We start from the raw sequence: 565,842 nt of genomic DNA on the forward strand, positions 1-565,842 counted from the left end.
TTTTTGAGACGGAGTGTCGCTCTGTCGCCCAGGCTGGAGTGCAGTGGCTCAATCTTGGCTCACTGCAAGCTCCACCTCCCGGGTTCTCGTCATTCTCCTGCCTCAGCCTCCAGAGTAGCTGGGACTACAGGCGCCCTCCACAATGCCCGGCTAATTTTTTGTGTTTTTAGTAGAGATGGGGTTTCGCTGTTTTAGCCAGGCTGGTCTCACTCTCCTGACTTTGTGATCCTCCTGCCTCAGTCTCCCAAAGTGCTGGGATTACAGGCGTGAACCACCGCCCAGCCTCTAATGACCATTCTTGATGAGACTTTAAATTGAATATTGCCCTTTTGGAAGCATCCATTAAAAGTTAGTGTGTGAGTAAATATATATATGTTTGACCTAGCAATAAAAATAGTTGATAATTTGTATTATTGTTATGTTATGTTATGATGTCATTATATCCTTTACCTTAGAAAAAAGAAACAGAAAAAATCATATTTCTTTATATTCACACACGTAATATTAAAGCATATTTTTTTAAAGTGTGGAAGCAGACTTAACCTCTGGTGTGAGGGCTAGTGTTGAAGAGAGGATCAAAGAGAACCTTTACTTGTTTGTATCTGAATGTTTATAATGAGCACATTAATGGCTACTCGTGTAATTAGAAAAAAAATAGAAGAAACTACAAACAACAGCAATGAAACTTGAGAGGCTTCTGATGTAGCCAGGTTGTACTAGCCCTTGCACTGTCACTTAAAAACTGGCAGAGTCAACCTTGAAGGCTTCTAATAGCACTGATCTTCAGTGACTGGTTTGCATGTCAAGGATAGCTGAAGGTGGATAAAAGCTTCTCAGGCAGACACATAATTACCTGAATTCAGGGACCTGCGTTAGAATTATGTATGTCACTTTGCAAGCATAATCACAGGCCCCAGGCTTTGAGCTGCTGAGAATCTCCCACAAGCTCTGCATTAGGCTGACACTCCCCAGGAGGATATAAGAACTGCCAGTTATACAGAGAGCTACGTTCTGTAGTATCTTGACAGTCTCCACTCTTTCTCTTTCCTCCTCCTGCTATGAGGCTCCAGGTTTATTCCCCAGTAATTGGGGGCCACTCCTGGGTCCCTCTGCCTCAGGAGTCTTCTCTCCTGGCTGTGGCCCAATTAAGCCACAGTTGAGCTGCTCAGAAGTGAGAATTCCTGGGAGGCTTGTTAAGTTCAGTGCTTCCGAAAATGGAAGGAACATCATTAAGAACTTCAGCTTAATAGGCAGCTGGGCCAACACCAGCTGCAAAGCAGAAAAAGTGTAAGTGACTCAGTATCCCTCAGAGGCATCCGAAAAAACTTGTTTTAACTTTTACCTAATTCTAGGCCAAGTGTGTACACTAGCTACGAAGCACATACCCAAGACACCTCCATTTTCACCACCACTATCACTCTGTTATTTTCATCATACATCATTACAACCTCATCACCCATCAGTATTCTCATCATCGCTTTGCTTCACCGTCATCCCAGAACTATTGTCCTTTTCCTATTACATTATCATTCTCAGTATTATCACCAACTCATCATTTAACCATTATTATCACCATCATCAATATTATCATCACCCCATTATCATTGCAAACACCATCATTCAGCTGCACCATTTTACCACTCCCATGGCCACAACCATAATATACATCTGTAGTTCATGAGAACAAAAAAATGTCCTGAAGATTCTAAGAAAAAGCTCTTATTTGAAAGGCAGACAATAAAAGTATTTTTAAATAGGTTTTCTCTTATTTCAATCAGGTGCAAGAGTAAGAAGGTAATAGACTGAGATAAGAAATTAAATGAAGAAATACAATGAAATAAAATTTGACACAATGGTCAAAATATAACCTAAACTGGAGAGAATAAACAGAAAAATGGACCTTGCATAAACATTAAAATCTTCTCAGAATGGAAGGGAAAAGAAGGAAAATTCTGATAATTACAGAATGGAGGATGAGTTACATATATCCAACCTGTAAGCATTGAAGAACGTCTAAAGAAGAAAACAGTAAATGGATCACAGAGTCAGAATAAGTATATCCAAAGGTATAATATATAGGAAAACACTTTCTGAATTTCCAAAGAAATACTCTGAAGATTGAAACATCCCACTATATTCCAGGCAAAATTAGTAAAAAGATCTACACCTGCATGCATTCTCTTCTGATAATCTCTTCTCCACACTTCAGCTAGAATGATCCATTCAAATCACAAGTCTTAGAACATCATCCCCAGGTTCAAATGCTTTAATCCCTTTCCAGAGCTGTTCAGATAAAGGACTAAATTCCTATGTGGCCCACAAGGCCCATGGTTGGCCTTGCACTTCTGCACCTGCTCTCCCTTGCTTTCTGCCCGACTGGACCTTCTTTCTGTTCCTTGCACAGGCAAGCTCCTTCTAGTAACAGGAACTTGGCATATGTTGTTGCCTTCCCCCCAGGAATGCTCTCATCCTCCCCCACAAATTTCCTCTGGCCAACTCTTATTTTAGGATCTCATACAACACTTCCACAAGGAAACCCTCCCAGACCTTCCTAATGAGGCTAAGCGTACCTACTATATGCTCATGTAGCACCATGCACCTTTCTATTTAATACTTCCAACAAGTAGGTTTATGTTTTTTATAGGACTCTTTGACTACTATCTGCCTCCCACTCAGAGTATAACCTCCACAAGCGTAGGGACCAAGGAGCCAAGTTAAGTTTCCAAGCAGGATGCACACTGCCAAATCCCATATTGAACACACACATCCTTGCAACACCAAATCAGGAAGTCCCACTGTTGGCTGTCCCTCAGTTGTCCTTTCTCCTCTTTCTTCTTTCATGAGCCTCTCCAGTCAGCCTTTGCCTTTAGAATTCTCCAGGTGTGCAGGAGACATCAGACTCATTTATCTCCAAAATTCCAAGGGACACACCAAAACGTCCCAAGTCCTCCTGGTGCACCTGTCCAATGTCATCATGGGGCAAAAGTGGGGAGGAGACCTACAGGACAGCCCAGGAGGGAAAAAGCCACATTACTCTCCCCTACAATAAAGACTACATTTTCCTGTTTAATGAACTTCTCTTTCACATTTCATCTTTTCTTGTAGTCTATAGGTATGTGATAATGGAGTGATGGTCACAGGATTGGTTTGTGTCTAGCAACTTGCTGAGACTTTTTTAAAAAGTAAAGATGTAAAGATCTCAAGATCTTCTGAGATAACAGGAAAAGTCCCAGTCAACATCCTGTTGTGATAATATTCTTGAAAGACTGGAAGATAGGGAATATGAAAAGGGGATCAACCATGATTCCACTTCCCCAAAACCAATGGCTTTTTCTTTTCAGTGTATTTTCTTCCACTATTTTATACATATTTTTTGTATATATAAACTTGCACTTGTTGTATACTAGTCATTTGGTAGACTGCTTTTCTCCACTTCATATTATATCACATGCATTGCTCCAAGTTACTGCACATTGAATACATCTATCTTAAATGGATGCATAATACGATGCATGGTTTCACAAAACTTTATTTTGTAATCAATACTGAAATGAACTTCTTTGTAGATGTAGGATTCTCCATTTTTGTACTAATTCCTAAGGGATGATTTCTAAAATTGATGTTATAGACTATGTTGGGCAACTGATTTTGCTAGCCAACATCCATTCTTACTGCTTCTAGTAACAGGACTCTGAAGATTTCCTCCGCTGAAGCTTAGAAAAGCCCAGAAATTTCAACACATTATTTTGTGTGGTTAAAATAAAAGGATGATCAAAGTATGAAGCACATAGTTTATTGCCATACAAAAAGTTTCCTTTGATCATAATGCTTAAAGACGGGGAGAATAATTAGAGCAAATTTCACAGGGAATACACTTGACAGATGAAGTACATTAACCACATAGTGAATGAGTTCCAATTTTGTTACAGGCTAATTATTAAAGTCTAGTTAGGATGACAATGGGCTTCTATGGAAAGAAAAGTCTAATTGAAGTTTAGGGAGTACCTTTATATGGCTTGAGCAACACAGTAGAAATCTGTGACAACATTTATATTCCCTAGACATGAGAGGGCAGTGCCAGTGTTGACTGGTGAGGCTTCAGAGATTAACTCAAAGGCTAACATGGTTCAGCCCTGTTGCAGCCTGAGCTGTAGGTCTTTGGAGAAGCAGCCGACAGAGTGTAGCCCTGCCAAGGCCTAAATTCTCAAAGTGTCTGTCAAACTCTTAGGTTTATATGTACTTTAAAATACAGTAGTTGAAGTCTGTAACTCACCTATGAGGTCTCATAGGTGTGATGTGTGATGTAACATTCTCAGGGGGAAGGGAAGTACACTTCAAGTTCTTACCACAGTAAAACATGTATCACTCATGTAGCAAACTACGTAAGTGTTTGAAATCATTTCAAAGCTATGTAACACACATTGAATAGTTGTGTCAAATGTCCACATAGACAATCGTGTCATCAAATAATAGACTCCTTTTTTCCCCAACAGTTGCCTCTTCTTTCTTTTTCTTGCCTTATTACACTGGCTAGATTCTCCAGCACAACATTTAATAAAAATGGTGAATGCAGATGTTCTTGTCTTGTTCTTGATCTTAGGACACAATCATTCATGCCTTTCACCATTAAATGTAATTTTAGCTGTAGAGTTTTCATAGATACTCTTCATCAGATTCAGGAAGTTCCTTCTATTCCCTATTAGCTGAGAGATTTATCAGGAATGGTTGCTGGATTTTGTCAATGCTCCTCCTTCATCTATTGAGATGGATTGCATGGTTTTTAGTTTGTTAATATGGTCAAATACAGTAACTGATTTGGGGATGTCAAATGAACTTTGTGTTCCTGCAATAAACCCTACTTGGTCATGATGTTTTATTTTAAAAACATATTGTTAGATTTGATTTGCTAATTTTTAAAGAATTTGTCCATATATGTTCATAAGGGACATTGATCTATAATTTTCTCTTCTTTAGTTTCCAAATATTTGGAGATTTCTGTTAGTCTTTGTTACTATTCCCAATTTAATTTGCAGTCACAGAACATACTCTTCTGAAAGGAATATAAAATCTTGGCACCTCAAATTAACTATGCCAAAAGGGAAAAATTAACCTTGGAAGCTAAGTCATGAAATAAAGCAAAACGCTTGCTTTTTCTTTTGTTCCTAAACTGATAGCTACAGCTAGAAGGCCACATGTGGGGGCCTCCCTCACCCTGACAATACAAATTAACAGCTTATCTTCACAGGTAAGGGACAAAAAGAAATCATCTCCCACCCATCCCAGGAATGCATGTTTGACTGCTTCCTCTACTCTATGTTTATTTTATGTGAAGTGCAGATTTACTGAACAGAAGACAAATACGTAATTGACTGTTCCCTCTACCCTTCCTTTTGTTGTGTAACATTTGGATTCAGTGAGCCTAATCAAAGCCTTGGAAGAATGTGACCATACCCTCCCTCTTTTTTTTCTTTTTCCCCTTTCCCCTCCTGCCCACTTTTCCCCATTTAAACATTGAATCCTTCAAAATCCTATTTGGAAAAAAGTACAGGTCACAGATCCTACAGTCTTACTGTGGCTTGTGTCTCTTTTTCCCAGGCACATCCTCAGCCTTGGAAAAATAAACCTTTAAATTGATTGAGACTTGCCTCAGTGATTTTCTTTGGTGTACACTCTGTATCACTTGAATACTTTTCATTTGAAGACATGCTTTATAATCCAGAGTATGGACTATTTTGGCCCAATGTTTTCTATGTACTGGAAAGAAATGTTTATTCTGCTGTTGCTGAATGGCATTTCTATAAATCTCAATTCCATCAAGTTGGTTGATAGTGTTGACATCTTCTATATCTCTGTGGATTTTCCATTTGTTCTAGTGATTATTGAGAGGTATTGATGTATCTGCCTATAATTCTGGATTTATCTGTTTCTCTTTGGAGATTTCTCCGTTTTTGCTTTATGTATTTTGAAACCCCTACTCACCAGCATGGCCTTCCTGAGCCCCTCCAAGAGTGATCTCACCACCAGCCCATCCACCCCTACCCCAAGGTCAACAACAGTGTCAGTAGTTGGCCTACGGGGGACCCCATTGTGTGCATGTGATTGGGGAAACTCCGGGACCACCTGTCTAACTCCTTGCGCATTTCCAACCACCCTTACTCCGTGTCTCCCAGGCAACGAGACTGGGGCAAGTGTTGGGAAGATGGAGATACAGGTATGATCAGGGTGGGAAAGAGACTCCTCCCCCTACTCTAACAGGCACTGCTTCCAGCCCAGACTGGTGAGTGTGGTTGTACGGCAGGAGGGGATGTAGGGCCAGACCTGAATCCATCTATGAGGAAAAGTGAGCCTGTAGGCTCAGGTCTCCACTCCACCCTGAAGTTTGGCAGGGTAAGACAGATGGAACTCCTCTAGCTCCTCCAAATACTGGGAGCTGCCTCATTTCTGAAAGAGAGGTAGGACTTGTGAGTCAGTGCTTCAGGTGTCCCCATGTCACTACCAGACTGCTCATGGCCACCAGATTCTTCCAGCAGCCTTGGGCTGGGACAGGAGGCAGTCAAGGTGACTGTTGAAGGCATTAAGTGTTGGAGGGCTGTGCAGCTCCCTGCCCCTCTACCCACTCTCTTCTCTTTGGCTTTCCAAAAGAAAACTTCATTGTATCTCACCTTTTCTTACCTTCTGGTGAGGTAAGGTGAGGGAGAGTGGCCTCACGTTTCTTCTCACTGCCTCTCACAAGTTATCCAAGCCCAGAAGTGTTACCAGAAAGGGGACTGGATCCAGACCACAAGAGAGGGTTCTTGGATCTCATGCAAAAACAGAATTCAGGGCGAGTCCATAGAGTAAAGTGAAAGCAAGTCTATTATGAAAGTGAAGGCTGGATATTATCCAGGCCTGCCCGCAGTCATCAGGAGGTCTAAACCCCTCCCTGTGGCGCTGTGCTTCAGTGGTCACGCTCCTTGTCCACTTTCATGTTCCTCTCATACTCCTGCTTCCTCTTTGAATTTCTTAGGAGATAGCGATAGAAGAAATAGTGAAAGTCTTAAAGTCTTTGATCTTTCTTATAAGTGCACAGAAGAAAACGCTGACATATACTGCCTTCCCTCCCTGCTTCAGCGACCTAAAAGCGAAGGGCCCCCTGTCCCATGACACGTGACCTTATCAATCACCTGGATGACTCACCCTCCTTACCCTGCCCCCTCGTCTTGTATGCAATAAATATCAGTGCGCCCAGCTATTCGGGGCCACTACCGGTCACCACGTCTTGGTGGTAGTGGTCCCCTGGGCCCAGCTGTTTTCTCTTTATCTGTTTGCCTTGTGTCTTTATTTCTTACAATCTCTTATCTCCGCACATGGGGAGAACACTGCAAAGCCCCATAGGGCCGGACCCTACACCATAGATTAGTTTTGCTTAGCTTTAAATGTTTTATAAATGGAATTACACAGGATACATTATTGTGTCTGCATTCCTTCAACACTATGTATGCCAGATTTACCCATATTATTGTATATAGCTGTATTGTTCATACATTTGTATTCCTGTATAATATTCCAGTGTATGAATATGCCATAATTTATTTATCCATTACATTGTCATTGAGTTGTTTTGAGTTTGGATTTATTACAACTAATGCTGCCATGAACCTCTTTCATATCTTTAATTATACCTGTGTAACCATTTCTTTAATACATATAGATAGGCATGAAGTTACTGGATTATACAATACATGCATACTCTTCTTTAGTACATAATGTCAAACATTTTCCAAAGTGGTTCTACCAATTTAAATACCCAGCATCAGGGTATAAGAGCTCCAGTTGGTCCATAATCTTGCTAGTATTTGGTATTGACCATCTTTTTTATTTTAGCCATTCTGATGGGTCTGTAGTGTTAACTCATTGTGGTTTTAATGTGTATTTTCCTGAACATCTATGAGGCTGAGCTCCTTTTTGAATATTATTGGTCATTTTGCTCTCCTCTTTTGTGAAGTACCTTTTCAAGTCTCTTACTATTTTTCTACTGGAGTGTGTATTTTTTTATTTATTTATAGGAGTTCTTTTATATATTACTGAAAAGATACCTTTTTTATATTTGTGGATTTTCTTTTTACATTGTATGGTGTAGCTCTACCATAATTTACCTATTTTTATTTATAATTATTTAGATTGCTTTCAATTTTTTTATTCCAACCACTTCTACGAATTGAGTATTGTGGGTATTGTTTAGGATAGAGTACTTCAATCTCTTAGGTTTTATGAAATATTTTCTCAACAGCATTCAGCAACACAGGAAAGGCAAATGGCTGGGATCAGCCAGGTTGAGTTTTTCTCTCCAGAAAAGTGAGATAAAAAATAATAATACTGCAAGATAATTGATAATATTGATTTTTAAAAAGTCATTGAAATTATAAAATCATAGATTCTGAAGTATGTAAGGAGGGAAGTAAAGACAGCATGGGAATTAGAGTTACTAGATATAGAAAAAGAAAGGATGGTGGGCTGGAGGCCAAGTGAACTGGGAGGAATAGAGTGATTACACTGTAAGGACAGGAAGTCATAGTCAGAGAACAGGATATCTGAATATGTGGTTTCAGAAGTGCGACAATTCTTCAGTAATGAGAGGACCAGATATGTCCATAAGTGGCTGAAGTAGAAGGCAAGTGGTGAATTTTGGTGAAGATTTGCAAACCATGCATCTGACAGGGGATTATATCCAAAATATACAAGGAAATCAAACAACTCAATAGCAACAAAACAAAACAAACACCAAATAATTTATTTTAAAAGTGGGCAAAAGACCAAAATAGACATTTCTCAAAAGAACATATATATATGGCCAACAGGTATATGAAAAAAATTCTCAACATCACTAATCATCAGGGAAATGCGAATCAAAACTACAGTGTGATATCACATCACCCTAAATAGAATGAGTACTATTAAAAAGGCAAAAATGACAAATGCTCGTGTGGATATGGAGAAAACAGAACCCTTACACACTGTTCTGGTGGGAGTGTAAACTATTACAACCATTATGAAAGACAGTATAGAGTTTCCACAAATAAATTAAAAGTAGAAGTATCATGTGATTCAGAAATCTCACTACTGGGTATTGATCCAAAGAAAATGAATATCTCAAAGGGAAATCTGCACTCCCATGTTTCCTGGAGCATTATTCACAATAAGCAAGCTATGAAATTATCCTAAATGTCCATCAATGCATGACTGAATAAAGAAAAGGTAGTACATATGCACAATAGAATAAAATTTAGTCATAAAAAAGCATGACACCTTGTTATTTGCAGCAATGTGGATGAACCTACAGGACATTATGTTAAGTGAACCTAGAGGACATTATATTAAGTGAAAAAGCCAGGCACAGAAAGACAAATACCACATGATCTCACTCATTTGTGGGCTCTAAAAAAAGTCAATCTCATAAAAGTACAGAACAGAATAGTGTTTGCTAGAGGAGAAATGGGGAGAGATTGGTGAAACAGTACAAAATTACAGATAGGAGAAATAAGTTCTGGTGTTCTATTTCATGTTAGAGGGACTACTGTTATTTCAACACATATAAAAGAGTCTTTTCGATATTTGCGCCAAGAAGAAATAAGTGAGGTGATGTATTTGTTACATACACTGATTTGATCATTACATAATGTACACAAGTATCAAAACATCACACCACAAATATGTGCAATTCTTATGTGTCAAAAATCAAACTTTTACAAAATACAGAATGTGTTATAAGTAAAACACACACACACACAGACACACACACACACACACAGAATTGAATCAGGCCATCTAAATGGATACTGAAGTCACTCAGTGTGATGAACTCAAGAATAAGACTTTGAGACAACTGTAACAATGTTAATAGGAAAAGAGAGAAAGAGAGTGTCCAGGAGATGTTAGGGGATGATGCAGGGAAATGGTGATGTATAGCACAAACTTTAAGAAGCAAGAAGTTTTCTTTTTTTTTTTAAACATCCCTCCCCTGGGAGTCCAGACCCACTGCCCATCTCCCCAGCACCTGCTGCTCTGTGTTCCTCCACAGGCCCCTCAGGTCACTCAGCATCCTCAGCGTTGGGCGGGTCACTGCTTGGCTCAGCAGGGACACGGGGAAGGGTCCTGAGCTTTATGACCCTTGAGCACTGTAGTGGGGAAGCGGCCATGGGATGGGGCACTATTACTGGTTTTCAGTGTTCATGCTGAATTTATCAAAGTTTAACAACATACCTTATACCAGCAATTCAAGTCTATTTATATGTAAATATGCATATTATATTTATTAATCATATATAGTTGCATAGTTTATACAAATATCAATACAACTGACATCTAAAATATTATATATTTAATATATAAAGTCTATATTACGAATACATGTAACATATACACATAATATTGTGTGTATTTCTTTTTTTAACTTTTAGGCTCTGGAGTGCATGTGCAGGTTTATATAGGTAAACTGCATGTCACGGGAGTTTAGTGTACTGATTATTTGCCACCCAGCTAATAAGTATAGTACACCATAGGTAGCTTTTCAGTCCTCTGTCTCCTCTCACGACCCTCAAGTACACACGTAGGAGCAAGAGCTTTATAGTAGGAAGAGAGGAATAATGGTTTGAAAGGAATCAAAAGGAGCAAAGAGAACCTATACGCCACATTCCCACCCTGAAGTACTTAGAGTTTCAGAGAATAAGTAGTCTCTACCTGAAATACACAGGACGCAATGTCCTCAAGGGAAATCCAAGCTACATTTAAAGCTGGGAGAAGCAAGGAACTGTCCATACAGAAGCAGTCTAAGGAAATAGGGAAGTTTGCTAATCGTGCAGCTGAACCCATAGAGTACCACTGAAAGTAAGGCAGGAAAAGGGTGTTGGGTCAAGAAAAAACAATCAGAATATTATGGTGATAAATATTATGGTGATAAAAATACCAGAGAGAATAGGTGAGCAAATGGACTTATGATTTGGATGGTGATCAAAGAAAGGTGGAATGGTTAGCAGAAGGGATTGCTTCATCAGACTAAAGAAAGGGGGAGGGTGTACTCTCCTTAATTATCTGACATGGAGACAGGCATCTCAGGTAGTGAGCAATGAACTCCAGATCTAGTCGTCAGGCACTCAGGAGTGGGAAGTCATCCTACCAGTTTCAGCCCTATGTTTATGGTTCCAGTAAAGAGTAAGTCATCAAACCAAGGGAACACAGGAACCAAGATGGTACGCTCCAAAAAGTTCAGTTCTGCTCTGAAGCGCCCCCTACAGGATCCTGTTCAGAGACGCAGGAGGAGGCAAAGCTGCTGGTCTGCGCTTTGCACCATTCTGTGCTCCCTCATTCCTGCCCCCTTCTTTTGGCCCAAGTTCTAGTCCCATCTACTTTGTCACCCCTTTGCCACCTATGGGACTTCCTTCTCTGGTCTTCACCATCCTCATGGTAAAATGGACACGACATCTCTAATCACACATATCCATCCAGTGATGTAAATGCAGTGAAAAGGGCTTTGAACAGTGTTGTCAGGGAAGGATACTGGGGCACTGATGTCTTCCCATTTTCCCGATTCCTGCTTCAGCACTGCTCTCCTAGGCTCCAGCCCTCTAAATCTATCCTAGCCCTTTGGTCAGTCTTTGCCTACTGAGGGCAAAACTACATAGTATCCCAAGAACAAGGATTATTACTACAGCCCCATTTCTTCTCTTTGCCATTTCCGGTGACAACTCTTAAACCTAGAAACTAGTACCATTTCCCTGATTGGTGGGACCTGCTCACTAGACCAAAAGAGATGTGTATGTACATTTCATAATGGGCATTCAGTTATGGGATGATGTGAGGGCTGTGTGTGAGATAAATCCTGGAGTAGGTCTGGCCACATCCCAATGACTCATTTGGATTCATTTGGACAAGTAACGAGAGCTCCCATTTGAAAGAATGACAAGCAAGCTACCTCAAATTTCTCTTTCTCAACCCACGAGTTCACCTTTTCTGTTCGTTAATGCTCTCATTATCCAGCCCTCCTTTCTGCCATTTTTCCTCAGTGTCCAAGCCTGCACCCTAGTCTCCTGTGCCATCCCACATTTTCAGAGTTCTGCCCTATCTGAATAACGGGGTTCTGCCCTATCTGAATATCTGAATAACCCCTCTCTGAATAACGTCAGCCCTGCCCACTACCCTACTGTAAGGATCTGGCCAGCTCTTCCTCTGTTGGTTTTAAACCATGCATCTGCTGCTGCCACGTTCCTCAGGGTCCCAATTTCCATTACTCCCCTGCCTTTCCCTCTGCTCCTCCTCCTAGCCCTTGTTTCTAATCCCCTGTACTCTAGCTCCCACTCCCTATCGAGCCACCTCCAACCAGCCATGACAATTCACAGCTCTCATCCTGGAGAGATGGTTTCCCTCCTGCTGGAGCAGTTCTGGGGCGGTTCAGAATGGCCAGGACTGTGGATTCCCAGCAGCTTGGCCTGGTGGACACACAGAATGCAAGACAACAGCAAACCCACCTTCAGCCTTGGTAAGTGACAGGACCCCTTTTCCATGACCAGATCCTGGTTACTTTGCTACTATCTCTATTTTGTCTACATTCCCATCTGGGCAGTCCTCTTCAGATGCCAGAGATTTCCTTTTTTTCAACAGTTCCCTCCTTTCCTCTCATGCCTGGTCAGCCAACCTGCATGAGGCTCTCTGCGTTTGAGACTGGCTTCTCCATGGAACTTGGTCTGTAGCCACAGAGGAAATTGCGGGGCCAGTGACAGAGAATGAAGAGGAGAGTGAGGAGTGGAACACATCTAATGTGTTCTCTGGAGGGTAAGTCCTGTCGATCTGCCCTGCATTCAAGTGAGTGCAACCCCTGAGAATCACACAGGGCACAAGGTCCCGGCTATAGATAGATGGATACTCAGGTTTGTTTCTGTTTCCTTTGGTCTGGTTCCTCCCAGACTCCATTTTCTTCATCCTAGGATTCCAGGACCATTCCAAGGACTTTCTGCCCTTGAGAAATGTCTCCTGCAAAAAGGGGAGGGTCCCTCCATTGTGCTCTCATCAAAGCTCTGAGGGTTGAGCCTCTTGCTCAGTCAGCGCTGCTACTTCAGAATGGGAAAGGTAGCAGTCTAGAAGGCAAGAATGTGTCCAGATCCTGAGCAGATGATAGCATCAGATGAACACATGACATTAAGAAGTGCTCTCCTCAGGCCGGGCGCGGTGGCTCAAGCCTGTAATCCCAGCACTTTGGGAGGCTGAGACAGGCGGATCACGAGGTCAGGAGATCGAGACCATCCTGACTAACACAGTGAAACCCCGTCTCTACTAAAAAATACAAAAACTAGCCGGGCGAGGTGGCGGGTGCCTGTAGTCCCAGCTACTCGGGAGGCTGAGGCAGGAGAATGGCGTAAACCCGGGAGGCAGAGCTTGCAGTGAGCTGAGATCTGGCCACTGCACTCCATCCAGCCTGGGCGACAGAGCGAGACTCCATCTCAAAAAAAAAAAAAAAAAAATAGTGCTCTCCTCAAACTGAGGTCTGGATTCAATATAATCTCAATAAAAATTCCAAAGGATATTTTTAGGGAACTTGACAAGCTCGTTATCATTTATATGGACATACAAAGGGCCAAGAAGAGGCAAGACTCTCTTGAGAAGACATCCTTCCCTACCAGATGTTAGAATTTGTTACACAAATTATGATAATTAAGATAGTGCACTGCGATTGCTTAGACAAATAGACCAATGGCACAGAATAGAGTCCAGAAATGGACTTGCACATATGGGGACACTTTCTTTATGGCCGCAGTAGCACAGCAGACCAGTGAGGAAGGACTGTCTCTTCAATAAGTTGGTGGTGGGTCAACTGGATACTTGTTTGGAAAGAAAAAATGAAGCTGGATTCCTACCTCACACTGCACTCAAAAACCAGTTTCAGGTGGAATACAGATCTCACTGAGAAAGGGTAAAACAATAAATCCTCTTAAATATTAATAGCTCTGCCCACAAATGGCCATGGAGCTCTTGAGATGTACTATGAAGTATAAAATCTGCACTGGATTTTAAGCATTAGTAGGACAAAACAATGTAAAATATCTCAATAATTTTTATTTTCAAACATTGAATCATTGACAAATTGGATATACTGAGTTAAATATCACATTATTAAAATTAGTTTTATCTAATTCTTGCCCTCTTAATGCAGATACTAGAATGTTTTAAATTACATGAGTGGCTCAGCTCATACTTTCATTGAACAGCACTGCTCTGAAAAGTAAAATAAAAATAACCTCAGGTCATCAAATTAGAAAAAGATGTCTTAAATGAAAATCAAGAAGCAATAATCATAAAGGAAAAGACTAATATATTTGACTACGTCTAACTTTTGGTGTCCAAAAGACACCATTAAGAGACTAAAATGGCAAGCCACACAGAGGGAAAGTAAATTTGCAGCATGTACAGCCCTCAAAATAATACATTAAGAACTCCAACAAATTGATAAAGATAAATGATCCAATTAAAAATTGTGTTCGACACTGTGTCCCAGACTAAACCCATTCTGCAAATCACATTGTGTTCTGAGTGAATGAATGAATGGATGAATGAATGAAGTACTGAGTGGGGAAGAGCACAGTCTTCAGTCAGTATTTAGGTGCTTACTAAAACTAGGGGTGGCTTCTTTCTTTTTGCTAGACCTACTTTTGATTCTTTTTTAAAAAAATCTTGTTAGACGGAGTCTCTGTCACCCAGGCTGGAATGCAATGGCGTGGTCTCAGCTCACTGCAACCTCCACCTCCCAGGTTCAAGCGATTCTCCTGCCTCAGCCTCTCGAGTAGCTGGGATTATAGGCATGTGCCATCACGCCTGGCTAATTTTGTATTTTTAGTCGAGATAGGGTTTCACCATGTTGGTCAGGCTGGTCTCGAACTCCTGACCTCAGGTGCTCCACCTGCCTCGGCCTCCCAAAGTGCTGGGATTACAGGCGTGAGCCACTGTGCCCAGCGATTCTTTTAAAATAAACTACATTATTTAAGGTAGCTGGCAGACTCAAATTCATAGAAACAAAAAGTGAAATGACAGGGGCTGGAGAGAAGGGAAAACGGAAACGTTGTTTAATGGGTGTGAAAAAGTTCTGGAGATTGGTTTCACATAGTTTGAATATACTTAATACTACTGTACTGTAATACTTAAAAATGGCTAAGATGGTAAAATTATAGTATGTGCATTTTAAACACAAACATTAAAAATAAACTATAAAGTCAGCAAGTTCCTTAATTAGGAAAGGTTTACTCTGTCAATATTATCACGTTGGTAATCTTGGCCACACTGGCCAGAACGTTTTCTCAGAGAAGAAACCTCCGATTTTTTTGTGAGGTTTTGATTCTGGGCATCTGCTTTAACGTGGAAGAGATTTCTGACTCCTTCCAAAAGCTTTTTTAGGAAATGATTGGCCAACGTGAGGTCCAATCATCTGTCCCTTACCTCCTGGGTCTGCCCCCTTGCCGGGAAGCCCTTTCCTGGCGGTATCCAGGGGACCTTATAGTAACCAGCCGGGGCCTGAGAAGCTGGGGCAGGTGAGTGCGGCGCCAGAAAAGGGCGGGGCGCGAAATAAGATCCCGACAGGCGGGCGCGGGGCGGGGCGATGCAGGCAGGGGAATGGGTTGGCCGAGTGAGACCCGCCCCGACCGGGCAGCACTACCAGAGCGCTGTTGCCTGGAGACCGCGGGACGCCGTTGCCTGGAGACAGCGGGGACGCGCTGCCTGGAAACTGTGGAAGGCCCAGGCAAGAGGGCACGGGGCAGCCCAAGGCCATGGCGGGACACCCAAGAGAGAAGGTGATTCCAGATGAGGTCCATCAGAACCAGATCTTGCGGGAACTGTACCACAAGGAGCTACGAACCCAGAAACTCTACACGCAGTATCACGTGAATCCCCTCCGCAAGAGTGAGAGGCACTGTGGGGCGGGGGAGAGGCGACAGCGGGAGGGCGTCGGGGAAGGAGCCCTCCTGGCTGCGGGATGGGAACGCGGTCCCAGCAAAAACGCTTTCCCCAGCATCCACCCCCTTTCCTAGATTTCAGGAACCATGACTTTGGAGAGGCCACATCATATCAGATGTATTCGCTGTATTAAAGTTCATGCGCAACACGATTAAACCTTTTCGTTGTAGAAGAAAAAAAAGGTTGTATAGCTTTTTATGATTTTATTTTTGAAATAATTATATTTTGCGGGCTGTTTGTGTTTAGTTTTTGTTTGTATTTTCGGTTTTTAACAAGTGAAAGGTTTTCCTTCAGGCTTCTTATATTGTCCTTCGGAAAGTTCCGGGGTGCCCCCTGATAAAACAGCCCTACCCTCCACTCTTGTCTCTGTGCACCCTCCTTGGGCAGTTTGATCTGTCCTGTCACACCAGTTTCCCCTGAATGCCACTGGGTCTCAAATGGAGCTTCAGATGCACACGCCCAACCACCTCCCAGCTCCCCTCCCTGGACCACCCACAGGCACCTCACACCCAGCAGGAGGAAAGCCAGGCTCATCCCCACCTTTCCCACTCTCTGCTGCTCCAGAATACCCTGTCACTGCAAAAGGATCCCCGGATGATTCACTCTCATGATCAGGATCATTCACTCTCATCTAATGATCTCGTGATCATTAGAAGCCTCGGAGTCCTCCTCAAGGTCTCTCTCCCTCCCTCCACACACTTAAAAAAGGCACAAGTCCTGTTTATTAACATTCCTCTCCCCTCACCTACCTGTTCCTGCTTCAGTGAAAGACACTATCATGCATATGGATTCCTCTCTGCCTCTGCTCAGGTACTTTCATGCTCTAAGTAGCACCTCAAACGGCCTCTGCCTGCATCCTCATTCCTGAAGCCTCTTCAGGGCCCTAGTCCTTACCGCCTGGATTGGTCTGATGGGCTCCCAATTCCTTATTCTCTTTCCCTCCAAGCTGGCCCCTCCGACCAAACGCCTACACCCTTGATAGCTTAGTGCTATGCTAGGAGGACAATTAGATCACATCAATCCCACCTAAAATCCTTCTTATAGCTTCTGAGGTAAAGCTTAAATCAATCCGGACATAAGGCGCATTGGAACTGGCTCTGGTTCCTGCCAGCTTCATCCCATACTCCTCTCCCCGACTTTGCCCTGCTCCTTTAAGAAATGCTTTGGTGGCTACTCTGCACCAGCCATTGCTGATGAATCCCACACACACTCCTTTCCCCCTGCTGTTTCTAAATAAATGGATTTCCCAAATGCATCATGTCATTTCCCACTTTACCTGCATAAACATTGTTGCTTCTTCCTGAATGCCTTTCCCAACTCTGTGCCTAGTAAGTAAAGTACACTTTGTTGCCCGGCTCTATAGAGAAAATGTACTGTCTTCACTTTCCTTCTAACTAACTTGGTTTTCTTCTGGAGCCCCCAACCACTAGTTTCAGGAAAGCAAATTAGCGTGGAAAGCCATTCAAACTGGGTCCATTCCAACAATGGAAATAACCTCTTCAGGCAACCTTCATGCTTTCTAGGGAAAACGCTGTCTCCCAGCTCATGTCCCTCGAGCATGTGAGCCATTGGAATAAAGTGAGAAAATATTACAACTTGTATTGATTACTTTTATTTATAAAGATAGAAATTTTCATCGCTAATATACTGATAATAGTACATAAAAACTATATAATTATACATATTTTAAGGGCGCATGCTCTAAAGTCCTTTTACTGATAGGAGTTTGAGACAAGCAGCTTGGAGACCACTGGTTTCTACTGGTGTCTGCTCATTTCCCACTACTCTCCATCTGGCTCACTCCACTGGAGCCACTCTGGCTTTCTTGACGTTTCTCGAACTCCCCAGGCTCACGCTTACACGCTTCCCACATACACAGCACATTCCCTCATTTCATTCAAAGCTCTGCTAATATGTATCTCCCTAGAGATACATCACCAACACCCCAGCCCCAATGCCAACTCTCCATCCACATAACCTGCTTTACTGTTCTCCATCACACTTACATTTGCCCACTTACATATAGATAGATAGATAGATAGATAGATAGATAGATGTTTATTGCCTGTCACCACAAATAGAGTAAAAGCTCAGAGGGCACAAGAGCCAGCTCTGTCTTGTTTACAGCCTGTTCTTCAGTGCACAGTAATTATGAGCTGAGTGGATGAATGTGGGTGCTGCTCCTCTGTTACCATGCACCCTCCTGGGCATAGATCACTGCCTGGCAAACCTTTTTGGCCTTCCCCATAGGCCAGCATTGTTCAAGAGAATTCATCAGTGATGAAAATGTTCTCTGTCTTGGCTGTAGTCAAAACTGTAGCCATTAACCACATGTGGCTATTGAGCACTTGAAGTGTGACTAACGTGACTAAGGAACTGAACATCGTATTTAATTTTAGTTATTCAAATTCAAGGAGCCACACGTGGCTGATGACCACCATTCTGGGCAGTGCCACTCTAGACTGTCAGGTTCTTGAGGGCCTTATCCAATCGCGTATTATCCTAGCACCCAGGATAATGCCTGGCATGTACCAGTGCCAGATGGGTGCCCTGTTTAAGGTGGGTCTTAGAGAGGGCAGGGAATTCATGTTTTAATCTGAACCTGTGATGCCATTTCTTTTTTCTTTTTTTCTAGTTCACACAATCACCAGGAAGCCCATGTCTTGGCATGATAACCTGGAGGAACCTGCAGATGGTAAGTCCTGGGGTTTGAAATGCCATTGAGATACAGCCCAGAGAGGCAGACCGGCTGGAGAGACCCCTCAGGGTACTGATACCCGGGAGCACGCATCAGAGTCCTCTGCTTTGATCCTGAAAATGGGACTCATGCTAACCAAGCTCAAAAAAGATGGCTACTCAGACAGTCTGTGGCAGATAGAATAAAAAATAATTTAAAAAAAAATTTAGTATAATTTTTAAAAGATGGACATATGCAACTATAACTGTCAAGTCAACTAGTGTTCCTACTGGCTTAACATTGCCTTCATTCATTCATCAGATATGTAAATGTTACAAGCACAAGTTCTGAAGCTGTACTCACTCAGTTCAAATCCTGGTTCTGCTACTCATTAACTGTAATATTGGGCAGGTTTTTCACCTCTCTTAGCCTATTTCTCAGGATTGATGTGAGGATTAGACAAAAGAATGCCAGTGCATAGAATAGTAGCTGGTACATGGTCCTCAGGAAATATTAGTCCCATTGTTATTTTCATTATTAGGTAATCTCTATGCTGGGTCTGGGTTGGGGAGATCTCATAGCATAATGAAGAAGAAGAGAAGTAGACTTGGAAATAAGTAGACAAGTAAAGAGGGACTATGACTGGTGTGAGAACAGCATAGGAAACAGGTGCCTCCGTCAGGCAGTGGAGTTCTGGGAAGACCTCTTGGAGGAGGTGACCACAGGGTGAGGTGGAGAAGATTGTGGAAGGACATTCCAAGTTCTATGGAAAATTACAGAAAGAGAAACATGACTACAAGTAGTTTGGCATGGCCACAACATACAGGTGGAGAAAGGGCCCTATTTGGGAGTGAGGAAGGAGAGATATTTGGTGGAAAACCGCATCCCTCTTGGAAAGCTTTCCTTCTTCCCCTCTACCTTCTATGAGCAAACTTTGGTGAAGGACAGATGACCGTGGCTGGGATGGGAAGTAGGGGAGCAGAGGATCTCAGAGCATTATGAAGGAGGCAGACAAGTCAATAGACTAATAGAGAGGGCATCATCACAGGCAGTAAGGTGTTATCCATAGTGTTCTCTCCTGACTAGGGCAAAGGTTGCAATCTGAGAACCTGTAGCAGTAAGGAATACAACAGGAAATGAGGGTCCTGAAAGTCAGGCAGGAGTTAGCTGCCCTCTCCCTTACATTAAGGATGTGCCAGCCCAGTGTCAGTCCCTTGAATCACCTTCCTTCATTTCATTCCCAGCCATCTTGCTGAGATAGACATTTTCCTCCCATTTCACAGATGAGTGAAGTGTTGCCCAGAGAAGTGATGCCACCCAACAAGCCGGTACTAGCACTGACTCCAAAGCCCAGGTTCATTCCATTGTCCGCCTGCCTCTCTCTGGCGGAGACTTGATAGGGCAGAAGAACTACGGAGCTGCAAATCCATCTGGTGTCGGCAGCCATACTTATTTCAATACACAAAGATTTGACCTCACTTCTTACAAGCTGGCTTCTCACTCCCTGCTGTGCTACACTGGCCAAACTTGCTCATGCCTCGGGGCCTTTGCTCTTGCTGCCTGCGGTGTGCTCTTCCTCTGCCTCTTCCAGGGCTGGCTCCTGCTTGTCAACCAGAGAGGCCTTCTCTCGCTGCCCCCTCTACAGCAGCTGCCCTTGCCTGCACATGATCCTTCACCTATTCCTTTCTTCACAGCGCATATCCCCGTCTGCCACCATCACGTCATTTTGTAAACCTGCATACTGTGTCCTCTGCCCCGTCTAGACCATGAGCTCTAGGAAAGCAGGGACCACGCTGTCACTCAGCACTCTATGCCCAGCGCCCAGAACCATGCCTGGCATAGAGTTTGAGCTCACTACCATCTTTGTTGAAAAATGAGTGGAGAGACCAGACACCCTGGTCTCAAGGCTGAGGCAAACCTCCGAGGCCCAGATGCTCTGCCTGAAAGGAACAACGTGGACACAGGAAAGGGCACAGGACCAACCTCTGGTCCCAAAGCCTGACTCCTTCATAACTCATACCTCATCTCCCAGCCAGGTTTCTGAATCTTATTCACCATACTGCCCAGGGACCAAAGAAGAAGTACCCAGAGACACAGACTGAAAACCAGGAAGTTGGATGGGACTTAGAGCCCTTGGTAAGCGTGGCTCCTTCCTCAGGAAACACGAGGAAACACAGCAGCAATGTAGGTGGTGACTGTAGAATAGAGCAGGGGGCCAGACATGCCTGGGCTTGAACCTGGCTACCTCTTACCAGCTGGGTAAGTTACTAAGCTCTCTTATGACTCAGTTTAATTGTTGTAAAATGGAGCTAATACAGCTAATACCTATCTCAAAAGCTTGTTATGAGGATGAAACTAGGTGATATTTGTGCAGTTCCTGGAACAGGGCCTGGCACATGGTAAACACTGTGTGTTTAAATAAACGTACTGACGACAGATACCTAAGTCAGCTCCATCAGCTATCAGCAAGGTGGTCTTGGGTGTGCCACTCAATATCTCTGAGTTCTGCTTCCTTATTCATAAAAAATGGACATGTGACTGGGCGTAGTGACTCACGCCTGTAATCTCAGCACTTTGGGAAGCCAAGGCAGGCGGATCACCTGAGGTCAGGAGTTCGAGACCAGCCTGGCCAACATGGCGAAACCCCATCTCTACTAAAAATACAAAAATTGGCTGGGCGTGGTGTCGCATGCTTGTAGTCTCATCTACTGGGGAGGCTGAAGCAGGCGAATCACTTGAACCCAGGAGGTGGAGGCTGCAGTGAGCCAAGATCATGCCACTGCACTCCAGCCTGGGTGACAGAGTGAGACTCTTTCTAAAAAATATATATATATATATATTAATTTTAAAAATATATAAATAAATAACATTTTTAAAAATTAAAAAATTTCAAAAATTAAAACAAAAATACATAGAAAATGGAACTGTGAGTAAGGATCCTCTCCTTGTTTGATAGGAAAGGCACAATTAGCCACTTTGGCACACAATCACCCTAAGGAATACAGTGCTTCTGTTTTTAAGGGAGAAATGTGCAATATGGAATAGACAAGTCAAAGAAATTTCTGCCACACAAGTCTTTAAATCTGCTTATATCTTTGATCATGCAGAAGGTTTTCATTTTTAAGTCATCAAATATACAACCAATTTTCATTATGGTTTCTGGGTTTTGTGCCTTGCTTAGGAAAACCTTCAACACCTACATTATCAAGCAACTATTCTGTATTTTTCCCTAACTTTTTTTTATTCTTCTTCTCTCTGTTTTTTTTTTTGTGTATATATATATATACACACACACAAAATATGTACATATATATGTACATATACACACATATGTATACATATATACGTACATATACACACATATGTATACATATATACACACCTACAAGGAGGGACTTGGTACAAAAGGATAGATATGGTTAGAGAGCTGGAGAAGATAATCCAAGAGAAAGAGGAGGTGGGGAGGTCTAACATCATGAATAAGAGAAAAGTGTTAAAATATGTATTCAGTGACAGTTATTGAATATAAATATGAATAATAGGCCAATATTCAATGACTGTTAAAAACCAGAAGGAATGGTACTGGAAGTGCTAGTGGAAAAAAATGAATTTTAAATTTAAAAACCAGAAAGAAGACTTTTCAAGTGGGGAAACTACTGTGAAAGGCGTAGGCACCTCTATGGGGTTTTGCGGTGAGGGAGGGAGAGAGACTGGCCTCAACTCTGATTATAGCATGGGCAAGTGCGACTGTGTAGCCAAGGAACAAGGCGGGGGTCAGTGATGGAAAAATACTAGGAGGAAACATCAGGGGTAGGGGTAGATTCTGGCTAACTTCCACCTAACAGGGAGCTTGCTGAAGGCAGGCTAGCAGGATCAGACATCCCCTGGAGAGTGGTGGAGGATGAGGAACCCAATCGGATATCAAGGGTGATCAGATATGAAAGGTGGGGGGGTTCTGGTTAAATCACCTTAGCAGGATTTTTGCTAGAATTGAACAATGCAGAGGAAATGGAAATCCCAACCTCAGACCTGGTTGAAAAGTAGTTCAGGGAGCCTGAATAAAGTTTGCTCAAGGAAAAAATCTTTGCTAGGGAGAAGAAAGGTTGTGAAGGAAGGAGTGTTGGCATGAAGATAGAAATCAGCCAAGATAGATCACGAAGCAACTTAGAAAAATAGTACAACGCACAAGTAAATTAATTCACCACTCTTCACTTTGTTAAAGAGTAAAGACAGGCCAGGCGCAGTGGCTCACACCTGTAATCCCAGCACTTTGGGAGGTCGAGGCAGGCAGATCACAAGGTCAGGAGATCAAGACCATCCTGGCTAATACGGTGAAACCCCGCCTCTACTAAAAATACAAAAAATTAGTCAGGTGCAGTGATGGGCACCTGTAGTCCCAGCTACTGAGGAGGCTGAGGCAGGCGAATGACGTGAACCCGGGAGGTGGAGCTTGCAGTGAGCTGAGATAATGCCACTGCAGTCCTGCCTGGGATAAAGAGCAAGACTCTGTCTCAAAAAAAAAAAAAAAGAGTAAAGACCTGGCTCACACAAGTACAAAGTGTGCATGTGGAGATGTTGCATCTTTGACCCTCCAGGACATCTCATGCAGGCTTACGATGACAGGAAGGACAAGTGTGGCCTGCCCTGCTCAGACCTTCGTAGGCTCTGCAGATCACAGATGGCAGGTGTCTCCAGATCAGTGAGCACTCTGGAGTTGCAAAGGGTCTGCAAATATTCCATGCTGTTCATTATCATAAACCTGAGGACAATGCCATCAGAGGCCACTGTTAGCATAGTAAGAAAGTGTACCTTAAAAACCATTAGATGCAGGTGCTGTGCAACCAGAAGAGGTAACTAAGTTGGAGCTTCAGAGTGAAGTAGTTGGGGCTTGATCAGCAGCAACTGGAAGCTCCCTGCCCCCTGGCAGGGCCTCACCTTGGATAGACAAGATACCTCCAACCTCAGTATTGGGACACTGGCAAAGCCAGACTCAAGGACCATCACTCAGCCTCTCATCTCCTGGTAATATTTTCTGGAAATACATTTTTAAAATTATTTGCACGGTGTAACTTCTATAAGATCGATGTGTCGGAGTGCTGACTATTACTCAGGTTCTATGTGACTCTTTCAACAAATTCATTCTTTCAGCAAATATGCATTGAATACCTAGTGTGCACTGGGTCTTGCTCTAGGTGCTGAGGATACTGTGGCATCCAAGTCAGGCAGTGGGACAGGGAAGACCACAACCGTGCATAGGTTATTCTCCTCCGATCTCACAACCTTTTTGATGTGCATGTGGTCATCTCCATTCCACAATGCAGCCACAGGTCAGGAGGGTGAAGCCTGATATAAGCCAAGTCCATTGACTCCAAACCCAGGTCCTCCTGCATCCTCACAGACTTCTTCCTGATTCTGCATCCTCCTTTCTAGGTCAACCCAGAACGCCATGACCACAGGCTGAATCACTTCAGGGTCTGCAGTGACATCACTCTGTACAAGGCTAAAACATGGGGCTTAGGAGATGATCGCCACAAGTAGCATCCCAGCAGAGGATCCCATCTGTGGATCTAATGCCCTAAGTGTGCACAGCCCAGAGAAATAAAATATAACTTTAAAGTCAAGTCTCACTTTTCTCATTTCTGGCTGAGTCCACTGGTTGAAATCCTTGTGTGGTAAAGTAAAGTGAGAAATCAGATAAAGATGGTGGGCTAATTGCACACAATCATCTGCTCTGCCTTCCTAATACTAATAAAGGATCACAAAGGGATACAAAACCCACCACTGAGAGAATGGAAGGAAAATGTTACCAACAGAAAAAAACTGGAAGTGTGTTCAGGAGATAGAAAGCTGATGGAGGAGGATGGCAGGAACCACAAAATGCAAGCTGATGGAACGCCTCTGAGCACAGGCCTTCCAGAACTCTAGACAGAGGTTCAGGACTCTGAGACAGAGTGGGATGTGAAGCAGAGAACTGAAATTGGATGTGGGTAGGGGTAATCCCACCCCCACACACACCAGGAGCCAGGTTTATAACATCTCCCCCGCGCTGGAGGCTGGGGGGTTATTCTTGGGGGAAGAGGAGAAGCCCAGGGCTCAGGGATACTAAAACACAAGGCATGAGTCAGGCATGGAGCTGAAAACAATCTGTGAAAATCTACAAAAAGAAGGCTGAACCCTAGCCCAGGTGCCCACCCACACATATACTACATTTTTACCCTAGGTTTGAAGATGGAGTGTTCCCCTCTGGAAAAATAATGAAACTTCTCTAGAGACCCCCACAAAGTACCATTTGAGAGACCTTTAAGGAAAGAAGCAGGGAAGTCAGTTTCCTTTTCCCCTTCCTGCTACGAACCGTTCCTCCTGGACCTCATCCTGTTGAGCTACCACATGCATCAGAGTTGCAGCCACCTCAGCTTCTGCTCAGCCTCTGCAGCCAGTGTGCCACCTCTGCAGGGCCATGTGGGCCACAGATCTCTCCAGAGTGACCAAATGACTGGGTGGGGCTGTGTTAGCAGAAATCTGGTCTCCTGCATCCCCAGCTGCTGCACGTCCCTGAGGAAAGTGTGGAGGGCCCAAGGGATCCAATACCATCTCTTCCTCAAGGAGGCTTAGCTTCTTAAAGAGGATGCCAAGGAGAGGAGGGGGCAGAAGGAAGTCCAAGGAATCTTTACAGAAGGGCCAGCAGGTAAGGAAAGTAATCTAGGAACTGATCATAAAGATGTCATTGAGCCAGGCACTGAGGTTCAAAAAAAAAAAAAAGAGCTGGGGTGGAAATGAAATCAAAGAGGCAACTCACGAGATAATGGAGCAGGCCAATGAAAAGAAGTGTGCTGCCACTGAAGCCTCAACTGATGAGTTCCAGAAAGTTAGACTTGTTCCCAGCTGCCAGCAGGCTAGATCCTTTGTTGGCCATTACGCCAAGGGAGTTGTCTTTGTAAAACCGCAGAAGCCAATGTTGCCATCCTAAGTTGCTATTTAAACCATAGAAAACCAGAACATGAACATTTTGGCATTTTTTTTAAAACTAGGAAGTATAAAAACTTAGAGAAAATAAAATTAATATCTAAATTTTAATATATAGTGATCACTTTGGCTTTTTCTTTGGCCTAAGCGGATAAAGAAGAAACCGTTAAAGATCTCTTATTCCTGAGTGAGGGGGAATGCATCTAATGACAAGAAATCATTGCTCATTATTTAAAAAGAGTTAGGTATGTTTTGTCTTAGGATCTCGATTTTTATTTTAATTCTTTGTTTTGAGAAGAAGGCCATGGACCCTGCAATATGTAATAGGGTTTGGTTAAGGAAGGAAACCCTGAGGGCAAGTCTCAGCAGATTTGCTCCATTTTATATCACAGAAGCCCATATTAAATTCAGAGTACATTGATGGGGAGCAGTGGAATCCTGCACTGTGATTCAAGGTAAGATACTTGTAAATGCTGCACATAATCTTGGTTCTGTTTTTTAAAATGCAAATGAAATACTGTGCATTGTTTTTATATCAGAATAGAATAGGTTCATTTTCCTTTACATGTGTTTGAAATTGCTTTTCCATGAGCACATGCATAATTCTTATTTATCCACTCTGCTTGTTTTCAATGTTCTTTTAAAATTTTTGTTGGGCTAAAAAGAGCCTTTTCTTTGGTATCATCATAGCTACCATCATCTATAGCAAAACTGCATATCTAGTACTGGAAGTAGTCCAACCAGCAATGTAGTAGGTAATATACAGGATAATGATCAGATATAATTTCTGATTGCCCAGAAGAGTTAGTTTACATGTATGCAGTTGAGGTCCAATGACTTCCAATTAAAGATCATAGGCCTGGCGTGGTGCGGTGGCTTACACCTGTAATCCCAGAATTTTGGGAGGCCGAGGCGGGCAGATCACCTGAGGTCAGGAGTTCAAGACCAGCCTGGCCACCATGGTGAAACCCCATCTCTACTAAAACTACAAAAATTAGCTGGGCTTGGTGGTGGGTGCCTGTAATCCCAGCTACTTGGGAGGCTGAGACAGGAGAATCACTTGAACCCAGAAGGCAGAGGTCGCAGTGAGCCAAGATCATGCCATTACACTCCAGCCTGGGTGACAGAGCGAAACTCTGTCTCAAAAAATAAAAAACAAACAAACAACAACAAAAAAATCTTGTACCAAAAGGTTCTGGAACATTATTTGACATCTAGTCTTCAATGTGAAAAAGGTACCTCTTATAATTACACTTGAATTCATCTTCATGAATATTTAAATTTTCAGAACAGCATAAAAAGTGGATTCGTTGATATGCAGAAAGGTGAGTCTAGTTTTATGATCCAGTGTAAATTATAAAATAGATTAAATGCCTGAATGTTTTCATCACAAGGCTGTGCTCTGAAAGCAATCAATATGCTTCTGTAGCTCTGTTCCTGCAAAGAGAGCAACCACATTTTCTGCTTTCATCTCCTTCCCAACTCTGCCCAAAAAACAGAAAGCTGTTACTTTGTATACTCATCTAAAAAAGCATATATAGTCAGTCTTCACTTTGCACAATAGTGCAGGACTACAAAAATGTCCTGCTTGCTGAAACTATGCAAAGCGATCTTAATCATCATTGGGGGAAAATTACAATTGTTCTGTGACCTTTAAAGAAAAATTGTCCAAAAGTCCTTTTAAAAAGTATGAATCTGGCCGGGTGCAGTGGCTCATGCCTGCAATCCTAGCACTTTGAGAGACCAAGGCGGGCAGATCACAAGGTCAGGAGATCGAGACCATCTTGGCTAACACGGTGAAACCCTGTCTCTACTAAAAACACAAAAAATTAGCCAGGCGTGGTGGCAGGAGCCTGTAGTCCCAGCTACTCAGGAGGCTGAGGCAGGAGAATGGCGAGAACCCAGGAGGCGGAGCTTGCAGTGAGCCGAGATCGCACCACTGCATTCCAGCCTGGGCGACAGAGCGAGACTCTGTCTCAAAAAATAAAAAAAAAAAAAGAAAAAGAAAAAGAAAAGAAAAAGTATGAATCTTTAAGCCTTAGAAACGAAAACTAAACAATGAAAAAAAATTGTGTGAAAGTATTAAAAACTCTGTTCAATGCGTAACAAAATTAAAATAGTAATATTTAGTAGACTAAAACAATAGAAACATTGAGAATCAAGTGTTTTATTTCTGTATGAAAAACCATGCTTGTCTACTTTTTTCCCTTCTATAACTTACAATATAGAACAAGCATCTTTTCCATGCCTTGGCAAATTGTCTTTACTCCTTTCTAAGTTTGGATTTAGTTCCAACATTTTATCACTTGATCTTCCAGTGTCATTACATATCTCCAAGAGTCACTTTAATGTGAAGTTTTTCACTAGTGTCACTCCCTGGAGACATCTTCATCCTTTTCATCTCTTTCCTCATTTGTTAAGTTTGCCTTCACAAGGTTTCTCTGGCTGTATATCTAGTCTCTAGAACGGCAACAGCATTCACAGACCAGTATCAGCTATTTCATCTACAATTCCATTTGCGTTGCACTCAAATTTTACTTCCAGTCTCACCATTAAAAAAAAAAAAAAAATTTTTTTTTTTTTTTGAGTTTTTTGAGACAGGTTCTCACTCTATCACCCAAACTGGAGTGCAGTGGCACAAACATGGCTCACTGCAGCCTCAAACTCCCAAGCACAAGATATTCTCCCACTTCAGCCTCCTCAGTAGCTGGGACAAGTGCACACCACCAATGCCTGGCCAATTAAAAAAAAAATTTTTTTTTTTTTGAGATGGAGTCTCACTCTGTCGCCCAGGCTGGAGTGCAGTGGTGCCATCTCAGCTCACTGCAAGCTCCGCCTCCCGGGTTCACGCCATTCTCCTGCCTCAGCCTCCTGAATAGCTGGGACTACAGGTACCCGCCACCACGCCGAGCTAATTTTTTGTATTTTTAGTAGAGACGGGGTTTCACTGTGTTAGCCTGAATGGTCTCGATCTCCTGACCTCGTGATCTGCCCGCCTCGGCCTCCCAAAGTGCTGGGATTACAGGCATGAGCCACCGCGCCCGGCCAAAAATTTTTTGTAGAGAGGTCTCACTGTGTTGCCCAGGCTGGTCTCAAACTCCTGGGCTCAGATGGCCTCCCAAAGTGCTGGGATTACAGGCATGAGTCACTGTGCCCTATCATTTTTTGTTTCTTTGGTGTTCATTAATCCTTGGTGGTCAATTCCCTTTCAACTCTATAAAATGCATGAGTTTATTGCTAAAGACAGAGGCAACACAACTACACACTTTGCTGTGTGTGTGTGTGAAATGAATAACAGATGCAGTGGCTGATTTTGGACAGACTTTGAAAGAAGTGATGGTCATTAGTTTTCATGCATCTGTCATGTATGGAGTGATTTGTGGACTAAAGGGCTAGCGGCGACTATTTCTACTTTATGCAATTACTCAGTTATTACTTCGGTAACTGAAATGTGAACATTGTTGGTGAGAAACTTATTTAATTACATCCTGATAACTGAATTCATGCATATTAGAATCTGTACTGGGGACTCCTAAGTTCCTACTTATTTTTCAATGAATGGGATTGTATTTATTTTAAAGCAATATGAAGGAGGCTGAGTGCAGTGGCTCATACCTGTATTCCCAGCACTTTGTGACGCCGAGGCAGGATTGCCTAAGCCCAGGAGTTTGAGACCAGCCTAGGCAGTAGAGCAAGACCCTGTCCCTACAAAAAATTAAAAAGAAAAAAAAAAACCTAGCCAGGCATAGTGGCATGCACCTGTAGACCCAGCTAGTTGGGAGGCTGAGGCAGGAGGATTGCTTGAACCCACGAGTTTGAGGCTACAGTGAGCTATGATCATATCACTGTAATCCAGCATGGGCAACAGAGTGAGACCTTGTTTTTACAAAAGAAAAAGAAGACATAATGCTACCTGCACCTTGAACATCCTTTATTTTGAAGGTCAGAATGGTAGAAGTGATGTAAATAAGTTCTACAAAGGATATTTCTAAAATTAAGGAAAGTGATTCCATATGTAAATCTTTGCTCTATAATAAAAAAGAAAAACACCAAGGAAGTAAAAGGGGGTGGGGGCATAGTTTTCAAAGCCTGTAAAAGTATGTTGCATTAGTAACTTACTTTTGGCTTTGGCTTTATCAGTGTGAAATGTTGTTAACCTGTGTTCTCCTTTTGTGAAACTCTGTGTTACTTGCATAATTCAGTCTCTAACTGCTTCTGAGCCTGTTATACATTATCCCCATGCAATAATATGGCATGAATTATGAAAGAGGACAGAGTAAATATTTTTGTCTTCTTGACATGCGACCTGTGTGACCAGTTTTGTTAGTTGAAATTAGTTTATAAAAACTAAATTATCTTTGTTCTACATTACAATCTTAGTATTATATGAATCCAGAAATATCCTTTTCATGTGCCAATAATGCTACAAGAAAATGTGAAAATAAGTTATTCTTTCTGCCAAAGATACTATATAGCTCTCAGGCATTTCTAACTTCCTTAAAAATAAAATATGGTTTCTAAACTGGAATGGAGAGAGAAGGGGCAGGTAAAATGGCTTACCACTCTATCAACACAGAGTAAAGCCCAACAATTAATGTGGCCTGCCTACTCAACGTACCACCTACACAGAGCTTCCGCCTATGCTAGTACTTCTCAAATATGAACAACCAAGGCTTGCCAGATATTAAGGAAAGAAACCCCAGCAAAATAATCCTAATCAAAGGGGATTATCAGATTATCGTGTTATATTAGGATAATGTTTTAATTATATGGCAGGCAATGTTCTAAGTGTTTTACGTTGATTAACCCAATGCTGACGGGAACCCAATGAGGTAGATACATCTATATTATGCCAGAGATGACACAGGAAATACAAATTAAATTCCCTATGGTCAAACAGCAACTAAGCAACAGAGCCAGGCCCCAGAGTCCACGCTTCTTAGCTTCTACAATACTCTACTGCTCAAACATGGGAAAGGGGAGATCAAAATGCACGGACTGCAGAAACAGAATGAAGGGAACAGAAGGAAACTTTATCAAAAAATTAGAATTATAATCATATCCTGAGAGATATAAGATACTGCATCTAGAGAATAAAATGATATGAAAAATGACCAATTTGAGAATAAGGAACTCTTGGGGGGTAAATGAAATGAAAGCTAAAATACATATTCAATAAAATGATTTTAGATCGGGCACAGTGGCTCACACCTGTAATCCCAGCACTTTGGGAGGCAGAGGCAGGTGGTTCACCTGAGGTCAGGAGTTCAAGACCAGCCTGACCAACATGGTGAAACCCTGTCTCTACTAAAAATACAAAAATTAGCTGGGTGTGGTAGCGCATGCCCGTAATCCAAGCTACTTAGGAAGCTGAGGCAGAATCGCTGGAACCCGGGAAGTGGAGGTTGCAGTGAGCCGAGATTGTGTCACTGCACTCCAGCCTGAGCGATGGAGCGAGACTGTGTTTCAAAAAAAAAATAAAAATAAAAATAAATTTAAAAATCAAAGAACTCTCTCTCCCAAAAATAGAACTGAAATACAACTTAGAAACAGTGCCTGTGAAATTCTAAAATTCTAAGGAGGAAATTCCTATCAGCCCAAATTAAAGGCAATTTCAGAAATGTAAGGAGATAAAAAGTTTACCTCTTATTTTCCCTTAGTAAGGTACCAAAAAATGGTACACAGCAAAAGAAGGCATATGCTAAGATGGGAAAATATGGGATTCTGGAAATAATGGCACCAACTTAGAAGGTCTAGAAAAAAAGAGACAGTTGTGTGGCGTAACTAGGTTGTAGGAGAAAAAGTATAAAGTGGGTAAGATGATAAAGCATCTGGAAAGAACTAAGAATACAGAAGGAAAATTAGGCAAGCAGAAGAATGTAAGGTGAAAGTTAACTGGAGGAAAAACCAAAAGCTGTACCACAAAGAAAATCACGGTGGCTCACGCCTGTAAAATATGGGCATTGAGCTTTACGGGGATTGATTGTAATATAACTACTTAGAAGGATGAGGCATAAGAAATGAGGGAGGTGTCAGTTAAACCATTTATCACAAAATGAAGGCAATTTGAACTCAATGTCTAAATTATCAATAGATAGCAATGCAAAGTAACTTCTCAATCTTTTAGTCTGGACTATTTAACCAAAGGTATGTGTTCTTTAATAATTTTTATTTAGTTTATTAAAAGAAATGTTTACAACATGACACCAACAGAAGGGATCAAAGTGTGTTGTGAAATTGTGAGTCTGCATTCCTTTTTCTTGGTTCTTTGTATTCAAAGATGCTGTTTAGTGCGTTCTGTTCTTCATCTTCTCTCTCGTTCGTTTTCCAGGTCTCTTCTACAGAAAAAGATATACCACATCTGGTCACATAGCAGCTTGCCTTCTGCCCCAGGTGAGGACGAACATAACTGAAGGGAGAGGGCAGGGTTGGGAGTGGGAGGGGAGGCTGAGCCTGCTCCTCACCCGGACACCTGGGCTCACTTACATTTGATCCTTTCTTGCCAGGCCTCTTGAGGCCTCTGCCATGAGCTGTCTTGGCTCGGAAGCTAGATACATCATCATAGCTCTCCCGAGTGTTCCACTTTGAGCCTTTCTTCTTTCCACCAAAACCAAACTTCTGGTTTTTATACCGTCGTTTAGCACTGGGCCTGGAAAAGAATGGTCCTAGACATCACCCACAGCACTGTAAACTCTCATGAATTTGATGGCCCAGCAATGCTCTCAGTTTCCTTTCTATAAGCAAAGCCCCTTAGGCACGTCTGTAACCCAGAATCTCATCCTTGGCCCCACAATCCTATGCTACAGCCTCTCTAGACAAACTCATCTAGCTCGTCTATTTACAGTTCTGACCACCAGGGCAGGAAAATAAAGCAACAAGCAGGGAAGGCTCTACATGTATCATGTGGCTTCCTGCTGTCCTTAGAAACCTTTTTATTTTAGGCCAGGTGCGGTGGCTCACGCCTGTAATCCCAGCACTTTGGGAGGCTGAGACGGGTGGATCATGAGGTCAGGAGATCAAGACTATCCTGGCTAACACGGTGAAACCCCGTCTCTACTAAAAAAATACAAAAAATTAGCCGGGCGTGGTGGCGGGTGCCTGTAGTCCCAGCTACTCAGGAGGCTGAGGCAGGAGAATGGCGTGAACCCGGGAGGCGGAGCTTACAGTGAGCAAGATCACGCCACTGCACTCCAGCCTGGGTGGCGGAGCAAGACTCTGTCTCAAAAAAAAAAAAAAAAAGCAAGCTTTCTATTTTAACCAAATCTTGTTAAATCACCCTCAGTTGTGTCTATTCCTCTCAAGGGTAAATACATGCAGTTCACATCCAAATCTAATGTTACATTTGTAACATTCAAATGTAATGAAATGAATACATTCAAATGTAAACATTCAAATGTAATTATAGGCATTCGAATAACATTCAAATGGAATAACATTCAAATGTAAAACTGGTCATCCAATAGGAATCTTGAATTCAGCATCTCCAAATTCATGTCATCTCCTGGACTGGCTCTACTTGCTGTACATATGCCCTCACTTGAAGCTGGCACTGCTCCCACCAACCCAGACACACAGGTCAAACATGTGAGAGTCAGCCTTGGTTCTTCTCTCACTCTTTATACCCAAGTCAATTACTAAGTCCTGCTCATTTCACCTCTTCAATGTTTCTTCAATCCATCTTCTCTTCTCCCTCAGTTGCCACTTTCAGATTATTATCATTTTCATCTGGACTTTTGCAATAGTCTCCTTGTCATTTTCTCAGCTTGCCTCAAGTCTGTCACCTATACAAAATCCACTGTAATCTTTTTAAAAACATGAATATAACCTGCTCATTATTATTAGTACAACCTACAACTTAGTCTCTCTACTGCCTTCTAGACAAAGCCCAAGCTCCTCAACAAGGCAAACCCACAGCCCAGGTCCCCCCAGCCACATCGCACCCCTCCTTGCTTTGCACTGTATTCCCAGTGACACCAAGGGCTTACTGTTCCTCACAAACCCCTGAGATTTCACATCTCGATGGCTTTGCTCTTTCAGGCTTTCACTTCTTCCCAAACCCAGCTTCTCTTCTATTCTCGTGGTTAATTCCTACTCATGCTTCAAGCAATGCTCAAGTCGAACCCTCCTCCAGAAACCCATCCCCAGACCCTGTCAGGTATTTATAAAAGCTGCCTCAGTACTAATCCCCAAATGCCTCTATCATAGCACTTACTATCTTACATGGAAATTATCATTTCCCCTAGGCCTGGTATCCAGGTATGCAAAAAAGTGGACTAGAAAGAACAATGAGAGCCCACATTCTCTCTTTTAATCTTCATACTATGAGGCAGACACTATTTCCTCAACTTAGCAGATGAGGCAATTAGCATTTAGAAAGGTATGGTAACTTGTTCAAAACTGCCCTCCTACTGAGTGGTAGAGTCGGGATCTGAACCCTAAGTCTGAACTCTCGACCATCACACTGTGTGATGAGGAATCAACTTTTACTCGGCATTCACTTAAAGGGTGCCACATCCTTAAAAGTACCTTCTTGGGATGGGTGCAGTGGTTCACACCTATAATCCCAGCACTTTGGGAGGCTGAGGTGGGTGAATCACTTGAGGCCAGGAGTTCAAGACCAGCCTGGCCAACATGGCGAAACCCCACCTCTACTAAATATACAAAAATTAGCTGGATGTGGTGGCGGACACCTGTAGTTCCAGTTACTCAGGAGGCTGAGGCACAAGAATCACTTGAACCCAGGTGGTGGAGGTTGCAGTGAGCCAAGACTGTACCACTGCACTGTAGCCTGGGTGACAGACTGAGACTCTGTCCAAAAACCACAAGTTTAAAAAGTGCCTTCTTTTACTCTTCAAAGACTGGCATGGCTAAAAGGGCCCATCACACAGTGCTAGGGGTCTCGGCCACAGGCAGCAGCTGCACTGTCTGGACTCTATGGCTGTGCTGGTGGAGGTGCTATGTCTGCCATCCTTGTGACCTGTGGCCCCATCACACCTCACGGGATCCAAAGACACCATGCCAAAACACTTCTCACCCCTTCTTCATCTGCTGGCCTTTGGCTCCTGCCTTCGTGCGCTGTGCCAGAGGCTTCTGATCTCCCTCAAGGAAATCCAGTTTATCGGAGAAGCCTGTAAGTGAAGAAGTAATTGTGATCAGCACCACTGTATTTTAAGAAGAAAAGTTTAAACCACCATATGAGGCTATTATTTGCTACACTGATTTTAACAGTCACATCCTGCTCTCCAACACCATTCCCAAAACCTAGGTCCACATCAACCAAGAAGGCTCCAAAGCACTAAGTGTCCAAATCAACTCTAAAGTACCTGCTACCCTTCTTCCCCTAGCAGAGAGATGTACCAACCTTTCTGATACTTCTTAATAGCATTCATCATATGTGCCTTCTCCTGCTGCCTCTTCTGAAGAACCTCCGTTTGCACCTGTGATATGAACACAAGGACTGTTAACAGCTATTCCATACCATTACTCCAGTATCTACATTGTCTTAAGAGCAACACCATGATTAATGCTGCTACCCTTTGACATTTACTATGTGCCAAAAACTGTGTTAGGGACTCTAAGTATATTCTCAGATCTAGGTATATTCTTCATAGATGAAGATATATCTGTCTCATAACAATGTAGTGAAGTTGAAATTTGTGTTATCCCCTAAACTGAAGCACAGAGAAGTTAACTTGCCCAAGTTGCATAGTGAAAAAGTGCACAGCTGAGATGACCCAGGCTGTTTGACTCCAAAGCCAGCACTCATCCTATTATACAATCCTGCCTACAAAACTGAAGCAAATCATGTTTAAGACTACATCAATTTTCACATCACATTTGGACAGATTATTTAACTCATTGTAACTAGGTATGAAAGTAACCAAAAAGAAGAGAAAAAAACAATGTCCCCAGGAAAAGAAAAGAAAAAAGTTTGAAGGATAAAAGGAGATACTTTATAATACTCTAACAGGGGTTTTCTCAATCTTGATACTGCTACAGTGTGGAGAGAATAATTCTTTGCTGGGGCGTAGGGGCCTGTCCTGCACTGTAGGATATTTAGCAGCACCCCTGCCCTCTACCTACTAGATGCCAGTAGTACCCTCCCTCCCAAATTTGACAACTAAAAATATCACCAGGCAGTCACAGAAAACTCCTAGGGAGCAAATTCACCCCAGTTGACAACCTCTTCCCCAATGTTTCCTTAAATTAGGAACAGTGAACTAAAAGGCCCAAGTGAGTTTGTCTTTGCTTTTGGTAATTTTCGTTATGTTAAATTACTTATTGGTGTCTTTGAGAGAATCTCAACCATCCACCTCCAGATCAAAGAAATAATAAATCCGCAGCAGGCCTTTTGTAGAGGACAGGATCCCAGCCTATTCTTACTCTGCTGAGAATGTATCAGTGAAACGACCCCAAATGTGGACAAGAGTCCTGCAACCCAGATCACAACTGCTTCTGTCCAAATGTTGACAAAGTCTTAACACCCACGCCAATCTTCCTCACATTCATGTCTTCCCACAATCCTAACTTTAAAACCCGTCATCTTCGTTCTTAGATGACCATGAAATAAAAAAGGAAAACCAAGAAAAGTTTCAGCGTATGCCTGATCTGGTGTTACATTAGAACTCAGACATTCACAGTTCAAACACACAGGCAATCTTTCAGATTGGACGACAATCATTAGGATAATTTCTTCAGGGACATGATTATCACATAGGCCAGTGAATCCCAAACCAGGATGCATTTCAGAATCACCTGGAAAGCTTTTGGGGAAGGGGGAAAACAGACACAGATTCCCGGGGATTCTGAAGTCTAGAATTCTGTTTTGAAAAACTTCCCCTGGTGATTTTGCTGAGGTCTGGTTTGGAAACCACTCATCTGGACCCAGTGTATAGATATGAAAACTGAAGACCAGAGAGGTGACTGGCTCGCCTGCAGTCACCATACTACTCCTGGGGAAGCATTCATGTCCAGGCAAGACTGTGCTCATGAATACCAGCACATACACTGAGAGATGGTAAACACACGATCAACACACAGCTCCATTCAGTTCAGGGGACCACATCAGACCACGGCAATCTCATCTAACACACACACTCCGCCTCTTCCTGTTCCCTGCACACTTTCCTTCTCACCTTCTTCCCGTATTTCCTAAGTGCTCGCAGTTGTTTAGCCTTTTCAGACCTCTCCATGGCAGCCTGTTTAGTCTGCAGCTTCTGTCGAATCTACAACACAAAACGCTGTCAGTTTATGTTATTTGAATCTGGAATGACCACTACTTAGGATGCACTAGAGCAGGGAACAGATATTCCCTGTTCTTTAAACTATGCAACTTGTAAATCATCAATTCCAACCCCTGAGGACAATGGGGCCCACAGGCTGAGCACTTTACCAAAAGTGTCAGAGTGAAGCCAGAGATTGAAAGTCACCTTCCCAATTCCAGTGTGCTGTCTGTTTCATTTTACAAACTGCCTGTCTGAAGCCCAGGAAAAAAGACAAACTTCTCCCCATTTCTACTGTCAGTAGACTGAGGCTGGAAACCAGTATGCGGCCTCAGTGTCCTTTTCTAGTATACCACATACACAATAAAAATCCACGCAGATATCAGGTGCCTAGCCTTTTCAGTCAAACATACACATTTTAGTTAAAGGACGAGAAGTTGTCAGTGAGAACTTGTACAGAGTTCACAGTGAGAAGGTGAACTACTACCATGACAAAAGCTCCCTAAAATCCAGTTTGAGACCCCAGGGTACTATTTAAATATACTCATCCCTCAGTATCCATAGAGGATAAGTTCTAGGACCCACTACAGACATCAAAATCCACAGATGCTCAAGTCCCTTATATAAAAATGGTGTAGCGTTTGCATATAACCTACACTCGCCTCCAGTATAAAGTCAGGGGACCTCAACTCCTGGGCCACAGACTGCCATGAACCTGCTATGAATCTGTGGCCTGTTAGGAACCAGGCCGCACAGCAGGAAGTGAGTGGCAGGCAAGCGAGCGTTACCACCTGAGCTCCACCTCCTGTCAGATCAGCGGCTGCATTACATTCTCATAGGAGCCCGAACTCTACTGTGAAAGCATGCAAAGGATTTAGGTTGTGTGCTCCTTATGAGAATCTAATGCCTGATGATCTGAGGTGGAACAGTTTCATCCCGGAACTATCCCCTCCCCCAGTTCATGAAAAAATTGTCATCCACGAAACCGGTCCCTGTTGCCAGACCACTGCTTTAAATAGTCTCTAGATTACTTATAATACTGAATTCAATGCTACGCATCATGTCATTCTCACAGATCCAATGTTCTCAGCACATGGCAAATTCAAGTTTTCTTTTTCCAACATTTTCAAATTTTTTTCTCAAATATTTTTGATCTGAGGTTGGCTGAATCCAGATGCTGAACCCATGGCTATGGAGGGCTGAGTATATTTTGGTTACATGCTGGCAATCCCCTCCTTCAAAGTTAAATGAGGTCCAAGTTCTACCCAACTCTAAATTGTACTGTATCTGAACCATCTAAGAATCCCTCATTTTATAGAGGAGAAAACTGAGGCCCAGAGAAAAGTAATTGTCTACAAGTTCTAGCACTACCAGTGGCAAGGGCACAAGAATGCTGTCTTCTCTGCACACCATGCCATGACCAAGCCAGCTAGGAAATGCAATGGGCCATCTTCACCTCAAGGACTACACTTCTCACAGCACTGTTCCTCTCCTTAATTGCTGATTTTAGAAAAAATGTCATATGCATCTAATTGGTGGTAACTGGCATGACTCTGAAGTAGTCAATCTATGGAAGAGGTAATAATTGTCCTCTGACAACTGGCTCCCCATTATTGGGCTCACAGCTATCTTTCTAAGCCAGCTGAATATGCTTAAGTACAAAATTTTGGCTTTCCAGAGGAATATTTCTATTTCTTACCTTCTGCATCTGCAGATCAGACTTGGCCATTTCTGCAAAATAATCAGCGGGTCGCTTGGTAGGGACTTTGAGCTGATGGAGGCGGGGTAAGACTGCAAGCACTGCGGCCTGGGCTTGGCGGTAGCTGAGAATTGTGGGACAAAATGTGTAATGAGGTGAAGGAGAGAGGCCTTACGTTCCTTTTCACTGCCTCTCATGAGTTATCCAAGCTCAGAAGGACTCTCAAAATCTGACCTCCATTAGCAAGAACAAACAAAAACTGTCACCAAACCTCACTGATTTAGTATCTAAAAGAAATGTAGACATATACCAGTTTTTAAAAAGGGGAGGGGTATTGCTAAAAATAGTTTTAAGAGAATGACTACTCTAAAGGTACCCATTAACACAAACTAATGTCGATTATGGATTCTTACGTAATTACTAAAGCAATTCCACACAAGAACATCCCATAAGCAAGGTTTTTTTTGTTGTTGTTTTTTTAACTGAAGCATGCACAAAAAGCTTTAACATGAATATTTCAAATTAGTCCCTAAACTGGACTTTGAATCGTGACTGTGGACCAAGGAGCTCTCCTCTCAAACAGCGAGAATCTCCTAGCTATTCTTAGTCAAAAGAAGCTGCTCTCCCTACCCCTAAGCTTATTCTGAGTGCAGGCTTACTAATTTCCCCTTTCCCACTCTCCTGCACAAGGATCCTCAACTTCTCCAACATTTGAAAACATACAAACTCATCTCTCGCTGGAAGTCGTCTTCTGGATCAACAGCTTTCTGGTCCTTGTTCTGAGGTGTTGGCGCCTCAGATCCACCGATTTCCGGCACCGGACCCAGTGTCACATCGAGTCTTTCAACCCATTCCAGATCCCGCTTGAATTCTGCCAAACATTGCTTCAGGCCATTCTAGGAAATCCAGACACTGAGCTCATAAGAAGGGGACTCTGAGTTTGTTCTTCCCAAGCACAGGCTGTTAGGCAAAGGGACAAAGCGCTAATCCCCAATACGCAGACAGGTAATAGACCCTCTTGGCAAGGCTCAGGGTGCATCTTTCCTGGGACAAGAATCGGTCTCCCAAGCCCAACAGCGGCTGGTGCGCATCCCAAGTCCGAGTACCCCCGACCCTGTGCCCGCGCTCACCGCGTCGTTCACGGCCTTCTTCGGCCCCTCTAGCACGACATTGAGGCCTGGCTTCAGAAGCCCTCGGGAAAACGCATCCTGCAACTGCAGGACACAATCACGGTCACTCCCAGGGGTGTAAGACCCCCTCTCCCATGCCCAGCCCCGCGAGCTCTGCTGAGACTTACCTCTCTGTCTGTGACAAGAGATTCATCGGATTCCGACTCCGAATCCGAGAGCGGAGGAGTGTCCATCTCGCCGCACGCACGTCCCACACCTACAAGAAGAAGCGGGGTATCCCGAGACCCAAGCGGCTAGCAGAGGGCGGCCCTGGCCGCCGCTGCCTGCCTTCAGCCCCCTAGTCCCAGGCCGTGGCTCCACGTGCCACAGAGTCGCACCAGGGCCAGCAACTCACAGCTACTGCTAAACTTTTGATTGGGCTTCCGCTTCCGGCGACAAACCATACTTCCGGTTTGTCGTTGCTATAGGAACCGCTACGGCGTTTGAAAGTGCCCGGGTTGCTTAGGATCCGCACAGGTAGTGCCTGTGGATACATGCGTGGTCTGCTGACCCAGAGAGAAGTGAAAGGTGGGAGCAGATACCTGGGGGTCGCCAGAAGGAGCTGGTAGCAGTGAGGGTACAAAGGAAAAGGCAGAAAAAGGAGACGCGGGGATGCGGTGGCGCGCAGGAGGACCCCGGGGGAGGGGGAAGGGGAGGGGGAAGGGGAGGGGCAAGGAGCGGGGAGGGCGTGTCCTAGATGCTGGGCGGGGCGTGTCTGGGCCGGGGGCGGGGTCGGGGCGGAGCAGGGCAACGCTCTCCACTCTGAAACGCCGCCTTGGTGGTTCAGCAGAACTCTTTGGCGGGAGATCATGTCGGCCGTGGTAGCTCAGACGCTGCATGTTTTTGGTCTTCGATCCCACGTGGCCAACAATATCTTCTACTTCGATGAACAGATCATTATATTTCCTTCAGGAAATCACTGTGTGAAGTACAATGTGGATCAGAAATGGCAAAAATTCATTCCAGGTAAAAACCCTTTCCATCCTGACATACAGGAATGGTATGTGCCACATATAACCCCATAATCCCAGCATGATGATTGGAAAGAAAGATTTTGGCCAATTTGAATATATATGCAGTATTATAAAGGTAGAGGAAATAAATGGCGACTTGTATTATGAAACTAGATTAATCAGTCATGCATACGTAGTTAAAATCACATATAAAATGTTAATTTAAAAGTGCTTTTTTCACTGTAATTTCAGGAAAATATGTTAAGAATCCCTCTTTTGGTATCTTCAATATCATTGCCTTTGTCATTACCAGAGCCCCTTTTTGAGTTGTCTGACACAGTTTTCCTGAGCACGCCACCTTCATTACATCACCTTTTGAATCCATGTATGATGAAGACACTGTAAACTTTATCCCAAGTTGCAAATAACCATTTGTATAACATTACAGCCCTTATTTTTGTTCACAGTGGTCCTGTTGATGATATTCATGATTTCAACAACCGAATCCATTTTCCCATTTTTTGTTGCATTGACACCTTTTATTGTGACATAGACACACGAAAGAATGTACCCTACATATATGTAATATTTAAAGAATTACAATAGGATGTAGATCTGTGAACCCAGCCACCAGCATAGGAAATAGAATATTACCAATTCTAGGGCTTCTCCCTGTATTCCGTATCCTGCTGCATCAGTTTAACATCATGCTTTTGAGATTCATGCATCTTGATACATATAACCAAGTTCATTGTATTGCTATGTAGTGTTCCATCATATGAATATAATGTCTCAAATATATGTATTCACTCTAGTGTTGAGGGACATTTGGGAAATAACAATCATATGCTATTACAAACTATACTACTATAAACATTCTTGCATGCGTATACATTCGTCTATTTGTGCAGATTCTCTAGGACACACGGCCAGGACTAAACTTACTGAGTAATATGATAGTACCAATTTACACTCCCACCAGGAGTGCATAAGAGTTCTCATTCCTCAACAACCCTGCCAACCCTTGGTATTGTCCAACTTCCTAATTTTTTGCTAATCTAGTAGTTGAGAAAAGGAATTGTGGTTTTCGTTTGCATTTTGCTGTCGTTAATGATGATGAGTATCTGTTTACATGTTTATGGGCTGTTCCTATTTAGTCGTATGTTAAATGCCTTGTTCAAGTCTTTTACTTGTTTTTTATAGTTTGTTGTGCAGGAAATTTTTCGCAATTTTATTGTTTTACATGCACAATTTATTCTGTATACCAATAATTTATCAGATATATATATGTCTTGCAAATAATTCCAGTTTGGGGCATTTTTCTCCCACCTTACAGTATCTTTTGATGAACAAAAATTATTAGTTTTAATAAAGTCAGATTTATCAACCACATAATATTCTGTTGGAATAAACTGTATTAAATACAGTTGACTTTTATTTATTAATGTTTATTTCCAGCATATTTGCTAAATTATTAATTCTAATGATTTGTCTATAGATTATGCAGGGATTTCTATATAGACTATCATATTATCTACAAATAACGATGGTTTTCTTCCTTTTTCTTGTGCTACCTGTGCTGGTAAGCACCTCCAGACAGTGTTGAATACGGGTGATAAAAATGGAAATCTGGCCGGGTGCGGTTGCTCACGCCTGTAATTCCAGCATTTTGGGAGGCCAAGGTGGGCAGATCACGAGGTCAAGAGATCGAGACCATCCTGGCCAATATAGTGAAACCCCATCTCTACTAAAAATACAAAAATCAGCTGGGCGTGGTGGCACGTGCCTATAGTCCCAGCTACTCGAGAGGCTGAAGCAGGAGAATTGCTTGAACCTGGGAGGCGGAGGTTGCAGGGAGCCGAGATCACGCCACTGTACTCCAGAGTGGGCAACCAAGCAAGACCTTGTCTCAAAACCAGAAATAAAAAAGATCATATGACTTTCCAATATTAATTAAATTATGGTTTTATACAGACAACATTAATTTATATTTGCTGTCATACTTACCAAACTCTTTGCCCACCGTCACTCTTTACAAATCAGATATTCCAGATGGGATCATTTTCCTTCTGCATTTACTGATAATGTGTTAATAAACTCTCCCAGTTTTTGTCTGAAAATGACTTTATTTTATCCTCACTTCTGAAAGATAGTTTCAACAGGTATGCAATTTTTATCAACACATTATAGATCGTATTCCATTGTGTTTTTTTGGCTTCTGTTTTGTTGCTGTGGTTAAGAAATTAGCTATCAGCATCGTCTTTCTGTAGATGATCTTTTTTTCTGGATGTTTAATGTCTGTCTGTGGTGTGTGTGTGTGTATATATATATATACACATACAGTATATACATATATATGTATAAAATACGCACCATGTATACACACACCATATACATATATGTACATGTATATACATCATATATACACGTATATATACGTATGTGTGTGTGTATATATATACACACACACATAGATACACACGCACAGACATACAGTATAGTTTATATTTTCATTTTTTATCCTCTTAGGGATTCTTTGAGATTCCTGGATCTAAGGGCAGGTATCTTTTTTGTTCTGTTATCTCCTTCTGGAACTCCAAACCATCTCAACTCCATCCTCCACAGTTTTTTTCTTTTCTTTTCTTTTCTTTTCTTTTCTTTTCTTTTCCTTTTTTTAAGAAACCAGGTCTCACTCTGTTGCCCAGGCTAGAGTGCACTGGCACAATCATAGCTCACAGCAGTCTCAAACTCCTGGGTTCAGGCCATCCTCCCCACTTTAACCTCCTGAATAACTGGGAATACAGGCATGCACCACCTTGACCAGCTAATTTTTTTTATGTGGATGGGGTCTGGCTATGTTGCCCAGGCTGGTCTTGAACTCCTGGACTCAACCCATCCTCCCACCTCAGCCTTCCAAGTAGCTGGGATTACAGGTACAAGCCACCATACCATGTATATATGTATGTGTGTGTGTGTGTGTATATATATATATATATTTTTTTTTTTTTTTTTTTTTTTGAGACAGAGTTTCGCTTTTGTTGCCCAAGCTGGAGTGCAATAGCTCAATTTCGGCTCACCACAACCTCCACCTCCCAGGTTCAAGTGATTCTGCCTCAGCCTCCCGAGTAGCTGGGATTACAGGCATGGGCCACCATGCCCAGCTAATTTTGTATTTTTAGTAGAGACAGGGTTTCTCTATGTTGGTTAGGCTGGTTTCGAGCTCCCAACTTCAGGTGATACGCCCACCTCGGCCTCCCAGAATGCTGGGATTACAGGCGTATAAGCCACCACGCCTGGCCTGTAAATATATTTTTAAACATTTTTTAATGAAGGAGGGGGCCATGAAATCAAAAGTACCTAGAGCCCTCAAAAACCGTAATGTGACCCTGATTGCATTTCCCAAATAAAGTATTTACACTTTAATCTTTGCCTAAGGCTCTGTTTTCTAGAGGATCACAGCCTTCATTTTCATTCTTATTACCTCATGGTTGTGAGATGAGAGCTCTATCTCCAGATATCACCTCTAGATTTCAGGAAAAAGGGGATAGAATGCATCTGTCTGGTTTTTAAGGAAGCACCAGCTTTATCATAAAGCCACTCTAGAAGACTTCTGCCTCCACTTCATGTCTAGAATGTCACACACGTCAGCTAACTGCAAGGGAGGCTAAGGAATCCAGTAGTTGGCATCCCAGCCTCTGGAGGAGAGGAGGAGTGATGAGCCAGCCACTCAGGGAATAAAGGCCTCTATGGTCTGACCCGATTCCACCCCTTTAGGCCCATCTTTGGTCACCCCATCTCACATGCAGTGCCCCAGCAAACCCACTGCTTGCAGTTCTCGCACTATGCCGTACACTTTGTCACATCCACCCCTTGTCTCAAGCTCTTACTGCCACCTGCCACCCAGCCCCCATCTCACCTCGCCCCTGCCCTCCTTCAGGAAACTTTCCCTGACTTCTCCTCCCACCTCATCCTCAGAGGTGCCTGCCCTAGTCAGTTTCTTTTGGGGACAGAGTCTCCCTGTCTCCCAGGCTGGAGTGCAGTGGCACCATCTCAGCTCACTGCAGTCTCCGCCTCCCAGGTTCAAGCAATTCTCCTGCCTCAGCCTCCTGAGTAGCTGGGATTACAGGTACCTGCCACCACACCCGGCTAATTTTTTTATTTTTAGTAGAGATGAGGTTTCACCATGTTGGGTTGGCTGGTCTCAAACTCTCCATCTCAAGTCATCTGCCTGCCTCGGCCCCCTGAAGTGCCAGGATTACAGGCGTGAGCCACCACGCCTGGCCCCTAGTCATTTTCATAATGCCCAAACACAGCTATGCCAAGGCCGCCTTTATTCTTTCTGTCCACTCCAGTGCCCACTACTGTGCCTGGTTCCTGTTGAATCCTGGTGAAAGTGTGATCTACCCTGATTATTTCCTTTTTCCTCTGTTTGCAGGCTCAGACAAGAGTCAGGGCATGTTGGCCTTGTCCATCAGTCCCAATCGGCGGTATCTCGCTATCTCTGAGACTGTGCAAGAAAAACCTGCCATCACCATTTATGAATTGTCATCCATCCCTTGCCGGAAGCGCAAAGTTCTTAATAATTTTGACTTCCAAGTTCAGAAATTTATTAGCATGGCTTTTTCTCCAGACTCCAAATACCTGTTGGCTCAGACATCACCTCCAGAGTCAAATCTTGTCTACTGGCTGTGGGAAAAACAGAAAGTAATGGCCATTGTTAGAATCGACACTCAGAACAACCCTGTCTACCAGGTACCTAGTAGTGTGACAAGTATCGTGAAAATTATAAAAAATAGAACTACTTTTTATTGAGTGCTGTGTGCCACAGTTCTGATTTCCTCCATGCATTTTTATATTTAGTCTTACAACAACCATATAAGGTATGCACAATCATTATCCCCATTTTACAGATGAGAGAACTGAGGCTCCAAGAGGTTAGGTAATTCACCCAAGATCACAGAGGTAGTGAGTAGCAGAGCTAGGAGTTCCCCAGCTCCAGCTCCTATCTTCTTTACTTTGGCCCAGAACTGCTTTCTGGTCACAGGTTTAGCCCAGAAGTGGATTAATAAAACTTGCTTTCTCTCCCTGGTCCTAGCCTCTTTTTCCAGCAGCGTTGCTGGGCAGTAGGAAGATTTCCGAAATGTGATGTAAAGTGGTAGGTCTTTAGGAAGCTGTTGCTGAAGTTGCAGTTATGTAAGGAGCAGAACCTTCTATTGTGTCTTGAGGGCAAAAGGAAGAAGACCCCTCAGGAACCTGATTGATGGCTTAGGCAAGGGGTCCCAAGGAGGTTTGATATTGGTTCACTCACCCTAGTCTGGGATCTAGCACTCAATTCCACAAGTTCCATGACTCAGTTCTGTTCATGTTCAGGGATTCTAGCTAATCGGCATAGACTCACTTATTCAACCCATAAGATGTTGATGTGTAAACCAGCATATTACAACCAGAACGCTCACATTATTTATCCAGTGTATTCTCTTCCTAGTAGTAGAGAAGTTGCGAGGTGAAATTATAATAGTAATCAGAAAGCTGCTGAGTGATTTTTCCAGAATCAGACCAAAGGCAGGTAGAACCAGAAGAGGATTTCAACCAGGCCACAGTGAGGCCTGATGAAGCACCTCCTGCTCTGACTAAGTAGATTCAGCAACCATTTATTGGATGCCCGTGATGAATCCAGCACTGGGAAAACAGAGATGAAAAAGTCACAGCCCTTCAAGTTGCTCACTCTCTAGCCAGGACAGCAGGTTGACTGCCTATTACTGTACAGGTAGTCCCCAACTTACTATGGTTAAACTTAAAATTTTCATCTTTACAATGGTACAAGAGTGATATGCACTCTGGAGAAAGAGGCCAAGTGATATACTTTCATGATGCTGGGCAGCAGCTGCAGCCACAGCCCCCAGTCAGCCACTCAATCACGAAGGTAACAACCAAGGTACTCTACAGTGTGGTGCTGTGTGGCCACATGGCTTTGCCCATTTTCAGCTTATGATGGGTTTATCAGGACATGATCCCATTGTAACTAGAGGAGCAGGTGTATATTGGGATAAGAGCTGTGGTTGAAGGATGTTCAGTTGGTAGGAGACCACATAGCATCCCCTGACATGTGATTTCTTTCCTCCTGGACAGGGCTATGTAAACCTATCAGACCCTCTTTTTCTGTGTTTCCAGCTGAGCTTTATTCCATTTTGTCGGCACTGGGTGTGGCTCTTGTCAAAAGCTGCTCATTCTGCTCTTTGGCCTTTGTAGATTTCCTAGTTTGACTCCTAGTTTGACTCATATCCCTATAAATATAATGGATAAATATAATGGATTATAGATGTGTCCCCTTATCAAATGCAGCATAAAATTACATGATTTTGTGATGTTTAGGAGATATTCTGAGCAGCCTGAAATAAATATTAACTTGTAAAATGAGAAATAATTCCATCAAGATTAGTTTCATAAATTTTTTTCTTCAATTCTCTCACATTTTACAGGTGAGCTTCAGTCCACAGGATAACACTCAGGTGTGTGTCACTGGAAATGGGATGTTTAAGCTTCTCCGTTTCACTGAGGGAACCCTGAAGCAAACCAATTTTCAGAGGGGAGAACCCCAAAACTATCTAGCCCACACCTGGGTGGCTGATGACAAGATTATTGTTGGCACTGACACAGGCAAACTCTTCCTCTTTGAATCTGGAGATCAGCGTTGGGAGACCAGCATAATGGTCAAAGAACCCACCCGTGACTCAAAGAACCTGGATGTCATCCAGGAATCAGAGAGGTAATGGTGCTTCCTGGGCTGGCACTCCCACATTCATTGTACTAACAGCGTTATATAGAAGACAGCACTCTTTAGAAACCACTCATAACCCCTCTGCCATAAAAGTCAACTATGCCCATTTTCCCTCTTCCTCTCGAAGAGTTTTCATCTATATTTAAGCACAAATTTAACAGTTATAACCATAGGCTAGCTACAGTTCTTTTTATTTTTTATACCTAACCTCATTTTATAAGCATTATAATATGGCTGGTCTTAAACTATAGTTTTAGAAACATATTTTACAGTGACTAATTTAATGAGTTGATTCATGTCCACCAAGCCCTTGCAGTATACAAAAGGCATCTCTTGCTAGATGCTGGGGACACAAGTCCTCACGGAACTTATAATTCAGCAGGAGGCGACAGACCAACAAATGCAAGGAAATGTTTTAGGTAAATCTGACAGAGGATGGGGTAAAGTGCAGTCTCAGGAAGGAGTGGTTATTGACCATGGTAAGAGAGATGCCACATTACCGCTGTGACAACCAGTAAAAATCATATCTCCTGTGGATTGGAATGTACCATTGCATGCACCAAACATTGCTTTAAACACTTCATAAATATTTGATTCTTACCCTATATAGTTCATACTATTATCATGCCCATTTTGTAGACAAGGAAACTGAGGATCAAAGAGGTAATTGGCCTATCCAAGATTATTGCTCTGAGAAGTGGCAGGCTCAGGATTCAAACCCAGATCTCTCGGATGCCAGAACCTGGACCCTCAACCCCAATGACATCCTGTAGATTCTTCTTCCTCAATAACCTTCAATCCACCCATTTTTACTACCATCCCCCCATGCCAATGGCATATCCTCCTTTTTTTTTTTTTTTTTTTTTTTTTTTTTTTTTTTTTGTAATTAGGAGCTTCCTAAAAAGTCCCCATAACCTTCTCCAGGAGCTGCGTTCACAGTCCTTAAGCTCTGGGGTCCAGGCCTCCCAGAAAAAAGCCCAGACTCGTTGGCTTGGCCCAAGCATACCTGCGGCTCTCTTCCTCTACAACCCTTGCCTCTGTCTACTCCATACGCCCCGAGTACTCGCTTGCTTCTGGGCTTGGCCATGTGCAGTTTGTGTACAGTTCCCAAGCCAAAGGGCAGTATTTGGCTATGGAAAAGGGGATCATTGGGTGGTTTCTGTCACACCCAATGACAGCCTTCTTTCTCCTCCCCAGCAGAATTCCATCTCCTCAAGATTGTCTCTGTAAATTGTATATGCTGTTTTTTTGTTTCCAGCCTGATCGAATTTCCACCAATCAGTTCTCCACTCCCTTCCTATGAACAGATGGTGGCGGCCAGTAGCCACAGTCAGCTGTCCATGCCCCAGGTGTTTGCCATTGCAGCCTATTCAAAGGGATTTGCCTGTTCTGCTGGGCCAGGGAGAGTTCTGCTGTTTGAGAAGATGGAAGAAAAGGATTTTTACCGTGAGAGCAGAGAAATCAGGGTAAGGAGGGAAAAAGAAAGAAGCAAAACGGGTCCTATTGGCATTTGTTCCCCAGCAGCAGTTTTCTGAGAAGGCATCTGATGGGGAGGGATAGGGCAGGATTGCTGAGCAGAAATGGTGAAATGGTGACTTGAGATATCTGTCCTGAGAGAGGTTTTAGGATGAGGTGAACAGAGTTAGTTTAAAAATAGGAAAATCGACCAGCATATTGGCTTATGTCTATAATCCCAGCACTTTGGGAGGCCAAGGCGGGTGGGTCTCTTGAACTCAGGAGTTCTAGAACAGCCTGGGCAACATGGTGAAACCCCACCTCTACAAAAAAAAAAAAAAAAAAAAAAAAAAAATGAGGTCGGGAGTTTGAGACCAGCCTGGACGACATGGTGAAACCCTATCTGTGCTAAAAATACAAAAATTAGCCAGGCGTGGCAGTGTGTGCCTATTGTCCCAGCTACTTGGGAGGCTGAGGCAAGAGAATAGCTTGAACCTGGGAGGCAGAGGTTGCAGTGAGCCAGGATCATGCCACTGCACTCTAGCCTGGGTGACAGATTGAAACTCTCTCTCAAAAAAAAAAAAAAAGGTAAACAGGCATGGTGGCATGTGTCTGTAATTCCAGCTAGAATTGCTTGAATCCAGGCAGCAGAGGTTGCAGAGAGCCAAGATTATACCACTGCACTCCAGCCTGGGCGACAGAGCAAGACTCTGTCTCAAAAAAAAAGAAAAAAAAAAAATTTGCCAGGTGTGGTGGTGTGCACCTGTAGTCCCAGTTACTTGGGAGGCTGAGGTGAGAGGATGGTTTGAGCCTGGCAGGTGGAAGTTGCATTGAGCCAAGATCAAGCCACTGTATTCCAGTCTGGGTGACAGAGCCAGACCCTCTCTCAAAAAAAACAAACAAAGAATAGGGGGATCCCAGGAAGCAGCCTGGTCTGGGAGTCTGTAAGCTAAAGTCATCCAAGAAAACTCTGAAAGCCTAAGGCCCACTGACAAGCTGGGGACATTACTGATAGCTGTTTTGCATCTTGAGCAGATTCCTGTGGAGCCGCAGAGCAATGATCCAAGTCAGTCTGACAAACAGGACGTTCTCTGCCTATGCTTCAGCCCCTCAGAGGAAACTCTGGTTGCCAGCACCAGTAAGAACCAACTCTACAGCATCACCATGTCCCTGACAGAAATCAGCAAGGTGAGTCTTCCCAGCAATGGTCCTTCCAGACCAGGACCCGTGTGCCTGGCTGGGGGACTGGTCACCATGTGGGCAAATTTTAATCCAAATAAGTTAGCATAAACTCATGCATCCCCTTCACACAGAGCAAAACAAAATTCTAATTTTAAGATGTTCACATAGAAGCATGCTGATAGACTCAGTGGGACTGTGATTGCTCCAGTAACTTTGGAAGACACATTGGCATTGTCTCAGATTTAAATCCCACATATCCTTTTACCCAGAAATTGCATTTTAAGGCATTTAATCTATTGCTATATTTGCTCGTGTACACAAATGTGTATATATAAAAATGTTTCTTTTTCCTTTTTACTGTTTTGGAATAACAAAGAAAGCTGGTATAAATACACTGCAGACATTACAATAAGAAAAGCACTATTAAAGACAGAGATCATATTGTACTTAAAATGGCTCAGTACCAATAAGATACTACAATTTTAAGTCTGTATGTACCTAATACCATAGATTCAAAATATATAAAGCGAAACTGGACAGAACAACAAGGAAAATAAACCATCTACAATCACAGTAGAAGATTTAACATATCTTTCTCAGTAATGGTGCTTTTTTTTATAACAGCTTAATTGAGTTATGATTCATATACAAATTGCCTATTCAAAGTATACAATTCAGTTGTTTTTAGTATATTCAAAGAGTTATGCAACCATTTATCATAGACAGCCTTCAGACATTTTTATCACCTCAAAAAACTAAAAAGCCATACCCTTTAGCTATTATTATTCCTCCATCCTCCCAATTATCACCCGTCCCCACCCCAGCCCTAGGCCACCGCTTACCTACTTTATGTCTCTATATATAGAATTGCCTGGACATTATTCTGGACATTTCATACAAATGGAATCATAAAACGTGGACTTTTATGACTGGCTTCTTTGACTTAGCATAATGGGTTTTGTTGTTGTTTTGACACAGGGTCTCGCTCTGTTGCCCAGGTGGGAGTACAGTAGTACAATTATGGCTCACTGCAGCCTTGACCTCCTGGGCTCAAGCAATCTTCCCACCTCAGCCTCCCAAGTAGTTAGGACTACAGGTACACACCACCACATCCAGCTAGCTTTTGTGTTTTTAGTAGAGACAGGGTTTTGCCACGTTGCCCAGGCTGGTCTTGAGCTCCTGAGCTTAAGCAGTCCACCCACCTTGTCCTCCCAAAGTGTTGGGATTACAGGAGTGAGCCTCCACACATGGCCAGTTTTCAGTGTTCATCCACGTTGTAGCATGTATCAGTACTTAATTCCTTTTTTATGGCCAAATAATATTTAATTATGTGGATATACTACATTTTATTCACCAAATTTGTATATTTGGATTGTTTCTACCTTTTGGCTTTTATGAATAATGCAACTAGTTTTTATATGGATGGGTTTTCATTTCTCTTCCTAGAAGTGGATTTGCTGAGTCATATGGTAACTTTATGTTCAATTATTTGAGGAACTGTCATACTGTTTTCCAAAGTGACTGGACCATTTTATATTCCCATAAGCAGTATATGAGCATTCTGATTTCTCTATATCCTTGCCAAAACTTGTTATTATCTTTTTTATTATAGCCATCTTAGTGGGTAAGAAGTGGTATCTCATTGTGGTTTTGATTTGCATTTACCTGATGATTAATGATGAACATCTTTTCATGAACATCTTTTCAAAAATTTGTAATTCTTCTTTGAAGAAATGTCTATTCAGATTTTTTGTCCATTTAAAAATTTGAGTCATATGTCTTTTTATTATTGAGTTGTAACAGTTATATATATATTCTAGATATAAGTCCTTTATCAGATATGTGATTTGCAAATACTATGTCCCATTCTGTGGGTTGTCTTTTCACTTTTTTGATGTTGTCCTTTGATGAACAGTTTTCAATTTTGATGAAATCGAAATCGAATTTATCTATTTTTCTTTTGTTGGTTGTGCTTTTCATGTTATATTTAAGAAGCCAATGCGTGAGGTCATGAAGATTTACCCCTATATTTCTTCTAAGAGTTTCATAGTGCTAGCTCTTGCATCCAGGTCTTTAATCCATTTTGAATTCATTTGTGTATATGGGATGGTATAGGGGTCCAACTTCATTCTTTGGCATGTAGATATCCAGTTGTCACAGCGTCATTTGTTGAAAAGGTTAGTCTTTCTCCATTGAGTAGTCTTGGCATCTTGTTGGAAATCAGTTGACACATGGGTTTGTTTCAGGACTCCCAATTCTGTTCCGTTGATCTAGCTGTCTGTCTTTATGCCAGTACCACACTGTCTTGATTACTGCTGCTTTGTAGCAAGTTTTAAAATTGGGAATTGTGAATCTTGCAACTTTAGTCTTCTTTATCAAGATTGTTTTGGGTAGTCTGTGTCCCTTGCAATTCTATATGGATTTTACAGTCAGCTTTTCAATTTCTACAAGAAGCCATCTGGGATCCTCATAGGGACTGCACTGAATTTATAGATCAATGTGAGTACTGTTGCCATCTTAACAGTATTAAGCCTTCCAATTCTTGAGCATTAGATATTTTCCATTTATTTAGGTTGTCTTTAATTTGTTTCAAAAATGTTTTATAGTTTTCAGAATATAACTTTTGCACTTCTTTTGTTAAATATTTCTGAAAAATTTTCTTCTTTTTGATGCTATTGTAAATTGAATTATTTTCTTAACTTCATTTTTGGATTGTTCATTCCAAGTGTATAGAAATACAATTAATTTTTGCATACTGATCTTGTCTCCTGCAACCTTGCCAAACTCACTTATTAGTTCCAATAGTTTTTGTATTGGGTTATTCTGGCATTGCTATAAACGAATACCTGAGACTGAGTAATTTATAAAGAAAGAAAGTTTAATTGGCTCATGGTTCTGCAGGGTGTACAGGAAGCGTGATGCTGGCATCTGCTTCTGGTAAGGGTTCAAAAAGCTTACAATCGTGGTGGAAGATGAAGGGGTAGTAGGCGCATCACATGGTGAGAGCAGGAGCAAGAGAGGGAGGTGAGAGATGCCACACACTGTTAAACAACCAGATCTCTCATGAACTCACTCATCACCAAGGGGATGTCACTAAACCATTCATGAGGGATATGCCCCAATGATCCAAGCACCTCCCACCAGGTCCCACCTTCAACACTGGGGATTACATTTCAACATGAGATTTGGAGGAGACAAATATCCAAATTTTATCAGTGTTTTTAGTGAATTCCTTAGGATTTTCTATATATAAGATCATGACATCTGCAATAGGGTAGTTTTAGCCTTCCTTTCCAAACTGTGAATGCCTGTAACTTATTTTCCTTGCCTAATTGCCATGGCTAGAACCTCTAGTCTCATGTCAAACATAAGGGATGGGAGCAGATCCTTGTCTTATTCCTAATCCTAGGGAGAAAGCATCCAGTCTTTTTTTTTTTTTTTTTTTTTTGTGAAGGAGTCTCACTCTGTCATCCAGGCTTGAGTGCAGTGGCGTGATCTCAGCTCACTGCAAGCTCCACCTCCCAGGTTCACGCCATTCTCTTGCCTCAGCCTCCCAAGTAGCTGGCATTACAGGCACCCACCACCATGCCCAGCTAATTTTTTGTATTTTTAGTAGAGAAGGGGTTTCACTGTGTTAGCCAGGATAGTCTCAATCTCCTGACCTCGTAATCCACCCACCTCAGCCTCCCAAAGTGCTGGGATTACAGGCGTGAGCCACCACGCCCGGCTGCATCCAGTCTTTAACGATTAAGTTTGATACTGTCTGTAGGTTTTTTTGAAGATACTGTTTATCAGGCTGAAAAAGTTCCCTTCTATTCCTAGTTTGTTGAATGTTTTTATCATGAATGGCTGTAGGATTTTGTCAGATTTTTTTCTCTGTATCTATTGAGATGATTGTGTGAGTTTTTGTTTTTACTCTATTAATATAGTATATTATACTAAGTGATTTTCAGATGTTAAACCGCCCTTGCATTCCTGGGATAAAATCCACTTGGCCATAGTATATAGTCATTTTCACGTTAGAATATTCAATTTACTAGTATTTTGTTGAGGATTTTTGTATCTATAAGAAATAGTGATCTATAGTTTTCTTGCAATGTCTTTGACTGCTATTGTATCAGGGCCTCAAAGAATGAGTTGGGAAGTGTTCCAGCCTCTTCTGATTTTTTGAAGTGTTTGTGAAGAATTGGTATTAATTCTTCTTTAAGTGTTTGGTAGAATTCACCAGTGAAGTCATCTGGGCCTGGGCTTTTCTTTGTGGGAAGTTTCTTTTTCTAATGAATCTCATTACCTATTTTCATCTATTTAGATTGTCTATTTCTTCTTGAGCCAGTTTCATTTTTTGTATCATTCTAGGGATTTGTATATTTAAGTTGTCTAATTTAGTCACATATAATTGTTCCTAGTATTCCTTTATGATCCTTTTTATTTCTGTAAGCTTAATAGTAATATTCCCTCTTTCATTTCTGATTACATTAATATGATTTTCCTTCCCTCTGTCCCCTCCCCTCCTTTTTTTTTTTTTTTTCTGGTCTCTTTAAAGAATCAGCTTTCTGTTTCATTGATTTTTCTCTATTGCTTTGCTATTCTCTATTTCATTAATGTTCACTCTAATCTTTACTGTTTCCTTCCTTTGGCTTGCTTTAGGTTTAGGTTGCTCTTTTTTTTTTTTTCCCAGTGCCTTAAGGTGGAAGATTAGGTTATTTATTTGAGATCTTTCTTTTTTGAAAGTGTAGGTATTTGCAGCCAGAAAAAAATTCCTCTTAATATTGCTTACCATAAATTTTGGTATGTTATGTCTTTATTTTCGTTCATCTTGAATATTTTGGAATTTCTCTTTTGATTTCTTTTTGATCCATTGGTTTTAGGAATGTGTTGTTAAATTTCTGCTTATTTGTGAGTTTCTCAGTTAATTTCTGTTTCTGTTATTATTAATTTAATTCCACTGTGCTTAGAGAATATATTTTGTATTATTTCTGTTCTTTTACATTTATTAAGGTTTGTTTGGCTGGGCGCGGTGGCTCAAGCCTGTAATCCCAGCACTTTGGGAGGCCGAGACGGGCGGATCACGAGGTCAGGAGATCAAGACCATCCTGGCTAACACGGTGAAACCCCATCTCTACTAAAAAATACAAAAAACTAGCCGGGCGAGGTGGCGGGTGCCTGTAGTCCCAGCTACTCAGGAGGCTGAGGCAGGAGAATGGCGTAAACCCGGGAGGCGGAGCTTGCAGTGAGCTGAGATCCAGCCACTGCACTCCAGCCTGGGCGACAGAGCGAGACTCCATCTCAAAAAAAAAAAAAAAGAAAAAAAAGGTTTGTTTTTGGTCTGGCGTATAATCTATTTTGGAGACTGCTCTTTATGCACTTGAGAAGAATGTACATTCTGTTATTATTGAGTTGGGTGTTCTATATACGTTTGTTAGGTCTGATTGGTTTTTAGTGTTGTTCAAGTCTTCTGTTTCTTGTTATCTTCTGCCTGTTTGTCTTGATTGTTTTTGAAAGTGGTGTATTGCATGGGCAGCTGCGATGGCTCATGCCTGTAATCCCAGCACTTTGGGAGGCCGAGGTCGGTGGAACACCTGCGGTCAGGAGTTCACAGCCAGCCTGACCAACATGGAGAAATCCCGTCTCTACTAAAAAAAATACAAAATTAGCCAGGCTTGGTGGTGCATGTCTGTAATTGGGAGGCTGAGGCAGGAGAATCACTTGAACCCGGGAGGCGGAGGTTGCAGTGAACCGAGATCATGCCATTGCACTCCATCCTGGGCAATGAGAGTGAAACTCCATCTCAAAAAAAAAAAAAAAAAAAAAAAAAAAAAAAAAAAAGGCCAGGTGTGGTGGCTCACACCTGTAATCCCAGCACTTTGGGAGGCTGAGGCAGGCGGATCATCTAAGGTCGGGAGATCGAGAACAGCCTGACCAACATGGTGAAACCCTGTCTCTACTAAAAATACAAAAAAATTAGCTGGGAGTGGTGGCACATGCCTGTAATCCCAGCTACTCGGGAGGCTAGGGCAGGAGAATTGCTGGAACACGGGAGGCAGAGGTTGTGGTGAGCCGAGATCGTGCCATTGCACTCCAGCCTGAGCAGCAAGAGCAAAACTCCATCTCAAAAAAAAAAAAAAAAAAAAAAAAAAAAAAACAAAGTGGTATATTGCAATCTTCAACTCTTATTGTTGAGCTATTTTCCTCTTCATTCTTGACAATTTTTACTTTATGCATTTGGGTGCTCTATTTTTATATACACATATCTTTACAATTAATATATTTTCCTGATGGGTTGACGATTTTTGCATTATAAAATATGTCTCTATTTCTAGTAACATTTTCTATTTAGAAGCCTATTTTGCCTGATCTTACTATAGCCACTCCAGCACTTTTGTTGTTGCTGTTTGTATGGTATATCTTTTTTCATCCTTTTACTCTCAATATATTTGTATCTTCGATTTCGAACTGTGTCTTATAAACATCATATAATTTAATCTTTTTTTATTCAGTCTGACAATCTCTGACTTTTGATTGGATTGTTTAATCAATTCACATTTAATGTTATTACTGGCATAGTTGAATTTATGTCTACCATTTTACCTTTTTTTGTGTGTGTATCATGGGATTTTTGTTCTTCTATTCTTCTCTATGCCTTCTTTCACATTAAGTAAAATTTTAATGTAGTATTTTAGTATCTTTATTTTTCCCTATATACTTTTAATTATTTCTTAGGGCTTACCATACACATTTTAACTCATTATAGTCAAATTCAATTTGATTCAATTTCATACTAACTTAATGCTAGTAACATATAGAAATGTTACTGCCATATAGCTACATTCCCTTTCCCCTTTTTAATAGTATTATTGTTATACATACTACATCTATGAGTGTTACAAACCCCAATAATATATTCTTATAATTATTACCTTATATAATTGTATATCTTTTAAAGAAGCTGAGGTCAGAATGGGGAGCAATTATATATTTATAGTCTTTTTATGTTAACCTTTACTATCATTTCTGGTTCTCTTCATTTGTTCCTTGAGCTTCAGTTACCATTGAAGTCATTTCTTTAATCCAATACACATTTGTTCCCACTCATCATTTGTGTGCCACTACTGGGAAATATATTACATTTCTATATGTTATAGGCACAACAGTATATTATATGCATATTGTTTCATATAATTGCTTTTTAAATCAGCTAAAAGATGATGAAATATATATTTATATTGTCTTTTATAATTACCTTTACCAGTGCTCTTTGTTTTGTGTGGATTTGAATTACTATCTGGAGTAACTTGCTGTCAACCTGAAGGATTTCCTTTAGTATTTCATGTAAGTCAAATCTGCTAGCAACATATTTTTTCAGTTTTTGTTGGCAATGTTTTTATTTCACCTTCAGTTCTAAAAGATAGCTTTGCTGAGTTTTTGTTTGACAGCTTTTTCTTTAAGCACTTTGAACATGTTATCCCATTCTCTTCTGGCTTCCATTGTCATTGCTGAGATATCTGCTATTAATCTTATTGGGACCCTTTTGTAAGTGATCAGTCATTTTTCTATCGATGCTTTCAAAATTTTCTTCTCATCTTCAGCTTTCATTATTTTTACCAAAATGTGTCTGTTTGTGGATCTCTTTGTGTTTTTCCTACTTGGAGTTCATTGAGCTTCCTATATGTGTACATTGATGTTTCCCAATAAATTTGTAATATTTTCAGCAATTATTTATGAAAATTTTTTTTCTGTTCCTTTCTCTTTCTCCTCTCCTTCTAGCATTCACCTTATGCATTAGTTGGTGTGCTTAATGGTGTCCCACATTTTTCTGAGGCTCTGTAAATTTGTAATTCTTTTTCCTCTCTGTTCTTCAAATTGCTTAATTTTTATTGATTTATAAAGTTCACTGATTCTTCTGCGAGTTCAGATCTATTATTGAGCACCTCTAGTGGATTTTTCACTTCAGTTATTGTACTTTTTAACTCTAGAATTTCTATTTTCTTACAGTCTATCCCTATATTGATGGGATCCTTTTATTCTTCTCTATTTGATGCATATCATTTCTATCTTTACTTCTTTAGTCATGGTTTCCTTTAGTTTTTTGGACACACTTGGAATGGCTAATTTCAAGCCTTTGGGTGCTGCCATAAGGAATTTTGTTGCCTGTGAACAGAAAAATGCAAATTAATACAACTCTGAGATGCTTCTTTATAAGAAGTTTCATTATTATATTGTCAAAAATTAAAAATCCAGTTATTACCAGAGATTTCTGAGGACAGGGGAGAATGATAATCCTAATATGGCAATGATGGGAGTGTAAACTGATACACCCATTCTAGCAAGGAATCTGATAGTTCTTGGTCAAATAGAGAATGGATGTACCTTGTTATCCAGTAGTCTGCACTGGATACATACCAGGAATCTGATCCTACAGAGCCATTAAAGAACATGCACAGGCCGGGCGTGGTGGCTCATGCCTGCAATCCCAGCACTTTGGGAGTCTGAGGCGGGTGGATCACGAGGTCAAGAGATCGAGACCATTCTGGCCAACATGGTAAAACCCCGTCTCTACTAAAAATACAAAAATTAACTGGGCATGGTGGTGCGTGCCTGTAGTCCCAGCTACTCGAGAGGCTGAGACAGGAGAATCACTTGAATCTGAGAGGCAGAGGTTGCAGTGAGCCGAGATCACGCCACTGCACTCCAGCCTGGCGGTCAGAGCGAGACTCCATCTCAAAAGAAAAAAAAAAAAAAAAAAGAACATGGACAAAGATATTCACCATAGTGTTTGTAGCAATGGAGAGTTGAAGACAATCCACATGTTCATCCCTAGTGGTAATGGAGAAGTAAAGTAGCTAGATGTATATTGTAGAATATCAAACATCAGTTAGAAGCAAATGATACACACTGCAACATAGATGATTCCTCAAAAATATCATGTTGAGAAAAAAGTAAAAGTACAGAGTGAGATCTGAAGCACAATGTCATTTATAGAAATATTAAACACATCTATATATAATCAATGACATACATAAAAATCATTTGTTGGTGCCTACTTATCATAGGGAGGAACAGAAGTAAAAATTGAGGAAGAAAGGAGTGAAATAAAATTTGTCTTACATGAATTTATGATGAATCTCTGCAAGTCTGCTTCTGAGATGCAAAACGAAAACAAAGATACAGAAATCAAGGAAATACAAGATAATGTCATCAGACGAGATTTAGAATTGGAAGAAAAAGGTTGGAATGTTTGAAAAGAGAGAATAAATAGTATGAAATACTTATCTTGGTTATTTAGAAAGTGAATGTATGGAAAAATATGGTAGAGTTACCAAGCAGGGTTAAATGCCCACTGAAGGTTTGTGATCATGCATTCACAGTGAAACCAGTAAGCCCACTAGTGTGATTCCCCATCATTACATGACTCCTCAGGCAGAGGAGGAAGCAAGAGCATTGCTTTTGTTTTTAAGACAAGAGAGATTTGAGTGTGTAAAAGCTAATAGGAATGTGCTCATAGAGACAGGCAGGTCGAAGATATTGGAGAAAGAAAGGGTAACAGATGGAGAAGAATAACAATAACCTGTGCCTGCCCACCCAGCATAGCATCTCTTTCTCTGAGATAGTAGGGTCTACAGCCATAACACCCTGAATGTACCTGATCTTGTCTGATCTCAGAAGCTAAGCAGGGTCGGGCCTGGTTAGTACTTGGATGGGACATACTAGGGTAGGATAGAGTGGATGCAGATAAATTTATAAGTGGCAGAGGGGCAGAATTTGCAAAAAAAAAAAAATCCATTTCAGCCTTTGTCTTAGCTTGTGAACAGACCTAAATATGTACATCTCATTAAATTTCCCAACGATCACTCCTCATTCAGGTGTTCCAGAAACAATGCCTCTGATGACAGACATCTGTAACCTACATAACCAGTGCAGTAGGATGCATTTCAATTTAAAATCATCCATCCAACTCTCATTTGCTACTGGTGATAATTAGTACAGTCTCTCCAGAGAGAAAATTACTTATCCAGATCCTTAAAAATCATTCATACAATTTTTCTCAGTATTCCACTTCTAGAAATGTATGCTAAGGAAATAATCAGAGAGATACACAAAGACTTGTACAAAGATATTTAGTCTAGTGTTATTCCTATAATAAATAACAAAAATTGGAAGCCACTTAAATGTTCCTACAGCAGAGGAAGGGTTAAATTAAATTCAAAGATATCCATTGAAGAAAATATTTTATTGCCATTAAAATAATGTTTAAAAATAATATTGGCTCGGCCGAGCGTGGTGGCTCATGCCTGTAAACCCAGCACTTTGGGAGGCCAAGGCAGGCAGATCACGAGGTCAGGCGATCGAGACCATCCTGGCTAACACAGTGAAGCCCTGTCTCTACTAAAAATACAAGAAATAAAAATAAAAATAAAGAAAATTAGCCGGGCACGGTGGCAGATGCCTGTAGTCCCAGCTGCTCGGAAGGCTGAGGCAGGAGAATGGCGTGAACCCAGGAGGCGGAGTTTGCAGTGAGCTGAGATTGCACCACTGTACTCCAGCCTGGGGGACAGAGCAAGACTCTGTCTCAAAAATAAAATAAAATAAAATAAAATAAAATAATAATATTGGCTCAGGAAAATATGCATAATATTCAAACAGTTTAGCCGCAGCCTAATTTCTGTGCACCCAGGCTAATTAATGTTCTTGGGAACTAATTAGAGCTGACATGTACAGCCAGCCTTTTGCTTACTCTGCGGGATCTTGTTCTGTATGATTTCTCTAGGGGGAGCCTGCTCACTTTGAGTATTTGATGTATCCATTGCACTCAGCACCCATCACCGGTCTAGCTACCTGCATCCGCAAACCCCTCATAGCCACCTGTTCTCTGGATCGATCCATCCGCATTTGGAATTATGAAACAAAGTAAGGAATGAAAGACTTGCCTACTTTAGTATGCAAGACTCCAGTTTTTAATTTGTTTATGTGTATTATTTTAATTACAGTGTTTCAAACTTTAATTACTTAGAAGCTTTCAGTTGGAAAAGATTTTTTAAAAATCAAGTCAGTCAGCCTACCTGTTTCTCACTCTTGCATGGGCTAGAAAACTACTTTGTGGTTTACTTAATGCTTACCACATGCCAGACACTGGGGACATGAAGATATGAAGATGACACCCCAGTCTCTCACCTTCTTACATAAACTCCTGTGTCCCTCCAGCTCTCCTATCCCCTTGTTTCCCACAGGAACTGCTCTTTGCTTCAGGGAGCTCTCCAGACCCTTTCTTCCTCCTCTTTCTCCCAGGACATCACTATCCCAACCCAGATTTTACCTTCTGGCACAGCTTCCCTGGGAAGCTCCGACCCTAGTTGGACTCCCACTCCCCACTGTTTTCTTTGTTCTTGTGTACAACTTCTGGGGCTTCTAGGGAAAAAATACTTGGACAATACTCATGAATTTTGGAATCTAAACAGCTATGTCTTCAGCATTGCTAGACCACACTTTGACCAATCTCCTTATCTACCATGCTCCATGCTGGACATTATACCCTCATAACCAAAATCTAGAAAAGAGAGGAACCAACAATTGCAAATAGTAGTATATCTCAAATACTATCATAACAACATATATCAGATACAGTGGATGACTGGAGGGATTTAGTGAGCTAGGCTTACAATTCAGTGATTGATCTTTTTCACAGCACTCTGGAACTATTCAAGGAATACCAAGAAGAGGCATATTCTATCAGCCTTCATCCATCTGGACACTTCATTGTAGTAGGGTTTGCTGACAAACTACGCCTCATGAATCTACTCATTGATGATATACGTTCTTTCAAAGAATACTCTGTTAGAGGATGCAGAGAGGTAAAAAACTGCTGAAGACAAAAGTCCAGTTTCTTAGAAAGCCACGGCTGAAATATCAGGAACTAACATGGTCTGGGGAGGTGGGACCAAAATCTGTCTTGGAGAACTATAGTGGCTTAAAAAAAGTGGGGAGGGGGAAATCCAGTTCTTTTCCCAGCAACCTTATTGAGTATATGCTTCCATCCCCATTTTCTTATGTCCACCAGACTATTTCATTGAACCTAAAACCTTGTGAGATCCCCGCTATGATAAGTCTTGTCTGTAATGGTGGAGTATTAGCAAATATTTTAAAAGAAAAGTAATCTCAGAATCAGAGTCATAGCTAGGAAGGTGAGGTTGGAGACAGGAGCCACGGAAAAATAAGCATCGATGGTGAGAGGCAGGAAAGAGCTCATCAGCTTTCCCCAAGGTGACTTGTACAAACAAGGCAATGATTTCAGGAATTACTTCCCCCGCTCTAAAACGTGCTTCTACAGGCAGAATGACTGCTTGTGGTCCCAACGGCTTCATGATTTGTGGGCCTGGCAGTGTCAGCATCTGGCCACTATGAGTCACAGGAATAGTGAAAGTGTCTGAAAATGTCAGCGACTCCTCAATCTCGTCTGCACCTTACCCCCACTCCCACCCTCACATGTAGTTTCAGTCCGAACTCTTGGGAAAATCACCTCTTGACTGTAACCTCTAATTAGACTGCTCGCTTCCTGCTTGCTTGCTCTCTTGCTGTCTTTCCCTGTAGTGTTCCTTTAGCAACGGAGGTCACCTGTTTGCTGCAGTCAATGGAAATGTGATTCACGTTTACACCACCACGAACCTAGAGAACATCTCAAGCCTGAAAGGACACACAGGGAAGGTGAGTGAGTGAACGGTCTCCAGGGAAACAAGGGGCACAGAGCCAAGCATGCCGCCAGCCAGTGGGATGCAGGTGAACAAAAGAGAGGTGGTTCCTTTCCTCATGGGTTCACTGTCTACTTGGGGAAAGACACAATAAAACAAATGCACAGACAAATGTAATTACTAATTGCAGTTCCACTGAAAGAAAAACATGGTGTTGTTATGAGAGAAATAATGAAGGGGGCGGCATAATTTAGGTGGCTGTATTTGCAAAGGCTTGGTCCTATAAAAGTGAGTAGGAATTAATCAGACAGAACTGGTGGGGATAATCATTGCGGATAGGGATCCAAAGGCCAGAGATGGGAGATTCATGGGGTGTCAGAGGACATGAAAGTCTGTGGACCTGGAATGTGGTGCCAGGATAAACCATGGGGTAAAGATGGGCTGAGATTGGAGAGGTCACAAGGGCCCAAATGCATGGAAACTTGTAGGCTTTGTAAGGATTTATCCTTCTTATTCCTTGAAATCATTGAAGACTTTCAGGGCAGAGAATAATATGACTAGATTTGCATTTTGAAGGATTACTTTGGCTGCAGAGTGAAGACTGTTGAAGGGGGCGAGGGTAGAAATGGTAAGGAGGCTACTGTGGATATCTACACCATAGATAATAGTGGTGGTGGTACAGTTAGGGAGAAGTGGATGGATTCAGATGATTTTAGAAAGTAAAGTCATGGGCTCATGCCTATAGTCTAAGCACTTTGGGAAACTGATGCAGGAGGATCGCTTGCACTCAGGAGTTCGAGACCAACCTGGGCAGCATAGGGAGACCCTGTGTCTACAAAAAGTAAAAAATATTTGCCAGGTGTGATGGCACACACCTGTGGTCCCAGTTACTTGGGAGGCTGAGGCGGGAGGATCACTTGGGCCCAGGAAGTCAAGGCTGCAGTGAGCCATGATCACACCACTGCACTCCAGCCTGGCTGACAGAGTAAGACCCTGTCTGAAAAAAAAAAAAAAAAAAAGAAGGAAGGAAGGAAGGAGAAAAAGAAAAAAGAAAGTAAAATCACTAGGTCCTAGAGTAGTAGATTAGATGTGAGACATGATTAAGAGGAAGAGGCATGGAGAGGGTAAGAAGAAGTCAGCAGATGAATTTGGAGAGAAGAGGCCATTGGAAAAGAGAGGCATTCTAGGCAGAAGGACTTGTTGGAGATGATGAAATGGAGGTATGAAATGGAGGTGCTCGTTGGTTCATATGGCTGGAACACTGGACACATTTGAGCGATGATAAAGAGGTAGTAGGAAAGGTTGGCTGCATCGTAGAAGGTAGTGTATGCCATGCCAAGGAATTGGACTTTAGTCTTTCAGTGACAAGAAACAAGGGAAAGGATTTAAGCAAGAAAGTAATGGGATCAGAAAGGTAACTCTCTAAACAGTGTTGAGGAAGGATTAGAGTGGAAGGAAATTGGAGTGATGGAGAGCAGCTAGGATGTGAAGGTGAAAGTTGGGTTAGGAACTAAACCATGACTTTAGTAGCGGAGGCAAAGAGAAGAAAGAGATGAAGTTCCATTTCGGCCATGTTATATTTCATGTGCCCAGAAGTGTGATGTATGTGTGTGGAGGTCAGGAAAGAAGTCAGGGCTGAATATGAAGATTCGGGGAATTAGAAAGTAGAGGAAGTCAGAGGCATAGATTAGATCACCAAGGGCCTATGTGGAATCTGAGAAGAATATTGGACAGGATAGGGGAGACCAACGTTTAAGAGACTGGTGAAAGAAGAGGAGCCAATGAAAGACTGAAAATAAAGATACGAAGAGAACTCGGAATCAATAATTGTCTCAAAGAAGCCAAGGAACCAAACAATTTCTGAAAGGTTGAAGTGGTCAGTGGTACTAGATGTCAGAGGGAGGTCATGTAAAGTCCAAAACTGACTATTGACTTTAGCAAATAACAGGTCATTGGAAGGAAAAGTAAAAATTTGTGGAAAGTGAAAGTGCTATGTAAACACAAGCATTTTTGTTTGTTTTTGAGACAGAGACTCACTCTGTCACCTAGGCTGGAATGCAGTGGCGCAATCTCGACTTACTGCAACCTCCACCTCCTGAGTTCAAGCGATTCTCCTGCCTTAGCCTCCTAAGTAACACAAGCTCTTTTTTTGAGACAGAGTTTCACTCTTGTTGCCCAGGCTGGAATGCAATGGCGCAATCTCAGTTCACTGCAACCTCCGCCTCCCGGGTTCAAGCGATTCTCCTGCCTCAGCCTCCTGAGTAGCTGAGATTACAGGCATGCACCACCACGCCCGGCTAATTTTGTATTTTTAGTAGAGACAGGGTTTCTCCATGTTGAACTACCAACCTCAGGTGGTCTGCCCACCTCGGCATGAAGGACTTTCTTTACTATTTCCTGGAAGGCAGATCTTCTAGTAAAAAAAAAAAAAATGTTTTTATTTATCTGAGAATATCTTTATGTTCATGTTTATCTTCATGTTTATCTTTATGTTCATGTTTATCTCACTTCCGTGAGTGACACTTGAGGTGTATGTGCGCACGTGCGTACGTGTGTGTATGTGCAGGTGTATAAGCCCCTGATCTTTTTGGCTTGCCCTTCATGGCTTGGATCTTTCATTCTATGAGCAAACTGGGTCAGGAATCATTGGGGCATAGTTATTCTCAGTATGCTGAGCTTGGAGTGGAGCTTCTTCCAACAAGTGAGAATGGGCTGGGGGGAAGAGAGTCTGAACCCTCTCGGCCACACCTGCTTGGAATAGAGTTTCTGCAACATGGGGCTGGGGTAAGAATAAGAAATCCCAGCAGTTTCCCTTTCTAGACTTAAATCATAGCCCAAGTACTGAAAGTAAGAAAAAAAACCTTACATCCAGCAAAACTGTATTTTTATATTTTAAACATGAAGATAAACTCCTACTGCTTCTGGCCTCCTTTGTTTCTGAGATAAGTTAGATACTATGTGATTAATCATTTTTCTCTTATGGCTTTCTATATACATATATATACATATATTAGATGGAGTCTTGCTCTGTCATCAGGCTGGAGTGTGCAGTGGCACCATCTCAGCTCACTGCAACCTCCGCCTCCCAGGTTCAAACGATTTTCCTGCCTCAGCCTCCCGAGTAGCTGAGACTACAGTTGTGCACCACCATGCCCAGCTAATTTTTGTATTTTTAGTAGAGACGGGGTTTCACCATATTGGCCAGGATGGTCTCGATCTCTTGACCTCATGATCCACCTGCCTTGGCCTCCCAAAGTGCTGGAATTACAGGTGTGAGCCACTGCACCCGACCAGCTTTCAAGATTTTCTTATCTTTGGCTTTCAACATTTTGTTTTTGATGTGTCTGGATCTAGATTTCTTTCCATTTGTCCTACTTGGAGTTTATTGTACTTCTTGGATGTGTAGGTTAATGTTTTTCAACAAATTTGAGATTTTTCAGCATTATTTATTTGAGTATTTGTTGTTTTTCTCTCTTCTCCTAGTGCTCTCATTACAGTACACATATGTGGGTGCATTTAGTGGCTGCCCACATTTCTCTGAAACTCTGCTAATGTTAATTTTTCTTAATTAGTATTTCTCTCTGTTCTTCCAATTGCACAATCTCTATTGAGCTATTTCAATTTTGCCAGCTTAAATCTACTGTTGAGCCCTTCTAGTGAATTTTTTGTTTTGGTTATTGTACTTTTTAACTCCAGAATTTCCATTTGATTTTTAAAATAATTTCTGTCTTCTTATTATATTCTCTATTTGATGAGGCTTGTCATCCTACCTTCCTTTAATTATTTAAGCATAGTTTCCTTTAGTTAATTGAACTTATTTGTATTAGCTGCTTTGAAGTCTTTGGCTGCAAAATCTACCATCTGGGCCCCTTCAAAGGCAATTTCTATTGCCTGAATGCTTGCTTGCTTGCTTTTTCTTATTGGTCACACTCTTTTTGTTTGTTTGTTTATGTTTCAATTTTTTGTTGGCTGAAGATTTTAGACAATATATTGTAGCAGTTCTGGATATGTGTCCCCCCAGGAGGTTGTTGTTGGTTGGCTGATTATCTGTTTCATGACTTGGCTGAGCTAATTCTGTAAAGTCTGTTTCCCCTGTAGTGTGCAGTGTCTCATATCACTACTCAGATATTTTTCATCTTTTCTTTTAGCCTGGCTACCTAGGGTTGCCCATGAGTTGCCTGAGCTGCTAATTAGTTATGGATTGTGCATAAACCCCCTTAGCCAGTTAGGTGTTTACCTTTTACTACCAGATTTATGTGTGGCTTGGAAAATGCTATCACAGTTCAGAGAGTCAATGGCTTTTGCATCATGTTCAGCCAGAGACTGGTAGTTTGGATGTCCTCTCTCTGATTGTACATAAGAGGGTACAGCCTTGGGCATGCACAGAGTCTTCCAGGCTGTGAGGGATGAATATGATTTTTTTTTTTTTTTTTTTTTTTTTTTTTTTTTTGAGATGGAGTCTCGCTCTGTCACCCAGACTGGAGTGCAGTGGCTCTACAAAATACAAAATATTAGCTGGGCGTGGTGGCGGGCGCCTGATTTCATTTTTAAGCCTGGCTTCCTAGGAGATGCCCCTGGGGTGGGAGAGCTTAATGTTCAGCGATTGGTGGACTGTTGTGTTTGGTAGGCCCATTGTGCCAGTGAGACTCTGCCCTATGTTAATGGGTCTTTGTGTAGCTTAGGAGATGCTTTCAAGTTTTCCCCATATCCCACTCTGACTGCACCTGAATCAGTACAGCCTAGCACATACATAAGACCTTCCAGCCCCTAGAGTTGTCTGTTATCCCTGAAGGGCTCTTCTTCCCTGTCCCTTTCCCTTGTTCTATCAAAATTCCACTCCTCTGTATCATTTTGCTTACATCCTGGAGTTATCAGCCTCCTTTGAATCACTTTCCACCAAGATCTCCATTGTTTTAGACAATGCCCACAGGCATGGACGTTTCCATGTTCTATTCCAAATAAAGTCAGTCCCCTCAAGCAGAGCTGAGAGCTCCCTGTCTTAGCACCTGACTTTCCCATGGTCAGAACCTTTGCTCCACTGCACCAGAGCTGGGGCGGGGACCTGCTTTTCCAGGAGTAACATCTCACTTCCGTGAGTGACACTTGAGGTGTATGTGCGTGCGTGCGTGTGTGTATGTGCACGTCTGTAAGCCCCTGGTCTTTTTGGCTTGCCCTTCATGGCTTGGATCTTTCACTCTACGAGCAAACTGGGTCAGGAATCATTGGGGCACAGTTATTCTCAGTATGCTGAGCTTGGAGTGGAGCTTCTTCCAACAAGTGAGAATGGGCTGGGGGGAAAGAGAGTCTGAGCCCTCTCGGCCACACCTGCTTGGAATAGAGCTTCTGCAACATGGGGCTGGGGTAAGAATAAGAAATCCCAGCACTTTCCCTTTCTAGACTGAAACCATAGCCCAAGACCGGGAGCTATGGGGAGAGGGAGTCGCTTGTCTTGGCCACACCTGCCCAGTGTGCACAGCAGTGAAGTTTCTTGAGCGAGTCATGGCTCAAATGCTGCAGACCCTGTTCTTACTGGGATTGAGCAGATTTTCTTGAATAAATGTTTTTCCATTTGCTGTATTCCCTGAGGACAATTTCCAGAGACATTTTATTTATTTTATTTTAGACAGGGTCTCACTCTGTCACTGAGGCCGGAGTACAGTGGTACACTCATAGCTTACTGCAGCCTCAACCTCCCCAGTCCAAGCCATCTTCCTGCCTCAGGCACATGCCACCATGCCCAGCTTACTATTTTTATGAAGACAGGGTTTCACTATGTTACCCAGGCTATTCTCAAACTGCTGGGCTGAAGTGATCCTCCCACCTCAGCCTCCCAAAGAGTTGGGCCTACAGATGTGATCCACTGCACCCAGCCTTCTAGAGACTTTAAATGATTATTTTTATCATATTTACCAGTTAACCTACATTGTCAGAGAGAAGGTCAAGTTGAGGTCCTTACCCTGCCATTCCAGAAGTCCACTCTCTCTGTCCTATTTTTGCAAGTTTCTGTGAATATATAATTATGTCAAAATGTTTTGAAAAAACAGCAATAATTGGTTGGTTCTAGCCTTAAGAAACCTGTATGATTCAGTCTTTACGATCATAACGTGAAAAAGAAATGGGAGTGTCTTTTTTTGCAAGTGTCATAGAAGTAATTTGCAAGTGTCATAGAAAACAGAATGTGTACGTTCACAAGAAGCTACGTTTTGTGCTGACAGAAGGGCCTACAGCAGGAAAGGATGTTCTGCTCAGTCTAGTGGAGCACCTGAGGAGTTTGCACCCTTTTCTGTGTTAGGATGTATGTGTGCATATGCTCTTCACTGGATATGTCTTCCTCTCCTGCAGATTCGCTCAATTGTGTGGAATGCAGATGATAGCAAACTGATTTCTGGTGGCACAGATGGTGCTGTGTATGAGTGGAATCTGTCCACAGGAAAAAGAGAGACAGAATGCGTGCTCAAGTCTTGCAGCTACAACTGTGTTACTGTCTCCCCCGATGCCAAAATTATCTTTGCTGTTGGATCAGACCACACCCTCAAGGAGATTGCGGATTCCTCGGTGAGTCTGCCCCTGCCCCGCCTCTGGGCTGCTGCACAGATCTGCAGGGACAGCCTCCTGTGCTTACAGCAGAAAGTATGCACGGAATGAGGGCCTCTGTGTACAGGGCCCCTTCTTCCCAAGATAACATCAGGCTCCTCATTCCTTTTGGATTAGCTCAGTTATCGTCACTTCCTGAATTTCCTGCTCAGTTTCCTTCCTGACTGGGTGAAATTGTAAATTGTGGCCTCTTTTTCATTTCTGTTTTACTTGCTGTCTGTAACTTCTCTCCTACCTTCCAGGCATGGAGGTCATGTCATCTCTAAACTGCGCTCTTACCCTTGGTCTGCACTTAACTTTCCTGGGGTAAAAACCTAACTACAGTATGCACTGAGTAACACCAATGATGCACCACATAGACTATAAGATTGTAATGCCATAAGATTATAATGCCAAATTTTCACTGTACTTTTTCTGTTTAGATATACAGATATTTTCCATTGTGTCACAGTTGCCTACAGTATTCAGCATAGTCACGTGCTGTTCAGGTTTGTAACCTAGGAGCAGTAGGCTGTACCACATAGCCTAGGTGTATAGTAGGCTGTCACAGCTAGGTTTGGGTAAATACACTCCATGATGTTTGTGTGACAAAATAGCCTAACCATGTATCCCATATCAAGCAATGCATGACTGTGCAGTTAGCTGCTATCACCTAGGCTTGCCACTGTATTCTTTTGAAATCCCCAAACTCTGAAACTGTACAGTTACACTAGGCTCCAAATAGTGAAGGGAAAAGAGAGGAGCTAAGCAAGGATGTGTCCTACAAACATGGCCTGTGCGCTCCTCCAGCTGGCTCCTCCCACTTTTCCTGTGACTGGTGCCTGGGAAAGTGTGTACATACCACGGCAGCAACCTGGCCCAAGGCAGGTCTCCCTGGGGCTGGAACACAGTTGACAGTACGGTGACTCTCCTGTGTACTCCCGAGTAGCCCGGTCCTAATTCAATGGCAGCTATCAGTGCTGTGCCAGAATAAAGCCCCTTTAGGGCAAGGCCATGTTTTGCTCCTCTTGGCAGCCCTGCTAGCTGGCACACTGTGTGGTGCACAGTGTTCAATAAATGTGTGTGTAGGTGGGTCGGTAGATGAGTGCGGGAATGAGTGAGGGAATGGAGGGGCGCTCTGATAGTATGGTAGTCCCGCCTTATCCACAGTTTCAGTTACCTGTGGTCAACCAAAGTCCAAAAACAGGTGAGTACCATACTGTGAGTAAGATATTTTGAGAGAGAGAAACCACATTCGCACAGCTTTTATACGGTATTCATATAACTGTTCTATTTTATTATTAGGTATTATTCATCTCTTACTGGGCCTAATTTATAAATTAAACCATATCATAGTTATGTATGTATAGGAAAAAAACATAGTATATATAGGGTTCAGTACTATCTGTGGTTTCAGGCATCCACTGGGGATCTTGGAACATATCCCTCGAGGATAAGGGGAGACTAATGTATAGTTTTGTTTATGTAATGAGCATTAATAAATGTTGCTGAATACATTTATGACCAATAGCCCATTCTCATTTTGAAATGCACCCAAGCATAGCAGTCAAAGCAGAGACTGGAGCCCACCTAGGTACATGAGTTGAAGCAAGTCCCTTGTCACACAGATGGTCCATCATCTGTAGACTAGGGATAACAGTAACTGCCTCAGAGGGTTTCATGAGGATTGAATGAGTTGCAACATGGAGAAGGCACAGAACAGTGCTTGGCACATAGTAGGTGCTATGTGAATATCTCTCTTTACTGGTATTATTCCTAACTCATGAAACTGGTTATTTACCAGCAACACAACAAGGAATATCCAGTTTGCACCTTTTTTTTTTTTTTTTTTTTTTTTTTTTTGTGCTAGGCACTATTCTGGATGCCAAAAGGGATAGAAAAAGCATTTTTTAAAGACAGGCCCCTAGGGATCTGTTAGAGGAGAGGGCGAGAGACAATGGCACCAGGACATGGAGGCCACAGCTCGACCCCTCACATTGAGCAGAGCTGCCTGTGTCCCAGATCCTTCGAGAGATATCGGCGTTTGACATCACCTACACCACCATTGTCATCTCGCATTCCGGACGCATGATGTTTGTGGGCACCTCAGTGGGAACCATTCGTGCCATGAAGTACCCTCTGCCTCTGCAGAAGGAATTCAATGAGTACCAGGCCCATGCCGGTCCTATCACCAAGGTGAGTAGGGCCCTCTCCCCAGGAACCCAGTCCCACACCTGCCTGCCACATGCCTTGTTCGTCCCTTCAACCTCCCAATGTCTTTTCTCTCTCCTTAGTCTCTCTTATTTATTCATCCATCATTCATTGAATCACTGTCTATTGACTATGAATATACTCTTTGTTTAAAACTACTTCCAGGAATTGAGCCTAGGAAATCATCAAAGATACACCTAAAAATGTATGTATGATGTTTTCACCATAATATTATGCATAATAAGGGGCCATTTGGTGGATGCCGTAGCTACTGTGAGTGTGGCCTGCGCTTGACCGCGGCTGCCTCCTTCTCCAGAGAATGGCCCGCACTGAAAGGAGCCATAGCCCTGAAGATTAGCCCCTGAGGGTACGAAAGGCCACCCCAGGGGCAATACCATGAGTACACATTTGTAAATTGTCCTTCCATTCACCCTTCTCATAAAGTAGTGTCTGTGTTCAACAGTCAAAACGTGGAAGCAACCAAGTGTCCACCGACAGACGAACGCATAAGCAAAAGATGGTATATCTGTACAATGGAACAGTATCCCGCCTAAAAAGGAAGGGAATTCTGCAAAGTGCTACCACATGGATGAACCTTGAGGATGTTATGCTAAATTAAATAAGGCCAACCACAAAAAGATAAATACAGTGTGATTCCACTTTTAGGAGATACTTAAGCAGTCAGAATCACAAAGACAGAGTGGTGGTTGGCAGGGGCTGCGGGACGGGGAATGGGGAGTGATGGTTTCATAGGTATAGAGTTTTGGTTTTACAAGACAAAAGGGTTATGGGGGTGGTTGGTGGCAATGGTTGCACAACATTACAAATGTATTTAATAACACGAACTGTACACTTGAAAATGGTTAAGATAGCAAATTTTACAGAATATGTATTTTACCACAATTTTAAAAATGAAATTAAAAAGAATTATCTTGCATGCGAAATGGTTGCCAAGAAATCATAGTCAATAGTAAATTCAAGGTTATTCATAGTGCAAAAAAAAAAAAAGCAATGTCTGTACCTACACCGACCCCCTGAAAAACAGGCACTGGGAAGGTGTGCGTTTCCTCTTCCTTACTCTCGCTTTCTGCAGATTGAATGACATAGACCTGAGGTTTTGAATTATGTCTCAAACTCCATAGTGGCTTACCTGCAACACTAGCTGTATTAAGAAAAGGTTTCTCATTATGAAACAGAACATTTCTGTACCAAGCCTGGGCCTTGGGTCTAAAGTAAATTACTACAACATATTCCCCATCTTCCCTTCAGATCTGCTAAGTTTTGTGGATAAGGAATTTATTTTTCTGATTATAGAAGCAATGCATGTTTATTTTTAAAATAAAAATCCTTGCCAGGCGCAGTGGCTCACGCCTGTAATCCTAGCACTTTGGAAGCCCAAGGCGGGCAGATGATGAGGTCAGGAGATCGAGACCATCCTGGCTGACACGGTGAAACCCCGTCTCTACTAAAAATACAAAAAATTAGCCGGGCATGGTGGCGGGCGCCTGTAGTCCCAGCTACTCAGGAGACTGAGGCAGGATAATCACTTGAACCTGGGAGACGGAGGTTGCAGTGAGCTGAGATGGCGCCACTGCACTCCAGCCTGGGCAATAGAGTGAGACTCTGTCTCAAAAAAACAATCAAAAAAATCCTCATAATAGCATCATCATTTCTTTCATGCATTTCCTTCTACATTTCCATGTGTGTGTGTTTTAAATAAAATTAAGATCATACTGTGAGGCCACTCTCGTGACCCGCTTGTTTTTAACTTCACACTACTGTAAGCGTTTGTCCATACAATTAAATATTTCTCAGAAGCATGACTTTAGTAGCTACACAAATATCCTATCCTATGATGGACTGTAACTTACTAAGTCTTCTCTTGCAATTAGGCATTTAAATTATCTTATGATCTATAGTGAATAGCGCAGTTTACAAATTTATATTTGCATCTCTGATTCTCTCCTAAGACTAAATTCCTGGAGAGAGAATTCCTGAATTCAAGAGTGTTGCCATTCTCAAGATTCTTGACACATACTGCTGATTGTGAGAAGACATTTTTCATAGTTAACTCTTTTGTTTTAACTGTTTATATTGAAATACTTATAGGTTTAGAGGAAATTTTAAAGATGGCACAGAGTTCCCATGTACCCCTCACTCAGTTTCCCCCAGTCATTACATCTCCTAGAACGGTAGCAAAATATCAAACCAGAAAATTGACACTGGTCCACACTGTATATGTATTTCTGAATTATTTCTCACATGCAGTTTGTGTAACCACCACTACAATCACAATATAGAACCGTTCCATCCCCACAGAGATCTCCATCTACCCTTTAGAGTCATACCACTCCTCTCAACTATCATCCCTAATCCCTGGCAACCACTAATTTGTTCTTATTTCCATAACTTTTGTCATTTTGAGAATTGCATATGCTATTATACTGTATGTGGCCTTCTCAAAATGGCTTTTTTATTGATACATAATATCTGTACATATTTATGAAGTACATGTGATATTTTGTTACAGGCATAGAGCGTGTAATGATCAGGTCAGGATATTTAGGGTTTCCATCCACCTCACGTATTTATGATTTCTGTGTGTTGAGGGCATTTCAAGTCCTCTCTTCTAGCAATTTAAAAATATACAATACATTGTTGTTAACTATAGTCACCTTACTCTGCTATCAAACATTAGAACTTATTTCTTCTTCAACCTGGCATGTGCGTCATGCCTGTAATCCCAACACTTTGGAAAGCCAAGGCAGCCAGATCACTTGAAGTCAGGAATTTGAGACCAGTCTGGCCAACATGGTGAAACCCCCATCTCTACTAAAAATACAAAAAATTAGCCAGGCATGGTGGTGCATGCCTGTAATCCCAGCTACACAAGAGGCTGAGGCAGGAGAATTGCTTGAACCTGAGAAGCAGAGGTTGCAGTGATCCGGGAGATCGTGCCACTGCACTCTTAGCCTGGGCAACACAGCAAGACTCTGTCTCAAAAAAAGAAAGAAAGAAAAAACTGATTTCTTCTATCTAATGTTTGTATCTGTTAACCAATCTTTATCACCCCACCCACCCATACACTCTTCCCTAGTATCCATCATGCCACTCTCTACCTCCATAAGGTCAACTTTTTTTTTTTTTTTTGAGACAGAGTCTCACTCTGTCGCCGAGGCTGGAGTGCGATGGCACGATCTCAGCTCACTGCAACCACTGCCTCCTGGGTTCAAGCGATTTTTCCACCTCAGCCTCCCAAGTAGCTGGGATTACAGGCACATGCCATCACGCCCAGCTAGGGTCAACATTTTTTAGCTCTCACATATGAATAAGAACATACAATATTTGTTTTTCTGTACCTGACATATTTCACTTAACTTCACGACCTCCAGTTCCATCCATGTTGCTGCAAAAACATGATTTCATTCATTTTTATGGCCAAATAGTATTTCAGTGGGTATATATACCACATTTTCTTTATTCATTTATCCACTGATGGACACTTAGGTTGATTCCATATCTTTACTATTGTAAATAGTGGTACAATAAATATTGGGGGTGGGGTGCAGGTATGCTTTCAATATACTGATTTCCTTTCCTTTAGGTAAATACCCAGTAATGAGATTGCAGGATTGTATGGTAGTTCTGTTTTTGGTTTTTTTGAGAAGTCTACATACTGTTTTCCATAGTGGTTGTACTAATTTACCTTCCCACCAACAGTGTATAAGAGTTCTCTTCTCTCCACATTCTTGCCAGAATCTGTTATTTGTTGTATTTGTTGTCTTTTAATAATACCTACTCTAACTGGGGTAAGATGGTATCTCATTGTGGTTTTGAGTTGCATTTCCCTGATGATTAGTGATGTTGAGCATTTTTTCATATGCTTGCTGGCCATTTGTATGTCTTCTTTTGAGAAATGTCTGTTCATGTCCTTAGCCCACTTTTTTTTCTTTTCTTTTTTTTTTTTTTTTTTTTTTTTTTGGACAGAGTCTCGCTCTTGTCGGCCAGGCGGGAATGCAATGGTGCGCTCTCAGCTCACTGCAACCTCCCACTCCTAGGTTCAAGAGATTCTCCTGCCTCAGCCTCCCGAGTAGCTGGGATTACAGGTGCCTGTCACCACGCCCAACTAATTTTTATATTTTTAGTAGGGATGAGGTTGTACCATGTTGGCCAGGCTGGTCTCAAACTTCTGACCTCAGGTGATCCACCCACCTAGGCCTCCCACCGTGCCGCGATAACAGGTGTGAACCACCGCGCCTGCCCCTTAGCTGACTTTTTAATGAGATTTTTAAATTTTTTTGTTTGTTTAACGTTGAGTTTTTTGAGTTCTTTGTGTATTCTGGATATTGGTCTTTTGTCAGAGTAATAGTTTGCAAATATTTTCTCCCATTTGACAGGTTGTCTCTTCACTCTGTTGATTATTTCCTTTGCTGTGCAGAAGCTTTCTAGCTTAATGTCCTGATTATGGCTTTTTCCACTCAGCTTAATCCCCTTCAAATCCATCCAAGTTGTGTTGTGTATCAGGCATAGTTTATTCCTTTTATTGCTGAGTAGTGTTCCACGAAAAGCAAATCATAGTTTGTGTAGCCATTCACCTATTGCAGGATATTTTTAATTTTTTCCAGTTTTCAGCTATTATAAATAAAGTTGCTGTGACCAGTCATATACAGGCTTTTGTGTGGAAATAAGTTTTCATTTCTCTGGGATAAATGCCCAGGAGTATAATTGCTGAATCATATGGTACGTGTATATTCAGGTTTTTTTTTTTTTAAACTGCCAAGCTATTTTCCAGATTGGCTGTACCATTTTCCATTTCCACCAAGAATGTATGAGACCCAGTTTCTCTGCATCATTGCCAGCACTTGGTGTTGTGACTGTTTTTTTATTTTAGCTGTTCTAATGGGTGTGTAGTGATATCTCATCATGGTCCTAATTTTGCATTTTCCTAAATGGCTAATAATGTGGAACATCTCTTCATGTGCTTACTTGCCATCTGTATATTTTCCCTGGTGAAATGTCTCTATATCTTTTGTCTGCTTTCTGATTGAATTGTTTGACTTTTTTACTGTTGAGTTTTTGAGAGTTCCTTATATATTCTAGATAATAGCTGACTCTTCAGATTCCAAATCCACAGGAAATGTAGACATAACCTTGCTTCTTCTATTCATTAACAGATGCCTGTGAGGGCTCCTGTCTCATTCTTACCTGGGATCTAGTTTACCCCACTGTGAGGCTGTGCCCAGGATTGCATGGGGGGAAGCCTTGTACAACAGCTGGCGCAGCCCTGGTCATCTGTGGCCTTGAAAGCTTCCTGGCCATGACCTTTTTCTCTTCAGATGTTGCTAACCTTTGATGATCAATTCCTGCTGACTGCTGCTGAGGATGGCTGCCTGTTCACCTGGAAGGTCTTTGATAAGGATGGCCGGGGAATCAAGCGAGAGAGGGAGGTGGGCTTTGCCGAAGAGGTGCTTGTGACTAAAACAGACATGGAAGAAAAGGTAAGAACTGGATCTAATGAAGAGGGACATGGAATTCCTTACCAGACTGCATTCAAATGCGGGTCCAGCACCAGGGCCCTCTACAGCCTGGCTACAACCTGTGTCCAGTGCAGGCCCCCACGGCTCCCTGCACATGCGCTGTCCACACAACCAAGCTCTCCTCCTCACTGCCACTGTCCACCCTACTCTGCCTGTCTTTCTGCCATGTGATCATCTTGACTTACACTGTGCTTTGCTTTTATTCTGTGATCTGATTTTCCTCTTCCTACTCTTTGAAACCAAGAACAATGAAACATACAGTTCTCTTATGACCAACAGTTTCTAGCACATGCTGGGCACATGGAAGATAATCAATAAATATTTACAAAAGTAAAGTATATTCTCATTTAAATGTCACAACATTTCTATGAAGAAGATACTGTCATTCTCCCCATGTTTCAAAAAACAAATTAGGAGAGCTTGAGGGATGTGTCCAAAGTCAGTGTGCTAATAACTAATAGGACCAGAGTTCTAATCCAGATTTGATCTAGAGCCCCCTCCTTTAATCACTACACCAAAGGAACATCCCTTCCTTCCTGTTGATGCAGTAAACATTTCACAAAGGTGCGTTTTGCAGAGATGTGAGTGCATAGCTCTGTGCTATGCTCCCTAAGGGAGAAGCTGAATGGATGATAAACACACAAGGCTCATGGAGGATCACAGAGCTACACAGTCATTGCTGTTTGTCCAGAATCTTAACTGTGTTTATTGAATACCTACCATTTGCTAGGCACTGGGGATGCATGTGTGAAAAAGACAGGTATGGGCCCTGTGACATGACCAGGAAGTTCAGTCAGGTAAAGGATAGAAACAAGTAAAGCCATCAGAGCAGCAATGCAACACTGCCACAAAGCAGAGTGACAAGCCTCTGGCATGTGCTGGAGATCCCTTCTAGAGCTCCCTAGAATTTTCCGCAGGAAAAGCAAAGAGGGAGAAGAGGATGAGGGAGGGCCCCGTGAGAGTGGGGGCCTGACCTGCTGCAGAAGGAACCCCTCCTTTTCTCTGTTATCTTTTCTGTTCTTCCCAGAGGGTAGGGGAAGAGGCCAAATAGGAGACAGCAGGCTAAACCAAAGGCCTGAAGGTGCCCATGCTGACTTTTGACTACAGCCCCTAGATGGACCTGACAGTACCACTGCCAGGCTGGAAATGACTCGTGCATGTACCGCTCCTTCTTGAAACTCCCTTCTGTCTTACCATCCATGTGACCACACTCTGTTCCCTGTAAACCTTTGTGACTCCTCCTCCCCACTCCTGTCCTGGCTCTTCCTCCGCCTGTCCCTTTAAAAGCATGTTCCTGGAATTCTCAGCTCTCTTTATATTCTATTATAGTCTACGTAACTCTCAGGCCATGATTTACCTTCTCTGCCTAGGATTTACAGAGGGGTCTGCTGTGTACCTGACACTATACTAAGGTCTGGGAATGTAGAGAGAAAACACACAGAGCATCCTTTAGCTGATAGCCTGGGAAGAGGGCAGAGTATCATAAAGAAGGGAATTAAACGTGCGGCGGAATGAAGTGTCATGAAAGAACGACGCTGTGGGAGCACAGGGGAAGGAACTTGGCTCAGGCCAGATGGTGCCAGAGGACATGAGCCTTGCTCAGAGCCTTCCAGAACAAATGGACAAGGGCCACTGAGCAATGAGCAGTGAGTGTGTGCAGAGGGATGAGGGAGCGGTGATCTGCAAAGCTGCTCCTAGTTAGGGTGTGCCAGAGAGAAGGGCTGAAGATGAAGCTGGAGAGAAACAGGTCAGGGGGGCCTTTTACACCATGCATTAGGCTGCACATTGTTCATAAGGACCGTTCATAAATTTAAGCTAGGGAATGACAATATGATTCGCATCTCAGAGAGATTACTCTGCAGCAACGTGGAGAAGAGATGAAGAAAGGACGCTGAACAAGGACCTCAAACACAACATGTCAAAGGCCGGGTCATTCCCATGGATAAATATATCCCACTAGCCAGGGCAGACCCCTGGGGTCATTGATAAGTATTCATTCAGTGCTGACCGTGTTGCTAGTTTTATGCTAGGTTCTGGGGATAAAGCAGTGAAGCAAGACAGGCCAAGCCCCACCCTCAGGTACCAGCCCTTCTACCTAGGAGACAGCCTTCATCCATGATCCTTACCTCTCCACCCCACACCCAATCAGGCACTACCCTCTCTAAACTCACTCTCTCCAACCTCTCCATTCCTCTCCAGTCCCCTCCCCTACCTCAGTCCAAACCCTGTCCGTCTCTCACCTAGTCTATGCAGTTGCGCCCCACCCACAGCAACTCATCATCCTGCTTTTGGTCCTTCCTTAATCTAGTCCGTGCTGCATACCGCCATGGGAGAAATCTTTATACCACCAAAGTCAGACTGATCAGCTTTGATGAGGACCTTTGGAAGCCCTCTAGGATAAAATCCAAACTTCCTAGCATGGCCTACCAGACCCCTGATGGTCTGACGCAGTCTTGGCTGCCCTTTCCTGTGCATCCCACCTGTGCCATGTCACATGCAGTGAGTGCCCTGGCCAGGCATTCCTGCTCCCTCTTCTCTGACTTTGCACGTGCAATTTGTGCTTATCCTTCATCTCAGTACTTCCTGTGCACCAGATCCTCACTAGTCTGCTGGCCAGAAATGCAGAAATGTGTGTAATTCAGTTCCTTGATATCAAGTCTTTCACAGGTGGTAGAGGAGACAGACCAGAAATGGTGAGATAGGGATGCATGGGGTCTCCCCGTAGGTAAGCAAGAAGAAAACACTGCATTCTGACCCACTCTTGTCATCGACATTATCTTTTTAAGGAAATGAAGGGTGTGTGTATTATAGTATTTTTAGAAAACTTTGGCATCAGTGAGTATGATGGGAGAAGACACTAGGCCGGGTGCAGTGGCTCAGGCCTATAATCCCAGCACTTTGGGAGGCTGAGGCAGAAGGATTGCTTGAGCCCAGGAGTTTGAGACCAGCCCGGGCAACATAGTGAGACCCCCATCTCTAGGCAAAATATAAAAATTAACCAGGTGTGGTGGGGCATCCTGCTACTTGGCAGGCTGAGGTGGGAGGATCACTTGAGCCCAGGAGGTCAAGGCTACAGTGAGCCGTGATCACACTGCTGCACTCCAGCCTGGGTGACAGAGTGAAACCAAGTCTTAAAAGAAAAAAAAAAAAGAAAGAAAAAAGGAAGTATAAGAAGATACTAGGCATAAAAACCAGCAAGACAGAAGAGTTAGGATTTAAAGTAATAAAAGTGAGTCTAAGAAGACATCAAGAGGGACCCAGCTTTGGGCACTTACCACGATTTGTCATAATGTGTTTATCTGACTGCCTCAGTAGACTCTAAGTTCTATGGGGACAGGAGTCATGCTTTAGTAAATATCTTCTGAGATCCTACTCTGTGTTAGACACTGTTCCAGTACTTGGGATATATCAGCAAACAAACCCTACAAAGATTCTGATCTATGTAGAGCAAGTTCTAACGGGGAAAGAAGAATAAAAATAATAAAATAATAAGTAAATTATAGAAAGTGCAAGATCTAAGGAAATAAGAAGAAGTAGAGCAGAGTAAGAAAGGTGATGGGTCCTGGGAATGGGAAGGGGTTGCAGAATTAAACAGTGTGGTCCAAGTCAGCCTCATCAAGCAGGAGACGTTTAGGCCGACTTGAAAGAGATGAGAGCATTACTAGCACAATGTAGTAAGGACTTTTTGAGGATAGAGGAGGAAGCTCATGTGTCTCCTCGTTTTTAGCCGGTGTGTCTTCTGGGGAAAAGATGACAGGTTCCAGTTGAGACACATTGAGTTTGAAGCTAGGCAGAGCTGCAGGTCTCAGGTCAAGGCCACAGGTTTAAATATTCTGATTCACCCTCACTGTCAGTGTTCTTGATTCTCTGTCCTTCTCCCAAAGGCTCAGGTTATGTTGGAGCTAAAGACTCGTGTGGAGGAATTAAAAATGGAGAATGAGTATCAACTCCGACTAAAGGACATGAACTATTCTGAGAAGATTAAGGAGCTAACAGACAAGTTCATCCAGGAAATGGAGTCCTTGAAAACAAAAAACCAGGTCTGTTTAAAAGACTGACCAACAAGCGCAAATAACAAGAAATTTCCACTTTCAAGACAGGACTGGCATATACTGCCCAAGCTATGCTCAAACAGTAAGATATGTGAAAATGTCCAATTTTAAAGCATAGTTGTTGATATCAGAAATGCCGGGCACAGTGGCTGACGCCTGCAATCCCAGCACTTTGGGAGGCCAAGGCGGGCGGATCACTTGAGGTCGGGAGTTCGAGACCAGCCTGGCCAACGTGGTCCAGCCTGGGCAACAGAGACTCTATCTAAAAACATAAATAAATAAATATGCTTACAATCAATTGCTAAGTGAAAAAAAAAAGCAGAATATAAACCACTTTATGGTGAATGGTATTAATCGGTATTAGTGGTATTAACAGATTAATTAATCTATAGTAGTAAAATACATACAGAAAATAGATAACAGTATAATTATCTCTGGAAGTTGAGATTACAGATAATTTAAATTTTGTTTTTTATCCTTTATGTAATTTCTAAATTATCTACAATGAGAATTATGATTAGGAGAAACTTATTTAAAAACAAAATGAAAAGAAAAGAAAAACAAAGCAAAAAGATAAGAAAATCAAAGCATAGATGGAGAATAACTAGCAGAATTCCTGGGTTGTCAGGAAGTTAAATAAAATTAGTCTACATGGCCTTTACATAGTTAGATTTGGTCCGGGACTCTCCCAGATTCTTTTCTTTGTTCTACACAAATCTGGACTCCTATCTAAAATCCCCGCTGGGCAAGGTGGCTTACCCCTATAATCCTGACACTTTGGAAGGCCTAGGCAGGAGGATTGCTTGCATCTGAGAGCTTGAGACCAGCATGGTTAACATAGTGAGACCCTGTCTCCAACATAAAATAAAAAATGAGTCTGCCATGCTGGCATGTGCCTGTAGTTCTAGCTACTTGGGAGGCTGAGATGGGAGGATTGCCTGAGCCTGAGAGGTGGAGGCTGCAGTGAGTCATGATCTCACCACTGCACTCCAGCCTGGATGACAGAGTGAGGCCCTGTCCCTCACCCCCTAAAAAAATTCCCAATTATGTGCTTGAGGGATATTTGTTTCTTTAATGTCTATGGGTCATAAAGTTTTGCTAAAAAAAAGAAAGAAAAACCTTGGCTATTAATTGTGTTAATTAATTCATTTTATAATTTTATTCTTTTAGCCAACAGTTATTTGGTCCTGTATATAAGCCAGGCGCAAAGTTAGGTCCTGAAGATGGCACACCACCTCCAACTCGCCCCCCAAGCCTGAAAGCTTTCCTGCTCAGTTAAAGAAAACACTTGCTCAGAAGCTTTACCCATGAACACACCCAAGGATTTCATTGACAGCAATGTGCCGGCAACAGAGGATTCAAATGAATCCCTACTTTTTCATCCAGAAGTCCTTTTGACACGTGTCCAAAACTGAACTCATCATTGACAAACCCATTTAGTAGCAAGAATAGAAATAGGAACAGTATAGAGCTTTTCCAGTAGAATATAACATAAATAAAAGGTGACAATGTGGTTGTTGCTTCATAGAACAGTGCTTGGTGCAAAATAAGGGCTTGAGAAATGTTTGTGAGTGAAGAAGGGTGTAACTTGTAAAGTCAGTTCTTGCCCTCATAGTGCTTTCAGCAGATGTGTGTAAATGAGGAAATGGGACTCTGTTTTAGGTCTTAAGAACAGAAAAAGAAAAGCAGGATGTTTATCACCGTGAGCACATAGAAGACCTCCTAGACAAGCAAAGCCGGGAACTGCAAGACCTGGGTGAGCCCACAAGTAGAGGCCTCGCTGGTTAGGGTGGGAAGAGCTAGGTTATGGGGAAACACTTGAGAGTCCCCCAGACACGGTAGAAGTCTCAGGGAATATAGCTCTGTCTAAAAACAGGCTACGTGTATCCCCTGGAACTCACGGTGGTTTTTACTCATTCACTCAGCACATTAAACACCTATTGCATGAAAGTAGGAGACATGGAAAAGTTCAAGTTTGGAACCTGACAGTCTTGCCTTGGGTCCCAGGCTCACCACGTACTTGCCAGGTGCTCTAGGGAGTCACCTCACCTTACCGAGCCTCACTTTACTCTTCTATAAAGTGGGGGTCCTAACACCTAGTTTTCACACTCAGGATATTCTTCTTGGCCCTGAGTCCCCAGATACCACTCTGTGCTTTCCTGGAAACTTTTCTTCCCAGAGCAGGCAGGCAGGGAGTTTGGCTACCGGATGAGATGACGGGATGAGGGGGTGGCGGTGAGGAAGCCAGGCAGGCATTTGAATCTTGGCTCTGGAGGCAGCTGCTCCAGCTGGTGCTGGAAGGAATGGGAAAGTGCCCAAGGCTCCTGGGTGTCCCTGAGGCAGGTGCTGCTCTGCCACCTTAAATACCTTCCTTGCTTCTCTCCAGAATGTTGCAACAACCAAAAGTTGCTTCTAGAATATGAGAAGTACCAGGAGCTGCAGCTCAAGTCCCAGAGGATGCAGGAAGAGTATGAAAAACAGCTCCGGGATAATGATGAGACCAAGAGCCAGGCCCTGGAGGAGCTGACTGAGTTTTACGAGGCCAAACTGCAGGAGAAAACCACCCTTCTGGAAGAGGTACTCACAGGAAGCCATGCTGTGCCTCCCTTTCCCAGAGAAAAGCCACCATTCACTCAGATCTCCATGGCATAGCCACTGTATGCCAGGATGTGTTGTACCTGGGGACAGACACGGTTTCTACCGCCAAGGAACTTGTATCTAATGGGGGAGAGAGCCAAATAACATCGCAAATAAATATAACATTACGATTGTCACAAGTTCTGTGAGAGAAAAATATGGGAAGCCTGGGTTTCCAGTGAACAAGACCAAAGGAGAACAGGGATGGGTGTTGGAAAGGTTGGGGTTGAAGTGATGGAGCATGAGGCCTGATTTGGTAGGAAAAGAGGGGAGGCAGGAAGAGAGGACAGACGGGAAGAAGGTGGACAGGTCAAGGGCCCTGTGGCCATGGTCTCCGTTTCTGGAATGGCGCTCACCTCCCACTCCTTGGGACAGGTCCCCATGCTCATCTCACCTCAAGCCCTGTGGGCACAAAGGTGCGGGAGTCCCTTCTCCCCTGACCACATGCCCACTCTCTCTGAGCCAGGCACAGGAAGATGTCAGGCAGCAGCTGCGGGAATTTGAAGAGACCAAGAAGCAGATTGAAGAAGATGAAGACCGAGAAATCCAAGATATCAAAACCAAGTATGAGAAAAAGCTTCGGGATGAAAAGGAATCAAACCTGCGGCTCAAGGGAGAAACAGGCATCATGAGGAAGAAGGTAGCAGGCTGTTCTCCCAGAGACCTGGGGTGGGCGAGGGTGTTGCAGAGAAAGCTGGGGTGGGTGGACTGACCAGCCTGGGGGGCCTGGCCAGGGTCCTGCCTGTCCCCATCTTCAGCAAGCAGGCCGGGAGAAGAGCACGAGCCAGCGCACACTCACGCAGACGGACCCTCCCCACCACGCCCTCGGAAAGGCAGCCACACGGGCTTCCCTGCTCTCCTTTTCACAGGATATTGGGGTTCCCTGTGTGCAGATAGAGGCTTTCTAGTTTTCACTTATTGGCAAGTAGGATTCAGTCAGTGTTTTCCGAGCTAGCCCTCCGATGGAAATGGAAATGGAAATAAGGTCTTCTGGGGATGACGTAGATGAAGTCTTGGCCTGGGGGCATCCTCAGGCTCTTGGTCCAGGGAGTCGTGGGCGTCTCCCGTTCAGCACTACGGGTGGAAGAGGGAACGGGGGTGTAGGATGCTTAGTTTACAAAGTGAGGAAGATGTTTTTAGTTCACTCACCATCGAGGGTGAGGGAGGATTCAACTCAGTTTCCCCAAAACATTTAGCCCTGGAGAAGCTAAGTTCAAAGCAAGCTCGAGTTTCTTCCTGTTAGAAAGCACACTAGTAAATCCAGGGGACAATCAGTCTTCCCTTCTTGGTCATGGCTAAGATGGCTCATCAGTTAGAGCCCACTTTCTGTGACCTTGATGCAGGGTGGATCCCAGCCTTTCAAGATGAGTGTGGTCACAGAAGTCTCTGGTCCACTTGGCGCACCGGTCTCCGGAACCTCTTGTGAAGACAGTCCTCTCACAGGGGAATGGGCCTGGATGTTATGGGACAAATACTACATCATCCATTTGGCCTGGGAAATTCCTGAACTGTCCCAAATTCTCCAAATATTCATTCCTAAAATCCCAGAAATGTTGAGTGCTAAGTGTTTTCAGGCCACAGAAGGTGGGGTGATTCAGATCACAGTTGGCCGGTGGTGGGGAACCCCTTACATTGAGGCAGTGGGAGGAATGGAGATGAGTTCTGACTTTAGTGGTCTTTGTTGTTGCCGTTCGCTTTTCTAGTTCAGCAGCCTGCAGAAGGAGATTGAAGAACGAACCAATGACATCGAGACCCTAAAAGGAGAGCAGGTGAAGCTGCAAGGAGTCATTAAGTCTCTGGAGAAGGACATCCAAGGCCTCAAGCGAGAGATCCAGGAAAGAGACGAGACTATTCAGGACAAGGTGACAGCTCTCCTTCTGTCCTCCCTCAGCTATGGCCAGATGGGCCAAGGCAAGGAAGGCAAAGCTCAGGGGAGAGAGGGTCTCTAGCTTCTCAGGACGCATTTCTTTAACTCGATGAGGGAACCAGCGGTCAATGAAGCGCCTCTTGTGTGTTTGGCGCTGGGCTAATCGCTATCAACACATCGCATTCAGTTCTGCCAACAACCCAGGGGGCCTGAGAACCCAGTGTTATGGTTCGGGAAGCTGAACTCCAAGAGGCTGGGTATCTCGCCCAGGGGTCACACACTTCAATAGGTGACGGGCTGCGAGCAGAACCTGAGTCAGCTGACTCCACTGCTCCAGGCATCCTCGGAGGCGCTCCCCCATGGACTGGGGGCAGCTCACTTGCCACACTGCCCACGTGGTCCCCGTGTCGCAGTGGGACTCTCCTGGGGTTGACCCTGTCCAGGAGGCTGCTTCTACTTTGGGGATGCCTTTCTTCCAAACACTCAGATGACAGAGACATCACATTCTGTGGGGCAGACCATGTAGTATCATCCTCCTGAGCACATCCAGATTCCGTGCCCTCCTTTCCATCGCCTCTGCCACTATGGCCCAAGGCAGGAGGAATTCTCCAAGGGCTGAGAACATGGGCTTCAGTGTTAGGGAACTAGGTCTGGCACAGGTTCCATTTACTGGCCATTGCACCTCGAGCAACTTCTCTCAGCCTTCATTTTCTCACCTATAAAATGGGGATGATCACCACCTCAAGGGGTCTTGTAAGGATGACATGGGATCATGCCTAGATGTCATTTCTGCATGTGAGTATCAGTGTATGAATCTGGGCTTTTTATTTTTATTTTATTTTATTTTATTTTATTTTTTAGGGAGGATCCAAAGTTCTGTTCAGATTCTCAAAGGGGGCTTTGACAAGAAAGAGATGAAGGCCTCCTCACCTAGAAAATGGCAACAGCCTCCTAAGCAGTCTAATGGCCTCATTTCCCACCTTCCATCACCATGGACTGGCAGGGTGCAGGTGCAATGCCGCCACTCTCCTGCTCAAAGCCCTTACAGCTCCCCATTGCTACAGCAGGGGTCAGCACGCTCTTTCTGTAAAGGCCTAGGTAGTAAATATTTTTGGCTTTGGAGGCAATGTGGTCTGTCTCAACGAATCAACATGAATCAACACCGCTGCTGTAGAGTGAAACCACCCATAAAAAAAAACATTAATGAATGAACTTGGCTGTGTTCCAATAAAGCTTTACAGAACTAGACGGCAGGCCAAATGTGGCCCATAGGCTGTAGTTTGCCAGCCCGTTGCCTAGGAGATAAATTCTGAATTCTTTCCCCCAACACGAAGACCCTCACCTCCCTCCTCTATTTCCCCAGCCTCACCTCTCACTTCCCCCATGAACCACCACTTGGCTCTCAAGCCAGTCATTCTCAGCACCCTCAATATATACTTTGCCTTCTGTGCTTTCCTCTTTTACAACATTTGTCACATTTTAGGCTTAGATTTGCTTCTGTATCTTCTTTCCCAGCTAGTGTTTTCTTTTAAGGGCAAGGGACTGTGCTGTATTTATATTTGGAAACCCAATACTTGGCAAAAGATCTTCATTCAGTAAATGTTTGAGAGATGGATATATTTATGTTCTGATTACTATCACCATGCAACGAATTAACCTTAAAACTTAGTGATTGAGGCCAGGCGTGGTGGCTCACGCCTGTAATCCCAACACTTTGGGAGGCAGAGGTAGGTGGATCATTGAGGTCAGGAGTTCAAGATCAGCCTGACCAACATGGTGAAACGCTGTCTCTACTAAAAGTACAAAAATTAGCCGGGAGTGGTGGCACATGCCTGTAATCCCAGCTACTCAGGAGGCTGAGGCAAGAGAATCGCATGAACTTGGAAGACAGAGTTTGCAGTGAGCCGAGATCTTGCCACTGCACTCCAGCCTGGGTGACAGAGTCAGACCCTGTCTCAAAAGGAAAAACTTAGTGATTGAAAGCAACTATTTTATTCTGCTCACAGGTTCCACAGGTCTGGAATCTGGACAGGGTACCACAGAGTGGCTTATCTCTGTCCCCGATGTCTGGGGCTTCAGCTGGGACTACTGGGGGTGACTCAAAACAGCTGGAGGCTGGAAGATCAACATCCAATGTGGCTTCTTCAATCACATGTCTGGCACCTTGGCAGGGATGTCTGGGAGGCTAGGCTCAGCTGGGTCTTTTGACCAGAGTCCCTAATGTGCCCACCAGCCTGGATGTCTCAGTGTAGTTGGACTTCTTACATAGCAGATGGCCTCCCCCAGAGCAGGTGTCCCAAGAGAGCCAGGTAAAAACTGCTTGGCCTTTTTCGGCCTAGCCTTGGAAGCCACACAGTCTCCCTTCTGTTGCATTATTTGGGTTATGAACAAGTCACTAGTCCAGGCAAATGCAAGGGAAGGGGATTTACTTCCACCTCCTGATGGAGAAGCAGCAAGGTCACGCTGGAGAACAGCTGGAGTGTGGGGTGGAAGACGCTGTGGGGGCCATCGTTGGAAAATACCATTGTTCACAACCTAATATGAATGAGTGAGTGAATGCATGAGAGTCCTGGTACAGAAGCTGAGGGGTCTGTGCTGTAGCCCCGTGGGGAGAGTGCCGGCCTCTGTACTGACGAAGAGAGGAGAGGAGTCTCCTGGTTGACCTCTTCAACCGGGAGAGTCACAGGCTTCGTGCTCTTTGCCCTAAAGGGCTGCAGTATACCAAAGCCTTACGATATCTCTCACTTCTGTCTCTTCTCACCCCCAGGAGAAGCGAATTTATGATCTGAAAAAGAAAAATCAAGAACTGGGGAAATTCAAGTTTGTGCTTGACTACAAAATAAAGGAGCTGAAGAAGCAAATAGAACCTCGAGAAAATGAGATCAGGGTGATGAAGGAACAGATTCAGGAGGTGAGAAGCCATTTGCAACACTCTGGCCTCTCAGACCCTCTGTCTCTTCTTCCACGATTGGCTAGCTGGCCTCAGGGACTGAGAGGAAGCTCTCCTCACAGTCCTCTCTGCTCCCAAGGTGTATGCAGCCTCCAGTCCACAGCGGTGCAACTGGGAAGGCCGTGGCCCTACTGCAGGCTCAGCTGTCCAAAAGCAAATCGCTTGGGAGTTAACTTGCTGCAGGACCTGGAGATGGGCTTTGGCCCTACCCGTGCCACCGTGTGCAGTGTTCTGTGCCCTCCTAAGGGAGACGCAGCTATTGGGCATTTGGCCACCAGAGGGCAGTGTGTACTCAGCCAACAGGCTAGCCTTCTGGTTCAACGTTTGTTCTCAAACTGGAAATGTTGGTTGAGACCCTAGGGGAGGCCATGGTGTTTGGACTTCATCTGATAAGGAATGAGAAGTCATCAGAGGCTCTTGAGCAGAAGAGTGACATAATTAAGAATGTGTTCTGGGAAGCAAACAGGATGAAGGTAGAGAGGCGAGATTAGAAGCAAGATCAACTGGACAAGGGTTTCTGAGAATCCTGTAAGGTCTCCCGTCCCCCTGCACATACCACCTTTCCCTGCAACATATGTTTCCCCATCAGCCTCCCCTGCTGGGCTGACGGTGGAGTCCATGTTGATCTAAAACTGAATTCTTGATTTTTCTCTCCCGCTTCCTCCAGTTTTCCCTCTCAGTTAGTGGTCCATGATCCACCCAGTTACTTAATGCAGAAATGCAGAAGTCTTCCTCGATTCTTCACTTCTCGTAACTCCTGTATCCAAATCATCAGCAACATCTATCTGATCAATTTCCAAAACATATCTCACATCAAACCCTCCTTTCCCGCTGCTGCTATCACCCCGCTCCAAGCAGCCACCATCTCTTATATGGACTGGACTCCAGCCTCCAGTCTGGTCTCCACATAGAGGCCTGAGTGAACTCCCCAATGGGGTCCCATCTCACCTACAGTAAAATCCAGAGTCCCAGTCAGGCCCATAAGGTCCTATGTGATCCAGCCTCTCCCTGCCTCTCCAGCCTCCTCTCGAAGCTCCCTTTCCCTGCTCCAGCCCACTGGCTTTCTGACAGTTCCTAAAGTCACGCTTTTCCATCTCAGAACCTCTGCTGCGCTGCTGCCTCTGCCTGGAAGGCTCTTCCCCCAGATCGCCACATGGCTGGTTTCTTTGCATCTTTCCGGTCTCAGTCTATATGCCTTCCCTGACCACCCTAGACAAAATAGGCTTCTGCTCCCCCTCCATCTCCTCTAATTGTTTATGCTGAGCCAGGATAACAGATACAAGGGTATCAGAGAGCACTGATGACCCAACTAGAAGTGCAAGAGCCGTGGTGGTGCCGGTTCTGCCCCATGGCGCCTTTGCTCTGGTAGGCCCAGTAAAGAAGCCCGGTGGAGATCAGTCCAGAGTCAGGGCGCCCAGAGAGGGTATGTCCTTGTGACACTGACTTTTTCCCTGGCTTCTGGGATGAGAAAGGATGTCCCCAGCTGACCACAGACCTGCCTCCACGGGGCCTCCTGCCATTCTTAATTTCCAGGCCCCAAAATGGCAGCTGTCAGTCCATTCGGGGTGCTATAACAAAATACCTTAGAAGGGGTAATTTATAGCCAACAGAATGTATTGCTGAAAGTACTGGAGGCTGGGAAGTCTAAGACCAAGACTCCAGCAGATCTGGTGTCCAGGCCTGTTCCTCACAGATGACACCTGCTATGTGTCCTCTTGTGATGGAAGGGTAAAAGGGGGCAGATAAGCTCCCTCCAGCCTCATAAAAGGGCACAAATCCCATTTGTGAGGGCTCTGCCCTTGTGACCCAATCACCTCCCAAAGAGCTGACCTCACTTTGGGGGTCAGGTTCCACTATAGGAATTTGGGGTGGACGGCACCAAGGTTCAGACCATAGCATCCTGAGAAGATGAGAGGAAGAACAGAGGCCCCACCCACCTGGAGGCCAGCACAGCACTGCCCCCTTTCTCCCTCCTCATTTGACACATTTGTCAGCTGTATTTCAGGTCAGGTCCATTGTTTGCTAATGGTTAGCTTACTTCCCCCACCAACACACCTGGGGGGACCATTCACCTTCTCTGGCAGTTACAGGGGCCAACCACGGCCTTAATGCTCAGCAGGGAATACACTCGCACTTTGGGAGTGATTCCAGCAGGATGCCTCCTACTTCCTTTTGCTGGTGCCAGTTGCTATCAGGACTGATATCTGGGCCTGGGTGCTTCCAGGAGCCTCTGACCTTGGGGCTTCCCTCTGGGGGTCATAGACGTCTTTGGCTCATGCACTGTGGATCTCCTGTAAAGGTCCTTTTCTCCCAGGAAGGAAGCCTCAAGCCCTCGGCTCATTTATAGAGCTGCAACCTCTTATAACACTTCCTGATTCAGGTACCTCCCCTCACATACTCTTTTTCCAACTTGGCTCTGATGATTCAAGGGTCCCTTTGCCCTGCCTAGGGGAGAGGTTTCCTGAGGCTTGTTGTTTTAGTTTACACTCATTTATTTACTCATCTAGGGCAGGGTTTTTCAAGCTCAGCACTATTACTATTTTGAGGTAGGTAATTCTCTGTCTTGGAGGGTCTGTCCTGTATATTGTAGAATGTTTAGCAGCATCTCTGGTCTCTACCTGCTAGATCCCAAAAGCACCCCCTATCCAGGGTGTTAAAACTAAAAAATGCCTTCAGACCTTGCCAGAGGTCCCCTGGGGGGCAAAATGCTTTCTATCTCCTGCCTGAGCCCCATTGAGAATCTCTGAGTGCGATGAAAAACACATGGAAAAGTAGATGGAATTTCCACACTGGGAAAGATGCTTGTTTCCACATAATGGGCTAGGCTTCTGGCTGTCCAGCCAGCTACTCAAATTTGACATATTTCCCAATTTTTCTATAAACAGATTATTTTTATTCTCAGAGTAGTATGAGTCTTTGCCTGGGGGAAAAAATGAACAGAAGTAAATAATATACTCCTGTACACCCTCCATGCTAACCTCATCTGTCACTGTTGGCCTGAGATTTAGAGAATGAGGCACTCAGACATGATCTTCGGGAGCCCCTCAGATAGAAGCCCCCTTTCTCTCTTCCAGCTGCCATTGCCTTGGCCTAGGACGCTCTCATCTGTCTCCTCAGCCACACTGGCAGCTCCCGACTGGTCTGCCTGGCCCCCATCTTGCTCTATTCAGTAGAACCTCTGCATCAGGCCCTCCAAGATGCAAATTACATCATTCCATTCAGCGGCTCTCTGAGCTTTCAGGGTAAAGGCAAACTTCTCACCATTTGAGCCTCTGCCCTTGGGTCCTGCATGACCTAGCTCAGCCAGCCTCTCCTGTCCCTCCCCTCTCCCCCTTCTTCAAATCCCCCCTCCTGCAGCCACCCTGAGCCACTTGTAGCCTGCAGAGATGCGCCAGGCTGCCCATGTCTCTGGTCCTCTCTGTGCAGGCTGTTCTCTCTGCCTAGAATTCTTTCCCCCTTTGTCCTCTAATACTTTTTCTTCCTCCCAAATCCAGGGGACACATCCCATCTTTTTGGGCGCTGCCTGCTCACCTCCTCTGTGTATACACAGTGCTTTCTGCCTTGACTGCAGTGTTTATCCTACTCCACCTGAATTTCTGACTTACTACTTATCCCTGCAGACCTGAGGCCTCTTGAAGGCAGAAACTACCTCTTAATCAGCTTTAGATCCCTAAGTCTACAACAAGCTGGGCGGCCCTTTCTAATGGGCACATTCTTTAGCTGTGCAAATACCCACACTCAATGGGTGTCCCCTACAAGGTGGTTCTACATAACTCTGCCAATTCTGCCTTCTTATCTTATCATTCCTCTTCCAGAAGCAGGTTGTTTCAGGCTCTTCTCGTGCCCCTCACTATTGCTCTCCTTTGCCCACCACACTTGCCATTTTTCGTTCATTCGTCAAATATTTGCATGCCACCTTTATGCCAGGCTTTGGGTCACAGGGCTATTCTGTCTATACAAAATGCTTCTAATAATGAGGAAAACGTTCTTCTAAAAGCTGCCCCTTTGTGTCTAGAACATGGATGTGGTTCATTAGGGCCTCCTGGTACCCCCCAGAAGGTTGCCAAGAGCCTTGAAATTTGATCAAAGGCCTGGGATAGACTAGAGAGGGAGGGACTACTCTACCCAGCCGTGAAAAAACCCAGTGAACTATCCCATTCTCCCAAAACAGTCAGCAAACCTCTCTTTTAACAGAAATACTAGTGTCCACCATATTTAGTCCATAAGTCATTAGGAATTAGGTCAATGAAAGCTCACGCACGGCTAGTCTCATCCTAATTGGACACTCCAGTTGTCATTCCCATGACTTTTGTTAATATAAATGCAACAGTGAATTTTAAAAAAATCTTTCAGCCCAGGCACAGTGGCTCATGCCTGTAATCCCAGCACTTTGAGAAGCCGAGGTGGGCAGATCACTTGAGGTCAGGAGTTCAAGACCAGCCTGGGCAACATGGTAAAACCCTGTCTCTCCTAAAAATACAAAAAAAAAAAAAAAAAAAAAAAAAAAAAAAAAGCTGGTCATGGTGGCAGTTACCTGTAATCCCAGCTACTTGGGAGGCTGAGGCTAGAGAATTGCTTGAACCCGGAAGCGGAGGTTGCAGTGAGCCAAGATAGAGATCACACGACTGCACTCCAGCCTGGGCAACAGAGCAAGACTCCATCTAAAAAATATGTATTTCAGAAGCTCACTGGTGGTTTCTTATTTTTCCTGTGAAGACAGGACACTTCTCAGTTGTACTTTTTAAGACCTTTCAACAGAATGATGAGGCTGAGGCTCCTTCTCAGCTTCTCCTTTCCTGTTTTATGCCTTAGATGGGTGGTGCCCACGTGTTGGTCCCTGCAAACTTTCTGCTTTAAATGACCCGTGGCCCCAGAGGGTCGAGATTCGCTCATACAACTTCACAAAGCAGGCGAGGAAGGCGCCTCTCTGGGGAGCCCTGCCTCAGGTTAGAGTTGAGGTTCTAGTATTTGGGTGGCACCACTTTATAAAGAATTCAAGAAAATAAAACAATCAGCATGGTTGAAGGAAAGGGAAAGTGACTCAGAGGGAAAACGTCCCAGCCTGGCCGTGGAAACACGTGATGCTGGTTTAGCATATCAGTCCAGGGGCGGGGAGCTGTTAGGAAAGCAAGTAGAGAAAGGTTTTGATCCAGAGGACACAGAAGGGGATGAGAAAAGAAATGCCCGGGTATCAGGGGCGGCGTCCCCACTGAAAGACTACGATTCTCAAATACAGTTTTCATTATCTCACTTTCTTCTTCTTGACTCGTTTCCCTTGTTCTCTACAGATGGAAGCCGAACTGGAGAATTTCCATAAGCAGAACACTCAACTGGAGCTGAACATCACAGAATTGTGGCAGAAACTGAGAGCCACCGATCAGGAGATGCGCAGAGAGAGACAGAAGGTGTGAGGGTTTCAGAGTCTGGCAGTTCTTGGATTCGGGATCTGGCACCTATCTGCAATGGGCAGCTGGCTTCCAAGAGACAGAGCCAGCCCACTGCGAGGACATGTTTCCCATTTTAACTCACATTCTTTACTTGCTCCCAGCCCTGCCTGCTTTCAGGCCCATGTAGATTTACATCACTGAACTCATCTGAGACTATAAAATCACTTTGGGTAAGTGATCAAGGAGGTGGCAAGTCAGCGTGGCAGGAATATTTGTAGCATTTGGCTTCTTTGGTGGAGGAAAGTACATGCTCAGAGAGGCAATTTTGTTGCCACTGGTTTAAGGCTTTGACAACCAAAAAATTGCAGAGGCCAGGGGAACTTCAAAGATCATTGATTCCCATTTCTCTGTGTTACAAATAAGAAAAAATAGGCCCCCAAAATTGGGAGATTAAGAAACTTCACCCAGCACCCACAGCTAGGTAGTACACACAGAGCTAGTAATGGAATCCAGGTTTTCTGGACATGGGCCTGGACACGGTTGTGCCCTCTTCCCTAGCACAGGCCACTCCTTAACATTTGTTGAATAAGATTGGAACTTTCCGTCCGGGCACAGTGGTTCATGCCTATAATCCTAGCACTTTGGGAGGCCGAGGTAGGCGGATCACAAGATCAAGAGTTCAAGACCAGCCTGGCCAACATAGTGAAACCCCGTCTCTACTAAAAATACAAAAATTAGCCAGGCGTGGTGGCACGTGCCTGTAGTCCTAGCTAACTGGGAGACTGAGGCGGGAGAATTGCTTGAACCTGGGAGGCAGAGGTTGCAGCGAGCCAAGATTGCACTACTACACTCCAGCCTGGGTGACAGAGCGAGACTCCGTCTAAAAAAAAAAAAAAAAGATTGGAACTTTCCATTCTCTGCAGTAAGCATTAATTAACTCTGCACTAGGTAACACTAGCAGCTGCAGAGCCATAAATGTGAACTGATACAGATCCTGCTCTTTCCAAGCTGAAGACGATGATCAGGAATTTGTGGCATGTGCATAATAGTTACATTGAGAGGTGGAAAACGGTGGAACATGTAGAAAGGGCCATGGATGGCAGCAAGAGAAAGGAGAGACTTTCTCCAGGTCAGGGCTGGGGAAGACAGGGAAAAGCACGATGAAGAGGGGACGCTAGCCCAAGTGTGTAGATAAACCAACCTGACCCCTTACATCGGCGCTCCTGACTATCGGGAAGGGTAAGCACTGGATGAGCTAATACGGGGGACGTGGAAGCCCCGGCCAGGAATCTGCAAGAGAGAAATGATGCCATCTGTGTTGGCTCTAAAGGGATATGGGTAACCACATGAGCTTCCTTTCATCTTTTAAGGCCTGTGGTCCTGAAGGAAATCAGAGCCAATAAAGAAGCCCATCTGTGTGGCCTCTTAAGGATGAAGCCCCATATAGGCTGTTCAGGCCAGGTGCCCAGCCGAGGGCAGGTGCACAAGACTTTTTGTGCCTCCACCTGTTGGCTCTGTGCCCATCTAAGTCTCTGTGCCCAGTGTGGCCCCTGGTGGTCAGCTGTGAGTCCCAGATGAGGCGTCTCTTCTCCCTTGCTGTGCCATTAACCTCTGCCTGCAGCCCCCGCCCCTCCACCTGGAGAGCACCCTACAGTGCCAGAAGGAAATGTCTCTGATTGCAGGAGCGAGACTTGGAAGCGCTCGTCAAAAGGTTCAAAACAGACCTCCACAACTGCGTAGCCTATATTCAGGAGCCGCGGCTGCTGAAGGAGAAGATTCGAGGTCTCTTTGAGAAGTACGTGCAGCGAGCAGACATGGTAAGTTCAGCCTCCCCTCCTGCCAGCCCTGCCCTCCGGGGTCTCGTCTCCCTCACTGAGAACCTCCTGGGCCCCATCAGGTGGAGATTGCAGGGCTGAACACAGACCTGCAGCAGGAGTACGCCCGGCAGCGGGAGCATCTGGAGAGGAACCTGGCCACTCTCAAGAAGAAGGTGGTCAAGGAGGGCGAGCTGCACCGCACAGACTACGTCCGCATCATGCAGGTACCTGCACACTCCCCTCGGCCCCTGGGGAGGCCAAGCCATCCAAGATGAGAGATCTCATCAAGGGTCCCTCTGAGACCACCTGTCTTCAGAGCTACCCAGGTGTCTGGGGGCCCAGTAGCTCCCCCTAAAGTCTTATTTTGGCTCCTCTCCTCTCCTCTGAGCTCATCTTGGCTGTGACTGTGGCTGAGAGCTCACCTAGGAGGTTTTCTAGGCACTTCCATGCTGCACCCTGCCCCCCACCCCACCAATGCCCACCTCCCTTCCCCAGGCACCCTGTTCTTCTTTTCTACCCCATCTTTATCCAGAGCACACCTATGTCCTGCCCCACTCCTCTCATCAGCCCCTGGGCCCTCTAGACCTTCATCCACATCATCTTAGCTCTCCTGAGCCTCTCCCTTCTCTCTTCTGTTCCCAACTCCCATTTCACCTGACTTTGTCTTGCTCCTTTTTATTCTGCTACCCATATCTCGTGGCCACGCCTCATCTGATTTTTCTGGTGCCTCAGGTCCCTACCCTTATCTCTTGTGTCCTGAGTTATCCACACCCTCCCAGAGCTGGCCTCACTCTGGTTTAATAAGCGCCTCACACCCACCTCCCCAGATCCTTCATAGGCTGTTCAGAGAGCCTGACCCCATTACTGCCGCCTCCACACAGGCACGTTATCAGGAATGCCAGTCGGGATTCTTCTGCCAGATTTCTGTTTGGGTATCAGTATCGTCTGAGGCAATTAATGTGAATTAGTATCAAAAGGGAACATCAGAATCACATTTATAAAGCACGTACCTTTTTATGTTCACATTTCTTTAATGCCATAATTAAAATACTGGAATGAGAACAGGTTGCAATTAGATTGAAACAAACCAGTTCCCAGCTTGGCCAGTTCATACACAGCTGGGCAGAGCACACTGTGATTCAGGCCAGATCCAGGCATGGCTGGTCTCATGCCATCTTACGACCAGTCCCCACTGAAAAGCAGCCCAGTCCATCTACCCATTGCCCTACTCCGTGGCCATGAAAGCTGTCAGAGGCCCAGAGATAGAAGTGCCTCCAGTTGGTGGAGCCCTCAGACACCAGCAGCCGTACACTGAACCACTACCTGGGGCTCTGGAGTGCAGCAAGCAGGGAAGGGGAACCAGGGTGACAGCAGGAGGCATTGTCAGCTGCTGACATCACCCAGCACCCTCTGTGCCCTATCACCAGAGCACAGGCCTGAGGAACTGGGTCCCTCTCTCCATGCCAAGCAGCCAAAGCAAACATCGGTGTAGGAGAAGGAAGACCACAGGCTAGCCAGAGGGTGTGAGCATCAGCATGAGGCTGCTGGGGCCGGCATCCTGTCCTCTTCTGCTTCCCCATGCCCTGGAGGGTGCTGGGCCAGGGTGGGGTGGAAAGCAGAGGAGACCCAAGCGGGGCCTCCCTGATGGCTAGCAGAGTGAAGTCCCTGGAAGAACATTTTCTCCAGGAGCATTGTAACCTGCATGTTGGGGAGTCCCATGGATCCAAATAAGTAACTCCAGCAACTGCAGGAAGTAAGAAGGGGCCCGGGGCGGGGGTGTGTGGCAGGGGGTGCAGGTCTCCGGGTCCGCACCCCTTCAACCAGAAAGAGACTGCTTGTTGATAACAGTGGGGCTCTTTTTGTTGGCAAAAAGCTTGGAAGATTTAAAAAAAAAAAAGTTTTCAAAACCACTGTGCCGACCCTGGTTTACCCTGCTCCGCCACTCTTCTGCCAGGAGACCTTGGGTAAATTCCTTAACTCAAGGAGCCACCCTCCCTATCTGTAAAACAAGGAAGAAAACAGCAACCTGAGGGCTGGGGGAGTTCCTGCAAGATCGAATGGGATAACCATATGAGGCACCAGGCACTGGCCTGGTACAGAATAAGTGCTCAAAAAAAAGCAATTTCCAGCTGGGTACAGTGGCTCACGCCTGTAATCCTAGCACTCTGGGAGGCCGAGGCAGGCGGATCACGAAGTCAGAAGATCGAGACCATCCTGGCTAACATGGTGAAACCCTGTCTCTACTAAAAATACAAAAAATTAGCCGGGTGTGGTGGCGGGCATCTGTAGTCCCAGCTACTCGGGAGGCTGAGGCAGGAGAATGGCGTGAACCCGGGAGCCGGAGCTTGCAGTGAGCCAAGATCACGCCACTGTGCTCCAGCCTGGGTAACAGAGCAAGACTCCGTCTCAAAAAAAAAAAAAAAGAAAGAAGAAAACGGCAATTTCCATCCTCGTCATCCAAGCAGAGGACCTATCCAAGAACCAAGGTAGAAATCCAGTGGGAAAGCCTAGAAGTCCATCACAGGATGGGCCACTGGTGCCTGTGGACTGCAGGTGGCAGGGGATGGAGGGTGGATGGCACAACTGATTCCAGACCCTCAGTTGGTGGCCTTGGTGTATGCTGGTCAGGAGCTAGCTGAACCTCATCTTCAGGTTGCCATGGCCCTGGCACTTCAATCCAAAAAGGCTGAGGAAGGCCGCGGCAAACATGGCATCTAAGAGTAACTCATTAGAAAATAACAGAAAATGAGGTCACTGTCTCATTTGCATATTCAGACAGGAGCTCAGCCTCCCCACTCCATTCCTTAGCACACTGGCAGATATGAAAATAAGAGTTGCTATGAGATACAAACATCTAGGACATGCATTTTATTCATTCAGTACACATTTTTTGAGGGCTTCCTGTACAGCAAGCTCTGTGTCAGTCACAGAGGATTCCAAGATGAATGTGATAGTGTTCCTACTCTCAAGGAGTTCATCACTGGGAACCTGGACCAGATAAAAATAATTACTGCTCAACTCATTGTATGCAGTGCTGTGGGCTCATCCTGGAAAAGGGGTTCAGTGATGCCTTCAGGACTTGTGGAAGGTTTCTGGGGCAAGGGGCATTTGAGCTGGGCCTTGAAGGGTGAGTAGAGGTTGATCATGGACAAGTCAGGGAAGAGCCTTCCAGGCTGTGGGAACAACCTGAGAAAAAGCAGAGAAGAATGAGGCCTGTGAGGTGCTTGGAGACCCAGGAGTCCAAAAGAAGAGCGTCCAAGTGGAGAAGAACCCACTGAAATGGTTGGTGGCTGAGGGTCATGTTGAAAAGGGCCTCCATGCCATGCCAAAAAGTACAGTTTGTCCTGTAAACAGGCTCCACCCAAGGTTTCTTAGGTAGGGGTGTCTTTGTTTTGAAAAGACAAAACACTCCATTGGCAAGGTGGGAAGACTGGTGGGGAAAGAGGCAGGTGGCAGAAAAACCCGTTAGCAAGTGACTGTCATGTTAAGGGTAGATGAGAAGGACTTGGAAAGGGGAAAGTTGTGGTGTCAAAAGGCATTTCGGAGTAGAAATGACAAATAGAAATGTCAGGTTAGACATGGGAGGAAGGCTGAAAGAACGGAGGATTCCAGGATGGCTCATTTGTGCAGTTAGGCAGATGGTGAGCCCACTAACTGTGGGTTCCAGAAAGATGTCACTGATGCAAGGATTCCAAGTCCATGGAATAAATCTGTTGCCTGCTTTTTCCGGGCTGTGAGGTATTGCCATATTCTAAAGGCATCGACTCAGGCCATGCCATTAGGGGGCGCTGTAGGCATTCCCTTCTCTTCCCTGCTCAAATCGGAGGTCTGGAAAGACCTGCCGGGGTCATCAGTCAGTTCCAAAGGCCAAAGGCAGTCCTGGACAGCTTGGCAGAGCCCCTTTGCTTAGAAAGCTTTTTACATAAACAGTTTCACATCCCCCAAGACTTGGCACCTTGGTGGACCCCAGGTCAGGTTTCCTCTGCAGCTATGTAGACCTGGGTGGGGGTCTGGAGGATTGGAGGGGATTTGGAGGTCAAACTGACCAGGGAGCGATCAGGAAGAGAAGGCTCAGCAAACCCATTGCATTCACATTTTTAATTCACAAAGCCATCCAAAGCATAAACAGTTGACCTCAATGTGACCTCAGGACCCCTCAGAACACAGGCCATCCCAGAAAACATTTTGCGGGTAGCCCAACTTATACATATTGGGAGTGTCCTTGGCCATGATACTATGTGAGATATTGGAATGGAGGTGACAGAAATGTGAGGGGGGACAGCAGAGCCTGGAAAGCAGTAGTCATGGAGGAACAGGGCACTCTGGATGGAGGCATGACAGGGTTCAGACCCCAGCTCTACCACTGAGGTACGGCCTCAGTTTCCTCACAAGGTTGGTGTAAGGAGGAACTGAGGGACTGTATGCACGCTGTTTGATACATTGCAGTGATCCAATCAACCCTTGCAATTGTGGTTACTCTTATTATTGTTATCATCAAGCTCTTCCTGCCTTAGGTTCTCCTTTCCAACCTCCTGGCTCTGGGCCTGGAACACTCTTCTCCTCTGTCTCCCCGGGAGCCCTCCTCACACTGGGTTGGGCCCCTGCTTCAGCCTCTCATGGCAGCTCTGCACTGGAGCCAAGCGGGACCTCCCACGTCTGGCACAGTGACCAGTGTAAGCTTTCAGGAACTGGTTCTTACTTATTTAAATGAATAAGTGAATGAATGAATGAATGAACAGAACAAGAGAGTCAGGCTGCACTGAGTGGTGGGCCTCAATCATACTCCAACAAGGATCAAGCCCTGGAGACCCATTTAGGTGAGGGAGCATCATGAAGATGTCAGAGGTTGGCAGGGGGGTCAGAAACTGGCATTCACACCAACAGGTACCAGGAGCCAGAAATCCCAATCACAGTGACAGGGCTGTAGAGGGTGGAGGGGGTGGGGAGAAACCAGGACAGGGCTCCACTTGCGGGGCGGGGCGCTTTACAGCAGAACAGGGGAGAGCGCTAAGAGCTGGTGACAAACCAGCAGGAAGGGTGAACATCAGAATCAGATCAGACACAAAAGCAATAGGACTCAGTGACAGAATGGAAGGAGATGACCAAAAAGAGGAAGCAACTAAAGATGCAAACTGTGAGAGAACTCGAATTGCGCTTTCAGTTTCTAGTGCTTATTCTGATGATTATTAATGAGTTATTTAATGAGGATCAGGAGAAGTGAAGCTTAGCAAAGCCTACTGAAAGGAGAAATGGAGAGAGACCTGGAGCGAGCAAGCTTGCCCCTGTGGCTCTAAGACCCTCCCTTCTGTTCTGATCTCTCACCTCTCCCTTATCCCTTGGTTTGTAACTTCCTTATTAGTAAGAATCTCATCTTACTCAGTTTGGTATCCACTGCATTAGTTATTCATTTTCTCATCCATTTCACACATATTTATTGAGCACCTCTAACATGCAAGGCAGGGTCCAAGGTCCATAACCCAATAAATATGTATTGAATTGATCATGTCATGATAGCAAGTCTATCAAGGAGAAAGTCCATGGGAGGATCTGGCAGAGTTTTACCAGCAGCATCTGGAAAGGAAATGTGGGAAACCTATCACTGTTATGAGAAAATCTGGAACTGTAATGTTCCCCACCCTCCCTCCCAAACTGGGGAGACCAAAGAATGACAAGTCCAGCTTGGTGAGTGGATGAGTTTATTTAGGTGTTCCATGCGGGGCACTCCTGGGCAGCCGCAGGACCGCTCTAGAGACCTGCATTGCCTCCCATCTCGAAGCTGCTTTTAAGCTAATTTTCTGGCTCTTCACCTCAGTGTATGTGCCATGGGACTGTTTTCCTTGGTAGGTTTTCAGGTATCTTCTAGGATGTTTGGATTCTCAGGGACACCTGCGCCTCAGCTGGACACCATGGCCTTGACTAACTGCCTGGCCTTGAGGGTTCAGACAGTGAGCATACACCCTTAAGTAACCTGGTGGGGGACCCATCACACCACAGTCACCAAGGCCTGGGTTGGTTAAAAGGGTAAAGCATTCAATGGAGAAAACATCTGACTCAGAAACACAAGTACAGATCCTAGCATCAAGAATGAAGGGTTGACAATGAGGACTAGGCATTTCATCTGAGAGAGAGAATTTCATGACTATAAAGGAATACCTGAGGCTGGGTAATTTATAAAGAAAAGAGATTTATTTGGCTCACAGTTCTGAGGGCTGTACAGGAAGCATGGCGCCAGCATTGCCTCTGGTCAAGACCTCAGGAAGCTTTTACTCATGATGGAAGGCAGAGGAGGAGCAAGCATGTCACATGGCAAAAGAGGGAGCAGGAGAGGAGAAGGGGCCAGGTTTTTTTTTTTTTTTTTTTTTTTTTTTTTTTTTTTTTTTTTTTTTTTTTTTTTGTGATGGAGTCTCACTCTGTCACCCAGGCTGGAGCACAGTGGCACCATCTTGGCTCACTGCAAGCTCTGCCTCCTGGGTTCATGCCATTCTCCTGCCTCAGCCTCCCGAGTAGCTGGGACTACAGGCACCCGCCACCATGCCCAGCTAATTGTTTGTATTTTTAGCAGAGACGGGATTTCACTGTGTTAGCCAAGATGGTCTCGATCTCCTGACCTCGTGATCTGCCTGTCTGAGCCTCCCAAAGTGCTGGGATTACAGGTGTAAGCCACCGCACCCAGCCGGGACCAGGTTCTTTTAAAACAACTAGTTCTTGCAGGAACGAATAGAACAAGCACTCACTCATTACCACGAGGATGGCACCAAGCCCTTCATGAGGAATCTGCTCCCATGACCCAAAGACCTCCCTCTAGGCCCCACCTCCAACACTGGAGATCAATTTTCAACAGGAGATTTCGAGGAGACAAACATCCAAACTATATTGTAAGGAATACTGAAATTAAGTAATATACTGGAAGTCTAAAGGTGTAGGTCTGTGCTTTAGATGAAGCATTTCTGGAGGAAAAGAATCTGTTGCGGTGTCTCTAGCCCGACCCCTGCTCCCTCCTGGGCTCCACAGGTACCTCCCCACAGCAGAGGACTGTTTGTCACAGCTCAGGGAGAACAGTGCTTAAGACCGTCCTGTTCACTGGGCTCTGACTCCGTAGCCCCCACTCGTGAGATAATGTCCCAAGTAGAAGCACAGTTTGTTCCTGGCACAGGTCCATTTTACGTAGATTTGGCCTGCAACTGCCTTTTCTGGTGTACGGACCCTCAGGTGCTTTGCAACTGAAAGTGTGGTCTGGCCTGCAGACCAGCAGCAGCATCTCTTGGAAGTCCAATGCAGGATTTCAGGGCCCATCCCAGACCTATGAGTCAGAGTGGCAGCTAACAAGGTGGTCAGGTGATGTATTTGTATGGTCATACATGAGGCACTGCTGTAGACAAGCCACTGTGGCTGTGGGATCTAAGAGCAAAGTGGCCAGTCTCTTTGGGCCCTTGGGGATGGGGCTCCTCCTCGGGGTACTTGTGCTGGGTGTGAAATGGAAGGCAGAGATTTGAGGTGTGGGAAAAGAGGAGAGAAGAGACTGTTTGGTCCCAGGGTGCAGAGGCCGCACCACCTTGCCCCCAGCAAGCTTCGTGCTCACTCCTGTTGACTCCCCTCCTTTCACTCTGCATTCCAGTGATGCAGGACTGCTGCAGGTCTCCCCCACCCCCATCAGCTGTGTCATATTCTGTGCCTTTGCTCCTGCTGTTCTAGTTGTCTGGGACACCTTTACCGTCTCCTTGGTGACTCCTTCAAGCCTCAGCCCGGGAGTCAATTCCTAGGAATCCACCCTTGTCATTCAGGCAGAAGTAAGCATCTTTCCTCTAGGCCCACTCCTCCATCACAGCAAGGTGGCCACCATGCTAAACTGTACCCACGCCCCCCACTAAACTGTAAACTCCTCAAGAGCAGAAGCTAAGATTTACTCTCTATACTCTAGGATTAGCATAGTATCTCTATAATGTTGCATGATTAAATTATGGGTACTCTATAAACATTTATTAGGTAGATAGTTGCATGGATGAATGGATGGATGGATATTTGTCAAACACAAATCAGAGAAGTGAGCTTCCAATGGATGCAGCAAACGTTAATTATCCATGTACTTTTCTGTTTTACTCACTAAATAGCATGCTGCTGAGGGCAGACCATGTCCTATTTCTGTTTGCATTTTATGCACTTCCCAGATAGCCTATAAATATGGGTTCAGCAAATGAATGAAAAATGAATGAAGTACAGCACAGTGCTTACGAACTCTGGAGCCAGACTGTTGGGGTTAGAATCCTGACTCTACCGATTGCTAGCTGTGTAATTGAGCAAGTCATATACCTCTCTGTGCCTCAGTTTTCTCTTCTGTAAAATTGTGATTGTAATAACAACCCAGCCATAGGGTTGTTATGATGCATTTAAACTCCTATAAAAAGTGCGTGGAAAAGCGTTGTTGCTGTTGACGTTGCAACAACAAGTGGATGGGGGAATGGTGCTGAGTCCACCTGAAGGTAAGTTAGCTGGTTCCTTAAGAGGCTGAGCAATAGGCTGGAATAAAGGCTCAGGCCCCAGTAGAGGATCCAGAGTTCTGGATCCAGAGTTCTGGATCCAGGCCTAACCCTGCCCATTCCCCATACACTCAGCCCAGGAGGGCGTGCCATGTGCCCACTGACCACGCATCTGTCCACACTCCCTCAATCTTCCCCCTTTGTCTGCAGGAAAATGTCTCTCTGATCAAGGAAATTAATGAGCTCCGCAGGGAGCTGAAGTTCACTCGGTCCCAAGTTTATGACCTCGAAGCAGCTCTGAAACTGACCAAGAAAGTCCGACCACAAGAAGTTTCAGAGACAGGTAATGTCACCAGTGGCCAGGGGAGATGGGCATTGGGACGAAGGGATTCATGCAGCCGCAGGCAGGTCTCCCTTTGGCTTCCTTCTGTATCAGGTCACATCTCCACATAGCCGTCTGGGATCCTGTCCGGGGCACATGCCTGCTCTCCGAGGAATCCGTGAGGGCCTTCCCACACTCAGACACACACAGGTCCACAGTCCCCTGGCTGACATCCGTGAGGTTAGCTACAGTTCAGAATACAGACTCTTTCAGATTTTGGAAAGCGAATACTTTATGTAACATTCCCAGAGGGGTCTGGGGCAATGCCCTGAAATCAAACACTTTAGTATTTCTGTAGTGACATATGAATATTCACACTAAGCTTCCTGAATTTAAAAAGGCACTCCGTTTTTAGATCTTCTTGCATTTTAGAATAGTGAATAAGGGATTGTGAACCTGTACAATTAAAATGAAGACAAAAAGCAAGATGAGAAGCTATTTAAAGGAAGAGGGGAAATAATTACATAAATATTAAATGAGTCAGTTACTGCAATTATATCCTAAAGTTCCTCTGAATTTCTGACGGCCAAGGCAAAAAGAGAAACAAAGAAATATGATCGTTTATATTATTCTTATTGTATGGCAAAAGGGAGCTTTTTTCTGGAGAAACAAACGTTTCCCTGGCAATAAATTCTCTGAGAAACTTAGCACATGGATCCTTAGGAAAAGAATGAGTGGCCGGGCGTGGTGGCTCACGCCTGTAATCCCAGCACTTTGGGAGACCGAGGCGGGCGGATCACAAGGTCGGGAAATCGAGACCACGGTGAAACCCCGTCTCTACTAAAAATACAAAAAATTAGCCGGGCGCGGTTGTGGGCGCCTGTAGTCCCAGCTACTCGGGAGGCTGAGGCAGGAGAATGGCGTGAACCCGGGAGGCGGAGCTTGCAGTGAGCCGAGATCGCGCCACTGCACTCCAGCCTGGGCGACAGAGCGAGACTCCGTCTCAAAAAAAAAAAAAAAAAAAAAAAAAAAGAATGAGTAACAATGAACAGCCTTTAATTACACATGCCGCTTTCAGGCCCCAAAGAAGCATTTTTTAAGTATCCATTCCTTATCTGGACAATCAATAAAACCAAGAGATTAAGGCATCTCTATGGCAAACTAAGCCAACACGGTTCAAGTTTTTGTTTTCTGGTGGTTTGCATTCAGGAATAAAGATTAGAGGCTTGAACTGAAACATCCCATAGCTATGGATTGGGTCTCTGAAGTGTCAGTTGTTTCTTGTACCATGATCACATAGGATTATGATGTGGAAAGGTGGCTGAAAGGTACACAGGAACCTTGTACTACTTTTGCAACTTCTTTTCGGTCTTCAACTATATAACTATATATATTTAATAACAAAATTAAATACATATATGTAAAATCTTATGTATGTATTTAATTTTGTCGTTTTGTGCACTTTTGGCTAGGGTTGAAGTTGAGACAAGTGTAAACCCTGAGTAGTACCTGAAGTGGCAATACCAGGCCTACGGAGTTGATGTGAGAGCACAGCATGTGTCATAAAGACTGAAATACTTGCGGCCGGGTGCGGTGGCTCACATCTGTAATCCCAGCACTTTGGGAGGCTGAGGCAGGCGGATCACAAGGTCAAGAGATCGAGACCATCCTGGCCAGCATGGTGAAACCCCGTCTCTACTAAAAATACAAAAATTAGCTGGGCATGGTGGCGCAGGCCTGTAGTCCCAGCTACTCGGGAGGCTGAGGCAGGAGAATTGCTTGAACCTGGGAAGCGGAGGTTGCAGTGAGCCGAGATTGTGCCATTGCACTCCAGCCTGGGCGACAGAGTGAGACTCCGTCTCAAAATAAAAAACAAGAAACAAAAAAACAAAAGAAAACTGACATACTTGACTTCTCAGAGGTGAAACCATCTTCTCTTCTCTTGAAAATAAAGCACAGATGTGAACAATTGCAAAACTTCTCTTAAAAAATGTTTCAGGCCAGGTGCCGTGGCTCACACCTGTAATCCCAGCACTTTGGGAGGCCAAGGCGAGCAGAACGCTTGTGCCCAGAAGTTCAAGACTAGCCTGGGCAACATGGTGAAACTACATCTCTACAAAAAATACAAAAATTAGCCAGGCATGATGGCACATGCCTGCAGTTCCAGCTACTTGGGAGGCTGAGGTGTGAGGATTTTAGAGTAAAATTGATCACCTGAGCCTCAGAGGTTCAAGGCTGCTGTGAGCCATGATCACACCACTGCATTCCAGTCCCGGTGACAGAGCAAGACCCTGTCTCAAAAAAAAAAAAAAAAAAAAAAAAAAAAAAAAAAAGTTTTAAATATGTCCAAGTATCCTAACAAAATATTCAGTTGAGACCTCCTCGGGATGCCATGTGATATAGCCAGATTCTTCATATTACTATCATGGAGATTTCCAGACATATACAAAAATTGAGAGAGAAGTCTAATGAATTCCTGTGACCCCAGTCCCCAACTTCAACAAATATCAACTCCTGTCACTTGTGTTTCATCAATATACCCCCACCCAGAAGCCAGAGTGGTGAACCTAGAAGAAATCTAATGTATGCCACAAAACCCTCAAAAGGCTCAGCAATGATCAGGAGCAGATATCTCTGGAGGTGGAAGTGAAGGTAGGGCTGAAAACAGAAAAAAATCTGTTTAAGAAGCTGTTAGATCCACCTACTATCCAACACAGTGGCTAAAAACAGACCCACATCAAGTCCATCATCTTGAAATTTCAGAACACCAGAGTATAAGGAAAAAAATCCTCCAGACTTCCAAAGGAGTTAAGGAAAATTTTTATACAAAGGATCAAAAATCACAATTATAGGATACAAAATCAAGGCACACAAAAAAGTTGCAATTTTTATATACTAACAGTGTACTATCCAAAAAGGAAATTAAGAAAACAATTGCATTACAATTGCATCAAAAAGAATAAAATACTTGGGAATCAATTTAACTGAAGAGGCAAAAGACTGAAAATTACAAAACATTGCTGAAAGAAATTAAATACCAGTAAGTGGTGGATTGGAAGACTTGTTGTTAAGATGTCAGTACTACCCAAAGTGATCTGAAGATTCATTGCAGTCCCCATAAAAACCTCAATGACATTTTTGCAGAAACAGAAAAATCCATTCTAAAATTCATATGGAATCTCAACGTACCCTGAATAGCCAAAACAATCTTGAAAAAGAAGAACAAGGTTGGAGGTCTCATACTTTCTGATTTCACAACCTACAACAAAGCTATAGCAATCAAAACAGTGTGATACTGGCATAAAAACAGACATACAGACCAATGGAATAGAATGTAGAGGCCAGATATAAACCCTCAAATATATGGTCAAGTGATTGTCAACAAGGGTACCAAGATCATTTAGTGGGGAAAGGACAGTCTTCTCAAGAAGTAGTGTTGGAAAAACTGGATATACACATACAAAAGAATTAAGGTAGATCCTTACCTTACACCATATACAACAGTTAAGTCAAAATGAATCAAAGATCTAAACAGAAGAGCTAAAACTATAAAACTCTTAGAAGAAAGCATAGAGGAAAAGCTTTGTAACATTGGATTTGGCAATATTTATTTGGTGAATGACACAAAAAGCACGGGCAACAAAATAAAAAATAGATAAGTTGTTTGTGAGATTTGCAGCAATGTAAGCAATGCAGGCATGTGTGTGAGATTTGACTCCATACTAAGTCTGGCATCATGCTTAATTGTATTAAAAACCTGAACATGTTTTGTTTTTGAGTACACACATGAAGGCCCATCAGTGATAAACAGCTTGAGATTAAAAATTACTAGAAAGTCTCACCTTTTTTTTATTACTACTTAATCCAAGTGAATGTCACTTTAAATTAGTTTGAGATAAATTCTAATCAATATAATTTCCTTAAGGACAAGGCCAATATTTCCTGAACATTAAAACTTTGTACCCATATCACAGTTCTTCTTCATTAAAGGAAAAGATCTAAAACCAACACAAACTATTGATTCAAGTGACTCACACTAGAAACAAACACCACTCAAAAGCAGTTCCACTTTCATCCACCTCTCCAAACAACAATATATAATATACTATTTCTGTTCAGAACTTATAAAAGCCTTCCACTAGAAACTAAAGAACATGGATGATTTTATACATATGCATACACAAGCAAAACACAAAGGAGAACAAACAGCAAACAAATAAAAATTAGAAGCAAAACAAACAGGAAACCAATGCCACCATTTTCCCCACTCAGTCTACCCTGGAGACTACCATTTACCCAGAGCCCAAAAAACCACATGATGAATATTTTATTCCTCATACACAATTCAATATCCTTAAGTCCACCAATATCACCGTACATCCTGTGCAATCAAGAAATTCACTCTAGGCACATGACCTACTAGTAAGTACTCCAGTGCCAGCATTATTCATGCAAAACAGCAAACACAGTGTGAAGCGATACAAGCATGTATGTGAGATTTGGCTTCACACTAAAGCTGGCTTCATGCTTCACTGTATTAAAAAAGAATTGCCAGCCAGGCACAGTGGCTCATGCCTGTAATCCCAGCACTTTGGGAGGCCGAGGCAGGTGGATCACGAGGTCAGGAGATCAAGACCATCCTGGCTAACACGGTGAAACCCTGTCTCTATTTAAAAAAAAAAATACAAAAAAATTAGCTGGGTGTGGCAGCAGGCACCTGTAGTCCCAGCTACTTGGGAAGCTGAGGCAGGAGAATGGTGTGAGCCCGGGAGGCAGAGCTTGCAGTGAGCAGAGATCACGACACTGCACTCCAGCCTGGGTGCCAGAGCTAGACTCCATCTCAAAAAAAAAAAAGAATTGCCAAACTGCCAATGCATGTCTTTAAAATATTTCTTATTTTACCTTCATCAAGACTAAGAATTTTAATTATAAAAATGTTAATTATCCAAATTTCTCCAATTCTCTATAAGGTTTTAAATAATATTTTATTATCTAAACTTTTTAATTTCTCTGTATGTGCAAAGAAACAAAAAAAACTACATGTGACTTACACAGACCATGCGCGACATGCCTGAGCTTTCCATCCAGTCCCAGATTTTCTTCTTCTTCATTTTTCTTTAAAGAACCAGTCATTTGGCTGGGCGCAGTAGCTCATGCCTGTAATTCCAGCACTTTGGGAGGCCAAGGTGGGCGGATATGAGGTCAGGAGATCGAGAACATCCTCGCTAATATGGTGAAACCCTGTCTCTACTAAAAGTACAAAAAATTAGCCAGGTGTGATGGCAGGCACCTGTAGTCCCAGCTACTCGGGAGGCTGAGGCAGGAGAATGGCATGAACCCGGGAGGCAGAGCTTGCAGTGAGCCGAGATTGCCCCGCTGCACTCCAGCCTGGGTGACAGAGCGAGACTCCGTCTCAAAAAAAAAAAAAAAAAAAAAAAAAACAGTCGTTTTGCTCCAGGACAAAAAATTCATCATACAAAATTCTTTCTCATACAAATATATTATCTTCTCTTTATAACCTTCCTTACCAAAAAATATATCTTCATATCCATAACTTTCTTCACATCTCTCTCCCCTACCTTGTTTCACAAAAAAGTTTTCTTTTTTTTTTTTTTTGAGATGGAATCTCACTCTATCGCCCAGACTGGAGTGCAGTGGCGGGATCTTGGCTCACTGCAAGCTCCACCTCCTGGGTTCACACCATTCTCCTGGCTCAGCCTCCCAGATAGCTGGGACTACAGGCGCCTGCCACCATGCCTGGCTTATTTTGTTTTTTTCTTGTATTTTTAGTAGAGATGAGGTTTCAACATGTTAGCCAGGATGGCCTCCATCTCCTGACCTCGTGATCCGCCTGCCTCAGCCTCCCAAAGTGCTGGGATTACAGTCTGAGCCACCACACCCAGCCCATAACCCTTTCTTAATTGGAAATGACCCAGATAGCCAATGAGCATCAAAAATAATTTTAAGATTTTAAATTACACAAAAAGTTTACCTAAAACATTTATCCCATTGACATGTATTCGGTTTCTTCGGGGTTTTTTTTTGTTTTTTTTGTTTTTTGAGACAGTCTCGCTCTGTCACCCAAACTGGAGTGTGGTGGCTGGATCTCAGCTCACTGCAAGCTCTGCCTCCCGGGTTCATGCCATTCTCCTGCCTCAGCCTCCCGAGTAGCTAGGACTACAGACGCCCACCACCTCGCCCAGCTAGTTTTTTGTATTTTTTAGTAGAGACGGGGTTTCACCGTGTTAGCCAAGATGGTCTCGATCTCCTGACCTCGTGATCCGCCCGTCTTGGCCTCCCAAAGTGCTAGGATTACAGGCTTGAGCCACTGCGCCTGGCCCAGTTTCTTCATTTTTAACAGTTTATGTAGATTACTTCTGAAAACAGGTATTAGACACAATCATACAAAGTTAGTTATTTCTTTGTTAACCATGTCCTTTTTTTTTTTTTTGAGACAGAGTCTTGCTTTGTTTCCCAGGCTGGAGTGCAGTGACGCAATCTTGGCTCACTATAACCTCTGCCTCCCAGGTACAAGCAATTCTCCTGCCTCAGCCTCCTGAGTAGCTGGGACTACAGGCGCAAGCCACTACACCCAGCTAATTTTTTTTTTTTTGTATTTTAGTAGAAACAGAGTTTCACCGTGTTGCCCAGGCTGGTCTCAAACTCCTGAGCTCAGCCAATCCACCTGCCTCGGCCTCCCAAAGTGCTGGGATTACAGGCATGAGCTACTGCACCCAGTCCAACCATTTTCTTAATAGCCAGTGAACATTAGGTGCTCACCAAAATAGCCTCAAAGTTAAATACATAGGTATTTTTGCCAATAACTCAGAATATTCACGTAACAACATTAAATTAGTCTTATCTGTCAAAGAAGGCATATAAACCAAGATCACTTTGTTTTGGTGAGATTAATAGCTTTATAACCTTCTGTGCCGAACACTGAAACCTCAGAATATCTAGCAGAGACGTATAAAAAACCCAAACAAAAATGTATGCTGACAATTCTGAAGACATTTCTATTTTCATTTTACAAATAATTTTAAAGCCAGTTTGTTTAGTAAAGATTTACGTAAGTCACATGAACTTGAAAATTGCTTGGACATTTTTACTTAATGTATGAGTGCTCTTTTACCTATAAGCCAACTTGGTAGACACAACATGTAACAATAAGTATACATACAAATAAACACATACAAATGGACATGTAGACACACACACAAACGAAAATCCAGTAACTTTTACCTTGGAACTCTAGCCATGAAATGCCAATACAAGCTCACTGGTTTTACATAGTTATACGTTGTTTGCCCCAATAGTTAATCCAATGAAGAATGTGAACTGAAATTTTGGGTAAAGCAGTTTCCATGGCAGTTTGATTTTTAAAGGTCAAACTTCCCTAGACTCCAAAGAACACTGGGGCTAACTAAACAGCACCGAAGGAAAACATTACACATTAACCAGGCCCGACTCTGCTTACAACAGCAGCACAAAAGCCTGGATACATGCACCTCCATCCCACTTTTCCATTCAATAGCAAACTCCAGATTCCAAACAAGACTGGGGCCAAACAGTATTGCAAAAGAATATCAAGTTGGCTACATTCTGATTTCCCATGACTCTATCAAACACACACAATCACCAAAACATTATCCAACTGCTGCAGCAACAAACAAGCCCCTAGTGTCCAAACTGAAACAGTCAGGGTGCTTCCTTTCTCTACTGGTTGGGCTTGATCGACCTGCAAATGGAAATCCCATAAGGAATTTCCCAAATTGAGAGGAGTTGATCCCACTGTCTGGTACCCAAGAGAGACACTCACTTGCTGGGATGCAACACACAATTACAAACAAGTCCCCAAGAGTGTCCGTATTGAAACAGTCAGGGTGCTTCCCTCTCAGTCCGTTGGGCTTGTTCCACCTACAAATGGAAATTCCTTTAAAAATTTCCCAAATTGACAGAAGCAGATCCTGCTATCTGGACCCACAAAGGACACTCACCTGTCTGGGTACAGATGTCAAATTTCAAAGGCAGTTCTTCCAAGGCAATCAGGGGCTGGCTATGGCAGGGCCAGAGAGAGATGGAAACTCACCTCCAGCCAAAATTAGATGGGCAGCTGCTTAGGAGGGCTTCTGAGACTCCCAGCCCACAGCAGCCAAGCTGCCACAAGCAAGACGTTCCTGATCAAGGAAACAAAATATATTACTGAAACACCAGGGGTTTGGTCAAGGTCCTGCTGCTCACAGCATAGAAAGCCAATCACTGGGAGGACAAGTATTGCCAAGGAAGAAGGCTTTAATCAGGTGCTGCAGCCAAGGAGATGGGAGCTGAGTCTCAGATCCATATCTCTTACTGACTAAAACTGGGGGTTTATGTAGCAGGGAAGAAATGTAACATGGGTAAGAAAACAAGAACTAGGGAGGAGCCAAGGGCCACCCAGTGCAGCGATCTGGTGAGTTTCAGTTCTTTGACATTCCCTTTTTAAGGAGCCTGAAGGTCCTTTCCTGAAGAGGGAACTCAGATAAAACAAATACACGTTTCAGGTTTTAATAGCAGAAGGGTCAATTTCTATGTTTATTCAAAAACAACTGTCTATGGGACTATTGAGACAGTTTCATTAGCAATATGGACATATAAAATTTTGCAAATGAAGCCGGCTGTAATCCCAGCACTTTGGGAGGCCAAAGTGGGTGGATCACAAGGTCAGGAGATCGAGACCATCCTGGCTAACATGATGAAACCCTGTCTCTACCAAAAATACAAAAAATTAGCCAGGCATGGTGGCAAGCGCCTGTAGTCCCAGCTACTCGGAAGGCTGAGGCAGGAGAATGGTGTGAACCTGGGAGGTGGAGGTTGCAGTGAGCCGAGATGGTGCCACTGCACTCCAGCCTGGGCAACAGAGCAAGACTCCATCTCAAAAATAAATTTAAAAAAATAAATAAATAAATAAAATTTTAAAAAATAAAAATAAAATTTTGCAAATGAAAACACAAAGCAATTATTAACTTTAGGGAACAGAAATTATTGTATGGAAAAGAGAAATGAATCATTGTACACTACATGGCTCAACTGTGACCAGCAGTTATATTAATCATAATTAAATTCTAACTATTGATCTACTCAAAATTGGGAGGATGAAAGGATGAGAAGTATGCAGGGGCAGGGGAGGGTGCTGAAGGAAAGCTAAATCCTCGTCTTTCAAGAGAGAAGTCAATAGATAATGCCTAAAAATGATAAATCAAAGAAGCAATGTAAGCACATTAATCAAAGAGTGTGGAAGTAGATATCAAAAGAATTAGCTAAAATAATTGAAATTGTTGCCTCTGAGGATTGAGAAATTGAGTGGAATGTAGAACAAGAGATACTGTTATTTGTAATAAGCCTTATAGGGTTATTTGACTACAAGCATATATAACTTTCATAAATAAATTAATAAAATATTAGGAAAACCATGCTTTCCTTCCAGTTTACTGTTGCAGGCACGTTTTTATTTTTCTCCCCTTATGCATATGGGAAAACTGACAAGGATCTCTGTTTCAAAAAGAAGGAAAAAAAAAGAAAGAGTCAAAGCAAAATAGAATGAATTAGGAAACTAAAGATTGACTAGAGGAGAAAACTTACCTTGCATAAGAAGATGGGTGAAAAAGTGTTTGTGTCAATCTTGGCTCTGGATGAAGGAAAGAAAAAACTTGAGACAAGGTCTCTGCATGACAACTTCTAACCAAAAGTCCCTACTCAGACAAGTTTTAGTCTAGAATTTGCATTCAATTTGTGTCTCAAGGCCATCTTAGCTGAAAATTTACCTTAAAAGGACCCCACAGTAGTAGTGTCCTTAGGCCCCAAGCAGAAGCAAATGCAAATTTTCTCTGGAGGAGTACATTTTAAATACAGGCTTCAAAGAATTCCCATAAATAATATTCTGAGGAACATGAGCTCACAATCAAAAGTCACTAAATACTTGAAAAAATAAACCACCAGGAGTGAAAATCAACAAAAAAATCAAACTACAGAATAAAACCAACAAAGACCCACAGCTCGTATGATTATTAAAATAAGAAAATTTCATGTCTGAAAAAATAAAAAAGGAATTTGAAAATAAGACAAAAAAGCAAAAGTCTTCCAAAATTGCATAGGCAGATTTGAAAAGGAACCAAATAATACTTCTAGAAATGAAAACTATTATAATTAGAAGCTCAATGGACAGATTGAACAGTAGATTAGACACATCTGAAGGGGGAATTTGTGAGCTAAAAGAATAAATTGCCCAGATTGCAGCCCAGAGAGATAAAGATATAGTAAAAGACAAAGAGGAGAGAGTGGGATAAAGCAATGTATGTCTAATTGAAGTTTGAGAAAGGAAGAATGAGGAGAGGCAACATTACAATAAGGCACAGCCGAGAGTTTTTCCAGAATTGATGAAAGATGCCTATCATCAAATCCAGGAAGCCCAGTGGATCCCAAGCAGGGCGCATAGGACAGGAGGACAAGGCAACTAGAACACTGAGGGCGCTGTTGGGAAGATGGAGGAAGAAACTCACTGGGGTCTAGCTGGCCAGAAAAGGGAGTAAATCTAAAAAGAGCCCATTTGGTAGGCAAGAAATTGAGTTGTCCAGGAAGAGGGGGGTCTCAGTTTAGTCCAGGATCATGTGTGACATGCATAGAGCAGTTACAGCAGTTGTGGTCAGAAAACAGAGAACAGTGCTAGAGTGAAAGACCTAAAGCATGGCATCCAGGTGACAAGGGAGGGGAAGCCACAGGAGTGGGTGCTGGCATGGCGTGGAGGCCAAGGTCACTAACGCTGCAAGTTCAGCCTTGTGGGGCAGCGGTGAGCCGTGGACCCTGGTGGACACTGCCATTGCCCAGGATGATGCCAGCACCTCAGACAGGGAGGATGACTCGGGGAGAAAGTCTTCAAGGAACAGGATACGAGTGGACACACCTGGAGAGGCAGGAAGGGGTCTGTCTCCAGGAGCAGGGGTTTTGCACAAGGAGAAAGACTGGCAGTTCAGAAGCCAACATAGGTCAGCAGAAGAGTGCCATCTTGCCTAGGATGTGGAGAATGGGAGAAGGGGTGGCCTCCGTGGGTGGGGGCCTCTGTGCAGGCAGATCTGGGGGCTTAGGAGAGGGGTTGGGCTGGGGTGGTTCTCAGTATTCACCTCATCACTCTAAAGTATGCTGCTTCACTTCTCCATCTCTCTGCGAGACGGCAAAATGGCTTGTCTCTGTACCTCTGGCATCTGGGATTGAGTGTCGGCTCCACAGTAGGTGCCCAATAAATGTTTGAGGAAGCAGGGAGGGAGGAGGGGAGGATCGGCTCTGCAGCAGTGCAATGGACAGGTCCACATGAGTCCTGCTGTCCCTCACAGAACCCAGCAGGGACATGCTCAGCACGGCTCCCACCGCAAGGTTGAACGAGCAAGAAGAAACTGGGAGGATCATCGAAATGCAGCGCCTAGAAATCCAGCGCCTCAGAGACCAGATCCAAGAGCAAGAGCAGATCACAGGGTTCCACACCCTTGCTGGAGTTCGGCTTCCTTCCCTCTCCAACTCTGAGGTAGACTTAGAGGTGAAGACCAACTGACCCCCTCTGGTGAGCCATCTCCAGCCACAACCAGAAGAAACACAGCGTGTCTGTCCCCAGGCCAGATTTGCGGTTGGAGTCTGTATGGTCCCTGCAGCACTGACCCCAGCAACCTCTTTCTCTTGCCCTGGGGAATCTGGGACACAGAATAAAGATGTTTGCCCACACCTTGTCTAACTTCTGCTTAGCTGGGAGGCCAAGGCCAGGAGAGGGAAAGAAGGGAGGCTGAGGACTGGGCGCTCCAGCTCATCTGAAGCCACCTATGCTTGTCCCTGTCTGGGCACAGGACTGCCTGGCACTGAGAGATCACACTGGACTTGGGGCTGGCTTTCCTGCCACCCTTTCTTCCGGGCCTTGCGGATGGGGCTGCCTGCTGCTCCTCGCCTGGCCTCTCCTCTGCCAGCTCAGTAAGGACCAAAGCCTGCTCATTCCTGTCTCCTTCATGAAATGCAGCGAGGCTTTCTAAGGACTGTTTTTTTTGAGACAGAGTCTCACTCTGTCACCCAGGCTGGAGTGCGGTGGCGCAATCTCGGCTCACTGCAAGCTCCGCCTTCCAGGTTCATGCCATTCTCCTGCCTTAGCCTCCTGAGTAGCTGGGACTACAGTTGCCCACCACCACACTTGGCTAATTTTTTGTATTTTTATTGGAGACAGTGTTTCACCGTGTTAGCCAGGATGATCTCCATCTCCTGACCTCGTGATCCACTGGGGATTACAGGTGTGAGCCACCGTGCCTGGCCGGATTTTTTTTTTTTTTTTTTTTTTTTTTTTTTGAGATGGAATCTCGCTGTGTCGCCCAGGCTGGAGTGCAGTGGCACGATCTTGGCTCACTGCAACCTCTGCCTCCCGAGTTCAAGTGATTCCCCTGCCTCAGCCTCCTGAGTAGCTGGGACTACAGGCGTGTGCCACCACACTCAGCTAATTTTTGTATTTTTAGTAGAGACAGGGTTTCACCATGTTGGTTAGATTAGTCTCGAACTCCTGACCTCAAGTGATCCACCTGCCTTGGCCTCCCAAAGTGCTGGCATTACAGGTGTAAGCCACTGTGCCTGGCCTCTGAGGGTTTTTTTTTTTTTTTTAATCTGTGTAAAGAAGAAGGAAAAGATGACGGTAAAATAGCAGACATGGAAGTGTTGCAAGAATTCCCCAAAGTCTTACATTATCTGCTGACCCTGTTCTTGGAACTCTTAAGTAGAGCCCTGCCCTCATTTCCTGTGCCTCCATGTCATTCTAGACTTGCTGTCTTTGTTCTGCAGGGTCCTGTGCTGCTCCTCCATTTCTGGGGTGGGAGGGATGCACTTCCCCTTTGGTTATTCCTCTCAGGCCCCATCCTGGGAGACCCAGCCACACACAGGTACCAGGAGAGATAGTTCTTTATGCATTAAAGAGCAAAAGAATATAATCCAATGTCCCTCTCTTCTCCCACCTGCAGAGACCAGACGCCCCTCTAATACCCAGATAAGAAATGTTTAAGCCCACAGTCCCTGCTGGTCCCTGCTGGTCACCTCTGGCTGTCTTAAACCTGGCATTGTCCCATCTTTCCGTAATCACTTTACTGAAACTCTCAGCACTGCTCATGGATTGACTTTCACAGAGAGCTGAGGCTTGGCAGTCACATTTGGCAAGGTCTCCCAAAGGCTGGGGTAGCAGAAGGAGCATGCAGGCAAAGGCCATGAGCAAAGGGCTCCACAGGGTCTGCAGGAGACTCTCTCTGCTGAGGAACAACCCCCACCCAGCCTGCACCCTGTCACAGCAGCCAGCTCATTCCCCCATGCTGTCATGTTCTTCACATGTCCTCGCCCTACGGGGAAGCCAGATCCAGAGAGCAGGGAAGGATCCAGGCACCCCCAGAGAACTTCAGCTGCAAAGATGACAGCCCATTGCATTATTATGATGGATAGGTGGGATCTTCCAGGACCCAAACTCCTCCACTTCAAACTGGCATGTTGGCTTCACCTTGGCAGAAGAAACGGACTTGAAATGAGACTGGGGATGAGGGGCCGGCAGGGGCAGATTGTGCAGGACCTTAAAGGCACACAGAAGCTATGGGCCACCCAGAAGCCAATGCTAAGCCGCTGGGAGTCAGTGCCGCTGCTCACCAAGCTCTTGCCACATTGGCGTCCTTTCAGTTCCTACAAGAGGCCAAGGTTTTTCCTGCCTTCAGCTCTTTCCACACAGTTTCTTCTGCCTGAAACGCTCTTGCCCCACACCTCACTTTGTGAACTTCTATTTATCCTTTAGATCTCAGCTTAAATGTCACTTCCTCAGAAAGGCAGTCCTTGACTCTCTCCCACCTAAACTGCACGCACCGCATCGTTTTTCTTCATAATCCTCACTGTAACGTGTGTTTAGTTGCTTAATATCTGTCTGTCCCGCTAGGAGAGTTCTACAGGGTAAGGGATGCAGTAGTGGATGCAGGGGATGTCGTGGTTGCCCAGGTGAAACAGGACAGTAGCTTGGACCAGGATGATGGCAGTGGGGAGGAAGAGATGTGAACTCTTTGGACTTAAGGACTGGTGAGAGTTAGCCAAACCAAGGGGCAAGGAGCACGGGCCTGGGAAAAAGAAAAATGCACTAGAAACTGGAGCTTTTCTGAAGACCAGAAGGAAATTCTTAATGGCTGACATATCAATATTCAAGCGATAGATTTTTCAGCTGCAAAATGTCTTCGAATCGAGATGTCACATTTCAAGTACAAGATGGACCTCGGTCCGCAGACAAGGAAATCAAAACCAAAGAGGAGTAAAGTGACTGGCACTTAGTCACACAGGCAGGGGTGGGGTTGCATCCCAGTCAGCCCAGTGACTCCAGAGGTACTCTTCTTATGCACTGCACTGGAGAGATGCCCAAACAAAACACTGTAGATCAAGTGAAGGTTACAGGAACTTGAAACCCTGAGAGTCTAAATCAGAAGTTAAAGGAGTGGAAACTCCCAGGCTAAGCTAATCTAAGCCTAATGTAAACCTGGCTGCTGTCCAGCTGGTGAGGAGGAAGTATGGGCCGAGGGAGGGCCCCACCCTAGCAGAACCTGGCACCTTGGCCAGCAGGTCAACAAGGTGTTTTCTTGGCTGCATAGAGGTGCACACAGCTTCTTGTTAGTAAATGTAGGGCCAGAGGTTCCATCTTGCTTATGTCTCCATGTTCTGTCTTCAGTGCTTGCTCCTAATCCACCCATCTGGAGACATTGGTTCTCTAGCGTCCAAGACCTCCCTCTACTTTGTCTATCCAGACTCCATGGAGAAACCGAAGGCACTCACCCCATTGGTGCCCCTTTTCCTTCATGAGTTTCTTCATCCAGTTGACTGCTTCGGCCCCCTCAGGGCTGGAGCAGACCTAGCAGTCACCTCCTCCTGTAAGCAGCCTTAGGGCCCCTGCTGGGCACTCAAGTGACTAGGCCTTGGCACACAGACTCCACTCTTGCTCTCCCGGTTGCAGTCCATCATTGAGCTCTAGATAGTCACTCAATTCTGATGTGATGGCTGGTGCCTTTGGGGAGTGCTGTGCCACTTTTGTGTAGTAACCTCCAGAATTCCTCACTGGGCCCCTCACCTTCTTCTAGAGTTTTGGCATCAGCTGTGGCCAGGCAGTGTGAGCTACTGGGGGGGGGGGAGGGGGGGGGGGGGGGGGGGGGGGGGGTGAGCGGGGGGGGGGGGGGGGGGGGGGGGGGGGGGGGGGGGGGGGTGGGGGGGGGGGGGGGGGGGGGGGGGGGGGGGGGGGGGGGGGGGGGGGGGGGGGGGGGGGGGGGGGGGGGGGGGGGGGTGTGGGGGGGGGGGGGGGGGGGGGGGGGGGGTGGGGGGTGGGTGTGGGGGGGGGGGGGGGGGGGGGGGGGGGGGGGGGGGGGGGGGGGGGGGGGGGGGGGGGGGGGGGGGGGGGGGGGGGGGGGGGGGGGGGGGGGTCTAGCTGAGACTTCCCCGGTATCCTGTTATCTCAACACTGAAAAGCCTGACCTACAGGAGATTCTAGCATCACTGTCCTGCTTCTTATACAAAATATGGCCAGCCATTGCTGTTCCCAGGAAGTACCTGAAGGCCTGGGAACATCTGTGTGCCCAGGTAGGATCCCCTTATAATCACTCCTCTGGATTCGGAGTGAGAAGTGAAAGGGAAGGCATCTTAGGGCCAGGAATGGGAGTTCACTCTTTCTGAACTCCATTGGGGTGAGCTCTCCTAGACCACTGGAGGTTCAAGGGCCTACTTAGGCTTCAAGCATGTCTAAGATGTGCCCAGACTGCCCTAAGCTGAGGTAGGCTGGGGAGCAGATTTCCAAAGAAATAAGCCTGCTCTGTGCACCTGGAAGCAGGAGGGACTAGCATTACTAATCACCTACTATGACCAGTAGCATACAAGAATTTATATATATTGCTCATCTACTATGTAGATTTATATTTATTGCTCATCTATGGGATTTGGCAGGGGCTACAAATAGGAATTAGTGCCAAACACCTACTGCATGTATTAACATATTAAATGTATTATAAGTGGAACTATGAGAATGTTAGGGAAACACCCGAGGTTTGGTCCAGGTCCTGCTGCTCACCACACAGAAAGCCAATCACTGAGAGGACAAGTATTGCCAATGAAGAAAGCTTTAATCAGGTGCTGCAGCCAAGGAGATGAGAGCTCAGCCTCAAATCCATCTCCCTGACTAAAACTAGGGGTTTATATACCAGGGAAGAAATGTAACAATGTGTAAGAAAACAAGGACTATGGAGGGGCAAGGAGGCATCTGGTGCAGTGATCTGGTGAGTTTCAGTTCTCTGATACTTTTTTTGAAGGTCCTTTCCTGAGGAAGGAATTCAGATAAAACTAATACAAGTTTCAAGCTTTAACAGCAGAAGGATCAATTTCTATGTTCCTCCAAAAGAACAGTCTTTGGGAGTCTTGGGCCAGTTTCAGTGCTCCCTTTCTATTTATCAGTTACTCAATCATGAGGAATCTGGCTGTCAATGTTTCTGGCTGCTTCATGCTGAGGAGGGGTGTCGTAGGCAGCTCCATACCATGAGTGACCATGTGGCCGCTGAGGAATCAAAGGTTAATCTAATACAGAGCTTTCTTCTGAAACAGCCTTTCTTTCTCTAGTCTGCCACTTCCACCAAAGATGAATCACAGCAGGACCAATCTACCTGCAAAATAGGCTTCAGTCTCATATACTTGACCTGATTGCCTACACAAAGTGCAGCAAGAATCATTGACAACATAAGCTCTCCTAAATTGGCTTTGCTGGAACCTATCACAAGGCCATTTCAAAGCACTGGGAAAGTAACCAGTTCCTCCAAGTGTGCCCCATTACAAAAGAAAACAGGTTCTTATTTAATGTATGAAAGCAAACACATTGCCATGAATTAAGAATATTTGGCCAGGCATGGTGGCTCATGCCTGTAATCCCAGCACTTTGGGAGGCTGAGGCAGGCGGATCACAAGGTCAGGAGATCGAGACCATCCTGGCTAACATGGTGAAACCCCGTCTCTACTAAAAATACACAAAATTAGCTGGGCATGGTGGCAGGTAGTCCACCTGTAGTCCCAGCTACTCAGGAGGCTGAGGCAGGAGAATGGCAGGAACTCAGGAGGCAGAGCTTGCAGTGAGCAGAGATCGCGCCACTGCAGTCCAGCCTGGGTGACAGAGCGAGACTCTATCTCAGGGGGAAAAAAAAAAAAAAAGAATATTCACAAATAGTTTCCAAATTCTGGAGAAATTAGGCAGAGAGAGAAACATGTTTCAAATTGTGTTTATAGGAGTATACTCTACTCAATACACTTAAAGTATATTTCAAGGATATAAATAGCTCAAAAGAAAAAAATTCTCCAGACTCTGAAAAACAAAAAGAATCAGCAATATTTCAAACAACAAAAGCCATTAAAAAATTCAGTCCCTTATTAGTTCAGTCCATGCAATCAACTCCTGCTCTGCTTTGTATTGGGATATGAGCACATCAGCCTTTCAATAAGTGCCCTGAAAGTTTTCTCTCTAATCCAATGGCACAATCTCCAAAGTTATCAGAAACCTGCATTCAAGAGTGCAGTGGGGTACCATCTTGGCTCACTGTAACCTCCACCTCCTGGGTTCAAGAGATTCTCGTGTCTCAGCCTCCCAAGTAGCTGGGAGGCATATGACACCACGCCCAGCTAATTTTTGTATTTTTAGTAGAGACAGGGTTTCGCCATGTTGGCCAGTGTGGTCCTGAACTCCTAGCCTCAAGTGATCCTCCACTTCGGTCTCCCAAAGTGCTGAGATTATAGGCATGAGCCACCATGCCTGGTCCCAATTTTCTATTAAAGAGCAGATCAATACTCCAAGAAAACCCTGTTATTCCAACACATGGGCCCAGAACTGGCCTTGCATCACTGTCCTGAGGATTTGACTGGTATCAATGCTCAAAATTTATCAGGTTGGTGCCTTCTTGAGGCTCAAGAATCAAAGCCCTGTAAATTAACAACACAAGCATTAGTTACTAGGATATTTATACTAAAGAAAGTCCTATCGTTTTCTCTAACATGTTACAAATAAAAACACTGTGATTTAGTGTTTAGGAATAACTGCCTGCAGTATTTCAAACCAGTGTATTAAAATAGGTTACTCATTGCATATGTCTAATTGCTAGTATTCTAGTGACAGAACTGTGACCCAAAGCATCAAAAATGTGATAAGCCCTATGCCAAACTTACCAAACTAAGACAACTTTTTCCTCCATCATCGAAATATGGTAAATGCAAGTATCAGTTTTGTAAATTCAATACGAGAAATAATCTTTCACTTAAATACTGAGAGGTGAAGCTGGCTGGGCTTCTGGATCAGGTGGGGATTTGGAGAACCTTTCTGTCTAGCTAAAGGATTGTAAACACACCAGTGAGTGCTCTGTGTCTAGCTAAAGGTTTGTAAACGCACCAACCAGCCCTCTGTAAAAACACACCAATGAGTGCTCTGTGTCTAGCTAAAGGTTTGTAAACGCACCAATCAGCACTCTGTAAAAATGGCCCAATCAGTGCTCTGTAAAATGGACCAATCATCAGGACATGGGTGGGGCCAAATAAGGGAATAAACGCCGGCCATCCGCACAGCCAGTGGCAATCTGCTTGGGTCCCATTCCAGGCTGTGGGAGCTTTGTTCTTTCACTCTTCGCAATAAATCTTGCTGCTGCTCACTCTGGGTCCGCACTGCCTTTAAGAGCTGTAGCACTCACTGCGAAGCTCTGTGGCTTCACTTCTGAAGTCAGCGAGACCATGACTCCACCGGGAGGAACGAACAACTCCATACACGCCACCTTTAAGAGCTGTAACACTCACTGCAAAGGTCTGCAGCTTCACTCCTGAAGTCAGGCGAGACCACGAACCCACCAGAAGGAAGAAACTCTGGACACATCTGAACATCGGAAGGAACAAACTCTGGACACACCATCTTTAAGAACTGTAACACTCACTGCGAGGGTCCGCGGCTTCATTGTTGAAGTCAGCGAGACCAAGAACCCACCGGAAGGAACCAATTCCGGACACAATACTATACAACAAAACAAGGACAAAGTAAGAACAAGTACAAAACAATTTCTTTTCAGCTATTTTAAAAGCACATCATCACACTTCCAAGACTGGTTTCTAGACACAGTACTGACAACTGATTAGGTAACTTTTACTGCCAAAATCTTCAAACCAGTGCAACACTTGCACATATTTTGTTTTCAAGTTATACACATGAAGGTCAATCAGTGATAAACTACTTCAGATTTTTAAAAATCACTAGAAAATATCACCTTTTTTATTACTACTTAATCCAAGTGAATGTCACTTTAAATTCATTTGAGAGAAATTCTAATCAATATAATTTCCTTAAGGACAAGGCTAATCTTTCCTGAACATTAAAACTTTGTATCCATATCACAGTTTTTCTTCATTAAAGGAACCAATCTGAAACCAACCCAAACTATTGATTCAGTTGACTCACCCTGGAAACAAACACCACTTAAAACAGTTCCACTCTCATCCACTTCTCCAAACAACAAAATATATAATGTACTATTTCTGTTCAGAACTTAAAAAAATAAGTCTTTTTACAACATGACTGGGTTTTCCATCCAGGCCCAGATTTTTTTCTTCTTGTTTTTTCTTTAAATAACCAGACATTTTACTCCAAGATAAAAAATTTCACCACACAAGATCCTTTCTCATACAAAATTATTATCTTTTCTTTACAATCTTCTTTGCCAAAATTACATCTTCACATCCATGACTTTCTTCACACCTCTCTCCCTTACTTACTGGTTCCTTACTACTTTGTTTCATAATCATTTTCAAGTCCATAATTTGAATTAATTTTACTTTTAAATAACTTCTGAATTAGATATAATTATTCTTTTTCTCACTAATAGCACATTTGTGGCACATTTTATAGGCATAATTATATATTAACTCTAATTCTTATCCTTGGTAACCTTAAGTTTTAGTGAAACCCTAGGAAACAATAAATCCTGAACTATCAGATGTGAGCATTTTATAGCTGAGAACAGTTTCACAGTTTCTAGAAACATATTTCCCCGTATCATAACCCTTTCTTAACTGGAAATGATGCAGACGTTAATGAGCATCAAAATAATTTTAAGATTTAAAATTACACAAAAAGTTTACCTAAAACATGCCATTTACATGTACTCAATTCTTTCATTTTTAACAGTTTATCTAGATTATTTCTGAAAACAGTTATTAGACACCATCATTTAAAGTTGGTTATTTCCTTGTTAACCAGTTTTTTTCTTTTTTCTTTTTCTTTTTTTTTTTTTTTTGTTTGTTTGTTTGTTTGAGACAGTGTCTCACCTTATCACCCAGGCTGGAGTGCAGTGGTGCAGTCTCAACTCACTGCAACCTCTGCCTCCTGGGTTTAAGCAATTCTCCTGCCTCAGCTTCCCAAGTAGCTGGGATTACAGGTGTGCACCAGCGTACCCAGCTAATTTGTATTTTTAGTAGAGATGGGGTTTCACCACGTTGGCCAGGCTGGTCTCAAACTCCTGACCTCAAGTGATCTGCCTGCTTGGGCCTCCCAAAGTGCTGGGATTACAGGCATAAGCCACCACACCCGGCCTAACCAGTTTTTTCATAGCCAGTGAACTTCAGGTGCTCTCTTTAGAGCCTCCAAGTTAAGGGCCAAGCACGGTGACAAATATAAAATCCAGACAGAAATGTATGCTGACAATTCTGAAGACATTTATATTTTCATTCTACCAATAATTTTAAAACCAGTTTGTTTAGTAAAGATTTACTTAAGTCATGTGAATTTGAAAACTGCTTCAACCGGGTGCGGTGGCTCACGCCTGTAATCCCAGCACTTTGGGAGGCCGAGACAGGAGGATCACAAAGTCAGGAGATCCAGACCATCCTGGCTAACATGGTGAAACCCCGTCTGTACTAAAAATACAAAAAATTAGCCAGGCGTGGTGGCGGGCGCCTGTAGTCCCAGCTACTCAGGAGGCTGAGGCAGGAGAATGGCGTGAACCCGGGAGGTGGAGCTTGCAGTGAGCCGAGATCACGTCACTGCACTCCAGCCTGGGCAACACAGCGAGACTCCATCTCAAAAAAAAAAAGAAAAGAAAAGAAAATTGCTTAGACTTATTTACTTAATTTATGAGCGCTCTTATAAGCCAACACAACATACAACAGCAAGTGTACATACAAATAAACACATCTAGGTATGTAGACACATATACAAGTGAAAATCCAATAGCTTTTACCTTGAAACTTCACCCATGCCATAGCAATACAAACTCACCAGCTTTACATGGTTACACTTTGTTTGCCCTGACAGGTAATCCAACAAAGACTATGAGCCAAAATTTTGGGTAAAGCAGTTTTCATGGCAGTTTGATTTTTAAGGGCCAAACCTCCCCAGACTCCAAAGAACACTGGGGCTAAACAGCACCAAAGGAAAACATCGCATATTAACCAGGCCCGACTGAGCTTACAACAGCACCGCAAAAGCCGGGATACATGCAACTCCATCCCACTTTCCCATTCAACAGCCAACTCCAGATTCCAAACAAGATTGGGGCCAAACAGTATTGCAAAAGAATATCAAATTGAATTCTAATTCCTCATGACTGTATCAAACACACACAGTCACCAGAACACTATCCAACTACTGCAGCAACACACAAGCCCCTAGAGCGTCCAAACTGAAACAGTCAGGGTGCTTCCTCTCTCTTCTGTGTTTGGGCTTGATCAACCAGCAAATGGGAATTCCTTAAGGAATTTCCCAAATTGAGAGGAGCTGACCCCGCCATCTGGTACCCAGAAAAGATGCTCACTTGCTGGGACATAACACACAAGTACAAACAAGTCCCCAAGAGTGTCCGTACTGAAACAGTCGCAGCGCTTCCCTCTCAGTCAGTTGGGCTTGTTCCACCTACAAATGGAAATTCCTTTTAAAATTTCCCAAATTGGGAGGAGCAGATCCTGCTGTCTGGACCCACAAAGGACACTCACCTATCTGGGTGCCTAGCTAGAGTCTGAGGCTCTATCTAATCAACTGTAGCTGCAGTGGTGGGTCACAAAACATAATCTGGTCGTTGGGATTCTTCCTTGCAGTGAGGATGGTCATGGTGAATGGGACCAATACTCCAAAAGATGTCTATTTCGGGGAACTATCACTCACTAAGAAGGGAGTGGGTGCCTGGAGACACTGGAAGCCTGTAGGTGCTATGCCTTACACCCATTGTCCCCTGAGACCGCCCTCAGGATGGCAAGAACAGTGCCTCTCCACTCACCACAGTATCTCCAGCACCTGCACAACACCTGGGCCACAGGAAGGATATGATCAATGGATGCTGAATGGATTCATTCTTTTTTTTCTTTTTTTGAGAAGGAGTCTTGCTCTGTTGCCCAGGCTGGAGTACAGTGGTGCAATCTCGGCTCACTGCAACCTCTATCTCCTGGGTTCAAGCAATTACCTGCCTCCGCCTCCCAAGTAGCTGGGACTACAGGCGCCTGCCACCACACCTAGCAAATTTTTTGCGTTTTTAGTAGAGACGGGGTTTCACCATGTTGCCCAGGCTGGTCTTGAACTCCTGACCTCAAGTTATCTGCCCACCTCAGCCTCCCAAAGTGCTGGGTTATAGGTGCCAGCCACCGTGCCCAGACGAATTATATTATTTAATCCCCCTACAACTATATAAAGTAAGTTATGTCATCTCCGTCTTACAAATGAATGAGACACATGGAGATTAAGCAGTTTTTCTCCGGTTACACAGCTAGAGCTGGAGCTTGAACCTTCAAGATCAATCTAGCTCCAAACCCAGTGTTCTTTCCACTATTCATTCATTCATTCAACAAATGTTTATTGAGCACCTACTCTATGCCAGTCCTGTTCCAGGAGGTAGGGATAGGACAGTAAACAGACACAAATCCTTTCCTTCAGGAAGCTTACTATCTAGGAGACAAAACTCCCATTTAATAAGAAAGATATATAGCATGTCAGAGTGATCATGCTAAGGAGAAACATAAGGAAATAAAAGACATAAGGACAGGGGATAGGAAGTACTGGGGAGGTTGCAATTTGAGACAAGGTGACCAAGAGGTCTCCCTGAGAAGATGCCATTTGAGAACATTCCTGAAGGAGGGAGGGAGGGAGTCATGTGGATCGGAAGCATTCCAGGCAGATGGAGCTGCTGTTGCAGAGGCTCTGAGGCAATAGGAATGAAGCCAGAGAGGGCCTTAAGGCGGCGGGAGGACTCTGCTCCTCTGAGGGAGGTGGGCCGCTGGAAGGACTCTGCACCTCCTAACTGGATCACTGGGGCCACTGAGTTAAGAACAGCCTGTGGTGGGAACATGGCAGAAGCTGGGAGACAGCCCCGCAGCCTCTGCGTTCTCCCCCAAGTACTCCCATTCGCCACCTTCTTGTGAATCTGCGGGTGGTTCGTCCGCACCTTCCGCTCTGTGCCCACAGCTGCCTCCTCCTGCTGACCTTCACCGTCACCAGTCTGAATTACCCCAACAACCTCTGTTTTGGGGACAGAGTTCAACAGCCCTGTGAGAAGCCTGCCTTTCCACTTGACTCCAAGTTACTTGATAAGACCCAGAACTAGAATAGAGCCTTGCCCAATCAATGTTTAAACCAACAAAGCTTTTAGGCTTTGTTTCTCCCATCCAAAAAGTTCCCTTCAAACCCCCAAGGGAAAGGGAAAAAGAAGGAAAATTTCATGGGTCCCCTGCTGCAGCTCTGCCTGGAACAGCTGGCCCATGGGTCTGGCTGGGACTGGACCCTCCTGGGGACCAGGGTGGGTAAATAAATGTCAGATGTGTACAAGAGGAATCTGCAGCCAGCAAGCCCTGTTGGGCCTCTGGCTCCCCTGCTCCTCTGAGTCAAGCCCCTTTATTATAAAGGGGATACCTTTATAATCCTTTGCAAAGTGACAGGATGAACACCTGCAATGCCACACCACTGTTTCCCCACCCATTCTGCCCAACCATCCTCCTGATCCAGCCTGCCCTGACCTTTCTCTGAGGGGAAGGACATCTAGAGCCATGCCATCCAGTAAGGACACAGCCACATGACAGATGTGGTGCCTGGGCATTTGCAATGTGGCTGGGATAAATGAGATGCACTGTAAGTGTAAAATAATACCCACCAGATTTTCAAGACTTTTTTCACGCCTGTAATCTCAGCACTTTGGGAAGCCGAGGCAGGAGGATCGCTTGAACCCAGGAGTTTGAGAACAGCCTGGACAACACAGCGAGACCCCCATCTCTATTTTTAAAAATAAAAATAAAATACCTTGTACAAAATAAAACTGTAAAATAGCTCATCAATAACATATATTAAAATGTGTTTTGCAATTAAAATATATTAATTTCAATGTATTAATCGTATGGGTTTCTTTTTCATTTTTGAATGCAGCTATTAGAAATGTTTAAATTATATCTGTGGCTCACACTATATTTCTTTTTTCTCCGCCCACCCCACCGAGATGGAGTCTTGCTCTGTCACCCAGGTTGGAGTGCAGTGTCGCAATCTCACCCCACTGCAACCTCTGCCTCCTGGGTTCAAGCGATTCTCCTGCCTCAGCCTCCTGAGTAGCTGGGACTACAGGCACCCACCACCATGCCTGGCTAATTTTTGTGTTTTTAGCAGAGACAGGGTTTCACCATGTTGGCCAGGCTGGTCTTGAACTCCTGACCTCGTGATCCACCCACCTCAGCCTACCAAAGTGCTGGGATTACAGGAGTGAGCCACCGTGCCCGGCAGCTCAGGCTATATTTCTAGTGGACAGGGCTGTTCTAGAATTATGACTGGCCTCCAGTCACCTCCACGGAACAAAGCAAAGAGATGGCAAAAGCAGGCTAAGTACAATTATTTTGTGAACTGATAATGACAAGACAAGTGTGATCTTGTTTTTCTTTTCTAGTTCACACACATGAGGAGGAGACAGCAAGAGATGTCACAGGGGCTGGTCCAGGAGATGACGGACAGCCTATACCAGCTCCAGCCAGCCTGCCTTTCACCAGTCCGGAGGGTGGTGTGTGTGTGTGTGGTGCCAGATTTGCCTATTAGAAGCTCCGACCGTGTCCCTGTTAAACTTCAGAACCCTTCATGGGCCCCTTACACGGTCCAAGTGCCTCACTATGGGCCTTCAAGACCCTGAACCACCTGAGCCAAACTTGTCTTTCCAGCTTCATCTCACATGCTTCCTGCTCAAAACCCCCACAGCTGTCAGTGCACGCTATCGTTTAGTCTGCTAATCAATTATTCAACAAATATGTGTTGATTATTTCCTACATACTAGCTACTGAGGTCATGATGATTAGTAAAAGACACACTGTCCCTGTACTTGCTGGGGACCACACATCTAGCAGAGGATGACAGGTAAATGCATAATAGGCAGTTAAGCACATTGCAGTAAGAGTAGTAGTTGGGGAAGAACAGGGACCATGGGTGCACGCAAGAGGCACCTAAACCAGCCTGCAAATCAGGGAGGGCTTCCTGGAGGAGGTGGCATCTCAGTTGAAGAATGCAAGTCGCTCAGACTGAGGCTGGGGAGTGGCGAATATCCCAGGCAAGAGAGAACTCTTGAGTTCAAAAACTAGAAGGGCAGAGAGGAGGGCAGGGTGCCAGTGGCAAATGACTGACCTGGTGCATGTGGCAGAGGCTTTATGAGCCTTGTGAAGGAGTGTGGAGTTTATTCTGAAGTGTTTATTCTGGGAGCTCCTGTCTCCCGCCTGAAAGGCCTTCACCCCTCCTCCCTGTTCACTCAAATCCTGCTTCCCCAGTAGGATCCAGTCTGTGGGGCAAGCCAGGCGTTGGAGGGAGAATGAGCGAAGGGCTTTTGGAGGCTCCAGCCTAGGGCCAAGGAATGGAGGTACTGGGGCTGTGTTTGCGGTCTGCTGGTGTTGGAATTTGGGGCTAAAGCTGGGTTTGAGGTTGGCGTTGGGTTTGGGGGCTGGATTCAGGAACAGGAGTCGAGGTTCGGGCTGAGCATGAGGTTGGGATCTAGGACCTTAGTCCAGAATTTGAGTTGGAGTTAGGAGTTGGGAGCTGAGATTTCTAGCCAGACTTGAGGTTGGATTTGGAGTTGGAACTGGAATTGAATTTGGAAATGGGGCTGGGAGTTGGGGCTGAGATGTGCGGCAGGAGCTGGGGCAGGGGTGGAAGCTGGGGGTTCTAGCTAGGGTTTGCAGCTGCAGCTGGAGTTAGGGGGTGGTTTTGAAGCTGGAGCTAAAGTTAAATCGGGTCGGAGCTGGGGAATGGGTTGGCGCCCAGACTCTGGGGCCGATAGACAACATTCCTCCTGCTGCCCAGGTCGGCGAATTGCGTTCCCAGCCCTAACAGCAGCAGACAGAAGCCCCTCCCTTCCCAGGAATGCCTCTGCCCAGCAGAAGGAGCAGTGCCACGTCAGCCAATCGGCTCAGGCCCTGCCCTGGAAACGACACCTGTTCATCCTCCTCCCCACAGGCTCACCTGAGTGCAGGTTAGGCAGGTGAAGTGTCTCCCCGGAAACCGAGCTAGAGTGCCCCACCTGCTCAGCCCTGCCTTCTCGGATGGGATCCAGCACGTCCAAGCTTCTCGTGAGTTACCCATTGTCCCCCCACACCCCACCACCCCTACGTTCTCCCACTCGCTTTTCCCCTGAGAACCTCCACCCTGCCCCCAGCCTGGCCCCCGCTATCTCAGCACACCTCTGCAAGCACTTTCAGACCAGTGAAGTCACAGCCCAGGGGAATGCTGGGACAGACTCCATGGCCACGCCCACCTCCCCCACTTCCTTGGAGGCATTGGCACCAGCCCCTGCCCACCTGGGGGGTAGGGGTCAGCCTCTGCAGAGGAGTCTCCGGGAGGACAGATACCTTGTCAGGATGTAACCTGTGTACGGCCACATAGTAATATTCCCAGAATGACCCAGGACCTACATCTTCTGCCCTGTCCTGCTTTGGAGGGGTAACATCATTTTCATGTATTCAAAAAGCACGCTTTGAGCATCTATGCAGGCTCTAGGCCCCGTTGGAATTCCGAAACGAAGATGTCAGGTGGCTCATCCCCACCCCTCAAGATAAATGTTATTGTCCTCACTTTTCAGATAAGGAGACTGAGGCTGTAAGAGATGAACCACTCAGGCTTCCTGGCGCCTCCCCTAGACCCCTCTCCTGGGCTCTGCAGGGCTCTGGACTGACGAACCCCCACCCACACGTAGCACAGGCATCAGCCTGCTTGCTTCTGTCTCTGTCTCCTGCTGCAGACTGGGGCTCCATGAGGGCAGGGACCTCATGTGCTTTATTTTTGCCCAGTGTGAGACATGCTGTCCTCTGGAAGACACGTTAAATCAGCAACCACTGTTAGGTGCCTGGCCATGCTCCTACCGGTGGGAAGGACTAGAGCCGGGGTTCAAATCCAGAGCCCTCTTTTTTGCTTTGCTCCACTTTAGAGAAATCGTGGAGGAGGATGGCATGAGGGAATGGCGAGTGTGGAGAAGAGCAAGGGGAGCAGAAAGACCAGTGAGGAGGTGGAGGCGGGAGCTGTGAATACAAGAGCCGGGAACTGGCTAAAGAAGTGTTTAGAGGTGGAGCCCTGGGGACAGGATGTGGATTAGATACTGCAGAGGGAGGAGGAGCTGGCCGAGAGGGCGGTGATGGCATGCCTGAAGTGAGGAACGCAGGAGGAGCAGGTTGGAGTAAGATAACAAGCTTGGGTTGGGACCTGTTGCATCACAGGGACATCAAAGTGACAAGTGACTCAGGAGGGAGATGTAGGTTGGAGAGAGGAATTTGGGAACCGGCAGCTTATAACACCAAACTCATGGCTGTGGGATTGGATGGGATGTTAGGGGAGGGAGGGTGTTAGGGGTCTGGTCCTAACCCACAGAGGAGGAGGAGACACAGCCCTAAAAGAGAAGTATCGGGCCGGGCGCGGTGGCTCAAGCCTGTAATCCCAGCACTTTGGGAGGCCGAGACGGGCGGATCACGAGGTCAGGAGATCGAGACCATCCTAGCTAACATGGTGAAACCCTGTCTCTACTAAAAAAAATACCAAAAAAACTAGCCAGGCGCGGTGGCGGGCGCCTGTAGTCCCAGCTACTCAGGAGGCTGAGGCAGGAGAATGGCGTAAACCCGGGAGGCAGAGCTTGCAGTGAGCTGAGATCCGGCCACTGCACTCCAGCCTGGGCGATAGAGCGAGACTCCATCTCAAAAAAAAAAAAAAAAAAGAGGGAGAAGTATCAAGGTCAGTCAGGTTTCAGAAGGGTTAAGTCATAAGCACCCCCTCCATCCCCACAGCTCCCCCCCAGGAACCAGTGGTGACAGCTGAGGCCATGTGAGTAGGATCCTGAATGAGGCTTTATCTCTGGCTGTTCGTCCCATCGTCCACCGTGGCACCAGCTCCCTCAGCCAGCCGGGATGGGACCAGCGACTGAGAGAGCCAGAGGCAGAGAGGTCAGGGCCTGGGTGAGGGGATTCCCTGGAGGGTTTTGGGGGGGTACTGTATGGGCAGGATACTCTTCTGGCTTCATTGGAGAGCCATTTCCAAGGGACAGTGCTGCAAAGGGGGCTTTCCCAGGGGAGATTCGGGGGGACACCGGGGTGGATTCTCAGGGGTCATCCCCAAGGCTCCCCAGGTGGGACCATGGGGGATAGGTGGGCTGGGAGGGTAAGACTGTGATTCTTCCCCTACAGATGAGGGTGACTATATCCTGGACTGTGAGAGGAATGGGACTCTGGGCCTGTAGCTGCCAAGCAGGTGGCGGGTGCTCCAGGCTGTGATCTGCACCCTCTGACCCCTGACGTTGACCTACCCTGACCCCTGCCTGACCAAGCCATGTCTGAACAGGAGGCTCAAGCCCCAAGGGGCCGGGGGCTGCCCCCAGACATGCTGGCAGAGCAGGTGGAGCTGTGGTGGTCCCAGCAGCCACGGCGCTCGGCGCTCTGCTTTGTCGTGGCAGTGGGCCTCGTGGCAGGCTGTGGCGCGGGCGGCGTGGCACTGCTGTCAACCACCAGCAGCCGCTCAGGTGAATGGCGGCTAGCAACAGGCACTGTGCTCTGTCTGCTGGCTCTGCTGGTTCTGGTGAAACAGCTGATGAGCTCGGCCGTGCAGGACATGAACTGCATCCGCCAGGCCCACCATGTGGCCCTCCTGCGCAGTGGTGGAGGGGCCGATGCCCTCGTGGTGCTGCTCAGTGGCCTCGTGCTGCTGGTGACCGGCCTGACCCTGGCCGGGCTGGCCGCCGCCCCTGCCCCTGCTAGGCCGCTGGCCGCCATGCTGTCTGTGGGCATTGCTCTGGCTGCCTTGGGCTCACTTTTGCTGCTGGGCCTGCTGCTGTATCAAGTGGGCGTGAGCGGACACTGCCCTTCCATCTGTATGCCCACCTCCTCCACCCACAGTGGCCATGGCGGCCATGGCAGCATCTTCAGCATCTCAGGACAGTTGTCTGCTGGCCGGCGTCATGAGACCACATCCAGCATCGCCAGCCTCATCTGATGGAGCCAGAGCCCTTCTTCCCACACCGGCCTCAGTGTCCCCAGAGCTGAGCCAGGGTGTGAGTGCATGTGGACGCTGAGTATACGTGAGTGCGTGTATGCCCCCAGGCTGGGTCAGCTCTTCTGTGGATTGCAGAAGAGTGGTGCAATGTGATGAACAGCCCATGTGTTCCCACACATCCACACCATGGGAAGGTTAATGCGTGCCTCCTTGGAACTGGGTGTTTGTGTCCATGGAACTTCCTGTCTGTATCTCAGGTCAGTAGACGCAGAAACACCTCATGATGAAGACTCTTGAGCCCCATTTCCAAAACCCCTCAAATCCAATCCTGTCCTATAACATCCATCAAAGATTTCCATAGGGGTGACTGGTGTCCACCCAAGACTGCACCAGTGCCTGCTCATTGAGGAGAGTAACTGCTGCCAGGCAGAAAGAATATGGGCTCTGCAATGAGACAGACCTGGCAGGGATTTCCCCGTTGAGCACTAGCAGCTGGAGGAGTTGGGAGTTCGTGGCTATCATGGTTGTGTTCATCGATTGTGGGGATGAAATGTCATTGTGCATGGAAGGCGCGGCTCATGGCTGATGTGCAATAAAATGGCGGCTGCCGTTGTCATTGTCTCCATCTCAGGATCTCACCTCAGAGACCCTTCCTCCCCTACCCCAAGCCCCGCCCCATCCAAAACGAACTCCTCACTCCTATCTCAGCCTCATAAACGGTGCCTTGAGGTTCTCCTCAGTCAGGCCTGTGGTTTCTCCTGTTAGGTAGGGAGAGGACGGACTGGATGCCAGCCTTGGGAAGGTGGTTGGTTTCCAGTCCCAGGGAGAGGTGAGGGACCTGAGTCCTTCGCATTTGCTCACATGCTGGGTCAGGATGAGGCCTTACGTGTTTGGTGTTATTAGCTGGTTTCTCTGGCAACTGCACCTGCCATCGGCTGTGCCTCAGCAGATTCCCTGAGGGCGACTGGGAGGCTACAGCTCCCTACCCCACCTCTGAAACCAGAACATCCCGCGTCTGGGCAGTGGCTGCGCCAGCTGGCCTGCTCTAGGTTCCTGGGCATGGGAGAGGTGTTTCAAACCCCCTAGGGTGGTGAGAGTCACTTCCTGCTTGGAGCCAGCCCTGGGAGGATCCCCCCTCTGTAGCATGCAGTGCCATTTCCTGGGTGATGGAGATCCACGGGAAGCAGCACTTAGGTGTTTCATCACTTCCTGCTTCTCGAGGTGCCGACTGCATGAAGCCCGTGGAAGATGCCCAGAGAGGCAGGGAAATGAGACCTGTCTTCAAAGAGATGTTACAGTACAGAGGCTCTGACAACAAAAAGTTGACTTTCAGCAGGCAACGTCAAGGATGTCTCCTGGAGAAAACACCGGGCTGACAGATGAGGGGAAGAGTGTTGCCAATGGAGGGAGGGAACAGGGTGAACAGACCCAGGAGAGAAAGACAAGGCGTGTCCCAGAACGCCAAGGACAACAGAAATGGCTCCCCTGGGTGCTCCAGGGGTGCCTCATATCCACCATATTCCAAACTGACCCTGCTCCTCTCATCTTGAACAAGCTCCTCTCTCTCACCCAGAAGTGCCATGCTCAGGGGGCATCTAGGTTAGAGACTCGGTGCAGTGCTAGATGGCACCGTCACTGTCTCCTCACCCAAGTCCAGTGACAAATCACCAACTCCTCTGCTTTCCCTCACACAGATTTGTCTGGCAAGCCATATCTTCATGCTCACTGCCCAGAAGGGACCCTCTTCATCCCTGCCTGAGTGGCACATCAGCCTCCTTCTCTCTCCCTGCTTCTGCTCTTTTCTCCTCTTCATTCCCCTTCCCCCGGCCACGCACACGCACATCCCTTGAGCCAGAGTGATCATCCTAAAGCTAAAACGAAAATGTGCCTCAGAGCCTGTCTGTGGCTGCCCACCCCTTCCAGGCTCCCTAACCTGGTTTGGTCCCACTCAGAAAACCCCATGAGCAGCCCTGCTGAGCTATTTCCACCAACTCCCCAGGCCCTCTCATTTGTGCCAGCCTTTACATGTTCTGTGCTCTTTGCCTTCTCGTCCTTCAAGATCCAGTTCTCCAGGGATCTTCCTTGGCCCTTAGACCAGTGAGTTTCCCTCTTTCTATGCCCACAGCACCCTCCATTGTAGACCCATCTGCAATTATTTCTTTTTGTGCCTGTCTCCTTGATCAGGTGAGCTCGTCCTAACCAGACTGGCATTGTGCTCATCTGCTCATATGCTCATCCCTTGCTCCCAGCATAGGCTTGACACAGAGTAGGTCCTTTTTTTTTTTTTTTTTTTTTTTGAGACACAGTCTCCCTCTGTTGCCCAGGCTGGAGTGCAGCGGCAAGATCTTGGCTCACTGCAACCTCTGCCTCCCGGGTTCAAGTGATTCTCCTGCCTCAGCCTCCTGAGTAACTGGGATTACAGGCGTGTGCCAGCACACCTGGCTAATTATTGTATTTTTAGTAGAGACGAGGTTTCACCATGTTGGTCAGGCTGGTCTTGAACTCCTGACCTCATGATCCGCCCACCTCGGCCTCCCCAAATGCTGGGATTATAGGCTTGAGTCACCGCGCCCAGCCGACACAGAGTAGGTTCTTTATTGGGTGGATGAAGGACTCCGGCATGGCCAGATGGCAATGTGCATGCAAGGAGCAAGGAGAGACCCACCTATAACTGGGAGGGGATAGGGAAAGTAGGCCACTGCCCCTGTTGTCCCTGAATCTGTCCCTCCCAAAGCCCCATGCTCTCTACCGCAGTTCTCACTCTTCCTGAGTGCCCAAGAGCAATCGATCGCTATGACCCACTCCTGGCCTGATATGGGAGTACAAAATGTCCTGCTTTCCTGTAATATGGGGAGAAATACCCTTTCCTTTCATCTGAGACAGAGTTAGACTCTTGCAATTCTCACATTATTTCTTTTTTTTTTTTTTTTCTTTGAGATCGAGTCTCCATGAGTCACCCAGGCTGGACTGCAGTGACGTGATCTCTGCTCACTGCAACCTCTGCCTTGCAGGTTCTTGTGCCTCACCCTCCGGGGTAGCTGGGATTACAGACGCATGCCACCTTGACCGGTTATTTACAATATTTCTTTTAAGAAACTAAAGAAAAAGCAGAAGCATAGAGGCTCAGAAAATGGGGAAAGAGGGGGTTACCTGGCATAAGCATCTGACTGAGCAGCTGCTGTGGGCGAGTCCAGCACCAGGCTCTCCCGGGAAGGACGGGAGATGGAGACTAGGGCTCATGGCCCCAGAGGACTGATCCCATAGGGTAATGGACAGCCAGCTATAACAGGAGACAGGTGATGGTACGGGCTACGTGAGGCACGGGCAGGGCAGAAATGTGTCTACCTCCTCAATCACTAACGTAGGCTTCCCACAACCTCTTGCCTTCAGCCTGCTCAAGTCATTTCGCTAAATACTTTCTCCGCCTCCATTGCAACCGGAAGCTCACTGGCATCTCCGTTCTCCCTTTGTAAAGCTGCTTCCTCCTGACTTCACTGCCTTCTCCTGTCCACCCCCTTACCACCTGGTTAAGGTTCTGTCGCCATCATTTCACCTGCTCTTTGACAGACTTGTCAAGTCCTTAGCCCCCTGCCTTTGGGTGCCACCCTCCCAGCCAAACCCCCTCCATGGACAAATCCACCCATCTGCCCTGGATGCACCTGCCCCACTGTGAGTGGCCATTAGAGAAATCTGCACAGCCAGACAGCCTGCTGTCACTGTGAACTCCTCTATCAACTTCTCAGCTGAGGCCAGGCACAGTGGCTCACGCCTGTAATCCCCGCACTTTGGGAAGCTGAGATGGGTGGATTGCTTGAGCCCAGGAGCTCAAAATCAGCCTGGGTAACATGGCAAAAACCCTGTCTCTACTGAAGATACAAAAAAAAAAAAAAAAGTTCTCATCTGAATCTGCACTGCGGTTCCTCAGTGACACTGCCTTTTCCTGGTTGGCTCCTGCTCAAACAGTGACTCTGAAGTTCTCTCCACCCTCTTCACCACCCCCAACCCCAACATCCCCTCCCTCTGCACTCACCTCCCACCCCCAGCACCACTGTCTGCAGAAGACTTAGCCTCCTCCCTTTGTGACAAGGCGAGAGCCCGTGACAGGAGCCCTTCACCATGGCTCCCACCAAATCTATCCTCCCTTACTCCTGCTTGGCCAGTGGCCTTGGCAACCCAGCAGAGGAATTTGGACTTTGTCCTCAGGACACTGGAAAACATGGAAAGACTTTCACCAGGGGAGTAGGATACTGTGGCCAGAATAGGATTTGGGACTTGCTGGCTGCTGTGTGGAGCCAGGGATTGGCCTTAGAAGAAAAAGAATGAGAAGAAATGGCCAAACAGCCCGTCTCGGCTGGCCACCGAGGGACAAGAAGCAGCTGGCCCAGCTAGAGAGTTTGGGAAGAGTATCCCAGAAAGAAGGAATAGCACAAAGAAGGGTCCAGACCTGGAAATCTAAACTGGCATTAGATGAAGGAAAAGGCCAAAACGGGGGCTGATGGAGAGATAGCGTAGCCTGGTCTGGACCTAGAGGCTCCCCTCGGATGGTGTGAGGTGGAGAGAGGGACTTGACACATGTTCCTCCTGGGTTTAACAGTCAAACTCTAGATTCTAAGCCATGTCTCTTCATATCTGAGACTGGAAGAATGTGCTCTAGAAACTGCCAAATCTAGGCTGGGCGCGGTGGCTCACACCTGTAATCCCAGCACTTTGGGAGGCTGAGGCGGGCAGATCACAAGGTCAGGAGTTCAAGACCAGCCTGGCCAACATGGTGAAATCCCATCTCTACTAAAAATACAAAAATTAACCGGGCATGGTAGTGGGCACCTGTAGTCCCAGCTACTTGGGAGGCTGAGGCAGGAGAATCGCTTGAACCCAGGAGGTGGAGGTTTCAGTGAGGCGAGACCATGCCACTGCACTCCAGCCTGGCAACAGAGCGAGACTCTGTCTCAAAAAAAAAAAAAAAAAAAAACTGCCAAATCTGGTCCAGTCCAGGTGGTCCTCACATCACATCCAGTCACATCTCACAGGAGACCTCGGGCCTCTGGACACTCAGGTCTCCTTGAAGGAGCTTCCTCCAGGCCCCAAGGGACCTGCACATGCCCCGTCACACTCAGCTCATGCAGGAGCACAAGGACAGGGGCTGCCTTTCTGCCTTCTGCAGGGGTCCTGTGAGACTCCCCTGGGCATAGCCCTGGCAGCCACCCCAGATACCTGGAGGGCAACAGAAGCTGAGGGCCAAGCTCAGCCAGGGACGGGACACACCAGCTCTACCCTCATGACCTGCTCTCCAAAAACTGGACCTTGTACCCTGAGACTTCTCAGCCCCTATTCACTGTAGAGGGTGAAGGTGGGAGGACCCAGCCCAGGCAAGATGAGAGTCCAACAGCCAAGAGGGTCCTTCTCTGAGTCTATTTCATTGTTACTTCAAGGTGAGATAACGGTGTTATTGTGGAGTGAGGTGAGCAAATTGCAGTGAACTTGTTTGAGCCTCATCTTCTCAATCTATAACATAGATTAAGCAGGGCTGTTGTAAGAAAATGTTAGAACAGCTGGGCGCGGTGGCCCACGCCTGTAATCCCAGCACTTTGGGAGGTCAAGGCAGGTGGATCACTTGAGGTCAGAAGTTCAAGACCAGACTGGCCACCATGGTGAAACCCCGTCTCTACTAAAGATATAAAAAACTTAGCTGGGCGTGATGGTGCATGCCTGTAATCCCAGCTACTCAGGAGGCTGAGGCAGGAAAATCACTTGAACCCAGGAGGGTGGAGGTTGCAGTGAGCTGAGATCGCACCATTGCACTCCAGCCTGGGTGACAGAGCAAGACTTCCGTCTCAAAAAAAAAAAAAAAGTGCTAGAACAACATCAGTACTATTATTCTACAGCATCAGAGATTCTAATTCAAATCCTTTGCTGTCCTGACCAGATCTTCCAACCTAAGTCCTGAGAAAGAGACAATCAAATCCCCAGCGGGAAGGGAATGAGGAGGAAGGAGATGAGCAACCCCCTCCCTCAGGACGAACACTGGTTACCTCTTATGAGGAGCTGTTGCCCTCAGGGTGCCCACAGGGATATCACTAACACTGCAGAGCACTTGCTCCGCTCGGTTCCACTTGACATAGACTCATTTCATCCTGCTAACAACCTTATGAGGTAAGCACTGTTTTAATCCCCATTTCACTGAGAAGTTGGGGCGCTGAGAGGCTAAGTAACTTGCCCAAGGCCTCCCATCATATACATGGCCGAGTCAGGATTTAAATTCAGGTAACATGTGCCCTCAACTCACTTTGCCAGTCTGCTAGGAAATTGCTGGAGTTTCCTTTTTTTTTTTTTTTCTGAGACGGAGTCTCTCTCTGTCACCTAGGCTGGAGTGCAGTGGCGCCATCTCAGCTCACTGCAGGCTCCACCTCCCAGGTTCACATCATTCTCCTGCCTCAGCCTCCTGAGTAGCTGGGACTACAGGCACTCGCCACCACACCCAGCTGATGTTTTGTATTTTCAGTAGAGACGGGTTTCACCGTGTTAGCCAGGATGGTCTTAATCTCCTGACCTCGTGATCTGCCCGCCTCAGCCTCCTGAAGTGCTGGGATTACAGGCGTGAGCCACCGCGCCCGGCCAACTGCTAGAGTTTCTTAATCGTCATGTTGGTGGCTTTGTGGGACTCCATCTTTGGCCTCCACACAGTGCAAGGGATGTTGCCTTGCCTTTGAGGCAGCAGGATGAGACAGTGGGTGGCTGGGTTGGGATTCCCAAGGCAGAGTAGGTAGTGGCAGCTGCCAAGGAGTGGAGGACAAGGTGAAGGACCAGGGGCAGAGGTAGGTGGGGCCAGGACCCGAAGCCAGAAGAGGCCAAACCAAAGAGGGCCTGGCCGCATCCCAAGCTCCCAGCAGCTCCAACACTCCCAGCCCTTTGCGCCTGTGGGCCCAGGTCATGCTCCCTCCTTGCACTTGAGGCCAGGCACGCAAACCACAGTGGGAAGAAATTCCTCCAAGGAATCAAGGCCTTGAAGAATAGGGTCCAAGGTTCTTTTGACTACAGGGCCCTGCTCAGGCAGGCTGGCCACCCACAGCAGGTTCTGAGGGGAAGCCCCGGCTCGGGCACCCTGCGGGGCATAGGCTCAGCAAAATCAACTGCGGGTCTGGGATCAGGCCATTACCTTCTTCTCCTGGGTCCCTCAGAGGTTCTGACTGATGCCCGAAAGAGTACAGGAGAACAGGGCCAGCCGAGCACAGAACTACACACAGGGCAGCTCCTCCGTGGTGGCAGTCGAAGGAGCCCAGGGGCAGGGGGCAGGCCCAGCTGCCTGGGCAGCAGGATTTCCTTGAAGGCCAGGACATGCCCCTTAGGTCAGTCTCTGGGGTCTTCCTCCAGGGTCTCAGGCTGGGGCAGCCTCTGCTCTCCCCAGGCCTGTGAGGGGCAGACCATCTCTGGACTCAGGAACCATGGCCAGGTTGGGGGTCATGTGAGCTGGGCTTCCCTCCTCTCTGCTTCCTCCAACTCCCTTGCCAGGCCTTGGTCCGCTGACAATCTTGAGATGTGTTTCCCACTCCGCTCCTCCCTGGTGATCTCATCCACTCCCGCTCTCAGTGACCCTGGTGCTAAGTGTTCCCAAGCCTGTGTCTGCAGACTAGACTTCTCCCTGCGAACCCAGCGGCCCCGAGGCATCTCCCCTGAAATCCTGCATCCAACACTGAATCCCCATTGCCCGACCTGCTCTTTGTCCATGCACCCAGCAACCAAGCCAGAAGCCAGGGCGGTTTTTTCTGATACCTACCTACTCCCCATATCCAAAGTCAACAGGTCCTATCAGCAATTCCTCCCTCCTGTCTCGGAGTCTGTTCCTATGTCACACCTTAGTCAGGTCTTATCACCTTCTCTCAGTGTCTCCCCCTAATCCATCTCTGCACAGCAGCCAGAATGACTTTTCTATCATGATTATGTCATGCCCTTGCACAAAAAAAGTCCACAGATGAGCCTCCGTTGTTCTCGGGTTGAAGTGTGAGCTTGGCATCCAAGACCCTAACAGATCCAGTCCACTCTTGGGCTTCCTCACTACCATGGGCACCTCTCAGACACTACACTCAAGTCCTCCTCAATCTCCCGCCAAGCACCTCACTACATTTGCCAATGCCTCACTTCCCTTCTGTACCAGCTCATTCCTCAAAGGCTGACACTGTACTTGGGGAACACATGGGGGCGGCTGCCTGGCTCATGAGAACTGCCTCTTGTCTGAGAATGATCTGGAACAAACAGATAGGTTCCCAAAACCATGTCCCTTGGACTCACAGCAGATTATGCTTTAAGCCCCTATATACTTGACCAAAGCTAGGCCAAACTGATTCTCTTGTCTGAGCACTTGAAACTTGGAATTGAGAGTTTGGAAGTCCTGGTTATAGAGAGTCCCATCAGTGCCCCTAAATAACAGGATGCTAGATGTGAAATGCCTGACCTCTGGCTGCTGGGACTGCCTGCTTCCTGCTGTCCCTTTGATTCTATGCAACAGCCAGGATTCTCCCCCAAACTCCTTTCTATTGCTTGCAATTAAAAATAGCTTAACTCAAGTCTTTTCCATCTTAAAACTAGCTCCCTTGTGCAAGAATCTGAGGATACAGAATAAGACACAGCCTGGGGCCTCAGGGAGCTCCCAGTTTAGCTATGGGGGCAGGCATAGTAAGGGGCAAGTACGAACTGTCATAGAGATTAAAATAAGCCTGTAAATCCCAGCACTTTGGGAGGCAGAGGCAGGAGGATTACTAAAGTCTAGGAGTTCAAGACAAGCCTGGGTGATACAGTGAGACGCCATCTCTACAGAAAATAGCCATGCACAGTGGCACATGCATGTATTCCCAGCTACTTGGGAGGCTGAGATGGGAGGATCACTTAAGCACAGGAGGTGGAGGCTACAGTGAGCTGTGATAGCCCCACCATACTGCAGCTTGGGTGATAGAGAAAGACCCTGTGGCAAAAAAAAAAAAAAAAAAAAAAAAAAAAAAAAAAAGATGGCCAGGTGCGGTGGCTCACACCTGTAATCCTACCACTTTGGGAGGCCGAGTCACCTTTTGGAGGGCAGATCACCTGAGGTCAGCAGTTTGAGACCAACCTGGCCAGTATGGAAAAACCCCATCTCTACTAAAAATACAAAAATTAGCTGGGTGTGGTGGTGGGTGCCTGTAATCCCAGCTACTTGGGAGGCTGAGGTGGGAGAATCGCTTGAACATGGGAGGTGGAGGTTGCAGTGAGCCAAGATTGCACCACTGCACTCCAGCCTGGGCAACAAGACCAAGACTCCGTCTCAAAACAAACAAACAAAAAGATGAAAACAAAATGTGAGGCCGGGCGCGGTGGCTCAAGCCTGTAATCCCAGCACTTTGGGAGGCCAAGACGGGCGGATCACGAGGTCAGGAGATCGAGACCATCCTGGCTAACACGGTGAAACCCCGTCTCTACTAAAAAATACAAAAAACTAGCCGGACGATGTGGCGGGCGCCTGTAGTCCCAGCTACTCGGGAGGCTGAGGCAGGAGAATGGCGTGAACCCCAGAGGCAGAGCTTGCAGTGAGCTGAGATCTGGCCACTGCACTCCAGCCTGGGCAACAGAGCGAGACTCCGTCTCAAAAAAAAAAAAAAAAAAAAATGTGGACAGGACAATACTAGAGAAGGGCTCATGGAAGGTGTTGTGGAGGGGGGAACATCTGAGCAGTGTCTTCTAGCTCTGAGAGATAAAGCCCAGCTCCAGAAAAATAAAAATGAGTGACAATTTTTTATTTTTATTCAAAATGAAAATAGATTTATTAATTCCTGTGAAAAACATATTATAACCAGATTACCCACTTTATTTATAGGAAAACAATTCATTAAGAAGCTGGCTGGGCACAGTGGCTCACGCCTGTAATCCCAGCACTTTGGGAAGCCAAGGCGGGCAGATTACCTGACATCAAGAGTTTGAGACCATCCTGGCCAACATGGCGAAACCCCGTCTCTACTAAAAATATAAAAATTAGTGGCCGGGTGCAGTGGCTTTTGCCTGTAATCCCAGCACTTTGGGAGGCCGAGGCAGGTGGATCATGAAATCAGGAGATCGAGACCATCCTGGCTAACACAGTGAAACCCTGACTCTACTAAAAATACAAAAAATTAGCCAGGCGTGGTAGCAGACACCTGCAATCCCAGCTACTTGGGAGGCTGAGGCAGGAGAATCACTTGAACCTGGGAGGCGGAGGTTGCAGTGAGCCAAGACGTGCCATTGCGCTCCAGCCTGGGCAACAGAGTGAGACTCCGTCTCAGGAGAAAAAAAAGAAAAATGAAAAAAGAAAAAATGAAGCTTGGCACTGGTTTTCACCTGCACAAATGTTACCATCTGGGCATATTTGAAATGCTGGCAGGTAGGCAGGCCATCACAGTCATAGAGGATTTAGGAGAAGAGTAGCATAGGCAGGGGGACCAATGTGAGCAAAGGTGCCTGGGGAAACTGCATGGCAAGTGGTGGGAGGGAGAATAACATTTAGTTCGAGAGTAAAGTAGGGGAAGGCAAGAAAAGAAACCAAGAGGCCCAGAGGCATGATCACAGAGGGCCTTATAGCCACACTCAAGCCTTTGTTTGGCTTTATCCTGAGAACAGCAGGGAACCATTGAGAGTTATTGAGCAAGGGAGGGTCATTGTCACTTTGCTGGCTAGTGTCAGGAAAGTGAGGTTTACTCCATCCCTGACCAACCTTTAAGCCCCAGCCACCTCTGTCCCTGAGGTTCGAGGAACCCCCGTGTCATAACCACTGTCCTTAAGCTGTCAGGCATGGAGGGAATGGGGAGAGTCCAAAGATGGGAGCTCAGAGGGAGAAGTTGTCCCTGCTACCCTCTGTCCCCAGCTCGCCAGTCCCAGGCTGAATGTAATTGTCCTCGATGAAGCCATCATCATCCTCATCTTCAGCCACCTGTGGGCGGCCCCCCCTTCCTGTCCCAGGCAGTGGGCGGTGCCGGTAGCTGGCATGGTATCGGCGGCAGAGGTGGCATTTGGCAGCCAGTGCGATGAGGAGCGAGAGGACCACAGCCCCCAGCACAAATCCTACCAGCACAGGCCACGCCCGAGCCCCAGTGCCTGGGCCAGGGGCCACAGCAGATGCTGTGGGGAGCTCCGAGGGCCCCACAAGTGCTGCAGAGAAAGGGATAGCATTATAGGTGGGCCCCAGAGGGGGCTCCCTGGAGAAACCAACAGGAGTGCGGGTAGGGTCCTTCCCCCAACCCCAGCCTCTAAGGGGAAGCCCCTCACCCCCATCATCCTCCCACTGTCACTCACTTTTGTTTGTCTCATTCATGGAGGGGCCTGATGACACCAGTGAGTCTCAGCCTCAACCAGAAAGAGCCCTGGCTCTGAGGACGCCCCCAGATGCCAGGCAGCCCCAGGGCACAAGTCCTAGAAAATAACGTAGGTATGGGTGTCAGGGACGGTCACAGGGTGCACTTTCCAGGTCACACTCACAGCCATGGTAGTGCTGCACAAACTCTGGGGACTGGACAACTGACCACACCAGTTGTCCACAGAAGAGAAACAAGCTGAGCCTACAGAAACTGGCTATTTGTAAGGGACCATCACAGGGTTTTGCTCTGGAAGATGCTAAAAAAAAAAAAATAACTAAATTGTAGAACTTACTGAGCATTCCTTGTAATTCAAGCACCAGGCATCATGCTCACAAAACCCAGTAAGGTAGGTATAAACATTATCCCCACTTTATAGATGAGGGCTCTGAGGCTGAAAAAGGTGAACTGACTCAACCAAAGTCCCCAGATTCGAACCCAGAGCCCAGTCTGTTGCACTGCTTGGTAAGCTAAGGATGGGAGACAGGGGCAGAGGTGGGTCCTGGCTCCCAAAGGTCAGAAAACAGCAATTGCTTGGCGCTACCCAGCCAAAGCGGAGACTACATATGGGGAGAGTGATGCAAGTCCCAGCTGAGGACAGGGGCCCTGGACACAGCCAGAGCAGCCCTGGCCCTTCTGCCTCTAAGTTGAAAGCAGCTGCTGCCCACCTCTACTCTCAGCCCTTCAAGCAAATCCCTGTCCATTCACCTCTACTTACAGGAGGCCCACACTCTGCCCCTAGAGGGAGGCTCAAGCCAGGGAGTATTCAAATGAGGATCACCTGAATCAGGAAATTACCACCCAGGGCTGGGGACACCTACAGGAGAAACACTTCAATTAGGGGAGTAGCTGGAGGAAGATCATCCAGGCTTGGAAACACCTGGAGTGTCTGGAGGAGGCACACCTGAATCGGGGGAGTATCTAGAGGAGGAGCATGAAAGTTAGAAGTACCTGGCAGACGAAGAGCTAGGGCAGGAGCGTATCTGCAGGTGGAGCACCTGAACCAAGGGAGTCCTTGGGGGCAGAGTAGCCTGGCTAGGAAAGTACTTAGGAGAGAAGCTGAGGGGAGTACCCCAGTATATTCTTTGATACAAGTGCCTTCAAAATTCCCCCCCACCTCCTCACGTCCAACCTGGCATCAAGCCCCATCATCTCTTCCACTAAACATCTCTGGAATGACAATACCCTTCTCTCCACCCCTCTGCCACAGCTGAGTCCAAGCCACCTTCCTCTTGTACTCTAGCCATAATCTCCTAACTGGTCTCCCCACCTCTGGTCTCTTCCCCGGAGTGATTGGCCTAGAACCCAACTCTGACCCCATCACTAGCCTGGTTAAAATTCCTTTAAACGCTCCCCATTCCCCACAGTGCCTTGCAATCCAGCACATGGCCCTCAAGCCAAACTCTTCTTCCTCTTCTCCACAGTTCCCTCCCCAGCACTCCAGACAGACACACACGCCACCCTCCCACTCACCCACCCTCCTGCTCCCTGGCCACACCCTCCTCAGTTTTTGGGGCCCCAGTCTGTCAAGGCCAAATCAGACCACACCTGCCTGTGAGGTTGTCCCTGGACCTACCCTGGGTGACCCGTCACCATCCTGCCCAGTCAACCATCAGTCAGAACCAGTCATTGCTAGGCGGGCAGCTCCCCGTGGTCAAGTGCTGGCTGATGGATCTGTACCCTCGTGCTGCAGGGAGCTGGGCACTCAGCCGCTCAGTGTGGTGCTTGTGACATTAACGAGGGGAGCAGGAGAGACGTCCTAGGAAGGAGAGGTCACCTGCTCATTCATTTCTCAGCCTGCTGTGGGCCTCATCCTAGCACTAGGTCCGCAAAACATGAGAATGTGTAACACTGGAATGAACTGAATTCAATCTGACGTTTCTAAGGTTGTACTCCTATTCCTTTCCTCCCTGCCCTGTGAATTCTTCCCAAGAAGACACACACACACTAACCTTCCAAGGCCACATATACACTCCCCAACAAGCCTCTGAACTCACAGCCCACACTGACCTGCCCATCCCCCATACACACATACGCATAGTCGCCCCTCCCCCCAGGTCACACTTTCCTCCACCAACAAACACACCCTCTGACATGCACAGACACCTACCCCCACTCTGATGTGTAGCTTCTTTCCCGCTGCCAGGAGCCCCTGAGGATCTGTGCAGAGCCTGGGTACCCCCTCCCCGGCCCCCCCCGAGCCTTCTGTTCCCACCTCAAGAACTGTGCACAGTCCGCGGAGTAAGCTTCCGGCTGGGGCCGGCAGAACCTGGACAGGTGGGCGGGTCAAGGCCAAGCTTGACTCACCTGCGGAGGCAGTGGGCGGGGCCGAAGTTGCAGGTCGGGCAGAGGGGCGGGCTGCGGCAGCGCCTCCAGTGGGGAGGGATCATTCTACGTCTCCTCCAGGCTTTTGCCAAGAACTTTATGGGTGTAGACCTCACCCTCACCCCCCAATGCTGGGGGTTTGTACAGCTGGGATCCAGAGAAGGGTCCAGCGGCCCCTAGAGAGGCAGACACCTCAGCGGGCAGATGCTCAGGCTGATAAACAACTGAATGTCCGGTGACTGGTACAAAGTCCAGAGTTGAAGCAGGAGCTTTGCAGGCCTGTAAGGGTGGTGGGCTGGAACCAGAGCGGGTGGGGAGGGCATTCTTTCCAGGCAAAGCCAGAAGGACCAAGAACTGTCCCAAATTGCCTGCAAATGGGTGTGTAACTGTGTAGGGGGTGAGTGGTGGATCTGGATGGGGGCTCAACCTTCATCTGGATCTCAGGATTCTGTGACCCCACAAGCCAGCCTCTGAAGCTCTCCCGGGTGCTCTCTGATTCCCTTTAGCTTTACTCCTCGTCTCTGGGCCTGGTGCCCCCTGTTCTTCAAGTTCCAGTTCAGGAATCACCTTCCCTGAGCCCTCCCTCTACCCTGCAAGCCCCTACTCTTCCACGCCCAGAGCACCCACAGCATTCCTCATTATCCTGTGATTATTCGCTTTCCCAGGGCGGGGCCAGGCTTTGACAGCCTGTGGCTCCCAGCACAGTACTGAATCAGGCCAGGCTCCCCGTAACTACCTAAGGGAAGAAGGACAGCACGTGCCAAGGCCTGGAGGCCCCGAATTCACAAGGAGAGACAGGGCACAGTGGGAACAAGGGCTGCAGAGAGGCCAGGCATGGTGGCTCACGCCTGTAATCCCAGCACTTTGGGAGGCCGAAGCGGGTTGATTGCTTGAGCCCGTGAGTTGGAGATCAGCCTGGGCAACATAGGGAGACCCCATCTCTACTACAAACACAAAAATTAGTTGGGTGTGATAATGCTCACCTGTAGTCCTAGCTACTGGGGAAGCTGAGGCGGGAGGACTGCCAGAGCCCAGAAGTTTTAGACTACAGTGAGCCATGATTGCGCCATTACACTCCAGCCTGGGCTACAGAGCAAGACCCTGTCTCAAAAAAATAAAAGGGGGGGTACAGAGAGGAGATGCAAACAAGGCATGGTAGAACTGTGGCTGGAAGGTGGAGGCCAGTTCACACTTGGCCTTGAAAATCTTAGATTGAAATCTGAACCTTCAGGGCATCCCTTCCCACCTATCCTGCCTCCTCTGCTGCAGCTATACCAAACTATTTTCTTTTTTCTATTTTCTTTTTTTTTTGAGTCTCTGTCACCCAGGTTAGAGTACAATGGTGCTATCTCAGTTCACTGCAACCTGCGGCCCTGGGGTTCAAGCAATTCTCCTGCCTCAGCCTCCGGAGTGGCTAGATTACAGGCATGCACCACCACACCCAGCTAATTTTTGTATTCCTAGGAGAGACAGGTTTTTGCCATGTTGGCCAGGCTGGTCTCGAACTCCTGACCTCAAGTGATCTGCCCGCCCCAGCCTTCCAAGTGCTGGGATTACAGGCATGAGCCACTGCGCCCTGCCACCAAACTCTCTTCTATTCCCTGAACCCACCATGCCCTCTCATCTCCCTGGCTCTGCTCCCTTCTCCTGGGACTCCTGCCTTCCCCACTCTCCACTGCACCCCTGCAGATGGTGGCCCTTCTCCCCTATATCCTGAACCATGTCGGGTGTGATTTTCTCTTTAGTTTCCCCCAACCTGTAAACCCTGGGAGTGGGCTCTGCATTGGTCTTGTTTCCATCATATCCCCCATATCTAAAATGGCAACAGTATACTCTTCTGAAACAAATTTGAGGAAAGAGAGGATTATCCTGGATGGGGCAATGAGGCACCAAGGAGGGCTTAGGGTTTTACTTTGTTTTTGAAGCAAGGAAATCATGAGATTCAACTGATATTCATTGAGCACCTACCACGTCCTAGACACTGTGCCAGGTTTTGTTAAATTGAGGTGTTCATATACCATAACCTAATTCATATAACATAAAATTCCCCATGTTAGCCATTTCCTGGTACACGGTTCAGTAGTGTGTAGTACATTCATAATGTCATGCAACCATCACTCTAGTTCTAAAACATTTTCATCACCCCAAAGGGATACCCCTGACCAATTAAGCAGTATTTCCCACGTCTCTTTCCCCCCAGTCTTTCACGACCATTAATTTGCTTTCAGTCTCTATGGATTTGCCTGTTCTGGATATTTCTTATAAATGGAATCACATTTATGCCAGCTTTTTAATGAACTGTTTCACTTAATCCTTGTAACCATGCTATGAGGTAGATGTTAACTGTCCCCTTAATGGAAAAGGAAAATGAGGCTGTGAGAAGGTAATTGGCATGAAGTCCTGCAGAGGAAAACAAGCAGAGGGTCTGCACATCCATCATTCAGTAATTTATTCAATGAATATTTTTTGAATGGCCACCAGAGTCACAGCCAGCCCATATGTCACACATTGCTGAAAAGCAGATGGCTAGCTGCTGGACGACCCCACATCGTGGAGAACAGAGGGCAAACTGGGTATCAGCACCCACGGCTCCTCAGCCAAGAGCTCTGATGTAGTGAACAACCTTTACAACCTTCTGTGGCAGCCCCGGCAACCATGTGGTAGGCTCTGTGCTAGCTTGTGGGACAATTTCTGCCGCCATAAAGCTTCCATTCTGGTGGATAAGACGAACAATACACAAAGAAATAAATAAGATTATTTCAGATAACAGTAAGTGTTGGGAAGAAAACAGCTTGGTGATAGCTCCATGTGAACATGAGGCAGCTGCTACTTTAGATAGTCGGAAGAGGGGACTCACTGAAGAGGGCACATTGGAGCTGAGATCTGCCTAAGAGTGAGACAGCGATTGTGCCAATATCTGGGGGCAGAGCATTCCAGCTAAAGGGAACCGCCAGCACAAATGCTGAGATGCAGGAGCACGGCTGGCTTGTTCAACTACAGCAAGGCAGCCGCTGGATGGAGTGCAGAAAGTTGGGGGCAAATCTGAGGGGCTACACCAGGTGATGTCAGGAGCTATTCCTGAGGGGCCTCATAGGATCTCTCCGGGAGACAGGAAGTCACTGGGCATGTGAGCAGAGGACTGCTCTTTGCATTGTAAAGGAACCGGTCTGTCTTCTGCATGAAGTATGGACCAGGGGAGGCCAGGGTAGAAGCAGGAGGCCAGTTAGAAGGCTGCTGCAATCATCGAGGGGAAAGGACATGTGGCAGCCGGGAAGTCTGGTGAAGGTGGGGACAAGTGCTCAGACTCCAGATATATCTGAAGGTAAAGTTGACATGATTGGCTGATTAAATGTGGGGCTTGAGAAAAAGAAAGGATTCAAGAATAACTCCAAAGTTTTGGCCTGAGCAACTGGAAGACTGGAGCTGTCGTTTAATGAAGTGGGAGGAGTCTGGGAGGGAAACTAGGACCTCAGTTTTGGACACATTGGATGCCTGTGAGCCATCCGGTAGCATCCTGAGTAGAGCGTAGCGTCAAGTGGCCTGGATGCAACGGGCGGTGGGGACTAGAAATATACACTTAGGAACCAACAAAACATAGATGATTGTCAAAGCCAGGCATCTGGATGAGATCCTCAAGGATAAGTGTAGAGAGAGAGGAGCCCTGGAATGTGCCAGGAGTAGAGGTGAGGGTGGGGAGGAAAAGCAGGAAAGGAGACCAGGGAGGGGCCCACAAAGTAGGAGGCAAATGTGGGAGAGTCCTGGCCAGGGAAGAAAGCGTTTCAAGGGCAAGGGCTCAGCTAGCTTGGTTAGTCAAATGCTGCAGGAAGGTTTTTGAAGATAAGGAGTGAGAATTGACCTTTGAAATTGGCAAAGTGGAGATCACCAGTGACCTTGACAAGAGCAGGGGTTTTTCGTTTTTTGGTTTGGTTTGGTTTGGTCTTTTTTTTTTTTTTTTTTTTTTTTTGGAGATGAAGTCTTGCTCTGTAGCCCAGGCTGGAGTGCAGTGGCATGATCTCAGTTCTCTGCAACCTCTGCCTCCCAGGTTCAAGCGATTCTCCTGCCTCAGCCTTCCAAGTAGCTGGGAATACAGGCGCACGCTGCCACACCTGGCTAATTTCTGTAGTAGAGATGGGGTTTCACCATGTTGGCCAGGCTGGTCTTGAACCCCTGACCTCAAGCAATCCGCCTGCCTCGGCCTCCCAAAGTGCTGGTATTATAGGCGCGAGCCACCGTGCCCAGCAATGAGAGCAGTTTTAAGAGACAAGAGAGTGTTCTGGGGACAACCGCCTGATTGGAGTGAAGCATAAGTATGGGACCAGAGGAAGTGGAGGCCACGCCTCCAAGGAACTTTGCTATAAAAGGAGCAGAGACATGGGACTGACCCTGGAGATGGGTGTGGGACTAAGGGAGGATTTTGCTTTAAGGGGAGGAGCTGTTAAACCATGTGTGTAATGCTGGCCAGAATAAGCCAGGAGAGACCGGAAACTGATGATGCAGAAGGAAGAGAAGGGACAAGGCAAGTGTGGAGTCCCTGAGGAATCGAGAGGGTGGGGTCAAGGGCATGGGGAGGGTTGGCAGCAGAGTCCCTCTGAGTCACAGGAGGAAGGTGGCTTAGACAGGTGACATGCACTGGGTCTGCGATGGGAACCTTAGGAAGCTTTCCCCTGATGGCTTCCATTTTTCCAGAGAAATAAGAAGCAGTGTCCTCAGCTGAGTGAAGAGCAAGAAGAGGGTGCTGAGGCTGAAGAGAAGAAAACGTGTGAATTCACCACCCCAGAGCATGGCAGAGATAATGGGCCCAGCCGTGTAATGGGTTTACCAGACAGCCTCAGGCCCCCTGTAAGGTAGATGGGCATGGTCAGTTAGGGTGTCTGAGTTTTTCCTTTTCTAGTCCCTCCAAGTGCAGGTGGGGAGAAGATGGAGAGAGGGGTTTTGCCAAGATTAGGGATTTGCTGGGCAAATATGAAAAAGCAAGAAGGGGGCGGGCAAGGGAGCTGAGCTGCGGGCAAGGGAGTGGTTGTAATGATGGCCCACAGTGTCTGGTCAGGGTAAAGGAGGAAGTGGGGACAGAGGAGTGCAGAGAACCCAAAAAGGTGGTAGGATCAATGGATTTCAGGATGGATTGCTGGTGTACTAGAGACAGTGAGTAGAAAAAATAGATAAACAGGAGGTGGTGGGCAGATGGTGGCAGAAGGAAATTGAAGTTACACTAGGGGATACAGTTTGTTTTTTTGTTTTTTTTCTTTTTTTTTAGACAGAGTCTCACTCTGTCACGAGGCTGGAGTGCAGTGGCGCGATCTCCGCTCACTGCAATCTCCGACTCCCTGGTTCAAGCAATTCTCCTGCCTCAAGCTCCCGAGTAGCTGGAATTACAGGCACGCACCACCACGCCCAGCTAATTTCTGTATTTTTAATAGAGTTGGGGTTTCACCATGTTGGCCAGGATAGTCTCGATCTCATGACCTCATGATCCTCCCGCCTCGGCCTCCAAAGTGCTGGGATTATAGGCGTGAGCCACTGTGCCTGGCCTGCAGGGTTTTTATTTTGTTTTGTTTTGTTTTTTTAAGAGACAGGGTCTCAGCCAGGCGCAGATATGCTCGCAGGCCAGATGCTAATAAGATGTTCCATAAAAACTTACTGGATGAATGAATGGTTAGAATTCCAGGCAGCTCACTTGCTCACTTCAGATTAAGAACTGGTGTTATGGGCTGGGCGCGGTGACACATGCCTGTAATCCCAGCACTTTGAGAAGTTGAGGCAGGCTGATCGCTTGAGCTCAGGAGCTGGAGATCAGCCTGGACAACATGGTGAAACCCCGTATCTACAAAAATAAAAAATTTTTAAAAAAATTAGCCAGACGTGGTGGTATGCACCTGTAGTCCTAGCTACTAAGGGGGCTGAGGTAGGAGGATCGCTTGAGCCCTGGATGTCAAGGCTGCAGTGAGCTGTGACTGCACCACACTGTACTCCAGCCTAGAAATGAGACTGTATCTAAAAAAAAAAAAAAAAAAAAAAAAAAAGGAACTGGTGTTAACACTTTCCACTCTTTGTACAGGGATCTCTATTCTGTTGTAAGCAGATGCCCCTTTTGAATCGGTAGAGGACACTTTCCTTCTCTTTGTAACCCTTTGGAGGAAGGCTGCCCATTTCCCAGGCTTCTGGCTTCTTCCAGCCCCAGCCTCCCAGAGAGGAATCAGCCCCTTCTTGGGACTTAGGACTGTCCTTAGGGACACCACACTCTTCCTCCTTCATTCAAGCTCCACCTTCCCAGAAGGCTGCCTTTCCCTATTCCTAGTCTGCCCTCCCTGACCTCCTAGACATGCCCTGGCATTGGAAGCATCCCTGCAGTCCCACTGAGGGCTGTGCTTGAAGGTTGGTGAAAACAAGCCCTCTGACGCAGTTATCCCTAAGAAGTCACAGTTCCCTGAGTCAGCTCAAAGGATCTATCCTCAGTGGAGCATCCCAGGAGACTGAGACTAGGGAATGTTTCGAGACACAACTTCTAGGGTTTCCTCACTTCTTCAGGAGGAGACCAGCCTATCCAGCCAGGCCCATGTATGCCATGAAATCCTGAGGGGGAGAGCTCACCAAGCCTCATGGATCACCAACCACACCACCCTGAAACTCCAGTGTGACTACCTCATGGAGTTGCCACATCAGATCTAACCTCGGGTTCATGGGACAATTTCTCCCAAAGCCACCAGCTCCACCTCACCACATCTGACCTAGGAAGATCATTAGATATCACATATGCACAGTGTAACAATGGCAGTCTATGAATCCCCTTGGTTATTATCTCTGGGGTAGCCAGGTCTCACAAGAACAGAGCTCAGCAGGCCTGCCAGGGACTCCCACACCCTCTCCTGAGGATGTCGTGTCCATGCAGCTGGCCAGAGGCCATAGACTCACTGGACAGAGCTGCCCCTCCCAGCCATGCCTCCCTGGGCCCCTGCAATACCAACAGTCATCTCTGAACAGTCATCTCTGCCACATTCTTGCTTTCTCATGGGGGCCCTGTTAGAAAGGGGAAAGGAGGAAAGCTGGTGCCCACCTGAGACCCCAGCTCTGAGACTCCAGGGCTGTTGGAGCAGTTCCCATAGAGAAATCCTCTGGGGGCAGGCACCACTTAAGCCTGTAGGAGAGGCCTCTCCCCCAGAGAGCAGGAAGCCCACACCTGTGTGCTGGTGCAGTAGTTCACTCCGACTCCCCAGTGGGAACAAGTGTCCCTTCCTTAGGGTGCCGGTAAGGGTGGAGCCGGCAAAGCACCAATATGCCTTCAGGGAGAAAGGGCTAGGGAAAGAGGAGTTGGGACACTGCCTTCAAGCCTTTCCTTGTCATCCCTGCGTCACCACGAAATAAATCATGCATCATGAGCACTAATGGACTTGTGTTGTCACTACCTCTTATCCTCAAAGTAAGACTGAAGCCAGGGGTGGTAGCACACACCTATAGTCCCAGCTACTCAGGAAGCTGAGGTGGGAGGATTGCTTGAGCCCAGGAGTTTGAGGCTGCAGCAAGCTATGATTGCACCACTGCACTCCAGCCTGGGCAATAGAGCGAGACTCTGTCTCTAAAGTAATAATAATAATAATAATAATAAAAAACAAAGTAAGACTGAATAACCAGAAAGCAACCCCCATGTGCAGCTCCTGCAAAGAATGCACGGCTGTGGCTGGGCCAGCTTTCCCTCATAGAATGTGTTTTGTATGCTAAGTAGGCTGCTGTTGTTTGAGGCAGAAAGACAATGAGTCACTTGTGTCTCGTGCTATTGGGTGAGCTATTCTTCTAGGATCTCCGAGTGACCTGGGGTGAAGCAAGGACCTGGTGGAACTTAAAGGCAAGACATCCTTAAAATTCATGCCTGCCCATCTTTACTGGTCGGCCCTTGTCTTTTAAAGGGCACCACTCCATCATCACACAGCACAGAGTTGACCTCATTGTTTTCCAGAATAAAATCTCAGATGCATGCTGGACACAAAAGCACTGGTTTTCTTAAATCATGTTTAAGAGTTTGAGGGATGACATGCAGATGATAGCAGCCTCCCTGGGTGTGCTGGCAGAGACTGTTAGCCTTCTTCCTGTCTAGGTAGTATAGTCTAACAGGCCTTGGGTATAGTTAAGCTCTCTGGCTGTGGATCAAACTGTCTGGGGTCAGAATTGAACACCACCACTTAACTAACCTGAGGATGCATAGGTTTCCTCATCTGCAAAATGGGGATAATAATAATGACACCCGGCCCGACGCGGTGGCTCACGCCTCTAATCCCAGCACTTAGGGAGGCCAAGGAGGGCAGATCACCTAAGGTCGGGAGTTCGAGACAAGCCTGAGCCCAACCAACACGGAGAAACCCAGCATCTACTAAAGAAAATACAAAATTAGCCTGTAATCCCAGCTACTCAGGAGGCTGACACAGGAGAATGGCTTGGACCCGGGAGGTGGTGGTTGCAGTGAGCCGAGATTGTGCCATTGCACTCCAGCCTGGGTGACAGAACAAGACTCCATCTCAAAATAATAATAGTGACACCCATCTCAAAAGGCTAAGAGTCCATGGGGTGTAGCCAACACCTTTTGCCAGCACCTGTAAATGTGTAGCAACTGTTAGTCATTATAATTGAGGTTTGTTGGTGTTCTAGCATAAGATTCTGCATTGCTGTGTAAATTCCATTCTGACCAAAGTGGGTGAAAGTCTGTTATGCTTTACTAAATATGCTCTGAGCTTCTAACTGCCTGAACCCTATGTGGGGGTTGATTTCAGTTTCTGACCTCACAGGACTCCTCTGGGCCAAATGGCCTCTGTCAAGCAGTTTCTATAAAAGGGACTTCTTTCAAAGCCTTGTTGAATTAACTGGGGCTTCCTTTAAATAAAGGCTTGTTTTTAGAAGCTTTCTTTTTCCAACAAGGAAAAGAACACAATGGATTCCAAGTAATCTCCAGTCCTCATCACAGCTTGTCACAAACACCTGGCATGTCTTTTCTGACCAGCGTGAAAATACACACGCATGCGCGCGCGCACACACACACACACACACACACACACACACACACACACACGCTTCAGGGACACAGACTCAGCCTGATGCTCCAAAAGCATTTACTGCAAACTTCCTCTCACTACAGAGTTATTTCCTGGAAGAACAACAAAAATTGTTTTGGAATTGACAGTATGGCTTTGGTTGCTGCTGAAGTTAAGTGAAAGTACCATTGTTACTATTAACCTAAACAAAATCTTAAACGAATTACTTTCTTTTCCTTTTCTTTTCTTTTTTTTTTTTTCTGTTTTTTGGACAACAACAACAAAAAAGAAATTTTCCTTTCTTTGCTGATCAATATGAAGAATGATTTATCAGTAAAGTCAATTTCAGGCAAAGGTAGAACTTAGGAATCGGGTTAAAGTGTTGCTTATTTCAACCAAAAGAAAACGTTCTAGTTTGTTTGGGCAGCATGTACGTGGTTCTTGGAAAAGCAATTGTGACAAACAGTACAGAGAGTTAAGGCACTTATGGCATATACAAAGATGCCAGCATTTGGAGCTGCACATAACAAAGAAATATCTTAAATGCTTTTCAAAATATTCTAGGAGCCAAGACACAAGGGCATGCTTTAGGAGAACATAGGAATGTAATTTGGGAGGAAAATTGGAACTACTCCTTCCCTTTAAAATCACTGAGCAAAACAAAGCAGCATTCTACTTCACATACTGACTTTACATAGCTTATATGTAATAGTTTGACTTTAAGAAGCAAAGATGGGACTCTTTTTGGTTTTTGTTTTTTTTTGAGACGGAGTCTCGCTCTGTCGCCCGGGCTGGAGTGCAGTGGCGCGATCTCAGCTCACTGCAAGCTCCGCCTCCGGGGTTTACGCCATTCTCCTGCCTCAGCCTCCCAAGTAACTGGGATTACAGGCGCCCGCCATCTCGCCCGGCTAGTTTTTTGTATTTTTTAGTACAGACGGGGTTTCACCGTGTTAGCCAGGATGGTCTCGATCTCCTGACCTCGTGATCCACCCGTCTCGGCCTCCCAAAGTGCTGGGATTACAGGCTTGAGCCACTGCGCCCGGCCAAAGATGGGACTCTTACTGTTTATGTTTTATTTATTGCTTTTTATTTTTTGAGACAAAGTCCCACTCTGTCACCCAGGCTGGAGTGCAGTGGCATGATCTCAGCTCACTGCAACCTCTGCCTCCTGGGTTCAAGCAATTCTTGTGCCTCAGCCTCCCAAGTAGCTGGGACTACAGGTGTGTGCCACCACATCCGGCTAATCTTTTTGTATTTTTAGTAGACATGGGGTTTCACTATGTTGGCCAGGGTGGTCTTGAACTCCTGGCCTCAGGCAATCTGCCTGCCTCGACCTCCCAAAGTGCTGGGATTACAGGCATGAGTCACTGTGCCGGGCCTCTCACTGTTTATTTTGAAAACTAACTGCATGGTCACCCATGTAACCCACCCCAGTCTGGCAAGTTCAATTGGAAGAGGTCTCTGTTACTTAGAATAGTACCAACTTGACTGTTTAATCCAGATAGCCCTGACTTCAGTTTTGGGGAGCAACTTGGAGAGGTTCATTCTTTCCCCCCGACTCATCCTCTGTTGATCCAGTCACAAATTTCACCAGCTTTTTTGTGCATAATTTGCACAACAATTTCACCCAAATGGATCTCAACTGAGCCATCATTTCTGCAAGAAGACTATGGAGTTTGTCTATAGAGAAAATTAAATCAAATTCATAGACATTTTTAAGAGTCTGTCAGCCGGGCGTGGTGGCTCAAGCCTGTAATCCCAGCACTTTGGGAGGCCGAGACGGGCGAATCACGAGGTCAGGAGATCAGGACCATCCTGGCTAACACGGTGAAACCCTGTCTCTACTAAAAAATACAAAAAACTAGCCGGGCGAGGTGGCGGGCGCCTGTAGTCCTAGCTACTCGGGAGGCTGAGGCAGGAGAATGGCGTAAACCCCGGAGGCGGAGCTTGCAGTGAGCTGAGATCCAGCCACTGCACTCCAGCCTGGGCGACAGAGCCAGACTCCGTCTCAAAAAAAAAAAAAAGAGTCTGTCAAATGTTTCCACATGTATTTACATGTGGTCTAAAACCCTAAGGACATTGTAAGAAGCCACACAAAAGACCCAAATGAATGTTCTAAGGGGCATAAATCAGTTGTCTGAGCCACCTGTTAAGGGAAATGAGTGGAACTTGGAGAGTCAGGCTTTCCTGTCCCTCTTGATCATGACAGTCACTTGGAGAACAGTGAGTCCAACTCGCTGGAGTGGCCACAGGGGATGGACCTTTACTTTCCTAACATAAAAGAAAAAATAAATCTTTGGTTTCCAAATGAGCACTGCCACCAAAGTGGAACTTAATACCACAACAGATATTCGCCCTGTGCAAACACAAGTTGAGCACCCCTAATCCGAAAATGTGAAATCCGAAATGCTCCCAAATTTGAAACTTTTTGAGCACTTTGTGATGCCACAAGTGGAAAATCCACATCTGACCTCATGTGATGGGTCATATATATCATATGAAATATTGTTTAAAATTACCTCCAGGCGGCCGGGCGCGGTGGCTCAAGCCTGTAATCCCAGCACTTTGGGAGGCCGAGACGGGCGGATCACGAGGTCGGGAGATCGAGACCATCCTGGCTAACACGGTGAAACCCCGTCTCTACTAAAAATACAAAAAAACTAGCCGGGCGAGGTGGCGGGCGCCTGTAGTCCCAGCTACTCGGGAGGCTGAGGCAGGAGAATGGCATAAACCTGGGAGACGGAGCTTGCAGTGAGCTGAGATCCGGCCACTGTACTCCAGCCTGGGTGACAGAGCGAGACTCCGTCTCAAAAAAAAAAAAAAAAAAAAAAAAAAATTACCTCCAGGCTATGTGTATAAGGTATGCATGAAACATAAATGGATTTCATATTTAGACTTGGGTCTTATCCCTAAAATATTTCATTATGTATATGCAAATATCCCAAAATTCAGAAAAGTCTGAAATCTGAACACTCCTTGTCCCTAGCATTTTGGATAAGGGATACTCAACGTGTACAAGCAGTATGAATATATATTCCTATTTTTTCTTTTTTAGGCAAACGCTAACATACAACATACACTTTTGTACCTTCTTTTTATCACTTACTAATTAGTATGTCTTGGAGAGCTTTTAAAAACCAGTATATAGACTTGGAGAGTTTCCTCAACAAATTTCACAGCTGTTATATTTTACTGTATAGCTACATCAAAATTTATTTAACCATTTCCCCATTGATTGACACATGAATTGTTCCTAATCTCCTGCCATTACATATAATGCTACAATGAATAACCATGACATTTGTTGTGCTATGGGAGTATATCTGCAGGATAAAGTCCCAAGAATGCAATTGTGAGTCAAGGATACATGTGCTCATGAATTTTTTTGTTTTTTTTTTTTTTTGTAGTCCTGGCTGGAGGGCAGTGGCGCGATCTCAGCTCACTGTAAGCTCCGCCTCCCGGGTTCACGCCATTCTCCTGCCTCAGCCTCATAAGTAGCTGGGACTACAGGCGCACGCCACCATGCCCGGCTAATTCTTTGTGTTTTTAGTAGAGACAGGGTTTCACCGTGTTAGCCAGGATGGTCTCGATTTCCTGACCTCGTGATCCGCCTGCCTTGGCCTCCCAAAGTGCTGGGATTACAGGCGTGAGCCACCGCCCCTGGCCTTGTTCATGAATTTGACAGATATTCCCAAGTTGCCCTCCATCAGAGTTACATCAACATGCCTATATAGCACATGCCTATTTCCCCACGACCTTGTCAAGAATGTGTGTTATAAAACTCCCAGACTTCTGCCAAACTGATAGGTGAGAACGGTAGTGAGGAAGAGTTTTGTTTTTATTTTTATTTTTGAGATGGAGTCTAGCTCTGTTACCCAGGCTGGAGTGCAGTGGCGCGATCTCAGTTCCACTGCAACCTCCACCTCCCGGGTCCAGGCGATTCTCCTACCTCAGCTTCCTGAGTAGCTGGGATTACAGGTATGTTCCACCACGCCCGGCTAATTTTTGTATTTTTGGTAGAGACGGGGTTTCACCATGTTGGCCAGGCTGGTCTCGAACTCCTGGCCTCAAGTGATCTGCCTGCCTTGGCCTCCCAAAGTGCTGGGATTACAGGTGTTAGCCACTGCGCCCGGCTGTTAAAAAATAAATTACCTTGAGTTGGCCGGGGGCCTTGAGTTTAACTCTATCATTATCAGTTGAGTTTGTTTTGGGTTTGGAGGTTAACCCTCCAATGTGTAGAACTTCATATTTGCATTATTTTTAGCCTATAATTTTCCAGTGACTGAGACTTCAAGATGTGCATTATGGCTTAAGTCTTCTTATACATCTGCAACAGCAGATGTATACACAACCCACTCAAAATTTGTCTGTGCAGTAATATTTCATTTGGGACATATTGTTTGTAAATTGATGCTATTTAAATTACTTGCAGCATAATCTCAACACATGTAAAAATACTTTTACACTTGTAGGGTATTGTTTTATAATACAAATTCTTGTGTACAAACTCCATTAACATTTTATTTATGTACAGATCATTATTACCAGTTTTTGTTTCCCAGTTGAGAGTGGGGAGGGCAGATGGGCTCGGAGTCTTTACATGTGCCAGGATCGTGCAGTCTCAAACTTTTCCATTCGAAGCAAATACCTGTGCCAATATCTGTGTCACTTCCAAGAAGAATGAATGCTGCCTAAGTGCTCTCCATATGTTTGCAAAATGACATCAGGCCCCCCAGGTCTTCCAAGAACCAGAGGAAAAGTTCCTTTTGTTTCACAAAAGTGAATCCTGTCACACAAACAGTCCCAGCACTTTCCAGCTCCTTTTTCTTTCCAGATTCAAAGGTCTGGCACCAGGATGAGCTGAAGTCTAAGGCATCCACCACTCTCCCCCTGCTCCTACTCGCATCCCACCCAAAGCCTTGTCCAGAGAACGCTCTTCCCAGCCTGAGGCCCAGGAATGGGAGTCTCTGTGGGCCACACATTGGTGGGGAGGTCTTTCCTGATCCTTTTCTATGCTACTCCAGGAGTCAAAACCTCTCCTGAGACTTTTCAGGGAGCTTCAGAAGAACCCTGGGCCTAAACCAGCTCAACAAAGCTGCAGGGACCCAGCCTCCTGAGGAAAGTGAATGTGAGTCTGGTGCACCCAGAGGAGAATGAAGCCTTCACCGAAAAGATTCTGGGAAGATGTCCCAGGCCCAGGGGGAGGGTTTGTACTTCCAGACCTAAGTCACCTAAGCTGACACCAGGTCTCATCCATCCCAGTCATTCCATTCCGGGTCAGAGGGGTCATCGATTCAACCAGCGAGGCTGCCCATCCGACGGTTGCTCCCTCTGCTCCCTGGAAGGGCCTCTTCGTGGGCATGCTGTACCTACAGGTCTTGTTCTGTTCTGGGAACTGCCAGTGGTGGCAAGAGGTGGAGCAACGGGTGCCAGGGCAGGGAGAGGTGAGTCTGGGAGGGAAGCAGAGGCAAGATCCACAGGCCTTTAGAGACTTTGCCAAGGCAGGGGGACTGCCCCCAGGTTGTTGTCAGCCGTCAAGAGTGAGTGCACCTCCCGGGGCAGACTTCTGCTGCCCCAGTGCCCAGGGATAGACATGGGTTTGCTGCAAAATGAATGACACCTGGCAGACAATAAGCTGAAGCTTTCATTAGCAGCTTAAGCTGAGGACTATCTAGGCAACTGACACTCCCTGTGTGTTCCCCTGGGTCTGCTTAATGTGTGCCCTTGTGGAGCGACTGGCACCAAGAAAGCAAGGACTAAGTCAGAAGTTCAAGTCCCAGCCCTGCCACAGCCTCAGGGTGCCCTCGAGCACAGCGAGCCTCAGTTTTCCCATTTGTAAAATGGGAGAGGTACACAAGGTAGACTCCAAGGCTCTGTGTTGCCTGAGCCCTGTGTTCTTTTGAGTGTACGTGTTCTCAGGCCCACAAAGGTCCTTTGTGTTTCCTGTATGAACTGCTCTCTAGGAAACCCAGGTAACCACCTGTGTCCCGGGCCACATACATGAGGACTCATGTGGGCCGTATTGTGTGTTTGCGCTGGGGGGAGGGGAGACCCCAGAACACTGTCCCCTACCCCACCCCCTTCCTCAATAGGCGGAAGCCACTGGCTTCCTCCCTTTCCTGCCTCCTGCCTCCTTTGTGCCAGCAAGACTGAGGATTGGAGGGAGGCAGGGGTTGGGAAAAATCAGTCCAACTGTCCCCAGGTCTGCCCTTACCATAACCTTCCCCCCACCTCAAGTGACTCCTTCCAGGCCACACCCATCCCCAGCCTTGTTGGGGCCAGACTGGGGGCCTAGAGGCTCAAAGGCAGAATAAGTCCTCCACCCCCTCCCCTGCCACCCCTCCCACCCAAGCCATCTCATTTCCTCTTCCTCCCCAGCACCGACACACACTGACAAGCACAGGCCGAGCAGTAAGGCCCACAGCATCTGACCCCAGGCCCAGCTCATCCTGGCTGGCCTGGGTCGGCCTCTGGAGTATGGTCTGGCGGGTGCCTCCTTTCTTGCTCTCCATCCTCTTCTTGGCTTCTTATGTGGGTAAGTCTCCCCTGAGTCCCTCACCCCATTTCTAGGCCCCGAGGCCCTGATTTCCACCCGAGAAACCCTATTTTATTGTAGAGACAGAAAGTAGGATGGTGGTTGCCATGGGCGGCAGGGAGGAAGAAATGGGGAGTTTTGTCTAAAGGGTACAGAGTTTTTTACAAGATTTTTACTCGGTTTTACAAGATTAAAAGAGTTACAAGGATGGGGCCGGGTACGGTGGCTCATACCTGTAATCCCAGCACTTCAGGTGGCCGAGATGGGAGGATCACTTGAGGCCAGGAGTTCAAGACCAGACTGGTCAACATAGTGAAACCCCATCTCCATTTTGTTTAAACTTTTTTTCTTTTTCAAAAAAAAAAAAAAAGGATGGATGGTGGTGATGGTGGGACAACATTAGGAATGTATTTAATCACATTGGGTTATATGCTGCTTACAGATGGTTAAGATGGTAAAATTTGCCAGGAGTGGTGGCTCATGCCTGTAATCCCAGCACTTTGGGAGGCCGAACGGGCGGATCACAGGGTCAGGAGATTGAGACCAGCCTGGCAAACATGGTGAAACCCCATCTCTACTAAAAATACAAAAATTAACTGGGCATGGTGGCAGGCACCTGTAATCCCAGCTACTCAGGAGGCTGAGGGAGGAGAATCGCTTGAATCTGGGAGGCAGAGGTTGCAGTGAGCCGAGATGGCACCACTGCACTCCAGCCTGGGCGACAGAGCGAGACTCATCCAAAAAAACAAAGATAGTAAAATGTATGTTATATGTATTTCACCACAATAAAAAACTTTGGAAAACAAACCCTATCATCACTGCCATCATTTTGATCCACTAGAAGGTGAGATCAAGGCCAGGAAAACCCAGGCAAGTGCCAGAAATCACTGCAACCTGGGATCAGGGGAGGAGTGAGGAGTAGCTGCTGACTGTGTTGGATCTGAGGATCTCTGGGGGGCCATTTTCAGGGGGTGTTCCTAGGATCATTGTGTTGGATTCATTCAATTATTCACTGGACAAACATTTATTGTGCACCAACAATATTCCAGGAGTTGTGTTAAGTGCTGGGCCATTAGTTGAGAGGCTGGCAACCCCCAAGTCTGTACAATGAGATTAAATGATGCCAGCGTCCTATGGTTGTTATGGGGTTTAAATGAGAAAATGATGCAGAGCAGTTGGCATAGTGCCCTGCGCTTGCTAAGGATTTCTGAATAAGTGGCAACTGATTCCTTCAGTCTGCTGGTCAGAGGATTAGCACACAGAGGCTGCCTTTGAGTGGTTCATGGTCTAGTGCAGAACACAGGACAGGGGGAGAGGGCTAACCAGGGACAGACACAGGAGCTCTAGAGGAGCACTGAGGAGGAGTCAGCTTACACTGCCTCGGGTAGGAGACAAAAAGGGAGTCAGGGAAGATTTCACTAAGAGGGGTGGTCTTCATTCCAGGCATCCAGAGCATAAAAAATGCAAGTCTCATAGGCATGGAGGTGCATAGGAGAGAAGGCGCCTGTTAGGAACACAACAGGAGGGACAGTGTGGGAGCAGCATGGGGGGCTCAGGAGCATGGACATTATCCTAAGGGCAACGGGGAGCCGTGGGAGGTCATAGGCAAGAAAGTCACAAGGTCAGATTTGGTGTTAGATCACTGTGGAGGATGAGTTGCAGAAGGAGGGGCTGTGGCTGTTGGGATGGTCCAGGTGAGTAAGGAGGGCTGAACAAAGGCAGGCTGGGGGTGTGGGATGAAGAAGAAGCGTTCAGAAAACAATGTGCAGACTTCTGTGACTGATGGGGCAGCCAGCACAGTGCTCAGAGGTGTGGACTTTAGAATCAGACAACCTGGGCCGGGCGCGGTGGCTCAAGCCTGTAATCCCAGCACTTTGGGAGGCCGAGACGGGCGGATCACGAGGTCAGGAGTTCGAGACCATCCTGGCTAACACAGTGAAACCCCGTCTCTACTAAAAAATACAAAAAACTAGCCGGGCGAGGTGGCGGGCGCCTGTAGTCCCGGCTACTCGGGAGGCTGAGGCAGGAGAATGGCGTAAAAACCCGGGAGGCAGAGCTTGCAGTGAGCTGAGATCCGGCCACTGCACTCCAGCCTGGGCGACACAGCGAGACTCCGTCTCAAAAAAAAAAAAAAAAAATCAGACAACCTGGCCCTGCCGCTTACTAATTGTATGACCTTGGGCAAGTTACTTAACTTCTCTGAGCCTCCCTTTCCTGGCTATAAAACAGGGATAATAACATCCACCTCCCAGGATAGCTGGGATGGTAAAATGAGACAACATCAGTAAAGTGCCTGGTGCATAACTGGCAGCCAATAAACATTCATTCTCATGACAATGGGAGTAGAGATGACTCCATAGTTTGTGTCTCAGGTGGCAGGTGCTGACCAGTGAGTCAGGGAGCACTGGAGAGGAGCAGGTTTGGGAAAAGCTGATGGAAATGCAGGTCCAAGCTGAAAGACGGTTCCCGAGTTATTGACTCAGAGGTGATGGTTAAAACCAGGGGAGTGGGCGAGCTTGCTCAAAGAAGACAGTAGAATAATTACCACGATCCTCCTTTATAAATGAAAGAATATCCACTTCACTGGTTGTGAGGATCCAGTGGAAAATGGGGGTTTGGTATGTGCTGGGCGTTGCTCATGGTAGCCTTTCAAACACTGATAAGCTAGGTGGTATTTAAACTAATTAACTGCTTGACAGTCAGCTAGCAGAGACAGAGAAGGAAGGGCTGGTGGAGGGGTGCTGGGTCCTGGAGCTGAGGCAGGCTCGCAGGCTCTCCACCATCCAGCCTGGACTCTGACTCCACCTGGTCTCTCCTGCCTCAGCCTCACATATTGTACTCCAGTCACACAAACCTGGAGTCTTCACCTGCCATAATATTGCCACTGCAGGCCTTTGCCCAGGCTGTTCCCTCTGTCTAGGATGCCCCCTCCTGCCCCTGACTTCTCTCCCTCCCCATTGTCCTCACACCAATGTGTCCTGCTCCAATTTTACCTCCCAGGAAACATCTCTTCATCTCCCTGTGCTCCCCCAGGCTGGATCAGGGGCCCCTTCTCTGTGCTCAAAAGCACAGCACCCTACATTTGGCAGCTATGTCCATGCCTGTTCCTCCAAGTAGGGCGTAAGCTCTTTGGAAGGCAAAGACCAAGACCCACCTCGTGTCTGAGTCTGCTGGGCTCCAGGCCTGCCCTGGGGCTGCCCTCCCTGGCTCTGGGCCCTGCCCCAAGCTTAGCTCCATTTCTTTTTGTTTTTCTTTTTCTGGAGAATGGGGTCTTGCTATGTTGCCCAGGCTGATCTCAAACTCCTGTGCTCAACGGATCCTCCCGCCTCTGCCTCCTTGAGTGCTGGGATTCCAGGCGTGAGCCACCGCACCCAGCCCTAGCTCCATTTCTGCGCCACAACCTTCTGGCTGCAAGACTCGGCCTCTCCCATCTCAAATCCCAGCCCAGCAGACATTTCTAGATCTCCATAGTGACAGAGAGGGGGACCCATGGGACACGTCTGTTCTGGCTGGCTCTCCTGGCCTGCACTCTCGTGGTGGGGGCAGGGAGAAGTGGCTCACAGAGACCTTTGCAGGGCTGTTTTAGAGACGAGTGGGGAAACAGGACTGATAGAAAATAAAGTGAGGAAACGGAGACAGGGAGCATAGATCATTCTTTCCGAAAGCTGGGGCGAAAGGGAAGCCATCTGGCAGGAGAAGGGAGGGGACGCGGCCAGAGGATTCGTGGTTTTTCGTTCTTTTAAAATGAAGAGACTTGCCGGGCGCGGTGGCTCAAGCCTGTAATCCCAGCACTTTGGGAGGCCGAGACGGGCGGATCACAAGGTCAGGAGATCGAGACCATCCTGGCTAACCCGGTGAAACCCCGTCTCTACTAAAAAATACAAAAAACTAGCCGGGCGAGGTGGCGGGCGCCTGTAGTCCCGGCTACTCTGGAGGCTGATGCAGGAGAATGGCGTGAACCCGGGAGGCGGAGCTTGCAGTGAGCTGAGATCCGGCCACTGCACTCCAGCCTGGGCGACAGAGGGAGACTCCGTCTCAAAAAAAAAAAAAAAAAAAAAAAAAAAAAATGAAGAGACTTGAGGGAAGAAGACAGTGCGCATGGAAGGGGAAAGCAGAGGGGGATGGGCATGCCTGATAAACTGAGGTGCCTGTGGAGTCCGAAGAACCGGGCAGGAGAAGGAAGAGGGGTGAAGGTTGGAGACCCTCTTCTAAGTGGACGGTGGTTCAGTAAGACTAGAGGACTGGGGCTGGGGGTTCTAGGGCACTAGGGTTGGCTGGGACTACAATAGGGTCACTGGTGTCCTGGCCCCAGGCGCGGCGGTGGACCTGACGCTGCTGGCCAACCTGCGGTTCACGGACCCCCAGCGCTTCTTCCTGACCTGCGTGTCTGGGGAGGCCGGGGCGGGGAGGGGCTCCGACGCCTGGGGCCCGCCCCTGCTGCTGGAGAAGGACGACCGCATCGTGCGCACCCCGCCCGGGCAGCCCCTGCGCCTGGCGCGCAACGGTTCGCACCACGTCACGCTTCAGGGCTTCTCAAAGCCCTCGGACCTCGTGGGCGTCTTCTCCTGCGTGGGCGGCTCCGGGACACGGCGCACGCGCGTCATCTACGTGCACAACAGTCCTGGAGGTGAGTCTGGCAGGCAAGGGGATGGCAAGGGGGAAACCAGGCCGCTGACCTACCTTCCATCCCACAGCCCACCTGCTTCCAGACAAGGTCACACACACTGTGAACAAAGGCGACACCGCTGTACTTTCTGCACGTGTGCACAAGGAGAAGCAGACAGATGTGATCTGGAAGAGCAACGGTGAGGGGGCATTTGAACTGGTGGGGTAGGTAGACCCATCGTTCTGAGGCCCCAACACTTTCATCGCCCGTGGAACCCTCAGCTTTGGTCCCTAACACACCCGACCTCCAGGGCCCCTCCTCTGTGGTGGACCAGGTCCCATGGGATGCACCTGCACCTATCTTATCTGCAGTTCTGAGCTGCCCTCCTACTGTACACAGAGGGCCAGGAACCTGTAGGTCAGCTGCCCCTTCCCTTTTAGCCCCAAATGAGCATGATGTTAAACCCTCATCTTCGACTCTCCCCTGGGAGTTAGCAGGTGCTGTCACATAGTCCACCTGGTGGACAGCAGCAGTCCCCCTGAGGAAGAAGAGAACTGGTAACATCATGCCCAACACAGGCAGGGCAGAGGCTAGCCTCTCCCAAAGATCTGTCCAGCCCAGATCCTTGATATCCAAGACAGCCTGATGCTGAGGCCTGGGTAGATCCCTGGGATCTCAGTCCCAGGCCTGACCCTTTGGCCACCCCATAGCAGGAAGCTGTTTTCCTATGTGGCCCCAAGATTCCTGCTTCAGTCCTCAGGTTCACAACCCCTTGGCTGACTCTTGAATCCCTGGGCTCCCGAGGGAGGAAGACCCTTTCCTTTGGCCATGGGGGCTGCCTCCTGAGCTCTGGACTCCCTGAATTGACAGGAGATGTGAAGAGGCACAGGCAGACCTGGGTCTCTAGGCTCTCTGTTCAGCCCTGAGCAAAGAGGCAAGAAACGGGTGGGGCAGGGACTGGGGCACTCTTCTAAAAGGGAGAGGCTCACGGGAGAGACCCCAGAGTAAGTGGCACTTGAATTGTGCTCAGAGGAAAAATGGGAAGACAAAGAAGGCAGAAAGGGAAGGAAGGGCATTCCAGGAGGAGGGACTGAGAAGAGCAGGGGGATCTGAAACACAAGGGTGTTTCTGGAAGATAAACAATCCATTCAGGAATTCAGAAATGTTAGGAGTCAAGAAGTGTGTGAAGAGGAATGGGGCTGGATGGCTTGGCCATGGCCAAATTGGTGAAAATGATGTCTAAGGAGCTGAATTTTTGTCCTGAGGTCACTGTAGAACCAGGAGAGTTTTAGCAGAGGAGTTAAAGAGAAGTCTGTTGTAAAAAATCACGCTGGCTGCTGGGTGGAGGAGGGACAAGAAAGGGTGACACTGGAGGCAGAGGAGCCTGCTTGCGAGGCCCTGGAGGCCAGGACCAGGGCGGTGGCAGTGGGTGTGGGGAGAAGTGAACTGGGTTAGGGGATGAGGAGGAGGTGGACTGAGCAGGACTTGGTGATTTACTGGGTGGTTGATGGAGCATGAAGAAGAGGGTGCTTCTGAGCTTTGTGGCATGGGCGTCGGCTCTCGTGGTGCCAGCCCCAGGTCTCATCATTGTGCATGGGACCCACTGGTGCGACCTGAGCAGAGGCGGACAGAGAGAGGTAACACAACCCTCATGGAGTGCTGAGGCCCCTGACCCATTCATGCTCCCCCAGGATCCTACTTCTACACTCTGGACTGGCATGAAGCCCAGGATGGGCAGTTCCTGCTGCAGCTCCCAAATGTGCAGCCACCATCAAGCGGCATCTACAGTGCCACTTACTTGGAAGCCAGCCCCCTGGGCAGCGCCTTCTTTCGGCTCATCGTGCGGGGTCAGAGGCAGAGGGCAGAGGTTGTGGGTAGGGTGGGAGGCTGAGAGCCCTGTGGGTACTTCCTGTGGGTCCCCTGAAGCCCCTGGATCTCCAGTCCTCAGCAGCAGTGGTCAGGTGGGCGAGGGGCCGCTGCTGAAGACACCTTCCTCCAGGTTGTGGGGCTGGGCGCTGGGGGCCAGGCTGTACCAAAGAGTGCCCAGGCTGCCTACATGGAGGTGTCTGCCATGACCATGACGGTGAATGTGTATGCCCCCCTGGCTTCACTGGCACCCGCTGTGAACAGGGTAAGGAGGAGGGGAGCTAGGACCCAGGCAGGAGAGGATCCCTTACTAGGAGGAGACCCTAGAACCATGTGGGTGGAGCTTGGGGGGTGAGGGCAACAGGCAGGTCCTGGGCCCAGGGACCCATAAAGGCCCATACACCCCACACACTCTTTTTCTAGCCTGTAGAGAGGGCCGTTTCGGGCAGAGCTGCCAGGAGCAGTGCCCAGGCATATCAGGCTGCCGGGGCCTCACCTTCTGCCTCCCAGACCCCTATGGCTGCTCTTGTGGATCTGGCTGGAGAGGAAGCCAGTGCCAGGAAGGTATGCTTAACCCACCCTCATGGTCCCTGACCAAGACAGCTGGCCACAAGCTTGACCCGGACCCTTCACTCTGCCTCTGACTTACACAGCAAGCCCCCCTGCTCACTTGACCAGTCCTTCTACCCCCAGCCTGTTGTATAACCTGTGCCCCATCTGTGCCCTAATTGCCCCCTGTCCCATGCCCCTCTAATCATACCTCCTCTATTCCCAGCCTGTACCCCTGGTCATTTTGGGGCTGATTGCCGACTCCAGTGCCAATGTCAGAATGGTGGCACTTGTGACCGGTTCAGTGGCTGCGTCTGCCCCTCTGGGTGGCATGGAGTGCACTGTGAGAAGTCAGGTATAAGCACTATTACCTTTGAGACTCCCCCAAGATAAGTCGGCCTTTACCAAACACTTCTCCCTGGTGGAAGAGACTGGTCCCTCCTTTCCCTGCAAGGGTCCAAGTCCTGCCCTCAGGGAGCTTAGAGTCTAGTGGGCAGGGAGCTCTGGCAGGGAGTCAGTCTCGTAGGGAGTCAGTCCAGCAGGGAGCTCACTGCCAACCAGCCATACTGGAAAGGGCAGCAACCCAGAGAATGTGGGAGCCCAGAGGATGCCCCTGGGCAGACAGCAGGTCAGGGAAGGGTCTGGAAGCAGGTGTGATCTGAGATTGGATATGAAAGACAAGAGAGAGATAGCTGAGGAAAGAACAAGAGCAAAGACCCAGGGATTGGGGACTCAGGTTTGGGTGCCAGGACAGTGGAGTAGGGGACCCAGGGATGGGGGACTCAGGCTTGGGTGCCGGGACAGTGGAGTAGGGGACCCAGGGATGGGGGACTCAGGCTTGGGTGCTGGGACAGTGGAGTAGGGGACCCAGGGATTGGGGACTCAGGCTTGGGTTCCGGGACAGTGGAATGGGGGACCCAGGGATTGGGGACTCAGGCTTGGGTTCCGGGACAGTGGAATGGGGGACCCAGGGATTGGGGACTCAGGCTTGGGTTCCGGGACAGTGGAATGGGGGACCCAGGGATTGGGGACTCAGGCTTGGGTTCCAGGACAGTGGAGTGGGGGATTGGGGAAATGGTCAAAAGAGGTCAAATCGTGGGGCCTTTGAATGAAGGCCAAAGAGTGCACTTCATATGATGGGGCAAGAGGGAATTGTTAAAGAGGAACAAAGGGGTCAGATCTGTGTTGGAGAAAGGACCTGTAGCTGTTGGCCGGGGAGCGGGAGTAGGAGACCCTGGAGGAGTCTGTACCTGGGGACCAGAAATGATGAGGCCTGAGCTAGTGTGCTGGCTGGGAGGATGGTGAGGGGCCTGCTGGCGGGTATTAGAGGGTATCAGGAAGTGGGGAGGTAGTTAGGAAGTAGACTTTGCAGCTGATGGGATGTGGGGCTGGGACGCTGGAGGAGTCATGCGGGCCTTTGCTGGAGGGACTGGGTAGATGGCAGTGCTTCCACTGAGAAACAGAACATGGATGAGGGTCGCTTTGGTGGTCATGTGTCTGCCCCTGTGGAAGCTCCAGGATGAGTGTCCTCTCTCCCCAGACCGGATCCCCCAAATCCTCAACATGGCCTCAGAACTGGAGTTCAACTTAGAGACGATGCCCCGGATCAACTGTGCAGCTGCAGGGAACCCCTTCCCAGTGCGGGGCAGCATAGAGCTACGCAAGCCAGATGGCACTGTGCTCCTGGTCAGCCCCAGTCACCCAACCCACCAGTACCACAAGCCGCCTGCTTCACAGCTGATCCCTAGACCCCTAGTCCCTCAGAACTTTCTATAGGGCCCACCCATTGGCCTGACCATTGCTCAGATGAGGTCAGGCTGATTGGTGAGGGGCTGCCACTGGGCCTCTGTCCTGCCATCAGTCCAGATGGACACCTGCGTGCCTGCCACAGGGGTGCTCATTCCCTGTGACCTGTCCCCCTCCCCCATCTCTTTTAGTCCACCAAGGCCATTGTGGAGCCAGATAAGACCACAGCTGAGTTCGAGGTGCCACGCTTGGTTCTTGCGGACAGTGGGTTCTGGGAGTGCCGTGTGTCCACATCTGGCGGCCAAGACAGCCGGCGCTTCAAGGTCAATGTGAAAGGTCAGTGATGTCCTAGGTCCACAGGGGATGGACGGTGACCACAGTAGGCTCTAGCTGATGCTGCTCAGGCTGGAGGTCCTAGCAGGAAGGACAAGGACATCTAAGATCATAGCCTAGCGCCAGGCAAAAAGAGGGGTTGTGGTCAACCAGAGGTCCGGACTGGGCAGTGTCAAGGCTGGAGTACAGCTTAGACCCATCTGGAAAGGACATCCTGTGCCCCAGAAACTGGGGACACTCTCCAGCCCTGCCCTTCCTCCTGCCCAGCCATGCTGTCCCCCACCAACCACCACACACACACAAGTGTACCTTTAACTCTGCTCAGGGATGCTGCCTCCCATCTCTGAGTCACCCCACAGACACTCAGTGCTAGCCCAGGGGGAGCACATGGGGCTGTGGAGCTCAGAGGGTGACCAGCTTGGCTTCCTAGAAGTGGTGCATGCCTAGGAATCTGCCAGGTAAATAAGGAGGGACCTCCCAGTGCCCAAGATTACTCAGACCAGAGCACCCCCCACCCCCAGTCCCTTCACCTTCTCCAGCTTCTCCAGCACCCTAAGCCTTAACCGTTTGCACCCCGGCCACCCTGTGACCCTGCTGTCCCTCTCCTCCTGCTTCCTGTTACCCCATGTAAGCCCCCTCTCTCACCTTCTGCTTTCTCATTGCCACACTCTGCCTCCCAGGTCCTCGCCATCTCCCCATCCTGTGACTGTGCATCCCTCTCTGCCATCATGCCCCACCTTCTGCCTTTCTCTTCTCACTCTGCCCAGGCTTAGGAGCCAGACAACCTGGGCTTGAACCCTCTCTCCACAAATTCATTGCCCCATCACCTTAAGCAAAGTACTTAACCTCTCTTACTTTGTTTCTCTCTCTGTGAAATGGGGATAGTTAGCACTTGATGGGGTTGTTAGGAAGATTAAATTAGATGATGCATTTAAGCATTTAGCACAGTGCCCAATACAGGGTGCATGCTCAATATATGTTGATAATTATTGTTCTTATTATTTAAAATGTCACCTAGTCCCTAGATTTTTATTGTTCTCTAGCAGCTCTCACATATGATCTGCAGCTGGGACCCCTCTTCTGACTCCAGATCATTTGGTGGGGCCTCCATGAGGTGGGGCATCTTCTCTGGAAGTCTGGTTTTGAAGTTAGTGTGGAAAGTGGCTGCTGTATGATTCAGAGGCCCATTTTATATCCAGCCACTCCCTGGACATCTAATCCCCTGCATGAGACAAAGGCACCAAGGGCTTCTCCGCACCCAAAATGGACCTTCATCTCCCCCCAAATCAGCACCGCCTCCTGACATGCTTATTGCTGCCTGACACTCCCTCAGCTTACAGCGCTGCATCCTTTTCCTCCCTTGCTCCCTCCCTCTTTCCTTCCTTCCTTTCCTCTCAAAAAGCCAGTCTCATAAACATTTGTAAGAGTCAAGGGAACCTGTTAAAAGCACTAATGCAATCATCTGGAGAGAAAAAGTTGAGTCCAGAATAGGAACAGCGATCATGGGGTGAGGAAGTGGGACAGGGACACGAAGGCTGTTTTGGAGTAGAATGGATAGATCCAGGCGGCCTGTGCAGACAGACCTAGTTCAACACATGGCTGTATCTTCTCCTAGTTGTGTGTCCTTAGGCAAGTTATTCGGTGTCTCTGAGTCTCAGTGTTTTCATAATGCAGGCTAATGAGCCCTGACGGAAAGGTGGCTGTGAGAATTAGAGGTCATACTATGAAGCATGTGGTGGGGAGCAGGTGCTTCAGTGCCGGTGCCATTTTTTTAAATTAAGAGAGTGGTGAATGAGAGCAGGGGCAGAGAGCAGGATGATGCCCAGGTTGTCTCCCTGCCCTGGGTTTCAGCCCCTTCTGTCTACCCCCACACTGCATGGGAAGAGTGCACCCCCAAACCATGTCTGGCCATGTCACTTCCTCATCTACTATCTTTTGGGACACCCTCATGCTTTTATTGCTGAATCCTTGTGCCCCAAGCTACCCAGGGGCCTGAACTCTGTCCTTCCTGGGCCCTGGCCACTATGGTAATCTGTTGAACTTGGTGTCCCTCAAGCCCAGAGGGTCCCCAGCTTGAAATAAGACACAGAAGTGGACTGGATAGGCTGTGTGCCCATGCCTTACCCTGAGTCTCCTGGCAGTGCCCCCCGTGCCCCTGGCTGCACCTCAGCTCCTGACCAAGCAGAGCCGCCAGCTTGTGGTCTCCCCGCTGGTCTCGTTCTCTGGTGATGGACCCATCTCCTCCGTCCGCCTGCACTACCGGCCCCAGGACAGTACCATGGACTGGTCGACCATTGTGGGTGAGTAGGGAGAGAGCTGGGGCAGGACAGGGGTGTTGGGTAATAGTGAAGGAATACGGTGAGCAGGAGAGGGAGGGCAAATGGTTCGAGGGGGCTGAAGGGAGCATGGCAGCTTCTAGAAGAGGTGGGGGCTGAATGATGTGTGCTGTACACCCCACCCCCAGTGGACCCCAGTGAGAACGTGACATTAATGAACCTAAGGCCAAAGACAGGATACAGTGTTCGTGTGCAGCTGAGCCGACCAGGGGAAGGAGGAGAGGGGGCCTGGGGGCCTCCCACCCTCATGACCACAGACTGTCCTGGTGAGAGGCCAAGAGTCATCTCTTCCTGTCCCCCCAGCAGTTACTGTCCTGTCCACCCCAGGGACCCCTGCCTTTCCCATTGGAGGTTGTTCTTCCTTGTTCACTGGGGATCACTGTCCTGTCCAGCCCCAAGTACCTACTGGACAGTTCTGACCCCTGACCTCTGGCCCCAGAGCCTTTGTTGCAGCCGTGGCTGGAGGGCTGGCATGTGGAAGGCCCTGACCGGCTGCGAGTAAGCTGGTCCTTGCCCTTGGTGCCCGGGCCACTGGTGGGCGACGGTTTCCTGCTGCGCCTGTGGGACGGGACACGGGGGCAGGAGCGGCGGGAGAACGTCTCATCCCCCCAGGCCCGCACTGCCCTCCTGACGGGACTTACGCCTGGCACTCACTACCAGCTGGATGTGCAGCTCTACCACTGCACCCTCCTGGGCCCAGCCTCGCCCCCTGCACACGTGCTTCTGCCCCCCAGTGGTATGCCCAGGGCGCAGGGATAGCTGGGGGTTGGGGGAGGACGTGGGACGCAGGGACACATGAGACCTAGGAGACACAGGAGGCTATAGATTAATGGACATGGAGAGGACATGGGACATGCCTAGGGTATTAGGCAGACGTGACCCCAGCGGGGACATGGGACTTGGGGAAGATCCAGGATACCAGGAGGACACAGATCACCAGGAGCATGTGGGGAGAGCATGGGGAGGTCAGGGTTCATGGCGAGAACCAGGGTCATGGGAGGGCAAGAGACTTGGGGAGCAGGGGGCATGGGAGGATGTGGAGAGGACTTGGGATACAAGTAGTACAAGGAGAAGCAGAAGCTTGGGGGTGAAGGTGGCCTGGGGGAATGGAGAGGAATTCAGGCTGGTGGGGAGGAGGAAGTTGGCAGGGTGGCTCCTGTGCGTGGACCCACAGAGCAGGGGGCACAGCTAGAGCAGATGTGTCCAGCGCCACAGCTACATAGCCCAGTCCCGTCTGAGCCTTGCCTTCCCACCCCCATCTCCTCAGGGCCTCCAGCCCCCCGACACCTCCACGCCCAGGCTCTCTCAGACTCCGAGATCCAGCTGACATGGCAGCACCCGGAGGCTCTGCCTGGGCCGATATCCAAGTACGTTGTGGAGGTGCAGGTGGCTGGGGGTGCAGGAGAGCCACTGTGGATAGACGTGGACAGGCCTGAGGAGACAAGCACCATCATCCGTGGCCTCAACGCCAGCACGCGCTACCTCTTCCGCGTGCGGGCCAGCATTCAGGGGCTCGGGGACTGGAGCAACACAGTAGAAGAGTCCACCCTGGGCAACGGTGAGAGGGGAAGGCCCACAGGACCCCCGGGCTCTGAGTGGGGAGAGCTCAGCGTGCTCTCCCTCCACATCACCCCCTGCTGTGGAACTAGGGCATCCCAGGCCCCTCCCAACAAAGACTCAGCCCCAGTCCGGGGGACTCAGCCTTCCCTTCTCATGATCCACTGTCCTAGGGCTGGGAAAATCATGTCACCCCTCTGACACCCCTCATCCCTTCCTTCATGTGGCCCAAGTGATTTCCTGACAGTCCTGGCACTGGGATCTGTCACCTCTCCCTCTGTGTAACCCCATGGTGGCCTCTGGGTTCCCTGACCCCGGTGTCCCCACAATCTGCCCCTCTCACTGTATCCAGGGCTGCAGGCTGAGGGCCCAGTCCAAGAGAGCCGGGCAGCAGAAGAGGGCCTGGATCAGCAGCTGATCCTGGCGGTGGTGGGCTCCGTGTCTGCCACCTGCCTCACCATCCTGGCAGCCCTTTTAACCCTGGTGTGCATCCGCAGAAGCTGCCTGCATCGGAGACGCACCTTCACCTACCAGTCAGGCTCGGTCAGTGACCCGCCCCGCCCCCGGGTGCATGCTCACAGCCCGTGTATGTGTTTCTACCTGAGTACACACAAGACCTTGTACACCTTGTGTGTGTGTGCGTGTGTTTGTGTAGCAGGTAAAAGATTACACTCAACAATGTTAAAGGGTACAAAATATAATTTTCTTTATTTCTCTAAAACTGAACTCAGCTCACGAGCCCATTTATATTAGTGGTGAAATATTTAATATTCCCAATTCAAAAGAATTCCGTGATGACCATATTTCATGAGGGACACTCCAGGTTTGGGCTCCGTCAATTGGAGATTTTCCTCTCCCCTCTTTTCCTTCTCCCTAGCGGTTATCTAGGCTTAAATAGCAAGGTGATCAAATGCAAGGACACTTGGGGTTCATGCTGGCCTCTGTCCTTGCAGGCCTTCCTGGACTTGAGAGCCAGCCTCTGTCTGCACACATCTTTGGCTGATGTCCTTAGCTCTACTGTGGTCACCTGCCAGTAGGCCAGTCATGCTGTGACCTCCTCATCCTAACCTCCATTCTTGCAAATCCCAGGGCCTCCTTTCGGAGACTTAAGAAAGGGGCTGGGCGCAGCAGCTCGCGCCTGTAATCCCAGCATTTTGGGAGGCTGAGGCGGGCAGATCGCCTGAAGTCAGGAGTTCGAGACCAGCCTGACCAACATGGTGAAAACCCGTCTCTACTAAAAATACAAAAATTAGCCAGGCATGGTGGCACACGCCTGTAATCCCAGCTACTCAGGAGGCTGAGGCAGGAGAATTTCTTGAACCCAGGAGGTGGAGGTTGCAGTGAGCTGAGATGTTGCCACTGCACTCCAGACTGGGCAATAGAGCAAGACCCTGTCTCAAAAAAATAAAAAAATAAAAAGAGAAAGAACTAAAGAACTGTAGGGGCTTCCTTATACCTTACAGAGGGAGGCATATTCTATGGCCCTCAGACCCACTGTCCCACTTAGACAACTGTTTCTACCATTGTAGAATTGTGCTGGCCTGCAACCTCACCCATTGCTCCTTGAAAGAGAAAGCACAAACCTCCACTCCTCCTGGCTTCCCTGTAATCCTGCCTGAGTTTTCTGTCCTCCTGTGGCCCACACCCTTCCATCTCTCAGGCCCCTGCTTAGAGGTGGGGCGTGGGAGCAGACCCACTATCCCTTCATCCTGTCACATTCTTCCTTCTAGCCACCCATCCGCAGGTCCTGTCTCCTCTGAGGGCTTCCTCATAGTTGTCACTTAGGATCCGAACTCTGTCCTTGGCCTTTCAGGCCTGGACTCTTAATATTGAGAGCTAAGCTTTGGCATTTCAAATAAAAAATAAAAAAAGAAAGAAAACCCTCTTCTCTCTCAAGGGCTGACCCTTGTGATAGAAAAGCTAGTGTCCCTGCTATGCCTTTAAAAAATCCATTCAGAGACCGGGAGGTGGTGGCTCACGCCTGTAATCCCAGCACTTTGGGAGGCTGAGGCGGGTGGATCACGAGGTCAGGAGTTCAAGACCAGCCTGCCCAATTGGTGAAACCCCATCTCTACTAAAACAACAAAAATTAGCCAGGCACAGTGGCAGGTGCCTGTAATCCCAGCTACTAGGGAGGCTGAGGCAGGAGAATCGCTTGAACCCAGATGGCAGAAGTTGCAGTGAGCCAAGATCATGCCACTGCTCTCCAGCCTGGGCGACAGAGTGAGTGAGACTCCATTTCCAAAAAAAAAAATCCATTCAGAGATTCAATTGGCTTCTTTGTTCCAAGCTGTGTTGGCCCTTCCTCTGAGGTCAGTGCACAGAAAGCCCTCACTGCTGTGGTGGGGGAGGGTAGTGGGTACAGATGTTGACGGCAGGAGGTGGGAAAGCAGTCTTTAACAGACATGGTGTCATAGTATATATCAAGCTATATCCCCCTAGCCTGGGCAACATGGCAAAACCCCATCTCTACAATAAAAGAAAATATGAAAATTAGATGGGCGTGGAGGTGTGCACCTGTGGGCCCACCTACTCGGGAGGCTGAGGTGGGAGGATTGCTTGCACTCAAAAGCTTGAGGCTGCAATGAGCTGACATCATGCCACTGCACTTTCGCCTAGGCAACAGACCGAGACCCTGTCTCAAAACAAACAAAAGGATATATCCCTGGTACATGTGCCTGCATATGGATAGGAAATGTGTGTGCACAAATGCGTGCGCCCCATGTATGAGTGCACACGTGCATCCCCTGTGAGTGCCCCATGTGTAAATGCATGTGTCCCAGATGCACGTGTCCCTATGCCTGTGCACCTTCAGGCCTGCGTGTGTATATGGACCTATACATGCATGCACCAAGAACATCACGTGCATTTGGTATGTGCCGTCAGCACCAGTGCTTCATGCAAATCCCTGTGCCCCAGGTCCTCAGCCCTTGCCCATCAAGCTGGGCTTCAGTGCACTTAGGAAGCCCCACCAGAAGGTCTATCTTAACCCTTCTTCCAGTTCTCATATTGGCAGCTTCTTTGGTCCTGTTCACTTATTTCCTTTTCCTGCCATCAGCCCTGCCCAGATGGCCTCCTCCTACTCAATTAGGGAATTGGACATTCCTCTTTGTTATGGTTTTGCTATTTGCAGGTCCTGGCCTGGTTTTAGAGCAATGGAGAGAAGCCAATGTGTGGACAGGGTAATCTCTGCCTCTGCTACTGTGGAGAAGAAAACCCCTCCACTGGCTCCCAGCAACTCAGGGCTGAGCATGTAGTAGGTGCTCCGGGAATATACCCTGGCCTACTCCCTAAGGCTGGAATCTTCTCCAGAGCTTCCCTGGTGACCCCACCAAAAAAAAAAAAAAAACCTGGTTGTGGGATTAGCGCAGTCATAGGAAGCTCATTCCAATCCTTTTCTGTTTTAAATGTTAGAAATATCCTCCTTCCATTGACCCACATTGTGGCTTCTAGCAACTTTACCCACAAGCCCTGGTTCTGCCTTCCGGAGTCCTGCACACCTGATCCCCCCGCTGCAGCCTCTGCATTTCTCTCCTTGGACATCTGCCCACCCAGCAGCCTACCTGTGGCTCTGTTACCTAAGATTCTGTCTCAGTTATGTCCTCTGTCTGCCTGTCCGTCCCTGGCTGATCACCAGGGTGCCCTCTGTCTGGGTCTCTGCCCACTTGTCTGACACTGAAACCTCCTCGTGTGCCTATCTGTGCCTCCTTCTGCCCCCTTTAACTCTCGCGTGGACTGTCTACCCTCTTGTCTCATCCTGTGAAGGGCGAGGAGACCATCCTGCAGTTCAGCTCAGGGACTTTGACGCTGACCCGGCGGCCAAAACCGCAGCCTGAGCCCCTGAGCTACCCAGTGCTGGAGTGGGAGGACATCACCTTTGAGGACCTCATCGGGGAGGGGAACTTCGGCCAGGTCATCCGGGCCATGATCAAGAAGGATGGGCTGAAGATGAATGCAGCCATCAAGATGCTGAAAGGTCCACTGGGGCGACCCCTGGCCCAGCCCCAATGCTCTCCTTTGTCCCACAAATCCCAGGCCCCACCTGGCTTCCTCCAGCAATTGACCCCAGCCCTTGCCAGCCCTTTCTCCAGAGTTATTTCTGGCAAAAGTAATACAGGATTCTTTACAGAGTATGCCTCCGAAAATGACCATCGTGACTTTGCGGGAGAACTGGAAGTTCTGTGCAAACTGGGGCATCACCCCAACATCATTAACCTCCTGGGGGCCTGTAAGAACCGAGGTGAGCCCCCTGCTCATCACCTACCCCTTCTTCCAAACCCCCATCCTCAGCCATCACCTCCACCACATGAGTAGCTTGCCAGGGGCTGCTGGCGACCTGTGCGTTGCCCTTGATCCTCCCTCATCCCTGTCTGTTGCCATCGGGTGCCTGCTCCCACCCTAGGTTCCCGGTGTCTAAATCACCACGGTCTGTCTCTTTGCCTCTCAGGTTACTTGTATATCGCTATTGAATATGCCCCCTACGGGAACCTGCTAGATTTTCTGCGGAAAAGCCGGGTCCTAGAGACTGACCCAGCTTTTGCTCGAGAGCATGGGACAGCCTCTACCCTCAGCTCCCGGCAGCTGCTGCGTTTCGCCAGTGATGCAGCCAATGGCATGCAGTACCTGAGTGAGAAGCAGGTGTGTGTGAGTGGGGGCGGGTGGAGGCCAGAGGGGGAAGCCACTGGGCCGATGTCAGGGGAAGAAGTCAGCTGGCCCTGATTGGATGTGGGGATTGAGGTTCCTGGCCCAAGTGGGTGTGTGGGTGCAAGCAGAGCGAGGAGGCAGGGCCAAGGGGCAGGTCTGGAGGAGGTGGGGACTTCCAGTATGGAGGGTGCAGGTGTTGAGTGAGCAGGTCTAGATGCTAGCCTGGAACTCAGGAGAGAGGCCCAGGCTGGAGACAGCATCTGCGTGTGAGCTGTCACCCCACAGATGGTGCCTAATGGCAATGGACCTGGTACGATCTGCCGGAGAGAGGGAAGAGCAGAGATCCGAGCCCAAGTCAGCTCAGGCCTGAATGAAAGGACAGGGGGATGACTGTCCAGGGGAATGTAAGACTGAGGGAAAGCATTTTATTCTTTTTTTTTTTCTTTTTTTTTTGAGACTGAGTCTCATTTTTTTGCCCAGGCTGGAGTGCAGTGGCACGATTTTGGCTCACTACAACCTCTGCCTCCCAGGTTCGAGCAATTCTCCTGCCTCAGTCTCCTGAGTAGCTGGGATTATAGGCATGCACCACCACGGCCAGCTAATTTTCGTATTTTTAGTAGAGACGGGGTTTCACCATGCTGGCCAGGCTGGTCTTGAACTCGCGACCTCAAGTGATCCACCCGCCTCAGCCTCCCAAAGTACTGGGATTACAGGCATGAGCCACGGCACCTGGCCAGCATTTTAAAGATAGTAAAGTTTTGAGTATGTTTGAAAGCAGAGGGGCAGGGGATAGGGCCAGTGCAGAGGGAGGGGCTGGTGGAGAGAGGTCTCTGGGGAAGCTGGGGAGAAGAAAGTTTCTCTAAGGGAGAGAAACTGGAACCCAGGGGATGGGAAGAGGGAGGGGGAGAAGCATGGAAAGAGGAGAAGGTGCAGTATGGCCACCACTGTCTCAGGAAAAGGGATCCAGCCTGAACTTGGCCATGGCCCAGGAAGGAGCGGGTGAGAACCAACACTGATCTTTCTCAGACATGAGTCAGCTGATGAGATTTCAGCCAGGCGGGGAGGAGAAAGAGTATGGGGTACTGAAGGCAACCAGGGTACCCACAAAGACTGACTCCTTACTGGCCTGACTGGCCTGGGCTCCCTCATCCCCAGTCTCTCCTGACTTCTGACCCTGCCTACAGTTCATCCACAGGGACCTGGCTGCCCGAAATGTGCTGGTCGGAGAGAACCTGGCCTCCAAGATTGCAGACTTCGGCCTTTCTCGAGGAGAGGAGGTTTATGTGAAGAAGACGATGGTGAGTCTCATTCAACCCTCACCCTTAGGGCTTGTGCCTGGCCCTGCCCCACAGGGGCCTCAAACAGGCCCTTCCTCCACACTCAGCCCCTTAAACCCATTCTCTCCTAGGGGCGTCTCCCCGTGCGCTGGATGGCCATTGAGTCCCTGAACTACAGTGTCTATACCACCAAGAGTGATGTGTGAGTGTAGGATGGGAGGGCACAGGAGGGCTTGGCCCCAAGAATCACACAGGCCTGACCTAGACACATCTCAGAAATGTCGTGGGTGGTCTAAGGCATGACCTGGGCTGTGTTCCAGGTGTGACACGGGTGTGTCTTTGGTATAAAGTACCCACCCAAGGTGGGGCTAGCTGGAAGGAGTCTCAGAAGGTGTTTCAGGGATGGGGTAGGACTGGGGTAAAGGTAGTTTCAGATTATGTTTGTGTAAGTGACAGGGGGATGCCTTGGAGAGGTTTGGGAATGCTGGTGGATGCTTCCTGAGGTAGATGGAGAGGCCACTCAGGAATTGCTCTCATCTTCCTCCCTGAAGGGCAATGTCATGCCCACCTGAGGATCTTACCAGAGCATGACCCCCAAGACTCCCTCTCTGTGCCCCTCCCCTGCAGACAGCCCTCTTGGCACACTCCTCCTGTCTCTCCAGGGATGTCCATCTTGGTCTGAACCTACCCCTTGCCCCAAGCCCTTTGGCCTTGCCCGCACGGCTCACTGCTTACCACACTGATCACCCCTCTGACCACTACATGCCTACTTCCTGCTTCTGCCCCAACACTCCCTAGATTCCCTCCACCTCCTTGAACTCTCTCCCCTGGTCTCAGGCCTGATGCACACTACACAGAGGCTGTTACAAAGTGAGATGCAGTCAAGAGCAAGAGCTTTGGAGCCAGACTGCCTGGGTTTGAACATTTGCTCTGCCACTAACTAGCTGTATGGCCTTGGGCAATCTAGCTAACCTCTCAGTGCCTCAGTGTCTTCATCTGTAAAATGGCAAGAATAATAGAACCTGTATCATAGGGTTGGTGTGAGGGTTAAATGAATTAACATATCTGTTAAATGACCAGTGCCTGGACTACAGTAAGTGCTCAATGAAAATGTTAGCTTGGCTGGCTGTGGTGGCCCATGTGTGTAATCCCAGCACTATGGGAGGCCAGGCAGGCAAATCACTGGAGACCCAGAGTTTGAGACCAGCCTGGGCAAGATGGCAAGACCCTGTCTTTACTAAAAATACAAAACATGGCCGGGTGTGGTGGCTCACATCTGTAATCCCAGCACTTTGGGAGGCCAAGGCGGGCGGATCACGAAGTCAGGAGATTGAGACCATCCTGGTTAACACAGTGAAACCCCGTCTCTACTAAAAATACAAAAAGAAATTAGCCAGGCGTGGTGGCGGGCGCCTGTAGTCCCAGCTACTGGGGAAGCTGAGGCAGGAGAATGGTGTGAACCCGGGAGGCAGAGCTTGCAGTGAGCTGAGATCTCGCCACTGCATTCCAGCCTGGGCGACAGAGCAAGACTCTGTCTCATAAATAAATAAATAAATAAATAAACAAACAAAACATTAGCTGAGCATGGTGGCACATGCCAGCTATAAGGGAGACTGAGGCGGGAGGACCACTTGTTCCTGGGAGGTTGAGGCTGCAGTAAGCCACTGCACTCCAGCCTGGATGACAGGGTCTGTTTCAAGAAAAAAAAAAAAATTAGCTCTAATGGTGTTGAGCCCAGGGATGGGGGCAGTATGAAGGAGCTTCACTGGAGCAGAGACAACAGCTGGCCAAGGCCAGATACTTACAGAGTAGACACATACAGGGGGGCTGGGAGGTACTGCACATCTTGGGTAGGTAGAAACTAAACTGCTAGGGGCCAGGGCCTAGAAGGTAACTAAGTGCATCCTTCTTATTTCAGCTGGTCCTTTGGGGTCCTTCTCTGGGAGATAGTGAGCCTTGGTGAGTTCCTAACCCCCATTGCCCAGAGTGCCCCACCTTACCCCACGTGGAGCCCTGGACCAAGAGCACTTTGTCCCCTCCTGCAGGAGGTACACCCTACTGTGGGATGACCTGTGCCGAGCTCTACGAAAAGCTGCCCCAGGGCTACCGCATGGAGCAGCCTCGAAACTGTGACGATGAAGTGTGAGTCACCCCATCCTTGAGCTCCATGACCCTATCTCTGTGATGAGTGACCTCAACTTTGATCCCTGTGACCCCATCACCCCAGCTGGACTGACTCCTCATCTCAGCAATGCCCCCTCGCAGGTACGAGCTGATGCGTCAGTGCTGGCGGGACCGTCCCTATGAGCGACCCCCCTTTGCCCAGATTGCGCTGCAGCTAGGCCGCATGCTGGAAGCCAGGAAGGTGAGGAGACTGGGGCTGAGGTGGCGGGTTGGGCTCACAGAGTGCTCCAGAGTGCCCTGTCAGAGGTGCCGTGACCCTGTCCCAACCACACTACCTGCCCAAACTCCCTCACTGGGGGCTGTCACCACAGCTAGGCTGGGCCCCAAGATGCAGCCTGCCTTTCCAGCCCTCACTGGGTTAGACACCAGGCCCTTCCAAAACTCTTTCAAGGCCACTGCTTAGCCCCAGCAGCAAATCCCTCCCTTGAGTCCCAAGTCCCAGACTGCTTGCCTGTCCTCTGCTGAGGCCATCAGCCCATTCTCATCTGGGACACCTCTCCCTACCTGCCAGAGCCAGAGCAGAGTGCATGAATGGTCACTAACCAAATGGATGGATGGGTAAATGAGTGATACAGTAACTGTATGAATGAATGAATGAATGAATGAATGAATGGAATTAGTGGATAGATGATACAATACTCATATAAACATGTAATTCAATAACTGAATCTACTAACCATGTGAATAAGTGAATTATCAAATAAATATAATGAAAAATATATCAAAATTAGTAAATATGAAGAGTTCTTCAAGTAAATTAATGATTAACCATCTTAAGAATGAGGGAATGATCAAATAACCATATAAATGGGTGAGTCATCTAAAATGGCTTTTGAACAGATAAGTTACTTAATGAATGAATGCATAGGCCAAGAATTCACTGAAAGAGTGCATGTAAAAACCGTCCTCTAACAGTGGCATTGAGGGCCTCTCACCTGAGGCCCCAGCTGTGGCCTGATGCCTTCACTGCCCTGGGCTGGTAAAGGCCACTCTTGGCCATGGGGCCATCTTGAGTCTCCAGAACAAATCAGTGTCAGTTCAAATGCCCCAACCACATGGAAGTCAAAGAGCTTGCGGCCAGATTCATCCCTATTCCTGGCCCCCACTAAAGCTTGCTCTGCCCCTAGGCCTATGTGAACATGTCGCTGTTTGAGAACTTCACTTACGCGGGCATTGATGCCACAGCTGAGGAGGCCTGAGCTGCCATCCAGCCAGAACCTGGCTCTGCTGGCCGGAGCAAACTCTGCTGTCTAACCTGTGACCAGTCTGACCCTTACAGCCTCTGACTTAAGCTGCCTCAATGAATTTTTTTAACTTAAGGGAGAAAAAAAGGGATCTGGGGATGGGGTGGGCTTAGGGGAACTGGGTCCTCATGCTTTGTAGGTGTCTCATAGCTATCCTGGGCATCCTTCCTTCTAGTTCAGCTGCCCCACAGGTGTGCTTCCCATCCCACTCCTTCCCCAACACAAACCCCCACTCCAGCTCCTCTGCTTAAGCCAGCACTCATACCACTAACATGCCCTGTTCAGCTACTCCCACTCCCGGCCTGTCATTCAGAAAAAAATAAATGTTCTAATAAGCTCCATTCAATGTGTGCCTTTTACTGCTGGTCAATCTTGGGGTGAGGGGTGTAGTTAAACCCAAGAGACAGAAATTGGCCGGGCACGGTGGCTCATGCCTGTAATCCCAGCACTTTGGGAGGCCGAGGCGGGCAGATCACGAGGTCAGAAGATGGAGACCATCCTGGCTAATATGGTGAAACCCCATCTCTACTAAAAATGCAAAAAATTAGTTGGGCGAGGTGGCGGGCACCTGTAGTCCCAGCTACTCGGGAGGCTGAGGCAGGAGAATGGCGTGAACCCAGGAGGTGGAGCTTGCATTGAGCCGAGATAGCGCCACTGCACTCCAGCCTGGGCCACAGAACGAGACTCTGTCTCAAAAAAAAAAAAAAAAGAAAAAAAGAAAAAAGAAACAATATATAGACATGGCCTCTACCTCGCTGGATCTTCAGACTTATACGGGGAACAAACATTAAAGTATACAAATTATTTTTTTTGGCAAACTTTTTTTTTTTTTTTGAGACAGTCTCGTTCTGTGGCCCAGGCTGGAGTGCAGCGTGATCTCGGCTCACTGCAAGCTTCGCCTCCCGGGTTCACTCTATTATCTTGCCTCAGCCTCCCCAGTAGCTGGGACTACAGGTGCCCGCCACCATGCCCGGCTAATTTTTGTATCTTTTTTTAGATACAAACATATGAGATCAATGGAACAGAATTGAGAGTGCAGAACTAAACCCATGTGTCTGTGGTCAACTGATTTTCTTTTTTTTTTTTTTTTTTTTTTTGAGACGGAGTCTGGCTCTGTCGCCCAGGCTGGAGTGCAGTGGCCGGATCTCAGCTCACTGCAAGCTCCGCCTCCCGGGTTCACGCCATTCTCCTGCCTCAGCCTCCCGAGTAGCTGGGACTACAGGCGCCCGCCACCTCGCCCGGCTAGTTTTTTTGGTATTTTTTAGTAGAGACGGGGTTTCACCATGTTAGCCAGGATGGTCTCGATCTCCCGACCTCGTGATCCGCCCATCTCGGCCTCCCAAAGTGCTGGGATTACAGGCTTGAGCCACCGCGCCCGGCCAGTCAACTGATTTTCAACAGAGGTGCCAAGGCCATTTAACGGGGAAAGAATAGTCTTCAACAAATGGTGCGGGGACAACTGGATAGCTACATGCAAAAGAATGAATTTGGACTCCTACCCAAACACCACATACAAAAATTAACTCAAAGTGGGTCAAAGACCTAAATATTAGAACCAAAATTATAAAGCCCTTGAAGAAAGCATAGAAGTAAATCATAATTACCTTAGATTTGGCAGTGGATTTTTAGATGTAACAGCAAAGGTACAGGTAACAAAATCAAAAATACTAAGTTAGAACTCATCAAAATTGAAAACTTTTGTGCATCAAAGGACACTATCAGGAAAGTAAAAACCACAGAATAGAAGAAAACATTTGCAAGTCACATATCCTATAAGAGACTTGTATCTAGAATATATTAATATAAAGAAGTCTTATAACTCAATAGTAAAGTGGCAGATAACCCAGTATCTTTTAATGGACAAAGGATCTGAATAGACCTTTCTCCAAAAAAGAAAAACAAATGGCCAATAAGCACATGAAAAAGATGTTCAACATGAGGAGTCATCAGGAAATGCAAATCAAAACCAATGTGAGATACTACTTCATACACACTAAGATGGCTATAATGAAAAACATAACAAGTGTTGGCAAGGAAGAAAATGGAACCATCATACACTGTTGGTGGGAATGTAAAATTGTGCAGCCTCTTTGGAAACCAGTCTGGCAGTTCCTTAAACATGTGGAAACTCTACACATAGAGTTCTCAGAAGACCCAGAAATTCCACTCCTAGGCATATATGCCCAAGAGAAATGAGAATGTATGTGCACACAAAAATATGTACACGGATGTTTATAGCAATATTATTCATAATAGCCAAAAAGTAGAAACAACTCAAATGTTCATCATCTGATGAATGGATAAATGGTATATGGTATATCCATACAGTGGAATATTATTCGGCCATTAAAAGGGAATGAAGGCTGGGCATGATGGCTTGTACCTGTAACCCCAGCATTTTAGGAGGCTGAGGCAGGTAGATCGCTTAAGCCCAGGAGGTCAAGACCAGCCTGAGCAACATGGCAAAACCCTGTCTCTACAAAAAATACAAAAATTTGCCAGGAGTAATGGTGCATGCCTGTAGTCCCAGCTACTCAGGAAGCTCAGGTGAGTGGATCACCTGAGCCTGGGAGGTCAAGGCTGCAGTGAGCTGTGATCGTGCCACTGTACTCCAGCCTAGGCGATGGAGTGAGATCCAGTCTCAGAAAAAAAGAGTGGGGGGCGGTGAATGGAATACTAATGCATGCTATATTGTAAATGAACATTGAAAATACCACGCTAAGTGAAAGAAGCCAGTCACAAAAGACAACATATGGTAGTCGTATTCCATTTATATGAAATTTCCATACTAGGCAAATCTATAGAGGTAGAAAGTAGATTAGTGGTTGCTTAGGACTAGAAGGAAGTTGGGGAGATAAAAGGATGAGTGTAAAAGGTACAAGATTTCTTTTTGAGGTGATAAAAATGATCTAAACTTGACTGTGGTTGCACATATCTGTGAATATACTAAAAACCACTGATCTGTACACTTTAAATGGGTGAGTTGTACGGTGTGTGAATTATATATCCCAATAAAGCTGGGTTGTTTTTTGTTTGTTCATTCATTTGTTTTTTTGAGATGGAGTCTTGCTCTGTCGCCCAGGCTGGAGTGCAGTGGTGTGATCTTGGCTCACTGCAAGCTCCACCTCCCGGGTTCACACCATTCTCCTGCCTCAGTCTCCCAAGTAGCTGGGACTACAGACACCCACCACCACGCCTGGCTAATTTTTTTTTTTTTTTTTTTTTTTTTTTTTTTTTTTTTTTTTTTAGTAGAGACAGGATTTTGCTGTGTTAGCTAGGATGGTCTCGATCTCCTGACCTTGTGATCTGCCCGCCTTGGCCTCCCAAAGTGCTGGGATTACAGGCAAGAGCCACCGCGCCTGGCCAAGCTGGGTTTATTTTTTAAGTGAAGGCAAGGAGATCAGTGAAGGACCACTATATATAGTAGTGTGAGTGAAACGATGGTGTGGTGGTAGCAAACTGGAAGAAATAACACGAAGAAAGAATGGACAGGGGTTGAATATGAGACTGAAAGGGGAAGAGTATAGAATTGCTGCCAAGCTTCTGTTTATATGATGGGTGGGTGGTGATACCAGTCACTAAAAGAATAAAAACAGCTAACAGTTACATAGTACTTAATTGCTGGGCACCATTCCAAGCATTTTGCCTGTATTAATTCATTCAGTCTTCAACAACCCTATTAGTAGGTACCATTATTATTCTCATTTTACAGAGAACAGGACCAGAGAGGCTAGTAACTTGGCTAAAATCTGATAGCTAGTAAGGGGCAGAGCGATTTTTTGTGGATGTTTTTGTTGTTCTTGTTTTAAGACAGGATCTCGCTTAGTCTCCCAGGCTGGAGTGCAGTGATTCAATCATAGTTCACTGCAGCCTCAACCTCCTGGGCTCAAGCAATCCTCTTGTCTCAGCCTCCCAAGTAGATGGGACTACAGGCATGCACCACCATGCTCAGCTATTTTTTTTTTTTTTAATATTTTTGTAGAGAGGGGTGTCTCCCTTTGTTACCCAGGCTGGTCTCAAACTCCTGGGCTCAAGTGATCCTCCTGCCTCAAGCCTCTCAAAGTGCTGGGATTACAGGCGTGAGCCACTGCACCTGGCCAAGAGCTGATATTTAAACCTGGATATTCTTGCTCCCTCTCTTAGCCACAGTACTATGCTGCTTCTCTGGCACAGTGAAAGGGCCAGATTTGGGTATAGTACACTTCCAAATTCACCACAAATATATCAATCACACACCAGGTTGTGGGCCCCAAAGATACCCTCCCCCAACAGAAGGTCTCCCCATTCCCACTGTAGCACTGAAGACCCAGAACCCCAATACACGCAAGTCACCAAACTGCAGGTCCAGAGCACAGTCCTAAATGCTCAGCCTCGCCTGCCCGCACCTGTTATAGCCTCAGTTCTCACTGCTTCACTCAACAGCCATATTCTCACAGGAGATGGCCTGGGTTGGGTGGGGCTTGGAGCAAAAGACCAGACCAGTAGCACAAACTTGTTTCCAGGTATAGAATGGAAAAGGTCAGAGGAAAAGCCTCATTAGGAGGCAGCTGGGAAAGGCGAACCCAGTGAGTACTTCATCCCAGGAACCTCCCTACAGCCCATCCTGACCACAAAAACAGAACTCCCACCAGTTGGCCCTGAGTCATTCATTCCCCTCCCGCCCCCAGGGAAGGGGTGATTTCCTGCAGGCAGCTCAGGCTCCTCCCAGGGGCTGTGCGTCGCACACTGCACTCCTGCCTGGGCGACAGAGTTAAGACTGTCAAAACAAAAACAAACAAACAAAAAAGTTGACAAAGATGTGGGGGAAATACAGCACCCTAACACGCTGCTAAGTGTATAAATGGAATCATCATTATTTGTTTATTTATTTATTTATTTATGTGTTTATTTTGAGATGGAGTTTCACTCTTGTTGCCCAGGCTGGAGTGCAATGGCACAAACTCAGCTCACCGCAACCTCCGCCTCTCGGGTTCAAGCGATTCTCCTGCCTCAGCCTCCTGAGTAGCTGGGATTACAGGCATGTGCCACCATGCCCGGCTAATTTTGTATTTTTAGTAGTGATGGGGTTTCTCCATGTTGGTCAGACTGGTCTTGAACTCCTGACCTCAGGTGATCCGCCCGCCTCGGCCTCCCAAAGTGCTGGGATTACAGGCGTGAGTCACCGTGCCCGGCCAGAATCATCGTTCTAGAGAGACAACTAGCAATGTTGAGAAAGAGATGAGGCGATAGAGAATCCTAGTGCCTAAAGCTACCTGTCCCTAATTTTCTAACTGGAAAAAAACCAGCAGGTGTTGGGAAATCTGAAAACATGGGGAGATAAAGGGCAAGTGCACAGGCACAGGCTCACGAGAGCCAAGAGCCAGTTATCTTCCCAGCTCACTGCTCAGTGACATCATGTTAGTAGCTTGAAACAGGCCATGACAGAAGTATTTACACCACGAAAAGCAGCAAATGTTACCAAACAGAACACCCTACCCCACCCCAGCCAGTTTGTCAGCACACTATAGCCTGAGCCAATCCTCATCCAGCAACCCCTTGAGTTCTCTGAACGATAGCTACCCAGAGATCAAGTGCCAGTTTTATAAGCCAGGTCTTTGGCCTTATATCCCAAAAGGAAAGCCTAGGCCTGCTGAGCAGCATTGGACTTTCAAGAGCCTGCAGAACTCCTTCACCAAAGCAGGCAGACCTATATGGCCTCCTTTCTCCTAGATATCCCAGTTCCTGCTTGATATTCTAAAGAAATCAAGGCCTGGGCCAGGCGTGGTGGCTCACGCCTGTAATCCCAGCACTTTGGGAGGCCAAGGCAGGTGGATCACGAGGTCAACAGTTCGAGACCAGCCTGGCCAGCATGGTGACACCCCATCTCTACTAAAAATACAAAAATTAGCCAGGCATGGTGGCAGGCGCCTGTAATCCCAGCTACTCAGGAGGCTGAGACAGGAGAATTGCTTGAACCTGGGAGGCGGAGGTTGCAGTGAGCCGAGACCGTGCTATTGCCCTCCAGTCTGGGCGAGAGAGCGAGACTCCATCAAAAAAAGAAAAGGAGGGGAGAAGGAAGGAAGGAAGGGAGGGAGGGAGGGAGGGAGGAAGGAAGGGAGGGAGGGAAGGAAGGAATCAAGGCCTGGAGAAGACTACTTTTTTCAGCTGTGTGGAAGCAAAAGAAAATGGGAAAATGACAGGGATAGAGAGTGGACCTCCTCCCATGCAGAAGCAGAGAGCCCCTTTCTCAACTCTCAGAAAGCCCCTTTCTGACAGTCATACACAAGCCCCTTGCAGTCTCTGCACCTTTAACTGCTATTATACCGCCTCCCTGTAGAAGACCCAGGACTTAGATGTAGGTGTAGAGGGAGAAGGAAGGTTTGAGGATAACTCTCAGGTTCCAGGCTTAGGAGCCTAGGTAGCCCATGAGAGATGCAGAACAGAGCTTGAAGAGAGGACCCAAAGGGTGTATGGGAGTTAGTTATATTTGGAGCTTGGGGAGTTTGAAGTGCCTATGGGACAACAAATAGAGATGTCCAATTGAGAATCTGAAGTTCGAGAGACTGATGAGATCTTGCAAGTTACCAGTATGTAGACAGAGTTGAAGCCATGCGATCACTCTGGCAATAGAAAGGGCTGAGCAGGGACACCTGGAGGCAGCAAGATTTAAGAGAAAGAGCAACCACAGAAGGAAACTGAGTGGGGATGTGATAGGAGGTAGCAGGAAACCAGGAGAATGTGACATTGGAAGGATGAAGATTATCAAGTGTTGCAGAAAGGTTGAATACGAAGAGGATTAAGATGAGAGACACAGTGAGATGATTGTGGCTGGCTGAGAGGGAAGAAAGAAAGTAGGAGATAAGATTCAAGTAGGCAGCGGCCAGGTCAGGCAGGGCCAGGCATGCCATCAGAAGGCATTTGAGTGGTATTCTAAGTGGGAAATCTTTGGAGGATTTTAAGAGGGGAGTGAAGAAATCCGATGTGCATTTTAAACATATCACAGTGTTGTGTGGAGGACAGCCTGGGGGGTGAGGGTGGGAATGGAGGTGGGACACCAGTTAGGAAGCTATTATAGTAACCCAGACTTGGACTAGGACAGTAAGGGTGGAGGTGGTTAAATGTGTTCAGATTCAGTATACATTTTGAAGGAAGGTCTGACAGGACTTGCTAATTAATTGGATGTAGAATGCAGAGTAAAAGAGAGACAGGGATCAACAAGTATGGAGGGTGTTGGTTCAAGCAACTAAGTAGGTGGTAATGCTATTTACAGGAGTAGGCAAGGCTAGAGGAAAACCAAATAAACAGGGTTAGAGGTGGGAATGAGAATCCAGAGTTTTATTTTGACCACCTTAAGTATAAGATGCTTGCCGGGCGTGGTGGCTCCCACCTGTAATCCCAGCACTTTGGGAGGCTAAGGCAGGTGGATCACCTGAGGTCAGGAGTTCGAGACCAGCCTGGTCAACATGGCGAAACCCTATCTCTACTAAAAATACAAAAATTAGCCAGGCGTGGTAGTGGGCGCCTGTAATCCCAGCTACTTGGGAGGCTGAGGCAAGAGAATTGCTTGAACCCGGGAGGCAGAGATTGCAGTGAGCTGAGATTGCACCATTGCACTCCAGCCTGGGCAACAAGAGCAAAACTCCGTCTACAAAAAATTTTTAAAAGTATAAGATGCTTTTAGATATGCAAGTGGGGAAGTCAAGTAGGCAGTTGGCGATCCAAATCTGGAGCCCAGGGAAGAAGTCACAGCTAGAGATATCATTTTGAAGTCATCAGCATATACAGAGCATCAAAGCCATGGGACTGCATGAACACTCAAGTTGTGTTTCCCCTCTCACTTGATCTCACAGAAGTTTGGGTAGCCCTTGCCTGGGGACTGGGGAAGGCATCCAATGTCATTACCATCAGTCCCCATAATGTGAGAGCCAGGTACAGCTAAAGACAAATCTGAGTCAGGGACTACTTGCAGAGAAATGGTGCCAGAGAAACTAAGACTTCACAGGAGGGCTGAAGGAGTTCCATCTCCTCCAGCACCTCCCACAATTCTGTTAGTAAAATTAATTAAGAAGGAAGAAGACAGGAAGGTGATATTGAGGATACTTAGTCTGTAAAGCCAGCAATGGGAGCCCCAGCTAAGGCCTGAGGGGCGAAAAATGGGAGTTAATGTGGCTATGCGCCCTCCCCGCAACTCATCTCCTGTCCCCACCCCCACCCACACAAGAGTCAAGGCTCCTAGAATTGGCATAAAATCCATATACAGAGCAGTCCCAGGAGAAGGCTTGGGGTTCAGTGACAGGAGATGAGCACAGGCTGAAGAGCTGAGACCAGCCATCCACTGAATTTTTCTTTCTTTCTTTTTTTTTTTTTTTTGAGACAGTCTTGCCCTGTCACCCAGGCTGGAGTGCAGTGGTGCAATCTTGGGTCACTGCAACCTCTGCCCCCTGAGTTTAAGAGATTCTCATGCCTCAGTCTTCTGAGTAGCTGGGACTACAGGCAAGCGCTACCACGCCTGGCTAATTTTTTTGTATTTTTAGTAGAGATGGGGTTTCACCATACTGGCCAGGCTGGTCTCAAACTCCTGACCTCAGAGGATCCACCCAGCTTGACCTTCCAAAGTGCTGGTATTACAAGTGTGAGCCACTGCACCCAGCCCGACCCACTGGTTCTGAGCAAACAGGATAAAAGTATTGAAGACTATTGCTTCTCCAACTTTAAGTTACATTCAAACCATCTGGGGATTTTGGTAAAATGCAGGTTCTATTTTAACAGGCCTGGGGCGGGACCTAATATTCTGCATTTCTAATAAGTGTCCACCTAATGCTGTTGCTCCTTTGAGTAGACCACACTTTGAGTAGCAAGGGATTACAGGCAGCCGTGGAGGCCGCCCATAACGGAGAGGGCATGTCCAGTTCCAGAGAGAATGTGTTTATTAATGCACAAAGTCACAGAACTATTAAAGTGGAAATACCCACCATTTGGCATGTTGTGGGGCAGACAGTCATTTCTCAGCACATTAGCCTCCTAAGAGCATAGCACAGCATGGTTGTTACTCACATGGGTTCTGAAGGTTGACCTCTTGAGCTTCATGTCTTAGTACATATGTAATCTTGGGCAAATCCTTAACTTCTTTACATCTCCGTTTCCTCATCTCTATAATGGAAATAACAAGACTATTGTGAGGACTGTCTAAGTGAATGGATATAAAGTGCTTAACACATGGCAGCATAGTTAGTACTCAGTAAAGGCTGCTATTCTGATGCTGTTATACCATTCTATAATCATTAACATAGATACAGAGGCTGACTTGCCTTTTGGTACACGGTCAAATATACAACCCCCATCTCCCTCCCACCAAAAGGCCTGTGTCCTCTCTTTCAAATTCCTCCTTCCCTCCTGCCCACTCTCCCTCCCCTGGCCCCTGGCCCCAGTGTGGTCTGGATGGGCCCCAGAGGGGCAGGGACAGGGACAGGACGTGGGGCTGTATCTGACAGGAACCTGAGGGGCTGGCCTGGGAGGGGATTGGGGCCCGGCTTCCTGAAGGGAGGATGGGCTAAGGCAGGCACACAGTGGCGGAGAAGATGCCCTCCTGGGCCCTCTTCATGGTCACCTCCTGCCTCCTCCTGGCCCCTCAAAACCTGGCCCAAGTCAGCAGCCAAGGTGAGGTGCACGGAGGGTGGAGATCACCTATGCCCAGGAAGAGGGAGCCCTGGGAGGTGATGCAGGGCCCTGGGAGGGGATGCAAGGCCCTGGGAGGGGACGTAGAGTAAGAGGCTCTCCTGTTGGTCCCCTCCTCTTCCATGTAAACATGCCTGGGAGGACCCAGGGCCAACTCACCAGCTGTTCCTTAGATGTCTCCTTGCTGGCCTCGGACTCAGAGCCCCTGAAGTGTTTCTCCCGAACATTTGAGGACCTCACTTGCTTCTGGGATGAGGAAGAGGCAGCACCCAGTGGGACATACCAGCTGCTGTATGCCTACCCGGGGTAGGTGCTGGACTGTGCCCCACTCCCCATATATCTATCTGTCCCTGCATTTAGCTGAGTCCCACTCCAGCAGCTTTCCTGCCCGTCCGAGGATCACTCTGAATACAAGCCCTAAGTACCCAGTTTTTGAACAGATGTGCTTTGGATGTATGTGGGCCCCAACTCCAGCCCTACATAACCCCTAATCCCACCTATCCCAGGCATTAAGAAGAAAAATGGCAGTACTAGAGACAAAAGTTGGGCATGAGCCCAGGTCTGGGTCCTCAGGGCTCTGCCTGGTGGCTGTGTAGGAGGGATCTCTGCTATGCCAACAGGGAGAAGCCCCGTGCCTGCCCCCTGAGTTCTCAGAGCGTGCCCCGCTTTGGAACCCGATACGTGTGCCAGTTTCCAGCCCAGGAAGAAGTGCGTCTCTTCTCTCCGCTGCACCTCTGGGTGAAGAATGTGTTCCTAAACCAGACTCAGATTCAGCGAGTCCTCTTTGTGGACAGTGTAGGTAAGAGCCATCCTCCTGTCACCCGGCCCCTCCACTTGCTGCCCCCAGTCCAGCTCCTGGAATCAGACTTATCTGTGCCCTTCCGGCTCAGCACGGATACCCCTATTAACAGACCCCCGAGGCACCCCAAGACTCCCTTGTCATTCCTCCCAGCCTTGGCATCTAGAGCTAGAACTGCCCCACATATCATTTCACACCAGGGACACCCTGGTCCTCCCATCATTAACAAATCATTTATTCATCCATTCAAGAGTTCCAGAATACCTACTGTGTGCCAGACACTGGGCTAGGTGATGGGATATGGAGAAAATGGGATCCCTGCTTCCAAGAAGCACTGAGTCTAGCTAGCCATCATACTGCAATGAAGTCACTGTTCTCATGAGGGAAGAACAGAATCAGGAGCCTCCCTAGCCTGCCCTCCAGGAGAATGACAGCCTACAATTTTTGAATCCAGAAGCTGCCCCAATTCAGCCCCCAGCACCCCTCTCTGCAGTCCAGAGGCTGAGCCATAGACTGTGGTACTCAGAGTTCTGATGTGCCCTGTCTTGCCCTCAGGCCTGCCGGCTCCCCCCAGTATCATCAAGGCCATGGGTGGGAGCCAGCCAGGGGAACTTCAGATCAGCTGGGAGGCCCCAGCTCCTGAAATCAGTGATTTCCTGAGGTACGAACTCCGCTATGGCCCCAAAGATCTCAAGAACTCCACTGGTCCCACGGTCATACAGTTGATCGCCACAGAAACCTGCTGCCCTGCTCTGCAGAGGCCACACTCAGCCTCTGCTCTGGACCAGTCTCCATGTGCTCAGCCCACAATGCCCTGGCAAGATGGACCAAAGCAGACCTCCCCAACTAGAGAAGTATGCTGACCTTCTTCTGCCTCACCTCCTATCTCCTACCTTCAATCTTGCCCCAGGAAAGGACAGACCATACTTTGGGGATTCCAGACCTGGGTTCATCCTTGGAGAGTTAGTATAGGCTCAGATATGAGCCATGTCTACTTAGGGGCTTCCTACTTTGGGTCATTCCCACTGATAAAAATGAAGTCTTTTAGGCCTCCAAATTAATGGAGATTTCCCAACAAAACCCTGAACACCACCTGAAACCCACCAACTTGGCCCCTGGACTGTGTGCATATCTATCCAGCAAGGAGCTGAGCTCCTCTCCACAGGGATGGTGTGCAAATATAAGGGTTGGAGGCTGTCTCAGCTGACAGGCAGACCTAGATTGTGAAGCTGGGATTTTCCTCCCAAGGCTTCAGCTCTGACAGCAGTGGGTGGAAGCTGCCTCATCTCAGGACTCCAGCCTGGCAACTCCTACTGGCTGCAGCTGCGCAGCGAACCTGATGGGATCTCCCTCGGTGGCTCCTGGGGATCCTGGTCCCTCCCTGTGACTGTGGACCTGCCTGGAGATGCAGGTGAGTCCACAAAGGAATAGGGAGATGGGGAGCAGATAAAAGAAGAGCTCTAGGGAAGCCTGGGCTGGATCTGAAGCTCTGGGAACCATGGTCCTCCCTGATGATCTCAAACTTGCCATTGGACAGGATGAACTATGTTCAGGGAAAGAAGAGAGAATAGGAGTCCATGTTCTAAGTTGTATGTGTAGAAATGATCCGAACACCCTATACAGTAGGGGCACACGGACCCTGATGGGACTTATTTCTTTGACTTTAGTGGCAATTGGACTGCAATGCTTTACCTTGGACCTGAAGAATGTTACCTGTCAATGGCAGCAAGAGGACCATGCTAGATCCCAAGGTTTCTTCTACCACAGCAGGGCACGGTGCTGCCCCAGAGACAGGTGAGAGCTGAACTGCTGATTGAGGTTGGTGTCATGGGAGTGAGCCACAGTCCTGCCGAAAAAAGGAAGAGAGTGTTCTTGGTCGTCTTCACTCTCCTCCCTTGTCCAAAATCCATACAGCTTTCAATGCTCTCTTATCTATTCTCTCATCCTCCAGTCGATATTTTATCTTCTCAACCCCTCTCTGTTCCCATTGGGAATGCTTTGGTTTAGTTCAGCCTTAGTCATGTCACTCGGACCACTGCAACAGCCTACAGTCTAATTCACCTCCAGTGTATTCCCCATGCTGCTAACAGAGTGATCTTTGTTAAGCTCAAACTGTGTATGACCTTTGTAAAGCTCTAACTTTGCATGGTCTCCCCCTACTCAAATATGTACTGCAATTTCTCATTATCAAAGCCATAAAAAATTTAGCCTGGCCTTCAAAGAGTTCCACCAAGCACCTCATTAATTCTTCATCATCCTCTCCATATCTAAATCTATAACCAAGTTGTATTGATTTTACCTATTAACTAACTCTAGAATCTGCCCACTTGTCTATCACTGCCATTATCCTACTACAACCCATCATCAATTCTCTCTTCAGCTACTGAAAAGATGTAGTAACTGACCACCCTGAGTCTTCCAAGTAATTCTTCACACAGGTGCTGAAGGGAACTTTTTGTTTTGTTTTGAGACGGAGTCTCACTCTGTTGCCCAGGCTGTAGTGCAATAGCACAATCTTGGCTCACTGCAACCTCCACCTCCTGGGATCAAGTGATTCTCCTGCCTCAGCCTCCCATGTAACTGGGATTACAGGCATGTGCCACCACACCCCATTAATTTTTTTTGTATTTAGTAGAGAGGGGGCTTCACCATGTTGGTCAGGCTGGTCTCGAACTCCTGACCTCAGGTGATCCACCTGCCTCGGCCTCCCAAAGTGCTGGGATTACAGGTGTGAGCCACCTGAAGGGATCTTTTAAAAGTGCAAAAATGAACATAACACTCTCTGCTTAAAAATCTTCAATAGCTTTCAACTAGTCTTAAGATAAAAAAAAACCTCTATCATGGACTTGAAAAGTTCTGAGACTCAGACCCTACCTACCTCTTCAGCTTCATCTTGTGCTATGCTGCCCTTTGATCCCCATGTTCCGGCACGGGCCTTCTGTGGTCCACTCATATCTGGCATATTCCCTCCTGCTCTAGGTCTTTACACTGCTGTTTACCCAGCCCTCCTGTCTTTACTTAACCTCTACTTATCCTCCAAATCTCAACTCAAGCGTCACTCTCTTAGGGACCCTCCTCTGGCCTTCCTTATTAAGTCCAATAGCACTATTATACATTCTTGTTGTACCATGTACCGCTCCTTCTTTTTTTTTTTTTTTTTTTTTGAGACGGAGTCTCGCTCTGTCGCCGAGGCTGGAGTGCAGTGGCGGGCGGGATCTCGGCTCACTGCAAGCCCCGCCTCCTGAGTTCGTGCCATTCTGCTGCCTCAGCCTCCCAAGTAGCTGGGACTACAGGCGCCTGCTACCATGCTTGGCTAATTTTTTGTATTTTTAGGAGAGATGCGGTTTCACCGTGTTAACCAGAATGGTCTCAATCTGACCTCGTGATCCACCCGCCTTGGCCTCCCAAAGTGCTGGGATTACAGGTGTGAGCCACTGCGCCCGGCCATACCTCTCCTTCTTGAGTACTTATCATAGTCACACTTTTATATTTACACTTTATATGATTATTTGGTTGACAATAAAAATCTCGCTAGGCCCAGTGGCTCACACCTGTAATCCCAGCACTTTGGGAGGCTAAGGTGTGAAGATCACTTGAGGCCAGGAGTTTGAGACCAGCCTAGACAACATAGTGAGACTTCGTCTCTACAAAATTTCTTTTTTTTAATTAGCCGGGCATGGTAGCATGTGCCTGTATTCCTAGCTACTTGGGAGGCTAAGGTGAGAGGACGGCATGAGCCTAGGAGTTTGAGGTTACCGTGAGCTATGATTATACCACTGCACTCCAGCCTGGGCAACAGAACAAGATTTTGTCTCCAAAAAAAAAATCTCTTAGAACTCCAATTGAGAAAGTCTGACCTTGACCAAATATGATCCATGAGGGCAAGATCAATGTCTGTTTTTATTCACCAATATATTCTCACCTACCAATAGTAGGTGCCCAGTAAAAAATTGTTGAACTAATGAATAATGAAAAAAAAAACACTATTAACTATTTAAATATATTCTTCCAGTTTTTTCTATGTATTTACATACATCTATATACAACATTTACATTTTATTATTTTTGAGATAGGGTCTTGCTCCATTGCCCAGGCTGGAGTGCAGTGGCGTGATTATGGCTCACTGCAACCTTGACCTCCCAGGCTCAAGCGATTCTCCCACCTGAGCCTCCTGATTAGCTAGGACTACAGGCATTTTCTATCTTTTTTTTTAAAGTAGAGACAACGTCTCCCTATGTTGCTGAAACTGGTCTCAAACTCCTGAGCTCAAGCAATCCTCCCATCTCAGCCCTGCTACCACGCCCAGCCTAATATTTATTTATTTATTTATTTATTTTTTTGAGACGGAGTCTCGCTCTGTTGCCCAGGCTGGAGTGCAGTGGTGCAATCTCAGCTCACTGCAACCTCCGCCTCCTGGGTTCAAGCGATTCTCCTGCCTCAGCCTCCCAAGTAGCTGGGATTACAGATGTGCGCCACCACGCCTGGCTAATTTTTTGTATTTTTAGTGGAGATGGGGTTTCATCATGTTAGCCAGGCTGGTCTTGAACTCTTGACCTCAAGTGATCCACCCACCTCAGCCTCCCAAAGTGCTGGGATTACAGGCATTAGCCACCACACCCAGCCTAATATTTTTTAAATATAAATTAGATTACATTATATATGTAGTTTGCCTTTTTGCTTAAAAACATGTCTCAGAGATCATTACAAAAAGATGTAACTCATTCTTTTTAATCACTGCATAGATATCCATAGGATAGAGATGCCTGAGTGGACTAAAGAGTAGCAAAACTGAAGTCATCATTTCCTCTATCAAAACTTGCTTTTCCTGCTGGGCACGGTGGCTCACACCTGTAATCCCAGCACTTTGGGAGGCCGAGGTGGGTGGATCATTTGAGGTCAGCAGTTGGAAATCAGCCTGGACAACATGGTGAAACCTCATCTCTACTAAAAATACAAAAATTAGCCGGGCGTGGTGGCACATGCCTGTAGTCCCAGCTTCTTGGGAGGCTGAGGCAGGAAAAATGCTTGAACCGGGGAAGTGGAGGTTGCAGTGAGCCAAGATCATGCCCCTGCACTCCAGCCTGGGCAACAGAGAAAAGACTCCTCAAAAAATAACATTAAATTTAAAAAATTGCTTTTTCTTTATTGTCCCCGATCCTACCACGAACTCAGTTTTCCTGGACTGAAAAACAGAAATCATCCTGGACTTCTCTCATTCCTATACCCTCCAGGCCTAACCAGAAATAGTCTCGTCATTTTCACCTTTTCAATATTTCTTCAGTCATCTCTTCCCCTCTATCTCACTGCCGCTATTCTATTTTCACATCCTCATCACTTAGCACATGAAAAACTACAAGAGTGTCATAATGGATTTCTCTGCTTCTAGTCGGCCCTCACAAATCCTTTCTACAGACTGCAGTTAGAATGATCTTCCTAAAGTACAAAGCTAGTTTAAGCACTTCCCTGCTGAAAATCCTTAAATGTCTACATAACTACTACAAAGTTAGCAGTAATTCAAGTTCAAGCTCCCCAGAAAGGCCATAAGGCCATCCATGACATGGTCTGCAGTCTTGCGTTTACCACTTACCACCAGGCCCTTTATGCGAAAACCATCTGCACCACTTAGAATCTCCCCCAAAGCACCACAGTCTCTTATCTATGCACAACCATGTGCCTGGGATGCCTGTTTGTCCCTTTTGCCTATCCTATTTTTAGTCCAAAACTCAGTCTAAACATTGCCTTATCCAGGAAGCATTCCCTGACCCTCCTAGTCTGGGTTGGATGCTCCCCTTTGATGCTCTCAAGCCAGTCTATGCACATCACAGAAAAATAGCATGTTTGTTTTTCTGTCTTTCCCACTGAAATTAGAGCTCTTTGAAGCTTATTCCTCTATGCACTCTTAGGGCCTGGCACAGTACCAGTTGGCACATAGTATAAATTATTTGTTGATTAAATGGGTAAACATACCCATTTTAGTGATGGTGAGCCACTTAGGGGTTATAATCAAGAGGGAGACATGATACAGTTGTTCAATAAAGAATTATTGAGGGTGACTTTGTACAAGGCACTGGGGATAAATAGTACAACAAATAAAATGGAAAAGGGGCCAGGCTCAGTGGCTCACACCTATAATCCCAGCACTTTGGGAGGCCAGGGTGGGCAGATCACTTGAGGTCAGGAGTTCGAGATGAGCCTGGCCAACATTGTGAAACCCCATCTCTACTAAAAATACAGAAATTAGCCAGGTGTGGTGGTAGGCGCCTGTAATCCCATCTACTCAGGAGGCTGAGGCAGGAGAATTGCCTGGACCCAGGAGGCAGAGGCTGCAGTGAGCTGAGATCGCACCACTGCACTCCAGCCTGGGCAACAAAGCAAGACTGTCTCAAAACATTTTTAAAAATAAATAAAATGGAAAAGGTTCCAGCATTGTTGGGGCTTACATTAGTAGAGGGGAGGGGAAAAGGAGGGGGAGACAAGTAAGTAAAGAAATAAAGGAACAAAGTTATAATAGAGACTAAAGGGGGGCGTGCGGTGGGTGGGCGGGGTGGGTACTGCTAATTTAGACTGAGTGGCCAGGAAAAGCCTCACCAGGGAGGTGATAGATAAGCCGAGATCTAAATGGCAAGAAAGAATGAGTCACATGAAGACCTGCAGTCAGAGCAATCCAGGGCAAAGGCAAAGTGCAAAGATAGCACATTTGGCATATCTGCGGCACAGAAAGAAGGCCTGTGTGGATAAAGGGTGATAAACTGGCATGAGAATCATAAGAGATGAGAATGGTGAGGCAAGGAGAAACCAAATCACAGACTCCCATAGGCCTGGTAAAGAGTTTGGGTTTTATTCAAAGTGGGATGAAGAGCCGCTAAAGGATTTTAAGCAGTAAACGATGACAATTTGATTTACATTTTTAAAAGATATGTTTCTCTGTGAATAAATAAATAAGAGTAGAAGCAGAATCACCAGTTAGAAATTTGCCTTAATCCAAGCAAGGAATAATAGTGGCTTCATCTAACATAGCAGTGGTAAAGATCAAAATCAATAGATTTGTGACATTATATTCTGGACATTATCACATCAACATTTGTGGAAACAAATTCTGGTAGCCATGTGGAGAACAACTTGAAGGTAGTGGCAAAAACAAAAGCAGAAAAGCCAGTTAGGAGACTATTGTAATAATCTAACAGCAAAATAACACATAGGGGAGAGTAGGAGGAATGACGTATGAGAACACGTTAAAAATATAGGATATTTTTCTCCAGAAAGATGAGGGTTCTTTAATCTTTGAAACAATCCTGTGAGGTTGGTATCATTAACCCATTTTACAAATAGAAGGAAACTGGAGCAGAAATAAACCAAGTAATTTGCCCAAAGTTATACAAAAGTAAGCCAAGACCTGAACTCTTGGTGAAAACCCATGCTGTTTTCACATATCATGCTAGGTCTTTCCTCAAAGGGAAGAGGCCAGACACCAAAGCTGACTTCAGAAAACATCATGGCAAAATAGCAAAAACAAACAAATGATCAAATGAACACAGGAAAAAAAAAAAAAAAAGAAAACATCATGGCATAAAGACAGAGGCAAAGCTCTAGAGGCCCCTTGAAGGAAGGAGTTAGATGATAATCCCTGCAGGCCATCGTTCTTGTGGGATGGGAAGCCTTGGGATTAGTCTCTGGGGCAGGCCTGATTCAATGACTCTGTGGGGCTGGGTCTTAGGTACCCCATCTGGGAGGACTGTGAAGAGGAAGAGAAAACAAATCCAGGATTACAGACCCCACAGTTCTCTCGCTGCCACTTCAAGTCACGAAATGACAGCATTATTCACATCCTTGTGGAGGTGACCACAGCCCTGGGTGCTGTTCACAGTTACCTGGGCTCCCCTTTCTGGATCCACCAGGCTGGTAAGAACTTTCTTCCCCATTCTTCCCACATAGTTCCCAGCCCCACTGAATCTGACCCTGTGCCCAGGATCCCCAACTCTGACCCTTCTGACCAATGGTTCTGGTGGCACGACGCCTCATACACAGAAGGACTTAAGCTGCTCCCTGCTGACATCCCTGTAGTGCGCCTCCCCACCCCAAACTTGCACTGGAGGGAGATCTCCAGCGGGCATCTGGAATTGGAGTGGCAGCACCCATCATCCTGGGCAGCCCAAGAGACCTGCTATCAACTCCGATACACAGGAGAAGGCCATGAGGACTGGAAGGTATGGTCAAGCAACAAACGCCCACAGACCTCACTACGCAGGGGATCCCTGGGGTTGGCCATGCCTGTTAGCAGGAGTGAAAGTGTCTATGTATCCAGTCTCTGCTAGTATATCTATGTTTATCAGATTCAACTGGTATCTTAGTCTCTCTTGAGCATCGATACTTCTGGCTACTCCTACTTAACATTTCTCTTCCCTTTGTCTTTGGGATATCAGTCTTCCCTGATTTTCCTCCTACCTCTCTGACTGAACTTTCTCACTCTCCTCTCCTGTCTCCTCCTTGCCAGCCTTCCACAAAATGCTGTGCTTCCTACAGTCTCATCCTAGGCTCTTTTCTCCTCTGATAAAAAAAAAAAACTTCTCCCCAGGTGAGTGCTTCAACTCCATGGTTTCAATGGCCATACATTACAATCGCAATTTTACCATTCTAATTCCCATATGGAAAGGAATTTACAAACCACAAATTACCAAAACGTTTGAAGTCTGTTTCCTCATTGGTGAAGTGGGATGAAGCTATCTACCTTATGGAGTTATAGTAAAAATTAAATACTATATCTAAATACTGGCATAAGGAAAGTGCCCAATATACGTTACTTAAATATTAGTTTGTCAACTTTTATTCTCATTTGCCACACATATATACAACTATGTGCAACATTTATGGTTCCACCAAAACCTCCTCCCCCTGGACATTTCAGACTCAGTCTATCCAGAATGGAACTCCTCTTCCTCCTGAAGCTTTACTTTTTTATTGTGATAAAACTTACATACAACAAAGTGTACAAATAGTCTGTACATGTGTATACATCCATGTAACCATAACCAGGATCAAGACATAAAATATTTCCAGCACCTCAGAAGCTCCCAATGCCCCGCCACATCCCCCGCCACCAAAGGTAATCACCATCCTGACATTACCATTGATTCATTTGGATTGTTGTTGAACTCTATAAAATGGAACCCTAAAGTATATCTTCCTCAAACTAACTTCTCTTCTGTTTCCTGTCTCTGACAATGGCACCACTACTTACCCAGTACCCAAGCCTGGAAGCACCCTTGACTCTTCTTGCTCTTCCCTTACCCCTTCCCCTTACTCATCAACAACTAAGTTGATGGCAATAACGTACTAACAGTCCTCAAATTCCTACCAGGATTGCCTTAGCCTCATCTGTGACCATCCAGCCTTGTCATCCAGGCTTTTAGCACACTAAACTACTCTGTGGCACAAAACCAAGCATTAAATGCTTCTCTGGACTTCCATGGTGCCTTGCACTAATTAATTGTTGTGATTATTTACCTGTTTGGGTCTCCCTCATTAGACATGTAAGAGACGGTGTTTTATTGCTTTCTCCCCAGTGCTTGCTTAACCCAATGTTTGGAGTATCACACAGTTCATAAATGTTTGCTGTCTTCCTGCTTGTACACGTGATGCTTGTACCCCAGCGCCTGACGCAAATCTGGCATCCTCCGCAGCATGAGTATTATTTGTGGCATGGTCTATGTGACTCTGAATATATCTGTTTCTGGGGGTGTCCATCGCCCGACCTGGAGTTGTGAGAGCACAGGGCAGGGTGCGTGTGTACCGGGATCCTTGCCGAGGGTGTACCTGGGTGTTGGTGTTAGGATACGTAGCTCTCTGAGGTGAGGTCTGGCGCCTTTCTCTCGGGCAGAGCGTGATCCTGTTGGGGAGAGGCTTTCGGTTAGGGCGCTCTATCCTGTTTCTGCCGGGAAGCGTGTTTTATGCCAGTGGGGCTCTTTGTGGGGATCTCCGACAGCCTGGGGATTCGGAGCTGTAGGATTTGGGTCAAACAGACGCCCGGCTGTCGAAGCCCCGACGCCGGGCCACCGCACACTTCTTTGTGCAGGTGCTGGAGCCGCCTCTCGGGGCCCGAGGAGGGACCCTGGAGCTGCGCCCGCGATCTCGCTACCGTTTACAGCTGCGCGCCAGGCTCAATGGCCCCACCTACCAAGGTCCCTGGAGCTCGTGGTCGGACCCAGCTAGGGTAGAGACCGCCACCGATACCGGTGAGGCAGGCCCCGGCCGCGCCAAAGCCGCACAGCGCCTGCGCCAGGGACGGGGCGCCGGGTGCGGGAGGGACCGGGAGTCGGAGGCGGGAGGGGCGGGGCTCGGAGAGGGGCGGGGCCCTGGCCGCGCGGGTCGACGGCTGCGCGGGTGACCGCAGTGCCCAGGGCGGCGAGGGGCGGGGCCAGAGTAGGGTCTGGCGGGCTGAGGGCGGGGCTCAGGCCCTGTGGGCCGAGGTCTGACCCTTTTTGTCTCCTAGCCTGGATTTCCTTGGTGACCGCTCTGCTGCTAGTGCTGGGCCTCAGCGCCGTCCTGGGCCTGCTGCTGCTGAGGTGGCAGTTTCCTGCACACTACAGGTACCACCCCCGCCAGGCAGGAGACTGGTGGTGGACCGGGCGGAGCCGGAGGCCTCTAAACAGGCATTCTCGGTTCGCTCTGTGACCCTAGATCTCCGGTCACCGCCCGTGCGCACCTACGGCTTCGCCGCTTCCTGCAGGTCTCCTCTGGGACTTGCCGCGACTCCTTACACTCTAACACGCCCACAATACCGCACACCTCGAACAGCCCCGCCTCCTGCTGCTCACCTTGGCGACTAGGCCACCGTCCACCCTTCAGCCAAACTGCCCAGTCCACCCCCATCCAATTGGCCATGAGGTCCCACCTCCTAAACCTAGTCCAAACAATGGCCCCCTTTCTCTAGCCCTGACTCACTGAAACAGAACCTCTTCCCGCTCCGATCTAGCCTCACACAGCCAACAGAATAATCTTTCTAAGATGCGCACATGAACCTATCAATTCCCTCCTTAAATCCCTTTAATAGCTCCCAGGATATAGTCCAGGCTCCCTATGATGACAAGCGAGGCTCTGCAAAATCGACCCCTGCCAGCAAGCACTTCAGCCTCTTCTACCCTGTGCATCAGCCTTTCCAAACTGGTTTTCTCCACAAGTCAGGTTTTACTTCTCAGTGCCTTTGCACATAATGTCCCCTCTGCCTGAAATAGCCTCCCTGTCTGACTAAACCCATTCATCTGTAAATAACTTTCTTCACCAACTCATAAGAAACCTTTCCTGACCCTCCCCCGTTTGGCCGCTGCTTTGTGCTCCAATACAGTACCAGTAGTGTTTTACTGTGTTTATTTCTTTATATATCTTCCCTATTATACCTTACTTGGTCATCTTTAAATCCTTAGCACAGTGCCTGCCAAAAAGCAGGCCCTTAAATAAATGTTATTAATGAGTGACTCATTTATGTGGGAAGACGAAGGCTGAGGAGAAATGCCATTGGAGGCTATAAACATGAAGGGTAGAATGCATCCCACCTCCGTCCTTCATCTGCTGCTTCTTGAAGACTTAGCTCAGAAGTCAGCTCCTCCAGATGGTATCTTTTGATGGTCCTGGGTTGGTTCAGGTGCCACTCTCGTGGGCTACCATCTCCCTCTGAACATACCTCTCTTTGAACTTTTAATCTGCCCATATGTATGAGCAGACTGAAAGGTAGCCTCCATGAAGGTAGCCAGATCCAACAAAAAAGTTGGAGAAGTAGGAGGAGGTGGTCTGCTGAGAAGGCATACTCAGTTCCTTTTCCCCAAATTACCAGGTAAGTCACACCTCGTCCTCTGGAGAGATATGAGTGAGGTCACTGAAGCAGCCTGAAATGTTCTGCTGACGTCCCTCCACATGGAAATATGAGGCTAAAGAATTGAGGTTCTGGCCGGGTGCAGTGGCTCACGCCTGTAATCCCAGCATTTTGGGAGGCCGAGGCAGGCGGATCACAAGGTCAGGAGATCGAGACCATCCTGGCTAACACGGTGAAACCCCGTCTCTACTAAAAATACAAAAAAACTACACGGGCGTGGTGGTGGGTGCCTGTAGTCCCAGCTACTAGAGAGGCTGAGGCAAGAGAATGATGTGAACCTAAGAGGCGGAGCTTGCAGTGAGCGGAGACGGTGCCACTACACTGCAGCCTAGGTGACAGAGCAAGACTCCGTCTCAAAAAAAAAAGAATTGAGGTTCCTCCAACACACCTTAATCCATATTCTTCCCAGATAACTTACTAATAAGCTCTACTGGTTTTATTCATTCATTCATTCATTCATTCATTCATTCATTCAGCTAATTTACTGAGCACATACTACGGGTCAGACACTATTCTACACCCTAGAAATATAGGAGTGAATAAATAGACAAACTCTCTGTTCTCAGGGACCATATGTTCTAGTGGGGTGAGATAGACAAAAAGAAATATATATAACAATACAATAAATGTACAAGTCACGTGCTATAAAGAAAAATGAAGTACAGCAGGAGATAGCCTGTCATGGGGAAAGGAAGTGGTACTACAGTGGTCCCCTCTTATCCACAGTTTCACTTTTTGTGGTTTCAGTTACACGCGGTCAATTAAGGTCCGAAAAAAATTAAATGGAAAATTCCAGAAATAAACAATTCACGTATTTTAAATTGTAAGTAACATGATGAAATCTCTTGCCATGCTGCTCTGTCTCACCTGGGATGTAAATCATCCCTTTGTCCAGCATCTCCACGCGTATATGCTCTCTGCCGCATAGTCACTTAGCAGCTGTCTTGCTTATCAAATTGACTCGTTGAGGTATTGCAGTGCTGTGTTCAAGTAACCCTTATTTTAGTTAATAATGGCCCCAAAGAACAAGAGTAGTGATATTGGCACATTATTATGCTTGTTCTATTTTATTATTAGTCATTGTTAATCTCTTACTGTGCCTAATTTATAAACTTTATCATAGGTATGTACGTACAGAAAAAACATCTGCTGGGAGTCTTGAAACATATCCCCTGCAGATAAAGGGGGACTACTGTGTTTCAGGCAGGGTAGTCAGGGATGACATTTGAACAGAGGCCCACAATGAGGTGAGGGAATGAATCCAGTGTTCCAGACAGAACAAACATTGGAATGTTTGAGGAAACTGCAGCACCCTTTGTTGAACCTGCCCACCACTGACTTCACTCCCCTACCTGAGGTTTTCTTCTTACTCTACTCCCCTGCCTGACTTTATTGCCTTGACCATGCTGTTATCTCTCCAAGTCTTACTCCCTGGCCTCACTGCTCCCCCACCCCAACTGCTCTCCTCCTCCACACCAATTCACTGCCATGGCTCAGTCTGCTTCTCTTCTCCCCCAGGAGACTGAGGCATGCCCTGTGGCCCTCACTTCCAGATCTGCACCGAGTCCTAGGCCAGTACCTTAGGGACACTGCAGCCCTGAGTCCGGTGAGTGAGGTTCCCTCCCCTGTGCCCACCACCAACCCTGCCTGGTACTGGATCTTTGCCCCAACAACACAACTTGTTCAAGGTCCTTGCCCTACCAGCGTGCCATCCCCAGGCACTACCCCAGCACTACCCCAGCCCTTCTCCTTCCTGTACAGTCCAGCCCCTCCTCCCACAGGATCTGCTCTAATCCAATGCCTCTCCTCATCTCTCCCAGCCCAAGGCCACAGTCTCAGATACCTGTGAAGAAGTGGAACCCAGCCTCCTTGAAATCCTCCCCAAGTCCTCAGAGAGGACTCCTTTGCCCCTGTGTTCCTCCCAGTCCCAGATGGACTACCGAAGATTGCAGCCTTCTTGCCTGGGGACCATGCCCCTGTCTGTGTGCCCACCCATGGCTGAGTCAGGGTCCTGCTGTACCACCCACATTGCCAACCATTCCTACCTACCACTAAGCTATTGGCAGCAGCCTTGAGGACAGCCTTGAGGCTCCTCACTCCCAGTTCCCTGGACGGAGCTAAACCCTCAAGACTTCTCTGTGAACTTCCCTACCCTACCCCCACAACACAAGTACCCCAGACCTCACCTTCATCCCCCTCTGTCTGCCCTCACAATTAGGCTTCATAGCACTGATCTTACTCTACTGCTGCTGACATAAAACCAGGACCCTTTCTCCACAAGCAGGCTCATTTCACTAAGCTCTTCTTTTACTTTCTCCTCCTTAATGCCAAACACCTTGAAAACAAGCCTTCACTTCCCCACACTCCCCATTTACTCTTCAGACTACTTCAATTAGTTCCCCTACTACACTTTGCTAGTAAAACTGCCCAGGCAAAGTGCACCTCAAATCTTCGAATTCCAAGATCCAAAGGATCTCGTTAATCATCAGTTCCTTTGATCTTTCTGTGAGATTTGTCATGGCTGACTACTCACTTTTCCTTTAAATTCTTTCCTACCTTGGTCCTGCCTCTTTGAGTAAACTAGTAGTTTTTTTTATTTGTTTGTTTGAGACAGGGTCTCACTCTGTCACCCAGGCTGGAGTGCAATGGCGCAATCTCAGCTCACTGCAACCTCCACCTCCCGGGTTCAAGTGATTCTTGGGTCTCAGCCTCCCTAGTAGTTGGGATTACAAGTGCACATCACCATACACAGCTAATTTTTTTTTTTTTTCGAGGCGGAGTCTCACTCTGTCACCAGACTGGAGTGCAGTGGCGCGATCTCGGCTCACTGCAACCTCCGCCTCCCAGATTCAAGCAGTTCTGCCTCAGCCTCCCAAGTAGCCGGGATACAGGTGCCTGCCACCACACCTAATTTTTTTGTATTTTTAGTAGAGATGGGGTTTTGCCACGTTGGCCAGGATGCTGTCAATATCCTGACCTCATGATCCGCCTGCCTTGGCCTCCCAAAGTGCTGGGATTACAGGTGTGACCCACTGCGCCCGGCCCCAGCTAATTTTCGTATTTTTAGTAGAGACAGGGTTTTGCCATGTTGCCCAGGCCGCTCTTGAACTCTAACCTCGGGTGATCCACCCACCTTGGCCTCCCAAAGTAATGGGATTACAGGCATGAGCCACTGCACCCAGCTGAGTGTACTAGTAGTTAAGAGAATAAAGTAGATCTAGAATCAGAGCTGGATTGAATTCCTGTCCTTCACATGTGCTAGCTGTGCAACCTTGGGCACATAACTTAATGTCTTTGAGCCTTAGTTTTTTCATCTATAAAACAGGGATAATAACAGCACCCCACAGAGTTGTGATGAGGATTGAGGTAATCTAAGTAAAGCACAGTACCTAGGACATAGTAAATGATTAATATATCTGAACTACTGTTGTAATTATTCCTTCTTACTCTCTTCTAGCATTTCTTCCAATTATTACAGTCCTTCAAGATTCCATTTCTTAAGAGTCTCCAATCCCATCTATTCTCTGCCTTTACTATATGTTGACCATTCTAAAGTTCTTATCTCTAGCTCAGACGTCTACTACAGCACTGTGATGCTTTATGCAACTAACTGTTTATATGTCTGTCCCCTGCTACTAGATTGTGAGCTCCTTGAAGGAAAGGACCATGATTTATTTGTCCTTTTCCCCCAGCACCTAGAGTAGTGCTTGGTGCATGATAGTAGGCCTTCAATAAATTTTCTCTAAATGAATGAAATCTTTCTGGGCAAGGTTACCTGAATCCCATGCCAGCTGTTCTCATCCTCTAAACCATTCACAGGCAGTAGTAAATGTGCTCAGACCGCTCTGGTTATGGACTCTCCTAACACATTCTAATTCTCAAATGGTTTTGTTGTCATTGTTGTTTTTTGTTGGCTCCAAACATACCCACTGTATCAGTCAGGGTCTTGGCAGAAATAGATGACACACTCAAATTGGGTAATATGATGAGAGTGTAATAAAGGGCAAACAGTATTTACAAAGATGAGGGCAAGATTTGGGAAAACCATCAAGGAACAGTGCAAGTGCCTCTGAGGCTAACAATAACAAGGTGCTGGCACTAGCCCTAGGCATCAAGGGGTAAGGGAGGGAGTGGTTCCCAGATCACCAGAGAGTAGCTGTAAGACAGGGCTGCCTGGAAGGAGTCATGGCCTTTCTTTGGTGGAGGGATGCAGCCAGCCTATGGGCAGGTGGCAATGAGAGAGCCAGGGGGATAGACAGCTCAATTTCATGCTCCTCCCGTTCCAGTCTTGGGTCCCTAGGAGTAAAGTCAGAGCCTTTCACATGGCTGGGGAGGAATTATGGAGATTGGGTATAATGGACGTCATCCATTTGTCCCACCCAGACCTATTCTCCATTGTTCTCCATCTTGTCCTATGCTTAGCAAGGCTGATTCATATGGCCTGCATCAAAATCAAAGCATTCTCTTGGGCTTTGGTTTCTGCTTGGGTTCCAACAATAGGAGGATATTATGGATTGAATGATATTCTTCTCCTCTCCCTCAAATTCACATGTTAAAGTCTTCTTTTTTTTTTTTTTTTTTTTTGGCTGGGCGCGGTGGCACACACCTGTAATCCCAGCTACTTGGGAGGCTGAGGCACAAAATCACTTGAAACTGGGAGGCAGAGATTACAGTGAGCCAAGACCACACCACAAAAAAAGACATGTCTTTATTTATTTTTTTTTTTGAGAAGGGTCTTCACTCTGTCTCTGCTGGAATGCACTGCTGGAATGCAGTGGTGTGGTCATGGCTCACTGCAGCCTCAAACTCCGGGTCTCAAGCAACCCTCCCACCTCAGCCTCCCAAGTAGCTGGGACTACTGGACTTACAGGTGTGCACCACCAACTTGGCTAATGTTTGCTTTTGTTGTTGTTGTTGTTGTTGTTTTTAGATGGAGTCTCGCTCTGTCACCCAGGCTGGAGTGCAGTGGCGTGATCTCAGCCTACTGCAAGCTCAGCCTCCTGGGTTCATGCCATTCTCCTGCCTCAGCCTCCCAAGTAGCTGGGACGACAGGCACCCGCCACCACGCCCGGCTAATTTTAAAAATATTTTTAGTAGGACGGGGTTTCACCGTGTTAGCTAGGATGGTCTCAATCTCCTGATCTGGTGATCTGCCCGCCTCAGCCTCCCAAAATGCTGGGATTACAGGCATGAGCCACCTCACAGGCCTGTTTTCTGTATTTTTTTAGAGACAGTTTGATACTATGTTGCCCAGACTGGTCCCTAACTCTTGGGCTCAAGCAGTCCTCCGGCCTTGGCCTTCCAAAGTGCTGGTATTACAAGTGTAAGCCACCACACCCAGCCAGATGTTGAAGTCTTAACTCCCAGTACGTCAAATATCACCTTATTAGGAAATAGGGTCATTGCAGATATAATTAGTTAAGATGAGGTCAGGGCCCTAATTCAATGTGATTGGTATTCTTATAAAAAGAGAAAATTAGACACATACACAAAGAAAGCCAAGTGAAGATGAAGGCAGAGAACAGGGTGATTCTTCTACAAGCCAAGGAATGACAAAGATTGCTGGCAAACCACCACCAGAAGCCAGGGGAGAGGCATGGAACAGATTCTTCCTCACAGTTCTCACACAACTCTCATGACACCTTGATCTGGAACTTCCAGCCTCCAGAATTGTGAGACAGCCAATTTCTGTCATTTAAGTCAGTTTGTGGTACATTTTAAGCCAGTTTGTGGTACTTTATTACAGTAACTTTAGCAAACGAATACAGAGGATATCAGGGGACGAGCTACACAAGTCACCTATGCTTGCCGGCTTCCTGTTCTCCCTATTTCATTCTTTCTGCAACTCCTCCAAAATGGATCTCAGGCCACCCACCTTCCTGATCCTGCTCTCTCCAAAGTCACCGGTGATTTGATTTTCAATGGACAAATCTGACCCCTTCTGTCATCATTTCACTTGACTACTTTACATCATATTAGAGTATCTCCCACTTCAAGATCCATGTCTGGATAATTTCCATTGCCTTCATTCATTCCTTTATTATTATTACTTTGAGACAAAATCTCCCTCTGTCACCCAGGCTAGAGTGCAGTGGCGTGATCTCGCTCACTACAACCTCCGCCTCCCAGGTTCAAGCGATTCCCCTGCCTCTGCCTCCCGAGTAGCTGGGATTACGGGCATGCACCACCGCACCTGGCTAATTTTGTACTTTTAGTAGACACAGGGTTTCGCCACATTGGCCAGACTGGTCTTGAACTACTGACCTCAAGTGATCTGCCCGCCTCAGCCTCCCAAAGTGCTGGGATTACAGGAGTGAACCACCACACCTGGCCCAAATCCTTTATTTTTAAATGTACAAATTCCCTGAGGTTATACCCTTTAGCCCTCTCTACAGCTACCATTAGTCCAGAAGTTGCAAATTATTGCCATATTCCCCCGCTCAGATATGTTTTATTTGGTCCTTTCCTACACAGAAACCCCACAGGTTCCACAATGCCTAGCAGATAAAGTCCAAAGTCCTTAGCTTGACATTTAAGACCCTGACCAACTTGACATGAGACAAACTTTTCTATGTTTTCTGGGAACTCCCCACCTCTAACCTAAGTATATCCAATTCCTCATTTTCCAAGGTAATTAGAAATAGAGAATGCAAAGTCTTCAAGTCAAAGATAATAACATTATCTGTCAGCATCAGAGTGGACTTTAGGCTAATGATTGAAAACTTGATTTTTCCAGCCTCTTTCTGGGACAGTATAGCGTATTGTTAGGATTGCAGGGATTAGTCAGATAGTTTGAATCCTGGGCTCTCCTACTTATTATTGGCTGCAAGCCTTTGGGCAAGTTTCTAATCTTTCTGACCCAGTTTCTTTTTTCTGTAAAGGGAAGATAGGGTATCTATCTGCCTTATTGGGATTAAGGATTGAACTCGATTATGTATGTAAACTTTTTTTTTTTTGGAGACAGAGTCTCCCTCTGTTGCCCACGCTAGAGTGCAGTGGTGCTATCTCGGCTCACTGCAAGCTCCGCCTCCCGGGTTCACGCCATTCTCCTGCCTCAGCCTCCGGAGTAGCTGGGACTACAGGCGCCCGCCACCACGCCCGGCTAATTTTTTGTATTTTTAGTAGAGACGGGGCTTCACCGTGTTAGCCAGGATGGTCTCGATCTTCTGACCTCGTGTTCCGCCCGCCTCAGCCTCTCAAAGTGCTGGGATTACAGGCGTGAGCCACCGCGCCCGGCCTGTAAACTGTTTTAACACAGCAGTAAGATGGTCCATAAATGGTACCATTATTATTTTTATGATTGCTGCTCCACCCCTGAGCACATTCATACAATTCACTCAAGTCATTATTAGAGCACTGGACTGAATGGAGTCAGACCTGGATTCCCACAAACTTCTTTGTATGACCTCGGGCACATCCCTTCCCTGGGCCTCGGTTCTCCATCTGTAAAATATGGATTTGTTGTTGGGGTGGGGAGGGTGCACCACGCACAGATTAGACTAATGGATCTCTAAGGTTCTCACATCTCTTTAAAGCCCCAAGGGGGTAAGCCACAGTGCCTCCTGTAGGGCAGTCTAAGCTTATCTTCCAGATAGGCAGGTTTGAATACCGATCCTTTTTCCTGACCTTAAGGAATTCATTCACCCTTTTCAAACTCATTTTCCCTGTTTGTAACAACAGCAGCAAACAAGACAAACACACGTTACTTCCTTTCTAGCAGGGTTCCTACCCGGCGCCAAGCAAAAGTGGAATGTACCCTAAGTAGCTCTGGCCTTCTTCCTGCTCCCTAGCTTCCCAATTCCGTCCCCTGTCCCGCTGCCGCCCGCGGCTCTCCTTTCCCTTCTAGGAACAGCTCAAGCGCCTTGGTCACCTCCATCGGGTTCTGCACCGAGTTCTGCATCATAAATATGACCTTCGTTTAGGATTTAAGTGTGAACTTCTGCAGGCTCTCGGACCCTGAAGCACGGGGGGCCAGACATTCCGAGCTCGCGGCGGTAGAGGGGACGCAGAGGAACAAATCGGGACAACTCGAGGACGCTGAGGCAGAGCAGGCCCACCCCGGGCCCGCCCCGCCCGCTTTTCAGCACCAGTTCTCTGGGGCCGGCTCCCAGCCCCTCTCTCACCCTTCAAATCGCGCTCCGCGGCTGGACTCTCGTGATAGCTGAGACTTGCCCCGGAAGGCCCGCCCCCTTCGCCGGAGAGGCCAATGGGCGAGGGCAACGGTTGCGACGGTTGGGTTTTGAAGGAGCCAATGGGCGCTCAGAGCGGAGAGTTTAAGAGGCGTAAGCGAGGCGTGTTAAAGCCGGTCGGAACTGCAACTTGCTCGGGAGGGCACGGTGAGAGGCGGCGGGGCTGAGCCTGGTTCGGGTCGTGGCCAGGGGGAGGGGGTGCTAGGCCAGAAGGGGCAGTAACCGAGGGTGGCCCTGATTGTGTGGCCGGCCAGGAGCGAAGGGGTCCTTTGCTGTCCCCTGAGCACCGTCGCCTCTTTTCCTCCAGGGCTCCGCAGGCACCAACTGCAAGGACCCCTCCCGCTGCGGGCGTTCCCATGGCACAATTCGCGTTCGAGAGTGACCTGCACTCGCTGCTTCAGCTGGATGCACCCATCCCCAATGCACCCCCTGCGCGCTGGCAGCGCAAAGCCAAGGAAGCCTCAGGCCCGGCCCCCTCACCCATGCGGGCCGCCAACCGATCCCACAGCGCCGGCAGAACTCCGGGCCGAACTCCTGGTCAGTGAGGTGCCAAAGGGACTGGGTGAGAGCAGCCTTCATACTTTCTCCCCCGGGAGCCTGGTCAGACTGTCTTCTCTTTCTCCGCCCCAGGCAAATCCAGTTCCAAGGTTCAGACCACTCCTAGCAAACCTGGCGGTGACCGCTATATCCCCCATCGCAGTGCTGCCCAGATGGAGGTGGCCAGCTTCCTCCTGAGCAAGGAGAACCAGCCTGAAAACAGCCAGACGCCCACCAAGAAGGTATGTGTCCCAGAGGGGCTTAAGGCACGGGACCCGACTGTTCTTTGGATAATACCATCTTGCTTCTCCACTACCCTTTATGCCAGGAACATCAGAAAGCCTGGGCTTTGAACCTGAACGGTTTTGATGTAGAGGAAGCCAAGATCCTTAGGCTCAGTGGAAAACCACAAAATGCGCCAGAGGGTAAGACCCGAAGTTCCTGGTTCCTGGAGGGAGGTGTCAGTTCATCTCCAGGGCTGAGCACAGATATCTGTCTGCTCTTCTTATCTAAGACTGAGGGCAAGGGAGGTGTTGATTTTCCCACCGTCTGGACCCACTCTGTTGCCACAGGTTACCAGAACAGACTGAAAGTACTCTACAGCCAAAAGGCCACTCCTGGCTCCAGCCGGAAGACCTGCCGTTACATTCCTTCCCTGCCAGACCGCATCCTGGATGCCCCTGAAATTCGAAATGACTACTGTAAGTGCATCCTTATCCTTGCCTCATGGATGGAGAAAGAGGGCCTGGGACCACACAAACAAGGAAGCTCATGCTCTTGCCTCCGCCTCTGACAGACCTGAACCTTGTGGATTGGAGCTCTGGGAATGTACTGGCCGTGGCACTGGACAACAGTGTGTACCTGTGGAGCGCAAGCTCTGGTGACATCCTGCAGCTTTTGCAAATGGAGCAGCCTGGGGAATATGTATCCTCTGTGGCCTGGATCAAAGAGGGCAACTACTTGGCTGTGGGCACCAGCAGTGCTGAGGTGCAGGTGAGACATGTCCTGTGCTGCCATTCACACCAGTCCCAATAGGCTTGCACAGCTGGAGGATATTAATGCCAAGTCCCAATCTCTGATCCTAGTGGGCTTCTCTCTCTAGCTATGGGATGTGCAGCAGCAGAAACGGCTTCGAAATATGACCAGTCACTCTGCCCGAGTGGGCTCCCTAAGCTGGAACAGCTATATCCTCTCCAGGTCAGTGGTTTTTGTTGGTCTATGGTAGTCTGATATTTGCCCACCCTACCCTTGACTGTACACCCGAATTGAACCACCTCTGGCTTGCTTGCATTTGGTGCTGCCACAGAACCTGATTCCCTTCTTTCCTCCTCCAGTGGTTCACGTTCTGGCCACATCCACCACCATGATGTTCGGGTAGCAGAACACCATGTGGCTACACTGAGTGGCCACAGCCAGGAAGTGTGTGGGCTGCGCTGGGCCCCAGATGGACGACATTTGGCCAGTGGTGGCAATGATAACTTGGTCAACGTGTGGCCTAGCGCTCCTGGAGAGGGTGGCTGGGTTCCTTTGCAGACATTCACCCAGCATCAAGGGGCTGTCAAGGTGAGTAGGGTTGGGCTGAAGCCTCTGCAGACCCTCACCTATAACCTGGGGACTGTTAAGGGGAGAAGGGATGGTAGGATTGGACTGGGTTAATCTGTGACCCCCAGAGCTCCTTGTCTAGCTCTAGTACCTGCTGACCCCACCTTTATCCCATCTAGGCCGTAGCATGGTGTCCCTGGCAGTCCAATGTCCTGGCAACAGGAGGGGGCACCAGTGATCGACACATTCGCATCTGGAACGTGTGCTCTGGGGCCTGTCTGAGTGCTGTGGATGCCCATTCCCAGGTAATCTTTTGCCTGTTCCTGCCTCTCCCACATGCATTCTTACTGGGCATCCACATCGAGAGTGCATCCATTCCAATGTCTTCACCAACTCTGTGCCTTGGTGATTCCCAAACTTCTAACTCATGAGCTTCATTTCCAGCAGTCTGTGGCTATCTCCAATCCCATGTCCTATAAGCACCACTACCTTGATCTGTCCCAAATTAACCTTTTCACTTCCCCTTGCCTCCCTGAAATGTTCCTTCCTCTGTCACATTGCTTTGGAATGGCAGAACCTGCTCAGAAATCTGAAAAACCTCCTAGAATTTTTCATCCTCCTCACCAGGATCTATCAGTTTTACCTTAAAATATCATTGACATCTGTCCCCTCCCCTCAGCCTCATCCTTCCCAGTGGAGGCCCACCACAATGCTTCCTCATTGGTGTCAAGCATTCTTTGTTATCTCCTGCAATGCATCCTCCATGCTGTGGTTTGTTACACTATACTGTCCTTAAACCTGTGATGGCTTCTCATCACCTATGGCATATAATTCAAATCCATTAGAAAGATGCTTGAGGCTCTCTCCTTCCACTCGCCTCACATTCAGCCTTCACTGTAGATATGGACTCTAGAGCCAGACTGCCCAAGTTAAAATTCTGGCTCCATCATCTGCTAAACTTGAATGTGACCTTTGGCAACCTATTGAACTTCCTTCTGATTGATTCCTCATCTGTACAATGGGTAATACACACGCTCCCCGATTTAAGTCCCAGTAAACCCATTGTAAAGTTAAAAAATGGTTACGTCAGGGAGTGTCTATAATTTGCCTCTCAAGGAACTTTTGTATGGACTGTGATCATTCAACTCTGAGTCTGGAGCACATGGCAGGGTGCCTAACACTAGAATGGGCTCAGTTCTGACTTAAGTAGCCTTGGCTATATGTCATGCCCACACCGGCTCCTCTCCACAGGTGTGCTCCATCCTCTGGTCTCCCCACTACAAGGAGCTCATCTCAGGCCATGGCTTTGCACAGAACCAGCTGGTTATTTGGAAGTACCCAACCATGGCCAAGGTGGCTGAACTCAAAGGTAAGTGGCTAGGTAAAAAGCCAGACATAAAAGGCCACATAATGTATGACTGAAATGTCCAGAATAGGCAAATCCGCAGAAAAAACACATTAATGGTTGCCAGGGGCTGAGGAGAGAGGGTAATGGGAAGTGTTGAAAATGTCTTAGAATTAGTTTTAACAGTTGTACAATTTCGTGAATATACTAAAAACCACTAAACCGTACACTTTAAAAGGATGCATTTTATGGTATGTGAATTATATCTCAGTAACACCATTGAAAAAAGAGAGGAGGCCGGGCGTGGTGGCTCACACCTGTAATCCCAGCACTTTGGGAGGCCAAGGCGGGCAGATCATGAGGTGAGGAGATAGAGGCCATCTTGGCTAACACAGTGAAACCCCGTCTCTATTAAAAATACAAAAAAGTAGCCGGGCATGGTGGCGGGCGCCTGTAGTCCCAGCTACTTATGAGGCTGAGGCAGGAGTGGGAGGCGGAGCTTGCAGTGAGCCCAGATTGCGCCACTGCACTCCAGCCTGGGCAACAGAGCAAGGCTCCGTCTTTAAAAAAAAAAAAAAAAAAAGAAAGAAAGAAAAAAAGGGAGGCATGTGCCTCCTTTATGGGAGGGCTATGGCTGCATCAACATTCGTATGTACTGTTCTCATTTGCTCCAGGTCACACATCCCGGGTCCTGAGTCTGACCATGAGCCCAGATGGGGCCACAGTGGCATCCGCAGCAGCAGATGAAACCCTGAGGTTATGGCGCTGCTTTGAATTGGACCCTGCGCGGCGGCGGGAGCGGGAGAAGGCCAGTGCAGCCAAAAGCAGCCTCATCCACCAAGGCATCCGCTGAAGACTAACCCATCACCTCAGTTGTTTTTTATTTTTCTAATAAAGTCATGTCTCCCTTCATGTTTTTTTTTTTAAATCTGTTTCAGCTAATCCCTCTTCTTTCATGATCCCAGCAGCCTTCCTAGGGGCTCTACTCTACTGGGATCAGAGAGCTAGATATGTCCTCTGGGAGCCTGGACCATCATCCATTGCTCCTGTTTGTGGACAGGGCTAAGCATGTTGTGTTCCCCCACCTCCTCCATTCACACATGTATACACACAGCCTCTGTGGTTTCCTCTGTCACTTTTAATTTAAGACACAAGTGAGTAAGCAGCCTCTACAGGCTGTATTCCCAGGCCCCCGCCCACCCTGACCTTTGGCCCAGAAGCTACTGCTTCAGCGTGTGGGGTGGAGGAGGGAGACTGGGTCCACAGTGACATTATTGCTGACCTCTTCTGTGAGAAAAAAAGCCACGAGACCCTTGTGGGGCCAGCCCTGAGTGCTCCTCTCCCAAGTTTAAGGCAGGGAGTGGGAAGTAACTGTACAGCCCTTTTAGCCCCCAGCTCTGGAGTGGCAGACAGCAATGAGGCCACATCCCTGGAGCTGGCTGGGGGAAGTGGGTGAGGAACCAAAGCCGTGGTCCCTGTAGAGCAGCTGTGGGGAGGGGAGGGCCAGTCCCCTGCTCAGTCCTGGCCACATAAGCCTTGGTCACAGGTGTAGGTGGAGAGGGCACTGACGGACGCTGCCCAATGTGCAGTTAGTCCTGAGGCACTTAGGTGGGCGCCTATCTAGGCCATGCTTCTCAGTTGGCCTTGACCTTGGCAATACCTGGAGCTCCATTTTGCTGAAGTGCACGGGGCAGCCGCTTGCCCTTGGTATAAGAGTGGTACCAGAAGTTGGAGAACAGCATGAAGAAGATGGTGCCATACATCCAGATGAGGTGAATAATGACTGGGTGCTGGTAGTTACAGCTGGACATAAAGTAGTACTGGGAGATGTGCAGTGAGACCAGGACAAATTGGATCTAGGATAGATAAAGGTCAGGGTCAGAGGGAATACTGAGAGAACTAGAGGGGAAGAGCATATAGAGAAAGAGAAATGTTGAGTAGGGAGAGATGGGGTCAAAGGTGAGACAGACTGGATAAAGGGAGGATCCAGGCTAGGAATGTGGGGGGATGGTTATAGGTAAGTCAGGCCAAGCCCCTCACCAGCTGAATGGCTGTCATGTGCTTTTTCCACCAAAGGTAGGGTTGAGCCACAGGGCCAATGGCAGACAATCCGTAGTACAGGTACATTATGACATGCACAGAAGAGTTTATCATGGCATGGAAAGAGCCCATTCCTCCTGTGAGTAGACAATAAGACAGGGTCAGCAGAGTCCAGCCTCTGGTGCCCACCCTTTCCCATAGTGGCCTTCACCACTCACCCGGGGCAATCTTTACCCCCCACCACCAGCTCCAGGGAAGCACAGAGTGATGGAAGACATGTAGGAAGGTCACCTGCCCATCTTTCTTTCGGAGAATAAAGATCACCTGAGAGAAGAGTGAGGGAAGGGGATTCAGAACCTGGGCCTCCCCACCTCATTCTCCCCACAAGTTCTCACATCTCATATAACTACTTACTGTGTCCATCAGCTCAATGAACTTGGAGAAGAGGAAGAGCCAGGCCACCCGAACCATCTGCAAGAAGTTGGGATAGCCTTAGGACCTCATACGCTGTTCTAAAAGCCTCCCTAAATTGGGCCTTGAGCACAGGCCCCAAACTGGTCATATCTACCAGGTTGCTTATGACCTAGCCCCAGCCTCTACTTACCCTAAGTGCCTCAGGGCTGTTGGAATAGTCCACAGGGTCACAGCGCCAGGTATAGGTGCTCAGCCAGCCTGACATCAGGAACTAGGAAGGGATGTGGATTAGACCACCAGAGTTCTCCCTCCCCAGCCATCCCTCCCCTTCACTAGCTGAGGACATGTATCTGAACCTCTCTGGAAAGGAGAAATGCCATGCTCTGGCTCTATGGCCTGCTCCTTATCCTGCTGACAGAAATTAAAGCCCAGCATCCCAGGGGCCCACCTCATAAACAATGTAGAGGGAGAATGCCACTAGTGAGAAGTTGTAGACAATCATGAAGCCACGGAGCTGGAAGGGCTTTCGATTAGCCATGATGCGAGGCCCAAGTGACAGAACGAAGTACACGTAGGTCAGGAGGATGGAGGTCATTAGCAAGGGGGACCCCATCAGAGGGTAGCCCTGGATCCGGGGATCTATGAATAAGGGTCAAAGAATCAGGAAGAGTCACAGGGTTTGAAGGGTCTTCATTAGGTCTACAGACATGACGTCAGGTCGCAAAGGGTCAAGGGGTTCATAGGAACTCTCCATTAGAAGACAGCCCTAGATCCAGGGATCCTGGGAAAGAAGAGAGGAAACGGCTGGTGGAGTGTCTTACCTGCGTGCTTCATCATCTCTTGGTACAAGTTCATAACAGCCTCCATCCTGGCTCAGGACTCTGGGGAGGTACACAGGGTGGATGTCAGACAGAGCCCACTGCACACCCCCATCCCACAGAGATAAGACACAGAACCAGACAAGAAAACTCCCAATGCCTCATTGCAGAAAGGACAGAACAGTGAAAGGAAGGAATTACTGGTAACTAGTGGGAGGAGGCAGTTTGGTTGAGGCATCTGCTCCCCACACGTCCTCCCTGCCTGGGAAGGGCTGTTCTACCCTTCCTCTCCACACGTTACTCTCCTCTCCTCTCCTCTCCACAGTTTTACTTCCTGGCCTCCCTTCCCCTCTTCCTCCACAAAAGGACTCTCAATTCCAGGTCTCTTATTGGAGAGTCTTACCTTCTCACCAACAGGGAGCTCTTGAAATCCGTCTCCCTTCCTCACCCGAGTCCCTCACCCCCCCAGCTCTGGGTCTTTCTTCTCTCTCAGGATTCTCCCCTTCAATCTCTCCTCTCCTGCCCTCTCTACTTCCCGTCCCTCTGGACCCTTCCAGGAACTCTCTTCTTCTCCCCAGGGTCCCTCCTGCCCCTGCCAGGACTCTCACCTCCCTGGGCCCTTCTTTTCCCTCCAGAACCTTATCCTGGGATTCCTCCTTGCCTGTGCTGGGACATTCATCTCCCTACGTTTCTCCTCTGCCTTCCCGGGGCTCTCACCTCCAGCCTCTCCTCTCCAGCGCTCTCCTCTCTCCTCTCGCAGAGCCCTTCCTCTCCTGGAGCCTGGCTCTTTGAGACTCCTGCCCCGGCGGCTCCACCTGTCTGACTAGATCTGGCAGCAGCCCCGCCCTCTGCCCGCCCCCGCTGTACTGCGCATGGGGTGGAGGGTGGGTCCAGGCCACAGGTCAGTGCCTGGGGAAGCAGGACCCACCAGGATTGGGAAAGCCAAGTAAAGCCCCAGGCTCACCACCCACCAACCCGGGACCAGCCTGATGAACTAAGGTCCTAGGTTCTGAGCCAGAAACCTCCTCCGACCCTAGTCCCAGCCCCAGCCCCGGCCCAAAGCACTGCTGAAAATCCACACCCAGCATCCTCTCCTAAGCTGGCCAGAACTTCTCAGTTTGTCCTACTTCAGAATGGGTACAGTCACTCTTCCCTTCCTGGGAAGGCAGGGAAGCCAGTGGCATGTGAGGGGGTTGGGGAGTGGGGGAGGTCGCAGGAATCTTCCCCTCCCTCAGGGAGGGGCCCTAATGGGCTAGGCCCCCTCCCCCTCAGGGCCTAAAGGAATGTCGGGGGAAGGCTTCCAGGGACATAAAAGCCTCTGGCCAGACCCAGGAGAGCATGGTACTGACAATCCCTGAGGGACAAGGCATTCTTGGAACAGAGCAGGGCCCAGGGGAGCAGGTGCCCCAGACTCCTTGCTTCCAGAGAAGCACCTGTGCAGGTGCGAAGTGAAGAGGCGCACCTCTGTCACCTCCCCGCCCCGCACACCCCTCACCTCCAGGAGGCCGGGCTTCTTTAGGCCCACCGTGGTCAGGCCCCAAGCCTGCGGTCCACATCCACCCCTCACCCAGCTCTCCACCCCCAACGGCGAAGGCGCCACGCCAAGGGCTGGCACACATGTTTCCTGCCTGACACACCACCCAGCACCTCCGTGGGCTGACACGCATGGCTCCCGGCCCTCACGCAGCTCGGCCGCCGCCCAGGCACACGCACGGGCTCACTCGCGGGGCCACTCACACACGTGTGCGCGCTGCTTGGCCACGCTCGGATCCCCTCCTCACTTGCTCCCCCACCATCGGGCTTGCTGGCCGCCCATCCCCGGCAGGGCCCAGGCCGGGGCGAGGGCGCCAACACAGGTTCCTCCCTGACACATGGGAGCCAGCCAGCCTGTTATCTCTCAACCACCAGCCCCCAAGATCAACCCACACACCCGGCAGACCAGGAGGGACCAAGGATCCTGGGAGGACCTCTCCCCAAGCTGCAGGAAAATCTGGGTGTGTCCCTCGTCGGGGAACTCAGCCCGTCCCTTCCTTCCTTTAAGATGGATCGAAGGGAAAAGGAGCCTGGCAAAGTTGGGGGAGCCGGGGGAGGGAAGGGAGAGGAGGAGGGAGAGGGGTAAAAGCACGGGTGGTGGAGGAAGGCCTGGGTGTAGGCAAATGGGGGCCAGAGACGGGGGTGTGGGGGAGGGAGGGTGCTGGCGAGGCCCGGCCCCAGGGAGCTGGGACCTCCCACCCACTGGCTCCGGGAACAGCCTCTCCCACAGCCTGGGCAGGGCAGGGCAGAGCTGGGCCGGGCTGGCAAGGCAGGGGGCGCCGGCACGTGGAGAGCCCGTGGAAGGTCCAGACTCACCCGTAGGGGCCAGGCGGGCAACGGCGGAGGGCTTGGAGGGAGCAGGGCCACAGAGAAGTCCCCGGGGCCAGCCTGCCTGCCTGCCACTTCCTCATCTGCTGGGCCGACTTTCTGTCACCAGAGGGGGAGGGGCGGGCCGCGCGGGGGGCGCCCGCTGATTGGGCGGCCAGCGGGGCCGGAGGCCGGCAGCGCAGGCTCGGCCGGGGCGGGGGCAGAGGCTGGGGCGGGCCGCCGGGTCCCGGCAGGAAGCGCCGCGGCCCGGGTTCCCCACCTCTTCCCTCGCCGCTCGGGCCCGCCCTGGCCGATTACAGCGGCCTGGCCACCTCGGGAGCACGCCGTCTCTTCCCGACGTGCAGCCTCGGACCCGGCCCTGTCCCCGGGTGACTGCTCCCCGGCAGGACCGCGCATCTGTGTGCGGCAGGCCCAGCTCAGGGCTCGGGGGAGGGTTCGGCCTTGCCCTCAAAGAGCTCCCTCTCCTGCAGGGTGAGCGCAGAGCGGCGGGCGGGAGCACACTGCGTGTGCTGAGGACGGACTGGTCTTTGCGGGAGGGAAGCCTCACGAGCCTGTACACTTGGAGGAGCCCTAAGCGTTAGGATCTGCTGCGAGGGCTGCCAGGAATGGAGGTGGGAGGATACAAGTGGCCCGGGGCAAGCATAGTGAATCACTGGCTAAACTGGCCTTCGAGGTAGTGAAAGGAAAAAAGGGAAATGAAGCTGACTGCGGCTGAATGTAGTAGGTCGTGAAGGCCAAATGAGCGATCTGATTTTTATTCTAGAAGCAGAGGAAAAACAGTAAAGATTTTTGAGGAGACTATAATCAGGCTTGTATCATAAATTCATCAGACGTTTATGGACCACCCAACGTCCCTGCACTCATGGGGCTTGCAGTCTCTCTGGCTTAATCACTTTACTCTGGCAGCCAGTGTGAGGAGGGCACAGGAAGGAGACCAGGTGACAAAGCCAGCCTGACCAAAGAATATGTGGCAACTGATGGGATTGGAAGAGGCGGACAATGTCGAGCTTTCCTCCAGACAGCTGGACTGGCTCTCTATATATTTATTTATCTATTCTACACCCCAGCCCCCACCTCCACACTCACTAACTGGACTCAACTAGTGGGTGCAAAGGACGGAGTAGATTTTAGTGAAATGGAATTTCTACCTCCAGCGGCCCCTGGAACAGAAGCACACAACCATCTAATAATTGCTTGCAGGATTGGATTGTGTAAGTGTGGACAGAATTTGGGAATCTGGGCTACTCTGGGCACACTGCCTATGGGGCAGCCCTGCTCCGCAAGGAAAATAAACACAGTTTTTTAAAAAAGGTCGGGCGCGGTGGCTCATCCCTGTAATCCCAGCACTTTGGGAGGCTGAGGCGGGCGGATCATGAAGTCAGAAGATTGAGACCATCCTGGTTAACACAGTGAAACCCCGTCTCTACTGAAAATACAAAAAGTTAGCCAGGCGTGGTGGCAGGCGCCTGTAGTCCCATCTACTCAGGAGGCTAAGGCAGGAGAATGGCTGACCTCGGGAGGTGGAGCTTGCAGTAAGCCCAGATCCAGCCACTGCACTCCAGCCTGGGCGACAGAGCGAGACTCCCTCTCAAAAAATAGAAAAAAGAATCGACCCGGTGCGGTGGCTCAAGCCTGTAATCCCAGTACTTTGGGAGGCTGAGGCGGAAAGATCACCTGAGGTCAGGACCAGCCTGGCCAACATGGTGAAAACCCATCTCTACTGAAAATACAAAAATTAGCCGGGCATGGTGGCGCATGCCTGTAATCCCAGCTACTCGGGAGGTTGAGGCAGGAGAATTGCTTGAACCTGGGAGGCGGAGGTTGCAGTGAGCCGAGATCGAGCCACTATACTCCACCCTGGCGAAAGAGCAAGACTCTGTCTCCAAAAAAAAAAAGAGGGAATTCGGAAGACGTGGTGGTTGGGAGAATAAGATATTCAGGCCAGGCACGGTGGCTCATGCCTGTAATACTAGCACTTTGGGAGGCCACGGCGGGAGGATTGCCTGAGCTCAGGAGTTCGAGACCAGCCTGGGCAACACAGTGAAACCCCATCTCTACTAAAACACACACACACACACACACACAAAAAATTACCCGTGTGTGGCGGCATACGCCTGTTGTCCCAGCTATTCGGGAGGTTGAGGCAAGAGAATTGTTTGAACCTGGGAGGTAGAGGTTGCAGTGAGCCGAGATTGGGCTACTGCACTCCAGCCTGGGCGACAAAAAAAAAGGTGTTCATAAATGGTAGGATAGGCTGGGGATGGTGGCTCACGCCTGTAATCCCAGCACTTTGTAAGGCCGCGGCAGGCAGATCACTTGAGCTCACAAGTTTGAGCCTGGGCAACATCGTGAGACCCTGGCTCTACAAAAAATACAAAAAATTAGCCAGGCATGGTGATGCATGCCTATCGTCCCAGCTACTCTGGAGGCTAAGGTGGGAGGATGACTTGAGCCCAGGAAGTGGAGGTTGCAGTGAGCCAAGATCACGTCACTGCACTCCAGTCTGAATGACAGAAACCTTGTCTCTAAATAAATGAATAAATAAATGACTCCACAAATGGTGGGATATAGCTATGTGAAAGTTTAGTCCTAGAGCTTAGGTAAGAGGTCTGAGCCAAAGTACAGATATGACCCAGCCCATTAGTACCCACCCTTGAAAGGAAATGGCAGAAGAATTCACTATTTAAAAAGCTCCAACACTAAGATCCTAACTGATCTGGTCCCTGCCTTGTCCTCTCATTCTACCTGTGACACTCTCCTGGGCCCCACCCAGTGCTTTAACCATTCCCCGAGGATGTCAGCATCTTTCATACCCCCCTCAACCCTCGCCCCCTGGCTCAGCACAAGGAACAGTCAGGTCTCCTAGGCAGTAAATCACTCCCTCCTCTTGCTCCCACAATTGTAATTATCTGCTTATCCGCATCGCAAAACTATAAGTTCCTCTCAGTATGGGCCATGTTTTGTCATCTCTGTATCTCCAGCATCTGGCCATTATCTGGTACTCAGTTGACCCTCTACGTTTGTTGAATGAATGTTAGTGTGAATGGGATGATGTGGGAAAGGAAGAGAGGCCAAGGGAACCAGAGTCAAGGGGAGAAGACAATAAGAATTTGAAAGCCTTTCCATTTCCCTTGGGAACAGTACCACTGAGTCCATAAATATTTATTGAAAGCCTGTGTTCCAGGTATACTCCAGTGATGTTGGGTGTGACCTTATGTAAGTTGCTGAACTTCTATAAAATTGGAGCAATAAGAGTACCTATCTCATAGGACTGCTGTGAAGACTGAAGGAGATAACACATGTAAAGTGCTTAGCACTGTTTCTGTCTCAACATTTAATGGAGAAGGTGGGAAAGTGCCCAAAATATCAGGAAGGTACATACTTATATGTAGATTCGTGAGCATTCTTTTAATAATATTTCCTAAACAGTTACTCTGTGCAAACCACTGTTGTGAGAGCACTATTGAGAGATTTTGGATTAAATGTCCATCATAAGAGTGCACTAGAGACAAAGAAAGCAGACTATTGTAGATGATGAAACCATCCCAGAGGCCAAACGCAGTAGTGATAGGAAACTTCAACTGTGTATTTATTTACCTGGACCATATTGGTAAATGACCATGGCAGGCCCTCAATAAATGCTGACTGATTACATGAATGAACATGCTCAAAGACAGTTGTTCAGCTCTTGTCCCAGGTTGTATCACACCCCTCTCCCCTTTCCTGAGTTTCTTTTGTTCAGTTTGGCAAACTGAACAAAAATGGATCGGAGCAAGCATCTTTAAATATCTGATATAGACCACTTAGCCCCAAATCCTACCAAATGGCATCTTCATGGCCCTGGGGTTCCTGCAAAACACTCAGTCTGATAGGAAAGAGAGACATATAGATGAGCAATTATATATGTGGTGAGTGTTCCCATAGAGATAAACCCAGAGGGTTATGAAAGCACTGGTGTGCGGGGGCACCTTAACTCAGTGTGGAAGCTAATTCTTGAAGATGACGCAAAAATGACACTTAATTGAGCATTAAAGGTCACTTTCTAGGCCGGGTGAGGTGGCTCATGCCTGTAATCCCAGCACTTTAGGAGGCTGAGGTGGGTGGATCACCAGAGGTCAGGAGTTTGAAACCAGACTGGCCAACATGGTGAAAACCCATCTCTACTAAAAAATACACAAAAATTAGCCAGGCCTGGTGGCAGGCACCTAAAATTCCAGCTACTCAGGAGGCTGAGGCAGGAGAACCACTTGAAGGCAGGAGGCAGAGGTTGCAGTGAGCCGAGGTTGCACCACTGCACTCTGACCTGGGCGCCAAGAGTGAGACTCCATCTCAAAAAAAAGAAAAAAAAAAGACACTTTCTAGAAAGCAGGGAAAGGCATTCTAAACAGAGTGAAGCATGTATGTGAAGGCATAGAAGAAAGAGATGTGGCGGATTTGGGAACGCTAAGTAGTTTGGTATGACTCCAGTTCAGAGGGCATATGGAAGGACAAGAAAGGCATGAGTCAGTTTATGAAGAGCCTTGCATGCCATAATAAGAAGACTGGATTTTATTCTGTTCGTTTTTCAGCCCTAGCTGCAACTAGAATCAACTGGGGAGCTTTTAAAATATCAGTGCCTGGCTCTCACCTCCAGATTGATGCTAGATGGTTGTTCTCAATGGGAAGAGGCCGAAGCATGTTTATATGCTGTGTGGAGAGAGACAATGGGATCCAGCATACACATTAAGAGAGCAGCCTCTGGCTAAGGAGAACGGAAATAGAGTAAGTTCGTCAGTGGAATGGGAGGAAATTGAGGGAGTTTTGTCTAAAGGAGTCTATTTTTTCCTTCAGTCAGATGTCAGGTATTTGCTGAACGTGGGGGATGGGTAGGTGGTAGGATAAGGAATTGTAGGGAAGTGGTACAGTCTAGAGTAGCTGATGATGGAATGCTGGGAAAGCTTGGTGAACAGAGTGGAAGGCCACGCTGGGTGGGAGACCATAAGGAGTGTACCAGTTTAGAAGGCTGTGATGTTCTCCAGCAGAGCTAAGTGAGTGGGAGTCAGTAAAGCGGAAATAGGGATCTGTAGGGAAGCCAGATGGAAGGCCTTGCTTGGGAGAGGGTTCAGTGAAGGCTGAGTAGACTAAACTAAACCAAGGGTACACTGATAAACTGGAGAAACTGAAGAGGTCAAGGAACTCATAGGTTTGATAAGGATGAAGGCCAGGTACAGTGGGGAAAGGAAACCCAGTCCAACAACTAAAATTCCATCCCTTTCATGGAGCCTTCCTGACTAATGGGAAATGAGGTGGCGACTTCCCCCAGGTCCCACCCTGTCTGACTCACTCCTCACTCACTGCTCTTCAAAGGGCCCGTCTCCATCCTCTTTCTCAAGAAGATAAACCATGGATGTCGTTTCTCCAGAAGTTCAGCCTGAAAATCACTATCTGTATGAACTCGATTCCCATGATTTTCTGAGGCTTTATATGTTTCAGCACAAATATTAAATGGAGGTAGGATCAGAGAAACAGAAATGGCAATGAGGAAAAAAATGGAAAAAGGTACGCCTGCATGTTCATGAGTGAGTGAGTGAGTGGAAGAGTGGAGGGAAAACACAATAAGAGATGGGGTATCAGTTATGAACAGGAACTGAAGGTCCAGATTGAGGGGCAACAGAACTGGCAGGTGGAGATGGAAGCAGCCTCCTGGGGGCTGTGTCAAGCTTCTCCATTTTCCGTCCTGTAAAGGACAAAGGACACTTCCTACACAGTACCCACGCAGAAGAGGTGATGGGAGGGTTAGCCTGTGAGGATGGGAGAGCGAAGATGAGGGCAAAGAGTTTGCCAGTTAATAATTCTGCATGTCCCTGGGCCCCAGCCAGCTAGTTGGTATCCTCTTCCAAAGCAGGCTGGGACCTTGGCTGAAGGAACCAGGGCTGGAAAGACATGGGGCTGGCAGAGGGGAGAGACGGCATGCAAACATTCTTTGGATCTTCTGGAATTTGAGGGTTGGCCTGGACCCCTGAAAGGTCAGGGCCAACGTCTGATCCATCAGTGGGTAACCAGTGCCTACATACTATGGGTATCATTCACTGTTCATTGAACTGAACAAAAGAAACTTAGAAAGGGGGAAAGGGATGTGACAGAACCTGCAGGAAAAGCTCTGCAGAGAAAAAAGGAGAGGCTTTTTGTTAGGGGGCAAACCAGGGGATGCTATCAAGATGGAGGAAAGGGAGTTGGTAAGATCCAGAAGACACGTGAGAAGGACCAAGAGGGGAATGAGAAACTTATTATTCTATTAGTACTTTTTCTGGCAAGGATGAAACCAGCTGCGTTCCATATGTTCGAATGTTTCCATCCTGTAAGGTAAGTTCTATGATCACCTCTTAACAGATAAACCGAAATCAGAGGTTGAAGGCAATTTTTCTAAGGATGGGGGCTTGTGGGGTGATGTGGGGGGCAAGGGGCAGGGGGATGGTTTCAGGAGGAAACTGTTCCACCTCAGATCATCAGGCATTCATTAGATTCTCATAAGGAGCGCACGACCTAGATCCCTTGCATGCACAGTTCACAATAAGGCTCCCGCGTCTATGAGAATCTAATGCTGCTGCTGATCTGACAGGAGGAGGAGTTCAGGCGTTAATGCTTGCTCACTTGCCCACCACTCACCTTCTGCTATGTGGCCTGGTTCCTAACAGGCCACAGACCGGTACTGGTCCATGGCCCAGGGGTTGGGGACCCTTGGGCTAAAGGATATGGCTAATGAAAGGCCTTCATATGATAGAAGGTTAATGAGTGGCCCCAGATCATGAAATGTTTTGAATTTTAAAAAATGAGTTTACTTTATATTGGGATGTCTCTGAAGATTTCTTTCTTTCTTTTTTTTTTTTTTTTTCTGAGATGGAGTCTCACTCTATCGCCCAGGCTGGAGTGTGGTGGCGCCATCTCGGCTCATTGCAAGCTCCACCTCCCGGGTTCACGCCATTCTCCTGCCTCAACCTCCCGAGTAGCTGGAACTACAGGCGCCCGCCACCACACCTGGCTAATTTTTTGTATTTTCAGTAGAGACGGGATTTCACTGTGTTAGCCAGGATGGTCTCGATCTCCTGACCTCGTGATGTGCCTGCCTCGGCCTCCCAAAGTGCTGGGATTACAGGTGTGAGCCACCGTGCCCAGCCCGTCTCTGAAGATTTTAAGTGGCAGGCTGATATGATCCCCACTGTGCTTTAAAAAGACAAATTTGGGGATGGGCACAGTGGTTCACACCTATAATCCTAGCACTTTGGGAGGCCAAGGTGGGTGGATCACTTGAGGTCAGGAGTTCGAGACAGCCTGGACCAACATGGTGAAACCCCATCTCTACTAAAAATACAAAATTAGGTGGGCGTGGTGGCATGTGCCTGTAGTCCCAGCTGCTTGGAAAGCTGAGGCAGGAGAATCGCTTGAACCTGGGAGGTGGCAGTTGCAGTGAGCCAAGATCGCACCACTGCACTCCAGCCTGGGTGACAGAGCAAGACTGTCTCAGAAAGAAAGAAAAAAAAGACAAACTTGGCAAGAGTAAGATATATTATCAAGAGGAAAGCAGAAGAAGGCAGGGATACCAGCTGGGAGCCAGCTCAGAGGTCTGGGTGTGACATAACAAAGGCCTGACCTAGAAGAATGGCAGTGAGAAGGAAGAAAAGGGGATACAGCAGAAAGAAGACCCAGAACTAACAGCAGATGTCCAGCTGGATAACTCAGGTGGGGCAGGATGGAGAAAATGAATGCAGTTTAGGACATCCTGAGTTTGAGGTGAGATGGCCCATTCAACAAGCAATCTAAAACATAATACTGTGCATTCAGGAGAAAGGACGGAACTTGAGAAAAAAAATCTGAGGATTCTCTATATAGAGGTGAAACCACACAAAGTGGACTGGAGTGTGGTAGCTCTAGTTTTGGCTGTATTCAGAAACTTTCCCATCCCCTGCTTTCATTTCCTTTGAGAAATTCCCTACCCCATTGGCTCATTAATGCTGGTATTCTTCCCTACTTCCTCCCAGGCCAAGCTCCTAACGGCACATAATCCAAGTGAAACCAGAGCTCTCCCATGAGATGAGTTCTAATAATGTAGAGTGGAGAAACACAGAGACAGAGAGTCCAGACAACATATGAGCCTCTGAGCCCACCTAGAGCCATCCACATAACCCAAATACAGCTGATTCTTTTTTTTTTGTTTTTTTATTAAGCCAGTTTAATTGTAATTTTTATTAGGCTAGTTTAATTATAATGTCTTGCAATCAAAACAGTCCACTAGACCATCACATAAAAATGAGATTGCTCAGGAGAAAGTAGAAGAGACTAACAGTTACCACTTGAGTGTTGACTATTTGCCTGAAGGGCCTTTTTAAGAAGCTTGGACTTTATCTGGTAGAAAATTAAGAGCTACTAACTTTAAATACGTTTTGTTGAAGGTGCTCTTTGAAGTTGGTACTATAATCCCATCCTATAGAGCTGGAAACTGAGGTTCTTGGAAGTGAAGTAACTTTCTAAGGCCACACAGTGGATAAGTGTCCAAAGCAGGATATGAACTTGAAAATAAATAAACTGCAATAGAACTATGGGTGCGAGAATGGAAGTGTGTACGGGGCACAGGAGAGGTACAGTTTAAGAATGGTCAAGTGTACAGGAGAGGAAGTAGGAAAGACTTTACAGGAGTAGGTGACATTTGAACTAGAAGGATGAATTATTTATCAGGTGAATAAGGGGGTTGGAGCAGGAAAAAGAGAGGGCGTTCTGCGTAGGGCAGAGCATGTGTAAGCCCCGGAGGTATAAGGCAACACCTGACTCCCAGCTATGTCCTTATGGCTACAGCTGAGAGCACTTATGGCAAAGTGGCAAGAATCGTGGAGTATGCCATGACAAAACAAAGTCTGAAGGACTGGTGGTCAATGTGGTGGGAAGAGAGGCAAGCATGGCACCAAACAGCTCTGGTTTTGATCTCCAGTGAATTATACACAGCCACCCACAAAGAACTGAGCCCGACCCAGCAAGCACAGACAAGCGAGGCAAGAATTCATCACAACTGCACAGAGAAAGCTATGAGTGGTGAAGGGCCCCCTTTAGGGACAGACTGTAGAAAGACTATGGAACTGAGTGGTTAGCTAGTTTAGACAGGGAAGAGATACAGTTCAGAAGGCATGAAAAACAATATTTCAGGTGAGAGGTCTTGTCATTTGGCCTTAAGTCAAAAGGATACAATTTCTTAATGAAAGAATGTAGGCAACAACTAGGTGGGAGAAATAAAATTCACAAAACTAGATTTGAAATTGACTTATGTCAGGTAATCCAATGTAAAACTGCTCCAGTGCCTACTCTGCACGTTACTAGGGAGATACCATGGGGGATGAAGTATGCACAAAAAGCGTCTCCTGAGGCTAAGTGCCTGAGACATGAGCACAGGGGAGCTGCAGAGGGAAGGAGAGGTTATGACCTCTTAGAGGAATTGGTCAATCATTTATTCAAGCAACAATCACTGACAGCAGAGATTTCCAGATGTTACCCTATGGATATATAATATGTATTGAGCTTCTACTGTTGTCAGCATTATCCTAAGCACTTCATATGTATTAATCCATTTAAACTTCGCAGCAACCCTATGAAATAGCCATTGTTATCAACCCCAGGAATAAGGAAACAAAGGCATAGAGAAGTGAACTAACTTGCTCAAGGCCACACAGCTGGTAAGTCGCACAGCTAGGATTTGAACTGGGGCAGTCTGGCACAAGAACCTGCTTTTTAAACCAAAATGTTATTTTATACTACTTCTCCAAAGACAAACAAATCATGATAGTAATAATAATAGTAGCACTACCATTAATGGTGTTTATGATGGGCTAGATGCTGTAGTATGCCAGGCACACACATTATCTTGTCTAAGATCACTCAGCTCTCAGGTGGAAGAGCTGGGATTCAAACTTCAGGATGCTTGAACCTGGGAGACAATAAAGTGCACCAGGAGCTAGAATAAGTTTGTACAAGGTACAAATGTGGAGCATAAAAGAGGACGTAATTAATCTTACCTTGGGAATAGTGTTGAGTTGTGGGTTACTAAAAAACTTCACATAGGGGTGACTTTTTTTTTTTTTTTTTTTTTTTTTTTTTGGAGACAGGTCTGGCTCTGTTGCCCAGGCTGGAGTGCAGTGGCACAATCACAGCTCACTGCAGCCTTGACCTCCCAGGCCCAAGCAATCCTCTCATCTCAGCCTCCCAAGTGGCTGGGACCACAGGTGTATGCCACCACACCTGGCTAATTTTTTAGTAGAGACAGGGTCTTCCTGTGCTGTCCAGGCTGGTCTTGAACTCTTGGGCTCACACAGTCCTCATGCCTCAGCTCCCAAAGTGCTGGGATGACAGGCGTAAGCCACTGCACCAGCGAGAGTGGGGTGACTTGTGAGCTGAATTTTGAAAGACTGGGTATTTGTCAGACAGAATGATAGGGCAAAGTGTTCCATGCAGAGGGAACGGTGGGAATAAAGGAATGGAGGTTTGAAAGAGCTGTCACATTCAGGAAACTGCAAGCAATGTGGACGGCCTGGGAATTGAGTGGGTGGCATGACACTAAGAAGAAGGAGGCAGGGGGCTGCATCACACAGAATCTTACTTGCCTTTCCAGAAAATCTGAGCTATTTTTTAAGCTTTTCCAATGAGGTAAATGTAATGGCCAACACGAGTAAGTAAATATCCCTAGGGAATCTGGTGGCTTAGTCTGAAGCTGTTCAGACTAGTAGGAATTCTTTGAAGACTATTTATCTTAATAATGCATGCATGCTGGCTGGGCATGGTGGCTCACGCCTATAATCCCAGCACTTTGGGAGGCTGAGGCAGGAGGATCACTTGAGCTCAGGAGTTTGAGACCAGCTTGGGCAACGTGGTGAAACCCCATCTCTACCAAAAATTAAAAAATTAGCCAGGTATGGTGGCATGCACCTGTAGTCACAGCTACTTGGGAGGCTGAGGTGGGAGGATCACTTGAGCCAGGAGGTGGAGGTTGCAGTGAGCCAAGATCACACCACTGCACTCTAACCTGTATGACACAGTGAGACAGAGTCTCAAAATAAAATAATAATAATAATGCATGCTAAATGTGTGGTCTCTGTTTTAAATTACTCTTAAGTAAAATGAACATTCCAGGATAATTTTACCTTGTGATTTTCAGTATGCCTGGCACACCCACCCCTACCAACCCACCCACCAGGTATGGTGGGTCCATATACCCCCACCTCTACCAAAAATACAAAAATTAGCCAGGTATAGTGGCACGTGCCTGCAGTCCCAGTACTTGGGAGGCTGAAGTGGGAGGATCACTTGAGCCTGGGAGGTGAAGGTTGCGGTGAGCCAAGATCACACCACTGCACTCTAGCCTGGGTGACAGTGAGACAGACCGTGTCTCAAAATAATAAAATAATAATAATACATGCTAAATGTGTATTGTTTTAAATTACCCTTAAAATGAACATTCCAGGATGATTTTATCTTGTGATTTTCAGTATGCCTGGCACACATGGGGAGTAAACTATCAAAAAGCTTTCAATCAAAGGAATAATGTGATCAGATCTGCAGTTCAGAAAGACCTATCTGGCAGCCTTTTGGAAGACAAGTTAAAGTGGGCAGGACTGAAGATAAAGGATTTTAATCAGGGGAGTAATTAGATCAGATCTGCAGTTTAGAAAGACCTAACAGCCTTTTGGAAGATGAGTTAGAGTGGGCACGGCTGGAGATATGGAGTCTGAACAATACTTTTAGTAAGAAAGGCCCAGAGCCTAAACTGTAGGACAGGGTGGAGACAGAATTGGTAGGATTTAGTATCTGATTAGGTATGAGGGGGTTGGGGACCCAGAGGGAGAATAGTTTAGAATGGTTTCCATATTCCTGGCTTAGAAGAAAAACAGGTATGTAGGCTAGAATAACTGGATTTGGACATTCAACCAGCTGTGGATCATATAGGTAGAGATATCCACTAGGAATCTGCAGCTCAGCAAAGAGGTCTGAGCTGAAAATAAAACTCACTTAAGTTATGCACATAAAAGTGGTGGTCACAGAGAAAGCAGGCAGAATAAGAAGAAAAGGGGGTTAAGGACAAGTGCTAAAGACTAACATTTAAGAAGCAGGCAGAAGTATAAAACTCCAAAAGCTGCAGAGAAGGAATGGCTAGAGAGGGGGATGAACAAGGAGAGCGTGTGCCATAGAAACCATGGGGGAGAAAGAGACTAAAGGAAATGGTCAGCATTAATGCTGCAGATACATTACTATGAGGATTGAAAAAACTCTGGGTTTAGTCATTAGGTCAACAGTGATCTCTGAGTTTCTGAGGAATGGTGGAAGTAGAAGCCCAAACACAGGGGTTAAAAAGTGAATGGGAGGTAAAAGAAACAGTGATTCTAAGCACTGTGTTTCAAGAGCATGGCTGTGAGTGAGTCAGTGAGAGGGGATGTAGGGTCAAGAAGGATCTTTTAAAATGGACGAGACACTAAAATGGCACTATCTAGGGCCATGAAATGTAGCCCAGAGAAATTGGCAAAAAGAACAAAGGATAGACTGGGTGTGGTGGCTCACGCCTACAATCCCAGCACTTTGGGAGGCTGAGGTGGGAGGATCGCTTGAGCTCAGGAGTTTGAGACCAGCCTGGGCAACACTAGAGACCCTGTCTCCATTACAAATAATAATTTAAAAAATTAGGTGGGCATGGAGGCACAGGCCTGTGGTCCCAGCTACTTGGGAGGCTGAGAGGTGGAAGGATCACTTGAGCCTGGAGGATCACCTGAGTTGCAGGATCACAGTGAGAGGTGGTCGTGCCACTGCACTCAAGCCTGGATGACAGAGTGAGACCTTGCCTCAAAAAAAAAAAAAAAAAAAAAAAAAAAAAAAGAACAAAGGATGTCTACATGGGGAATGTGGGCAAGAAAAGATGAAGCATCAAAATGACCACAAACAAGGGAAATTAGGGTTAGAATTAGGGAAGACATTGGAATGGTAGAGAAAACACAGGAAGACGAGCATCCCAAGGCACTTTATATTTGACTCACTAGGAAAGGTTATCTTCATGTGGAAAAAGTATAATTTATTGCCTCTACTGGAGGAGTGTCTTGGGTACATATATCTTGCCTGGGGAGAGAGCGATGTCTGAGAGTGGGAGGGTGACTTCTAACACACAAGGTATGTCAGAACTTGTAACTTGTGATAACTTTGTGGTAACTTACCATCTCTTTGATGAATCTTCACTTAGAGAAAGATGTTTAGAAAGCAGTTTCAATGTTGTGGTCTGAAGGATGTTGGTATGTTAAGGTGTAGGTGACAGCGAGGGAACATCAGGAACAGTTTATAGGAGTTTGAGGGACTTGGGGGCTCATCTAGGAAAATTTGGCTTATTTATGTAACAGTTATGCATCAAGGAAAACAAAAAACAAAACAAAACACCTGGGGATAAATGGGTTTGAAAATCACTGCCACAGACTTTAGACCTAAAAAGGATCACTGGGACCACCAAGTGAGAAAACTGAGGCTCAGGGAAGTGAGGTGCCTTGTCCATGATGTACTTAGGGAAGCTGCCGTGTCCAAATGGCACGTGACTCATTGAGAGACCACAACAGGAATCCAAGAGCTGCCTCAGTGACACATGGAGCTCAAAAACAAGAGATGGTAGTTAAAGGGAAGAAAGGAACTTTGTCTTGTGGGACAAAACACATGCTGAAGTGATGGGGCACCACGGTCTCGTCAGATGGGTTGGAGTTTGCCTTCTGTTCCAATTAGAAAGCCCCATCTACACAGTGGCAAGCCCTTTCCAAGGGTTAGTCCCCGTGTGTTCAAGGTTCCAGGCAAGAGTCACATCGAGCCTCCATAAGTAGGCACTGTGAACCCTCAAGACTGAGCAGAAAAAGACCACAGTCCCTGTTCCTACTTCTGGCCCAATGCTACACTTCAGTAGGCTATTCCCTAATTCTGGAGCAGATAGGAAAAGCAGATGGAAGAGAATGTGCACCCCTTCGTAGTTCATCTGGACTGTAATCAGGAGCTGACCCAGGGTGGGCGTTTGGAAGGACTCAGCCTCCGTCCTGCCTGGTGCTGGGATCAGCTTACACAGCTCCTGTGTCCACAGGGCACAGAGAATACATTGTCCATAAGGAGGATTATTCTGTACAAGAAGCTCAGACAAAGGGAGAGGTTGTTTCCAGCTGCCTGGGGGAGGTGAGAAGGGGGTGGGAAAAGGGACCAGCCTCGCACTGGGGCATTCCTGCAGAGTTCAGCTTCTTTTCTGCAGCAGCACAAGAGGAGGTGGGCAATTACACCCCCTCCAGCTCAATCCTAATGCTGGGACCCACTATGGAGTTGTAAGGAGCACTTGGCTACAACCTATCTATCTTGGCTGTTTCCCAAAAAACAACAGGGTTGAATGAGGTGGACCAGCTAAGTAGGGCAGCAATAAACACCAGAAGGGGAACAGAATGGGGTGACTGGCACAATGAGCAAAAGAGAGGTTCGGCAATGACTGAATCCCAGGCTCAGGGCAGGACTGGAGAGAGGTCCTAGGCAATGGGCCTTATGCTGACATTGATTGGATAAGCTTCCGCCTTCAGCAGGATGAACTCTGTCCTGTAGTAAGCTCTTGACGTTTCACAGCTGCTGCTTCTTTCTCCATCCTAGACACAAACCTAGGAGACAATGGCCTAATCTCTTTCTCCAGGGGACCCAAGAATAGGAGAAAGCACGATCTCCAAGCAAAACAGGGCAGTCAAAAACAGAGGCATGTTACCAGAGTAGGCCAATAGTCACCTTTTGCAAATCCTAAATCTGAGGCAGTAAATAGGTCATGTCCCCTTCTTCAAAGGAAATTCTGTATGTATTCCCTCCTGAGGGAATGAGTATGTTAGGGGTGGGAGATACATACTCTCTAGAGGCATTTACTAGACTGTATGGACCCCAAAGTGGGAGACACTCGTGAGATATGTGTACCCCAAATGATTGTTTTGAGGATGGGGGATAAAAATGAGAGCATGCACTCCTACAGTGCTGAATGTAGAGGAGTCCCTCTAGAGGAAGGAGTGTTTGCTTAGGGGAACAAGATGTAGGTGACATCCTGCATACGTTCCTGTCGGGGCAAGAGGACATTTCCATTCTTGGATGACAAGGAATCCATTTTAATAGTATGGCGGGGATGAAGTCAGTATTTGCCTGGGACACAAAAAAATCCTGCGGTTGGTGCTGTTCAGTAGGAGGAAACCTTTTGGTGGAGTAAAGGGCAACAGTCACCAATAGACGCTCCAGGGGTTTCAGAGAAGCACAGCTCAAACTCTACCCAATATGCCAGTTAGCTTTGACATTTCCAGTGGGAAGGGAAGAGGTGAGAAGATAGAGAACACCTCAGCAGGCTGATGAGTTGGAAGAGTTTAAGTAGGGGAAAGGTCTGTCTTTGCCTCAGAGCTGGTGACCAGACTCCCCTACTGCTATGTATTGTGGTCAGTGAGCTTTGTGGATACCATTCCTCGTCTTGATGGAATGGTAACAGATGTGACATCTGGGACCACTTTTCCAGTCCTTTGCTGCCACAGCCTGGCAGAACTTTGTTTGGCACTGAACAAATGCCAAAGCACCAGTGTGTGATAGAAGAGAACAGAAAAAAAGCAGCTGGAAGGTATGAGCAGGAGGGAAGTCGCAGGATTTTTAGATCAAAGCTAATTAAAGATATGAAAACTTTTTTATGGAGAGCAAATTAGAACTGCCTTGCAGCACTCTTGAAATTGCCTCTGATCCCTATGTAGTGCTCTCATAAATTACTGTCAGACAACCCTGAGCCAGTGAACATCAATTTAAATAACTTTATTCAGAGGAATCCTTTGGTCCACTTCTGCTGACTCAACCCCTGCCCATGCCGACAAACAAGTACTAAGAAAGGCAGATTAGCCTGAATGTCTAAATTCACTTTGTTCAACTTTATAAAAGCAGTGGGGGTTGCCCCCTCCCACCATCAATCTGGTTCACCATTTGGGCCACAGGCTTAGGGAAATGAAGGAAAGCCATCCTGGCCAGTCGAGAAACTGGGCACCATTATGAGGTCAACTAAACCCTGATGGCAGTGTGAAGTGCAATTCTCTTCTCCCTCCAAAATAAGAAACACGAGTCCAGGGGAAGGGGCTTTTTCATGTGCTAAGAAAAAACCCTTTCCCACATAGTCCTGCCTGGCAGAGCCACTTCCTGAGAAAGCCTCGTGTGATAAGGGTGGGGTAAAGAATAGGGGACTTTATGACTATTTGCCAGGTAAGAGCCAAGTTGGCTTTTCAGAGCATAGAAAGGACAGCAGGCCCAAGCTTCACCAGAGCTGTAGGCGGGCATTTTTTTTTTCTTCCTGACCCAGAAGCTTCTTCACCTTGCACCTTAGAGGGACAGCCAGAATGAAAACCGGGCAGGAGGGCCTGCAAAGACAGTGTGCCTCTAAGAACACAGAGGTTGCTACAGTTTTTGGCAGCATGAAATAAGCAAAGCCTTATTTGATCTTGTGTCCATCAGCTCACCATTGACATGAGGCAGTATCAGATCAGGGTAAGTTCTGGATCAAGGACTGTGGAGGGTGGTGGGGAGAAGGATCTGTAGAAACTATCATTTATTGAATACCCATTATTTCATATACTGTGCTAAGTGCTTTACATTCGTTTCCTCATTTTAATCCTCACAACAACTCTATAAGGTAGGTATTATCACCATTTACAAATGAGAAACAGGCTCAGAAAATTAGGTCACTTGTCCAAGGTCACACAGCTAGTCAGTGGTGGAAGTGGGATTTGTCTGTTGCTGAAAGCCCATGTTCTTTTTATTGTACCCATCTAGGTGAGCCTTGAGCAAAAGATAATTTCACTGCCCAACTCTGCAAAGAGCACCAGGGAGTCGAGGTTGCCAGCCACACTCACCGCTGGTAGGGATGCATTGAAGCCGACTTGATGTTGGTTTTTATTCCACTTGGCATTTTCCCTGAAAGGAACATGAAGAAAGACATCTCAAGCAAGGTGAGACTTTCACGACAAATCAGAAATGTGGTATCTCAGGTTCCCTCTGTCACCTCCTTTATCATCTCAGAACCTCTGTAGCATCTGACCTTGTTTGACAAAGGTCAGAAGTATGGTTCTTCACCCAGCTCTCTCCCTGAAGGTGTCCAGGAGGAAAGAAGTGATATGGGAGAATAGTCTGTTCATCCACTCCTAGAAAAGATAGCTAAACCTGTGTGACCCCCATTTAATATCACAGGTAAAAAGAGTACTTTCTCTCATTGTTTTTTTTTTTTAATATCATAAGAACTGCAGAATCTTTGTTTTAATTGTCCCTTCTCCTAGACAGCTTGGAGGAAATAACTCTTCTAGCTGCCTCCATCTAGACTATTCTAAAAATGAGTAGGAGAGAAAGCAGGAAGCCAAGAGCAAGAGAGGCATGATACAGAGAAAAGAATACATGTAGGACTGGAAAACTGGCCTGCGTGTCAATTCCTAATGCACCTACCAAACGGTCTTAAGATCTGACCGCTGATTTCTCTACCTAAGAAAAGACACTGACAACATATCTAATACCAGAATAAATGGGACCGAAGGATAGTTGACACAGAGATGTGAGATGGAGATGGGAAATGAGAGCAGTTTCTGTTACTCCTATGCAGAGTCTCAAATGAGATTTTTTTACTTCTGAAAATTATTTCCTGGGTCACAGTGCAAAGGAGAAATGGAGAAAATCTCTAGGTCTAGAGATGCTGGAGGCCCAGATAATCTAGCTTATTCCCTCCAACTCCCCTGCTCAAAGTCAACTTCCTTTCAACCCCTGCCACCTTACCTGGTTGACCTGCTTGAGCCATTTGTACCCCACTGAGCATTGGCTGCTGCTGGCTTGGAGCTCCTGCCATCTGCACCTGCTGTAATCCTGAGGTTCCTGCAAGGATCGTCCCAGCTCCTGGCTGGCCTGGCTGGCCAGGACCACTGCTGCCTGAAGGTCTCCAGTTAGACAGTCCTTTCCCAAAGGCAACAGCTGCCACCAAGGCATTAGTGTCTGTAGGGTTAAAGGTCTGCTTGTTTGGCCGGAGACCTGAAGAAAAAGTAAGTGGGGATCCTGAAGTATGTTTCTGATGCAGGACTGAACGTGGCAGCTGGAAGACCAGTATGAGTGCCAGGGTTTAGAGTTCTGAATTCAGCAGCATCTAGACTCCCTCACAGCCCATAAAAAGAGCCAGAGGACCCCCAAGCCTATCTCAGAATTCTCTCTTCTTACTTTGCCCATTTCCTCCACTGCTTCAGGGTTGGCCTTAAATACAAAAGGCTAACAGAATGGATGCAAACCCTAAAGCAGTTCACTCTTGTGTCCTAACTTCACTACTCTCGAAACAACCATTCCCATTCCAGTGATCTTATATACTTCTCCTTCTCTGTTTTGCCACCAGTCCACCATACCTCCACTCTCTGATTCTCGCTCCTCTTTGCTGATTTTCTCCAGAAGGTTTGAACACATTTTATTCAAGCTCTGGATCTGCTTCTGTAACACACAAATTTGTGCAGAGATTAGGGTAACTAGGAAACGATATGGACAAATTTATTCCTTGGGTTCTGCCAGAAGCAGCTTAGGTGCAACCAACTATGCATCCCTACTAGACAGGAATGGTAATGCCTAGCTTCTCATGATGGGATGGGGATGGGGCAGCAAGGCAGTGACTCAGTCCAACCTGGGCTGCATCTGCACCAATGCGGGCAGCATCTGTCGTCAGTTGCTTCTCCTGTTCTTCCACCTCAGGGTCAGGCTTGGTTCTCAGATGGTCAGGGACTACCTCATGGCTGAAAACGGGCACCCGTCCTTCAGTCTGCCGCTGCAACACACAGATTTTATTGATCCTACTATGCACTCCAAGAAGATTCTATCTGGCCTGATATACAGTCCCATCCACAGGCAAACAGTGCATTTTCAAGGAAAATACAACCTAAGACATAATATCTAGTTTCCTAGGACACAATCTCCTTTACTCCAGCCTTCATTTTTTGTGTCTTCTCACATCCCTATCTCTACCAGACCTAGAGGCAAATTAAACTATCACTGTCTGCCACGTTTCAAAGACTGAAACAGACAAAGTCACCAAAGGGCAGACTTTGTGGCTTGAGACAGATGTTGGAGAAGGAAGGTACCAGCCTTGGTGACATACCCCTCAGGTTATTACAACACTATTTGGGAGTGGCTCTCCCACCTTCAGAAGAACAAAAAGCAAGGCCTCTAAAATTATTTCTAAGTTCTCAGCTAAGAACTTAATTTCCCTAAATAGTAAAGAAGCCTAAAAAACTCCTTAATTTCCCAAGTTGTATTCTTTTTCTGCTCTTACCATGAGATCTTCATCTCGGTCTGGAGACAACACCAGAGGGATGATGACCTGGTTACGGAACAGCGGTGTTTTTTCATGCTTCAAGACCTTGTTCAGAGTGTTCAACTGTCCAGAAAGCAAGGCAAAGCTGTCCAGGACAGATGGCCTGTTGGCAGTAAGAAGGTGTCAGAATGTTCCACCCCTTCCTTGGGTGGTTCTTAGTAAAATAGTCCTAGTTCCTTCAGGCTAGGAACACTCGGATTTATCCCCAAAAGTCTCATAGCCCTATGACTAGCCTAAGTGGGAAGAAACTAACAAGGATGACAGGGTTATGAAAGAGGGACATAGTTTCAGTTTATGAAACAGATGTAGAAAAAACCCAGTTCATTGTTTGAATGAGGTGAGGAACAGTGGCAAAATAGGACTATACTGTTATAACTAAAACTTCAGAAACCCGGTAAAATCCTTCTTTCCAGCCTGGAAATAGGATCCACACTTCAGAGTAGGTTGCATCTAAAGGACTCAGCCATATTTGTGGCAAGAGATCCAGCACAAATAGAGCTGTAATAGGAGGACCTCCTCACCAGAGAAGTCAAAGGGTAAGAATTGAAAGCTATAACGAACTTGGGTTAGGAAACCGAGCATTTCTCTACTTCCTTGCCATGGAAGCCACTTGCTAAATGTTACGAAACCCAGCTCTTTCCAAATCAAAAGATGTTTGTAAACTGATAAATGGTTACATCATTAGAAGTGTCCTATTCATCAGAAGGCTAGGCCCCCCCACCCATAAGCCCTCCCTAGCTTGCCCTGGCAACCCTTACCAGGTCAGCCGGCCATACTCGTTCTCCAACTTGCAAATGAAACTTCCCAGTGAGTTCTTCAGATCAGCCACTTGACTCAGCAGTGCATCTAATGATGCCTCAAGCTGCTTCTCCTCTCTCTGCACCAATAGGAACAGGTTGGTTACCCAGATAAACGAGTATGACACATAGAAAGGAGGGCTGAAAAGCCAAGGAGATGGTGTGCAAACACCAGTCAGGTAACAGGATCTCATTGGCATAGGGTAACCAGGTTGTTTCCTATCTGTGGTATTTGGGTTATAGACAGCATCAACCCTGAGACCTTTCAACCGTTTGCCTGACCCAAGTACTTCCACCAACTGATTCCTTTTTCCCATCCGCTCCTAATCTATGCCTGGTTTTCCTCTGTATTAGGTACACCCTACACTCCCTCATTGAGACATTTTCGACAAACCTAATGCCAGATCATTATCTCATGCGCACCTCTGTAGCACATGCACTCCAGCTTCCTCCATCCTAGCATTTGTGAGCCTGGCTCTCTTGTCAGTCTCTGGGAAATCTGCCTACTCATGAAGACTTCTCTGAATACCAGCCCTGCTCTCCTCTTTCCCTCCCCCCACCAACCACTCCAGCTTTCCATCTGCTCTCATCATTTCATGTTTCAACCTTCTCCTCGCTGAATTAATATGCAACCATCTATCTCTGTGTCAATATTCCCGTGCCTCTTTCACAAGCTCGGTCAACCCAATAACATTTCTTGAGACTACCAGCTGCAGGAAACTAAGTGACAAATGAAAACCAAAACCGCACATGCTTCTAAGCACTGAACAAACAAATTAAAATGCCGGGGGTCTGCAAAGCATTTCCTTCCCATCGGTGGTATCCTGTTTTATTCCATTTCTTCACCCTTAACAACTATAGGGCACAGGCTGGGAAGAGTGATGCAAAACTGTCTTGCAAACCTGCTAAGGTGCCTGACAGGAACTTGATCCTGGGTTCCACCATGGCCTCACATTACAAGCTGCTTAGCTTTCGGACACCGCGGCCCACAATTCCCTCACTGCTTGGGCTTCTTTCCAATTAGATCCCCTGCTATATCGGCACCCAACAGCCTCCATCCAGCAGCTTAGGACAGGGCCTGAGCCAACCCACCACCTCCTGAGCCGTCTTCCTTGGACTGCATCTCGGCCTCCCCGTATTACAACCTAATCCTTTCCCACGCCAAGCAAGTCAGTGCTGCCTCCTCCCTCCGGATTTAGCCCGACCGCCTTCTGTCAGGCGAGCTCCACCCCCACCTCTCATCTGCGCCGCTCCCTCTCCAATTAACCTCGCCCCCCAACCCACGTTCCCTTATCAGCCGTGGGTTCTGCCCTCTCTTCTCAGTCCCAACTCTTCATTCTCCTTAGCCAGCCCACTCTGGCTCCCTGTAGCCGAAGCTGGCCAGCCGCTAGCACTCCCAACGCGGCTCTCACCTGCATTGCGGCGGCCGAGGCGACTGCAACGATTTGCACTTCCGGTTTTCCTGTCAGCAAACGCCTCTGAGAAGGCTTCGTCCACCAATCAGAAAACTGGAACTCGGCCCTCCCACCCACTTCCGGTTCCTTCCGGGTGCCGAGGTAGCCAGGTCAGGGGTCAAGAGTGGAACACACAGGCCCAGGCCGGCGCGGGAGGGCTTGTGTGATGGCCTCGGAGCGCCCCGAGCCGGAGGTGAGGGGCGGGCGGACGCAGCACTGGGCCCTGAGATCCGAGGGGGAGGGTCCGGCGGGCAGGCGTGGCGTTGGCCTCCTCTGGGTCTGGGGGTGGCCGGGCTGCGTAGCCTCGGCAGGGACCAGCCCAGCCCGGAAGGCCCGACTATGGTACCCCTGCGGACTATGGGACGCGGTCTGCAGTTTCCTCGGGGAGCTAAAGGAGTAACTCTTTTTGCTTTGTTTTGTTTACTGACGTGTCATCCGCGTCGTCAACTCTTTGACCTAATGATAGTGGTATTAACAAAATTTGTATTTTGACTTTCTGTTGCAGTTTCAATGGGCAACACGGCAGTAGATTTAGTTTGCCGGTTTTTGTATTTCTTTAGGCATTGGAATGCTGTAAACAGCATGAATTCATTTAGTTCTAGGGCCCATGCTTTTAGAAAAGCAGCTTTAATTTCATGAAAAAAACATTTGAGTCGGACTGAGACCTCGCTCCAATATTGGCGCTGTCATGTAGCTAATCTGTGGAAGCTCAGGCGAGTCTTCCCCGATCCTGTTTCCTTCTTTATAAAATATGTGTCTTACAGTGTGTTGTAAGGATCACATGTAATAAACCAGAAAGGGGATATGAGATATTCATTAGATGCTAAGGAACATGCAAGGAACCTTATATACATTGTGTCATTCAGACTTCTGCAAGGAAGATGGCGTTCTCACAGAGGAGAAAACTGAAAAATGAGAAAGATTTAGTACCTTACTCAAATGCCACTCATCCAGGAAGTAGCAATTTGGAGTTAGAAGATCTGAGCTTAAAATCTCAGATTTGGATAAAACACCACCACTAGGAAAGGTGCCAGTATATTAGTAGGTGGAAAGGGTGAGAGATGTGTATAATGATACAAATAGTATTCATTACTGCATACATACTGCATGCTTGGCACCATTCTAAGCCCTTTACCAGTATCAGTTTATTCTGTCAGCCCTATGAAGTGGACACTGTTATCTCCTTTTTTTTGGTTTAGGAACTGAGGCACAGAGATATTAAGAGTAACAAAGTAGGCTGGGCGCAGTGGCTCACACCTGTAATCCCAACACTTTGGGAGGCCAAGGGGCAGATCACCTAAGGTCAGGAGTTCGAGACCAGCCTGACCAATATGGAGACAGCCTGTCTATACCAAAAATACAAAATTAGCTGGGCATGGTGGCGCAGGCCTGTAATCCCAGCTACTCAAGAGGCTGAGGCAGAAGAATCGCTTGAACCGGGGAGGTAGAGGTTGCGATGAGCTGAGATCAGGCCATTGTACTCCAGCCTGGGCAACAAGAGTGAAACTCTGTCTCAAAAAAAAAAAAAAAAAAAAAAAGTAACAAAGTTACACAGCTGTTAAATATTATAATCAGGACTCCAAAACAGATGGCCAGGCTCCAGTCCTTGTGTTCTTAACCATATTGTTCATAGTGTAAATAATAAAGTAGCCACAGAATGGTAAATCTCCTGTTCACTGGGATTTGGTGTGATAAGACCCAATATTGAATATGGTGATGGGAAACCATGCCTTTTTTAAAATAGTCATGTTCACAGAGGTGGTAAAATAGCCCATGCATCAGAAATATCAGTCAAGATCAATCAGAAATATTAATACAAGAAAAACTATGAAACAGTTTAGAGGATGTTTCATTAGAAAGTGAAAGGACGTGGAGGGATGTTGTGGGGAAATACAACCTACCTTTTAGGCAGATAGTCTAGAACGACACCGTCCTGTAGAAATCTGAAGCAAGCCATGTGTGTAATATTAGGTTTTCTGATAGCCACATAAAAAAATAAATGAAACAAATTTTAAAGATATATTTAACCCAAACTCCCAACATTTTCAAAATGTAATAAAATACAAAATATTGTGAGATATTTAACATTTTTTTGGTACCAAGTCTTTAAAATCTAGTGTTGTATTTTACACTTATAGCACATCCATTTTGGTCTAGCAACATTGTAGGTGCTCAGTAGCCCCATATGGTAGTCTTTACCATATAGAGCAGTACAGATTTAAAGTAATTTCAAGTCAAGACACACAATCCTGGGAGTCTCAGCCAAAAGGTAAGCTTTTTTTTTTTTTTTTTTTTTGAGATGAAGTCTTGCTCTGCTGCCCAAGCTGTAGTGCAGTGGCGCCATCTTGGCTCACTGCAAGCTCCGCCTCCCGGGTTCACATCATTCTCCTGCCTAAGCATCCCGAGTAGCTGGGACTACAGGCGCCCACCACCATGCCCGGCTAATTTTTTGTATTTTTGGTAGAGACGGGGTTTCACCGTGTTAGCCAGGATGGTCTCGATCTCCTGACCTCGTCATCCTCCCACCTTGGCCTCCCAAAGTGCTCGATTACAGGCGGGGTGGGCCCGGCCTAAGTTGAGCATTTTTTAAGTTCCTGATTTGCATTTCTGAAAATTTTATCACATGGTAAAGAGACTGAAGAGTTCTGCCCTATGATAAAGTGATTGACTTTTAGAGGCTGTTAGGATCCCAAGAGAGAAAGATTAGGTATAGTCAGATTTAGGAAATCATTCATTCATCATGCACTTGAAATATTTTACAAGTGCTGGTATGAGTCAGAATTGTGCTAAGTATCAGGGTGGATACACAGCAGTGTAAGACAGACATGGTCCCTATCTTTATGGAGAAAACAGGATTGAATTAGGATAATAAGTGCTGTAAAGGAGTGAATTAGGGTGTTTAACAGTGGTTCTCAACCTACCTTGTTAAGAAGTGGTTGTGAATCAGGGAGACTCAGAAGAATGACATTTAAACTGAAGCCTGAATAGGTAGAAGTTGTCTGAAAGAAGAGGCAGAGAGCGTTGCAGGCAAAGGGAATAGTGAAGATCTTCAGGTGAGAAGGAGCCCATTGGAGCCTTCAGAGAACTAAGAGGAAGCAACTCCTAGTGTGGATGCAGTATGACAATGAGAATAGCTAGCACTTACTGAATGCTTCCTGAGTATCATCTGATACTCAAAAATTATCCGAAAATAAGCACTTTTATTATCCCAGTTTCACAGATGAGGAAACTAAGGCACAGAGAGTGTAAGTCTCTGCCAAAGCCATATAGTTAATAATCAGCGGAACAAGCATTTGATCCTAGGTGCTGTAACACTGGAATACATGCATTTAACTGAGTGGGAATTGATGAGAAATAAGGCTGGAGTAGATGCAGCTTGAGGCCATGCTAAAGGCTCAGGACTTTGATGTATAGTGGTAAGAAGAGTTTAACCAGTTCAAGAGGGGAAATAATCCGCATTATTTTGTGGGAATGTGTTAACAAAAGACAGCACAAGGGTTAGAAAAGGCTAAACAAATCAGACCTTAATCACAAAGGGACAGGTACAAAAAGACAAAGCAACAAATTAATGAGATGGACCATGCTTCATTCATCCTGGTATACATGGTATGCAGCACAGTGCCTGGTAATGTTTTATTCATCTTGGTATAAATGGTATGTAGGCCTCAATAAATGTTCCAAAGAATGATAGCCTTCCCCTCCTGTTTAATTGCAACAACATCCCTATGAAGATAATCTTATCCACATGCTATCAATAAAGAAACTGAGGCCTGGAAAAATTAAGTAACCTGTCCAAGGTCACCTAGATAGCAAATGATAGAACCAGATTTGAATCCAGGTCCCTGACTCCGAAACTATTTTGTCTACCTTGCGAGACTATTCCAAGAGTAATGAACTTTAGACTCAAGAGGGATTAATATGAGGACTTGAAGCTCCATGTGAGTGTGGATGCTCTGAGAACTAATCCAGGGATTCTCAAGTGTTAACGTGGAAGAATCACTTGGAGACCTTGTTAGAATGTAGATTCTGGAGCCCATCAACTCTGTTTTTTTTTTTTGGAGATGGAGTCTTGCACTGTCGCCCAGACTGGAGTGCAGTGGCGTGATCTTGGCTCACCGCAACCTCCGCCTCCCAGGTTCAAGCAATTCTTGTGCCTCAGCCTCCCGAGTAGCTGGGACTACAGGTGTGAGCTGCAGCACCCAGTCTGGAGCCCATCAACTGTTAATTCAGTTGGTCTGGGATGGTGCCTGGGACTCAACTCTGTATTTTCATAAGCACTTCAGGTGATTATTCATGCAGCTGGTCCTTGGATCGCACTTTGAAAAACACCATTCTAGCTGCTTAAATTATTAAGTCTTCTAGTTATGATAAATTACATCTTGAAGGTGAAGAGAACTTAGAAATTATGTTTTGAAAATATAGTTGTTGGGCTGGGCATGGTGGCTCATGCCTGTAACACCAACACTTTGGGAGGCCGAGGTGGGTGGATCACCTGAGGTCAGGAGTTCGAGACCAGCCTGACCAACATGGAGAAACCTCATCTCTACCAAAAATACAAAATTAGCCGGGCGTGGTGGTGCATGCCTGTAATCCCAGCTACTCTGAAGGCTGAGGCAGGAGAATCGCTTAAACCCAGGAGGCAAAGGTTGCAGTGAGCCAAGATGGCGCCATTATACTCTAGCCTGGGCAACAAGAGTGAAACTCTGTCTCAAAAAAAAAAAAAAAAAAATATAGTTGTTGGCTTTGAAGGATCATATGTGAAGGGGCATGTTGCAAGAAGGGTAGGCAAATGTTCAGCAAATGTTCCTGATTTCAGGAAGGTGGATTCTGTAAAAACTGATTGATGAACTAGACGTCATTGTGCCTTTGGAGAGTCAGTCCATCATTCAAAATAACGTTCAAGGAAAGGTGGGAAAAATGGAAGCTGTACAGTAGTAAAATTCAGTGGCCTACTAACTGGTAATCGAAAGAAAGCTGTCTAGTAGTCTGTGTCCTCCATCTCGTTTATCCCCATTCTCTCCTCACTTAACAAACACTGCTCAACCTTTAGCATCACTTTCTCTTAAGGTATTAGCCTGAATCAGGTTATTTTGTTACTTGCTTGCTTTTTTGTGGGGAGGGGGAGGTCAGGGAATGGGGCATGTGGTCTCGCTCTGTCACCCAGGCTGGAGTGCAGTGGTACAGTCATGGCTCACTGAAGCCTCAACCTCTCTGGGCTCAGGCGATCCTCCCACCTTAGTTTCCTAAGTAGCTGGGACTACAGCCACATGACACTACACCCAGCTAATTTTCATAATTTTTTTGTAAAGACAGGGTTTTGCCATGTTGCCCAGGCTGGTCTCAAACTCCTGAGGCTCAAGTGATCTGCCCACTTTGGTCTTCCAAAGTGCTGGGATTGCAGGCATGAGCCACTGCACCTGGCTGTTACTTGTTTTTGTAGAACCACATTCTTATCCTTCAGAGCACTTACTCAGTGTGTAATTATACAGTAGTTACAGTGATTATTTGTTCAATGTTTTTGTCCTTCATTATAGAGTAAGTTTTATGAGAGCAGGAAATGCATGTTTTTGCTTTTCATTGTATCATTAGTACCTAGCCCAGTGCCTAGCATGTACCAGGCTTTTCATAAATTTGTTGAGTGAATGCATGCATGCTTACCTTGCCTTTGTTCTTTTTGGAGTTCAGTGAGGGCACGATAGCACCCTGAACCAATTAGCATGGAAATCAAACTGGAGAGATTTAGTAGAAGAAGAAACAACACTCTAAGCTTCACTGTAAAATAATAGACTGAATTTATCCAATGTGACAGGACTAATTGAATAATTTTATGTGTCCAAAAAAGCCAGCTGCATGAGGATAAAATGGGAGATGTGTTTGGACAGCAGCACAAGTGAGAAAGTCATGGAGGTTTCCTGAGCAAGTATAATGTAGGAGAATCTGAATCTGTGATCTCACTTGAGTATTATGTTCCATTCTGGTCCCCACATTTTAAGTTGTAAAGTAGCCCAGCCAGAATTCATTCATGGGCACATAATCTAAGATATAAAATAGTGAGGAAACTTGAAACCATGCCATTTGAGAGATACTTAAATAACCCAAAAGATGTTTATTTTAGAAAAGCAAAGACTCGGGGCTGTCATCACGTGTTTAATAGACTCTCATTTGGCAGAGGGTCAGATTCTCCCTGTGTGGCCTTAGAAGGTAAAACAAAAAGTGGGTTAGATATTTTCAAGACAACAGATTTTAAGCTTTCAAGATATTATCAAAAAGACAGATTCTGGCTCTATGTGAAGACATTCCCAACTCTGCCAACTAAACAGGTATGGGGTAAAAAAAAACTGAAGTGAATGGCTGTGCAGGACTTCTGATTCAAAGAAGCGAGGTAAACAGCAACACTTTGTTATTACTAATTTGTGCATTTATACACATTACTTTTTACAAGGTGCTTTCACACATCATTGGGCTAGGTGGTATTTTTATACAGGAGGAAGCTCACCCAGAGTCTTAGCTATCAAATCACAACACTTTCTTTCTGTAACACTGTTCTTTCTAAAACAAAGCTAATGGAACGTAAAGCAAATCTGTTAGAACCCCCATTTGCACTCCCTCAGGGTTCCAGGAACAATAAAAAAGAAGATACTAGTGAAAACATGGTAAAAACAACATTTCTGGAAGCAAAGGAAAAACTCCAAAAATGGAATAGCTTACTTTTTCCATAAATGATTGGAAGATGAAGTGAATAAAGGACAGGAACTCTTCAGCAACAAAAACCATGTTCATAGAAGAGTGAAAAATTAGAAATTATTGGTAACAAATTAAAGATAGCTGGAAACAATAAATACAGCTTGTGAGATTAGTTTTCCTTGTTCATACATGTATTCAACAATTATTATTGGAACACTTAGTATGTCTTGGCACTGTGCTAGGCGCTAGAGTTACAGCAGGAAACAATGTATAGGCCAGGTGTGGTGGCTTACAGCTGTAATCCCAGCACTTTGGGAGGCTGAGGCTGGTGGATCACCTGAGGTAGAAGTTCGAGACCAGCCTGGCTAACATGGCAAAACCCTGCCTTTACTGAAAATACAAAAATTAAGTGAATGTGGTGGCACGTATTTATAGTCCCAGCTACTCAGGAGCCCGAAGCAGAAGAATCACTTGAACCCAAGAGGCAGAGGTTGCAGTGAGCCAAGGTGGCACCGCTGCACTCCATCCTGGGTAACAGAGCAAGACTCCATCTCAAAAAACAAAAAACAAGAAAAGGCCGGGCGTGGTGGCTCACTCCTGTAATCCCAGCACTTCGGGAGGCCTAGACAGGCAGATCACGAGGTCAGGAGATCGAGACCATCCTGGCTGACATAGTGAAACCCCATCTCTACTAAAAATACAAAAAATTAGCCGGGCGAGGTGGTAGGCACCTGTAGTCCCAGCTACTCGGGAGGCTGAGGCAGGAGAATGGTGTGAACCCAGGAGGTGGAGCTTGCAGTGAGCTGTATCACGCCACCACGCTCCAGCCTGGGCGACAGAGCGAGACTCCATCTAAAAAAAAAAAAAGAGAGAGAGAAATAATATATAGAGATGGCCTCTACCTCACTAGATCTTCAGACTTATACGGGAAACAAACATTAAAGTATACAAATTCTTTGCCCAGGCTGGAGTGCAGTGGCCGGATCTCAGCTCACTGCAAGCTCCGCCTCCCGGGTTCACGCCATTCTCCTGCCTCAGCCTCCGGAGTAGCTGGGACTACAGGCGCCCGCCACCTCGCCCGGCTAGTTTTTTGTATTTTTTAGTAGAGACGGGGTTTCACCGTGTTAGCCAGGATAGTCTTGATCTTGTGACCTCGTGATCCGCCTGTCTCGGCCTCCCAAAGTGCTGGGATTACAGGCTTGAGCCACCGCGCCCGGCCTTTTTTTTTTTTTTTTTTTTTTAAGATGGAGAGATGGATGGAGTTTTGCTCTGTTGCCCAGGCTGGAGTGCAGTGGTGCAATCTTGGTTCACTGTAGCCTCCACCTCCTGGGTTCAAGCCATTCTCCTGTCTCGGTCCCCTGAGTAGCTGGGACTACAGATGTGCTCCACTATGCCCAGCTAATTTTTTTATTTTTTAGTAGAGGTGGGGTTTTGCCACGTTAGCCAGGCTTGTCTCAAGCTCTTGGCCTCCCAAAGTGCTGGGATTACAGGTGTGAGCCACTACGGCCAGCCCCTACAAATTCTTAATTATAAACTCTGGCAGGTGTCATGAAGAAAAAATACAGAGTGCTGTGTGAATGCCCAACATAGGACCCTAACTTAGTGCAGACAGTCATGGAAAGGTTCATTTATTAAACCTAGATTTGCCATGATTTTAGTCCTAGAAGATGAGGTGACCACGTGCCCAACTCTGTCCTTATAGTGCTGACCCATGACCACGTGCTCTTCCCCTTTTAACCCTGGCCTTATGTGGCCGAAACGCTTTTCCTTGGTTTCTCCTTGCGTAGCTGAAACGGGCTGGCATCTGGAAAAAAAAAGTATTTAATACCAAAGAACAAAAGGAAAGTAGTATTGACACTAGTGTTAAGATGATCTCATCTTGAGAAAAGCTGTACTAATTATGATTAGTTTTAAAAGTCCAGTTTGCTTTGCTTAGAACATATAGTGAGAGGGGAGAAGGTGGTGGTGGGGAGAAAAAACCATAGCAAATTCACTTATTTAGCACAATTTTTTTGAACATCCTATGTGCCAGGCACTGCACTGGGCTCTGGAAATACAGTGATAAATGAATGGCTGCTGAATTAGGATAGCCTTCCTATTATGATAATGTTCGGAGCCCCAAACCATCCCTTAACAAAAATATTCTTTTTTAAAACTCCAGTAAGTCTCTTGTACATCCTTTTTTAGATAAGAACTTTGGCAGGATCCAGCATAGTCAACACATAATATCCCACCCACACTAGCTAACTGAAACCTGAAGGAGAGGTTGCCTGGTTTAGTATCCCACCTTAAAACCAAGGATCAGAGAAAGAAAGGGCAAGTAATTGCTGTGATTTCTTTCTTTGCCAATAAATAGACCTCTTTTCTGCTTTTAGGAGCATGGCAATAAGATATACAATTTGATGGAACTTTTCGATGGGGTGTGGTAGTCAGGAATAACTATCTAATTTTTGTAGCTAACTTAGAAATCATTTTGCAGTAGGTTGGGTGCGGTGGCTCACGCCTGTATTCCCAGCACTTTGGGAGGTGGAGGTGCGCGGATCACGAGGTCAGGAGTTCGAGACCAGCCTGGCCAATATGGTGAAACACCATCTCTACTAAAAGTGTAAAACATAGCCGGGCATGGTGGCACACGCCTGTAGTCCCAGCTGCTCAGGAGGGTGAGGTGGGAGAATCGCTTGAACTGGGAAGGCGGAAGTTGCAGTGAGCCAAGATCGCACCACTACACTCCAACCTGAGCAACAGAGCGAGACTCCGTCTCAAAAAAAAAAAAAACAATCATTTTGCAGCATACTGGTTTCCAATGCTACTTTAATCATCCTTGACACCTTCCTTTTTGTTACTTTCCTCCTGTGTCCTGACTTATAATGAATCACAAATTCTTTTCTGTCCTGTCCTAAAGATCCCTTGAAATGCAACTAAGTTCACTGTTCAGCTAACTTTCTGTTTTCCGTAATAAGACTTTCACAATGAAAGACGGGTGGTTTTGCATCCTGGCATTATCTCATCAAGACCCGGTCTCACACAGTTCACAGAATGGCTAGTTTGAGTAGCTCTTGTCAAAGCCACTGTCATCTCCCCTAGTTGTTAGCGGTGGGGTGCTTTCTGAATCACACAGTAGCCAGAGGGAATTTTTTTGTTTTATTTTATTTTATTTTGAGATGGAGTCTTGCTAGGCTGGAGTGCAGTGGCCGGATCTCAGCTCACTGCAAGCTCCACCTCCCGGGTTCATGCCATTCTCCTGCCTCAGCCTCCCGAGTAGCTGGGACTACAGGTGCCCACCACCACGCCCAGCTAATTTTTTGTGCTTTCAGTAGAGACGGAGTTTCACTGCATTAGCCAGGATGGTCTTGATCTCCTGACCTCGTGATCCGCCTGCCTCAGCCTCCCATAATGCTGGGATTACAGGCATGAGCCACAGTGCCCAGCCACCAGAGGTAATTTTTTAAATGCAGATATAATGTTACTGTCTTGTGGAATCCCTTTAGTAGCTTAAACTCACTCAAAGGATGAATCCAAAAACCTAGCCAGGGCCTGTCTCAACACAGTGTTGAGAGTAGTATCTCCCAAGGTGTAATTTCATTTTATTATTTTTTTAAATTTATTTTTTGAGACAGAATCTTGCTCTTTTGCCCAGGCTGGAGTGCAGTGGTATGATGATAGCTCACTGCAACCTCAACCTCCCAGACTTAAGCAATGCTCCTACCTCAATCTCCCGAGTAGCTAGGACTACAGGTGCTCACCACCATGCCCAGCTAATTTTTGTATTTTATTTTTTAGAGATGGACTTTCACCATGTGGCCCAGACTGTTCTCAAACTGCTGGGCTTAAGTGATTTGCCCGCTTTGGCCTCCCAAAGTGCTGAAATTACAAGCCTGAGCCACAGTGTCTGGCCCTAAGATGTGATTTTAGATGTTATTGAGAGATAATATAATACGCAATCACAACATGTTGATATTTAACTTCTCTTTTTATCTTTCTGATTATGTCAAAACATCCTTTTTGCTAATTACCCACATTGTGTTCCTTTTCGTGACTAAATCTTTTATGCTCATGAGACCTCAGTTTTATCGATTTGTCACTCTCAGTAGATGGTCTTTTGCAGCTCACCAGGCCTTGGTTTGACTTCTCAGCCTACACCTACTACTTATGTTAAATCACTTAACTTTTTGGACCTCTGTTTTCTCCTGTTAAATGTTTTGTTGTGAATACTGAATGAGCTTACTTATGTAAAAAACTTAGTATAGGCTGGGCGTGGTGGCTCACGCTTGTAATCCCAGCACTTCGGGAGGCCAAGGCTGGTGAATCACCCGAGGTCAGGAGATCGAGACCATCCTGGCCAACATGGTGAAACCCCGTCTCTACTAAAAATACAAAAATTAGCTGGGCTTGGTGGCAGGCGCTTGTAATCCCAGCTACTTAAGAGGCTGAGGCAGGAGAATCGCTTGAACCCAGGAGGCGGAGTTTGCAGTGAGCCGAGATCGTGCCACTCCAGCCTGGACAATAAGAACAAAACTGTGTCTTAAAAAAAAAAAAAAAAAAAAAAAAAAGAACCTGGTATAGTGTTGTAATAGTTAACTGTAATAGTTGACTCTTTTTTTTTTTTTTTTTTTGGACAGAGTCTCACTCTGTTGCTCAGGCTGGAGTGCAGTGGTGCCATCATGGCTCGCTACAGCCTCGACCTCCTGGGCTCATGTGATCTTCCCATCTCAGCCTCCAGAGCAGCTGGGACTATAGGCGCGAGCCACTACGCCCGGCTAATTTTTGTGTTTTTTGTAGTAGAGTTGAGGTTTCATTGTGTTGCCCAGGCTGGTCTTGAACTCCTAGGTGCAAACGGTCTGCCCACCTCAGTCTCCCAAAGTGTTGGGGTCATAGGCTTGAACCGTTATGCCTAGCTGTTATTGTTAACTTTTACCAGGCATTGTACTGAGCACTTCATATGCATGATTTTCCTTGCTCCATAGAACAGTACTTTAGATGGGTATTGTAATTATCTCTATTTTACAAAGGAGGACACTGAAGCTTAAAGAGGTGATACACCCTTCCCACTGTCTCACAGCTAATAAGAGGCTGAATTGGGATTCAAACCCAGACTTTCTGAACCTGAAATTCTTGAACTTGGCCTCTACAGAGTACTTTTTTTTCTTTCTTTTTATTTTATTTTATTTTTTTGAGATGGAGTCTCACTCTGTCGCCCAGACTGGAGGGCAGGGGTGTGATCTTGGCTCACTGCAACCTCCACCTCCTGGGTTCAAGCGATTCTCCTGCCTCAGCCTCTCAAGTAGCTGGGATTACAGGCACCCGCCACCACGCCTAGCTAATTTTTGTATTTTTAGTAGAGATGGGGTTTGTTTCACCATGTTGGCCAGACTGGTCTCGAACTCCTGACCTCAGGTGGTCTACCCGCCTCGGCCTCCCAAAGTTCTGGGATTATAGGCATGAGCCACTGTGCCTGGCCCTTTTTTTTTTTTTTTTTTTTTTTACGGAGTACTTTTGCATATATTTTAGGTGCTTAATAAATGTGAGTTCCTCTTTCTTGTCTTCTGCTATCATCCTTATCACTTTCCAGTACCTCTTTCTGTATCTTTTTACCCTTTTCTTCTGTCTTGGAGCAGAAGAAAGACTCTAGAACTTCACAGCCATTGTGTGTCTGTTCTCCACTCTTTTCTCTGACATCAAAAACTCTTCATTATTGTTTTCCAGGGCTTTTTCAGTCTTCTCTCCATGCATATTTCCCCATTTTGGAAAAAAAAAATTCTTCCTTTCTTTCAACATCATGGTTCTCAACAGGCAGTTATTAACTTCTGTTTGTTTCTCCTCTACTACCTGCTCTTCAGTTCTTGCCACCTGGTGCTCTTCCCCTCATTAATCAGGGACACAGGAGGAGAAATTTGCCATTTTGTGTAGGACAGACAAGAGAAAGGGAGTAAGGAATGTGACAGATAAGGATTAATCAGGAAGAGACATTGGGGAGTTCAGACCAGTTGACCTGTTTCCTTTGTGAACTTTGGGCAAGTTTATCTGCTGGGAGGGGATTGAGGGATTGGAAAACCTCCTGTGGGGAACAGGAAAGACTGCTGGCCAGGAGAATTCAGAGGACTGGCAAAGTCCTGCTAGAGTGGGCACTGCTGGCAAGGTGACAAGTTTCTTTCTGTCCAAGCACAGCTGCCATAGTATATGTATGGATAAGGGAAAATGTCAAATTCATCCCGAGATAAGATTTGACAGGACTTGTGTAGTGGAAGGACAAGGACATGGGCAAGGGCATTGTTGAAGTGGCCACCTGTGAGGCAATGGAGGCAAGAACTAGAGGGCTGACAACTGAAAGTGCAGAGATAGGGACTGTGACCCACACAGATTTGATTTTGAGGTATTCGGAAGGCTTGCTATTCCTTCGGTGAAAATGTCTTCAGTGCCTGCTGTTATCAAGATTTGTTAGGAGTAACTATCTGGCATTCATGTAATGTATTAGGGACTTGTCCTAGTATTTGCTCTGTTTGTAGCAATTTGCCAAGCACAGGGGCACAAAAATAGAATCAAGACGCAGCCCTTGCCCTCAAAATCTTATAGTTTATAGGTGAAACTCACATAAACTTTGTGGAAACAATATGGAAGGGTCACTTCATCTATATGGAGGTCTGTATCGAGCAAACAGGAACAGAGAGTTGAGAATTGACTCCCCAAGAAAACCTGGCATGGAGGTTGGGGTAACCTTTTCACCTCTGCTGCTTTCCCTCTCACAGATGGTGAGTTCCTTGGGCAAGTTACTTGTACAGTGATCTGTGTGTTCTAGGTACTTGGTGACATTTTTTGAAGATGTGTTAATGGCTCTTTGTTCCCAGGTGGAAGAAGCTGGGCAGGTGTTCCTGTTAATGAAAAAGGATTATCGAATCTCCCGAAATGTTCGCCTGGCTTGGTTCCTCAATCATCTGCATCAAACTGTGCAGGCCACATCCCAGGAGGTGCTGGTGAGCCCTAGACACACGAAAGATGTGAGACGCCAGCCCAAAAGGATCTGTTTTTTAGGAGAGTGCTGGAAACAGACAGGGAGGGAGACTAACTCTGAGGGCTCTAAGTCTGGTTAGGGCAAGGGACTGCCTACAAGATGATGGAAATTTTAAAAAATAATTTTTCCAGAGAGTGAGAGGAAGAGTATATGATTAGATTGAAGGAGGTGGAGCCATTGATGTGTCATTTGGGATATAGAAGGCAGGTCCTGGGAAGAAAGGGGTACTTCCCTGATCCTTTCCTTTTCTTACCATCCTAATTTTCAGCTTCAGTCTGAACAGGAATTGGAAGTCCTCAGTGTCCTGCCCCCTGGGTGGCAACCAGATGAACCAGTGGTCCCAAGGCCATTCCTCCTTGTACCTTCCACCCGAGTCACCTTCCTGGCTTGGCAGTATCGGTTTGTCATTGAGCTGGACCTTAGCCCATCTACTGGCATTGTGGTAAAGGATTGAAGGGAGACTGTGGGAAGAAAGGATAGGGTGGGGGGTGAGGAGAGGGAAAGGCCTGTGGGGAAGTGAAAAATGGTCCCAGCCTACCATTTTGGAGATAAGACAGGCTTATAAAGGAATGGTGGGTGTTTAAAAACAGAACTGGGCCAACCGTGCTGGTTCATGCCTGCAATCGCAGCACTTTGGGAAGCCGAGGTGGGCTGATTGCTCGAGCTCAGGAGTTCGAGACTAGCCTGGGCCACAAGGCAAAACTCCCTTTCTATAAAAACTACAAAAATGAGCCAGGCATCCTGGCATGCAACCTGTCCTAGCTACTCGGGAGACTAAGGTGGGTGGATTGCTTGAGCCCAGGAGGTCGAGGCTACAGTGAGCCAGGATCAGGCCGCTGCGCTCCAGCCTGGGCAAGAAAGCAAGACCCTGGTTTTGTTGTTTTTGTTTCCAAAAAACATCCCAGAAACTGTTCCATGTATGGCACTGTATTTGGGTGTATGATCAGCCATAAGATAAGGGTCCTACTGACCCATGGAAGCTGCATGTTTCTGCCCTCTGGTTAAGGCTGCCTTTGGACGCCCTTGAGCGCTCTTTCTCTGCCCTCAGGATGATTCCACAGGGGAGATCTTGTTTGATGAAGTTTTCCATGCCCTGTCCCGCTGCCTAGGCGGGCTGCTTCAGCCCTTCCGAGTGCCTGGATCTTGCATCGACTTCCAGCCTGAAATCTACATAACTATCCAGGCCTACTCCTCCATCATTGGACTGCAGTCCCACCAGGTATTGCATCATCTCTCCAAGTTTGTACCCTCAGACCAAATTTCTGTTAGTCCTCTGACCAAGTCCTTATCCTGTCTCTGCTGTTTGTCCCCAAAATCTCCAGCTCTGCTGGCTTCTTGAACCTGTTTTCTAGTCATTCTCATGAGTCTCTCTCCTCTTGAGAAGAACCAGTTCCTCTGGACTTAAAGGGCTTTCCCATAGACTTTGGGTCAGTTGGTGTTGATTGGACAACTGCCTTTTTCACCACTTCTATAAATCTCTGGTTCTGACCACTGGATGTCTGTTTTCTCTGTTCCCCCCTTCTCCTTTAGTTCTGTTGGATGGTTTGCTGATGTGCTGTACCCTCAGGAGATGGTCTTTTGGAAGAGTTTTGTGATTTTCAAAGACAGCAAATCACCCAGAAATATAATTGGTTTCAACAATAGAGGAGGGTCATTTTTTGGTTTTTTTGGTTTTTGTTTTTTTGAGACAGAGTTTTGCTCTTTTCGCCCAGGCTGGAGTGCAATGTCACAATCTCGGCTCACTGCAACCTCTGCCCTCCGGGTTCAAGTGGTTCTCCTGCCTCAGCCTCCCGAGTAGCTGGGATTATAGGTACTCACCACCAGGCCCAGCTTTTTTTTTTTTTTTTTTTTTTTTTTTTTATTAAAGACGGGGTTTTGCCATGTTGGCCAGGCTGGTCTTGAACTCCTGACCTCAGGTGATCTTCCTGCCTCGGCTTCCCAAAGTGCTGGGATTACAGGCGTGAGCCACCACGCCCAGCGTGGGTCATTTGTTTTTTTGAGGGCCATGTGAACTGTTGGGTATAATACTGACCACACAGATAATTACAGGGCTTATCCAGCACTCAAGGAGGCTATCACAAGACACTCCTTTTGGAGAATGGCCAAGTCTGTTACTGGAATATCTGTTTTTGACTTAGATAAGCATTGGCTCAGTTTCCCCTCATCTGCTTTTAACCACCCTTAACTCATTGGTAAAGGCTTTCCCTGAAACTGTCCCTGATGGCTGCATTGTCACCTTAGCTATCAAACTGGCTTTGAGAGAGAAGGTATTGGGAACAGGATCTAAGGGTCTGAAACATATATCTACAAAATTGGTGCATACCTGGATCTCAGGGCAGGGATTGCCAACCCTCTGCACTAGTTTAAAGTGCTTTCCTAGTATAGCTGTTAGGACTGTCAGTTGTGGGCTGCATCCCCAGATGGGGGCCAGGTTTTGCAGGCACTGATAGCCAAGGCAGGGAGAGCATGGATGTTAGATAATCACTCAAAACTTGGTTCAGGTTGGCAAACACTTAATGAAGCCTGATCTATACCAGGCCTGAGCAGGTCCTGAACACACAGATGAATCAGATCTTGTCTTTCTCCTGATGGGAAGAGTTGAGAGTTTAGTGGGAAAGACAGATATTAAAGGGAGGTAATTGCAGTTGAATGTGATAAGGGCACCGATAAGATGACTCAGGTGCTATTGGAGCACCAAGAGGGAGCACCCAACCAAGCATGGGGCCACAACAGAGAAATCTTTCAGACCAAGCAGCATTTGTTTTTTGTGTTTTTGAGACAGAGTCTTGCTCTGTTGCCCAGGCTAGAGTGCAGTGGTGCAACCTTGGCTCACTGCACCCTCCACCTTCTGGGTTCAAGCGATTCTCCTGCCTCAGCCTTTCAAGTAGCTGGGATTACAGGTGCCCACCAGCACGCCCAGCTAATTTTTTTTTTTTTTTCTTTAGTAGAGACGGGGTTTCACCATGTTGGCCAGGCTGGCCTCGAACTTCTGACCTCAAGTGATCCACCTGCCTCTGTCTCCCAAAGTGCTGGGATTACAGGCATGAGCTACTGTGTCTGGCCCAAAGCAGCATTTGAACTGAGTTTTGAAGAAAGAATTGAGGTTAACCATTCAAAGAAGGGGAAATGGACTTTTCTGACAGAGGGACCAGCAAAAACAAATACATGGTACTATGAACCTGTACTCTCAATCACAGGTATTTTAGGGAACTACATATTATTCAGTGTCAACAGAGTAAAATTTGAATGTGGAAAGGGATGGTAAAGAGACTGTAGACATAAGTGGAAGCTGGTTATGAAAGGCCATGAATGTGACGCTAAGGACTTTGTGCTTTATTCTATGGGGGAGTTCAGTGTGAAGAATAAGAGCACTGGATCTGGAATCACATTGCCTGTGTTTGCTTCCTGGTTGTACCACTTACTGGTCGTATGTCCTTCGCAAGTTACTTAACCTTTCTGTGCATCTGTGTCCTTTCTCCAAATGGGGATATTAACATTGCCTATATCATATGGTGATTGAATTAATTCATGTCAAGCACTTAGAACTGTGCTTGCCACATAGAAAATGTGCAAATGTTAGCTATCAAAATAATTAGTCATAGGTGGTGGAGAGCCATTGAAAGTTTTAAACGGACAGTAACAAGATCACATGTGTACACTGGGAAGATCACAGTATTTTGTGGCTAATATGGAGGATGGATTTGGGGACAAAGTCTGGATGGGAGAATAGGTGAAGATTATTGTAGCATGGGTGAGAGGAGGAGGCCTGAATAAGGACAGCAGCTATAGGGAAGGAGAGGATTTCGTCAGTTAAGCCCCAGGGCCACTTGGCCGCCCTGAGCCAGACTTTTCATTTTATCTGTAGCTCCCTCAAGATGTATCCTGGCTGGGCGCAGTGGCTCACGTCTGTAATCCTAACACTTTGGGAAGCCAAGGCAGGTGGATCACATGAGGCCAAGCATTTGAGACCAGCCTGGCCAATGCGGCGAAACCCTGTCTACTAAAAATACAATAACAACAACAAATTAGCTGGGTGTGGTGGTGCATATCTGTAATCCCCACTGCTTGGGAGGCCAACTCATGAGAATCGCTTGAACCTGGGAGGCAGAGGTTGCCATGAGCCAAGATCACGCCACTGCACTCCAACCTGAGCAACAGAGTGAGACTGTCTACAAAAAAAAAAAAAAAAAACAAGATGTATCCTGTTAAATCACAGCACAGCAGTGTATGCCTGTAATCCCAGCTACTTGGGAGGCTGAGGCGAAAGGATTATTTGAGGCCAGGAGTTTGAGACTAGCCTGGGCCACAGAGTGAGACCCAAAAGTCTCAAAAAAGTTAGTCTCAAAAAAGTCTCAAAAAAGTTAGTTCATGTATATAATACATGTTCATCAAAGAAGATTTGCAAAATACATTAAAATATAAAGAAAAAAACAAAACTCATCTATAATACAATACTCAGAAACAATAGCAGTTGTTTCTGGATATTGTATTAAATTCTAACCTTTTTGTTTTGTTTTGTTTTGTTTTTTTTGAGACAGAGTCTCACTCTGTTACCCAGGCTGGAGTGCAGTGGTGCAATCTGGGCTCACTGCAACCTCCACCTCCTGGGTTCAAGCGATTCTCCTGCCTCAGCCTTTCAAGTAGCTGGTACTACAGGCACGTGCCAGCACGCCTGGCTAATTTTTTGTATTTTTAGTAGACACGGGCTTTCACCGTGTTGGCCAGGATGGTCTCCATCTCCTGACCTTGTGATCTGCCCGCTTCAGCCTCCCAAAGTGCTGGGATTGCAGGCGTGAGCCACTGTGCCTTGCTTAAATTCAAACATTTTATGGAATTTTCCTCCCTCACCTCCATCTCTTTACCCAAAGAGAAAGGGAGAATCAAGAGACTCATTCTAGACACATGATTTTATGTCCTGTTTTTTGTTCTGTTTAAGACATAGGGTCTCACTCTGTCGCCCAGGCTGGAGTGCAGAGGCATGATCATAGCTCAATGTAATCTTGAACTTCTGGGCTTAAGTGATCTCCCACCTCAGCCTCCCAAATAGCTGGGACTGCAGGTGTGTGCCACCACACCCGACTAATTTTTAAAAATTTTTTTTGTAGAGACAGGATCTTGTTATGTTGTCCAGGCTGGTCTCAAACTCCTGGCTTCAAGTGATCCTCCCACCTCAGCCTCCCAAAGTACTGGGATTATAGGCATAAGCTGCTATGCCTAGCCTGTCCTGCTTTTTTTTTTTTTTTTTTTTAACATATAGTATGGGCGTTCTTCTATGTCACTAAATATTATTTGAAAACGTGATTTTTAATGACCTGTTAACTTACTGTTTCATCATATTTTATCATATGTTTAGCCAGCCCCTTCTTGGCCACTTGGGTTGTCCCAATTTTCATTATTCTAAACAATATGAATAGGAACGTCTTTCTCACCTTTTTATGGCTCCAGTTCTGCTCATTTTCCTTCCCATGGGCCTGTAGAGTGAGACAATGTCCCGCTTTCCCTCTTCTGGCTCACCCCACCCACTTTCCAATTGGGAACAGGGAGTAAAAAAGTAGTTGTTCCATAGGGTCAGGGTCCGGGAGAAGTGGGCATGTGGGGCAGGTTGTAGGAGTGTGATGGGGAAAGAGAGGTGAGATCCTGAGGGCCACCACAGGGACTGCTGGGTCTATATACAATTTTAGGATGGGAACACTTATTTATGTTTGAAGTAGAAGAAAAGGAGCCCATGGAGAAATAATGAAGATATTAGAGAGACAAAAGGCTCAAGATTTAGATGGACAGATTAGCTATAGGGAAAATGAGGAGGAAGAGGAATCCTTTCTTCAGCACCTTGAAGGAAGAACAAAGACACAGATGTAAACATTCAGTGGACTTTGGGGATGCTTTCAGAGAGTTGGAGAGTAGTGTACCCTCCAGGTTGGGGTAACCTGGGCATTTCTATTGACTGACTTCCTTTCTCTTTGAAGAGGGCACAGGGTGGGAGTTACCTGCTGAGGGTAAAGGGAAGGAAGGAGCATTCATTAGGGGGATAAGGAGAGGATTTTGAGCGTAAAAAAGAAGGGAAGTTCTACCTAGAATAGTCAGACAAGAGAAAGAAAGAAAGGGCATCCAAATTGGAAAAAAAGAAGTCAAATTATCCTTGTTTACAGATGATATGGTCTTTTATTTGGAAAAACCTAATGGCTCCACCAAAAAACTATCAGAACTGATAAATTCAATAAAGTTGCAAGATGCAAAATCAGCATACAAAAAATCAGTAGCATTTCTGTATGCCAGCAACAGACAATGTGAAGAAGAAATCAAGAAAGTAATCCCATTTACAATAGTTTAAAATAAAATACCTAGGAATTAACTTAACCAAAGAAGTGAAAGATCTCTACAACGAAAACTGTAAAACATTGATGAGAGAAATTGAAGTGGACTCCAAAAATTGGAACGATATTCCATGTTCATGGATTGGGAGAGTCGATATTGTTAAAATGCCCACACTACCTAAAGCAGTCTACAGATTCAGTACAATTCCTATCAAAATACCGATGACATTCTTCATAGAAATAGAGAAAACAATCTTAAAATTTATATGGAACCACAAAAGACCCAGAATAGCTGAAGCTATTCTGAGCAAAACAAACAAAACTAGAGGAATCACATTACCTGACTTCAAATTATACCACAAAGCTATAGTAATCAAAAACAGCGTGATGCTGGCATAAAAACAGACAACATAGACAAATAGAACAGAATAGAGAATGCAGAAGCCATGTATCTACAGTGAACTCATTTTTGACAAAGATGCCAAGAACATACATTGGGGAAAGAACAGTCTCTTCAATAAATAGTTCTGGGAAGACTGGATTTTCATATGCAGAAGGATGAAACTAGACTCTTATCTCACAAAAATAAAATCAAAATGGATTAAAAACTTAAATGTGGTCGGGCGCAGTGGCTTATGCTTGTAATCCCAGCACTTTGGGAGGCCAAGGCGGGTGGATCATGAGGTCAGGAGTTCAAGACCAGCCTGGCTAAGATGTGAAACCCCATCTCTACTAAAAAACTACAAAAAAAAAGATTAGCTGGGCGTGGTAGCAGGCACCTGTAATCCCAGCTACTCAGGAGGCTGAGGCAGGAGAATCGCTTGAACCTGGGCAGCAGAGGTTGCAGTGATCCAAGATCGTGCCACTGTACTCTGGCCTGGCCTACAGAGTAAGACTCCATCTCAAGAAAAAAAAAAAAAGACTTAAATCTAAGACCTCAAACTATGAAACTACTAAAAAAAAATTGGAGAAACGCTCATGACACTGGACTAGGCAAAGATTTCTTTTCTGTTTTTTTTTTAAACCTCAATCTAGCAGATAAACTCAACATCCTGCTCTATTTAATACTGTTCAGCAGAAGGAAATAACTAATTTCAATTTTAAACAAACTCATAAAACAAAGGAAACAAAACCATCTCACTACAGGCCTTTGACAAAGAACGTGAGCCATTTGCTATAGCTGCCAGGCGTCAGTGTATGGCAAGGAACAGGGGCTTCAGGATGCCCAGGCAAGGCCTCTGAGGTGGGGTATATTGGGGTTTTGGGGGGTCTTGATAGCACTGAGTTGCTGGATCCTGTGCTGCCCTGCCTGGGTGGGGAGCAGGGTGAGGGAGGCCATTCCTCTTCTGTAGAAAACACCAACCCCCAGTCCAGGGACTGGCAGCTGAACTGGTGACTGTAAAGCCTGATCTATATGAGATCAAAGGCACATGTGGAAATCCACTCCCGGCAAAGGGGGAGTCCTTAGGGGAAGCCAGCTGGGCTTCTGGAGGGTCCCCTTTGAAATGTCAGCAATTGAAAAATACAACCTAAAAGTGATAGAGGACCTGCAGGGAACTTTATTCTCTCACTTCTGTCTTCACGGGGGCGCTGCCCCTTGGAAAGACCAGGTTGGCTTCTGGCACAGGTATCCCCCATCTTCTTGGGCACCTGTGGCATTGCCAGCAGGCCAGAGGGGGTGGCTGACAGTGTTGGCTCTAGCCTGACCCAGGGGGCCCAGTTAGGATCCCCTCTACCCATGGTGATTGCTACTTCTCCATGGTTCATGCGTAAAGCTTCCAGCCCTTTCCAGCTCAGGGAACACATGCAGAATGACAGTCACCCAGCAGACTGGAAACTACCTCCTCTCCAAAAGTCTGGCTCCTGAACACCCTCCTCCCTGGGAAGGGCTTTTGCCCCTTTGTGATTGGGCAGGAACCAGAAGAACAGTTTCTCTGCTTTGCCATGTCTGCAACCCAGGGCTCAGCCAGCCCCACATCCTCTGTCAAGCACTGAGCTCCCGCACTGTCCACACAGTGGAAACCAAATGAAATGACTTTGGCTTGTGGAGGGGAAGAATGCAAAACAAAAACAAAAGCAAAATCACCTGCCCACAAGATACAGCAGAAAAGTTCATCCACTATCTTTTTTTTTTTTTTTTTTTTTTTTTTTTTTTTTTTTGAGACAGAGTCTCACTCTGTTGCCTGGGGTTAGAGTGCAGTGGTGTGATCTTGGTTCACTGCAACCTCCGCCTCCTGGGTTCAAGCAGTTCCCCTGCCTCAGCCTCCTGAGTAGCTGGGATTACAGGTGCCTGCCGCTAAGCCCAGCTAATTTTTTGTATTTTAAGTAGAGACGGGGTTTCACCATGTTGGCCAGGCTGGTCTAGAACTCTTGACCTGGTGATTTGCCCGCCTCGGCCTCCCAAAGTGCTGGGATTACAGGCGTGAGCCACTGCCCCGGCAACTTCATCCACTGTCTATCCGCCTCCCATGTAAGGTGGAACACCCAGCCCTCAAACAACCCCTAAAATGAGACCCAAACCAAAGATCTGACGTATAAGCCCCAAATCAGTAAACCTCTCCTGAAACAGGCAAAGGAACTGCCTGCCCAGAAATACCCACAATAGTCTGTGCAGATTATAAAGAGATCAACAGCTTCACCCACAGTCTGCATAAACTCTGGTACTGGCTGTGTTCTCCATGGAAGGTCTCGCTGTGTTTCCTAGGCTGGAGTGCAGTGGTGTGAACACAGTTCACTGCAGCTTTGATCTCTTGGGCTCAAGTGATTCTCCTTCCTCAGACTCCTGAGTAGCTGAGACCACAGGTGTATTTCACCACACTCAGCTAATTTTTAGGTTTTTTTTTTTGTTTTTTGGTTTTTGGTTTTTTTTTTTTATAGAGATGAGATCTCTACCGAGCTGGTCTCTAGCTCCTGGGCTCAAGCGATCTTCCCACCTTGGCCTCCCAAAGTGCTGGGATTACAGATGTGAACCACTGTGCTTAGCTCAAAGATTTCTTGATAATACCCTGCAAGCACAAGCATCCAAAGCAAAAATGGACAAACAGGATCATATCAAGTTACAAAGCTTCTGCACAGCAAAGGAAACAATCAACAAAGTGAGGAAACAACTCACAGAATGGGAGAAAATATTTGCAAACCACCCGTCTAACAAGGATTAAAACCAGAATATATAAGGAGCTCAAACAACTCTATAAGAAAAAAATATATAATAATCTGATTTTAAAGTGGGATTTTTTTCTTAAAAAATCTCAATAGACATTTCTCAAAAGAAGGCATACATATGACAAACAGGTATATGAAAAGGTGTTCAACATCATTGATCATCAAAGAAATGCAAATCAAAACTACAATGAGATATCATTTCACCCCAGTTAAAATGGTTTTTATCCAAAAGACAGGCAATAACAAATGCTGGTGAGGATGTGGAGAAAAGGTAACCTTGTGCACTGTTGGTAGAAATGTAAATTAGTACAATCACTATGAAGAACAGTTTGGAGGTTCCTCAAAAAACTGAAAATAGGCCGGGCGCAGTGGCTCACACCTGTAATCCCAGCACTTTGGGAGGCCGAGGTGGGTGGATCATGAGGTCGGGAGTTCAAGAACAGCCTGGCCAACATGGTGAAACCTCATCTCTACTGAAAATATAAAAATTAGTTGGGTGTGGTGGCAGATGCCTGTAATCCCAGCTACTTGGGAGCCTGAGGCAGAGAATTTGCTTAAATCTGGGAGGCAGAGATTACAGTGAGCCGAGATAGTGCCACTGCACTCCAGCTGGATGACAGAGTGAGACTCCATCTCAAACAAAAACAAAAACCTGAAAATAGAGCTACCATATGATCTAGCAATCCTCACTCCTAGGTGTATACCAAAAAGAAAGGCAATCAGTATATGGAAGAGATATCTGCACTCCCATGTTTATTACAGCACTATTCACAATAGACAAGATCTGGAAGCAGCCTAAGTGTTCATTGACAGATGAATGGATAAAGAAAATGTGGTACATATACACAATGGAATACTATTCAGCCATAAAAAAGAATGAGATCCTGTCATTTGCAACAACATGGATGGAACTGGAGGACATTGTGTTAAGTGAAATAAGCCAGGCACAGAAAGACAAACTTGGCATGTTGGTACTTACTTGTGAGAGCTAAAAATTAAAGCAGTTGAACTCATGGAGAGTAGAACGATGGTTACCAAAGGCTGGGAAAGATAGTTGGGGAGGTGGAAAGGGGAGATGGTTAATGGGTACAAAAATAGAGTTAGAAAGAATGAATAAGATCTAGTACTTGGTAGCACAGTAGACTGACTACAGTTAACAGTAATTTATTGTACATTTAAAAATAAAAGTAAAATTGGATTGTAACACAAAAAATAGGATAAATGCCCGAGCTGGGCTAGGCATGGTAGCTCATGCCTGTAATCCCAGCATTTTGGGAGGCCGAGATGTGTGGATCACTTGAGGCCAGGAGTTTGAGACCAACCTGGCCAACATGATGAAACCCCGTCTCTACTAAAAATACAAAAATTAGCTGGGTGTGGTGGCCCATGCCTGTAATCCCAGCTGAGGAAGGCTGAGGCACAAGAATCGCTTGAACCGGGAGGCGGAGGTTGCAGTGAGCCAAGATCACATCATTGCACTCGAGCCTGGGCGACAAAGCAAGGCTCTGTCTCAAAAAAAAAAAAAAAAGAATGGGCGATACCCCATTTACCATGATGTAATTGTTATTTGTATTCCTGTATCAAAATATCTCATGTGCCCCATAAATATATACACCTTCTATGTACCCACAAAAATTAAAAAAAAAAAAAAATTTTTTTTATACAGAAAATTATCTGTAGCCCAGGCTGGAGTGCAGTGGCGTGATCTCTGCTCACTGCAACCTCCACCTTCCAAGTCCCGGTTAAGCAATTCTCTTACCTCAGCCTCCCGAGTAGCTGGGATTACAGGTGCCCACCACCATGCCCAGTTAATTTTTGTAAAATTGAAAAGGTCCAGAATAGCCTCTGTGTATACAGAAGGTAGGCGTCTCCATGGTGACAGCTGATCTTGGGCTGGTCAGTATGCTTAGAAATAAAAAAGCATTAAAAAGTATGAGAATAAAAGAGACTTTGCCAGGCTGAGGAGGGCAGCTCATAAGACATCCTGTAGACCAAGGTAGAAGAAGCTATTAATAGAAGATCTTATGGTGCCCATGTGGGGGTTGGGGAAGCCCAGTGTGGAGGACCCTAATCAGAGGGAAGCTGTGACCCCAGATAAAGATGACTAATGACTGGGGACCTGGGCTGAGGACTGATGGAGATTGGATAAGGGGGAAATTGGTTGTGGAATCATAGACCCTAGTTGGGTAGGAAGTCAGGATCGTCTAGATGGAGCTATGGAGAATAAACAGAGCAGAAGTGTAGTGGTCTGTGCCCCCCTGACCGTCCTGTCTCAGTCTTTCCCTTGTGCTTCTTAGGTGCTGGTACAAGGCTGCCTCTTGGACCCGTCCCAGCAGGAGGTGTTCCTGCAGCAGATATATGAGCAGCTCTGCCTCTTTGAGGATAAGGTGGCCACCATGCTGCAGCAGCAGTATGATCCCCAGAGCCAGGTATGTAAGAGAGAAAGTGGGCAGAGGCAACTTAGAAAGAGGAGCAGCTAAGGACAGAGGGCAGAGAGGAGGGATAGTCCAAATAGGGCAGAAAAAGGCTAAGAGCTGGGACAAAGTCAGACAAGGATAAGCATGCTCATGACACGCTCCCTGTTGGAGCAGGACTCAGATATATTCCCCGAAACACAGATTCTTTCAGGGAGAAAATGTGAAATCCATTTGTTTGCATTTTTTTTTTAGCCCCAGATCTTCTCCTTCAGTGGATCTGAGAAGGTGTCATGTGTGGCTTTGACCTCTAGTTAGCATTTTGTACAACCGGGGATAAAGCTGCCTGGGCCCACTAGACTTCCCTGTCTCATCACTTTGGGTACCTCAGAAGTAGCCAGGCAAATGGCAGTTCTGTGTGCCTGATGACTGGTCATGTAATTTGATTGAGGTATAAAATATTTCGTAACAGTGATGGAAAAATATGGAAAGGGGCCCTTCTTGGCAAAAGATGGAGAAGCCTTACTTCAGTACAGTCTGAAGCTTCATCTGGTGCTGAACTCCCTTCGCCTCTGAAGTTCAGTATCTGAGCACACATGGGGAGGGAGCACAGTAAAGACTCAGTCGCATAGTAGAGGAATTGGGGTCCTCACAGGATTCGGCCTGTCTGGCCTGAGAGGTGCTGGACTGTAAATTCTGGCTTTGCTATGGATGGGGCAGCAATGCCATCTGCCCCATTCTGTCTTTTCTGTAACTTGGGGCAGGCAGAAGACCAGTCCCCAGACTCAGGGGACCTACTGGGCCGGAAGGTAGGCGTCTCCATGGTGACAGCTGATCTTGGACTGGTCAGTATGATTCGTCAGGGCATCTTGGCGCTGCAGTTACTACCGTCAAACTCTAGTGCAGGTCAGTAGAAGGAATATTGGTGGGACTGGGGAAGCGGGGAAGAAGAGTGGGGCTAACTGCTAACGAAGATAGCAGTTCCAGGGAATCAGTGGGCCCCAGAAAAGAGGATCTGTTTGCTTGTTTGCAAAACGTATGTCTGTATTAGTGTGTATCAGGAACCCTCGGCTCTGACAACTCCCTAGAAGGAGTAGAGCTCCAAGGATATCACTTAGGGGAGGTTATGATCTGGCACTCAAGAGGAAGAAGCAGGAGGGTAAGGGAGAAGGAAAGGTGTTTGAAGTTTATAAATCTTCATAGTTTATAAAACTGCCCACATTGGTGGGAAGACACTGAGCCCTTCAGGGCCCTGTCATTTGGGTGTCTTCCTGTGACTTTGGTCTGTCCAGTGTCTCCAGGTCTGATTTGGTGTTTCCTGCTCCAGGGATTATCGTGATCACGGATGGGGTGACCAGTGTTCCTGATGTTGCTGTCTGTGAGACGCTGCTGAACCAGCTTCGCAGTGGCACTGTGGCTTGTTCCTTTGTCCAGGTGAGGACTTTTTAGGAAGGATGAGAGATGGAATATCTCACACAAAGGTGGGATGGCTGGTTACTTTCTTACAGGCAGTGATTTCCCAGGTAAAGTCAATTACTTAGTTACATGGGGGGAAGGAGTCATGTCTGGAAGGTAGGTAGCATGGTAGGAGAGGACTCTCATTTTTTTCCTCTTTCCTTGGGATTTTAGAAATAGATGTTAAAGCAGAAAGAATGCAGAATTTGAAATCTGACAGTCATTTCCAGTCCCACCTCATCCCGCAGATTAGTCATTATTGTTTTGAGTGCAAGGGTCAGAAAACCCGCTCAAACTAGCTTAAGCAAAGGGGTGAAAGGCATAGTCAGGGACTGCAGCTAAATTGGATTGATGGACTATAGGGAAGGAGGTAAAAAGCTATGGGAAACAAGGCTGAAGGGGTAGGCACAGGCCAGAACATGAAAATCTGGTTCTGCTTTATTAATGAGATTAAGCATAACTCTGTGGGTGATGCAGATAGATAGAAGGAAAGTCATTAGTTGGGTTTATGTTTTATAAAGGTCACTTTTGCTGCTGGGTGAAGGACAGTGGGGAAGTCAGTGAGAGAGGATCAGGGCTTAAATTAGGGGTAAGAGGATTGAGAAAAATGAAGAGGCAGAGTCAGCTTGACTTCATGATTAGCAAGATGGGGGTAGGAGATGAAAAAGAAGAGGGCTTAAAGATGTCTCCAAGTCTCTGACTCCAGTGATGACTGGGTAGCAGCAGCGCAAAAGGAAGAGAAGCAGTTGTGGTAGAGTGAGGATAAGATGATGAATGCAAGTTTGTGTATGTTGTGTTTGAGGTGCCTGTGGTTCAACACAGCCAGTTAAGAACATCACCTTTGGAGTTAGGCATGCTGGTCTAAATCCTGACTGCAGTTATTAACTGGGTGACATTGGGCACATTGCTTCACCTCTAGGTCAGATTCATTTGTAAATGGAGGTTGTAAAAGTACATAACTCACTGGGAGGTGAGATGCATTTAAAGTATTTAGCATTGTACATAATCACTTAATAAATGGCTGCTGTTTGTAGCAGATAGCGGTTGAATACACAGATCCTGATATTCAGGAGACGAATACTGCTTGAGAGGTAGAGATTTAAGATTTGTCAGGGTACAGATGGTAATTGAGAACAGAAGAGGGTCCTGGAAGAACTTTGGGGAACACCAGTGTTCGAGGTCTTTCATAGGAAGAGGGCCCAGCAAAGAATAAAGAATCAGCCAGGAGCCAGAAGATTGTGGTGTCAGAGAAGTCAGAATTTTTGGAAGAAAATTTTACTTGATCTTTCTGCTGCGTCTCACAATGGTAACTACACTGTGAGAAGCAGCAAAAAGATCAAGTAAAAACTGAGGAATGAAAAGTGCCCTTTGGATTTGGTGATTAGGAGGTCACGGGGATCTTTTTCAGAGCCATTTTAGTGAAGAGGTGGTGAGGGGATTGAAGAGTGGATAGAAGGAAGGAAATAGGGACAAGTGTTGACACAAGAAATTTGGCTGTTGAGATCGAGAGCAGAGCAAGAGAGAGAATGGTAACCAGAGAGAAGTACAGGGTAAAGGAGTGTTTTGTTTTGTTTTTAAAGCTAGAGACTTAAGCATGTTTCTAAGGGTCTGTAGTGAAGAAGAGTTTGAAAATAAAGAAAGGAAAAGGGAGGCTGATGGAGTAAAGTCTCCGAATTGACAGGAGGGCATTGGCTTAAGAAACAGATTGAGGGATTCTTTTGGAGCAGGGAAGTGTCGTTTCTTTGAAACTAGAAAGTAGAAGTGAAGATGTAGATCAGCTCTGCGAAGGGCCTCTGATTTATCTCTGAAGTAAAAGGTGAAGCCGAGTACTGTAAGGAAGAGAGGCCAGAGTTGGGAGGAAGGAACAGTATTGAGGACTGCCCTGAAGGACTAGCTGAGTTGGGTGTCATATGTTTTGATGTGGTGCCAACCTACACAACTGTCAGTTTTTTCTGTTTGGGCACCACTGGCCAAGAACAGAGGCTGTGATCCTAGTTGGGGTTTTGAAGAAGCAGACGAGAGTGAAGAGGGCCAGGGATTTGAGAGCAATGCTTATGAAGTTGTCTGAATGTAGGGTCCAAGCTGGGTCAAGAAAGGAGGGTCAGGACAATGTGGATAGATTTGGAGAGAGCAGAGGTTCAAGGCCTGGCAGTCTCAGTGAGGTCAAAGAGCAGCAGCAGGAGGAGAGTGGGAGGAATCTAAGGGTATAGTGCTGTATGTAATCAGTGGGTTGTGGCATTTTGAAATGGCAGAGATGAATTTGTTCCAGGTGAAGCCAAGAGCCAGCATGTAGCCTACAGGCAGGTGAGCGGAATAGAGAGAGTTACTGGAGATGAGAGTTAAGGAACTGAGAGGGCAGGGACTTGAATGAGTCATCTGGAGCAGGTCTGCGAACACTGTCTGCAAAGGCCAGTTAACCTTTAAGCCTTGTGGACCAGCTCTGCTGTTGAAGCATGAAAGCAGCCATAGACAATACAAAATGAATGTGTGTGGCTGTGTTCCAGTAAAACTCAATTCACAAAAATAGGTGATGGACTAGATTTGCCCCTCAGGGTATATGTAGTTTGCTAATTTCTCATCTACAGCTATTGTATTCAAAATGTAGTCCACAGACTAGCAGAAAGCTTGTTTGAAATCCAGAATCTCAGGCCCCACCCCAGACCTACTGCATTTTAACAAAATTCCCAGGTGTTTTTATACACCCTGAAGTTTGAGAAGTGTTGATAAGCTGAAGCCTCTCAGGATGATGACAGGAAGTCAGTGAACCAGTTGCCAAAATCTTTAGTGAAGGAGGTGGTGGGCCTGGTGGGCCATTAGGTATCGAGGAGGAAGTGCAGAGGATGCTGTGGCCGGTTAGCATGGGCATCAGACAGAAGGGCTCAAAGAAGGAAAGACAGAGACAGTGGTCTGTCCTAGGAAAACACTGGCTGGCTTCCCACTCTGTGGTCCAGGGAATGGGAGCAGCCACCTAGCCCAGTCTCTTTCTCTCCTGTTCTTTCTTGCCTCTGTCAGAGCTAGGTCTTCAGTTGCTCACTTTTTCAGGTGGGAGGAGTTTACTCTTATGACTGCAGTTTTGGCCATGTGCCCAATGTGGAATTAATGAAGTTCATCGCAATGGCAACATTCGGCTCCTACCTGTCCACTTGTCCTGAGCCGGAGCCAGGCAACCTGGGTCTGACTGTCTACCACCGGGCGTTTCTCCTGTATTCCTTCCTGCGCAGTGGGGAAGCATTGAACCCTGAATATTACTGCGGTGAGAGGCACACTGAGGTGGATGTGGGAAGGAGGGAATATAGAATGGGCCCAGAGATTATGGTGCCCTGGAGTACTGAAAGTGTAACTGGAGCTGGCTCCACTGGCACTGTTACCTCACAGTGATTTCAGCATAGCTCCTTCGCCCTACAGAACTGTCAGTTAGTTGGCAGATAGCCAGTTTCTCCTTCCCCATCCCCACTGATCTTCCAGGCTCTCAGCACCGACTGTTTAATGAGCACCTGGTCTCTGCAAGCAGCAACCCTGCCCTAGCCTTGCGCCGGAAGAAGCACACTGAGAAGGAGGTGCCAGCCGACTTGGTCAGCACCGTGTCTGTGCGACTTCGAGAGGGCTACAGTGTCCGAGAGGTCACACTGGCCAAAGGTAAGGGTCATTAACCTGCTGTAATCCCACAGATGTCTCAGGAATTTGTGTGTGGGAAGACCCACATGTATCACACATGAAAGAGTGTCACCATGAAAACTTTATCGCTTGAGACAGTGGGTTTTGAATTGTCATCAGGGCTTAATTCTCTTAGCATGGAGCTTCCCAATGTCATCTCCTTTTGACCAAGGTGAACCAGCTGAGGGTGGTGTAGGGTCCTGAACTTGGCTTGGTTTTCAGATTGTTTCTACAAACTTGTGTTTGTGTCAGTTGGCCAGCTCTAGGCCTGAAACCTGTGGAATCATGCTTGGAACCTTTGGCAGGGCTAGATTCCATGAGATAGGTGGGGGTTTCAGATAGAACTCAATCCCAGGCGTAGAGTCCTATGCCTTCTCCTAACTGGCCCTCCCACTTCTCCCTAAGGAGGGTCCCAATTGGAGGTAAAGCTGGTGCTGCTGTGGAAACACAACATGCGCATTGAGTACGTGGCTATGGCACCCTGGCCTCTGGAGCCTGAGGGCCCTCGAGTAACACGGGTGGAAGTGACAATGGAGGGCGGCTACGACATTTTGCATGATGTGTCCTGTGCACTAAGGCAGCCCATCCGTTCATTGTATCGTACCCATGTTATCCGGCGTTTCTGGAACACGCTGCAGAGGTCAGTGAAGTCATCACTCAATGAGTGCTGCCCCATTTGTTGTGTGGAGGGACAGATTTGTGAAGGTGGGAGCTGGGGAGCATCACCCAGAGAACCAGGCTTATATCCAGGGTCCCAAATACCCCTAAGGCTCCCCTCATCTGCACCCAGCAGAGTCAGATATGGCTCAGGCCTGGCCCTTATTCTACAGCATCAACCAGACAGACCAGATGCTTGCCCACCTTCAGTCCTTCTCCTCAGTGCCTGAGCATTTCACACTTCCTGACAGCACCAAGAGCGGAGTGCCACTCTTCTACATCCCTCCAGGCTCCACCACCCCGGTGAGTAGCTCTGAAGTGTAGTAGCCCCATTTCATTTCAACTTGGGTTGTACAGTGTCTGGAGCCCAGGACCACCACCTTCTATTGCTTTCTCTCTCACGTCTAAGGCACCTAAACCAGAAGCCCAAGCTTTAACCTTGAGAGCTTCTCTTCTCCCTCACCCTAAGGCCCAGGGAAGAGGAGGATCTATAGAGACAGGCTGTCCTGAACAGAGCACAGGTGGCAGAGGCAAAGACTCACACAGTGTCTAGGTGGTGGTATCCCAGGCCCAGCAGACCATGAGCCCTTGCCCCATCTCCATGTGGCATACTTTGGGCTCCCCCAGTCACCTTTACCTGTGTGCATCCACCACCAGCCACCATGAACTGTGTACTTCCTGCAGACCACAGCTTCCTTGGTCCTGTGCTATCTTCACACGCAGTCCACGCTGTGAGCCTAACACTGATGGGCAGGTGGCTTATGCTAGTATACAGTGGCCACATCATGAGGTCCTGCCACCATTCGGTGGCTTTTCTCCCAAGTCAGTGACATAAGCTGGGCTCATGGTTCCATCCTTCTCCTGGATTCAGCTTTAAAGGGCTACACAGTCTGTCCCTGGACTCAGTCATCCAAATCTAGCCTTCACAGTGGAAGCAGTTTTTGTCTCCACTGTGCTTTGTCTCAGGCTGGGCTGTAGCCTCAAGCCACTGCTGTCTCTGACTCTGAACGGAGTTCACCCATGGTTTTGTTCACTCTTTGCAGTTTGTACCCTGGTCCTCTACAAATGCTCATATAGTGCTGTCCTTCCTGTCCCCAGGTGCTCTCCCTCCAGCCTAGTGGTTCTGACTCATCCCATGCCCAGTTTGCTGCCTACTGGAAGCCAGTGCTGTCCATGGATGCAAATTCCTGGCAGCGATGGCTGCACATGCATCGCCTGGTGCTAATCCTGGAGCACGACACGTGGGTGCCCTTAGGGCTGGGCCATAGTTGGGGTGGAGTATCGGGGTTGGGGGATAGGGAATGATGGGAAGGGGAGCAGCAGATGAGCTCTTACCAACTGTGGCCAAGGAAAAACTATAGCCTTTTCCTTGCCTCCCTGCTCATCAGTCCCCATAACCTCAGGCAAGGCCTAGAAGAGAGAGATAGTAGTCTATTCCTTTTCTCCAAGACTGGGGCCGGGAGGTCTAACCTCAATCCACACCCCTCTTCCTAGACCAATCCCCAAGCACTTGCACACCCCGGGCAGCAATGGGCGCTACAGCACTATCCAGTGCAGGATCTCCCACTCCTCCCTGACCTCTCTGCTTCGGGACTGGAGCAGCTTCGTACTAGTCGAGGGTTATTCTTATGTCAAGCTGCTCTCCAGGTGGGCAAAGTGATGTCCCCTCACCCCCGCCCCCTCATCCCATGTCTCCCTCTAACCTCTAACCCCAGACCTCACTCCTACTTCCTGCCAACCTCGGACTGCTCACTGACTCCCATTTCTCCCCAGTGCCCCAGACCAGCCCCCCTCCTCCTTCTACGTGGTCCGTATCATTTCCAAGGCCCCATGCATGGTTCTTCGCCTGGGTTTTCCCATTGGCACACCAGCACCGGCCCGACACAAGGTGAGCTGGGCCCTGACTGACTCTGACCAAGGAGCCCTGGGGTGTAGACTAGCTCCCTCTCCCCAAACCCCACAGGGCCAGGTCCAGTAGAGGGAGGAGTCCCCAGACCAAGGGAGACCTGGAGAAGAAGGCTGTGTCTCACCTTGTCTGTGGGCCCCTTCTCCCAGACCTGTAGGAGATGGGAGTAGGAGGATCTGACCACATTTTCCCCTCAGATTGTGTCAGGCTTGAGGGAAGAGATCCTGCAGCTGCGTTTCCCTCACCGGGTACAAAGCAAGGAGCCAACGCCCAAGGTGAAACGAAAAGGGCTAGGGGGCACTGGTGGGGGCAGCTCTCCCTCCAAGTCATCCCCCGTGCTGGGGCCACAGCAGGCCCTGTCTGACCGGCCCTGCCTTGTGGTCCTGCATAAGCCACTGGACAAACTGCTCATCAGGTTGGTACAGAGGTGTGGAAGGGTGTGGCTTAGTGGGGTATGAGTGGTACAGAGGTGTGGAATGGTCTGGCTTGGCAGGGTATGAGTGCTACCACACAAAGGAAGGGTGTGGCTTAGCGGGGTGTGAGTGGTATAGAGGTGTGGAGGGTGTGGCTTGGCAGGGTATGAGTGGTGCAGAGGTGTGAAAGGGCGTGGCTTAGCGGGGTATGAGTGGTACAGAGGTGTGGAGGGCGTGGCTTAGCAGGGTATGAGTGGTACAGAGGTGTGGAAGGGCATGGCTTAGTGATGTATGGGTAGGTCAGAGGTGTGGAAGGACGTGGCTTAGCGGGTACAAGTGGTAGAGGTGTGGAGGGCGTGGCTTAGCCTGGTATGAATCAGAGGTGTGGAGGGCGTGGCTTAGTTGGGTATGAGTGGTATAGGTGTGGAAGGGCGTGGCTTAGCGGGGTATGAGTAGGTCAGAGATGTGGAAGGGTGTGGCTTAGCGGGGTATGAGTGGTATAGAGGTGTGGAGGGTGTGGCTTAGCAGGGTATGAGTGGTACAGAGGTGTGGAAGGGCGTGGCTTAGTGGAGTATGAGTGGTACAGAGGTGTGAAGGGCGTGGCTTAGTGGGGTATGAGTAGGTCAGAGGTGTAGAAGGGCGTGGCTTAGCCTGGTATGAGTAGGTCAGAGGTGTGGAGGGCGTGCCTTAGCAGGGTATGAGTGGTACAGAGGTGTGGAAGGGCGTGGCTTAGGAGGGTATGAGTGGGACAGAGGTGTAGAAAGGTGTAGCTTAGCGAGGTATAAGTAGGTCAGAGGTGTGGAAGGGCGTGGCTTAGTGGGGTATGAGTTGGTCAGAGGTGTGGAAGGCTGTAGCTTAGCGGGGTATGAGTGGTAAGGGGTGTGGAAGGGCGTGGCTTAGCCTGGTATGAGTAGGTCAGAGGTGTGGAGGGTGTGGCTTAGCGTGGTAGTGGTACAGAGGTGTAGAAGGGTGTGGCTTAGCAGGGTATTAGTGGTATAGAGGTGTAGAAGGGCGTGGCTTAGTGGGGTATGAATGGTACAGAGGTGCGGAGGGCGTGGCTTAGCCTGGTATGAGTAGGTCGAGGTGTGGAGGGCGTGCCTTAGCAGGGTATGAGTGGTACAGAGGTGTGGAGGGCGTGGCTTAGCCTGGTATGAGTAGGTCGAGGTGTGGAGGGCGTGCCTTAGCAGGATATGAGTGGTACAGAGGTGTGGAAGGGTCTGGCTTAGCAGGATATGAGTGGTACAGAGGTGTGGAAGGGCGTGGCTAGGAGGGTATGAGTGGGACAGAGGTGTAGAAAGGCGTAGCTTAGCGAGGTATAAGTAGGTCAGAGGTGTGGAAGGGCGTGGCTTAGCGGAGTATGAGTTGGTCAGAGGTGTGGAAGGCTGTAGCTTAGCGGGGTATGAGTGGTAAGGGGTGTGGAAGGGCGTGGCTTAGCGGGGTATGAGTAGGTTAGAGGTGTGGAGGGTGTGGCTTAGCGTGGTATGAGTGGTACAGAGGTGTGGAAGGGCGTGGCTTAGCAGGGTATGAGTGGTACAGGTGTGGAAGGGCATGGCTTAGCCAGGTATGAGTGGTACAGGTGTGGAAGGGCATGGCTTAGCCGGGTATGAGTGGTACAGGTGTGGAAGGGCGTGGCTTAGTGGGATATGAGTAGTACAGAGGTGTGGAAGGGTGTGGCTTAGCTGGGGATGAGTAGAGATCACTGGGGAGTTGTCCCATTTCCTAGGTATGAGAAGCTACCTTTGGACTACCGGGCACCCTTCTTGCTGACACTGGAGCCACCAGGTCCACTGCCCTTGGTGTCAGGCCGCTCAGCCTCTTCTAGCCTGGCATCACTGTCCCGCTACCTCTACCATCAGCGCTGGCTTTGGAGTGTCCCGTCAGGACTGGCCCCTGCGCTGCCTCTCAGTGCCATTGCCCAGCTTCTCTCCATCCTCACTGAGTATGTCATCCAAGTCTGCCAGGCCACTCAGGGCAAGGAGAGAGCAAGTGTAGACTGGGACACTAGCAGAAAGCCTGTAGCACACACTTCCCCTCTAATTCCCAGTCTCAAGTATGGAGCACCATTTGCTACTGCCCTCCCTGTCTCCTCCCATCACCCGATTTATTTTGGCCTCTCTCATCCTCATTGGACTTGTTATACCCTGAGGGACCGCCAGTTTGAGCAGGGCCACCAGCAGACTTGGCTCCTTGAGGACTGCTGGGAGGTGGGTGTGTGTGGGGAAAGCTTGTAGTCTCAGTGTCTCTTCTCTTATCCTGGCCTTGCCTCGGCCTTTATGGGGCTTCAGAGTCCGACTTTCTGAAGGATTCCACTTTGCCTGCAGTGGAGAAGGAATCATCAACATGGTTCTGGAGCTTCCAATTCAGGTATGTGCCATCCCTCATGACACCTCCCTGCCAAGGTCTGTCATAATCCCAGGGACACTGGCCTCTGAGCTGGGTTGGGACTGCTGGAAACTCTGCCTCACAGGGACAGTGTGGCCAGAGGGTGCGAGGTTTGAGGCTGCAGTCAGGACAATGTGGTGAGGGAACTGAAATTCTGAGGGCCAGAGCTAAGCCAGGCCAGATCTCTGCCTTGGCTGGGATTTGCCCCAGATCTCCCATTTTGCCCACAGAATGAACCACCAGGGCAGGCTGCAGCTGAAGAGAAGCACACCTGTGTTGTCCAGTATATCCTCTTCCCCCCACACTCTACCTCCACCAAAGACAGGTGAGACAGGCCCTCTGTGAGGGCCACCTCCGCAGAGTCACCCTTCTCCCCACCATCCCCTAGAGGTCTGGCTCCCATATCCTGAGATGATCTTGATCCCAAAGTCAGGGAGTGGGTGCGGTGTTTAGATGCTTCATCAGGCAGATGCTGGTCTGGGAAGGTCTTGTGTGACTTGTGGCTGCCCTCTGTGCCTGCCTCCTTCCCTCCATGAGGTCCATTCCCTGCCATGAGGCTCTGCATTGGAGTCAGAGCCCTTCTTCCTTTAGCTTCTCGACAGATGATGACAATGATGTGGAAGTGGAGGCCCTGGAGGGAGACTCAGAGCTCAATCTGGTCACCGAGGTGTGGGTGGAGCCACAGTATGGGCGAGTGGGACCTGGCCCTGGAAGCTGGAAGCACCTCCAGGACCTGACATATTCTGAGATCCCACAAGCTGTGAGTGTCCTCAGAACAGTACCCCGACCTCTCTCACTGGATTGGGGTGCCATCTCCTTTGGAGTACTGCAGTCTGTGGGCTTCCTGGTGCCTCTGAATGGCTGGGACTGTTGAAGCTTCCTGAAGAGCTGGAACCCAGGGTATCCTGGGCTAAGAGATGTTGACTCCTGACCTCTGATGTTCTTCCTGTAGCTCCATCCACGGGATGCTGCCTGCATAGGTTCCATGCTGAGCTTTGAATACCTGATACAGCTGTGCCAAAGCAAGGAATGGGGTCCTGTGCCCCCAGAGCCGAGGGTCTATGACGGTGAGTGAGGCAGGCGGCCCACTGGTGGAGCAGGGGAGTGGGTAGAGTAATCAGTGTTTCACTGTGTCCTGCCTTTCCTCCCTTGTAGGATTGGATCAGGGAGGAGACACCTGTGTCCATGAGATCCCTTTCCATTTTGACCTAATGGGATTGCTGCCACAGTGCCAGCAGCTCCAGATGTTCTTCCTCTTGCTTGCCAGAGGTGGGTGAACCTGGTACCCTTACACCCCACACCTAAAGGGCCAGCAAGCCTGGAAGTATTAGAAAATAACAAACAGATGGGTCAGCAAGTGAGCAGATGAGTGGCGGGGACAGGAGGAGCCCATGAGGCTGAAGGAGGGGCCTTGCTGGTCAGGGCTGAGCCGGGGGCACCGGGCAGCAGGAGGCTCTTGGTGCTGAGCAGAGTGTGTGTCGGGCAGAGCCAGAGGGTGTCCCTTTCGCCGAGGGGTCCTGTCCCGCCAACGACATGGTGCTGTGCCTGCTGCACAGCTGCCTGGGGCAGGAGCTGAGTGACCGGGAGATCCCACTGACACCCGTTGACCAGGCTGCCTTCTTGAGTGAGGTGCTGCGGCGGACCTGCCACGTTCCAGGTGAGTTCCCCACATCCTCCTGACACCAGACCCTGGCCCAACCCTTTTCCCCCACCCTCACAGGGTGATTTCTGTCTTTGAGTTTTGGCCTTCCCCTTCCTCCCCCTTTCTTCAACCCAGAGTCCCACCTGTCTGCTGGCTCTGCCCTCTTTCACCTATCTCTACCCTGATTGTAGGTGCCGAGGGGCCAGTACTAGGGGTTCATGGGATCCTGAAGGAGCAAGCATTCGTCAGCACCCAGGCCACAGGAGACTCCACCGTTACTTCCCTGGTCAGCACCGATTCTTCTCCCTGAACCCTTGTCACACTGACCTCCTTCTAGCACCACATCTTCAGGCCCCAACCTTCTACCGCCATTGAGACTAAGTGGCATCTGCCAGTGACAGAATGCCATCATTTTCCATTGTCCTGGATCTTTCAAGCTGTACCTGAGTCAGCTCTAGGGTGGAGGAGGGGAACAGGGGTTGGACATTCCCTTATAGATTGCTCTAATTTCTGTTTTTCTCTTACAGAGAGTAGGTCTTCCTGAAACTCTCAAGCCTCTCATCTCTGCCCAGCCCCCTCAGTGGCGCTGCTATGCAAGGCTTGTGAACCCCCAGCATGTGTTTCTGACTTTTCTCCCAGCTACCTTCTCAGGTGCCAGCCACTGACCTCCTCACGAACCCCCTCAGATACAAACCCCTGAGCTCCCGCACCAGCCCACCAGGCAGCTCTGATTTATTGTCTCATCCTCTTCAGATGTCCAGCGTCTGGCTGCCTGTGGCCTGGAGGGACCCCCTCAAGAGGAGACAAAGCCTAAGTTTGGGGATTGGAGTGGGGCTCCCAGTCTGAAAGATCTAGAAGGAACTGGGGTCAAAGCTACAAAGTCCCAAGTCCCTGTCCTCAGTGTAACCCTGGCTGATGGTAAGGCTGCCGACTCAAGGTGGGCAGGAGTGGGAGTGGGAAACAGACAGGGCTGGAAGACCACATGACACGTTTTCTTCACAGACAATGTCCAGAATCAAGGAGAGCTAAGCCCACCCTTCCGTCGAGACTTACAGGCTTATGCTGGGCGTCAGGCTTCCCAGACTGAGAGTACAGATGGGCCCCGGACCCGGTGTCCTGTCTACATCTACAGCTGTTCACTGGAAGCGCTGAGGGAACAAATGATTGGCATGCAGCCCCCTCAGGCGCCCCGAGACCTCATCTTCCGGTGAGTGCCTTCAGTGTTGACCTATGTCCTCGCCGGGCCATGGCTCCCAGCCAAGAAGTAAGTACACACTAATGGGCATGGGCAGGTAAGTTGCCACATCCTGCTGGCTCCTTGCTTGATTTCCCCCAGCAAACCCTTGAACTTGTTAGGCCATGAATACACTTGATATGTGTCTGTAGATGATCCATTGGAGTGTGGATGGCTAATGAGTCTGAGGTATCACTTAAGGGAGTTAGTCAAGCTCCATTTTCCCTCCCCTTCCTAGGACTCAGTTCCTTGACCACCCCTCCCCATCCTCAGCCTGGATGGAGCCCCGGTACAAGGAGGCAGCTAACCATTGTGCCCTACTGCAGGAGCATGCACAGCGGTGCTATGTCCGTGGTGAGCAAGAGGGCGGTGGGAGGGAGGAGTGGGGCCCTGGGGGAGATACAGGGATTACAGGGTGGGGATTGGAGAGGCCATTCCAGAGCTTGAGCCTCATGGCCCCTTCCACTTCCATCAGGGCTATTCCGCAGCTTGCAGCAAGCACAGAGTGTGACCTCCCAGGATTTGCTGACAGCGGTAGATGCCTGTGAGGAGCTACTACAAGAAGTAGACATCACTCCATTTCTGCTTGCACTGTGTGGCCACACATGGGGTTTGCCTCATGCACCCCCAAGCCCTGGGCCTCTCAGCCCTGGGCCCTTCAGCAGCAGCATGGAGGAGGGTGCTGAGCCTCGGGAACGAGCTATCCTAGCTTCTGAATCCAGGTTAGGATTGTACTTGAATGATGGATAAGGAGGTACACAGACCAAGTCCCTATAAACAAGGACTTTCCAGTCCAGGGGAATGACTGTCCAAGGTAGTATCTAAGCACCTGAGAAGCAGTAGTGCTTTGTCGCCGGCTCCCTGACTGCCATGCAGCCTTCCTCCCGCATTTGGCACAAGCAGCAGTCTCCCTCCCGGGCTCTCCCCATCTCCCCTGCTTTGGTGTTGAGTGATGAGCTGAGTCAGGGGTAGGGAGTCCCCTGGTGCTAACCGTGAAAGTAGAGACTTGTTCTGAGGACATCCACACAATAGTAGGAATCTCCCCAACCAATCTGTGAATTTCCTGGGGGCCAAAACTGTATTTTGCTCACTGCTAAGTCCCCAGCTCACCTTAGGGGCTCAGTAGGTCGCCGTTGAAGGGAGGAAGGGGAGGAGAGAAGGAGAAAGGCAAGCAGGCAGACAGCTATGGGTCTAGCATCTGCAGTGTGTTAGCATTGGGGAAACAGAAGAACCAGAAGGACAGATACGCTGATGACTCCTAGATTGGAACTCCAGTCCAGTTCTCTCTTTGGAGCTCTAGATACCCACTTTTCATGCACCCCAAATGAATGCATTTTCTTCCCACTAACCCTTGATTCTCCACCTTTCTTCTTCATTCATGGTGAAAGATATCACCCTCGGCCGGGCGCGGTGGCTCAAGCCTGTAATCCCAGCACTTTGGGAGGCCGAGGCGGGTGGATCACGAGGTCAGGAGATCGAGACTATCCTGGCTAACATGGTGAAACCCCGTCTCTACTAAAAATACAAAAAACTAGCCGGGCGTGGTGGCAGGCGCCTGTAGTCTCAGCTACTTGGGAGGCTGAGGCGGGAGAATGGCGTGAACCCGGGAGGCGGAGCTTGCAGTGAGCCGAGATCACGCCACTGCACTCCAGCCTGGGAGACACAGCGAGACTCCGTCTCAAAAAAAAAAAAAAAGAAAGATATCACCCTCAACCTAGTGATCCAAGTCAGAAAACTGGGAGTTATCGCTACTCTGTTTCATAGAAATCCCCATCCATTAAGAAATGTGAAAGTTAAGGCCAGGTGCAGTGACTCACTCCTGTAATCCCAACACTTTGGGAGGCTGAGGCGGGAGGATCACTTGAGCCCAGGAGTTCAAGACCAGCCTGAGCAACCAAGGGAGACTTTGTTTCTACAAAATAATTCAAAAATTAGCTGGGCGTGGTGGCACGTGCCTGTGGTCCCAGTTACTCAGAAGGCAAGCAGTGATGGCACCACTGCACTCCTACCTCAGCAACAGAGTAAAAGCCTGTCTCAAAAAAAAAAAAGGAAAGAAAAAAGAAAAAGCAATATGGAGATTAGAGCCAAAATGTGTATGTTGGTTCTCCTCGCCTCTTTCACCACCCATGCCATTATGCTAAGCACTCTTCCTATGGACAAAAAGGCTTCCTGTGCTGCTCCCTAGTTGGGAGGCAGGCTGCTTCAGAACTTGGTGGTTCTTAACACTTCAACATCCTTACCCCAACCATTCAGCATAGAGACCGAGGACCTAAGCGAGCCTGAGTGTCAGAGCACCCGTGTCCCTGGCAATCCAGACCCTGGGCCAGAGATCTCTCTGACAGATGTCTGCCAGCTCAGAGGAGAGGCCCATGGTGCCCTTCATAGCGTCATCCAGGTGGGAAGCTTGGGCGAGGGTAGAAGAGGTGTAGAGTCCTGCCTGTGCAGAGGGACAGGATTCTCTCCTGGGTTGGTGGTATGCATGCGTCCTGCTCTAGGGTAGGGAGTAGTGTCCTGTTGAGGGGTGGCTGACATTCTAACCTCCTTCTAAACCCCATAACAGGAGAAGTTCCTAGAGATAAGTCGTCTCCACTTCCGCACAGTGCCTTCCAATCCCCACTACTTCTTCTATTGCCCTCCATCCAGCAGGCGAGAAGTGAGTGGCTCTCTTCCTTACCTCTCTTGTGCTCTCAACCCACAGTCCCAGAGGCCCACCCAGACCCTCTTGAGTCTTGGTTCCCTGAGACCTGGATGTTGCTCTTGTCTTGCCTTAGATCAAGCTGTCTCTTTCTTTTGCCTAGGATGAGGGGCCTCGGGACACAGTAGACAGAAAAATCAGTGACCTGGAGTTTTCAGAGGCTGAGCTTATGGGAGAAGAAGGTGTGTGGGCAAGTGAGTCAAGGTGGGGAAGGATGCTTCACATGGAGATTCAGGGGCCTCTACTGCCAGCCTCTCCCATTGACCACGTGACATGCACTACTAGGAGACACATCTGCCTGCTGTGTGGTCACTGAGAGTGACCCAGAGCTAGAGGTAGAATACCGGGAGAGCCGTGAATCAGACCTGGGACCTGCTGGGCTAGACTCTGCTTCGCTGTCAGATGTAGACACTGTGAATCCTGATGAAGACTCCTTCAGTATCTTGGGGGACGACTCACCCACTGGGCCTGAGAGCCTCCTGCATGACCTGCCCCCACTCTTCCTGCACCTCACGTGCTCCGTGCGGCTGCGTGGGCAGCACAGCTCAGTACCTGTGTGCAGCCTGCCTACCTGCCTGGGTGAGTTTGAGGCAGCCCAAGGGAAAGCCAAAGGTCCTAGAACAGCCTGCCTGTGTGGGCGTGGAGGGGAGCCTAGGGGTTGTGTTTTTTAACACTTAGAACTTGGAATCTGTGCTTATCTTAGAGCAGCCCTCAGCAACTGCTAACTTCCCTCCTCTCCCAGGCCAGGTGCTTTCCAGTCTGGAGGGCCCCCTAATTGGAGGCCGAGTTCCTTTGAGGGACCTCAGTGTGACTCTGGATGTCTTCGTTCTGACCTTGCCCCTGGAAGTGGAGCTCCCCACAGCCTCAGACCCTCAGCACCACCGGTGTGGCAGCAAATTTGGTGGGGGGTTTTGGAAGGGGGGTAGGGGGACCACTGAGGGAATCTAGAGCACTTGGGGACTAAGGAGACCTTGAGGAGTCCAAGAAAGGAGTGAGGAGGAGGCCCTGGTAGGATAGTAGCTCCTGACCTTTGACTTTTGTTCCCACCCTGTTCAGGTCAACATCTGAAAGCAGTGCTTCATTCCCACGATCCCCAGGGCAGCCATCGTCTTTAAGGTCAGATGATGGCCTTGGGCCCCCACTGCCACCCCCAGAAGAAGAGAGGTACTTCCTTATCTCCCTCTCAGAGTTCATTACTCCTTTTCAATTTCATTTGCTGGAAACCAATATCTTAACCTTTCTTCCAATTAGGCACCCAGGTCTATCCAGTTTGGCCACGCCCCACAGACTGGCTATTGAGACCACCATGAATGAGGTGAGCCCCTCACCCCCAACACTGTCACTGATTCCCTTTCCATCAGGTGAGTGAGATAAGGTGCCCTCTTTGTTCTGGGATAGAAGTGAGACTTCTCTCAGTCTGTGAGGCAAAGTATCTTCTAGTCTGGGTTGAGGGGATGCCCAAGGAAGCAAGGGAGGTGCCCTTGTCACTTGCTGTCTAACCGTAGATCCGCTGGTTGTTGGAAGATGAGATGGTGGGGGCACTCCGAAGAGGGGGCATCCCCCAGAGCCCTGCCCTGCACCGCGCAGCTGCCCATATCCATAGCTCTCCTGGACGCTCCACCTGCCTTCGCCAAACTCTGCCACTGAGTTTTGTATTTGGGCCAGAGCGTTCCCTCACACAATTCAAGGAGGTAAGTTGCCCTCAGAACACTGCAGGGTCATCTTGGGGCCCGTCCTTCCCTGGGTCCCAGGCACAGGACTGGAAGGCCCTCTGTTAGTTCGAGCTCATAGAGTTACCCCTCCTGTCTCCCTACTGACCACATCGTCTGCCCTCACCCCTGTGCTTGGCAGCCCAACTCAGTGGAAAGAAACCCAGCTCCCAACCTGGTCACTGCTCCTGTTGAACCTTAGGCAAGTCACTGAACCTTTTCTTACCTCAGCAGTGGGGATGCCAGCATCTGCTTTACCAGGTAGTTAGGAGCGTCTCATGAGGAAGTGTAGCTCACCACGTGTGGGGAGGGCTGCCCTGCCTAAACTGTGATCTTGGCTCCTGCTCTCTAGGAGTTCCGGCGCCTCCATCTCCCTGGCCATGTTCTTCTTGAAGACCCTGACAGTGGCTTCTTCTTTGTGGCAGCTGGCCAACAGCCAGGTGGGTCCCATGGGGAGCCTTCTTCAGCAGCCTGGGCTTGGCACAGTCACGAGGACAGGGCTGAAGGCATCGAAGGGGAGGTGAGTCTCACCTGGGAATGGAGGGGGGTGGTGGGTGTGTGGGGCCTATACCTCAGTCCTGACTTCCTATTTCTCAGACCCTGACAGCCAGCCCCCAAGCACCTGGGTCCCCAGAGGATTCTGAGGGTGTCCCCCTCATCAGCCTGCCCAGCGTGCCACAGGGAGGTAAGAGAGGACTTGGGCCGCAAAGTCTGGGGGCCAGGACCAGATCCCTGACCATGCTTCCATTTTTGGAGGGAGGCCCTAGACAGGATTGAGAGAGGCTCCAGGCATATTCTTTCTCTATCCAGGGAGTCAGCCTGGGCCCAGCCGGGGGCTAAGTCTCATGTCCAGTCAGGGCAGTGTGGACTCAGACCACTTAGGTAAGCTGGGGGGAGGGGGTGAAGGACTCTAAGCTGATGGGAGGTGGGCTTAGGGCTGCACTGGGAAAGGTCTGGGCAGGAGGCATCAGAAGGGACTAATCTGAAGTGCATCAAGCTGGATGCACCTGGAGGATCAGGTGAGTCGGGCCCAGCTTCGGATGGGATTGACCTTCAGTGCATCTGACACAGGTTATGATGGTGGCAGCAGTGGCTCAGACAGTGAGGGTCCCAATGACACCCTTGGTGAGAAGGCCCCCTTCACATTGCGGACTCCACCTGGGCCAGCACCTCCACAGCCTTCACTCTCAGGCCTCCCTGGGCCCTCCCTGCCTGACTTCTGGCTCATTGTCCGGGTCCTGCAGGACCGTGTGGAAGTGTATGCACATGCACGGTAAGTAGAAGCCAGGGCCTGCACCCTCACACTCCCATTAACCTCTTCTCTCTGCTCCCACAGTACCTCTCTCCAGTGTTAGAAGTAAGACTTGGGACTGAGAGCTTGGTAGAGAATATATATTCTTAGGTTGGTGGCTCCTGATCACTTTCCACATCTTACAGCTACGCACATCACATTCAACTGTCTTATAGGAGTCAAAAAGCTGATGGGGATTTTGGCTTCTAGATGAGCATTAACAACATCTAAGGTTCACAGCAGCTTCAGAAGTTCGTGTATAAAAATAAGGCATAATAAGGCTGGGCATGGTAGCTCATGCCTGTAATCCTAGGCTTTTGGGAGGCCGAGGCAGGTGGATCACTTGAGGTCAGGAGTTCGAGACCAGCCTGGCCAACATGGTGAAACCCCGTCTCCATTAAAAATACAAAAATTAGTTGGGCGTGGTGGCAGGCGCCTGTAGTCCCAGCTAATTGGGAGGCTGAGGCAGAAGAATCTTGAACCTGGGAGGTGGAGGTTGCAGTGAATGAGATTGTGCCACTCCACTCCAGCCAGGGCAACAGAGCAAGACACTGTCTCCAAAAAAAATAAATAAATAAGGCATAATAGCTAATATTTATCAAGTGCATACTGTGTGGTAGGCACTGTTCTGGTGCTTACATGAATCCACTCATTTATCTACATAACAACCCTACGGCGTATTAATATCCTTATCATTTGGGTGAAGAAACTGAAGCACAGGTCAGTTAAATACTTGCCCAGCCATAGTACGTGACAAAGCCAGGATTCCTGCATAGGCATTGGTTCACTACTGCTGTCATCTCAGGGGTGGGTGGGATGTGCAGGGTAAGGTGGGGTTGAGAAGAAAGGAAAACCACCATTCTGACAAACACTTGAGAAGAAAGAAGAGGCACACAGCATAAAGGAGCCTCAGTGTGGTGCCCGTATGGGAGCTGGTGAAGCAAGTGTGGAGCCTCGGCATCCAGAACTGCTCTTGAGAATTCCATCTCTTCCATTTCCCACCAAGTTTACCTCTGTCCAAGCCTGCTCCCTTTTCATGGTTTCCCTTGGCCCCACTTCCATGACTTTCCCTCCCCTTCGTGATACATATAACTGCAGTTATGTCATATATACATATCATGCCATTACATATAACTCCTCCTCACTGCAGTTCTGGTCAGATTATCCTTCCTTCCCAGGAGCCTGATTCGGGAGGATGGGGGGCCAGGCACTGAGTGTCGCCACCTGCAGCAGCTCCTGGTGAGGCGAGTTGGGGAAATCTGCAGGGAGGTCAACCAGGTAAGGGGCAGGACTCTCCAGGCCCTGAGACAGAACAGATGAGAACCAAATTTCTAAGAACTTGATTTTCAGAGGCTATTGGTCCATTTCAGAATCAATAATTATGGAAAGTCTTTGACTCCCTCAGTTAGTAGGATGCTGTTTCTCCCCCAGCTCCCTACAACCTTGGGAGTGCTCCACAACCCACCCCCAGTAACAGTGGGTTACTCTTTCAAACCATCCCAGTAACCATGAGATACTCCCTCTCATTGCACTGTGCTAGCATTAGTGATATACTAGTGACCCAGACAGAGGGACGCTGTAACTCTGTGGAGCTTGTGTAGAATGGGGGACAGTTGAACAACTGAATTACACAACTTATTTCAATTACAATTGTGAAGAATCCTAAAAGGAACAGTAGAAGCTGCTATGAAAGCACGTAACAGGAATCTGACCATCTGAAGTATCAGGGGAAGCTTCTTAGAGGAAGTGAGTTTTAAGCTGAGACCCAAAGGATGGTGAACAGATTCTGGCGCCAAAGGGACAAGTGTTCCTGACTAAGAATCCCTCTCAGAGGCCTGAGCTCTGACCTCTCAGTGATAACTGATACTCTTGTTAACCTCCAATCCCCAGTGATAGTGGTCATTCTCTCTGGCATTTGATCACCCCTGACCACCACCACCCACTTAGGAGGAGATATTTCTGTTCCCTGACCTCGTGCTCCTTCTCCCAGCGACTGCTTCTTCAAGACCTTCACGACAGCCACGTGTGTAACTCTCTTCTGGTGGCCGAGAGTGAAGAAGATCTGTGGCGCAGCGAGACTCCCTTCCACTCCCGTCAGCGGGCACCACTGCCCAGTGATGGTGAGATCCCACCCACGAGCCTCCCTCACAAGGCGGTGCTGCTGCCCTTTCTTTTACTGAATACTCTGGTGAAAGCTGAGGGCCGAGTCCTCATTACTTGGTCATCAGTGCCAGGTACTAGAGAGAGAGCAAGAAGGATGGGACAGGAAAGGATCACTGGACTTGGCTGCTGAACGTCATTGGCTGCTGAACATCAGTGATTTTCATGGAAGTACTTTCAGTAGAGAGATGGGAATAGAAAGCAGATGAAATTAAAAGTGAAAGAGGGTGATAGGTGGGGCCGAGAATAACTACTCTTACAAGTAGCTTGGCAGTGAAGACAGAGAAAATAGATACGGCAGTAACTAAAGGAAGATGGGGGCAAGGAAGGAGCTTTAAAATAAAGTAGAGACTTGAGCATGTTTATATTCTATAGGGAAAGAGCCAGTGGAGAGGGAGAGGTTGAAGAATACAGAAGAGGAGAGATCACTGAAGGGGCATCAGGCCATGATCCATCTTCCTAAGAGCCTGCCTCTGCCTGGCCCTGTCTCGTTACCCAGAATGACCATCTTTCCCTGGCAGGGAAATAGACAGGAATGAAGAGTTTGGGGGAGTGAGGACAAGCAGGCCAGTTCCCATGTAAGAGAAATCCAGAGGGGAGGAGCCTGAAGGCCAGTAGAATTGGCCGCCTAATCGGTTGTTCCTCCAGACAGGCAGCCACAGGACTGCTTTGGGATTTCCAGTCATGGTAAGGGAACAAGATAATCCACTCAAGATAGTAACTGAAGTTTCAACACTTCTCCCTTCTCTTACTCCTGATGACCTCTCACCCAAACGGATAGAGGAAAAGCTGAACCATAACATTCCTTTGCAGTTCTTCTCTGGTTTAAAAGTAAAATCAGACTACTGATTATTTTTAACATTCTCAGCAAGTCTGTAGACAAATGTTTCTGACATCTGCAGGAGAGTGCATCTCTCAGCATGTTCTGGGATCTCCTCCTTATCAAAGCAGAGTCCCCATAATTAGTGGACTCCCATGGTTTCAAAGGCATCTTCTGCAAATTGAACATGAGCTAGGACAGGCGAACACTTTTACTTCAGAATGACTTCCGGCAGCCTGAGATGTAAAGCCAGTCGGAACCCAGACATAGCCCTTCCTCATTTTAGTCTCTCCAGACTTTTTCCCTGAAACCCTTAGCAACCAGCATTCCATTCCAGAGCCTCTGCCTCTACACAGAAACTGCAGCCTCCTGGGTAGCCTGTGTGCTGTTCACACTTGACAGCAGCTTCTCTGAGAGCAAAACTGCCACTTTGATCCACCGCAAGGCTCCCTGGAAACCTGAAAAGGGTCAAAGGAGGCATTGTACTGTGGCCATGGGCTCCTGTGTACTGCCACACTACCCTTTGGGTTTGTTGGCGCTTCTGTCCTCCAAAGCCCAGGACACAGTTTATCCCTCCTCTGCAGCTGGTGTGCATAAGCAGCCATACCCTTTTGGTTTTAATGAGGTTACTGTTGGAACTCCCCGGAGGACATAGTGCTACAGTGCTACTGACATATATTATGACAGGGTCAGAATCTCTTGGCATGATCTTGAGGATTTCCTCATGCTTTGCCTGCCTTGTTACCTCTCCTTAGCTCCTTCTCTAAGTCTCCTTGAGATACCTGTAGAAACCTTTGTGCTATGACCTGTGTTCCTAAGGGCACGCGTCTGCCTGGCCCTGTCGTGTTACCCAAAATGATCATCGTTTCTCTGCAGTAATCAGGGACAGGTCTGGAGGAGTGAGGGCAAGTATGCCAGTTCCCAGGTGAGAAGTCTGTGGAGGGCAGAGGGTGGTGTGTCCCATTTCTAATCCCTGCTCCCCTTCCCCCAGATTATGCTGCTGATGAGAGCTGTGCGCCCCGAGGGTACCTGGCAGCCACAATGCAGTTTGTCCCTGGCCATTTCTCCTGTGACGTTGTGTGGGGAACTGTGATCCGAGTCCATTCACGCCTCAAAATGGGACCCAGCATGGGGGTCTCTCGGGGTATGTGATTGGCATGACAGGGCAGGTGAACATTGGAAGGATCTGGAAAAGGCAGTTTCCTGAGCCCACGTTACTTCCCCAGCCATCCAGGCCCTGCGCTCTGTGCTCAATGCCTTCTCTGTGGTGAACCGGAAAAACATGTTTGTTTATCAGGAACGAGCAACAAAGGCTGTGTACTATCTTCGGTACGTGGCCCTTGGAAGGTGGGTAGGGCATGAGTTAAGGATGGCATGGGAGGCATGTCCAAAGACATGCTGCTCTTTCCCAGGCTCCTGGAGACATCCTGCAGTGACCGACCATGGAAAGGGGATGCGCTGCCCCCTTCCCTCGCTCTGTCCCGAAGCCAAGAGCCCATCTACTCTGAGGAAGCCTTGGCATGTATCACTCCCACTGCCTGATGCCCCTGTGTGCCCCTTGCACTTTGCTCTCTGGAGCCAGGGCCCTGACCACAGTTTTCCCTGTAGGGTCCTCGTTCTCCCTTAGACATGGCCTCCAGCCGCAGTTCAGATGCTGCTCGTCCTGTGGGCCAAGTGGACAGACATATCCAGCTGCTGGTCCATGGTGTTGGGCAGGCAGGTAAGGTCTGAAGAGGGGGTAGGGGAGTGGCCACATGAGGCTCCAGAATCCTCCGGGACTTCTCTTAGAACCTTACAAGCATTACACTGAAGTTATGTAACAGTTGCAGCCCAAGACCTGGCACATATTAAGTGAGCCATAAATACTAGCTGGAGGCTCCAGACCCTCTGGGACTTCTCTTAGAACCTCGTATTACTCCGCCCTGGGCCCCTCCTCTAGTTCCTGCTGTGCTCAGGGCTTTCCGCAAGCAGGAGCTGCATGGGAAGGAACTGGCTTCTGCCATGTTCAGGGATAGGGCTGCAGTTGATTGAGGCGCAGCTTGGGGAAGGGGAGCTGGGGTGACTGGAGAACTGGTGGTGCCACCGGCCTGATACCAGACTGGGTTCGGGGTGAAGAGGATGGTTATTTGGGATATATTTTGCCCGAGGTGTCCAGTAGGCAACTGGATTTTCCAGCTAATATTTATAGCTCAGTTAACATGCTGGTCTTGGGCTGAGACTGTTACATAACTTCTAGTGTAATTCTTGCAACAAACTTATGAGGATGATGCTATTATAATTCTTATTTTATGGATGAAAGCCCTGAGGTTTTGAGAGTAAAACTCAAAAAGTATCCACAGTCACATAGCGAGTAGCTTGGCAGAATTGGAACCTAGTGCTGGCTACCTCCAGAGCCAGCACTCCTAACGCTGCTTCTAGTATACAGGGAATTGGGAATTGTTTGAGTTTGGTATCTTAGGGTTGCTATGGGGGTAGCTGGTTCCTCTACCAGTGTCCCCACCTTCCCACCATGGCTGTGTCAAGGTCCTGAGATCACGGATGAGCTCGTGCGAGTTCTGTGTCGACGCCTGGATGAGGCCACACTGGACGTCATCACAGTCATGCTTGTTCGGAACTGCAAGCTAACACCAGCTGATGTGGAGGTCAGCTCCCCTCCAGGCACCAGCATCCTTCCCAGACTCAGCCACAGGTGCTGGGACAGTCTAGGCTAGAACTTCCGCATTCAGCTCTGCCCGCTTCTTCCCACTCTGCAGTTCATCCAGCCCCCTGGAAGTCTCCCCTCAGAGGTGCTGCATCTGGCCCTACCCACGTCCTGCAGGCCCTGGCTTCCAACCTTGGCGTGGTACCTGCGGCAGAACTTGCTCATCTTCCTGCACTCTCCCAAGTACACAGATAGCAACAGCCGGAACCACTTCCAAGTGAGATTGCACTCATTTCTCTCCACACTCATGTGCACCCCTGCCGCCTGCCCCACGCACACCCTTACTGACTCTTTCCTACAGATACCACTATATGTACCTTTGTCCTTGGACCTGGGTATACCCGTGCCCCCTGGGGACCATTATTACCCACTTGTGTCTTCTCGTGCTCCCATGTCTACCTGCACCACGTTCCCCACTGTGGGCACCCATCCCTGAGGGTTTTGTCCATTTGCTTGGTCTTAGTGCTCTGTGGCTGTTCTTTCCCCAGCATCCACTCCCACCACAGGGTGGCCTCCCTGACTTGGACATCTACTTGTATAACAAGCCTGGTGGACAGGGCACTGGGGGCAAAGGTATGGTGCAGGGCACGGGCCTGTGGCACCACCAGGTGAGGGAAAGCCTTTTGCCATCCTGTTGCTGAGAGGACCTTTCCCAGGCTTGCAGCTGAGTGGAGGGTCTTGGGAGGGGTGGTCGGCAAGTCCCACAGCTGAATCTTCCTATGGATTTCTACCCAGGGGTTGCCTGCATCACTCTAGCCTTTGTGGATGAAGGAGGAGCCCCCTTGTCAGTGGCGCTGTGGCCCCCCTCCTCTCCGGGACCCCCAGACCCACTGCGAGAGGAGGAATTTGAGCAGCTGACCCAGGTCATCCGCTGCCCGGTTGTTGTGGACGGTTCTTCAGGTGGGACAGCTTGGTCAGAGGATGAGGTGTTCAGTTATTGCTGTGGGAGGTAAGGGTGGTGAGTAGAGGGGGATCTAGGGTCCCCTGTTCTCCTTCCAGCTCAGAATGGGGCCCCACGGCTTCGACTGGATGTGTGGGAAAAGGGGAACATCAGTATTGTGCAGCTGGAGGAGAAGTTCCGAGGAGCAGCTCGCCAGGCCCTGGCCGATGCCATCATCGAGCTTCAGCTGCTGCCAGCTTCACTATGTACAGAGGACACACCCTCAGGTATGCAAGTCAAGAGGTCCTTGGGGTCCAGAGAATGTCACAGATCCAGGCAGGACAGTGTGGCAGGTGAGGGTACAAAGATGGGGTTTAGGGGAAGCATGACAGAAAACTACTACATCAGAATCACTTACTTACAGTTGTCCATGAGCTTGTCTGTGCATCATCCAGGTGCTACATTGGCAGCAGTGAATGGCTGCAGCTGCTCACCCACTTAGACAGGGCTGTTGCATCAGAAGCTCACTTCATACTAACACATGCGGTTGCACACTATCAGTTGTATATACTGTCATTCACTGACAGGTAGAGTAGGAGGCAGGTCACTGTCATACCAGTCTTGAGATTCAGTTTTCTGGAATGGGGATTGATGATCAGTGATGGGTGTCTGTAATATCTGGTGTCCACAGGAAGTCTCAGGAACGGATCGTTGGAAACTAAGAGCTCTGCAGGCCGAGCTAGCACCTTTCCCCCTGCCCCTGTCCCTGGGGAGCCTGTGACTCCACCCAGCAAAGCTGGCCGGCGTAGCTTCTGGGATATGCTGGTAATGGGAGGAAGTGGTGAAGTGGGCATCTACCTTTCTGCCTGCCTCCTAGCTCCTCTTACACTCCCTCCTGCCTCCCAGTCCCCTATAGGCCTTGCCACAGTCTCCTTTCATATGAAACTGCTCTGTCCTGCCAGACACCATGGCATGTACCTTTAGTCCCAGCTCCTCAGGAGGATGAAGTAGGAGGATTTTGCTTCAGGCCAAGGTTCAAGGCTGTAGTACGTTGTGATCATGCCTGTTAATGGCCACTGCACTCCAGCCTGGGCAACATAGAAACACTCTCTTAAAAAAACAAAACAAAAACTGCTCTGTCTTTTGGACTGGATTTTGCAGAATGTGGCAGTTCTCACTGATGTAGAGGGAGCCTTAACTTACTATGTGCCTTCACTTCCATTTTTCTTGTCGGATCCTCACAACAGCTTGCAAGATAAGTAGAGCTTTTACAGTGAGGAAGGTGAGGCTCAGGAAAGTTAAGTAACCTGCCCTGGGCTCCTTAGCCTGCCCCTAGGGAAGCTAACTGAACCCAGACCTCTGAACCCTCCTAGCTCACTGCTGTTCCATAGTGCCTCCATCCCACACCTTTCCTCTTCCCAGTAGCCCTTCCTCATTCACTGCATTGCCCCCAGAGTAAAACAGAATGTGGGGATTTGGGTTCCCCCAAAACAACTGATGACATTGTCCTGGATCGGCCAGAAGACACTCGGGGCCGGAGGCGTCACAAAACTGAGAGTGTTCGGACTCCCGGTGGAGCTGAGCGGGCACCAGGCTCAGATTCTGGAGCCCAGAGACAAAGGTGTGTGTGTGGTGGTATTGTGCCCTGGGAGAGTATGGGCGTGAAGTCACAGATGGGCCGTGGTCTGTATAAACATACAAGTGTCATGTATGGACATGAGGCTCTTACTCCCACTGTCTTTCAGACGCCGGACCACACAGCTAGAAGAGGGTGAGGTGGGGACCCTTCATCCTGTGTTTGCCCGTGCTGCTCGGCGCTGGATGGAGTTTATGGTTCAGATTGGTGAGACCCCAGCCTCCCCTCCCATCCCTCAACCCCAGCCTGGTCTCCATCCTGCAGCTTCATAGTGACTCCTCTGCCTCCCAGGTTGTGCCTCAGTGTCTAGAAGCTCCACCCACATGGTGTCCCGGTTCCTCCTTCCATCCATCCTGTCTGAGTTCACCGCACTAGTCACCTCAATGGCTGGAGACACCAGTGTTCGCATCTTTGAGCAGCGTTTGTGAGTGTAGATCCTATAGAATTGAAGGGAACTCCCCTAGACTTGCTAAAAGCTGGGCCTATAGGAAGCCAAACCAGAGGAAACTGAGCTAGGAGAGGTGGAAACAAGGTCCAGGGAGGTGAAGACTAGGCCAGGGAGTGGTGTCATGGATGGCCTTTCTGTCTGCCCGCCCTTTCAATAGGGGTTCAGAGCCAGAGATCTTCAGCCCTTGTTCCCCTGGGCAACTGGGCCCCTCTCCCCGCCCTGCAGCTGAGCGGCGTCTGCTGCTTCTGGGAAGGAACTTCTTGCAGTGGAGGAGACCAACACAGCAGGGTGAGGGCATGGCCTGTGGGGGTAGGCTAAGAATAAGTGGTGGGGTCTCCAACCTTGCAAAGGGGAGGGTGGGATCAAGGGGGATCTGTTCCCAGGCCCCTGTTGTGCCCCTCCCCCATCCTGTAGCTGCCAAAGCCATGCAGCGCTTCGAGCCAGGAGGTGATGGGAGCTCAGGGCGAAATGCTCCCCGGCAGAGGCTCTTGCTACTGGAGGTCGTGGACAAGAAGGTACATATGGGCCAGGGACTGGGTGGGAAGAGGGGTTCCATAATCTCACTGACCCTGACCCCTGACCTCCAGCTACAGCTGCTGACCTACAACTGGGCTCCAGACCTGGGGGCAGCATTGGGCCGAGCACTGGTTCGCCTGGTGCAGTGGCAGAATGCACGAGCCCATCTCATCTTCTGCCTACTCAGCCAGAAGCTTGGACTCTTCCATCATTATGGCCAGTTGGACTTCCCTGTGCGAGACGAAAAGGTGCCTGCTGCTCTGGCTCTTCCTATAGTTTTGGCTACTGAGGGGTCAGTTAAAGGAAAAACCAGCTCAGAAGCTGGAAAGATGGGACAGACTGAGGGCAGAGGTAGTAGGGAGGGAGTCTGAGAGAGGAAGCCATGGGATGAGAGAGAGGGTCCGAGGGCAAAGGCTGTGAACCCATTGCAATGCTCCGTCTCTCAGGAGCCAAACCCATTCCTGCTGCCAACCATGGAAGTGGAGACCCTCATCCGGAGTGCAAGTCCCCCGCTGAGCCGTGAGCAGGGCCGGCTGAGTGGGTCCTCTCGTGGTGGGGGTCCCCTTCCCCTGGACACATTCCCCTTTGACGAGGCCCTAAGGGATATCACGGCTGCCCGCCCCAGCTCCATACTTGGTCCTGTGCCCAGACCTCCTGATCCTGTCACCTACCATGGACAACAGTTCCTAGAGATCAAGATGGCAGAGCGCAGAGGTGAGGGTACTGGGACAGGCAGCAGGGACAGGAAATCTGTGGAGTCTGGGAGGAAGCGGGTGACAATGCCTGGGGCTACTACCAATGCCTTCAACCCTCAGAGCTGGAGCGCCAGATGAAGATGGAAAACCTGTTTGTAACCTGGCAGCAGCGTTCTACTCCAGCCACCATGCCCATCAGTGTGAGTGACCCCAGCTTGCATCTTCCTCAAGGATCTCTGATCCTGCCCCGTCACTGCGTCATGCTCACTGCCCTGTTTCCCCAGGCTGGAGAGCTGGAGACCCTGAAGCAGTCATCTCGCCTGGTGCATTACTGTGCAACAGCCATGCTCTTCGACCCAGCTGCCTGGCTGCATGGGCCCCCAGAGACCTCTGGACTCCCTGAGGGGCAGGTGAGGCTGACTCCCAGACTTCTAGGAGACCTTTGCTTACCCCACAGTGACCCCCCTCTTCCATCCCCAGCAGGATGGTTGACAGTGGGGAGAATCTTCCTTGATCTTTACTCTCACAGCGGCGCCATCGCCCTGAGTCAGGGTCTGGGAGCCGAGAGGCCCCCACAAGCTGTGAATCCTTGGATGTGTCGCCCCCGGGAGCCCGTGAGGAGCCTTGGCTGAAGGAGCTGAGCTTGGCTTTCCTGCAGCAATATGTGCAGTATCTGCAGAGCATAGGTTTTGTGCTGGTACCACTGCGGCCCCCCTCACCTGCCCGCAGGTGAGCCCGTCCCTGCTTTCCCTTCTCTCTTCTCCTCCTGCACTGCAAGTGAGGCCCCACAGGCCCTTCCTCCTTTTACAAGGTCCTATGTTGACAAGTCGGGCTGGGCCCGTGCATGTTCATCCCACCAGGCTCGCACACGTGTGAGGGTTTTGGATACTTTCACACAGCCCTCGGACGTGTCCTGCAGAACTTGTATGCTTTGTGGAATTCATGATGACACTTGTACACAGAACTGTGTCCATTCTCACAAAGCTCATGCCCACACATATCTTGTACACTTACACGCTTGCATACATCTCCCTATGTGAATTTTTTTTGGAGATGGAATCTCGCTTCATCGCCTAGGCTGGAGTACAGTGGTGCGATCTCGGCTCACTGCAACCTCCACCTCCTGGGTTTGAGCAATTCTTGTGCCTCAGTCTGCCAAGTAGCTGGGATTACAGGTGCACACCACCCTGCCTGGCTAATTTTTTGTATTTTAGTAGAGATGGGGTATCACCATGTTGCCTAAGCTGGTCTTGAACTCCTCAACTCAGGCAGTCTACCCACCTCAGCCTCCCAAAGTGCTAGGATTATAGTTGTGAGCCATTACGTCCGGCCTGCACATGTAAATCTTGTACATACTCCTAAGCCTCTGGATCTAGGCCTTAATGATTCCTGTCCTGATCATCCCACTGACCTCTCCTGAGATTTGATGTGGTTCTTGGCCCAGGGAAGTCCTTTTCTCACCAAGGACCTCTATGCTAGGCCTACTTGCATCACTGTCCTCGGCCTGTTCTTGGTCATGTTCACCCACTGGCCAGTACTGACAGGTCTGAGTCTTGGGAAGTAGGCAGCCCCTCTTTCACCACCTCCATTTCCCCTGAGCGCAGGGACAACTCTGCAGCCACCTTTTCATCCACGATTAAAATCTCAGATTCCCATGGTTGTGGCCCGTGCTCTATGTTCCTCTCCAGATTCTGTGTTCCCTGCCCTTTCCCAGTAGCTGTATGCGAAAAATGAGCTGTTCACCTTACACACAGCTACTTTTGTGTCTCCAGATTTGTGAGTTTATCAAGGCATGTTCTCCCTCCTCTGTTTTCAGTTAGAACCTTTTCAAGCCAGTAGTCCAGAAAGCCAGTTCTAACTCTCCCATGTTTCTGTGCCCAGCTCTCCACTCCCCAGGTTTACCTCTCTTCCAGGCATTAAGAAGAGAAGGCGTGCCTGCCTCTCCTGTGATCCCATCTCAGGCCAGGCTGGCCCCTCCTACCCTGGGGAGGAGCTGCACAGCTTGCTGCCTTGACAGTTCCCAGTTCTAGGAGCTTGTCTAAAGGACTTTAATTTGCACACTTGCCATCAGTTATGCTCTTCCCCCCAAATCTGAATTCCTTTTTAAAACAAGACACTGAGTTAAAAAAAAAAAAAAAAAAAAAAAAAAAAAAAGTTTCTGCAGCAAAATTTAAAGCCAGGCCTTCCCTTCCCGCCAATCTTTAACAATCACTAAGTCTTGTCCCAGTTTCCTTGAGGTTTAAATGGGACACTTTTTCCACCAGAGGTTTTGACCCCCAGCAAGAATTCTGGCAGTTTATAGCCCCTTGGTGTGAGTGGGTCCCCCTGACCCCTTCTGTTCTGTCCCTTCTTCCCAGTCCTTCCCCTGCTTCCCTTCTCCCCTATCCTCTGCACTAAACTGTGATGAGCAATATGCCTCTTAAAGCCTGGAACTGCCATCCCACAATCAAAAGACAGCAGCTTTTCCCTCTCAGAGGAAGGTACCTAACCAGGCATCAAACATCTCCTTGAATTTTCCTAATCAAATCGTAGACATGCATCACCCTCCCCCTTCTCTCTCCTGCCCAGCACGCACCCTCTCAGTAGCAGAGAGGCTTAGACTCCACCTCCCCACTGAGCACTGTTTTTGCCTCCCTTGAAGCAGCAGCTGCTATGGAGAAAGCCCGGCCCTGCAGTCTAGACCTGGACTCCAGGCCCAGCCTTGCCACTCACAGTGGCACCTTTGTGGGCCTGTTTCCTCCCCTGCAAAATGATTCCATGTAAAACGGATTCTGGGTCTGATCACCGTGACTGCATGCCACTTGCCTGCCTCATCCTCTTATCCCTCCTCCTTTTCTACAGCACCAGCCGACCACGGGCCATGGCTATCCTTGGAACAGAGGGTCGAGGCTCCTTCTCCTGCCCTAAAACCAAGACTGATGGGAGCCCCAAGGTAACTTGTCATATAATGGTAAAGTTACTGATGCTGAATTACTTTCCCATGGCCTGAGGTCATTGACCCTGAGTGATGTACCAGGGTCACTGATCCCAGACTGACACCATTAAAGTCAGGATCTAAGGGACTTCCACCCTACTGATTCGAGGCTGGTGAGCCCCCAATCCTTGCCCCGTTTTTCCTTTCTTCAGAGTACTAGCTCTCCAGTAACCACCTACCACCTGCAGCGGGCACTGCCTGGGGGCATCATCCTCATGGAACTGGCATTCCAGGTAAGCAGGAGGAGCACTGAGTGGAGAGAGCCAGACCCACCTGTCTCTTGCCTTCCTGATCTCATCTTCACCTTCCCTCCAGGGCTGTTACTTCTGTGTCAAACAGTTTGCCCTGGAATGTTCCCGAATCCCAATGGGGCAGGCTGTCAACTCACAGGTATGTGGATGAGGTGTAGGCACAGTCAGTGCACCCCAGTGTCCTGTGGGCAGCATGGCTCCATGTCTCATTTGCTGGGCAGTAGAGTAATGCAGTGGGCAGGCTGGCTTAGTGACTGATGCAGTGCTGTGGCCTGGCTAGGTCAGTGCTCATTCTGGTGAGCTGCACTCACTACCAGGCTGACCCTGTCGGTCATCCAAAGTGTGTTCAGCTGTAGCCCTGAGGCAGTACAGTGCCTGGTCTGGCCTGTAGTCATCTAGGGTCTGTGGCAGACCCTAGTGGAATCTGGGATACAGCAGAATGGCCCAGTGTCTCAAAATGGCCCTAGTTTCATGGAAGTAGTTACAATACAGTATGAAAAAGGGAGGCTAGAATGAGGAGGCCTTCCCACAGAAACCATTCTGGCAGAGGGCATTCCACTGGGCCACAGCAGCAGGGGAAAAATTGCACTTCTTTCCACAGAAGGAGGGAAACATGTATTGGGCAGCCAGTGCAGCCACACCCTAACCCTGTCTCCTGCTGCTGCCTCCCCAGCTGTCCATGCTGTTCACAGAGGAGTGTGACAAGGTGCGAGACCTGATGCATGTGCATTCGTTCAGCTATGACTTCCATCTGCGCCTCGTGCACCAGCACGTACTAGGTGCCCACCTGGTGCTGCGGCACGGCTACCACCTCACCACCTTCCTGCGACACTTCCTGGCCCACCACCCCGACGGACCCCACTTCGGCCGCAATCACATTTACCAAGGTCAGTGCCCAAGGGCAAGCCAGTGAACCCAAAAAAGAACAGGCCACAGGTGCCTCCAGGTCAGGGCTGGTGGGACTACCTCCCTGGACAAGTGGTCCCATGTTGTTAATTACCTCATGTCACACATATCATGTCCCCATGTTTCTGTCCTGTGTCTTTCTTACCAGAGTTTGGACCCCATGTCACATGTTCCCTGCCCTCTGAGTTACTTTTGTCCCATCTCAGTGTTCCACAGGAATGCAGGAGCTCCTAAGGAAAGCAGACCCACTCTGCCTGCCAGTCAGAGCTTTAAAGACGCCCATCCCTGTGCCCCACCAGATCAGTGTGTCTGTCCTAGGCTTAGTGTCTGCTGTCTCCTGTTACTTACCCCTCAGGGACATTGGAGCTCCCCACACCACTCATCGCTGCCCACCAGCTGTACAACTACGTGGCTGACCATGCCAGCTCTTACCACATGAAGCCATTGCGAATGGCCCGGCCAGGGGGCCCAGAACACAATGAGTATGCCCTGGTGTCGGCATGGCACAGGTAAGGCTGGGAGGGGCATCCAGCATGCATGCTGCAGGAGCTGGGGCTGGGACATACTTGCAGTAGGGAGACCCGTGTTTTCTTGGGCAGGGTGAGGTTTGTTTCATTAGAACCCCAGAGTTGACATCTCCCCAACCTGTCCTGCACAGCTCTGGCTCCTACCTGGATTCTGAGGGACTTCGCCACCAGGATGACTTTGATGTGTCTCTGCTTGTCTGTCACTGTGCTGCCCCCTTTGAGGAGCAAGGAGAGGCTGAGCGGCACGTTCTGCGGTCAGCAGACCCCCTACCCTGAACACGCCCATTTCCCAGCCTGCCCGACCCTGCCCTGTGTGTCTCTTGCTATGACCGCCACTCTCCTGCCCTGCTCCCCACTCCAGGCTACAGTTCTTCGTGGTGCTCACCAGCCAGCGAGAGCTCTTCCCCAGGCTCACGGCTGACATGCGCCGCTTCCGGAAGCCACCCAGACTGCCCCCTGAGCCAGAGGCTCCTGGGAGTTCAGCTGGCACCCCTGGGGAGGCCTCAGGGCTTGTTCTAGCGCCAGGACCGGCTCCTCTGTTCCCACCACTGGCTGCAGAGGTGGGCATGGCACGGGCACGACTGGCTCAGCTGGTACGGCTGGCTGGAGGGCACTGCCGTCGGGACACCCTTTGGAAGCGCCTCTTCTTGCTGGAGCCACCAGGGCCTGATAGACTGCGGCTAGGGGGGCGCCTGGCCCTGGCAGAGCTGGAGGAGCTCCTAGAAGCAGTCCATACCAAATCCATTGGGGACATCGACCCCCAGCTGGTAAGGGACTGTGGGCTCCCGAAAGAGCTGGGGTAGATGCCAGGAATTCCACTGGCAGCCAGGGCAGAGAGCACAGGAATCTGAGGTGACTGGCACAGAAGACTCAGGCCTGTGGCTCCTCCCCCAGGACTGCTTCCTATCCATGACAGTCTCCTGGTACCAGAGCCTGATCAAAGTTCTCCTAAGCCGCTTCCCCCAGAGTTGTCGCCATTTCCAAAGCCCAGACTTGGGAACTCAGTACCTGGTAAGTCCCCTTGAGCTTCCTCTGAAAAGGACAACATAGCAGAAATCCTCACCAGACAGATGCGCCCCTCAGCCTGACCAAGCAAGCTCTGCTCTGGAGGGAGGCCTAGACAGAATGGGACTCCACAGATACATGTAAAACCCTTCCAGTACCGGGCATCGAGCTATAGTATGTGATTCTCTGAGCAGCTCTGCCCTCAAAGACTCACCAAGAACACAAGCTTTGGCTTGAGATCCTGAGGGCCAGGCTCTGGAACTGACAACCCAAGGAGCTCTCAGAACTTTGTCAGTAGGCTGGAGCCCCAGAAAGGACCCCTTGGGCTTTGAAGCCTTGTTACTCAAAGTGTGGTCCACAGACCAGCAGCCGCAGCACCTGGGAGCTTGCTGAAACGCAGGCTCTCCGGCCACATCTGAGACTGCTGACTCGGGATCTGCAGGTTGTCAGTCTCCGCAGGTGATTTGTGTGCACACTGAAGTTTGAAAGCGCTGCTGTAAAGGACAGGTAGAGCTGCGGTGGTGGAGCATGGGGCATTAAGGAGCCCACAGAGATGGGCCCGGCCAGAGCTGAGGTTCAAGAGAGGAGGCGTTACGAGAGAAGATTTCAAGTAAGAAAGTAGGAGGTGGAGCCAGGTGAGGGGTCCTGCAGCACAGTGCTTGTGCAGAGGATTCATTTCAGGGTGCAGGAAGGGTCTCCCAGAGAAGCCGAGGTCAGTTAGGATGAGGCTGCAGTAGTGTCAGCGGTTGTGAATAGAGGGGGGTGCCCCTGTGGGTGGTAGGAAGGCTGGAGCAGGAGTGGGTTTTGAGGAAGGGTGACAAGTCCAACCTGGGGGAAGTTGAGTCTGGGCTCCATAAGGCCCTTCACCGTCTGCAAGGTTTGTGGGTACCAGGGATTCAAGCTCAGGAGAGTCGTAGGCAGCAGCTCTGTGAACAGGTGGTAACTGAAGCCTTGGGAGAGCAAATCATCCCAGGATGGGTCACTAAGCAGAGTGTTAGGGAGCAGACAGACATAAGGGGACAGGACAATCCCAGGGGTGGTCAGAGAGGAGTGCCAGGACAGGAGGCAAGGAGGTTGCGCCAGGGGTACAGCACTCTCCATTGATTGGCTTCAGCGTACCAGGCTCTGTGTGGGGCCTCCAGGATCTACTGTTACCCCTCATTCTGACGCAGCTCAGATGGGCTGACGGGCAAGCCAGCGAGGATGAGGACTGAGGCTCAATTTGGAGACATGGTTCTATGTGACCTCGGGGTACAGGCGGGGTGAGGTGTGGAGATGGAAGTAGGCCTCTCCTCATCCTCCCTTCACCTCAGGATGCCCTGTGGAAGGGTCTGTGTCACTTCGGGGGAGAGAGACCTCAGTCCCCTTCTCATCTTTTCACTGCAGGTTGTGCTGAATCAGAAGTTCACTGACTGCTTTGTGCTGGTGTTTCTGGACTCCCACTTAGGAAAGACGGTGAGAACAAGTCGGGGGCTTTGTGTCAGCCTTGTGGAAGGCCATACCCCAAATGTATGGAGCCTGCTGGGTTGGGGTGCCCACCCTTTCTGAGCCCTGCCTCCTGTCCCCACCCATGCCCTCCTCTCACCAGCGCACCCCCACCATGTTCCCCACAGTCTCTGACGGTGGTTTTCCGAGAGCCCTTCCCAGTACAGCCGCAGGACAGCGAGAGCCCCCCTGCCCAACTAGTCTCCACCTACCACCACCTGGAGTCTGTCATCAACACAGCCTGTTTCACCCTCTGGACCCGCCTCCTCTGAGAGAGTGGACTGGACCACTGCATGTCACTGTTCCTCGAATCGTGGGTCTACAAGATTGCCCGCCAGAGGCAGGACTGACCAGCCCTTCTGGGCCCCAGGGCAAGTCAGACACTGAGTGACACTAAAGGCTTTGTAACTACGTCTTGGGGGTCTGCTGCCCCAGCCTGGCGGCAGGAACTGCCCTCCTCAAACACCCACAGCCAGTGACCCATCCAGGACTTCAGAGGGTCAGGTCAACCCAAGGACCCCTTGGGCCCTTCTGGGGTACTCCTTTCTGCCCACCTGGTAGAGTCTTGGGAGTTCACACGGGGTGGCAAAAACTTACCCCCTAGAGCTCCTCTACCTGATCCTGCCCCCCAGCCTTTGACCATGGTCAGCCACCTGTGTCCCTTGAGCCCTCGGGTCTTCACCTCCCACTTGGACATCACTGCTGGACATTCCCATTGAGATGACAACTGGGTTCCAATCCCAGCTTTGCCTTTGAAGCACCTGTGGCCACTGTCAAGTCCCTTTGCTCTCAGACCCTGGGTTTCTCATCCTTTAATGAGAAGGTGGGCTCAGAAGCTCTCCCACCTCCACAGCAACCCTGGCACTGGCTTCTCAATGGGAGGGAAGCAACAGAGAAACTGAAGTGTTAGACACTATGTGTCCTCCCACCCCATAACAGAGACATAAGACAATGTTCAGCGGGTCATCTTTAATGCAGAGGAGGAGATGGGATCTCACTCGCTGTCTGGAGGCATGTGGGTGGTGTGCAGGCCCTCACTGGCCACCTCGGGGTGGCCCCGCCTATCCCAGTATGAACGTAGCCAACTCAAGCCCTCTACTGTGTCTCCTGTAGGGAGAGGGAGGCCTGGGCATCTCAGCCCACAAGGAGAAAACAGCCCCTGTCCAGTCCCTCCAGAGCTCCCTTCCCCAGGGCCACCCCTCACCTCGAGGCTGATACTCGCAGCCCACAAAGCCTTTGTAGCCTTCATCTTCCAGCAGTTGAAACAGATAGGGGAAATTCAGCTCTCCGGGGCTGCTGGGCTCCCCTCGGCCTGGGACCTGTGCCACCTGCACATGCCCTGGGGACAGATGTGGACAAATGTGGGGTCCAGGCTCCTGCCAGGGCCTGAAGAACAGATGTGGGGATTGAAAGGGTGGGAGGGCACAGGAAGCTCCTCTCACCAACGATGGGCAGGAACTCCTGGATGTTTCCTGTCAGGTTCCCATCCATGATCTGCCAGTGGAATATGTCCTGGGGAAGAGGATACTACAGTCCAAGACCCCGCAGGCCCCACCCTCCCGGTCTTCAGAGTACCCCCTTTCTTCCACTTACCATTTGTAATTGGAGGTTGGGTCTTCCCACCTTCTGTAAGATGGCTGCCGCTGTAAGAGAAGCCAGGGAGGGGGCCGTGAGCCTCAAGGAGAGCACAGGAATCAAAAGGGACAGGAGACAGGGCTGGGGTCATACCCTGCTGGGGCGTGTCCAGGAAGTACTGGGGGTCAGTGATGCGGGTATTGATGGGCTCCAGCAGTCCCACGAGGTCCGCCTAGCAGCATGTCGGGTGTTGTGAATAGAGCTCCTTCCCAAGTTCGTCCCCCATCAGTCAGTCACTGGTCAAGGCCCTCACCTGTCCCTCTGACCTAGGCTGGCAGCCTCACGTGCTGTCCCCACTGTGCACCCCCTCCTCCGCACACCCACAAAGACATGTAAGTACATGTGTGTTTCCACCTTTCTCACCTCAGCCAAAACCCCAGCTGCATGCCTCAGGTTCTCCAGAAAAACGATCTCCATCTCAGCTTTGACTGCTATTCGATCAGCTCCCTGGGGTACTCGGCCAGCCATCAGGTGGATCCTGTGAGGAAGATGGATTGGAGGCCTTGCCTCCCTTGGCTCTCTGCACCTTTTCCAGGATTCCCTGACACTGCTGGCCCTTGCCTGTCTCCCCAGGTCTCCAGTCCATGGCACCTGAGCCACGATGCCCAGGCATCCGAGCGCTTTTCAGAGACACTTCAGTAACGGCCGAGGGGAAGCCCTTTCCCAGACACCTCAGCGTCCACCCACCGCCCCCTGCCTCCAGTACTTTCTACCTTTCCTTCCCTCGGTCCTTCTCCTCAACCTATAACCTGCTAAATTCTCACCTTTAAAAATTATCCTGACCCTTGCTTGCCCTTCTCAGGTATTCCGTGCTGCTGTCTCTACTTCCTCTCCTTGCATCTACTACTTAGACTCTTCCCATCTTTTTTCTGCCCCCACCATTGACCAATAGTGATCCCCTCTTGCTAGTACCTTCTGAGCCTGTTTGGCCTCTGCAGGATTTGACATTTGATCAGCCCCATTTGAGCTGTCCACCTCCTCCCATCATCCCCTGATCTTATCAGCCACATCCAGCTCTGAACAGACATTCCAGACCTCCCCACCCCAACAGGCTACATATATGTACAGCCTTAGGAACACTGCTGAACACACCAGGCTGCCTCTTGCCACAGCACCCTTGCCGGGAATACTTTACCTTCTGCCCATCAAGCAATGCCCACTCCTTGAAGACAGTCCAAGCATCACTACCTGTAAGCAGCTTTCTCTGATCCAGACAGGGTTAGGTGCCTACCCCTGCTCCCACAGCTTCCTGGAATAGGGCTGTCCTCAAATGGATCACTGCATATATTTACTCTCCTATCTTCCTAGGCAGACTGAGCTCCCAGCATGGGATCCCAGCATGGGGTGAGCATAAAAGAGTGGCAAACAGACTGGCACAGGACAGATAAAATACAAAAGGCAATTTACAAAGGACCAGGACCGCAGAGGCGGAGATAGGCCAGTGGGCTCAGACTTCTGAGCGTCTCAGACCTCAGGTCCTCGACTCCCTGAACCTGAGGCAGGGTCATGGGTCACAGAGGGGTGGGGCTTGGGGTGGAGGCGGGGTACCTGGGACAGCCCAGGGCCTTGGCGTATCGCACGGCCTGCTCCAGCCCCTCTCGGAAGGCCGCCTGTCTCCCGGGGACGGCCCCCAGCCCCATTTCCCCCTTCTCTTGGTCTCCTGCAGAGAGAACGGGCCTCAGCCCCCGACTCGGGCACTCCCCTGCCCGCGCCCAGTCCCCCACCAGCCTCCCGGCCCGCGGCGCACCCGGGGGCGTGTTGATCAGCACAAGCCGCAGCCCCGCTTCTCGCGCGGCGCGCGCCAGCGCCTCAGGCGGCTCCGCGTACGGCCAGGCCACCTCGACGGCCTCGAAGCCCGAGCTGCCCGCGGCCCGCAGCCGCGCGGGGAGGCCGGGGAGCTCGGGGAACAGCCAGGACAGATTGGCGGAGAAGCGCAGCGGCGCCATGCCTGGGGAGGCCGGGCCGGGCAGAGTCCGAAGGCTCCAAAGGCGGCGGGCGGGGCGGGGCTCTCCTTGCTGGCCCTGCGAACAAACGTGCACTCTTCCGGGTTAGAAAAGCGAAGTGCTGTAAAAATCCGGGCCTTCGCGAAAAGCGCCTTCCGTGAGCGAGAGAGGGAGCGCGGGGAGAGGCGAAGGGGCGGGGCGAGGGCGGCCGGAAAAGGAGCGGGGCCCGCGCCGGGAGAAGGTGGGGAGGCCGGGCTCCCGGACCTGAAAGCCGGACGCGGGGCCAGAGAGAGCTGGCTGCCCGAGGGCCAGGTTGCAATGATGGGACGTGCACTTTAATACTGAGTCTTTCCTCTGTTTATAAAAATGCTATCTGTTCGTTAAGCAACATTTGAAAGCTGTATAACCAAATAAAGAAGCACTTTTATACCACCAGTTATCACACCACTAGCCTGTTAGCTTTCCCGTCCAAATTTTAAAATATGCAGTTTTTTCCTTTGGAAATTGTGATCTTTCGGTATATGCGGTTTTATAGCCCTTTTTCATGGAATATTATTTTGTGAGCATTTCCTCGTGTTTTCCAATAGCCTTCAAAATCTGTGCCTTCGCTGCTCGTTGTTGCACACCTAAGCAGCAAGTCATTTATTGTACTTTGTGGTTGGATATTGTGTGTGTGCGCGCGCGCTGCAAGCGCACTTTCATGCTCTTCTTAGTCCCTATCTCTGACTCTTTTTCAAGTCTTTTTCTAGAGGTGTCCATCACAGTGTTGGCCCGTTCACGCCGTTTGTCTTTTGCAAGGGAAACGGCACCATTGAGCAGCTATGGGTGAGCTGTCCTCTCTTAGCCTTAGCCTCAGCTGATTGGACCAGGGAGGTCATCTGATCCCAGGACAGCCAATCCATAGACTGGTCAAAGACCTCTTACTTGCGTGGTTTGGAAAGATAAGATAACCAATCAAGAGTTCAAACAAAGAAATGCTGAGAGTCAACAGGTGGTGTTGCCAGAAGGTGACTGGGCTGTAGAAACGAAATAAGACAGAGTCCTATGGTAAAGAAAAGCTAGAGCGGAAAGGAGGGGAACCAAGTCCTGTGAATAGAGGTAGCACACTGGGAAGCCCATGTCGTCCCAGGGGTGCCCAAACCCATAGCTGCCCCCAGGTCTGTGCACTTAAGGCTGGGATGCTTAGACTTTCCTGGGTTTCTTTGTCTGTATAGCATCTTAATGTTTCTTGAGATAATTTGAATGATTTTACTTTCATCTACAATAACCCACCTGATTGGGCAGGTTCTTAGGGGTAGAATTACATGGTCAAAAATAGGAACATATCTAAGTTATTGATGTCTTAAATTTCCTTTGAAGAATATAAATCTATATCCCAACAGTTCATGAGTAAACGTCATCTTGATCTATCGTCTGTGCTAACTTTGACAGAAAAGCTGAAAGTGCAACATTAGGAACACCCAGCTTCCACTGATTGTTCTGTCAACACTCAACTCCATCTCAAATGAGGCTAACTCAGACACCAGGGATCCAGCCTGATCCCGTGGTGAACCCAAATGCTTAGAAGCTTCCATTTCTTCAGCTCTGCCTCCAAGAACAGACTGCTGCCAACTGACACTGATCACCTGATTTCTTGCTCATTTGCAACTGGTTTTATACTAGGACCTTTGCCTTGTCTTGGAATGTGTTTCTTGGGTATCGTCCTGTCAAGATCTCACTAAGCTTAACATTGGAATCAATCCCAACTTTAGTGTGTGTGCAATCCAAAATCAACAATACAGAGTAACATCCAGAGGAAGTAATTCCTTTATTACCACCTCACTGTTGATCTCTGAGTATGCAAATTCCATTTATGATGTTGAAAGCACCACCATCTGCTGAGCTCTGCATCAGAAACAAAATGTGTCCAACTCCCAATGGTCCACCCCTTTTTTCCTTGGACATCCCTTAGGGCAGTAAAGATTATGTATAAACTAGACATACATGACTCACTTTCCCCTTAATTCCCTTACAACACCTTCACATAATATGCCCAAATAAATATATAAGGAGTGCAATGTCCATGAAAATTATTTGCTTTATTCACCTTTGGCTATGTCTTATCCCACCTTGCAACACAGGCATGAGACTAAGTTATCACAAGTTTGGATTCTTTGCATTTGCCTTTTTTTCCGGCTTTATTGTACTTCACAGATATGTATTTAGCTTTTAACCAAATAATTTGCACAGGTGTGGTATTAAAGTAACAACAATTTGTAAATAGTTGCATGGATAATGGCAAAAACTTTAGTACAGAGTTCAGAGTCTCATTTGATCACTGGACAGCATTTGGCAATGCAGTAAAACATATTACAACTCATGTGAAATGCAAATCAAAACCTCAATGAAATTCTATTTTATGCCTTTCAGATTGGCAAAAATAAAAAAGACATTATCAAATATTGGATAGGATTTGGAACAACTGCTGATAGGAGTGTAAATCACTATAACCTCCTTGGAAAACAATTTGGCCTTGTCTCTTAAGGCTGATATGCCTTTGATCCAACAGTTCCTTTCCCAGGTGTATCCCCTGAAGATAGTTTTGCACAAGTGTACCAGGCAAAAAGTAAAGTGATGTTCACAGCAGAACTACTTATGTAGCAAAAAGATGGAACTAACTCAAATGTCCATACATACATACATAGGTGAGTTGTGTAATAGTACAGTCATACCATGTTGTACAAGAGAAAGCTGGTGGCTCAAATGATAAAACTGAGTTTGTTCTTGTTAACACAAGATTATGTATAAACTAGACATACATGACTCACTTACCGCTTAATTCCCTTACAACACCTTCACATAATATGCCCAAATAAATATATAAGGAGTGCAATGTCCATGAAAATTATTTGCTTTATTCACCTTCGGCTATGTCTTATCCCACCTTGCAACACAGGACAATATATGAAGAGCTTAGTGAAGTTTAATTGGAACTGAAAAACATCATTATGAAAGCATCAAGTGGATACATCTCAGAAACATAATCTATAGAGGAAGAAGCAAATCACGGAGAAATACATACAGTGTGATTCCATTGATAAAAAGTCAAAGGCAGGGAAAACCAACAGTATCTTGTGTAGGAATATGGATATCCCTGGTAAAACAATGAAAAACAAGTGAATAATTATCACAAAATTCAGCATAATGGTGACGACCTCTAGAGGAGGACGGAAGAGGGTAGCATTGGAGCCTTTGAAAGCGTTAGTTATCCTTTCTCCTACCTTGGATAGCACATTCATGTATGTTAACTTTACTACTTTTCTTTAGAGTTAACATATATTTTATAAATATCATTTTATATCTGTTTTATATTTAATAAAAACACATTTTTAAAACCTGTATGCATTTACTGCCGTCTGTTAACACATTTGATATTAACATCCTCATTGTGGTATCATTATAATCTCAAGATTTTTCTACAGGTTCAGCTTGTTCGTATTGTTTGTCTGGTTTGAATTATAATGATCACTTCTTAGACTCAACTTGCCACTGCTCAGTATAGTGATCTTTTATTGTATTATCTGCCCAGAACCTATGGCAGGCAGCCTGCAAAATGGTCCCCAATGGGTCAGAGCGGGTGGTTCACACCTGTAATCCCAGCCCTTTGGGAGGCTGAGGCAGGAGAATAACTTGAGCCCAGGAGTTTGAGACCAGCCCTAGCAACCTAGTGAAACCCCATCTCGACAAAAATATAAAAATTGGCCAAGCATGGTGGCATGTGTGTGTAGTCCCAGCTACTCCAGAGGCCGAGGTGAGAAGATCGCTTGAGTCTGGGGGGTCCAGGCTGCAGTGAGCCATAATTGCACCACTGCAGTCCAGCCTGGGTGACAGAGCAAAATCCTGTCACAAAAAATAATAAAATAAAATAAAATCGATAGACCATTAGCAAGATTAACCAAGAAGAGTGAAAATCCAAATAACCTCACTAAGAAACAAAACAGGAAATATTACCACTGACACTGCAGAAATACAAAAGATCATTCAAGGCAACTATGAACATCTTTATGCACATAAACTAGAAAACCTAGAAGTGGATAAATTCCTGGAAAAACACAACCCTCCTTGCTTAAATCAGGAAGAATTAGATACTCTGAACAGAGCAATCAGCAAGATTGAAATGGTAATTTAAAAATTACCAACAAAATTAAGTCCAGGACCAGACGGATTCACAGCAGAATTCTACCAGACATTCCAAGAATTGGTGCCAATCCTTTTGACACTATTCCACAAGACAGAGAAGGAAGGAACACTCCCTAATTCATTCTATGAAGGCAGCATCACCCTAATACCAAAACCAGGAAAGGACACAACTAAAAAAGAAAACTACAGATGAATATCCTTGATGAACATGGATGCTAAAATCCTTAACAAAATACTAGCTAACCGAATCCAACAACATATCAAAAAGATAATCCACCACGATCAAGTGGGTTTCATTCCAGGGATGCAGGGATGGTTTAACATATGTAAGTCAATAAATGTGATACACCACATAAACAAGAATTAAAAACAAAAATCACATGATCATCTCAATAGATGCAGAAAAAGCATTCAACAAAATCCAGCATCCCTTTATGATTAAAACCCTCAGCAAAATTGGCATATGAGGGACATACTTTAATGTAATAAAAGCCATCTATGACAAACCCACAGCCAACATAATAGTGAATGGGGAAAAGTTGAAAGCATTCCCTCTGAGAATGGAAACAAGACAAGGCTGCCCACTCTCACCACTCCTCTTCAGCATGGTCCTGGAAGTCCTAGCCAGAACAATCAGACAAGAGAAAGAAATAAAGGGCATCCACATTGGTAAAGAGGGAGTCATACTGTCCCTGTTTGCTAACAATATGATTGTTTACCTTGAAAACCCTAAGGACTCCTCCAGAAAGCTCCTAGAACTGATTAAAGAATTCAGCAAAGTTTCCGGATACAAGATTAATGTACACAAATCAGTAGCTTTTCTATACACCAACAGTGACCAAGCAGAGAATCAAATCAAGATTTCAACCCCTTTTTACAACAGCTGGAAAAAAAACAAAACAAAACAAAAAAAAACTTAGGAATATACCTAACAAAGGAGTTCAAAGACGTCTACAAGGAAAACTACAAAACACTGCTGAAAGAAATTATAGATAACACAAACAAATGGAAACACATTTCATGTTCATGGATAGGTAGAATCAATATTGTGAAAATGATCATACTGTCAGCCAGACGCAGTGGCTCATGCCTATAATCCCAACACTTTGGGAGGCCAAGGAGGGCAGATCACTTAAGGTCAGGAGTTTGAGACCAGCCTGGCCAATATGGTGAAAGCCCGTCTCTACTCAAAATACAAAAATTAGCTGAACGTGGTGTTGCACGCCTGTAGCCCCAGGTACTAGGGAGGCTGAGGCAGGAGAATAGCTTGAACCTGGGAGGCGAAGGTTGCAGTGAGCCGAGATCATGCCACTGCACTCCAGCCTGGACGACAGAGCAAGACTCCGTCTCAAAAAAAAAAAAAGAAAAAGAAAAAAAGAAAATGACCATACTACCAAAAGCAATCTACAAATTCAATGCAATCCCCATCAAAATACCACTATCATTCTTAACAGAGTTAGAAAAAACAATTCTAAAATTCATAGGAACCAAAAAAGAGCCCGCATAGCCAAAGCACGATTAAGCAAAAAGAAAAATTCTGGAGGCATCACACTACCTTATTTCAAACTATACTTTAAGGCCACAGTCATCAAAATAGCATGGTACTGGTATAAAAATAAACATATAGACCAATGGAATAGAATAGAGAACCCAGAAATAAACCCAAATACTTATATCCAACTGATCTTCGACAAAGCAAATAAAAACATAAACTGGGGAAAGGACACCCTTTTCAACAAATGGTGCTGGGATAATTGGCTAGCCACATGTAGGAGAATGAAACTGGATCCTCATCTCTCACCTTATTACAAAAATCAACTCAAGATGGATTAAGGACTTAAACCTAAGACCTGAAACTATAAAAACTTTAGAAGATAACATTGGAAAAACCCTTCTAGATGTTGACTTAGGCAAGGATTTCATGACCAAGAACCCAAAAGCCAATGCAATAAAAACAAAGATTAATAGCTGAGATCTAATTAAACTAAAGAGCTTTTGCATGGCAAAAGGAAGAGTCAGCAGAGTAAACAGACAACCCACAGAGTGGGAGAAAATCTTTACAGTCTATACATCTGACAAAGGACTAATATCCAGAATCTACAACAAACTCAATCAAATCAGTAAGAAAAAAAAAATCCCATCAAAAAGTAGGCTAAGGACATTAATAAACAATTCTCAAAAGAAGATATACAAATGGCCAACAAATATATGAAAAAATGCTCAACATCACCAATGATCAGGGAAATGCAAATCAAAACCACAATGTGATACCACCTTACTCTTGCAAGAATGGCCATAATAAAAAAATCAAAAAACAGTAGATGTTGGCATGGATGCAGTGAACAAGGAACACTTCTACACTGCTGGTAGGATGTAAACTAGTACAACCACAATGGAAAACAGTGTGGAGATTCCATAAAGAACTAAAAGTAGAACTACCATTTGATCCAGGAGTCCCACTACTGGGTATCTACCCAGAGGAAAAGAAATTACTATTCGAAAAAGATACTGGCATACACATGTTTATAGCAGCACAATTCACAATTGCAAAATCGTGGAACCAACCCAAATGCCCATTAATCAACAAGTGGATAAAGAAACTGTGATATATATATATTTTATATATATATTATATTATATAGTATATATGTCTATAAGATATATTGTATTATATAGTATATATGTCTATAATATATATTATATTATATATATTATATTATATAATATATATGTCTATAATATATATTATATTATATATATATGGTGGAATATTACTCAGCCATAAAAAAGAATGAAGTAATAACATTTGCAGTGACCTGGATCAGATTGGAGACTTATTCTAAGTGGAATAACTCAGGAATGGAAAACCAAACATTGTATGTTCTCACTGATATGTGGGAGCTAAGTTACAAGGATACAAAGGCATAAGAATGATACAATGGACTTTGGGGACTTGGGGGGAAGAGTGGGAGGAGGTGAGGGATAAAGGACTACAAATAGGGTGTGGCATATACTACTCATAAATCACCACTAAAGAATTTACTCATGTAACCAAATACCACCCATCCCCCAATAACTTATGAAAAATAAAAAAAAAAATTAAAATTAGCCAGGCGGGTGGCTCACACCTATAATCCCAACATTTTGGGAAGCTGAGGCGGGTGGATCACTTGAGGTCAGGAGTTCAAGATCTGCCTGGCCAACATGGGGAAACCCCATTTCTACTAAACATACAAAAATTAGCTGGGCGTGATGGTGCGTGCCTGTAATCTCAGCTACTCGGGAGACTGAGGCAGGACAATTGCTTGAACCTGGGAGGTGGAGGTTGTAGTGAGCAGAGATCGCGCCTCTGTACTCCAGCCTGGGTAACAGAGTGAGACTCCGTCTCAAAAAATAAATAAAGCAAACAAACAAAAAGTGGTTCCTTCTATCTCTGTCTCCTGGTATTCATGCCCCCATGTACCGCCTTTCCCTTGTTTGTGAGCTGGACCTAGCAACTCACTTCAAACAAGCAGAATATTGCAGAAGTGGTGTGATGTCGTCTCAGAGACTACATTGCAAAAAGGCTGTGGCTTCTGTCTTGGCTCCTTTCACTCTTTCACTCACTTGTTCTGAGGAAAACCTACTGCCATGTTGTGAGCTGCCCTGTGGAAACACCTATGTGTCAATGAACTGATGTTCTGGCTGTTATGGACTGAGTGTTTGCGTTTCCCAAAATTCATATGTTGAAGTCCTAACCACTAATGTGATGGCATTTAGGAATGAGGCCTTTGGGAGGTGACTAGGTCTAGATAAGGTCATGGGAGTGGGATCCCATGATGGGATAAGTGTCCTTATAAGAAGAGGAAGAGAAACCAGAGTTTGCTCCCCACCCCCCACTCTCTCTCTCTCTCTCTCTCTCTCTTTCTCTCTGGACACATTGAGAAGGCAGCATCTGCAAGCCAGGAAGAAAGCCGTCACTAGGAACCACATCTGCAGGCACCTTGGTGTTGGACTTCCCAGCCTCCAGAGCTGTGTGAAATTCATGACTATTGTTGAAGCCACCCAGTCTATGGTATTTTGTTATCACAGCCCAAGCTAATACACTAGCCAACAGCTGGCAAGAACCTGAGGCCTGCCAACAGCCACATGAGTGAGCTCAGAAGCAGATCCTCCCTCGATTGAGCCTTAAAATCCCTGTCCCCTGGCCCACATTTTGCTTACAGCCTTGTAAGAGATACCCAGCTAAACTATACCTGGTCTCCTGACCCACAGAAACTCTTTGGTAGGAAATGTTTGCTGTTTTAAGTCACTGAGTCTCAGGGTAATTTATTAGCCACAATTGATTATTAATAGAGGATCTCTTTCTTTTTCTAGGAACAATTCCCTTGTTTGGGGGAACTATATCACTTTCACCACTTCCTCACCTTAATGTGTGAATGGAACTATCATCTTCTTATATGATTCTTTCTTCTGAGTCATAGTGATTAGTCAGTGAGTGGGCACCTGACCCAAGCTGGCCCAGCCACAATACCTCTTTCAGATGTTGCAGGTTGCCCATCTGATATATGTTTCCTCTTTTCTCCATCCTAATAGAACCATACTCATGGGGACAGTCAGCCAGAGCTAACTGTACCAAGAGAAGTGGCAAAGAAAAACCAAGAGAGGCGTTATGTTTAGCACTTGGAGCTTCTGTAAGGGAATCAACCAGGTTGGCCTTCTTTTTTTTATTATTATTTTTATTTATTTATTTATTTATTTTGAGATGGAGTCTCACTCTGTCGCCCAGGCTGGAGTGCAGTGGCACAATCTCAGCTCACTGCAAACTCCACCTCCCAGGTTCACGCCATTCTCCGGCCTCAGCCTCCTGAGTGGCTGGGATTACAGGTGCCTGCCACCACGCCTGGCTAATTTTTTGTATTTTTAGTAGAGACGGGGTTTCACCGTGTTAGCCAGGATGGTCTTGATCTCCTGATCTCGTGGTCTGCCTGCCTCGGCCTCCCCCAAAGTGCTGGGATTACAGGCGTGAGCCACCGTGCCCAGCCAGGTTGGCCTTCTTACTTCATCTTAACTGTTTCCAAAATCAAGATAACCCAGAACTAACTTGCTTTTCCCATCCAAAGATCTAGCATTGTGCACATTGCAGGAAATACTTGGATCTCTCGGTAAAAAGAAATTTAAAGACCCAAAATCTGGGGCTTTGGGGCTATGTATTTATATCAATTTATGAATTTATATAATTTCATATAACCTACAGTGGAGGTTGGGACAGAGAATTAGGGACTTCAGTGTCTAAGAGCAATCTTTATCTTTCACACATTATACTAATGTGTTTTATTTCATCCAGTCTTCTTTAAACTCTTTCCTATCTTGTTCTAAACAAGAGCATCCTCATTTCTATTCAACTTTCTTGTTTGAGCTACTAATCTTTCTAATACTTTCCTACAGTCTGCTCAAATCAGATTCCATATATCATGTTATACATTTTCACACCCAACCATGTGTTCAGTTATAGCTGTCTAGATTTAGGAATATCAACATTCAAGTGTCACTCTATTATTATTATTATTTTTTGAGCCATTGAGCCTGCATTTCTGAAGCTTCGGAATTTTTCTTTCCTACTTTACTCAATTTTACCAGTAATAGTCCATATTATATGGATTCATGACAGCTTGTAACAATGTCAAAAAGGAAACTAAATCTTGGGTAAAATTTTTCTTTCATAGTTTTCTATTATATCCAAGCATTCATACGGGAATATCCATGGTACATCTACGTTAGAACTCTGTAACTAAAATTTCAGTAGATTTAAACAGAATCATCTCACACACAGTACATTGAATAATAATAGCATTATACAAAACAGCATTGAGTCACTTTAGAAAATTTGTGCTTGCATGAGCTATCATCTATATTCTTAGAAGAATATTATAATATTTGCTGTTCCATGTTATACATTTTTGTCTTTAAAAGGAAGTTCCTATCACCGGCCCTGTATCTTTAGTTTATATTCTATTCCTGGGTGATAATATTCCGGATCTCATCCAGAAAGCTTTCTGGGCCCCTCCCTTACATTTGCATCCTGTTGGTAACACACAAAGGCCCTTGGCAGTCTCAACTTATGGAATGGTAACTAACGGCACACTCAACCACATGCAAACTTAAATACAACCAGCATTTGTATAACTCAAAGGGTACAGGTGTAAACAGTTTTTTACATTAAGTTTGTAATTTGGAAAAAATCTCAGTAACCCTGACTACACAATCCTATCCTTCCCTCGTTTAATGTTTACACTCATGAATTTTACCCATGGTGTTATGTATGTATTTTTTACAACTTGGTTTTTCCCCTTAGCAATATATATAGGAAGTCTTCCCTTAAAAAAATAAAATCAGGCCAGGCGCAGTGGCTCATGCCTGTAATCCCAGCACTTTGGAAGGCCAAGGCGGGTAGATTATCTGAGATCAGGAGTTTGAGACCAGCCTGGCCAACATGGTGAAACTCCGTCTTTACTAAAAATACAAAAATTAGCCAGGCGTGGTGGCATGCGCCTGTAGTCCCAGCTACTTGGGAGGCTGAGGCAGGAGAATCACTTGAACCTGAGAGGCAGAGGTTGCAGTGAGCTGAGATTGTGCCACTGTATTCCAGCCTGGATGACAGAGCAAGACTCCATCTCAAAAATAAAAAAAAAAATCAATTTACCTTATTGTGCTCTCTCCCTTTAGCCAGTCTTTTAACTGTGTTTATATTAAAGATATGTTTTTATTGTTTCCCTACTGATAGGTAACAATATTGTTTCCAAATCTTTACTATAACAAGCAATACACATCCTTGTATATGCTTTCTTGTGGCATACAAATATGCATATTTCTCCAGCTTAGGTCTCCATAAGTGGACTTTCTGGGTCAAAAGATATGCACATTTAAGGTTCAAATTCACTGCCAAATTGTCCTTCAGTTTTATCAACTTATATTCCTACTAAACAGCCCCTAAGAGTGTCTGTTTCCCCGTGTCTTCATCAACACTGGATAATGTCAGTCTTCAAAATGTTTACCAACCTGAAGGGGAAAAAACGTTTGTAAGAATCAAGTCCTCAACTAGTCCTGAGGTTGAACATCTCTCCAGATATTTATTGGCCATTAGTATCTGGATAGATGTTCAACCTCAGGAGTAATAATAATAAAAATTCTGGCCGGGCGCGGTGGCTCAAGCCTGTAATCCCAGCACTTTGGGAGGCCGAGGCGGGTGGATCACAAGGTCAGGAGATCGAGACCATCCCTGGCTAACATGGTGAAACCCCGTCTCTACTAAAAATACAAAAAACTAGCCGGGCGTGGTGGCGGGCGCCTGTAGTCCCAGCTACTCAGAGGCTGAGGCAGGAGAATGGCGTGAACCCAGGAGGCGGAGCTTGCAGTGAGCCGAGATCGTGCCACTGCACCCCAGCCTGGGCGACACAGCGAGACTCCGTCTCAAAAAAAAAATAAAATAAATAAAAATAATAATAATTAAAAAATAAAAATTCTATGAGTTGCTTATTTGAAATCTTCGTCCCCCTTCTTTTTTTTTTTTTTTTTTTTTTTTTCGAGATAAGATTTCGCTCTGTAGCCCAAGCTGGAGTGCAGTGGCACAACTGTAACCTTGAACTCCTGGACTCAAGCAATCCTCCCTACTCAGCTTCCGAAGTGGCTAAGATTACAGGAGCGCACCAGCTAATTTTTGTATTTTTTTGTAGAGATGGGGTCTTGCTATTTTTGCCCAGGCTAGTCTCAAACCACTGGCCTCAAGTGATCCTCCCACCTCAACCTCTCGAAGTGCTGTGATTACAGACGTGAGCCACTCTGCTTGGCTATCAGTTGGATTCTCAGTGTTTAATTAATCAGTTTAGAGGAGTCCTTTATAAAAACTCTGAATATTAAACGTTTTCGATTTTATTTAAAGTGTCATTCACTATTCAAAATATTGGCACTCTCGGGACTCTGTTCCTTTGTGGAAGGAGCCTTTGAGAATAAGGCTCCTGGCCTCCTGCCCCACCTTCCCAGTCTTACCCTGGGGATGGGAAGTGACTCAACTGGTGGGTAACTTTGGCAGAAGAAGAAGCCGAAACGCTCAGCTCAGCCACATCCTCCCTCCCCTCTGTGAAAAAGCATGCACCCTGTTCTGCCTCCATGCCTGCCCCTAAGTTTTACGGGAGCCGGCCCTTGCAGTTGACCTCAGGAGTGAAATATTAGCAAACCTGTCTGCCTAGCAGACCTAAGCCATATTGTCCAGTATCAGTTTTGATGGTAATAAAAGTAATATTTGTATTTCCATCTGCCACATTTCTGTGTCTATCTCTTAATAGGTTCTTGAATCAGTCAGAGTCCAAACAAAAAACAGATGGTACGCTCAAATTAGGATAATTCAGGAGATTTAATAACAGGACTATTTATGAAGGTGTAGGCAGAATCTAGAGGAGATACAGGGGGTACTGCAGCAACCTAGGGCCTCTGAGGCCTACAAGGGTGATGAGGGGCACAGGAGTTACTGGAATCCGGGAGGAGAGAGTCATAATTGCCCTCAGAGGAGCAGAAGCCCCCGGCTGTGGGAGACAGGTAGCCAAGGCAAGCCTACAGGGAGGAAGCCCAAGAAATAAATAACCTGACCTTACTCTCTTTTCTCCCCCTAATCTCCTGCTAGACCTCCCTGCTTGATAAAGCAAACAGAGTCAAAGGGCAAGGGAAGCCATTGATGTAATCAACACAGGTCCATCTACTTGGGCAGAGAGAGAAGAGGAAAGAGATCTGGGGGCATAAATAGAATATATCTGGCACAGTTCTCTTTCTTCCCTCAGTATACACTTTTATCTTTGATATGGGTGAAAAATTCGTGTCCTCATCAAAGGGAATGCACAAAGTCCCATTGGCTACTGTTTTACCAAGAGGCAAACTCAATCTGGCATAATTCCCCCTGAAACCTAAAGCATGACTTCCACTGGTGTTCTTCAAATAAGGAATTGGGTAAAAGTGAGGCGTGGTGTGGTAGGCAGAATTCAGAGACAGCCTCTCCAAATTCCTGCACCCTGAAGTGCCACACACCTTCTCCCAGTTATTCAATCAAACACAAATCAAGGGCTGCTGTGATGGGAGTTTGCAGAGGCAATTGAGTTCCCAAATCAGTTAGAAAAGGGAGGTTATCTTAGGTAAATCTGACCTAATTGGGTGAGCCTTTAAAAGGAACTGGGCTCTTCCTGGTGAAAGAGATTTGAAGTGTGATACATGAAAAACCCTCCATTGGTGGCCTTGAAGATGGAGAGGGCTTTGTGGCAAGAAGTGTGGGTGGTTTCAGTGAGCTAAGAGCAGCCCCCAGCTGACAGCCAGCAAGGAAATGGAGCCTCAGTTCTCTAGTCACAGGAACTGAATTCTGCCTCAACCGTGTGAGCTTGGAGAAGGACCCTGAGCTCCAGATGAGAAGGCAGCCCATGCAGTACCTGGATTTTACTCCTGTGAGACCCTGAGCAGAGAATCCAGCCATGTACACCAGGCCTAGACTTCTGACGTACAAAACTGTGGACTAATAAATGGGTGTGGCTTTAAGCAGCCTAACTTGTGATAATTTGTTGTATAACCCTGAAAACTAATACAGGAGGCCAGGAGCAATGGTTTATGCCTGTAATCCCCCAGCACTTTGGGAGGCCGACAAAGAAGGAGTTCTTGAACCCAGGAGTTCAAGACCAGCCTGAGCAACGTAGTGAAACCCCATCTCTACAAAAAGAAAAAACATTAGCTGGGTGTGGTGGGGCACACACCTCTAGTTCCAGCTACTTGGGAGGCTGAGGTGGGAAGATCACTTGAGCCTGACAGGTTGAGGCTGCAGTGAGCCAAGATTGCACCACTGCATTCCAGCCTGGGTGACAGAGTGAGACTCTTTCTAAAAAGAAAAAAGAAGAAGAGGAAGAAGAAGAAGAAGAAGAAGAAGAAGAAGAAGAAGAAGAAGAAGAAGAAGAAGAAGAAGAAGAAGAAGCAGCAGCAGCAGCAGCAGCAGCAGCAGCAGCAGCAGAAGCAGCTAATACAGGGAGCAAACAGTAAGCGAACATAAAACCAGTTTTTATAGTCCCCATTTCCATAGCTGGGAATGGGGCCTAAACTGCTAATCACTTCTGCCTTCTTCCATCACTCGATCCAGGTTCCCTTTGTCCTCATGCAGCACCTCAGGTGGATGGGTGTCTTTACCTAGTGAAGTGACCGTAACATTCTTAACATTCTTTCTTGTAGGATCTGAATCTTTGATGGTCTTGACATTGTTGGGTTGTCACAGTTTTCCACTGACCAGGACTTTAGAGCAAGAGAGGACTAAGAGGTGCTCTGAACATCATTCTTCTGGCTCTACCATATACCAGCAACAAAATTATCCTCTGGGAATCAGGACCAATTGCCCCAGTGAAGAAAGAGGGCTTCTTATTTGTCTGTTCACTGGAACAACGGTCATTTTTCCTGGTAGAAGAATTACCACTTTGAACACTAGGACCTTCAGATCCACGGAGCCTAAGATTGCAAGGATAGTCTTTAAGTCTTTAAATGGATTATTAGGTATGATAGTGAGAGGGACCACTCCCACCACTATCCCTTTGTTCTTACACCTATGCAGCCTGGCTATGGGCACCATATATTGACTTCTGATTGAAAGCACACACTGTATCCTATGAGAGAGCACCCCAACATTGGAGGGTGTTGCCTTCCAGCAGGCACTGTAATGAACCTTTAGTAATCTGTTTCACCATTCTCTCAAGCTACTTGCTTCCAAGTTGTTGCAGGATCCCTGGGTGTTGCATTTCTGGCTGGAAGCCTCTGTGGCAAGTAATGCCTTTGCCCGAGTGTTGCTTGGGCCCACTGGGCTCATTCCTCCCACTCAACCTGGCAGGCTGCACTCAGCTCATGCCACTGACCTGGACGCCATGCCTGCCAAGGGCAAGCCAGGCGTGGAGTAGTAAGGGGTATGTGAGTGAGCAAGCATGGGGTCTGGCCATTGCTTACAGCCAAGCATGCTGGCTGCTGCAGTGGGGTGGGCAGCTCCAGGTGTCAGCACAGGTGCTGGCTCAGAAAGGCTGCAGCTGGACCAAGTGCACCACAAGCAGCTTCTATGGCTGGCACCAGAGAGCATGGTGGCACCTGGAAGCTTGGAGACTCCAGGAACTTCAGAGCCTCAAAGAGGGAGTCACAGCCCTGGCTCGGGGAGCTCCCAGGTCTGGGATCTCCAAAGGGCCACAGCTCTTCTTTCCTCTTCTCCCACAATGTGGTGAGCAAGGGGTGTGTTTCAGCCGTGTTTGTGTTACAGCTCTTTCAGCCCCGCCATTTGGCAGGTCCTGCATCCAGGAAGAATGAGGTATGCGGACAAGTGCAGGATGAGCAAGGCAAAGAGGAGCTGTATGGAGTGACAGAATAGCTCAGAGGAGGTCCTGGAGTGGGAAGCTTCTCTCTACAGATGGTCATCCAGACATCTGTTCAGCTATGGCTAAGCCTGGGGCTTTTATGGGCCTCAGAGAGGCCAAAGTGTGGACTGGTTAGTCCATGGGTGGCCCCAGAAAAGGCACCACAAGTTCAGACTGGCAGTCCCACCCCCAGCTTTCAGGCCCTCCCTGGCCTGAAGGCGGAGCCTCACCACAGACCCATTCCCTTCTGTGCAGGAGCTTGTCTGCCTCCTGCTGCTGTTGATGGTGCCCAGGCTGTTTGTGCCAAGGAGCAGGCCTGTGCCAAGATGCCCTCAACTTCCCCTTGGCTTCCCTCCTGTACTGATTAGTGCCCAAAGTCTGGAGGGGGCCAAGGCGACAGGGGGCTGGCATGTTAGCACTGCCCCAAGCGTTCTCACGCCCAGCCAGGCTATGACAGCCCTCAGCCTTGGCCCCAACCTTACTCTGAGATCGGAGCAGGCATGGGAGTGGGAAGAGGCCGGCAGTGGGAGCAGACACCTCTGAGCCTGCAGGGGGAAGGGGGACGCTCCCAGGCCCCTGAGAGTGCCCAGATGCCTGGGTCCACAGCTGTGGCTTGGGCGGTTGCAGCTACACCCAGATAGGTGAGGCTTCTGCCTGCTCCTGGCTCCCCCAAGAGCACAGGGATGCCTGGGTCCACAGTCATGACTTGGGCAGTTGTAACTGTACCTGGAAGGGTGGGGCTTCTTCCTGCTCTGTGGAGTGAAAGGCCCGAGTCCGCAGCCACAACTTGGGCAGCTGCAGCTGCACCACCCAGGGAGCTCGTGCCCCACCAATGCAGAAAGAGCAGGGCTCCCACTTGTCCTCAGCTCCTGCTGGCTCTGTGGAGTGTGCAGCCCTGGCTGCACCTCCCTGCCACAGCCAGCATGATGATAGCAGCCACTCCAGACAGGCTGCCACTGCCATCAAAGTGATAAGTCACATCATAATACCAGAGAATTTTATGGGCGGGAGCCCACTGCCGTACTTCCTATGCTGTAAAATGGGTCCCCTTATCAGAGATGACGTTGTATTTGATTCTGTGATGAAGAATAAGGCATTCCATAAGTCTACAAGTGATGCGGGAAGAAGCACTTCAGGCAGAGAAGACAAATGTGTACCCAGAATACGTGTTTACTGCATGAAAGAAAAACTCTATTCCTTTCACGATGGAGGAGTCCAAGGTCGGCTTCCTCCAAACCAAATGTGTCTCCATCATTGTGTTGTGAAATTCAAGGGCAAGCAACTTGTCTCCCACTTTAGAGAAGGATTACCCAGACCAATGACCCTCTAGAAACTTCACTTACATAATATGCCTCTTGGCCTCAGGCACACATATGTCTTACAAAGGCATCTAGAGTGCTTGATGCTTCCTACTCACCAGGTCCAGTTAACATAATTCCATCAATGTCATGGACCAGAATGACATCCTGTAGGGTATCAAGATGATCAAGTTCCCATCACACAATATTATGACAGAGAAAAGGAAACTTGATATTGTCCTGGTGTAAGATAGCAGAGGTATACTATTTGCCCCGCTATGTAAATGCAAACTGCTTCAGATTTTCTTGGGGGTAAAAAATGTTTTCTAGGTCAGAAGCTGAATGCCAGGTGTTATGGGCTGTGTGGAATTGCCACAGTAAATATTTCACATTTAGTGCTGCATCTGTGACTGACATCACTATGTGAATAAATGTACAAAGATCTCTTTCTCCATGCCCCGTCTGGCTTTTGCACTAGCCAGATAAGTAAGTTAAATGGGGATGTCCTGGGAATTGTCACGTTTGCATATCTCAAGTTTCTGGTGGTAGCATTAATCACTGTGGTTTCCCCCAGGTTGAAGTATCATTTTTGACTTTCTTGGTGTGGTAGGCATGGAAGTGAGCATTGGAGGGATCTCCACCAACAGAAGCTTCCACTTTGCCCTCCTTTTCACTACAAAAGCCTTCATTTCATTGGTCAAAGAACCCATCTAATCATTCTGCCAGTTATTACGTATCTCCCTTTTCTCTACACATTCTAGGAGTCAGGGGAAAACATAGGATGCATACCTGATCCTGTGGACACCATGTTAGACAGACTAGGATGTATGGGCTAGGATTCCATATATCACCTGATTTTCATAAGTTCCAAATCTCACTAGTGGATGATGGTGGCACTTCAGGGTTCTGGGGATCAGAGTGAGTTCAGGGCTAATATCTATTAACCTTGGGAAGATCTAGTATATTTCCTTCTCACTCGTGTATAGCTGGTATTTCCCTGGTAAATGGCTGCAGGCCGTTCTGAGGAAGGCTTTGGAGAAGACACATAATATACATTCGTGACCACATTGCAGGGACCCTCCTCCATTGAGGGTCTCCAAGTTTATGAACTGACTTAGGTCTAGGAATTGGGTAAAAGGCCGAGAATCCTCCTCCAGTTTCTACCCAGAAACCTAGAATGTTTCACCTGTATTTGTCAGGCAGCACCTTCACAGGCTGCCCAAGTATTTCATTTCTAGAGAGCTGCGCCACAATTCCCTACAGATCACAGCACTCTGATGGCCACTCTGCCTCTGTGGTTTGCAGGCGGCTACCTCCTCTCTGACCAGCAAGCATGGTCACCTTGCCTCATCTACTGTGGGGTCCCATTATTCTCTTTAAGATCAAGGAACTCAATTCCTTTGCATTGTCCCCAACTCTCATCTCCAGCCTATAGATGACAGTCACCACAGAGCTCTTTAAGGACTTCCGAATACCTTAGTGAGGGAAGCGTCCCTCAGACCTTCTCGGGGGCCGTGGTGAGGGAGAAGTGAGCAGGTTTGCAGAGCACAGTGCTGCTCGCAGTGCGGTGATTCTGAGCCACGCCAAAGTTGGAGAGCCACCGCTGTGGAACAGGCCTCTCTGACTTCAATGCGCATGCACAGCACCTGAGCATCTTTTAAAATGCAGAATCTGGCTTGGTAAGTCTCGGGTGGGGTCGAAGGTTCTGCATTTTCTGATGCAGGTGATGCTGATGCCTCTGATCTGGGACAACAGCTCTGAGTAGCAATGCTGTAGAGCAAGGCGTCTGAAGACTCAGGAACATGGGAATCTAACGGATCTATTATGTCAGGGAGTGGGGAGGTCTCAAACTTTAGTGCGAATCAGAATCACCTGGAGAGCTTATTAAAACACAGATTTCTGGGTCTCACCCCTACAGTTTCTGATACTGTAGATCTGAGGTTAGGCCTGAGAATTTGCATTTCTAACAAGTTCTCAGATGATGCTGATGCTGTCAGTCCAGGGACCACACCTAGAGAATCAGCGGTCTACCATCCTCCCAGTCCACTCCCTGACCTTTCCCTTGACTATCCTGACTGTCCACCTCGGCAAGGTTTTGCATGTCTCTAAGAACACAGCTAGCTTTTTCTGGAGCAGGCCTTGTACTTTGTTATGGGCCTGAAGGTAATAAGAGGTAAGGGAGGGGCCCTAAGGAGAATTAGCATTAGCTTATCGGGCAACTGCCCTGGGAACAATGATTGTAAGGCTTTTATGCAGAGGAGAGAGAGCTCCTTCAGCCAGAATAAAAGGTTCAGAGGACAACAGAGGTTCAAAAGTCTCAGCCCCATCAGGCCTGCCTTTCGGGCATCCTGTATCCCCTTCCTGTATCTGACAGTCCCACTCCTCCCCGAGAACTTTGCCTTGGCATAAGAGACTTGGCCGTGTTACGCATTTAATTGCTGCTGCAAATCTACAACTTTAACAGTCAGATCCTAGGCTTAGTTCTTAGCCATATTTACCCTTCAATTACTAGAAATAAGGAACCCCTCAGTGCCACCATAGAGGCATTCTGGTTTTCCACGCGTCTTTTTAATTGTATTTCCATAGCTTTGATTTTCTCTTTTTCCCTATATAAACTTCTTAGGATAGTAAAAGAATCCAGTTGGTTCTACTATTTTTTAATCACCGTTGTTGCCATAGCAATTAAGTGCCAGCGCCACTTGATCTCTTAACGCCTTGCCCATCACCTGCAATTCCTCCCATGCTTCCACCATTGATAATGTGGGTGATGATGATGTCACCACATGCCATGGATTACTCACTTCCTCATTCTTCCCCAGCAAGGTTATCGCTGTGTTCCTCAGATACATGAGCAACGGAATTCCAGAATCCCATTTTGAGGAACTATTTTCTGATTTCACAATTGCTATGTCAGTCTGAGTTCAAATAGGAAACAGATGGCACACTGAAATTACTATAATTCAAGGAGGCTTTTTATGAAGGGGCCATTTATGAAGGTTGGGACAGGGTATAGGGGACTCACAAAGGATAACGTGGTCATCCAGAACTAATAACAGCAGAATTACTGACCCCCCACTAGGCCTGAAGGGATGAAGACAGGGAATGGTTTCTGGAATCCAGAAGGAAATCCCTGTAGAGTGGGCCATGTGGAGAGCAGTGGTGACTTGTGGTCAAAGGATACAGCCAGCCCAGGACCTGTAAGGGAGCTCTCTGGCTGGGGATCTGCACTGACTGAACCCCACACGAGGCCAGGAGGCAAGGACTCCGCTGGCATAGTCCATGCGGGGGCTCTCGTAGGAAGGCGCAGGGGGAAGAAGAGTGGAGAGTGGATTTGGCGTGGTGAACGTTTCCCTAAACTTTTCCTGATACTGTTTATTTTTCTTTACATTTAAATCTGTCATCTTGCTCTTTGTTTTCTATTTGTCTCATCCGGTTTTTGTTCCTTTATTTCTCTGTCCTTGCCTTCTTCAGGACTAATTACTTTTGTTACTCTATTTTTTCCTCTATTACCTTGTTAATTTTATTAATACATTCTTTCCTTATTCTTCAAGCGGTTACTATAGAGATTAAAATATCTCCTTACATCACTATGAACTCATGTTTAGTTTAATATAGACACAGATAATTACATCTAGAAATATGTTTATATATCACACATACGTACATATATACATAGGACCTATATCATACATACTTATATATGACATACACATATACATACATGTGTGTGTACACAGGCTAGTGCACACACATAGCTTCCCTTACTCTGTCAGCTGAGAAGGCCTAGGAACAAAGAACACCCCTAGCATCCAGTTCTAATGCCATTCTCATAACAGCAAGCAAGGCTTCTCAGAGAAATGGATGGCTTAAGTTGAAACAGAAAATATACAGGAGGACCCTGAATCATATTGTAGCTCCAGAAAGTAAAGGAGTGTTAAAAAATGATGAGAGTATGCCAAAAGGACACAGGAGTCAAATGAAAGAGCTCCCAATGGGCAACACTGAAAATTTTTAAACAAAAAAAAAATAAATAAATAAAATAATAAATAAAATAGTACTGAATTATAACTCAAAGTATAAAATAAATATCCATGACTCCGGACTGATATAAATGAATGACTAAATATATAAATAAATGGGAGAGGAGAAATCTCTCTTGCACAACAATTCCAAACAATTTATGTGGATACTCTGCCCTTGAAGAGGAGGGAAAGAATAATACCCCACTCCTTAATTATGGGGTGTACATAGTGACTTCCTTCCAAAGATTACACTATTGAAAGGTGAAATAAAATAATTTTACAGTGGAGAAACCTGACAAACACTACCTCTGCTGGGTGATCAAGGTCAGCATTGACAGCGATAGGTCGTGTGGATAGTGGGTTCTCCTTGATGGGATGTGATGCTAATGACAATTTACCACTAGTCCTATCTTCCTTCCAAACAGATCCCCCCAATCTAATTATGAGAAAAACATCAGACAAATCCTAGCTGAGGGACATTCTGCAAAATACAAAACCAGTGCTGCTCAGAACTGTGAAAAACAAGGACACATGAATGTATATGTGTATGTCATATGCATATCCATTTGAGAGACTGTCACAGCCACAAGGAGCCTCAGCAGGCATAACAAGTAAATGTAATGTGAGATCCTCGATCAAATTCTGGAGGGAAAAAAAAAAAAAAGGACAGTAGGTAAAAATTAGGGAAATGTAAATACAGTGTGAACCTTAGCTAATGTATCAATATTGATTCATTACTTGTGACAAATACATCATAATGTGAGATGTTAATAACGGGAAACTGGATGTGGGGCACAGGAAAGCCCTCTGCACTATCTTCTCAATGTTTCTGTAAATCTAAAACTATCTAAAATAACAAGTATATTTTAAAAATAGAACTCCTTGGCTCACTAGAGTTTGCCTTAAATTAGTACTCTTATCTTTTATTACTTCTCAGACAATGAAAGATACTTACAACAGTTTAATTCCATTTATCCTCCTCTTCCTCCCTTTTGTGTAATTTTTGTCATCTATGTTACTTCTTTTTTCTTTTTTTTTTTTTTTTTTGAGATGGAATCTTGCTCCATTGCCTAGGCAGGAGTGCAATGGCATGATCTCGGCTCACCGCAACCTCCATCTCCCAGGTTCAAGGGATTCTTGTGCCTCAGCCTTCCGAGTGGCTGGGATTATAGGTTCCTGCCATCATGCCTGGCTAATTTTTGTATTTTTAGTAGAGACGGGGTTTCACCATGTTGACCAGGCTGGTCTCAAACTCCTGACCTCAAGTGATCCATCCACCTCGGCCTCCCAAAGTGCTGGGATTACAGGGGTGAGAAACTGCGCCCAGCCTGTTATTTCTACTTGTTTTAAACTCCACAAGACATTATTGTTGTTTTAAACAATCCATATTCATTTAAACATACACTATATGTATGATATATGACAAATATATGAGGGGATATAGACAAATGGATATATATCATATAAATGTATATGCATATGTATATGAAAGATATAAAATACTCTTGGCAGGCACAGTGGCTCACGCTTGTAATCCCAGCACTTTGGGAGACCAAGGTGGGTGAATTGCTTGAGCCCAGGAGTTCAACACTAGCCTAGGCAGTATGATGAGACTCTGTCTCTACGAAAAACACTAAAATTAGTTGGGCATGGTGGTACATGCCTGTAGTCCCAGCTACTCTGGAGGCTGAGGTGGGAGAATTGCTTGGGCCCGGGAGGTTGACGCTGCAGCGAGCTGTGATCACACCACTGCACTCCAGCCTGGGCAACACAGAAAGACCCTGTCTAGAAAAAAAAATATATATATATACTCTCCACCCTTTCTCCCCCTTCCCTTTCCTAGGAGAGCCCCCGCATGGTCTATGCCAGTGGAGTCCTTGCCTCCTGGCCTCGTGTTGGGTTCAGTCAGTGCAGATCCCCAGCCAGAGAGCTCCCTTACAGGTCCTGGGCTGGCTGTATCCTTTGACCACAAGCCACCACTGCTCTCCACGTGGCCCACTCTACAGGAATTTCCTTCTGGATTCCAGAAACCATTCCCTGCCTTCATCTAGGGGTGTCAGTAATTCTGCTGTTATTAGTTCTGGATGATTACATTATCCTTTGTGAGTCCCCTATACCCTGTCCCAACCTTCATAAATGGCCCCTTCATAAAAAGCCTCCTTGAATTATAGTAATTTCAGTGTGCCATCTGTTTCCTATTTGAACTCAGACTAACGTAGCAATTGTGAAATCAGAAAATAGTTCCTCAAAATGGGATTCTGGAATTCTGTTGCTCATGTATTTGAGGAATACAGTGATAGCCTTGCTGGGGAAGAATAAGGAAGTGAGTAATCCATGGCACGTGGTGACATCATCATCACCCACGTTATCAGTGGTGGGAGCATGCGAGGAATTGCAGGTGAAGGGCAAGGCCTTCTTTTGGACTGAATTAATGTTTTTTCTCTCATTGCATTTTTTCCTCTACAAGTTTTGAAAGCATGCATTCAAATTGTGTGCTTTTAATGGTTACTCTAAACCAGTTTAGCATTCATATTTCATCTCAAAATGTCTAAAGTCAATATCTGTATCATCCTCCCAATCAAGTCAAGGATTTGGGGATATACGAACTCCAACTGCCCCACTTCAGACATACGTGCTACCGTTGTCCTGTGTGTTAGATCTACCTTTTTGTCTTTAACCTCACAAATTTGACATCAACAAAATTTTGTGGTTTTATTTTTAGATTTATTCACATGCTTTTCATGTGTGTTCACAATTTTTTTCTTGCATTTAAGGTGCTGCTTATGAAATTTGTGATGCTACCTTATGCCTGATACACATTCACTGGTGATGAGTAAACTGGCTCAGGGGTGGGGAAAGGGCCTGAATTGTAGTCAATTTCTGGTGTGGAAATGTACTCCCACCACGGCTTATTCCAAGCCATCAGCGTAACATCATTGAATGTGCACGTGCAAAGAGATGTCCAAATTTTGTGGGCTCCAGCACAGCACTGAATTTTTTCTTTTTCTTTTCTTTTCTCTCTCTCTTTTTTTTTTTTACAGCTTTATTGAAGTGTAACTGATGTGCAATTAACTATATGTATTTAAATTAGATAAGCTGTCACATCATCATCACCAAAATCAAGATAGTGAACATACCCATCACCTGCAAAAGTTTCCTCATTTCCCTCTCACCCCTGCCTGACCCACCCCATCCCCAGGTAATCACTGATGTTTTTCCATCACTAAAGATTAATTTGCATATTCTAGCATTTCATGTGAATAGAATGATACAGAATGTCCTCTTTTTAGTCTGGCTTCTTTTAGCATAATTATTTTGAAGTTCATCCTTTTGTATGTATCAGTATTCATTTCTTTTTATTGCCAGATAATATTTACATCATATGCATATTCACAATTTATTTATATAGTCACCTGTTTTTAGACTTTGGGTTGTTTCTAGTTTTTTGCAATTACAAACAAAGCTTCTATAAACACTAGCCTGTCTCTGTGTGGACAGATATTTGCGTCTTTCTTAGGTAAGTACCAGGGAATGTAATGACTGGACTATGTGGTAGATGCGTGTTTAACTTTTTAAGAAAATGCCAAACTGTTCTCCAAAGTGCTTGTACCACTTTATATTTTCCATCAGCAGTGTATGAGAGTTTCAGTTGCTCCACTTTCTCACCAACACTTGATAAGGTCAGTCTTTATAAATTTTAGCCATTCCAGTAGGTATGTAGTGGTATCACTGTGGCATTAATTTGTATTTCCTTAATGATGAGTATGTCATGTGATTACCCTTTAGCAGTTTATTTAGTCAACTGGAAGTATATACAGCATATTCTGGTTTTGTTTGCCTGAAAAATGCCTATATTTTGTCTTCCCTTTTGTTTTTATTTCTTGTTTTTAGAGACAGAGTCTCCTTATGTCACTCAGGCTGGAGTGCAGTGACACAATTATGGCTCACTGCAGCCTTGACTTCTTTGGCTCAAGTGATCCTCCCACCTCAGCCTCCTGAGTAACTGGGATTACAGGAGTGTGCTACCACACCTGGAAAAGTTTTGTGTGTTTTGTAGAGACAGGGTTTCACCATAACCAGCCCAGGCTGATCTGGAATTCCTGGCCTCAAGGGATCCTCCCGCCTCGGCCTCCCAATGTGTTGGAATTACAGGTATGAGCCACCACACCCAGCCTGCACTCACTTTTGAACAAGATTTTGCTGAGCATACAATTGAACAATTACTTTTTTCCAGTATTTTGCAGATAGTATTCTCCCCTCTTTTTCGTTTGTTTCTTTAAAAATGATATCTGTATTTTAAAAGTCTTAAAGAGACAATGATTAAACACATAATTAAAAATTAGAGTCCTTGTGGTTCATCACAGTTAAATTTTGCCCTTTGTTTCTGGAAGAATGCCCTATAACAGATAATTTGAAAAATTTAAAAGTAACATAAAAGGGGCTGGGCACGGTGGCTCATCTGGTAATCCCAGCACTTTAGGAGGTCAAGCCAGGTGAATTCTTGAGTTCCACAATTCAAGACCAGCCTAGGCAACATGAGGAAACCCCATCTCTACAAAACACACACACACACACACACACTACACACACACAAATTAGCTGGGTGTGGTGGTGTGCACCTGTAGTTGGGAGACTGAGGCAGGAGGATCACTCAAGTCCAGGAGGTTGAGGCTACAGTGAGCTGAAATTGCACCACTGCACTCCAGCCTGGGTAATGCAGTGAGACCCTGTCTTAAAATTATATATATATGTTATATATATACACACACACACATATATACATACAATAAAAAGGGAGCCAAATACCTGAAATTTTGAATAAAATAAAGCAAGAAAAGAAAAAAATTTATTGCAAGAGATGGAATTTACAGTTTAAAGGCTTAAAATAACAGAGAAATTCACTAAACAACAGGCCCTCCAGAAAGATTACTGAAAAGAAAATGGCAAGTAGTTTGGGGACTATCAGATTCTGAGATATGGTGGAAAGTTCACAGTTTGGCACTGGTTGGACAGCTTTGTTTTCTTTTATTCTTTTTTTTTTTTTTTTTTTTTTTTTTTGAGACGAAGTCTTGCTCTGTCACCCAGTCTGAAGTGTAATGGCATGATCTTGGCTCACCGCAACCTCTGCCTCCGGGGTTCAAGTGATTCTCCTGTTGCAGCCTCCTGAGTAGCTGAGATTACAGGTGCCCGCCACCATGCCTGGCTAATTTTTGTATTTTTAGTAGAGACAGGGTTTCGCCATGTTGGCCAGGCTGGTCTCAAACTCCTGACCTCAGATAATCTGCCCTTCTAGGGGTCCCAAACTGTTGGGATTACAGGCGCGAGTCACCACGCGCAGCCAATGCTCCCATCTTTTAACTTCTACTGTGGCTATTGAAAAGTCAGCTTTTAGTCTAATTATTTTCCTCATATAATAATCTGTCTTTTCTCTCTTCTCTTTATCTTTGATGTTCTGCAGTTTCACTAAGATGTGTGCTGATGTATATTTCTTCTTATTTATACTGTCTGGGAATAGTGTGTCCTTATGAATCTGATATTGAGAATTAGCATATTTTATCTAGTATTGAAATTCTCAGCCACAGTCCCTGAATATTGCAGCCCCTGTTCCTTCTAGAATTCCTGTTAGGTTTATGTGAGATCTTCTCATTCACTCCTCCATGTCCTTAACCTTTCATATTTTCACTATCTTCATCTCCTCTTAATGCATTCTGGACAATTTCCCAGATTTATCTTCTTTCCACCTGTGTATAAACTACCCTTTTGACCTCTATTTTTTTCCCATTTTATTTTCAGTTTTCAGAAGTTCCGTTTGGTTTCTTTTCAGCTCTGCTTAATCCCTCTCAATGGTCTGTTGTTCCATTGCCAAATCATCTAATAATTCTGGTAGCTATCATAGGTACAGGTCTGCTTCTGCTGTGTGTTGTTTCTGTTGATTCACACATAGTGGCTTATTATCTCCTATGTTTGAAGACTTTTTTTTTTTTTTTTAATGTGTGTGAACTCACATTCTTTGGAAATTTATCTGTGAGAATTGAGCCCTGGATGAAAATGTGTTCCTCCATGGAAGATTTATGTCTGTTTCTTTTTCTTTTTCCTTTTTGTTGAGATGGAGTCTTACTCTGTCACCCAGGCTGGAGTGCAGTGGCGTGATCTCAGCTCACTGCAACCTCTGCCTTCCAGGTACAAGTGATTCTTCCACCTCAGCTGCCTGAGTAGCTGGGGTTACAGGTGCCTGACACCAAACCTGGCTAATTTATGTATTTTTAGTAGTGATGGGGTTTTACCATGTTGGCCAGGCTGTTTTTGCTCCTAACCTCAAGTGATCCTCCCATCTTGGCCTCCCAAAGGGCTAGGATTATAGGCATGAGCCACTATGCCCAGCCAATTTATGTTTGTTTCTATGGGGCAGTTTGGGGCACTACAATCCCAGAATCACTTTAACTAAATCTTAGGCTTAAAGATTTTCTTTTTGAAGCACACAGTTATGAGGCATTGCATGCAAGTGAGGACAGTGCCATGGTTAGGAAACAGGTAATCTTCATTGTCCTTTTCTGTTGGTGGGACTTTTTTAGTTTGCTCAATTCTCTAGTTTATCCTCAGGGAACCTCAGCTTTATGTGGGGAGTTCCAATCCAACCTTCCTGCCCCTTAAGCCTCATGCTTCAACTCCTGTCCTCTGCACTTTGCTAGTTCTCCAGGGATTGGCAGATGTCACCAGGCAAACACCAGCTCTGGCTGGAATTTTTCTGGAGTGGTGTTTTCTCCTTATTTCTGATAATTCTTCTTCCTTTTCTGACAACATTGCCATGCCTTTAAAAAGAAAGATGCTTCTTGTATTTCATCCAGCATGTTAAGTGCTCTATACTGGGAGGGTTTCTCCAGACAGCAGTTGCTTGAAATAAACTATTTATGTTTTTTACCCATCTGGAACTTATTTTTGTGTTGTACAAAACAGAGGTCTAAGAGTCCTGCTACCATTTTCACTGTTCCTTCTTTTTGTTCAGAAGTGATATCTTTGAATCAACTTTTAAAACAATATTTCCCCACTATTTTCTGTTGCTCATTGCCAGCTGGATATCTAAAAAAGTCATAGAAACCTGCTTTTAAGTGAAATATCCCAAAAACAAAATTATCATACTATTGACTGGCGCAGTGGCTCTGAGTTTTTTACTCCTGTGCATGGCTTTAAGAATTGGTCCAGCACAGTGGCTCATGCCTGTAATCCTAGCACTTTGGGAGGCCGAGGCAGGAGGATTGCTTGAGGCCAGAAGTTTGAGACCAGCCTGGCAACATGATGAAAACTCATCTCTACAAAAAATTAACCGAATGTGGTGGCGTGCACCTGTAGTCCCAGCTACTCAGGAAACTGAGGTGGGAGGATCCCTGAACCCAGGAGGTCGAGGCTACAGTGGGCTGTGATGGTGCCACTGTACTCCGGCCTGGGCAACAAAGTGAGAACCTAAAAGAATAAATAAATAAACAAACAAACAAACAAATAAATCTCTTGAAATTTATATAACAAAAACGTTTTGCCCTAACAATCCAATTTTATCATTTGATCAGAGAGAAAAGGGTTCTAGGTCCTCTCCTGACCTAGAGATGAAGCAAACACAGGTCAACAGCATTTTGCATTAAAAATTCATAACTGAAAGAAGAAAGAATTCGTAACTTTGTTTTCTCAAAAATTATACTAGAACAGAGTTTAATATCAGTTTGAAGACCAAGTCAACTTCATATCAGCCAAATTCATACCACAGGAAAGAAAATTGAACATGTTGCAAAATAATTTACCGTGTGTTTTTCATAAATGTTAATATAAATGGATTGAATTATACACTGCTCAGCCCCATTCACACATAGACAGACAGACGTTTAAAGGAAAACATCTGTTGCAGTTTTCACAACATAGATTTATAGCTTCAGTCATGTTAAATTGTTACTTGGAAAGCACAATCCCAAGGAAATAATAATTTCTGAAGCCCTATACATGCTGGGTTTTATTTGATTAACTCTTCATCAAGCTAAAAATATCAAAGAAGACTTCTCGAACCAAGCTAATTTTTCAAAATTTCAATCCCCTAAGAAGGAAAGATATGGAGAAAAGTTAGGCATATTCTTTAAAGATCCTTTTTTATTTTAATCAATGGATGCAACTTTTTTTTTTTTTTTTTTTGAGACAGAGTTTTACTCTGTCACCCAGGCTGGATTGTAGTGGCGTGATCTCTACTTACCGCAACCTCCACCTCTCAGATTTCAGCAATTCTCTTGCCTCAGCCTCCTGAGTAGTTGGGATTACAGGTATTTGCCACCACGCCCAGCTAATTTTTGTATTTTTAGTAGCGACAGGGTTTCACCATGTTGGTCAGGCTGGTCTCAAACTCCTGACCACAAATGATCCACCCACCTCGGCCTTCCAAAGTGCTGGGATTACAGGTGTGAGCCACCGCGCCATCTAAAAAGAAAAAAGTTATTTTATATTTAACTATATGCATACCCTTTCCAGTACTCTTTATTTCCCTGTAGATCCAGTTTTCTATCTGGTAATTCTTTCTTTCCAGCTGAAGAACTTCCTTTAGCACTTCATGTAGTGCAATTTGTGGGCAAAGAGTTCTCTCAACTTTTGCTTATCTGAAAATGTTTTTATTTCACTTTCATGTTTAAAATACATCTTTAGCCAGGCATAGTGGCTTATGCCTGTAATCCCAGCACTTTGGGAGGCCAAGGAGAGAGGATTGATTGAACCCAGGAGTTAGGGATCAGCCTAGACAACATAGTGAGACCTCATCTCTACAAAAGATAAACAAAATTACCTGGGTGTGGTGTGGGCACCTGCAGTCCCAGCCACTTGGGAGGCTGAAGTGGGAGGATCACTTGAACCTGGGAAGTTGAGGCTGTAAGTGAGCCATGATCATGTCACTGCACTCCAGCCTTGGCCACAGAGTGAGACCCTATCTCTAAATAAAATTTTAAAAATAAGATCTATTTTCACTCAATATAGAATTCTAGGTTGAACTTTTTCTTTTAGTACTTTGAAGATGCCATTCAATTGTCTTTTGAACTATATTGTTTCTCATGAGAACTTGGCTGACATTCTTATCATCATTTCTCTATGTATAATGTGTCCATTTTCTCTGGTTGCTGTTAAGATTTTTTTCCTTTATTTCTGGCTTTCAACAGTTTGACCCTGATGTGCATCGGTGTTATTATTTTTGTATTTATCCAACTTAGGAATTTCTGAGCTTTTTGGATCTTGAGTTGTTATACACTTTTATCAAATTTAGAACATTTTCAGGCAAACTTTTTTTTAATTAAAAAATTTTGGCCAGGTGCGGTGGTTCACGCCTGTAATCCCAGCACTTTGGGAGGCTGAGGCAGGTGGATCACGAGGTCAGGAGTTCAAGACCAGCCTGGCCAAGATGGTGAAACCCCGTCTCTACTAAAAATACAAAAAATTAGCTGGGTGTGGTGGTGGGCGCCTGTAATCCCAGCTACTCAGGAGGCTGAGGCAGATAATTGGTTGAACCTGGGAGGCGGAGGTGGCAGTGAATGAGACTCCATCTCAAAAAGAAAATTTTTTTATTTGTATAGATAGGGTCTCACTGTGTTGCCCAGGCTGGTCTGGAACTCCTGGGCTCAAGCAATCCTCCCTTCTCGGCCTCCCAAAGTGTTTGGATTACAGGCATCAGCTGCCACGTCCAGCCCAAAACTTCTTTTTCTTTTTTTCTTTTTTTGAGACAGAGTCTTGCTCTGTCACCCAGGCTGGAGTGCAGTGGCGCAATCTCAGCTCACTGCAACTCCACCTCCTGTGTTCAAGCAATTCTCCTGCCTCAACCTCCTGAGTAGCTGGGATTACAGGCACCCACCATCACACCCAGCTAATACTTGTATTTTTAGTAGAGACGGGATTTCACCATGTTGCCCAGGCTGGTCTCAAACTCCTGACCTCACGTGATCTGCCTGCCTGGGCCTCCCAAAGTGCTGGGATTACAGGCTTGAGCTGCCACACCTGGCCTCCAACACTTCTTTAAATGGAATCCAAACATGTTTTGTGCTCCACTCTATTTCTCTTCTCCTTATGGACTTCAGTTACATGGGTGTTACCTTTTGATGCAATCTCACATTGCATCAGATCTCACATTGCTCATTGAAGAGCCCTTCTCTCATCTCTCTTTTCCTTTTTCCATCTCCATGCTTTGGTCTGGATTATTTATATTGATCTATCTTCAAGTTCCCTAATCTTTTATTTGATTGTGTCTAATCTGCTTATTTTTAACTGAGATGTAATTCACATACCATAACGTTCGCCTTTTTAAGTGTACTATTAGTGGTTTTTAGTATATTCACAAAGTTGCGCAACTACCATCACTATTTAATTTTGGAACATTTCATCACCTTAAAAGGAAACTTGATCACCATTAGCAGTCACTTTTTATTCCCCCTTTCCACCATCCCTGGGCAACTAATCTACTCTCTGTCTCTATGGATTTGCCTATTTTGGGCATTTCATTTGAATGAAATCATAAAATATTTGACATTTTATGTCTGGCTTCTTTCACATATCATAATTTTTCAAAGTTCATCATGTTGTAGTATGAATTAGCACTTCATTCCATGTATGCATGAATAATATTCTCTTGTATGGATATATCACAATTTGCTTATCCGTTATTTAGTTGATGGACATTTGCATAGTTTCCACCTTTAAGCTACTATGAATAATGCTGTTATTGACACTAATGTATAAGTTTTATGTGGACATATGTTTTCATTTCTCTTGGAAATATACCTAGAATAGAATTACTAGATCATAACTCTTGTGTTTATCTTTTTTCTTTTTCTTTCTTCCTTTTTTTTTTTTTTTTTTTTTTTGAGACAAGGTCTCACTCTGTTACCCAGGCTGGAATGCAGTAGTGTGATCACAGCTTACAGCAGCCTTGAACTCCTAGGCTCAAATGATCCTCCCACCTCAGCCTCCCAAGTAGCTGGGACTATAGGCATGTGCCACCATGCCTGGCTAATTTATTTATTTATAGAGATGGAGTCTCACTATGTTTCCCAGGCTGATCTCAAACTCTGGGCTCAAAAGATCCTCCTTCCCTGGCATCCCAAAATGCTGAAATTATAAGCATGAGCCACCTGTATTCGGTATTGAGCCTGTATATTTAACTTTTAAATAAACTGTCAAATTGTTTTCCACAGAAGCTATACCATTTTACATTTTACCAGCCTTGCATGAGTCTGAAATTTCTCCACAGCTGTGCCAATGCTTGCTATTGCTCTTTTAAAATTATTATTATAGCTTCATTCTAGTGGATGTGAAGTGATATCTCTTTGAGGCCTTGATTTGAATTTCCCTGATGACTAATGACATCAAGCATATTTTAATGTGCTTATTGGCCATTTGTAAACCTACTTTGGAGAAATACTTATTCAGATCCTTTGCCTTTTTTTTTTTTTTTCTTTTTTTGTAATGGGTTTTTGCTCTGTTGCCCACACTGGAGTGCAGTGGCTTGATCACGGCTCACTGCAGCCTCAACCTCCCAGGCTCAAGCAATCCTCCCACCTCAGTGTCCCAAGTAGCTGGAACCACAGGCACAGGCCACCACATCCAGCTAATTTTTTTTTTTTTTAAGGGATGGGATCCCACTATGTGGCCCAGGCTGGTCTTTAATTTCTGGCCTCAAGCCATGCTCCTATGTTGGCTTTCCAAAGTGCCAGGATTACAGACATGAGATGCCACATCCAGCCCCCATTTTAAAATTGGGTTGTCTTTTTTTTATTATTGAATTGTAGGAGTTCTTTCTATTCTAGATACAAGTTACTTGTCAGATCTGTAAATTACAAATATTTTCTCTCATTCTGTGGGTTGTCTTTTCATTTTCCTGTGAGTGTCCTTTGATGCACAAAGGTTTTTAATTTTGAAGTCTAATTTATCTATTTTTTAATTTAATTGCTTGTGTTTTAGGTGTCATACCTAAGAAACTATTACCTAATCCAAGATCATGAAGATTTAGCCCTATATTTTCTTCCAAGGGCTTTATAGTTTTAGCTCTTAAGATCTTTGATCTGGCTGCTGGCACTGTGGCTCATGCCTATAATCCTAGCAATTTGGGAGGCAAAGGTGGGAGGATTGCTTGCGCCCAGGAGTTCAAGAACAGTCTGGGCAATATAGTGAGACCTTATCTCAAAAAAAAAAAAAAAAAAGACAATCTTTGATCCATTCTGATTTAGTTTTTTGTACATGGTGTGAGTCAGGGGTCCAAATTCATTCCCTTGCATGTGGATATCCAGTGTCCTACTATTATTTGTTGAAAAGATTGTTCTTTTGTTCTTTTCTCCATTGCATAGTCTTGGCATCCTTGTTGAAAATCAATTAACCATAGACTCTCACTTTTATTCCATTGATCTATATGGTTGTCCTTTTCCAGTACTACACTATCTTAATTACTGCAGCTTTACAGTAAGTTTTGAAAATCAGAAAGTGGGAGTCCTCCAACTTTGTTCCTTTTCAGGATTATATTGGCCCTTCTGGATCCTTTGCATTTTCATATGACTTTTAGGATCATCTTGTCAATTTCTGCAACAGAGGCAGTTGAAATTTTGATAGAAATTGCATTAAATCTGTATATCAATTTGGGGAATATTGCCATTGCAACAATATTAAGTCTTCCAACTTAAGAAAACAGGATGTTTTTCCATTTATTTAAATCTCCCTTAATTTCTTTCAACAGTGTTTTGCAGTCTTCAGTATAGAAGTTGTATTAGACTATTCTCACACTACTATGAAGAAATACCAGAGACTGGGTAATTTATAAAGGAAATAGGTTTAATTGACTCACAGTTCCACAGGGCTGGGGAGGCCTCAGGAAACTTACAAGCATGGCAGAAGGGGAAGCAAACACGTTCTTCTTCACATGGTGGCAGGAGAGAGAAGTGCCAAGCAAAAGTGGAAAAGTCTCTTATAAACCATCAGATCTTATGAGAACTCACTATCATGAGAACAGCATGGGGGTAACCGCCCCCATGATTCAATTACCTCCTGCCAGGTCCTTCCCATGACACATGGGGATTATGGGAACTACAATTCAAGATGAGATTTGGGTGGGGACACAGAAACAGACCATATTAGAAGTCTTGTACATCTTTTGTTAAATTTATACCTAAGTGTTTTATTCATGTTGATGTTATTATAAATAGAATTGTTTTCTTAATTTTATTTTCAGAGTTCATTGCTAGTGTATATTTTATGAAATACAATTGATTTTTGCTTGGGTGTGGTGGCCCATGCCTGTAATCCCAGCACTTTGGGAGGCTGAGGTGGGCAGATCACTTGAGGTCAGAAGTTCAAGACCACACTGGCCAATATGGAGAAATCCCGTCTCTACCAAAAATACAAAAATTATCTGGGCATGGTGGCCCGCACCTGTAATCCTAGCAACTCAGGTTCTGAGGTGGGAGAATCACTTGAACCCGGAAGAAGGAGGGTTCAATGAGCCGAGATTGTGCCACTGCACTTCAGCCTGGGTGACAGAGTGAGACTCCATCTCAGAAAAAAAAAAAAATACAATTGATTTTCATATGTAATCTTAAATTCTGCAACCTTATGTATCTTGTTGATTATTTCTAATAGTTTTTAAGTGGATTCCTCAGGATTATCTATAACAGCATTATGTCATACCACTTACAAATAGAAATAGTTTTACTTCTTTCTTTTCAATCTTGATGACTTTTGTTTCTTTTTCTTGTCCAAATGCCCTGGATAGAACCTCTAGTACAATGTTGAGTATAAACAACAAAAGCAGACACCTTCGTCTTGTTCCTGATCTTAGTAGGAAAACATCCAATATTTCACCATTAAATATGAAGTTAGATGTGGGTTTTTCATAGATGCCCCTTATCATGTGGAGGATGTGCTCTTCTACCCAAAAAAGACCAAATGCACTTTATTCTCAAGTGCACATGGACTATTCCCCAGGATACACCACATGTTAGGCATAAAACAAGTGTCAATAAATTTACAAAGATTGAACTCATACAATTGAACTTTCCAACCACAGTAGAATAAATTCAGACATTAATTTCTAGTTTGTTGAGTGTTTTATCATGAAAAGTGTTGGATTTTGTCAAATGTTTTTTCTGCACCTATTGAGATGATCATGAAATTTTGAGGTTTTACTCTATTGATACAGTGCATTATGGTAATTGATTTTCAGATATTAAACTAACCTTGCATGCCTGTGATAAATCTCACTTGGTCAAAGTGTATAATTGAGTTTATATGTTGCTGGATTCAGTTTATTATCTTGTTGAAGTTGTGCATCCATATTCATAAGCGGTATTGATCTGTGATTTTCTTGTCTTGTGATGTCTTTGTCTGGTTTTGATTTCAGAGTAGTAGTGGCCTCACAAAATGATTTGGGAAGTGTTTACTTTTCTCCTACTTCTTGGAAGAGTTTGTGAAGAATTTGTATTAATTCTTTAAATGTTTGACAGAATTCACTAATGAAGCCATCTGGGATGGGATTTTCTTTGTGGATAGTATATTATTATTATTACTACTACTACTACTACTACTACTATTAATTCAATCTCTTTACTCGTTATTATGTCTATTGAGATTATTTGTTTCTTTTTGAGTCTGTTTCAGTAGTTTGTGTCTTTTTTTTCTTTTTTTTTTATACAAAGTCTCACTCTGTCACCAGGCTGGAGTGTAGTGGCATGATCTCTGCTCACTGCAACATCTACCTCCTGGGTTCAAGCGATTCTCCTGCTTCAGCCTCCCGAGTAGCTAGGATTGCAGGCATGCACCACCATGCCCAGCTAATTTTTGTATTTTTAGTAGACCATGTTGGTCAGGATGGCCTTGATCTCCTGACCTCGTTACCAGCCCACTTCAGCCTCCCAAAGTGCCAGGATTATAGGCATGAGCCACTGAGCCCAGCCTAATTTGTGTCTTTCTATCAATTTGTCCATTTCGTCTGGAGTATCTAGCTTATTGACATAAAACTATAGTCCTTTTTTTATTTCTGTAAGGTCAGTAGTCCCCACTTTCATTCTTAATCTTAATAATTTGAGTCTTCTTTTTTTAAATCTGTCTAGTAAAGGTTTGTCAATTTTGTTGATCTTTTTAAAGAACTAACTTTTAGTTTTGTTAATTTTCTCTATTATTTTTCTATAGTGTATTTTGTTTATTTCTGCTTTAATTTTAATTTTTGCCCTTTTTTACTTGCTTTGGATTTAATTTTCTTTTCTTTTTCTAGGTTTTCAAGGTGGAAGTTTGGGTTGTTGAATTGTGAGCTTCCTTCTTGTTTTATGTATGCCTTTAACAGCTATAAATTTCCCTCTAAACATTGTTTTTCCTAGATACCTTTTTTTTTTTTTGAGATGGAATCTCGCTCTGTTGCCCAGGCTGTAGTGCAGTGGCATGATCTTGGCTCCCTGCAAGCTCCGCCTCCGGGGTTCATGCCATTCTCCTGCCTCAGCCTCCTGAGTAGCTGGGACTACAGGCCCAGGTTAATTTTTTGTGTTTTTAGTAGAGACAGGATTTCACCATGTTAGCCAGAATGGTCTCGATCTCCTGACCTCATGATCTGCCTGCCTTGGCCTCCCAAAATGCTGGGATCACAGGCGTGAGCCACTGCACCCAATCTTTTCCTGGATTTTATAAGTTTTGTCAAGTTGTGATTTTTTTTTTTCATTCTGTTCAAAGAAATTTTTAATTTCCCTTGTGATTTCTGTTTTTTGAGATAGGCTCTTTCTATGTTGCCCATGCTGGTCTTGAACTCCTGCCCTCAAGTGATCCTCTTTCTTTGGCCTCCCAAGTAGCTGGGATTAGAGGCACACACCACTCTGCCCAGTTCCCTGGTGATTTCTTGTTTGACTAATTGATTATTTAGGAGTGTGTTGTTTAATTTTCACATATTTATGAATTTCCATATTCTTTTTGTTTTTTATTTCTAATTTCATTTTGTTATGGTTGAAGAACATATACTGTATAAGTTCAATCTTTGTAAGTTTATTGACACTTGTTTTATGGCCTAATATGTGATCTATCCTCAGGAATAGTCCATATGCACCTAAGAAAAATGTGCATTCTGCTATTGTTGGGTGGAGTGTTCTATAGACGTCCACAGTATTGTTTAATTCCTCTTTTTCTTTGCTGATCTTTTTTCTAATTGCCAATTTTTGCATTTGTAATTTGAAGCTATCTCCAAAATCACTATTTCTTCCGTAAGATCAAAGTTGTTATTTAGCCCCTCTAGTGAATATTTTATTCTAGTTATGGTATTTTTCAACTCCAGAGTTTCCATTAAAAAAAAAAAAAAAATTTCTCAGCCAGGCGTGGTGGCTCATGCCTGTAATCCCAGCACTTTGGATGGCCAAGGTGGGTGGATGGCCTGAGCTCAGAAGTTTGAGACCAGCCTGGACAACATGACAAAACCCTATCTCTGCCAAAAATACAAAACATTAGCCAGATGTGGCATGTGCCTGTGGTCCCAGCTACTTTGGAGGCTAAGGTGGGAGAATTGCTTGAGTCTGGGAAGCAGAGATTACAGTGAACTGAGATTGTGCCACTGCACTCCAACCTGGCTGACAGAGTAAGACCCTAGCTCAAAATAATAATAATAATAATTTATATCTCTCTATTGATATTTTATACCTGGTGATACATTACAGATACAGATACAGATATATTCTCATACTTTCCTGTAGTATGTAGTATTCAGACATAGATTTTTTTCAGTGTTTTGAACATATTTAAATAGTTGATTTAAAGTCTTTGCCTAGTAAGTCCAACATGTGGCTTTCTTCAGAGGCAATTTCTATGTATTCCTTTTTTCTTGTGAATACAATTTTGTTTCACAACGTTTTGTTGAAATTGGACTTTTTAAATGCTGTAATGTGGTAACCTGAAAGTCAGACTCTCCTCCCCTCTCCTGTGTTGTTGCTGTTGTTACAGCTGTTTATTTATTCAGTGACTTCTCTGGATTAATTCTGTAAAGTCTACATTCTTTATTGTATGTGGCCAATGAAGTCTCTAGTCAGCCATCTTAGTGGTCAGTTAATGATTGGCCAGTGATTTCCTTTATTAACTAGAAGCAAAAAAGTCATCCAAGTCTTTACTGAGGGGCGCTGTGTGTGTGTGTGTGTGTGTGTGTGCATGTGTGTGTTGGGACACACTTTTTTTTTTTTTTTGAGACAGAGTCTCGCTCTGTCACCCAGGCTAGAGAGCAGGGGCATGTGATCTCGGCTCACTGCAGCCTCCACTTCCCATGTTCCAGTGATTCTCCTGCCTCAGCCTCCCAAGCAGCTGGGATTATGACACCCACCACCATGCCCAGCTAATTTTTGTATTTTTGGTACAGACAGGGTTTCATTATGTTGGCCAGACTGGTCTCAAACTCCTGACCTCATGATCCACCCACCTTAGCCTCCCAAAGTGTTGGAATTACAGGCATGAGCCACCTTGCCCAGCCTAGGAGGCTGAGGCAGGAGGACTGTTTGAGCCCAGGAGTTGAAGTCCAGACTGGGCAACATAGTGAGAAGCAAGACCCTGTCTCAATAAATAAATAAATACTAATTGGACAGGATTAAAAGATTGGGAAAATAGCCTCCAAAAGACCCTCCAAAACGGTGAGCCACCTCGCCCAGCCTAGGACACACCTTTAACACTCAGCCAGGTAGTGTCCAACTGCACCTTAGCCTTCACTTTCTACTTGCACAGAAAATCAAAATCAGCCACAAGTGAGAGCTTAGAGCTTTCCCATTCTATCCTAAGCACACACACAGCCTTACACATGTGTGTCAGCTTGCAAATTTCCAGGAATATGGCAGAGTTCTTCTAGGCTCCTTTGGACATCTAATTTCGCAGCTTTTCCTTTTAAGCCTTTTAGTTAGTCTTAGTTTGTGGGGGATGGAAAGGAAGTTCTATGTGTGTGTGTGTGTGTGTGTGTGTGTGTGTGTGTGTGTGTCCCAACTGTTATTCATTGCTTCAGGTAGCCATGAAGTTAAAACATTTGCCTTTAATTGTTTCCAACAAACATTTCTTCCTACCCAGGAGGAAGGCTATTCACAATGGGCTAGCTTCAAGTCATCCTTGTAACTGGGGTCTTCCAAGGAACTACCAGATAGGCCAAATAATGACAATTTCCTTAAGCACAGGTCTTTGGAAGGGTTCCACCTCTATTTGCCTCCTCTAGTGGCTGCCAAGAGGACTTCCTAAGAGGGAATGCAAGCTGTTATTTTTCAAGGCTACTGCCAAGCTGGTGAGTGGGGAATGAGACTAGGGTAAGTTAAAATGGCACAAAGCTTGCTGTTCTTACTGAGATTCAACTTTTGTTTCTTCTAAGTACACTGTCCCCAAGTAGCTGCAAGCCTTTGGTTAATTTTCAGAATTTTGAAAAAGTTGATTCTACCTATTTTTGCCAGTTTTTGTTGTTGTTATCATTGCTATTGCTGCTTATGGGGCCTGAAGGGGTAAAGTTTTGGAGGGTCTTTTGGAGGCCATTTTCCCAATCTTTTAATCCTGTCCAATTAGTATTTATTTATTTATTTATTGAGACAGGGTCTTGCTTCTCACTATGTTGCCCTGTCTGGACTTGAACTCCTGGGCTCAAACAGTCCTTCTACCTCAGCCTCCTGGGTAGCTGGGACTACAAGTGTGCACCACCATGCCCAGTGCTAGCGTGTTGCTGATGGTTTCCATGTGAGTAAACGAAGGGGGATGAATGCAGAAATAAAGATAAATACAAGAGGATCTATTTTAAAAGAAGAGGTCGGGGGCTCCTTGCTTCTAGTGAGCAAATGCAGCCCTGAGCTTTCACAGCCCTTCACATTTATGAGGTGGAAAGAGCAGGGAGGGAGAGGTAATGGTTGGTCAGTTGCTTGATTTATCACAGGTACACATAATTTCTTTTTTTGTACAACAGGCTTCAGATTTCCTATAGATAATCACACGGAACACTGTGCTGGGGGCGGGAAAGCCCTCAGTATCCCTTCTGGTGGCAGACGCAGTTGTCAGTTTTCCAACATCCTGCTTTCATGAAAACAGTTTTCCGTTTGCTCATATAGTCTCCAGTGGTATACTGAGTTGGTCACGACCCCCATTTTCTCGGCCTGTAACACCAATGAGTGTTTTTAGTTTAGTTAGTATGTTTTTAGTACAATAATTTTCATTAGGGTGTTTTGTTTTGTTTTGTTTTTGAGATAAGGGTCTCACTCTGTTGCCCAAGCTGGAGTGCAGTGGTGTAATCATAGCTCTCTGCAGCCTCAACCCCCTGGGCTCAAGTGATCCTCTCACTTCAGCCTCTTGAATAGCTGGAACTATAGGCATGTGCCACCACACCTGGCTAATTTTTTATTTTTTTGTAGAAATGAGGTCTAACTATGTTTCCCAGGCTGATCTCACACTCTCGGGCTGGGATTACAGACATGAGCCACTGTACCAGGCCAGGCTTTTTTTCTTTTTAATATAATAGCTTTATTCAAACATAATTTATATACTATACAGTTCACTAGCTACAGTGTACAATTCAGTTCACATTTAGAGTTGTGGTATAATCACAGAGTTGTGGTTGTTTTTTTTTTTAAAACCATTTTTATATCTCTATTGAAATTCCCCATCTCTTAACACATTATTTTTAACTTTTCCTATGGGATCTTTAACACATTTATCACTTATCTTGCCTGCTAATTCCAACATTGGATTATCTGATAATTTGTTTCTATTATCTTATTTTTTTCTTAACTAAGAGTCATGTTTTCCTGTTTCTCCACATGTCTGGTAATGTATTATTGTGTACAGGATGTTGCAGGTAAAACATTGGGAAGATTCTGGATTCTATTACCTGCCTTCAAACAGAGTTGAGTTTTGTTCTAGCAGACAGGTAGATTACTGGCATATCACCCAGATCTAGTGGAGGCTTGGTTTTCACACTTTTTAGAATGCATTTATTTTAGTTTTGTCCTCATTCCTAAGGAGAATCTCTTGGACCTGGACATGGTCCCCCGGGATGTCAATGGAAAGCCCGAGGTGTTTACCAAGCTCGCCTAACATAATGAGACTCAAACTCCAAACACTGTTTCCCCTGAAGTGCATAGGTACTGACATCTCTGCTCAGCAATTTCAGGCTTCCAGCTGTTATTTTCCCCTAATCTCTTTGGAATCTCCACTCATGTAGTTTAGGTGTCAGCCGCAGATTTGAGAAAAATGTGCACATAGATTCGGTGCTCTGCTTTTGTAGCTCCCTCCTGTCCAGTTTTACCTCCTCAATTTCCTGCCACTCCAGCAATCTCCAACTCTGTCCTCCGACTCCTCAGGCCGCAACTTCTAGTTGTTCTGTGTCCCCATGTTCCACAAGAACTGGGAGGTGCTCTCCAAAGAAAGCTATAGAAATGTGGCTCTCACCCAGCATGGTTCCTTTCTTTTAAGAATTAAATCCCATCAAGTTTCTGCCTGGTTTTTTGTTTTTTGTTTTTTGGTTTTTTTTTTTGTCATTCTCCAGCAGCTTCATACCATTTAAAAAAATATTTAGATCAGAGTTTATCGTTGTTATCTTAAAGAGGACTAGTCTGATATAAGCCACTCTGCTAATACCAAAAGTTAAGACCTTGTTCCAGAACTGTTACCCTTTTACTATGTTATTAGGTATTCATTACCTATTTTATTGTACAAGTAATAAATACTCATATATTTTAAAATTGCCAAATGATACAGAAATATACAAAAGAAAATTTAATTTTTAAGTAGTTAAAAAATTAATCACTTTAATTCTTTCCATCCCACTCCCCTCTCCATGATAATTTGGCATGCATCCTTACAAACACACACAGACACATACATGGCTTTTACATAAATAGCATGATTTTATGTGCATTATTTAGTAATCTACCTTGTTTTCACTTAGTATGTTTTTTAGCGATTTTCTGTGAGTACATATTTATTCTTTCATTAGGTATTCATAAAGCATTTGCTATGTATCAGGCACTGTTCTAAGTCCTGGAGATAAATCAGTGAACCAAACTTGCCTTCATGGAGGTTATAGTCTATCTAGGGTGGGAGGAAATGAATCAGAAATAAACAATTAACAAAATAAATAAGGTGTTACATGCTGTGGAGAAAAATTAAGTGGGAAAGGCAATAGGATTGCTAACCATCTGGGAAGAGAAGGTGTTTGCAAATTATTTAAAGAGTGAACAAGGAAGGCGACGTTTGAGCGGCTCAGAGGAAGTGAGGTGGTATGAGAAAACAACTCTCCAGGCACTGGGAACAGCAGGAGGGAGGACTTGGCAGGTGCCTGCCAGTGAGTTTGGGGGAACAGTCAAGGCCAGTGTTTGTGATGTGGAGTGAGCAGGTGCAGTAAGAGATAAGGACACATTGCTGTAGAGGCCCAAGTGGTACCGCGCCTTGGAGACCACTGTAGTTTCCTGTCTCTACATGTCATTCTGTGAAAGTGGGTGAGCTGGATCCCCTTTCACTTCAGCTGGCACCACAGGGTGTTCCTGTTGAGCCCCGTCCCCCACAGTCTGATGAATGTGTCTCCTCTCTGTGCTTTCTTGCTAGCCTGAGTCTTTCTTAGTGGTGCTGCAACTTAGCTATAGATTCTCAAAACAGCTTTCCCTGTGATTTCTTGGATACTTGCTTTGAGTCCAGATTCTTCCTTCATGGTGATTTCCCCACTGGAAACCATGGTGTGTTCTCCTGCCAGCAGACCTACTTCAGGATCAGGCTTCCCCTGACCAGGTCTCTCCCCAATCTCAAATATCAGAGAAGAGGGGCTAAAATGACCATCCACTCCTTCCTGGAAGGCCTTGGACTTCTTTGCAAACCTGTTCACCTTCTCCTCAGAAACCAAGTCTACATATTGAAGACATATGTAAGGATCCTGCTTTTATGAAGCCATAAAAGGCTCCATTTCACCATTCTCTTAGGGCAAGGAGTCCCTATCTAATGTACACTGCCATAAATGACAGATACCACTAAAGTTATCCTACCCTGAAAGGAAGAGACCTGTTTCAAGGTGAAACATTCAATCCATACAAGCAGAGAAGAGGGGCAGCCCCTTGGCACTCTCTTACATATGGATGTACTATAATTTAATTGGTCGTTCCTCTACTTTTGAATATTTCTTTTCCTCCTTTTTTATTATTATAAATAATTCTGCAATGAATATCTTGGCAAGAGTGGAAAATATTTCTTGAGACTAGATTCTTGAAAGCAGAATATTGGGTCAAAAGACATAAGCATTTAAATTTAAAACATTCCCAAATTGCCCTACAAAAATGATTTACCAATTTTTATTCCCATAGGAATGTCTGCTCCCCCCTCCATCACCATCACTAAATATTAAGAATAATTTTTCACCTTTGATATTAGTATTGTTTCAATTTCCATATCTCTGGTTGCTAGTGAGGTGGAACTTTTTTTACATTTATTAGCTGTTTTTCTTTTTCTGTAAACTGACTATTCATAACCGTTGCTTTCTATTGGATCGTTTGTCATTTCCTTATCTTGCACATGTTGCTTTAAGTTTATTCCTAGGTATTTTGAAGTTGTTGTAAATGATTACTACAGATGAATAGAAAAGCTATTGATTTTTAGTACATCAGTCTTATTTCTGGCATTCTTCCTGAACATTTTTCTTGATTTTAATAGTTTTACAATTGATTATCTTTTTTGCCTAGGGAGACTATCGTATCATTTGCAATAATGGTTTATTGTGATTACTGATGTATTTGGACTTATGCCTACTATTTTTATTATGTATATATATATACGGTTTTTTAATTTATTTTTATTTTTATTTTTATTTTTGAGGCAGTTTCTCTCTTATTGCCCAGGCTAGAGAGTGCAATGGCACTATCTTGGCTCACTGCAACCTCCGCCACCTGGGTTCAAGTGATTCTCCTGCCTCAGCCTCCTGAGTAGCTGGGATCACAGGCACCTGCCACCACGACCGGCAATTTTTTTTTTTTTTTTCAGATGGAGTCTCGCTCTGTCCTGGAATGCAGTGGTGCGAGCTTGGCTCACTGCAAACTCCGCCTCCCGGGTTCACGCCATTCTCCTGCCTCAGCCTCCTGTGTAACTGGGACTACAGGCACCCGCCACCACGCCCGGCTAATTTTTTATAATTTTAGTAGAGACAGGATTTCATCGTGTTAGCCAGGATGGTCTCGATCTCCTGATCTCGTGATCCGCCTGCCTTGGCCTCCCAAAGTGCTGGGATTACAGGCGTGAGCCACCGCGTCTGGCCACACCTGGCTAATTTTTTGTATTTTTGGTAGAGACGAGGTTTTGCCATGTTGGCTGGGCTGGTGTCGAACTTCTGACTTCAAGTGATTCACGCACCTCAGCCTCCCAAAATGCTGGGATTACAGGCTTGAGCCACCGCACCTGGCCTCTATTCTATATTTTCTTCCATTGACCACGCTTTCTGGTTTCTTTTTTCATTGCCTGCCTGTTGAGGTTTGGTAGCATTTCTTTGTTCCTTTCGTGGTCTGTAAGTTCTGTGTTCTGTTTCTATTGCTCTTGCATATTTTGTTAAATACTGAAACAAATTTTTCTGTCAATGTCAGAAATCCAATCAATTCATAAGCCCCCCTAAACAAAATAAAATCATTAATACACTTGAACCCAACTTCCCAGGCCTCATTTCCCTTGTTTTGTTAAAATAATTTGAGATCTTAGTACTAGATTGGGTTTTTTTAAATCTTTTTTCACATTGTGTCTCTATTACTTAGGGATACTTTATTTTTTGCTTTTTGCTATATAGAAGTTATATGTTCTGTTGTCATCTCCCGTGATTTAAAAGATAGTAATCCTGTTTTTAATTTTACTACTGATCGACTTTTATATTCATGAAATTTCTCTAATGATGAAAGGTAAAAACAATCAATATCTCCTAACTCCCTTACTTGATGTCAAATGAAGGTTTTAATGTACCTTTACCCGCCTTGCCCACTTCTCACTCGTTTCCCAGTCTTTTAAAATTTACTGTGGGTTTATAAATCCAACTAGCATTATAATTATGTGCATCTTTTTTAAGAATAGATTTTTTGTTCAATTCTTATGATTTACTTAGTTGGTTTTAATGCTTGCAACCACTCTTCTATATTACAATGTTCCTATTTCCAAGATTTAATTTTAATTTCTCTCTCAAGTAGCTGAAGTTTGTCTTCAAGTTGTTTACTTAGGGAGAACACGTTTCTACATCATTCTTCATAAATCTGGATGATATTTCTGTTGTTTTCGCACAACAATGACAACTTGTTGGGTACAAAATTTTCATGACCATCTTTTGTACTCAAAACTATAACCATTGCTGCCTATCTTCTGGTGTTTAGCAAAACCTAAGGCCAACCTAAATTTCCTGCTTTGTAACACACTTTCGTGTATGGGTGTATGGATTCATTTCTTTTTATTTTTTTTTTTTTTTTTTTTTTTTTTTTTTTTGAGACGGAGTCTCGTTCTACTCCCTAGGCTGGAGTGGAGTGGCGCAATCTCAGCTCACCACAACCTCCGCCTTCTGGGTTCAAGTGATTCTCCTGCCTTAGCCTCCCAAGTACCTGGGACTAGAGGCACACGCCACCATGTCTGGCTAATTTTTTTTTTTTTTTTTTTGTATTTTTAGTAGAGACGGGGTTTCACTATGTTGGCCAGGCTGGTCTTTAACTCCTGACCTCATGATCCACCTGCCTCGGCATCCCAAAGTGCTGAGATTGCAGGTGTGAGCCACCGCACCTAGACAGATTCATTTAATATTTTTCCTTCATCTTGGAAAAATTCTTTTTCTTTTTAGAGACAGGGTCTCATTCTCTCACCCAGGCTGCAGTACAGTGGCATGATTATAGTTCACTTTAGACTAGAACTCCTGGGCTCAGGTGATCCTCCCACTGCAGTCACCCAAATAGCTGGGACTACAGGCATGTGCCACCCCACCCCCAAAAAAACACAAAATTTTTGTATTTTTTTGTAGAGATGGGTTTTTACCATGTTGCCCAGGCTAGTCTCGAACTCCTGGACTCAAGTGATCTGCTTGCCTCAGCCTCCCAAAGTGCTGGGATTATAGGGGTGAGCCACCACACCCCCAGCTGAAAAGACTTTTTTCAGTAAGGCTAGGTCCTGGTATATAATCCTGTATAAATTTTCTCTGGAACTTATTGATTAGTTTACCCAATCATTTTCAGCTCAGGAAATCACTTCCTCTTGGGTATGTGACTATTACATCTGTTTGTTTGGTTGTCTTGATCACTAATATCTCTTGGCTGTGCCCTCCTCTCCATCAGCTCCCACCAGAGGAACACAACAGCCTTCAGATGGATCTCTCTGATTTCCTTCAGCCCACTTCTCCCTTTTCTGTCAATGTCAGGAAACAAATCAATTCATAACCTCCCTTAAACAAGAAAACATCATTAATACACTTGAACCCAATTTCCCAGGCCTCATGTCCCTTGTTTTATTGAAATAATTTGAGATCTTAGTACCAGTTTTTTGTTTGTTTCTTTGTTTTGTTTTTCTTGGAGATGGAGTCTTGCTCTGTCACCCAGGCTGGAGTGCAATGGCGTGATCTCGGCTCACTGCAACCGCAAGCCTCTTGGGTTCAAGAGATCTCCTGTCTCAGCCTCCTGAATAGCTGGATTACAGGGGTCCGCCACCAAGCCCGGCTAATTTTTGTATTTTTAGGAGAGACAGGATTTCGCCATGTTGGCCAGGCTGGTCTCAAACTCCTGACCTCAAGTGATCCACTTGCCTTGGCCTCCCAAAGTGCAGGGATTACAGGCGTGAGCCACCGCGCCTGGCCAGTACCAGGTTCTTTTTAAATCTTTTTTCATATTGCATCTCTATTACCTAGGAATACTTTTATTTTCTGCTTTTTGCTATATAGAATGTTCTATTTCTTTTGTCATCTCCCGAGATTGAAAAGACACTAATTTTCTCCACTTCCATTCACTACTTTTGAGGGCAACGCCCCTGACGGCTTCACTTACTACTGCTAATGTTGGCTGTCTATGGCTCTCATAATATGACCCAAACTCTTTAGCATGGCCATGGCAGCCTCTGGTGAGTGTCCCCAACCTTAGTGGCCTCACCAGCCATGACACTCCTCCCTGCTGCCTGTGATGTAGCTGCACTGGCCTCCTCTTTCTCCTTCACAGACACCTGTGCCCTCCTGCCTTCTCTTCACTTTCTGTTCCTTCTGCCTTCATGGTCTGGCCAACCCCTCAGGGTTGTTTAGATGTCAGCTGAAATGTTGCTTCCTCAGGAAAACTCTCCCTAACTCCTCCACCTCTACTCCTCTTGATGTTCTGTTACGGCTCCCTAAACTTTGTCTTTCATTCCTTTTTCCGCATAAGTATTTATTGAGTGCCTACTCTGTGCCAGGCACCATTCTAGACATCAAGGATACTGCCATGAATGAAAGAGACTAAGGTTTCTGCCCTCATGGAGCTTAATTTCACGGATGCTCCTTCATAGCATTTCTCAGACTTATTATTTAACCTAATTGATCGTGGAATTGTTTTTGTTCTGTCTCCCCCACAAAACCGTAAGCTCTATGAGGGCAGGGATCAAATCCACTTGTTGAGTCTTGTAACCCTAGGATATAAGATCATGCCTGGTATATAATAGACGTTTGATGGGTGAATTAATGCTATTTGTGGAAGTCAGGACTCTTTCACGTTGCAATCCATCTCAAACTAGCTACAGCAAAGAAAAAAAAAGAACAAGGGGTGGATTTATCAGCTCACTAGCTGGGAAGGCTGTGGGCAGCTCTAGCATCCGGCACAGCTGGGTCTGGAGTCTTGCTCAGTGCCAGCAGGGCTCCCTCTGCTCCCCTGCGTGTGCTGATCTTATTTTCTCCAGCTCTAGATGGATTTCCTCCATGTTGCCAGGGGAGATGGGTACTGACAGTTCCAAATTCACATATCCTCAGCTTAGCAACACCAGGGGAAAAAAAAAAAAAAGAAAGAAAAGAAAAGCACTTGCTTCTCTCAGCATCTGTATATACACAGGGCCCAGACACCTGGGGACTGGTCCGGCTTACATCCCCTGGTGTTTTTGCTCTGTCCAAAAGAAAAAACCATTCTGATTGGCCAGGTCTGGGTGGTCCACCGCTCCCTAACGGTCTGGGAAAGTCAGGTAGGCAGGGCAGCACAGTTGACCTTTGCCCCAGGAAGTCTCAGAGTTCAGGAGGTATAACAGGTATTACAGGTGTTACCAACAAGAAGAAAGAAGTGTACCACCTGGACAAATGCAGTAGCTCCCCCATTTTTTGCATAATGGGCTTCTTGCCTTCCTTACTCTCTGCAGCCAGTGCTTTTCACATCTCCCTCCCTCTCAGCCTGCCCGTCTGTCTTTTCGTTAGCAACAGTTTCCTGAAGGTGCTGGCTTCGTGCTGAGGGTGAGAAATGGAGGAGTCCACGGCACCTTGTACCTGCTCTACACAAAGCTACATTTTGAGGACAAGGGCCTCAGGTGGCGTCCTCATACTTTGGGAAGCTCTGCATCATGGGCACCATCGTCATGATCCACCGGAGAAGAGCTACACAGACTCTATCAAGTCATTCAAGTAATTTTGCCCCTCTAAGCCTGAAAAGCAGGTTAGTAGAACCGCCCCCGCCCCCGATAACCCTCTGATTTCAGGTGTAGAGAAGCTAGCGTTTCATCTAGAGAGGGGCTGCCCACAAGCCCACTTCCCTGGCTGTGTTCAAGGGCCAGGCCACAGACTAGAGCACCCCTTCATGCATGTGCAGTGCCCTCAGCATCTGCGGCATCAGTTTAGAGGCTCCAAGTCCCAGGGCCACACGGTTCTGAGGACACCACACACTGTTTTCATATAACGCAGAGTTAGGGTCTAGATTCAGATCATTATAAGCAGGTTTGGCACTTGCATGGAAGTCCAGCGTGATATTCCTAAGTCAGGCAGGATAGGGAGCCATTCTCCACTGTGCAGATCGTCCCAGGCTCCCAGAGCATCCAGCATCCCTGGCCCCTGACCACTAAATGCCAATGGCACACAGCCCTTTAATCATTGTGACCACCAAAAAGTGACCCCAAAATTTTCTAAGTGCATGCTGGGGGATTGTCTACACATGGTTTCTCATCTTTTGAAGGCTTTGAACCTGGATTTACTGCTCCCCATACCTCCTAGACCTGCCGGTACCCCGAGCCACTTCACTCCCTCATGGATTCCCTCTCCAGGAACGCGGTAACTACAGTGTAGATCAAGGGAAGAGTGACCTTTGTTTTGCTTAGAACTTTTCCAATAGTTGCTCAGCACTTAGGAAAACCACTGGGAGCAAAGCCCCTTGAGGTATTTTCGTGCCAACACATCACAGTGTCTCAGGCTGCATATATACCTGTGATTGCCTGTGATGTTCACTGACTGTACATCCACATATAAGCCTGTGGCCCCTGCATGATGTCTACAGTGTGGTCATTGATTGAAATCTAATCCTGTATCATGTTCCCTTTATGTCACCTTTGTGTTACTGTGGGGCCCTTATTTGGATATTTTGACATTTGAACATGTTAGATGTTTGAAACTGTATACATAGTAGGTAATATTATTTATGCATTTGTTTCTTCTTCTTTTTTTTTTTTTTTTTTGAGAAGAAGTCTTGCTCTGTTGCCTAGGCTGGAGTGCAGGGGCATGATCTCCGCTCACTGCAACCTCCACCTCCTAGGTTCAAGCAATTCTTCTGTCTCAGCCTTCTCAGTAGCTAGGACTATAAGTGCCCGCCACCATGCCCGGCTAATTTTTGTATTTTAATAGAGATGGAGTTTCATCATGTTGGTCAGGCTGGCCTCGAACTCCTGACCTCAAATGATCCGCCTGCCTCAGCCTCCCAAAGTGCTCGGATTACAGGCATGAGCCACCACGCCCAGCCTATATATGTATTTATTTCAAGACGGTAAAGAGAATGTTATTTGGTTGGTGCAAAACATTTGTTATAAATATGAATTGGGTGTGATAGACTTGAGAACAATAAGCCTAGAAGTTAGGCAGATGTCAGCAACAAGAAGGAATATTTTTTTATTGTTGTTCAGAATGATCTTACTTTTTTTTTCTTTCTTTTTTTTTTTTTTTGAAATAGAGTCTTCCTCTGTTGCCCAGGCTGGAGTGCAGTGGTGCAATCTCAGCTCACTGCAACCTCTGCCTCCTGGGTTCAAGCAATTCTCCTACCTCAGCCTCCCTAATAGTGTGCCACAATGTGAAGCTTTTTTTTTTTCTTTTGTATTGTAAATTTTTTTTTTGTATTTTTTAGTAGAGACGGGGGTTTCTCCATGTTGGCCAGGCTGGTCTCGAACTCTTGAGTTCAAGTGATCCACCCGCCTCGGCCTAGTGCTGAGATTACTGGCATGAGCCACCAGGCCCGGCCCAATCTTATTTTTCTTTTTTTTTTTTTTTTTTTTTTTTTTTTTTTTTGAGACGGAGTCTCGCTCTGTCGCCCGGGCTGGAGTGCAGTGGCCGGATCTCAGCTCACTGCAAGCTCCGCCTCCCGGGTTTACGCCATTCTCCTGCCTCAGCCTCCCAAGTAACTGGGACTACAGGCGCCCGCCATTTAATAACAGACTCATAGCAAAGACATAGGACCTGCCTTTCACCAGGTGTGTCAACCTTTGATACAGCTGGGGTCCCAAGAGCACCATGCTTCCAATTCCTCCACCTGTTACTCTCACAAGCATCACGCCGAGACATTTCTGCTCCCCGGTCGGCCAGCCCTGGAGACAGAGAGTCCTGGCAGTGACAGACTGGCCAGGCTTGGAGAGGGCCGCTCCTCCACATAGCAGTGGCATTATCACTTGTTCAAGGCCACTGCTTTTCCCAGGATCTCCCAGAGTCCTTCCATTTTTTCCTGAATCCTTTATAGCTGTGAAGGACTCACACTTCATGGGCCTAGGACCCAATTCAAGACAGGCACTGGGGGCTCCCCAATCCCCTTTTCCCCAGACACAGGTCCCCTGAAATATTCTCCAGGCCAGGGCAGGCAGTCTGGCTGGAGGTGGCCTCCAAAGGAACACAGCCCGCACTCCCCATCCGTGCTAGAGAAGAGCTGGGCGCCTTCTCTGAATCCCGTAGCCATTCTTCTGTCTTAACTGCCCTCTTCGGACTGCATGGAATCATGTTTGTTCTGGAAAACAGAGGAGCAGAAATAGGAGGTCTTCATTTGGATTCCAAGCACAGGGTCCTCTCTCACGTCCCCACTTGAACCTTCTCTGGGTCTCGCCGGTTTATCATGTCGCCTGTGTGAGTGGACTGCGCCGGGCTGGGCCTGCTCCTCCTGACAGCCTTGAGGACAGTCCCCGCATGTTACTGCATCCCAAATAAACAGAATTCCAACTCCAAAGGCAGTGATGGATAATGTGGACTTTTTACTGAAGGTTTTGTGAGATGACTCAGGAGTCATCATGCTCCCCACAAGCTTGTTCCCCCAAGTTCCCCATCCACTGCGGCTGCACACTCCTCTCCTTGCTCTCCGACCTTTCTTCCTTGCCTTCTCTTTCCATGTGCTCCAGCTTCCTCCCTGACACCCTCTCAAAGTTAGCGTGCAAAACCTGGGCATCCTTAGCCAGCGGCCCCCTAGGAGGCCTTGGTTCATCTCCCCACCCTCTCCTGCTGGAAATACTTGTGGTCTTCAGCAAAGAGAAGTGGGTGTGTTATTTCCAGCTCCAGCCCAGCCCCACAGCACCCTCCCCGCCTCCCCATATTCATTGCCTTCAACTCTGAAACTTTGCTTATGGATATCCTTGCCAGCCCCAGCCTGGCCCGCAGGGGAACCCTGTGATTACCACCAGCACCCTGGACAGGTTCCAGGTGATGTCCTGGAGCCTGTCTGACTCTGTGGAGGGACGTCCACAAGACCTGGGATTCACCTGGAACAGAGCCAGCCTGCCCAACCTGCCTGGGACAGCTCCTCCCACCCACGACAGCACCCTGACCCATCCCTCCTGGGGGAAAGGTAGTCTTTGCGAAGCTCTTTCTCCACATCATCGTCTGCCACAGATGGCATTCACTGCCGTCAGCCATACATGTTTCCAGGGCATGAGAGCGTGGAGGGTGCCACAAAGTCCTGAGCTGTTCTGGGCTGTCCCTGAGGCTGTATGACCCTGGCCCTGCAATCCCAAAGGATTAAACTTGCCCCCTCGGAGACATACCAGGAGCGGTGTCCCGCCAGGGCCAGGGGCTGACAGACGGCCCCTCAGAGCAGGGCCTTGTCTATTGAGATTGGGACCTGCTCACCTTAAGCTCCCCACATTCGTCTCCCCTCTGATCCCAACTCTGATTTAGGTTGCCTCCCTCTCTGCCCGCCCGCTAAGGGCTGGAATGCGGTGACCCTCTAGATTCTGGAGGGTCTAACATTGTTAGGAAACCCTGGCTAAATTGGTCCCACTCCAGCTGGCTTCAGACATTCCAGATTCTCGAAGCTGTGCAGTGCCCCTTGTCAAATTCATTCCGAACACCTCTGGAACTCATGCACATGTGTGGAGCGCCTTCCCACATCTGGTAACCTGGGGTTACTAACTCAAGACCTGGCCTCCTAGCTGTCCACCATCAGGGGTCAGAGCCCTCAGCTCACAGAGCCACAGGGACAATAGCTTTAGCAGCTGGGAGTTCGATGTGGGTTCCCTCTTCAGAAGCAAACCCCGGAAGGAAGATTCACATGCAGGTGATTTAAGAAGAGTTCCCAGGAAGAGCCAGTAGGAGAGCGAGGCATGGGGACCAAGAAAGGAAGGGGGTTGAGTAAGGGTGGGCTACTGAGCAGTGTCCCACAGAGGGTGACTTTGGCCCAATCCCTTCACAGGACTTTGAGGCTGGTGCAGGGCACATGTCAGTTGGCCCTGTCCAGGGAGCAGTGGAGCTGCAAGGTTTAAGCCTGAACCCCTTAATCCCTGGTAAAGGCTGCCCTTGCCCCACATAAATTCCCAGGCACTTGCACCCTCCTTGCATTCACTTAAAATGGGTTCCAGGAGCCTGAGCTCAGCCTCTGGCAAAGATAGAGTGCAGGCTGTCATAGGTGAAAGCACTCAGGTTGCTGGTGTGCAAAAGTGACCCGGGGTATAGGGGCAAAATGCAGATAACATTGGCTACAGAGTGTCTCTGTAATCATTTCTCAATGCAAACTCTTTCTATTCCAGGCCTGCAAACCTCTCATGCTCCCCTAGCATGTTCCAGCCTCCACTCTCAGCCTCTTCCTATCCTGGGAGCAGAGCCCCTTGCTTGCTGCAGTGTCTGTCGCCTGGCATCTGCTTACCAGCAGGTGAGGCAGACCTGGAACCCAATCCAGTCCAAGGGTCTCTGCTCCCAGCTCCTCTCCTCTCCAGAAAAGGATTCAACCCCTTAAGAAATGGGAAGTCTGTTGAGGTTGGAGTTTCCTATATCCTCATAAAGGAAGATGGAAATCCCTTCCACATGAAGGGCAGCAAGGGCCTTGGACATACCACCTGCCCCACAGAGCAGCCAGCCTCTAGACAAGTGGGAATGTTTGTCCTAGGCAAAACCATCCTCTAAGCCCTCACCTGAATGATGAGTGGACTTCTCTGAGCCCCCAGGGGAGCTGAAACATGCCCCTCTGCTTCAGCACCAAGCTCTCCACCTGCCACTCAGGCTAGGAGGGAATCACCGGTCCTTTGTTGCTCCTCTTTTTCCTCTTCATTATATTTTGCTGTCTCCAGATTAAATATGGTGGAGAGACTTTGGGAGGCCGAGGCAGGTGGATCACTTGAGGTCAGGAGTTTGAGACAAGCCTGGATAACATGGCAGAAACCCCGTCTCTACTAAAAACACAAAAAATAGCTGGATGTGGTGGCACATGCCTATGGTCCCAGCTACTCAGGACGCTGAGGCACAAGAATCACTTGAACCCAGGCAGTAGAAGTTATAGTGAGCCGAGATCACCCCAATGCACCCCAGCTGGGGTGACAGAGCAAGACTCCATCTCAAAAAAAAGAAAGTGTGGTGGAGAGGCTTCCCACATCCCCACAGATGTGTGGGTGTCTCACCCCAACCTGGGGTCAAGGTATCACTGGGTTTTCGTTTCAAAGAGTCATCAGTCAGCTTTGTCTCCCCATCCTCCTCCTCACCATCCATCTCCTACTCACTCCTCATCAACAAAGAAGGCTGGCTTCTCTGGGGCATTTCCTGTTTAGCTTGTCATGGGAGGTATAGTCAGTGCCCTCAGACAGGTGGATTCCCACTCCTCCAGGTCTCCTTTGGGTGGCTTGCTCTTGGGACATACCACCTTAACAGTCCTGGCCTCTGGTTGCATGTTAGAAACTGTCAGGAGTCCTGCCCCATCCCCTCTCAGATATGGAATTTTCTCGATTGCTAAGCTATCTCCTGCCTATCTGGGGCCACCAAACCCATTTTGAAACTCAATCTCCAGTCTGCAAACCTGGCTCTACACCTGGATACATTGAAAGAAATCTTTCAGTTGCAATAACAGAACAGCAGCTCAAATTACTACAGGGAAAAAAAGGGGATTTGCTGGTTCATTCATTGAAAAATCACAGAGGCAGTTAGCTTCAGGCTCAGCTGGATCCAGGTGCTTAAACAAAGAGTTGGTAAATGACAGCCTGTGAGCCAAATCTAGCCTGCCACCTGTTTTGTAAATAACTTTTTATTGGAATGCAGCCGTGCTTATTTGTTTACATATTGTCTGTGGCTGCTTGTACCCTACAACCACAGAGCTGAGTAGTTGCAGCCAAGACCACGTGGCCCACAAAGCTGAACATGTTTACCATTGGCTCTCCATAGAAAAAGTTTGCCAACCCCTGGCTTGAACAATATCATTAGGAATCTGCCTTTATCTCTCATTGCCTAAAGGCTGTCGTTAATGCCCTTGCCCTTCCCCCTAAACTGCAAAGACTGAGAGTGGCTGAGGTGTGACTCCCCAAGTAAAGACTGGGGAGAAGGATAAATGGCTTTGGAGCAGGCCAAAACAACAGATGTCTGCTCTACAGGCTCTGATCTTGTTTTCTGTGCAGTGACAAGCCATAAGCCACTTGGAGTTTATCCTTCAGCTTGGTGGCATCCTGAATGAGACTGTCCCTGTCTCCTTGTTGTCAAGCCCAAAACAAAATCAACAAGTGATCATGGCTGCAGCCCGACTATCAAGATAGACTGCTCAGTCAGCAGCACTGTTCCAGGGGCAGCGTGTGGATGAGGACATCTTCACACCAGCCCTACGGCCCTATCCGATTTGCATAGAGCGTGCCAAGGACATTTAATAATGTTCTGTTCAGTCCCTTGGGCTGGGGAGTCCCCTTGGGGAGCAATTCCAGTCTTGCCAATTGAAGTTCTGCGGGTAAAATAATTCTTAAAATCTCACCATTTTTTGGTGAGAAGATCTCAAAACAGAAGATCCAAAAACTGAAAAGAACTTCTCCCACCACCCTCCTGCCACCGAGGATGCTGCTTGATCCTTGCTGGGGTAGCTGGGCACGGGAGGAAGTACGCCCTCCAGACTTGACTGTCCAGTTTCAGAAGACAGCAATCAAGGTGTGCCATTTTCAAAGAGCATCCCACGCTAAGTCATCTCCAGACGGGCGGGTTGGTGGGCAGTGTTTTCTATGAACTGCACTGGGGCGCAGGTGTCACATTTTATCTGGACATCCTCTGCCATCCTGGGCCAGAGGAATCATGCCCTAATTAGCCCCAGCATCTGTTCCCTCCCCAAGGCCTAAAATCATCATGCGTGGACTCAGCGCCACGGGGTAGCCTTTTTGAAGCAGTACCAACTGCTTCCACAGACCATGTATGAGGCACAAGGAATCCTGTACAATACCTAATAATTAGGGCAATTTCTGTCATTCCTAGAGAATGGCGTTCAGGCCGTAAGAGAAGCTTTGTACCCTTCCTGCCAAGAGACCTACTTCTTCCCTTTCGCTGACAACCACAGCTAGACATTTTCCCAGCAAAGCTCTTTGCCAGTCCCCCACATTCATCTGGGGCAGGGAGCTAGATTTGGGTTATATAATTCAAGGCTCTAAGTACAGCTTCTGAGCATTGCCCTAGGCTGTCAGCCAAGCCTCTTTTCCAGACCCCTTTGCCATTCCAAATGGTCTATGCTCCCTCATTAAAGATGGTCTCAGTGACCCGAGGACATGACCTTCGTAACATAGCAGCTGCACCTTCGGAGCACACGAAAACAACGTCGGAATTACAGGCCACTGGAGCATCCCCCAGCCTGCATCCCAATACCCAGTTCAGTGCTGGGAAGTGAAGGGTGCGACAGCCCACACCTGAAGGGTGCTCCAAATTCACATTCCTTAGATGTATTCTGATAATCCATATCAGTATTAAAAATGCTGGTCTGGGCCTGCGGCAGTGGCCAACACTTATAATCCCAGCACTTTGGGAGGCCAAGGCAGGAGGATCACTTGAGCCCAGGAGTTTAAGACCAGCCTGGGCAACATACTGAGAACTCATCTCTACAAAAAATTTTTAAAACTTAGCTGGGCATGGTGGCATGCACCTGTAGTCTCAGCTACTCAGGAGACTAGGGCAGAAGGATCACTTGAAGCTGGGAGGTCTAGGCTACAGTGAGCCATGATCAAGCCACTATATTTCAATATTTCAGCCTGAGTAACGGAGCAAGATCCTGTCTCAAAAAAAAAAAAAAAAAAAAAAAAAAAAAAAAAAAAAAAACCTGGTCTGTTCATGGAGTATTGGACCTTACTGCCAAATGGCCATTGATGAGCAACATCACAATTTTATTATCCCCATCGACCTGATATAACACCACCTTCCATCTGTTTGTCCTAGATCAAGATTGTCTGCTGGCATTCTTTCCTTTAGGGAACCACCCCTTCCTCATTCCATGTGGCTTAGGGGGCACTGATCCCCACTCAGTCCTCATCCTCAAGACCCAAAGGTGGGTGCGTGACATGAGCCTGCAAATCAGACTACTCCATTTCCAACTTCTAGCCATAGTGATTAGTTCAGGGATGGGCACATGACCAGGATGGGCCAATCAGAATCTTCCCTGGGAGTTTTCTGTCAGAACTATCAAGAAAATGCTCCTGTATTCTCTGAGAGTGGAAGATGGAGCTGCCTTAGCCATTTTCACTGTCCATGTGAAGGAATAATTCTGCAATAGAAGAGAATGAGGGCAACAAGCAATGTGAACCAGAGAATAAACCAAGATGAGAGATGGAGGGGGAAGGAGGCACAGAAACAGAGAGAAATGTGATAACTGTTATTTGAGTCCCTGAACCCAGCCATTTCTGAGTATCTAATCTAGGCTTTGAGAAAATAAAATATTATAAGCTCCAGTCTATTACTTCATTTTTGTTTAACATTGTAATTGAAACCAGAGGTTTCAATCCCAATAAATAAGGAATCTTCAGAGAATGAATAGTTATTGACACAGTGCTTTTGAGAATGCAAAACAGTGGACTGGACATAATTTTTTGTGTGGCAAAAATTAGGAGTAAGATGAAAGGTACAAAGTACAGAGAAAGGGAGATAAATACACACACACAGAGAGAGAGAGAGAAAGAGAGAGACTATTAACCATTTGGAGTTAAGATCTTATTTCAAATTACATTTATTCTTATTTTATACCTTGTCATCATGATATTGAGTAGTTTGTATGCATGAAGCTCTCCTCTGACTTTCTACTCTAACTGCAATGGTTTATTGTTTTATAACCCTTAACCCTGAGACTATGACGCTTGTTTATTATAGAAAATTGTATTTACTCCTTGTAAGTTTGTTATAAGGAATTGAACTTTCCAGCAACCCTGTAATATTTCACCTGAGCTGAGTATGACTTCAGTACACTTGTTTTATTTAAACCAACCAGCAGTACAAGGCTGGTATACTTTCTTGGTGTTGGGAAAAAAAGTATTTGTAAAGTTTTTTTCCCCCCTTGCATAAGTTATACAAGAAAAACAAATACTGGTTATTAACGGACTCACATTAAAAGCACAATGCACAATTTGAACTTTTTCTTCCACACCCTGGGCTTTTGAGTTATCTCAACCAATATATTGTCCTTTCTTGTTCAGGTGCAACAGAAAGAATCTTGAGTAATACACTTTCTGAGGGGGAGTGGTGAGGGAGGCAAGGGCTACTTGGGGCAGCAGGGTGAGGTGAGAGCATGGACTAGCTGATCCCTACTGTTCCTAATACTCTATCCTCTTTCAGGGCCTGAGGCTGCCCCTGACATTTTCAAGATACCTGGATACCATCTCTGAGCTAACACCGATTTCTAGAACTCCAGAATGCTACCTGATGCCGTGGTCAGAGTGGGAATGTACGGGGTCAGGGTAAACGGAGCTGTTGACCTGAGTCCACCCCACGGAAGGCCCAGCAAGGCCCCAACCGTATCTTGCAGTCACTCTCCTGGCTTCCGAAGGTGTCGTTGAAATCCACCGCACCAGCACCCTGCATTTCCGCACCAGATCCCCACTCTACGTGGATTAAGGGCTTTCTTTTTTTTCCAGAGGAAGGACCTAGTGTGATCTCCTGCCTTCTCCTTCCCTAGCCAAACAAGATAAAAGCTATACTACATCCCTGGGATAATCAGAGATGTTAGTGAAACCACAGACAGCTTGAAATACACAGAGTTGGTGATTGCTACCACAGACCAGCTAATTCTCCAATTTGGCTGTAGCCAAAGAAAGACAGGCCTTGGAAAGTGGCAGTGGATCACCATGTGGTTCGTTAGTGACAACAATTTGCGGCTGCTGCCTCAGACCTGGTCAGATCACATGTGTCCCCACAGCTGTCTTCCCAGCTGCCTCTCCTAGAGGTTGTCTGTGGCTGTCCGGTTGAACCATCAGTTCTCAATAACCACATCCCCTGGCAGTGCCAGTGCCTGAGAGACTGCAGCCTCCCCCATGGGTGGCTTCTTGTTCCTCTCATGCCAGACGCCCTTTGTTCCTGGGTGTGTTGCTCACCATGCCTCAGATGCCACCACGCTGGCTCACTTCACAGATGTGTTGGAATCTGGTCACAGCTGACACTGGCCTTACTCCACACTTCTGGATGATTTCACTCCAAGATACAATCTAAGCATGCAAGGAAGGAAAAAATTTCTCATAAACAACCATATCAGTCAAAAAATGCACACTTGAAGCATAGAAAAATGTACAAAATCCTGGATGCAGTGGTAATCCCAGCACTTTGGAAGGCCAAGGCGGGAAGATCCCTTGAGCTCGGGAGTTTGAGATCAGCCTGGGCAATATAGTGAGACTGCTTCTGTACAAAATAAAATAAAACAAAACAAAAATTAGCCAAGTGTGGTGGCACATGCCTGTAGTCCCAGCTACTCAGGAGGCTGAGGTGGGAGGATCAACTGAGCCTGGGAGGTGGAGGCTGCAGTAAGCTGTGTTTGCACCACTGCATTCCAGCCTGGGCAATAGAGCAAGACCCTGTGTCAAACAAAAAAATCAAAGGAAAATATATGAAATCATTGTTGACATCTGACTTGAGTGTTTCTTTCAACACATGAGGACAGTAGCCAGAGAAATGTTTTCAGAAATGGCTGAACCCAAACAGCACCTTAGTAAGCAAGGGCCTTTTCATGTGGGTGTTCACTGCACCCCAAATGGCCACCTGCTCAAGGCCAGAAGGAGGAAAACCTCTTCCAACCCCCTAGCACTTTCTCTGGCCTGGTCGTCTCTAATCTCTTGCCTCCCCTCCTGCAGCATTCTGCCTCTACCTCGATGAACAGCTATCAGCTGTTCATTCCCTCAGTTTCTCTCCAGATGAGGAAGGCTGGGGTGGAGATGGGCACCACTGGTTGGTGGAATATTGACAAGAAAGACAGACTTTTCACACTGCCAAGATCCATCCCCTCTTGGCATATGGTCTGTGTCATGATGCGGAAAGAGCTGTTGTCTGGTGACAAGTCAGGTGACCATATGTCCCTTTTGTCACCCTGGTCATCGTACATCTCATGCTTCAGGAAGGCAGATGTGGGCACAGAGAGGAACTTGCACCACCATAGTTGTCATTTCTATCTCAGGGTGGTTGTCACGGTTTCCCCCTGATTTGGAGTTGGTGTTCCAAATTCCGTCCCCTCTCAGGCTGATCCATCTTCATTTCTTTGTGCCGTAAATCTGCAAGCTTGGCAGTCCTAGTGAAGTCATACTCTGGAGTTTGAAAAGAACAATTTAACCACGATGCAGCTGGGTATCACTCGATGGGGAGAAAAATCCCAGACAAGGCCCAGCTTTTAACCCACACATGACTGGGTCCTCTTGAGCCATTGCGTTTGACACTTCAAGACCAGACTTGAAGTCTGTCCCTACATACCATGAAATGCCCCTCAGTACAAAGCCCACTCCCAAGTGACTGAACATTTCTTGAAGAGCTGGAGGAGAAGGTTACGTGACCCTGTGCACAGCAGAATCCCTGGAGAATCTCCTTCCAAATCCATGCCCCTTTAGCATCTCTCCCAAGGGCATTAACCACATTTTTCCCCTTCTCATTCCCCTTCTCCCACCCACTGTCCACTCCACAGCTTCTTCCTGCCAGGCTGGCTCTGGCCCTCTTCTGTTTTGTATGTAAAAATCCTGCCAGCCCAAATATACCATTCAGCAAATGAGAAGCTAGCCAAAGGGTACTCTGCAAAACAAAAGCGCAGTCATTAACTAAACAGCTCAACTAACCAAAACATTGTTCCGCAAGTGTGCCCTGATGGACCTCAGTTTATCCCACCATGCCACGTTCAAAAGCCCAAATATTATCTATGTTAAGCCTTGTCCTATTTTTAAAAATAAAATTTCTACTCCTCTCCCCAACCCGTCTTTCTATCCCTGTTCTCAATGTGTGAGGTTATGAAAGTAGAGTTAAAAGCTCTGCCCTGGCCAAAGTTGAGATCGCATCACTCTCTCACCACCATTTTCAACTCCCAACTTTTATGTGTTTTTACTAAGCTGCCCTCCAAAACAGCAGGTCCAACAGAACTTTCTGCATTGAGGGAAATGTTCTATATAGGCACTGTCCAGTATGGAAGCCACTAGCCCATGTAAGCATTGAGAACTTGGAACTGACTAGGGTGACTGAGGAACCAAATTTCCAATTTTATTTAATTTTAGCTTAAATAGCCACACGTCACTAGTGTCTACCATATCAGATAGCACAACTCTAGCTTCATTCCTCTAATGACAATAAGAGACAGTATATGAAACTGTCAAAAAATATTTAAAGTCACCGTAGGCTGGGCGCGGTGGCTCGCGCCTGTAATCCCAGCACTTTGGGAGGCCAAGGAGGCCGGATCACCAGAGGTTGGGAGATCGAGACCAACCTGACCAACATAGTGAAACCCCATCTCGGCTAAAAATACAAAAAATCAGCCAGGTGTGGTGATGGGCGTTTGTAATCCCAGCTACTCGGGAGATTGAGGCAGGAGAACTGCTTGAACCCAGGAGGCGGAAGTTGCAGTGAGTCAGGATCTCACCAATGCACTCCTGGGTGACAGAGCAAGACTCTGTCTCAAATAAATAAATAAATAAACAAATAAAATTCACTGTAGGCTAGTATCCAGGATGTTCACTAGTTCATGTATTATCCTCTCACTAGAAGAAATTTTTCTTAAGTCTAAGGAACTGAAAAAACAAAGCTGTTCCTTAATACCTAGTTTAGTTTAGTTTAGTTCTTAATCTTAAGGATACCTAGGAATCACATAATCAAGCCTGTTTCCCTTTTTCCTTTGACTGTCAGGAAGCTCAGTCATATTTAGAGTTCATCTCTACTATACGTACCTTCGGATCTTAATATTACCCTCGGTTCCATTTCTTTTTTCTACCCTGTTGTCTTTTTTAAAAAGTGTATAGTTCAATAATTTTTATTTATTTGTGTATTTATTTTCCATGACAGAGTCTTGCTCTGTCACACAGGCTGGAGTGTGGTGGCACAACCTCAGCTCACTGCAACCTCCACCCCCACCCCCAGGTTTAAGCAATTATCTTGCCTCAGCCTCTGGAGTAGCTGGGATTACAGGCACGTACCACCACATCCAGCTAATTTTTTTGTATTTTTAATGGAAATGGAGTTTCACCATGTTGGCCAGGCTGGTCTCGAACTTCTGACCTCATGACCCACTCTCCTCGGCCTCCCAAAGTGCTGGGATTACAGGTATGAGCCACTGCGCCTGACCAGTTCAATAATTTTTAGTAAATTTACGGAACTGTGCAACTATCACCATGATTTAGTTTAAAAACATTTTTATCATCCCCCAAAGAATCCTTGCACTCATTTCCAGTCAGTTCCTTTTCCCACAGTCAATCACTCATTGACTTTCTGTCTCCATAGATTTTCTTTGCCTGGACATTTTATGCAAATGGAATCATACAATATATGATCTTTTGGGTCTAGTTTCTTTCACTGAGCATAATGTTTTTGAGGTTCATCTGTAGCATCTATCCATATTGCGTTCCTTTTTATTGCCAAATAGTATTCTACTGTATGGACATACTCCATTTTGTTTATCCATTCACAGTTGATAAAAATTTGGGTTGTTTCTACTGTTTGGCTATTACGAATAGTGCTACTATGAGCATTCTCACATAAATCCATCTGTGGACATATGTTTTCATTTCTCTTGGGCAGATAGATACCTAGGAGTGAAATTACTGGGTCACATGGTAAATTTATGTGAAGAATCTGACAAACTGTCTCCAAAGTACAGCACCATTATACATTCCTGTAAGCAATGTATGAGGGTTCCAGTTTCTCCACATCCTCACCAACACTTGTTATTGCCTATCTTTTCTATTATACCCTTTCCAGTGGGTGTGAAGTGGTATCTTGCTGGAGTTTTAATTTGTATTTCTCTAATGACTAATGATGTTGAGCATCTTTTCAAGTGCTTATTGGCCATTTATACATGATATTTGGTGAAATGTCTCTTCAGTTTTTATGCCTTATTTTATTTTTTGAGACAGAATCTCACTCTGTTGCTCAGGCTGGAGTGTAGTGGCATAATCTTGGCTCACTGCAACCTCTGTTTCCTCGGTTCAAGCGACTCTCCTGCCTCAGCTTCCCTTGTAGCTGAGATTACAAGTACTCACCACCACGTCTGGCTAATTTTTGTATTTTTAGTAGAGATGGGGTTTCACCATGTTGGCCAGGCTGGTCTCGAACCCCTGACCTCAAGTGATCCACTCACCTCAGCATCCCAAAGTGCTGGGATTATAGGCATGAGCCACTGCGTTCATCTGCATTTTTTTTTTATTTTAGTTTTAATTTTTATGTGTTTTTATTTTATTATTTATTTATTTATTCGAGAAAAGGTTTTACTCTGTTGCGCAGGCTGGGGTGCAATGGCGCAATCTTTTTTTTTTTTTAATTATACTTTAAGTTCTAGGGTACATGTGCACAATGTGCAGGTTTGTTACATATGTATACTTGTGCCATGTTGGTGTGCTGCACCCATCAACTCGTCAGCACCCACCAACTTGTCATTTACATCAGGTATAACTCCCAATGCCATCCCTTCCCCCTCCCCCCTCCCCATAATAGGCCCTGGTGTGTGATGTTCCCCTTCCTGTGTCCAAGTGATCTCATTGTTCAATTCCCACCTATGAGTGAGAACATGCGGTGTTTGGTTTTCTGTTCTTGCGATAGTTTGCCGAGAATGATGGTTTCTAGCTGCATCCATGTCCCTACAAAGGACACGAACTCATCCTTTTCTATGGCTGCAATGGCGCAATCTTGACTCACTGCAATCTGCACCTCCCAGGCTCAAGCAATTCACCTATGTCAGCCTCCCACAAATTTTTTTTTTTTTTTTTTTTTTTTTTTTTTTTTTTGTTTGAGACGGAGTTTCCTTCTTGTTGCCCAGGCTGGAGTGCATTGGTGTGGTCTCAGCTCACTGCAACCTCCACCTCCCAGGTTCAAAGGATTTTCCTGCCTCAGCCTCCCAAGTAACTGGGATTACAGGCACACGCCACCACGCCTGGCTAATTTTGTTGTTGTTGTTGTATTTTTAGTAGAGATGGGGTTTCGTCATATTGGCCAGGCTGGTCTTGAACTCCTGACCTCAGGTGATGAGCCTGCTTCAGCCTCCCAAAGTGCTGGGATTACAGGTGTGAGCCACTGCGCCCGGTCATCCCACGCAATTTTTAATTGAGTTATTTGCCTTCTTATTAGTTAGTTGTTAAGAGTTCTTTACATATTCTGGGTATAAATCTTTTTATTAGATGTATGATTTACAAATATTTTCTCCCAGTCTGTGGTTTGTCTTTCCACTTTCCTAATGGTGCTCTGTGAGAAGTTTTTAATCTTTATAAAGTCCAACTCTTCATTTTTTAAATTATTTGTGCTTTTTGGTATTGTATTTAAGAACTCTTTGCCTAACCCGAAGTCATGAAGAATTATTACTATGTTTTCTTCTAAGAGTTGTAGGGTTTTATCTCTTACATTTAGGTCTATGACCCATTTCCAGTTAATTTTTACACATGGCATGAGACAACAGTCTAAATTCATATTTTTTGCATGTGGATATTCAATTGTGTCAGAGCCATTTGTTGAAAAGACTATCCTTTCCCCATTGAATTTCCTTGGCACTTTTGTGGAAATCAATTGACCATAAGTGTAAGGGTTTATTTCTGGACTCTCATTTCTGTTCCATTGATTTGATGTCTATCCCATGCCAGTGTCACACTGTCTTGATTCCTGTTCTTGTTGTCATTTTTTCTGTTTCTTTATATATTTATCTTTAATTTTATTTAACTGGGAGTATAGGTCCTCCCCTTTCCCTTTCCCCAAATTGATATCAGCCCTTGGCAAGGATGTAATTGAGGCTCCCTAAAATCAAACCATCAAACCTCTCTTGTGAAAATTATTGAGAAATCATTAAAGGGACTATGACCATATTCTTATTCAAACAAACCCCGAAGGGGATAAAGAAAGGAACAGACATCTACCCTTGCCACAATAATCGGATTTACTGATTCCCAGGGAATAGAGAAGACACACTGCTAATTATGAGGCAATTAAAGAATTATGTCCTTTCTCAATGTGGCTTTAGAATGTACTAGACCTAAGAAGTAATGTCTGTGTTCGAGCTACAGATACAAATGCATTTTATTTAGTAGGTTCAATATGTAAAGAAGCCAATGGGAATATTGGATATTGAAAAGAAAGTTCTATTAGATGGTCCTCACCCATCTTGAAGGATGGGCTGTCAAATGCCAACACCCTTCTCCACAAGAATGATCTTGGAAGGAGGTTCCAACTGGAGCATTACTGATGCTGATGCAACTTGATGAAGCCTGCAGACATGACTCCAAAGGAGTTGTCCTGACTGGGAGGATTGCACAGGGAAAGGAAGGAAGCCACGAGTCTGGTGGGGAAGGAAGGGATTTTCTGAAAGTGAAAAAACCTGCACTGGTGGGTGTGGGAAGAGTTGATGAAGAATGCAGTTTGGAGAGAGGCTGTCTAATGGAGGACAGGAGAGAGAAGATAGCACTTGATTCTTAGATATTTTACTCTTTGGTCTCTGGGGAAATCCTCGTTATTATCCAGCTATCACATTCTCTTCCTGCATTGTAATTCCTCTTTCAAGTTGCACTGCCCTTCATTAAAGCAAGTAAATATGGCAGCCCAGTGTTGGGCAATGGTCTTAAAAAGAATAAAAAGGGGCTGTGGCGAAGGGGCAGAGAACCTGCCTCATCCCCCACCTCTTCATTGGGACCCATGGAAATCCTTCCCAGCAGAGACAAATTGCAACACGTGGCAGCCCTTAAAATGCACCCCATGTCCTTAAAATGGTTTGCTTATAGAGTTTCTTATGGATAATAACAACAGCAAATGTTTATTTTCTTGAGGTAGTATATTGCAAGCTCCAGGTGGTGACCAGCATTATGGGATGTGATTCCCTGCAGAGCTTAGAAGAACATTTGAAATGGTGAGCCAGCTCCCAAGTGAACAATTCAAGAGAGGCATAAGACTGAGTCTTCTACTTCACTGTTTATGTTGGATGAAACCCACCTCTGAAGGGGCACTGGGGAGAGGTGAACATCTATGTGACATTTCAAAGTGTATTCATCTACTCACAGCTAGATAGAGAGCCCTACTATGTGCCAGGAATCTTTTATTCCATGTTTTTTTATAAGTCACTGAAATTTTTTCTGCAAGAAGGTAAAGTACGGAAATAGAAAGAGGAAAAAGCACTCAATAAATCTTAGTTGAATAAATGAATTGCAAGAGCCAGATGGCATGAGCCTTAAATGAGCAGGGATTTTTCCATGAGGCTGAAGGAATAATGATGTGGGAGTGGCTTTTGAGAGTGAGGAAGACGTTGCTCTGCCTCACTACTCTGTGGTTGTGGAATGGTGGCCTCCCCTGGAGGCAGCTGCTGTGTCCTCAGTTAGGCAGGAATTGCAGGGAGGAAGTCTGAAGGGGCTGAGAGTTTAAGAGGTTGAGGAAGGAGCAGTGGGGAGCTGGATGGGGGAGGGCGACTGCAGAAGAAGGTGGATGGATGTTGAAACGGGCTTTCATTCAGACAGTCAGGGATTACCAGGGTATGGAGCCTGATGGGATTAGCTTTTAAATAGTTCTCCAAACTGGTGCTATGAGAGGCTCGATTATGCTAATTCTAATAATCATCAAATAGCTTCTATTTTCAAGAACCTACAATGTGCCAGGCTCTGATGAAGCTCCTTACAAACACAATTTCATGTCCTTCCTGTAATGCTGCAAAGTAAGTATTATCCCCTTTTTATAGAAGAGGAAACTGAGACTTAGAGAAGTCCAAGACCACACAGCTAATAAGTGCCATGGGTCTTATTCAGAGCCAGGGCCATATTTTCCCAAATGTAAGGCCGCCCTCTTGCAGCCTTGTCTACCCTCACTGAGGCCAGTTTAGCCTGAGGCATTGGGTGGTGTTGGTGGCATGTGTGTGGGGAGGTGTCCATGACATGCACCTATGCAGCTTCAAGCCCCTTGCCAGAAGCTCTCCTATACTTCTGAATCCCACTGCCCACATGCCTGGATCCCCATGGGCTCCATCCCACTTTGCACAAAGGGCTGGGGACCCAGAGAGATACACAGCCTTGGGGTAATGTCTGCTGCCTCAGAGGGGAGTTGACCCTCTATGGCCCCTTTCACAAGCACAACTGTGCAGGTCACATTCTGGCCAGCGCGGTGCAGCTAGCCCCCTATACGTACATCTAGAGTTACCTGCCTCTCACCCAGCTGAGCACTCAGTGCATGTGCCTAATTCACTAAAAAAGATGGATTGAGCAGCTCCTGTGTTCCAAGCACTGTCCTAGTGCTAAAGATCTGGTGAGAGTCAAGTAATGGAGATTCCTGCCCTGCTAGACCTTAGAGTCTAGCAGCAGAAACAGTTGTTAAACAAAAATGGAATCAAACTAACTACAGATGCTTGTAAATTCTATGAAGGAAATAAAGAGAGTGCTGTTGCAGTGACAGAAAACTATTTTAGATAGGGTGGTCAGCAAAGGCTTCTCTGAGATGGTGACATTTCAGCGGAGACACGATAGACCCCTCAGATCCCCTTCCACCATTTTTTGTGAGGGGGTGCGAGGCAGACATAGCCCCACCTTCAGCGTGCCTTGCCTTCCAGCAGCTAGCACCAGCTCTTTTATGGAGGACTGTCCTCGACTTCCTGGAGACACTCTGTCTGCATGCAAGCTAGAAAGGCCCCGAAGAGGGTGTACTCATCACCCACCATCCTCAGCCCCACTGTAGCCCTCAACAGATGACTAAGGAGGGTAGGAGGTATGAAGGCTCCAACGCCCTTGGCGGGGGTGGGGACAACACTGAGGCATAAATTTCCACTCCGGGACCCCTGAGGTCAGGCTGAAGCTACCCTTCCAAGAACATGGCCTGAAATCCCCCGCTTGCTTGGTTTCTTACACTTCTCTGTTCTGCTTCCCCTTCTGCTTTGCCAGTTTCCCCCAGGAACCCTTCCTTAATAAATCACTTCATCTCAGGGTCTTCCTCTGGGGAACCTGACCTAAGACAGACATGAAAAATGAGAAGGAGCCAGCCATGCAAATATCTGGGAGAAGAGCTCCAGGTGCCACAGGAGGAGCGGCATCCGAAGGGTGAGCCTAATAGAGGAGATGAGTGAAAGAGTAACTTTCCCCTGCTTTTCTTCTTTCCTTCCTAGTGACCATTCCTTTTTTCTCCTTTGTGGGCTCTTCTGCCTTTCCTTGGTCTCCAGATATTGAGGATAACAATAGCTAACATTTATTGGGTAGTTACTGGGTGCCAGACATTACTCTAGACACCTCATATGGATTTAACGTATAGCTATTGAGTGAATGACATGGATGACAGGTATCAATCCACTAAATGTGTAATGAGAAGTGTAAAGGAATGCTCTGGCAGACAGCAACAGGGCTCTGTACTTATTCAGACTAAGGGTCAGGGAAAGGCTGCCCCAAGGCAGTGATGCTTGAGCCAAAAATGAAGAATGAGTTACCATGTGAAGGAGGTGGGGTGGAAAGTCTTCTAGAGAGAATGGGGAGAGGGAAGGGGAAGATGCAGTATGTTTGAGGAATTGAAAGGAAGCTGTTGCCGCTGCAGAGGACTGAGCCGGGAATGTTGTGCTGGATGAGGCGGGGAGGTAGGCAAAGGGAGGGCGTTTCATCCATGTGGAGGAGTTGGCTCCTAATCCAGCCCCATGGAAGCCATTCGAAGGTTTTCATGGGGGAACAACATAACCCCATTTGTGGCTGCAGCACAGAGATAAGATGGGGGAGGGGCAGAGCAGATGTAGTGAGATCAGTGAGGAGGTGCTGCAGAGGTCCAGATAAGAGTTAATGGTGGCCGGGCGCGGTGGCTCAAGCCTGTAATCCCAGCACTTTGGGAGGCCGAGACGGGTGGATCACGAGGTCAGGAGATCGAGACCATCCTGGCTAACACGGTGAAACCCCGTCTCTACTAAAAAATACAAAAAAACTAGCCAGGTGAGGTGGCAGGCGCCTGTAGTCCCAGCTACTCGGGAGGCTGAGGCAGGAGAATGGCGTGAACCCAGGAGGCGGAGCTTGCAGTGAGCTGAGATCCGGCCACTGCACTCCAGCCTGGGCGGCAGAGCGAGACTCCTTCTCAAAAAAAAAAAAAAAAAAAAGTTAATGGTGGCTTGGACCAGTGAGGCATCAGCGGAGTTGAAGAGAAAGGTGCAGATTAGACAGGTGATCTGCAGGTAAAATGAACAGGATTTGGTGATGGGTCCTAGGATTCTGGCTTGCCTATAGATGGACAGTGGGGCAACTGACTCAGATGGAGAACTCGAGAAAGGAGTCAGAGAGTAAAGATCGGGAGGGAGGTCTTGGGCATGCTGGGGCTGAGGTGCCTTCAGGACACACGTGGAGATGTTGACTAGGCAGCTGGGTGGGCTCCTCTCCATCAAGGGCTTACACAAGAGGTTCCCTGGGTAAGAGTCATAAAGGTGTGAATCATCAGCAGATGGACAGTACTCAATGCTATAGGCATGGATGAGATCACCAGGGCAGAGTCCACGGTAAGAAGGGGAAAGGCCAAGGCATGGGCCTTGGGAGACAGGAGCACTTAATGGATTGAGTGGAGGAGGAGGACCCCGCAAAGCAAACTGAGAAGACGACCAAGGAGTTAAGAGGTAAACCAGGAGAGTATGGTGTCAAGGGAGCCAAAGAAGATAGGGTTTGAAGAATGCAGTAATTAAGAGGTCTAAGAAAACGAATACTGGAAAAAAAATGGCCTTCAAATTTTAAGACATGGAGATCATAGCACAAACACTGTGTTTCAGGGAAGACGTTGGGGGCAGAGATAGTAAAAGCCAGATTTGACCAAATGTTGGATGAAGTGAGTAGGAATGCCATAATGGCAAACAGAACACTCTTATGAAAGAAGAGGCTGGGGCCAGGTGTGGTGGCTCACGCCCATAATCTCAGCACTTTGGAAGGCCAAGGTGGGCAGATCACTTGAGGCCAGGAGTTCAAGGCCAGCCTGGCCAACATGGCGAATCCCCTAAATCTACAACAACAAAAAAAAAATGCAAAAAAAATTAGCCAGGCATGGTGGCATGCACCTGTGGTCCCAGCTACTCGGGAGGCTGAGGCACAAGAATCACCTGAACTTGGGAGGTGGAGGTTGCAGTGAGCCGAGATCACACCACTGAACTCCAGCCTGGGTGACAAAGTGAGACGAAGGAAGGAAGGAAGGAAGGAAGGAAGGAAAAGAGGGAGGGAGGAGAGGCCGGGAACTCAGGAATGGAAAACCAAATACCATACATCCTCACTTACAAGCAGGAGCTAAGCTGTGAGTATGCAAAGGCATACGGAGTGGTATAGTGGACTTTAGAGGCTCAGAACGGGGAGGATGGGGGTGGTGAGGGATACATATTGGGTACAATGTTCGATACTCAGATGACTGATGCACCAAAATCTCAGAATTCACCACTGTATAATTCGTCCATGTAATTAAAAACCACCTGTACTCCAAAAGCTTTTTGGAATTTTAAAAGAAAGAAAAGGCCATGTGCTGTGGTTCACATGTATAATCCCAGCACTTTGGGAGGCCAAGGTGGAAGCATTATTAGAATCCAGGAATTTGAGACGAGCCTGGGCAATATAGTGAGACCCCACCTCTACAAAACATAAAATAAATAAATAAAGTTGATAGAGAAAGGGAGGAGAAAGTAAGCATGCAGGGAGTAGGTTTATGGATGGCTCCAGTTGAAGGTTGGGGTTGGTGCTCAGGGAAGGAGGGGGCAATGGATAGATGAGGGGCCTGAGAAGCAGGAGGGGGTAGGGAATCTAGGATTGGCAGAGACAATTCGAGATCAACTCGAGAGTTCGAGGTCAACTCCTGGCCAACATGGTGAAACCCCGTCTCTACTAAAAAGAGAAAAATTAGCTGGGCGTAGTGGCGGGCACCTGTAAGGGTGGGAGGGTGAGGCAGGAGAATCGCTTGAACCCAGGAGGCGGAGGTTGCAGTGAGCTGAGATGGCGCCACAGCACTCCAGCCTGGGCGACAGAGCAAGAATCAGTCTCAAAAAAAAAAAAAAAAAAGAGCAACATCAGTGAAAGCCAGAAAGCAGGGTTGTGGTGGGCTGGGGAGCGAGCAGGAGATGGAATAATAGAGGCGTCCTCTAGAAATGGCTCTTGGGTTTGTGGGGAAGGAGAACAGAGAGGCACTCGAGTCTCTCCCACTCTGGAGAGGCGTGTGGGGCCAAGGGAGGGAATTTTTTTTAGGATGGGAGAGACATGCGCATGGGCAGATGGGAATATGCTGTAGTGAGGAGGGTGCAGTGGACGGGGAATAGAGAGCAAAGCCTGGAGGAGCCGGAGCACCCTGAGCATAGGGGAGACACAGCGGAAGGAGGAGAGGTGTGTGGGTTTGAGGATTTGGTAGTGGGAGATGGGGGAGTCCTCCTGTGGTAGCTTCTGTTTTCTCTGGGAAACATGAGCAGAGTGTTCATTGAGAAATTAACTCCTGTATCTTTTCTCCCTGCCCATAGTGACTCAGCTGGAAGAAATGAAAGGCATTAGCCAGGCCTAGGCACTGCAGCTCATGCCTGCTGTAATCCCAGTGCTTCGGGAGGCCGAGGCTGGAGGATCTCCTGAGCCCAGGAGTTCGAGATCAGCCTGGGCAACATGATGAGATTTTGTCCCTACAAAAAAAAAAAAAAAAAAAAAATTTGTTTTTTTAATTAAAAAAGCATTAATCAGGCTTTTGCGTTCTAAGTCCTGGGCCTTTTTTCTCCCACCTCATACCTGAGAAAGTAAACAGGCATTTTGTAGTTCTCGTGCCTGAGCTAAGAGGGAGAATACCACTGTGTCTTGGGGAATTGATGCTTTGGCATGGAGGAGAGGGGCAGGGGGACAGGCATTCTCTATCCCACCCTGACCTGCCCCCACAAGAAAGTGGCTGCATGCGATTCGAAATGCCAAGGACTAAGGGCTGCAACTGTGGGAGAGGTCCTCTTGAAAGAGCTGGGATGGAGGGAGTAGAGGGTTATCTTCCCAAGGACCAGGTCAGACAAGTGAGGCCCTGAAGATGGGCAAAAAATAGCGGAAGCCCTGTGACAGTGACCACTGATGTCTGCAACAGCAGCAGCAGCCTGCAAATTCCTTCCACCTTTCTCTGCAAGGCTGTGGAGCATGGACTGACCATCTCTGGGACTGTGCAAACCCCTGGAGTTCATGGATGATCGGAGGGAGGTGAAGGGCAGCCATGAGTGATAGGGAAATCTTGCTGATCTGGTGGGTAGAGACTCAAGCTGAATTTAATTTGGTTTAGACCAACTAAGGGATGACTAAGAGGTATATTTATGTCATGAGTTTGCAGAGAGTGTCCAGTGGGCCCAGGACCTGGACAAAGGGTGAGCAGTGAGTGGGAGCTGACATCTGGCTCTCTCCTCACCCTGCACCCTGGGGCTGGAACACAGCAGACACACAACGACCACGTGGTGCTACTCGGCCTTCACAGATGAGCACAAGGACATCCCTCCCCCCAGGCCCAGGAGCAGGGCAGCAGGGTAGCCCCACATGGACCCCGTGCTCACAGTTTGGCAAACTGGACAGAGCCTTGGCTCTTCTCCTTCAGCAGCTATCACGCTCTCCCAGGCCTGGCCACCTGATCTCATCCATGTGGCTTCGGCACCTAGGCCTCTAGTTTCATTACCTTGGGTTTGTGTCTAGTTCCAGATGGCGTACATGCAGAGATCTGGGCAGGCGGCTTACAGGCATTCTCTTGCCCTGCCTCAGCAAACACTTTGCCACATGTGGGTGAATGAGAGGGCAGATGCCAGTGGGTTAGGATTCTGAGACCCCTGTGTCCCTTGTGGGGTTTGGAGCAAGAGCCTGGTTGGTAGAACAGTGAGCACATCTGCTATTCAACCACAGGAAGCCAGGGGTCCCAGCTCACCTACCTTCCAGTACTGTGCTCAGTAGCCCTGGCAATGCGGGGCAGAGGGAACAGCGCTGCCAGAGCTTCAGGACTACCAAGGCCCAGGCTAGCAGGCACACAGGCCAGCGAACACCACGAGCCCCTCTTCTAGTGCATGCCAGGGCTACAGAAGACTGGGGCTGGATGAGCGCTCAGACTTGGTCAGGGAGCTGTTTCCTCACTTAGTCATTTATGTCTGATGGTTCCTTGAGCACGGATAGGAAAGTCAATCTTCATTCCTTTAACAAATATGTATCTATTGTGTGTCAGGACCCTGTGCTGACCACTGGGATATGACAGGGGACAAGGTGGACTCATTTCTTCTGCCTGCAAGGAACCTGCTGTCCATAGATCGGGGAGACAGACACAGATGCAAACAGTAGTGACAGCCAGGATGGCTTCCTGGAGGAAACAATGGTTCCAAACACATACAGTTGGCTCTGAGGTGCCAAACACACTAAAGGTAGAGCAAGTCTTTTTTTTTTTTTTTTTTAATGGAGTCTCACTCTGTGGCCCAGGCTGGTTCAAGCAATTCTCCTGTCTTAGCCTCCCAAGTAGCTAGAATTACAGGTGCACAACACCACACCTGGCTAATTTTTGTATTTATTTTTTTTCTTTTAGTAGGGATGGGGTTTCACCATGTTGGCCAGGCTGATCTCGAACCCCTGACCTCAGGTGATCTGCCTGCCTCAGCCCCCCAAAGTGCTGGGATCATAGGCGCTAGCCACTGTGCCTGGCCAGTAGAACAAGTCTTAAGGGGTATTATATTATAACTGCATGCAAGAGAAGTTAAGACCAGTTTGGCTTTGTGTGTGTGTGGACTGAAACCCAAAAGCCAGAAACTCTCTGCATGTGTCCCTCGTGAAGCCATATGGTCTCTAGTCTCTATTTTTCAAAATTTGCAGGACTGATGACTGATTGGACAGTGATGCAGGAGGGAAGGTCTCTGCATGTCAGTGACTAAGTGACTGAAGATGACACTGCCTGAGACGGGGAGTACTGCAGATCTGGGATGGGCAGGACAGAGGAGGCTCTTAGTTATACGGATGTGGAGCTCACAGGAGCGGCCCAGACTGGAGATAGAGACTTGGAAGTCATCAGCATATGGTTGGTAGTGGTCAAGATGATCCAGGGAAAAGGGGCAGAGCAAGAGAAAAGAGGAGGCCTAGGACAGAGTCCCAGAAGAGCAGAAGAAGAGGTGGTAAAGGAATCGGAGAGAGGAGCCAGTGAGGAGAGGGTGGGCCAATGAAGCCAAGGAAAATAACTGCTTTAATAACTCAGCAATGGGCAGGCATAATTGGCTGAAAAGTATACTTTTAAAATTTGGAGGCCGACAGGAAAACTCTAAATCCTCAAAGTTCTAGAAAAAAAGGCAAAAATGCTTAAAGATGCATAAAATTTGCAATACCTCCCCTATGGTGCACCAAAATTACCAATTGTGAAAAACCACACACTGGAAATATTCATTTTTGATCCGTTTGTCATCCAAACCAAACTGTCTGTCCAGAATCACCAGAGCCAGTCCCATCCCCTCCTCACACACCAGGGGGCGCACACGCACTGTTTGTGAATTCAAGTTCAGGACAAAAACAGGCAGTGAATCAGGTGGTTACCAGAACCTGATCCCTCAGCCCAGATCCCTGAACATCACAGCAACCTTGCCCTGCACATTACCACGTGATCCCTGAATCCAGGCACCTCAACAATGTCCAAATTTTATTTCTCACCTGACTCCAAACTCAGGTGTTATACCAGAAACACCCCGCAGAAGAAACCCCACAGGGGAGAAATGTCATCTCTTCCTCTGTTCAGTTACCTGACCCAGGGCAGCGGGGGTAGGTTCCCCCAACCTTCATGGTGAAGCCTAGCAAGCAGTGGGGGAGAATGGGGGAGTGGGGGGGGGGCGGGGCGGTAGATAGGAAAGAACTGGTGTGGCTTTGGCTGACTCTTGAGTAGTTGTAGCATGGATTGCATGGGGGCGGGGTCTGGAGGCAGGGGCTCTTGGGTTGAAGCTCATCAAATCCCTCTCATCAGTGGGTCTTGGAATAAATCTTCAGGTAGGTTGTTGGTTTCACCCAGACATTTCTAGGGTCATCATTTGAGTTTGATATGAGAAGTCAGAAACTCAATACTGAGATTTAAATTTGACTTAGAGGGCATTATCACGTCTTTAATTCCGAGGCCAATGTAAGGTTCACAGTTGGAATTGGTATAATATTGGGGTATTAGCCAGCCTCTGCTTGGGGTTGACACTAGGTCAGAGAAGTGGAGGGTGAGCATGAGGATGAAGGGGCTTTGTGTGGGGTTTCTGCAAAGCCAGTCTCATCTTGGATTCCAAGATTATTATTAAAGCTGGGTTGGTTTAGGGTCCTAAATGGTCTCAAGGTTGGGTGGGGTTTCAGGTCAGTATCTTTGTTTGGGGGTCCTTTTCTGGTGACTCAATCCCAACTCTGGAATTGAGAATCCCAATTCAGAGTGCATTGGTGTTGATCTGGGAATGGGAGAGCAGTACTGGAGTTTTATGTAAGGCTTGGGGTTCAGAAGAGAGAGAATTGGGGTCCATAGCAAGGTAGCTTTTGGACTTTAGGGTTCATTTAGGGACTGGGGGCTGAGCATTAGCACAGGGGTCCATTTAAGGTCCAGAGTTGGTGCTAACATCACTATCAAGGTTAGGGCAGGTAGAGTAATAAAGAGGTTTAGAGTCAGAATTGGTATTTGGGATCAGTACAGAGGTTCAGAACAAAATTCCTACTTGTGCTAATTTGGGGGCAGATTAAGGGCTTTGGATTCAATATTGGGTTTAGGGCAAGGTGTAGACTCAGTATCAGGTTCAGATCTGTATGGGGAGGAAATGCGGTCCTAGAATGGTATTAGGTTCATGCTAGGACTGGGAGCCACTAGAAGGATCTGGATGTAGTATCAGAGTTTGGTCTGTCCATGTTCATTATTGGGGTTCTGGTTCAACATTGAGGTTCCGGTCGGTTTCGACTTGGCGTTGAGTTGTGGCCTCTCTGGGCCTCCGCGGCTCCGCGGCTCTACGAGCGAGAGTGCACGAGGGGAGGGGCGGCGCCGGGGGCGCGCACGGCAGGGGCAGGGGCGCGGGCGCGAGCGAGAGGGGAGCGCGCGGCTGGAGCTGGCGCGGGAGCGGCGGGAGCGGTGGCGGCGGCAGAGGCGGCGGCTCCAGCTCCGGCTCCGGCTCGGGCTCCGGCTCCAGCTCGGGTGGCGGTGGCGGGAGCGGGACCAGGTGGAGGCGGCGGCGGCAGAGGAGTGGGAGCAGCGGCCCCAGCGCCTTGCGGGGGGACATGCGGACCGACGGCCCCTGGATAGGCGGTGAGTGACCCCCAGGCCCCCCGCCAGCCCCCTCCGCGCCCGTCTCTTCCCCGTACTCCTTGCCCTCCCCGCTAGTCCACCCGGCGGAGCTGGGGGCGGTCCCGGGGGGACGAGGGCGCCGCTGAGGCCGGGCCGCGCCCCCACCTGCCGCGCCCGCAGCCTCGGCGAAGCCCCCCCCACGCCCCAGCCTGGCGGCTCCTCCCCGCTCACCCCGCGGCAGACGCGCCCCCAGCGCTGCCGGCTGGCTCGCTCCCCGCCGCCCCTCGCTGCCTCCCTCCCTCTCCGCCGCACCTTAGCCGCAGCCCGCCCCCCCCCTTCCCCCGCCCAGCGCAAAGTTTCCCGTTTGCGCTCTTGCTCCCCCTCATCAGTCCCGCCTCGTCCCCCCTTCTAGCGCGGACGCGCTCCGGGGGCGGCCCTCAGACCCCTCAGCCCCCGGCTCCGGGCGGGTCCAGGCCGCGCCCCCGCCCCCGCCGCACAGGCGCCCCCTCCCAGCCGACGGGGGATCCGCAGCCGGCGCGCCCGGGTCTCGCTCGCGGCCCCGGCGCACGTGCAGTCCCGGGCTGCGCCGGGCGCGAGTTTGGAGCCCCCCACCCCCTTCGTTCGCGAGCACGGGTTGGGGAGGGGCTGAACGGGTTGTGCCCGCCCCCAACCGGGTGCAACGCCCTGGAGGCCCTGGAGCGACCTGTCCCATGAGGACGTGGCCACTCGGACCCGCTCCGAAAGTTCACTCAGCGGCTGCCCCGCGTCCCGTCCCGAGCCGTGCCGGCTCCCCATCGTCGTGCCCACGTCTCTGTCTCGGCTGCTTTCTGTTTTCCTTGGCGTCTTTGCCTCCCCGTGTCAGTGCCCCTGCAATCCCAGGGTCTCTCCGGCTGTCTCCGTTCTTTTTCCCCAGATCACTCTGTTCTTTCTCCCCAGGTCTCTCCGTTCTGTCTCCCTGGGTCATCTTGTTCCCTGTTCCTGAGTCTCTCTGTTCTCTCCCCTTGGGTCTCTTCTGTTTCCTCTCCCTGGGTTCTGTCTCCCTCCCTAAGTCTCTCTCTGCCTCTTGTCTCTCACGCATCTCTTGGTGTCTCTGCACCCTCTGTGCTAGGCGCCCCCCCATTTCCCTGGAATGCTGCCCCTCTGGTTCTTCCACCTCGGAGGGGGAGGGGCTAGACTTTCTCCCCATTTCAAACCCCCCTGCCCCCCAGTGCAGGGCCCCTGAGTTGGAGCAGGTTGGGGGTGGGGAGCGCTACCTGCCTGAGCTGTGAAATGGGAGAGGGAGGCTGCCCCAGCCTGCGGGTTGTCTGGATCTCCCTGAGGGGCCACAGAGCAGGGCCGGGAGGCTGCATTAGGATGAGGAAGGCTCCACTTCTGAAGGAACAAGGGCAGAGATCCAGAGCGACCTGGTGCCAGATTTGGCCTGAGAACCAGGGAAGTGCACTGGGGTGAGAGGCGTAGAAAAGGATATGGGGTGTTGGTTCCAGGCGGGTGCTCATGGGGAGAGATCTGCTGAGAAGGGAAGATCTGATGGGGGATCCTTTGGGAGGCTTCGGGGATCTGAGGGATCCAGAAGAGAGTTCTGACAGGCTATCTAAGGAAATTTCTGTGCTTAGCGCCTTATTAACTCTTGCTTCAGGGAGCATGAAAATCCCTGTTTTTTACTGATTATATGAATGAGCCTAGGGCTTCGAGAAGGAGCAGGTGTAACTCCCCAAGTACAACCCCCTACATTCTCCGCCCCAGGCACAGGCCACACTCTCTCGTACCCTCTTGCCTTCATTTCCACACTCAGCTCACCCCCCTCCACCCCCCCACACACTCCCTGTTCAGCTGCTTTCTTGACCCCACTCACAAACCTGGACCCGCATGCCGGCCAGGGCTCAAGCAATCTGTGCCTGCACACTCGCAGCACACCTGTGCACATGCACAGTCATCCTTGTGCATTTTTGTATATGCACTTTCTTGCACATTTTACTTGCTCAGTCTCCCTCATCATTTGAAGTGTCTGTATAGTGTTGTGTTTTTTTTTTTTTAGTTTCTTTTTCCAACTGCTCTTCCTCTTCCCTCTTTCAACAAGAAAATTGTTTTAACATAATTCCTTCCTTTCTCCCTTTCTTCCTTCCTCTTGCAACTACTGATACCTCCCCTTTATCCAGCTTTGTGTGCCCTGTGCAGGTTGGCTTGGTGTACAGGGCTGCCGAGAGAGGAGGGGGTGGTTGGGTGCTGGTGAAGAAATTTGGCGGGGCAGAGTTATAGACTGCAGCAGACGTAAACTAGCAACACATCTTTTGTAGGTAATCGTATTGAGATGCAGCAAAATACCAGCCCTGGCAATTTGGGCACAGTCCACCCTTTTTTCCATCAGCCCGAACTATGGGAGTCTAGCTTTAAGGATCCTCACTGGGGGCGGGGAGGAGGGGACCCAGACCTCCTGCAATAGAGGTTGTGATACATACCACGGCTCCTCCACTTTCCAGCTTCAGGCCTCAAAGAGGCCCCTTTCTCCCTGAGTCTCAATTTCACTCCCTGTAAAATGGGGCAGCTAATCCAACCCGGACTTGGTCCCAGGGCTGTTGTAAGAATCCAAGGGAACTGTGTGGCAGTGCATCATCAGCAGTGGCAGTCACTTCCCATGTGACTGACAACTGCTGTGTGCTTGGTCCAAGCTTGCAGCCAGGGCCCTGCCCTCGAGAAGCTCGTGGTCCCTGGGGGAGCAGGTTGCACCGTGAGAATGCAAAAGCAATTCAGTTACCTGTTATTGATTGCTGACTGTGTGCCAGACCCCGGGGTAGGCACTTTCAGCCCCGGCTGCCTTGCTTCCTTTGGGACTAACAGCTATGTAGAAGAGGCAGCCCACGCCTAAGGTTCAGGCATCTGCTCAACTAAAGCAGCTGCAGTTCTGAGTTGAGTTAGAACATTGGAAGAGTTCATCAAGAGACAGGGGAGAGTTCAGAGGTCAGGGTGAGATGAGTCCCAGAGGAGACCAAGAAGAAGTGATCTGAACTGGGTTTGAAGGGATGAATAGGAGTTTGAAGAAGAGAGAAAGGACTTGAGGTAGATAAAAAACAGTATGAATAAAGACTGGGAGGTGTTGTCACTTGTGAAGTATTCAGAGATGTGGCAGATCACAGAGGGCATTGAATGCCCTGTTAAGTACCTATCATTTTACTCTGAGAACCCAGAGAGAAAACACCAAGCTTAAAGCTTGGATAGGGAGGGTGGAGTGTGCGGTGGTCAGGTTTATGTTTCCAGAAAATGCTCTGTGGCTATGGGAAAAGGATGGAGACAGGATGCCCAGTGGGGCAAGAGGTGCAGGTAAGTAAGGTAAGAGAAGATGCTGGCTTTGATAGGTGGTAGCATGGAGCCATCTTGAAGGCACACTTGTCAGGACAGAATGATTATTGCATGTGGGAGTGAAGGAGAGGAAGAGGAAGGAGTCCAGGTTCCTGGGAGTGGTTGAGCGGGCCTTCACTGAAGGCCCTGAAGCTTCATTGAGTTAGGGACTTGGTGAGGAGGGGCAGAGAATAAGCTCTTAGTTGGACATGTGGCCCTTGAGGTATTTGGGGCATTTGAGGCTCAGTGCAGGAGGCACATCAAGGAGGGGCTTTGGTGTGAGGGTATGGGAGAGAAATGTGGCCCGGACAAAGAGAAGCGAGAGCTGTGTGAGAGCGTAGAGCTGTGCCCATCAGAGAAAGTAACCTCCGACAGTGGGGAAGAGCTCGAGTTTTATATTGCTAGGGTTGGACTCTGTTTACTAGCAGCGTGACCTTAAGCAAGTGGCTTAACCTCTCTGAATCCATTTCCTCATTTGTCAAATGATTATAATAAAAACCCATGCCTTATAAGGGTTGTTATGAGGATTAAAGATAGTATGTATAAAGTGTGCATAGCACAGGGCTTGGCATCTAGTGAGTACTGTTGTCTGTGTTTGCAGTTACTGTAATCATCCTCAACAGGGGTGGTGTAAACCCACTCTCCCATCAGGGGTCACATGAGGTTGCCTTTAATAAGAAGATAGACTGCTAAGGTTAGGGTACCTGTCTGCCTAAGGTTGCTGCAATTCTGGGCTGAGATTAGCAGGTCGAGGAGCTCAACAAAGGGGGTGCCCAGCCCCCATTGTTATCGATGGGATTGTGAATGTTGCTCAGGTGTTTGACCTTCAGGTGGTGGGCTTGAGAAGACTAGAGGTGAGGCCTGCAGAAGAGACTCCAGGTTTAGGGTAGGTAGAAGGGCATTTTGAGAAGGGGCAGCCTTGGAGTATTGAGTTCTCCGTTTCCTTCCACCCTCCCTGGGCCCTGGGCTCCTACTGAGGCTCTTTCCACCAGCATCTGCCTCTGTGGTCCAGATGCACCACGTCTCTGTGGGACCATGACTTCTAGGTCTGAGAACTCCGGTTTTAGCTCCTTAGCAGTATTTTAGCTGCTGTTTCTGGGGACTGTTCCCGGTGCAGCCACAGGGGCATTCTGGGGGTTGCTCCAGAGGGCAGCTGTGCCTGTATTCCCCTAGATATCTACTTGCCAGGTTTCAGGCTTGGCAGATGATGGGGAACCCTGCTGGGGCCAGCCCTGGGTTGACCCCAAGGGCTTTCTTTCTTGATATTGGACATGACTGTGGACTTCACCCTTTCTGAGGCCTTTCTGGGTGCAAAGCAGTGTGATTTCTTTCTTTCTTTTTTTTTTTTTTTTTTTGTTTGTTTGAAACAGAATCTCACTCTGTTGCCCAGGCTGGAGTGTAGTGGTGCAGTCATGGCTCACTGCAGCCTCCACCTCCTGGGCTCAAGCGATCCTCCTACCTTAGCCTCCTGAGTATCTGGGACTACAGGTGTAGTCCCACCTGGCTAATTTTTGTATTTTTTGTGGAGACGGGGTTTTGCCATGTTGTCCAGGCTGCTCTTGAACTCCTGGCTCAAGTGATCTGCCTGCCTTGGCCTCCCAAAGTGCTGGGATTACAGGGGTGAGCCACTGTGACTGGCCAGCAGTGTGATTTCTAACTTGGGTCCTGAACCATTCCGGCCCTTTCTGAGTAGCTTTCTAGTCAGCCTTCCAGGTGTCAGTGCCAGCTCTGTTCTGGGGGTGTATCTGGTTGTCCTGATTGTTCTGGGCTCTGTCCCAGTGTGAGTGTAGAGTGGTTCTGGGAGCTGCAGTTGGTGAATCTGAGTCTTTATTTGGTTGCCTGATAGGTTGTTTTGAGATCAGTTTGATCCCAGACTGATGTGGATCAAAATTACTGTCTGGCTTTTCTAGGATCCTGCCCTCACGCTGTTCTGTGTGCCTCTGGGTCTTTGCAAATGTTTAGTCTTCTAAAATGGTCCCTGGCCGCTTTGGGTACACTCCTCTTTCCAGGTGTGGCTTCTGCTCCATGTAGGGCCTATCTCAGATTCCAAGCACGAGACCCTGCTATGGCCCTGGGTGTGGCAGCAGCGCCTGGCCAGCTTGGGGGAGGCCTTTCCCATTACCCAGTTCCCTGCCTTGGACTCTGCCCCTCTGCCCAGGGTCTCTGCACAATGGCGTAGCCAAAAACCTCACTTGAATACTGTGAGGCCCTGCGGGCATCTCTAGACAAATGGGCCTTTAAGTTTGGGGCCTGGAAGCTGGTTTGTCTGGCCAGACCCGTCGGGCAGCCTGTGTGCTGGGAGCAGCAGCCTCTGGAAACGAGAAACTCGACTTGGGGAGCTGGGAGGGAAGCATGCAGAGAGGGCCACGGGTTCTGGTGCAGGTAGGTGGGGCAGTAGAGGCTGGGTCGGTGAGCTGGTGAGGGCCGTCTTGCGTCAGTTGGGATGGCCTTCAGTCCATGAGAGCACCCCCATATTGGCAGAGGTGGTTAGTGCAACTTGAGGGTAATTTCCAGGTGCAGAGGTGTGTCCTTGATTTCATGATGAGGGTCAGTCTTGGGCCGGTGAGGACATTCCCATGCACCACCCTCCCACTGTGGTTTCTTTGTGTCCGTTATAGGAGGAGCCAAGGTGGCAGAGTGGAGTGGGGCGAGGATCACTGTGCATGTGGGGGCATGAGGTGAGAAGCCTGCTACAAGGTGCAGCTTGCGTCGAGTAGGCCAAACAGCTGAGCTTCTGTGAGGTGGTGTGGATGTGTCTGACCCCCACCCCCACTCAGGATGGCACCCACGCTGGTGGGGGCTCAATAATGGCTCTAGAAGGAAGGGGCTGGGCTCTGTCGCTGCATGTGTGCCAGCGGAGGAGGCATCCAGGGGCACACCTTCATTTTAAAAATTATAGAGAAGCAGAAAGGCAAAAATAAATATTGCTTCTGAAGCTTCTTTGAAGACTGGCATGTATGTTGGAGTGTGTTCTTCCAGGCTGGGCTGTTTTCTTTGAACTCATTCATGCATTCATCCACTCATTCAGTGTATGTTGACTGAGCACCTACTACGTGCCGGCTGTCAGCCAGGTGCTGGGAATATGGAGATGAGCTGGGCAGCCACAGTCCATGTTCCTATCAAGCTTATGGTAGAGACTCAGTCATTGTAAAAATATGTGAAGAGTCATGTTTGTGGTCACGGCTCCAAGCCAAGGTCCAGGCGGGTAGTCTGGGACATTGTGGAAGGCTTCCCTGAGAAAGTGCCACTGGATCTGAGATCCGAGGGTAAATTGGCCGGAGGAACACGGGTAGCCTGTGCCAGGCAGTGGCATTCAGCACCGGCAAGGTTGGGAGATAGGAAGAAATTTGGCACATTTGAGGATCAGAAGAGGAAGTTCCCATTCTGGCAGGAGGAGAGCATGGGCAGGTAGGGCCGCAGAGGTGGGACGGGCTGACTTTGCTTGGCTCCGCGGTCATGCTGAGGAGCTGGGCCACAAAGTCTATTGCTGAGGTCAGGGACTTGGTCTGTGTTGCTCACAACTATATGGCTAGTGCCTGCAAAGATGCCTAGCACATAGTAAGTGCTCAGGGAGTATCAAAATGAATGAGCGAGGGAGTGAAGGGAAAAGATGGGCATTTTTACCAGATGGGGATGGTTCTACATGAACATTTCCATAACCTGCTTTTTTTCCTGCATAAACAGCAAATTTTTAATGTCTTTCTGTGTCAATACATATGCTGCTGTGATGAAATTCTTGATGTTTTTTCATATGCTTTCCTTTCTGTCCAGAAAGGAGCGGAGGCCCTGGTGCCCTGCCCTTGGTGCTGAGTATCCAGCAAGAGTGACTGGGGTGAAGAAGCAAAGACCTGGTGAGTGTGCCCCAAGAAGTGGCCAGGAGCAGGAGTGCATAGGGGTCCTGTGGGCCAGGCTGAGCAGCTTAGACTTTGGTGCAGGGTTAGTGGAACTATATAGGGGGTGTCAGCAGGGGGCATGACATGATCCAGTGAGCACTGGTGAGAGATGTGGAGGCATAGACCAGGGAGGCAGTGACAGAAGTGGAGAGAAGGGATGTGAGTGCTATTTAGGAAGGTGGAGTAGACAGGACATGGTGAAGGATTGAATGCGGAGCATGAGGGAGGGGAGGTGTCACGGATGGTGCCTGAGTTTCTGGCTGGAGTGGATGATAGAGGTGGATGGGGAATGACATACAGCTCGTCAGCTACTGTAGGTGTGAAATAGGCTTCTGGTGATGTCCTGGGACTTAGACCAGGATCTATCTTCTGCTTCTCCATTCACCACGTTTCTGTAGAAAAGACTGTTCCCATCAACTGTAGGTTGTGGTAGAAAGAGCATGGTGCCTGCAGGATCTGGGCATGTCCTCTGCATCTCTTTGAGGTCCCCTTGTCCTCCTCTCTGTTAGAAGCACAGAATGGGTGGGCTGGAGTTGTAGGGAATGAAGTTGGCGAGTTGGTTTAGAGTCAGCATCATGGGCCTTGGATGTCAGGCTAAAGACGTTAGACTTTTTTCTGAGGGCTATACAGCAGCATTGAAGGTTCTTAAGCAGAGAAGTAATATCCATGCATTCATCTGTCCATTGCCCATCTGTTCATTCATTCATGGAACACTATCTGAGTGCCTGCTCTGGAATAAAGTGGCAAACAAAAGTGCAGATTTGCATTTTTATGTGTTGAAAGGTGGCATTGGTCTGTGTGCAGGCCAGGTTGGAAGGGAGTGATTGAAGGCAGGAAGCCCACCAAAGAGGCAGGAAGTGATGAGGTCTTACTAACATAGTGGCAGTGAGGATGGAGGCAGGGCAGATTCAAACTTATTGATGGGTTAGATGTGTGGGATGAGGACAAGGGAGCATTTAAGGAGGGTTTGCGGGCTTGGTGACTGAGCAGATGGTGGGGCTGTCCCCAAGACTGGACACCCTGGAGGAGGAGTGGGATTGGGGCAGATGAGTTCTGGTTGGGCCATCCTGAGCCAAGAACTCAGTGGGTCTGTTCATTCTCTGTAAGCTCCCTGAAGGCAGAGCCTCTGACTGTCTTGTTCATCACCCTGCCCACTGAACATCCGGACGGGTGGCTGAACTAACAAGGCTGTGGAAGAGATGGGTCTGGCCAGGGTAGGGGAAGGAAATGTGTGTGTCTTGGGTGTCTGCTGGAGTTCAGGCCCTATGCTTGGTGAGATGGGCACTGGGGTTATGTAGAGAGTGCAGCAAGAGGGGCTATGTCACAGGCTGGAAAGGTCAGATGGGGAGGGTGGGTGTAGAGACATCATGTGTCTCTTCGCCTCTCCATCCTCAGATGATGGTCTGACCTACCTTGAAGTCCAGTCTTGCCAGAAGAGGTACCTGAAGGTAGAGCCCTCTGTCCTCTGGGGAGGCCACTAGCTGATGGCATGTCTGATGGGGTGAAGATGCGGTGTGCTATAGGGCCTGACTTCTGGAAGCTGGGTAGGGCTGATATGGGGGTACAGGGGAAGGTACTCTGAGGTCCCGAGGCCAGGTGCCAGCTAGTACAGGAATTAAGCCAGCTTGGAGCTTCCGTGGGTACAAGGCCCAGGGTGCCCAGGGGATTGGGTTCTGGGGCAGGGGCCAGGTCAGGCTCTAGACTCAATTGGCAAAGGATCTTGTTGTCTGTGTTGGGGTTTCTCAGCCTCAGCACTGTTGATATTTTGGATCAGATAACCCCTTATTGTGGGGGTGGGGCTTGTTATTGTAGGGTGTCTAGCAGCATCCCTGATTTCTTCCCACCAGATGCCAGTAGCATCTCCCCGCTTTCCCCAGTCTCGACAATCAAAAATGTCTCCAGTCGTTGTGTAATGTCCCATGGGAGCAAAATTATCCTGAATTGAGAACCTCTGGTCTATAGCCTCTTGCTGCTTTCACTATGCTGTACAAACGTGGAAAACTGGGGCGGGTCAGTGGGGAAGACGGACAGTGATGGGCCACTTGAGCAGAGTTCTGAGGGGTGAGGAGTGCTGGGGCAGGAGAAGGTCATTTTTTCCCAGTAGACAGAACAGCAAGTACAGAGGCTTGGAGGCAGCAAAGTTGGGGAACAGTAATCCAAGAAGGACCCCAGCCCCAGAGGAAGGGGCCTGGAGGCTTAGGGATTACAACTGCAGGAAGATACCTCTGCTGGTCCCCTGTGGCTGTTTGCCCCCAGAGCTAGTCTCCTGCTGACCCTCTGCCACCTCGGAGTCTGTGACACTCCTCCTAATTTTCCCCTCCACTCCTCAGTGAGATGGAAAAACTAAGAGCTGCAACAGGGTGGGACTCAGTCCAGCTGGTGGGAGCCCCAATACCAGCCGTGGGAGGGAGGGCTGTTCCTGGCTCCGCTCACAGATTCCAGCCAACTGGCTGGAGGAGGGAAGGCGGCCTCGCCCTCTTCCCCACAGGCCCCTCCTTCCCTAGGTCAGGGGTCCTGGCTGAGACTGTGATTTATTCCTGTCATAATCCAGTGGTTGCTTTGGTGAGAGTTGGAAACATGTTGGTTTTCCCTTCCCAAGTCTAACAAGGCCTGTTTCCGCCTCCGCGGCCGCTGCTGCAGTGCCACGCGGTGAACTGTCCAGGACATGACAAAAGGGCTCGGTTAGCTGCCCGCTGGTTAGAAGATGAACAGCTCAGAGCTCGCCCTGCCGACAGGCGCTTTCCTTCCCGTTGCCCAAGCGCTGGCCTTTCCTCTTGGCCGTCTGCTCTGTGGGGCCCTGGATACCCCTCCTTCTGCTCATGTCCATTTCTGGGCCCCAGGGTCCTGGCCTGGGGAGGTAAGGTGGGGGAGGCTGCAGAAACAGGTGGTATCTGGAGACTAATTAATATTTGTGAATAATAATGCTTGCCCAAGGAAACAAATCAATCTGTGTTTGCATATTTATGGCGAGGACTCAGGAGTGATCCCAGCTGTTCTCCAGCCAGGGAACCCCCCATCATTGGTGTCACATGGTCCCTCGGGCCCCCACAGAGGCTGGCAGGGTGCTTAGGGTGGGCTGCATGGAGGTGACATGGCTTCTGTGTTTTGTAACATGAACCTTCTGTGACGTTCATACGCGAATGCTATGGCTTGCTCTAGTGCCTGCTTCTTCCTTTTCCCTCAAAGCAGTGATTCCCAGGCTCTTTGGTTTCACGAACCAATACAATTTCCAAAAGTACTCAAGAGCCAGATATGGGGTTGGCAATTTTTTATTTTGCTAAGTAAAGGCATTATAAAAAAACAACTGTTACCTGCTATCCCCATCGTTTCATACAGGAAAGAACATTTTAACACCAAGGACAAAATTTGAGAATAAAGGACAGTTCTTCCCAAGAAAGGGCAGTTGGCAGCTTTACACTGACGTAGCAAAGGAAAAGGATATATTAAAACCATTCTGAATGTGGAAAAATTGTGTCCAATTATATTCTATAATATCATACCGTATGTAATTGTGTTCCTGCCCAAGTATGTCAGCTTGGCAGAACGGATGGTCCACAGTGCAATTCAGAGACGAGCTTGAGTGCCCAAGTGCCCCGGCCTTGTTTTTATCTTGGTTGTTGAAAGCCCAGGCTCACCCAGCCATGCTGGTGAAGTGGGTGCTCTGCTGTGAAGACCGTTGCATGGATTCACAAGGTGCTCAGCCTTGCAACCGCATTCAGGCTAGCAGCAGCCCTGCCCCCTGTTCCTTTCCCACCTTCTCCCCGCAGGTGACCCTGGGACTCTGGGGGCTGGTGTAGGGCCAAGGTCTAGACTTTAGGCCAGGCCTGGGGATCCAGGGCTGCTCTGCTCTGATGAGGGAGGCCCTGGAGCTGGGAGTGGCCTGAACCGCCTGACACCAGGGCAGGCTCTGTGCCCGGAGTCCGGGGCGGGAGGCAGTTTGCTTTTACCAGGAGCTGGTGAGGGAGAGACCCTGGCTCGTACAGCTGTGTGGTTGCCCGAGTAGTTGCCTGAGAATGTGTTTGTGTGTGTCCCTTGTGTTTCCCCATCTCCCTGGGCATCTGTGTCCTTGTGTCCATCATGGACCACTGGAAGAAGCTCTCTCTTCTACTTTCTGGATCTGAACAAAGTGTCCTGAGCACCCCAACCCAGAGACACGGGGTTCCTGGAGGCCCCAGGTTGGGGGTAGGGTTACCTGAGGCCCAAGTTCTCTTAACACCCATGGCCAGACTCTCATCCAAGCTTGTACCACATGGGTGTCTATTCTGGGAGTTTACCCCCACGATGGCTCTCCTGGGAACTCTGCCCCCACCGTGATGTCTGTAACAGCACGTTACATCTCTGTGATGATGTATGGGGAGTTGCACCCCTGTAATGTCCTTATCAGGCAGCTGCACTGTACCCTCTGGGTCCACCCACGTGATGTCTAGACCACATGGTTAAACCTCCATGATGTCTGCACCTGGGAGTTACACTGCTATGATTACTGCACCAAGGCGGCTACAGGGGATTAAGCCTCTGCTCATTGTACTGGGGAGCTGTATCCTGTGATGACTGTACTGTGCATTTTATTTTCAGAGCAGGGAGATATGCTCGTGCTGGGGGCCTATGTCCCTATGAAGCCTGCCTGGCAGGGGTTACATGCTTGGAATGCTTGTTCCTGGGAGTTAACATCTGTGACTATTGTAGTGTTATACCCGTGATGCCGGTACAAGGCCGCTGTACCCTGTCCTTTGGTGCAACACAACTATTGAGTTATAAACTCATGTATCTCAATCAGGGGCTCCAGGATGGTCCATCAGAGGCCCATACCCCCATGATGACCTGGCCTGGCATAGGATACCAGATGTGTCCACAGGCCCAGGGAGGAAGAGCCACTCATAATCCACCACTTGATGGCCGCTGGGAAGGTGCTCCATTGTTGGCTGCATGTGGCACCATAGCGCAAGCTCAGGCAGGGCCTTAGTGATGTGTGACCCCCATCCCAGTGTGGCCTTGCAGGCGTCATTGTGGTCTCAGCCGCCTGAGCTCTGGGATCATGGAGCAGATCCCCCCCTCCAGCTTGGTGTAAATAGACACCCATCATGCCCCTTCAATGTTCTTACTTTGTTGTTCAGCTCCTGTCTCAGATTTTTGGTGAGATCCTGGGACAGGGGACAACTCCCACCCCTTTTCCTTTGGGTTTGGCCCCATCCCACTTTGCAGTCCCACCTGCTTTGTCCAACACCTTTGCTCAACTGCTGCTCCCTGACCTCATGACCTTTGATTATCTCAGTTAAGACAAGGGTTCAAATTTCAGAAAGGACCGGAGCACCTTTGAGCCCTGCCCCTTCCTGTTTACCTGCCCTGTCACCTTGAAAATTCTCTTACCATTGTGGGTCAGCGGGGACCTGGGTCTGATCACAACTCCCTGACCGAAGTCCATGGGTATCACTGCGGGGCCCCAGGGCGTGTCCGTCGTCATGCGCTCTGCTCTGTTGTGTCTTCACAGCATTCATGAGGGATTGACCACGTCTCATCCCTCTGCCCAGAGCGTGGTGTGATCAGAGCTTGTGGGCACTTCCATACATCTCCTGGTGCCCCCCGTGAGGGGTATGGGAGAGAGACCCTGGGGAGCTCACTCTCCCTGGGGCCAGAGAGCGATAGCAGCGTATCTCCCATGTACAGTGCGGCCACACTAGAGGCTTCACCCAGGTGTGCCTGGGGGCACTCCAGGCCAGGAGCTTTGGGAGTAAAGGCCTAGAGGCATTCAGCCAGTCCCAGAGGCTACTCAGTCTTTTTGTGCATAGCTTCCTGTCTCAAACATCGGAGCGTGAGGCTCACACCCCATCCTCCCTACACTTGTTCGGCTCTGGGCTTCTGGGGCAAGGGCAGAAGAGATGTGGGGTTTGAATTCTAGGGTCTAGCACCCCCATTCCTGGCCACTAAGGCCTCCCTGTGGTTTCTCTGTGAAGTGGGAAGGTGCCATGGGAATTGGGTAGGACGAAGGTGGCCAGGCAGGGCAGCAGCAGCTTGTCAAGAGCACGTCCTGGCGAGCACTGATGGGTTGTGGCTTTGGCTGGAAGCCTCTGATACCTGGAGCTCGTCTTCTGCTAACAAGCCTGTGTTCTGGGGCCTGTGCTCAGCGTGCTTGTGGAGTCTGGCCTCCCACCTTCTCCCTCCCTGCTGGGGAGAGGAGGGGCAACAGAATTATCCCAGGGAGACTCCAGAGTCAGTCTGCTTAGCCCTTCACTGCTCCTTGTCTGTCTTGTCTCTCTGTCTTCTGTCCCACCTAAGTGTCTCTCTGACCCTGTTTCTCTGTCCTCTTATGGGGGTGAGTTAGAAGCTCAAGGTCTGGAATGGAACACACTGTACATTCTCTGATGTCACCCACTCCCTGTACCCCCTACTCAGGTTTAGAGAATGGCCTGAAGGCCTCCTGCACTCTTTCTCCCTCCACTGTGACTATTGGGCTGTCCTTATGGGTGCTGGGGAACCAGTGAGGAACTTGGGTGGTCACTGGGGTCAGAGGTCTAGGTGGTCATTGCACAGCCCAAGTGGTGGGGGGGTCTGTTGAACGAGGCTCTGCATGGTCAGTCGGTCAGTGGGGGTCAGGAAGCGACAAGGGTGGCCATTAGGGATACCAGTAAATACCAGCTAACTAGCTCTGCCCTTCTCTCCATTACAGGTTGATTGTCCTGGGCTGTGGCTGGCTGTGGAGCTAGAGCCCTGGATGGCCCCCGAGCCAGCCCCAGGGAGGACGATGGTGCCCCTTGTGCCTGCACTGGTGATGCTTGGTTTGGTGGCAGGCGCCCATGGTGACAGTAAGTCTGAATCCTCAAGGTGCAGATCTCCCAGGTTGAAAGGTGGCATCCTTCCCAGCAGGACTCTGGGATGGGGACAGACCAGCTACTAGGAGAGACAGGATGGCCAGAAACCCTTTAGACCTTCTGTCCTAGAGAGCCCCCACTGCTTGGAGAGCCTCTTTCTAAGGAATACCTGGGTACTTAGGAGCATCTTTAGGCACCAGAGTGGGGCAGTCGAATCGTGACCCTGTCTTATGGGGCCAGGGTGAGACCTGTCCTGGATTCATGTGGTCACTGTGTGATGTGCCTGTGCATGTGCTGTGTCCCCTGTTGCAGATCTGTGCTGAAGGCACAGTGTGAGCTACAGCCAGGGGTCGGCATGGGAATCGGGGGGTGGCACACAGGGCATGTGTATGGATGCATGCCCAGGATGCCAGGTGTGTCCATAGGCCCAAGGAGGGTCAAAAGCAGGAGCTACCCATAGCTCTTCCCCTACGCCGGACCTTCAGGATCCAAATATCCAGATCTGAGCCCCTCCTTCTCTTTTCATGGGGACCTTCTAGGCAAAGGAGCATCCCCCCTACCCCAGCTCCTCAGCCCTGGAAATGGGGGAAGGATTGTGTTTGGCCGGCAGGAAGCTGAGCAACGCCCCTGTGTGTGTGTTTGTGTTAGAAGGGGGTGGAATTGTCCCCATCCAGATCCAACTCCGAACTTTGGTCCCTTTCCTGCTGCCCTTCCCCCTGCCTGGCACTATGAGACTGGCCGCAGCCCGCCCTGTCACCATGGTTACCACTGCTTGGTTACTGGTGGGAGGCGGGGCACAGGGCAGATTTAGCCAATCTGCAAGCTGAGGGGGAGGGGCGAGGTCGGAGCCAAGGTCCCTGGGGGAAGGGGCCGTTCCCAGCCTGTCCAGAGCCCAGGGGTGATCCAGGGCCAACCCTGGGGTCAGCCCATGGGTCACCAGGCCATAGGGCTCCCCCTCCCACCTCCGCCTCCGTATCTCTGGGCACAGATCTCTCCCCTTGCCCCACCGGGGCTCTTTCTTCTAATGGCTCATTAATTATTCAGAAACATTCTGGAGTGGGTGGGACTGGCGTAGTCCCGCCCTTTGTCCTTAGGTGCTGGGTCCTGGGTGGAGATAGAAGGGAAAGGAGAAGGGGCAGGCATTCCCAAGGGGTGGGGCGAAGGGTCATGGGAGCACCAGGTACCAAAGAGAGGGCTGGAGAGATGAGAGCAAGGAACAAGACAGGTGGGGAATCACATGGGGAAGTGGGGCAGGGTATCTCCAGGCTTGCCTGGAACCTGCAGGGGCAGGTTGGAGTAGAAAGCCCTATCAGGTGTGACCCCTGTGGTTGGCAGGAAGGTGAAGGCTTGTCCAGGTGTGGTCAGCAGCTCTTGGACACTGAAGTACTGTCCTTGCCCTCCCCGCTGACCCAACCCCAGGCACTCTGAGGGCCTTCAGACAGGAGCTCTAGGGCAGGGGAAGGATGGCCCAGCTGGGCTTCAACAGATAACACATTCTGGGAGAAGAGCTGCCCTCCTACTGCCTCAGACCCAACGCGCTCCAACCTGTACCCCTCACTCTCATCCCCTAGCCTGCTGTCTTCCCACGTTCTCTCCTGTGAAAGGCATTACCACCCACCTGGTCACCCAAGTCAGAACCTGGGCCTCCTCCCAACCTCCTCCCTCCGTGATATCCCACATCTAATCCATCACCAAGCTCCGTTGCTTCTACCTTCTGAATATCTTTGGAATGCATCCACTTCTCTCTCTCCCGCCTTCATTCAAGCCACCCTCGGCTCTTGGGCTTTTGCATGCAGCAGCCTCCTGACGATTTCCCTGCCTCCAGTCTTTTCCTTCCTAATCCATTCTGCATTCCAAAGGTAGAGTCATGTCACTCTTCAGTTTAGAATCCTTCAGTCCCTCCTGCCCCCAGGCCCCCAGGGTTGTAACCCTTCTCTAGGCCCTGCATTATCAAGCTTCTATCCACCTCGTCCCTTGCTGTCCCCCTACCCACCCCACTCACCCACCATGCTGACTTCTTTTAGTGGCTCACCAGTTCCCAGTAGGAATTGGTAGGGGCAAGGCGGAACAGTTTTTAAAGCAAAGTCAAGCACCTCCGTGCTGGTTCCTTAGGAACCAAAGCCCAAAGACCAGGTCTTGAAGGTAGAAAGCAGCTGAAGAAGCTGAAATCCTGCCTTATCCAGGTAGGGAGTTCGGGGGACTCAGGCCTTCTCCCAGGCAGAGAGCCATGGGGCAGGAGCCCGGGCTCAGGGTCATGGTGACTGAGCCCCAGGAGCCAGGGTCTGTCCTCCGGGCCTGTCTTACACTGCACACACTTTTGGATCTCTCCCTGCACTGAGGCCGGTCTCGGGCTGAGCTTGGGCAACTACTAGCCAGGGGCAAGTGGCCATGCATGGACAGGGCCACTGCAGAAGGTAGGGTAGGCCCCCCAGAGAATTGATGGCTGGGGCAGTGAAGCGCGGAGCGGACAAATGTGTTTCAATAGGCCTCTTAACGAGACAAATGAATGGGGGCCCTGGCCTCTGAGGGGAGTGGAGGGAAGCGGGTGGAGAAGCAGCTGCCAAGAGTTAGCCCAGAGGCCCCAGCGTCAGTGCCGCACACGCAGCTCCAGTGGAGATTTGGGCACACATTGGGGTAGGATCTGCCACAGCGCAGCTTCCCCAGCCGGGCTTCGTGGCTTCTCGGGAGGGGAGGTTGTGGGGCCAGAGGTGTCCTGAGCCAGGGCAGAGTTTTTTGCTGATCTCAAGTGCGTGTCGCGTGCCTGCCTTTAGGCAGGACCTGTAGTGTGGAGGCACAGGCTTGTGAGCAGTGACCACAGGGTGTGCTGGGTGGGTGCAGTGACACAGGCCATGGCAGAAGCATCTTGGGAGGGGAGTTGGGAGGCTTCCTGGAAGAGGGGAGCCCTGAAGGGTGAGTGGACATTTGCTAATGGGGGCATATTGCATAATGAGGTGGGGTTTAGGGGAAGAAGCAGGAATGTGGCTGGGCTTCTCTGTGGAACTCATGGGAGAGCCACAGTGAGAACCTGACGGCATGGGACAGAGGTGGGGTCCTGGGACCAGGTGGGAGTGAGACCCTGGGTATGGCCCATTTACCCAGAATCCCAGAGCAGGATGCGTGCTGGCTGGAGGGGTGGGTGGTGGGTGGTGGGTGGGTAGACAGAGGTGGGCAGAGGCTGAGGAGCTGGGAGTGTGTCTGTTGTGTCATTTCCCTCCTCCCCAGAGCCTGTGGAGCACACAGGGTCTGTCGTCTGTCGTCATGCTCTCCCCCTTGTTCTATGGGTGGCCTGTCTAGACTCTGCTCCCTGTGGGACTTCCCACAGTTTCCACTGCTTTCTCTCTCTCGGCCTGTTTCCCTATTGCACAATGCGGATAATCACGCCTACCTGGAAAGGTTAACTGAGGTCACGTGGACGAGGTGCCTGGAACCTAGTATGTATTCCCCTTATCTGAGGCCGTGACCTGCGGCTCTTGCTGTGTCCCTGGGAACCAGGCTTGTCTCTGAGTGGGCTCCAGGGGGCACCAGGAGCAGTCAGAGGAGCTCACTGAGTCCCCGCCTAAGCTGCTCAGAGCCGGGGAGATCTGCCTCTCCAGAAGCTCCCTGCCCTGCCCTCACTGGCCCTCACAGCCCTGCCTCCGTGTTCCCTTTGTGTACGTGTGTATGTGTACTCCATGGGAAAGGCACAAAATAGCAGTCAGTCAGTCTATAGAAGAGCCTTGATGGTGGCCCAGTTTGACTGTCCCTGGGGCTGGACCCCTACAACCTCCCTGGGAGGTGGTTGCAGCCGCCCTCTTCCAGCCAGTTCCACTTATTCCTTTCTTAGGCCACTTCCTCCTACCCTGCATGGGTTTGGTGGCCCGAGAATGTTGCCGTGCATACCCCGGGAGCTGAGCTGAAAGGGCTCTGCGGCTGTGTGTGTTGGGGAGGGGGCATGCTCTCGTGGGGTGTCAGGCCAGGTGGCAGTGGGTAACTGGCAGAAAGGCCCTCCTGGTGTGTTCTGGTGGCACCCTGTTGACCCAGTCTCAGAAGTTGTGTTCAGATCTCCCTGAACACCAGCTGTGGGTCAGGCACTGGGCAGAGTAGTCCAAGTAGCTTGGTTTGCTGCCTGCCTGGGGACCTGACACTGTGGGATCTGGTCAGTGCTGGGATGGGAAGCCCCGGGCGCCTCAGGCCATGGGACACAGAGCAGGCTCCTGCAGCAGCTTGGTCAGGTGGGACATGAGAGAGGGGCTGGGCTGGGCACGCTCAAAGGCAGGGAGGAGCCCGAGGACCTGGCCTGTCAGGGTAGCCTGGGTGGTGGGTCCAAGCTGTGTGCTCTGCACAGTGCTGGGCCTATACTATAGTAGGTGATCAAAAAATACTTGTTGAAAAAGTAAAGAAGCCGGGTGTGGTGGCTCACGCCGGTAATCCCAACACTTTGGGAGGCCAAGGCAGGTGAATCGCCAGAGCTCAGGAGTTTGAGACCAGCCTGGGCAACGTGGTGAAACCCTGTCTGTACCAAAAATACAAAAAATTAGCCAGGCATGGTGGTGTGCACCTGTGGTCCCAGCTACTCGGGAGGCTGAGGTGGGAGGATCGCTTGAGCCCAGGAGATGGAGGCGGAGGTTACAGTGAGCTGATTGTGCCACTGCACTCCAACCTAGGTGACAAAGTGAGGCCCCCCTCTCAAAAAAAAAAAAAAAAAAAAAAGACTAAAGAAAGGTGAGCCTGAGAGCTTGGGAGGACCACATTTCAGAGGGGAGTGGAGAGAGGAACGTCAGGCCCGTTGGTAGCTGAGGAGAGGTGTGGTTAGATCTGAGTTCCCCGAAGATTCTCTGCTGAACGAAAGGGGCAACGCCTTGTCTCCGGTGCTGTGTCCTGCGGGTGGAGGTGGATTGGAGGGAAGCGGAGGGCGAGGCCTGGTCGAGGGGCGGGGCCTGCCTGTCTGGTCCCCCGGGCTGCACTGGGCCAGCCTGGCCGAGTCTGTTGGGTAGGCGGGCAGGGTGCAGGCTCCTCTCCAGCCTCCAAGGGAGGGGAGTTGTTCTGCCTCCTCGATAGCCCCAGGCCTTGGGCACAGCCCAGCCTCCCACGGCTCTCGGGCCCTCCTCCTTCCAGGCCGCCGGTGACCCACACCTGGCTCTCCTCCCCGGCGTCTCCTCTCTGCTTCTTTGTTTGGAGCTGAGGCCCCGCCCGGCCCCGCCCCGCCCCGCCCCCAGGCCCACTCGCCCGGCCATTCCGGTTCAGCAGGTTCCAGCGCCCGGTTTCTGCCGCTGCAGGTCCCGGCAGGAGCTGGAGGGGCACTTTTTCCCCGGGTTTCTCTCCCGTGGTGCAGCAGGGGCCGCAGTCCTCATCCTCCTCAGTTTCTCAGTTCGGTCCTTCTTTCATTCTCCACCCCTGGGTGCCAGGAACTGGGTCATACACTGGGACAGGAAACCAGTTGCTCTCTGCCCTGCCCAGGGTTATGTTCTAGGAGGGGAAGCAGCCATTAATCAAACACCAAAAATGTGGAAAAGTAATAGCCTCACACGTGTGCCTAATAAACCGTGAGTGAAAGTTATAAGCTCAGCAAGTAGGTAATAAGCTAGGAGCAGTGCTGTGGGAGGCAAGGGAGTTACCCTCGAATTTCAAACCAGGAACTGAGCACATGGGTTGGGGGCAGGGGGACTGGAGAAGGCAGTGATATTCAAATGGAGAGCAGAAGGATGAATGGAAGTTAGAGGGTACAGTGGAGGTTGGCAGAAGCAGCAGCTTATGCAAAGGCCCTGTGGCTGCAGGGAACATGACATTGCTTCTTTAGAGGAGTCAAAGCTGGGGCTCTGGGAAGAGCAGCTCGGTCAGACCCGGCGGCTTTGTCTGCCATAATAGGTGTTTTGTTTTGAGAGTGATTCGGGGGCCTTTGGAGGGTTCTGATGGGGCTGGGTGTCTGGGGAGTCTGTCAGCTCACTGTGGACACTAAGTAGAGAACAGACGGGAGGCATGGGGCAAGCCTGGAGGCAGGGCCTCCTGCGTGTTAGGCCAATGGGGTGCCAGTCAAGGGAAGGTGGTATCTGGACTAGGGTGTGGCAGCGCAGATGGAGAACCCTGAGCTGCTCTGTGGAGGGCTTCAAGTGTGGGGGAAGAGTGCGCGGTATGGGGGTGGGGGACAGGAGACACCCCCAGTGGAGCCTGAGCAGGAGAGTCGTGTCTGAAAGCACCTGTCTGGAAGGAGCAACAGGGGCCAACTTTGCAGACATCTGCAGTTGGGAGAGCCTGGCGCCTCATTCATATGGCATTCAGGGGAAGGGCAAGGCACGCTGGGGGGTTCTGGACCTTCTGTGGTGTCTCCTTGTCTTTCTAGCCGCTACAGCCTCGCTGAGCTAGCTGCCCAAGCCTGCCCTAGGCACTCTAAGAACATAGTCAGTCCCAAGGTCTCCCTCCAGGGAAGGCCATAGGCGAGCTTAGGAGTGAGAAGGCTGGATCAAAGCCTGGCTCCACGCCTGCATCCCTCTGACTTGCCAGTCATTTCACCCTCTGAGCCTCTATTTCCCCACCTCTTAAATGGGGATAATAATGCTACCTACCTTATGGGATTGCTGTGAGACTGATAATGTTGATACGAATGATGGCCTCACTCATGGAAGGCCCATCATGTAAAGCAGTTTACAGACATTCCATCTATGACAGAATCCTGTGTCGCTGTTTTGGAGATGGGAAAACAGAGGCTCAGAGATGGTGAGTGACTTTCATAATAATTACATAAAACCCCCAGAGCCCCTGGCCCCTGGAGTTCTGAAAAGTTCCTTCCCTGCTGGTACCTGCAGCTGCTACTCCCTACCCTCGCTCCCATAGACCCTCTCCTCCTTGGAGACTCTGCCCCATCTGCTGACCCTTCTCTGCTGGATCAACACCTTCTCCATCTCTGCTGGCTCCCATCAGTATTTAAACATTGCCTTTCATATCTGTCTTCAAGAAAAAAAGAAAAACAAAAATTCACAAACCTCCCTTCCCCCCTCATCCTTTCCAGCTGCCGGCTGTATAGTCACCTGTACTTCTCTCTCTCCCTCATCACCTCCCAGTCATTCTTTGGCCATCTTTGGTCTGGCTTTGGCCCCCCACCCACCACTCCACTGACTCTGTTCTTGTCAAGGTCCCTGACAGTCTTGTGTGAACTGTTTCGTACCAGGTGTTTTACAGTCAAACATGCCTGGATTCAGGTCCCAGATGTGCCCCTCATTGGCATGTGACCTTGGACAAGTGACTTGACGACTCTGAGCCTGTAAACTGGGGATAATAGCAATGAAGGACTAAAGATAAAGAACCTGGTGCAGAGTGGGTGCTTGGCAAAGGATTGTGATCATTGCACACGTTTCTGTGCCAGGTGCCAGGCTGGGCCTGGGCTCCTGGGGACCGAACAGGTGGTCTAAAAGGTCATTTCTCACGGCACTAGCCCTTTTTGGAGCTGTTCATTGGCCTGATTAATAGGAAACGGATCAGCTGTCAAGATTAACGAGTTACTGCTACAAGATTGTAGCAAATGGGTTGGGCTTCTCTGGGTTCATGACCCTAGGTGGTGGAATTCTTAGAGATAGGGGCTGCAGGTTGGCCCTGGTATGTGTACTGAGGTGATGAGGGTGTGGCAGTGCCATGTCTGAGGCCCCACCTTTCTTTTTTTTTTTTTTGAGTCTCGTTCTGTCACCCAGGCTGGAGTGCAGTGGCGCGATCTCTGCTCACTGCAAGCTCCGCCGCCTCCCGGGTTAACACCATTCTCCTGCCTCAGCCTCCCTAGAAGCTGGGACTACAGGTGCCCGCCACCACGCCCGGCTAATTTTTTCGTGTTTTCAGTAGAGACGGGGTTTCACCGTGTTTGCCAGGATGGTCTCGATCTCCTGACCTCGTGATCCGCCCGCCTCGGCCTCCCAAAGTGCTGGGATTACAGGCGTGAGCCACCGCGCCCGGCCGAGCCCCCACCTTTCTTTTCCTCCGTCTGCCTCCCTGTGGACACCTTGAGGAGACTGTCAGAAGGCAGTAACCAAGTCAGTGGGGGAGGGATGGGAGAGGCAGATTTACAGGAAAGCATTCACCTGGGAAGACATCCAGAGATACTTAGGAACTGGACTGTCTAGGCCTTGGGGACTGCTGCTGGTATGTGGGGGCTGGGAGAGAGGGAGGAGTCACGGTTCCTGGCTGGAGCCCCGGGGTGGATGGTGGTGCCATCACTGAGATGGAGAGCAGGGGGAGGGACAACTCTCTGGGAGAGCTGGAGCTCTTCCCAGAAGCTCTCCAGCACGCCTTTTTCCTGGAGCTTGGAATTGATGTGGGGAGGGCAACGGAAGGGTGCAGTGGTAGTGTGAACTCCAGACTCCGAACACCTGGATTCGGATCTTAGCTCTACCACTTACCAGCTGTGTCATATTGGACAAATCCCTTAACCTCTCTGGGCCTCTAGAAACAGATAACAGTTATAGCACCCACCTCATATGCTTAACAGAGTTAAAAAATGTTAAGCTCTCTGAACAGTGCCTGGCACGTACTAAGTGCTGCATAAAGATGAGGTGGCCGTGTTTTCTTTGTAGGTCTTTCTCTCTGCTCCCATGACTGCCACCTGCCTCACTGGCCATTCCTGTAGTGACTGTGCCGTGGTGACTTGGTGTCTCCATCTCTTCCAGGCAAACCTGTCTTCATTAAAGTCCCTGAGGACCAGACTGGGTTGTCAGGAGGGGTAGCCTCCTTCGTGTGCCAAGCCACAGGAGAACCCAAGCCACGCATCACATGGATGAAGAAGGGGAAGAAAGTCAGCTCCCAGCGCTTCGAGGTGTGTCTGTGGTGGGAAGGGGTAGGCAGGGCTGAGGGTCTGCCCACACTCTCTCCTTTCAGTCTCCCTCCCCATGGACCTTTTGAAGGTGGGAGGACAACTGACCCTGAGCAGGCTCCTGTGTCCTGAGTAGGCTGTGACCCCACGTCTGTCCCCTTGACAGGTCATTGAGTTTGATGATGGGGCAGGGTCAGTGCTTCGGATCCAGCCATTGCGGGTGCAGCGAGATGAAGCCATCTATGAGTGTACAGCTACTAACAGCCTGGGTGAGATCAACACTAGTGCCAAGCTCTCAGTGCTTGAAGGTACGTGCTAGGGAGACATGTGGCACAGTGGGCTGCCGGGCTGAGGTGCGGGAAGAGCCAGCCAGCCCTGATCCTACCCTGGACCCATGTGCATTTGGCGGAAAGGAGGACTGGCCACCTTGGGGTCGGTGAAAGTCAGTGGTGGACAGTGATAGTCATTGGATCTGACCTGGATTGTGTGGCTTATGCTGAGGCCAGCCATGTGGGGCATGATGCATTTGTATTCTGCTGCTGAGCTGGGTCGTCGCTTGGGTGGGGTCTGGGGTCTGACTCGAGATGTGGAGCTGCAGCTGTGTATCCCTTGGGTTATGTGGTTATGGCTGTGGCTGTGGCAGTGAACCTGATTTCCATGTGGAGCCTGGCCGTAGGTGTCAGGTGTGTTTCTTGTTGCCCCTGTGAGCTGAGGCTTGGGGCTGTGTCCGTGGATTTTAGTGTCTTCTCTCACTTGGTGGCTTCTCCATGCATTCACAAGCATTCCCTGGATCACCTTGAAGTCCTCTGAGCATCGAGGAGGAGAGAGTGAGCTGTGTCTAAGCCAAGTCTTGAGGACAGGTGGGAGTTGGGGGTGGCGGTTGGCAGTTAGGCAGGTGCCCAGGCCCAGAAGCAAGAGAGAATGGAGCTTTCAGAGAGCTCTGAGTAGTTCAATTTGGGTTTTCTGGAGGGCAGAGGGGGAGCTAGAGAGCACAGGAAAAAGGGGAAAGCAATTCAGCATGAGTCTGGAGAGGTTTGGAGGGCAGATTACACAGGCTCTGGCTGAGAAATGAACACTCTCCTAGGGACATAGGAAGCCACAAACAAGGTGGGGGTGACATGATCAGACCCCAGCCACAACGGATTCATCAGTCTGAATTTGTATTTTCAAAATACAGCATCGATTGTTGCTTTCTTTTTTTTCTTTTTTTTTTGAGACACAGTCTCACTCTTGTTGCCCAGGCTGGAATGCAATGGTGCGATCTCAGCTCATTGCAACCTCTGCCTCCTGGGTTCAAGCGATTCTCCTGCCTCAGCCTCCCGAGTAGCTGGGATTATAGGCACCCACCACCACGCCCGGCTCATTTTGTAGTATTAGTAGAGATGTGGTCAGGCTGGTCTTCAACTCCTGACCTCAGGTGATCCGCCTGCCTCAACCTCCCAAAGTGCTGGGATTATAGGTGTGAGCCATTGCACCTGGCCAATTGTTGCTTTCTTTTTTTAAATGTGATGTTGATACCTGTTCCTTTTTGAAGAATTGAAAAGTATAGAATAGCACAGAGGGAAAAATTAAAATGTCTGTCTACCTCTACTAATAACATTTGGTTATTTGCTCATGGTCTATTTTCTGTGCATATATATATACACATATGTGTGTGTGTGAACAGAAATGGGACCACATACTGTCTGATGATTTGTAGACTGCTTAAAAAATATATATATATCTCTCTGACATTTTTCTTGTCATTAAATATTCTTCTGTATCATTAATCCTTTTTTTTTTTTTTTTTTTTTTTTGAGGCAGAGTCTCGCTCTGGAGTGCATTGGTGCCATCTTGGCTCACTGCAACCTCCACCTCCTGGGTTCAAGCAATTCTTCTGACTCAGCCTCCCGAGTAACTGGGACTACAGGCGTGCACCACCATGCCCGGCTAATTTTTGTATTTTTAGTAGAGATGAGGTTTCACCATATTGGTCAGGCTGGTCTTGAATTCCTGACCTCGTGATCCGCCCACCTTGGCCTCCCAAAGAGCTGGGATTACAGGTGTGAGCCACCGTGTCCGGCCTGTATCATTATCCTTAATGGCTATGGGTAAGCTGTCACATGGAAGTACCCTAATTTATTTAGCCATTCCCTTATTGTTGGACACATATGTTGTTCTCAGTTTTTTGTTTCTATAAATAAGGTGCCATACACATCGTTGCAGATGGATGTGTTCACCTTCCTCATTATTTCCTTATTCTAGATTCATGGAAGTGGAATTGCTGAGTCAAAGGGCACATGCATTTTTAAGCCTTTCCATATTTCCAGAAGATTGTGTCAGTTCATACTCCTGCCAAGCAGGGCAGAAGAGTACCTCTTTCCTGCACATCTTCCCCAGTGTTGGGAATTATCATCAGAAAATTTTTTGCCAAGTTAATAGGCAAAAAGTGGCATCTCAATTTAATTTGCATATCTTTGATTACAAGAACAGCTGAACATCTTTTCACATTGGCCATTTTTACACCATAACTTTATCTGTTCACACCCACATCTCATTCGGTTACTCTTTTTGTTGTTGTTGTTGTTTGGTTTTTGTTTTTTCTGTTTGTTTTTTGAGACGGAGTCTCTGTTGCCAGACTGGAGTGCAGTGGTGATCTCGGCTCACTGCAACCTCTGCCTCCCGGGTTCAAGTGATTCTCCTGCCTCAGCCTTTCCAGTAGCTGGGACTACAGGTGGGCACCACCACGCCCAGCTAATGTTTGTATTTTTTGTAGAGATGGGGTTTCACCATGTTGGCCAGGCTGGTCTCGAACTCCTGACCTCGTGATCCACCCACCACGGCCTCCCAAAGTGTTGGGCTTACATGAGCTACCATGCCCGCTGCCAGTTACTCTTTTGCATCTGTGTCTCGTGTGAGTCCATGGGCTCTATAAGCTTAGAGGATCCATGGCGGACAGTGGTTAAGACTCTGTACCACTCACTTCCCATGTGTCTTTGGGTTAGTAACTATGCCTCTGAGCCTCATTTGCTCCATCTGTAAATGGATATAATGCCTACCATCCAAGCTGGTTTGGAAGATTGAATGCTCTGTATGAAGCACTTCCCAGGAGGGTGGTGGTGGTTGCTGTGGGGCTGGAAGCTGTACATCTTGAGGCCTCACCATGTGAGCTGAAGGTGGTTTTCCTCCGTGCTGCCTGACATCATCCGGGTGGTGCAGCCCCACTGTCTACTCCCATGGGGGGACTTACCTGTGCAGTAGGAACTCAGAGAACAGGTCCTGGACCAGCATCACTGATTGCTGAGTTCTCAGGCTCCTCCCTGCCACTGCTGACCTCAGTTTCCCCACTCGTGACCTGGGGCAAGTATTTCAACGCTGCCCAGTCCTCCTGTTGGCATTTGTCCTAACAGGGAGCCGTCTGCCCTGCCCTGGCATTTGGTAGGCAGCTGAAGGACCAGATGCCCCAGAGGGCTTCTTTTCAGGCTCTCAGATTGGGGAACAGGGCCTCCTTGTTAGTGTTGAAAGAGAAGTCCTTCAAAAGCGCCTAAGCCCCAGGTCCTGTGTCAGGAGCCCTCTTACCTCTGCCACTGCCCTGGGCAGCCTTATCTTTTAAAGGGTTGAGGAGGATGGAGGTGGTCTTTCAGGCCCGGAGTGAGGAGAACCGACTCAGACTGACAGCAGGGGCTGGGTGCGGTGGCTCACGCCTGTAATCCCAGCACTTTGGGAGGCAGAGGCCTGCACATCACTTGAGGTCAGGAGTTCCAGACCAGCCTGGCCAACATGACAAAACCGCGTCTCTACCAAAAAATACAAAATTAACTGGGCATGGTGGTGCACGCCTATAGTCCCAGCTACTTGGGAGGCTGAGGCAGGAGAATTGCTTGAACCCAGGAGGAGGAGGTTGCAGTGAGCTGAGATTGCACCACTGCACTCCAGCCTGGGCGACGGGAGACTCTATCTCAAAAAAAAAAAAGGGACTGGCAGGAGGTGTCTCTGCAGGAGGTGTCTCTGTTTGGTTTCTTTACCGGGGCGGGCAGTATATGTTTGTGCTTCTGGGGTGTGAGATGTGTCTGATGAGGCTGGGGAGAGTGTGGCACAAGTACCCAGACCCTGTCCATGTTCCGGGGAAGGGTGTGGAGCTGTGGGCCTGAGTGAGCCCCTCCTGCTTCTGAAACACAGCACCAGGAAGACAAAATGCTGACTTATCCTGTTGGTCTGTGTAACCTTGACCAGCATTGGGCTTGACAGAAAGGCGTGCTGGGGGAGAGCCAGAGGGTGAACACCCGCCCCCCGCCCCGTCTCACCCCACCCCTCCCCAAGCTGGGTGCCTGCAGGAACTGGGTGAAAGGATGGCTAGACTGGAACTCTGGGATGGGGCCGGCAGGAGCCAGGGCCATTCTTGGGAGACCACCACAGGGTCTGAGGAGGGCTGGGGAGGGGACGGAGCTGGTTGGGATCTGAGAAGTAAGAGTCCAGCCCCCTTCCTGAGTTGCATACAGCTCTGCCTGTGAGCTGGGCTCCTTGGAGAGTGGCTGAGGGCTGTCCAGGGTGAAATGGCTCAGGTGAAGATCAGTGTGCCCCCAAAAAGGAGTCCAGGCCTGCAGTCTCTTCTGTGGCCTCTGCCTTTGCCTCATGTCACACCAGGCCCAACTGCTCTGGCTAGGGCCACTCCCACCACAGCCCATGGGAGTGCCCCCCACTCATTCCCCATAGCCGTGCCCTTTGCACCCCGCTTCTGAGCAGGATTGTCATTCCCAGTGTGGCCTCCCCTCAACAACCCTGCCAGGGCTGCATATGAGGTGGAGGTGCCCAGCACAAGCTGGCCGGGGTGAGCCCGTCCTGGCTGTGATGAGCGTGGGGCCCGCCGCCCAGCGTTCCTGTCTGAGTGGTAATTGAAGCCATTAGCGCGCCAGCCTCTCCCTCGCCGGGTAATGGCAGGAAAAGCTCTTCTCGCTCCGCACTCTTGAGGCGGCGGCTGAATCACTCCCCCTCCAACCCGCCCGCCCGCTGCCGCCACTGAGACAGGGAATCTGACATTTTCCCTCACCAGGGAGGGGGAGCCCTGGGGGAGGGGAGGGAGGCAGGCCTGGATTCCTGGCCTTTCCCCCCAGGAGGATGGGGGGCAGTGAAGGTCTTGGAGCTCAGTCTGTAAGTCATGGATTCACCTGGGGCCGCGGGTTTCAGGCCTGGAAGGACTGGCTGGGAAAGCCCAGGAGGCCGCCAGACATTCAGTGGTGTGGGGAGGGCACTGATGATTTTGGGTAGGTTCTGGGAGGGATAAGGAGGCAGGGAGAAGAAAGAGACTGTGGAGGAGAGATGAGCTGTTTTGGGCTTGTCCTGGGGGGGCCTAGCTGCAAGGTAGCTAGTTTGTCTTGGGGTCTGAGTAGAGGTAGCATTGTTTGTCTTGGGGTCATTGATAGGGCAGATAACGTGCAGTCTTTGTGTGGTGTGGGTGCTCTGTGTTCCATGTTTAAGGCAGTGTGTGTGTGAAGTGTGTGGTGCAGTGTATATAGCAGGGGTGCTGCCTTGCAAGCTGTGTGCACAGAACGGGTGTGCAGTAGTCAGTGCACAGTGAGCTTCAGGCAGTGGGGAAGGGGCAGTGTGTGCAGCACACAGTGTTTGTGTGCATCAGGCAGTGCGTGGGTGTGGTATGTAAGCAGGTAGTGAGTACCTTATGGGCTAGGTATATACAAGGGGTATGCATCAGGTGGTGGAGGCAGTAGGCAGTGTGTGTGTGTGTGTATTAGGCAATATATGCATGCAGTGTGCTGTGCTGCAGGCTACCTGTGTTTATATCAGGCAGTGTATGCGTGTTTATGTGCAGCAAGGGTGTGCAACAGGTGTGCAGTAAGCTGTGTGTAGCAGGCTGTGTGTGTGTGTGTGTGTGTGTGTGTACAGCAGGTGGTGTGCTGCAGGCTGTGTGTATCATGCTCTGTGTGTGTGTGTACAGCAGGTGGTGTGCAGCAGGCAGTGTGTGTGTATGTATCAGGCAGTGTATGGTGTGTGTTTATGTGCAGCATGCAGCGAGTAGTTTGGTGCACAGCAGGTGGTGTGCAGCAGGCTGTGTATATGTATCAGGCTCTGTGTGTGTGTGTACAGCCGGTGGTGTGCAGCAGGCAGTATCTTTATCAGGCAGTGTGTGGTGTGTGTGTGTGTGTGTGTGTATGTGCAGCGAGTAGTTTGTGGGGTGTGCAGCAGGCGGTATGTTTATGTGTGTGTGTCTAGCAGGTGGTGTGTAGCAGGCTGTGTGTGTGTGTGCGCGCAGCGGGTAGCTTGCAGGAGTGTACAGCAAGCAGTGTGCATGGTATGTACATCAGGTGGTGTGCAGCAGGCAGTGTGTGTGTGTGTACAATAGGTGGTATGCAGTGGGCAGTGCGTGTGTGTGCGTGCAGCAGGCTGTGTGGTGTGTACAGCAGGTGGTGTGCAGCAGGCTATGTGTGTATACCTCAGGCAGCGTATGTGTGTGCAGCAGGCTGTGTGTGTGTACATGCGCAACAGGCAGTATATTTGTGCAGCAGGCCATGTGTGTGGTGTATACAGCAGGTGGTGTGTGGTGTGTACAGCAGGTGGTGTGCAGCAGACTGTGTGCTTGTACATGCAGCGCATAGTGTATGTGTGTGGATGTCAGACAATGTGCATGTGTGTGGTGTGTACAGCAGGTGGTGTGCAGCAGGCAGTGTGTGTGCCATGTGGATAGCAGTGTGTGTGCCATGTGACGTGCAGCAGGCTGTGTGTGTAGGTGTGCCTCGGGCAGTGTGTGGGGGGTGGGAGTGAACAGCAGGTGGTGTGTGCCTTACAAGCTGTGTGGGCAGCAGCAGGAGTGGGCAGCAGGCAGCCTGAACTGAAGTGTGGTGGGGTCAGTCTGGCACTGGCAGGAGGTCAGAGATGCTGTGTCTGGGCTCATTGTCTCTGGGACCCCGCAGGATCCCTGTTTGGAGCTGTTGGTCAGCCAGGAAGCTGGACAGAGTTGGATGTGGCCAGAATGGTCTGGCTTAGCTGTTCTCAGCACCTGCGGTGGTCCCTCAGCATCTCCTCTGTAGCCAGGCGAGGAGGTGGGGTGCACCAGATAGGGATCCCGCCCAGGCCTGCCTGCAGGAGGTCTTGAGACACTTTCCTCTCTCTCTCCTACCCCACCAAGCCTATAATCCCTTCTGTCTGTTCCCACCCAGCCTCAGTGTGCCCACCGGCCAGGACCATACCACCTGTGCCATGCGGGCCAGGGAATCCAGGTGTCTGGATGGAGTGCCTGGTGTTGCCAACCTTGGAGCAGGCTCTGGGGAAGGGCTATCAGGCACATGAAGTAGTGACCAGGGTGGGGGCAAATCAGTGCTGTGCTGAGCTTGGACCTCTGGGTTCTGCAGGAGCTCTGACCCTGGCTGGCTTTGGGGCTCGGAGGATGATGAAGGACCTCTTGAAATACCCCCTGACCACTCCCCAGCACAGTCCTTTTGGAAACAGCTCTAGAGACAGAGGGCCAATGATAGACGTTTGACCCTGTCCTGAGGTATCCTGGGCTGGGCTGGAACTGGAGCAGAGCTGGCGAGGGAGCTTCCATTTGCAAGATGGGTGCATGTGTGTTTCCTCAAGGAGTCATCTTTCTCTGCTCCACCTCCTGCCCTGCTCCAAACCTGTATATTCCTCCCACCCATGGTGGAATGACTTGGCCCAGGCCTGACTTTGATGGCTGAGGAGTTTGGGTAAAGGGCTATTGCAGGCACAAGATGGCTTCCCAAGTGGCAAGATGTGATCCCTTTCTATTGTCTGCATGTGTGTCTGGGGTAACAGTCTGCTTTGGCAGAAGCTGGGCCTGTCACCTACCTGATTTGCAGCACAGAGGATGTAGAAATGGCCCCAGAACCTGGAACCCAAGCCAGCTTCTACCCCTCCCTTAACAACTGAGGCATGACCTATATACCCCTGGTCCAGCTGCTGTGGTCCTCTGTGACCTGTCCTTCTACCCCCATGACCACAGTAGATTTCAGATCCACGCAGACATGAGGTTCTACAACCATTTCCTGGAGGTTCTAGGCCCCAGGCATGGGGATGGGAGAGGTATTAAGTAAGTAGGCACTGCCGGGAGGGCCTTAAAGGTCAGACCCTGGGTTTCTTGGTACCTGGACTCTCCTGTTTTTATTAGCTGTGATCTGCCTTCAAGTGCCCAAGTGGACTCCCTTCTGAATGGATGCTCCTGTTTAGCAGGTGGTACCCCTGCCTCTTCTGTTAGCCGTGGACACTGGGCACTTCCCCTGTGCCCAGCCTGACCCCCGTCCCTATAGTCACGGGTACTTGCAAGGCCTACTGTGCGTGTTCCCTAGCCTCATGACCACAGTGGAGCCAGTGGCTCTGGGAAGAGGCTCACCAAGATGGAGGTTTAAATGCCCAAATGCCCTGTGCGTGCACATTCTCCATCCTTGGTAAGGTGCTCCCTCCCACTGGTTTGCTTGCTGGGGAGAGAGGACTTTTTTTTTTTTTTAGACGGTGTCTCACTCTGTCGCCCAGACTCTGGAGTGCAGTGGCACAATCTCAGCTCACTGCAACCTCTGCCTCCCGGGTTCAGACGATTCTTCTGCCTCAGCCTTCCGAGCACCTGGAACTACCAGCATGCGCCACCACACCTGGCTAATTTTTTGTTATTTTTAGTAGAGATGGGGTTTCACCGTGTTAGCCAGGATGATCTCGATCTCCTGACCTTGTGATCCACCCACCTCAGCCTCCCAAAGTGCTGGGATTATAGGCGTGAGCCACCATGCCTGGCCCTGAGAGGACTTTTTTTTTTTGAGATGGAGTCTCGCTCTGTCACCCAGGCTGGAGTGCAGTGGCGCGATCTCGGCTCACTGCAACCTCCGCCTCCGGGGTTCAAGTGATTCTCATGTGTCAGCTTCCCAAATAGCTTGGGATTACAGGCATGCGCCACCACGCCCGGCTAATTTTTTGTATTCTTAGTAGAGATGGGGTTTCGCGAAACATGTTGGCCAGGCTGGTCTTGAACTCCTGACCTCAAGTGATTCGCCCGTCTTGGCCTCCCAGAGTGCTGGGATTACAGGCATGAGGCACCGCTCCTGGCCAGATTTTAATCAGAGGAATGACATGATTAAACTTAAGCTTCAGAAAGGTCTGTGTGGGTGCATAGTTGGGGCTGGAAGGAAACCAATGACAGGTTGTTGCAGTCCAGGTGAGAGATGGCATTGGCGCAAATCTGGGTATGGGTAGGGGAAGATAGGGGAACAGATCACTAGAAGGTTAGAAAGAGGCTGGGCACGGTGGCTCATGCCTATAATCCCAGCACTTTGGATGGCCAAGGTGGGCAGATCACTTGAGGTCAGGAGTTCAAGACCAGCCTGGCCAACATGGTGAAACCCCGTCTCTGCTAAAACTGTAAAAATTAGCTTGGTGTGGTGGCGGGAGCCTGTAATCCCTGCTACTCTGGAGGCTGAGGCATAAGAATTGCTTGAACCTGGGAGGCAGAGGTTGCAGTGAGATGAGATGGCACCGCTACACTCCAGCCTAGGCGACTGAGCGAGACTCCATCTCAAAAAAAAAAAAAAAGAAGATTAAAAAGAGTAGAGGCCTTCCTGGCTACCTGTAGGATTGGGGAGGTGCAAGGCTCCAGGTTCCTGGCTCTGGGGCTGGGTAGGTGGGGGTGCCATTTCTAAGATTCATGTACTGGAGGAGGACCAGGTTTGAGGAGGCAAGTTGGTGAGTCCAGTTAGAAATCTGTTGAGTCAGGTATGCGCAGGCATCCAGGGGAGGTGTCAAAGAGGCCTCATACACATTTGCCTGGCACTCCAGGGGACATCTGGAATTGGAATCTTGCAGGCTGAGAAATAGCAAATCTCAGGGAGCCAGAGCCAGGACAGAAGGAGCCCCAGGAACTGAATCTTCGTGTTGGGAGGAGGTTCCTGAGAGACTGGAGGGAAATCAGGAGTGTGTGAGGCCAAGAAGATCAAGAGAAAAAAGTGTGTGAAGGAGGAGTGGTCAGCAGGGCCAGGTGCTGCTGAGAGGCCCAGCATGTGTCCTTAGCAGTTAGTTCGGTGGAGCCATTGTTGGCCTTGGTGTTGGGAGACAGCAGGGTGCAGCCGGGCCACAGGGCTGAGAAGTGAAAGGGAGGCTATCAGTATCTAGAGTAATTGGAAGCAGGGCCTGAACCTAGGGAGTGAATGGATGACAAGAGTCTCCCTGCAGTGGGACTGAGGTTGGGGAGCCACTGAAGGAGAGTTCAGTGTGGACCAGAGTCTGGAACTGCAGTGTGGGTTGGGTGTATGCGCAGGGGATGGCCCCTGGGTTCATATGGTGGGGAGGCCTCAACCAGGTTGAGTAGGGTAATGTGGGGTGCCAGGGAAACCCGAGGAAGGGGGGATAGGACTGGGAGGGGGAGGCCGCGCCTGCCAACAGGCCCCAAACAGCTCAGATTGAAAAACAAAACAGGCTTTTAAGATGCCAAGTTTGATGAAATCTGAGTGCTGGAAGAGGTGGGAGTTTGCTCTTGGAAAAACAGCTGAAAATCGAGACTCAAAGCTGCGAAGGGAGATGGGCCCAAGGCTCCCCAGGCCCCGCTTACTGCCTGGAAGCCTGGGGGTGGGGCTGGGCTCTCTGGGTGTGGGAGCATGCAGATCTGGCAGCCTTCGACTTTTAGGGGGCGTCTGGCCCTGGCCTTGTTGAGGATGGAGCTGCTGGAGGTGGCCTTGGCTTCTGTGAAGAGGCTGGAGGGCAGGGGGAGCCAGCACTCCTGCCACCTATGAGGTTCCTTCATGTGTCTCGTCCCTGCATGTGTCTCCAGGCGCACGTGTCTTTGCATAGGTGCGTCTGGCTCTGCATGTCTCCACATGTGTGTTTGCGTGTCTCTGTGTGCACTGCCTCTGGATCTGCTTGCATGTGTCTGTTTCCACAGGTGCTTGTCACTGCAGGTGCCCCTCCACATGCACATGTAGGTTTCTATTTTTACACCTGTCTGTTTCTCCATGTATATTTCTGTGGGTTCCTGGCTGTGCATGTTTCTACGGTGTCTGTGTGTTGAGAGGCAGAGTGAGGCCAGGCCCAACACTCAAGCTTAGGGGAGGCGGTCAGGCTCACAGACGGTGCCACCCCAGGGAGCCTGTGTCTGTGTGTGCGGGTGTGTGCCTGCGTTTGCACGGAGACGCCACGAAGCTGGGTAAACACGGGTGAGAAGGTCATACTGACAGACGGTGCTGCCTGCCCCGGGACCCTGCAAGGCGTCTCCATCTGTCAGCTTCCCTGGTGCAGCCCCTCCCTCTGGCCCAGAGACTCCCCCTCAGGCGTCCAAGGCTGGGCTGGACAAAGAGACCTGTGTGTACTTTGTAGGGGCCCTCAGCAGCCTCCACCCCCATCTTAGGCTCATCTGTCAGGACCCCAACACATGCCCCAGCTCCCACTAGACTCGCCTTGGTACTGTCATCTCACCACCCTCCCCCCAACAGCCTTTACAAAGGCAGTTTTCCCCTCCTCCCTGGAAAGCTTTCTGCCTCCCATGCTCATGTGTTTCCTGTTCTTGAATCTCCCTCCTCCAGGAAGCCACCAAGATAGCAAGTGAGCTGTAGAGTCAAACCGATCAGCTCCAACACTGCTGTGGGAGGTTAGCCAAGCTCTCACCCACTTCTGAACCTTAGATTCCCACCATCGACCCCCGACCCTCCCCCCGCAAGGGCTTGTCATCGTCTTCTCCCCATGGGACAACCAAACCTCTTCACAGAAGGGGACAGGTCTCATTGCTGCAGTGGCTAAAGGCCAGCTCTGTTAGGTGCAGGAGGCATTCACACACACGTGCACACTCCCCACCTTGCACACAGATCTGCGCGAGCCAGGGAGACCCTAGGGAATGTGTGTGCATGCTGCCTATGCATGCAGGTATCATCCGCAAATGGTATGGGGAGTCGGGCTCCTGGGTACCTCTGAAGGCCCCTAAAGTCCCCATGGGCTTCTCCTTCCATCCAGGGGACCCTCTTATCAGGCGATGGCCTGAGATGCGTAGTGCGGACGCCCCCGGCGCTGAGGCTGCGGAGGCAGATGGCGCCTCCCTGCACTGTGCGGGGTACCCGGTTGCCGGTGGAGGGAAGGGCCGCGTCGGTGAAGCAGGAAAGCCTAGTGGGAGGATTCCCTGGAGCTGGGGAGCCGGGGCCTGGGAAGGGGCGCGGAGGCTCCACCCAGGCGGGGGCGGGAAGGGCGGTGCCGGGGCGGACAGCGGACGCGCGCGCCTGCACGGACTCGGGCACACGCAGCCCTTCAGCCGAGGCACCCGCCGCTCCGCCGTCGCCATGGCTACCGGCTGGTCTGGAGCGGGGAGGGGCCCTTCCTCCCCTCGGCGCCAACAGGATGCGATTTGAGGGGACTCTGCGTGACTGGTGCATTCCGGGGTTGGAACGTGGGTGCGTGCCTGCGAGTGTCCACATGTGGGGGACCCTGGGGTTCGCTTTGCGGTAAACACAAACGCCGTGGCGCTGTGCGGGGCTCTGCAGTGGAGCCTGAGCCCCGCCGGCCGAGGCGTGGTGTGGGGGAGGGCTGCCGGGCCCCTCACTCGCAGGGTGTTCATGCTTAGAGCGCTGGAGCTGGGAGCCTACCACCCGGTCTCCTCCCAGCCCCACCTCCGATTTAGCTATGTGACCTTGGGCAGGTGTTTAGATGTCTAGATCTCTCTAAGCCCCTGGTTGCCCATGTACCTCACAAGGGTTTGGTAAAGATTTAAGTCATTTTGTAAAGCATTTTAACGTAGTACCTGGAACCTAGTAAATGCTCCATAGATCTTACTGTCCCTCATACTTGGGTCTCAGTGTTCCCAGTTGTTGATGGGTTTGGAGTGATCATGTGACATCAGCTGAGGAGTTGCCCAGGTCCTCAACCTGAGTGTTGAGGCTGCAGTAGACCCAGCTCCTGCGGGTGCCTGTGGGGGAAGGTGATAAGTGTGCCAGTCTGGCTGGTAGGTCAGTTTACACCAGGATGCCCAGTGGCTCAGCCAGGCCAGGTGCATGGTGGGCATCAGGAAAGGGCTGCTGTACTTGGGTGAATTGAATGTTCAGATGCACCTGGATGGGAGAGAAGGAAGAGGCAGCAGTGAGTCGCTCCTGAGGGGCTGGAGCCCTCCTGTAAGACCCAATTCCCTTCCCAGGTGGCAGAGTGGCAGCTTTCTGCGTGCTGCCTAGAAGCCTAGTTGGCACAGGGGACTGGCTTTTGGGTCCTGCTGTTTTATGGACAGCTCTCCACACATTCTGGTTTTAGGCTCTGGAGGCAGTGCCTGAGGGATGATCTGAGCCAAGGACAGAGCCACTGAGGGCGTGATAATTGAGGGAGGAAAATTAATTGTCCTTAATTTGGCATAAATCCCAAAGACCTTCCCCGTGTAAAGAATTCAGAGTAGATTCCAAGACACGAGGCTGCACACGTTTGTACTTCCCTTCCCTTCCCTGTCTGCGGGTGGAGATGAAGGCCACCTGACTTCTGGGCCCTGACTCTGGCAGGCCGTGGCCATGTCCTCCCCATGAACTGGGCAGGTAGGAATGAGGTCTTGGAAGAACTAGACTGGTGCTCTGGAGGGCACCTAGGATGGCCCTAGCAGCCGTGAGTGTCCCCAGGTATTGGGGAGGTGAACCCTGCACCTCTGGTCCCCCTCAGGCCTTCCTATGGAAGCAAGCAGCAGATGGGCCAAAGGAGGTTGATCCCTTGCCTGGTGCATCTCAGTCCTCTTCATTTCTGTCCTCCTTCCCTTCTCTTGCCACTGCTGAACATTTTACTTTTAAAAATCAAAGCTGAAAGGGCACTGTGGGACCATATTTACAGCCAAGGAGATACTGAGTTTATATCCAGAACTTCTAGGGCTGCAGATGGGGAAACGTGCAGCCAGGTCCCAGGAAAGGGTGGGGTGGCAAGGCCGTGCTGGGAATCCTGCTGCTCCCTAGCCTGAGACCTCTGCTCCTCATGGGCCACAGTTCCTTTGGGATGTCCCTGGCAGCTGGAGCCTTGGGGAGCGTCCCCTGGGGTCTGGCAGCAGATATATAGGTATCTTGCTCCTGCCTGTTGGGGCTCCTCCGACTCCCTCTTCTACCCACCCTCCAGTCGCTCCCCCTGGGTCTCCAAGAGGCTCTAGGGCAAGCTGGTTTCTGCCAGCCTTTACCTTCACGTCTGAGGGTGCCATGTGCCTTTACTCTGGCATAGAAGCCTGACTTCCCTTGGCATGTGTTCCCACACACCCATTCTTGTGCTGGGAAGGGAGGTACAGAGTGGTGCTGGTCTCCCCCACCATGAGCCCAGCTCCCCCCACTTCCCCAGGAGACAGACAAAGGACACACATTCCCCTTGCCCCACATTGGGTGTGCCTGGCATCCACAATAGGAGAGATGCTCTGCTGAGGCCTTGAAAACGCTTGGTGGTTTGGTCCTAGTGGGAAGGGCCTCTCACCAGCCTAGGATGGAAAAGGGAGCTCCTGACTCTAGTCTCAGTACCTGTCTGCCCCAGTGGCTCAGCCCTTACTAGTTATACCAGCTAATATTCACTGGGAGTGAATTCCGCATCAGATGCTCTGCAACACCTTGCATGCACGATCAGATACAGACCTCACAATGGCCTTACGAGGTGGCCACTTGAACCCCGTGTACAGATGAAAGCAGACACAGAATGAGTAACATACCAGGCCCTAAAGCTAGTTTGTGGTGAAGGTGGGAGTCCCATTTAGTCTACACTAGTCCTGAGCCTGTCCTGGACTTGTGCTTCCAAGGGCTGGAGAGTGGATAGCCTTGCCCTACAGCCCCTCGGGGCTGATATGGGAGCCCATGTGCAGTGGGAGTGGGTTTGCTGCTGACATCTGTTCCTCTTACTCCGTGCCAGTGACTCCTCTGTGTGCCGTCAACCCCTAGCAAGCTGGGAGAAGGCAGCCAGGAGGGAGTTTTCCCCACCCCCACCAACTTTTGGTGTCTTTAGAGCTTTTTTATCTCCTGTGCCTCCACATGCTCAGGCATGGTCCGCAGCCCTGACTGTGACTCCCAGGGTCAGGACTGAGTGAGGGAGAAAGCTCAAGGTCAAGGCTGCAGTAGAGAATAGGTCAAGGTCAGGATCAGAGTTAGAAGGGGATCATTGGTAGGGCTGGGTACCCAGGGTCAGGGCTAGAGACCAGGCAGTGACCTGGGGCCCTGCCATGTGATAGAGCTGAAGGCCGGATGGAGGGAACACTGTGTGTGTGGACAGGGGAGAGGGGGCTGGACAGCACAGAGGCCTTCAGGCTGAGCTGTGGCTGTTGGATGCTGCATGAGCTCCCCACTAGCCCCCACCCCCTGCAGCCCAGCATCCATACAGTGCTTTCTGCTGTGACCAGCAGAGCATCGATTCTCGTTCTTCTCAGGGCCTGGAGAGGTAAGTGCTGACGCCTTCAGTCTGAGGCGTTTCGTCTCAGACCTGGAAACTCCCTGACAGGGCAGGGATGGGCCCCACTGCAGCCTCTGCCCTGCCAAAGAGACTTATGGCCCTGGTTCCTCAAATCGGGGTACACTTCTTGCTTAGAAATCAAGGATGGGGGAGGGGAGTCTTGAGGTCCCTGGCCAACCTGGAGTTGGGGAAGTTACCCCCAGAGGGGTTATAGGGGGCAGGCAGAGCCAGCCCTAATACACACATTGCTCTTCATCTGCAGAGGAACAGCTGCCCCCTGGGTTCCCTTCCATCGACATGGGGCCCCAGCTGAAGGTGGTGGAGAAGGCACGAACAGCCACCATGCTATGCGCCGCAGGTGGAAATCCAGACCCTGAGATTTCTTGGTTCAAGGACTTCCTTCCTGTAGACCCCGCCACGAGCAACGGCCGCATCAAGCAGCTGCGTTCAGGTGAGCAGAGGGCAGGGGTCAAGTGACCATTCAGACCTCAGAACAGGCCTCTTGCCAGATCCCAGCACAGCCTACGCCCTTGGGCCTGGGCGCCTCCAGGGCTGAGCGGAGGGGACCTAGTGGGGTGGGCTGGGTCTCACTGCAAGTGTGCCTGGCCCAGGGAAGAGAGCTCATGGTTGGCTGTGCCTTTACCTTCTTGGGATTGTCAGACTCCAGACTTTGGGCCAGTTCTGCCCTTCGCAGCACATGTGACGTGCCAATGTGATGGACTTTTCACGGGTGCTCTATGGATGTTCACCCTCCTCCTCCCCTGTAGCCTGGCCTGAGACAGGGCCTGGATGATGCTTCTCTTTGCTTCCCCAGATGGCAGGGCTTAGCTGGGAAAAGAGGCCAAAGGTGCCTGATTCATCAGGCCTCAAAAGGCTGGACCTCAGGGGCCTGTAACTAAGGGGGCTTGCTGTTGTCCCTCGACTACCAGAGCCACCTGTCTCCTCTGGATGTCTCTGTTGAGCCAGCTCGGAGCCCTGGGAGCAAGGATGCCATCGTGCAGGAAGGAGGTGTCGCCCCATTGATCGATCTGCCTGTGAGGCTCCCGCCAGGATAATTGATTCAGTTTTTGTGGGAACAGAGCAGGCGGGAAAAGAGGCTCAGAATCAGCTTGGCTGCATTCTGCATCTGCTGCCAGCACAGCCTGGACCAATAGTCTTTGCTTCAGAAGCTCTCCTGCTAGCTATGGGATGGTGGGTCTCGAGCAGGATGGCCAGTGCCGGCCAGAGCCCCTGCTGCCTGTCAGCTGTGATGTCAATGCTGAAAAGGAGGACATGACTCTTGCCCCTTTTAGGGGCCTGCAGGCTTCAGAGGTGCCCTCCCACTCCCTGGGATACCAGCCCCTCCCCATCAATTCCCACCAGGCTCACAGCCCCTTGGTGACCTGCAGGAGGAGGGAGAGACAAGCTTCCCAGCAGGGCAAGATTCTGGCCCCAGCCACGGCCGCCTGAGACAGCCCACGAAGTGTTAGCTCATTTAATTTAATTAAAACTCAACAAGATGGAGGCAGCTGTAGCGCAGTTAATTAAAACAGCCATAATCAAGGCAGCAAACGGCCGGCAGTGTTTGTGGCCGCTGCCCAGCGCAGCACAGCGGCCGGCACGGTTCGGCTCCTCTGCGTTTTCTCACAGTTCCCCCAGGCAGGCTCCCCAAGCAACCAGACACTCCTCCCTGCAGGCCTGGGCCCCTCCACGGAACCACATGGACTTGTCTGGCAGCAGCTCTGGGAAGGCTCTCTCACACGTTGGTTCATCTAGCATTTATATAGTGCTTGGGGTGCCCGGCCCTGGGCCACCCCTTCCTTGCCTGTCACTCCACTGGATGCCACTCAGACCCCATCCTCCTTGTCCTCTCGGCAGCAGCTAACATTTCTCCCTCCTTCCCAACCACACTCCCATTTTCCCTAGCCTTCCAGGACTCTGTCTCTTGCGACTTCCCTCTTCCTAGCACCCCTTCCCTGCAGCAGCATCTTCCCTTCCACCAAGGAGCCTAGGAGCCCTGCCCTTGCCCCATGGACACAGCCTTGCCCTGGAAGAGCTCACCCCTCCTAAAGCTCCAACTGCCATCTCCTCACCTGCAACTCTAGCTTCAGTCTTTCCAGCCCAAACCTCTTACCTGAGCTCTGGATCCAAAAATCAACCTGCCTTCTGGTCTCCCTGACCAGTGATGACCAGTGATGAGTGTGACCTTCCTGCCAGACAGCCATACCCTCTTTCCGTAAGTGGCACCCCCCAACCTAAGGAACATGGGTCTCAAGTTGGTTTGATTTGAGAGCTCTCAAATGTATCACCCTTGTGGCTCTCAAATTGGCCCCCTTCTCCCCTCCTACTGCGTCAGTCCTATCCTAGGCACCAGACACTGCTTTCCCTGCCTCCAGGCCCTCCCGAGAATCCATCGTGCTGCAGGTCAGGTTTGCTGCTCATATCCTTCCTGTGCTCTCACCACCTCAGTGGTGTCTCCTTGCCTACCTGGTCAAGTGACGCTCCCGAACAAGGCTTGGAGGGCCCTTCTCGGTCTTCACCTGCCCGTGTCTCATCGGGTCCTGGCTACACCACTTACCAGCTCTCTGGTGTTGGTCGTTTAACTTTTTCGTGTGTTAGTTTTCTCATGTTTGAAAAGGAGTTACAGTAAGCAGTGAGTGAGTCAATAGCAGTCAAAACTTGAGTTGGTGGGCTGGCCTCTGGTAAGGGCTTCATGGAGCTCTTTCTCCTTTCTATGCCCTTGACCGTCCTAACACAGAGCTGTGCTGACCTGTCCTTGGTCCTTGCCCACCTCCGGCCCTCTGCCCACCTTCCGGCTGCTCCACTTGAAAGCCTCCACCCTGCCCAGCCTCTGGCCGCTTCCTCAGACCTCACCTTGCTTTACATTGTCACCATCTGGCTCCACTTCTGCTCAGCTAGGCCTTGCAGGGAGGACCTGGGTCTGATCACACTTGGTGAGCTCAGCTGTGGGACAGGTCTTCTCTGAGCCCTCGTCAAGTGAATGATTTCATGAACTTGACCTTTGGCACTTGTCCCTGTAGGCTAATATCTGCTCTAATGTTCACTCCTCCTCCTGCTTTCCCGGGTCCAAGGAAGACTTCCTTGTTTCTTTTTCTGCCACCTGGAAGTTGTGACCTCAGGGTCATGGGCCTAGGGTCCAGCTCCTGGGATGGAGCCAGAAGGCACCTAAGGGGCCTCTACCATCCCACGTTTGCAGTAATAACTGGGCTCTCTCCCCTCCCTGCCTGACCTGGCCTGGGATCGTTGGCCTCAGTTGCTGCTGGCCTTATCCCATTACCATTTAGAAGGGTGCTGAGGCTATTCCGTGCACATTTTTCAGGGACAACCCTTCATGGAGTGGACTCAGGCCTGTGAGCACTCAGCTGTTTACAGGGACCTTCACGGTTTACGCATCACCGACAGTTTACAACAGAGCTTTCCCCCCTTTTGTTGCAGCTGATTCTCTTGCAGCTCTGTGAAGTAGGACAGACCGTGATTACCGTGCCCACTTCACAGCTGATTTAAGGGAGTCACTTGGGGTCACGCATCAAGACTCGTCCTAGGAGCTCCCCTGTGAGATCACCCCAGGACCTATTATCACAATAGCAAACCTGGGGCCCTGAGGAGCAACTGGACCCTGCTGGGGCTTCAGTGCTGCACATTCCCAGATTCTCCAGGCCCCAGGCCCCCACTGACCAGTACCCAGAAGTCTTCCACCATCTGCGACCTGAGCCACAGCACATCTAACCAGGGCATGACCCCCTCTCCCCCAAGCAGGAGCTGGGCAGGAGGTAGCTGACAGCATGCACTGCCTAGATGTGAGCTCTGCTCAGCAGGCCTTTTCTTCTCTGTAGTGACATGACATGCTGCCAAAACCGCCTCCTGGAGAATTGGAACTTGAGACTGGGGTAGGCCCAGGAGGAACAGGAGCAAGCTTATAGAGTGGAAATGGAGTTGTGAGCAGGGGCTTGGAGCCTCTGCTGGGTCCTGAGAGGAGCTGTTGGCCTGCAGGCTGTGCCGAGCCTGGACAGGGCTTGAGGGGATTCCCGCACTCCTGCTGTGGCCTGAACATACGAGCTGCCATCCTTTGTCGTAGAGGACAGCCTAACTCACTGAGTCCATGTGCTCATCCAGAGAGCAGTCTCTTCCCCACCCCCAGCACCCTGAGGCAAAACCTGAGGGTCTTAAGAAGAGATGCAGCCTCTGGCTGCAGAGGAGGCTCGCGGGTGGGACACAGAGGGCTTGCAGCCCCTCACCCTGCTGGCTGGCCCCAGCTCTGGCTGGAAGAACCTGTCCCCACCCCACTCTGCTTCACCATCTGCGGGGCCTGCCAGGAGGGCACACTGCCAGTACATGCTCACAATTTCCCTTTGGCCCAGAGTTCCCTGGCACCTCTCGGGCACGAGTACACCCCTAGGGATGCTGACTCCTGGGCCCCTTAAGTCCCTCACACCCGTCTTGTGAAATGGAAAAGGCAGATTCTCTGTTTGGTGGGGAAATTACTGTTAGGTTCTTTCAGAACAGGTTAGGTTCTGGAAGAGCTGAGGCCAGGAGTGAGGGGTGCCAGTCCTGGACCACATCCACTGCTCCCACCCCCCACCAAGCCCTGGCTTGGATGACAGGAGATCAGCATTGTCAACTTTTTGGTCTCAGGACCTCTGCTTGTAAATATCAGAGAACTTCAAAGAGCTCTTGTTTGTGTGGGTTCTTTTTTTTTTTTTTTTTCTTTTTTTTTGAAATGGAGTTGTGCTCTTATTGCCCAGGCAGTGGTGCAATCTCGACTCCCCACAACCTCTGCCTCCCAGATTCAAGCGATTCTCCTGCCTCAGCCTCCTGAGTAGCTGGGATTACAGGCATGAGTCACCACAACTGGGTAATTTTGTATTTTTAGTAGAGATGGGGTTTCTCCACTTTGATCAGGCTGGTCTTGAACTCCCGACCTTAGGTGATCCGCCTGCCTCGGCCTCCCAAAGTGCTGGGATTACAGGGGTGAGCCTCCGTACCCAGCTGTTGTGTGGGTTATTTCTATTGATGTTTACCATATTAGGTATTAAGATTGAGATTATTTTAAAATATTTGTTAATCCATTTTAAAATAATAAAACCCCATGATATATTAGCATAAATAACATTTTTAAGGGAAAATAATTATATTTTTTAAAACAAAAAAATTTACCGAGAGGGACAACATTGTTTTACCCTTATTACGAATCTCTTTGATTTGGGGCTTAGTAGAAGGCAGCTGGATTTCGTAGCCACTTGTGCGTTAGGTCAATTGTGATGGCACATGTCATTAGCCTCTGAAACGCTCTATGTTCATGAGAGAAAGTGCATAAAGCGAATAATTTCTTAGTATTATGAAAACAGTTTTGACCTTGTGGACCTCCCAAAAGGGTCTCTTGGAAAGAGAGAATCACTGTGTGGATTCTTCCCACATAACCCTCACTCCCAGGTCCCAGCCTTTGCCCACTCCCCTGCTTCTGCATCTGCAGGACTGGCAGCCTCATCCCGTGGGCAGGCTGTGAGTTAGATGGACCTTGCCAAGTCCTTCTGCTTGACTTAGAAGCTGGTGTGACCTTGGGCTTTGGGTAGTTCCCTGAATGTCTCTCGGCCTCTGTTTTCTCATTTGAATTTATAGATGAAGAATTCCTCTAGGTGCTGTTGTCAAGTCCCCTGAAACAGGGATTGGCGTTGGTTTTTCTGCACACTCCCCAATCCCCAGATGTGGACAGGAAGCGAGCAGCAGGGCAGGGTAGATACAGCTGGACCTGGGCCCATCTATGGGCTCCTCACTCCTCTGAGGGAGGCAGTGGTTGCACAGAGGGCTTGAGCCTAAGAGAAGGTACCTGTTGGGGATGAAACCTGCTCAGATTTCCTAATAGGCCTGGATATGGAGGGTGAGCGCCTGGCCCTCTGGGTTACCAACCCTCAGGGTTATGAGGTGCCAGACAGGCAAGAGTTGGGCACTGATCTCTGCCTCTCGCCAGCCAGGCCAAAGGGGGAAAGTTCAGTAGTCCCCCAGATTTTAGCGGGGTTGAGTGGGCTTTCTATGGACTCCGCCTCTGGGCTGTGAGTTTGCTGAGTCCTGCCGCCCTTTCCGCTGGGCTGGGCTGCGTGTTATGGGAGGCCCAGTGTGCTAGTAGCCCATGACAAGCCCTCCCTTTAGCCTCTGTCCTGTCTGCCTTAACACCAGGCTTTGTTTTGGTAAGTGCTTTGTTTTGGTATCTTACCCACCGGTGGGATTTGGGTGGCCCTGTGGGGTGGGGTTGCTACCTCTTTTCTTCACCTTCCCCCTACATTGGCCCCAGCCAGTGTGGTCTGCAGGAGTCCTGACTCACCTCCCTGATTCTCGTCACCCCCAGCCCCACTGAGCCCCCTCCTCGTCCCCAGAGCAGAGCCAGTGACCTGGGACACAGCTTCACCCACACTGAGCCTGGCTCTGCCTGGTGCTTGCTCACACATCGTCCGCGTCGGCCTAACTCAGGCCTCAATTTCTCCATGTATTTAAGGTCTTTTCTTGTGTTTTATTTTACCTGATTTGGCTTTGTGTGGCTTTCCTTCCTTTTGTACTAATGCTTCTCTCTGATCTTATTTGCATTCAAATTACCTCGCCAGGTGGTTCACCAATCAGAGGTAAGAATGCTGTCCGTGCCTCTCGCCACACCACGCCTTGCCACTGCCGTCACCTCCACTCCATCCCGTCCAGTGTGTCACCTCCCCATCCCCATCCCAACCTCTTCAGCCTCCTCATCTCCAGCTCCAGCACCCCCAACACCACCGGCCACCACACACATCCACTCTCAGTCATTCCCTCCTGTGGACTCATCCATTGCAAGTCTGAATTGTGAAGATACTCGCCGAGCCCCGTCCTGGACGGCAAGCCCTGCTGCCCAGGCCTTCCAGGCCATCCCCACAGAAGGGACCCCATCAGCTCCTGCTGTGAAACTTAGCCTATCCCCAGACTTCCCTAGACAGAAAAGCTTCCTGTAAGGTTGAGGAGCATGACCAAGCCTTGCCTTTTCTCTTGACAGTCTCCTCTTTTGGGGGGACCTCAGTTATTACTTGACTTTCCCTTTAGTATCCTGGCTCTGTACTGTAGTAGAATGAGGATCATCCCTTCAGCCCGGCAAGGATTAGGAGGAACGTTCACTTAAGACTTCCGTGTAGGTGCTGGGATGACAACAGGGAGGTAAACAGGCTCGTGCATAACTCTATCACCTGGCCTGTCAGCTCGGAGTCCCCTCCATGCAGCAGAGCCCTGCAGCCTAAGAGTTAAAAGCACAGATTCTGGACTCAGGAAGATCCGGGTTCAAGTCTGACTTACCACCTGTGTGATCTTCAGAAACTCAGTTCATCTCTCAGAAGTGTTTCCTCTTTAAATTGGGGCATGGCCACCTGCCGCACAGGGTCATGAGAATTAGAGGAGAGGAGGATGTGTAGGGTCGGGCGCAGAGCAGACACCTGTAAAATGGTGGCTTGTCTATTCACATCATTTTCTCCCCAGTTCTCTCAGTGTCTGTGGGCACGTCTAGACCTTCAGAGCTCAAGACCAGGATGGTCTCAGGGAAGAGCAGCTGCCTTCCTGGGTGGTATCTTGCCCATCACCCTGAGGCTGGCTCTTGCTTCACCTGGCAGCCCCCCAATCCCCCTGCCCATCTGCTCAGCCTGTGCTGACTCTTTGCTGTCCCTGCTGCTGGGTCCTGGTGTTGGTTCCAGATTTGGGGGATTCTGTATGCAAATAGGCACCCGGTCTCTGTTAGGCCCCCTGACCACTCTCAGGCTCTTGTTGCAGAGGAACCTCCTGTTTTCTGGGTCAGAAATTCCACCCAGGCAACACTTTCTGCTTCAAGCCTGTGGCACCAGCCACCAGGTCTCCCCCACCCCACCCACACCCCCTGCCTCACTGAGGTGACCTTAGGGCAGCCTCGACCCCTCGGGCCTGAACCACACCTGCCTGAATGAACGTTTTCTGTAACAGTGTCCGTCCATCCCATCAGCATGACCTGTTGGGTGCCCTTCAGGGCTGCTCTTGAAGGAGATGGTATTTGGCATGTGCACTGGGCCCTGGTGCTCCCTGGCACCTGGTGGGGAGGGCTGAGGCCAGCACCACAGAGGCAGGCTGGTCCTGCATCCTGCATTGGTGGCCTCCCCTCTTCCTTCACCTCCAGCTCCCAGCCCCCTGGGGGTCCCCAGCCCCTCCTGCTGCCCTGGGTTAGATGGTGGAAGAGGGATATCAGGCAGTGAGGGGGCTATAGGTCAGACCCAGGGTGGTCCCCCTTTGGACCCCAGCCGTGAGAGCATGACTTGGAACTCTTCCTCTGGCTCCTGTCCAGTCCAGGCAAGGGGGGCCCGGCAGCTTCTGTCCGTGTCCTGTGTGGGTGTGATTGTCCATCAACCTGGGCCCTGGGAAGGTGGGGACTGTCAGGTCAGGCTGGCTGTTCTGTGCAGGAGGTGGTTTTGTCAGACTGTGTCCTGTGGGGGTTCTTAACTGTTGGACTGTCCTGTGTGGGTGTAATTGTCTGTTGGATTGTTCTAGGGAGGGGTGTGCCGCCTGTGCCCGGGGGTGTTTCTGTCACAGACAGCTTGCCCAGTGTGCTTTCACAAGCAGTTTTTTCAAGTGTTTATTGATGGGGCCAGGGGATGGCCAAGTCGAGTGGGTCCGCCCCCACCCTGCCGCTCTGCCTTGGCCTCCCCTGCCAGGACCTGTCAGAACTGGCCTCAAGCCCGAGATTCCTCCACCCTTTCTGAGGGTCCTTTTGCTACCCACCCCAACCCTGGCTCCTGTTTGTCCGTCTGCGGCCAGAGCAGCCCCTCAGGGCACTGGCCCGAGTGGGAGCTCCAACCTCCATTAGCCTCCTGAATTATGCAGGAGCCGTGGTGGGTCGAAGCACTTTAGCAGGACCAGGCTGAGGAGAGGAGCCGGAATGGGTGGGGCTGGTGGGGAGGGGGTGGAGTAGGAGGGGAAGATGGTGCTGGGAGCAGAGGCTGCTGGGCATCAGGCCCCCAGGGCAAGCCCATTCTTTCCTGGTGGGCGGCAAATTCTCAAGCTCCAGCCCAGTGAGGGCATGGTGTGCTTGTGAATCCCAGGCCCGCCATTCTGCAGGCTGCTCCCACACCTGGCTCTGACTGGCCTAGCGGGGCTGCGGGGCCGGGAACACTAACGGGGATGTTGATTGGGAAACAGGCTTCAGTACTGGCAAGAGTGTGGTGGAAACTGAGTGGAGCTGGGGGTTGGAGTACAGTCCCTGGCAGAGCAAAGACGGGTCTTGCTGGACTGTGGGGAGCATGAGATTGTGCTCCAAAACACAACCCTTGGTTCTAGCCAGGAGGCCACTGGGCTCATCAGGGAGAGCTTCCTGGAAGCAGCAGGGGTGCCAGGGTGTGGCCTGGATGAGCTTCGACATCTGGTCAACATCAGCCACAGACGCTGTCGAGACCTCTCACCGTGTTCCAGGCCACACTCGACATGGGCCCTACCTGACCTCTTGCTTCGTGTCCCCACAGGTGCCTTGCAGATAGAGAGCAGTGAGGAATCCGACCAAGGCAAGTACGAGTGTGTGGCGACCAACTCGGCAGGCACACGTTACTCAGCCCCTGCGAACCTGTATGTACGAGGTAAGGACTCGGGCAGTGCCTGGCCCCTGTCACCACGGAGCTGTGCTGCACCTGCCAGGCTCTCTGCCCAGAGCCCTTGGTGCAGACACACAAGGGACTGCCACGGGCCCATTCTCTTCTTCCTGCTTCTTTCTGCAGCAGCAGCTCCCACTGGGCAGGCTCCCGGCATCTGCCACTACTTTGCCTTCCTTCCCTGCAGGCCCACGGGGAAGCAGCCACTCTGGGGAGCATTTGTATCTCTTGTAGGTCCTGCCGCATGGGCCCAGAGCCTCATGGGAGTTTGGAGCCATCCAAGCAGACTTCTTGGTGTATGTGCATGTGTGTGTGCACACACAGGCACACTTATCTGTGTGTAAATGCATGCATACCTGGCCTGGCTTTCCTTCAGTACATCCTCCTGCCTGCCGCAGCACGGTGGGCTCCAGAACCACCGTGGCTCTGGGCTTTGTGGTAGTCAAGCCTCAGGAATGGACCAGGCCAGGTGAGCCTGTCCTCTGGCCAGGTCTGCCTGGGGCCTTCCTGGAGGAACCCTTGTGTTCAGCTGTGAGCCCCTATGGTTATGTTGCCTCGGGTGAGCACCTGGTGTGTTCCAGGTGTTCATTGCTGGAAGCGAGTGGACAGTGTGCTTTCTGGAAGTCCAAGTTCCCAGCAGAGAGGAGCCCGGGGACTGTTTTGGGGTTTCCAGTCTCTGCTATGTTCACAGCCTAAGGGTGACTAAAGCTGGCCACCTTACCCTTTCCTGAGAACACACTGGGTCTGGTATACATGTGCCCAGGAGGGGCCCTGAAAGCCCCTTCTACCCTCACACTGTCCCCTCACCTAGCCCTCCTGCACAGATGGATGTCATTAAAAGTTAAACTGTCTGCCGGGTGTGGTGGCTCATGCCTGTAATCCCAGCACTTTGGGAGGCTGAGGCAGGCGGATCACGAGGTCAGAAGATCGAGACCATCCTGGCCAACGTGGTGAAACCCCGTCTCTACTAAAAATACAACAATTAGCTGGGCGTGGTGGCGGGTGCCTGTAATCCCAGCTACTCGGGAGGCTGAGGCAGGAAAATCACTTGAACCAGAGGTTGCAGTGAGCTGAGATTGCGCCACTGCACTCCAGCTTGGCCATAGAGAGAGACTCCATCTCAAAAAAAAAAAAAAAAAAAAAAAAAGTTAAACTGTCTCCACCCGAGGGATCTGTGAAGGAAACTGGATATGGCTCCTTGCAGTGATGATTCCATCATGCCAAGTGCTTAACACAGCCTCCTGAGGGATGTCGTCTGACTCTCCACCCAGTGGACTCAGCGGGTGATGGCAGTGGCCTGTCCCACTCTTTGGGGCCATGTGGTCAGACTTGCTTACTCAGAGCAGAGAGAATTAGGCTGTCAACCAAAATACACTTATCAAGGGGTTGCTGTCTGTCATGGAGAGGGTGTTTCTGGAGAGGCCACAGGCTGCCAACCCATTTGGTAGCCAGTTGAGCTGCAGAGGAGCTATTCGTGGTGGGCAAATTGTGCTTCAGAGACTATTAAAAGTGCTTCATGGGAGTTGGGGGCATGGGATGGGAGGTCCCCTAGCTTACTGTCAGGTATCTTGCTCGTCAAGGTTCAGGCCTCAGGTCAGCTCATCTGTCTTCAGGAACAGGAGCCCAAAAACTTCCCAAATGGCCTAGAGGTGTAGAGTTGTAAGCGGCCCAGCCTTCGCCCCACCCTGCCCCAGGCAGAGTGTCTGGCAGGCATGGGGGCTGGCGAGTCTGCTCCAGCAGAGGAGCAGCTGGAATGACTCTTCTCAAAGGTCTGCCTCCTCCCACCCTGACTATCCCAAATGCTGTGCTCCCTAGAGCTCTGTTCCCAAGACTAGGGTTGAGACAGTGGCAGTTCCAGGCCTCAGCAAGAAAGCCTTTTGTCTGTATCAGGGAGAAGGGAGGCCCAGTAAAGCCACTGTAAACCTAAGCCAGCTGCAAGGGCATGGCCTATGGGCACATTTCCTAGGGCACAGCTACAGGAGGCAATGCTGAGAATGCTGAGGCAGGAGAAGGCCCAGAGGTGGATGGACACCCCCCCCCCAACATTGTCCTCTTGGCTAGCCAGCATTCTCGGAAGTCACTGTTACACGGGCCCCAGCCCTGGAGGCAGAGCAGTGGGTCTCTTTGGAGATCGACTGAGCTTAGCTGCTGTAGTTGGCAGCTCAGTCACTGCCCAGGGAGCTTTTATGTGCAGTCCCTTGGAGCATCGCTGTCTGTGGAGCTCCCTGTTGACACATGGTAGACTCAGGCAGGGCCCTGACTGGCTCCTGCCATGGCCCATCCCCTACCCCTACCAGCTCTTCCTGAATCTACCCTTCTGGCTCCATCCCCACATGCCTTTTGGTAGGAAATACGGGGGTTCCTTTAGTTCCAGCACCACTTGCCAGGGACTCTAAAACAGCCAAGCCTGACTTCTGTTGTCTCTCTCACACACACATACAACGTTCCTGTGGGCCCTGATGTCTCAGGACCAGTTCTAAGCTCTGGCCCTAGGACCTGCCTCATCTAGACCCTAACTGAATCTATAGCCACTCTGCTTTGCCAAGAGCAACCTGTCCCATAGGCCCAGGATAGGCCCTCCTGTCCTGACAACAGGACTTCCGCACACCTGAAAAGCCCTGCTCCCTGAGTCCCTGGCCTCTGGTGCCCCCACCGCTCCTCATCTCATGCCTGGCAAAACCCCTGCCTTCTGCCCTCAGCAGTACTAGGGGCCCTTCAGTCCCAGGGCCTGGGCACAGCCTGTACCAGGCTGACCACCAGCTCTGCCTCCTGAGCCCTGCTTGCGAGTGGATGGCTATGGAGGAACCCCCAGTGCTGGCCTGCACCCTGTCCATCTCCCAGCAGAGAGGCTTCGAGGTTTCCTCCCATAGCAGGCTCCTGAGCCTCGGTTGGGTTGGTGTGGGCTCTAGCCCTGAGTTTCTCAGCCGCAGCACTGTTGACATTTTGGTCTGGATGATTCTTAGTTGTGAGGAGCCATCCTGTACATTGGAGGGTGTTTAGCAGCATCTCTTGCTCACTAGATGCCAGTAGCACCCCTCAGTCAAAACAAACGTTGCCACATGTCACCTGGAGGAAATTACTGACGGCTTCCTACCGCCATTGTTTCTCTTGTGTGTCCACTGGCCGCAAGTCTTCGTCTCCTTATCAGACTTGGCTTCGGTGTCTCCCTCACATCTCCCTTCTGTCCCCCAAATTCTCAGGGCTCCCAGTGTCTCTCTGAGGCCACGCGGCTGCTACATTTAATGGGACAGTACATGTGAAGCACCCGGCACATTGCCAGGCACAGAGGAATCACTTGCTAGTCAGTAGCCTCTACGGCTGTCCGGATAGCACTGTGGGGGGATGTGTCATCCAGTTACATCTGACTTTGTTCACAGTTGTCCACAGCTCCGCCCACAGTCTAGCAGGCCCAGGCATGCTGGGTGGGCCAGCGCCTTTCTCCGTCACCACCTGACTCTCCCTGAGTGACTCATTCTCTCCTTCCATCTACAGCTCTCTGGGTGTACAGCTGCTGGGGCCAGGGTGGAGCCCTGCCCTCCTCAGAGCCTGGCCTACCTGTGCCAGGACTACCAGCTTTCCCCCTTCTCTCCAGGGACCTGGCTGCAGGGCCACAGCTGTCTAAAACAGGGACAGTGCCTTTCTCCCCACAGGTGCCCAGACGTGCTCCTCACACTGGTGGCGTGTGTGGGGGTGGTTTCTGGTGGCTCGTGTACCTTGGCAAGTTTGTGGGCTGGGTGGGCCTTGACCCCAGAGCCCAGTCCATAGGGTCTGAGCTGTGGGGTGCGTGTGAGGCATGGGGGCCTGCCTGTGCCCCATTTCCACCTGCCCCGGCCCCACCCTCGGCCTCTCTGGCACCTGCTGGCGGGCCTCAGCTCTGTCCACCATGTCCTTCATGAGTCCTGAGTCTTTTGTGAGCGATGTGGTTCGTGTGCACCTGTGTGCATGTGTGTGTGCGAGGGGGCACAGGAGTCTCGTCTCGTCTCCGTGCTGTGTGGGCAGATGAAGGTTGGCCTGTTTTTACTCTCTCTGTGTTTCTCCTTGTCTTTTTTTTATTCCCTCCTCATCTTCATCGCACTCTGCCATCAACCCAAACTCTCATCTCTCAGATCAGCGAGAAGGTTGGTCCTTTTCACTTCTTATCCATCTACAGTTCGCCCGTCGATGGGACGCGCCTGTCAGTAGGGCCCAGCGGGCTCGGTCAGCTCCCTCAGGCTCGCTGCGCCGTGCCTGCCTGCCAGTCTCTTGTTTGGGCCGGCGGGCAGGCAGGACCAGGGGTGGGTGGGCAGGCCCCTGACCTGCATGTTCCTGCTGCTTGGGTCCCTGGTGCACCACATATCTGCATGTCCCCTTAGCCTGGTTCCCCTGCAAGGGTGGTGGGGTGGGCATGCTGCATGGCATGAAACTGCACCCCACCTTTGCACCCAGGCCAGGCCAGCTGTCTGATCCAGGTGGTGCTCAGGAATGGTTGTGGGGGGCTGTGGTCAGAGAGAGGTGTAAGAGCTGTAGCGCTTTATGTGCACCTATAGGACCTTTCACCGCCCTCCTCGCCTAGAGACCCAGGCTCAGCCCAAACCCCTCCTCGCCTAGAGACCCAGGCTCAGCCCAAACCCCTCCTCGCCTAGAGACCCAGGCTCAGCCCAAACCCCTCCTCGCCTAGAGACCCAGGCTCGGCCCAAACCCCTCCTCGCCTAGAGACCCAGGCTCGGCCCAAACACCTCCTCGCCTAGAGACCCAGGCTCAGCCCAAACCACTGGGACAGTAAGGCAAGAGGCTAGAGTAGGCTGTCCTCCCAATATCCTGCAGCACAGGGCAAAAGTCCTGCAGTGTGTACCCTGTCCTTGAGGCCCTCAGGTCCCCCACCAGGGCTCAATGGGGTAGCCAGCCCTGGTCTGCCTCAGGGAGCTTGGTGTCCATGGCGCAGGGTGAGTAGCGTCATCTTGGCACACTGAGGAAGTCTCCCATAAGGTTGTCTTTTCCTTCTCCAGCCGGATCCAAATTAAGATCCTCCTACCTGCCCCAGGCCCCTCTGCCCAAGCTTCCCAGCTAGCTCCCGTGTCTGTCTGAGGGTGGAATTTATTTAGCCCACCAGCCAGCTAACTGACATTCCTTAGCCTGGTGCTTTGCATTCGGACTCAAGTTGCTTCTACCTGGAGTGACTGAACAGTCAACTGCAACTTAGGAAGATCCATATGGGAGCCTGGAAGTGGCCCTGAGTCAGCCACAAGTTCGGAAGGGTTTCCTGGAGACTGTCCTTGAGCCCATTCCAGAGCAGGCCTGTTTGAGGCTTGGTTTTCAGCCCCACCTTGGAGCCAGAATGATGATGGGGTTGGCAGCCGCGGCTAGTGGTCATTCATGTATCACTTGGTTTGTGTGGTCAGAGGAGACTCACCTGTCCACTGGGTTTTGGGGGTTCAGGACAGAAATGTAGGACAGGCTGAGCCTCAGGGAACAGACCCAGGCCATCCCGGTTCCCTCTGCCACATCCTCTGTGGCTCGAGTTTCCTCTGTGAGGGTGAGGGAGCCAGTCGAGAGGAGGGCTGTAGCCTTGGCTCAGATGTCAGCTCTGAGCATCCATCCATATGCACTCCTGAGTGCTGGGGCATTTCTGTTACACCGTTTTGCTGACCGGGCAGATCTGCCAGCGCATTCAGAAAACACTCATCAGCAGAGACAACCCAGCCCACAGTGGCTCCTTCCATGCCCCCTCCTCTACCCTCCTGGTACCTCATCCCCTCCCTTTCCCCATCCCACCCCTACCCTACCCCATGGTCCCGCCAAAAATAAGCACATGCACAAATATTTAGCGGAAAGGCAGAAATGAGTTTCTAAATATTCCAGGGGGATTTGCCGGGCTAGTAATTTGTTTGGTGCTGATAATTGCATCTTACATTTTTCCAGCTTTACTTAAAACTGTGTGCCGGGTATGCCGGCATTTAATTACTGCTCTGCGGCAGCCACAAGGTTATTTATTAAAGAGTTATTTTATCTTGATACAGTGGATCCTGCCCCTCATCCCCTCCTTAATGTTGCGTTATTTTCATCAGAGAAATTTCTCTGAGTGAATGCAGATTGCGGGGCTGCCTCCCCCTGCGATTAGGCTGTCACTCCACTGAATGCTGATGCCTCTGGGCGCCGCACCGCCCTATTATAGGGGGTTGTCAGCGCAAATAATTAGACTTAAAAGTTACAGCTGAAATATAATCCAGAAATGGCAGGGCCCTGTTTTGGAAATTGTCTATAAAATGTCAGCATTAAGGATGCACAGGGAACGGTAATAGACCGGCATTGTTGGAGCCCAAGATTAGACCCTAAGTGCATTTTTCCCAGCTCCAGCTTTTCCTTCCCTGCTGTTGCTTCTGTCAATAGACTGTCCAGGGTGAGGCCTGCTCCTTTTTGGAGGCCTTGTGCCTGCAGCAGTGGGAGGAGGATGGTAGGGGCTGCTGCATGAGATGCCAGCCACTCCAGCCTGTTGGCGTGGGGGTGGCTGTCTGGGCAGGTCTAGGATGCAGGTCCCTGTTGGCACTTGGGATACAAGGAGGTTCTCCCTTGCCTGTTTCCCCCACCCTTCCTCTGTAGACATACCCTGACCTCCCTCACGTGGAAAATGTCTCAGTCGCAGTGAAGTGTCTGCGTGGCTGAAGCCCAGTGTCCTTGTGAGAGTGAAGGTGGTGCGCCCAGGAGCTTCTGGCCCTGAGGCCCTTGCTTGGTGTTGCAGATGACCCTGAAGGCCACTATTGACCTCTCACGCTTATCCCTAGCCCCTAGAGTTCTCCCTGCCACCTGCATCTAGGAGGGAAAAAATAAACACAACTCTTTTGTGTTCCTGAAGCGCCTCAATTTCCTGACAGCGGCAGGAGTTGGAGGCTTTAGAAGGTGTGGCTCACGGCATTGGCCTGACCTCCAGGGCTGGTCCATGAGGTCTGCCTTTTGGCCTGAAGACCCTGTCCTCCAGGGACTATTTGGGGGTAAAGTCCAGTCAAGTTTCTAGGTTGGTGCCCAGGGTTTATTGGCCAAGGACCTACTTCCTTCTGCTGGAGCTCTTCGTCCTGGTATCCAGCGACCTGATTAGGCCCCATGATTCCACCACTGGCTGGGGTCAAGCCTGCAGTCATCACCTCTCCCTGGCACAGGCTGTCTAAACCCATCCTGATGCCCGCTGGAGCAGCGTCCTCTCCTGCCAGCGTCTGTTAATTCTGATGCTTCTCCCCAGAGCCTTCTGGGGTTTTTTTTTCAGGCCTGTCAGCCAGGGCTCGGAAGGGTGACAGTTTTTCATCACACAGACCTACTTCTACTACGTATATAAACTTGGTCATGTGGCTTGGTTTTAAATCAGTTCCCTTGACTGTAATTGGCAGGTGATAGCATCTGCAGCGTGGAAACCTGCACCTAGTAGGTGCTTAAGCATAGCTTCCCTTCCCATGAAGAGGAGGAGACGGGGCACCCACTGGCCGAGAGGACAGGAGAGATTTGGTTCACTAAGGCTGCTCCTCTGTGCTGCCCCCACCCTGCTTCCATGGCAGGCCTGGACTTGATCTGCAAACAGATCTGCCTGCCTGTGCCCATCCCTGAGGCCCATCTCCAGAGCAGGGGGAGGGCACACACCACCAGGCTGGGTGGTGGTCCTGGCTGAGCCTCCTGCTCTCACCTTGGACCATTTAGAGAGCATGCTCAGAGAATCCTTTGTTGCCATGAGACACTTGCCAGCCATGCCCCGGGATCCACCTGTTCTGCCACAAGAACTGTGTCTGTGACATGCTGTCATCGTTTAGGTAGAGACTCTTGGCACTAGAACAGATGACAGAAACCCACTTATACCAGCGTAAGCAAAACAAGGAACTCTTGTGTTACAAACCTGAAAAATGTAGTAGATTTGGTGTTGGGCAGGGCTAGATCCAGGTACTTAAACAGGTTGGCCAGGCATTTGTCTGTCTGTTTCTGGCTCTCCTCTCCTCTGTCGACATCTTTGTTCTCAAGCAGCTTTTCCTGTGTGTTGGGAGAAGCCGTCCCCACCTGCTCTAAGCTTAGCTACGTCAGTAGAGAGAGAAGGTTGCTTTTCTAATAGTTTCTGCGGAAGTCCAAAGGCTGTTTCTCCATAGTCAGATCTGGGTCACATGCCCCATGTACCAAGAATGGGGGTAGAAGTGGTTTCCCTAAAGACAATGGGAGTGCTGATTGATTTGAGGAGAAGGCAGAGCCCTGAATGTCTACAAGACACTCTCATCCCCTGGGTGAACGGTGGGGACACAGATCCAGCCCACCAGCACCTGTCAGGCCTGGCCTCCTCTGGGGCTGCCAGGGTTTGGGTTCTGTCTGGAGCACCGAAGTAAGGCAGGCTGTGGAAGGGGTTGAAGCAAGTGCTAAGTTAGGTAGGGTCTCGTAGGCTAGGCAGAGGTGTCACTGGGAGCCATGCAGGAGCTTGTTAAACAGGGAGTGGCATCAGATTTGTGCCAGCTGTTTCTGGAGAGCCGGTGAGCAGGAATTGGAGCGGGGGAAAACAAGGCAGGAGGACCAACGCAGAACCCATTTCAGCAACCCAGGGAAGGATGATGGTGGCTTGGACTTTAGTAGTGGCAGTTGCTTCTGCATCTGGAGAGAAATACATGGATTCGAAAGATATGTTAGGCCACCCCGTTGACAGGACCTGGTGACTTGCTGAATGTCTGATCTCTGGGCCTCAGTTTTGACCCCTGTGTAGTGAGGTCAGACGTTGGACCGGGTGGTCTCTGCAGTTGCTTCTAGCTCTGGTTCTGTGATTTGGGGCTGCGTGAGCAGCATAGTCTGGTGCTTGTAGTAGAGGTGCTCCTGATGTGGTGCTGTGGGGTCTTTGCATGCCTGGGGTCCCCAGCGAGGTTCCTCAGAGACCAGTGCTCTCAGCAGTGCTCTGGGGTACTGACTAGCCTGCTGCCTGCTGCCTCTGGCCCTGCATGTGAGAGTGCCCGTGTAGGGCACACCTTGGCCTCTGCTCACCAGCTGCATGGCCCATCTGCATGCCAGGCATGCCTGCCCACGGCTGGGTTTCGTCACCTTCCTTCCCTCTGCATGCTCCTGTGTCTGTGCCAAGCTTACAACTTCAGGGGGGTGGTTCTAGGCTGTACCCTGGACTAAGAAGCTCAGAACAGCTTCTGGCCAGGGGAGTCCAAGGCTGGAGGTCGTGGCCAGGCACAGCCACCCTCCCCTTGAGACCCTTGTCTGTTGGCGCAGGAAGCCGTCTGTTCGGCGCCCTCATCATGTTACTGCCATCGTCATGCCCATCCTGCCCGCGGACCACGTCCCTGGCCTGCCCTGACCCCTGCCCAGCCCTCCTCAGGGCAGCCCCTTTGCTTGGGTTCCCAGATTGTGCCCTGAGCATGGCTGAGACCTTGGCAGGCGGCGCCGCCACTTAACCTTATTTCTTCCCCTCAGGCTATGGCCTGGAGGTGGAGGCAGTGACTCCACAGCAGGTGGCTGTGGCCCTCTGGACTGACCTTCTGCCCCGCCCAGCCATGCTCTGAGGACCCTCCACCCTAGGGCCTGCTTTCTTTCCCTGGTGCCCCAGCCAGGAGCAGGCAGAGATGGGCCATGGAGGACAACCTGGGTTGTGGTCCTGACCAGGCCTGGACCTTGTACTGAGTCCCTGTGTGACCCTGGGCAGACAGGAGCTTCCTGACAGGCCTCAGCTTCCTAGGCTATAAAATGGGAGATTGGTTGCAAGATCTCTCATTGAGTAAGACATTGTGTTCCAGACAGCCCCTGAGTGTGGGGGCCACTTCTAGGCTGGAAGTGGGTGGGGTGGGAGTGGATGGTGAGCTGGGGTGCGGCGGTGCCACCCCTCCCGTCTCTGAGTGTGGGTTTGGCTCTGACCAGAGGGGCTACCTGGATGAGGGGCCCCTGCCCTTCCATGCAGCTGTGTGTTCTGCCCGGCCTGTGAGTGCCTCTCTCCCTCCTCCTGCAGTGCGCCGCGTGGCTCCTCGTTTCTCCATCCCACCCAGCAGCCAGGAGGTGATGCCAGGCGGCAGCGTGAACCTGACATGTGTGGCGGTGGGTGCGCCCATGCCCTACGTGAAGTGGATGATGGGGGTCGAGGAGCTCACCAAGGAGGATGAGATGCCAGTCGGCCGCAACGTCCTGGAGCTCAGCAATGTCGTGCGCTCCGCCAACTACACCTGTGTGGCTATCTCCTCACTGGGCATGATCGAGGCCACAGCCCAGGTCACAGTGAAAGGTGAGTGTGGCAGGTGCTGTGACCAGTACGCTCCCTGTCATCCGGGAGGTCCTGGTGGCGGGCGAATGTGAGCTGACTGCCATGGGCACAGGCATGGCTGAGGGATTCTTACCCTTTCCTGGGCGTCCCTGCCCTGGGGTCCTCCAGCCCTTAGAGGGAGGGAAGGAGGGATTTCCGTTGTTAGCCGGCTTAACGATAATAGTTAAGGCATATTGAGTTTCTCGGTGGCAGACAGCATGCTAGCAAGCACAGTTTCTTTTGTTTTTTTCTGTTTTACCCTGGGAGATAGGTGCTCTTATTATTTCCATTTTTCAGATGAGGGAACTGAGGTACAGAGAGGGTGTATCACTTGCCCAGGGTCACACAAAAATAAATGACAGAGCAGGAACTTAAACCCAGTGTGGTCTGAATCCATAACTCTCCCTCCTAACCACTATGTAGTACCAGAACTTCAGGTGTAATAGCTTCCCAGCAAGAAGGATGTGGTAAAATAGTAGGGGAAGTGGGTTCTCTCTGTCCTGGGGACAGGCACACATATTATACATATGTTATATATATGTAACAGATTCTGGCCGGGCACGGTGGCTCATTCCTATAATCCTAGCGCTTTGGAAAGCCAAGTTGGAAGGATTGCTTGAGCTCAGGAGTTTGAGACCAGCCCAGTTAACATAGTGAGACCCCATCTCTACAATAAAAAAATTCAAAGCTGTGCATGGTGGCACACAGCTGTGGCCCAGCTACTTGGGAGGCTGAGACAGGAGGATTGCTTGAGCCCGGGAGGATGAGGCTGCAGTGATGCAGTGAGCCATGATCACACCACTGCATTCCAGCCTGAGTGACAGTGAGACCCTATGAAAAAAGAAAAGATTCCTTCCTGGTCTCCCTACTTCAATTGTCAACAGCCTCTGATCCATTATCTATTTTGCAACTTGAGTGATCATTAAAAAATGTAATCCAGGATCAAGTCACTTCCTTTTGGGAAAGGGAGAAACACCTTCCAGTGGCTTCCCGTTGGTTTAGGATACAGATCAGGATCCTCACTGTGGTCTCCCAGGGCCGCTGGCTTCCCACCCTGTCACATGCCAGCTGCCCAGACGCACGCTGCTTTCCGTCTGCCATGCTCCTTGTCCGGCCCCTTCTGTCACTGGCTCCATATACCCCTCCAGGCCTCAGCTCGATGATGCTTTCCTTCCCTCATCACCCCATCCAAGGAGATTCCCTGGATCTTACTCCACCTCAGCACCCTGATTCTTGCTGTCCTTGCACCTGCCAGAATCATGAGTACGATCGACTCATGTATTGATTCTCTCTCGTACTGAGGTGTAAACTCCATGAGAGCAGGGATGTGACTGTGTGGCATTGTAGCCCCAGCGCAGTGTCTGGCATTGAGTGGGTGCTTGTAATTATTTGTTGAATGATTGTGGACTCAGGGCCTTCCCACTTCAATTTGAGCCAAGCCACAGGGTCTGTGGGGCCAGCAGCCCCATCACTCTTTCTAAAATTCTGGGCCAGTCCCTAAGGAAATATCTCCCCTTCCCCTGCCTATTACACATACTCTCCACCACGTGGGCTCAGGTGACCTGCAGAGGCAGATAGCTGCTACCCAGTCTGGGTGCCTTTCATCTACATGGGACTGCAGGTGTCACCTCACCTCCAGGTCTGTTTGTTAGATGAGTCTTGTGTACTGATGGGAGGGTCCAGTGAGTCCCACAGTTGATGTGTGTACATACTAGATGACCCAAGGCCCGGGGGCACCTGGCCACCGTCGGCCACGTGTGGCTTCAGAGGTCACCATAAGCTTTTCTGGACATTTTTCAAGGTAGGCTGTGGGTATCAGCCACACTCAGGTGGCCCCACCAGGTATCCTGGATAATCCCCAAGTATAGGGTTGGTTCCTAAGGATCTTGACCTCGGGCAGCTTTGAGCCTTCCACTTTGTCTCCAGCTCTGCCGAAGCCTCCGATTGATCTTGTGGTGACAGAGACAACTGCCACCAGTGTCACCCTCACCTGGGACTCTGGGAACTCAGAGCCTATATCCTACTATGGCATCCAGTACCGCGCAGCGGGCACAGAGGGCCCCTTCCAGGAGGTGGATGGTGTGGCCACCACCCGCTACAGCATTGGCGGCCTCAGTCCTTTCTCGGAATATGCCTTCCGCGTGCTGGCGGTGAACAGCATCGGGCGAGGGCCGCCCAGCGAGGCAGTGCGGGCACGCACGGGAGAACAGGCGCCCTCCAGCCCACCGCGCCGCGTGCAGGCACGCATGCTGAGCGCCAGCACCATGCTGGTGCAGTGGGAGCCTCCTGAGGAGCCCAACGGCCTGGTACGAGGATACCGCGTCTACTATACTCCGGACTCCCGCCGCCCCCCGAGTGCCTGGCACAAGCACAACACTGACGCGGGGCTCCTCACCACCGTGGGCAGCCTGCTGCCTGGCATCACCTACAGCCTGCGCGTGCTTGCCTTCACCGCTGTGGGTGACGGCCCTCCCAGCCCCACCATCCAGGTCAAGACGCAGCAGGGAGGTAGGTGGGGGCACACTGGCTGGGCAGCCAACAGCAGAGAAGGGGAGGCTGAGGTTGTGGCGGCACCTCTCCCCTTCCCTTGGCTGTGAGGTTGGGGGCTGTTGGGAGGATCAAGGTGCCATATTCCATAGATGTGTGGTCAGTTGGGATGTAGGATAAGGGTGTGAGATTAGGGTCTGCCTTCCTCGGCCCCCTCCTCCCTGGGCGCTCCTGACCTCACGCAGATGAGGCTGACCTGCCTGGTGTGGGGTGTTGCAGTGCCTGCCCAGCCCGCGGACTTCCAGGCCGAGGTGGAGTCGGACACCAGGATCCAGCTCTCGTGGCTGCTGCCCCCTCAGGAGCGGATCATCATGTATGAGCTGGTGTACTGGGTGGCAGAGGATGAAGACCAACAGGTGTGCAGCGGGCAGAGAAGTGCTGAGGGGGTCTCCTGGTCCCTGAGGGTCTGCAATGGGCTTAACCCCAGGAGGGTGTTTTCTGGATTCTGTGGCTTGTGTGGGCACAGCCTATAAGGTTTCTGCTGGAGGCTTGGTGGTGCATGCGTGCCATGTGGCCTGCACAGCCTGTATGGTTCTGGAGTCATACAGGCTGTATGACTCTTTGCTGGGGGCAAAGTCCCCAGGGTCTGCCTTGAATTTCCTAGGCTCTGTGGCTCACATGACTGGCAGAGCCTTAAAGGTTCCCCAGAAGCCATGTGTCCCGGGTGGCTCCCATGGCCCATGTGGTCTGTGAGGCTCCTGTGGCATGGGCTAAGCCCTGAGTTGCTTGTGTGGTCCATGTGGCCTTATGGTGTGGAGCCAGTCCTGGAGCCATGGTGGGTCCAGAGGTGTCACATTGCAGCCCATGTTGGGAACAACCTCTGAGTGACCTTTGAGCTCAGAGCTGTCAGTGAGTGCTCCCTGCTCTTCCAGCACAAGGTGACCTTCGACCCAACCTCCTCCTACACACTAGAGGACCTGAAGCCCGACACACTCTACCGCTTCCAGCTGGCTGCACGCTCAGATATGGGGGTGGGCGTCTTCACCCCCACCATTGAGGCCCGCACAGCACAGTCCAGTAAGTGTCTCCCGAGTCCACTGCCTGTTTCACCTGGGGTGGGGGGGACACACACACACACACACTCTTCCCCCTCAACCAGGCGGGTAGGTGGTCAGGTGTGCTAGCCAAACTGGGGACACACACACACACACACACACGCACACCCCCTTCCCCCTCAACCAGGCTGGTCAGGTCTGCTAGCCAAACCGGACTCTGGCCTGGGCTCTGATCACACACACACACACAGACACCCACACCACACACACACACACACACACACACCCTTCCCCCTCAACCAGGCGGGTGGGTGGTCAGGTCTGCTAGCCAAACCGGACTCTGGCCTGGGCTCTGATTTTGGGCCTCGGGAGAGGGCCAGGTAAGTGCCTCCCAATCTGTCCAGTCCAGGCGGCTGCTGCCCTCCCTGCTCCCTACCCAGCCTCCTGCCCCTCCTCCCGCCCATGCCCCACATGCTGCCCAGGTAAGTTTTGTGTCTGTGCCTCATCTCCATCCCCACTCTGTGCTGGTCACACTAGCTGATGGGCCATCCTTGGTGGGTCTGCTGCGTCCCAGACCTGCTTTGGTGGCTGTTTCTCCTCCCCATGGCCCCGCGTCTCATTTCCCCATCACCCACATTCCCTTCCTCATACCCCCAATAAAAGTTACCTGGGAGTCATGTGATCACCCTCAGCTGACTGCACTTGGGGACAGGTCTGAAAATGCGGCCATGTGACCCAGCCTGCCCACGTGGGCATTGAATTGTAACCATGTGGCCATGCAGGGGACTGTCTGCAAGGCTGTGTGTGTGATGACTCTGGTGTTGTGTGTTACTATATTCTGCGTGTGTGAGACTCCGATGCTGCAGCTGTGGGAGTGGCATTGCCCATGAGTGTGAGTGTGACCATACCTGACCAGCTGGCTGTGCAGCACGTGTGTATGTGTGTCGGTGGATCTTGGGCATGACCCTTGTCTTTGTGGGTGACTCTGTGGCCTGACCCTGTGACCATGTTTGTGGGTCTCGGTAGCCCCCAGAGAGTAGACTGAGTGTGTGGGTGACTCTGTGGTTGCTGCTGGGTGGCCTGTGTGTGGTCACACAGCCACAGTCAGCTGCTGTGTGAGGCTCTGTGTGATAGGGTGTCACGGATGTAACTGTGGCTGGGTAGCATTGTGGAATTGAGATGGTGACCACATCTGATGTGGCCATGTGATGACCATAAGCATGGCGGTGTCTGAAGTGGTTCTTATGAAGTGGGACAATGTGCATGTACCAGTGATGTCACGAGGCTGTGCGTGACCTTGTGTTCATGGATTCATTCCAGAAGCACCTGCTGTGCTCCAGCTGGGGGCCAGGCCCAATGCACAGTACAGGGCTGGCAGCATGACCAGACACATGGCGTCTGCCCATGGGGATCCCGCATTCCAGCAGGGCAGACAGACATTGCACCTGTAATTACCCAAATGAGCTTTTTTATTTTATTTTTCAAGACGGAGTTTTGCTCTTGTCACCTAGGCTGGAGAACAATGGCATCATCTCGGCTCACTGCAACCTCTGCCTGCTGGGGTCAAGTGATGCTCCTGCGTTAGCCTCCCGAGTAGGTGGGATTGCAGGCGACCACTACCTCGCCTGGCTAATTTTTGTATTTTTAGTAAAGACAGTTTCACCATGTTGGCCAGGCTGGTCTCTAACTCCTGACCTCAGGTGATCCGCCCACCTCGGCCTCCGCAGAGCGCTCCCAAAGTGCCAGGATTACAGGCATGAGCCACCACACCTGACCTCCAAATGAGCTTTAATGACATTTGTGTAAAGTAGGATGGAAGAGCGGGCGTGGTGGCTCACGCCTGTAATCCTGGCATGTTGGGAGTCCGAGGAGGGCAGATCATCTAAGCTCGGGAGTTCGATACCAACCTGACCAACATAGAGAGGCTCCGTCTCTACTAAAAAATACAAAATTAGCTGGGCATGGTGCCACATGACTGTAATCCCAGCTACTCGGGAGGCTGAGGCAGGAGAATTGCTTGAACTGGGAGGGGGAGGTTGCGGTGAGCCGAGATTGCGCCATTGCACTCCTGCCTGGGCAGCAAGAGTGAAAATCCGTCTCAAAAGAAAAGGTAGGATGGAAGAGACAGGTTGGAGAGATGATGAAACCTCCTTTGATCTGAGGGGAAGCCAGATCAAAGGAAGAGTGGGAGCCAACTAGTAAATGAACAGGAGCAGGGAGCACACAGGCCTTGGGGAGAGTCTGCAGGCCTGAAGGCCCTCCAGCTGCAAGGCTCGTGGTTATGGTCACTGGGTAAGCAGCAGGCCAGTGTGGTTGCAGTAGCTGCCGGAGCTATGGCAGGGCCTTGGGGACACAGGGTAGACAGGAGGGCTGACTCTGGCTGCTCTGTGAGAATGGACAGGGCAGCCTGCGAGGAAGCAGAGACCAGTTAGGAGGCTTTGAAGCGGTCCGGGGAAAAGATGGTGGCCCAGGTGAGATGTTGGTGGTGGATCTGAGAACTGTCAGGGATGCTGACTGGTCAGACTCGGTGATGGGTTATGAATAGGGGCCCAGAGAGGAGGGAAATGGAGGTGAATCTTGTTTCTGGTGTGTTAACCTGGGAGGCGGGTGGTGCTGGCGCAGGATGGAAAATGGGGCAGAGGCAGGTGTGAAGACTGCAGCTGGTCTCAGACACCCAAGTTCAAGATGCCATGTGCCATCCACATGGCAGAGTTCAGCATGCTGTGGGAATCCAGGGCTGGGCCGGAGCTGAAGGACCCTGAGAAGAAAGACTGCAGATGAGAGGAAATCAGGGGAGGGGAGCGACTTGGAGATTGAAAGGAGAGAAAGTTTCAAGAAGTAGACAAGATGCTGCTGAGTGGTCAGGAGTACCTGTTGGACCAAGCAACGTGGAGGAGTGGCCCTGGAGACGAAGCTTGGTGCATGGTAGGACGAAAGCTGGTGGGTGTTTCATGAGGACTGTGTGGGTGCTGAGGATGTGGAGGCAGCAAGCCCAGATGTTGCCAGAAAGTGTAGCTCTGAACGAGGGGACCATTATGGCTAGAGAGGGCTGTGGGGCTGAGGGTGGGATTTTTCTTTCTTTCTTTTTTTTTTTTTTTAGACAAAGTACAAAGTGTCGCTCCATCTCCCAGGCTGGAGTACAATGGCACGATCTTGGCTCATTGCAACCTCCGTCCGCCTCCCGGATTCAGGTGATTCTCCTGCCTCAGCCTCCCGAGTAGCTGAGATTGTAGGTGTGCCCACCACCATGCCCAGCTAATTTTTGTATTTTTAGTAGAGACGGGGTTTCACCATGTTGACCAGCCTAGGAATATGAACTTCTGACCTCAGGTGATCCATCTGCCTTGGCCTCTCAAAGTGCTGGGATTACAGGCGTGAGCCACCGCACCCGGGCTGAGATTTTTCTTTTAAGATGGGAAAATCTCAAGCATATTTAAATGCTATTGGAAACAGTCAGTAGGAAAAAAAGAAACCATGGAAAAGGGATAACTGGTGGAGCCTCGGGAGGTGGAGAGAAGGGGCACAGCATTGGTGGTGGGAGAGCTTAGCCTTGGACAGGGTGGCTCAACTCTCCATTCTCATGGGTGGAAAGGAGAGAATCACTGCAGATGCAAGTAGAGTGGGGGGTTGTAGCAAGAGAGGGAGAGAGCTGCTGTGAAAGTCCAGTCTTCTCTGCGGAGTGGGAGACATAGTCATGTGCCAAGAGGAGGCAGGAAAAGGGAGCTGGAGGTCTGCGGAGCGTGGAGGAGCGGGACTGTGTTTTGTGTGAGGTGGCAGAGCGAGCCAGGCAGGAGGCAGAAATAGGTAGCATAAAGGGTCCTGGAGGATGAGGCCTCTGGGGACATGTGCATAGGACGCCAGCCTGCCCCAGTGCTGCTGTAGAGAAGGCGGGGGAGAGTTGGATTCATCTAGCGCTTGGCACAGGCCAGGAAGGAGCATGGAAAGATCAGGAGGTGAGGGACTGTGCGATATTGGTGAGAGTGTGGTAGGTGGTGGACTGTGGAAGCTGAACATGGAGGGTAGGAAGGACAAGGTTGACAGACAGGCATCCCGAGGAGCTGGCGAGCAGGCGCAGTGCCCGGGACCTGGAGTGACTGAGCAAGGACAAGGGGGTAGGGTCTGCGAGGGGATGTTAGAGCCTGTGATTCTGGAGGGAGGGCCATCCCCAGTACTGGCAGCCTCCAGGGCATAACCACAGCTGTGTAGGGGAGGAGAAAGTCCTGGAGGTGAGGGGCTCTGGGGCAGTGGGTCAGGGGGCTGCCGAAGTCCTCATGGCAGGGGGTGGTGACAGAACTTGAAGAGGAAACCTGTGCATTTCAGCAGAGTCCTCGGTGGGCGTGGAGTCTGGACACATCACTGGACACAAGGAGACACATGTCTGCCTCCTAATTCCCAAGGAGGCTATTGAGTGAGGGCACCTCTGTTGGGTACTTTTTCTCCAAACCCCAGGGGCCATTGGCCTTCGTGTCCAGTCTCCAGTTGGTGATTACCTGTGGCACTGACAAAGAGACCATTTCCAGGCAGGTACAGGTGAAGGCTGCCTTATGCCAAAAGGGCCACTGCGGCCCCTCTTCCTCAGAAGGGCAGAACTGTGCGGCACAGTGGGCATGAAGCAGTTCTCCATATGTGACCTGTGTGTGTGGGTGGCGGTGGGATGGCCACGTGCTTGTGTGTATCTGATATCGTGTATGTTTTGTGTGAGGCAGCACATGTGTGGGAGAGACCCCGTGTGAGAGAACTCGAAGCTCTGTCAGAACTGGAAGTCATTGTGTGAGAGACTGTGTGTCAGATGCCGTGTGTGAGACACCAAGATGCTATGGGTGTGTGATACTCTGTGTATGTGTGAGTGTGTGTGAGAGACACTGATACTCCAAGTATATGTATGAGACACCCTGTGTGTGACTATGTGAGAGGCGTGTGTGAAGCACTGAGACTGTGAGGGACGCTGTGTGTGGAGAGGCACAGAGACTATGTGTGTGAGGCTGTGTGAGAGTCAGTGTGTGCGATACTGTGTGTGTATCACCGTGCGTGTGTGAGAGAGGGAGGGGGAGAGAGGGAGGCAGGTCAGAGGGAGTCAGGCGTCCTTGGCGAGAGTGGCAGCAGCCTGCCTGGAGGGACCCTGAGATGGCCATTTCAGCACCTGAGGGGTAGCCTGCCCGGGTGAGTCTCCAGTCCACTGTGACTCAGTCATTGTGCCTGTGATCCCCACCCTCCATCTGCTTGCTTCCCCCCCATTTGTCTTCCCCAGCCCCCTCCGCCCCTCCCCAGAAGGTGATGTGTGTGAGCACGGGCTCCACCACGGTCCGGGTAAGTTGGGTCCCGCCGCCTGCCGACAGCCGCAACGGCGTTATCACCCAGTACTCCGTGGCCTACGAGGCGGTGGACGGCGAGGACCGCAGGCGGCATGTGGTGGATGGCATCAGCCGCGAGCACTCCAGCTGGGACCTGGTGGGCCTGGAGAAGTGGACGGAGTATCGGGTGTGGGTGCGGGCACACACAGATGTGGGCCCCGGCCCCGAGAGCAGCCCGGTGCTGGTGCGCACCGATGAGGACGGTAGGCAGTGCCACCGGGGTGGGAGGGGAGGAGTCCTGCCTCAGACACCACCCGCCAAGCACCCCAGGGCCTTCCTTTCCCTAACACAGGCCCAGGTCGACTCATCTTTCTGGTTCAGGCTTAATGGCCCAGAGTGGGGGGATGTCACTTATGGGATAACTTAGGCCCAAATCCTAGCCTTTGGGGCTGTCTCCAAAGGAGCTGAAGTCTTCACAGGCTAAGATGGGAGAAGCAGCCCCGTCTAAGATTTGAAAGATCAAGATTGGGAAGATTGGTGTAAAAGATACTCAGAGTAGAATCAGCAAGACTCCGCGTTGGCCAGACATTGGTGTGATTTGAGGCCTAGGAAGAGTCAGGACAGGTTGTGCTGACTGAGGGTGGTCAAAGACCTGGTGTCCCACCTCTACCTGTTCCCCCATGTCGACCCTACCCACCAAGTGACAGGCCTGGGCCAAAGGGGTGAGCAGGGCCAGTCCTGGGCTCTTACCTGCGGCGGGCAGAGGGAGCCTTCTTTGTGCCTCACCAGGGACAGATGATCTAAGGAACCTATATCAGGGCCTTTCCTGGGGGAGTGGGGTGCTGAGGCAGGACCCTCGAGTTTGCTGTGCCCACCTGTGCCAGGGTCGATACCTCCAGGCCTGACTTCCTTCTCTACCTGACCCCCAGTGCCCAGCGGGCCTCCGCGGAAGGTGGAGGTGGAGCCACTGAACTCTACAGCTGTGCATGTCTACTGGAAGCTGCCTGTCCCCAGCAAGCAGCATGGCCAGATCCGCGGCTACCAGGTCACCTACGTGCGGCTGGAGAATGGCGAGCCCCGTGGACTCCCCATCATCCAAGACGTCATGCTAGCCGAGGCCCAGGTGCAGCATTGGGTGGGGGTGGGGTGGCAGGGTGAGCACAGACCAGCATGCACAAGCTCCCATTTGGGGCCCAGATACCCTCTTCCCCTGCTTGCCCTCAGCAGTGCTGTGACTGCCTTTCCTTGGTTGTGAGACCGGAGATGCTTTGCAGCATCAGGGATTAGGCTGGGGTTTATTTGGTGTGTGTGTGTGTGTGTGTGTGTGATGGAGCTTCGCTCTTGTCAGCTCTGGAGTGCTTCCTGGGTTCAAGCAATTCTCCTTCCTCAGCCTCCTGCGTAGCTGGGATTACAGGCGCCTGCCACCACGCCCGGCTAATTTTTGTACTTTTAGTAGATACAGGGTTTCACCATGTTGGCCAGGCTGGTCTCGAACTCCTGACCTCAAGTGATCCGTCTGCCTCAGTCTCCCAAAGTGCTGAGATTACAGATGTGAGCCACCCTGCCCCACCAGGCTGGGATTTTGAGATGTGCCTTCTCCCTAAACAGTGCTGGGCTGGCATCCACTCCTCCCACACAAAGGGTAGAGAGAGTGCTCCGGGGCTGTCTTACCCCACTGGCGGCCACAGGTCTGTGGCTGCTGCCGAGCTCTGTGAGTAGCCAAGCACGGTGTTGCCCTGCTCCTGGCCCCACAGGGAATGGTTCAGCCCCTGATGTTCACCCTCAAGGGCTAGGCCTGCTGGCCAGCCTCACACCTTCCTCTGTGTGCATCTGTCTTCCTGGGAGGATGGTCCTGCTCTGGAGCTTGGGGTGAGCTCCCTGGGGTATTCTGAACACTGGTTGCTATTCAGATGAAGAACTTGGAATGCTAGGAGGTTATGAGAGTGGTACGGAATTATTCAGCAAGTAGGTGGCTACACTTGGATAAGAAGCCATGTCTGTGGACCCCTAGGAAAGGGCTGCAGTTGCTATCATGAGCCCCCTCCCAAAAGACCCTGCTGGAGAGTCACAGCACCTGGTGTGGTGCTCTCAAGGTCTCCCCATCCAGGAGCAGGGCCTGGGAGGGACCCACACACCCATCCCCGTCCAGCCTCTTACCCCTGCCTGGGCAGAGAGCAGGGGTGCGTGTACCACTCGATGCTGTACACGCTGTGCAGAGGGGTGGGGTCACCCACACAGACAGGAGGCTCACCCCTCCAGCTGGGTTCAGCCATCTGAAGCAAAATTCTTTCTGCCCAAAGGGTGCTCTCTTCCGCCTCTTAGCCTGCCCAGTGCTAAGGCATCCGGGTGGAGGAGGCGGGCATGTGCACCCACCTGCATTCCTGGGGCAGGCTGAGGGCTCCTCGTGGAGCCTCAGTGAACACACCTACCCAGAAACATCCCAGGAATGGGCTTCCCCCTCCTCTGTGAGGGGCCAGTGGAGTTCCAGAGAAGCCACTTCAAGTACCCCCTTCTGGTCCCAAGAGGTTCAGAAGGGAACTGGACCAGAGGCTCAGGGACACTGAGACTATAAAAGCCTCAGACATCCCATCGTGGGAGGTAACCCAAGTCTGGGCTCCCGGAGGACCCTGAAGATGAAGGCCTGCCCCGTAGCCCTCTCGGGACTGGGTCATTCTGTTCCTCGCCAGTGGGAGAGCAGATGGGGCCTGGTCCTGAGCCTGGCCACAGGGCCCAGCTGTCCCTGCGCTTCCATCAAGGGCACCACATTCTGTCCTTCACCCAACAGCACCATCTGCTCAGCTCAGGGTCCCCATCAGGCCTGAAAGAACTATGTGGTGCGTGTTCCCACCCCCACCCCGGAAGTGTGGAGCCAGACCCGTCTCCCTTTATGTCTGATACCATCTCCCTGCCTCCCTTTTTCACCTCTCATGGCCTTCATTTCTCTGTTCTTCTTGGAGTCTCTGTTTTTTGTCTTGCTCATTCTCTTCTCTCTTCTCCTTTCTTCCCTCCTCCCCCTGCCTTTCCTCTGACTCCTTCCCTTCATCTCTGCTTGATTTCATCCTCTGCCTTTCCCTTCTTTCTTTCTCTTCTTTCTTGCTCTGCCTCTAGCGTTGGGACAGCCCCAATCTCCCCCCAGGCAAGGAGATTGGAATTGAGGTGGGCCCAGCCACACCCTATAAAGTGGCCATGCACTAAGGACCTGTCCAGAGCCTCGTCTCATATTCTGTTCCATGCTTCTTGCAAGGATTTTCCAACAGAGTGTCCCAGGACAGGAGGAACTTAGGCCACCTAGCATGGAGGCCAGTGGACAGAGGCCAGACTGGCACTGTGGGGGTGCTTGGGCTGGAGGACCCAACCCTCCGGCTTGGAGACGTCCTGGACCATCTCCCTGTGATGTTTCATGGGGCCTCGGAATGGAGACCTCACAGTCCCTCCACCTGTCCATCTAGAATATCTACATGCACCAAAGGCCCACAACACTGCCAGCCTCGAAACATTCCTTCCTACCTTGATTCTCAGACACCCTGAGGAAGGAACAGGTATAGGTGGTTTCCGGTGCCTGTGGGCTACAGCCCAGGCTCTGAGCTTGTCACTTGCAGCCTTCATAGGCTTGCTGACTGGCTTGCCCTTGGGCTCACCCTAGCCACGTGCCCTGTTCACCCCCAGCTCTTACTGTTGTGGGATGCTTCTCATGCCTGGGGTGATTGTATAATGTATGATTACATCTGGGATGCCTTGAGGGGTGGAACGAGACACTGAATAGTCATTCCATGGCAACAAGCACAGGCCAGGACTGTCCAAGGCAAACCAGGGCATACGGGCACCCCATTCGCCCCTCAGTGTCTTCCTTCCCCTCAGCCTGAGCTGTTGAACCCACCCTCCTTGTCTGACAGCCTCTGCCTCCCAGCAAGCCCAAAATTGTCAAAGCATCTGTAGCTGCTTTGTGTTCTTAGGCCCCTCTGTCAGCAGGTCCTCTCCCTGTAGGCTGCCTGCCCTCGTAGTCTCTCTACCCTCCTCAGCCCAGCCCTGGCGCACACAGTTGGTGCTCAGTGAGGCAGGTATTCAAATCTTTGAACTGGGAGTTGTCCTGGGGTGCTACCCCCATGGGTACTTCAAGGCCCAAAAGCCCTCCCTCTGTCCTCCCTGGGCCAGGTCCCTTCCAGACCAAGGGCCTCTCCAGGTCAGAGTCCTTCACCATCCTGTCTCCCTTTCTCTCCCTCTCCCGCGGTCAGTGGCGGCCAGAGGAGTCCGAGGACTATGTAAGTAACAGGTGTGCGAACGCGGACAAGACATGGGTCAAGCTGGGCTCGTGGGACACTCCCCCTCTCCCTCCTTTCCTGCCAGCCTGCGCTGCCAAGATCCACGGGGCTCCAGCCACATCCGGAGAAAACTGATGTTCAGACACGAGCACTGAGCTGAGCAGTGATTGGCATTTCCTCTAATCCTTACTTCTTGCCTGTCGAGCAGCAATTTGAGGCCAGTGTTCATGATCGACCAGGGCCCGGCCCCTGCTCGGGCCAGACAGGGATGGAGTTAAATCCGATCCTGGTCGTTAGGCCTTATTGATCCCTGAGTGAAAAATCACCTGCTTTAGGGCCCAGGCTGGGAGGGCAGTCTGGAGAGTCGGGTTCTGGCATTGGTGCATTCTGGAGCCCCAGCCCTGGGAGACCCTCCAGCTGAGGCAGACGGGGCCCATGAGGGGGTGGTGGCAGCTGCAGGGGCCCCACTCAAGGCCAGAGCTGGAGGGATACCAGGGTTGGTGACGGCTCTGTTCCCACTGCACGTTGGTCCCTGCCCTGCTTCCCACTCTTCTGTGTGGTGTGGCTTGACCTCCCATGGTGTTTCTCCGCATGTCCAGAGATGATGCCTTTGCTGCAGATGGGTATATGGGCAGGGTCTGCCAAGGTGGGAGGACATTGCCCTGGCTGCTATCTCAGGCATCACTGGGAACAGACGTGGAAACCAGTTCCCCAGGTGTGGAGGTTTTCTTATTCTCCTGACCCCTCCCCCGCCTTTCTCAAGAGGTATTGCAGGGTATAGACATTCTCAGAGTTAGTGGCCTATATGGAGGCAGCAGAGTCCTGACTGGGTCCTATAGGATGGCACCTTAACCCCCCCCACCACCTTGCTCTGTGTGTGCATGCATGCACTGGTGTCCACACGCGACCTTACGCCTGCTTACACAGGAGCTGTAGGCTGCGTGCGTGTGGGTGTCAGGAGCCATGCAAGGTGCTGGGTGTGTGCAAGGCTATGCCCTGTTTACATCCTCAGTCTACGTTCACAGCACAGTGGAGTGAGGGAAACAGTCTGGCCCTTTGTTCTTGTCTGAAAGCAATGATGAGCTGTCTGCCCCAGGCCGGCGGCTTCTGGGATGGGCGGGATCCTCCCAGGCCTGCATCCTACCTACCTGCTTCCCCTCCAGCAGAGGCCACCATTGTACAGCCCCACCTTCCACAACCCGTGGCCTTGTGTGCCCAGGGGCTTCCCTCAGGCTAGGGTCCTGAGGTCCCTGACAAGGTCTGGCCTCTCCCTGCATTCTTGTGATGGGAACGGACCCCTCCTCCTCCCTCAGGAAACCACTATCAGCGGCCTGACCCCAGAGACCACCTACTCCATTACTGTCGCTGCCTATACCACCAAGGGGGATGGTGCCCGCAGCAAGCCCAAAATTGTTACTACAACGGGCGCAGGTGAGTGAGGGGTCAGGACAGACCTGAGGGTGGGGCAGCGGGAGGGCAGCGCCAGAGCCCACCCTGTGGTCCTTCAGTCCCAGGCCGGCCCACTGTGATGGTCAGCACCACGGCCATGAACACTGCGCTGCTCCAGTGGCACCCACCCAAGGAGCTGCCTGGCGAGCTGCTGGGCTACCGGCTGCAGTACTGCCGGGCTGACGAGGCGCGGCCCAACACTATTGATTTCGGCAAGGATGACCAGCACTTCACAGTCACCGGCCTGCACAAGGGGACCACCTACATCTTCCGACTTGCTGCCAGGAACCGGGCTGGCCTGGGTGAGGAGTTCCAGAAGGAGATCAGGACCCCCGAGGACCTACCCAGCGGCTTTCCCCAAAACCTGCGTGTGACAGGACTGACCACATCTACCACAGAACTGGCCTGGGACCCGCCAGTGCTGGCAGAGAGGAATGGGCGCATCGTCAGCTACACCGTGGTGTTCCGAGACATCAACAGCCAGCAGGAGCTGCAGAACGTCACGACAGACACCCACTTTACCCTTTCTGGCCTCAAGCCAGACACCACTTATGACATCAAGGTCCGCGCATGGACCAGCAAAGGCTCTGGCCCACTCAGCCCCAGCATCCAGTCCCGGACCATGCCGGTGGAGCAAGGTGTGTGCTGTGGACATGGCAGCCCTTCCCAAGCATGGCTGCATCTGGGGGTCTCTGCTCTCCTTGAGCCACTGACCTCTGGCGACTGTGATCCACCAGCCTCTGGTGTGTGACCTCCAATCTCTCATGACCGTGACCACTAACCTCTAGTGAATGGGCACCACATTGTTGGTGCCTGATCTCTGCTGTCTTTGACCTACTGACCTCTGCTGTGTGACCTTCTGATCTCTCATGACCTTGACCCACTGATCTCTTTTGACTGTGTCACTGTTCTTGGGTGTGCAACCTCCTGACCTTTGTTGTGTGACACTAATCTCTTGGGGCCATGACCCTCCGACCTCTAGTGAACATGCTCTACCACGCTCTGGTGTGTGGCCACGTGGTTCTCATGACCGAAACCCACTGACCTCTGATCACTCTGGCCTGGTGTCCATCGGCTCAAGTTTTTACACTCGTGTTTCTGGAGATCCTGACCCTGGTTGCCGTGGCATCCCCCACCCTGTTTGGTGCTCGCTGTGGAAGAGCTTGGGCTGGGAGTTCAACTGTGCCATTTGAAGCTGGCTGGGAGTGGGGCGCTTGGTACTCTGCAGCCATCCTTCAACCCCCCATTCCCCAACCAGTATCTCATCCTGGCCATTCACCTTCCACCCTTCCGGCGCATTCACCCCACCTCATACCCAGTGGAGCTGACTCTCTCCCTATGTCTCTGCAGTGTTTGCCAAGAACTTCCGGGTGGCGGCTGCAATGAAGACATCTGTGCTGCTCAGCTGGGAGGTCCCCGACTCCTATAAGTCAGCTGTGCCCTTTAAGGTGAGTAAGGGCCACAGCCAGCTGAGCCTGGCACACACACAGGCCTGCTGGGTGCTGTCTTTCCAGTCCTAACCCATGTGCATCTGGCTATGGAGCAGGACTGTGGTTGTGTATCTGTGCACTGTGCCTTGCAGCCCGTGGTAGGGAACCTCACCCAAAGGCATTGCCCCTCCCATCCCCCACAGATTCTGTACAATGGGCAGAGTGTGGAGGTGGACGGGCACTCAATGCGAAAGCTGATCGCTGACCTGCAGCCCAACACGGAGTACTCGTTTGTGCTGATGAACCGTGGCAGCAGCGCAGGGGGGCTGCAGCACCTGGTGTCCATCCGCACGGCCCCCGACCTCCTGCCACACAAGCCGCTGCCCGCCTCTGCCTACATAGAGGACGGCCGTTTTGCCCTCTCCATGCCCCATGTGCAGGACCCCTCGCTTGTCAGGTATGCACACAAGGTGTTGGGGGAGGTAGGGCAGGGCTGGAGGTGACCGGCAGTGACAGTCGTGATTCCTGCCCTGCCCACCCAGGTGGTTCTACATCGTGGTGGTACCCATTGACCGTGTGGGTGGGAGCATGCTGGCGCCAAGATGGAGCACACCCGAGGAACTGGAGCTGGACGAGGTACCTGGGGAGGGGATGGGGACACTGACAGCCCCATTGCAGTGGTCGACTGTGGCCTTCCTGCCCTGAGCACTGTCCCAGTGACTCTCAGATTCACTTCCCAAATTGAAATCTCTCTCCTGGCTGGCAGCCTGCCCCTCTCTGGAGAGAGGGACTTTGAGGAAACTGTCTGGGAATATTCACAGAACTCCCAGAGGGCTTATGAAGAATCCCTGGGGTGGGACGTCGTGGAGATGCCTCTGCAGGTCTAGAGAATGGCAAGCCCTGTAGACACTGCAGAGCCTTGCCGATCTAGAAGCCATGGAGGGCTCAGTGAGCCCCAGAGCCAGGAGTCCCTGAAATTTTGAAACCCTTTAGTCCTTTCTCAGCCAGTGTGGAAACAGCCTGGTTAGGGTGGGGCAGCTTACCCACAGGGCTTCTTCTCATGGGCTGGTGGGGAGGAGTGGCTTCGTGGTATCCATTACTCTGTAGGGGCAGTGGGTTGGGCAGGTGTGGACCCTTACACGGCAGGTGAGCATTGATCTCAGCCCAGGGAGCTGACATCCCAGGCCGGCCAGCATGCTCCAAGGCCCCGCGTGACCCCTGTGCTCTGCTCTGCCAGCTTCTGGAAGCCATCGAGCAGGGCGGAGAGGAGCAGCGGCGGCGGCGGCGGCAGGCAGAGCGTCTGAAGCCATATGTGGCTGCTCAACTGGATGTGCTCCCCAAGACCTTCACCTTGGGGGACAAGAAGAACTATCGGGGCTTCTACAACCGGCCCCTGTCTCCGGACCTGAGCTACCAATGCTTTGTGCTTGCCTCCTTGAAGGAACCCATGGACCAGGTCTGCCTGAGCTGGCTTGGCTCTCAGCACCCTGATCCCCCTGGCCTGGCCTGAGACTAGGCCAGTCTCAAACACCATAAGACCCCAGGTCTTTATCAGTCTGGGGGCTACAAGATCCCTGGCCTGGGGCAGCACTAAAGACCCAAGACCTGTCCCAGGGATCCTGGGACACGGCCCTGGGACCCAGAGGCCAGACCTAATGTGGCTCCAGGGACCCAGTCCTGCCAGGTCCACCTTGTAGGATCTGGGAGACCAGGCCCAGTGTAACCCAGACCCAGAGCCCTTTCTCCAGGATTGATAGGCAGAGGGTTGGGGGGTCTCACACTGAGCTCACAGCCTACTGTTCTCCACCGGGCCACAGAAACGCTATGCATCCAGCCCCTACTCGGATGAGATCGTGGTCCAGGTGACACCAGCCCAGCAGCAGGAGGAGCCGGAGATGCTGTGGGTGACGGGTCCCGTGCTGGCAGTCATCCTCATCATCCTCATTGTCATCGCCATCCTCCTGTTCAAAAGGTAAGCACTGCCCTCAGAGCTCCGGGAATGGCCACCTGCCCCTCGCCTTTCAGGCCCTCTCTGGGCGTTGTGCCTGTGGAGAATGTGCAGCCTTGCATCCTGGACCCTGGGCCTCAGGCTCAGCAGGAAGGCAGGAAGGGCAGGAGCAGTGTGTGTGCCTACCTGCATCTGCAGGCCTGCATCTGTCAGGTGAGGGAGCCTCTGTGGCAGCCTGGGCGTGACGAGCTAAAGCCTCAGAAGGTTGTCCCATGTGCATCCCTGGCGTGTCTGTCTGTCTGTGTTTCTGTGGATAAGAGTGTGTCCGTCTCCTCTTCAGTTTTAAGACACTGCCGTCTCCTGAGCTCCTACCTTGAGTCCTTTCCTTCTGCCAGCATTCCTGGATGATTCCCCAGCCCCGCTCTCCTGCTTAGGCCGAGAGAGGTCAATCATGGATGCTCATTAACAGACGTGACTGATGGCTTGCTGTGCCCGTGCCATCTGCAGCGGCCTCAGCCTCAGTGTATCTTTCCCACTCAGTTCTATCAGAAGCGGCAACTACCTGCCCTAGGAGTCTCCCTTCCTATCCGTGCACCTTCCAGCCTGAAAGGGATTTCCAGAGATTTAACTTTGTCACTCTCAGTTTGAAACCTTTTGGTGGCTCCCCACATAAAGCCCAGCCTCTTTAGCCTGACAGCCAAACACCTGGCTAATCTGACCCCACCACACTCCTGACACTGTGACACTGAACTCATTCAGTGCTCAGGCCCACACAGGGTGTGCCCTCTGCGGATCTCCCTCCCCCTGCCCACCTGGCAACAGCAACCTCATCCAGGACTCAAGTCCATGCTCTGCTGCCTACAAGACCTTGCCTGGCCCCAACCCCTTCCTTGCACAGCCCCACATCTGTCCCCTGTGATGCTCCACTGCAAATGCAGCTGGTCCTGTGTGCCAAGCCTTCAGCCCCCAGCACTGGGCTGAGCCCACAGGCATGTCAGTGAGCACCTGGCACATGAAGATACGCTAGTCTGTGTGTCTGAGCACATCTCTGCACCATGCAGGAGTGCCTATATCCTGTGCCCCTACCCTGGATCCGCTGCTCTGTCCTAAAGAGTCCGCTCCTTCCTCCCAGGGCGGATGGACCTGTGGGCGGGTCCCTGAGGAGTGTCCCACAAACGCACTAATCCTTCCCACTTCCACCTGCATTTTGGGTCTGTCCAGAGAGGTGGACCCCCTCCCTGTGAATGTCACGTGGGTGCCATATAAGGGGCCTGCAGGGTCCCCATGTCATTAGAGGGCTGAGTGCTTGGTGGAAACTGTGACCGTTCCTTTCTTCTGTCCTTGCTTGTCTTTCGGGACCTAGTAAACAAGAAAGGTAGGAGTTGTTCCTTCTCTCTTCACACACCTCGCCCTCTACTTCTAATCCTTGTGCACATCTTGGGCCAGCAGGGAGGGATGACGCTTTGACCGGAAGTCCCCTGGCCTATGGCTTTAAGCAGCAAACTGTCCAGTCAGCTCAGCAGGCTCCCCGGTTCAGGACTGAGTCCTCACTGGTGTGAGGAGGCAGGTTCTGTCTCACTCTTGCCGGTTCAACTCTGCAGAGGTTGCTCCTTCTATGGGGCACATGCATAATACAGACTTCACTGCTTTCCCTGAGCGCACAGAGCTCTCCAGAACTGTCACCCGGCTCCCGGTTCTCTGAGAAGTTGCCAAAGTGCTGCAAGAGACAGTCTCGCATATGTGCAAAGAGCACTCACTGTGCGGAGAGGCGTGTCCTGGTACACACCCGAGCACACTCACTCAAATTCTTCTTCCCCAAGCACACGCGTCTGCAGACCACAAGTAGCCTCTGGCTATTTGTTGGCAGCTGAACCCTATGGTCTGTCTCTGACCTGTCCTTACAGACGGGAAAACTGAGGCCAGTGAGAGAGGACTCTGCCCAGCTAGGGTGACGCCTTCCCTGTCCCTCCCCTGCTGCCCTGGGCATTTACCCTGATACTCTGAGGGCCAGAAAGCTGGGGCCCTGTCCCATGTGCTGTTTGTGTATTTTATGTGTCATTTGCATGTTTATTCCTGGTGGTTCCTGCTACTCAGCTGGGTGGCCTTGGGGATAGCAGCCACTGTCCTGCAGTGACCTACCTTCTGTCCAAAGGAGCTGCCCTCCCCTGCGACCCCTTCCTCCCTGCTGCACTGCCCCTCTGCTCGTGCCACACTCGTGCTGTCCCTACCCCTTCCCTGCCCTGTGTTCTCTCATGTCAAGGCTGCTCTGGCCCTGGCTCCTGCGCACTCAGAGATCCTGGGAAGAGGTGGGGCAGTAGGAGGACAGAGCCGTGGACATGGTGGCGGGGGGCTCCTTGGCAGCCAGCCATGCCATGTGTCACTGTCTTAGCCTGGACCTCAGGTTCTCACCAGCCTCCCTTCTGTCTCTAGGAAAAGGACCCACTCCCCATCCTCTAAGGATGAGCAATCGATCGGACTGAAGGACTCTTTGCTGGCCCACTCCTCTGACCCTGTGGAGATGCGGAGGCTCAACTACCAGACCCCAGGTAGGGCACTCCCATGGCCTGTGTGCCCCCAGCCCAGACCTAGCAGGCCTGTGGCTCCGTTCTGCAAGTCTCAGGGTCTCCACTGAAGTTCTTAGGCCACATGCACTTGTTCCTGCTCCTTTTCTTCCTTTCTGCCGTTCTCCCTGTGCTCATCCATTTTGGTTGGAATGACTGAGAAGCCCCCATATCCTGCAGCTGGACAGGTGCCGCAGGCCAGGACCCTCTCAGGTGCAAAAGCCATTTAGCCCCTGCCTTGTCTTCAGTCAAGGCCTCTGGATATGGGCTAAGGACCTCCCAGAGCCCACATCTCTGCTGCAGGGTGGCCAGTGTCTGGCCGGCACTCTGGCCCCTCCACAGGAAAGATGGACGTGTTAGCAGTGGGAGATACCTCACCAGACACTCGTGGGGAGATGAAGTGCATGCACCTGAGCCTTCCTGGAGGCCGACCCCAGGTTTACCATACCACATACCTGCCCCTTCTCCTAGCCACTCTCACGGGGCTGTGCAGCTCTTCCTTCTACCTGAAATGTCGCTCCTCCCAACACCCAGCAGATGCAGCTCATACCTCTCCTCCTTCCCACACCCCCACAGGGTTAGGTGTCTCTCCTCGGCTCCAGGAACTTCCTTCCTTCTTCCTTTGGACGCCTCTCACAGTGAGGTGGGATTGCCTCAGTGACAGTCTCTGAGCTCTGTGGTGCCAGGAACTGTGTCTTGTCATCCCCCATCCGTTGTATTCAGCACACGATGGGTTCTTGTTAAATGCCTGTGAAATGAACACACAGACAAATGAAGGAACGAGTGAACTAATGCATACACACAGGGTTTGTTATGTATGAGCTGGTTATTACTGCATATCAAATTACCCCAAAACTTAGTGGCTTAAAACAACAATAATTATGTATTATCTGTCACGGTTTTTGTGAGGCAGGAATTCAGACAGGGGCACAGCAGGAACAGCTTGTCCTTATTCCAGAAAGTCTGGGCCCTCAGTTGGAAGACTTGAAGGCTGGGAGCTAGAGTCATTTAAAGCAGGGGTTGGCAGACTATGGCCCATGGCCACGTACAGCCCACCACTTGTTTTTATAAATAAATTTTTACTGGCCGGGCGCGGTGGCTCATGCCTATAATCCCAGCACTTTGGGAGGCTGAGCTGGGTGGATCACCTGACATCAGGAGTTCGAGACCAGCTAGTGAAACCCCATCTCTACTAAAAATACAAAAATTAGCCGGGCGTGGTGGCGCCTGTCGTCCCAGCTACTCGGGAGGCTGAGGCAGGAGAATCGCTTGAACCCAGGAGGTGGAAGTTGCGTGAGCCAAGATCTCTCCATCGCACTCCAGCCTGGGCGACAAGAGCAAAACCCAGTCTCAAAAACAGCAAACAAACAAACAAAATTTTACTGTAACAGCGACACCCATTTATTTATATAGTACCTATCTATGGTTGCTTTCGCATTATAAAGGCACAATTAAATAGATGCAACAGATACCAGACGTCCACAAAGCCTAAACTATTTACGCTCTGGCCTGTTACGGATACAAGTTTGCCAACCCCTGGATTCTAAAGCCTCTTTCATCCGTGTGACGGATGGTTGATGAGCCAGCTCTGAGCCTTGCTGTGGCTCTCAGCTGGGACACCCATATGAGGCCTCTTCAAGTGGCCTGGGCTTCCTCATAACATGGTGACTGAGTTTTGTGAGCACGTCTGGAGAGTGTGCCAGGCAGACCTAGCAGGCTGTTGCAAGCTAGCATGATTAGATCTCTGAAGCATCAAGCACCAGGATGCTGGGACCTGGAGTGCAGAGAAGCCTCTTCAGGGATGGGATGCTGAGCCATGTGGGCATTGGTCTAGAAAAGAAGGGTGGGAGAGAGCTCCCCAGTGGAAGCATGTGCAGAAGCTTGGGCGGATTGCATATGCATCAAATTACGAGCACCTGAGGGTTTCTGCAGCGTGAGAGTTAGCGGCTGGGGGAATACTGAGCCAAGAGAAGACTGGAGGACTAGGCAGAGGTCCAGTCAAAAGGACCTTGAATGTCAGGCTAAGGGGCTTAGACTTCCTCTTGAGGATGCCAGGGAGGTATTAAAGGTTTTCAGCAAGGGAGCCAGATGGTCAGAACCATGCTTTAGAAATGTCACTCTGGCTCCTTGAAGTGACTGGATTAGAGAGGAGAAACTGAGGCAGGGAGACCATTTAAAAGGCCACCAACAAAGTGAAAGGTGGCAGTGGGAACAGAGGGGACAGACTTGGGAGACGTGAAGGAGGTAAGAGCAGCAGAGTCTGAGCAGCAGAGTCCGCGTGGGGAGAGGTGAGGGTGGCTCTGCAGTCGCTGGCTGAGTCAGCAGGGCTTAGGGGTGTCCTGGGGCCAGCGGGTCTGTGGGTCTGAGGACTTCTGAGCTGACATCAGGGCTGAAGCCCTGTGGGAGGGGCCAAGGAGCATGTGGTAGTCAAAGCCTAAGAATAAATGGGCTCTCCCAGGGTGAGGGCCAGAAGGAGACCTGGACCAAAAAAGGAGCCCAGGGTAGGGAAGGTGGTGCAGCGTTAAGGAAACATGGATGGAGAGCAGCTAGAGAGATTGAGAAGGAGCAGACACAGCGAGAGGAGAGCAGGAGCACAGTGTCCCTGATGCCAGGGTGGGGGAAGTTGTGCAAGGGACGAGAGGACTTAGTGAGATAGGGTAGTGGGAACACCCAGTGGGAGGACCGTTGACTTTGGCAGGTGGGGCCTTGAAGAGAGGGTGGTGGCCACGTCCTCTCCTGTGAGCAGAAGTGTTTCAGTGAGCAGCATGGCAGGCGGAGGATGGGAAGTGGAGAAACCCCTTTCAAAGACGCTGGGAAGATACCTGGGAAGGAGGCAATGGACAGGGCAAGTGGGAGCGGAGAGGGTGTGGGATCTGAGAAGGAGGGCTCTTTTTTCCAACATGGAGATCATCTGAAAATCGCCAAGACCAAATTTTGGTACCAAAAAGGGCAGGGTTGGTTTGGACTTAAGTATTTAGTCATAGAGCCCCCTGAGACTGCCGAGGCCGCCAGGGTTTAGAAGTGCTCGCCTCTGGGGGTGGGACACCCCATCTGTATTAACTGGGAGACAGAAGGAGTCTTGATGGAACTTGTCCGCAGCCCCAGCGCCTCTCCGCCCTGTCCTCTTCTCCGCCAGCCCCTCACAAGCCCGTTTAGCACCTCCATTGCGTGTGACAGTGCTGTAAGCAGAAAAAGTTAACGGGCTCTCTTTTCTTGCCCCGATGTTTTTTTTGTTTTTTTCTCTGCAGGTTCCAGTGTCCCCAGTTGCCCGAATACCTCAAGTTAGTTTTCAAAGTTCCCATGTTTGTGGGATACTTTGGCTTCTGTGTCTGTTTCTACTCCTTACTTTTGTTTATCCCATCACCTCCGTCCTTCCTTGAATTCTCTCCCCTTCCCTCTCTTCTCCCCCAATCCCGCTGCCCCCTGACCTTTTTCCTTCCCCTCTGCCCACCTTGCTTCCTCTAGGCCTGTTTTCTCTCCCACTAGCCCCGTCTCTTCCTGCCTCTCTGGCCTCCAGTCCCAGCCTGACACCCTTCCTTCTGCGTGCCTCTGTCTCCCACCTCCCTCCTGATCTCTGCTTCTCTCTCTGGGTTCCTCTGGGTTCCTCTGCCATTGTGTCTGTACTTCGTGACCACTCCATCTGCACACTTGGTGCCCGGGATGACGATGGCCGTGAGTCTCCCATGGCGACTGCCGCCAGTAGGTGCAATGGAGCCCAGCTCCCATCACGTCTGCTGCCACCGACCTGGGCATCTCACCCCTCCTGGGAGGAAGAAAGCCTCTCCTCCCTCTTGAGAGAGCTGCCAGGCAGGGCCTAGTGCCCCCACTCAGCACCCTGCCACCAAGACAGGCTCCACACGCTCATGGCACAACACTGCCTTCTGTCCTCTCCCACCCTCCGCCATCCCTGTCGCCGCATGTGCTGCTGTCTCCATGCCACCAGTGCCGAGTGCTCCATGGTCACACTTGTTCACATGTGCACATACATGCGTTGGGGCTTTCTCTGCCACCCTGCTCAAGCCTCTCACTGACACTGCCTGTGTGCGCCCTACCTCCCTCAGGTATGCGAGACCATCCACCCATCCCCATCACCGACCTGGCGGACAACATCGAACGACTCAAAGCCAACGATGGCCTCAAGTTCTCCCAGGAGTATGAGGTGAGGCGTTCCTGCCCCCTACCATGTGCCTGGCCCAGGCCTACCCCAAACCAGCTCCTGTCCTGTCCTAGGTCCCAGCTGTGGTAGGTGAGGGAGGTGGGGTCCAGGTTTTCCAGGAGCACAGAGGAGGAGGGTCGGCAGTGGCAAGGGTCAGCGGGGAACCGGGCGCCTCAGATGCTGGGTCTGGCCATAGCCTGGCCCACCACCTTCTTGGGGTCACCCTTAGGAGATGGCTTCAAAAGGCTGTGAGTGACGCCAGGGTCTGGACACTCAGACACATGCCGAAGTGCTCACAGGCAGACACAAGGCCACAGGCATACAGACATAGATCAGTGACAACAGTAGCTGGCATCTATCAAGAGCCTCCTGCAGACCAGCACCGGGCTGGGCACTTGGCATGCGTTATCTCTTTCAGTCCCCCCGAAGTCTTCTGAAATGGGGACTATTATTATCCCATCTTCCAGATGAGGAAGCAGGGGCTCAGAGAGGGGAAGTGACTTGCCCGAGTCAAACAGCTGATGAGTAGTGGCACCAGGATTCAAACCCAGGCTTGCCTGCTGCCCTGTGCTCTGCACATCCATGTGCTCACGTGTGTTCTCAGGATGCCACAGCTCACAGAGCGGGAGTCAGGGCCTCAAGACTGGCTGCTCAGGCTGCACAAGTCCTGCTCAGAGACCTCCACACGTTCACCTTACTCTGGACTTAACTCCTGGGAGCCTGCTGGGGGCTCAGCCTTCAAGAGTCTGAGGATTTCCCACCCACAGATGGTGTCGGGGTGACTCTGAGCATCCCCAGGCTGCCCATCTAGGAAGGGGATTTGCTAGAGAAGGAGGTGATTTAAAGAAGAGACTCCTGGCCAGGTGCAGTGGCTCACGCCTCTTTGGGAGGCCGAGGCGGGTGGATCACCTGAGGTCGGGAGTTTGAGACCAGCCTGGCCACCATGGCAAAACCCTGTCTCTACTATAAATACAAAAATTAGCCAAGTGTGGTGGTGCATGGCTTAGTCCTGGCTACTCGGGAGGCTGAGACAGGAGAGTCGTTTGAACCCAGGAGGCGGAGGTTGCATTGAGCCAAGATAGTGCCACTGCACTCCAGCCTGGGCGACAGAGTGAGACTCCCTCTCAAAAAAATATAAAATAAAAAGAGACCCCTAACCCAAAAAAAAAGAGAGAGAGAGAGAGAGAGACCTCCCCCCCTTCCACCTCCTCGAAGAAGCAGCCTGTGCTTGTCTTTCTGCCTTGTCCATGGCTGTTTCCTCGGCACCTGGCACTGACCTCAGTGGATGGTTGGTGGACAGGCAGTTGGGGGGTTGGCTCAGCCTCACCTGTGAGTTTGCACCCCTTCTGATGTCCACCCTCAGCTGTGGTTCAAAGACTGCACCTCCGGCCGGGCGCGGTGGCTCAAGCCTGTAATCCCAGCACTTTGGGAGGCCGAGGCGGGTGGATCACGAGGTCAGGAGATCGAGACCATCCTGGCTAACATGGTGAAACCCCGTCTCTACTAAAAATACAAAAAAAAAAAAAAACTAGCCGGGCGAGGTGGCGGGCGCCTGTAGTCCCAGCTACTCGGAGGCTGAGGCGGGAGAATGGCGTGAACCCGGGAGGCGGAGCTTGCAGTGAGCCGAGATCGCGCCACTGCACTCCAGCCTGGGCGACACAGCGAGACTCCGTCTCAAAAAAAAAAAACAAAAAAAACAAAAAACAAAGACTGCACCTCCAAGGGCTGTGGGCCAGGTTTCTGAAGAGAAAGCTGAGCTTGGCAGGCAAATGGATGAATATGTCTGCGGCACAGCAAGCCTCTGCCTTTGGGCACCCCCCAGGGCCCTGCTCCACACAAGGCTGGGCTTTGGGTCTCGGAGCCTGTAAGGTGGGCTCCCTGCCTCCCATGGCCTCCACCCACACTCATCTACACCATGTCCCACACCTGCCCGCCCTTCCAGCGCAGCCCTGCTTCCCCATCTGGACTCGTGGGGCCTCTGCTCACAGTAGTCCCCTTCCAGCTTCTCTCTGCTTCCCTCCTCTGATCAGAGCTTTCCTTACAAGACCCTCCTCCTCCAGGAAGCCTTCTCAGGCTCCCCAAGGCTGCTGTGGGCTCTCCCTTAGCCAGGACCCCATAGCTCTGTTGTCTTTTTTTTATTTTTTTTTGAGACGGAGTCTCGCTCTGTCGCCCAGGCTGGAGTGCAGTGACGCAATCTCAGCCTCCCGAGTTCACGCCATTCTCCTGCCTCAGCCTCCCTAGTAGCTGGGACTACAGGCGCCCACCACCATGCCCGGCTAATTCTTTGTATTTTTAGTAGAGACGGGGTTTCACCGTGTTAGCCAGGATGGTCTGGATCTCCTGACCTTGTGATCCGCCCGCCTCGGCCTCCCAAAGTGCTGGGATTACAGGCATGAGCCACTACGCCGGGCCTGCTCTGTTGTCTTCCGTTCAGTCAGTCATTGATCACACATTTTCCACGTGCCAGTCCCCGTGCTGGGGATATGGAGACACATGCCCTCAGGGAACCCAGTCATGGGGAGCACGGCACATGCAGACAGATAATCAGCATTGAATATGTGACTCTGACAGCACAACCCCATGTTGAATAGGACCGACAGGCGTGCAAAAGGTGGGCTGACAGCACCAGAGCAGCCCCAGGGGTAGGGTGTGCTCCAGGGTTCACGGAAGCAGTGACGCAGTCCTGTGGAGAGTAATGAGGCTGGGGACAACATATGGAGGACATTGCGTGCTATGCTGAAAACTTCAGATCGTATCCATCTGGAAAATGTGAAGATAATAATGGAACCTATCTCGTAAGAGAATTTGAGGAGGGAATACATGCAAAGTGCTCACAGCGGTGCCAGGCACACCGCGGGTCCTCACTAACGCTTCGCTATTATCATTATTGCTCTCTGAGGTGATCCACAGAAGGCCTTTAAGCAGGAAATTGATATTCACATCTGCATTTTGGAAGGATTATTCTGGCTGTGGGGCTGAGTGGGTCAGAGTGGGGCAAGAGGAAAGAGGCAGGAAGAGGCTGAGCCTCAGTTGGGGTGGCCTGGCCCAGGGCAGTGGCAGCAGGTTGGAGAGAGCTGAAGGGGTGGGGGAGCACCAGAACCTGGTGACTGGCGGGGGGGGCGCAGAGGAATTTTGAGGTTGACTTGTAGGTTCTGGCCTGGCACCGAGGGGTGAGGCTGCCTTTCGCTAAGGTGGAGTCCCAGCAGCAGCACCAGGTTTGAAGGGGAAGCTGATGAACTCAGCTTTGTAAGGACTGAGGTTGAAGGACCTCCTGGTGGAAGAGTCAAAGAGGCTGCTGGGTACTGTGGGGAGAGCTCTGCACTGCTGCTGGGGTTATGGGCAGCTCTAGCATATGGTGTAAGAATCAGGTGAGCAAATGAGGTCACCCAGGAAAGGTTGTAGAGAGAGAAGAGGGCCTGGAAGGAACCCTGGAGGAGCTCTGTCCTCCTGCCCATTGGAAGGGCAGAGGGGAGAGGGGGAACAGAAGGAGCAGCCAGAAAGGAAGAGAGCGGAGCAGGGAGGGATCCTGCACTACCTGAGAGGGGCCACCATCCCTTCCATCTGTCCTGGCTCATTTCATTAGTGAATGTAGGGCTTCGGGAGGGACTCTGGGTGTTCAGAGCCCTCCGTGGTGTCGGGACTGCCTGAGACGGGGCCACCACCTGTCCTAGCTCATTTCATTAGATGAGTGCAGGGCTTCAAGAGCCCCTGCCTCTGCCCCTGCCCCTAACCCAGCTCAGACCACTCTACCAGACAAGGGGATTTGGTACCATGGTCAGAGGAGTCCCCAGCCCACCACTTTTCTGATGATAGGTCATGTGGCAACCTGTGAGCTCCATGGCTGGCACCACGAGGTAGAGGGCCTGGCTGTGGTCTGTGGAGTGAAGGCAGGATGTGAGCATCACCGGGAAAGCTGGGTCCCCTGCAGGAGAAGCAGATCAACCTCGGCTCTTACCCTGCCCCACCTGTTTTCTCCACTCTCTGCAGTCCATCGACCCTGGACAGCAGTTCACGTGGGAGAATTCAAACCTGGAGGTGAACAAGCCCAAGAACCGCTATGCGAATGTCATCGCCTACGACCACTCTCGAGTCATCCTTACCTCCATCGATGGTGAGTCAAGGGGGTGCCCCTCCCGTCCCCTTGCTCTCCTCCCTTGCTAGCTAGGGCAACATGTCATTCTACAGAGGATGTCCACGAGTCTCAGGGGTGTACTGCGGCATGGTGGGCTGTGCTGGGGACCCTGCAGTAATGCCTTCCCACCTTCTTTCTTATCCGCAGGTGTCCCCGGGAGTGACTACATCAATGCCAACTACATCGATGGCTACCGCAAGCAGAATGCCTACATCGCCACACAGGGCCCCCTGCCCGAGACCATGGGCGATTTCTGGAGAATGGTGTGGGAACAGCGCACAGCCACTGTGGTCATGATGACACGGCTGGAGGAGAAGTCCCGGGTGAGGCTGCAGGGCCCTGCCAGGAGGCGGGCGGGAAATGCCCGGCCACAAGGTGATACAGGGCACCTTCTTCAGTGCCGCGTTCTTCTGTGGAGGAAGTCGCTCAAGGGATCCCCAGATGCTATTATGTTTCTGGGGGTATTATGCTCCACAGATACTGGGGTGTTTCTGGGATAAAGCGTGTTCCCCAGATGCTCGTGGGTTCCTTAGGATGCTAATATGTTTCACCAAATGCTGTCATTTTCTGAGAATGTTAATGTGTTCCCCAGTTGCTGGCATGCTCCCGGGGTGTTCACATGTTCCCCAGATGCTGGAGTGTTCCTGGGGCATTAACACATCTCCTAAGTTAATTAGTGGAAAGAGCCGCTGTTATCTGTTTTTGGACTGCAAAGCATTGACTGGAACGTAAAATTTACAGAGCTTGAAAATGGCACATAAACGTTATGGATAAATTTGGCAGAAAATGTGCCTGGTGCGATCTGGCCTTGAATAAATAATTTTCAATTATGGCCCTTATTCCACTAGCTAGGGCAGGGTGGTGACATAGCTTGAGGACCTGATGTGACTTGTGGAGGACAGGGGGCAATGGGTCTGAGAGCTCAGGGCTGGGGGGCCTTTGTAGCCAGAAAGGCTACAGCCAGGGAGCAGACCAGCCTCCACCCTGCTTCTGCCCATCTGAGCCTGTGGGCTTCCTTCAGCCTGCCCTGCTCATCCCCCTGCAGGTAAAATGTGATCAGTACTGGCCCGCCCGTGGCACCGAAACCTATGGCCTTATTCAGGTGACCCTGTTGGACACAGTGGAGCTGGCCACATATACTGTGCGCACCTTCGCACTCCACAAGGTATAGCCCTTCCCCAGTGCTTCTCTCTTACCCAGACACCATAAGGACAGTAGCCTGGCGTGGATGTGGTGTGCTGGGTTGGGGGAAAACCGGAACCTGGGTGTTGGAGGGTTAGAGGCTCAGGTGTGTGAGTGTGGTGTGATGATCCATGTTACAGGAACAGTGCTAGGAGCTCCTTCAGGCTACTCTCTGTGACTTCTGAGTCCCATCAGGGAGTGGCAGGTCTGGCCTCAGCAACAGGTCATTCTGCCCTGAGTCTGGCAGGCAGGCTCCTAGTTGCCAATATGTCCCCACTTTGTCTCCCAGAGTGGCTCCAGTGAGAAGCGTGAGCTGCGTCAGTTCCAGTTCATGGCCTGGCCAGACCATGGAGTTCCTGAGTACCCAACTCCCATCCTGGCCTTCCTGCGACGGGTCAAGGCCTGCAACCCCCTAGACGCAGGGCCCATGGTGGTGCACTGCAGGTGAGAGGGTACAGTGCCACCCAGAGGGGTGGGGTGGGAGGTGGGGGCACCTGTGCCTCAAACTGAGCCTGTGTCCTGCAGTGCGGGCGTGGGCCGCACCGGCTGCTTCATCGTGATTGATGCCATGCTGGAGCGGATGAAGCACGAGAAGACGGTGGACATCTATGGCCACGTGACCTGCATGCGATCACAGAGGAACTACATGGTGCAGACGGAGGACCAGTATGTGTTCATCCACGAGGCACTGCTGGAGGCTGCCACGTGCGGCCACACAGAGGTGCCTGCCCGAAACCTCTATGCCCACATCCAGAAGCTGGGCCAAGTGCCTCCAGGGGAGAGTGTGACCGCCATGGAGCTTGAGTTCAAGGTGGGGCTCGGTGGGGGCCTGCTTGGCTCCAGGGCCTAGACTGGGACATGCGGATGACCCGCACTCCCACAGGAAGCCTGGCCTGACCAACCCCTCTCTCTTAATAGTTGCTGGCCAGCTCCAAGGCCCACACGTCCCGCTTCATCAGCGCCAACCTGCCCTGCAACAAGTTCAAGAACCGGCTGGTGAACATCATGCCCTATGAATTGACGCGTGTGTGTCTGCAGCCCATCCGTGGCGTGGAGGGCTCTGACTACATCAATGCCAGCTTCCTGGATGGTTATAGGTCAGCGTGCTTGTCACTGCCCCACCATGCCCTACAGGGGCCTAGGCCTGTGCCTGGCTGGTGGGGGTGGGCAGCCTAGAAGACCAGAGAGGGCTGGGTAGAGCAGTGAGGACTTCCTGGAGGAGGGATGATCAGAGCAGGGCCCCAAGGGGCTAGGCAGCCTAAGGGGAGACTCTGGGGGCAGCAGCACCTCCAGCATGTCCAGTCTTATGTCCACCCCAGACAGCAGAAGGCCTACATAGCTACACAGGGGCCTCTGGCAGAGAGCACCGAGGACTTCTGGCGCATGCTATGGGAGCACAATTCCACCATCATCGTCATGCTGACCAAGCTTCGGGAGATGGGAAGGGTGAGCCCACCCTTTCCCCCAGGGCCCCTGTCATACCTGGGAGAACACCAGCCACCCTTGGGGGAGCTGCCGCCTATGTTACTGTCTCCTTTCACACCCCAGCTGCTGCGTCAGCATAGCCTCAGGCCCCCGTTATTATCCACCTGAGGCATCTGTCCCAGAATCCTGTGAAGCCTGGCACCCCTCCTCCATTCCTTCTCACCTGATCATGGGGGCCCGGCCCTCTGTCCACAGGAAAAATGCCACCAGTACTGGCCAGCAGAGCGCTCTGCTCGCTACCAGTACTTTGTTGTTGACCCGATGGCTGAGTACAACATGCCCCAGTATATCCTGCGTGAGTTCAAGGTCACGGATGCCCGGGTGAGTGAGTGCGCTGAACGTCCGTAACGCTGCCTATCCACATGTGGGGCAGGTGGCTGCCGTAGCTCAAGCTTCAGGAATCTGAGGCAGGGGGTGGGTATTAGGGTGTGAGCACATCTCCCCCAGTGGCCTTGGGTGCAGTGACACAGATGCATGCCTGTGTCATGGTACTACCCCGGTCTGGTCCAGAGGGGTGGCAGCCTAAGGCACAAATCCTAATCATGTCCCCCACCCACCTTTCCCAGGATGGGCAGTCAAGGACAATCCGGCAGTTCCAGTTCACAGACTGGCCAGAGCAGGGCGTGCCCAAGACAGGCGAGGGCTTCATTGACTTCATCGGACAGGTGCACAAGACCAAGGAGCAGTTTGGACAGGATGGGCCTATCACGGTGCACTGCAGGTGGGACTGGCCCCGTGGAGGGCTGGGGCGGGTGGGCCTGAAGGCCTGGCAGACCCGCTGCGTGAGGCAAGCAGGACTTCTGACCCACCTGTGTTTCTGAGCAGTGCTGGTGTGGGCCGCACCGGGGTGTTCATCACTCTGAGCATTGTCCTGGAGCGCATGCGCTATGAGGGCGTGGTCGACATGTTTCAGACCGTGAAGACCCTGCGTACACAGCGTCCTGCCATGGTGCAGACAGAGGTAAAGCAGACCAGCCTGCAGGGCCAGGGCCTTGGCAGCAGCCCTGCTGGGAACCCTAGGCTTCAGCTGCAGTTTGTGCACACAGGCGTGTGTGATCATTCATGCTGCCAACCTTTTACATGGCCTGCAATAGGCATGGTGGTGTGTGCTTATGGTCCTACCTACTTGGGAGGTTGAGTTGGGAGGATCACTTGAGGTCAGAAGTTCGAGGCTGCAGTGAGCTGTGATTATGCCACGGCACTCCAGCCTGGGTGACAGAGCAAGACCCTGTTGCTGAAAACAAAAAACAAAAATGCTGCAACATTGCCTGTGCTGCCTGGGGGCTCAGGGATGAGTAAGATGTGTTCTTTCATTCAGCAGCTCTCTGCTAGCCCCAGTGGTGTGCCTGGCTCTGGGCAGGGTTGCACATAGCAGTCCTTACGGGGTGCCCAGTCAGGAGCAGAGAAACATGATTGGGATGGCAGATGGAAGGCAGGTAGATGTGGGGGCCTGGGAGAGTGACAAGAGAGAGAGGAGCTTTCAGAGGCTCTTTCAGGCTCCCCCGCACACTGCCTGACGTAGCTGCCAGGGTCCAGCGCCTGTTCTTGGCCAGCAGAGGCTGACTCCATGGCCCATGGCTGCAGTGTTGAGTGTCAACTGTGTGGTGGGGGTGCCCACTGGCGCAATCCACACTGACCAAGCCCCTGTCCTGGCAGGACCAGTACCAGCTGTGCTACCGTGCGGCCCTGGAGTACCTCGGCAGCTTTGACCACTATGCAACGTAACTACCGCTCCCCTCTCCTCCGCCACCCCCGCCGTGGGGCTCCGGAGGGGACCCAGCTCCTCTGAGCCATACCGACCATCGTCCAGCCCTCCTACACAGATGCTGTCACTGGCAGAGCGCAGCCCACGGGGATCACAGCGTTTCAGGAATGCTGCCACACCAGTCAGAGAGCCTAGAACATCCCTGGGCAAGTGGGTGGCCTGGCAGGCAGGCACTGTGGCCCTTCTGTCCACCAGGCCCACCTGGAGCCCGCTTCAAGCTCTCTGTTGCGCTGCTGCGTTTCTCATGCTTCTTCTCATGGGGTGGGGTTGGGGCAAAGCCTCCTTTTTAATACATTAAGTGGGGTAGACTGAGGGAATTCTAGCCTCTTCCCTCTGATTTTTCCTTTTGCGAATCCATATCTGCAAAGTGGGCCACTGTAGGGGTTGGGGTTTATTTTGTTTATTTTGAGTTCACTTTGGATCCTCATTTTGTATGACTTCTGCTAAAGGACAGAACATTGCCTTCCCCATGCAGAGCTGGGGCCGCCAGCCTGAGCGGAGGCTCGGCCGTGGGCTGGGAGGCAGCGCTGATCCGGCTGCTCCTCCAGCCCTTCAGACGAGATCCTGTTTCAGCTAAATGCAGGGAAACTCAATTTTTTTTTTAAGTTTTGTTTTCCCTTAAAAGCCTTTTTTTAGGCCACATCGACAGTGGTGGGCGGGGAGAAGATAGGGAACACTCATCCCTGGTCGTCTGTCCCAGTGTGTGTTTAACATTCACAGCCCAGAACCACAGACGTGTCTGGGAGAGCCTGGCAAGGCATTCCTCATCACCATCGTGTTTGCAAAGGTTAAAACAAAAACAAAAAACCACAAAAATAAAAAACAAAAAAAAAAACAAAAAACCCAAGAAAAAATGAAAAGAGAATCAGCCCTTGGCTTCTGCTTCAAACCCTCAAGAGGGGAAGCAACTCCATGTGCCTGGGGTTCCCAAGGGAGCTGCTGGCTGACCTGGGCCCGCAGAGCCTGGCGTTGGTCCCCAGCATTGCAGTATGGCGTGGTGTTTGTAGGCTGTGGGGTCCGGCTGTGTGGCCAAGGTGAATAGCACAGGTCAGGGTGTGTGTCACACCCCATGCACCTCAGGGCCAAGCGGGGGCATGGCTGGCCTTTCAGGTCCAGGCCAGTGGGCCTGGTAGCACATGTCTGTCCTCAAGAGCAGGGGCCAGATGATTTTCCTCCCTGGTTTGCAGCTGTTTTCAAAGCCCCCGAGTATCGCTCTTTTCCACTCCAAGATGCCCTCATAAACCAATGTGGCAAGACTACTGGACTTCTATCAATGGTCCTCCAATCAGTCCTTATTATCCTAGCTTGCTGAGGGGCAGGGAGAGGCCCTCTTCCTCTGGGCAGCGCTATCTAGATAGGTAAGTGGGGGCGGGGAAGGGTGCATAGCTGTTTTAGCTGAGGGACGTGGTGCCGACGTCCCCAAACCTAGCTAGGCTAAGTCAAGATCAACATTCCAGGGTTGGTAATGTTGGATGATGAAACATTCATTTTTACCTTGTGGATGCTAGTGCTGTAGAGTTCACTGTTGTACACAGTCTGTTTTCTATTTGTTAAGAAAAACTACAGCATCATTGCATAATTCTTGATGGTAATAAATTTGAATAATCAGATTTCTTACAAACCAGGCCTCTGTCTCAGCTGTTTCTGGAACCAGAGAGTCTGGGCCAAATCAGTAGCTAGGATGGGTTCCGGAGATTCCCTGCTCCTGAGGAGACGGGGAGGGTATCCTAAGTATTTGTGCCAGAGTAGGCTCCTGGCATGGCTACCCACTTTCAGAAAGGAATGATTATAAACCCTGAAGACCAGGCCACCAAGAGCCAGCCAGGGCGGAGCCACCAGTGCGTATGAGGAGCACCCTAGGCCAGGGAGCATACCTTTTGCCTCTCTTTCCCTTTAAGACTCTGTGGGTTGCACTGTGGGGGCACTGGGACTGCTCCTCTCCCACTACCTTGGCGGAGAGGGATGGCCCTGTGGCAGTAGAGACTGACTGTATGGAAATCGGTTAGTGAGGTCTGTAATTATTGCAGTGTGGATAATGGACACAAAAAACACAGTGTGTCCACCTGGCCCGTGGACACACAGCTGCATCGCCCACTGAGCTGTGCAGCTGCTCCACTGGTGAGCAGACAAGTCCTACCAGGTTGTCAAATTGTGGAACTTCTAGGGATACAGGTGAAGGAGACCCACAACAAGGTGTGAAGAGAAATGGCATAAGTCAGCAACAACTACACCAAGGCAGCACCTGACCCAGGGAAGGCTTCCTGGAGGAGGTGGCATTCAGAGTGTTTCGTAGAATGAGTAGTAGTTTTTTTGTTTGTTTTTGAGATGGAGTCTCACTCTGTCGTGAGCCTGGAGTGCAGTGGTACAATCTCAGCTCACTGCAGCCTCTGTCTGCCGGGTTCAAGCAGCTCTCCTGCCTCACCTTCCTGAGTAGCTGGAGTTACAGATGCCCGCCACCATGCCCAGGTAATTTTTGTATTTTTAGTAGAGATGGGGTTTCACCATGTTGGCCAGGCTGGTCTTGAACTCCTGACCTCAGGTGATCCACCCACCTCGGTCTCCCAAAGTGCTGGGTTACAGGCATGAGCCACCGTGCCAAGCCAAGTAGCAGTTAGTTTTTAAAGGAAGGGAAAGGTTTTCCAATGGAACATGTACAAAGGCTTGGAAGCTTGTAACAGACCAACTTTGTGAGAAGAGCATTAAGACTGGAGTAGAGAGATGTGGCTGGGAAATTGGGCCGGATGGAGCCAGATCGTGCAGCTGAGGGGGTTGAAGTGATTGTCAGAGGGATGCAGGTATCCCTGGCAGGTGCAGTGCTTCTGTTCTTAACACCCTGGACCACCTCCATTGAGTCCCTCACCGCGTTCTATTATTGGTAGCCATCTCCTTGGGGGCTGTGAGTGACTGAAGCCTGGCACCAAGTCTCTTCGGGGTATCCCCAGCACCTAGTTCAGTGCCTGGCATATTTCTATTCAGAAAAAAGGCACCATCATTACATGATTATTGATGGTAGAAAATTTGATTAACTTTGCTAAATAACAAGCCATTGAACATTTTCAAGTAAGGGATAAATACCAGGTGTTCACTTGAGGAAGACCGGCAGTCAGGACTGCCCCAGGCAGGCTCTGCGCTGAGGGCACGATGGGCCTGCTCGCCAGTCCTCGGGAGCAGCCGGCAGAATGACCCTCCTCTCTCCACTAAGATGAGGAAACAGGCTTATGTGGAATCACTCATCAGATACCACAGGGCAGGTAAGCGCCAGAGCTGGGACCCGCGTTTGCTGATGTCTGCTCCAGAGTCCCTGCCCTTTCCATTGCCAGTGTCAGCCTTCCCTCTCCTCCTCTTCCCTCCCTCCTCACTACCCCCTGCAAACCTATTCCTCCTCCAGGGACCCCATTGCAGTGCTTGGCACCCCACGCATCCAGTATTCCAGGCAGGCATCGCTTGTGTGCTCACCCCCACGTCCACTCATCGTCACACCCTGCCTGCTTGACCTCCACACCTGTTGTCTGCATCTCCACAGCCAAATCCCAGGCCGCTTTCACTCTCGCCTGGACTGCCGCTGTGCTTCCTACCAGGCAGCCTGCCCCAGCACTGCCTGGGCCAACCTGTTCTCAGCACAGCAGCCAGAGTGATTCTGCCTCGCAGGGCAGACATGACCAAGTCACTGTCCTGAGGAGACCCTGGCAGGCCCTAACGGTCCCCATGGTTTTCCATGCTCTGCAGGACCTGGCCTATGTGACCTTATCTTCCTTCACCCCTCTCGCCCCCTGCCCTCCAGCCATCACAAAGTCAATTCTTTAAGTGTTGTGCCTGCCTCACCTTTTTTTGTTTTGTTTTGTTTTAAGACAAGAGTCTCACTCTGTCACCCAGTCTGGAGTGCAGTAGTGCGATCTCATTGCAACCTCTGCGTCCTGGGTTCAAGTGATTCTCCTGCCTCAGTCTCCCAAGTAGCTGGGATTACAGGCATGGGCTACCATGCCTGGCTCATTTTTGTATTTTTAGTAGAGATGGGGTTTGGTCAGGCAGGTCTTGAAATCCTGACCTCAGGGGATCCGCCTGCCTCGGCCTCCCAAAGTGCTGGGATTACAGGCGTGAGCCACTATGCCCGGTCCACCTCACCATTCTCTCTCAGCTCCAGACCTTCCCACAAGCTGTTCTGGAACATTCTCCCCCATTTCCGCCTGGCTAACCCCTCATTGTTTAGCCCTCCCCTGAAAATATTTCTTCAGAAGCCATCCTTAACTGTCCTAAATGAGGCTAGGTAACTGCTATGCAAATTATTTGGAATATAGTATTTCATGTAATTCTCAACAATGTATGAAGCCCATTTTATCGATGAGAAAAATTGGCCTCATCCACTCCTTCAGCAAATATTTAATGAGCATTTGCTGTGTGGTAGTCATTATCCCAAGTGCTTGGAATACATCAGTGAATGGAACAGACTTTGCCTTTGTGGCATTCATCCTCTAGTATCAGGAAGCAGATGATACATACAAGAAATAAATCAATGTATTTATCGTTTGTTAAAAGGTGGTAAGCCTAATTAGTGGGGAGTACAATAAGAAGGATCAAGGGCTGGGCATGGTGGCTCACACCTGTAATCCCAGTACTGTGGGAGGCCAAGGTGGGTGGATCACCTGAGGCCAGGTGTTCGAGACCAGCCTGGACAACAGGGTGAAACCTTGTCTCTACTCAAAAATACAAAAACTAGCTGAACGTGGTGGCGCACACCTGTAATCCCAACTACTCAGGAGGCAGAGGCTGCAGTGAGCTGAAATCACACCACTGCACTCCAGCGTGGGTGACAGAGCAAGACTGTCAAAAAAAAAAAAAAGGGATTGGGCATGTGAGGGAAGGTTTGATTGATTGATTTAGGGTGGTCAGGGGACACATCATTGAAAAGATGGGACCTGAGGAAAGACGAATCTGGTGAGGAGTTTTGCATTCGTATCTTCAAGATGAGCATCCAGGCGGAGGGAGCAGCTACAGCAAAGGCCCTGGGTGGGAATGTGCCTGATGGATGGGGGTGCAATAGGGTAGCAGGGGATGAGGTTAGAGAGGAAGTGGGGCCAGCTCCTTGACCATTGAGAAGACTGCAGAAATCCAATGGTGGAGAGAACTGACCAGATTGTGGTTATCTCTTAAGGCAGACCTGATAGAATTTGCTGATGGACTCGATTGAGAGAGAGGAGTCAAGGTTGACCCCACAGTTCTGGCCTGAGCAGCTGGGAGGATACAGTTACCATTTGTTGAGCTGGGGAAGGTTGGACCGAAAGGTTAAGCACACTACTCAAGGGTCCCAACTGGAATTTGGTGGAGTTGGTATCACTCCCAGCTCTGCTTAACTCCAGGGCTCTTCTCACACTGCTACCTGCCTAAAGCTAGAAATCATCAGATGCATTAAGAAAAAAATATTTGGGGCCGGGCGCAGTGGCTCACGCCTGTAATCCCAGCACTTTGGGAGGCAGAGGCGGGCATATCATGAGGTCAAGAGATTGAGACCATCCTGGGCAATGTGGTGAAACCCCATCCCTACTAAAAATACAAAAATTAGCTGGGCATGGTGGCACACGCCTGTAGTCTTAGCTACTCGGGAGGCTGAGGCAGGAGAATTGCTTGAACCCAGGAGGTGGAGGTTGCAGTGAGCTGAGGTCACAACACTGCACTCCAGCCTGGGCGACAGAGCAAGACTCTGTCTCCAAAAAAAAAAAAAAAGAAAAATATATTTGGAAGGAAATATACCAGAGGGTTGTGAGGATAGGTGACTTTTGTTCTTTGTAATTCTCCAAATTTTCTATGAGGACTTAATTTTTTTTTTTTTTTTTTTTTTTTTTTTGAGACGGAGTCTCCTTCTGTCACCTAGGCTGGAGTGCAGTGGCGCAATCTCGGCTCACTGCAACTTCTGCCTCCCGGGTTCAAGCAATTCTCAGGCCTCATGTAGCTGGGATTACAGGTGCCTGCCACCATGCCTGGCTAAGTTTTGTATTTTTATTTTTTTATTATTTTTTTTTTTTTATTTTATTTTTTGAGACGGAGTCTTGCTCTGTCGCCCAGGCTGGAGTGCAGTGGCCGGATCTCAGCTCACTGCAAGCTCCGCCTCCCGAGTTCACGCCATTCTCCTGCCTCAGCCTCCCGAGTAGCTGGGACTACAGGCGCCCGCCACCTCACCCGGCTAGTTTTTTGTATTTTTTAGTAGAGACGGGGTTTCACCGTGTTAGCCAGGATAGTCTCGATCTCCTGACCTCGTGATCCACCCGTCTCGGCCTCCCAAAGTGCTGGGATTACAGGCTTGAGCCACCGCGCCCGGCCCAGTTTTGTATTTTTAGTAGAAATGAGCGTTTGCCATGTTGGTCAGGCTGGTCTTGAACTCGTGACCTCAAGTGATCTGCCCGCCTCAACATCTCACAGTGCTAAGATTACAGGCGTGAGCCACTATGCCCAATCTGAAGACTTAATTTTTTTTATTATTTTATTTATTTATTTATTTATTTAGAGACAGAGTCTCTGTTGGCCAGGCTGAAGTGTAGTGACATGATCTTAGCTCACTGCAACCTCCATCTCCTGGGCTCAAGCAGTTCTCCTGCCTCAGCCTCCCAAGAAGCTGAGATTACAGGTGTGTGCCACTACGCCCGGCTAATTTTTTGTGTATTTAGTAGAGACAGAGTTTCACCATGTTGGCCAGGCTGGTCTCGAACTCCTGACCTCAGGTAATCCACCCGCCTCGGCCTCCCAAAGTGCTGGGATTACAGGCATGACCCACTGTGCCCAGCCAATATTTTAATTTTCAAAAGCAAAAAAAAAAAAGAAAAATTATTTATTAAAACAACAGAAACCTTTTGACTAGGATCCAGGTGTGCAGAGTTGAAGTCCCCATTCTCTTCCTTCCCCCCAACTCCCTGGAGTAGAGTCACTGTTAACAGTTTAGTCTACATCGTCCTGGGCATTTCCTATGAATATACAAACATGTATAAGAAACTTTCTATTTTATGTAACTAGAATGATATATACATATCTTGCTGCAAGTTGCCCATTTCATTTAAATACATTCATTTAAGGCCGGGCGCGGTGGCTCATGTCTGTAATCCCAGCACTTTGGGAGGCGGAGGCAGGTGGATCACGAGGTCAGGAGATCGAGACCATCCCGGCCAACATGGTGAAACCCCGTCTCTACTGAAAATATAAAAAATTAGCCACACTTGGTGGTGGGCGCCTGTAGTCCCAGCTACTCGGGAGGCTGAAGCAGGAGAATGGCGTGAACCTGGGAGATGGAGTTTGCAGTGAGCCGAGATCACGCCACTGCACTCCAGCCTGGATGACAGAGTGAGACTCAGTCTCAAAAAAAAAAAACAAAAAACAAAAAAGCATTCATTTAAATACATACTTTCCATGTCAGGAGCTCATTTTTTTAACTATTATATACTATTCTGTTATGGATGTCCCATAATTTTAAAAATGGTTATATAGCTTTTTTATTAAATAAGTGGATGCATATGATAAAACAAATAAAAATGATTCAGAGGCTGGGCACAGTGGCTCACGCCTGCAATCCCAGCACTTTGGGAGGCTGAAGCGGGCAGATCACCTGAGGTCGGGAGTTGGAGACCAGCCTGACCAACATGGAGAGACCCTGTCTCTATTAAAAATACAAAATTAGCCGGGCGTGGTGGCACGAGCCCTGTAATCCCAGCTACTTGGGAGGCTGAGGCAGGAGAATTGCTTGAACCCAGAAGGCGGAGGTTGCAGTGAGCCAAGATTGCGCCATTGCACTCCAGCCTGGGCAATAAGAGCGAAACTCCGTCTCAAAAAAAAAAAGATGCAGTCTTGAAGGGTCCAAAATAAAAGGTCAGGGCTGGGCACGGTGGCTCATGCCTATAATCCCAGCACTTTGGGAGGCCGAGGTGGGTGGATCATGAGGTCAGGAGTTCGAGACCAGCCTGGCCAAGATGGTGAAACCCCGTCTCTACTAAAAAATACAAAAATTAGCCAGGCATAATGGTGGGCACCTGTAATCCCAGCTACTCGGGAGGCTGAGGCAGGAGAATCGCTTGAACGCGGGCAGGCGGAGTCTGCAGTGAGCCCAGATCATACCACTGCACTCTAGCCTGGGCGACAGAGCAAGACTCCATCTCAAAAAAATAAATAAATAAATAAAATAAAAGGTCAGCTTTTCTTCCTCCTCTCCCCAAGTCTAGTTTCATTCCCTGCAATTCCTGATTTTAATTTTTCCAGTGGCAGCCATCACATGCCTTTAGTAGCTGGTGCCTGCTGGCTCCTTGGCTATAAACTGTATGGAATTTAGTCAACTCACATGATCTCTACCTCTACCTCCTGATTTTGTTAGATATATTATTACTTTTAATTCTTCTAGAGTTCCTTTCATGACTTTAAATGCTATATTTATTTATTTATTTATTTTATTTATTTTTGAGACGGAGTTTCGCTCTTGTTGCCCAGGCAGGAGTGCAATGTCGTGATCTCGGCTCACTGCAACCTCCACCTCCCGGGTTCAAGCGATTCTCCTGCCCCAGTCTCCCTAGTAGCTGGGATTACAGGCATGCACCATCATGGCCAGCTAATTTTGTATTTTTAATAGAGAGGGTTTCTCCATGTAGGTCGGGCTGGTCTCCAACTCCCAACCTCAGGTGATCCGCCCACCTCAGCCTCCCAAATGCTGGTATTATAGGCGTGAGCCACCGCGCCTGGCTAAACACTATATTTAAACACCTGTTTCTTGATTTATCACCTGTTGGCAGTATCTATTGATTACCCTCTGTGAAGAATGAGAAAATTAGCTCACTTTCTTTGATTCTCCCTTCTCCCTCCTCCAACTACCATTTTTTGTTATTTCACATTGTCAAGGCTTCTGATACTTTGTTTTGTTAATATAATTAGGTCTTTCATTCTAAAAACTGAAAACCAATAAATAGCATTTTAATTGTATGTTTATGAAAAATCGTTCAAACATCAATTTCAAACAAACTTCAAACAATTTCAAACTTTTACTTTTTTCTCGATGTTCTTCACTTCTGGATCATACTCAGCTGCCACCGCCACTTATACCACGAGTCGTCTTGGATTCTTTTTCACGCTGGTAGAGTACTCCCCCTCACGTAATTTTTTCACAGAGCATTATAAACTTTCTGTTTCTTGCATGTCTGAAAATATCTTTTACATTCACACTCCATTTTAACTTTGGTCTGGGCTTCCTTATACAAGATAATTTTCCTCAGAAACTTGTGAAGACATTGTTCCTAGTTTTGTATTAAGCAGTTGTTGGAGGAGGAAGGCTATCCAGCAACAAATTACCCTGTTTGTTTTTCCCATGACCCACGTTGATTTTTTTTTTCTTTTCTTTTTTTTTTTTTTTTTGAGACGGAGTCTCGCTCTTTCGCCCAGGCTGGAGTGCAGTGGCCGGATCTCAGCTCACTGCAAACTCTGCCTCCCGGGTTTAAGCCATTCTCCTGCCTCAGCCTCCCGAGCAGCTGGGACTACAGGCACCCGCCACCTCGCCCGGCTAGTTTTTTGTATTTTTAGTAGAGACGGGGTTTCACTGTGTTAGCCAGGATGGTCTCGATCTCCTGACCTCGTGATCCACCCGTCTCGGCCTCCCAAAGTGCTGGGACTACAGGCTTGAGCCACCGCGCCCGGCCTTTTTCTTTTTTTAGACGGAGTCTTACTCTGTTGCCCAGGCTGGAGTGCAGTGGCGCAATCTTGGCTCACTGCAATCTCTGCCTCCCGGGATCAAGCAATTCTTCTGCCACAGCCTCCTTAGTAGCTGGGACTACAGGACGCACCACCATGCCTGGCTCATTTTTGTATTTTTAGCAGAGACAGAATTTCGCTATATTGGCCAGGCTGGTCTCGAACTCCTGACCTCATGATCCACCGACCTCGGCCTCCCAAAGTGCTGAGATGACAGGCATGAGCCAACACACCCAGCCTTTTTTTTTTTTTTTTTTTTTTTTTGAGATGGAATCTCACTCTGTCGCCCAGGCTGGAGTGCAGTGATGCAATGTCAGCTCACTGCAACCTCCACCTCCCAGGTTCAAGTGATTCTCCCACCTCAGCCTCCGGAGTAGCTGGGATTACAGACACCCACCACCACACCCCGCTACTTTTTGTATTATAAATTATTATATGTACAGAGTCTACTTCTGGGCCATTAGTCTGTTTCATTCATCTGTCTGTTCAGTCTAAGATGAACTACTTATTTAACTTTGGTGGCTTTATTACCTGACACAAGTAATTTTTATTTTTTCAAAACTAATAAGTGCCATTCCCCTATTTTTCTTCCAAATGGGCATTAGATTACTTTTTAAAAATTCCCCTCCCTCAATTTTTATTGCGGATTTTTATTTTACTCAAGAAAGTTGACAGTAACATTTCTGAAGCATGTATGTGTTAACATAAAACAGAAAAGCAGGTTGGAGTCTAAATGAAGCTTAAAATTTCTGATGAAAAGAAAGCTGTATTCCTCCAGCCCTGCTCAAAGAGAGGAAGCGCTGTCTGACTTATGCAACCATCCCAGGTTCTAGAGGGAGAGCTGTGATGTAATTCAAGGATACTTGGGACCTGTCCATGGTCCCCCAGTAATGGCAGGCTGTCACTTTTGACACTTGATGCCCTTGTCCCTGGCTGGTCTGTCTAACCTTCCACACGTGGTCCATCTCTCTTTTTCACTCCAGCCTTATGTAAATACTTGTGGTTTCCTAAGCACACGGTGTTAAACATTTATAACAATCGAAGGGTTAAATTACCCTAATAGATAAGCTTTCTTTCAAATCAGTAAGAGCAAAAGTAAACACCGTAATAGAAAATGGACACAAATAGGCCATTTCAAAAGGAGATAGGCAAATTCCAGTAAAAATACAAAAGCTATTATCCTCACTACTAAGGAAAGAAGTACACATCAAAACAAGAATGAGGTATCGTCGACGCTCTGTATACATGGGTTCTGCATCCATGGATTCAACCAACCTCAGATCAAAGTTATTCAGAAAAGGCTGGGCACAGTGGCTCACACCTGTAATCCCAGCACATTCGGAGGCCAAGGTGGGTGGATCACTTGAGGTCAGGAGTTCAAGACCAGCCTGGCTAACATGGTGAAACGCCATCTCTACTAACAACATAAAAATTCATTGGGTGTGGTGGCACACACCTCTAATCCCAGCTCCCCGGGGGCTGAGGCATGAGAATCGCTTGAACCCCGGAGGTGGAGGTTGCAGTCAGCCAAGGTCGCGCCACTGCACTCCAGCATGGGCGACAGAGCAAGACTTCATCTCAAAAAAATACATATACGTGTGTGTGTGTATATGTATGTATGCATATATGTGTATATATATGTGTATGTATATATGTGTGTATTAGGGAAAAAACTTTCATCTGCACTGAACACGCACATTTTTTCTTGTTAGTATTCCCTAAACGATACAGTGTAATAACTATTTTACATAGCACTTACAATGTATTAAATATTATAAGTAATTTAGAGATGATTTAAAGTATAAGAGAGGATAAGCATAGGTTATATGTAAGTACTACACCATTTTATGTTGGGGACTTGAGCATGGGCAAATGTTGGTATCTGTGGGAGGTCCTGGAAGCAATCCCCCATGGATACTGAGGAACAACTGTTCAACTGTTTGACTATCAAATTGGCAAGAGTTATGTGTCAATATTGATGCAGGGAATTAGGAACTTATAAATTACTAGTGGGAATATAAACTGGTTCTACATTTTTGGAGGAGAATTTGCAATATCTATCAAAACCCTTAAATTATGCTTTAATTTGACCCAGCAATACATGTTTAGGCATTTATATAAAGAAAACAACTGGACACATAATTTAAAAATCTGTGGGGAAAGATTCACTACATCATCATTCATAATACTGAAAAATTGAACATATTATACACACACACATATAGGCTACCACCTTGCTGAAGTGAATCCAAAGACCATTAGTGTCGGCATCACCTGGGAGCTTTCTAGAAATGTAGAATCTAGGCCAGGCACAGTGGCTCACGCCTCATCCCAGCACTTTGGAAGGCTGAGGCGGGTGGATCACTTGAGGTCAGGAGTTCGAGACCAGTCTGGCCAATATGGTGAAACCCCGTCTACTAAAAATACAAAAAATTAGCCAGGCGTGGTGGCAGGCGCCTGTAATCCCAGCTATTCGAGAGGCTGAGGCAGGAGAATCGCTTGAACCAAGGAGGCGGAGGTTGCAGTGAGCCAAGATTGTGCCACTGCACTCCAGCCTGGGTGACAGAGCAAGACTCCATCTCAAAAAAAAAAGTAGAATCTGACTCAGGCACGGTGGCCAAGTGGTAATGTGCCGGTCTTGTAGAAATGTAGAATCTTAGGCCCCATCCCAGACCTGCTGCATCAGAATTTGTATTTTGACAGTTCCGTATGGCATTTGCATGAGCATTAAAATTTGAGAAACGCTGGCAGGCATAGACACCAAAATGTTAGCACATTTCTGGGTGGTTATGTTCCCTATTTTAAATGCATTTTCTAATTTTCCTACCTCTGATACGCACTTTTTTCATAAGCATGTGTCACATAGAAAAACAGCAGCATGCTGTGGTTGCACGTTATCCCCTCTTCCTGGAGCCCTTCCTAGCACATCTCATCCGAGATCCGTCTCCCAGGAGTCCCTCCTTAGCCCCTCGTCTTCTTTGCTCAACTAGTCTCACATCCAGCTGTGTTGCTGGTCCAGGAACCATAGCATTGTGCTGAAATTATTATCTGTGCTTCCTCAGCTGTTCAAATAGTAAAATAGGAGGGAAATACCAAGAAAATTATCCAGGCTGTCGTGCAGAAAGGAAATGAAAATTGGCATTATAATTATGGTTTGATTCATCTGTCTCCTCCACTGGACTGTGAACTTCTTGAGGACAATAGCTGTGTCTCACTTGCCTCCAGCTTAGAGCCCGCCCAGAGTTGGGACTCCATCAATGTTTGCTGAGTGGATGCTGGCCATGTGGCGGGAAGTCACTCTGATTGTCAGAAGGAATGCCTGGCAGCTGCCAGCATCCAATCCTCAAGAATCTTCGCTCCCAACACCTCAGACCCTTTTGCTCCCTCCCTGAGACACACCCTAGTCCACTCCGGGAAGGAATTCACATCTCACAAGGGATCTCTGCATCCACCACACCAAAGTTCACCCTTACCAGGATGAGCTGCTTTTCTCCCAGTTCCCCACACCAACAGTAGAAATACTTTACGTGGAGATTCACCAAGGAACATTACGTTGAAAATCAGTAAGGAGGTGGCTGGGTGCCGTGTCTCACTCCTGTAATCCCAGCACTTTGGGAGGCCAAGGCAGGTGGATCACCTGAGGTCAGGAGTTCGAGACCAGCCTGACCAACCTGGAGAAATCCTGTCTCTACTAAGAAGACGAAAAACTAACATGGGCATGGTGGTGTGTGTCTAATCCCAGCTACGCAGGAGGCTGAGGCAGGAGAATTGTTTGAACCTGGGAGGGGGAGGTTGCAGTGAGCTGAGAACACGCCACTGCACTCCAGCCTAGACGACAGAGGGAGACTCCGTCTCAAATTTTAAAAAGTAGGCCGGGCGCGGTGGCTCAAGCCTGTAATCCCAGCACTTTGGGAGGCCGAGACGGGCGGATCACGAGGTCAGGAGATCGAGAGACGATCCCGGCTAACACGGTGAAACCCCGTCTCTACTAAAAAATACAAAAAAACTAGCCGGGCGAGGTGGCGGGCGCCTGTAGTCCCAGCTACTCGGGAGGCTGAGGCAGGAGAATGGCGTAAACCCGGGAGGCGGAGCTTGCAGTGAGCTGAGATCCGGCCACTGCACTCCAGCCTGGGTGACAGAGCAAGACTCCGTCTCAAAAAAAAAAAAAAAAAAAGTAGTAATAAGGAGAGCTGGATGTGATGGCACACAGCTGTAATCCCAACTACTCAAGAAGCTGAGGCAGGGCCAGGCGTAGTGGCACACACCTGTAATCCTAGCACTTTGGGAAGCCACATTTGAGGCCAGCCTGGCCAACATGGTGAAATTAAAATTACAAAAATTAGCCAGGCATAGTGGCAGGCGCCTGTAATCTCCACTACTTGGGAGGCTGAACCAGGATAATTGCTTGAACGCGGGAGGTAGAGGTTGCAGCGAGCTGAGATCGCGCCATTGCACACAGCCTGGGCAACAGCAAAAACTCCGTCTCAAAAAAAAAAAATGCTGAGGCAGAAGGATTCCTTGAGGCCTTGAATTTGATCCTTTAGTGTCCCATGATCTTGCCTGTGAATAGCCATCCCACTCCATCCTGGGCAACATATCAAGACCTCATCCCTAAAATAAATAAATAAGGGTTACCCAGTCGAGCTGGAGGGAGGTTTTTAGCCCCAGAATTGGGATACTCCTCAGTCTCCCCGAAAGACCTTGTGTCCCAGGTGCTTTTTCAGGGTTTGCCCCTTCCAGCCTCCGCCCTCTGTCAGATTTTCAGAGCATTCTCTGTAATTACCCCCACCTGAGCTCCTATGTGGTCCTTAAGATTTAAATCCAACAAACATGGCGTATACCTATTATGTTCTGTAATAATACCCGCTAGAATTATTAAGCACTTAAATATGACAAGCATTTTACCTGCATTGTTAAAATTCAGTTCCTCGGCCGGGCGCGGTGGCTCAAGCCTGTAATCCCAGCACTTTGGGAGGCCGAGACGGGCGGATCACGAAGTCAGGAGATCGAGACCATCCTGGCTAACACGGTGAAACCCTGTCTCTACTAAAAAATACAAAAAAACAAAAAAAAAAAAACTAGCCGGGCGAGGTGGCGGGCGCCTGTAGTCCCAGCTACTCAGGAGGCTGAGGCAGGAGAATGGCGTGAACCCGGGAGGCGGAGCTTGCAGTGAGCTGAGATCCGGCCACTGCACTCCAGCCTGGGCGACAGAGTGAGACTCCGTCTCAAAAAAAAAAAAAAATTCCGTTCCTCCAGACACCCCATATAGTAGCTTGTATTACAATCTCCTTTTGCGATGGAAGACAGGTTCTCAGAGGTCAACCAATTCATTCTAAGTCACACAGCTAGGAAGAGAGCAGAACCCAGATTTGAGCCTGGTTCTGTGAGTCCAGAGCCTGAATGCTTAACTACCATACAAACTACAACCCACCTAGCTTCATTTGTCCATTCTTTCCACAAATCATATTCCAATGATATTTATTGAGCACTTACTATGAACCAAGCATTGTCCAAGGTACTGAGATTCAGTGGTGAAATAATAAAGTCCCTACCCTTTTTTTTTTTGAGACAGGGTCTCACTCTGTCACCCAGGCTGGCGTGCAGTGGTGCGATCTGGGCTTACTGCAACCTCTTGCTTCCCATGTTTAAGTGATTCTCATGTCAACCTCCTGAGTAGCTGGGATTACAGGCATGTGCCACCATGCCTGGCTAATTTTGTATTTTTAGTAGAGATGGGGTTTCACCATGTTGGCCAGGCTGGTTTTGAACTCCAGACCTCAAGTGATCTGCCTGCCTCGGCCTCCCAAAGTGCTGGGATTACAGGCATGAGCCACCATGCCCAGCCCAAAGTACCCTTAGAAACCTTAATCTGGCAGGAAGACAGACATCATTCAAAAATCTTACACACATACACACAATCAAAAGCTCAGATGCTTTGCAGGAAGCATGCAGAATGCATGGAGAGCCCCTTTCTCACAGAAGCTTCTGACTCCCCACACTAGTCCAGGTCCCACAGCATGGGACAGCAGGACCCAGACAAGTGTGGAGAATCGGAGGCTTCTGCAAGGAAGAGGTTCAACAGGGTGTGAAGATCCTGAGGCATGAGGGAACATAGCTCTTTCAAGGGGTGTTTTAGAAAAACAGAACAAAGGCCAGCATGGCTGCAGCCCAGAGAGTGCAAGGGGAGAGTGGGGCAGGAGGGGGTGCAGAATGGGCAGGGGCTCTCGCAGACATGAGCAAGGCACTTTGGATTCAGGATAGGGGTGCAGAAAGCTTTTAAGGGGTTTTCAATAAGGTAGTGAGTTCATTGGATTTGCTTTTCTTCGTTTTTGAGACAGGGTCTCACTCTGTCGCCCAGGCCTGAGTGCAGTGACGCAATCACGCCTCACTGCAGTCTTGACCTCCCAAGTTCAAGCCATCCTCACACCTCATCTTCCCAAGTAGCTGGGACTACAGGTGCACACCACCATACCTGGCTAATTTTTAAATTTTTTGTAGAGACAGGGTCTCACTATGTTGCCCAGGCTGGGGACTTGCTTTTTGACAGATCACTCTGGCACCTATTTGGAGAACAGATTGGAAGGGGCAGGAGCAGAAGCAGGGAGTCTAGTCAGGATGCTGTTGTGGTGTTCCAGGTGGAGGGTGATGGCTGCTTGAAGTATAGTGATAGTGATGGGGAGGTAATAGAAGCATTCAGGATATAGTTTTGAAAGTGATTAAGACTAATAGGATTGGATGTGGGCTGCTAAAAGAATCGAGAATGACTGAGCACCTGGGTGAATACTGGTGCCTTTACTGAGGTGGGGAACACTGACAGCAGAGTAGACTTAGGGGAGAACCAAGAGTTTACTTTTTTTTTTTTTTTTTTTTTGAGACAGAGTCTCGCTCTGTTGCCCAGGCTGGAGTGCAGTGGCACGATCTTGGCTCACTGCAACCTCAACCTCCCGGGCTCAAGCAATTCTCCTGCCTCAGCCTCCCAACTAGCTGGGACTACAGGTGCAAGCCACCACATCTGGCTAATTTTTTGTATTTTAGTAGAGATGGGGTTTCACTGTGTTGCTGAGGCTGGTCGCGAACTCCTGAGCTCAGGCAGTCTGCCTGCCTCGGCCTCCCAAAGTGCTGGGATTACAGGCATGAGCCACCGCGCCTGGCCAAGAGTTTACTGTTGTTGAGTTGAAGTACCTGTAATTGTCCCAAGTAGACGGATGGAGTTGTTATCTCTGTATTTCCAGAGTCAGCACAAAATAGGTGCTTAGTAAAAAGTCTTGAAATAAAAGAATGCACGAGTAGGTAAAATTTAAGCCAAGTCTTAAAGAATGGATGGCATTTGTCCTTGAGAAGAAGTTATTTTAGTGCCTGAGATTAAAAAAGCAAACAAACAAATAGAACACAGGGTGGAAGCAAAGGATAAAGGAATGAGTGCGAGGTAGACATGGGCCACGGGGCACCTTGTTCCTGCTCCCCAAGGCTTTCTGCTTTTATTTTTTTGAGTTGGAGTCTTACTCTGTCGCCCAGGCTGGAGTGGAGTGGCACGATCTCGGCTCACTGCAACCTCCACCTCCTGGATTCAAGTGATTCTCCTGCCTCAGCCTCCCGAGTAGCTGGTATTATAAGCATGTGCCACCACGCCTGGCTCATTTTTTTGTATTTTTAGTAGAGATGAGGTTTCATCATGTTCGAGGCTGGTCTCAAACTCCTAACCTCAGATGATCCGCCCCCGCCGCAGCCTCCCAAAGTGCTGGGATTACAGGTGTGAGCCACCACGCCCGGCCATCCCCAAAGCTCTCTGTGTCTTTGCCTGAAACACCAAACCATCCTCTGCAGAGTAGAGAGAACACATCAGCTAGGAAAGAAAGCAATGTCTGTGTTAAACATTGGAACTCAGTGTATTTGTGGGTGTGTGTGTGTCTGCCTCTAAGCTTTTTTTTTTTTTTTTTGGATGCAGTCTTGCTCTTTTCCCCAGGCTGGAGTGCAGTGGCACGATCTCAACTCACTGCAACCTCCGCCTCCTGGGTTCAAGCGATTCTCCTGCTTCAGCCTCCCAAGTAGCTGGGATTATAGGCATGCAGCACCATGCCTAGCTAATTTTTGTATTTTTAGTAAACACAGGGTTTCACCATGTTGGCCAGGCTGGTCTCAAACCACTGACTTCAGGTGATCTGCCCTCCTCAGCCTCCCAAATTTCTGGGATTACAGGCATGAGCCATCATGCCTGGCCCGCTAAGCATTTTTATATTTGTATTTCTGTATTTCATAGGCTAGAGGGCCTTGGTATTGCCAACTGACCTTGTCTTCAAGGCTGAATTAAGGCTGAATTTTCTTTCTTATTTACATGGACTAAACTGGCTGCAGAAGCCTGCTCCCCAGGGAACCAGGCCGACCAGGTCAGAGTGTGTCAGTGTGTTCCTGGTGCTTACTCTTGTGGCTTCTTATCTGGGCGGCTCCTGTCAGGCTCTTTGTCCAGAGCTTCCCAAAGTACAAGAGAAGATTGTTTACTTTCTTTCAGCTACTAGTGCCCACTGGCAAGGGCTGAATGTAAATGACCCAGAGGTGAAGGCTGAAGGCATCATTAGTCTACAAACATAGTCCTTGTTCATTTATTCATTCAGTTTCAGTTTATCATTCATTCATTCTTTTTTTTTTTCTGAGGCAGGGTTTTGCTCTGTTGCTGAGACTGGAGTGCAATCTTGGCTCACTGCAACCTCCACCTCCCAGAGCTCAAGTGATCCTCTCACCTCAGCCTCCCAGGTGGCTGGGACCACGGGCGCACACCACCACCTGACTGATTTTTGTATTTTTTGTAGAGACAGGGTTTTGTCATGTTGCCCAAGACAGGCTGGTCTTGAACTCCTGGGCTCAAGCAATTCACCTGCCTTAGGCTCCCAAAGTGCTGGGATTACAGGTGTGACCCACCACGCCCAGCCCATTATTTTATTGCACATACATCCTCAGGCTGACTGCTCATTTCAAATTACTTAACCTCCCTGCACTCTAGTTTCCTTAGCTTTAAAATGGGACAGTAATAATGCCACCTTCTAAAGTTCATTGCATGGATGAAATTAAGGAATATCATTCATTGACTTAACAAATATTTAATGAGCACATACAAGGAGCCAGGGCTGCTCCAAGGGCTGGGGATAGTGGTGAACAAAACAAAGGTCCCTGCCCTCATGGAGTAGGCATTCTAATGGAGAGAACTAAATAATGGAAAAATAAAGGATATACTGGTGGTCAGGGAAGGCTTCACTGAGGTGGTGACATTTCAGTGAGGCCCTGAAAGGTGAGGGAGCAAGCCATTCAGACCTGAGGGGAAATAGGGTCCTGGAAGAGTGAGCAGAGAGCGGGTGGGGGATGATTGTCTGTAGGCTGTTAAAAGGATTTGGCTTTTCGGCTGGGAGTGGTGGCTCAGGCCTGTAATCCCGGCACTTTGGGAGGCCGAAGGGGGTGGATCACCTGAGGCCAGGAGTTTAAGACCAGCCTGGCCAACATGGTGAAACCCTGTCTCTAATAAAAGTACAAAAAATTAGCCAGGCATGCTGGCATGTGTCTATAATCCCAGCTACTTGGGAGACTGAGGCAAGAGAAATTGCTTGAACCTGGGAGGTGGGGGTTGCAGTGAGTCGAGATTGCGCCATTGCACTTGAGCTTGGGCGAAGAAGTGTGACTCCATCTAAAAAAAAAAAAAAAAAAAAAAATTAGCCAGGTGTAGGGGTGCACACCTGTAATCCCAGCTACTCGGGAGGCTGAGGCAGGAGAACTGCTTGAACCCAGGAGGCAGAGGCTGCAGTGAGCCGCACCACTGCACTCCAGCCTGGGTGACAGCTTGGGTGTCTCAAACAAAAAGAAAAAAAGGATTTGGCTTTTCTTCAAACTGAGATAAGAAGTCATGTGATGGTTGTAAGAAGAGGAGTAACATGATGTAACTTCTAGTATTAAAGAATCACTCTGACCGGGCACGGTGGCTCACGCCTGTAATCCCAATACTTTGGGAGGCTGAGGTGGGCAGATCAAAAGGTCAAGAGATCCAGACCATCCTGGCCAACATGGTGAAACCTCATCTCTACTAAAAATGCAAAAATTAGCTGGGCATGGTGGCATGTGCCTGTAGTCCCAGCTACTCGGGAGGCTGAGGCAGGAGAATCGCTTGAGCCCAGGAGGCAGAGGTTGCATTGAGCCAAGCCCACAACACTGCACTCCAGCCTGGTGACAGAGTGGGACTCCCTCTCAAAAAAAAAAAAAAAAAATCACTCTAGGCTGGGCGGGGCAGCTCATGTCTGTAATCCCAGCACTTTGGGAGGTGGAGGCGGGTGGATCACCTGAGGTCAGGAGTTCACGACCAACCTGGCCAACATGATGAAACTCCGTCTCCGCTAAAAATACAGAAAATTAGCCAGGCATGGTGGCGGGCACCTGTAATCCCAACTACCAGGAGGCTGAGGCAGGAGAATTGCTTGAAAAAAGAAAATATTAAGGCCAGGCGCAGTGGCTCACACCTGTAATCCCAGCACTTTGGGAGGCCGAGGCAGGTGGATCACGAGGTCAGGAGATCGAGACCATCCTGGCTAACACGGTGAAACTCCATCTGTACTAAAAAAATACAAAAAATTAGCTGGGAGTGGTGGCGGGTGCTTGTAATCCCAGTTCCCGGGGAGTTGAGGCAGGAGAATGGCATGAACCCAGGACGCGGAGCTTGCAGTGAGTGGAGATAGTGCCACTGCACACCAGCCTGGGCGACAGAGCAAGACTCCATCTCAAAAAAAAAGAAAAAAGAAAAAACTAGCCCGGCTAGTTTTTGTATTTTTAGTAGAGACAGGGTTTTGCCATGTTGTCCAGGATGGTCTCGAGTTCCTGACCTCAGGTGATCCGCCCACCTCAGCCTCCCAAAGTGCTGGGATTACAGGCGTGAGTCACCGTGCCTGGCCACAAGAAACAAAACAGAAAACCCGTTTTATTTTTATTTTTATTTTTTTTGAGACGGAGTGTCGCTCCGTTCCCAGGCTGGAGTGCAGTGACGAGATCTCAGCTCACTGCAACCTCCACCTCCCAGGGTCAAGCAATTCTCCTGCCTCAGCCTCCTGAGTAGCTGGGATTACAGGCACGTGCCACCACACCTGGCTAATTTTTGTATTTCTAGTAGATGTTGGCCAGGCTGGTCTTGAAATCCTGACCTCAGGCAATCCACCCGCCTCCACCTCCCAAAGTGCTGGGATGTCAGGCATGAGCCACCGTGCCCAGCCTAGAAAATAATATTTTTAAAAAATTAAAAAGGATCAGTCTGCTGTGTTGAGGAGATTGTAGGGGGCAAGGGCAGAAATAGAGAGACATTAGGAGGCTGTGGCCATTATCCTCTTCAGGCTAAGGATGGCTTAGAGCAGGGCGGCGGAGTGGAGGTGAAGGGAAATGTTGAATTCTGGACATATTTTAGGGGCAGAGCAGAGAACTATGTAAATGTTAATGTCAATGCACCAAAACCACAATTCATAAAATAAACTGATAAATTGAACTTCATCAAAATGAAAACTCTTGTGCTTCAAAAGGCACTAAAGAAAATGAAAAGGCAAGCCACAGAAGGAGAGAAAATATTTTTAAAGCCAACATCTGATAAAGGATCTGTATCCGAATATATAAAGAACTTTTACAACTCAATAATAAGAAGACAAACAACCCAATTAATACATCGACAAAAGGTTTGAATAGACATTTCACCAGAGGATATATGAATGGTGAATAAGCACATAAAAAGATGCCCAACATCATTAGTCGTTAGGGAAATGCAAATTAAAACCACAGTGAAATACTACTTCGCACCCACTGGAATGGTTATAATCAGAAAGATAGACAATACCAAATGCTGGCAAGGATATGGAGAAATGGGACTCCTCAGGCATTGTCGATGGGAATGTAAAATGGTACAGCCGCTTTAGAAAATAGTTCGGCAGCTTCTGGGCTGGGCGCGGTGGCTCACGCCTATAATCCCAGCACTCTGGGGGGCTGAGGCAGGCGGATCACGAGGTCAGGAGATTGAACCACCCTGGCTAACACGGTGAAACCCCGTCTCTACTAAAAATGCAAAAAATTATACGGGCGTGGTGGCGGGCGCCTATAGTGCCAGCTACTCGGGAGGCTGAGGCAGGAGAATGGCGTGAACCTGGGAGGCGGAGCTTGCAGTGAGCCGAGATGGCGCCACTGCACTCCAGCCTGGGCGACAGAGCCAGACTCCATCTCTTTTTTTTTTTTTTTTTTTTTTTTTTTTTTTTTTTTTTTTTTGAGACGGAGTCTTGCTCTGTCGCCCAGGCTGGAGTGCAGTGGCGCCATCTCGGCTCACTGCAAGCTCCGCCTCCCGGGTTCACGCCATTCTCCTGCCTCAGCCTCCCGAGTAGCTGGGACTACAGGCGCCCACAACCGCGCCCGGCTAATTTTTTGTATTTTTTTAGTAGAGACGGGGTTTCACCGTGGTCTCGATCTCCTGACCTTGTGACCCGCCCGCCTCGGCCTCCCAAAGTGCTGGGATTACAGGCGTGAGCCACCGCACCCGGCCCAGACTCCATCTCAAAAAAAAAAAAAAAAAGAAAAGAAAATAGTTTGGCAGTTTCTTAAAAAGATTAACATAAATTTACTATACAACCCAGCAATTATTCCACTCCTTGTTATCTACCCAAGAGAAATGTAAGCAGACATTTACGCAAAGGCTAGCATGTAAATGTTCATAGCAGCACTATTGCTAATAGCCAAAAAGTGGAAGCAACCGAAACATCAATCAACACTACAATGGAATACTATTCAATAATAGAAAGGAGGGAAATACTGATGCATGCTACCTCATGGGTGACTTTCTTTTTTTTTTTTTTTTTCTTCTTTTTTTGAGACGGAGTCTTGCTCTGTCGCCCAGGCTGGAGTGCAGTGGCCGGATCCCAGCTCACTGCAAGCTCCGCCTCCCGGGTTTACGCCATTCTCCTGCCTCAGCATCCTGAGTAGCTGGGACTACAGGCGCCCGCCACCTCACCCGGCTAGTTTTTTGTATGTTTTTTAAATAGAGACGGGGTTTCACCGTTTTAGCCAGGATGGTCTCGATCTCCTGACCTTGTGATCCGCCCGTCTGGGCCTCCCAAAGTGCTGGGATTACAAACTTGAGCCACCGCGCCCGGCCTCATGGGTGACTTTCAAAACAATTATCCCCAGTGAAAGAAGCCAGACACAAAAGACCACATAGTCTATGGTTCTATTTATATGAAATGTCCAGAAAAGGCAAAGCTATATAGACAGAAAATAGATTAATGGTTGCCTGGGGCTAGGGGTGGGAATGGAGACTGATTATAACTGGGCACAGGTAATCTTATTGAGGTGGTAGATTTTATCGAGGTGATGGAAGTGTTCCAAAACTGGATTCGGTAATAGTTGCATGCTTTTGCAAATTTATTTAAAAATCATTAAATTATACTATTAAAAAGAACATTGTTAATGATAGCATATATCTTTTTTTTTTTTTTTTTTTTTTTTTTTGAGACGGAGTCTCGCTCTGTCGCCCAGGCTGGAGTGCAGTGGCCGGATCTCAGCTCACTGCAAGCTCCGCCTCCCGGGTTCACGCCATTCTCCTGCCTCAGCCTCCCGAGTAGCTGGGACTACAGGCGTCCGCCACCTCACCCGGCTAGTTTTTTGTATTTTTTTTAGTAGAGACGGGGTTTCACCGTGTTAGCCAGGATGGTCTCGATCTCCTGACCTCGTGATCCACCCGTCTCGGCCTCCCAAAGTGCTGGGATTACAGGCTTGAGCCACCGCGCCCGGCCATGATAGCATATATCTAAATGTAAACAATTTTTGTGCATATAAAGCATTTAGCACAGTGTTTGAAATGTAACAGCTCAATAAATGTAGTTAACTTTTTTTTTTTTTTTTTTTGAGACTGAATTTCGCTCTTGTCACCCAGGCTGGAGTGCTATGGCACAAACTCGGTTCACTACAACCTCCGCTTCCTGGGTTCAAGCAATTCTCCTGCCTCAGCCACCCGAGTAGCTGGGATTACAGGTGCCTACCACCATGCCCAACTAATTATTGCATTTTTAGTAGAGGCAGGGTTTCACCATGTTGGCCAGACTGGTCTCTAACTCCTGACCTCAGGTCATCCACCCGCCTCAGCCTCCCAAAGTGCCGAGATTACAGGAGTGAGCCACCGTACCCAGCTGTAGTTAACTTTTTTTTTTTTTTTTTTTTTTTTTTTTTTAAGACAGAGTCTGGCTTTGTGACCCAGGCTGGAGTGCAGTGGCTCAATCTCAGCTCACTGCATGCTCTGTCTCCCAGGTGTTCTCCCCTCTTCTTTTCCTTCATAGCAAGCACAACTTTTTGGCAATTTTTCTTTTTTTTTGAGATGAGTCTCACTCTGTCACCCAGGCTGGAGTACAGTGGCTCCATAATAGCTCACTGCAGCCTCGAATGCCTCAGCCTCAGGAGTAGCTGGCGTTACAGGCGTGAATCACATCCAGCCTGTAATTTTCTTTATTTGTGCAAGCACTTGCTTCATGTCTCTCTCTCACTAGATTAGAAAAACCATGAGGGCAGGAAAGGGTCTGTTCCACTCATTACTGGCAGGCGGGCAGGTTCTGGTAGTCTTTTTGCTGGTGTGATAGAAGAAACAGGACACTGTGTCTGTCCTCTTTCTGGAGCTGCAGCAGTCACGTTACAACCACGAGTTGCATAAGAGGGTGGCCAAAGCCACGTTGCGAAGGATGCTAGAGAAAGATGGAACATGCCTGTATGTTTCATGACTTTGCTGAGCACTGAGCTAAGGCTCACCACCTTCAGACCTCTTATCTCATGAGAAAATAAACTGGTATTTAAGCCACTTTTGCGAGTGTTTTCTATTTTTGGCAATGGAATACATTCCTAAACGGTATTTCCAATAAGACCAAAATGATATTCTCAAGAGACTTTTGTCTAGTGGGGAAAGATGGACATGTAAACAAATCCATGCATTTGTCAAATACTTGCTTTGTGGAGCTCTGTACAGGGTGAGGTAATGGACTGCCCCTGGCTTAAGCAATTAGGTGATGGCTCTTCCACTAACTGAGATAGGAAACCTAGGAGGTACAGCTTATTTGTGGGGCAAGATTAGTTCTTTGTTGGGTATGTCAGTTTTAAGTATCATAGGACAACTAGGGGTAGGGATCCAGAGACAGCAGGATACATGGATCTGAGCTCCAGGGAGAAGGTGTCTGGGGTATACAATGGGTGTCATCAGTGTGCACCTGAGTGCAGCCTAAGACTGAAAGTGTATTGAGCTCTTGTTTCAGGCTCTGTGCTAAGTGCTTTGTACCATCATCATGATTTGCTGAGCTAGCATTTACTGAGCACTTACTACATGCCAATTAGACTTCTAACTGCTTTACTTCATTATCCCATTGCTTCGTTTATCTCATTTAATTCTCACGACCCAGAAAGGGAAGTACTCTTCCAGTTTTAATTATGAGAAAACTTGAGGATTAGGAAAATTAAGTAACTTGCTAGTGAGTTGTAGAAAAAACACAAACAGAAACAAAAACCCACCTGGGCAACATGGCAAAAACCCGTCTCTACAAAAAAAAAACAACAACAACAAAATTGGCTGGGCGTGGTGGCATATGCCTGTAGTCCCAGCTACTTGAGAGGCTGAGGTGGGAGATTCGCTTGAGTCCAGGGGGTTGAGGTTGCAGTGAGCTGTGATTGCACCACTTCACTCCAGCCTGGGTGACAGAGGGAGACCCTATCTCAAAGAAAAAATAAAACAAAACAAAAGCACCTAAGGAGACTGTGTAGAATGAGAGAAGAGGGCAAAGGACTTAAAGCCATGAGGACATCAACACGTTTTTCCTTTTTTTTTTTAAACTAAAAATTTTAAAATTTAGTTTTAAAAACTAAGATATATATGGTGGCCGGGCGCGGTGGCTCACGCCTGTAATCCCAGCACTTTGGGAGGCTGAGGTGGGCGGATCACGAGGTCAGGAGATCAACACCATCCTGGCTAACACAGTGAAACCCCGTCTCTACTAAAAATACAAAAAAATTAGCCAGGTGTGGTGGTGGGCACCTGTAGTCCCAGCTACTCGGGAGCTGAGGCAGGAGAATGGTGTGAACCCAGAAGGCAGAGCTTGCAGTGAGCTGAGATCATGCCACTGCACTCCAGACTGGGGGAGAGAGCGAGATTCTGTCTCACAAAAAAAAAAAAAAAAAAAAAAAAATGCACAACTTTCAAGCATACAGATCAGTTAATTTTCACAGCCGGGCGTGTTCATGCTTGTAAATCCCAGCACTTTGGGAGGCCAAGGCAGGAGGGTTGTTTGAGCTCAGAAGTTCAAGACCAGCTGGGGCAACATAGGGAGACCCCACTTCTATTTTTTTTGAGGTGGAGTTTTGCTCTTGTCGCCCAGGCTGGAGTGCAATGGCCCGATCTCGGCTTACCGCAACCTCCACCTCCTGGGTTCAAGCGATTCTCCTGCCTCAGCCTCCTGCGTAGCTGGGATTACAGGTGTGCACCACCACGCCTAACTAATTTTTAAAAATTTTTAGTAGAGACAGGGTTTCACCACCTTGGGCAGGCTGGTCTTGAACTCTCGACCTTAGGTGATTCACCCACCTTGGCCTCCCAAAGTGCTAGGATTACAGGCATGAGCCACTGCACCCAGCCTCCCATTCTATTAAGAATTTTTTTTTTTGGCCGGGCGCGGTGGCTCAAGCCTGTAATCCCAGCACTTTGGGAGGCCGAGACCGGCGGATCACGAGGTCAGGAGATCGAGACCATCCTGGCTAACCCAGTGAAACCCCGTCTCTACTAAAAAATACAAAAAACTAGCTGGGCGAGGCGGCGGGCGCCTGTAGTCCCAGCTACTCGGGAGGCTGAGGCAGGAGAATGGCATGAACCCGGGAGGCGGAGCTTGCAGTGAGCTGAGATCCGGCCACTGCACTCCAGCCTGGGCGACAGACCGAAACTCCGTCTCAAAAAAAAAAAAAAAAAAAAAAAAAAAAGAATTTTTTTTTTTAATTTAAAATTTTAGTGGCCAGGTGTGGTGGCTCACACCTATAATCCCAGCACTTTGGCAGGCTGAGGTGGGCAGATCACCTAAGGTTGGGAGTTTGAGATCAGTCTGGCCAACATGGCGAAACCCCATTTCTACTAAAAATACAAAAAATTAGCTGGGCGTGGTGGCACATGCCTGTAATCCCAGCTACCTGGGAGGCTGAGGCAGGAAAATTGCTTGAACCCAGAAGGTAGAGGCTGCAGTGAGCTGAGATGGCGCCACTGCACTCCAGCCTGGGTGATAGAATGAAACTGTCTGTATATATAAATAAAAATTTTACAATGTGAACACACTAGCGTAACCACCATCTAGATGAAGAAATAGAACATTGCCGCCAGGGCAGTGGTTCGCATCTGTAATCCCAGCACTTTGGGAGGCCGAGGCAGGTGGATTACCTGTGGTCAGGGGTCTGAAACCAGCCTGGCCAACATGGTGAAACCCCGTCTCTACTAAAAATACCAAATTAGCCGGGCGTGGTGGCACATGCCTGTAATCCCGGCTACTTGGGAGGCTTAGGTAGGAGAATCACTTGAACCTGGGAGGCAGAGGTTGCAGTAAGCCAAGATCGCGCCACTGCACTCTAGTCTGGGCAACAAGAGCGAAACTCCATCTCAAAAAAAAAACCAAACAAACAAACAAACAGAAAACAAACATTTCCAACACCCTAGAAGCATTCTTTGTGCCACCCTTACCCATCATTCCCTGTCCCCCACCTAAAAATAACCAGAACTTTGACTTTTATTGCTATAGGTTAGTTTTGCTTAGAATATCGACATTTAAAGTGTGCAAAGGGGCTGGGCACAGTGGCTCACGCCTGTAATCCCTGCACTTTAGGAGGCCGAGGTGGGTGGATCACTTGAGGTCAGGAGTTTGAGACCAGCCTGGCCAACATGATGAAACCCATCTCTACTAAAAATACAAAAAAAAAAAATTAGCTGGGTGTGGTGGCCGGCGCCTGTAATCCCAGCTACTCAGGAGGCTGAGGCAGGAGAATCACTTGAACCTGGGAGGTGGAGATTGCACCACTGCACTCCAGCCTGGGCAACAAGAGGGAAACTCCGTCTCAAAAAAACAAAAAACAAAAACCAAAAAAATTGTGCAAAGGGAAAAGGGGAAAAGTGATCTTAAAAATGAAACAGAGGAGGCCAGGCGCGGTGGCTCACGCCTTTAATCCCAGCACTTTGGGAGGCCGAGTCAGGCGGATCACGAGGTCAGGAGATTGAGACCATCCTGGCTAACACAATGAAACCCTGTCTCTACTAAAAATACAAAAAAATTAGCCAGGTGTGGTGGCGGGCGCCTGTAGTCCCAGCAACTGGGGAGGCTGAGACAGGAGAATGGTGTGATCCCGGGAGGCGGAGCGTGCAGTGAGCCAAGATCGCTCCACTGCACTCTAGCCTGGGCAACAGAGTGAGACTCTGTCTCATTAAAAAAAAAAAAAAAAAAAAAAAAAAGGAAACAGGAAAACTGGTCAGAAAAATGGGAGCATATCATGAGAACTTGATTTAGGCTCTACCTATCACGTGCACATACCAATTAGAAGCTAGTGATACACAGTAGAGGGGCCTTGGAAATCATCTGGCAGCACCGGGAAATACAGCAAAATCCAGTTTATGGAACACAGTAACAGTAGTGCTAGCGACTGTATCCGTGTACAGGACAGTGGAGTCTGTGAAGCAACCTGCAATATCTTGTGCTTAGTGGCAGCAGCAAAGACGGTGGTGGATGAATTCTACCGGTTTTCTTTATGTGTCCTGTAAGTTGGATTCTTCAGACTCGGCACTTTTGTGAGCTACTCAGTATAATCTATTATCTAATACTGTCGATTACCTTACTGGGTAAGGGAGAAAAACCCTGTAATTGTTGTGAAAGACTTGTGGCTGTGTAGCCAACGGCCATTCTTTTTGAAACAGTCATTTCTGTTTTTGAAACTTTTTTTTTAACACTTTTTTTTGCCGGGCGCGGTGGCTCATGCCTGTAATCCCAGCACTTTGGGAGGCCAAGGCGGGCGGATCACAAGGTCAGGAGATCGAGACCACGGTGAAACCCCGTCTCTACTAAAAATACAAAAAATTAGCCGGGCGCGGTGGCGGGCGCCTGTAGTCCCAGCTACTCAGGAGGCTGAGGCAGGAGAATGGCGTAAACCCAGGAGGCGGAGCTTGCAGTGAGCCGAGATCGCGCCACTGCACTCCAGCCTGGGCGACAGAGCGAGACTCCGTCTCAAACAAAACAAAACAAAACAAAACAAAAATAACACTTTTTTTTTTTCAGTAGGCATGTACCCAGCCTGATGCAGAAATGATGATTGGTCCATACCATAAGTCCATAGCATTCTATGTAATATGTTCTTTTTGGCAACATTCATTAACTCTCATCTTTACAAAATCCGCGAGGCATTATTTTTTCCATTGTATTGATGTGAACTCCCAGGCTCAGCAAAGTTACTAGTTTTGAACACAGGCCTGACTCCATATAGCTCTTTCCAGGGCACTACCCCATTACTCACCCATGGTAATTTTGTACATTTTTTATGACTCTGGTTGTGGGTATTTTACTTTCCTACTTGACCTTCCCCATCACCCTTGACAATTCTGGGAACTCCTTAAGGCGACTCACTACCCCTCAGGAATCGCTCCTAATGATTCTAGGAAGCCCCCTCCCCCTCCAGGCCCCCAGAAGTGCCTCTTCTGATTCCCAGGATGCCCCCCTCTCCGCCCCAAGAGCTGCTCCTAATGATCCCCCAAATCCCCGCTCACTGAGGAAATGATTTTTTTTTTTTTTTTGAGACGGAGTTTCACTCTTGTTGCCCAGGTTGGAGTGCAATGGCTCGATCTCGGCTCACCGCAACCTCCGCCTCCCGGGTTCAAGCGATTCTAATGCCTCAGCCTCCCGAGTAGCTGGGACTACAGGCATGCACCACCACGCCCGGCTAATTTTGTATTTTTTTTTTTTTTTTTTTTTTTTTTAGTAGAGACGGGGGTTTCTCCATGTTTGTCAGGCCGGTCTCAAACTGCCGGTTTCAGGTGATCCGCCCGCCTCGGCCTCCCAAAGTGCTGGAATTACACGCGTGAGCGACCACGCCCGGCCAGGAACTGCTTTTTAATGACCCTAAAGACAGCCTCCCTCAGGGTCTGTCCTAATGACCCTCAGGGCAGCCTCCCTTCCCTGTCCAGACTTGACAGCGAATGAGGGGTTTCCAAGGACGCAGGATTTTGTTTTGAAAACTGAGACGCCCAAGACAAACCGGGACAAGACGGTCATCTTTTCAGCACTCCCTGAGCTCGGAAGCTGCCCCTAAAGGCCCCGACACATTTCCACGTTAGGCCAAGAGGATACTCATCCCAAGAAAACTTTGGCCCATCCTTTCGTTAGCGACATCCTGTAGTAACCTCACCGCCCTTACCCATCTACCCGACCGGCCCACTTGTAGGTACTAGCTTCTTTCAACCCTGATTAGTTATGGGTGGCCAGGAGCCCGCCTATGATTGGCCAGCTTCGCGATCCAGCTAGAGGCTCACTGGCCGCAGTCCCGAGTGGTACAGCGTTTCCTCCTGGCAACAGCCCGAGCCGGCGCTCATAGGCTGAGCACACTGAGGTCGGGACTGGGAGGTGGCTGCGGCGCGTGCTCATTGGCTGGTGTATGGTTTGCAGCCACCCTTGAATTGGTTGACTCTGTGCGGCTGCGCAGATGCAGACTTTAGAGGAGGCGGAGTTTCGTCCTTCGCCTGCTGGAAAAGCAGTAGGATCGGCCAGTGGCGACAGCAGGAGCTGAGCCTAAGCCCTGGCGGGGCTTTGGGCTGTAGGTGAGAACTATAGGGTTTTGGAATTCTTGAGGCGCTTTGCTGCTGTAGCCGTGACCGTGAGTTTTGTGGGGGAGGGGCGGTGGGGGTGGTTCTTCCAGCGGTGAGTGATCGGCATGTTTCTCGGCCAATAGGAGAAGGAGCTTCCAGAATGTGTTCTGAGATTGGCCTTTTCCAATCTTCAGGGCCAATGGACGTCGGGAGAGGGGGGCGGGTCCTCTGGGCCTTATTTTCTTCTTCCTGCGGCGGAGCTTTACTCGCTAAGGCGGCGGGGCCGGGAGGGGCCGAACCTGTGCGCGGTGAGGTTCGGGGACCTTGGGGAGCAGGGTGCGCTGCCTTTGGAGTGATGTTCGCGGGAGCGGCTGCGAGGGAAGGGTGCAGGAGTCCGAGGGGGTCGTTAGCAACAACTAGCTTTATTGAGTGGTTAAGTACCGGGCCTAGTGCTTAGTGTTTCGCTTGCATCATCTGAGCTAATCACAGCGACCCTGCAGGGCAGGGGGTTGGGATCCCCATTTTACAGGTGGAGAAACTGAGACTCAGTCAACTCACACAGCCAAGGTCACACAGCTAATAGACGGCAGAGACCGGATCTGTATTCAGAGTTGTGACTTTGGAGCCGGTGTTCTTGAATCACTAGGCTTTGTTACTGATTGGGAGGGAAGGTGTCATGAAACGGGAGCTTTCCCCAGGGAATAGATTGGGGGAAGGGAATCTTAGGGTTGAAGAAGGGATGAACAATTGAGGTGAGGGTGAGGAAATCAGTTTTTCAACAGTTACCGATTGCCTACTCTGTGCCATGCATTGTTCTAGGCATACAAAGATGAATTGGGGCAGAGGCTGATGAAGCCCATTAGGGCCCCTTTGAAGGCCCGGGGAAGGGCCCCAACATTGTATTCACATGACTGTATGTTTTTATAAAATTTGCAAAAGATATTTTGGATTCATTTTTCTTTTTAAGAGGGTCTTCAAAATTAATTAAACTTCGGGTTTCTCCATACTTGGAACTGCCCTTGCAAAGGACTTAGTCCAGATGGAGATGAGGATGTAAGCAGTATAGGGCAGTGGAAGGTGCACTTAAGAGTGGGCTGTGGGCAAATTTCCTGGTATGTAAAACAAGGATAACAGTATACCTGCCATGCAAACTTTCTGCCAGGTTCATGAAAAGTGCCTGTTTAGAAACACGCCTTATTTTCGATGGAAAGGAAGCCTAGGAGATACGGGTAACTGGATTTGCCTTCTCTCCTACCTTACACAGTTCTGCTCCCAGGGCTGTAACCAGATTTCTGGTAGATTGGAGGCAGTTTTCTCCTTTCTGAGCTCTCCAGCTCTCAAAGAGACTCTTGGAGCTGAACCGCCATAGCTTTGGGCCCCAGATAGCGGGGTACAGAACTGCTGCTGCACCCTGAGTGAGGAGGGTGGGTAAAGGAAAGGACATACTAGTGTTCCTTCTAGAATGGCCTGTTTTCACTGGTATGCTTTGTCTTTTTTCAGTTGAGATGGTCTATTGTGTTACCGAACTGTGGGGATGCACCCATTTAGCTGAAGTTCTCATCTAAAAACAAAGTATTTATTTGGCTTTCTCCAGTCAGTTATGAAGTTTGCCCTGTATTGCTAGTTTAAATTTTGTCCTTTGAGTTCTGGGTACAGTGCAATGGAACTTGTTTGTAACTTGATTTCATTAAGTACTCCTGAAACTGCATCTTAGTTTAGATAGAACAGTTTCACTTTAGGGTTTTAAAATTATGTTACTAATATCAAAGGTTTTAAAATCATGTTACTAATATCAAAGTACTTTTGAACCCTTAAGTTTTGTTATCTTGTAGCCACTTAACTTTTATTAGGTATCCGGTTTAGCTGTGCCCTAGGAAGGAGCTTTGGCCTCCCAAAGTGCTGGGATTACAGGCGTGAGCCACCACACCCAGCTGTGCGTGGCTTTCAAGTTGTAGTATATTATGTTTAATACTCTGAAAAGTGATTAGCAAGGTGTTAATAAGGGAGTAGCTTGAAAGGATAAGGGTAAAATATGGACATTTTAGCTGTACTATTAGATAGGACCAATAACCAAATTAATTTCCTTTTTTTAGCTGAACAATTTTCTGTTTGTTTTTTTTTTTCAAGAGCAATCCTGTTGCAATAACAATATCTCTGTTGAAATAAGGTTTGAATCCATGCAGTTTTGATACATCACTTTCTTTTTAAACAGAACCTTTTCGATCTGTATTTCTAGTTAATTTAAATCACTTCTTGTTGTTGTGATGTTTTAAAATTTTTTGAGACAGGGTCTCACTATGTTGCCCAGTCTAATCTCAAACTCCTGAATTCAAGCGATCTGCCCACCTCTGTCTCCCAAAGTGCTGGGATTACAGGCTTGAGCCACCACAGCCCCACCCTAAATAACTTTTCTTTCCTTTTTTTTTTTTTTTTGTTTGAGACGGCGTTTTGCTCTTGTTGCCCAATCTGGAGTGCAATGGCACAATGTTGGCTCACTGCAGCCTCAGCCTCCCGGGTTCAAGCGATTTTCCAGCCTCAGCCTCCCGAGTAGCTGGGATTACAGGCGTGAGCCACTGTTCCTGGCCCCTAAATAACTTTTCTAGAGGCAGATTCCAGGTGTGAAGTCTTAACTGCATCTTCTGAATTTCTATATTATCTTTTACTGTTTTCAGCATTGATGTTTCCAGCACTTAATTTTAATTTTTATATTATTTTATGCTCTTAATGTGTTTCTTCAGATTCCTGTCTGACTAAAGGGACCTCAAAAAGGAGGGAAAATGGCTTCTGAGTCTGAAACTCTGAATCCCAGTGCTAGGATAATGACCTTTTATCCAACTATGGAAGAGTTCCGAAACTTTAGTAGATACATTGCCTACATTGAATCCCAAGGAGCTCATCGGGCAGGGCTGGCCAAGGTAAGGAGCTGGGATTGTTCAGATGGTTTTGTTACCTAGGGCAGCAGTAAGATTTTTTTCCTAAATAAGGGCCAGAACTGTGTTTTACTGAAAGTTGGGTGGGGTGATGACTTTAGTGAATGCAGTTCTATTTGCAAGTTAATTCCCGTTGTTAACATCAGAAGCATCTCTGCTTTTAGGTAGGAAGAGAGCTACTTGGAATCTTCAGAAAGGGGGAGGTAAAGAGCTAGTGTCTCCAGGCCTGGCTGCTGTTGTGCCTCAGCCCTCTTGGTGGAGCTGGGTGCAGTAGTGTTATTGAACTACCAGTGAGTGCTTATGCCATCTGACTTCTCTTGCTCTCATTTCAGTCTCATCCAGCACTCTAGTAGCAATTTGGCTTCCCATGTGGACTTTCTTCAAGGGGAGAGAATGCACTGGCCAGCCAACATGAGTATTCTGGTCCTTGTAATTTGAAATTGGTTTCTGGTTTGTACTTCTTTCTCCTGTGAGTTGGATTCGTTATTTTTCCTGAGTCAAATCAGTTCTTCATATATTCTGTCACAACCAGGTTGAGTGCTGGAAGCTGAAAGAACTGCATTTCTGGAGAGATCCTCAAGAAACCGAGAGGCAGGGACCTCAGTCTAAGTCAGGAGGAAATTTTTCACACCATTTTATGTTGTTTGAATTTCTTACCATATGTGCTTGTTACATTTTCAATATGAAAAGAGAAAGCAAGAACATTGGCTACAAAGCTGAGGACCAGTCTTAGACCCTGGTGCCTCCGGAGACTTGAGACGACCACATCCTCCTTCCTCCTCTTTCCTCTTATCTGCAGATACGCTACTGCTGGGTTAATGACAGCAGGCGGGGATAGCAGGGCCTGTAGTACAGTTTTTCGTAGCACATTGCTTTTTTTGGTTGTACTTTATTAGATTTAAAAAGTTATAAAAAAAAATGTCGGTTATTACAAGTTAAATATTTCAAACGCAGATAAAGAAAAGGCTGATCTTCATCCACCTTCTCCAGTGCCGTCTCCTTAAGTGGTAATAGCTCCCTCCACACCTTTTTCTCTGCTCATACAAACATACACACATATAAGATAGTGTTATTTGTTTTGTTTTTAAAAGAGAATGGCATCATGCCATATACATTCCTGTGTTGGTTCGTTCATTCTTTTTTCTTTCTTTCTTTTTTTTTATTTCCTTTTTAACAACATATATTCCTCCCTCTAGGTCAGTTATGGATTCAACTCATTCTTCTTTTTTCTCATGTCAACTGTCTTGTTAATTTATTACTATTGGAATGGGTAATTTGCTTATGTGAGTAAAACAGAATGCTATTGGAAGGTAGCTACTGTAGAGTCTTGCTCTCTCTCAGTATTTTCTTGTATGTCCTTTCAGTGTTCTTACGCAGATGCTAGTGTGTGTGTGTGTGTTTTCTCCCTTGTTACATAAAGTGAAACAGTACTCTCTAATTAAACAACAAAAAAAAGCTGTATAGTATTCCATAAAGCACATCTACTTACTTAACTATTAAAGATAAGATTTTTTTTTTTTTTTTGAGATGGAGTTTTGCTCTTGTTGCCCCAGCTGGAGTGCAATCGTGCGATCTTGGCTTACTGCAACCTCCGCCTCCGGGTTCAAGCAATTCTCCTGCATCAGCCCCCCAGATAGCCGGGATTATAGTTGAGCACCACCATGCCACTAATTTTTGTATTTTTAGTAGAGATGGGGTTTCACCATGTTGGCCAAGCTGATCTCACACTCTGACCTCAGGTGATTCACCTGCCTCGGCCTCCCAAAGTGCTGGGATTACAGGCATGAGCCATTGTGCCTGGCCTCACGATTAGATTTTTAAGAATGTTATGCTTCTTTGTAAGTAAATTCTAATCTAGTATGTGAAAAAAGGAAATTCTGTATAAGTATAGAGTCGACCAAATCAAGTAAAATTGTGTTTGTGATTTTTTTAAAGAGAGCACTGGGCTATGAGATTGAGAGAGAAACAACTCTTCAGTCTCTTTTCTTGGTGTCCAAATAAGATACTGAAGCTGGGAACAAGTATTACTTACCTTAGGTTATTGCAGTTAGGCAGCTGATTGGTGGCAAAAGTGGATCAGGATTAGCATGCCTGTGACTTACTGTGTTTTGGTGAATGTGGGTAAATCAAAGTAACTGTCTAGTAAAATTGACTGTTAGGTTGGCTGGTAACTTACATGCTTCCTGGTGTCTGACTGGCTTGCCAGGTTTCTCATCTGTCTTTTTGTTTCTTGTATTCCCTTCAGGTTGTTCCTCCAAAAGAGTGGAAGCCACGAGCATCCTATGATGACATTGATGATTTGGTCATTCCTGCCCCCATCCAACAGCTGGTGACAGGGCAGTCTGGCCTCTTTACTCAGTACAACATACAGAAGAAAGCCATGACTGTTCGAGAGTTCCGCAAGATAGCCAATAGCGATAAGTGAGTGGAAACCCTTTCTTTTTTTTTTTTTTTTTTTTTTTTTTTTTGAGACGGAGTCTCGCTCTGTCGCCCAGGCTGGAGTGCAGTGGCGCTATCTCGGCTCACTGAAAGCTCCACCTCCCGGGTTTACGCCATTCTCCTGCCTCAGCCTCCGGAGTAGCTGGGACTACAGGCGCCCGCCACCTCGCCCGGCTAATTTTTTTGTATTTTTAGTAGAGACGGGGTTTCATTGTGTTAGCCAGGATGGTCTCGATCTCCTGACCTCGTGATCCGCCCGTCTCGGCCTCCCAAAGTGCTGGGATTACAGGCTTGAGCCACCGCGCCCGGCCAACCCTTTCTTACCTGACATACCATCTAGGACCCTGGTGTCTCATCCTCCTAGCATCTCTAGGACTGCTGCTGTCCTGATGAACAGTGTTTTCAGTAGGACAGCTCTGTTCTAGTTGTTTCCCTTTCTGCTTTTTTTGTGGAAGCATTTCCTCCTCTCAGGACTGTCTCAGTCTAAACCTGTTCCTGTTTATATCAACAAATCCCATTGTTTTTCCATCAGAAGTAGAATCATTTTCTGACTCTGAAGTTGCAAGGAGAAAGTTGGAGGTGGTGCACAAGGAGCTTTTGCTGGGTATTGATAACCACCTGCTCATCAAAAGTGCTTTGGTTCCACTCCCTTTCTCTTGGGATGCTCTGTGTTTAATTGTGCTGGAATTTCTCACTGCCCATCCAGCCTGCTAGCTCATTTCTGTTTTGACATTAACAAAGTGTGAGTAAACCACCAAGCTGGTTGCTATTTTCTGTCACTCCATTCTTCTTCCTCTGTACCTTCTTGTCTCTTTTAGAGATACTTTTCTTTGTGTAGGCCTGTTCTCAGTTCTTCTCTGCTGTGGGTTTTTTTTTTTTTTTTTGAGATGGAGTCTCACTCTATTGCCCAGGCTGGAGTGCAGTGGAGAGATCTTGGCTCACTGCAACCTCTGTCTCCCAGGTTCAAGTGATTCTCCTGCTTCAGCCTCCCAAGTAGCTGGGACTATAGACACGCACCACCATGCTCGGCTAATTCTTGTATTTTTATTAGAGACAGGGTTTCACCACATTGGCCAGGCTGGTCTTGAACTCCTGACCTCAAGTGATCCGCCTGCCTTGGCCTCCCATAGTGCTGGGATTACAGGCAAGAGCCACCACGCCTGGCCCTTCTCCGCTGTTTTTAATGTTTAGTTCTCATTTTTCCTGAGATTCACAGAGAATAAATTTTGTGTTCCCTCGTTCAGCTCTGACTACTCCATCTTTTCTTTTTTTTTTTTTTTTGAGACGGAGTCTCACTCATTCCCCAGAGTGCAATAGTGCGATGGTGCAATCTCAGCTCACTGCAACCTCCGCCTCCCGGGTTCAAGCAGTTCTCCTGTCTCAGCCTCCCGAATAGCTGGGATTACAGGTGCCTGCCACCATGCCAGGCTAATTTTTATATTTTTAGTAGAGACAGGGTTTCACCATGTTGGCCAAGCTGGTTTTGAGCTCCTGATCTCAGGTGATCTGCCCACCTTTGATCCCAAAGTGCTGGGATTATAAGCGTGAGCCGTTGCACCCGGCCTTGACCACTCCTTCTAATCCTCTTCCTTGGATTTTCTCACTTTCCACTGACTCCTTAATTTTGAGTTTCCACAAGTTTTTCCTTTTTCCCTTGCTTCTTTTCCTGAGCCTTTTGATTTGCACATGCCTTGATTTCAGCTAGTCACACATACTGTGCCTTCACATAGCCCAGAGCCAGGTCTTGTGCCTGCCTGTCTTTGCCCTGCTGGGGTGGCATTCCTGTGCTTCATCAGCTCTCTCTCATCAGGTCTCACTTTGTTTCTACTCTTTGCCTTCTTTTCATTGACTTATCACACTTGACTTATCACAATTGTAATTGAGATCTTCTAGTTTTATTGACAACTGAACTCTTTCTGTTGTTTCTTAAGACACGGTGTCGCTGTGTTACCCAAGTTGGAGTGCAGTGGTGCAGTCATGACTTACTGCAGCCTTGACTGCCCAGGCTCAAGTGATCCTTCTAGCTCAGCCTCCCAAGTAACTGGAGGTATAGGCATGTGTTACCATGCTCAGCTAATTTTTTTATTATTTGCTGCCCAGTTTGGTCTTGAACTCCTGGGCTCAAGCGATCCCCTTGCCTCAGACTCCCAAAGTGCTGGGATTATAGGCATGAGCCACTGCATCCGGCGGACACCTTACCTCTTTTTTTTTTTGAGACGGAGTCTCACTGTGTTGCCAGGCTAGAGTGCAGTGGCGCGATCTTGGCTCACTGCAACCTCTGCCTCCTGGGTTCACGCTGATTCTCCTGCCTCAGCCTCCTGAGTAGCTGGGATTACAGGTGCCTGCCACCACGCCCGACTAATTTTTGTATTTTTAGTAGAGACGGGTTTCATCATGTTGGCCAGGATTGTCTCGATCTCTTGACTTCATGATCCACCCACCTCGGCCTCCCAAAGTGCTGGGATTACAGGCATGAGCCACCGTGCCTGGCCAACCTTACTCTTTTTTTTTTTTTTTTTTTTTTGAGACGGAGTCTCGCTCTGTCGCCCAGGCTGGAGTGCAGTGGCGCCATCTCGGCTCACTGCAAGCTCCGCCTCCCGGGTTCACGCCATTCTCCTGCCTCAGCCTCCCGAGTAGCTGGGACTACAGGCGCCCACAACCGCGCCCGGCTAATTTTTTGTATTTTTAGTAGAGACGGGGTTTCACCGTGGTCTCGATCTCCTGACCTTGTGATCCGCCCGCCTCGGCCTCCCAAAGTGCTGGGATTACAGGCTTGAGCCACCGCGCCCGGCAACCTTACTCTTAAAACATCTACCTTGCTGGCCAACCTGCTGGCCAATGAGAGAATTTACATAAAGGCATGTCAAAGAAATGTGGCTTGCTCTGCAGGTGAAAGGCTGTACCCTTCCTGCCATCCTTTTTGTCTGATTTTTGCTACGCATGAGGACCAAGCTCACCTGCTTTCTGTTTCTCACATGGAATTCCACTAGGGGCTTCAGTCTCCTCAGCCTTTCTTCCCTTTTTGTTAACACATTAGGCCTTTTATTTTCTTTCTTTCTTTTTTTTTTTTTTTTTTTGAGATGGAGTCTCGCTCTCTCACCCAAGCCGGAACGCAGTGGTGCAATGTTGGCTCACTGCAACCTCAGCCTCCCAGCTTCAAGCGATTTTCCTGCCTCAGCCTCCCGAGTAGCCACCACACCCGGCTAATTTTTTGTATTTTTAGTAGAGATGGGGTTTCACCATATTGGCCAGGCTGTTCTCGCTTTATCTTCTTTCAGCACACTTGTTTTCCTTTTAAATTAACCAGCCCTATGTCTATTCCTTTTATCCTAATACATAGCAGATTCTTACCTTTAAGGTAACAACCTAAATTTTTGCTTTTGAGACAGAGTCTCGCTGTGTTGCCCAGGCTGGAGTACAGTGGCATGATCTCAGCTCACTGCAATCTCTGCCTCCCAGGTTTAAGCGATTCTCTTACCTCAGCTTCCCGAGTAGCTGGGATTACAGGTGCCCGCCACCACGCCTGGCTAATTTTTTTGTATTTTTAGTAGAGATGGGGTTTCACCATGTTGGTTAGGCTGGTCTCGAACTCCTGGCCTCAGATCAGCCCGCCTTGGCCTCCCAAAGTGCTGGCACCCTGCCCGACCTAAAAACCTACCTTCATGAAACAGATTAGTTGGTAATAGAGGAGTTAATTATATTTCAGAGAGAATGTTAGGTGTCTAAAATGTATTATTCACTAGGTTGACAATCTGTAAGGGAGTTATTTAGTCAGATTTTTTTTTTTCTTTTTTGAGATGGAGTCTTACTCTGTCGCCCAGGCTGGAGTGCAGTGGTGCTGTTTCAGCTCTCTGCAACCTCCACCTCCTGGGTTCAAGCAATTCTTCAGCCTCAGCTTCCCAAGTAGCTGGGACTACAGGTGCTCGCCACCACACCCGGCTAATTTTTTGTGTTTTTAGTAGAGATGGGATTTCACCATGTTAGCCAGGATGGTCTTGATCTCCTGACCTCGTGATCCGCCCGCCTTGGCCTCCCAAGTGCTGGGATTACAGGTGTGAGCCACTGCGCCTGGCCTGTTTAGTCAGATTTTTATTTAATTAATTTTAAATTCATTCCCATTATCTCCATGAGTTCATTTTGGTCTTTATGTGTCTACTCTTTATACATTTATAATATTTCTTTTGCCATTTTAGTTAGAATGTGCATTAGTTTTTCACCTTTTCAAATATCTGTAAGGTTTGTGTATTACTCTTCTTAAAATTGCTTCATAATAATAATAATTTTTTTTTTTTTGTTTTTTTTTTTTGAGACGGAGTCTCGCTCTGTCACCCAGGCTGGAGTGCAGTGTCTTGATCTCGGCTCACTGCAACCTCCACCTCCTTCCGGGTTCAAGCGATTCTCCTGCCTCAGCCTCCAGAGTAGCTGGAACTACAGGTGCGCACCACCACACCCAGCTAATTTCATGGTTCACTGCAGCCTTGATCTCCCAGGCTCAAGAGATCCTCCCATCTCAGCCCTCCTACTCCCTCCCACCCCCAGTAGCTGAGACTGCAGGTGTGCACCACCATGCCCTGCTAATTTTTTTTTTTTTTTTGAGATGGAGTTTCGCTCTTGTTGCCCAGGCTGGAGTGCAGTGGCGTGATATCGGCTCACTGCAACCTCTGTCTCCCAGGTTCAAGCAATTCTCCTGCCTCAGCCTCCCAAGTAGCTGAGATTACAGATGTGAGCCACCATGCCTGGCTAATTTTTGTATTTTTAGTAGAGTTGGGGTTTCACCATGTTGGCCAGGCTGGTCTCAAACTCTTGACCTCAGGTGATCCGCCTGCCGTGGCCTCCCAAAGTGCTGGGATTACAGGCGTGAGTCACTGCTCCTGGCCAGCTCTGCTAATTTTTAAAGTTTTTGTAGAAATAGGATTTTGCCATGTTACTGGTCTCAAACTCTTGGGCTCAAGTGATCCTCCTGCCTCAGCCTCCCAAAGTGCTGCGATTATAGGCCTGAGCCACCGTACTTGGCTGGTTTGAATCTAAAAGAAGTTTTTTTGTTTGTTTGTTTTTAGTAAATTTTCAGTATATGGTGATTAAGCTAAAGAGTATAGATATTTTTAGACTGGGTACATTGACTCACTTCTATAATCCTACCACTTTGGGAGGCCGAGGTTGGAGGATCACTTGAGGCCAGGAGTTTGAGACCAACTTGGGCAACACTGCAGGATTCCATCTCTACAAAAAATAAAAACACTAACCAGGTGTGATGGTGCATACTTGCAGTCCTGGCTACTCGGGAGGCTGGGGCAGGAGGATTGCTTGAGCCCAGGAGTTCAAGGCTATAGTAAGCTGTGAACACACCACTGTGCTGCAGCCTGGGCAGCAGAGCAAGGATCCTGTCTTTTTAAGGTATAGTTTTTTTTTTTTTTTTTTGAAACAGAGTTTTATTCTATGGCTGAGGGTGGACTGCAGTGACGTTAGCTCAGCTCACTGCAGACTCCTCCTGGGTTTAAGTAATTCTCGTGCCTCAGCCCCCGCCCTAAGTAGCTGGAATTACAGGCGTGTGCCACCACGCCTGGCTAATTTTTGTATTTCTAATAGAGACCAGGTTTCACCATGTTGGCCAGGTTGGTCTTGAACTCCTGACCTCAGGTGACCTGCCCCCACCAGGCCTCCCAAAGTGCTGGGATAACAGGTGTGAGCCACCATGCCTCTGGCCAAAGTGTAGATATTTCTATGACTTTATATGTAGATAGGTAGATATAAATATGCGCATATGTGAGTACGGATTTTCCTAATTGGAATATTTGATGTGCAAAAATCTAGATTTTTAGAGCTATTTTATATTTTTACTAAAATACTTGATGTTTTTAGGTGTGATTACTTGGTGAGTGTCAGCCACTGCGTAGGGCGCTGGGCATACAGCAGGGGCACTTACAAATGAGTCCTCTTGGAGCAGCTTCCTTTTGGCTGGTTCAGGGAGGTGAACGCTGTTGGAAAGCCTCAGCTCTTCACATGCTACTGGGTTTTGGTTGTCTGTGGATATGCAGGGACCTTGGGTCTTGGTTTGTAAGCCCATTTTCTCCCTGGGTGGCCACCTGAATCCAGCAAGGTGTGGTTTAAGTAGTCTCTTCAGAGTTGAGGATGTGCTTGTTAAGGAAGGTGGGTTTACATCTCTGCGTACATTACCTTCCTCAGGCCCAGTGCTCATGGAAGGGACGTTGGGACGTTCAGGGAGTGACTACGTATTAGATCCTTGAAGGCCAAGATTATGCCTTGTTCATTTGAAATTCTTGCTGTCACTGGAATAGGGGATTATGTCTTGTAATGTTCATAATGCCTAATAAACCCCTGTAAGTGGTTTACATGTTTCTTTTTACTTTCAAAAGGTACTGTACTCCACGCTATAGTGAGTTTGAAGAGCTCGAGCGGAAATACTGGAAAAATCTTACATTCAATCCTCCCATCTATGGTGCAGATGTGAATGGTACCCTCTATGAAAAGGTGAGGCTCACTGGAAACGCTCTGTGCAGCATTTTTTGTAATTTCGTAATACCTTTTTTTCGACCCAGCACGTAGTAGGCACCTAAAAGCTGTTTGGTGAATGGGTAGATGAACAGATGATCTACCCCCAGCTGATGTTGCTGTGCTGGCCTCATTGTGGGCCATTTTGCATGTGACTGAATTTTATTTCTCCTACTTTACATGTGAAGTGGGTGATGTGCTCTTTTCAAGGGTTGTTAGCATAGTCGGTGGGTGGTAGCTGATGAGTTCTTGAAAGGGTGGGTTGGCTCTCAGATAATGAAATGAGGCAATGTGGTTTCTGCAGAAGAAAGATGACTGAATACTGAAAGGGGTATACATTTAAGAAGAGAAATACATTTAGATTCTTCAGAATCCTCAAACAAGATTCTGTGGCAAAAGCTATTTTAACCACTTTCATTGGCTTGGGACATAGTCCTGCCTTAAATATGGTGAAAGGGGAAAATATTTGGGAATATCTTCTGATGACTGAAAAACAGTAGGGCATTTCAGGGATTATCACTCATAATTGTTTTCATGTTTTAAGGTTTTTTTTTTTGAGATGGAGTTTCGCTCTTGTTGCCCAGGCTGGAGTGCAGTGGTGTGATCTCAGCTCACCACAAACCTCCACCTCCTGGGTTCAAGTGATTTTCCTGCCTCGGCCTCCTGAGTAGCTGGGATTATAGGCGTGCACCACCCTGCCTGGCTAATTTTGTATTTTTTAGTAGAGTCGGGGTTTCTCCATGTTGGTCAGGCTGGTCTCAAACTCCCCACCTCAGGTGATCCACGTGCCTCAGCCTCCCAAAGTGCTGGGATTACAGGCGAGAGCCATTGCGCCTGGCCCATATTTTAATGTTTTTATCAGTTATTGGAAGAGTTAAAAAAATGAATTCCAGGCCGGGCGTGGTGGCTCACATCAGTAATCCCAGCACTTTGGGAGGCTGACGCAGGCGGATCATGAGGTCAGGAGATCGAGACCATCCTGGCTGACACGGTAAAACCCCATCTCTACTAAAAATACAAAAAAATTAGCCGGGTGTGGTGGCAGGCGCCTGTAGTCCCAGCTACTCGGGAGGCTTAGGCAGGAGAATGGCGTGAACCCGGCAGGCGGAGCTTGCAGTGAGCCGAGATCGTGCCACTGCACTCCAGCCTGGGCAACACAGCGAGACCCCGTCTCAAAAAAAAAAGAATTCTAGTTTTGTTGATAACAGTTTTTTGGGGGTCAGGGAGAGCCAAGCTTGTAGGGATGAATGGCAAGAAGATGCTGTAAGGATCTGGGATGGGGAGGTACAAAAGTCAGGCATAATAATAATCCAGGGCCTAGTTATAGGAGGTGGGCTCCCAGCTGGCCATTACAACTCAGGAAAAGGATATTGCACATTTTTTTATGAAGACACTGCCTGGTGGAAATCAGGGCTAAAAAGCCACAACATTGCCATAGTTTTTTGTTTTTTCGTTTTTGAGACAGAATCTCGTCCTGCTACCCAGCTAGAGTATAGTGTTATGATCATAGATTACTGTAACCTCAAACCCCTGGGCTCAAGGGATCCTCCTGCTTCACCCTCCCAAGTAGCTGAGATTGCAGTCACGTGCCACTTCACCTGGCTACCTTTTTTTTATTTGTAATTTTTTTGTAGAGACTGGGTCTTACTTTGTTGCCTAGGATGGTCTTGAACTCCTGGGCTCAAGCAATCCTGCCTTGGCCTCCCAAAGTGTTGAGATTACAGGTGTGAGCCACCACACCTGGTCCACTGTCATAGTTCCCATGTTTTGCAATTTTTTTGTGTGTGTGTGTGGTCATAGAGTTTTTTTTCTCTTTTGACCTAAGTTTCTTTAGCATCAATTCAAACTTTTCCTCTTGGGGTTTAAAACAGGTGACTGTTGGCCGGGCACGGTGGCTCACGCCTGTAATCCCAGCACTTCAGGAGGCCAAGGCGGGTGGATCACGAGGTCAGGAGTTCAAGACCAGCCTGGCCAAGATGGTGAAACCCCGTCTCTACTAAAAATAGAAAAATTAGTGGGGTGAGGTGGCAGTTGCCTGTAATCCCAGCTACTTGGGAGGCTGAGGCAGGGAATTGCTTGAACCAGGGAGGCGGAGGTTGCAGTGAGCCAAGATCACGCCACTGTGCTCCAGCGTGGGCAACAGAGTGAGACTCCGTCTCAAAAACAAACAAACAAAAAAACAGGTGACTGTTATCTCTTCATTCATCTTCCCTGCACTAGTATTCACAAAGTAATATTTGCCCTTTGAAGGTAAATTGTGTCAGTTCCAGTGGTAGCTGTGAAAGTGAATGAGGAATGCTGTGGTCTTCACGTCCATAGTGTTTTGACATTATTCCAAATGTTTGTCAGAGATGACAGCTTACTTGTGACCTACTCTGATTTGTAGGTTCAGAGCCTTGGTTTATATGTAAATGTAACTTGCCCCGGACTGTCATTGCCTTTGCAGCATGTTGATGAGTGGAATATTGGCCGGCTGAGAACAATCCTGGACTTGGTGGAAAAGGAGAGTGGGATCACCATTGAGGGTGTGAACACCCCATACCTGTACTTTGGCATGTGGAAGACATCTTTTGCTTGGCACACTGAAGACATGGACCTCTACAGCATCAACTACCTGCACTTCGGAGAACCCAAGTCCTGGTACAGTCTGCCTGCAGTCGGCACCGGGCTTCTGTGCTAGAGCACGGGCTCACGTTCGGTGTGCATGGGAAGCACCTCAGGATTATGTTAAAGTGCAGACGCTGGTTCAGGCCTGGGGTGACATTCCATGTTTCAAACAGACTTTCAAGTGCTGAGATGCTGTTGGAGCTCTGGTGCTCAGACCACCTTTTGAGTAGGGAGGCTTTAGAGAGCAGGGCGCTGGCAGAGTTACCCAAAGACATGAGGGCTCTTCCAGCCTATCCGACTGCTTTCTAATTTTTTTTCTGAACAGGCCTGAGGCATTTCTTAGCAGCAGACTTCTAAGACTACAGTCACTCCCTCAGATGATAGAAAGCTTTCTTTTCCTTACGATAAGAAAGAACATTAATACTTGGGGAGCAGCAGCGTGTGCTTAACACACGAGGGATTGCGAGGCTATTCAGCATGCTTCCTGTTCGTTCTCCAGGGTGTTATTCTTGTTGGTGAGACAAACATTGGTTCTCTCTCCTCTCTCTGCGCTGACCCATCTTTGAGTCTCAGCATTTTTTTTTTTCTATTTTGAGACAGGGTCTCACTCTGTCACCCAGGCTGGAGTGCAGTGGCACCATTATGGCTCACTGCAGCCTTGACCTCCTGGGCTCAAGTGATCCTTCTACTTCAGCCTCCCAAGTAGCTGGGATTATAGGCATGCACCAGTATGCCCAGCTAATTTTTTTCCTTCTTTTTTTTAGGGTAGAGATGGGGTCTCACTATGTTGCACAGGCTGGTCTCAAACTGCTGGGCTCAAGCAGTCCTCCCACTTCAGCCTTCCAAAGTGCTAGGATTATAGGCATGAGCCACTGTACCTGGCCCCTGTCTCAGCATTTTAGTGAAGGTGCTGCAGATAACTGCAGTGAATAAGACAGATGAAATACCTACCCTCACACAGATCGGCAACTGGTCAGGAGGTAGAAAGTGTGAGAGAATGATCATATGGTGTGGGGACAGCTCTGATGGGGAAGAAGTGGGTGCTAAGGTCCACATAGGAAGGATAGATGGGTGAGATTAAAGAAGGCTTCTTTGGAAGAGGTGACAACTGAGATCCAAAACATGAGAAGGACATAACTGGGTGGAATGGTGGTGGGTTTAGCAGCTGGGAGATTGAGGGAAGTGTATCCAGGCAGTTGGAACCACAGATGCAGAGCTCCTGGATTAAGACAGGACATGAGGGCCAATCATGGTGGCTCACACCTGTAATCCCAGCACTTTGGGAGGCTGAGGCAGGTGGATCACCTGAGGTCAGGAGTTCGAGACCAGCCTGGCTAACATGGTGAAACCTGTCTCTACTAAAAATACAAAAGTAGCCAGGCATGGTGTGTTTAGGGAGCTAGGGGAAGTCTACTGTAGACTGAATGCTGTGTAAAATGATGAGAAGTGAGTGATGAGGTCAGAGGGGACACCATGGGGCGCATTATGGCAAGTCATGAAAACCATATCCACCTTCATTTCTTTCTTCAGCATCCTCAGCCATGTTCTCTCTCAGGAGTTTTCCTTTCTTCTTTCAAGTGCTTTCCAGTTTCTAATCTGGGGGGAAAGAACCTTTTGAGCCTATGATTACCCCCTAACTACTGTCCTATTTCCTTCCTCAGAAGGCTAGACTTGTAGGATGTGAAAATGTAGCTTTTGTGTCTTCACCATTGTTGACTCCAAAATTCCCTGCTCCTGGATTTTTGAATTCTCTTATAAAAGAAGGTTTTCCAGTTATTATATACATTCTTAGGTCCTCTGAAGTGGGACCTCCGGAGCCTTCTGTGTAGGGTTGCCTGATGGATCCCGGAGTCCTTTAGGTGACATTTTTGTCAACTCTCCTTCTCTGTTTTGTTTTATAATGAAGCTGTTTGTAGTGGGAGGATTTGTTGTTACTGTGGAATAATCTTCAGAAGAGATTAAAAAGGTTAAAATAGAGTTACTGTGAGTTTCAGAATATAAAGTTTAACAATTTTGCAAAAGTTTTAAATAGTCCTAGGTGTCCTTTTTTTCTTTTCATTTTTTTAGGAAGAACAGTTTCGATGGTGTTTAGACACCCTACTGGGTAGAGAGGTAATTGATTGTTGGGTAATCAGTGTATGTAGCTGTTGGGGAGATAAAGGGAAAATGGGTTCGTCAGCAGATACAGGGCTAGGTCTCTTAAGTGTCGGATCCATCTTGCACTTTGTTTTCCATTCTTCCTCTCTAGCCCTCCCCCAGTTAGGCCTTTCAAGCATTTAAAAATACTGAGCATTTTTAAATACTGAGGTTATGTAATGACATCCTTTTTTAAAAAAAAAATGTTATATGAACAACATTATAAACGAGAGTAATATTGTGTACCATAAATCCTGGCTCATGGTGAACACTTAATAAACATCTTATTAAGTGAATGAATATAGAAGAAATAAATTCACTCACCTTTTTTATGGACTCTTTACTCCTGTGCCGAAACAGTCTAATATTTCATTTTTTCAGATTCCTTTCTAGTGCTTGGGAAGTTAAAAAAAATCTGCTATTTCAAGGTGTTTTGAGAGTGGGAATAAGCCCCTTAGCTTCTGTACCTGTCTCCGCCCAGCCTCTGATGCTCTCATGTGATTGCAGGTACTCTGTTCCACCTGAGCATGGAAAGCGGTTGGAACGCCTCGCCAAAGGTACTGTGTCTCGTCTGTTTGCTGGGTTGGACCCTCCTATGAGCTGTGCTCCTTGCTCTACACTAAAATGTGCATTCCCCATGGTCAGATTCTTGCAGGTCCTGTTGCAGGCCTGCAGATGTGGGTGAGCCACATTGGTTACCTTAAGAGGGCAGTGACAGAGCCTTTTCTTCCTTTGTCCTGAGCAAGGACTTGGTCATTTCTTCTTTGATTGTCTGTGCCTCAGTTTTAATGAGCAGTGGTGTTTCTTTGACCAGCGATAATGAACCAGACCAGTATGACCGGTGTTTCCAGTAAAGACCCAAATGTTAAAGAAAAAATTGCATTTTATGCTTTGTTTCTTTTATGTGGACTTACATAGATTTGTATGTCTAGAGAACATACTTCAGGAAAGCCTGGGTAGATCATACTCTAGCTGCATTACTGAAGAAAGATCAGGGATACAAGTGACTGGAGAAAAGGTCCTAAATAGTTTCAAAGCTCTGTAAGAACAGAGTCAGCTTGGGTGACCTTGGTTTCCCAAACAGGATTTCATTACCCATGTAATGCCCTACATGGGAGTGAGCCCAGAGGCTCACTGTAGAATCTTAGAATTGGTGCGGAGCTATAGGGATCCTTGGAGGTCACATCGGTGATTCTTCCTGTTTATCATTCCGATGAGAAGCACAGGTGTGAAGTGACTCCGGATTGCAGAGCTAGTGTGGGGCACTGTGTTAACCCATACCCTTTCAATTAAATAGGCTTTTTCCCAGGAAGTGCTCAAAGCTGTGAGGCATTTCTCCGCCACAAGATGACCCTGATTTCCCCGTTAATGCTGAAGAAATATGGAATTCCCTTTGATAAGGTGAGCTGATGTTACATGCCAAAGTTCTCAGGCACCACCCTTTCTGGCCTTTTACAGAGTTTTATTCTAGTTCATCACTATACCAAGAGGGGGGCCCAAGCTTAAACTATGTAACAACCCTTTGATCTAAGAGCATTAAAGGTGGGGCCACTTTAGCTTCCTGGTGCCAGAGGAGAGTCAGATCCCCTTGAACAGTGTTCATTTGGAGGAATGGTTAATTATAGTCATGTCATCTGATATGTCTGGGCTTTGCATAATTTTATAGAAGACAGCAAGACCCCAGGGGTTTTATGACTTACCCTTTGTTGCTCAGCTAAGTTGTGGTGGAGCTCAGAATTCCAGTTCTGTGGACCTCTGCCATTTGAAGCAGCTGTTTCAAGTCTGCTCTTGTTCAGGTGACTCAAGAGGCTGGAGAGTTTATGATCACTTTCCCTTATGGTTACCATGCCGGCTTTAACCATGGCTTTAACTGTGCGGAGTCTACCAATTTTGCTACCCGTCGGTGGATTGAGTATGGCAAGCAAGCTGTGCTGGTAAGTCTGCTTGATTTCTTTCTATAACACCATGACAAAAATGAGCAAATTCTGGTTAGATACGTTGGCTGGTGATTAGAATATTTCTTTGAGTTGCTGGAATTCAGAAACGAGCAGCTAGCAGTGTGTCAGAGTACTAACATTTTGTGTTCATAAGGAATTTTAAAAAATGTGTTCAGATTTGGGAAGTATAAAATGAGGTTCGTAAGTCCATTAGGCATTAAAACCACATCCACACACGTTAATATTCTTGCCTTAGCCACTCTGAGACTTCTCTGTTGAAGTTCCTAGGGGTTTTCTTTACTCTAGGGAAGCGGCAGGGCTAGGCCTTTGACTCGTAGTAGTAGACTTGCTTGTGTGTTCCTGGCTTGGACAGGGAGCCAAGGTCAGGTGGCTCACCATCCTGGGGGCCTAAGTGCTGAGCCTAACCACCGTCTGTGGCCCCGAGTTAGTGCCCAGGTAGATTTGCCCCAGTAGTATGTATTCTCTGCCCTTTTTTCCCTGCTTCCCTTCATATTTGAAGGTCCTGCAAGGATAATATGCCCTCAGCCTGTGAACCAAAACAATCTGGTTATAAACCATCTTGCACTTGTTTCCATGTGGAGGGAGGAGCTAGGACTTGGGGGTGAGGTGGAAGCAGCAAGGTATGCTCACCTGGTGCTCTTCCGGTTCCTGCTGACAGTGCTCCTGTAGAAAGGACATGGTGAAGATCTCCATGGATGTGTTTGTGAGGAAGTTCCAGCCAGAAAGGTACAAACTTTGGAAAGCTGGGAAGGACAACACAGTTATTGACCATACTCTGCCCACGCCAGAAGCAGCTGAGTTTCTTAAGGAGAGTGAACTGCCTCCAAGAGCTGGCAACGAGGAAGAGTGCCCAGAGGAGGACATGGAAGGGGTGGAGGATGGAGAGGAAGGAGACTTGAAGACAAGGTAACCCAGCAGCCCTTTGTCGTGGCTGTGTGAGGGAGAGGTGTCTGGGTAGGTCCTGTGACCTGTGGAGAGGCTGTTTCTAAGATGCTGTTTGTGCCTCGGCTGAGGGATTGTTCTTGGTAAAGGCTCCAGAAGCCGGAGAGCCAGAGCATTCAGGCACTTTCTGAATGAGAGAACTGCAGTAGGCGTGTAGTCTGCTGGAGCAAGGGGTTATTTATATGAGGGTTAAGGCATTTATGTGCGAAGGTTGGGCTCCCCCTGAGCCGGAAAAGTCATGTTTTCTCATCATATCAGAGAGTCTTTTAAAAAGAAGTGTAGTGAGGATGAGACTCAAGGGCATTGGTAATGTTGTGATTTAAGTCTGCAGTGCCATTAGAGCAGACTTAAGAAGAGTCACCTTTTTAAGTCTGCACCAATGGGAAGCTGAGCCAGGGGATCTGTGCTCTGAGAATTTATCCTGGGCCATATGGGAAAGAAAGGAGGAACCGTTCCTTGGTACCTACTATATGCCAGGCACTTTGCCAGCTACTCTGCATACCTTTTCTTAGTCCTCACAACAAACCTGTTAGGTGGGTGGTAATACCTGTATCTTTTAGATGATGGAACAAGCTCAGAGAGGTGAAGTCCCTTGTCTCAAGTCACAAATAAGAGGTGTCCCTGAGTTTTGAGCCAGGCCTGACAGGCTCTGGCCATTCACTTTGGGTTGTGTGTGGATGTGTAGGAATGTCTTTGAGTAAGTGGATGTATTTGTGGGCTCTTAAAAGATTTGCCGTCTCCCTTGCAGCCTGGCCAAGCACCGAATAGGGACAAAGAGGCACCGAGTTTGTCTTGAAATACCACAGGAGGTGAGTCAGAGTGAGCTCTTCCCCAAGGAGGAGCTGAGTTCTGAGCAGTATGAGATGACGGAGTGCCCGGCAGCCCTCGCCCCCGTGAGGCCCACCCATAGCTCTGTGCGGCAAGTTGAGGATGGTCTTACCTTTCCAGGTTAGTTGACTATGGTGTATTTTCCACAACCTTAACTCATACCTGTGTCCCGTGTCAGATGCCATATTGAGTGCTGGGTGAGAAAGAGAGCAGAGTGACAGGTCTGTGAGCAGATAGTGTACTTGGAGTGTGGGAAGTGCTTTGGGTAGGGATGTACAGGGTGGACTGGACACGTAGGGAAAAGCTCCTCCCTCTGTCTGGTCAGGGGTCAGGGAAACACTGGAGGTTTTGGTGAAGGTGACTCTTACAAGGTAAGTAGGACCTTCCCAGGCGGACAGAGAGAGAGCAGGGATGTAGAAAGGGTGTCCCAGAGGGGAGGAGCAGGGCACAGGCGTGGAGATGGGAGAATTTTTTTTTTTTTTTTTTTTTTGAGATGGAGTCTTGCTCTGTCATGCGGGCTGAAGTGCAGTGGCGCAATCTCGGCTCACTGCAACTTCTGCCTCCTGGGTTCAAGCGATTCTCCTGCCTCAGCCTCCCAACTAGCTAGGACTACAGGTGCCCGCCACCACACCTGGCTAATTTTTTTTTGTATTTTTAGTAGAGATGGAGTTTCACCATGTTGGCCAGGCTGATCTTGAACTCCTGACTTCAGGTGATCCGCCTGCCTCGGCCTCCCAAAGTGCCGAGTGGGATTACAGGCTTGCGCCACCGTTCCCAGCAGAGATGGGAAATATTAATAGCATGGTCCACTTGGGGGAACCGGTGGGGAGTTTCCCTCAATTGAATATTAGGGTAGAAGGCAGCTGTGTGACCAGAAGGTGACGCTGGAGAAATAGGAGAGGATGTAGGGCTGTCTGCCATTTTCATTTGCTCACTTGGAAGCTTATATTTTAAGAGTGGGAGTGGTGTGATCAGTGTTGTTTAGCAGTCACTTGGAAGGTCATTGAGGCTAGATTTGTTGGAGAAAGGCTTGTATCTGTCTTGGGTCAGGTATGACGCTAAGATGTGGTCTGCTGACAGCCAGGTAGCACTGTGGACTGACGTTCTGGGCTGGGCTGGCTTCTAATTCAGCAGATTTTCTTTCCCTTTTTTCCCTTCAAATTTATTTATATTGACAGATAAAATGGTGCATATTTGTCATGTACAACATAATTTTTTTTTTTTTTTGAGACTGAGTCTGGCTCTCTCGCCCAGGCTGGAGTGCAGTGGCCGGATCTCAGCTCACTGCAAGCTCCGCCTCCCGGGTTTACGCCATTCTCCTGCCTCAGCCTCCAGAGTAGCTGGGACCACAGGCGCTCGCCACTTCGCCCGGCTAGTTTTTTGTATTTTTTTAGTAGAGATGGGGTTTCACCGTGTTAGCCAGGATGGTCTCGATCTCCTGACCTCGTGATCCGCCCGTCTCGGCCTCCCAAAGTGCTGGGATTACAGGCTTGAGCCACTGCGCCCGGCCACAACATAATTTTTTTGTTTTAGAAACAGGGTCTTGCTCTGTTGCACAAGCCTGTGCGAACACAGCTCACTGCAGCCTCAACTTTCCGGGCTCAAGCAATCCTCTTGCCTCAACCTCTCAAGTAGCCTGGACTACAGGCATACGCCACCATGCCTGGCTACTTTTTTGTTTTTTGAGACGTAGTCACTCTGTCACCCAGGCTGGAATGCAGTGGCGATCTCGGCTCACTGCAATCTCTGCCTCCCGGGTTCAAGTGATTCTCCTGCCTCAGCCTCCTGAGTAGCTGGGACTACAGATGTGGGCCATCACGCCTGGCTGATTTTTTATATTTTTAGTAGAGATGGGGTTTCACCCTGTTAGCCAGGATGGTGTCGATCTCCTGACATCGTGATCTGCCTACCTCGGTCTCCCAAAGTGCTAGGATTACAGCCGTGAGCCACCGCGCCTGGCCCATGCCTGGCTAATTTTTAAATTTTGTAGAGATAGGGTCTCACTTTGTTGCCCAGGCTGGTCTTGAACTCCTGGGCTCTAGCAATCCTCCCATCTTGGCCTCCCAAAGTCCTGGGATTACAGTTGTGAACCACTTCTCCTGGTCCAACATGATTTGTGAAGTAGATATATGTTGTGGAATGGTTAAATCTAGCTGATTAAAATACATATTACTTCACATAGTTACCATTGTTGCAGTGAGAACATTTAACATACACCCTCTTAATATTTTTCAAGATCTTTAGATTTTCTAGCATGGGCTAGGTAGCCAGGTCTCTGCTGAGCTCAGACTTGCATTTCCTGCAGGAGACTTCAGAGGAAATGGCAGCTGCCCCTTACTGAGTGTCTGCTGAGTGCCAGGTGGTGCTCAGGAGTCTTATTTATGAGCCCTGCAGATATGTAGTAGCATCTTCTCACTACAGAGGAAGAAGCTGGAGGCCAGGAGGCTGAGCAGATAGCCCTGGCTCACAGTGTCCCTCAGTGACAGAGCCAGGATGGGAAGCCAGGTCCCATTCCTAGCCCATGTTCCTTGTGCTTTGCCACTCTGGCTTTCATCAGATTCACGTGTGCAGGTGGAACTTGGCTCTGTCTAACGTGTATGTGTGTTTCAGATTATTCTGACTCCACTGAAGTCAAATTTGAAGAGCTCAAAAATGTCAAACTAGAAGAGGAGGATGAGGAGGAAGAACAAGAAGCAGCAGCCTTGGATCTTTCTGTGAATCCTGCGTCTGTAGGGGGACGCCTTGTCTTCTCAGGCTCCCAAAAGAAGTCATCTAGCCTGGGCTCTGGCTCTTCACGGGATTCTATCTCTTCTGATTCAGAAACTAGTGAGCCTCTCTCCTGCCGAGCCCAAGGGCAAACGGGAGTTCTCACTGTGCACAGTTATGCCAAAGGGGATGGCAGGGTCACTGTGGGAGAGCCATGCATGAGGAAGAAAGGGAGCGCCGCCAGAAGTATCAGTGAGCGGGAGCTGGCAGAGGTATGGGCTCCAGGCAGTGGTGTGGGCTGGGGAGCTGCCCTGAAGGACACCCTGTCGGGGAGGGGATCTGTGTTGGGGAGGTGGGTCTGTGTGGTGGAGGTGCTGCAGGAGGGCAGGAGAAACCCTCAGTCAGTGCCTCCAGCCTGCAGTGGTTGTGTCCAACAAAAGCCTGGGTGGCATTCACTCTCCCAGCTTGTTCTTTGCTGGGAGTTGCTTTTCTCTTATCCCTGTGGCTTCTGATTCCAAGAATTGCATCAATGCAGCCTCAGTCACGGCAGCAGATCCTCCTCAGCCCACTTGGATCACAATGCCTTTTTTTTTTTTCTTGAGATAGAGTCTTGCTCTGTTGCCTAGGCTGGAGTGCAGTGGCGTGATGTTGGCTCACTGCAACCTCTGCCTTCCAGGTTCAAGCAGTTCTCCTGCCTCAGCCTCCCGAGTAGCTGGTATTACAGGCGTGTGCCACCACGCCCAGCTAGTTTTTGTATTTTTAGTAGAGACAGGGTTTCACCATGTTGGCTAGGCAGGTCTCGAACTCCTGACCTCAAGTGATCCACCCACCTCAGTCTCCCAAAGTGCTGGAATTACAGGCGTGAGCCACCGTGGCTGGCCTTTTCAGTTGGGGTGGGTGGGAACTCTTCCTCTGACCCTCATTGCCTTAGCGGCACAGGGGTTAGAATAGCTGCCATTGGAGCCCACATGTTTGGGGGTTTGGGATGAGATGAGATGAGATGGCCTTTCTTACCTTGAAATTCAAGGGTTTTTTTCTTACAAGTCTTGACTGCTCTGTAGACTCCCAGTATGACACTGATAGAACATCCTTTTGGAGACCAAGATGCATTCCCAAAGCTATAAATATGAACGTGTGTGTTCAGGCTTCCTCCATAAATATGTGTTGTCACCAAAAGCTGATTCCTGCTTTTGTGTAAAATGGCTCTTGGTGGGTCTGCCACTATGGGTGATCAGAGTCATGTCAGATGCAGCTGGACCCACACTACCCAAGGGACCTTCCCTGACTCCCCAGCCTTACAGCTTATGTGGGTCAAGCTTGCAGCTTTTGATGAGGGGTGGCAGATATAAGAAGCCAGTGCAGAAGGTCCTCTTTATTCCCTATCCCCTTACCTTTAGTTTTTAAAAATTTAGCTCTTAAAAATCTTCACTATGGAAAATTTCTGAAGTATGTACAGAATACCATCACGAGCCCCCGCGTGTACTCATCATATATATGATTAGCATTTGGCACATTTGCTTTCTGTTTTCTTTGGCTGCAGTACTTGACACTCAGTCATATTCACATTTCCCTAGTGTTGCCAATAGTCCCTTTTTATGGTATGTTTATCTCCTTGTTGTTAATACTCGTAACTTTTCTCGGTGCCTTCTCTGAATCTCAGGGTACGGTTTTTGTAGACTTCCTTTTTACCTTGTGAATGTTCCTCTTTCCATCCCACTGTGGTTGCAGGCTAATGAGCTAATAACTACTGTGTTTCCTTCTCATTGCCTCTGATTGCAGTTCTCTATGCCTTCTTATGGCAGCTTCCATAAATGAGGGCTTTTTCAGCCTGGAAACCAGAGTCTCTTAAACTTCCAGTTGCCACCTAGCAATTCTTCCTTCACAGAGGCGCCGAGCCATTTCGTCCATCCTACTGTTCACTACAGTTCATGCTGTCCTCTTGCTGAGTCTTCCTGACATTCTTGTTTCTAGTTGCAATCACAATCACAAAAAGCAGCTAAGAAGTAGCAAGAGCTCACTGTATATTAAATACTTTGTTTTTCTTTTTTGAGACAGGGTCTTGCTCTGTTGCCCAGGGTAGAGTGCAGTGGCACAGTCTTGGCTCACTGCAACTTCTGTCCCCTGGGTTCAACCCATCCTTCCCACCTCAGCCTCCCAAATAGCTGGGACTACAGGTGCACACCACCACTCTCAGCTAATCTTTGTATTTTCTCGGCTTATCTTTGTATTTTTGTATTTTTTGTAGAGATGGGGTTTCACTGTGTTGCCCAGACTGGTCTCGAACTCCTGGGCTCAAGTGATCCTCCTCCCTTGATCTCCCAAAGTGCCATGATTTCAAGTGTGAGCCACTGTGCGCCCCACCGCCCCCAGCTATTAAATACTTTATATGCATTGTTTAGTCTTTGTATTACTGGTTAATTAATCTTATTACAGAGTCAAGTTTTTGTGGGATTTTTTTGGGGTGGGAGGTGCAGGAAGCCAATAAATAACACTTGTCCTTTTTCCTCTCAAGTTTGGAACTATTTAATTGATGATACAAGAGTCAGGCATATGGAGCTCAGAATGTTGCTTTACTTACAAGTTAAAATGATTGAAGAAAGTGACTTTTAACCTGTGGCCAAATGGCCCTGCTACTCATTTACTCTTTTTTTTTTTTGAGACTGAGTCTCGCTCTGTTGCCCAGGCTGGAGTGCAGTGGTGCAATCTTGGCTCACTGCAAGCTCCGCCTCCCGGGTTCAGGTGATTCTCCTGCCCCAGCCTCCCCAGTAGCTGGGATTACGGGCATGCATCACCACTCCTGGTTAATTTTTGTATTTTTTTAGTAGAGATTTCACCATGTTGGCCAGGCTGGTCTGTAACTCCTGAGTGTCCGCCTCAGCCTCCCAAAGTGCTGAGATTACAGGTGTGAGCCATCGCGCCTGGACTACTCATTTACTCTTGATGTCTCCAGGCCCCTCTAGAGGCAAAGCATTTCCATGGAAGCACTCAGCTTCCATGTGGTGTGGACATAGGCCAGAATGCACTCCCTCTCCAAAAGACAGATCCTATTGAAGTGAATCACAGCTTTTAAGGGGGTGGGGAGAAGAAAAGCCAGGACTCTCTCCATGTGGAAGTATGCTGGGGGAAGGGGTCTTCTCTCTGACATGTCTCTCTTTTTCAGTCCTCTGCTCAAAAACCCTTGAGTGTCTTCTTGGTTCCTTTTTATTTCTGTATATACTTCTCAGGTCTAGCCTGATGATAATACCCTAATACCCTCTCTGCTGCATTGCCATCCATCCCTCCACCTCCAACATGTGCTAGCTTGTTTGTCTGAACTACTTAAAAGTCTCTAAAACTGTTTTGGCTGCCCTGCCTCTTCACTACTTTGTAATCATTTACAGCATGCCTGCTCTAGGCCAGGACTGTGCCTTCAAGGAACTCATAGTCTAGGAGAGATAGATAAGAGCAAATCATTCCAGTACTAATGATACGTGTTGTGGTACAAGTGGGAGAGTTAGCAGTTCAGCTTGGGGTTGCAGTGTGGATTTCAGGACTGCCCGAGAGAAGGAAATAGTTTAGGCCTGAGGTTAGAAGAATGCCAGGTGGATAGAAGGAAATCGAAGAGAGAATCTGGGAGAGTAGGATGTTCTAAATGCTCATGATAGCTCATGCCAGCATCAAAGCACTTGGGGATCTGCAGTGGTTTAGTTTGTCTCAGGTGTATAGGGCTAGAGAGGGCCTCAGGTGGTGCTTTTGGAGGATATCAAGAGCCAGAACCTGGAGGGTCTGCCTTGTTGCTCTGTGAAGCAGTTTGACCTCCTAGTTACAGTGTAGGGAGCAGCAGAAGGGTCCCCACCATATGCACCGTATGGGTTTGGAAATTGAAAACTTTCTTTTTTTTTTTTTTTTTTTTTTTTTTTTTGAGGCGGAGTCTCGCTCTGTCACCCAGGCTGGAGTGCGGTGGCCGGATCTCAGCTCACTGCAAGCTCCGCCTCCCGGGTTCACGCCATTCTCCTGCCTCAGCCTCCCGAGTAGCTGGGACTACAGGCGCCCGCCACCTCGCCCAGCTAGTTTTTTGTATTTTTTAGTAGAGACGGGGTTTCACCGTGTTAGCCAGGATGGTCTCGATCTCCTGACCTCGTGATCCGCCCGTCTCGGCCTCCCAAAGTGCTGGGATTACAGGCATGAGCCACCGCGCCCGGCCTGAAAACTTTCATAATTCATTCTTTTAAATGCACACACAAAGGGCCGGGTGTGGTGGTGCATGCCTGTAATCCTAGCACTTTGGGAGGCCGACATGGGTGGATCACATGAGGTCAGGAGTTCAAGATCAGCTTGTCCAAAATAGAAAAATTAGCTGGGTGTGGTGGCGGGTGCCTATAATCCCAGCTGCTTGGGAGGCTGAGGCAGAAGTGCTTGAACCCCGGGGCGGAGGTTGCAGTGAGGTGAGATCACACCACTGCTCTCTAGTCTGGGTGAAAGAGTGAAACTTTGTCTCAAAAAAATAAATAATAAATGCACACACAAAGATTCAGAGGGAGGCCACGCAGGGTGCCGTGCACCTGTGGTCCCAGCACTTTGGGAGGCTGAGGTGCGAGAATCGCTTGAGCCCGAGAGGTTGAGGCTGCAATGAGCCATGACTGTACCATTGCACTACAGCCTGGGTGGCAGAATGACACAATATCTTAAAAAAGAGAGATGCAGAGCAAATAATACAGTGAACCCACAAATAAATTTTTTTTTTGAGATTGAGTCTTGCTCTGTCGCCCAGGCTAGAGTGCAGTGGCATGATCTGGGCTCACTGCAACCTTCACCTCCCGGCTTCAAGCAATTCTTTGCCTCAGCCTCCTAAGTAGCTGGGATTACAGGCGCCTGCCACCACGCCCGGCTAATTTTTGTATTTTTAGTAGAGACGGGGTTTCACTATCTTGGCCAGGCTGGTCTTGAACTCCTGACCTCATGATCTACCCACCTCAGCTTCCCAAAGTGCTGGAATTACAGGTGTGAGCCACCGTGCCCAGCCGAACCCATAAGTATTCTAACAGGTGTCAGGATCTTTCCATATTTGCTTTGTTTGTCCTATTTTCAATTTTCCGAAGTATTTATATTAAAATTATATTATCTTTATTAGTTTATAATGTACATATTTTTGGGGTACATGTGATATTTTAATACATTAGTTTGTGAAGATTAAATCACTGTAATTGGGAAATGTATCACCTTAAATATTTGTCTTTATGCTAGAAACATTCAAATAATTCTAACTATTTTGAAATGTACAATAGACTATTGTAAACTAGTCACCCTACTGATTTGTCAAACACTAGGTCTCATTTTTTCTATCAAACTATATATTTGTGCCCATTAATCTGCCTCTCTGCTGAAGTATTTTAAAGTACATCCCAGATACCTTGTCATTTCTTCCCTACTTCAGTGTGTATCTTTGAAAAATATGGTCACAGGCCGGGCGCGGTGGCTCAAGCCTGTAATCCCAGCACTTTGGGAGGCCGAGACGGGCGGATCACGAGGTCAGGAGATCGAGACCATCCTGGCTAACACAGTGAAACCCTGTCTCTACTAAAAATACAAAAACTTAGCCGGGCGAGGTGGCAGGCGCCTGTAGTCCCAGCTACTCGGGAGGCTGAGGCAGGAGAATGGCGTGAACCCGGGAGGCGGAGCTTGCAGTGAGCTGAGATCCAGCCACTGCACTCCAGCCTAGGTGACAGAGCGAGACTCTGTCTCAAAAAAAAAAAAAAAAAAAGAAAAATATGGTCACTTTCAGCTGGGTGCGGTGGCTCACGCCTGTAATCCCAGCACTTTGGGAGGCCGGGGGGGTGGATCACCTGAGGTCAGGAGTTCGAGACCAGCCTGGCCAACATGGTGAAACCTCATCTCTACTAAAAATACAAAAATTAGCCGGGCATGTTGGCGGGTGCCTGTAATCCCAGCTACTCAGGAGGCTGAGGCAGGAGAATTGCTTGCCATTCTACTCAGGAGGCAGAGGTTGCGGTGAGCTGAGATCGCGCCATTGTACTCTAGCCTGGGCAACAGAGTGAGACTCCATCTCACAAAAAAAATAAAAAAAAAAAAAAAAAGAAAAATATGGTCACTTTCTCAGATAACTATGCCATTATTATACCTAAGAAAACTATAAAAATTCTTTAGCATAATTTACTATCCAGTCCATAATCACATTTCCTCATTGTCCAAACAAAGTCTGTTTTACAGTTGACTGGTTTGTATCAGGATTAAACCAAGGCCCACACCTTTGATTTGATGATGTTTTGAAGTCTTCCTTAATGTAGGCCAGCACCTCCCCCCATTTTTTCCTCACCATTGACTTAATCAAGAAGCTGTCATTGGTTGTCCAGTAAAGGGTTTTTTAAGTACTGCACTGATGTTTTAGAAGATTGTTCTGGAGGCAGTATAAAGATTCTAGGGGGGAGGAAGAGAGAGGCAAAATTAGAAATTGTTAACAGAGGTTCTCTTGAAGGTGGAATTATGGATGATTTCACTTCCTACATTTATGCATCATTTGAATATTTTTATGATTAACATGTTATTTTTATAACTAAATACTTCTACTTCAGGAAAGGAGGAAAAAAGATTTGAAACAGGGAAACCAATTAGGAACCTATTTCTTTAGTCTGAGAGAGAGGTAGTGAGGACCTGTGGGTGGTGGTGATAGGGATGGGGAGCAGAAAATGGACTTGAGCTACTTGGAAGGTAGGTGCATAGGACTGGGTGACTGGGTGTGGGGTGAGTCAGAGGGTAGCATGGGGCTTGACTCGGGTTTCCAGCTTTGAGTTCTTGGGATGGATGGTGGTGCCATCCGTATAGGATAGTGGTTATAAGAAAACTAGAGGGTTTTTAGTGTGGGCCAGGAAATGATTTGAGTTTGGGTACGTCTGGAGGGTAACTTTTGTGAGGTAGGCTATGGAGATACATGGACATAGCCTCGAAGCTGGGGGTGGAAGGGTTGGTCTGTGGGTGTGGGAGTCACCAGGAGGGCACTGGTGGGTATGGAAGAATGTGTGTAGAGTGAAGAACAGTTTCACAGTGTGGGGTGACGGGAGAGGGCCCAGGTAGGAGAATGTGAAGAAGCAGCCAGAGATCAGGAGAACTAGGAAAGAACAGTGTATTCAGGGCCAGGGCAGGAGAAAAGTTCAAGACAATTGGAGGTATGGCCAAGTGTGCCTTGTATTAAAGGGCAGGGTCCTGCCGAGTGCGGGAAGTTGAAGAGGTAGTGATTGGATTCTGGGGATCTAAGGAAGTGGGAGTGCAGATGGAGAGACAGGAGGGGATGGCTGCAGATAGGTTTTTTGTTTGTTTTTGAGACAAGCTCTTGTGTTGCCCAGGCTGGAGTGCAGTGGTGCGATCTCTGCTCACTGCAGCCTCGACCTCCCAGGCTCAAAGGATTCTCCCACCTCAGCCTCTCAAGTAGTTGGGACTATAGGCATGTGCCATCATGCCCAGCTAATTTTTTTATTTTTGTAGTGATGGGGTATCCTTATGTCGCCCAGGCTGATCTTAAATTCCTGGGCTCAAGTGATCCTCCTGTCTCGGCCTCCCAAAGTGCTGAGATATAGGCATAAGCCATCACACCCAGCCTGTGTTTTTAAATTGTGGTAATATATACATGATATGAAATTTACCTATTTTAACAGTTTTTGTAGTATACAGTTCAGTGGCAGTAAGTACATTAACTTCGTTGGGCCACGGTCACCAGAATGCAGATGGTTTTGAGGTGGGAGGAGATGGAGAATTTATCTCTGAGGGTCGCCTAGAGTAGTCAGATAATAATTACCTCTGCTTAGTGCAGCCCAGCGCTTTTCAAAAGCCACTACTCTTGGAAACTCTTCATTGCTTTCCATCTAGTTCCCTTTCTTCTTTGAAGCTCTAGAGTACTTGCTTCTTAATGCCCTTGCCATAGGCTGGTGAAGAATATAACCTTCTAGAAGCTGGGCTCTGTGCCACACTCATCCTCATTTCTTGAGTTACCAGCCCAGTCCACAGGGCTTGGCCTGTGAAACCCTCTGTAATGAGGATGGAATGAGTAAATGGAAGGTCAGATTTGTTTTAGTAAGAAGCCACCATCAGAATTAATTGACTGGTAGGAATAAGGGACAGATAGTCAAGGTTTGGGGGCAGAAGCTGAGCAACTTTGCCCATCCCTGGAGAGGTCTAATAGCACTGGATCTATATTTGTAGACAACTTGGTTCCTTAGAGCACCCTTATATTTCCCTACCCCCACTTTAAGCATCCCCAAGCTGTAATTTGGGCTGCCTGCTGTTCAGTTTCCATGCCACCATCTATGTCAAGGGCCTTTTTTAGGTGAGTTTGGTAAACTGCAGTTTTTGGTAAAAGCACCCTGGCTGACTGACTGCCAAAGCTGTAGAGTTTTCATTACCTACTGACTGAACCTCAGCCATATGTCTGCTGCAGAAGTTCTTGTTAGTTCAAGCTGCTTTGAAAAGTGAGTTCCCAAAACAAGGTGGGAGAACAATTGGTTCTTCTCTGTGCAGAATAAACCCTAACAGGAACACTAACCTTGATGCTGGTGCCAGATGTTGGAGGAGCGAGGAAAGAACTCAGGAGCCTTGAGCTCTAGCTTTCTTGCAGGCAGGGCCCTGGGAGACTACCTGCTATCCCACCCTGTCTGCAAAAAGAGCCCTTTGGGGAAGGGTTTATTACTGCCATTTTACTGGTAGGGCTGCCACTCGTCCAGGCTCATACAGCTAGTTGGTTTCTGTCATATACTGAGGGAATTTAGAAACTGGAGCAATCCCAGGGAAGGCAGCACCGTGAGAAGGGTGCAGATGCCATGGTAGCAGGAGGAGTACTGGCCAGGAGATGAGGAAATGTGAAAAAATATTCAAATATTTGAATGGACCTGACTACTTTGGTCAGAGGCAGCATGACGGTAGTGGAAAGGGCTCAGACTTCAGACTTGGACACTAGGTCTCCCTCCCTGAGGTTAGAAATCATGTCTTGTTCATCTCTACACTGCCAAAACAAGTGTTCCCACCATATGCTGGCTATATAGGAGGTGCTGTGAACATACTGATCATGGAAAAACTGTCCTCTTCCTTTCCCAAGCTGCATTCTGGTGTTCTTGACCTTCACCCTTCCACCTCCTCTTGGTGATCTTAGGTACCTCCTACCCTGTATTTGTTTCCTATTGCTGCTATAACAAGGTACCACAAACACAGAGACTGAAACACTTGTTCTCTTGTGGTTCTTTAGTTCAGAAGTCTGAAATGGGTTTCACTGAGCTAAAATGAAGGCGTCAGCAGGGCTGTGTACCTTCCTGGAGGCTCTCGGGGGAGGACCCATTTCCTTGCCCTTTCCAGCCTCCCTAGGCTGTCCACATTCCTTGGCTCCTAGACCTCTGCGTCCATGGTCAGAGGCAGGGGCATCCAACCAAGTGTCTCTGGCATCACATCACTCAGACTCTTCTGCTTCCTTCTGTTGTATTCCCCATTGGGATTACACTGGGCCCACCTGAATGATCCAGGATATTCCCTATTTTAAAGACTATCTGATTAGCAATCTTAATTCTCCTTTACCATGTTAGAATAACATATTCACAGAGATTGGGATGTGGGTATATTGGGGAACCATTCTCTCTACCAAATATCCTATTATCTCCCTTTCACAAGCTGCTGCTTTGCCTATAAAGCCAAGCTCATGTAGCCCCTATCATAGCTAAAATACAATTCTAGAGGAAATTTCCTTCTCAAATTATGATCTCATTTTTCCCTTGATCTTCCCAAAAATACTCCGTGATATATTCGCTCCTTAGTTTCTTATTCTTTGTCCACCGGAACTTATCTCAAAAAACAGTCCTGATAGCTCCCCTTTGCCGAGTGAGTCCCTTGGCCACTTCCCTGCTCAGCTCTTCTGTGTTCTTTGGCCTGTGGATCTCCCCCTCCCTGAAGTCGTCCCTTTGTTGGCTTTCTGGTATTCCTCTTACCTGTCTGCTGCGGAGTCTCCTTTTCTCCCTTCTCTTCTTCCTCCTGTCCCTGGAAGGCTTAGTCAATTTATCACCCACAACAATCTTATCTTCTCCCACCATTGTAATTCTGAACCTGGTGCTGCGGGTTCCCAGCTCTTGCTCTGACCTCTTTTCTGAACCCCCTGAATTTCTTATTGCCTCCCCTGGGTATTTCCAAATGAAAAGACCCTGGATACATGTTGTGTACCCCACACAGCTTGTTTAACCTGGTTTGTTATTAGCCTCCACTTCCTCCACACGAGCCCTCTTAAAGCCTGTCACCTTGGTGGTCCAGGCTAGAAAACGCCACCGTTTCTGGCTTCTTTATTCTCATTCCTTTTTTCCCTAGTCTGCCACAGCCCACAGGTTTAGGCCTATTGTCCAGGTGCCCTCAAAGTGATGGTGGGGGCAGGTCGGTGGCATGGGGGAAACAGGAATATTATTGGGGTATAGGAATAAAGCAAAATTAACTTTATTTTTATCTTAACCTTTTATAGTCTGTTTTTGCTTTAAAATGTGCATATGTGCATTAGTATTAGTATATGTAATTGATTAGTAAGTAATATCTAGGTTGGGGGTACATGCTCCTAAATTTTCTATTTACATGGTAAGACTATCAGAGTTGGGCAAGTATGGGTTTTCCAGTTTGTTTTAACCAAAGAACCCTTTTACTTACTTATTGATTGATTGGAGACAAAGTCTCACTTCTGTCATCTAGGCTGGAGTGCAGTGGTGCAGTCTCAGCTCACTCACTGCAGCCTTGACCTTCCGGACTCAGGTGATCCTCCCACCTCAGCCTCCCAAAGTGCTGGGGATTGTAGGTGTGAGCCACTGTGCCTGGCCAGAACCCTTTCTTTAAGTGAAATCTTAATCAATTAAAACATACAAATCAAAAGCAGAGCCATTCTGGTTGGAAAGAAGGTGGGGCCTCAAGCCTTTTTTGTTTACTCTAATGGAGGCTCCTTAGGCGCTTTCCGGATGTACATTTTGAAAACCATTGGTTTAGACAGTTGATACAGTTCAGGTCTGATTAAGTCTATGGTCATGTAAGTCTTCATGGACATCAGCAGGAAAAGGTCCCTGATATCCTCACTCCACCATATTCCTCCATACTGCTGCAGCATCCTTACTCACCTAAGCACAGATCCCATCTTCTTTGTTTCTCCACACCTTCTTCTTTTCCTGAGCAGGCCTTTGCACACAGTAGGTGCCCAGTGAATATTTGTTGAATGAATGGCAAATGGACGGCAAAACTTGTTGGCAAAATTTACGTTTGGAAGATTAGGCTCTGTTCTTCCTGGACATGGCCTGTTCAGAAGTTGTTTTCTCTTGGCATTCCAACTGTGGTCCTTAACTCCTGGGGCTCTGTGTAGTCGCACATGGAGTCTGTAGGCCCAGGGTGTCTTCTCTAAAGTAGCACTGCAGCATTTATGGCATTGGTTTTTGTCACAGTTGTAAAGTGGCCCTCTTTCAGGCCTCATTTCCTTGCTTAATGGATTTTGCTAACCCTACGTCTCCTAATGTCAGTGTAACCAAGTTTTAAATATGTTGATTAGAAAGAAACCCTTCTGTAGTGTTTCTGAGTCAATCCTGTATGTTTAAATCTAATTACATTTGCTCTGACATTATGTAAATGCAGTGTTAAATCAACCTTTCCCTTTGCAGCCAGGCCAGAGTTTCAGATGCACTTTCCATCCTCGCTGATGTTCTCCCCTGGAGAAGCAGCAGCTAACTGAGGAATGAACAGTACCTGCTAGAGCTGAAGTCCCGGCAGTGTATAAGGAGAAGGTGGCCTATTTTACTTTTAATAGGTTAGCTGCTGCTCACCCCTTTGGGTGTCCCCTAGACACTCCTGGGTGGCCCAGCTGCCTGGTACATTGTAACAGGTACTGTTGACCTACTGGGCCAAGGAAAGGGGTGCCTAGGCTCCTTGGGGGCTCTCTCACTTGGGCCACCTCGGTAGTCTCATGGCAGTGAGCTTAAGGGACGGGGCAAGGCTCTCTCAGAGTGGAAGCAGGCTTGTTTTTGGTACATTTGTTTCAGGCTGCTCCTGAGAAGGCCAAGAACCACACTTGGGTTTTCCCCCAAATTTACATAATCCTGGTTCAGACTAGTTTGGTACGTGGTGTTGTCACTTGGCTTTTTCTAAGACAGGTATTTTCTGTGTTTGGTTTTATATGTCTTTTTGTTTCTCTGTGCCCCTCTCTTTCCTTTGGTTTTCATTGTAAGGGTGACTTGTGCTGTCTCTCAAGTGGAGACAAGACCAATTTAATTTCTTCTGGTTTGCCTAGGTTGCGGATGAATACATGTTTTCCCTGGAGGAGAATAAGAAGTCCAAGGGACGCCGTCAGCCTTTAAGCAAGCTCCCCCGCCATCACCCACTTGTGCTGCAGGAGTGTGTCAGTGATGATGGTAAGTGTTGTTTTTCCTTCACCAGGAAGAAAGCAGCTCACCACATTAGACTTAACAGGACAGGACATCAGAAGGCCAAGCTGACAGATAAGGGTGGGCCTGTGGCTTAGCTGCTCTTCCAGATTTCCATAGAGAGGACTGGATTTCCTTATATCTAATTCACTAACCAGATTTCATTATAAGTTTGAGTATCTTGCAGTGTACCTTAACAGGGGATAATTGCAGGCAGGTTTTTTCCTTTCTTTTCCTGGGAGGTACACGGCTGATTTTTTAAGATAGAAACTCCTGTCAGTGATGCAAAGCCCTGTGCTGGATATGTGGCTGCAAAGATAACTAAGATATGTCTGTGCCTTCAAGACACTCACAGCGTAGTGGGGAAACTGGACAGGTGAACAGATCTCAAGAAAGAAGAGGCGGCTGGGCGCAGTGGCTCACGCCTGTAATCCCAACACTTTGGAAGGCCAAGGCGGGCGGATCACGAGGTCAGGAGATCAAGACTCTCCTGGCTAACACATGAAACCCCATCTCTACTAAAACTACAAAAAAGTAGCCGGGTGTCATGGCGCATGCCTGTAGTCCCAGCTACTCAGGAGGCTGAAGCAGGAGAATTGCTTGAACCCAGGAGGCGGAGGTTGCAGTGAGCCGAGATCGCGCCACTGCACTCCAGCCTGGGCAACAGAGCGAGACACCGTCTGAAAAAAAAAAGGTGTTACTCTGGGGCAGAAGGACAGCATGCCTTGGAGAAGAGGAGCAGGAGGCTGTAGTCAGAGGAACTCTAGTCAGCTCAGTGTGGCTAGAGCTGGAGGGCAAGGCCAGGGAGTGATAGGTGGGGTAGGACGAGGGGGACCAGATCCTGGAGAGCACTATCATGGAGGCCAGAGTGAGGAGTTTGTCTTACTGGCATTCAGGAGCCAGTGACACAGTGATGTTCGAGCAGAGGAATGACATGGTCATTTAGATTCCTTTAGAAAAGATCACTCCTAGTGCTGGCATCTTGAGGATGGCTTTGAGAGGACCACATGGGCTTCCATAATGGTCTGTCTGCAATATGAAGGTCTGAAGTAGGATGGTGGTGGTAGGGAATATATTTGGAAGATAAAATCAACTGGATTTGGTGACTGGCTGTGGAGCTATGAGGATGGTAGTTGAGGAGGATGAGTTGAGTGCCTCCCTGGTTTGTAGCTTTCACTGGGGAAACCTGAGTTCAGTGTCTATGGAGGACGTAGACTTAGGACTTGGCACTGAGGTGACATTTGATACAATTGTTGGAATAATGAGGCCACTCTTGGGGAGGGGACCAAGGTGGGTGAGCAGAGGCTGGGGGTAGGTGGACAGAGGAGGGAAGGGAGCCTGTGAAGGAGGCAGAGAAGCAGGGTAAGCAGACGTGTAAGGAAAACCAGGAAATGTGGCACTGAAGCTCAGGGTGCATTGACATCAGTGGAGAGTGGTCTCCTGTGCTGCCTGGAGCCCAGAGATCCAGGAAGATCAGTACTGCTGAGCCTCAGCTCTGGCTCAGTTGATGACTGGGCCCTGGCACCCTCAAGGAGAGCAGAGTCAATTGTACTTGTTACTCTTGACTAACGTCAGGCCCTGTCCTACCTGGTCCTCTCCTTCCTGATCATTGCCCCATCTCTGCTGTTTTTTTTTTTTAAGTAGAAAGATCATGATATGGCTGGGCGTGGTGGCTCATGCCTGTAATCCCAGCACTTTGGGAGGCTGAGGCGGGTGGATCACAAGGTCAGAAGATCAACACCATCTTGGCTAACATGGTGAAACCCCATCTCTACTAAAAATACAAAAAATTAGCTGGGTGTGGTGGCGGGCGCCTGTAGTCTCAGCTACTCAGGAGGCTGAGGCAGGAGAATGGCTTGAACCTGGGAGACGGAGCTTGCAGTGAGCCGAGATGACACCACTGCACTCCAGCCTGGGTGACAGAGCCAGACTCCGTCTCAATAACAACAACAACAACCAAAAAAAAAAAAAAAGATCATGATAAACAGGGTGGGGAACATCCCTTCTGTCCTCTATTCAGAAGTGTGGCAGGACCCTGAGTCAGGTCCTAGGAAGTTCTCTGTGTTCTTATTCCAGCCCAGACAGAAACTTCAGGTTCTCTTGGTAGCACCAGCCTATCTCCCAACTGGTTTAAAGCAATACAGACTTTAGGAAACTGGGAAGGTTACCAAGAGGAATACAAAATTACCCTTCAAAGATGACCATTATAAATATATTAGCATATTATCTTCTTGACTTTTCTAGTCAGATATTAGAGTATGTCCATGTATATCTTTTTAAAATAATGCAGTTGAGATAATACACAACTTCCCCCTACTTTTTTTGTTTCGTGTTTTTTTTTTTTGAGACAGAGTCTCACTCACTCTGTTGCCCAGGCTGGAGTGCAGTGGAGTGATCTTGGCTCACTGCAACCTCTGCCTCCTGGGTTCAAGTGATTCTCCTGCCTCAGCCTCCCAAATAACTAGGATCACAGGCGTGTGCTACGACTCCCGGCTAATTTTTGTATCTTTAGTAGAGACGGGGTTTTGCCATGTTGGCCACTCCTGACCTCAAGTGATCCGCCCACTTCAGCCTCCCAAAGTGCTGGGATTACAGGCATGAACCACCATGCCCAGCCCCATAATATCCTTTAATCTTCAGTCCACGACCCTCTTTCTGTCCTTGTCCCAAGAATGTGTTTTATAGTTATTTCTTTTGAACTCTAATATAAATCAAGCTAAGGTCACATACTGTATTTGGAAGTTATGTTTCTTTAGTGTTGTATGCCCCTCCCCCCACGTTAAAAAAATTTCAATTCAAGCATAACAATTCAGTGACATGCACACATTTTAACTGTACAGCTCAATGAAATTTTATGTATGTAAACTGTGTAATTTTGCTTCCTGCAATAACGTAGTGAACATTTTCCCTCATCATTCAGTATTCACAAATGGAATGATCTGGGGCCACTTTTGGCTTTGTAAATGGAACAGATGTCAGTGTGTTAATTTTTTAGTTGTGAGTGTGAGCCTGCCTGTCTGTTTCTGTTTCTTCCATTCTATCTTGGTCACTCCTGTTTGGCCAGGATAACGAGAAAAATCTGTGCTTGGGTTCTGGGCACCATGGCTCCTGATTGCAACTGAACGATGGGGCATATAGGGGTTGATTTTCATTGTCTGCGTTGGTGTCCTTAGGGTACACTGAGGTGGCGCACAATGGCAGCTGCCAGATGCCTTCAGATTAAACATGACTGTGAGGGCAGTGTAGAAAACTATCGCACTGAGCTGGAGTTGCCAGAAATGAAGAAACAGGCACCTAATGGAAGTACAGACCAGAGCTCTCCTTGGCTGCTTTGAACAGATTTCAGGGGCCTTTGAGAAAGCACTTCTTTTTGGGAAGAAGGAGGGTCATAGCTGAGGACTGATGATGCCACTCACAGCGAGATGCAGGGATCCCCTAGGATGCCCCGTGTGATGGGGCTGGCACAGAGCCAGTCTCCTTTCAGGGGCCGCATACTTGGGCCTTGCTTGGTCACACTTGCCAAAGAAGGGCATAGCAACTGTAGCTTCTCATACCTCCCTCGCATGGTAGAGCATCTGGAGAAACATTTTGGACATCTACCAAAGACTGCCCTCATTTACTCATAACCTTCAGAATTTTGGCGTTTCCTTTACTTCCCTGTTTCTGTTTCCTTGTTTCTGCTGGGAGCTCGTGGACTATGCCCGTGTTTTACTGATTTAGGAAGAACTGGGAAATGTGCACCTTCATCACTTATATGAGTTTTGTGAGCAAACTGTTTTTGATTTCCACTCAGCAGTATGTCCCTTTCTTGTAGGAAGATGCACCCAAAGGGGATTTTTCCTTCCCAGGCCTTGATGAAGTCTGATGAGTTGTATGTTCTGCTGTCTAGCATACCTAGGAGACACCATCTGTCATGACCAGGGATATATAAAGGGCCAGGAAGTCAGTATTTTAGGCTTTACAGCCCTCATTAGGCTCTGTGGTTGTCACTGTCTTTTTTTTTTTTTAAGCCCCAATGCTGAAAATGTAAAAACAAAGCTGGGTGCAATGGCATGTGCCTGTAATCCAAGCTACTTGGGCAGCTGCGATGGGAGGATCACTTGAGTCCAGGAGTTTGAGGCTGTGGTGGGCTATGATCGCACATGTAAATAGCCACTGTACTCCAGCCTGGGCAGCATAGCGAGACCCCATCACAAAGATGTAAAAACAATTCTTAACTTCCCGAGTGGGCTGGATTCAGCCTGCAGGATATTGTTTGCCAGCGTCAGGACATCACATCTTGTGGCTGGGAAGAGGAATCATCTTGGACATGTAGCTCTGCTTTCTTCTGAGGCAGAGCTAGGAGGGGGTGGGGAGCCTTGTCCAGAATAGGTACATACCCCTGACCTTTCCAGAGGAAGCTGGAAAGTCCTGGCCAAGGACCATGATATTACAACTTTTAAGCTTTGCCAATTCCCTGTTATTTTCCTTCCTTGTTTAGCTGCACTAAAGGGAAAACTCTAAAAGGTAAAGGACTTAACAGGCTGACATTTTGGAGGCAGCAAATAAGATGGTTTCTGGCAAGATGGTGCTTCATTCTGCTGTCCTTGGGCAGAGGGGCTGAATGTGGCAGCTGTTAAGGGAGAGCAGAGTAAGCTAAGCTCATGGGACAGGAGGAAGATTGGAGGCCATGAGTGAGTTTGACCAGGGAATGGGGTACTGGCAAGACTCTCTACACATCATCAAGATACTGAAGGAGTCTACTGACAGTTCTTCCATCCTTTGCCTTTATCATCCTTAGGAATCCAGGAGTCACCCTTGGTCCAAACCTAGGACCAGGAGTCCTAGTTGAACTCATCTGCTCTCCAGGCAGAGCCACAGGGTTGGTGCTGACTCATATTTCTGTTTCCTCCACTAGAGACATCTGAACAGCTGACCCCTGAGGAAGAGGCTGAGGAGACAGAGGCCTGGGCCAAGCCTCTGAGCCAACTGTGGCAGAACCGACCTCCAAACTTTGAGGCTGAGAAGGAATTCAATGAGACCATGGCTCAGCAGGCCCCTCACTGCGCTGTCTGTATGATCTTCCAGACTTACCATCAGGTAAGCCGGCTTCATGCACTCTGTTTACCCAGGACCAGCAATCAGAGGGAAGCTAGATTTAATTGTGAGTATATAGCTTGTCACTGGTTGTCTTGGGAAAGGCCACCTCCATCTCTGGCATTCTCTGCCCCATCCGTGTATTGGTCAGTCTTCTCCAGGCAGATAACCCAGCAACGTGGGTTTCAATTGAGAATGCTTTGGAGATGAGCTGAGGGTGGGCTTAGGCTCCCCTTTGCACATGCATTCACCACAGACATCATTGTTCGCAGAGCAATCTGCATTTTTCTTATTCTGGTCCGTGGTTATTCCTGCCAAGTGGTTTGTAGTCCTGGCCAGGGTGGAGAACTAATTTCTTTACCACAGTCTGAACTTCAGCTAAAAAGCCAGATCCTCTAATGTTGTTTTTCTTTTCCCATTGCCACAGAGGGTGTTGCCAGTAGCAGAAGGAACTTGGGAGGGGTAGAAGCAAGGGCCTGATATGTGAGGAGGGACTGGGAGGCAAGACTGCTGAGCTCAGCTGTGTGCTTCATACTCTGGGGCATCTATGGATTCACTGATAGATCTCTTTGGGTCCAGCTCTAGGATGCCAGGAAGGCATTCACAGCAGCAGGTGCCAGGGGACAAGCTCAGTCTCAGCTGGGACCTGCACAGCATGGCAGGTAGATAAGTGGTCCTTAACTTGATCTGGTGGTTAAAGTAGCATGGTTACTGCTGAGGCTGGCAGGGCCCCTGATTCATGCTTGCTGAAAATAGAACCTCAGACCAACACACTTTGGATTAGGAACTCGCTAAATCTTTCCATTGACAAAAAGCAAAACCAAAGCCTTTGCCTATGAGGGGAGTGAATGGCTGGGTTCTTACTATAAGCAGATCTACTAAGTAGGAGTTTCACAAATGGCATAGGCTCTGGGGTTGACATCTTTCTGGGCCTCATCCTTGGAATGGGGATGCAAGTGCCATCCAGCAGATATTTGCAATCAGTATAGTTTGCCAAGGGAAGTATGTGGATATAAGTTCTTCCTGGAGGGACCCTGAGCCAGGAATCACACAGGTGGGGCTCCAGCCATGTAACAGTGCTGTAGCTCAGGTGACCTGCTAACAGGCACCACAAGAGGCAATTAGTGCTGGCCTATTAGGAGCATCTGCTCTGGGTACACTCCCCGGGTGGGGTCACTGCACGGTGTAGCACATAAGGGAGCCCACAGTAGCAGCCTAGCTGCTAACATTTCAGTGCTTTTTTTTTTTTTTTTTTTTTTTTTTTTTTTTAAAAGATGGAGTCTCAGTCTGTTACCCAGGCTGGAGTGCAGTGGTGTGATCTCGGCTCACTGCAACCTCTGCCTCCTTAGTTCAAGCGATTCTCCTGCCTCAGCCTCCCAAATAGCTGGGACTACAGGCATGTGCCACCACGCCCAGCTAATTTTTGTATTTTTAGTAGAGATGGGGTTTCACCATGTTGGCCAGGCTGGTCTCAAACTCCTGACCTCTGGTGATCCACCTGCCTTGGCCTCTCGAAGTGCTGGGATTACAGGCGTGAGCCACCTCGCCTGGCCTCTCTGCATTTTATTACCACTTGCTTTGGGAAGATTGAAATCCCAGTTGCCTCTTACCTTGCTCCCTTTTCTCAGCTGTCCCCTAGGGGTCTTTGTATGATGCTGCTGTGAGAAATTGAATTTGAGTCATTAGAGGTAACTTCAATTAGCAGCTCCGGGATAATGGCTGTGCACCCGGGAGCTGTAGCCATAGTCAGATCGGTAAGAGAGCCAGCTTTCTGCTGATAGAGCAGGTGGAAGGCTAAGAGCACAGGCATGTGCTCACTGAGGTGTACACTTGTTCTTTCCCCTTAGGTTGAGTTTGGAGGCTTTACTCAGAACTGCGGAAATGCTTCAGATTTAGCCCCCCAGAAGCAGAGGACCAAGCCATTGATTCCGGAAATGTGTTTCACTTCGACTGGCTGCAGCACGGACATCAACCTTTCTACTCCCTACCTTGAGGAGGATGGCACCAGCATACTGGTTTCCTGCAAGAAGTGCAGCGTCCGGGTCCATGCCAGTGAGTGCTGCTCACCTTTCTGTGTGTCCTGTCCCAAGAGTATGGGCCTGCCCGCTGGACGTTCTTGCTACCTCCTGGCCTCCCAGCCCCTAAAAGATTGTTGATGTTTTATTGGGAGAGTCTGTTGCTAGTGGATTTTTTCTGTGTCTCCAGGGGTCCATACTGGCACTAGGCATCTCTGTGCCATCCTCTTGGTTGCAGATAGCAGAAAGGGATTAGTCCCTGCCACTTACTAGGTGTTTGTACCAGTGAATCTACAGTTTCTGACTTTTTGAGACTTTGAGCCATACTATATGCCTGAGCCCTGGGGACTCAGACTAAAGAAAACTAAGGGGTTTCTGTGAGATTTGGTTGTAGCTTTGGGAGGTGGTATATGGAAAGGAATTGCAAATCTCCCTTTTGACTCTGACCATTGGGTTTAATTTGCTCATCTTGGTGTCCCTGTTAGGTTGCTATGGGGTCCCCCCTGCAAAGGCTTCTGAAGACTGGATGTGTTCTCGCTGTTCAGCCAATGCCCTAGAGGAGGTGAGTGATCCCACATGGTTACTGTCTTCACCGTAAGTCTTGGTGCATATTCAGGGCTGTACGATTTCATGTCAGACTCAGTATTCCCAGCAGTCTGCATAGGGTCTGGTACGCGGTGATGTCAGAGAGCAAGTATTGTGAGAGTAAATCCTATGACAGTGAGAGCGGTTGCTGCCCACTTAACGGAGTCTGGACGCTGTGTTAGCTCCATTATGTGAAGACCAACTAGTGGTCTTCCTGTAGGAAGAACAATAACTCCCTTAAAAGAATTTAGCCATTTTGAGTTGGAGCCTCAGAAAGGGGCTCAGATGATTCATTGTGCAGTTTTCTCTTCACTGTACCCCTGGAACCTGGCTGTACCTAGCCCACAAAAGAAGCAGTCAGATCCCTGTCGTGCCTCTAGTTTGAGCAAAGTATCTTTCATGACTTTGCTAAGAGTTGTTATTAGCAGTAAACAGTGAGGAGGATTATATGAAGTCATGCGAATACTTGGCACACTTTAGCCCTGAGTGGCCTCTCCTTCCGACAGGGCGTCCTGGTGCAGGGGCTGCCTGGGTGAAGCCCCACATGCTATTATGCTGCTTTCTTATGTGGAGGAGTTGCCTAAAGCAGGTCCAGGGGAGAGCAGATTGAATGTTAATGACTTGGTGTTAACCACTTTTTCCTCCCTCTCCTTTCTTGGCAGGACTGCTGTTTATGCTCATTACGAGGAGGGGCCCTGCAGAGAGCAAATGATGACAGGTAAGTTTCCTGAGCAGTGCCTTGGAATGCACAGGCTCAAGTTCTGAAGCACACAGTGTCTTTGTGAGGGCACTAGCTGTTCTTCTGAATGACTGATGAGGATTTGGGAAGCACATCGTGTGGAGCTGGAATAGCACCTCCAAGACTCATTTTAAAAATGGAATGCTAAGGGAGCCAAGCAGTCCCAGACTTTCCAACTCCAGCTGCTCCTCTGCAGCAGAGATGTCAGTGACATCCTCCTTTGGAGGCGCTAAGAATGGACTCATGAGAATATGAAGGCTGTGAAGGTGATGCGCAGGGACTGTGTGGGCTGGAGTGAGGACATTCACCTTGTCACAGCTGGCACTGGTGCGCAGAGGCGGCCACAGGCTAGCAAGCACTTCTCCACGTGGCAAACTCCCTGGCTCAGACCTGGTATTTGGAATGAGGCGAGTGTGCTCAAGGGCGACACTGAGGAGAGCTCAGACAGGCCCACCCACTATGGAACCAAATCTACTGAAGTTTCTGGGCTTCTCAGCTGTTGGACAGCTCATTTTTATGGAGTAAATCTTTGTGCTTAGACATGTGCTTGGTTGCTCTGAGGTGGAAACGTAAGATGAATGAGGTTTCTGACCTGGAAGAGCTGGCTGTTTAGGGCATGGTGCATGCAGGTCAGTGCTGAGTATCCTGCTTTTAAGTAGAATCCCGTGGCAACTTGCAGCACATGTTCAGTCCAGCCGCCTGCCCTCAAGAGTCCCTGTCATGCTGTCCCTGAGAGATGGCTACTCTGCTTGCTGCTTCTGCTCCTTCAGAGGCACTTGCTGCCATTATTTGAGGTCATTGTGTTCCTCACAATCACAGGATAGTGCTGGGAACATTCTTACTTGGAGTGGAAATGGCTCTGCTTGAACCTCTCACCTTTACCTCTGAATGCCTGTTCTTCCCTCCAGGGCCACCCAGAACAAATCCGTTCCTACTCTAAAAAGACAGCCCCACTAGTACTGCAGACAGCTTCATGGAGCCCCAGTGTTGTCTGTTGTAGGTTTTCACGTAGCATGGTTTTAAGAGTTGTCACCATTTTAGTTCTTTTCCTCTTGGTGCATGCTAGTTTCTCAAAATGTCCAAAACTTACTTTAGTTCAAGGATGTCCGTTGAATAGACCTCTCAGAGTAAGTGGAGCTTGGGTCAAACCTTAAGGATTAAAGAGTGAGTCAGCTATGGAAAAAGGGAGCAGAAGGGAGAGGTCATTTCAGCCTGGGGGAGAGGTTTGGGCAGAGGCCAAGAGAGAGAGCTGTGATTACTGGCAGATTGGGGCACAGCCGGGGATGTTTTCAGGAAGCACTTGGGTCCTGTGGTAAAGAGGTCTGCATAGAGCTCTCCAATTTATTCTCACTCCCTGAAACCTGCCACACACCATTAGCCTGCGGCTCTGCTCATTTTTTAACAGACAGTGAGTGAGTGGTGTAAGAAGCATGATCCTGTGCTAACCTAGGGCAGTGGGCAGTGGCAGCAGTGGGGGTGACACTGCTTCCACATACTCAGAGGAGAGACGGTTCTGGTTCTCACCATCCTGGGTCCCAGGCACGTGCTGGTGGGAGTCAGTGGTCACCCAGGTGAGGGAGGAAGCACTGTCAGCAGGCCCACGTGAGAAGAGAAGGCCGTAGAGCCTTGGGCCCAGAGGTGACTGAGGTAGCCTTTGCCTTTTGGCAGGTGGGTCCACGTTTCATGTGCTGTGGCAATTCTGGAAGCAAGGTTTGTCAACATTGCAGAAAGAAGTCCGGTGGATGTGAGCAAAATCCCCCTGCCCCGCTTCAAACTGGTAAGGTTTTGTAGACTACAGAATTTCCCGACTTACAAGTACCTGGGTAGAAGAGAACAGGGACCCCCTCTGTCCCTTGGTTTTGGTTAGAGTTTGTGATTCTCACTCTGTGGTTAGATTCCTTAGTGGAGGCCAGGTGTGGTGGCTCACGCCTGTAATCCCAGCCCTTTGTGGGGCCGAGGTGAGTGGATCACTTGAGGTCAGGAGTTCAAGACCAGCCTGGGCAACATGGTGAAACCCCAACTCTACTAAAAATATAAAATTAGCCAAGAGTGGTGGTGTGCACCTATAATCCCAGCTCCTCGGGAATCTGAGGCAGGAGAATCACTTGAACCCGGGAGGCGGAGGTTGCAGCGAGCTGAGATTGTGCCACTGCACTCCAGCCTGGGCAACAGAGCAAGACTCTCAAAAAAAAAAAAAATTTCTTGGTGGGTAAAGTTGTAACCAGACCTGGATTAGAGCAGGCTGGTGTGTCCTTGTATTTTGGGAAGGACTCTTGCTTTACTTTGCATTTGGGAGGGGAACAATAGAGGAAGCTGTAGTGTCAGTTCCTGCAATCACTGGTTTTCTTCCCCTGTGCTACAGAAATGTATCTTTTGTAAGAAGCGGAGGAAAAGAACTGCTGGCTGCTGTGTGCAGTGTTCTCATGGCCGCTGCCCAACTGCCTTCCACGTGAGCTGCGCCCAGGCTGCCGGTGTGATGATGCAGCCTGACGACTGGCCTTTTGTGGTCTTCATTACCTGCTTTCGGCACAAGATTCCTAATTTGGAGGTGAGAGAGGGTGCCATTCTAGAACCCTCTTGACATTTTTCATGATCATTTTCTCTGCATGTTTTCCATTTATTGTGTCAGGAACAATTTCCTCAAGCATTCTGCATTATGAAGAGTGCTAATGAGTTAAGAGATTGAGAGATGGCCCCTGTCCATCTCCACTCCCTGCCTTGTACTCCATAATCCAGTGACACCAAACTGCTTGTATTTGATTCCTTTTGATTATCTCTTTACTTGTCTGCCTCTCCATCAGGATAAACTCCTTGAGGGTCCATATCTTATTACTGTGGGCATCCTTATTACTTAACCTAGTGTCTGGGACATGCAGAACCTCTGAAAATGTTGAGAACAAATGGGGAGAGCTCCCAAGAGTTAACCGTGTTAACTGTTAGCCAGACAGTAGAGATTTCTGCAGTTCTCTGAATGGTAGAGATTAGAGAAAAAGTGACATGTAATGTTAGCTAGAGGAGCTATGAAGAGGATTGGGTAGAAGGTGGCATTTGAAGTGGGTCTTAAACAATAAGAAGGAATTGTGTGCAGAGACTGTTGTGTGCAGAGCTTCAGAAACAGAACGAGCAGGTCGTGGAAGAAAGACCATGGAAGACTGGTTATGGGAGTGTGACGGCGTGTGGGAGTGTGATGCCTGAGAGGCGGACAACGGCAGAGGATGAAGGCCCTGCACTGCCACTCTCAGGACTCTGACCTCTCTTCACTGGATGAGGAGAACTTGCTGAATATTTTGATTCTGAACTATAGTTTTTGATAATCACTTAGGTGTGTGTTTGAAGAGAGGATTCAGAGTAAGAATTTGAGGCCAGAAAACCAGTTAGCCTAGGAGAGAGTGAGGTCTTAAATGGGAACACATAGGCAGGGCTTTGGGGTACATTTAACTTTGAGATCCCCCAACAGGTAGAATTGATAGGATTTGATGACCCTCGTGGGTTGAGAAGGGGAGAGGAGGAGGAAAGGGGGAGTGAATACTGAAGATGACTCAGGTTAATCCCTTGAGAGATGGGAAGGATGCTAATATGATGTTAGTAACTGCAATCAGGAACTGAGTTGAAGCAGTGTTGCTCTGCAAGGGAGAGAGGGAGGGATGAGAAAGAGGAAAGTAAATGCTAAGGTCGCTGGAGCATTCTGGAGAGTAACTGTGAGGGTAAAGATTTGGCTATTAGCATTTAACAGCATAGTTAAATCTAGTTCCCATTAGAAACTGGGCTCCGGAGATTCCCAGTGGGAGGAGCAGGTAGCAGAGCATGAACCAGTGAAAGCAGCTAAGAAAGTGACGCAAGCCAGTGGGAGGAAGGAGGTTCACATTCAACAGAGAAGGCAGGGCTGGCGTGGTGGTCACTAAGTACCACAAACTGGAGTGTCCCTGTGGGGTAGTCAGGTCAGATGCCAGACCGTAGTCGGGGAAGGCTCTGCCATGAGTGAGTTACAATCTAATAGAAGAGACGATCATACAGGTTTGACAACAATGTGGTAAATACATAATCAAAGGAAGAATGTGATAGACGGCCAGCCCAGAAGGATAAACTTTTCACTCTGCCATTTGGGATTGCAGAAAAGTCCTGGTTGGCTCACTGCATTCTTTTTCATAAAGATGTTGAACATGACAGGTGGTCAGGGGTACGGTTAGGACCTTAGGAAGATGGGAACATATTCTAGTGAGAATGAGACTCCGGAGTGTCTCAAGGGCCCTGCCATAGCCATCCCTGGTGCCCTCACCATGCCCTTCTCATTGTGAACTTGCCCTTGACGCAGGTAAAAACTTGAGGTAGTACGAGTCACAGATATGATAGGGAAATAGGAGTTTTTTCATACATAGAATAGTTATTTTGTGATAATCATTAGTACTCCACATGCTTAAGCTGGCAGCTGTAGACTGCTGGTGCTATGAGGAAATTGGGGGGACTGATGAGTTAGTATTTCTTTCACTGATTTATTCTTCAAATAGTTATTGAGCATTTACTATATGCCAGGCACAGTTTTAGGTGCCAGGACTATACCACTGAACAAGACAAAAAAGTCCTTGCCTTTCTGGTGCATACAGTATAGTTGAAGGATACATAGAAGCAAGTAAATACACAGTATAGCAGATGGTGAGAAGTGCAGGGATAAAAATTAAGTCAGATAAGGGGAATGGAAGATTAAGTAGTAAGGAATGACATCAATAAGTTGACACTGGGATGGGAGTCAGTGTGCAAGTAACTGGGGAATGGCATCTCAGGTAGAAGAACCAGCAGTGCCAAAGCCCTGAGTGGCAGCACATGTGGCATACTCATTCAGGGAACAGCAAGGGGGGCCAGCATGGCTGGGGCAGAGTGCCTGGGCAGGCTAGCAGGTGCGCTTGGAAATGAGGCTGTCACATGCTTTGTGATGTTGTTTGCATCAAGGGCAAGTTCAGGATGAGAAGGGCATGGTGAGGGCACCAGAGATGGCAATGGCAGGGCCCTTGGAATGGGGGGCAGTTCGTCATGTGTAACTGGAGACATCTGGGAAACCTAAGTCTTTGTGCCCTAGCCCTGAGGGTAATGCCGATGCTAAGATGTGGTGCAGCTTTGCCCCTCAGGGCACCTATTGAGTCTTTCCTTCCATACTTTGATGTCAGTTCTTGGCAAGATCAGAGAAGTCCTTGTTGTTCAGAGGGTTCTGGGTAAGACAATGTGGTATAAGGGCCAGTTGTGGACTAGCTAAATTTATGGGAGGAGCTAAATTTATGGAGGAAAATGTGGTACTGGTCTCTTCCAGTGTCCTGGCTGGGATGGTGGGTATCTGGAAAGGCTTGTTTTAGCTCCCATCTCTTCTCTCCTTTTTACTTGTACTTTCCCATGTTTATCTTTCCCTGATAAGGAGGAACTAATTGATCTTGGTCTCCATATGCCAGGCCTGCCAACTCCACGTGTGAGTAACCGAAGCCTCTGTTTTTTTCCAGCGTGCCAAGGGGGCCTTGCAAAGCATCACTGCAGGCCAGAAAGTCATTAGCAAGCATAAGAACGGGCGCTTCTACCAGTGTGAAGTGGTCAGGCTCACCACTGAGACCTTCTATGAAGTCAACTTTGATGATGGCTCCTTCAGCGACAATCTTTATCCTGAGGACATAGTGGTAATAACTGCATGGAGCTTCTCAGGCGGTTTGGAATGGGGGATGTTTCTAAGGTCTGGCTGGCAGACTGTGTGTGTGTGCCTGCTGCTTCTAGCCAGGTCCATGGTCCCATCACCTGGTCCTCAAACAGAAAGAAGCATCTGTACCAGTCTTTCCTTGCAAAGAAAACTGCATGCTGCTAGGCTACCCTATATTCCCTAGAAGTACCTGGGAATCAGTATACTTTTTCTGCAATTCCTTGAAACCTGCAACTGTTGCTGTCTAAATTATCCTTGAGGGCATTCTAGTGCAATAGGAGAGCCCAGGCTTTGGAATCAAATGTGCCAATACCAGCTTCATTGCCTAGTAGCTGTGTGATTTTAGGAGAATTATCCAACTCTCTTTTCTACCAGGCCCTCTTAGTAGAGGTATAGAATCTGCTTTTGTTTCTTCACAGTGGGCTTTAGGGCTGAGTAGAAACTGCCTGGAGACACCACTGGCCTGCTTATGTTATTACCACCTGAGATACGGTGGCCCCACATGGACCCAGTTCTAGGTCTGGCTTGGTATTGAGGATTTAGTTCAGGTTTCCCCTACCCCCACCTTGCCTTTTCAGTTGGTAGACTAACCACCAAAGTAGAGAGGAATGAAACAATTTTTTCCTTTAACAAATCAGGTATTGTCCCATGTTTATACCACATTAGCCACTCAGTTGCTAAAAGCACATTCATAGTTATAAGGTAGACTTATAGAAAAGGCGACATTAGTAGTACTCATAGCAGTAGAAAAGGCGACATTAGTAGTACTCATAGCAGTAGTATAGCTGTCATTTATTTACATTTTATTTTTTTTTTTTATTATTTTTTGAGACGGAGTCTCGCTCTGTCGCCCAGGCTGGAGTGCAGTGGCGCAATCTCGGCTCACTGCAAGCTCCGCCTCCCGGGTTTGCGCCATTCTCCTGCCTCAGCCTCCCGAGTAGCTGGGACTACAGGCGCCTGCCACCGCGCCCGGCTAATTTTTTTGTATTTTTAGTAGAGACGGGGTTTCACCGTGTTAGCCAGGATGGTCTCGATCTCCTCCTCGTGATCTGCCCGTCTCGGCCTCCCAAAGTGCTGGGATTACAGGTGTGAGCCACCGCGCCCGGCCTATTTACATTTTATTTTTGAGACAGGGTTTCACTCTGACACCCAGGCTGGAGTGCAGTAGCACAATCTCAGCTCACTGCAGCCTCAACTTGCTGGATTCAGGTGATCCTCCCACCTCAGCCTCCCTGGTAGCTGGGACTACAGGCACGCACCACCATAGCCTGCTAATTTTTTAATTTTTTGTAGAGATGGGCTTTTACTGTGTTCCCCAGGCTGGTCTCGAACTCCTGGGCTCAAGTGATCTGCCCACCTTGGCCTCTCAAAGTGTTGGGATTACAGGCATGAGCCTCTGTGCCCGGCCTTATTTTTTTTTTGAGAGATCAGGTCTCACTCTGTCACTTAGGCTGGAATGCAGTGGCTATATCATAGCTCACTGCAATCTCAAACTCCTGAACTGAAGTGATACTCCTGCTTCAGCTTCCCAGGTAGCTGGGACTACAGGCACATGCAACCATGTCTGGCTAATTTTTAAATTTTTTGTAGTGACAAGGGTCTTGCTTTGTTGCTCAGGCTGGTCTCGAACTCCCAGCTTGAAGCAATCCTCACATCTTGGGCCCCCAAACCACTGGGATTACAAGAGTTTGAGCCACCACACCTGGCCCTTGCTGTAATTTATTAAGCTGGTACAGTATGCCAGGGGCTATGCTAAGTGGTTATTTCAAGTATCTCTTTATTTTCTCATACCCACTCTGAGAAGTATGTGGTATTATCTCTAACTTACGGTGGTTTCAGTACTCCATTTTCTACAAGTTAGAGACCCCAAAGAGCCTGTGTTTCTCTGGGTTACATCTAAAAGTATTTATCCTTATTAGAAGTTAAAGCAGATTGATTTAAAATAATCAATTTTTTTAGATTAAAAATAACTTTTCTAAAACAAAAACAAAAGATTGCCATTTTCCTGCAATTTTGCAAATCTCTTTAATGTCACTTTTTTTTTTTTTTTTTTGAGACGGAGTCTCTGTCGCCTAGGCTAGAGTACAGCGATCTTGGCTCACTGCAAGCTCTACCTCCTGGGTTCACGCCATTCTCCTGCCTCAGCCTCCTGAGTAGCTGGAACTACAGGCGCCCGCCACCGTGCCCAGCTAATTTTTTGTATTTTTAGTAGAGACGGGGTTTCACCATGTTAGCCAGGATGGTCTCGATCTCCTGACCTCGTGATCCTCCTGCCTTGGCCTCCCAAAGTTCTGGGATTACAGGCGTGAGCCACTGTGCCTGACCTTAATGTCACTTCTTGATTCAATCTATTGTGATATACTGTTTAGGTTAAAGTATAGGAAGAAAATTCAGCTTTGCACAGATATGTAATTGGAAAAAGGAGACTTTTTTTTGTTTTTGTTTTTTAAGATAGGGTTTCACTCCCATCACCCACATTGGAGTGCAATGCAGCAATCTCAACTCACTGCAGCCTCCGCATACCCGGCTCAAGTGATTCTGCTGCCTCAGCCTCCCAAGTAGCTGGGACTGTAGGCACCTGTCACTGGTGCCCAGCTGATTTTTTAATTTTTTGTAGAGATAGGGTTTTGCCTTGTTGCCCAGGCTGGTCTCAAAACTCCTGGGCTCAAGCAATCTGCCTACCTCAGACTCCCAAAGTGCTGGGATTACATCTGTGAGCCACCACACCCAGTCAAGGGAGGTATTTTAACAGTCTTTTGGGTAATTGTGATTATTATTCTCTGACATCCACCAAAACTCAATGGAAGTAACAACTTTTTTTTTTGTTTGTTTTTTTAAGAGATGATGTCTTGCTTTGTTGACCAAGCACTTCCCGAGTAGCTGGGACTACAGGCATGCCTGGCTATTTGTAGAAATGGGGTCTTGCCATCTTGCCCAGGGTAGTCTCAAACTCCTGGGCTCAAGCGATTCTCTTGCCTCAACCTCCCAAAGTGCTGGGATTACAGGTGTGAGCCACTGCTTCTGGTAGGTTCTTAAGTTAGTTGCAGTGTGGAATCTGAAAGGTCAGTGAACGTTTCATACTGTTAACACTAAAACCCATTGGTCTCTTCTGAATGGATCTTTCACCCATGCATCCTTTTTTTTTTTCTTTTTTTTGAGACGGAGTCTTGCTCTGTCGCCCAGGCTGGGGTGCAGTGGCCGGATCTCAGCTCACTGCAAGCTCCACCTCCCGGGTTTACGCCATTCTCCTGCCTCAGCCTCCTGAGTAGCTGGGACTACAGGCGCCCACCACCTCGCCCGGCTAGTTTTTTGTATTTTTAGTAGAGATGGGGTTTCACTATGTTGTCTAGGCTGGACTCAATCTCTTGACCTCGTGATCTGCCTGCCTCGGCCTCCCAAAGTGCTGGGATTACAGGCGTGAGCCACCGCGCCCAGCCATAAATATTTTAAAAATTACATTTGTTAGTATCACTAATAATAATATAAAAACTTGGAATTTTGGGAAGCTTCAAGCTCACAGTTGTGAATGCCGCTTCTCTGAAATGCTAATATTTGCTTGAAAGCCTGAATTTTATTATTGGCAACAGATACCGACTCTTGTTTTCCTTGATATGACAGGCATTCACTTAATTCGTTTTCAAGAAGATGTCTGCCACATACCTAAGTCTGAAAAGCCACAGTTTGTCAGTCACTTTTTTTCTTTTTTAAAATTTTATTTCATAGAGTGTTTTAAAGACAGGGTACCGCTCTGTTGCACAGCATCACTGCTGGAGTGCAGTGGCATAATCATGGCTCACTGCAGCCTCATCCTCCTGGGCTCAAGCAATCCTCAGCCTTCTGAGTAGCTGGGACTATAGGCGCGTGCCACCATACCTGGCTAATTTTTTATGTTTTGTAGAGATGGGATCTCCCCTGTTTTGTCCAGGCTGGTCTTGAACTCCTGGGCTGATGCGATCCTCCTACCTCTGCCTCCCAAAGTGAGGGATTACAGGCATGAGCCACCGTGCCCGGCCCAGTAATTTTTTTCAAATAAAACTGGTATTCCATGAACAAAGCAGCTAGTGTAATTCACAACTCAAACAACACAGATATATTTCTTTGAGACAACCAAAAGTGTTTTATGAGGACTTAACACATGTATTCAATGATTCAGATTTAACAAAATTAATAATTTTTACTGCTTTATCAAGGGATATTGTTACATGCAATTGAGTTTTTGCTCTTTTCTCCTAAATTATGAGTGTACAGTGGTGAAAAATGCAATAACAACTAGTAGAGCTTGGGGTCAGTGCCTTGATGTGCACTCAGGTGCCAGCATTTGTACCTATCCTAGGTAAATGACAACACAGTGACAAAGGCTAATAGTTTAATATTATAAAAATAGTCATGTCTCACTTGCTCCCTGACAGTGTCTCAGGAACCCCTCAGAGGTTCACAGACCACATTTTCAGAAGTGCTGTTATAGGAGGTGGAACTGAATTGCAGAGAACTTAAGCAATTTACCAAATATCAAACATTTGAGTAGTTAAATCTTAGAACACCTCAGATATTGGGTGTAGGAGGCTGTAGTTTATGCCTAAGTGTTAGATTGATACAAAATGTATTTACTGATTACCTATTCAATAAATAAGTAGGGAACTGTTTCCACTCAACAAATGAATGGTAGCGTGATTGTAAGAGCAGTTGTGAGCATCCACATCCTTTTAGACTCACTGCCCTGCCCCTCTCTGATTTTTATTTTTTAAGCCATGTCCCTAAGGACCTTCTCTCAGGTATACCCATCAGACCTTTCATTCAGCCAATATGCTTGTGTGTTAACCTCCCCCCCATATACCAAGCCCTATGCTGGGAATACGATGAGGACTTGGGGTACTTACCTGCTTCTGGAAGGAATAAAAGTTCTGAAGTACTTTGTCAGGTCCCATGGTAGGTGATCCTTTCTCATCTTTCTTGTTAAGAACATATTTCTTGGTTGGGCACAGTGGCTCATGCCTGTAATCCCACCACTTTGGCAAGCTGAGGCAGGCAGATCACCTGAGGTCAGGAGTTCGAGACCAGGCTGGCCAACATGGTGAAGCCCCGTCTCTACTAAAAATACAAAAATTAGCCGGGCATGGTGGCATGTGCCTGTTGTCCCAGCTACTTGGGAGGCTGAGGCAGGAGGATTGCTAGAACCCAGGAGACTCCATCTCGGAGTCTCGCTCTGTCGCCCAGGCTGGAGTGCAGTGGCGCAATCTCGGCTCACTGCAAGCTCCACCTCCTGGGTTCATGCCATTCTCCTGCCTCAGCCTCCCGAGTAGCTGGGACTACAGGTGCCCGCCACCATGCCTGACTAATTTTTTGTGTTTTTAGTATAGACAGGGTTTCACCATGTTAGCCAGGATGGTCTATATCTCCTGAATTCGTTATCTGCCTGCCTCAGCCTCCCAAAGTGCTGGGATTACAGGCATGAGCCACCATGCCTGGCCAAGAAAAAAACATTTCTTATAGTTGAGTATGGTTCTGGTATTTTTTCATGGCAGAGCCCTGGAGAACCCTCAGGGGAACAGTTGAGGGAATTTAAGAAGGACTCTTGATTCTGGCACTTAACTCCTGTGTTTACTAAGTTTATTATAGCTTGATTTTTTTTTTTTTTGGTCACCTAGAAGCAGGAGAGGGCAGAGATAGGGGCAGACTTTGACTTAGCAAGGTCTGTAACATTTTTCAGCCCAGAGAGCTGCCTTGCTCTCTAAAACAGTTACTTTGTCCTGGTTCACTCTTCCCTGAGTAGAGGACAGTTACCTTTGTGTGCAGGTGGACCTTCCTTTCACCCTCCTTCCTTCCTGTTTCCTCAGAGCCAGGACTGTCTCCAGTTGGGTCCTCCTGCTGAAGGGGAAGTGGTCCAAGTGAGATGGACAGATGGCCAAGTCTATGGAGCCAAGTTTGTGGCCTCCCACCCTATCCAAATGTACCAGGTATCCATAGGTTCTACCTTTCTAGGGAGTGGGGGGTGCTTGATTAATTCTGTGCTTCCTGTTGGGCCAGAGGCAAGTCTTTGCTCTTAGGAGAGCTAATAGGCTGGTAACCCTTTCAGAGCTAGGGGTCTGTCCTGTGTCCAGTCTGCCAAATGTGAAGTAAGGTAGTCCTTATTTTAGTGTGCTAACTCCTTCCTTTGACTGTAGGAGACTGCCACTGTGCATGGGAACCAGGGAAAGAGTCAGGGATATCCTAGCCAAAAGGCCTTTGTTTCCTTGGTAGGTGGAGTTTGAGGATGGCTCACAGCTTGTGGTTAAGAGAGATGATGTATACACACTGGATGAAGAGCTTCCCAAGAGAGTCAAATCTAGACTGGTGAGTATTTTCTGTGTGTCCCCAGTTCCTGTCTTGGAGGGAGGGAACAAGGCAAGGATGCATCCCTTTGTATTTTTCTTAGGGTAGCTGACATTTGGCTTGCTTATTCTTCTATAGTCAGTAGCCTCAGACATGCGCTTCAATGAGATTTTCACAGAGAAAGA

At 48.4% G+C, this 565,842-nt stretch overlaps 14 protein-coding genes and 2 long non-coding RNA genes across 50 annotated transcripts in view; 9 read left to right on the top strand and 7 right to left on the bottom strand.

Annotated features, from left to right (window-relative positions):
* Nucleotides 1-15,695: 15,695 nt before the first annotated feature.
* On the top strand, nt 15,696-24,265 carry CFAP144 (cilia and flagella associated protein 144). The gene is made up of 4 exons (XM_050801066.1): nt 15,696-15,918; nt 18,608-18,667; nt 20,682-20,785; nt 24,080-24,265. The coding sequence occupies exons 1-4, from the start codon at nt 15,786-15,788 to the stop codon at nt 24,185-24,187; spliced, it is 405 nt and encodes a 134-aa protein (XP_050657023.1). The 5' UTR covers nt 15,696-15,785; the 3' UTR covers nt 24,188-24,265.
* Nucleotides 24,266-31,768: 7,503 nt separating this feature from the next.
* EBNA1BP2 (EBNA1 binding protein 2) lies at nt 31,769-40,088 on the bottom strand. The gene is made up of 9 exons (XM_050800248.1): nt 39,831-40,088; nt 39,664-39,747; nt 39,257-39,429; nt 38,534-38,657; nt 36,748-36,837; nt 34,974-35,049; nt 34,647-34,740; nt 32,099-32,261; nt 31,769-31,950 (listed from the first exon to the last, which is right to left on the bottom strand). The coding sequence occupies exons 1-9, from the start codon at nt 39,894-39,896 to the stop codon at nt 31,900-31,902; spliced, it is 921 nt and encodes a 306-aa protein (XP_050656205.1). The 5' UTR covers nt 39,897-40,088; the 3' UTR covers nt 31,769-31,899.
* Nucleotides 40,089-40,092: 4 nt separating this feature from the next.
* CFAP57 (cilia and flagella associated protein 57) lies at nt 40,093-116,322 on the top strand. 3 transcript variants are annotated; one of them, XM_050797627.1, is made up of 24 exons: nt 40,093-40,230; nt 40,493-40,668; nt 45,091-45,407; nt 47,135-47,421; nt 48,692-48,899; nt 49,924-50,076; nt 60,836-60,975; nt 61,751-61,916; nt 62,653-62,766; nt 69,093-69,305; nt 71,346-71,519; nt 76,871-77,032; nt 80,956-81,111; nt 82,786-82,879; nt 83,510-83,700; nt 84,227-84,400; nt 85,464-85,622; nt 88,395-88,537; nt 93,433-93,523; nt 93,866-93,982; nt 95,647-95,781; nt 95,862-96,005; nt 104,466-104,598; nt 115,941-116,322. In XM_050797627.1, the coding sequence occupies exons 2-24, from the start codon at nt 40,512-40,514 to the stop codon at nt 116,153-116,155; spliced, it is 3,843 nt and encodes a 1,280-aa protein (XP_050653584.1). In that variant the 5' UTR covers nt 40,093-40,230; nt 40,493-40,511; the 3' UTR covers nt 116,156-116,322. The 3 variants fall into 3 exon arrangements, 2 of the variants coding, with proteins under 2 accessions (XP_050653584.1, XP_050653570.1); XM_050797613.1 differs by lacking the exon at nt 93,433-93,523 and having other exon boundaries at nt 88,395-88,538; XR_007727401.1 differs by lacking the exons at nt 93,433-93,523; nt 95,862-96,005; nt 104,466-104,598; nt 115,941-116,322 and having other exon boundaries at nt 88,395-88,538; nt 93,866-94,194; nt 95,647-95,722.
* On the bottom strand, nt 111,184-206,389 carry LOC126961250 (uncharacterized). Its single transcript, XR_007728236.1, has 7 exons — nt 206,279-206,389; nt 205,609-205,990; nt 197,799-197,952; nt 195,467-195,553; nt 194,687-194,782; nt 114,196-114,241; nt 111,184-112,754 (listed from the first exon to the last, which is right to left on the bottom strand). It is a non-coding gene; the product is annotated as an uncharacterized LOC126961250 (long non-coding RNA).
* Nucleotides 130,240-134,717, top strand: TMEM125 (transmembrane protein 125). 3 transcript variants are annotated; one of them, XM_050800624.1, is made up of 5 exons: nt 130,240-130,487; nt 131,081-131,193; nt 132,048-132,182; nt 132,895-133,050; nt 133,291-134,717. In XM_050800624.1, the coding sequence occupies exon 5, from the start codon at nt 133,433-133,435 to the stop codon at nt 134,090-134,092; it is 660 nt and encodes a 219-aa protein (XP_050656581.1). In that variant the 5' UTR covers nt 130,240-130,487; nt 131,081-131,193; nt 132,048-132,182; nt 132,895-133,050; nt 133,291-133,432; the 3' UTR covers nt 134,093-134,717. The 3 variants fall into 3 exon arrangements, with proteins under 3 accessions (XP_050656581.1, XP_050656576.1, XP_050656582.1); XM_050800619.1 differs by lacking the exon at nt 132,048-132,182 and having other exon boundaries at nt 130,243-130,487; XM_050800625.1 differs by lacking the exons at nt 130,240-130,487; nt 131,081-131,193; nt 132,048-132,182 and adding an exon at nt 132,202-132,293.
* On the bottom strand, nt 135,224-138,236 carry LOC126961270 (uncharacterized). Its single transcript, XR_007728244.1, has 3 exons — nt 138,123-138,236; nt 137,243-137,372; nt 135,224-135,367 (listed from the first exon to the last, which is right to left on the bottom strand). It is a non-coding gene; the product is annotated as an uncharacterized LOC126961270 (long non-coding RNA).
* C1H1orf210 (chromosome 1 C1orf210 homolog) lies at nt 144,668-147,678 on the bottom strand. The gene is made up of 3 exons (XM_050801137.1): nt 147,548-147,678; nt 145,379-145,495; nt 144,668-145,234 (listed from the first exon to the last, which is right to left on the bottom strand). Exons 2-3 carry the CDS (start codon nt 145,395-145,397, stop codon nt 144,912-144,914), a joined length of 342 nt encoding a protein of 113 aa, XP_050657094.1. The 5' UTR covers nt 145,398-145,495; nt 147,548-147,678; the 3' UTR covers nt 144,668-144,911.
* TIE1 (tyrosine kinase with immunoglobulin like and EGF like domains 1) lies at nt 162,921-185,994 on the top strand. Its single transcript, XM_050797721.1, has 23 exons — nt 162,921-163,311; nt 167,624-167,938; nt 168,006-168,116; nt 169,609-169,764; nt 169,917-170,048; nt 170,207-170,347; nt 170,559-170,687; nt 171,873-172,018; nt 172,270-172,414; nt 174,553-174,711; nt 174,876-175,013; nt 175,187-175,483; nt 176,015-176,305; nt 176,657-176,847; nt 180,070-180,280; nt 180,434-180,544; nt 180,752-180,942; nt 182,133-182,246; nt 182,357-182,427; nt 184,144-184,184; nt 184,271-184,367; nt 184,491-184,590; nt 185,537-185,994. Exons 1-23 carry the CDS (start codon nt 163,254-163,256, stop codon nt 185,606-185,608), a joined length of 3,417 nt encoding a protein of 1,138 aa, XP_050653678.1. The 5' UTR covers nt 162,921-163,253; the 3' UTR covers nt 185,609-185,994.
* MPL (MPL proto-oncogene, thrombopoietin receptor) lies at nt 195,211-214,593 on the top strand. The gene is made up of 12 exons (XM_050801251.1): nt 195,211-195,289; nt 195,481-195,613; nt 195,928-196,106; nt 196,662-196,960; nt 197,355-197,517; nt 197,774-197,900; nt 203,822-204,006; nt 204,169-204,311; nt 206,177-206,336; nt 206,594-206,690; nt 209,489-209,576; nt 209,791-214,593. The coding sequence occupies exons 1-12, from the start codon at nt 195,211-195,213 to the stop codon at nt 210,043-210,045; spliced, it is 1,908 nt and encodes a 635-aa protein (XP_050657208.1). The 3' UTR covers nt 210,046-214,593.
* Nucleotides 214,594-214,792: 199 nt separating this feature from the next.
* On the top strand, nt 214,793-220,507 carry CDC20 (cell division cycle 20). The gene is made up of 11 exons (XM_050799153.1): nt 214,793-216,306; nt 216,467-216,696; nt 216,790-216,938; nt 217,025-217,121; nt 217,269-217,397; nt 217,493-217,689; nt 217,799-217,893; nt 218,031-218,259; nt 218,418-218,543; nt 219,490-219,607; nt 220,258-220,507. Exons 2-11 carry the CDS (start codon nt 216,516-216,518, stop codon nt 220,434-220,436), a joined length of 1,500 nt encoding a protein of 499 aa, XP_050655110.1. The 5' UTR covers nt 214,793-216,306; nt 216,467-216,515; the 3' UTR covers nt 220,437-220,507.
* Nucleotides 220,508-220,703: 196 nt separating this feature from the next.
* ELOVL1 (ELOVL fatty acid elongase 1) lies at nt 220,704-225,300 on the bottom strand. 3 transcript variants are annotated; one of them, XM_050800321.1, is made up of 9 exons: nt 225,205-225,300; nt 223,573-223,716; nt 222,859-222,918; nt 222,486-222,676; nt 222,228-222,308; nt 222,038-222,094; nt 221,842-221,947; nt 221,624-221,760; nt 220,704-221,439 (listed from the first exon to the last, which is right to left on the bottom strand). In XM_050800321.1, the coding sequence occupies exons 3-9, from the start codon at nt 222,902-222,904 to the stop codon at nt 221,218-221,220; spliced, it is 840 nt and encodes a 279-aa protein (XP_050656278.1). In that variant the 5' UTR covers nt 222,905-222,918; nt 223,573-223,716; nt 225,205-225,300; the 3' UTR covers nt 220,704-221,217. The 3 variants fall into 3 exon arrangements, with proteins under 3 accessions (XP_050656278.1, XP_050656274.1, XP_050656276.1); XM_050800317.1 differs by having other exon boundaries at nt 223,573-223,764; XM_050800319.1 differs by lacking the exons at nt 223,573-223,716; nt 225,205-225,300 and adding an exon at nt 224,786-224,893.
* A 15,726-nt stretch (nt 225,301-241,026) lies between these two features.
* MED8 (mediator complex subunit 8) lies at nt 241,027-471,896 on the bottom strand. Of its 5 annotated transcripts, XM_050800154.1 has the most exons (8): nt 471,893-471,896; nt 246,810-246,839; nt 245,359-245,477; nt 244,559-244,703; nt 243,914-244,054; nt 243,645-243,726; nt 243,034-243,282; nt 241,027-242,187 (listed from the first exon to the last, which is right to left on the bottom strand). In XM_050800154.1, the coding sequence occupies exons 2-8, from the start codon at nt 246,813-246,815 to the stop codon at nt 242,123-242,125; spliced, it is 807 nt and encodes a 268-aa protein (XP_050656111.1). In that variant the 5' UTR covers nt 246,816-246,839; nt 471,893-471,896; the 3' UTR covers nt 241,027-242,122. The 5 variants fall into 5 exon arrangements, with proteins under 5 accessions (XP_050656111.1, XP_050656110.1, XP_050656113.1 ...); XM_050800153.1 differs by lacking the exon at nt 471,893-471,896 and having other exon boundaries at nt 246,810-246,902; XM_050800156.1 differs by lacking the exon at nt 471,893-471,896 and having other exon boundaries at nt 246,300-246,822.
* Nucleotides 246,934-311,747, top strand: SZT2 (SZT2 subunit of KICSTOR complex). 7 transcript variants are annotated; one of them, XM_050797224.1, is made up of 72 exons: nt 246,934-247,044; nt 260,378-260,503; nt 260,816-260,983; nt 261,590-261,760; nt 272,315-272,446; nt 273,196-273,337; nt 273,759-273,865; nt 276,929-277,139; nt 277,352-277,522; nt 277,946-278,180; nt 278,371-278,500; nt 279,296-279,438; nt 279,692-279,844; nt 279,971-280,085; nt 280,301-280,518; nt 282,240-282,455; nt 282,802-282,880; nt 283,129-283,223; nt 283,490-283,658; nt 283,851-283,965; nt 284,054-284,167; nt 284,385-284,555; nt 284,732-284,826; nt 285,068-285,191; nt 285,294-285,458; nt 285,543-285,747; nt 286,013-286,128; nt 286,250-286,496; nt 288,028-288,169; nt 288,335-288,427; nt 288,573-288,663; nt 288,755-289,048; nt 289,212-289,353; nt 289,526-289,633; nt 289,721-289,784; nt 289,975-290,160; nt 290,531-290,698; nt 290,776-290,863; nt 290,989-291,060; nt 291,250-291,451; nt 292,648-292,747; nt 293,460-293,589; nt 295,441-295,593; nt 295,676-295,778; nt 295,862-295,967; nt 296,058-296,169; nt 296,973-297,091; nt 297,203-297,367; nt 297,639-297,723; nt 297,886-298,050; nt 298,150-298,317; nt 298,722-298,855; nt 299,485-299,651; nt 299,776-299,873; nt 299,958-300,090; nt 300,272-300,402; nt 300,529-300,629; nt 300,702-300,878; nt 301,077-301,344; nt 301,446-301,525; nt 301,610-301,735; nt 301,855-302,054; nt 304,167-304,257; nt 304,452-304,532; nt 304,615-304,689; nt 305,224-305,437; nt 305,812-305,965; nt 306,115-306,237; nt 306,345-306,750; nt 306,878-306,994; nt 308,375-308,443; nt 308,602-309,431. In XM_050797224.1, the coding sequence occupies exons 1-72, from the start codon at nt 247,018-247,020 to the stop codon at nt 308,743-308,745; spliced, it is 10,305 nt and encodes a 3,434-aa protein (XP_050653181.1). In that variant the 5' UTR covers nt 246,934-247,017; the 3' UTR covers nt 308,746-309,431. The 7 variants fall into 7 exon arrangements, with proteins under 7 accessions (XP_050653181.1, XP_050653160.1, XP_050653169.1 ...); XM_050797203.1 differs by having other exon boundaries at nt 246,948-247,044; nt 260,378-260,527; nt 260,810-260,983; XM_050797212.1 differs by having other exon boundaries at nt 246,948-247,044; nt 260,378-260,527; nt 260,810-260,983; nt 288,573-288,651.
* HYI (hydroxypyruvate isomerase (putative)) lies at nt 309,428-312,480 on the bottom strand. Its single transcript, XM_050800264.1, has 8 exons — nt 311,856-312,480; nt 311,657-311,768; nt 310,472-310,586; nt 310,202-310,280; nt 310,067-310,116; nt 309,916-309,985; nt 309,678-309,812; nt 309,428-309,580 (listed from the first exon to the last, which is right to left on the bottom strand). Exons 1-8 carry the CDS (start codon nt 312,052-312,054, stop codon nt 309,468-309,470), a joined length of 873 nt encoding a protein of 290 aa, XP_050656221.1. The 5' UTR covers nt 312,055-312,480; the 3' UTR covers nt 309,428-309,467.
* On the top strand, nt 387,899-480,885 carry PTPRF (protein tyrosine phosphatase receptor type F). Of its 16 annotated transcripts, XM_050797293.1 has the most exons (36): nt 387,899-388,120; nt 395,204-395,283; nt 401,990-402,125; nt 410,756-410,901; nt 411,065-411,206; nt 426,503-426,691; nt 432,834-432,851; nt 435,723-435,833; nt 445,777-446,046; nt 447,991-448,572; nt 448,831-448,967; nt 449,484-449,628; nt 454,855-455,160; nt 455,827-456,020; nt 459,130-459,156; nt 460,470-460,587; nt 460,665-461,243; nt 461,956-462,053; nt 462,239-462,492; nt 462,578-462,671; nt 463,273-463,491; nt 463,853-464,007; nt 466,414-466,529; nt 469,793-469,825; nt 470,606-470,703; nt 474,688-474,811; nt 474,980-475,155; nt 475,878-475,997; nt 476,304-476,458; nt 476,540-476,825; nt 476,933-477,111; nt 477,334-477,460; nt 477,695-477,820; nt 478,066-478,220; nt 478,325-478,460; nt 479,156-480,885. In XM_050797293.1, the coding sequence occupies exons 3-36, from the start codon at nt 402,035-402,037 to the stop codon at nt 479,222-479,224; spliced, it is 5,775 nt and encodes a 1,924-aa protein (XP_050653250.1). In that variant the 5' UTR covers nt 387,899-388,120; nt 395,204-395,283; nt 401,990-402,034; the 3' UTR covers nt 479,225-480,885. The 16 variants fall into 16 exon arrangements, with proteins under 16 accessions (XP_050653250.1, XP_050653282.1, XP_050653346.1 ...); XM_050797325.1 differs by lacking the exon at nt 469,793-469,825; XM_050797389.1 differs by lacking the exon at nt 460,665-461,243.
* Nucleotides 480,886-509,671: 28,786 nt separating this feature from the next.
* The window catches only part of KDM4A (lysine demethylase 4A), a 57,378-nt gene continuing 1,207 nt past the window's right edge, over nt 509,672-565,842 (top strand). The window contains exons 1-22 of one of the 4 annotated variants that reach the window (XM_050797745.1): nt 509,672-509,817; nt 512,544-512,720; nt 514,981-515,156; nt 521,549-521,663; nt 524,131-524,324; nt 526,935-526,984; nt 527,725-527,828; nt 528,224-528,361; nt 529,044-529,291; nt 530,076-530,275; nt 532,766-533,133; nt 545,130-545,250; nt 550,160-550,341; nt 552,186-552,390; nt 552,839-552,915; nt 553,601-553,656; nt 555,346-555,454; nt 556,040-556,225; nt 559,161-559,331; nt 565,183-565,302; nt 565,586-565,678; nt 565,796-565,842. The exon at nt 565,796-565,842 is cut by the window's right edge and continues 1,207 nt beyond it. In XM_050797745.1, coding sequence (XP_050653702.1) covers nt 512,583-512,720; nt 514,981-515,156; nt 521,549-521,663; nt 524,131-524,324; nt 526,935-526,984; nt 527,725-527,828; nt 528,224-528,361; nt 529,044-529,291; nt 530,076-530,275; nt 532,766-533,133; nt 545,130-545,250; nt 550,160-550,341; nt 552,186-552,390; nt 552,839-552,915; nt 553,601-553,656; nt 555,346-555,454; nt 556,040-556,225; nt 559,161-559,331; nt 565,183-565,302; nt 565,586-565,678; nt 565,796-565,842 — 3,098 coding nt within the window. In that variant the 5' untranslated portion in view covers nt 509,672-509,817; nt 512,544-512,582. The other 3 variants (XM_050797736.1, XM_050797754.1, XM_050797760.1) reach the window with 3 other exon arrangements.

This window comes from Macaca thibetana, chromosome 1 (genome assembly GCF_024542745.1).
Source record: "Macaca thibetana thibetana isolate TM-01 chromosome 1, ASM2454274v1, whole genome shotgun sequence".
In the NCBI taxonomy this organism is placed as follows: domain Eukaryota; kingdom Metazoa; phylum Chordata; class Mammalia; order Primates; family Cercopithecidae; genus Macaca; species Macaca thibetana.

Excerpts from the sequence above, each read along its gene's own strand:
- CFAP144 (XM_050801066.1), top strand. The coding sequence starts at position 15,786 with ATGGCGGGACACCCAAGAGAGAAGGTGATTCCAGATGAGGTCCATCAG. Across the intron at positions 18,668-20,681 it reads CCTGGAGGAACCTGCAGATG|CCAGGTTTCTGAATCTTATT; the intron begins GTAAGTCCTGGG and ends CTCATCTCCCAG. Across the intron at positions 20,786-24,079 it reads GATGGGACTTAGAGCCCTTG|GTCAACCCAGAACGCCATGA; the intron begins GTAAGCGTGGCT and ends CCTCCTTTCTAG.
- EBNA1BP2 (XM_050800248.1), bottom strand. The coding sequence starts at position 39,896 with ATGGACACTCCTCCGCTCTCGGATTCGGAGTCGGAATCCGATGAATCT. Across the intron at positions 39,430-39,663 it reads AGAAGGCCGTGAACGACGCG|AATGGCCTGAAGCAATGTTT; the intron begins GTGAGCGCGGGC and ends TGGATTTCCTAG. Across the intron at positions 36,838-38,533 it reads CTGATCTGCAGATGCAGAAG|ATTCGACAGAAGCTGCAGAC; the intron begins GTAAGAAATAGA and ends TTTGTGTTGTAG.
- CFAP57 (XM_050797627.1), top strand. The coding sequence starts at position 40,512 with ATGTCGGCCGTGGTAGCTCAGACGCTGCATGTTTTTGGTCTTCGATCC. Across the intron at positions 45,408-47,134 it reads AGAACAACCCTGTCTACCAG|GTGAGCTTCAGTCCACAGGA; the intron begins GTACCTAGTAGT and ends CACATTTTACAG. Across the intron at positions 47,422-48,691 it reads GTCATCCAGGAATCAGAGAG|CCTGATCGAATTTCCACCAA; the intron begins GTAATGGTGCTT and ends TTTTGTTTCCAG.
- TMEM125 (XM_050800624.1), top strand. The coding sequence starts at position 133,433 with ATGTCTGAACAGGAGGCTCAAGCCCCAAGGGGCCGGGGGCTGCCCCCA.
- TIE1 (XM_050797721.1), top strand. The coding sequence starts at position 163,254 with ATGGTCTGGCGGGTGCCTCCTTTCTTGCTCTCCATCCTCTTCTTGGCT. Across the intron at positions 175,014-175,186 it reads CATGACCACAGACTGTCCTG|AGCCTTTGTTGCAGCCGTGG; the intron begins GTGAGAGGCCAA and ends CTCTGGCCCCAG. Across the intron at positions 180,943-182,132 it reads AGTACCTGAGTGAGAAGCAG|TTCATCCACAGGGACCTGGC; the intron begins GTGTGTGTGAGT and ends CCCTGCCTACAG.
- MPL (XM_050801251.1), top strand. The coding sequence starts at position 195,211 with ATGCCCTCCTGGGCCCTCTTCATGGTCACCTCCTGCCTCCTCCTGGCC. Across the intron at positions 195,290-195,480 it reads GGCCCAAGTCAGCAGCCAAG|ATGTCTCCTTGCTGGCCTCG; the intron begins GTGAGGTGCACG and ends GCTGTTCCTTAG. Across the intron at positions 197,901-203,821 it reads CGGTGCTGCCCCAGAGACAG|GTACCCCATCTGGGAGGACT; the intron begins GTGAGAGCTGAA and ends GCTGGGTCTTAG.
- CDC20 (XM_050799153.1), top strand. The coding sequence starts at position 216,516 with ATGGCACAATTCGCGTTCGAGAGTGACCTGCACTCGCTGCTTCAGCTG. Across the intron at positions 217,690-217,798 it reads CCAGCAGTGCTGAGGTGCAG|CTATGGGATGTGCAGCAGCA; the intron begins GTGAGACATGTC and ends TTCTCTCTCTAG. Across the intron at positions 217,894-218,030 it reads AACAGCTATATCCTCTCCAG|TGGTTCACGTTCTGGCCACA; the intron begins GTCAGTGGTTTT and ends TTCCTCCTCCAG.
- ELOVL1 (XM_050800321.1), bottom strand. The coding sequence starts at position 222,904 with ATGGAGGCTGTTATGAACTTGTACCAAGAGATGATGAAGCACGCAG. Across the intron at positions 222,677-222,858 it reads AGAGATGATGAAGCACGCAG|ATCCCCGGATCCAGGGCTAC; the intron begins GTAAGACACTCC and ends CCTTATTCATAG. Across the intron at positions 221,948-222,037 it reads TCATTGAGCTGATGGACACA|GTGATCTTTATTCTCCGAAA; the intron begins GTAAGTAGTTAT and ends CTCTTCTCTCAG.
- MED8 (XM_050800150.1), bottom strand. The coding sequence starts at position 245,714 with ATGGGAAAAAGGAATCAGTTGGTGGAAGTACTTGGGTCAGGCAAACGG. Across the intron at positions 244,704-245,358 it reads GAGTATGGCCGGCTGACCTG|GCCATCTGTCCTGGACAGCT; the intron begins GTAAGGGTTGCC and ends TACTGCCAACAG. Across the intron at positions 244,055-244,558 it reads ACCGAGATGAAGATCTCATG|CGGCAGACTGAAGGACGGGT; the intron begins GTAAGAGCAGAA and ends TGTGTGTTGCAG.
- SZT2 (XM_050797203.1), top strand. The coding sequence starts at position 247,018 with ATGGCCTCGGAGCGCCCCGAGCCGGAG. Across the intron at positions 272,447-273,195 it reads AGTATGATCCCCAGAGCCAG|GCAGAAGACCAGTCCCCAGA; the intron begins GTATGTAAGAGA and ends AACTTGGGGCAG. Across the intron at positions 308,444-308,601 it reads ACTCCCACTTAGGAAAGACG|TCTCTGACGGTGGTTTTCCG; the intron begins GTGAGAACAAGT and ends TGTTCCCCACAG.
- HYI (XM_050800264.1), bottom strand. The coding sequence starts at position 312,054 with ATGGCGCCGCTGCGCTTCTCCGCCAATCTGTCCTGGCTGTTCCCCGAG. Across the intron at positions 309,986-310,066 it reads CCAACCTCCAATTACAAATG|GACATATTCCACTGGCAGAT; the intron begins GTAAGTGGAAGA and ends CCTCTTCCCCAG. Across the intron at positions 309,581-309,677 it reads CTGCGAGTATCAGCCTCGAG|GAGACACAGTAGAGGGCTTG; the intron begins GTGAGGGGTGGC and ends CTCTCCCTACAG.
- PTPRF (XM_050797293.1), top strand. The coding sequence starts at position 402,035 with ATGGCCCCCGAGCCAGCCCCAGGGAGGACGATGGTGCCCCTTGTGCCT. Across the intron at positions 402,126-410,755 it reads GGCAGGCGCCCATGGTGACA|GCAAACCTGTCTTCATTAAA; the intron begins GTAAGTCTGAAT and ends CATCTCTTCCAG. Across the intron at positions 476,826-476,932 it reads CCATGGAGCTTGAGTTCAAG|TTGCTGGCCAGCTCCAAGGC; the intron begins GTGGGGCTCGGT and ends CTCTCTTAATAG.